General features: G+C 36.2%; 1 protein-coding gene and 1 non-coding gene across 5 annotated transcripts; one reads left to right on the forward strand and one right to left on the reverse strand.

The window, feature by feature from the left end:
* Nucleotides 1-176,703: 176,703 nt before the first annotated feature.
* On the reverse strand, nt 176,704-470,534 carry CNTN6 (contactin 6). 4 transcript variants are annotated; one of them, XM_065885736.1, is made up of 26 exons: nt 470,350-470,534; nt 448,151-448,155; nt 430,275-430,281; nt 430,232-430,234; nt 409,377-409,497; nt 325,663-325,789; nt 319,585-319,760; nt 284,952-285,047; nt 269,831-270,034; nt 267,465-267,567; nt 249,335-249,519; nt 246,198-246,334; nt 244,562-244,691; nt 242,492-242,642; nt 219,186-219,313; nt 202,390-202,565; nt 201,900-202,017; nt 201,106-201,264; nt 200,835-200,984; nt 197,966-198,036; nt 190,133-190,367; nt 189,906-190,021; nt 188,135-188,321; nt 178,761-178,873; nt 177,830-177,998; nt 176,704-176,976 (listed from the first exon to the last, which is right to left on the reverse strand). In XM_065885736.1, the coding sequence occupies exons 5-26, from the start codon at nt 409,429-409,431 to the stop codon at nt 176,876-176,878; spliced, it is 3,087 nt and encodes a 1,028-aa protein (XP_065741808.1). In that variant the 5' UTR covers nt 409,432-409,497; nt 430,232-430,234; nt 430,275-430,281; nt 448,151-448,155; nt 470,350-470,534; the 3' UTR covers nt 176,704-176,875. The 4 variants fall into 4 exon arrangements, with proteins under 4 accessions (XP_065741808.1, XP_065741809.1, XP_065741810.1 ...); XM_065885737.1 differs by lacking the exons at nt 267,465-267,567; nt 409,377-409,497; nt 430,232-430,234; ... (1 more) ...; nt 448,151-448,155; nt 470,350-470,534 and having other exon boundaries at nt 176,876-176,976; nt 249,335-249,514; nt 325,663-325,784; XM_065885738.1 differs by lacking the exons at nt 267,465-267,567; nt 269,831-270,034; nt 409,377-409,497; ... (2 more) ...; nt 448,151-448,155; nt 470,350-470,534 and having other exon boundaries at nt 176,876-176,976; nt 249,335-249,514; nt 325,663-325,784.
* Nucleotides 358,426-358,530, forward strand: LOC136130075 (U6 spliceosomal RNA). Its single transcript, XR_010656280.1, has one exon. It is a non-coding gene; the product is annotated as a U6 spliceosomal RNA (small nuclear RNA).
* Nucleotides 470,535-576,716: the final 106,182 nt, after the last annotated feature.

A 576,716-nucleotide genomic window follows, 5' to 3' on the forward strand; every position in this document is an offset into this window, starting at 1 on the left:
CATCTTGTTTATCCTGCACATATTTGTGATTTCCAGTCTTCTTCTTGTAATTGATTTCTAGTTTCATACCATTGTGGTTGGAAAAGATGCTTGATATGATTTCAACCTTCTTGTTTTTATTGAGACTTGTTTGGTCCCAACATGTGATCTATGCTGAAGAATGTTTCATATGCACTTGAAAACAATGTGTATTCTACTGTTTTGGGGTGGAATGTTTGTATATGTCTATTAAGTCAATCAGACGTAATGTGTTGTTTAAGGCCAATATTTCCTTATTGATTTTCTGTTTGGATGTTCTATCCATTGATGTAAATGATGTGTTAAAGTCCCCAACTATTATTGTATTACTGTCAATTTCTATCTTTATGTCTGTTAATATCTGCTTTATCTATTCTTCTCCCTAGGTTAGTGAGCATCCTTATGACTATTAATTTGAACTCTTTTTATGGTAAATTGCTTATCTCTGTTTCATTTAGTTATTTTTCTGAGGTTTTATTTTATTCTTTTATTTGGAGGGTATTCTGTTGTCTCCTCATTTTGCCTAACTCTCTGTTTCTACGCATTAAGTGTATAAGTATTAAGTATATTAAGTATATCAGTCTCCCAGTCTTGAAAAAGCCACCTTATGTAGAGAAGATGTCCCATGGTGCCCAGTGGCAGAATCCTTCCTGGTCACCAGAGGCAGGTACTGCAGGAGTCCCCACTGTGTGGGCTGCATGTCTCCTCTTGTGGTTGAGCTGTGATTGCTGTAGGCATGTTAGTGGGTGGAATTTTTCCCCAGGCTGGCTGGGTGCATTGCTGTGCTGCAACTTCTGGATACACCCTGGTAAGTGGGGCTGGCCCCTGGCCCAGTTGGATGAGAGGTACAGCTCTGAGGGCTGCCAGTGCAGTGATGTGCAGACTTGTCCTCCAGAGTAGGAGCCACTTGAGAGGGGTTCTAGTGATGGCCATAGCAGCCCACCAGGTGGGACAGGGCAGGAGCCAGTTGGAGGGGCCAGTGGGGTGGGCTGGTTGAGTGGACTGGGCCTTCAGGGGAAAACTGGGGTTGGGGCACATGCTGTTAGCTAGAATGCTGAAGAGTGACAGAAAGGGCACCCACCGGTGGTGAGCTAGTAAGTCGGGAGGACAGTAATTAAAGAAGAGTGTCCACCAGCACTTCCATGACTAGAGAAAATATCACTGGATCCTGCCACTCCAGCACATGCCCTAAAATTAGTCACTGAATCTCCTTTTCATACTACCCAGGTGCTTTTCAAGCTGCTGCCTCTACACTGGGATTTGGAGCAAGTGAGTTTGTATGTGAGTCTTTCAAGAGAAGAGTCACAGTTTCTCACAGCCTTCTGACTCTCCTGGATGTAAGCCCCACTGTTCTTTAAAGCCAGATGTTATGGGGGCTTGTCTTTACAGTGCAGGTACCTCAGGCTGGGAAGCCAGATGTGGAGGGATCTCTGCATTGCTGATATCCCTCCTGCCTGTGGATCACTGCTGTAGGATGTGAGTTCTGACTATGCTACATCTCTGCCCCTCCTACCTATCTTGATGTGGCATTTTCTTTATAACCTTGGTTGTAGAAAACCTGTTCTGCTAGTCTTTAAGTCATTCTCAGAGACAGGTGTTCTATATATAGTTATACTTTTGGTGTGTCCACAGGAGGAGGTGAGTTCAGGATCTTCCTACTTGGCAATCTTGATCTGGACTGCCTCTCCTTCATTATTAAAGGATTATTTTTTGGGGGGTGGGAAGATATTGAATGCTTTGTTCACAATCTTTTTCTTTAGCACTTAACTATTTCATCCCACTTTCTTTTGGCCTCTGTGGTTTCTGAGAAAAAAATCTATGGTTAACCTTGTAGTCACTTCTGTTTTGCTAATTTCAAGGTTTTTCTTTGTCTATGGCTTTTAACAGCTTAATTATGATGTGGTTAGGTATGGATTTCTTTGCACTTATCCTATTTGGAATTCAATAAGCTCCTATTTGTGCAGAGTAAAGTTTTTCATCAATTTGAGACATTTTTCTGCCTCTTTCTCTCATCTTCTGGGACTTCCATTATGCATATGTTGGTATTCTAGATTGTATCCCAGAGATCTCCAAGGACTTGTTTATTTTCTATTTTTTCTGCTCTGCAAGCCAGATAATATCAATTAACCTCTACTGAAATTTGCTATTCTTTCTTTTGCCAGAAAAAAATCTGCTGTTGAGCCCCTCTAATGAATTTCTATCTCAGTTAATGTACTGTTCAAGTACATAATTTCTATCTGGTTCTTTTTAATTTTTAAAAAATAAGTTCTGTCTCTTTGTTGACATTTTCTGTTTGGTGAGGAATCATTCTCATACTCTCTTTTAGCTCTTTAGACACGGTTTCCTTTAGTTCCTTAAATTAGCATATTTAAAGTCTATAATAAGTCCAGTAGATGGGCTCTTCTGGGGTGGTTTCTGTTGATTACTTTTTCCTTGTATATCAAGTATGCTTTCTCATTTCTTTGCATTCCTCATATATTTTAGTTAAAACATGGATATTTTAAGTAATACAATGTGGCATCTCTGAACACCAGAATCTGCCCCCTTACCAAGGTTTGTTTTTGTTTGTTGCTGCTGCTGTTGGTTTATTTAGTGACTTTCCTGAACTATTTTTCTGAAATTTTTGTCATATGTGGTCTCTGAAATCTCTGTTCATATAGCTTAGTGGCCAACTAGTGATTGGACAGATTTCCTTAAATGTCTGAAACTAATCAGTCTACCATCTTTGCTAGGTACCCTTAGTATTTGTTGGGGGAAGACCATTGATGACAAGGTAGAGAGTTTACAATTCTGCCTTAGTCTTCACTTTTTGCTTTCATAGTTCCTCATGATCAGGCAGACACAGAAGTGTAGGCATTCTTGGGTCTTTTATGGGTATGTGCACAGTACTATACATGTACTTAGTCCACTAGCTCACCAGATATTTTGGAGCTTTTCGAAGACCACTATGGATCTATCACTCCCCAACTTTTCCTCTACATGTTTGGTCAGCTTCTTGTTTGCTCCAACTGTTGTTACACCTCAGACAGCTGCAATGCTACTGATTGTTTTGATAAATGCCCTAGAAAAAAGTTGGTTGCAGTCAGTGAGTTCTGAGTCAGGTCAAATAATGACAAACTCTGTGAATGGTGGTTTCCAGGGAAATGGTATGAAAATTTTCATGAAAAATCATGAAAATTTTCTGGGAATGGGACTCTGGGGAAACTCAAAACTGTTTACACTTTCTAGTGGCTGCTATGCTTCTGTTTTTCCTGACTATGATAATTGCAAGGTTGCTCATTTTTATGAGAGCCATACAGCAGGGGAGTGGGGGCTTAAATGACACAAAGCTCACTGTTATTACTAAGATTCATCCATTTTTCTTGAGTGAATGCTCCTCATATTGCCACAAGCCTTTGGTTGATTTCCACAGTTGAGTTTGACAATTTTTGCTAGTTCTCATTGCTTTTATGGATAAGTAGGTTTTGGGGGGTGCATATTTTGCCTTTTGTGTTGACATAACTTCTCTGGGTGGTTCAATTTTAATCCATATGGCTTCATTTACAGTGGCTGGGTCTGGAATATCCTCTTTCAAGTTGGTCTGTCATTTGGATTTACTATGACTTCTTTCTTCTTTTTTTTTTCTCATGTCTTTTCATGACCCAGAACCCTCTCTACATGGCTTAGGCCCTCCTCACAGTATGATGGCACCACAGTGTTTTATGCATGATGACATGCTTTTACAATACCAAGTCAAAAGCTGTCAGCCCTCTTAAATGAAATACAGTCATTTCTACCATAGTTTATTGGTTATATACAGTTACAGACTAGCTCAGACCCAAGAGACTCTACATTTTACTAGAAAAGCACCAAATAATTTGTGGTACTCCAAAAATTTGCCACATGCACGTTACCTATTTTATCTTCACAAAATTTTATGGAATACATATTGTTATTCTCACTTTACAAATACTAAAACTGAGACTAAGTTAAAATATTCAGTAAGTATAAAGCAGTGATATGAATCTGTGATGTCATACTAACTCTAAAATTTGTGTCCTTCAGCGATTACATAAGTACACAAGCATTTTTCCTAAATCTTTTTCACAGAACCATAGTAATTAGAAATTTTCTGAAAAAGAAAAGGGATGCGAAATAAAATATTTCAAAAGCGAAAATAAAAATCAGTATATTTGAAACCCTTTTTAGAGACTTAAAATGTATATTTTCATATAAGGTTTTTTCTCTTTGCAAAGTAAGTTTTCTGTAAATAACTGTTATTATTCTCTGATGGAAAATTCAAGGAACACACTTTTGGGACAGACTTAGTAGATGATCACTCTTAATGTTTACTAAATGACTTTAAGGTGGTCAACCATTAGCAAGTGTCACTGAACTTTCAAGCCTTGAGTAAATTGTTACATCTCTAGACAAGAAGTTGAATCATGTGCTTTAAACAAGGAGGTGGGTAGGATTATGCAGATGCAGATATTGTTCATTTACCTAGTAAGTATAGCAGAGCTCATTTGTGGAAATGGGTTGTTTTATTTGGTGACATGTACCATAGCATTTAAGAATATGGAGGTAAGACCACAATTGACACTTTTCAGATCTTGGCTCCTCCTCTGAGTATAAGTATAGCATTTGCTAAATTGTTTACACTCTATACCTTTGATTCCTTCATGTAACACGAGGGCAAAAATAATACTTTACTGAATTTTTAAAGTTGAAAGAGGAAATGCCTACAAAACTCTTGGCATATTGTAGGTAGTCATTAACTTTATATGAGAGTAGTAATTACAAATTTGTGGTATTCAAAAGTCTAACAACAGCCTATTGTGTTTATAACACAATTAGCCAGACACAGTAAAGTCAATAAACTAAAGCCAGGACTTTTTTTAAGGCAGAGCTCAACAAGTAAACACAGAGAATGGTAAAGGAGGTTCCTTGCTGGCCTTACACATTTTAAGATATGTTTCATAGATCAAGAGAACACAAATAACAAACACTGGCAAGGATGTGGAGAAAAGGGAACCCTCCTACACTGTAGGTGGGAATGTAAATTGGTGCAGCCACTGTGAAAAAAGTATGGAGGTTTCTCAAAAAACTAAAAATAGAACTACTCTGTGACCTAGCAATTCCACTCCTAGGTATATATATAAAAAAAAAACCAAAAACACTAATTTAAAAAGATACATGCACCCCAATGTTCATAGCAGCAATATTTACAATTGCCAAGTTATGGAAACAGCATGTGTCTATCAACAGGTGAATGGATAAAGAAGCTGTGGTATATATGCACAATGAAATACCACTCAGCCATGAAAAAGAATGAAATTTTGTCATTTGCAGCAACATGGATGGACCTGAAGAGAATTATGCTAAGTAAAATAAGTCAGACAGAGAAAGATAAATACTATAGGAGACTGCTTACACGTGGAATCTAAAAAATACAAAAAAAAAAAAAACCCAAACCCCCCAAACAGTGAATATAACATAAAAGAAGCAGACCACAGGTATATAGAACAAACTAGTAGTTACCAGTGGGGAGGGGGTGGAGGGGCATTATAAGGGTGTGGGAGTGGGAGGTACAAACTATTGGGTATAATAGGATAGGCTCAAGAATGTATTGTACAACACAGAAAACATAGCCAGTATTTTATAATAAATGTAAATGGAAAGTAACCTTTAAAAATTGTAAAATATTAAAAGAAATGGGGGAAAAAGCCTTTTGATCACTATTTTTCTTAGTGATAAGTCTCAGAAATTTCTGTCATTGTATTCACATAATTTTTCTTCCTATCATTAAATATTGATTTAATATATTTTCTAAAAAAAGGACCTGCTTTCTCTGCATGTCTACAGGGATAAATTGAAGAGTTGAAATGACAGAATAGAGCTGACTTTTTTCATATTTATAATACCCATATAAGTTTCAGGTTGTGTTCAGACTAATCAAGTGTTTTTCTTTTTTTAAAAAATCCAATATAGATTGAATTTATTCACACCTAAAATATATTATTGAAAAAAGAAGGATAAGTTGCAAACTAATATGGACATGTGTTTTCAATAAAAGTAAAAGATATATATTAAAATCTGGAGAAATATGCATCAAACTATTCAAAGTGTTGTATCTTTGTGGGTAATTGCATAAAATTCCCTCTTCTATATATTTCTGAGGTATTTATGTTTTTAACAATTATGTGGATACTTTTGTAAGTTCAGAAGAAAAAGTTGATTTTAAAAATTGAAATATTTTCAGTTAACAAACAATTTAGAAAAAAATTAAAATTGAATTGCATGAATTCAGATATTAGCTAGCTGCACCCTCCAAGTGCCCAAATAACTTCTCTGGTTAAATCCAAATTTTTTTCCAAGACTTTGAGAATAAAAGCATACTGTTTATGTCTGACTATTAAAGAATAAATTTTAAATTTCATCTTTATTATTATATACAATTGGAAATATAGACACCTCAAAATAACCATATTTAAAAATGTGTTAGTAAATATTTTGTGAATCATATGCCTCTTGGGAATAATTAGGCAATATAAAGTTTCTTTAGTTAGAAAACATGGTGTAGTGCCTTCGAATAAAGATAATTCAAGTAACTGGTGGAAATGTTTATTATTTCAAACATTAAGTTGAGAAACTTATATTTGCCTATTTCCTACACACAAATGGTTATGGAATAACAGAAATGAAAGAGAACTGCTTAAGACAATTGGTTGAGTTCTATAAAATTTGTCTGAAAATGATCCATTTGCCCCTAAATAATAAAGGCTTATGAATTCAACAATTTAGCAATTTTGCTTCAATTAAATGAGCTTGCAAATTTGCATGTCATTTTAATTCATGTCAGAAATGCTCGTGATAATGAAAGTTTAAAAAAAATCCAGTGATAAAATAGTATTTGGAACATCAAACACATTTATTGCTTGCAATAAAAATATGGCATCATATAAAATTCAGTGAATATATTAAAAAGGCATCTTATTTATTATAACGATTAAAATAGCAAAAGCTTAATAACTAATAAACCCTGACAGAACTTTGTTTTCCAATAAATTTTTTGATAAAAGATAATTTTGACAAGAATGTTCTCCATGAAATACCTACAATGACAGCTATTTACTGTATTTAGTAAGTGATGAAAAATACATTTTCTTATACATAAGTAGCTTAAAATTTCTTGATAAATTTTAGCCAAGTCCAATTAAAGGTTTCTAATTAAAATTGTGTAGATAGGAAGGAAATTAATGGCTTCGTTTGAATTTATTTCATCAGCAAGTGTACTGGATATAATTGCAAGGCCAAGAAGAAATCATCAAAATTATTCTTTACCCTGTTGATTTCCTGTTATATCACTTCATTTCAGAACCTTCGTTTTTCCAACTTTAAAGAAAAATAGAAGTAGCTAAATATAAGACGTTAACCTAGGAGCCTATTTTTCTCTGTCACTATTAACTAGAGACAACATGTATTGAACAAAATAAAGGTTAAGTTTCAATTAAGCATTCTAAATATATTTAGTGAGATATTGGAAAAGCTCATAATGCTTCTACCTACACAATTTACCAAAAGCCCTGAATAAAGTAAATTATAACAGAAGCCAAAAGAGTGCTCAGATGCCTTACTGCATCATGTGGCTTTCCATGGTGAATTATGATTGCCCTTACATTAAATACAGTTGTTTCTAGGAGAGGAAAAAAATATGTATTCCAAAAATAAATAAATAAATAAATCTGTTTCATAATTGTTGCCAACATTGCAAAGTCTTTGAGGGAATGGCTGAAAGTAAAGCCTCATACATATTTACTTTCTCCTCCCCAGATTCATATGCTCTTTCTGGAGGCTAAAATTATGTGGAACCAGGTCACCGACTTGTTACATTCAAGTCCATTTTTGCAGCTAGCGTACTAGAGGTTTATTTGTTGCTAAAACTGGAGGGATTAATCTATAGCTTTAAAATCAAAACAAAAACTCAGCACTAAAATACAGATTGAGGAGGACAATTCTGAAGAGGAAATGGAGATCATCCCATGGTCCTGGAGCAAACCATTGTTTCTCTCTGCTTCTCTACTTCTGAGAAAGACACCTGACACTGGCTTGAGCACAATTTTCTGATTCCTAACTGTGAGAGCTGTCTTGGCATGTCTTTTTTTCCAACTAAACACGTCATGGTCTGAAACAGGTGCTGGGAGCTCAGCTGCCACTCATGGAGTACTGTGCAAAGGCTTCATTAACATAATAGTCTCTGAAACCCTGGCTGAGCAAAGACCCTCCCCCAGGTTGCTTTAGGTCTGTGTCTCTGCCACTCACGAAATTGCACAACTCAGTAATTTTGGTAAAAATATCCAACAATTTAGTGAGAAAAAGTGATCCAGATAGTTATTTGGCATCATGTATTTGTTCAACTTCCTCTCTCGCTCTGAGGAAGGTTCTGTGATTATCATTTTAGGTGTGCGCAAACTAAGTTTGGAGAAGTAAGTCACTCACCTAAAGTCACATAAGTAAACAGAATGACAGCCCGGAATCTAACCCCCTACAAGTTTAATTTTAATACCTACCCTCTGCTCAATATATTTTATTGCCATAATTAAAAGTAATTTGTGTGTGTGTGTGTGTGTGTGTGTGTGTGTGTGTGAGAGAGAGAGAGAGAGAGAGAGAGAGAGAGAGAAAGAGAAAGAGTTTTTTTCTCTTCCTCATGTTTGGAACAATTTACTTTTTATAACAACATCTATCTTTGTGATTTAGGGAATTTAACTTTTAGAAAATGTGTTTATACTTGGAATCCTTGAGTCACCAGCTTTCAAAGATATCTGTTTAGATGTGGCAATTAATGCTCTAACACATTGTGGTGGATTTATATTTTATCAACTTAGCCAACCTAGAACAATGTTTTCCAGATTCTCCTATATATCTGGTTAACGTGGGCCGAAAGACACAATTTACATGAGATTTGAAAGGCAGAAGTTCAGGAAGCAGATATATTATATATAGTGTATATATATAAATATGTATATATGTATATTTTAATTGACTTTATTTTTTAGAGCTGCTTTAGGTTCACAGCAAAATTGAGTGAAAATAAGAGATTTTCCCCAATACCCTTACCCCAATACATGCATAGCTCCTACACCACTAACAACATACTGCCCTAGAGTAGTACATTTATTGAAATTGATGAATCTACATTGACACACAAATACCACCCAGAGTTCACAGCATACATTAGGGTTCACTCTTTGAGTTATACATTCTATGATTTTGGAGAAAAGTATAGTGACGTTTATTGACCAGTATAGTACCCTACAGAGTAGTTTCACTGCCTAAAAATCCTCCACGTTTCACCTATATGTCACTCTCTCCCCACTAACCGTTGGCAACCACTGATTTTTATTTTTTTTTACTGTCTCTATAAGTTGCCTCCACATATTTTTTACACGCAGATAGTTGGTGCAGGGTATGAGGATTGTTATAGCTCTCACAAGCTGTAGCATCTTTTCTATCTTACTTTCTGGAGTGGGACAGAAGCAGGATTCAGCTCCTTCAGTTTGTGCCATATTGCCTCCTTCAGTTTCTCTGACTCCTGGGACAGGTGTGTGTTTAGTTCTGAGAAGAAGGGCAGCAGTTTCTCCTGCAGGTCACACCTCTTTACAAAGTTGGAGCTCGGAGCTGGTGAGAACCTCACATTGGTTTCAGTCTATCCTTACAGTCTCCTGTTTGTCCATGCTTTTCCTACATCATGTCTTTCTTTTCTCCCAAACTGCCTGCCCTGTGGATTTTAGACCCTAGCACCACACACAGAGGCAACAGTTTTACATAGACTTTTTAACCACCTCTCACAACTGAAGAACATAAGATCAAATCCATATAATAAATTTCCTATTGAATGGAGTGGGGGTGGAAGAGAAGGAGAAAGAGAGAGAGCTCTCCCCCAGTGATTTCACTTCTCTGATTGTTCCTTGATTTATACAATGTTTATTCATCTCCCCCTTCCCCATCCTCACCTCCACCATATATTCTGGTTGGTTTTGTCACTATTCTTGTTTGATCTATACATACAACTGATTATTTTCTATTTAGCTTATTCCTCTCAGAGGATTCAATTATTTGTATGTTGATTCTCCTTCATCTTCTATTTCTGTTATTGTTTTCTCTAACACTGTAAGCATGCCTTCTTTTTTTTTTTTTTTTTTTTGCAGTACGTGGGCCTCCCACCGCCACAGCCTCTCCCACTGCGGAGCACAGGCTCCGGATGCGCAGGCCCAGCGGCCATGGCCCACGGGCCCAGCCGCCCCACGGCATGTGGGATCCTCCTGGACTGGGGCACGAACCCGCATCCCCCGCACCGGCAGGCAGACTCCCAACCACTGCACCACCAGGGAAGCCCCAGCATGCCTTCTTTTCAATTTTATTTTATTCTATTTTCTGAAGGTGACCTTATTTATTCTTGCTATGTTTTGGAGTGCTTTTCATTTTGGTCCTTCCAATGTGACTTTTGCTTTCATAATGTTACTGTTTATCACTTTCATTTCTTCACTAATCCCTTTCAGCTTACTTTTTATTTTCTAATTCTGTTGTGTTTTTTTCTTCTCCTTTGAACACTTTGAAATTCTAATTTTCATCATTTTTCAGACACTTTAAGTCATATTTATATTCATAACTCATAATTTAAATCTGCTTTGCTACATACACTTCATGAGTTGAATTGCTTTTCTCCCATCAGCTTTTCATGTAAGGAAACTTACATAGTTTCTTTGTATTTATTGTGGTGGTTACTCATTTTTACACGAGAGTACTTTTTTTTTTTCTGGACCAGATGATTTTTGAATAATGTCAGGGAGTAGGTGGGAATGCGAGTTAGCATCTTGGATTTTAGTCTATTGTTTCAAACACATTCTCAGAAATAATCTATTCCATAATATATCTCTAGTCTGGCCTTGGTCAGAGTGCAACCTGATTTGTTAAAGGTCCTCCTGATTTAGACTGATTGCCATCCACTTTTAATTGGCACACTGTTACAGTGATATTCTGATTCCTGCCATGTTGTCTTGTCTTATCTATGCTTCCTCACTTGGCCCTTGACACTTCCATACTATGGTGTTTTGGAGGGCAAAGTTCAGGGAAGGCTCTAACAGTACAATTAGAACTTTGATATTCAGTGAAAGGAATTTCTTTTCCTCCTAAAGATGGGAAATATACTTTGGGAGAACTCTGAATAGTTGATCTGAAATATTCACAAATAAAATCATGGTATTTTTCCTTGTCTAGTTGTAATTTTCAAAGCATTTTTAGCCTTCTCTTGATTGTGATTCAACATTATTTTTATTTTTAATTTTATGGAAAATCTCATTTACTTTCGATTTTTCTTCTCCTTTGTCCTTTTTATTATCAGTTGTTTTGAAAGATGAAAGCTAGAGAGAGATTCTCTTTACTTAAAAGCAGTTACTTAAGACCTTCAAACAGCAGTTTCTGCTCCTTTGAACCTAATTAGAATGAAAACCAACAAAAATTAGGAGCTCAAACTACAAGAGACTAGACTCTGAAATCAAAGGTTATGATATGCCTGGAGATAAACTGCTTGACATGTCTAGAGCCTCATTTCATACTTCAGATTGTTGGTTAGGATCCTGCTTTCATCCAACCCAAACACATGGCTACTAAACTGGTCCATCACAGAGTAGTTCATGGGGACCTGAACCAAATGAGGATGTTGCCATCACCCTGAGGGATATCATCAGTGTCTGGAATCTTCTGTTCACATATCTTATGAATTTCATCATTACACCTTGAAGATTTACACCAGTATGGGTTGAACAGAACTTTGCCAATTGGAAATTGTGACTTAGCCTGCTTGTCAGCATCTTTGGAAAGACCAATTCTGTAGCCAAGTTGTGTCACTTAGTTCTGGTCTATTCACTCCTCCCTGACTTCATTAGCTATTTTCTGAGGTTCCTGGAATGTCCTGCATTAAGCAAGCTATATCAACCCTACTGTAATGGGGAAAATCAGTATCAGAGTTATAATCTTATATACAATAATAGACACCAAAGGTGGAGAGCAAATTCTCTACTGCAACAGTGTCACTCCTGATGAGAAGAAAAATGAAAGTGATAAGTCCAGTTTGCTATTCCTTGGTACAAATCAATTCAGCTATATCGTTTCTCATGAAAAGCTTAGGCATCAAATCTCTTCTACAATGCTACTGGCTAACCTAGTCCCTTGTAACTACAGTATTACAATTGCCTCTTTTTCTTCTAGATATAAGGATAATACAACAGAGGTCTTTAATCAGTGAATCTCATTTGCTTATAAAAGCATTTGAATGGCATTACATTGTTTGTATACACTCACATATATTATCCTATATAATCTGATTTAATGGAGACTGTCTGAAATACACAATGCTTACATGCTCACAATAAGCCTTATGGGAAGCTCAGAGAGGATTTCCATTAGCTTATTTAATGTATAACTATTTCAGTGAGAAAGAATGCTGTGACAATATATACACTTGTCCATTACTGTGAATTAAAAATAATTATTATTATTTACTAGGATAAGTGATAAACCTGATATTCAAGTTCTGATTCTGCCATATGTTATACAGATGATTTTGCATAATTTATCTAATTTCTCATCCCAAGTTTCTTTCATGTTAGTATCGCCTGACTCAAGGGTTGTATCAGTCATTAAAGGAGAATGCTTTGCTTAAAGAATAACCATCTTTTAGCACTGTATCACTTAGCATGTGTAAATCAAACAGTTTGAGAAAGTCAGAAAGTCTTCATGGAGGCGGTGCTATATGAGCCAGATATTGGAGGATTAGTATGATGTATCCAAACGTAGAACTGTAGAAAGGGGATTGCAGAGAGAAGAGTATGTGCAAAGACATAAAAGAGTGATAAGAATGGATAAATTGGAAAATTAAACAATTGGGTGTGAATTAATTAGACTGTAGTGTATATTCAGAAGGAATGAGGAGGTAGAGAGTGGAGAAGTAGATGGTCATAATGATACTTACCCCATGTTTATTGTTTTAGGTGATTTTTACAGATTGTGCTCAAATGTTATTCTATTTTTAATTCATTAGTTTTGTATTGAGTCACTTGCATAATTGCAATCTGGTGATTTGTGTGTGTTTTTTATGTGTGTGTGTTTTATTGTTCTACAGTTGGTACTTTTGTTTGCTACAATTCAAAGATGTAGAAGGAATACTGTAGCTAAGTAGCTCTATGCACTATATAGTTGAATCTTGCATTCTCCCTTAAAAAAACAAACAAACAAAAAAAACCCAATCTAATAATCTCTGCCTTTTAATTGGGCTGTTTTGACTATTTACACTATTTACATTTACTGTGATTATTGACAAAGTTTGGTTTCAATATAACATCTTGCTATTTGTTTTCTATTTATGACATCTGTTATTACTCCATTTTTTTCTCTTTTATTGCTTTCTTTTGGGTTAAGTATGGTTTTAATAATTTCATTTTACTTCTTTTGTTAGTGGTTGTTTTGGAGATGACAGTATACATTTTTAATATCATAAGTCTATTTTAAGTGATGATATACCACTTCAGTATATTAAAAAAATACAATGGTATACTTACTTTACCATCTTTTGTTCTAGTTTTTATTTCACTTCCACATGTATTATAAACTATACTATGTATTGTTACTGTTTTTGCTTTAATCAGTCATTTTTAAATACCCTTTAAAAATAGGAAAAATATTATATATTTACATACAAATTTCCTTTGCTTTCCATTCCTCTGTGAAGATCTGGCTTTCTATATGACATCATTTCCCTCTGCCTGTAGGATTCACTTTAACATTTCTTTGGTGTACGTATGCTGGTGATGAATGCTTTCTGCATAATTATGCCTGAGGAGTCTTTATTTTGTCTTCATTTCTGAAAGATATTCCTGCTCTGTACAGATTTCTACATTGATTCTCTTTCAGTACATACTTGGAATATGCAGCTCTAATGTCTTCTGGATTGCTTTGTTTCCTATGAGAATTCTTCTGCCATTCTTATATTTGCTCCTCTGTATGTAATGTGTCTTTTTCTTTCCCCCCTCAGACTGCTAATAATATATTTTCTTTAACATTAGCTCCCAGAAATTTGATTTTGATATGCCTTGGTATAATTTTCTTTATATACTGTGTGCTTGGGGATGGTTGTGATTCTTACATCTATGTCTAATTTTTATAAAATTAAAAAAAAAAAGCAATAAATCTTCAAATTTTTTTCTGTTGCTCCTTCTCCCTATTCTCCTTCAGGACCACAATTACATGTACATTAGGCCATTTGAAGCTATACCACAGCTCAATGATGGTCTCTTTATTTCATTTTTTTCTGTTTCAGTTTTATTATTTTTAAAAATTTTTATTATTTATTTAATTTATTTTAGGCTATGTCAGGTCTTAGTTGTAGCATGTTGGGTCTTTCATTGCAGTGCAAGGGCTTCTCTCTAGTTTGGGCGCACGTGCTCCAGGGCTCTGTAGTTTGCAGCACGTGGGCTCTCTCACTGAGGTGAGCAAGCTCAGCAGTTGTGGCGCGTGGGCTTAGTTGCCACATGGCAGGTGGGATCTTAGTTCCCTGACCAGGGATCAAACCCAAGTCCCCTGCATTGTAGGGTGGATTCTTTACCACTGGACCACCAGGAAAGTCCCCTGTTTCATTTTCAATAGTGTCTATTTCTATGTCTACAATTTTACCAATCTATTAATCTCTTACTGGTCCTTCTTAATATTCCAGCTCCATTTCCTAAACTCTGGGCATCCACTGGGCTCTGCCTTAGTTTCTTCCTCCTCTACTGCTACCTAGAAACACTCTCCACATACTAAACTGCTACGTTGTAGGACTCACTTCACTTGTTTCCACTCTCTCCAGGAGCTGCTGCCCTGTACTGCACAAAGCTCAATGCTGGAAACAATTATCTCACATTCTGTCCATTTTTTTTAGTTGTTTTTGGTGGAAGGGTAAATACCTTGACTGGAAGTGGAAGTACTATTTTAAACCCGCTTAATATAAATAAACAAGTTGGTTAACAGTAAAAGAATGGAAAAACAGACACCATCCCTACATTAATCGATACAAAACTGGAGGACCCTATGTTGTCAGACCAAATAGATTTCAGAACAAAGAATATTACCTGGGATAAAGAGGGTTATTGTTTGATGATGAAAAAAATCAATTCAATACAATGATGTAGCAATTGAAACATTTATTTGGGTTCGAGACAACCCAAATTTCCATCAACAGTGAATGCGTAAACAAATTATGCTGTGGGATATTATTCAGCAACAAATATAAATGAACTATTGATACATGCAACAACATGGATGGATTTCAAAATAATTATGTTGAGTGTAAAAAGCCAGGCCAAAAAACCCTACATACTCTATGATCCCATTTATATGAAGTTCTAGAAATGAAAATTAATCTTCAGTGACAGAAAACATAGCAGTATTTGTCTGATGATGTGTGGGTAGCGGAAGTCAGAGGGAATGACAAAGTGGCAGTGGGGGAAGGGTGACTATTATGTTCATTATCTTGATTGCAGTGATGATTTATGTCTGTATACATATATCAAAACTCATCAAAATGTGCACTTTATATTGGACCCATATATTGTTAATTACACCTCAATAAACCTGAACAAAAATGTAAAACAGATACGGAAACAGATTCAGGATTCCACATATTGCCCCACCTCAGCTCCCTGCCGGCAATTTCAATAATTCAGAATCATTATGAAAAAACGACTTCACTCGTTCTTTCAACAAATACTTATGGATTCCTGCAATGTGCCAGTCCCCACTTCAGTTGCTGGAAATAAAATGGAAACAAGGTACACAAGGTCTCCAGACTCATGAAGATTACATTTTGTTGGAGAAGGAAGACAAAATCAAGTAAACATAGAGAAATAATTATAATGAATGATAGACAGAATACAGTGTTAGAGAATAACAGAGGGACCTGCATTACAGTGATCAGAGGGAGGCTCCTCTGAGTAGATGACATTTGAGTTGAGCCCTGATGTTTGAGGAGTCATTTAGACAAAGATACTGGAAAAAAAAATTCCAAATTCGAGGTTTAGGGCCAGAATGTATTAAGGCTTGCCCATGAGACTAAGCTAGGCTTGTTCCAGAAATTGAGAGGTCATTATGACTATATCTCTAGAAGCAACGCATACAAGAAACTCATTCTATGCTCATCTTTTCACTTTAATTTTGCAGCCTCAGGCTCTCCTCTCAGAGCCACCTAATAAGCATCTCTAGTAACCTTTATAATTTCTTCCAAAGCATACATTCCAAGCTTAAGAAAAAAAATCACTGTGAAAAACTGGAAAAAGAAAGAAGATTCTAAATCTTTGAAATATTAATGAAGCCACGTATACTGGAAGAGAGATGTTCTTGTTTGTAATCATTTTTGCCACACCTTGCTTTACAAACTTAGCTTAAACTGGGGGCAAAGATTATTTCATTGAAGGAAGATTCCTCTGGAAGTAGTGCCACTCATATTTCTATAGAGCATCAGAGCTGATATCAGAAAGAATAAAACAGAGAGGGAAAGAAGGCAGAAAAGAAGGAGAGAGGGAGGGAAGAAATGGAACATCAAGAATAGGATTAAAATTATAAATTTACTTTAAAATATATCTTTCAATATTGCCTATAATGGGACTTCCCTTTTGGTGCAGTGGTTAAGAATCCTCCTGGCAATGCAGGAGACACGGGTTTGAGCTCTGGTTCAGGAAGATCCCACATGCAGTGGAGCAACAAAGCCTGTGTGCCACAACTACTGAACCTGCACTCTAGAGCCTGCAAGCCATAACTACTGAGCCCGCATGCCACAACTACTGAAGCCCACATGCCTAGAGCCCGTGCTCTGCAACAAGAGAAGCCTGCACACCACAACGAAGAGTAGCCCGTTGCGGCAACTAGAAAAAGCCCGCGTGCAACAACAAAGATCCAACGCAGCCAAAAAATAAATAAATTTATAAAAAAATATTGCCTATAATATTTACCTTGTCATTACCTTTTCAAGAAGTGTTAGAAGGTGACAACAGTGTAAAAATAGCAGTCTCTCTAATCTCTATATCAACATGAAAGAAGCATCATGAATCCTAAAAATATCAGTACTCATCTCACTAGAATAATCACAGATTCTTCATTTGTGAACGTGTTATATGAAAGATGAGGATGCTAAAATTGTTTGCCAGTTCTATAAGGTACAACTCAAGGATGCCAGGGGAGTATTAACTAATGTAAGGCAATCAATAAAGTCCAAAGGTTGCCTTCAAGGAGTGGAAGTAATGATTATAAATATGTGTCCTAGCTGCAAGGAAGCAGGATCTGCAAGACCAGCAGGTTTGACTTCAAAAGCAACACAAAGATTAATAAAACCGAGGAACTTTCCTAAAGAGAAATGAAACTACCAGATGGGTAATTTCTAAATAGTTCCTATATGTGCTTTCATTTGGTAAAACTTGGTCTTGAATGTTGCTCAAATCTAAATCAGGTGAACTGTGGTGAGAAGGCAGTTACCAAGGGAGAAATTTCTAAAATAGTCATGTTGCCTTCTTTTGAAGTTTCCCTTAGGGATTAACGCCATAAGAGCCTTCTGTCCCTGTTAGCTTAGCAGGGACAGCAGTTTGGAATTAGCCAATTAAGCTGGGCTGACCCAATGGTCAATGGTCATTGGACTGATGGTTCCCAGTCAAAAGTGGTTGGAGGGAAAGTGCTGGCTGGTGTTATAGAAACCCCAGGACTGCTGACATCAGAGAACAAGGAAGAACAAGCTGGAGTCTCCACAGGTATCAAAATAAACATAGATGATGATGGCAAGTATGAGGAACCAAAGAGAAGCCAGATGGTCCTGGCTCCACCACTGCACTTTGAACGAACACGTCACATAGAGTCATGCATATCTTTTTCACCTCTGAAACAAGGCCACGTTTTCCTACTTGGCAGTTACATTGTGAGGATTAAATAAGATAAATAATAGAAAAGGACACTGTAAATTGTAAAGCCCACACAGATGTTAGCTATTGCTGTGGCAATACAGCAGGATGGCACAGTGTTCTCTTTCCCATTGCATTACTGTGAGGAAAAGGTTTTGGCTCCAAATAAATCTGGATGGCAACATAGTTTAAGTCAAGTGGTACAGTGGCAGAAAAACAACAGCTGGTTGTCTCTTTTAGTCTCTTCCACTGTTTTCTTCAGTACTGGGTTTCTATCACACATAATACAGCCCCTAATTATCAAACAGTATGTGGCTTGGAAGGGCTCAGTGGTTTGTGAAATAAAAACCTTCCTGAAGACTCACTATGGTCATAAGCTCAAATGGATCCAGAGGGGCCTGTCCAGTTGGCGATACATGCTTTAATAAACTTTTAATTTGCTTTTTCTTGAAAGAACTGGATTCTTATGTCTCATTGAGCAAATAAGACTCTGAAAAGAACTGTGGCCACACACACACACACAAAATGCATGTTAAGAGAGAGAGTGTAAAGAAACCTGCCAGGGTGAGTTATGAGAGGTTAACATGGCAAGAAAACTAGATAGAGCCCTTGGGATTAAGACTTAAAAGAAATCATGCCGTGGGCAATTATGAATTTTTATATAATTGGGAGCCCAAAGCTTCAGCACTGTAACATTTTTGAGGCTACAATAGATATTTTGCCTTAACCATAATTCCTGTGATGTTGGGAGATACAAGGTGAAAATTGACAGAAAAGCTGGTTTAGTACCCACAATAACCCAGTATCTATTATTTGCCCCTGTGTATTTTCTCTAGGAAACTTTTATTACTAAATACTAATGTCAATGAAAGCAGGCTTGGGTGATATTCACCTATCACATTTCATTCATTTAAACACATTTTGAGCACCTATATACTGGACCATGTGTGCTTTATTCAGTTGTTTAAATATAATAGTTTCCTACAGTAAAAACAGACAGAAGATATCATAGCAGATTTTAGAGAAAGAGCTGATTTTAGACGTAATTTCTATTGTTACTTTGTCTTGGGCTCACAGTTAACAAATGTGGAATCTGGGTGTGAAGTCAGCATTCTGACTCAAGTCCATTCACATAACCACTAAGCTATACTTCTTCTCACTTATTCTGAGAAATACTAAAGACTCTCTTAGTGTGTGAACCAATCAGAATTATCCCCATCAGGAAGCCATAGCCAAGTATAGTTATAAGTCATGAAGTCACCAATCGACAAACATTCACATAAACCCAGCTTTCTTGTAGGAAGGCAATTTGTGAGAGAGGAACCTATGAAAATTCAGCACTGTTAAAAATCACCAGCATATGGCTAATTATGCAAGAGAAGCTATACCTCAAGGATGCTATGAGCTTAAAATCAGAATTGCCCCTTTCTAGTTGTGTGCCTTCCGACAGTGCACTGCTGCAGGATTCAGTTTGTTCTTATTTAACATGAGGAGAACACCTTAGTTAATCATAAAGTAAAATACTCATATAAGTTATAAGTAAATAATTTTAATGTAAGATATGAAGGGCTAAACAGATGTAGGTACAAATAGAGTAATGCAGTAGCTTAAAAACAGTTGGCATGGGTTTGTTGCAAGTATGAAAATACCCAGATAAAAGTGACTTTAAAGATTTATTTTTCCTTTGTAACAAGAAGTGTGGAGCCTGGTGGCACCTGGATTGGTTGAGTGGCTCAATAATGGCAGTACTCTGAATGGATTTCTCTTGAGATTGTCTCAATCTCCCCATCAGAGTGTTAAATTGGCTACAGCAAATACATATCTGCATCTCAGTTCTACAGCTAAAGCTGGAAGGAAGAGGAAGGGACTTTCCTTACACATATAATTACCATGGTGGAAATGCTTCCTAGCAGATTTCTCCTCCTGGCCTGTTGTCCAGGAGATGGTCACATAGGTATATACTCTAGTGATAAAGAAGGTAAGGCAAGCACTTACCTGGAATCTACAGTGTGTTTAAACTGGCCCTACACTCAAGGAACAAAGGTGGAATAACAGCTGTTGGAGAGGCTATTGAAGCTCTGAGATAGGAAGGAGGCACTCGTGATTCATTGAATTGCAGAGGCAAAGGCATAAGTAGAAAGGAATCATGAAGGCAGGTGGTGGTAGTGGTGGAATACAGGAAGATAAATATTTTGATTTGATTGGACTTGTGTGGAATTTTAAGGAAAACTGCAGAATGAGATATTTTTCTTTCAGTTACCAGTTGTTAATTTCTTTTTCTACATATGAGGTACATATGTACCTGTAGCCAGATCATGGAAGACCTTAAATTTGATGTAAAGGAGTTGAAATCATGGTGCTTGCAAATGTAGCATCTCACGTTTTAAAGCATTGAGAGTTCTAAATACCGGGGCATACATGTCGGCTGATTGAGGTCAGGAGGTCTACAGCAATTAGCGATGATTTATGATGAAAATCAAATAAAAAGGGGCAAGAAGACTAGTACATATTTACAACCACTGTTTTCTCTAAGGGGTTAAAATTCCCTAAACTTTCTCAGTGCGCTGACATATTGGACAGGTCAGAACCGTGGGACACGTGTGGTATAAGTATGCCCTCCAGTGCCTTATGTTGTATTTCCCATGCCTGTTGTTCCCTGGGGACCAGCTGGCTTCTCTACATTCTGTGAGGACCAACCTGTACTTGTGGCTTCAGCCAAACATTTTGTATATTTATGAACTTTGCCTTAGGGAAGACCAGCAAAAAGACGCATTTGTACAAATCTATCCATCCTACCAGAGAAATTCAAAGGGTCTTGACTACATTGATGATAGAGTATAATTTCTATAAGTGTCATGATATCAGACACTTCATTTTTTTCATCCACTGCTATATCCCTAGGGCCTAGAATGCAAATAGCACATAGTAGACAGTGAATGATAATTATTTTACTAATAGATATATCTACTAGTTATTAGCTTCCAACTCAGCTATTTTCAAAGACAGAGAACTGCTCTGACCAATTATCTCAAAATGAAACATTACCTGGGAATTTGGAGGTATGTGTCCTTCTCCTAGTACTAATACTAATTCTTTGTGAACTTGGACCCACAATTTAACTTCCCTGGACCTCAATATCCTCATTTACAAAAGAAGGAGATTTGACCAAATGATTTCTATATTAGCTTAACTTCATCAGACAGGAGTATTTTAAGGACATAGAGAAGTCTTACAACACTCAAGGGCAATATTGGAACAGGGCTTCGGAAAGAAACTAAACCAGGGCCTGAGAAGCTCAGCAAGAAGTCTTAAACATTTGCTTCCTTATTCTCTTATTTGTCGATCTGCCATATCTGCTTCCCAGTTCATATAAGCCAGAAAACCTGGCTACTCATAGATTCTGAAGTCACATAATAAGATCCAAGCACCTACAAAGGTGCCTTCCTTCACTGAGTCCACATTCCAAATTCTTAGGAAAGAGGTTGTAGTCATATCAAATTTCAATCAATTGTCCACATGAGCAGCAAGAACGAGGGGTTAGAAGATGGAAGATATAAAGCGTGAAACGGCAGCTTGGATTCCACTTGTGCCTCAGGTACAGGCAGTCACCAAAGAGGCAGGTGTTGTTAAGAGCTGAGAGTGGAACTCAGTAAAGTCTCCGAACCTTAGCAGTTAAGATTGCCAGATACATTTCTTCCTTTTGTGCCAAACTACATCAGCTGGCACTGTAATGCTGGCCTAAACAGTAAACTGAAATGAAAAACATCTGACTGATGATTAACAATTTAAAACCTAAAGTTATAACAGTGTTAAACATAGAGATTATTATATTCTTGATTATCAAGGAAATGAGCCATTTCATTAAATAATCCAAAATATCTGTTAATACAGATATGATACATATTTGTCTTTGGGAATGCATGAATTTCTAAACAGACTTAGCTTTATATGTGTTAGTTCAGGCTAATATTAAATTAGTCTGCGTTTCCTAAGCACATATCAATTGATGGAACAGAGAGTGATATCACATGTGTGCCGGAGAGGCACAATGAAATCAGCCTGAGATTAACCAGCTCTGAATACTTCATACATGCATACATGCATAATTGAGAGATGACTGACAACCAGCAACTGACTGACAAATAACATTTGCAGGTATTTATAAAACTTCCCTTATGAGTGTAAGATATATTTGAAATGGAAAAGTACATCATGACTCTTTGCCCGTTTATCACTCGTATTAGTCAGGGTTCTACAGAGAAATAGAACCAACAGGATAGGATAAGTGGATAATTTTCTTCTGCCTTCTGTTCTATTCAGGCCTTCAAAAGGTTGCATGATGATCACCCACATTGGGGAGCACAAGCTACTTTAGAGAGTCCACTGATGCAAATGCTAATCTCTTTTTTTAAAAAAAAAAATCTTTATTGGAGTATAATTGCTTTACAATGGTGTGTTAGTTTCTGCTTTATAACAAAGTGAATCAGTTATACATATACATATGTCCCCACATGTCTTCCCTCTTGCGTCTCCCTCCCTCCCACACTCCTTATCCCACCCCTCTACGTGGTCACAAAGCACTGAGCTGATCTCCCTGTGCTGTGCAGCTGCTTCCCACTAGCTATCTATTTTACGTTTGGTAGTGTATATATGTCCATGCCACTCTCTCACTTTGTCTCAGCTTACCCTTCCTCCTCCCTGTGTCCTCAAGTCCATTCTCTAGTAGGTCTGTGTCTTTATTCCCATCTTGCCCCTAGGTTCTTCATGACTTTTTTTTAAAATTCCATATATATGTGTTAGCATACGGTATTTGTTTTTCTTTCTGACTTACTTCACTCTGTATGACAGACTCTAAGTCCATCCACCCTACTACAAATAACTCAATTTCGTTTCTTTTTATAGATGAGTAATATTCCATTGTATATATGTGCCACATCTTCTTTATCCATTCATCTGCCGATGGACACTTACGTTGCTTCCATGCCCTGGCTATTGTCAATAGAGCTGCAATGAACATTGTCCTACATGACTCTTTTTGAATTATGGTTTTTTCAGGGTATATGCCCAGTAGTGGGATTGCGGGGTCGTATGGTAGTTCTATTTTTCGTTTTTTAAGGAACCTCCATACTGTTCTCCATAGTGGCTGTATCAATTTACATTCCCACCAACAGTGCACACTGTTGTCCACACCCCCTCCAGCATTTATTGTTTGTAGATTTTTTGATGATGGCCATTCTGACTGGTGTGAGATGATATCTCATTGTAGTTTTGAATTACATTTCTCTAATGATTAATGATGTTGAGCATTCTTTCATGTGTTTGTTGGCAATCTGTATATCTTTGGAGAAATGTCTATTTAGGTCTTCTGCCCATTTTTGGATTGGGTTGTTTGTTTTTTGATATTGAGCTGCATGAGCTGCTTGTAAATTTTGGAGATTAATCCTTTGTCAGTTGCTTCATTTGCAAACATTTTCTGGAAACACCTTCATAGATACACCCAGAAATAATGGTTAATCTGGGCATCCTGCAGCCAGTCAAGTTGACACCATAAAATCAACTGTCACACCCATGGTCCAGGTCTTCCAACAATGACTGAAGCAGAGACTGAGTAATTTTCTGTGTGCTCAGGGATCTAGGGTATTCAACAGACTTTAAAACTTTTAAGCCTTAATTTTGTTTTGTGTGGTGAAAACATTTCAGCAGGATTGTAAAGTCGTTTTAGAGTTTCTATTAGTTTACTAGGGCTGCTGTAATAAAGTACCACAAACTGGGTGCCTTAAAGAACAGAAATGTATTATCTTACAGTTCTGGAGGAGGCTAGACATCCTGAAATCAAGGTGTTGGCAGGGATGGTTCCTTCTGAGGTCTATGAGGAAGACTCTTTTGTCATTCCCTCCTTGGTGTGTAGATGGCCACCTTCTCCTTATGTCTCCTTACACTCTCTTCCTCTATGTATTTCCCTCTGTTTACAAATGCCCTCTTTTTATAAGGACACCAGTCATATTGGATTAGGACCCATTCTAAATGACCTCATTTTAATGTGATTACCCCTTTAAAGACCCTATCTCCAAATAAGATCACATTCAGAAGCACTATATCTTCATTGGAGGGACACAAGTCAACCTATAACAGAGGTGATGACTTGGGAATAATAAATCAAAACAAATATTAACACAAAGTATATAGGTTAATGACAAAATACTACCAAATATCAATTGTATATGAAGCATGTATGCAATGTAGGGCATACATGATATATTATATTTAAACTTTGCCTTTAAAGAATTTATGTGAGAAGTAAAGCAATGAGAATTTGTAGTTTAAGAAAATCAAAAGAACTTTAGAAATATATCAGGGAAGTTCATGTATAATTGACAAATTAATCAAATATGTAGTAGTGACTGCTAAAGTTCAGAAAAGGAGAATGCCCCTGTAGACTGGGTGGTGAGATGTTCAAATGCTTTCAAGTAGGTTGCAAGCTCTGGCTGCATATGTCTGAAACCAATAAGAAAAATTGCCAGATATTCCTTAATTCATTCTCCTGCTATACTGACCTGCTTTAGTTTGCTAGCCAGTGTCCCACAAATCCATTTTAATTATTATTTTCCTGCCTTTGTTCCTATCTATATAGATTAAGATGTCCTTTCCACCTCCTCTCATCCTTTTCACTTTCTCTCTTTTCTCTCCATCTTCAAATTCAACCACTTTCTTTAAATTTAAAGAAAGTCCCAAGTAATTTCCTGTTCACCTTTTTTATGATATGATTCCCTACATCTGTATCACCATGTACACCTCCCATTGGACTTAGCAGATTATTAGATAATATAATATGATACTATACTAAATAATAGAAATAAATAGTTACATGTCTGTATCTCTTCCCAATTTTTGTTGCCTTAAAATTAAGGATGATATTTTATTTGTATCTCTAAAGCCTAGCATCCTACTGGAAATATAAATTCCAAAAATTAATTTTAAAATATTTTGTACAGAAAGCAAAAGTCAAATTAAAATTCTAGTTTTGATGTTCTGTAGTGGGATTGGAATCGTCTACATATTGGCTGAAAGAATGCTGCTATGGGCATGAGAGAGCTCAAATGGGCAAAACTTAAAAGTGCCGGTCACTAATTTCACAGCTATGCACATGCACAAACATACGTTCTCTGAGGAAAAGTGATAAACTGGTTTGTTTTGTGACATTGTTTGCATTTTCAAGAATTAAAAAAAGAGAATCTTAGAAAAATTAATATTTCCCTGTGAGAACATCACATCTTATCTAGAATCAGATACACAGCTTGAAGTACATTAAGAAAGACTTTAGAAAAGAAGAATAAACTTAGCTCATTGGGGCATGTTATGTAGATCTAGTTCAGGTCCTCTATTTCATAGATAATAATAAGGACAACTAACAACCAAGGGCCATACTATATGCCAGGGGTTATGCTGAACACTTTCAATGGATGAAGAAAATGCTCAGATTTCATAAAGCTATATGCAAGCTTGTGATTATATACTCAAACTGCAACTCTAAGAAACACTTCCAGTTATAAAATTTTTAGACAGCACTATCTTTTATATACCTGTTAATTACATATGTGAAAGATGTAATAAACCAGTTTAAAATGCTGCCTGGCTTTTATATATCATTAGACTCTATCAACAGTCTTTCCTGTGTTTTTCAAGGCTTAGAAGAAGTTTTCAATGGAATAGAAACAATATTAAAAAGCTTACATAAATGAAATATTTTTTTCCAATATACAAGTTATAGCACATTCTAACTACATTATTTTTCAATACTAGCAACTATAGTTTGTTGGTAAAACAGATCAATACGTTATAATTTCACTTTATACCTTCACTGTGATTTTTTTTTCCATTAAAATTACATAAGGTTATTCTCTATATATTTAGAATATGACACAATTAATTTCTCTAAATCAGGGATTTTATGACCAGAATATTTTAATGGTAAGAATGTAGAGAAAGGGGGATATTTACAATTTAACACACTCGGTAACCTCAGTTAAGATAACCAAAACAATAGCACAGAAAATCATGTAATTCCACGTCCCCAAAGCAGATATTTTAAACAAATTAACTTGACCCATGCTAAGGTACATATTGACAGAGATAAAATGAGAGGCCAAGTCATCAGTAATTGAATGAATCTATAGTTATTCACCCCCTCTGTCACCATCATATCAAACTGCTTAATTTGAGCAAGAAACCCATCTCATCTTGAACTATTTCATGCAGTATAAACCAACCAAAGAATAAAAATATCTGCTGAAAGCTTAATTGGAAAATATTTCCTTAGACACTAGGAAATATCAGCTTTTAGACTTCTAAATATACTAATGTTATAGATGCCACAGTGGTAAGGATATGTTTTTCTTGATTTCAAATTATATAGTCATACAATCTGAATTATTATAAAATTGTTCTCTAATATTCTACCCTTTCATAGAGCTAGTTTATGTATTAAGTCATACTGAACCAAAGATAATTCAATTCTTTGATGACCACATCAGGTTCAACTTAAACTAGAAAACATATTGAACTTGGGGACCAAGTAAAACAGTCACTTGAATGATTTCTCCCTCTTTAAAAGCCAGTTGAGTCATCAAGATATTCATAAATGAATGACTTAAACCTCTTTGGAGTGTGGATGAATTATCTTATATGAAGTCAAGAGCATTTGCTGGTCACAGCACACAAGAAAACAGCAACCAAAATAAGTTGACTAAAAGGGCTAAATGAAGCCCAGACAGAGCAAAGGCCAAAGCCCACATGATTCCAGAGGATGCTGCCATTAGGGTAAATGTGCTGTGCTCATGCAATTACGCTTCTGTAAGTGACTTCACCTCTCCTTTCCTCATCTGCAAAATAAGGAGCTTCAGTTGAATAAAACCAGATTATCTCACAGTTTGAGGAGACCCTTGCGGGCACTCAACCGAACTTGAAACTCATATTGAAGACCTACTGTGCATAAGCATCATGGCTCAAGTTAAACAGAATCTATTACTGGGTGCAATGCCTTGTTCCATGAAGAGACAGTTCCAGTAAGTGACAATGATGTATTTGAGCAAAACATTGAAATTTAGACGAGACTTTCATTGATATTATTTTTCATATTCATACAAATTGTATGGAGAAGGACAAAGTTGTTGTTAATAATTTTCATTTTGTGCATCAGGAAATTAAGATTTAGAGAGAGTAAGTGACCTGTCTGAAATCACAAAGCCATTAAGTGGTATTCTAGGTGCAAACCAAGGTGTTTAGATTCCAAGTACAGTGTTCTTTCTACTACCCCCAATTGCCTCTCTAAAAGTGTCTGCTCATACTGCACTAAAATCTACCTCTCTCCAATCCCCACCTGTTGATTCCAGTATTATTATTTGGACCAATAAGTATTTGATATATTTTAACATAGCCAATCTTTCAAACATGGGCTTAATTCACTGAAAGATCTCTTTAAGAAGCCATTTCCCTGCAATGTGTAGATATTTGTTGGTATGCTTATAAATATATTTGATGAACAGAGTGAGGTAGGGAAGGAATCAGAACATAAATAAAAATTGTAATTCAGACAGAGCCACTGCTAATTATAAATCAATGTGAAATTAAGAAGAGGTCATTTTGAATGAGATAGTTAAGAAAATATAAGGTAACAGAAGAGTGATAGTTTCAGTTAGTTTAGGAAAACTTCATGGAATGGATGAGAATTTTGGGGTTTTGAAATAGGATGTATTCCTTACAGTTGCTGCATGTCATACGAACTTTGCAGTCCTGTTGTTAGATTTCAGAAAGAATGTGTAGACCAAGGAAGCAGAGCATAAGAGGGGTCTTATGGTGTGATGAAGCTGGAAAGTGGCTGGCACACTGCTTCTACCTGTTGCCATTTACAAAAGAGAGAAAACTTCATGATTCTCATGGATGACCCTTCACCTTGATGATCATTTTCCCTCCCAGAAAGCAGTCCAAACAAATGCAAACCTCATTCATTTATTCCATAAATATAAACGTAACATCTTCTCTGAAACAGTTACGTCAAACAGTTAACCATGCACCAAAATTTATGCTGCTCCTCCACAGAATAGGTAGTGGTTGAGAACTGGATGCCCAGACAGAAAGTACATTTCCCAGCCTCCCTTGCATCTAAGTGAAGTCATAAGACTATTTCTTGCTAACGGAATATAAAAGTGGCATATGTCACTTTTGTTGTGACAAGGTTAAGAAGTGTTAGGGCTTCTCCACCTTCTTTTTTCCTTTTATTCAACCTGAGCACAGTCGACTCTAGAATACTAGAGAATAAGAGAGGCAGATCCACGATGGAAAAATCCGAATTCCTAAATCTTCAGGTTGAGTACAGCCACATTCTGACTGGGAACATCTGCATCAGAACTGTTATCCAAGCAAGAAATTAGCTTCAATTATGTTAAGTCAGTACAATTTTGAGGTTTATTTGTCACATTAGCTTGCATTACTCTAGTTAATATAGGAAAGCACTGATGAATAAGATAGGTATAAGCTGAGTTGAAGGAAAGTCAGAAATAAGTTTCGTTGTTGATTTCTTACACAATATTCATCCTCATTTCGAATTAGTTTCCAGTATTCAGGCCAATTCACATTATATTTTCTAAATTTAAAAACAATTTTCAAATAAGCAAATTTTTGAAGTTTAAACTCCTTTTTTTCAAGTTTTAAAGGTGAAAATAATAAAACATGTTTCATCATTTTCTCTTGCTCAGGCCTTACTGAAATTTCATATGCATAAAAGTGCTGGAAAAGAACATGAATTCACATTTGTCTGCCTTTCATTACTCCATTCAGAAAGCATTTGTATCATGGACTATTCCACTAACTTTGTATTCATTCCCAGGTTTGCTCTCCTACTGTTATAATATTGATTACTAGAACCCTCTTCTAATACACTCATTATCAGAGAAGAATGAAAGATTTTGACAACAACTGTTAATTGTGTGAGCATTTAAGGTTAATTTGGTCTTCAGTACTCTATTTTAAATGAGGTTTCATTTCCATACTAAAATTATTCACACCTTAATTTTATAACATAACTCATTCATCCCCTTAAAGGAAGAATGTTTCTTGATTTTAAAATGTTAAGCTCTAACAAGAATTCAAAAAAGTACAGTAAATGCTCTTTAACATCTTATTGGCCATCTGTCATTGTGTGAATTGTAGTCAATAATAATTTGTCAAACAATTAACAGAGTTAATAAATAGTCACAGAGTAACCTAATCTGCCTGCCACCGGTAGTAACTAGTTGGGAATCAATATACTGAAACTCTTCAGCATCACACCTGATACCCAACCAGATGGAGAGCCAACATGACATAACAGATAATGATTAATGATAAGGATGATATAGTTCACTAATAACATTTTAGGTGCTAGAAATCCTTTCTCTTCTCTCTCCTTGTTAAGTTTGCAAATATGTATCATACACTAAAGACTCTTTTAGGCAGAACTGTATGCATTCTTGGCAGTTTTTGCAAAAACACATATTTTAATATAAAAATGAAGCTGAGGTCTAAATTACTTGATTATATCATTTCTCCACTTCAGTTGTTCCACGGTAGGAAAAATTATAATGTGTGTTATTAAAAAAATTAAAATGTTAACATTTACCTAAGTCACCAAGGGACTAAGTAATCATGTTTATAAAACTAATACTTGCCCATGTGCACAAAAAGTATGCGCATTTCAACATTATTTGTGACGTTAAAGATGGGACAATACCTTAATATCTACCAAGACGTATATGGTCTACACAGCAATAATCCGTACTATGCAATATCATCTTTCAGCTAAAACGAATAAGACAGATTCACGGAAAGATATCTAAGACATGTTTTTACATATACATTAAGATATTTTGGAAAACTGTTCATTCTATATCCGGAATTGACAAACCACTTCTTAAAGGGTCAGATAGCAAATATTTAAGGTTTTGCAGACCAAGATCAAGAGACAAAACTGAAGTTGTCATATGAGTTTTCATATAACTATTTAAAAGTAACAATTAAAAAATGTAAAAACCAACCTTAGCTCACAGGTAGTAAATGAACAGGTGGCCAAAAAGATTTGACCCCCAGGCTATAGTTTTCTGATCCCTCTTGTATATAATCCCATTTTATACATACATATGTGATAACATAAATATCTGTGCATAGGTCTGGAGAAATACCAAACTGATAGTATGTGTATCTGGGACAGAAATGATATTGGAATGGGGATGTGGTAGTCAAGGGGTTATTGCTTTATCTATATTATTTAAAATTTTTACATATATTTTACACTCACATATGCACGCATGAGAGGGATCAACATTCAACCCTCTTGGAGATGATACAAACAAGGAGAGCATTCTAAGTAGCAAGCTGCCTGGACTCCTGTACAAGTCCCAGTCCACTTTAGAGCATTAAACAAGATTTTCCGCTTTTCCTCTTATATGGGGCCTCCTATAGCATCAAAAAGCAGAGGAGAAACTATGTGAAAGTTCAACTTCCTCCTTTATTACCTACTCTGATTTGATAGTGTGAAGGGGGAAAGCAACAGGTATGGAATTGCCAAAACCTCTCTTGAGTGCATAGACATAAACTCATCCCTGAGCATCTAACTCAACTTCTTCTCCTTTGAGATGTCATTGTTTCTCTGGAGCATAACTCCCTTTCAAACTCCTTTCCAGACTTTCACTCAAGATGGAGCTATCTAAATGATATGCAGCAGTGCTTCTAATTACTGTTTATTTCATTTGCATGACATTTTCCTCAATATACTTCCATTCTTATGAGTTAGAGTCTGCAGAGTGTAGCCTTAACTCTGATTTAACTCTACTTGGTCAGATGTCTACTATATTCTTGGTCTTTCTCACTTTTGTGATTAAAAGATGCAAACTATTCCACACTTTGGCTTGTTTTCTTTCTTTTCCTTTCTTTTTGGCCACACCACACGGCTTGTGGGATCTTAGTTCCCTGATCAGGGATGGAACCCACATCCCCTGCGTTGGAAGTAAGGACTCTTTTTTTTTTTTTTTTTTTAATATTTATTTATTTGGTTGCGCTGGGTCTTAGTTATAGCAATTGGGCTCCTTAGTTGCGGCATGCATGTGGGATCTAGTTCCCTAACCAGGGATCAACCCCGGCCCCCTGAACTGGGAGCGCAGAGTCTTATCCACTGCGCCACCAGGGAAGTCCAGAGTCTTAATCACTGGACCGCCAGGGAAGTCCCTTTCTTGTTTTCTTATTGTATTTTTCACTTCTCCATAAGTTTCTTTTGGCCTATATGTTTTCTCTGGAATTAACTGATTTAATTTCTCTTACTTCTAGAAGTTAACCACAATGTCTTTTCCTCCTCTTACACAGCAGGTTTTTCCATTTCTTACCTTTCTAATCAGTATTTCACACTTAGCATTGCAAAAATAGCCTCTTCTATGAAATGAGCTATAAATTAAGAAGTGAAATTTCCTGGTTCTTCCAAGGTGTAAATATATACCATCTTGCAAATCCTCCAGAGAATGCCTTCAAGGGCTTTTGTTCTTTTCTAATCTGTATTTCTCTTGAAGAAATTCTCAAGAAATTGTGGTTACTTCTCATAACCGGGGCTTATCTTTATCCCTTTCAATTTAGGTTACTCTAGTTCTTTTTTTACAGTTCAGCAGGGTCTCTCATTCTTTTTTTTTTAAACACTTTTTTTTTTTTGGCTGCGTTGCATCTTTGTTACTGTGTGCAGGATTTCTCTAGTTGCAGTGAGCGGGGGCTACTTCGCTGTGGTGTGTGGGCTTCTCATTGTGGTGGCTGCACTTGCTGAGGAACACGGGCTCTAGGCGGGCAGGCTCAGTAGTTGTGGTGCACGGGCTTAAGTTGCTCCACGGCATGTGGGATCTTCCTGGACCAGAGACTGAATGTGTGTCTCCTGCATTGACAGGCGGATTCCTAAACACTGCACCACCAGGGAAGTCCCAGGATTTCATTCTTAAAAAAGAATGATGCATAACTGAAACAAAGGTTTCTTTTCTTTTAAAATTACTAATCCCTAAAATGATTTCAGAGGCACCACCACTGGCCCTTGGAATCATATAGAACAGAGGTTGAAAACCTCTAGATTATAACTTTTGTGAGCAAACAAACATCTAGATCCGTGCTTCTCAAAGTACCTGTGGTGAAAGAACCACCATGTTGAGAAACAATTATCTATGGGATCGTCATATGTTTGCATGTCTTTTAAGTGAGAGACATACTCACTGCCTTTTATTCTCAATTACCTTTTCAAGGATGTTTGTATTGTGAACAGCTTTGGAGGATATAGATAGAGTTTTCCTCTGGAGCAAAGCACAAATTTGCTTACAACCTGGAATGTAGACATAGCATCTGCTTTGGGGGCAAAAAGCAGATATGTTTACTGTTGATTACAAAATATTTAGGTTTGCTGAACTCAGGCTTCCTCACCTGTAATGCAATCCACTGCTTGTGAAAGAGTAATCGGGCACTCTGTTTCATTTGGCAAGAATTGGATTGATGAAACAATATTAACAAATGCTGATGTTCTGGCTTCTCATTATTTCAAGTGATAAAGGGTCCTTAGTCTCTGAACCCATAGTTTCTTGCCTTCCTACCACAGATCCATGAAATTGTGGCAGGCTAACTTGTTAAATCGCATACAGCGCAGAGTAAAATGACAATCTCTTCACAATTTTTCTTTTTTTATACTGCAGGTTCTTATTAGTCATCCATTTCATACACATCAGTGTATACATGTCAATCCCAATCTCCCAATTCATCACACCACCATCCCCACCCCGCCGCTGCTTTACCTCCTTGGTGTCCATACGTTTGTTCTCTACATCTGTGTCTCAATTTCGGCCCTGAAAACCGGTTCAGCTGTACCATTTTCTAGGTTCCACATATATGCGTTAATATACAATATTTGTTTTTCTCTTTCTGAGTTTCACATATATGCGTTAATATACAGTATTTGCTTTTCGCTTTCTGACTTACATCACTCTGTATGACAGTCTCTAGATCCATTCATGTCTCTATAAATGACCCAATTTCATTCCTTTTTATGGTTGAGTAAGACTCCACTGTATATATGTACCACATCTTCTTTATCCATTCATCTGTCGATGGGCATTTAGGTTGTTTCAATGACCTGGCTATTGTAAATAGTACTGCAGTGAACATTGGGGTGCGTGTGCCTTTCTGAATTATGGTTTTCTCTGGGTATATGCCCAGTAGTGGGATTGCTAGGCCATATGGTAATTCTATTTTTAGTTTTTTAAGGAAACTCCATACTGTTCTCCATAGTGGCTGTATCAATTTACATTCCCACCAACAGTGCAAGAGGGTTCCCTTTTCTCCACACTCTCTCCAGCATTTGTTGTTTGTAGATTTTCTGATGATGCCCATTCTAACTCGTGTGAGGTGATACCTCATTGTAGTTTGGGTTTGCATTTCTCCAATAATTAGTGATGTTGCGCAGCTTTTCATGTGCTTCTTGGCCGTCTGTATGTCTTCTTTGGAGAAATGTCTAATTAGGTCTTCTGCCCATTTTTTGATTGGGTTCTCTGTTTGTTAATATTGAGCTGCATGAGCTGTGAATATATTTTGGAGATTAATCCTCTGTCTGTTGATTCGTTTGCAAATATTATCTCCCATTCTGAGGGTTGTCTTTTCGTCTTGTTTGTAGTTTCCTTTGCTTTGAAAAAGCTTTTAAGTTTCATTAGGTCCCATTTGTTTATTTTTAGTTTTATTTCCATTACTCTACGAGGTGGATCAAAAAAGATCTTGCTGTGATTTATGTCAAAGAGTGTTCTTCCTAAGTTTTCCTCTAAGAGTTTTATAGTGTTCAGTCTTACATTTAGGTCTCTAATCCATTTTGAGTTTATTTCTGTGTATGGCGTTAGGGAGTGTTCTAATTTCATTCTTTTACATGTAGCTGTCCAATTTTCCCAGCACCACTTATTGAAGAGACTATTTTTACTCCACTGTATATCCTTGCCTCCTTTGTCATAGATTAGTTAACGATACGGGCATGGGTTTATCTCTGGGCTTTCTATCCTGTTCCACTGATATATATTTCTGTTTTTGTGCCAGTACCACACTCTCTTGATTACTGTAGCTTTGTAGTATAGTCTGAAGTCGGGGAGTCTGATTCCTCCAGCTCCGTTTTTTTCCCCTCAAGATTGCTTTGGCTATTCGGGATGTTTTGTGCCTCCATACAAATTTTAAGATTTTTTGTTCTAGTTCTATAAAAAAAATGCCATTGGTAATTTGATAGGGATTGCACTGAATCTGTAGATTGCTTTGGGTAGTATAGTCATTTTCCCAATATTGATTCTTCCAATCCAAGAACATGGTATATCTCTCCATCTGCTTCTATCATCCTTAATTTCTTTCATCAGTGTCATATAGTTTTCTGCATACAGGTCTCTTGTCTCCCTAGGTAGCTTTATTCCTAGGTATTTTATTCTTTTTGTTGCAGTAGTAAGTTGGAGTGTTTCCTTAATTTCTCTTTCAGATTTTTCATCATTAGTGTATAGGAATGCAAGAAATTCCTGTACATTAATTTTGTATCCTGCAACTTTGTATCCTGCAAATTCATTGATTAGCTCTAGTAGTTTTCTGGTGGCATCTTTATGATTCTCTATGTATAATAACATGTCATCTGCAAACAGTGACAGTTTTACTTCTTCTTTTCCAATTTCTATTTCTTTTATTTCTCTGATTGCCGTGGCTAGGACTTCCAAAACAATGATGAATAATAGTGGCGAGAGTGGACATCCTTGTCTTGCTCCTGATCTTAGAGGGAATGCTTTCAGTTTTTCACCATTGAGAATGATGTTTGCTGTGGGTTTATCATATATGGCCTTTATTATATTGAGGTAGGTCCCCTCTATGCCCACTTTCTGGAGAGTTTTTTTCATAAATGGATATTAAATTTTGTCAAATGCTTTTTCTGCATCTATTGAGATAATCATATAGTTGTTCTTCTTCAATTTGTTAATATGGTGTATCACATTGATTGATTTGTGTACACTGAAGAATCCTTGCATCCCTGGGATAAATCCCACTTGAACATAGTGTATGATCCTTTTAATGTGTTGTTGGATTCTGTTTGCTTGTATTTTGTTGAGGATTTGTGCATCTAAATTCATCAGCGATATTGGTCTTTAATTTGCTGTTTTTGTAGTATCCTTGTCTGGTTTTGGTATCATGGTGATGGTGGCCTCACAGAATGAGTTTGGGTGTGTTCCTTCCTCTGCAATTTTTTGGAAGAGTTTTGAGAAGGATGAGTGTTAGCTCTTCTCTAAATGTTTCATAGAATTCACCTGTGAAGCCATCTGGTCCTGGACATTTGTTTCTTGGAAGATTTCTAATCACAGTTTCAATTTCATTACTCATGATTGGTCTGTTCATATTTTCTATTTCTTCCTGGTTCAGTCTTGGAAGGTTATAGCTTTCTAAGAATTTGTCCATTTCTTCCAGGTTCTCCATTTTATTGGCACAGAGTTGCTTGTAGTAGTCTCTTAGGATGCTTTGTATTTCTGCAGTGTCTGTTGTACCTCTCCTTTTTCATTTCTAATTTTATTGATTTGAGTCCTCTCCATCTTTTTCTTGATGAGTCTGGCTAATGGTTCATCAATTTTGTTTATCTTCTCAAACAACCCAGCTTTTAGTTTTATTGATCTTTGCTACTGTTTTCTTTTTTCTATTTCATTTATTTCTGCTCTGATCTTTATGATTTCTTTCCTTCTGCTAACTTTGGTTTTGTTTGTTCTTCTTTCTATAGTTTCTTTAGGTATAAGGTTAGATTGTTTATTTGAGATTTTTCTTGTTTCTTGAGGTAGGCTTGTATACAAGGCTATAAACTTCCCTCCTAGAACTGCTTTTGCTGCATCCCATAGGTTTTGGATTGTTGTGTTTTCATTGTCATTTGTCTCTAGGTATTTTTTGATTTCTTCTTTGATTTCTTCAGTGATCTCTTAGTTATTCAGTAATGTATTATTTAGCCTCCATGTGTTTGTGTTTTTTATATTTTTTTCCCTGTAATTGATTTCTAATCTCATAGTGTTGTGGTCAGAAAAGATGCTTGATTTTAATTTTCTTAAATTTACTGAGGCTTGACTTGTAATCTAAGTTGTGATCTATCCTGGACAATGTTCCATGTGCATTTGAGAAGAAAGTGTAATCTGCTATTTTTGGATGGAATGTCCTATAAATATCAATTAAATTTATCTGGCCTATTGTGTCATTTAAAGCTTATATTTCCTTATTAATTTTCTGTTTGGATGATCTGTCCATTGGTGTAAGTGAGGTGTTAAAGTCCCCCACTATTATGTGTTAATATCAATTTCCTCTTTTATAGCGGTTAGCAGTTGCCTTATGTATTGAGGTGTTCCTATGTTGGGGGCATATATATTTACAATTGTTATATCTTCTTCTTGGATTGATCCCTTGATCATTATGTAGTGTCCTTCCTTGTCTCTTGTAAAATTCTTTATTTTAAAGTCTACTTTATCTGATATGAGTATTGCTACTCCAGCATTCTTTTGATTTCCATTTGCATGGAGTATCTTTTTCCATCCCCTTACTTTCAGTCTGTATGTGTCCCTAGGTATGAAGTGGGTCTCTTGTAGATAGCATATATATGGATCCTGTTTTTGTATCCATTCAATGAGGTTGTGTCTTTTGGTTGGAGCATTTAATCCATTCACATTTAAGGTAATTATTGATATGTAGGTTCCTATTACCATTTTCTTTATCGTAATGGGTTTGTTTTTGTAGGTCCTTTTCTTCTCTTTTGTTTCCCACTCTAAGCTCCTTTAGCATTTGTTGTAGAGCTGGTTTGGTGGTGCCGAATTCTTTTATCTTTTGCTTGTCTGTAAAGCTTTTGATTTCTCCACCGAGTCTGAATGAGATACTTGCCAGGTAGAGTAATCTTGGTTGTACGTTCTTCCCTTTCATCACTTTAAATATGCCATGCCACTTCCTTCTGGCTTGTAGAATTTCTGCTGAGAAATCAGCTGTTAACCTTATGGGAGTTCTCTTGCATGTTACGTTTCCCTTGTTGCTTTCAGTAATTTTTCTTTGTCTATAATTTTTGTCAGTTTGAATACTATGTGTCTCAGTGTGTTTCTCCTTGGGTTTATCCTGCCTGGGACTCTCTGCACTTCCTGGACTTGGTTGGCTATTTCCCTTCCCATGTTAGGGAAGTTTTCGACTATAATCTCTTCAAATATTTTCTCAGGTGATTTCTTTCTCTCTTCTCCTTCTGGGACCCCTACGATGCACACATTGTTGCGTTTAATGTTGTCCCAGAGGTCTCTTAGGCTGTCTTCATTTCTTTTCATTATTTTTCTTTATTCTGTTCTGCGGTAGTGAATTCCACCATTCTGTCGTCCAGGTCACTTATCCGTTCTTCTGCCTCAGTTATTCTGCTATTGACTCCTTCTAGTGTATTTTTCATTTTGGTTATTGTATGGTTCATCTCTGTTTGTTTGTCCTTTAATTCTTCTCGGTCTTTGTTAAACATTTCTTGCATCTTCTTGATCTTTGCCTCCATTCTTTTTCCAATGGAGGATCATCTTCACTATCATTATTCTGAATTCTTTTTCTGGAAGGTTGCCTATCTCCACTTCAGTTAGTTGTTTTTCTGGGGTTTTATCTTTTTCCTTCATCTGGTACATAGCCCTCTGCCTTTTCATCTTATCTCTCTTTCTGTGAATGTAGTTTTTGTTCTACAGGTTGTAGTTCTTCTTGCTTCAGCTGCCTGCCCTCTGGTGGATGAGGCTATCTAAAAGGCTTGTGGAATTTTCCTGATGGGAGGGACTGGTGGTGGGTAGAGCTGGCTTTTGTTCTGGTGGGCAGAGCTCAGTAAAAGTTTAATCTGCTTGACTGCTGATGGGTGGAGCCAAGTTCCCTCCCTGATGGTTGTTTGGCCTGAGGTGGCCCAACACTGGAGCCTACCTGGGCTGTTTGGTGGGGCTAATCGCAGACTCTGGGAGGGCTCACACCAAGGAGAACTTCCCAGAACTTCTGCTGCCAGTGGTCTTGTCGTCAAGGTGAGCCACAGCCACCCCCCGCCTCTGCAGGAGACCCTCCAACACCAGCCGGTAGGTCTGGTTCAGTCTCCTATGGGGTCACTGCTCCTCCTCCTGGGTCCCGATGTGCACACTACTTTGTGTGTGCCCTCCAAGACTGGAGTCTCCGTTTCCCCCAGTCCTGTCAAAGTTCTGCAGTCAAATCCCACTAGCCTTCAAAGTCTGATTCTCTAGGAATTCCTCCTCCCATTGCCAGATCCTCAGGTTGGGAAGCCTGACGAGGGGCTCAGGACCTTCACTCCAGTGGGTGGACTTCTGTGGTATAAGTGTTCTCTAGTTTGTGAGTCACCCACCCAGCAGTTATGGGGTTTGATTTTATTCTGATCACGCCCCTCCTAACATCTCATTGTGGCTTCTCCTTTGTCTTTGGATGTGGGTTATCTTTTTTGGTGAGTTCCAGTGTCTTCCTGTTGATGATTGTTCAGCAGCCAGTTGTGATTCCAGTGCTCTCGCAAGAGGGAGTCCCTTCACAATTCTTGACATAATATTGTTTCTTATTTAAAATTTTCCATTTGGTCACATACTGATATATTTATAAAATACAAACCTGTGGTAAGTAGCTTCTAAGGTAACTTCCAATAATACCTAACTTGTGCTTTTAATGCCCTTCTGTAATCTTCCTAAGTGTGGGCGAGATGCTCTGATTTTCTTCTTATGATCAGAATATGTCAAAAGGGATAGGCTGTGACTTTCAAGATTAGGTAACATATAGACTCTGGTTTCCATTTTGATTTTCTTCTTCTTCTTCTCTTGCTTGCTACTATGATGGAAGCCAGATATCATGCTATGGTGTTCCCTACAGAAAGGTCCATCTGGCAAGAAACTGATGGTAGCCTCTATCCCACAGCCAGTGATGAATTGACATTCTTAGTCCAAAAACCTACAAGGAACTGAATCTTGCTTCAAACCATGAGAATGAGATGAGAAGCAGATCTCCCCTAGTTGAGCCTTCAGATGAGACTACAACCCTGGCTGACATTTTGATTGCAGCCTAAGAGAGACTCTGAGACAGGAGACCCAGCTAACGTATGCCTAGATTCCTACAGAAACTGAGAGATAATGAATATATGTTGTTTTAGGCTGCTATATTTTGGGGGTAATTGGTTAAGCAGTTAGGCAATTCAAGCACTAGCATAAGTTCATGGAGCACCCTTGCCTTACTCTAGATAATATGCTCTGTGAGGGAAGGAATCCAATCTGCCTTATTCATCAGTGTAATCTCATACAGTGATAGGTTATTGATAATCTCAAAAGTAATAGGTTATTGATAAACTATTTTTGAAAAGGTTAATGACCTTCTCGTCAAACCCAATTCTGGCCAGAACATCTGTTAATAAGATATAAATTGAGAATTGGGAAGCATGAGGGTAAGTAAAAGTCATGTAGAACAGCCACTGTATTACTAAGAAGACGGCAGGTGATACATATAATGGATAGAAGAGGAGTTTGGAAATAATAATTTAAATAATAATCTATTCTTTTTTTTTTTTTTTTTGGTTTTTTTGTTTGTTTGTTTTTTGCGGTACACGGGCCTCTCACCGCTGTGGCCTCTCCCGTTGCGGAGCACAGGCTCCGGACGCAGAGGCTCAGCGGCCACGGCCCACGGGCCCAGCCGCTCCGCGGCACGCAGGATCCTGCGTCCCCTGCATCAGCAGGTGGACTCCCAACCACTGCGTCACCAGGGAAGCCCTGGGATCTATTCTTGATGCACACATAAACATAAATGAGCTTAAATACATATATAAGAAGTTTGGCTCAATTAGATATTTATATATTTATACGAACTCCTCATCCTTCTCCTTAATTTTCTATTATCATTAACTTTAATTTTTATATATAATTTTAAAAGGCTACCCTTTTGGCTAACATTTTGGTAACAAATCAGTGCTTAAAAACAGTAAGAGAGCCAGACCATTGCTATTGATTGTGTGACTGAAGGCATTTAAACTCTGTGGCCCACAGGGACTGCAACTGTCAAAAGATCATCAGGTAAATGATCTCTAAGGTCTCTTCTAAAAAGTAAAAATTCTATGTATCCTGACTCTGTCTACAAAAGTTAAAATAAGTCAGCCCACATTGATCTGAAAGAAACATTTCATAAGACTTTTTTTTTTTAAACATCTTTATTGAAGTATAATTGCCTTACATTGTTGTGTTAGTTGCTGCTGTATAACAAAGTGAATCAGCTACAGGTATACATATATCCCCATATCCCCTCCCTCTTGCGTCTCCCTCCCAACCTCCCTATCCCACCCCTCTAGGCGGTCACAAAGCAAAGCAGGTCTAGTTCTAATTTAAGGCTGCCCCACAAATTTAATAAACCAGTATTAAAAATTAAAAAAAAAAACTAAATACTAAAATTATTTCCTAAAACTAAAGAAATAACTTTTCCAAGGAAAAATAATTATTTGGGGTCACTACAATTTCACTTATTTTACAGAAAGAATTACAAAGGAGAGCTTGCTAAACAGGGTAATGTTCTTTAAAATATTGTAATTTCTAAAATTTAATTCATAGTTTATTTTTATATATTATGACTTTTGGAGATTTTAGTTGACAGAGGATCTGTCATTCTAGCTTGCAGTTTCTCTATTGCCTGATATCTCTTCTACTGAATTTATGACTTGTAAATAACAAATCAACCAAGAAATTCCATTATGTACTGTTATATTTACAGAGAAATTCATTTTTCCTACTAATAAAATTATAGCTTATTTCCAATTTTCTCTAATGGATCTTCTTATTTTATACATTCAAGTTTTCCTCAATGGATTTCCTTAATGTAAAGTATGACAATAGTTTCCCACACCTGCTCAAGCTGGAAGTGTTAAAAAAAAATTATAAAGTATTACAATAAGATGAATAACTTACCACCCAGGGAAGCAAACCTACTTAGACAACAGGCTTAATAGCTAGCTAAAATTGACTACCACATTCTAGCTCAATAAGAAGAAACAGATATAATACTTATGCTTTAAGAAGTAAATTGACAACTGTCATATTAAGAAATATTTCAAATTATCAGTGAACCAAAATTTGTAAGTAAAGTCAACAGTAATTTTTTACAAAATATAATTCACAGTAGAAAAGAAAAATAACACACATAAAAGTCCATGGAAAAATGTGTTTCATTAGTAAAAGGTTATATGTCTTCGGGATTTAATAAATCATAGAATGAAAAATGCTGATTTAGGAGTGATAAAGGTGCTAGAGATGTAAATTAAAAAGGTTTCCATAACTTCTGCTTTTTTGAAAGTACAGTTTCTTTGCTGATAAAAAGTAAATAAGCATTGAGAGGGCTTATCTGCATAAAATGGCAGATATTAATTGTCTCTGTCCATAAGATTCCTCAGTATGTTGGCTAAGATTTATACAAGGTGCCTTCATTTGGTCTCTTTAATTTTTATGGCAATGCAGTGACTTCTAAGGCTCAATAATACACATTCTCTTACCAGGATATAATTGGACAAACTGAATTTGTAACAAGTGAACACAACCAGAAATGTCACATTTTAATATAAAACTCAACTAATCTGGTGTGACAAGTTCACCATTAAGAAACCTGGGCTGTACTTCATGTGTGGAAAGAGTGCTTAAAGGGCCCCTCAGGAAACTCTGAGGCATTAAGTATTACTTCCCAGCAGACTGGGGTCAGTGACAAATTCGGGAGACCTTGAAGGAAGGGGGAAAAACTCATCTCATAAATATTGAAGACAAAAATTGGTTGAGATAACTGGTTTTCTGTTCTCAGAGAAGATGACTTTAGAAAACTTATAAAAAGAAAGAAAAGATAATGACTTTCATGATACTTACAGACTCACCATATGGCTATTTACTATAGGGCTTTAGATTTACTCACCATAGAACAAATGGACTTTTGTGTGTTAACAACACATTTTGTACCTATATAGATATAATTGATAAAATATACACCACATAACTATATAAGCCCATAGACTATATAAAACAGCCATTGGGATTATTTTAGTAATTATTCCCAAATGTGAGCAAGTCATTCAGAGGAATAGCATCAATACGCTTATGGAAATACATCTTGTCTTTTCAAAATCAGATATAAAATTTAATATAAGGAATGCTTTAAAAAATTCTTAAAGTAATTTAAAGGATAGAGCAAAGAAAGAAATGCATTGAAGAAATAAATTTATAGAAAAATATCATCACTATCACTGACTTCTTTCCAGAGCTTGGATTTTAACATTTCCAGATGGTTGAAGAGAAAATTCTGTAGTAGTTAAAGAGTAAGAGTCTCATAATATGAAAAAAAATTAAATGTCATTCTGTGGATAGGCTGGATTGTATGAAAGAATTTGAAAAAGAAATTAAGACAGTAAAAAATACATTTTCTTAGTCATATTACAGCTGGAAATACTACAAACCTCAGTTTTTAGATACTGTGCTAGTTATTACATACTGTGAAAGTAGGGCTTGCTTTTATTTATTAAACTATAAAATTATTATAACATTATTGACCCAATGTTGAAATGCATTAGTAAGAATAGTACAGTTTATTAATTTAAAATTTAGACATAAAACTGTAATATATATATATGCTCAACACACAACAGACAATTATAAAATTATACTCCTAAAACTGATTTCTCTATTTATGACCTTCTTCCACTCTATTTCAGTCTTTGGGATAGAAATGCACACTTATCAAACCTTTATTTTTATTTGTCTATATATAGGTTAAAGCTTCCCCATCTTTTGAAAATATAAGTAGCTCTCAAAGTTAACCTTATTATTAAACAAAATACAAAAAGTGTTTCCTGACCCCATTTATGCACTAGCCCTGAAATGGATTTTTCAGTTGATACCAAAGAAAAATAAACAATTCCACCTTTGAGGAACTCAAAATCTTGCTAAGACACCAAGATGTACACATATAAAACAATAAGACACATAAATGAGCATTAGTAACATAACATTGAACATAACATTATGATTATATTTTCTTCACTTCATACACCACTCAATAAAAAACAAGGAAAAAAAATATATATATATATGAATTTCAGGATTAGACTAATGGGCATTCACATCCACAAAACATTATTTTATAAAGCCAATACAACTGACTTAGCATCTGCAGTAGTTACTATGGCTATAATGTGCTTTGAGATATTTGAATGAAATACATTAAATCATCATCACTAATGACCACTGATACTATCTGTCGTTAAAAGTCTAGTAGCAACCATGTGAGGGTCTAATGGGAAAAGAGAATTATAATGAACTATAGCGACCACTAGACTATGTGAAATCTCTCCTCGCTGGTCTCTTCTCCATGGTCAAGATAGGAATCAATATGAAATTGAGTGGGTTGGTATTTACATGAGGAATGATAATCATTTATTTTAAAAATCTTAATTTCTTACCACAGCAGTTTCCAAAACTGTATTTCATAAGCTAACAAAATATTTTAAAATGGGTCTTCTGTAGACCGAATGTAGTCATATGTTGAAACTTACTACCTATGTGATGGTATTTGGAGGTTCGGTCTTTGGCACGTGGAGCCTTCATGAATGAGAGTAATGTCCTTATAAAAGAAACCCTGGGGAACACCTTACCCCTTCCCCCATGTGAGGGCACAGCACGAGCACACACCTCTATGAATGAGGAAGCAGGCCTTCATTGGTGGTTAAATTTGCTTGCAGCTTGACCTTGGACTTCCCAGACCAGAGGACTATGAGAAATAAATGTCTGTTGTTCATAAGTCACCTACTCTATGTTACTCTGTTATAGCAGGCTGAACTAAGACAGCCCAAACTGACTAAGACAGGGTCTACTGCACGTAAAAAGATAAAATTTGTTAAGTAAAGACATAATCTGAAAATTAAAGGCACTTTTTAAAAATTCAACAAATTCAACTCTATGGGTAAACTTTCACTAAAGTGTCCTTAGTTTTCTTTTTGCCACCGATCTCTGACTCCACTGGGTCTGGATTTAGGGATTCTACTGCTTAAAAGTTCTTTCTCCAGTAGTCCACATTTTATTTCCATCTTGATGAGGAATAGGCTTGTTACTATGTGTGTTACTATGTGACACACAATTAACCAGGTATTTATGAATGTCAGACAATGTGAGAATGCACCTAGACCTTAAAATCAGCACCACTAAATGAAACAACTCTAGAAGCCACGTTCATGTTGTATTCTATGGGAACATATCCCCCTTCCCCAGGGAGCATGGAGAATGCAGTGTGAATGATAATTTTGAATCTGGACAACTTGATTTGTCCCCTTAAAATAGAGGGCACGCTGGAATCTAGACAATATCACTTAATTGGCAGTGTAGTAGACTATGAATTGTTAAAAAATGATACATTGCCCTAGAAGTACCAGAAATATTCCTATTGTCTCCACCCCCCACCCTTTTTTTTTTTTTTTTTTTTTTGTTAAAGGACACAGTGGGACAAATGTGATGGAGAAACAAGAGAAACAAAACTGGGAGGAAACTATCCAAGATATTTTGCAATTGCGATATTCAAATATTTATTTTATATCCTTTGTATCACTCTATGAAAGCAATACATTCTGTGCTTATGATGCACTCTCATGTTTTATGACATCAGGGAATTATCTAAGATTCTGTGAACCAGGAAAGGTTTTATCACCTCAGTGCTATGCCAGTTGTCTAAAGACTCTGATGAGGGCTAGAAGAAATGATCTACAATCAGTAATGACCACTATTTGCATAACTAGCCAGGTAAGCATCATAACATGTCATTATATTACTAAGGGAGAGGGGTCTCGATGGCATCAAAAACAGTCTGAAATAGAACTGCCAACATTCTTATATCTAAAACCAAATAGTTTACTTAATCTGAAAACCTAGTCTTAGAGTTGATATGGGTGTATGTATCTATTTCAGAAAACCTAGGTTGCTTGGTAGATTCTCCTGCAACATTCTAAATTCTAATTGGAAATTACTATTGGATAACATTTAGTTACACAGATTATTTAAATATGTAACTGAATTTTGAGTAAAACTCCAGGAGAGAAAAAGATTTGAGCAAATATGTTTGTTGTTTTTTATTTTTGTCAGAAGTACATAAACCCTTTGAAATGGTATCAAACAGAATCTGAAACATTACTCTCTGAATGCAGTGATGAACTAGATGTGTGACTGGTTTTGGTAAAAACTGAAAAAGGACTAAGTACATTCATTGTTAAATGAATATAATTTTTCCATCTTGTAATAATAAAGCTATCACTCATTCTGCCTATACACTTTTCAGCTTTAAACTTTACGTGAAATTGGAGAGAACATGTTGTAGGATATCTTGCGGGAAGGCACATTTCAATGCTTGTGTGGAGGGCAAATCTACACCTTGTACTTGTGGATATTTTAAACTGAAGGCAAAAGCCATCACTGAGGTATAAACAATTTGTAGAACCTCATAAGATATTCAACTTTGTTTTCTTTTTGGAGGTAGAGGATTAAGAAGCAGATTTTGAAATACTGCTGCAATCCTATATAGAGAATTATCCAGAAAACATATTTTAATAATATAGTTTAAGTAGTCTACTCCAAGGATGTTTTGGTCACTTCATTTCATTTCCATTTTTTAACATTAAAGTATTTTTTATAGAATTTGTCTGATGTGATGAAAATGCATCTCTGGCTCAACTGAAGCTGAGAAGTCTCAACAGTGTTCATGAATAAATGCCTAATTTCTTGATCAGAAATAGTGTTCTACAGAAAAGGCTAGCATGTGGCATTAATACTATAATTTCTCAGTGAGAGAAAAATAATAAAGATAAATAATCTCTGAATGGACCCAAAGAGGATGGGAGCAAATGATGTCAGATGACCTCTGAATGCATGGGAGATAAGAGAAATTGAATCTCATTATATGATCATTGCTAAAGTACACAAGTGAGGGGAAGAGGATACTATAGGACAAAGATGCCTTAGTGAAGAAGTATGATTTGAGGCAAACACTGTTGAATTGAATTGGAAAGAACTAAACCAAGCAATGTCATATATCTGATGCTTAATAAATGAGAAGTGAATGAGGAAGAGCCATGTCAGACGGCAACTGCTGAGCAAATGTGAATCAAACCAAGATAAATAATGTTCAAGGGTGGTTACTGAGACCAGCAGGGTGAATTAAGATAAATGATATAAATGGCCAATCTTTAAACGAGTGAAAAACCAAGATCAATGCTTCCAGATGTAAAAAAATAAATTAAAAAGGAAGTGACCAAAAGACACTAGCCTCAGGATGCAGCCAAGAGTAACCACGGCAGAGTATTCACAAAGAAAGTATCATTAGCCACTGAGGCTTCCCCTACTTTTCAATTTCCTGTAATGTAATACAACTTTCCTTATTCTTTCTTTCTTTATCTATTTATTTTTGGCTGTGGTGGGTCTTCGTTGCTGTCAGTGGGCTTTCTCTAGTTGTGGCAAGTGGGGGCTACTCTTCGTTGTGGTGTGCGGGCTTCTCATTGCGGTGGCTTCTTTTGTGGTGAAGCATGGGCTCTAGGCACCCGGGCTTTAGTAGTTGTGGCTCATGGGCTCTAGAGCGCAGCCTCAGTAGTTGTGGTGCACAGGATTAGCTGCTCTGCGGCATGTGGGATCTTCCCAGACCAGGGCTCGAACACATGTCCCCTGCATTGGCAGGTGGATTCTTAAAAACTGTGCCACCAGGGAAGTCCTAACTTTCCTTATTCTTTAAGATAATCTGTGTGTGTACTTTTTTGTTGTTGTCATTATAGTAGAAAGAATTTTAAGTGATAAAATAAATCTCTTTCCTGCAGCAAAAATACTGAAACACACAGGTGTTTCAACTTCTCATATATATATATATATACATATGTGTGTGTGTGTGTGTGTGTATATATATATATATATATATATATATATATATGAGAGACAGATAGAGACACAGAGAGACTTTGATTAAAAACCACCTTCAATTTGAGAAACAATTTTTTTCGATGCCTTTTTTTAATTGTATAACGTTCTTTAATTACCTTGATTTACTTTGGGCTGATTCTTTAAAGCCCACCGGTAAACACTGTGAAATCTACTGCTCAAATGTTTTGAGATGGTCATGGAACTTATTTAGAAATAATCAAGTTCTCCTGAACTTTGTCTAGGACACCCTAGACACTAGAAGACCTTGTTGTCATATCTACTGGGAGTTAACCATCACCACTCTTTCTTTCATGTATTTTGACTGAACAAAAACTTTATTTGAATGTTTACCTATTACACTTAAATAGCCAAAGTTATAGAGACAAAATAATTACTGAAAAAAATGTATCTCCTGGATCTTATTGCCTCTATGCCATATAATGGACTATCTATTGACACAGAAATGACTCTCACTGTTGGCACATTGCAGGAATCTTGGAGCATATCAGTTCCCACACAACCTTTCATTTTAACATTCAGTCATTCTCTAGGAAGTTTCTGAAATATATCAGTTATACCAGTTGTCATTCTCTAAGCATTCCAGCATCCGACACAGCTGAGGCTGGCACTAGGGTACAATGAAAAGAGCCCTTTCTTAGAGACAGAAGGTTTAGCTTGTGGCCCTATTTCTGCCACTTCCTAGCAGTATAACTTTCAGGAAGTTTAACTGGAAGGTTCCCAATCTATTATTCCTTTTTTGAACTCCAGATTCATATTTCCAATTAGCTGGATAACTTCAGGCAAGAAACTATCTTCCTGAGCCTCAGTTTCCTCAAGTGACTTGGCAATTTTACAAAGCTGAACCAGGTATCTAGAAGGACACATGTAAATGTCATCTGAGAATTGTAAAGTTCTGTTTCTAGCTACATGATTATTATGAAATACTTTCTTGAGGCCACACAACCTCTTTCTCTCAACTCTCATTACAGATGGGCACTTAGGAAACACATGCTGAGATGGAGTTTGGGGTGCAAGATTTTATTTTTTATTATTATATTTTTTTAAACTAAAAGCTGGGAAGGGAAGGAGGAAGAAGCAGGATTGAGCAGAAGAAATCAAATTGCAATGCAGGCCTGACTGACATAGCCTTGTCCCACCAGGTGTGGGCACAGGGAGCTCTGGAAGAAGTATTATCTGTTAGAATTGTCTCCTGTCTGGCCAAGCTGGCAGATATTTATATGCCTGCCTTGCTCAGTCACTGTGTTTGGGCTGTATTTGGAATGGTGTGACCTTGGGTAGACCAAGCTTTCTGATACTGAGGTAGATCTTGAAGAAGCTGACATCTTAAAGAATGTGTCTGCTGACTACTTCCCCACAATCCTTCCTTTAAGGAGGATTTGAGAGCCACATCTCCAAAATACACCTGTTTATAAGTTTGTTATATCTTGTGCTTTCTCTGACATCCTTGACACAGGTGTTTCAACTGTTCAGTCTATGTATTCTACTTCTTTTATTCTCTATTTTCTTCTTTCTTGGGTTTCAATCTTCCACAAAGATAACTCATAACCTATGTCTGACCACTTTCTTGGGCTCTACTTCCATATTTTATTTGTATTGTAGACAACTTCAATTTGATCCCATTCTGAAAATGAAATCGTTTTAACAAGTCCTCTCAGCTGTCTGTTCTGTTTCCACTGGTACCAAATGCCACAGTAAACAGCCCAAAGATCTTTTCATCCCACATTCTTTCTCCTCTCTCTATACATCCCAACAAATTCTTCACGGGGTCTTCAAGTGAATTAAGTTTTCCAACTTATTAGCTTCACTTAAATGATCTTTTGGATTCTGATCCAAATCTTCACAGTCATAATTCTCCCACAGAAATTCTCTCTTCTGATCATCTGGTCCAGACACCATCACCGTGCACACCAATAATTTACTACCTTTCCACACTGGCTCTAGCCCTTTCTGTTATCTGAAATCTCTATATATTCTTCTCTCCTTTTAGGAAATTTTTTTCGTTTATTACGTACCTTAAAAACTGCATTTTTGATGAAGCCAATCTTTACCCATTTGATATTATTTCGTAATCTTCTGAATTTTCATGATATTCATTATTTTTACTACTCATTTGAAACAATAAGGTGTTTTGATTTTGAAAGAAGATGTATTTTAATAATAATTATAAAATACCTATAGGATGATAATTATGGACCACATACTTATATTAGGTCTTAGAATATCAGGGTGAGGGGGGAAATGTTGTTGCACATACACAAAGTACAGATAAAAGACAATTAAACAATAACCAGGTAAATAAATATAGTATTTCTATTGTGTTATTAGAATGACATGTTCTTGGTACCTTGAGTCTACATAAGAAGGAAATTTGACAATATCAAAAAGGGTCAGTGAAAGTTTCCCTTAGGAATTAAGTATTGAGCTGAAATCTACTTGATAAAGAGAAGTGAATTGGTTGAAAATGGGAGGAAAGAACAACTGCACAGAAAATGACATATGAAAACAGGAAAAAAAACATGCCATCTCCTGTAACAGGAGATGGCATGGGACTTAGGAGGAATAGACAAGACATTGGTAAAGGAGAAGTGAAAGAGCAAGGGATGTAAGATATGCAATGAGTCTGTGTATGTAGGCAGGAGCCAGTATGTGGAGTGCTTTGTGGAAGACATTGAAGACTCCTGTTTTGGTCTTAAACTAAGGGCATTAGGAAGCCATTGAGGAATTTTAAGTACAGGTCTAATGGCATATTTTCAGAGTGGAAAAGAAAAGAAAAAGAGAAGAAAAGAAAACTCACATCATTTCTGGCTGGGGTGTAGAGTACACTGATAGGGTGCAAAGATGGACCTGAGTAAACTATTTAGGAAACTAGCACCTTAAATCTGGTAAGAGATGAGGGTACCACGAGTGGAAACAGTGGTAAGAGAGGGATGTGGGAAGGTTTATTTCATATTTAGAAGGTAAAAACTCCAGGGCTTGGTGTTCAGTTGGCTATGGGATATGAGGTAGTGGAGACTGATCTGTCTGGTTTGCCTAACTGAATATTCCACTGCTGTAGCAAACCAACAAAAAACAATCAGGTTTATAAAGAAGATTAAGAGATAAGACATGTGCTTGTTAAATGTGCCTTTAAAACCTACAAGAGGAGATTTTAAGTAAGGCAGAGGGAATTATCAGTATGGAGCTCAGAAGAGGGTTTTAGCCTAGAGAGATAAATTTGGGAGTTAACTACAAGCAGAAATAAAACGTCACAATTCAGCTCTATTATTACTGTGAAACAGTGGACAAATGTAGCAAACTAAGACTCTTCCAAATCTATTTTTTCCTTATTGCTGGGCATATGGTCATGAAGCTAGTGATTACACTTTACAGACACTCTTCTATCTAAATGTAGCCATGTGAGTAAATCCTTACCAACAGAATGTTACAGAATTGATGGAGCCAACTTCTAGGTTTTTTTCATAATGAAAAACCTGTACTTGTTTATCCTTCTCATTCAAAGTGGCTGAAACTAGGTACAATGAGAACTACAGCAGACCCACCTGTCCCTGGATGACTTTTGGGGACACAGTCTGCTTACCTGCCAGATACTACCCACCACTTTAGAGAAATAAACTTTTATCCTGTTGGAGTCATTGCATCTTTAGGTCTTTTGATCACAGCAGTTTACTGTTTACTCAAATTTTCAAAAGCTCACCTGTAATATAATGAACCTACAGATCTGGAGAAACTGACAGGTGATGTGCAAAATGCAAGTACATTTTTTGGCTTATGGCATCATGCAAATAATTGTTTATATTCATATCAATCCTGCAAGTTAGGTTTCATATTCTTATTATATAGACAGGAAAGTTAAACTCAAAGTGTTTCAATAAATTGCTTAATTCACTGAGATGTTAAGGGATCCAGGATTCAAGTACAAGCCCAACTTCAAAGATCCCATTGTTTCTAAGACTACGTGTTACAGGTTTATACCTTTAATTGTTTCAGTACCTTGAGCATCAGCACCATGTCTTTTACTTTTTATTTTCTGGAGTGCCTAACACGAGGCCTCACACAGGGTTGGAACTCATTAAATATTCATTCATTTCCTTAGAATACAGGCCTTAACAGTCCAACTAGAGAATTCACTTCCTTCCATAAAATTCAGTAATGAGAATGAGCCCGAAGAGACTTAATTTCATTTCAGAGAATCTATATCCAACACCGTATCACTATATATTATAAATCATGGCCTATTTGCAAAATGAGGCTCTGTTCTAATGGATCTGAACCCTCAGCTTTTTTCATTTTGCTCAGATTTGTAAATCGGCATGCAAGCAAACAAATAACTTCCAATAACCCACATAGTTGCGCTGTTTATTTGTATTGTTTTTATTTTAACCAGGCTGCCTCATTCCCAAGGATCACATAAAGAATGAAATCAGCATTTCTCCAAATCACTCACTCAGCAAAAATAATTAAATAAATGCTCCTCACCTTTGAATAATAGCTATTTTCAAGAGTAAATCATTTACATACTTATTAATATCCAACCACTGTGTTGACTGGAAATGTTATGATTCCATGTGGAACTGGAAACCTCTCAGTATTAGATTCTGCATGTTTACCTATCTTGACACCTCTTTCTTTCATTAGTATTCATGCAGCCTTGCAATGGAGAAATAAGGTAATGAAAATTCAGCCTGAATCAGACCTGTATTTACATGGGCAGGCATGGACAAGGAAGTTCATTTTGGCTGAACCCATGAGCTCCCTGATTTGTTTCCTTATTAATATTTTCCTTGTAATCATTAATATACTTTTAGTGCATCCTGGGAACAGTGTGGGAGTTAAACATAAACATTGTCGTTAAATAAATTGAGGCATGTGGTTCAGCTTCCCTGCTACTGTACAGATGGCAGGAGAAAACACAGAAATAGATGTATAAATTATACCTGTGCAGTCCTACCTCCTTCTTTCTGCCAATATCACGACTTATCAACAGTTCACAGTTGGATATGCAGGGGACTGTCTTCAATAACATACAGTGTATTAGCATATCCTTTACTCCCAATTACTAAAAACACTAACAAAAAGGTGTCCAGTTAACAACACATGCAGGAAACAAACGACTGCTCATACTGTTTGAACACAGAAGGAGAATGCCTCTGATATTAATTCTTTCATTTCTCCATTCACAAAAATGGAGTTGTTTTTCCCACTTACACAAAGGGTGTCAAATTTTGTCTGATAAATAACATGAGTGGTGTAAAAGAAACTAAATATATTAAGTTTCAAAGAATAATTATAATCAGTCGGTATCTTTTAAATTTGAATTGTAACATGATACTGTGTTGGTGTTAAACAAATACCAATGTTTTATCCTCTTAGACCAAAGATAAGCTCAGAATCATATAGAATAACTACTCTAATAAGAACAGTCACCAATTGACTTAAACCTAGCTTCTTTTATGAATGAGATCAAGGCTACTCTCTTATGATTAGATCCCAGGAGGCAACAGATTATGTTTAACTCTAGCAAGCCACATCCAAAATCCATGAACTCGATAAATTCAGCATAATATTTGAGAATGCATAAATCCCAAGGAGTATCATCAGTGTATCAATTTAAAAACAATAATATAAAATAATATTATTGAGCACTTTTATGTCAGGTACTCTTCACTGTGATTGACATGTACTCAGATTTGCTCGTATGATCTCTAACTTGACACAAGTTATGTGTCACATGGGCATAAATCACATGTCCATTTCACGGTGATGAAATCAAGGCACAGAGACCTTTGCTGCTCTGCCCAGAGCTGGTAAGTGATGGAACCACAATTCAGACCCAAATAGTCTGCTTCTGGGATTTGTATTCTCATTCGCTCTTACATTATCTTTCTAGATAGTCTGCATCTACTAGTGATTTCAATGATAGTCACCATCCTCAAATATGACAAAGAACATATGCCCATAGTTACTCATAATCTATTACAAATTTCAATTGTTGTGCAGATAATCATTGAGAATATTAGCAACTGTACAAAAGAGAGAGATGCTGTGAGAGCAAGGATGAGATTCAGAGATGCATTTTTCAGTATACACTGGATTTAGTGAATACAGACAGAAAACTATTTGGTTAGGACATTGAAGGGGGAGTAAACTACATTAGAAGAAAAAAAAAAAGTTTTAGATTAAATGCATTTTGGATGTGTGAAATTTTGACAGCAGAAGAGGAGGCCTTACTTCCTATTGATGGGGTCAATGATAACGACGTAATCCACAAAGCACATGAAAAGTAAACCAGGGTACCAAAAAAGAATTTACTTCTATCCTTGATCCATAATGGCCTTTCAAAAACATGAAAGTGGGAGGGGGGAGGAAGAAAAAGAATGCAAGTTAAGGAGACTGTAGAATAAACAGAAAACCAAATTGTTGTTGTTTAGTAAAGAATATATATACACTTCAGAGGGACTTCCCTGGTGGTCCAATGGTTAAGAATCCATCCTGCAATGCAGGGGACTCGGGTTCCATCCCGGTCGGGAACTAAGCGCCCACGTGCAGCAACTACTGAGCCTGCGAGCACCGCCACAACTAGAGAGAAGCCCACGCACCACAACAAAGACCCGACACAGCCAGAAAATAAATATTAAAAAATAGATTTACACTTCATTGCAGTTGGTTGATCTAAATGCAGACGTCTCAGTAAAATAAAGTTTAAAAATATTACTCAAAGGCTTCAGAAGTACCTATTTCCATGATTTATGTTTTGTATACACTGATCAATCTATTCTATTCACATACTTAATGAAAGTAATCACAGTGTAACTTACAATGGGAATGGTACAAGACAGGTACCTTTCTAGCCTATTGTTTTCTGGTATATTTCCACTTTTGCTTTGGATGAAATATTTGAAAGAGTCTGAACAGCAAAATTGTTTAAAAAATCTGTGCCCAGGGCTTCCCTGGTGGCACAGTGGTTGAGAGTCCGCCTGCCGGTGCAGGGGGCACGGGTTCGTGCCCCGGTCCGGGAGGATCCCATATGCCATGGAGAGGCTGGGCCCGTGGGCCATGGCCGCTGAGCCCGCACATCTGGAGCCTGTGCTCCGCAGCGGGAGAGGCCACAACAGTGAGGGGCCCGCGTACAGCAAAAAAAAAAAAAAAAAAATCTGTGTCCATATTTGTATTCAGAAATATGTATTTTTATGCTTTTAATGTGTATCTGTATGTATATATGTATATGATATATATATGTGTTATAAAGAATCTTATTACAATAAAAAGAGCTTACTCTCATTTACTGTTGACTCTAGTTGTTTTCTAACCTGAGACCAGGAAGATGAGCAAAATGTTTAAATCAGGAACAACTGAACAGGACTGGGTAGATAAGAAATATATGTAGCATTTGTAAACTCTGTTTTGAGATACACTTTTCCTTTCTGAAATCAGAAAATGTTTTGTTGACTTCCCTTATCTTGTTTCATGACCACTGCTTACCCTGATTCTTATCTACAAGAGTATTTCTATGAAGCACACAATAGACATCCAGCTATTTTTCATTCATTTTGGCCACGTAGGTCCAACAGGGAAAGTTGCATAAAATGGAAGGAAAAAACCACTGGTTTTAGAATCAGACCATCTGGAAATAAAATTCCAACTGGAACAATTACTAGCTGGGTAATTTTTGTAAGTTACTTACAATATCTGAACTTCAATTCCTCTTATATGAAATGGTAACACTCTACGCCCTATTACTGTTGTTAGAATTCTCTGAGATAAAGTATGTGGGAAAAAAAAAGCCTTTTTCAGACAGATGATGTTTAATAAATACCCACTGACCAATATCCAAACTAAATAACTCTTTGTAAAAGATGTTGAACTTCATCTAATTGGCTGTTTCCAGTTATCAAACTGTTGGAAAGCTTTTCATATTGAAACCCTAGGGTCTGTTGTGAAGATATAATGTACCGTATTCTCTTATTCCTCTTGTGGGTGTCTGTCTCTAGTGTACTGACTGTGATGTCAGATATACTGCTCTCTTCATGCCTTTTCATCCTCATAGGTCTCAGTTCACCCCAACACAGGAATTTCATTGGGTTGCTCTTTTCTTTGTTACTCTCCCTTGTTCGCCAATTACTTTTAACTTTCACTTTCTCTTAAAAATTTTAAATCAGATGCTTGATTCCCTATTGCTCTATACCAGGCCTTCAGTAGGGCTGCTATCCAGTGTCTAAATGAAGATTGAACAGTTAAATAAACATTATTGAGAGCTTCACATTTAAAACCACTCTTAGGAACACAACAGCAGAAATGCTTTGGCTACATGGCATAAAACAAAAACAATGTTGGAATAAATGTAGGAAAACAAAACTTTAAGATCAAAAGCCCCCCTTATAATAAACTAGGTACAAGCAAAACCAAGAGAATAGTGAACGAAAAAAACGTTTTTTAAAAAGAAAAACGGAAATAAAAGAAAAATTGAAACTGCTTAATAGCAAATGGCTTTTTAGAAATGGTACTCTCTTAGGGTATGTTTGTGTGCATTCTCTGCCAGCCTTCAAAACGCAGCATATACTTTTTTATGCTTTTGAAGTTAGACGAGTGTTCAGGGATGGTTAGAGTGTGGCCACAAGCAAAACTGCCGCTTTGTTGTTGATTAAAAAATAAGTGTAGGAGGACACAAAGGTGCATCCCATTAAAGTAGTTGGGAAAATCTGTGTAATTGAAGGATTTTATAGAGGTCCTCTTGGCTCCACTCTACTGAAGCAAAAGACATAAGCAATTAAACATGACGCCTTGTACTGTAGTCATAAAGGCCAAGGATACAATTTTAAATTATTAAAACAAAACACATATGGACCACCATTACAGTTGGCTAGAGGTCCTGATGAACCTTCTTCCTACTTTCCACCAAAATGCCTTTGAAGGTTCTAGAAAAGATGAACACAAAAGCATCTTGGAAATACAGGTCTGACAGTCTCCCTAGAAAGAATTTCCAGAAAGAACTCAGGCCTATGACCTATGAAATTTAATAGAAAAATATCAAAGTTGAGACCTCTGATATATATATCCAGAAGCAGAGGAACTTCGACCATTTGAAAGTTGTGGGGAAAATTTGGGGATCTGGCTCATTTACATAATACATTGGCTCATTTATGCAATGCATATTGAGACCTACTATGTGCCAGGCACTTCCTAGGCACTGGAATAGAACAGGTGATGTCCCTGTTTTGAGAGAGCTTGCATTCTGATGAAGGGTGTCAGGAAATGAATAGATTGATCTTGCGTCAGTGCTTTGCGGAAACATAAAACAAAAGGAGCAGATATAGCTGTTCCAGTGAGAGTCATTTAATCCGCTAAATATTGCTCCAGAATCCAATTTGTTCAGTGATCACTGATTCTTAACTTGGAAATTTTTAGTGTGTTAGTCCATGTAACATTGTCCTCATTTTCACTGCAGTGCTCTCCCAAGCCTGATCTGCAGAGATTCTCTCTGTTCTCTTTTGTCTATCAGAATCCCATTCTTGTTTGAAATTATTCTTTTGGCTTTCCGTATGTTAATAAAAACTTCATACCCTCTACCACCCCTGCCCAGTCAGCAGGTGTTAATGCTCCTTAAATGGAGAGTGGGGCAGGGAAGGGACTGGGGGGAGAGAGAGCTTATAGGTCCCATTTACCCTCTGATACACAAAGAGCTGATTTTTGTTGTTTTTAAGGAAGGTCACTTTTTTAAAAATTTGAAGTATAGCTGTTTTACAATGTTGTGTTAATTTCTGCTGTACAGCAAAGTGATTCAGTTATATTTTACATATATATATATATATATATATATATATATATACTTTCTTTTTTCATATTCTTTTCCATTATGGTTTATCACAGGATATTGTATGTAGCTCCCTGTGCTCTACAGTAGGACCTTGTTTATCCATCCTATATATACTAGCTTACATCTGCTAACCCCAACCTCCCACTTCATCTAAAGAGAGCTGATTTTTATTGTCTTACTTTTTAAGTTTCAATACAAAGTTAAAAAAAATTAAAATATATTTCTTTGACAATCAGAAAATTCATATATTTGAATATTTTAATAATGATTATTTAAAATTTCATCTATATTTCACAGATATTTGTTCTTATTTCCAGAAGTAAAGCAAAGGACAAACAGTGGGTATGGTCTTCTATCAGTTTTTCCTGACAAATAACATTTGTAAAGTATTTCAAATAAAAAATTAAAGCCATGCAAAAATATAAGGCCATGTAATCTATATATTGATAGAAACAGCTGCTAAATAAACACATGCTACAATATTAGAGCTTGATAATAGGAAAAAGTACAAAATAAAACAAGAAAATTCCATTTCAGAGCTTAAATGATCAAAATGCATCCTCTAATTCTTACCTTGACTATCCTATTTGTGACACTTGTAAAGCCACATACTGTTGATTGGAAGTGCAGTTTAATAGAACATTTTGAGAAAGCAAAATCATTCAAATATTTATACCTTCATACTATAATTCTATTTTTAATTTTTCCAAAATAAATATTTTGAAAATAAAAATAAAAAGCAATTAAATATATAAAATATTTGTCACTATATTTGTAAGAATAAATAGACATATAACTACAATAGAATTGCTTGGTAAAAAAAATTTCATGATGTTTCATTTCATGGAGTAACAGGTAGCTATTAAAATAACTACTTAGACTATACAGTAACATGGAAAATGTTTATAATAAATTAACAGGCAAAATTAACTGTATTTATGTATGTATGCATATATATATATACACACATAAATTTTAGGTGAACACAGTGCATAAAAACAAAAAGACTAAGGATAAAATGTGAAAATAATTTGACTTCCAAGAGTACCAGAATTATGGGTGACTTTTCATTCAATGATTGCCTATTATTCCTCTTACTGTATCCTTACAATGTTGGTATAATTAGTTTATTAAAATGATAAAACAATGCCAATCTATTCTAGTTTCAGGGCCTTTGCTCACTATTTTCTCTCTTGGACTCCTCATCCTCCAGATATCTACTCAGCTTTCTCGTTCATTTTTTTCAGATCTTTAAATGTCATCTTCCTAGTGGGGCCTACCCTGGCCACCCTTTTTACAATTACAAATCTCGCTACCTGCCAACTGTTCTTACTTCCACTTTCCTTTTTAAAGTTTCTCCTTACCACTTATTACTATATAACATATTATCTTTTTCATTTGTTTACCAGGCCTATTGTCTGTCTTCTGCACAAGAATATAAGATAAAGTCCATACTTCTTAACCGAAAAAGTAGGCTCTTTGTAATGTGTTCTCAGTCTACTCCTCCAGCTATACCTAACCCTAAAGCCTTTCTTACACTGTTCACTCTCTTCATATTGTTGGAAAGCTTCAAAAAATAATATGGTTTGAATGCAAAAATAGATAGATGGATAGATATTGCTAGAATACATATAATAAGATGCTGTTAAATCTACTTGGTAAATATACATTTGTTGTCTTTTTTTAATCAGCTTTGTAAGTTTGAAATTTTTCTTATGAAATGCTGGGAAAAATGCCATCAAACAACTAAATGACATGTAGAGAATATATTTTGACTTGATCTGAACAAAGGAACTATAACAATATTGTTTTAGATAAACCAGGGAAATATGAACACTGAAGTGATATTAGCTGATACTAAGCAAATAGTGCTATTAACTTTTTAAAGCATGATAGTTTAATAAATATTGTGATTTTTTTTAAAGGACTAATATTATAGACAAAGATATTGAAATTTTTTAATGGGTGAAGTGCTACTGTGCCCAGGATCTTCTTTGAAATAGGAAGCAAAAGTTGAGGGAAGAATAGAGGTAAAAAATAAAACAAGAGTTTGCCACACATTGATAACTGATGGAGTCAGATGATGGGTTCCTAGGGGTTTAACATGCTATTGTGTGTTCATTTGAAAGCTTCCATAATAAAAGCTTGAACAGTATTCCACATTTCTCTCTCATTTATCATACCATATGGAATCATATTTAATTTTACCTCTTCTGCTGGACCACAAGTACAACTATTGTGTCTCCAGTTCCTAGTATAGTGTCAAGGACTATGAAGTAGGTGTTCAATGAATAGTTGTCAATTATTGAATGTGAATATCAAGAATAATATAGTGTACAAATATTAAATTTCTAGTAGAACTACTTTAAAATTTTCATTATTCTTTCATTAAGTAACACAGATGGAAGTCACCTTTGCTAATTACCACCATCTGGCTATTTATCATCCTTAGAATTGTATGTGAGTGTAAATAATATGTTAAGAACAATTATATAAGGTTCTTAACCTCTAGTCCACTATTTTTTCTAATCATTCTCTCTTTCACTTCATAACCACTGTGGTAACTCTCACAACATATCCTTAGTAATAATCCATTAAGTGGTTGTCTCTATTTCTCTTGATACAATTAATTTGTTTCTCATGCTTTGCTCTTCTTCCCACCTGCTAGCTTAGTGGGCATGCACTGTTGAATTGCACTGGGAAAGTCAGAGCTAAGAGAACCGCAGACTTCTTCCCTCAAAAGCTACAAATGAACAATTAACCCTCTACTTCCTAGATCTTAAGCTGGTGCCAAAGTTCATATTAAAAATAGTTATGTTGGGCTTCCCTGGTGGCGCAGTGGTTGAGAGTCCTCCTGCCGATGCAGGGGACATGGGTTCATGCCCCGGTCCGGGAAGATCCCACATGCCGTGGCAGCGGCTGGGCCCGTGAGCCATGGCCGCTGGGCCTGCGCGTCTCCGGAGCCTGTGCTCCACAATGGGAGAGGCCACAGCAGTGAGAGGCCCGCGTATCGCAAAAAAAAAAAAAAAAAAAAAAAGTTATGTTGACTCTCTCAGAACATTGGTTCCTGATAGAGAGTCGCTGCTACAGGCACAGGTTAAATGGTGTGTCTTTCTTATGCATCTGACTCTTGCTATCCTCTGAGTTTTGAGTTTTGGTACACCTTCTACCCAGTACATAAGTGAAGCTTGGAAAGAATCCATGCCTGAGTAGCTCTAGGGAAGCAAATATAAAGCAAATTGTGCAACTGTGTCAACTCTAATGCTATTGCATGAGCAAATTACATTAGTAAGCCATGAGTTCTCTGATGTGTACAGTTGGCTGACAGAAGAGGATGACTTTTTTTCAGAACCAAAGGCAGCTCATAAAACCTTTCTTTAAGCCTGTGTGGTTCGAATGGAAAATTCTAATATTAATCTTTTTGGAGGAAAGAAAGTTGTTTAAATCTCTTGTGTAACAAACAAATTTACAACATGTAATGTAGGCTGCAAAGTATGTTACTTCACTTTTAATTACACATTTAATCATTTGTCTCAGATGTGCAATTTTCTAACACATATAACTTCAGTCCCTCAAAGTATATCAGGAATTAACTTCATAATGCTGCAAACTAGAAATTATTGAACCAGATGATTAATGAAAAGTAAGTAGTGAAAGTCAACAGAAAACCTTTAGGACCTTCCTTGTATTCAGAGGAATGATTCTGAAATGAGTTCTACTCTGAAAACCTTTATAAATCTCTAGTGAAAAAACAATTGAGATTTTCACTTGATTGCTGGCACATTTTAGAGACTTATGGAGTGAAATGTGTAGTCTGTTTTCTCAACTGAGCAATGCATAAAAATGTTCCTTTTACTATCTCCCCTCCAAAGAAACCCCAGAAAAGAGGAGCTAAATATTTTTAGTAAATTACAGCTGGGAAAAATCTGTCCTGAAAAATGTAACCGTTTCATCTACATCTTTAATTAACAATATTTAACACCCAGACAGTCTATATACATTATTATATGCTGTTATATTTTCCTCATTCTAAAAGTGGAACTAGTCATGTATATACTCACAAAAATTTTAAAATGTATCCCATTCATCATCTGGCTATCAGATGACCAAACGTTTTGGATCAAGCAGGAAAATATCAATATGACTGATTAAATTTGTATTTGTAATCAATGTTTGATACTTCATAAATACAACTATACACGATCTTATGCTTGCTATAGATACACTATATACATATATGTGCAATGACATGAATTCTTGTATTTAGGTCAAATACAATTTAAAGAAAAATAATTTTTTCTTACAGAGAGAAAGCAATTTAATAGTTACTGAATTTAATATAAGAAGCAAGAACATAAAGGCAATCGGAATGGAAGAAATTTCGTTACTACTATTAAGAAGAAGAAAAATATATTATCATACATTGAACTTCATGTGTTTAAAGACAAGACAAGCTCTTGATGACTGGGTTTGCAAACAGAATATGACTATGTTAATTTTGAAATTGCATATATTAGATTTAGTTAAGAAGAGTTTTTTGGTGTGGGGAAGAATATTTGATTTTGTATTCTATTATTCCCCAACTTTCAAAGACTTTGAAACCATTGGTAAAAACCATTGGTAGATGGACACTAATTTATTCATTAGTTTATCAGCAAAACAAAAAAGAAATTAACACAAACATGGCTGTAGTTTCTCAGCCTTTAAATCTAGAGTGCATGTAAGATATTATGAACACTAAAGTAAGATTCTCATCTGGAACCTTCTGTGACACTGAATTGAGCAAATTTCAAACTTATTTAAGGAGAGTTCAGAAATACAAGTCCAGTTTGTCACTTTCCTGTCATAATTTCAGGCTGAGATTAAGAATTAAACTTTCCTCTGAAGTAAGAGAAGGCACCAAGTTTAATCATGTTTGTAGGAAAACAAACAGAAAGAAGGGAAGGAATGTGGCATTACAGAACACAGAAAATGCTTTCTAAAATCTAGAAAGTAATAAATATTATCTAAAATACTATTTATTTGTTTTTAATTTGAGTATAGTTGATTTACAATATTATACTAATTTCAGGTGCATAACATAGTGATTCAGTATTTTTATAGATTATACTCCATTTAAAGTTATTACAAAATAATGGCTATATTTCCATGTCCTGTACAATATATCCTTGTTGCTCATTTATTTTATACATAGTACTCTGTGTCTCTTAATTCCATACCCCTATCCCACCCCTCCCGCCTTTCCTCTCCCCACTCGTAACCACTAGTTCCTTCTCTATATCTGTGAGTCTGTTTTTGTTTTGTTATATATATTTATTTTATCTTTTAGATTCCACATATAAGTGATAACATAGAGTATCTGTCTTTCTCTAACTTATTTCACTAACCATAATACTCTCTACATCCATCCAAATGGCAGAACATCATTCTTTTTTAGGGCTGAGTAATATTCCACTGTAGATACATAGCATAACTTCTTTATCTATTCATCTATTGATGGGCACTTCCATATCTTGGCAATTGTAAATACTGCTACTACGAACACTGGGGTTCATGAATCTTTTCAAATTAGTGTTTTTGTTTACTTTGGATATATACCCAGCAGTGGAATTGCTAGATCATATGGTAGTTCTATTTTTACCTTTTTGAGAACCTCCATATTGTTTTCCACAGTGGCTGCAACAATTTACAATCCCACCAACCAGGTACTAAGGGTCCTTTTTCTATATATCCTTGACAACATTTGTTATTTCTAGACTTTTTGATGACAGTCATCTTGACAGGTGTGAAGTGATATCTTATTGTGGTTTTCATTTGCATTTCTCTGATGATTAGCGATGCTGAGCATCTTTTTTACATGGGCCTGTTGGTCATCCGTATATCTTCTTTGGAAAAATGTCTATTCAGTTTTTCTGCCCATTTTTTAATTGGGCTTTTTGTCTTTTTGATATTGACTTGTATACTTTTTTACATTTTGGGGGGATATTAACACATTATCAGTCATATCATTTGCAAATATTTTTCCCATTAAGTAGGTTGTCTTTTTGTTTACAATATTATTTAAAAGGGATTAATATTATTTTTAAAACTACTACTTTAATACAGGTATATGTGTAAATATAAGCTATAATCTCTATATTGTGATATGCCTATCAGCAATTTGTAAGTATAGATCTTTCTAAACATGAAATTGTTTAACTGTTTGTTTAATTTCTGAGTTTAATTATATTGAATAACTCATTGCTAAAGTAAAGTAAACCCAAAAACATTTTAAAGTGTAAAAAAAAAATAGTGCTTTAACCATTTAACCTAGTAATTATTTTGCTTTTTGTCTGAGCAGATATTTTTAAAACTGGAGAGAATATTAAAAGATGTAAAATATGACAGAGAGAGAGAGAGAGTTACAGGAGAGAGCAAGAAAGAAGTATAGAATGTCTGAAGGTAATGTTATATCATTTCTGGTTTGATATCATACTTTGTAATGCCTTTCTAACTCCAAGGGACCATGACTTTCTGAATTTTTGATGGCATCATTAAACAGCTGTGCAACACTCATTCTGGAACAAAAACACTCAGGCAGGAACACTGGAATTAACTGTGGAGAATACAAATTAGCTAACAGATTTATTCCTCATCTGACATAATAAACAAATATTGATGGCTTCCTGTGGTATAATACGTTCTTATTCATTGCTTCACAACTCACTCATAGCTTCTTCATTTTCTCTTCAATGCTTCTAAATGGGTGATTCATCCTACACTTCTCGAAATATTAGTCTGTTTACAGTCTTCATATAGCTAACAGATTGTACATCATTAAAGTAGCTCAGTGATGGCTTTCACTGTAGATTGTTGTTCTCTTTCAATTTATTTGCTTTTTTTTTTAAAGTTTAAAAAAAGAGAGGAAAGCAAATGGCATATTTTTATTTAGCAATAAAGTTTTGATTGTACATAGTAGCATTATGTTTTTAATAACTTTCAGCTTTCCAAATATATCTAAGCATAGCTAAAATATGAATTAGTCAAAGCAAAAATCCATAACCAAAATAAGTATCTTTTCTTTCTTTTTTACATAGTATCTTAATCCTTACCCAGTTGTATAGTCAATTTGAATGGAAATCATAAGAGCTCTGTCCATCTTCCTATTTACAGTAATGTTGGGACTGAGAAAAATGCTACTATTCTACTTAGGATTTTTCTTTTTTTTAGTACAGATGAAGTTTTCACATTTCTATGAAAAAAGCTCAGCACTAGAAATATTTTTTACATTGGTCATACCTGATTATATTCTACAGTTTATTTAAGTCAGAACTACTCTTTTGAGTAGTATTGGTAGGCACACCATAAAGGGATACAATGACACCAGAAAGGGATAAAGTTACATAACCCAAATTGTAGAATATACCAGAGTGAGCAACTACACAAAACTTAAGAGTGCACACACATAAATTCTGCTAGGTACATACTATCAGTATTTTAGAATGCTGAATACAGGCATCTTGAAATGGAAAACCCACCTCTCACACCCTTGTTTCTCAGTTATTTATTGGTTGAACATGGATCAATGCCATTGTTTGCTATTAAATTTGTATTCTTTATAGATTCCACACTGGAATCACAAGCAAATCTGTTCATTAACGATAATGGACATTGAATATAAATAACTGCATTCATGATGTAATGCGTCCCTAAGTAGTGTTTAAACTACTGTATTGTCAAAAAATCTCATTCTACAGCATTGCTGGGTCTAAATCCTTGTTAAAATGCATTGTGCCTTGGAAAAAAAGTGACAAGATTAGGCCTGAGACAGTAAAGGGCATGTCAGTCACAATGTAGTTGGAACTCATAAAGTTCCTACAATAATGTAAGCATGAACTTTACAAAGCATTTCACTTGCTTGCAATACAGTATTCTCCTCACTGCAATACCAGGATTTCAGCTTGATGATGCAGGAACATCCCATTAAGCTCAGTAAATTCAGATGTTACATTGGAGTGACACATATTATTAACTGTGCATTGATAACAAGACACAGGAAAAAAATCAATTACAACCTCTTTGGAAAGAAGTTATCAGCATTTCTGAATCCAAATGCCTATATATCCCCTGTCATGTACGCCAAGAAATAACAATAAATAATAAGATAACGGATACATTATTTATGTAGGTAATAGTTTTGTAATAATCTAAATGTGGCATCTGAAATGATTTGATACCAGATATCCAAGGCCAACATTACGGGGACAGCTATGCTCTGAGGATTGATAAGTGGTGTAATGGAAAGAAATAGATTTTGACTCAGGCATCCTGGGCTTATGACCCAGATCTGCTACATACTGTACTGTTTGACCTCAGGCAAGTCACGTAACCTCTGTGAGCTATGCAATTTCAACATCTGTAAAATGCAAAACAGAGCAATTTACAGGGTCATTGTATAAGGAAATATATTTGAAACCCATTGCAAACCTTGTGTGTGTGTGTGTGTGTGTGTGTGTGTGTGTAATTGACTTATGTTATTAGAAAGAATCTTGTGTGTGTGTGTGTGTGTATAATTTACTTATGTTATTAGAAAGAATCTTGACATAGATACATCTAATCATTGGTATCTTTGTCACATTCCCCCTTAGCATACATTTCTTCTTTTCTACAAAATACATCTTCCTTCTCACGTCAGTAAGAGATTAATGGGGAACAAAGGAGTAGGACATCACACAAAGCATTGTATACCACACAGAGATATTGTTTAAAATAGCATCTTATTGGGTTAATTATTTAACCTCACTGTACCTTAATTTCCTTGTGTATGAATCATGAGAAAATATCATATATGGTTGCTGAACTGACTAAAAATAATATGCTATGATCACAGGGTAACCCCCCAAAATAATTGGTAGTTATCATAATTTTGTGCTATATTCTTGCTGGTAACTGATCACTGTTAAAATACGTTAATGATCTCATGTTTGATGTACCTTCCACCATATTTGCATTCGTAGCATAGAAGGTATCAAGGTTAATTTTTTGTATGAGCTCATTCTTTTAAGGATAGTCTTGATCATAGCAACCAATGTTGTCACAGGCAGGTTGTGCCTATAACTATTCCAACCTCATCTCCTATAGTCTAGGTATCCTGTTAGACAGGTACTAGACTATCCAACTGCTATATAGGCTGACAGGTTCTACACATTTGCTAAACATCAAGATGTTTGGGTGCTATATTGCTTACTGCAATAATTACACTCTCAGCACACACACACACACACACACACACTTTGCAAGACATGAATAAAGATCACAGCACTTCCAAACTGCATTCACATCGATAATTTGATTGTCCTTAAAATAACTCTTTTTTACAGATGAAGAAACTAATGCACAGAGGTATTAAGTAATTTGCTTAAGTCACATAACTGGTGAGGAAGAAAGCAAGATATAAGAACCAAATTATTTATCATTTAATTTTATTGCAATATGTTAAACATGTTACTAGAGCTTCTGAAAAGTACTCAATATTTTAATATATATAAATTGTATATACTTTATTTACAAATTGTGAAAAATCTAGATTTAGGGATAAAATAAAATTAAGTGATTATATTCATTTTTTAAGAATTTTGAATGCAATTACTTTAGACTTTCTAAACCATTTGGATAGATGTGTTTCAATATCTTTGCTACATGATTATGTATCACTATTGAGATTCCACATTAACTTTCAAATACCCTGTTTCTTCTTAAAGTGAAGAACATGTGTAATTTATAGGTTAAATGACTGTTTCAAACAAAACCAATTTATTCAACATACTGGTTGGAGGGGACACGGGTTCAAGCCCTGGTCCGGGAAGATCCCACATGCTGTGACGCAACTAAGCCTGTGCATCACAACTACTGAGCCCACATGCCACAACTACTGAGCCTGCGCTCTAGAGCCCACAAGCCACAACTACTGACGCCCATGCGCCTAGAGCCCATGCTCCGCAGCAAGAGAAGCCACCACAATGAGAAGCCCACGCACCGCAACGAAGAGTAGTCCCCGCTCACCGCAACTAGAGAAAGCCTGTGAGCAGCAACGAAAACCCAACGCAAAGATAAATAAAAAAATAAATAAATTTATTAAAAAAATAAAAATAAAATGAGTAGCTGAAACTTGATTTATCATTTCTCATTGTTTCCTCCACATGTCCTATGTTCCAGGCACGATAGAGAATCTATTCTTTCTTGAATAAGGTTCACACATTCCTGCTGCTATATTTTTGCTCACTGTCACCTCCACCCTCTGGAGTTCCCTAACCTACCCTTTTCTGTGCTCCTAGAAAGTATTACTAACCATCTTCACTTTCCCCCTGCTTGATCTCAGATACAGTATTAGAATAATTCTATGCAGCTACTCTCAATGTTTGTACTTAAAATATATTTGCCATCTCCTCCTCAGCCTTTTTCAACAACTCCCTTCAGCTCTTCCCTACAGCTGCCACGCAGGGAGCAACAGGCTGTGTTTAAATGTCTATTTGTCCAGGTTCAAATCTACACCAGACCCTCAGAAAGCCATTTCTGATTTTTGCTTACTTGATTCTCACCTGCCCCTGCTTAAATCAGTTCTTTTCTCTGCACTACGTAGCATTTGGTCTCTCAATTATAACATTTTAAAAAATCAGTTTTGCAGTATAACTATTTGATTTCATTCTGTATACTCCCTATGGATTTTAAAGAAGACTCACTAACACCTAGTTGAACTCATCATCAACGTGTCTATGGCTCCAAAGCTGTTACTCTCCCCTGTCTGAATTATTCCAAGTGCTTCCTAACTGGACCCTTTGTTCTGTCCTTGTCCCATTTGGTTTTAATCACAGCAGCCAGAGTGATGTTTTAAACTCATAAGATTAATCATTTCCTTCCTTTGCTCAAAACTCTCCACTGGTTTCCCATCCACTTGGAATAACAACCAAGATTCTCACAATGGCCTCCATGGCCTCTAGCTAGGTCCCTGCTCCCTTCTGCTTCTCATCCTCTCATCTATTCCATTCCAGTCATACACAGACTTTTTGCTACTCCATGAACTCCCCAACACAAAGCAGCATCAGGACTTCTTTACTTGCTCTTTTCTACACTTGTTCTTTCCTCAGATACCCACATGACTCACTTCTTCCCTCAAACGTTACCATCTTATTGAGGTATTCCACGGACATCCTATTTAAAATCGCATTTCCATTAGTGCCTTGCTTCTTCCCTATTTTCTTTTTTTCTTTCCATCTAAAAGACTCGCAGTATTTTTTTTTAATTTAGTTTATTTTTTGCCTACTTCTGCTAGAAGGTAAAGAGAGGAGAAACTTGTCTGTTATATTCACTTCTGTGTCCCCAACAACTAGATCCAGTCCTGATACATAGTGTGCACTCAATAACTACCTACTGAATATAATTACTTACTGAATAAATGAGTGAATGAATAAATGAATCAATTCATCCATTATACATAATGGATGAGTCATAATACATTAGAAGTAATAATAAGCCCTAATACAATGCTGGAGGATACTAGCTAGGTGAGTATAGTCCTACATTTTGATGTGAGACAAAATTCTAGTCGTCATCACTTATCTAACCCCATCCTTACTCTGGCTGCAATTTGGAGACAAACATTTCAACAGCTGCTGTGTGGACTCTTGACTGAATACTTTGTAAGCTTCCCCATTATTTGTTGGGCAGTTCTACTGTTCAAGTCATTAGAAATGGTGGCTGGGAATCTTTCTACAGTTGTTAGAATTCCACTGCACTGATTAGGCTTTTCACCTTTAGAGTTATGCTTATACTGCCATGGCTTGACTCAAATATGACCAGAAGTTACCTAATCAAGACAGTTCATGAAAAGCTTTCTCTGTCATTTTAATTTGCATGCTCGTCTTCAGAGAAATCTGCAGCACACACGCTCTAAGGCAATTTCCCTTATAGGGGAAACATCATTCCTGGTGTATCCCCTCAAAATCAAAGTTTGTCTTTAAAGTCCTAAAAATTATAGATAATATAGCTCTTGTGTTCCCCTGAGAGTTGGTTCAGTTATTGCTGCTCCTCTTTGAACTTCTAGGGTAGGCTCCAAATGCCAAGCCACAGATAATAGCTCTGCAGCCACAGCATCCGATTCTCTGGCAGCCATTTCTGACAATTGCCTTGGCAGCCTGCACGTTCCCTCCAGTTCTCCTCACAGCCTCAGTGTCCAGACGGCTGCTGTCTTGGATGAAATTATGTTTTACATATTTATAGGCTCTCTAATATGAGGGTCATCCTTTTTCTGAGTCCTGGTGAAAGAAGCAAGCCTGTCTGCTCTTGCATATCACCCTGGAGCTCCTGTCCCCAAAACTGCCATTTCACCTCACAGGGTTCTGGCCAAAAGGCATGCATCACATTCTGGGCATGTCACATAAATCTGTCTCCTCGAGTTTGGGTCACTTTCCTGTTTTAGAACAGGCACGGGGCAGCTTGCTTCTCTATTAAATTTAAGTGGTCCTCATCAAAAGTGCAGAACCTCTGCTGCGAGTGAAATTAATAGCACATTTGATGCATTGCTGGCACTCCACTAATGGATTTTTGACCACACAGCAGAGTGAATATGACTGAAGTGTCCAGAAAGTAAACCCTTTATGCAAGTTCTTTTCTTGTGGTCAGATGGGATGGATATCTGTCCTATAGGTTAAGCAAAACATGTGAGGTTGTGACTGCCATTGTTTCAATTTGGGAGTATGTTTTTTTTCCTTTCCCATATGTAATCAATAATGTGCTCATTAAGTGGTAACTTTGTATCTAAAACTGTGTCAGGCTCTATTTTTTTACATAATATTAGGACTCAAGTTGTTCTGAGTTTCTTCAGAGTTACAGTATAAACACAGATGAAACAGAAATTGAGACAAGACAGATTGCAATTAAGACGAAAATCTATGTTGGATAATAAAAGTGTCATAGTGCAGAGATATCCTTAAGGGTCACAATAACTAGAAAGGCTTTATTAAAGGTATAGGATTTGAATTGTTCCTTGAGTTTGTTATGTACTGAATGCTGCAACAAAGGGTTTATACTCTCATGAAGTCAAATTCATAATCCCAGGTCTGCCCATAACTTGCTATATTCTTAAACTGAACCACAACTTCACATATGCATACCTCTATCTCATGAGACTGCTTGCTTTCTTTCAAAGTGTTCTGCAGTTTCCTACCTTTCCCATTTGCTTACAACCTATTGTCCATTCATTAAAGGTTTACTCCTACTTTAAGTCTCTGCTCAAGCTCAAATTATTCCAAAAGTGTTTCTAGATCATTTGAACCAGAATGAATTTATTTTCTTCTTATGCTTGTAACATTTAGTATTCCTTTAAGCCTCCTTGCATTCCTTTGGTACCATTTTTCTTTGATCAGATAAATTATCTGTGTGTGTGCGCGCTCTATTGTTTTCAGAGAAAATTGAAAATTTTATACAGCTCTGTAAAACACAGTCTAAGTGCAAAGAAAATTAGGGATCTCTTTATATAATAAATAGCAAACACAGGTTGTTTATATTTTTCAACTTCCAACTTTTTGCACACAGAAAGAAACATTACATATCTACTTTCCTGAACTCATTTTGGGAAATGGACACAGAGGACTGAAAGCAGAGGGAGGTTTGCATATTGTATTAGGATCAAGCCATTTTTCCCTGCCTTTTCCTAGTTCAGTTACATTTTGTAGATGGCAAAGAGGAAATATTCTCAATAAAGATGGAATTTTACAGCACCCATTTTTAATATCATAAAAAACTTTGCTGTCAGTACTCTTCATGGGACCTGTTTCCAATAGCAAGCTCCATTTCATCCCACAATAAATGCAATAGAATCCTTCCTTCTGTGGATTTCTCCCTCAAAGAGGCAATCCCTTATTTTGCTTGTCAGACTCAGCCACTGTCTACTGGAATCTAACCCGAAATCCTTGATGGATAAATCCTGTTCTAAATGCTAAGGCATATCAGAGTTTAGTTGGAAAATTAGTCACTACTTTGGTGTACTCAGAGTGTATCAGAGGAAAGAAATGAGTCAAGCATGTAAGTTCTTTCACTTTGTTGTCTTTTTGTAGCCCTGAGGTAGAATCCATAACCCACACGAAGGTTGTAATACCTGCTACAACCAAGACAAAGATTTTGCAGCTCCAGTCCCAACTGAGATTCTTGGGACCTATATCAGTGATACTTAATAAATAAAATTGACTTTCTTTTTTGTTAATTTTTAGAGGAGGATATATCAATATAATAAAAGATGGAAAAATACATAGGCACAAAAACACAGGCACACACGCATACTAGCTTCATCTTAACATTCCTCGTTTATCCCCTCCTGAGCTGACAAAATAAGTAGGACAGTCCCATACTGGTTACTATGACATCTATCCTAGTTTGTACCTTGGAGAGGCTTCCTTGGCAATTGATATACTTTTTCTTGGTATCCTTTCCTTACAGATTTTAAGGAAGGCCTCCAAGGCTCTGGAAACCCTTGATTTGCGTTTGAGGAATGCTTGGAGTTCATATTCTACTTGGGGGAAATGAGCAATGAGGTGAGGGTGCACTACATTAGCTAAGGATGATAAAGAAGGCTCTTGGCTATGATGATGCATCTCATTACAGATCCACAGCAAAGGAGGCAGCCATACAAAGGTCTGGAATAAGAACATTCTGGAGAAGAAGTTTTAACAACCTGAGCTAGGACGAAGTTTGATTCCTGATTGACATAAATGAGGTCGGTGGTGCAGGGACATAAGAGTAGTATGTGATGAAGGTACAGTGGGAGGGAAAAGCCAGATGGAGAAGGGATTTTATACGTGGTTAAGGGTGTAGACTATACTCTTATTGCCATGAGAAGACACTCATTTTAAACAGAAGATTGATTGGGTAGATTTACTCATAAAAAATTATCTTGGTTACTTTGGGGAAAATAGCCACTAAGAGGACAAAAGTGGAAGCAGAGAACTTTTTGGAAGCCTATTTCAGCAATCCATTGAACGATGACAGTGGCTTAGTCGAGGATTGTATCCATGGAAATGGAGATACATGCACAGGGTCATTATCTATTCTGGAGAGAAATCAACTGCAAATCTCCTAGGTTTTGGGTGGATAGTGCAATTTACTGATACAGGGAAGAAGGATGTTATAATAATCCAGATGATTTATTTTTTCACCTTATGGTCACAGACACTTACTCATGTAACAGATTCTTATTGAACAACCTATTGTACAGAGAATCATTCTTTCTCTAGAATTCACTGGTTCTTCATTAAAATTATATATAAAAATGAGATATTTTGTAAGCATTTGTTATGTGCAAAGCATTGTGCTAAGCACTTGGTGTGGAGTGCATTTGGTAGTTATTGTCTTTTTTTCTGTCAGGAATCTCTTTCTGGTAATTCTCTGATTCTAGTCAAAAGTGAGCACATGACAGAGAGTGAGACCACCAAAGTCCTTCCCTGGGATTTTTCTGCTAGACCTTGAAAGGAAGGTAAATTCTTTCTCCTTTGGGAAACCATTCCGTGACACATACAAAGACTGAAGAAATAAAGGTAACATTTAAAAAAAATGAAGAAATTAGGATTGCATCAATACAGTCTCGTTGAAAATGAGTTCAGAAATACCTGAAGACTCAGGGGGTTCCCCTGATCCTAGAGTTCTCTCTTTGATCTGTGAGCTTCCCCAGGTACAGTTCCCTCATCAAAGCTTACCCTCTCCATCTCTACTTATTCTTGCTTAAGAGAGTTCAAGTTGTATATCTATCCCAATCAACAGAGGCAGGAAAAAAAATTCATTTCACCCTACAGTAACTGGTTAAATTGGAGTTATAATCCCATTTCACAGAATAAGAAGCAGAATTAAAAAGCCTGAGTCACGGACTAAGATCAGACTTCATGCAGTGAGCCAAGTTCTGAATTTTGGGTCCTTCTCTGCTTAGAGTCCAATTTACTAATACCTGCATGGTATTATGCCCTGTACCCTGGGTGGAAAATGGATATGTGTCTGTTTGTGTAGAAATCAGAGGAGGGAAGAAACAAAACTCAGTCAGACCTAGGTCATATCCTGAAGGACATTAAAATTAAAATGTCATAAACATAACACGTAAATAATAATAAAACAAACATGAAATAATTGCTATAATAGAGGGACAATGAGAGTGAAGAGAAAGGATGATTAATTCCCATCAGGATATCAGGAGAAGGTCTTTGAACTGGACTTTGAAAGACAAATAGTCTGTTTATTATGTCTCCCCTGTCTATGCAAATCACCTCTTATGTAGCTGCTTTGATTTATCTCATAAACTCATTTATCCTTTATGGTTCAAATACAGGTTTTTCTACCAACTTTTTTTTTTTTCCTAACATGGCCCATGCACTTGAATCTAAATGCTGTGTATGAATACCCAAAATGGAAACTCTAGAAATTATCCAGTTCATTTGATCCCTGGAAACAAGTGAAAGGAAAACGTACTTTGATTCAAGACCAAATTAAACTGATAATCGTCAAAGCTGTGCTTTATTTTATACAGGAAGTTGAAATCTCAATTCCCTACAGAACTTTACAGATATTTCCCCCCAGCCAATTCCTTTTTTTTCCATTTTCTCCTACTAACTATAGTTTTTCTTTGCCTTATTTTTGACTCATTCTCTTTTCCATCTTTTTTCTCAGTTCATACTAACAATCATGGCTTATTTGAAAACTGCTTCATGTAGGTAGTGCTGCTTCTGCTCTTCTATAAAATTAGTTAGTGCTAAGAAGGGAGTGAAGAGCTCCTGAATGAAACTTACTTGGAACTCTTTTTCAATTCCACATCTGACAGTTTTTGTCTTTCCAAACATTAGCATTACAGTCTTCTTTTTGTTGTTGTTGTTTTGTTTGTTAGTGATTGATAATAAATGCCCCTTGAACATAACTATACATTTTACACTGCCTGTGACTTCCACGGATGATATTATTTTTTATACTTAAGTTTCAGATTATCCTGAAGGGAAGCAAGGCAGATCAGGATATGAATTGCTTCTGGGACTTTCTGAAAGATCACAATTTGTAGAAAAACAGTGCAAACATTCCATTACCTAGATGACCTTTTGTCTATACTTTGACTTTTTACACCCTCCTTTTTCTCAGCCTCTCCAAGGCCTTGAATTCCCTCTATCCTTTTATTCTTATTTCATGTAATATTAGTCCTCATCTTCTTGACATTAAGCCCAACTTAAAGATATTTTGAAGACAGGCTCCTAATAAATGTACAGAATAAGAAAAGGGCATTGAATGACATCAGGCATATCCCTCAGCATCTTAAATATCACACTTTCATTTTGCTATCAATTCAATACAAAACTCATGCACAACTAGACTGTTCTCTGAGTTTCACTAATAATGTTTGGTGGTTGTCAGATGGCACGAAAAAAGTCAATATACCTTACACAGTCTCCCAGCTTTCAACTAGACAAAAGTAACACGTTTTCCCTTCTTTGCTGACTTTTTTTGGTAGCACTATATCATTGCAATGAAATAGAAAAAAGTGGGAACTGGATTACTCTGGATTCTTTTCTATACATAGTTACAACCTAACACTTCCAGCATGTATTTTTAAATCCTTTAGAAATGATTCTGAACCTTATTATCAGATATTTCAGGAGTCTTATTGCAACTGACCAACAAAGCCTCATGAATTTAGCTCTCCTTTGCCGTGATGGCATCAACATGAATAACACTTTTTTGTCAGTAGATGGAAAACAAATATTCTCTAAGAAAATTCACCTATAAATCTTTTCTAAAAGATTTACTCAGTAATCAAACACAAAGGGAATATTTTTAAAACTACACTGGTTCCAGCCTTGAATGCTCACTCCTCGTGGCTTACTTCTATCTTGTGTTTAACACTTCCTAGTCTCAGATCCCCCAAAAAGGATTTCCTGACCATTCTGCCTCACTCAGTCAAATTTCTTGCTTCCCAGTATCAGCTGGACCCTGTCAATACCTTAAAATAGCAGCTATCACAGAATGACATTCTCTATTTAAATACCTCTCTCCCAAAGAGAATATAACTATCAGAGGGCAGGAATTGGGTTTTACGTATTCACTTCACTTCAAAGAAAGTTCCTGATCTGAACTCACTCGTTCATTTCTCACATGAAGTTTGTATTATAAATCCTACTTTAAAGAGAAGAAAATTAAAACTTTGAGCCTCAACCCAGTCAGGGTCTATACAGCTGGTAACAGCAGGGATAAAACATGAACCCAGGACCGCCTGACTCCAAAGTCTACACTTTATTTACTACAAGGCATTACAACTTATCAGAGGATTAATACTACTTTGGTCTGCCTCTGATTTGAAGTAATGAGTTGTTAAAGTTAAGACTAGTTATCTGATAAAAGATTTGTATCTAGAATTTATAGAACTCTAACAATTCTATAGTAAAAAGACCGAAAAATCCAGTTAAAAATGAGCAAAGGATTTGAATACACATTTCACCAAAGATAACACATAAGCAGCTCTTAAGCATACGAAACACTATTCGTTGTTATTAGAAAATGCAAATTAAAACGAGATACTATTTTACATCCACTAGGATGGTTAAAATAGAAAGAAAATAATTGTTGGTGGGGATGCGAAAAACTGGAACCACATCCACTTGTGAGAATGTAACACGGTATGACCACTTTGGAAAACAGTTCGGTAATTTCTTAAGAATTTAAGCATAAACTTACCAGATGATAAGTAATTCCACTCCTAGGAATCTACAAAAGATAAATGAAAATATACGTTGTTAACATAAGGACTTCATAGTGAATGTTCACAGCAGCAGCATTCTTAATAAAAGCTCCAAACTGAAAACAACCCATGTGTCCATCACTGGTGAAGAAACAAAACATCGTACACCCATATGATGAAACACTGTTTAGCAATCAAAAGGAACAAAAACTGATCCTGTGTCTATATGAGTGGACCTTAAAAACAGTATCCTAAGTGAAATAAGCCCGATGTAAACACGATATATATGATTCCATTTATAGGAAATGTCCATAAAAGGCAAATTTATAGAGATGGAAAAGAGATAAATAGTTGCTTGAGGCTGTGAGCGAGCGTAGGGATCGAAAGCAGACAGGTACAGGGAATTTTTCAGAATAATGAAAATGCTTGAAAACTGGATTTGTGCAAATGGTTGTGCAACTCCATATATAACTGTGGGCATATATTATTGAGTCATATGCTTAAAATGGTGAATGTTATGGTATGTAAATTATGCTTCAATAAAGCTTTAATAAAGTGTGGACTTTTGGATGATTTACTTTTTATGAACCATTTCAACATAAATCTGCCTTTTTTTAGCATTAAATTCGCAGAAGTTCTTCCCAGCAAAACCTATTCTTAGAACTCACTTATCTTCCAAAACTATATCTAACTACTGCTATAACTAGGGTTAAGAAAACTCTTTCTGTAAAGGGACAGATAATAAATATTTTATGCTTTATGGACAAGACTGTCTCTAATGAAACTATTCGACTCTGCTACTGCAGAGCAAAAGCAGCCACAGATCATACGTAAATGAATGGGTGTCACTGAGCTCCAATAAAACTTTATTTAAGAGAACAAACAGTGGGCAAGGTATGTTCTGTGAGCCATATTCAGTTAATAGCTGCTATAGACTAGTAACCTTTGATCTTCTAGTAAAAACTGAAGTTGCAGTAAATTACATCCTGGAATTTGCAACATGAGGAAACAAAGCCCTCAAAGCATTATAACTGTGCTTTGCCTATTACTTCTGACTTGCTCTTGGTTAAAAAACAAAATTACATGATTTCAATTCTAGAATAACAATAGCTATTAATGATTGAATGCTTTCCAGTGGCCAGGCACTGTTCTAAGAAATTTACATTCATTGTTTCTTTTAATTCTATCAACAACTCAAAGTGGAAGCCCCAGAGAAGTTGAGCTATTTTGCCCAAGATAAAGACAGAATAAATTAGACTCAGGAGACATGCACAGGAGGTCTAATTCCAGAGACCACATTTTTCTAAACCCCTATGCTCTCCTGTCTCCAGACATAAATTGGTACCTGTTTTTGAAGAACAAACTGTGGTTTCTACTTTGTTGGATAGGGATGAGTTCCTTCATTGAAGAAGGTGAAAAACATAGGGAGCTCACTATGATATTTGTGAATTCAGACTATGTCCTATTTCTACTTGGAACTAGTAACACTTAATACAAGTAAGATTTCAGGTAAGTGGGCTTTGTCCCTAACTAAACCACTTTTTATTTCTCTGATAAAGGAGAACTTAAGTTCAGTTTTTAAAGAGACCTTGGATAGTGATTTCAATCATTAGTTAGAACTGAACTCTCTCTTCAACAGACTTCTTTGGGTCAGTATTTCTTAGGATTGTTGATGTCATATTGTACCTTAATGCCAGCCACCCCACCCCCCCACCGCTCCCCCATCTATAGATATATGTTATTTACAATATATTCCAAAACAGTGATTTGTTTTGCTAATTCCAGAATGAATGAAATTCAAGAACACCACCAAAATGTCGATTTACTCATTTCGTTTACCAAATGTCATCGGGGAAGCTACTTTGCAAGTCACAGGGGAAATGAAGCATTTCTAATTCAACAAGTCAATCCTGTGATTTGAGGGACTTGAGGGGAGAAGAAAGAACTGCTTAATGCATTACATTAGTAAGACAAGCATCCATGAAAATAAAAGGCTATTAAATTGTTCAAATGCAATGCTAAAATAAAAAGCAACAAGTTTGTGGACTGGGGTAGAGTGATTTCAAAGAGAGAGCTGTAATGCTTACAGAGTATTACTATAGTGCTAGACAGGGAATCAAGGTAGAAGCTCATAGGCTAAAATTATAATCCTTACTTTTGGGAGGTGCTAAAGCTTTCTGTCCAACTATGATTAGTTTAGAAACTGGAGTAGCCCTACCATACAGGGGAAGTTGACTGGTGAATAATAAATTGTGATAATGACGTAATCCTGGAAATTTACAGAGCACTCAATATATGTCAACTGGATTTCAGCTGGAGGTGTCAAAGGGAAGGTATTAAAACGGGGGGAAATATCTTCAGCCCTGTCTATGTTTCCATCACTTGACTCAAATGCTTGTGTTAAATTTAAATCAAAACAAGGAGTATGGTAACATGGAAAGTGTTTTGCAATTAGAGCCAGGAGATTTGAGTTCTAATTTTCTCATCTTAAATATGCCAATTATCATCTCTAATGATAATTAGCAATAAAAGCTTGTTATTTTTAATGGAAGATTTAGACTGGGTGATCGCCAAGATTCCTCATAGATGTATCACCCAGGATTTCACTGTGCAATACCGTTTTTAACAAAACATGATTTTACAGACTGTGTTGTTTTCTCCATAACACCTGAGACACTGCATGTAAGAAGAAAAAGCTCCTTCCACTTTTCTTGATCATAATTGTTTCTCTGTACACTCAGGATACATAAGAACATCCAACTCTTTATTGCCCATAATTACATTATCCTTTAAAAATATTTAATCTCAGACTTGCCTTTTCCCTAACCTCACTAGAATTGATTGATACGTACTGGGGTAGAAAATCTCATGTTTACATATAGCTTTGGACAATGAATTCATCCTCTCAAATAATAGAACAATGACTTTGGAAAAGAGTTTTTGAATGATCTGTGGAATTACTTATGAGTATTTATAACCATAGGTTGACTTGATATGATTCTTACATAGACATTTTGTATTATGCTTAAAATAGATTTTTAAAATAGATTAATACAGAACAAAAACATCCTTAATGTACTGTCTTATTGTCCCATACAACAAAATATTCTTGTATGCATCTAGAATCATAAACATAATTATCATAAACAGTACAAAAATAACATTTCTTATTAAGATCTACCTTGAATTATAAAAGAAAGACCTTGCTTTTATCTCAAGAGACCCTATGCTAATTGTGTTGAATGATTAATTTTGCAAAATTCAAGCACCACAAAGTTCTCTGCTGGCTGAGGAACTGTCAAAGCCACTATGAAAATACTCCCTTCAACCACCTTGTACGATATCATTATAATTAAACATTGGCAAAAAAAGAACATGTACATTAAAGAGTATACGGGGTGATCTAGGGATGTGACATTTACTATAGCTTTTCTTATCCGTTCTCAAATTCCACTTTACTGTTGTTTACCTCAGTCAAAAATGTTACCACACTGACATTCCACTTACATATTTTTATCAAGAAAATTCTGCACTTTATTAATAAAATGTCAACTGCATCCATGCCATCGTGACATGAAAAACTTCAGATTTAATGTCATTAGTGTCTTGTTATTGACGTGAATTTCTTTGGTGTCTATATATCTTCTGTTTTTCATTTTAGAGTATTGGGCCCAGGATACAGAAGATGCCTGGCACAAAAGCAAGGGGGATGTAAAAAAAAAAAAAAAAAAAACCCAGAAACAAATATGACAGATTTTCAAGAGTTGCCTCCACATAGCTTCCCTCCCCATTTTCTTCCCTTCTTGTTAACCTTTTACTTGAGATCATCAAATAAAAACAATTTGCAAATAGCATTTCAGTTAACACTTTAAAATATTTCTTTCATAGGCCCTTCAGTTGACTATAGTTCCTATGTCTGTTTGGTTCTTTTTTTCTTATTATATGCCACCAGAAGTCAAGAAGTTTCTAGAACTTTGACACACAATTGAATCTCAGTATCTAAGGCCCAAACATTGTCTTTTAGCTGTCTTTCATAAAATGTGAGTTATAGTTCTTCTAATGACACAATACAAAAAAGTTTTTTTAAAAGGGAATAATTGAGAGTCTCCGTAAGACATAATTAGCATGTTATAAGGCATTAATTTGGTCCAGTACTGTGTGGAAAAGGTCAAGCCTTCACTTGAACAGGGAAGAGTTCAGGAGACCTAAGGCATACAGACAAAATCAAAGTGCTTTCATAGTTTTCATTTAGTAAAAAATGTAATCACTATGCATCAGTGTACATTTCTTTAAAGCAACTATTGTGCAGTTAGAAACTTACTTAGCAACTAGGGAGTTCTAAATATTTTATCATCTAAGTGGGCTGATAAAACTTGTCAGGAGATACAGATCAAAGGTGGCACCTTTAATTCTGCTACATACCAGGCTTGACACTGTTTAGAAGTAGGACATTTGGGAGTTCCTTCTCAAATGCTCTTAGGAGATATTTTCTTATCTGTGACCACATTTAATGAGGGGAATGTGCAGCCAAATTATTGCCTTTTTTTATGAGATTTAAATTTTAATCTATTGTATATACTGAAGAAAATATTTTTATATTACTCTGAAAAACCAGCAGATATAGGAATTACCAGAAAAATTGTTTTCTGATATAAACCAGATACTAGAAGAAACTACAACTTCACTTAAACTAGGGATGAACCAGGTGTAAGAACACATTGACTGGTGGGTGCCAATTGCATTATCACCTCTGACAGGTGGAAAAGGGCCAAACTAACCTGAATGATGCTCTAGATTTTAGGTCAACCACGTATTTCTCTCCTCTGGGAACAACTATCTATTTGTATTATTTTCAGAATTATTGACTTAAAATCCATGTTTTTGGATTTTAGCAGGATTGCTAGAAGGTAGGTCAGATAAAACCTGTTCATTCTTTCTAGTCCTGTTCCATAAACTTCAAACCAGGCGACAAACTCTAAAGAATTTATGCATAGATATTTTGTTTTTCTATTAAAAATATTTTGGTTTTAAATTTATTGTAGGCAATACATCTACAAACCTAAATGTAAAAATACCAACTGTAGTTACTATGGTGATAATGTAAACCAGCGCCTCTTCAGACCTCTTTAGCAATTTATGTTCAAGATGAAAAAGGAAACTTCAAGTTTCTTTGACCTACTGAACTGAATGCTTTGCAAATACCAGTTGGAGTTGTATACAGAAGTCAACAAACAGTTATGATTAGAGGAGTTGAAATTCTTAGGCATCTGTTGTCATTTAAAGAACTCTAAGCTTAGTTTGTTTCCTTGAACTCTCCTAACATTAAGAAACTTCCAGATTCTGCATTAATGATGTACTCTTCCACCCAGTTATCCTGTTTTTATTTACATATGGCAACCAAATACAGTGATGTTTTGCCACTTGTGAATAAGACCACGACAGAAGAAAAAAAGTTTTGAAAAACATACCTTCAATATTTCGGATAAAACTGTCAGTGCTACGGAAGACAGTGAATCTTCACTTTTTGACTCAGCCTCTGCCTTCTCATCTGAGAATATAGGTTAGTTTTGAACTTTTTATCAGGTAAATTATCTGTTCCATTAATTTTCCCCCCTGAGGTTTTATCTTGTTCTTTCACTTGGAACATATTCCTCTGTTTTTTCACGTTCCTCGACTCTCGGTGCCGGCTTCCATGCATTAAGTGAAGCGGCCACCTTGCTGGTCTGGAAGGAGAGGCCTCGTGTAGACGGACTTTATCCTGCAGCCCTGCCCCGGCTCTCGGTTGTCTCTCAGGCTTTGTTACCGTCCAGCAGCCTATTTTATTTTTCGCGGCTCCCAGTGGGTGAGGCTCTGCCCAGCCCTGTCAGCGTCCTGAAGAGAGGGGAGGTCTCAGCCCGCACTGACTCGGCTGACTGGAAGCCCAGCCTCAGACGGCAGCTCTTAAAGAAGCGCACATACGCAGTCCTGTGGGCCCGCGCGCAGAAGCCGCCGGAGCCAGGCAGTCTGGAGGTGCCCCCTGTGCGGCAGCGGCAAATACCAGGGCTCCAGAGGAGCGTGGAAGCTCCCGTGCGCGGCACACGGGCGAACTATTCGGGCAGAGGGCCCGCCAAGATGGCGGCAGAGCGCCCTGAGGGACGTCGGCAGCCTCCGCTCGCATCAGACCTGAGCTCCCCTCAGGCGGGAACTCCTCACAGGCAAATAGGCCTTCCTCAGAAAGATGGGAGCACATTTTAGTCAGCTGTGTGCACTGAGCCCTGGCGGGGGCAGCCTGTGGAGAATTGCGCCTTCCGTGATTGGTTATGCCACAGCTGCAGGGACTCAGGAAAGCAACCCCCCCCCCCGACCCCACCCGCATCTCTGGAGCCTGAGATTCAAGGGGCGTGTCCTCGGCAGCAGCTAAAAAAGCTGGGCCCCGGATGTGTGGAGAAGCTGCCTTCCAGGAGATTCTGGCACAGTTTGCGCCGCATAGCAGAGCACAAGGAGGCACCCTCTGAGTAAGGAAGAAAAGAAAAAAGGAAAGGAAAAAGAAAAATAAAGATGATGCCCGCGGGCTTCAGCACCACGGAGGAAGAGCGCGAAGATGGCGCCCACCAGCCTGGTCCGCAGAGTATCCCAGCAGGTTCCTGCCCTTCAAACCCACACTTAAAATTAGCAAATGAGTCTCTTTCACATAGAGTCTGGGCACCTTTTAAAGGACGGATTCTGCGCCGGGCGCTGGAGCAGCGGGTGAGTCTGTGCGAAGAGTTTCTCAATTCCTCTCAGCCCCTCGGGTCTTGTCCGTGTGGACTCCGTCAGTCTTCAAAGCCAGGGGTTTGGGGGCCTTGTCTCCCAAGTGCAGGTCTTAATAGTTGAGATGCCCAGTGTTGGACACCCCAACTTTTCCTCAGCCAAAAAAAAAAAAGAAGCTTCAGGTATGGAGCACCCTCCTGATTTTGGGTCGCAGCTTAGATGTGGCTTCCCTCTCGGCCCAGTGTGAAGGGGTCACTCCACCAGTTTTAGGCTCTTTTCAGAAGACATTATTAAATAGGTAGCTATAGATTCCGGGTGTCCAGGGGAGGAGGTGAGTTTGAAGTTTTTTTTTTTTTTGCTTTGCCGTGTCTTAGTTGCAGCATGTGGGATCTTCCTTGCGGCATGAGGGATCTGGTTCCCTGACCAGGGATTGAACCCGGGCCCCCTGCATTGGGAGCGCGGAATCTCACCCACTGGACCACCAGGGAAGTCCCAGTTTGAGTTTTTCCCGAGTCATTATCTGGACCTGGGACTGAGCATATAGATTCAAAGTAGAATTAGAAGTACGGCTGTCGTTTCCGTCAGAGTACTGGTTTGTTGGTTTAAAAACCTCAGGAGCTTCTCCTGTGAAATCTGAAACTGGCCCCCATACACGGAAGGCAAGGAGAGACCAAAGAAAGTGGCAGAACATTCCAGATTGGAAGGGGGCAGTTTTAATAAGCAAGGGACTTACACACAGGGTTTGTCTTGGGCGGTAGCACGATGAGTAGATCTCTCACCCACCTGCCAGAATCTTGAAAGTTTATACAGAGGCCTTAACTGGGTTCATTCGTGTGTACCATCCAGCTCGGTCTCAAGAACACATCACTATCTCCAGGCTGAGTTCTTGGGGCAGCTTCTAGTGCAGGGAAAGCAAGTGGGATGCATATAACGAGGACAGGGGATTGGTGAGGAGCCCCCAGTTGTGTGGGCCCAGCTGACGTGTCAATAGAGTCACATTCTCTTCATGACCTCCTCCAATATGGTTACACAAAATTGCAAGTAGTTTCTTGTGTATTTGTTTTCTCTCTCAGGCTGTAAGGAACTCTGCAAATGCAGAGGGTACTTTATTCATATTTTTATAGTTCAATACCTTTAACCTCAGATCTTGCTTTTCAAATATTTTTGTATAGTTTTCATATTAAAACCTAGGTTAGCAGTTCATACATAGTAAGTACTCATTAACACTTAATGAATGAAATTAGAATTCAGGCCAACAATTATTGAGTACTAACTTATGCCCCTCAATGAATGAAACGTTATGGGATTTAAATAACTTATTCTAGACATTAAAGGGTATATTAGCATTCCAGTACCCCTCTAACATGAGAACTATACTCTAAGAATTCCCGTTTTTATTAAGAGGAACAGAGGAAGAAGAAAATGTGACATGAGTGACTCAAGGCATAGGAGAATTTCCAGTTAGAAAAAATTTAGAATTATAAGTTATTGAGATAAGAACCTTCTTTAATAGGGATATTCATTCAGTCATTAAAAGTAATTCTGTGTCAGCCTAGAAACGAGACCATTGTCTCACTGTCCTCTTTATCCTTTGGTTCTATTATTACCATCCAATACTTTCAACTTAGTTTTCACTCAGACAGGTTCATAATGAGAAGCACCGTTGTTTCCCATGACTTGCAGCATGGATTGCCTCATTGGAATCTAATCATTTGCAATTATGCAAAAAAATGAAAAGCAAGATCTACACTCAAATGTACTGTACAAATTCCATTTAATATGTAATTGCTTATATTGGCAATCTCTGTATTGACTTTCCCCAAGCAGGACTCAAATTAAATGAATCTGCCTTTCTTATAAAATGACCATTCAACTCATTTAAAATAGTTTTACAGTCAACATGCATTTGTATGATATTCATAACAAATATCTTATTACAGTACAACCGTGGTTTTTTATCCAATAGCATTTATTCCTCAATCTGGCACTGCTTTGCAAAATGTCAACATACTGTAAAAACTGTATCCATCATGCAAGTAGAATGGGAGAATAAATTAGTCAAAAGTCTCAGCTAACTAAGATTCAATTCAAGTTGCCCCAGGTGGTATTCCTGATAAATTTTCCTAAATCTCTCATATGAGGCTTCTAACAAGATAAAGGACAGCACTTTGCTCATCATGTTCTGCAAAAGCGCTTTATCCAGAAAAACAGTCCTCCTTGCTGAAATACAGAACAGCAACAACAAAAAACCTGAAATGAATTGGGAAAATGCTTACATAATCTTATTTAGAGAACAATTAAGATGTTTGGTGTTGCAGTTTTTGGTTTAGTAAGACTTCTACTTAAAACTTGATAAAAATAATTTAATCTTAGGTTTATGACAGTATATAATCTCAGTAAAACTACAAATTCAATTTTCAAACTACTTTTATAACCATTTCTGCACATTAATCATAAATATTGAGATTTGGAAGTACAAATTAAGTTAATAAAACAAAGTTTTTTATTGAGATATAATTGGCATATAACATTAGTTTCAGGTGTAAAACATAGTGATTCGGTGTTTGTATATATTATGGAATGATCACAACAATGAGTCTAGTTAACATCAGTCATCATACATAGTTACAGTTTTTATTCCTTGTGATGGAAACTTTTAAGATCTTTTAAGTTTAGCAACTTTCAAATATACAGTACAGTATTATTAAGTATAGTCGCCATTCTGTACATTACATCCCCATGACATTTATTTTATAACTAGAAGTTTGTACAATAAAGATTTAATGCCTTTTACGTATTGCCCTAAAATGAATAAAAATTTCAGACCCTGTTCCATTCAGTGTAGGTCTTCCTTTAACCATATTGACCCTACTTGCTTCTATACCTTGAAATAGTATTATTTTCCATTTCTGTGGAGTACCTTTTCTTGAACAAATCATTATAAACATTGCACAATGCTTTTGTTGCTTATAGTCATTATAATAAAACTTTCCCTTCAGTTAGCTTTTAAAAATCAGATTATATTAGGTTTGGTAAATTATTTTTTGCTCGTTCATAAGTTCAACAGATATTTCATAATCCCCTGATTAGAAAAATATTAAGCTATGGTTCTCAAATGGGGGTGATTTTTCCTCCTAGAGGACATTTAACCATGTCTGAAGACAGTTTTGGATGATTGTCAAAACTGGGGTGAGGTTGCTACTGGCATCTAGTGGGTGCCCAACATACTAAAATGTACAGGACAGACCCCACAGCAAAGAGTAGTAGTGTAGAGGTTGGTAAAAACCAGTGTAAAGAAATGATCAATAAATCACTCATAACAAGGCCTGAGATCAAACTCTAGCCCTGACCAGCCAGAGCCACTTCAGACAATTAGCATAATTATCTCATTATAGTATAAAGGAAACTTCTATCTCCTGTTGTATGGACTGAGAATGGTAACATAGACCTCACTGGTCTATAGTGAATATTAAATAAAACAAAATATATCAAGATATTTTTGTAAATTCTAAAGTAGCTTACAAAAAGGAAAAATAATTGATAATAAGAGAACTTTCTCATGTATTTAGCTTCAATAAAACATCCAGCCAGGACTTCCCTGGTGGTGTAGTGGTTGAGAGTCCGCCTGCTGACGCAGGGGACACGAGTTCGTGCCCCAGTCCGGGAAGATCCCACATGCCTTGGAGCGGCTGGGCCCGTGGGCCATGGCTGCTGAGCCTGTGCGTCCATAGCCTGTACTCCGCAACGGGAGAGCCACAGCAGTGAAAGGCCCACGTACCGAAAAAGACAAAAAAAGCAAAAAAAAAAATCCAGCCCCAAAGCATCATTTAATATAATTTATAATTTAATATTATCCTATATTCTCATTTGCTAAGATTTTAAGCTTAGATATATATAACATATTCTTCCTTTACTCTAGATAATGTCCAGTGTTTTACTCTCCCCACATACTCTAAACCTTGTTAACTGTATTATTTTTTTATTGCTGCATAAAAATTACCCCAATACTTAGCAGCTTAAAACATTACACTGTTTTAATCTTATTTTTTGAAGGCCAGTAACTTTATTTATTTGCATATTTATTTTTATTGAAGTATAGTTGATGTTCAATATTACATAAGTTATAGGTATATAATACAGTGATTCACAGGTTTTAAAGGTTATACTATATTTATGGTTATTATAGAATATTGGGTATATTCCCTGTGTTCTACAGTATATCCTTATAGCTTATTTTATACATAAGAGTTTGCACTGTTTAATCCCCTACCCCTATCTTGCCTCTTCCCTCTTCCCTCTCCCTAGGGGTAACCCTGATTTGTTCTCTATATCTGTGAGTCTGTTTCTTTTTTGTTATATTCCCTAGTTTGTTGTATTTTTTTAGATTCCACATATGACTGATATCATACAATATTTGTCTTTCTCTGTCTGACTTATTTCACTTAGCATAATATGCTCCAAGTCTATCTGTATTGTTGCAAATGGTGAAATTTCCTTCTTTTTTTTTATGGATGACTAGTATCCCATAGCATGTACATACCACATCTTATTTATCCATTCATTTGCTGATGGACACTTAGGTTGCTTCCATATCTTCACAATTATAAATAAGGCTGCTATGTACATTGGGCTGCATGTATCCTTTTGAATTAGTGTTTTTGTTTTTTTTCTTTTAGATATGTACCCAGGAGTGGAATTGTTGGACCACATGGTAGTTCTGTTTTAGTTTTTTGAGAGCCTCCATACCGTTTTCCACAGTGGCTGTACCAAATTACCTTCCTACCAACAGTGTATGAGGGTTCCCTTTTCTCCATGTCCTTGCCAACATTTGTTATTTGTGTTCTTTTTGATGATAGCCATTCTGACAGGCGTGAGGTGATATCTCATTGAGGTTTTGATTTGCATGTCCCTGATGATTAGCAGTGTTGAACAACTTTTCATGTTCTCTTGCCCATCTGCATGTTCTCTTTGGAAAAATGTCTATTCAGGTCTTCTTTGTGGGCCAGTAAAGTGACAGCAGCTCTGGTTCAAGATCTCTCACGAGGTTGCAATCAAGATATCAGTTGGGTCTTTAGTTATTTGAAGGCTTGGCTGGAATTGGAGGATACACCTCCTACAAGGCTCACCAACGTATCTGTCATAAGAAGGTCTTAGTTCCACCTGACTGTGATAGGAGACCTCAGTTCTTCACCATATAGACTTCTCCATAGGGCTGCTGGAGGGTCCTCATAACATGGCAGCCAACTTCTCCTACAGGGAGGAATTCAAAAGAGATGCAGTCCATTCTACGGTCTAGTTCTGGAAGTTTCATGCCATCAATTCTGCCATATTTTATTTATTAAGAGCAAGTCATTAGGTAGAACTCCACTTAAGGGTGGGTCATGAATTAAGCTCTACCTTTTGATGGAAGAAGGGTCAGAGAATTTGGAAACATAATATAAAACTACCATGTTCTCCTCCTTCTCTTTGCTTTTAAGATTCAACTAAAGGCCCACGGCCCACTGTCTGTAGGAAGGTTTCTCTTTTTTTTTTTTCCATGTGGGATCTTCCCGGAACAGGGCACGAACCCGCGTCCCCTGCATCGCCAGGCAGACTCTCAACCACTGCGCCACCAGGGAAGCCCTTGTAGGAAGGTTTCATGACCACTTCTGCCTATGATAATTTATTTAATTTCCTATACCCTCTCCATATACTTAGCATATAGAATTTATCAACTGTGGTATAACCAAATTACTTAGCCTACAATTCCAGATAATCCATCTCTGTTTGTCTGGAATGAGACTCAGGAATTTATATTATTTAAAAATATCATTTGTTGTATTTTTATATACAGCCATATTTGAGAACCACTGGTAAAAAATTATATGTGAGCAATTGCAAATTTACATAAGTCATGTCCAAAGTTCTTTTATTAAGGAAATTATTGGAATTTGGGCCATATTTTTCTCCAGATAAATCATTTAAAAAACAGGAATTACATGTGGCTGGAATAACATTCTCACATGATAATTTCACATTATTGGAATTAAAGAAAATAATAGGATTCTGATAATATTAATTTTACCATTACCACCTCGCTCATTTCTCCCATTTGCTGAGTGCCTGTAAGAAAGGGAATTTTTATCCTTTAACTGTCCAAGTTAAAATGATATTTTTAGGGTTGCAGTTACAGAAAGTTTTTTTTTTTCCTACTTGTAGATGCAATGGCAAACATTGAATTGTTGCAGTTAAAACACACAATGTTTAATCAGTCTTTAAAAAAAATAAATCAAAACACACAAGAAAAGTAATTTAATCCTCCAGGGTAATGACCATGTCAAGTGCAACTGCTGCTGCTGCTGCTTCCCTGAATTCCCCTTAGATGTTCTTTTTTCTTTTCAATTTGTTGTACCCTAACCAGTCACAAAATGGTCTTGTACTTCTTTGGAATAATTCATATCATTTTAATTATTACATGAAGAAACAGGTATGGGATCAAGTTTAATCTTGCCAGAAATTTAGACTTAGGGTTGAGTAGCATAATTTAAAATTTCTTAGTGGACTAGGTAAGAAACATGTTTACTTGTTGGATAGTTGAATATATGTGTCTGTGTATATGAAACATAGTAAACAGCAAATTGATTTCTAGTTTTATGACCAGTTTTACCCAAATTGTATATTTTTATTTATTTTAAACACACTTAAAAGGGGCAAGCCAGTTATTTCTTCCTAACACATGATGTTGACAACATGTATAGTAATGGGTTAATTTCCAACATATTATGGGCTCTTGAAAATAGTTTTTAAATTAAAATACCACTTTTTAAAATAAAGATTTTTGTCAGTATAAAAGAATAAATTCAAAAATACAAAACCACATTCCTCCAAGTTTATTCATTGTAGCATTATTTTTGATAATAGAATACTGGAAAAATCTAAATGCCCTTCCACTGGAGAGTGGTTGAGTAAACTATGGTATATCCACATAGTAGAGCACTGTGCAGTCATAAAAAAATGAGTGAGCATGACCTCTATGATCTGATAAGGAGTGATTTCCACTATATAATATCAAATAGCAAAACAAGAGTAAGGTGAAAATAAGTATGTAGAGTAATCCACCATCTGTGGAAAAAAATAAAGGAGAATAAGAAAGCTGTGTGTGTGTGTGTGTGTGTGTGTGTGTGTGTGTACCTACACACACATATATACCCACATACATATGTACATATATGTATATGTTACATATATAAAATCAGATTAATTGGGTGTGTGTAGCTATACATGCATATTGCTTATTTTATAAAGAAACATAGAAATGATAACACAAAAACAAATTAAAATAGATACCTGTAGCTGGTTCAGTGAGGACAATGTAGAAGGAATAGGGATGGATATGAGGCCTTCAGGACTTTATCTTTTTATACTGTGATGACTTTAGAACATAGTCAAATATAAAATAAAATCAAGACATGCAAAAAAGTAACCTCCTAAAATTGAATACAAACTAAAGCAAATTAATATATATGTATAATGTAAACACACAGGAAAAAAGTATTTCAAGTTATTTTTGATCAGAGTACAGCTTTAGGTTCTTTGAAAAGAAACTCTGAACTTCAGGAGGTTTGTTGTCATTAGAGGGTATGAATTTATTAAATTGGAAAGTATTTTATATGAATTAAGTGATAGAGCAAATGAATAAATGCACCGTTGTGCTTTGGAACCAGTACTTTCACTATTAGGGAAGGGGAGGAAAAACTGCTGTTGGAATTGAATTGGCAGTGATAACATAAATTTGTTAGATATGTATTAGAAAATATAAACATTTCTTAGCTCTACAGGAAATGAAAGTGTAGTAACAATAAGAATGTCTAGTTTCCAGAACTTGACTTACACTGTCATTACCTGTGGCAGGGGTAGGAAGAGGGAAGGGTAGGTTAAACCAAATTTTTTAAAGAAAATGTTGGTTTTGGGTCTTGGACACAGAAGTTACAAGCTGGATCTGAATCAAGGACCATTAGGGACATGTACTGAGGACCTAAGATCTCTTTAAAAGCCACTGTTACAATAGCACAGTTATAATGCTTTGAGGGCTTTGTTTCCTCATGTTGCAAATTCCAGGATGTAATTTACTGCAACTTCAGTTTTTACTAGAAGATCAAAGGTTACTAGTCTATAGCAGCTATTAACTGAATATGGCTCACAGAACATATCTTGCCCACTGTTTGTTCTCTTAAATAAAGTTTTATTGGAGCTCAGTGACACCCATTCATTTACGTATGATCTGTGGCTGCTTTTGCTCTGCAGTAGCAGAGTCGAATAGTTTCATTAGAGACAGTCTTGTCCATAAAGCATAAAATATTTATTATCTGTCCCTTTACAGAAAGTTTTCTTAACCCTAGTTATAGCAGTAGTTAGATATAGTTTTGGAAGATAAGTGAGTTCTAAGAATAGGTTTTGCTGGGAAGAACTTCTGCGAATTTAATGCTAAAAAAGACAGATTTATGTTGAAAATGGTTCATAAAAAGTAAATCATCCAGAAGTCCACACTTCATTAAAGCTTTATTGAAGCATAATTTACATACCATAACATTCACCATTTTAAGCATATGATTCAATAATATATGCCCACAGTTATATATGGAGTTGCACAACCATTTGCACAAATCCAGTTTTCAAGCATTTTCATTACTCTGAAAAATTCCCTGTACCTGTCTGCTTTCGATCCCTACTCTCACTCACAGCCTCAAGCAACTATTTATCTCCTTTCCATCTCTATAAATTTGCCTTTTATGGACATTTCCTATAAATGGAATCATATATATCGTGTTTACATCGGGCTTATTTCACTTAGGATACTGTTTTTAAGGTCCACTCATATAGACACAGGATCAGTTTTTGTTCCTTTTGATTGCTAAACAGTGTTTCATCATATGGGTGTACGATGTTTTGTTTCTTCACCAGTGATGGACACATGGGTTGTTTTCAGTTTGGAGCTTTTATTAAGAATGCTGCTGCTGTGAACATTCACTATGAAGTCCTTATGTTAACAACGTATATTTTCATTTATCTTTTGTAGATTCCTAGGAGTGGAATTACTTATCATCTGGTAAGTTTATGCTTAAATTCTTAGGAAATTACCGAACTGTTTTCCAAAGTGGTCATACCGTGTTACATTCTCACAAGTGGATGTGGTTCCAGTTTTTCGCATCCCCACCAACAATTATTTTCTTTCTATTTTAACCATCCTAGTGGATGTAAAATAGTATCTCGTTTTAATTTGCATTTTCTAATAACAACGAATAGTGTTTCGTATGCTTAAGAGCTGCTTATGTGTTATCTTTGGTGAAATGTGTATTCAAATCCTTTGCTCATTTTTAACTGGATTTTTCGGTCTTTTTATTATAGAATTGTTAGAGTTCTATAAATTCTAGATACAAATCTTTTATCAGATATCTAGTCTTAACTTTAACAACTCATTACTTCAAATCAGAGGCAGACCAAAGTAGTATTAATCCTCTGATAAGTTGTAATGCCTTGTAGTAAATAAAGTGTAGACTTTGGAGTCAGGCGGTCCTGGGTTCATGTTTTATCCCTGCTGTTACCAGCTGTATAGACCCTGACTGGGTTGAGGCTCAAAGTTTTAATTTTCTTCTCTTTAAAGTAGGATTTATAATACAAACTTCATGTGAGAAATGAACGAGTGAGTTCAGATCAGGAACTTTCTTTGAAGTGAAGTGAATACGTAAAACCCAATTCCTGCCCTCTGATAGTTATATTCTCTTTGGGAGAGAGGTATTTAAATAGAGAATGTCATTCTGTGATAGCTGCTATTTTAAGGTATTGACAGGGTCCAGCTGATACTGGGAAGCAAGAAATTTGACTGAGTGAGGCAGAATGGTCAGGAAATCCTTTTTGGGGGATCTGAGACTAGGAAGTGTTAAACACAAGATAGAAGTAAGCCACGAGGAGTGAGCATTCAAGGCTGGAACCAGTGTAGTTTTAAAAATATTCCCTTTGTGTTTGATTACTGAGTAAATCTTTTAGAAAAGATTTATAGGTGAATTTTCTTAGAGAATATTTGTTTTCCATCTACTGACAAAAAAGTGTTATTCATGTTGATGCCATCACGGCAAAGGAGAGCTAAATTCATGAGGCTTTGTTGGTCAGTTGCAATAAGACTCCTGAAATATCTGATAATAAGGTTCAGAATCATTTCTAAAGGATTTAAAAATACATGCTGGAAGTGTTAGGTTGTAACTATGTATAGAAAAGAATCCAGAGTAATCCAGTTCCCACTTTTTTCTATTTCATTGCAATGATATAGTGCTACCAAAAAAAAATCAGCAAAGAAGAGAAAACGTGTTACTTTTGTCTAGTTGAAAGCTGGGAGACTGTGTAAGGTATATTGACTTTTTTCGTGCCACCTGACAACCACCAAACATTATTAATGAAGCTCAGAACAGTCTAGTTGTGCATGAGTTTTGTATTGAATTGATAGCAAAATGATAGTGTGATATTTAAGATGCTGAGGGATATGCCTGATGTCATTCAATGCCCTTTTCTTATTCTGTACATTTATTAGGAGCCTGCCAGCAAAAGGACTTGTATGTATAGGAATGTTCATGACAGCTTATTTACAGTAATTACAAATTAGAATAAATACATATGTCTAGCAATATGATAATGTATTAAAAATTATGTTACACTGACATAATAGAATGGTACACAACAGTAAACAGGAGCAGTACATTGATACATACAACTGACATGGGTGAATCTCAGAAATGCTATGTTGATTGAAAGCAACAGACACAAACAAGTACAGGCTATGTCGTTCCATTTACATTACATCCAAGAACAGGTAAAATAATCTTTACTGGTGGAAGTCACCTCCTAGGAGAGATGGCTACAGAGGGCTAGGGAAGAAGAAGAGGATTGACTGAGAACCAAACTAGAGAACTTTCTGGAATGATAGAAATATTCTGTGTCTTGTTTGAGCTGGTTTATACAACTGTCAAAACTCATCACACAGTACACTTACTATGTTTGTAATTCACTGTGTATAATTTATATCTCAAAATTAAAATAACTATAATTAAAATCTTTTAGCTTATACATTTCATCCTGGTGTACTATGCTCTTCTCTCACAATTGAGACCATATGGTATGAATCACTTACTATATGCTGATTGTTTGAATATAAGAGTGGTGCAAACTTTTAAATCTGAAAAAGATGTCATATGGTCATGGGCCGGTAGCGCTCTCCCTTAAGGAGAAGTTGCCACACAGCTGAAGAGAGAGATGAAGCATAGCTATAGGGTAGTTTCCTATACTGAAGCTCAAAGACTGTGTGTGTGTATGTGTCTGTGTGCGTGATGGGGGGGATTTTACACAAAAGATAAAAGTGTGTGTGTTTTACTGACTCACTTGAAAATTGCAAACATCACGCCTCTTCACCAGAAAATAATTCAGCATTTATTTTTCCCAAAAGAAGGACAATGTCGTACATAACCACAATATTATTGGCACATCCAAGAAATTTAACATTCATAAAATATTATCTGCAATTTACATGTAAGGCTAGATAATCAACAAAACAATAAATCAAGCCCTGATGTGTAGCAGTTGTTAATTTGGTGATGTAAAAGCTTCCATTATGGATGATTTTAAGCTATCATCATGATGTCACTGAACATAGAGCTGGGAAGGGATGTGCAATAACCCTCCAATACTTAGCATTTCCATCATACTGACATAATAGATAGAAATAACCTCAAGAGCATAGATTATAGCAAATTGAATTAATTAGTAGTGTATGGGTTGATCTTTGCAATTCTGTAAATATTTTGTTTCTCAAAAACTATACACCCATTGGTTTTAGTATTCAAAAGTGTTCTTGACCTGAATCAGTTATTACTATACCTATGTCAGGATTGGTTAGTGTGAGCCCTTCAGGCTTGCTACTTTGTCCTTTTCTTTTCTTTTTTTCTCCTCTCTTCTCCTCTCTTCTCTTCTCTTCTCTTCTCATCTCTTCTCTTCTCTTCTCTTTTTAGATAATCAAAAATCACATAGTTTTTTGCTGCTGTTTGTCGTGCCTTTTTAATCTCTTCACCTGAGAACAGTTCTGTTTCAGTTTTCTTTCCTTTTTCCATTAGGTTGATGTTTTCAAAATCTAGGCTAGTTGTCTTGTAGTCTAACAGTTTGCATTTGTCTGATTGTTTTCTCAAGATTAGATTCAGTGTAAAGACATAGATGCTTTCATGTAGGTATTGTTGATTACTTTCTATTGTATCACCGCAGAGGTACCTACTGTTAGTTTGTTCTGTTGTTAGTGATGCTAAATTTGACCATTTGAATACATTGGGGTCTGCTGGATCAATGCATCGTAAAAGTATTATTTCTCTTATAAATGTAGGTGAATAGTTAGGAAGTATGAATTTTGAATGTTTATCTTTTACTATAATACATTTAATCATAAGTTAATATAGTTTAATATTTAATAATGGTTAGGTTTGACCACTGGCTCACAAGATTCCTGATAATTAACAACTGGCTCTCATGAGATGGTATGAACTGTCTCTAGCACACTACTGTGCCTATCTCAATATAGTCCCAAATAGATAAACTATCAAATTATATGCTAAAATTCTATATATATATGAGACAGACAAAATCAATAATTATAGTTCAGTAGTTATAATAGTGAATCCCGCTTGGAACCTGATATGATCAAATAGAAATATGCACAGATACAAAGTACAAATAACATGATTAATTGTGTCATCTAGTCTGTGTGTATCACTGTTCGTTGGTAGATATATAGACAGAAAGACACAGAGAGAGATCATTGTGTACAACAGAGAAAACTTAACTATGTTTTGAACACCCATGGCCCATTCACAGAAAAGTCAGGCATTTACTAGACAACAAAGAAAGCCTTGGTGAATTCCAAAGACTCAAAATAAAACAAAACAACAACAAAAGCTGCTCCACTACTGATTATGGTTCTTTTACCACACTGCAGTGAAATTAGAGACAAATAACAAAATAATAGATAAAATTAGATATAAATTTTTAAAAAATAATTACTGGGATAGGAGAGAAAACACAAACTATTTCAGGCTGAATGACAGTGAAGACACAGAGTAGAGAAATGACAGATGCAGTTCATTTAGTACTTGTCACTGACAAAAATAACTCTGAATACACTAAAGAAAAAACCCTGAAACTTGACTTTCAGTTATGAAATGCATTAAACTTGTATTTTTTTATCTTAAATTCTTTTTTTAATGTACCCTGTTTATTTTTATTTTTTTTTACCTTTTTAACATCTTTATTGGAGTATAATTGCTTTACAGTGGTGTGTTAGTTTCTGCTTTATAACAAAGTGAATCAGCGATACATATACATGCATCCCAATATCTCCTCCCCCTTACATCTCCCTCCCACCCTCCCTATCCCACCCTTCTAGGTGGACACAAAGCACCATGCTAATCCCCCTGTGCCGTGTGGCTGCTTCCCACTAGCTCTCTGTTTTACATTTGGTACTGTATATATGTCATTGCTACTCTCTCACTTCATCCCAGCTTCCCCTTCCCCACACCGTGCCCTCAAGTCCGTTCTCTATGTCTGCATCTTTATTCTGCCCGGCCACTAGGTTCATCAGTACAGCTTTTTAAAATTCCATATATATGTGTTAGTGTACGGTATTTGTTTTTCACTTTCTGACTTACTTCACTCCATATGATAGACTCTAGGTCTATCCACCTCACTACAAATAATTCAATATCATTTATTTTTATGGCTGAGTAATATTCCATTGTATATATGTGCCGTGTTTTCTTTATCCATTTATCTGTCGATGGACACTTAACGTTGCTTCCATGTCCTGGCTATTGTCAATAGAGCTGCAATGAACATTGTGGTAGATGACTTTTATCGAATTATGGTTTTCTCAGGGTATATGCCCAGTAGTGGGATTGCTGAGTCGTATGGTAGTTCTATTTTTAGTTTTTTGAGGAACCTTCATACTGTTCTCCATAGTGGCTGTATGATTTTACATTCCCATCAACAGTGCAAGAGGGTTCCCTTTTCTCCACACCGTCTCCAGCATTTATTGTTTATAGATTTTTGATGATGGCCACTTTGACTGGTGTGAGGTAGTTTCGATTTGCATTTCTCTCATGATTAGTGATGTTGAGCACCCTTTAATGTGTTTGTTGACAATCTGTATATCTTCTTTGGAGAAATGTCAGTTTAGGTCTTCTGCCCATGTTTGGATTGGGTTGTTTGTTTTTTTGATATTGAGCTGCATGAGCTGCATGTATATTTTGGAGATTAATCCTTTGTCAGTTGCTTCATTTGCAAATATTTTCTCCCATTCTGAGGGTTGTCTTTTGATCTTGTTTATGTTTTCCTTTGCTGTGCAAAAGCTTTTAAGTTTCATTAGGTCCCATTTGTTTATTTATTTTTTTATTATTTCCATTTCTCTAGGAGGTGGGTCAAAAAGGATCTTACTGTAATTTATGTAATGGAGTGTTCTGCCCATGTTTTCCTCTAAGAGTTTTATAGTGTCTGGCCTTACATTTAGGTCTTTAATCCATTTTGAGTTTATTTTTGTGTATGGTGTTAGGGAGTGGTCTAATTTCATTCTTTTACATGCAGCTGTCCAGTTTTCCCAGCACCACTTATTGAAGAGGCTGTCTTTTCTCCATTGTATACTCTTGCCTCCTTTATCAAAGATAAGGTGACAATAGGCTTTCTCTCCTGTTCCATTGATCAGTATTTCTGTTTTTGTTCCAGTACCATACTGTCTTGATTACTGTAACTTTGTAGTGTAGTCTGAAGTCAGGGAGCCTGATTCATCCATCTTCGTTTTTCATTCTCAAATTGCTTTGGCTATTTGGGGTCTTTGGTGTTTCCATACAAATTGTGAATTTTTTTGTTCTAGTTCTGTGAAGAATGCCATTGGTAGTTTGATAGGGATTGCATTGAATTTGTAAGTTGCTTTGGGTAGTATAGTCATTTTCACAATGTTGATTCTTCCAATACAAGAACATGGTATATCTCTCCATCTGTTTGTATCTTTCTTAATTTCTTTCATCAGCATCTTATAGTTTTCTGCATACAGGATTTTTGTCTCCTTAGGTAGGTTTATCCTAGGTATTTTATTCTTTTTGTTGCAGTGGTAAATGGGAGTGTTTCCTTAATTTCTCTTTCAGACTTTTCATCATTAGTGTATAGGAATGCAAGAGATTTCTGTGCATTAATTTTGTATCCTGCTTCTTTACCAAATTTGTTAATGAGCTCTAGTAGTTTTCTGGTAGCATCTTTAGGATTCTCTATGTATACTATTATGTCATCTGCAGACAGTGACAGTTTTACTTCTTCTTTTCCGATTTGGATTCCTTTTATTTCTTTTTCTTCTCTGTTTGGTGTGGCTAAAACTTCCAAAACTATGTTGAATAACAGTGGTGAGAGTGGGCAACCTTGTCTTGTTCCTGATCTTAGTGGAAATGGTTTCTGTTTTATACCATTGAGAACGATGTTGGCTGTGGGTTTGTCATAAATGGCCTTATTATGTTGAGGTAAGTTCCCTCTGTGCCTACTTTCTGGAGGGTTTTTATCATAAATGGGTGTTGAATTTTTGTCTAAAGCTTTTTCTGTATCCAGATGACCATATGTTTTTTCTCCTTCAGTTTGTCAGTATGGTTTATCACATTGATTGATTTGCATATATTGAAGAATCCTTGCATTCCTGGGGCAAACCCCACTTGGTCATGGTGTATGATCCTTTTAATGTGCTGTTAGATTCTCTTTGCTACTATTTTGTTGAGGATTTTTGCATGTATATTCATCAGTGATGTTGACCAGTAATTTTCTTTTTTTGTGGCATCTTTGCCTGGTTTTGGTATCAGGGTGAAGGTGGCCTCGTAGAATGAGTTTGGGAGTGTTCTTCCCTCTGCTATATTTTGGAAGAGTTTGAGAAGGATAGGTGTTATCTCTTCTCTAAATGTTTGATAGAATTCACCTGTGAAGCCATCTGGTACTGAGCTTTTGTTTGTTGGAAGATTTTTAATCACAGTTTCAATTTCAGCACTTGTGATTGGTCTGTTTATATTTTCTGTTTCTTCCTGGTTCAGTCTCAGAAGGTTGTGCTTTTCTAAGAATTCCTTCATTTCTTCCAGGTTGTCCATTTTACGGGCATATAATTGCTTATAGTAATCTCTCACGATCCATTGTAGTTTTGCAGTGTCAGTTGTTACTTCTTTTTCATTTCTAATTCTATTGATTTGAGTCCTCTCCCTTTTATTCTTGATGAGTCTGGCTAATGGTTTATCAATTTTGTTTATTTTCTGAACGAACCAGCTTTTAGGTTAATTGATCTTTGCTATCGTTTCCTTCATTTCTTTTTCATTTATGTCTGATTTGATCTTTGTGATTCATTTCTTTGATCTTTGATGATTCCTTTCTTTCTGCTAACTTTGTGGTTTTTTTGTTCTTCTTTCTCTAATTGGTTTAGGTGTAAAGTTAGGTTTTTTATTTGAGTTGTTTCTTGTTTATTGAGGTAGGATTGTATTGCTATTAACTTCCATCTTAGAACTGCTTTTTCTGCATCCCATAGGTTTTGGGTTGTCGTGTTTTCATTGTCATTTGTTTCTAGGTATTTTTTGATTTCCTCTTTGACTTCTGCAGTGATCTCTTGGTTATTTAGTAGTGTATTGTTTAGCCTCCAAGTGTTCGTATTCTTTACAGATTTCCTCCTGTAATTGATATCTAGTCTCATAGCATTGTGGTCAGAAAAGATACTTAATGTGATTTCAATTTTCTTAAATTTTTCAAGGCTTGATTTGTGACCCAAGTTATGAACTCTCCTGGAGAGTGTTCCATGAGCACTTGAGAAGAAAGTGTATTCTGTTGTTTATGGATAAAATGTCCTGTAAATGTCAGTTAAGTCCATCTTGTGTAATGTGTCATTTAAAACTTTTGTTTCCTTTTTTATTTTCATTTTCGATGATCTGTCCATTGGTGAAAGTGGGGTGTTAAAGTCCCCTACTATGATTGTGTTACTGTCGATTTCCCCTTTTATGGCTGTTAGCATTTGCCTTATGTATTGAGGTGCTCCTATGTTGGGTGCATAAATATTTACAATTGTTATATGCTCTTATTGGATTGATCCCTTGATCATTATGTAGTGTCTTTCTTTGTCTCTTGTAATAGTCTTTATTTTAAAGTCTATTTTTGTCTAATATGCGACTTGCTACTCCAGCTTTCTTTTGATTTCCATTTGCATGGAATATCTTTTTCCACCCCTTCACTTTCAGTCTTATGTGTCCCTAAGTCTGAAGTGGGTCTCTTGTAGACAGCATATGTACAGGTCTTGTTTCTGTATCCATTCAGGCAGTCTATATCTTGGTTGGAGCATTTAATCCATTTACATTTAAGGTAGTTATTGATATTTATGTTCCTATTACCATTTTATAAATGGTTTTGGGTTTGTTATTGTAAGTCTTTTCCTTCTCTTGTGTTTCCTGCCTAGGGAAGCTCCTTTAGCATTTGTTGTAGAGCTGGTTTGGTGGTGCTGAATTCTCTTGCTTTTGCTTGTCTGTAAAGCTTTTAGTTTCTCCGTCAAATCTGAATGATATCCTTGCTATGTAGAGTAATCTTGGTTGTAGTTTTTTTCCCTTTCATCACTTTAAATATGTCCTGCCACACCCTTCTGGCTTGCAGAGTTTCTGCTGAAAGATCAGCTGTTAACCTCATGGGGACTCCCTTGTATGTTAATTGTTGCTTTTCCCTTGCTGCTTTTAATATTTTTCTTTGTATTTAATTTTTGATAGTTTGATTAATATGTGTCTTGGCATGTTTCTCCTTGGATTTATCCTGTATGGGACTCTCTGTGCTTCCTGGTTTTGATTGACTATTTCCTTTCCCATATTAGGGATGTTTTCAATTATAATCTCTTCAGTATTTTCTCAGTCCCTTTTTTCTTCTCTTATTCTTCTCGGACCCCTGTAATTCGAATGTTGGTGCATTAAATGTTGTCCCAGAGGTCTCGGAGATTGTCCTCAATGCTTTTCATTGTTTTTCTTTATTCTGCTCTGTGGTAGTTATTTCCACTATTTTATCTTCCAGATCACTTATCTGTTCTTCTCCCTCAGTTACTCTGCTATTGATTCCTTCTAGAGAATTTTTAATTTCGTTTACTTTGGTGTTCATCATTGTTTGTTTGCTCTTTAGTTCTTCCAGGTCCTTGTTAAACGTTTTTTGTATTTTCTCCATTCTATTTCCAAGATTTTGGATCATCTTTACTATCATTACTCTGCATTCTGTTTCAGGTAGACTGCCTGTTTCCTCTTGATTTGTTAGGTCTGGTGGGTTTATACCTTGCTCCTTCATCTGCTGTGTATTTCTCTGTCTTCTCATTTTGCTTAACTTACTGTGTTTGGGGTCTCCATTTCATAGGATGCAGGTTTGTAGTTCCCATTGTTTTGGTGTCTGCTCCCAGTGGGTAAGGTTCGTTCAGTGGGTTGTGTAGGCTTCCTGGTGGAGGGGACTGGTGGCTGAGTTCTGGTGGCTGAGTCTGTATCTTGTCTTTCTGGTCGGCAGGACTACGTCCGGTGCTGTGTTTTGTCTGTGAACTTATGATTTTAGGCAATCTCTCTGGTAATGCATGGGTTTGTGTTCCTGTCTTGCTAGTTGTTTGGCCTATGGTGTCCAGCACTGTAGCTTGCTGGTCGTTGAGTGGAGCTGGGTCTTAGCATTGAGATGGTGTTTTCTGGGAGATGTTTCGCCGTTTGATATTACATGGGGCTGGAGGTCCCTGGTGGTCTGATGTCCTCAACTAGGCTCTCCCACCTCAGAGACTCAGGCCGGACACCCAGCCAGAGCACCTAGACCTTGTCAGCCACATGGCTCAGAAGAAAAGAGAGAAAAATAAGTAAGTAAGTAAACAAATAAATAAATAAAATTTAAAAGTTCTTAAAATGGAAAAAAAATATTAAAAATGAAAAAATAAAAAGTAGTTAAAAACAAGAGAGATGGTAAGAAGAAAGCAACCAAACCAAAAAACAAATCCACCAACGATTACAAGAGCTAAAAACTATACTAAGCAAACAAACAAACAAACAAAAAAAAACAGACAGAACCCTAGGACAAATAGCAAGAAAAACTATAGACAAAACCACATAAAGAAACATACACATACACACTCACATAAAGAGAAAAAGGAAAAAAAAAAGCATATATATATATATATATATATATAAATAAATAAAATAAAAAATGAAAGAGAGCAACCAAATCAATAAACAAATCTACCAGTGTTAATAAGTTCTAAATAATAAACTAATAGAAACATAAAACTAGAAAGAAATTAGATGCAGAAGGCAAACCAGAAGTCTGCAGTTGCTCCCAAAGTCCACTGCCTCAATTTTGGGATGATTCATTGTCTATTCAGGTGTTCCACAGATGCAGGGTGCATCAAGTTCATTGTGGAGATTTAATCCGCTGCTCCTGAGGCTGCACAGAGAAATTTCCCTTCTCTTTGTTCGCACAGCTCCTGCGGTTCAGCTTTGGATTTGGCCCCTCCTCTGCGTGTAGGTCACCTGAGGGTGTTTGTTCCCTACCCGGAGAGGTCGGGGTTAAAGTAGCAGCTGATTAGGGAGCTCTGGCTCACTCAGGCCCTGGGAGGGAGGGGTACAGAATGCAGTGCGAGCCTGTGGCGGCAGAGGCCAGTGTGACGTTGCAGCAGCCTGAGGTGCGCCATGCGTTCTTCCAGGGAAGTTGTCCCTGGATCCCGGGACCCTGGCAGTGGCTGGCTGCACAGGATCCCAGGAGGGGAGGTGTGGATAGTGACCTGTGCTTGCACAGAGGCTTCTTGGTGGCTGCAGCAGCAGCCTTAGCATGTTATGCCCGTCTCTGTGGTCTGCACTGATAGGTGCAGCTCACACCCATGTCTGGAGCTCATTTAGGCCGTGCTCTGAATCCCCTCTCCTCGCACATCGCAAAACAATGGTCTCTTGACTTTTAGGCAGTTCAAGGCTTTTTTCCCCAGACCCCTTCCTGGCTAACTGTGGTGCACTAGCCCCCTTCAGGCTGTGTTCACGCAGCCAACCCCAGTCCTCTCCCTGGGATCTGACCTCTGAAGCCTGAGCCTCAGCTCCCAGGCCCCACCCACTGCAGCAGGTGAGCAGACAAGCCTCAGGATATTGAGTGCTGGTCGGCACTGATCCACTGTGAGGGAATCTCTCCACTTTGCGCTCCTCACCCCTGTTGCTGTGCTCTGCTCTGTGGCTCCGAATCTTCCCCCCTGCCCACTCCTGTCTCCACCCGTGAAGGGGCTTCCTAGCGTGTGGAAAGTTTTCCGCCTTTACAGCTCCCTCCGAGAGGTGCAGGTCCCATCCCTATTCTTTTGTCTCTGTTTTTCGTTTTTTCTTTTGCCCTACCCAGGTATGTGGGGATTGTCTTGCCTCTTGGGAAGTCTGAGTTCTTCTGCTGGCATTCTGTAGGTGTTCTGTAGGAGTTGTTCCACACGTAGGTATAGTTTTGATGTATTTGTTGGGAGGAAGGTTATCTCTGTGTCTTACTCCTCCGCCATCTTGAAGGCGCCCCTTGCATTAAACTTATAAATTAAAACTGAGAGAGAAAACAACAGGGGAGGAAACAAACAAAACAGATATCAAAAAAGGTAATATTAAAGTTATATAAAATATTAAAAAATCAATAAATGCAAAAATTAATATCATAGCTTGAAATGACAAAAAGCAAAAGAGATGATTATGAATACTGTATTATAGACACCTTGGACATGACTCACCGAGGGAAAAGAAAAAGCAGATGTGAATATTTTGCAGAGTGCAGAAAGGAAAGAAAAGCAGTATATGTTAAAATTTTAAATATTTGATTAGTTAGTTACACCAATAAATTTTAACACCTAGAATACATTGATAACCTTCTAGAAAATTGTGAATTACCACATTTAACCTCCAAATAAATAGAATGTTGAACAAATAAAAACCTATAAAAGACACTGAAGTGGGCTTCCCTGGTGGTGCAGTGGTTAAGAATCCATCTGCCAATGCAGGGGGCACAGATTCAAGCCCTGGTCCTGGAAGATCCAACATTCCATGGAGCAGCTAAGCCCGTTCGCCACAACTACCAAGCCCGCGTTTTAGGGCCTACGAGCCACAACTATTGAGCCTGTGCGCCTAGAGCCCAAGCTCCACAACAAGAGAAGCCACTGCAATGAGAAGCCTGCACACTGCAATGAAGAGTAGCCCTGCTCACCGCAACTAGAGAAAGCCTGTGCACAGCAACAGAGACCCAAAACAGCCAAAAATAAAAATAAATAAATAAAGACACTGAAGTGATGGTCTAAAATTTCCCGCTTGAAAAATCATCACCCTCAGGTGGCTTCAGAAGTGAGTTCTACCAAAATTTCAGAGTCTATCTTATATGAGTTGTTCCAGAATTTACAGGAAAATGGGACATATATAAATTCATTTTATGAAGTCACATAGTTCTAATGCCAAACTGAGATAAGGATAATCTAAAATAACTGAATTAAAAGCCAATTGCATTATAAACATAGGTTTTAAAAAATTAAATACAGTAGTGGCCAACATATGTCCCTATGTCATTGACTTAGTTTACAGCACTGATATTTCTTTTCAGTCCTGCCTCCGATGGTGTTCTAAGTCATCTAGTATGTTTTTGGTTTCCTTGCAAGTGTTTCTTTTTACATTCATCATCCTTTCATCTCATGAAGTAATATTTTCATATCAATCTGTTATCTTCTTTTGGTTTTCTGCTTCTGTATTAGAAAGCATGTCTTTTCACGCATATTAAAGTTATCAGGCCATATTTAAAATTTTTCTTTCCTTTTTGCTATATTAACTCCTAATAGTTCACTCACAAAAGTTGCATTCATCACTTGGATAACTGGCTCATGAAAAAAGAATGTAAAATAGTTGTTGGATTTGTTCCAAGAGATCCTTAGTGTTAAGCATAATATAAAAAGAAGGCTTACAGAATATAGCTTTATCTTTGGAAAGCATGCATTTCAATATTAACTATATGCCTATGATTATTATTACTAAGATTTAACAAAAAACCCCTACAAGTTTTAGAGTGCTTGTTATGTTCCAGAAATGGCCTTGTTTTCTATTCATATTATACGTGAGAAAAGTAGAACTTAGTCAAACAAGGATCTTGCTCAAGATCAGCCAATTAGTTAGTGGCAGAGCCAAAATTTAGATTCATCCTAACTTTCCTAACACCATACGTAACCTTTACTATTAAATACTGGGCTCTAAAGTATTATTGGATATTACAAGTTACCTATTCTCTACATATTATAAAATAATCAACATAAATTCATATTTTAACATCACTTCATCTATCTTATAAATGCATATTTTCTCATTTTTGCCAGAAGTCTCTGACAGTTTTGAAAATGGAATCTAAGACTATAACATTATTCCCCTTAGGTTAAAAATGTGTAAACCTTTGGGACAGTGATTCATGCATAAGAATGCATAATAAAGTAATAAGGATGGTTATTTTAAAAAAAGATTATGCTACACAGATACTCATTTAAATATTGTATCTAAAAGCAAAAACATGATACATACTAAATGTCTTAAAAAATGGAATTAACGAAATAAAATATTGGAATACCATCAATGGAATAGTATGAAAGCATTTTTTAAAAGCACTGACAATGTAGAACACAGTTAGCAGCATGAAAAGGTGTTGATAAACAAACGAGTTACTTTTTGGTGTTTAAAAATATTTTCACTGAATTTTACACTTCCAAAGGGTGACTTTTATGGTATGTGAATTAATTTTTTTGTTAAAAATATTCATTCTTCTTTGGCACAAATTAAAACAAGGGGTCAATCGGTGAAAGGATTTCTTTTCCATACCTGCATGACAAATATATCCTTCTCTTCACTTGTAAAATTTAAAATAAACAGTATCAACACAATTCCCCATGTATTTCTGTGCGCAGAACATATCCTATCCACGAAATAATGAAGTATACTAAGTATTAAACAATGGCTACCTGTTTGTATCTTCACCCATGAATGATTTTCATTTTTATATTTCTACTTAAACCTTCTGATTTTTCCATGTTGAGCATTGTCTTGATTATTAAATATAAAATATAATTTAAAAATTTTTATTCTTTTTTTAAAAATTTATTTATCTTTGGCTGTGTTGGGTCTTTGTTGCTGCGTGCGGGCTTTCTTTAGTTGTGGCGAGTGGGGACTATTTGTTGCGGTATGCAGGCTTCTCATTGAGGTGGCTTCCCTTGTTGCAAAGTACGGGCTCTAGGCACACTTGCTTCAGTAGTTGTGGCACGCGGGCTCAGTAGTTGTGGCTCGTGGGCTCTAGAGCACAGGCTCGGTAATTGTGGAGAATGGGCTTAGTTGCTCTGAGGCATGTGGGATCTTTCCGGACCAGGGCTTGAACCCGTGTCCCCTGCATTGGCAGGCGGATTCTTATCCACTGCACCCAGGGACATCCAAAAAATGTTTATTCTTTACATGACTGCTAATCCTTCTCTGTAGAGTGCTAGTTTAGAGTCAGAGTCCTCAACTATGGTTATTGTTTGTCTATTTTAAACACAGATTTCTTCTGCTTTGCGTGAAACAATTGGGCAGTATCTGTCCATTTTATTAGTGGACTCTTAATTGGCTGGTTGGTTGAGGCTCTGCTAAGCATGGTGAGTGGAGGTCGGCAGTGTAGGAGTAGCTGGTATGGGAAGGGCCAAGCATGGATTATAGTGGACTGTGACAATGCATTTTCAAAATTGCCACCTAGAGGTGCACTGTTTGACTTTTCCTTAACATTGAATAAATTAAAACAAGGGAGCACTCGGGTGAATTATTTCTTATTCCTGCTTGAAATTAATCAAATATACCTTCCTCCTCACCTATAAAACGGGAATTAAAAGACATCAACCCAGGACTTATGTGAGGATTTTATCAGATAATATATATTTGAGAGACACATCTATAATTTCTTGGCATATAGAATAGAAATAGAAAATAAAATTATGTAAATCTGAAAAGATATTCTTAAATATTTTTCTGTTATAAACTTGGCTAGTCCCTAATGAAGTAAACATCCCTCAAACCTCAGTCAGAAATGAGCTCTGTGTTTATATATTGAAATGGTTATCTTTTGCCCTGATTTGAAGTGAGTGTTAGGATTATCTTTCTGGAGGTAAACTTCTTAGCTATGTGGCCCTATAAAGTTGGCCACTGCTTTCCGGGTTGCCTGAACTAATTCGCATTCCCAAGCAATTACTAAATCAGAATCTGTAGGGAAGATTCTTTCCTTACATCAGGAAAATGTGGGGAACACCTTGTTCAGGGATTAAAAAGATCCTCCCTGGAACCAGAGGAACAGACTGAATGAGACTTTCTGTTGCACCCCTTTGATCCAGTTTTTTAATCTTTCTGGGTTTTAGTTTCTTCATCTCTAAAATGAATACTCAAAAGAAGCTGGATGATTGGGTAATTATGGGGATGGAATTAATATACATAAAGTCCTTAAGACAGTACCTGGAAAAACTCTTTTCAATCAGTCCTTGCTACTTCTGTTGTTGTTACTATTACTTTTTCAGTGTGTAAAGGAAGATTATTGCACCATTTTCTCTCCCCCAGTAAGTGTTCAGTATGAAGTGTGGCATAATAATGATGGTAGTTAAAGTTACCCCATCTGTAGAAATCCTTTTATTTAAAACACCCCATGAAATATGTCCAAATATTTGACTCTCCTCCACAAATTAACTCTTTTATGCTTATATCTTTAGAAGTTCCTACAATTAATGTTTGCTACTGGCTGGTCCTCAAATTATATTTTAAGAAGGCTTTATTGTATCCAGCTTCATCTGCAGACTCATATAAAATTCACAAAGCCTTGCATTATCACACATCAAATGTCACAGTCTGGCAGTTAATCTTATTGAAAGGTTAGTTATGTGTAGCACCTGCAAAGGTGTCTGAACTGAAGATTCCCAGGATTTGATGCTAGAATGGGGATGAAGGTAAAATTAAATTGAGGATTGGAAAGGCAGCTGTGTATTAACTAACTTTTGGCTATCTCAATGTCTTAAAACTCCCAGCATAGTTTTCATTGGTTATTGATGACAACAACAACATATACAACAAATATCAACCTTCTCTTTCTGAAAACAAGGTAGTTTTCAGGTTTGCTTCTCTCTGTATAATACCAAAATAAGGTAGAAAAAAATTTTAATAGCATATTAGGTTTTTATTCATCCACTAAACTAAGAACTTTTTTGGGGATGTCAAATTCCACAAATTCTCAATTAGATATGTGTAAGTTATCTTCATTGTGCAGAAAATTTTAATATTAGTCTAGTCCCACTAAGCAGCAGTTCTGTGATCAGATTTTGCAAGGATGTGTGCTCTGGGAATGTGATCTTTAATATTTAACTCAATCCAAATATAATTATAAAGGACAAACTTCTGGGAAAAGGAAAGAAAAATGCAGCTCCATTTGGATTACATACTTTTTGATTATTTGATAGACACAAATGTCTAGAAGGACAAGAGAGGTAACATAAATGAGTGTAATGGGTCAGCTCAGGTGTGCATGTCCCGTTCAATGGGGCCGAAAGCCCCCTCTGCCACTTCAATTCATGGCCAACTCTGAGAAGAAACAGAGGGTTATAGAGAGGAATGTCAAGGTGTTCTTGTTCAATTGCACCAAGGTAAAGAGTTTATTTGGTGGGGGGTGTTTTCCTTCCATACCAATGCTCCTCCCAACCCCACCAGACCCATGAGTCTAAAGCCCACCATAGCGAGTCTCCTGGGCCATTTGAGTAAGGAGGTTGCCTAATATTTAGCTGTTGGTAGACTTTGTAAAGACAGTATGGGGGCAGCATTTGTACTAAAAGATCAAAATTCAAGCTGCTGTTACAGGTATTCTCTTCTCAGAAACCAGGGTGAGTGTGGTTAACATAGCTGCTCTCTTGGGGGCAATGTGTAGAATCCTTTAAAATCATGATGGATGGGTTTTTGTAGCAAGGCTCAGGTCCTGCTGTCATCCCTGACACCAGCTGTGAAATCAGTTGTTCTCTTGAGCAAAAATTGGGTGGTTTCAACTCAGTTTTTCTGAATCCAAGTAGGTTTTAAAAGCATCCTCTTCATGTTCCTTCTTCTTGTACTTTGTCCAACAAGAAATGTTTTCTTCTATCTGCTTTTCAGTATAGTGGTTATGGGTAACCTTTGTGTCCTGCTATATTAGAGTTTTCCAATTTGGACCAAAAGTGTGGGAGGCTGAGGGACAGAGAGTATGTAAGTGTTGAGGAAGCCATGGATTTGCGCTACTCAGATCTCTTTGAAGAGGACTTGCTGCGGGGAGCAGCTGACTGAGAGTCTCAAGCTGCCAATCCAGAGAACTCGGAAGCCTCGCGTACCAAGGGTTGCCTCCCCGCAGTGACAAAGGAGGGTGGGCTTCTAGTGCCGGTTGGATTCCTGCTCAGTGAAGGATTCTGCTAACAGGCAGCTTGTTTAAGGACGCCCCATTGTTCTGGCAGAAAATTTTTCAGACCCGAGCTGTGGTCTGAGGCTCTTCCTACCCAATCCTTCCTCCACGTTCTCCTTTCATAGGATTCAGACCTGCCTTGTGGTCTGAAGATTTTGCCTCCTCCTATGCTTTCTCCCTTTCTCCATCACAGGTGTTTTTTCCACTAAATCTCCTCAGTGAGGCATCTGCTTCTCGCAGTGCATATGTGGCTTACATATATGTATGATGTATGTGGAGGGTTGCGTGTATATATATGTATGTGTGTCCTTTCTGTTACAATGTGTATTTCTATAATGTAAACTAGATCACATACAATTCACATATAGCAGAAAAATACTAATAAAATGTGGAAGTTGCATTATTCTGTGCTTGATTTTCCCAACATGCCAATATTTTGAAGCCGTCTGGGACATGCTTTCCCAGAATTAAAAGAGAAACCTTCAGGAAGTAGGAAATACTACATAAGTGCTTTCTATTAGTGCAAATACTAGCTGGTTTAGTGGCTTTAAGAACTGCTAAGCTTTCCGTAATGTCTCTGCCAAAACTGCAAATCCAAATGAATCTGCAAAGATATTTCCTGTGTGTTTAGAAAAAACTGAGGTGGAAGTCCACACTGTGACATTTTAAATTTTGATAAAACTGGTCTCAATTGGGAGTATATCCCTCTAAGTAAGTTTATCTTGGGGGAAGAGGCAGGAACCTTGGAAAAAAACTGATGGATTTTCACTTTAGGTGTCAAGGCCAGTTGAGATTTAACTCTGATAATATTTATATTAAGATTATTATTGCTTTTATTAGTACTTTGGCTACAAAGTTACATAGGTTTTAGTGCTCTACCTTCAGTTATTTTCTAAAAGTATACAGTTATTTTAGTATGTGATTTTGTAGAACACAAGTTTTCTCTCATTATAGAAGAAACTCAGTGTATATCAATATAGATATATATTCGTTCATTGTTTTCAGAGAGCCGGGGTTTGACAAATTAACAGCTTTTGTGCAAAGATTGTCCTCAAAATGAGCTTGAAAGGCCTATTTTGGAGCTCAGAAGCTAAACACTGAATCTTTCTTTTTCATTTGTGCTCTAACCATCCTCTCTTTCCACTTAGGCAGTGGATAATCCAGAACGAATTCAGAGAAGACCCATATTAAAAATGCAAAGAAGCAAATACATGTTTGAAATTATGTCTTCATGTGGGCTTGTTGCTGGTGCTGACTAGTCACCTTCTAAGTGACTCACTCTGCACTTACCCACCCCGAAGCACTCAGGATTCAAATTCATGCACCAGAAGAAGGGAAGAATATTCATAAGTTGTGGACCTTCAGGATCACTTGGTAAGTTGAAAAAACTGAACACCAACGGTTTGCTATTTTTAAGCACATAACAGGAGGGAAAAAATAGCTTAGAAAGGTGAGAATGTATTTTATCAAATGCTACTTACTACTGTTTGCACAGACGTGAAGTATTTTTCTCCTACAGCCACTTAAATGATGATCTTTTGCTAGGAAATTTTCATTCCTATTACCTAAGAGAAGTACCAAAGCATAAATATATGTTCAGGTTTGCAGAAAAAATTAAATCTCAGTTATGGATTCTTTTGTCCTCAAATAAATTGTATGTCTTCTCTGGGAGGGAAGTTTGAGACGTAACTTCATAAAAATAAAATACAGGAGTGAAGAATAGCTTTTCCCCTACTCCAATGATGGGAAGAGTAGTAAGGGGCATATATCATGACAAGTGATTTGGAAAAACTATAAGAAAGCCTTTCCAGATAAGGCAGTTCTAAAATACTGCAGTGTTGAAAAGGATTACCAAGGGACTTCCCTGGTGGCACGGTGATTAAGAATCCACTTGTCAATGCAGGGGACACGGGTTCGATCCCTGGTCTGGGAAGATCCCACATGCTACAGAGCAACTAAGCCTGTGCGCCACAACTACTGAGCCTGTGCTCTAGAGCCTGTGAGCCACAACCACTGAGCCCATGTACCACAACTACTGAAGCCTGTACCCCTAGAGCCCGTGCTCCGCAACAAGAGAAACCACTGCAATGAGAAGCCCGCACATCACAACAAAGAGTAGCCCCTGCTTGCCATAACTAGGGAAAGCTTACACGCAGCAACGAAGACCCAAAATGCAGCCAAAAATAAATAAAAATTTTAAAAAGTCATTATCACCTTTAAAAAATAAATAAATAAAAAGGATTACCAAGAAATAAAGTTCAACACTGTCGTCTTTAGAGCACTGTGTCCTAAATAAAGGTAGAAGGAAGAAGAGAATGGTCATGGGTCACATGGCCCTAGCACATAATAAATCTTATCTGTCTTATCGAACTTTAGTGGTAGGTTAAGGTTCTTACAATTCTGCTGTCCCATTCTTTTCATGAAATATTTGATTTATGATTTTATATTTTCCTATTCACATGATTAGGAGAACAGAAAAATAAAGGTGGAATTCATCTCTAACAATTAGTCTATAACAGTGGTTCTCAAACAATGGTAGGTAGTAGAATGACTTGGAAAAAAAAAAGTATAATGGTGCCTTACCCAGAGCTTACAGAATCAGATTTCCTGAGTGTGGAGCATCTATCTTTACTTGTTTTAAAAGTTTAAAATGATATGTATTTTCTCAAAGATTGACTTGAAATTCCTGTCAAGAATAAAACAGTCATTTAAATTTCCTTATGCAAAACTAAACAGAAACTACATCAAGAAAACTGAAGTCCATCTGGAACTTTTAAGCTACACGACGGTCACCTAAAATCATTAGTGGAAAAGATAGGGCCTGAATTCAACAAAGTGAAATTGAAAGTCACCTTGGTCTTTAAAAAAAAAAAGACTTTAGAACAGAAGTGTCAAGAACAGATGTTTTAGGAAAAAATATAAGATTTTTTAACCCTATGATTTATATTCAATTAGGAGTAGGCTTTAGCAGAGGTAGTCAAATATCTTTATAAAATATGTGAAATTAACTGCTACATTACAAAAGGCCTTGTGACTGAGTAAACTGAGGGTCTCTGGTGCACCAGAGGTCATTTGGAAGGTGGGCTGGGGTCACTAAAGTGAAGTCACAGGATATGAGCGTTGCCAGTGCCCACCAGAGTATAACTCCTTTCCCTCACCCCTCAATATAATTGTTAAATTACCATGGGCAATAAAGGGAGACTTTAGGATAACAAATATTTAAGTAAACGCTGATCTTCCTTGTATTTTGAACATAAATTACAAGTGAAATCATTCCCACCACATAATCTGCTGTAAACATTGCCTATTTTCTTTTTCATTTTCAGGAAAATTATTCCTGCATTCAATAGTTATAAAGAATGAAAAAAAAATGTGAGATTAAAAAAATCATGAGTTATACTATAGTTTTAATACATATAGGTTTTATTACATGGCTATAATTACGAAAAGAAAGTTTCTGCATTGTCTTTGGTTCTCGTTATTAGAAGTAACACCCTCCAGCCTGAGCCTGGCAGTCTATACCATTACCTCACTGAACTTCAAAAGACATTTGTAAGATGGACAGTTGCCAGTAAGTAGCCTGCTTCCATCCTACTTTGATATTAGCTTAACAACTGGAAGGATCTGGCTGTTTAAATATTAAACACATATTCAATTATTAAAGAGTTAACATTCTTTTTCTGATTATTAAACCTGTATGGAAAGAGCATTGAAACTAACTTGCAGTCTGTTACCAGTTTCACAGACTGCAATGTCACATATGCTATTGTTTCTATACTGTCTTGGCGGTCAGAACAGGGCTCAGCAACACCAGAATCTGATGAAAACACAATTAAAACTACTGCTCAAATGTTCCAGTGGCCACAATGGATCATTTCCAAGAAGGATGTTCAGATTATTGCTCAAGGCAAAATGACTACAGATTATTGTTTTGCCATTGATCTAACAGGAAAGAATTGCCAGCTAATGAACCTCAGGAAAGAGACTAATTAAAGGAATAAAAAGGTAGCTCCTACTCCACCCTTTTTCAAACATGAGCAAGTCTAACAATAGGATGTAAGATTCATTAAAAACCAACAGTAAGTAAGGAAAAATAAATGCAATAAATACTGAATTTCTGGATAAGTAACAGCATTCCATAAATACTACATCAAACAATTAGCTAATAAAGTTCAATAGTTTATCACCTTTGGACGTGTTACCATGAAATTTAAACATTCAAATACCTTAATTAATGTCTTAAAATTAATTTAATAATATAGACTATCTCATCCCAATTGCTGGTTTGAATAATTCTAGGGGTCCCCCATCCTCCTGAACAAATGATTTTGATCAGGATATTATACCTTCTTGCTTTAGTGTCTGTTCTTATAGAAAATAGGAAGGAGAAATATAAGGAAAATTTGGTAGAACTAGATTTAGAAATAAAATTTGATTTGCTGCCCAGTATCCAGCATTTCATATATACATGAGCATTCAGCTATCTTGCTAAATTACTACAGATAAATTTTCCTAAAATTAAATATTATATTAGGTAAACCCAACAAACATGAGATCATATGTTTTAAGGTAAACATTAGGCTGGGCCATGACATGCAAGAAATGTCAATAAGAAAAATGACATCCAACTCTCAAGAGACTGTACTCTCAAGGTGGAATATTCATGTAATGGAGTCTAATGATACTGATACTTCTGCTACCATTATTAGGTTATGTGACTCCAGACGAGTCATGTCACCTCATCCACAAAATGAGGTGCTGGATTAAATACTCTCCCTTTCTCCTTTTTACACTATAATTTTACAACCTGCAAATTAATAAAGGGAAATGGAGCTGAGATAATGCGTGAACCTAGAAAAGAAGAAGTCATTAACATTTAGCCTTGGGATTTTTTACTTTCATATTTATGTTTTTCATGGGCTGGTGTTAAAACTAGTTTCATTCCCAGGTCACATCACATGATGGTATAGTCAGATGACTCAGATTCATGATGGGAAGAAGGGTGAAATAGCCTAGGAATAATTCACAAGATAGGGAATACATGAGTTAGAAATGGCATTTTATGGGTAAATAAACACGAATTCCCATGTGCTTAGTGGAGACTTAGACATAATCTATTAAGCAAATGTTTATTAAGTGCTTATTTTGTGCCCACCAATTGTGTTTGAAACTGCAAGACCCAAAACAGGAATTAACATTTATAGTCTCTACCTTAAGCAAGCTTACAAGTTAGTTGGGAGCACTTCAAATGTCAAAATATCATCTCTTTCAAACCGGAAACTATAGTTAATTAAGTAATAATTGAATTGATAAGCTGGACAGTAAGTTTAAGTTTCTTAATGAAGGTATAAAATAAAGTATAAAAGAGGAGATAGGAATCATTCTGTCACTATCCAAAAGGGAATACTGTGTGATACAGTGAAAAGTTAAGCAGTTAACTGAAAATCTGAGGGAACTTGAGAAATGATTGGAGATGTTCAGGTATTAGGATCATAAATCTCTCATAGGGCATGAAAAGAAAGTACCTTATTCAATTTAAAACTTGCTTCTTCAGATAATGTCTTTATGTGACAGTGGTGTGAATTTGTTACAAATAGGGAGACAAGTTGTATACCTTATACCAGAAATGGAAATATTGTAATGTCTAGAAAGATTGTAACATTATATGATATAAATTCTCAAAGATTAATTAATGACTTGCTTACCTTCACAACATACCCCAGTCAGTGCTTTAGTTGATACATGATGAATTTCTGTTTCATCTCTGCACTGGTCAGCATAGAGTAGTTTTTCCTATGGCAACAAAACAACCTAAAATGACAGAAGTCAATTACTTGCTACACATCTGCTCACTCTGGGACCCAAGCTAATGAAATAAGCTCAGTCTGGACACAATGTTACATGTCGTGACAGAGGAGAAAGACAGAACGGATCTACTTGTTGGTTCTGAAATATTCATTGGTCAAAGCAAGTCACATGCTCAAATTTGTAGCCAATAGGACAGGGAGTAGAAGCAAATATTTGTAAATAATAATAGTTTCTAACACAGCCTTCCACTAGTTTCCTCTTACAGAGTCATTTTTCTAATTAAAATTTTTGTCATGAAACTAAGGCATGCATGTACTTTTATAAAAAGCAATGTTTTGAAAGATTTTTAATAGTAAAAATAAAACGAAAGCAAGTGTTCCCTGCCCAATCTTTCCTTCACCTGAGTCTTTCCGCAGACGTGAATAGCTTATACTTTTCATTTGCTTATTTTAATAAATGTCTATGTATGTGTTTGTCTATCTCCACATTTTCTTTTTAAACATTTATTTTTTAAATTATTTTTAACTTTATTTTTGGCTGCATTGGGTCTTTGTTGCTGTGCATGGCCCTTGTCTAGTTGTGGCCCGCAGGGGCTACTCTTCCTTGCAGTATGCAGGCTTCTCCTTGCGGTGGCTTCTCTTGTTGCAGAGCATGGGCTGTAGGTGTGCGGGCTTCAGTAGTTGTGGCTCACGGGCTCTAGAGCGCAGGCTCAGTACTTGTGGCACATGGGCTTAGTTGCTCCACAGCATGTGGGATCTTCCCGGACCAGGGCTCGAACCCGTGTGCCCTGCATTGGCAGGCGGATTCTTAACCACTGCGCCACCAGGGAAGTCCCTATCTCCACATTTTAAAATAACGAACATTTTAATAAAATGTTCATTCTGTTATTTATTGATTTATCAATCTTAAATACCATGCATTTACTTTTACTTCCTAGGCAGAGGTTTATCATTTTTAAACCAACCTGTTCACATTTTCTCCTCATTCTTCCCAGTTATCACAATTGTCTACAGAACAGTTAGTGCATTTTTGTATCTATAAAATTACCATTCACTGTTGGATGAAGAAGTGACCTATTATTATGTTTATTTTCTATTTGGTATCTTTTTTTTAGCCTGGAGTAAATAATCACCTCTTTTTTAGGTGATTTTTTAACTTGCTTAGTATAATATGTATTGTGTTGATTTCTCCTCAGATTCTCTAACAGATATGTTACATGATTATAAATAATTATTTCCAAATATTCAGACTAATCAAATAATGTTTTCATTATTTTTATTTCTTTTCTGGGGATTTTTTCTTGAAAATCCACTGAGAGATGCTCCAGTTTGAGCAGTTTTCACACTGGGGCAAATTATGCACTGTTACTTTGGGAATTCTCTTTGTTGCTCTCCGATAATGGATTACAACTTTCCTGCATTCCTGCATGTCCTTCCCTCTGTTGGTTTATTTATTTTTTTTTTTCCCTAACACTCACTTTGCACTTGTTTTCTAAAAGGGGAACTTGGTTCATGAGATTTTCCTGGTTTCTTCTCCTTGCATTTCTGCAAAATGTATATAATGTATTTTAACAATTAATAATTTAGCTGGTTATGATTCTAGGTTCAAAGTCATTTATCTCTAAAAATTTGAGGATGTTCATCTACTGTATTGTGGTATTTACTGTTACTGTTGGAAAGTTGTATGCTAGTCTGGTCCTAAGCATATGTATATGACTTTTCCCCCATGAAAGTGTATTAAACTAGCTGGGCTGCCAAAACAAAATACTGTAGACTGAATGAGTGGCTTAAACAACAGAAATGTATTTCTTACAGTTCTGGAAACTGGAAAGTCTAAGATCAGGGTTTCAGCCAATTCAGTTTCTGGTGAGAATGCTCTTCCTGGCTTACAGACAGCCCTTCTTGCTGTGTTGTCACATAACATAACAGGGAGGGAGGGAGCGAGAGAGAGAGAGAGAGAGAGAGAGAGAGAGAGATCGCTTTCTGAAGACTCTTCCCATGAGGATTCTAATCTCATTGGATCAGAGTCCCACTTTTAAGACCTCATTTAATCTTAATCATTGCCTTACTCCAAGGATGTTACAATGGGGGTTAGGAATTTAGCAGATAAATTTTGAGGAGACACAATTCAGACCATAGCATAAAATATTTAGAATCTTTCCTTTATCCCTGGATTTCTGAAATTTCATGGAATGGGCTAATCTTTGGTTAATCCAATCATTCCTTCATGTCTGGAACGTTTCCACTTTTAAAATACATATAATTTCCTTTACTATGATTTCTATCCCTCAAATGTTGTAGTTCTTGAACTCAACTTTCAACTTCCTCATGTTGTTCCACTATCTTTCATTTATTGATCTTTTTACTCTACTTACTGGGACATTCCTCAACCACAATATTATACTAGTATTCAACTTATCTCCTTAATTTTTACTTGATTATCCAGTATTTATGAGTTATCTTTTGTTCCCTTTCTCTCAGTCTGTCTTTCTCTGTCTCACTCTCTTGTAGTTAAGGATGTTAATTTTAGTTTCTGTAAACTTTTAATTTCACATAATTATGTTTCTTTTTTGCCTTCCCTTTGTTGGCTTGTCCTTATCTCTGTTTTTTATAATTAGAGACTTCCATCAACTGTCTGGTCATTATTGTATGCCTGTGTGTATTTAAAAATGAAACATGAAAACATGTTTAAAAGGTTGGAGGTTAATATGCATAGGTGGGTTTCTTGTTTGGTAGACTTCATGATTGAATTATTGCATGATCAGCTGCATCCCCAATGACAACAAAGAAAGGTTGTTTCTCTAAGGCTATGCAGTTCTTCCAGAGAAATATTTTCTAATTTTCAGTCACTTGGATGATTGTATGTATAGGAGGGCTGATGGGAGTGGTTCCGAAAACATTTCTCTGGTGTCCTAGGAACAAGGTTCTATGGCTTGGCATTGAGATTCTTTTGTAATCTGCCTTCCTCCCTTTTTTGAGCCATACTTCACTCTGGACTTCTACTGTACATGGTGTCCCCAGACCAGAAATCTCTTTTAGTAACTCTGGAAAGTATACCTCCTGTCTCCTGCTGCCTGGAGATAGGATGGGTCATTGTCACCTTGCTGCACAGTGTGAGGTGAGGATCACGTGATCCCTTCCTTGTGAACACTCCTAGAACCAATTCTCCCCTTTTTTAGCACCAAGTCTTACCTCAATATCCTGTAGGCTTTGGGTTCTTAAGTATTGCACCTTGCTAATTCTGTTGCCACTCTTCCATTTATTTTCTTTCTTTCACAAATTTATTTACATTTCTTATCCATTGTTTTCTCCTTTTCCCATCCTTTTTGTACTTCTGCTTGTCGCAAAGTACATATATAGATTGCAGTCCTTTTGAATGAGTTTTCTTTAGTGACCGTAAATGAAGACATTTTCATTGTGTGTATTATCTGAAAATGTACTGTTAGAAATAATGATTTTGGATGTCCCAGCAGTGCAGTGGTTAAGAATCCACCTGTCAATGCAGGGCACGTGGGTTCTATCCCTGGTCCAGGAAGATCCCAAATGCGTGGAGCAACTAAGCCCATGCACCACAACTACTGAGACCACATAACACAACTACTGAAGCCCTCGTGCCTAGAGCCCATGCTCTGCAACAAGAGAAGCCACCACAATGAGAAGGCTGCGCACCTCAACGAAGAGTAGACCTACTTGCCACAATTAGAGAAAGCCTGTGCACAGCAACAAAGACCCGATGCAGCCAATCAATCAATCAATCAATAATTCAGTGGTTTATAAAGAACCTATCATACAGCAATCCTCTATCTGTGCCAGCAATATAACATCTCAGTATATTGATAAGTCATTAATTTAAACTCCTTGGTATCACACTTGCTCCTTCCTTTTCACTGAGCCATTGACAATCTTAAGAAAAAGTTATCACCTGAGCTCTGCCCACCAAAGCAACAGCCAGCTCTATCCACCACCAGTCCCTCCCATCAGGAAGCTTGCACAAGCCTCTTAGATAGCCTCATCCACACAGGACATATAGCAGAAGCAAGAAGAATTACAGTCCTGCAGCCTATGGAACAAAAACCACATTCACAGAAAGATAGAAAAAATGAAAAGGCAGAGGGCTATGTACCAGATGAAGGAACACGATAAAACCGCAGAAAAATAACTAAGTGAAGTGGAGATAGGCAACCTTGCAGAAAAAGAATTCAGGATAATGTTAGTGAAGATGATCCAGGACCTTGGAAAAACAATAGAGGCAAAGATCAAGAAGATGCAAGGAATGTTTAACAAAGATCTAGAAGAATTAAGGAGCAAACTAACAGAGATGAACAACACAGTAACTGAAATGAAAAATACACTAGAAGGAATCAATAACAGAATAACTGAGGCAGTAGAATGGATAAGTGACCTGGAAGACAGAATGGTGGAATTCACTGCTGCAGAACAGAATAAAGAAAAAAGAATGAAAAGAAATGAAGACAGCCTAAGAGACCTCTGGGACAACATTAAACGCAACAATGTGCGCATCATAGGGGTTCCAGAAGGAGAAGAGAGAGAGAAAGCACCTGAGAAAATATTTGAAGAAATTATAGTTGAAAACTTCCCTAACATGGGAAAGGAAATAGCCACCCAAGTCCAGGAAGTGCAGAGAGACCCATACAGGATAAACCCAAGAAGAAGCACGCTGAGACACATAGTAATCAAATTGGCAAAAATTAAACACAAAGAAAAATTATTGAAAGCAGCAAGGATAAAACGACAAATAACATGCAAGGGAACTCCCATAAGGTTAACAGCTGATTTCTCAGCAGCAGCTCTACAAGCCGGAAGGGAGTGGCATGATATACTTAAAGTGATGAAAGGGAAGAACCTACAATCAAGATTACTCTACCTGGCAAGGATCTCATTCAGATTCGACAGAGAAACCAAAAGCTTTACAGACAAGCAAAAGCTAAGAGAAATCAGCACCACCCAACCAGCTCTACAACAAATGCTAAAGGAACTTCTCTAAGTGGGAAACACAAGAGAAGAAAAGGACCTACAAAAACAAACCCATAACAATTAAGAAAATGGTAATAGGAACATACATATCGATAATTACCTTAGACATGAATGGATTAACTGCTCCAACCAAAAGACACAGCCTAGCTGAATGGATACAAAACGAGACCCATATATACGCTGTCGACAGGAGACCCACTTCAGACCTAGGGACACATTCAGACTGAAAGTGAGGGGATGGAAAAAGATATTCCATGCAAATGGAAATCAAAAGAAAGCTGGAGTAGCAATGCTCATATCAGATAAAATAGACTTTAAAGTAAACAATGTTACAAGAGACAGGGAAGGACACTACATAATGATCAAGGGACCAATCCAAGAAGAAGATATAAGGATTATAAATATATATGCACCCAACATAGGAGCACCTCAATACATAAGGCAACTGTTACCAGCTGTAAAAGAGGAAATCAACAGTAACACAATAATAGTGAGGGACTTTTAACACCTCACTTACACCAATGCACGGATCATCCAAACAGAAAATTAATAAGGAATCACAAGCTTTAAATGACACAATAGACCAGATAGATTTAATTGGTATTTATAGCACATTCCATCCAAAAACAGCAGATACACTTTCTTCTCAAGTGCACACGGAACATTCTCCAGAATAGATCACATCTTGGGTCACAACAGTAAATTTAAGAAAATTGAAATCATATCAAGCATCTTTTCTGATGACAATGCTCTGAGATTAGAAATGAATTACAGGAAAAAAAACCCGTAAAAAACACAAACACATGGAGGGTGAACAATACGTCACTAAAAAACCAAGAGATCACTGAAGAAATGAAAGAGGAAATAAAAAAATACCTAGAGACAAATGACAATGAAAACACGATGATCCAAAACCTATGGGATGCAACAAAAATAGTTCTCAGAGGGAAGTTTACAGCTATACAAGCCTACCTCAAGAGCAAGAAAAATCTCAAATAAACAATCTAACGTTACACCTAAAGGAACTAGAGAAAGAAGAACAAACAAAACCCAAAGTTAGCAGAAGGAAAGAAATCATAAAGATCAGAGCAGAAATAAATGAAATAGAAACAAAACAATAGCAAAGATCAATAAAACTAAAAGCCGCTTCTTTGAGAAGATAAACAAAATTGATAAAGCATTAGCCAGACTGATCAAGAAAAAGAGGGAGAGGACTCAAATCAATAAAATTAGAAATGAAAAAGGAGAGGTTACAACAGACACCACAGAAATACAAAGGATTATAAGAGATTACTACAAGCAACTCTGTGCCAATGAAATGGAGAACCTGGAAGAAATGGACAAATTCTTAGAAAGGTATAACCTTTCCAGACTGAACCAGGAAGAACTAGAAAATAAGAACAGACAAATCACAAGTAATGAAATTGAAACTGTGATTAGAAATCTTCCAGCAACATCCAGGACCAGATGGCTTCACAGGTGAATTCTATCACTCATTTAGAGAACAGCTAACACCCATCCTTCTCAAACTCTTCCAAAAATTGCAGGGGAAGGAAAACTCCCAAACTCATTCTATGAGGCCACAATCACCCTGATGCCAAAACCAGACAAAGGCACTACAAAAAAAGAAAATTATAGACCAATATCAATGATGAATATAGATGCAAAAATCCTTAACAAAATACTAGCAAACAGAGTCCAACAACGCATTAAAAGGATCATATGCTACGATCAAGTGGGATTTATCCCAGGGATGCAAGGATTCTTCAGTATACGCAAATCAACCAATGTGATACACCATATTAACAAATTGAAGAACAACCATATGATCATCTCAGTAGATGCAGAAAAAGCTTTTGACAAAATTCAACACCGATTTATGATAAAAACTCTCCAGAAAGTGGGCATAGAGGGACCCTACCTCAAGATAATAAAGGCCATATATGACAAACCCACAGCAAACATCATTCTCAATGGTGAAAAACTGAAAGCATTTCCTCTAAGATCAGGAACAAGACAAAGATGTCCACTCTCACCACTATTATTCAACATAACTTTGGAAGTCCTAGCCACAGCAATCAAAGAAGAAAAAAAATTAAAGGAATACAAATTGGAATAGAAAAAGTAAAACTGTCACTCTTTGCAGATGACATGATACTATACATAGAGAATCCTAAAGATGCCACCAGAAAACTACTAGAGCTAATCAGTGAATCTGGTAAAGTTGCAGAGTACAAAATCAATGCACAGAAATCTCTTGCATTCCTACACACTAATGATGAAAAATCTGAAAGAGAAATTAAGGAAACACTCCCATTTACCATTGCAACAAAAAGAATAAAATAACCAGGAATAAACCTACCTAGGGAGACAAAAGACCTGTATGCAGAAAACTATAAGCCACTGTTGAAAGTAATTAAAGATGATACCAACAGATGGAGAGAGATTGCATGTTCTTGGATTGGAAGAATTAATATTGTGAAAATGACTATACTACCCAAAGCAATCTACAGATTCAATGCAATCCCTATCAAATTGCCAATGGCATTTTTACAGAACTAGAACAAAAAATCTTAAAATTTGTATGGAGACACAAAAGATGCTGAATAACCAAAGCAGTCTTGAGGGAAAAAAAACGAAGCTAGAGGAATCAGACTCTCTGATTTCAGACTATACTACAAAGCTACAGTAATCAAGACAATATGGTACTGGCACAAAACCAGAAATATTGATCAATGGAACACGAGAGAAAGCCCAGAGATAAACCCACACACCTATGGTCAACTAATCTATGACAAAGGAGGCAAGGATATACAATGGAGAAAAGACAGTCTCTTCAATAAGTGGTGCTGGGAAAACTGGACAGCTACATGTAAAAGAATGAAATTAGAACACTCCCTAACAGCATACACAAAAATAAACTCAAAATGGATTAGAGACCTAAATGTAAGGCTGGACACTATAAAACTCTGAGAGGAAAACATAGGAAGAACACTCTGACATAAATCACAGCAAGATCTTTTTTGATCCACCTTCTAGAGTAATGGAAATAAAAACAAAAATAAACAAATGGGACCTAATGAAACTTCAAAGCTTTTGCAAAGCAAAGGAAACTACAAACAAGACGATAAGACAACCCTCAGAATGGGAAAAAATATTTGCAAACGAATCAACAGAGGATTAATCTCCAAAATATATAAACAGCTCATGCAGCTCAATATTAAAAAAAAACAACCCAATCCAAAAATGGGCAGAAGACCTAAATAGACATTTCTCCAAAGAGGACACAGATGGCCAGGAAGCACATGAAAAGCTGCTCAACATCACTAATTATTAGAGAAATGCAAATCAGAAGTACAATGAGGTATCACCTCACACGAGTTAGAATGGGCATCATCAGAAAATCTACAAACAACAAATGCTGGAGAGGGTGTGGAGAAAAGGGAACCCTCTTGCACTGCTGGTAGGAATGTAAATTGACATAGCCATTATGGAGAACAGTATGGAGTTTCGTTAAAAAACTAAAAGTAGAATTACCATATGACCCAGCAATCCCACTACTGGGCCGATACCCACAGAAAACCGTAATTGAAAAAGGTACATGCACCCCAATGTTCATTGCTGCGCTGTTTACAATAGCCAGGTCATGGAAGCAACCTAAATGCCCATTGACAGACAAATGGATAAAGAAGATGTGGTGCATATATACAATGAACTATTACTCAGCCATAAAAAGGAGCAAAATTGGGTCATTTCTAGAGACGTGGATGAATCTAGAGACTGCTGTACAGAGTGAAGTAAGTCCGAAAGAGAAAAACAAATATCGTATATTAACGCATATATGTGGAACCTAGAAAAATGGTACAGATGAACTGGTTTGCAGGGCAGAAATATAGACACAAATGTAGAAAACAAATGTATGGACACCTAGTGGGGAAAGCAACGGCGGGTAGGGGTGGTGGTGTGATGAATTAGGAGGTTGGGATTGACATGTATACACTGATGTGTATAAAATGGGTGACTAGTAAGAACCTGCTGTATAAAAAAATAAAATAAAAATAAAAAACATAATAAAAAATGAAAAAGTTATCTACTGTCATATAATGTTTGACTTGTAATATACTTGATATTTATTAGTTATTTGAATATTTTTATAGGTATAAGAATTTATGACTATACTAAAGGCATGAAATGAAAAGTAAATTTGTTTTATATTAGCCAATATTTGTGTGGTATTTTACCACACAATTTTCTAAAAATAAGATTGACATCATATACATTGTTGTTATTTTCTTAAATATTAAAGCATGAAAACATATATGTTCATGTTTCAAAAACTAAATGGGAATAATCTGGTCAGAAGCATGAATTTTGGTGTTAATCCTGGACTTGAAGGCTTTGCAAGATGCATGATCTTGGACATGATACTTAAATATCCTTTGTCTCAGTTTTCTTATCTCTATAATGCGGATAAATACAGTAACATATTTTCTTCATAGAACTATATTGTGAATTACCTGAGATAATTTAGGTACACCCTAGAGCTCAGAGACTGACATACATAAATGCCCAATAAATGTTGCTAATATTAAGGTTATGAGTAATATTAATGAGTTATTGATTAATGCAAGTCTCCTGGATTATGGAAAGAAGACTGAGAGAAAGCCTAAAGCAGTCAGAGTGTTCTGAGAGTAAAACATGGAATAGAATTTGACACCAGATGCGTGTCTCATGCTTTCTCGAGGTATGTGCACTGAAGAATTAGTAGAGATATAGTGAGAATGTTAGAACACCAAAGAAAAAGCAGGAAGAAAGAAAGTTCCAAAGACAAAGTAACTTAAATTGTCTATATTTTGCAATTTATTAGAAATTTCTGAGGTCTGAATAATTTTTCATTTCACAGCTAAAATTAGAAATGGGGAGACGGATTTTAATAATCAACTTTTCCAAGTATGTTGCTAGTTAAGGTAAGGCAGTGTTGGGAGTTAAATTCAACTTTATATTAAAAAAAATGAATACCCACAATTCCATGGGATCACCAGGCCTATGCAGTAATAACTCATATATTATGTGGATAGAGCACCTGCATTGACTATGTAAAGAGGAGCCTTTTTCTTTGTTTAGTTGACACTTGGATTTATATGGAAAATTCAGTGCTAAGGTTCCATCTATTCATGTTCTGTCACCTTTTGATTCATCTCTTGTAAAAGTCAATATGTCACTCTTCTCTGTCATTGGAGACTGATTGGACTGCTAACTTTAAAGACAAGTCAGAAAGTCATTGCAAAAAAAAGGCAACAACCTTTACTGAAACAGAATGTTGCTAAATGTCAAAGAACAAAAGATTTAGATGCGATTTAAAGGCTGACATGCAAAATGTTTAACTGTATTGCTGGGTTATTAGGTTCCAAATCATGTAAAACTGACCTAAGCTTATCCAACAGCTCTGCAAAGTCAATTTGGAATACTACCTCCTTCCCAGGTTCATCTAGAAGGGAAGAGGAAGGAGAAATAGCCACCTGGAAGGGCACCTATCTGCATTAAGGCAGGTGCAAAATCTCAACACCAAAGGGACAGAAAAATTCCAAGTTTAAATTCTGGATTTTCTATTTTCTCATCATGTTTTAAATGAAAAATGGCTATATCTCTGGTGGTATGGGGTGTTTTTTCTTTTTGTTAGTGCTGTATCCATCAGAAATTCACACAACGAAGACATTATCTCTAACGTAGGTAAAATTATTCCATAGAATTTATGACACTCTAAGGAAGCCTTCAGCAATTCTTAAACTTTCTTTATTGTTATTCCTGGAAAAGATGTTCATTTTAGATCATCCTTGAACCTCAACCCCTTCTGTAGATGTGCCCTATTTTGAGTAGGTAGATTCTGGAATCAGTTCTAAAGTGGAAGTGAACTGAGGACAATGTATGATGTTAGCGGTGAGCTGAGGTTATGTCAGGACCAGAGAAGACCAGCCAGAAACGGTCAGGGATATCTATTAATTTCATTAATTTGAAAAATTGAAGTGGATATTTTGTTTAACAAGTCGAAAGGATTGCCTTTACTATTTCCATTTATTACATTTTAACAAATGTGTACTATATTAGATTTCTTCCTACATACCTCTCATTGTGCTTGGTGCTGAAAGAACAACAAAGAACCAAACCTCTTGAGTTCAAGGTTTACTGTCACATGGGAAGTCAGGCACAAACCGATAGTTTCACCACTGCATGGGTAAGGTACAGGTAGGCACAGGGTGTCTTGAAAGCACTTAGCGCTGAACCCCAGAGTTCAGGTTTTCCATCCTAAAGAAGGTGACATCTTAGCTGGGTCTTCAAGAATATATATTGATTACTATGTAGGGATACATGAAAAGCATTCCAAGAAGACGTAGAATGAGCAAAGCTACAGAGACATGAATATGTATGAATTGGTCAGATCCTACCAGTGGTTCAGCATTATTTTTAGAAAACAATTGGATGGTGAACAGATATGAGGCCACAAAACAGCAATGTTTTATGTTTTATTAGAACTTTCTATAATGATGGAAATGTTCTATATTTGTATTGTCTGATACATAGATACATAACCACTAGCCACATGTGGCTTTTGAGCACTTGAAACATGTTTAGTGAGCTGAAGAAATGAATTTTTAATTTTGTTTGATTTTAATTAATTTCCATTTAAATTGTTACGTGCAGCTAGTGGCTATCATTTAGTGTAGCAAAATTATAGAAGTGCGTGCTATCCATGTACAGCAGGCTAAGGCCCTTGGATATTATTCTGACAACACTTGAAAGCCCTTGATTGTTTTATTTTATTTTATTTTATTTTCCTTGATGATTTTAAAACAGGGAAGTGGCATGGCAGAATTTATGTTTTAAACAGATTTCATTGTCACCCGCATAGAGAATGGGTTTAATGGGCTAAGTCATGAGTCAGAGAGACTAATTAAACACCACTGTTGTTATCCAACTGAGAGAACCAGTAATAGGGATAAATGGATTGATTTGAACAATATTTAAGAAGTAAAGGGCTTGGTGAGAATGAGGAGTGGCACGAAGGTTCTGGATTGTGTGACCACATGTGTACTAGTGCTAATGGTATAAAGAACACCAAAGTGAGAGTTGTAAGATGAGAAAAAGTCATTTATAACACCCAGCTTGTTGGGAAGAGTCTCCAACTCTGATAACCACTGATCCCTCAAAATAAGACTGTTATCAATTAAGAAATCATGGCACACTCTCATCTGCTTTTACATACTGACCTGCATCTCTGCCTTCTTTTGGTGAAAATATTGTTTTACCGGGGGTGATGTTTTTTTCTTGATTCCTTCAAGAATGTTCTGAAAATAAAGCTAACACAGATAGAAGTAGGGCTGAGGGAGATATCTAATGACGTGGGGTTTTTTTGTATCTGGATCTAGTGTTGCCTAAACTCAGATGCTTGTAGAATCTTTAGTTATATGACTCAGTAGTTTTGTTTCTTGATTAGATAGTCTGAGTTGGGTTTGTGACCCTTGTAAATGAAATAATCCTGAGTTCTGGACCAGAAGCAGTGACTGTTTTACTGCCCCTACTGCTATCAGTGCAAGAAATTATGCTTTGGACACAAAAAGGTGTTTCCTGATATTTTCCCTCTTTCTACTTGGTGTAGGACATTTGGGGAGCAATTAGAGCTGTCATTATTGTTGATCAGGATTAGATGCCCGTGGAGAAATTTTTGAGTATGTCTGTCTCACCAAGAATTGCTCAGTAATTGAGACATTTGCAATTGGCAGCAGGTAATTCTCCATTGTAATGAAATTCAAGTTTTTCTGTCATTCTAAAGAGGACAGTGTCTAATGTGAAATCTCTTATTCCTTCCTCTCTTCCATTTCTCAAAAGGCTCATTTGGTCATAGGGTGACTTTTTCAAGTACGAAGCTTAGACCTGAATAAATAATTTCTTTCAAACATTAGTATTGGTATTGTCTTAGTATTAAAAGGGTTCTACTCATGCTTTCAAAATTGTTAACAATTTTTAAGTTATTAAGTGGCTGAATACATGTTTGACATATGGTGATATTTAAAAAGTACAACTGTCACTATGTTATCACTCATTAATGTGTTCAGAGGGTAGGATCAGGAGCACTGTTGCCTGGATCACATTTCAGGTCCACCACTTTCTGTGTGATCATGGGCAGGTTACTTAACCACTCTGTGAATATATGTTAAATAAATTGTTTTGAATAGTGCCTGACAGAGAAAATTCTCAAGAAATACTAGTTCTTACAGTACTAGGTATATTATAGGGGCTTGCCAACTACATATGGGTTTTTATCACTATGCAAGTTAGAAACATATGGATATTTTTATTTGACTACTTTGGGAGATAACAGGTATAGGGCTAATAATTCCAGTTCAAATGATGAAATAAGGTGTCTATTGAGTTAAAAATAAGGAAGAAAATTCCTGCCTTAAAGCGAAAGAAGCTAAAAGGATAAAAGTCACACCATTCATTCAGTAACGAATTTAAAGATTCATTCTATGTGTTGCAGTTATAATATGACTAAAGGAATCGAAAGCAAGAGAAGATTCTAGTATACCAGTAGGTAACAGGTGGACAAAAATAAAGGCCTTGCCCCTTCAGTCAGCAGCTCACAGCTGGTCTAGTTTTCTTTTTCTTTTTGTCAAGAACCATTATTATCTGATGATCTATGTGACGATTGCTGGCTGGTGATCTCAGTGAAATGTGTTTGCTGGCTTACTCCCGGATTTGATTGATTGATATTTCCGTTATAGAAATCTTGGCTGCACTCCGTTCTAAGTGATGTACTGCTGGCAGTGTTTGTACAAAGGCCAACGAGTGAATGGGCCACAAAGATAGCCTTTTAGTCCAGACATTGCTCCATTCTTCCTGGGCAGGGAACAGGCTCGCAGGTGAAGAAACAAAGAACACATCTGGTTGCTGCAGCTGCCTTTGATGTTTATTTAGTGGTTGGCAGGTTTCAAATACAATCATAGTTTCAAATACTTGCTAGAGTCGCCTCTCTGTCATTACTTGGCAAGTCCCAGTGGTATTACTGCAATGTTTCTTATTCACAATTATATACGAAAAATGTCTATTTGCTGCATCATACGAAAGTAATTTTTTTTTAATAATGCTGTACCTAATTGGGCATAGGACATGGGCTTGAAACCTGGCTCCTCTGGTTAGTCTGAGCACACTGGGCATGTTTTTTAACCTCCCTAAGCCTCCCCTAGCTCATTTGTAAGTAGATTAGAATTACAATACCTACTTCATAGAGTGATCGCAGACTTAAATTAGATAATGCATGCAGATGACTGGCACATAGTACAGCTTAATAGATGGAAGTTAATAATAGTAATTATTATCATAATCATGCACACAGTTTTTATAAAAAATGTTAAATATTTCATTTTGGCAGGGGTTTTATAATATCCATTTCTTAATGACGTGGCTCAGAATTTGCCGTTTTCCTTGCCCCATTCCAGGCAAAGAGTGACATAAGAATTAATTTTTAAAAAAACATCTTGTTAGTTTTTCCCAGTGTTTTATTAAGATAAATTTCAAATTTTAGTGAAGTTGAATTTCACAGTGAACATCGTATAGATACAACCTATGTGTCTTGTAGTTTTTAAGTGTTTCAACATGTATTTGGAATTGGAAGTTTCATTCTAGTTCAAGAAGCAGCTAAGCCTTGCTACTTAGATAAGTCAATGGCAAAATTGCCTGGCCTAGTCCAGGTTGAAGAGTACTGTGGCAGCACCGTGGACATCCATGTTATTAAATATGGGGGGCTTTTGTGTTAAACCAAGCCCAGATCCTTGAGACCACCCCTGGAAGGGAGACTTCCAGGCATGTGCGTGCAGAGAGGAATAAGGGTTACCTGTAGACGTGTTAGAATAATGCAGCAGTTATTTATCTCTGGGGAAAATAACTTGTAACTGCACACTAGAGGGCAAATCACAATCACTTTGAAAAGTGAGAGACAGGTATCAGTCTACTTCTTTTTGGAGGCATCTCCTCCTAAGGGTTCTCAGCTCCTGGTTACTCAATTCCTGGTTACTGCCACTACTTACTCCAAGTGGACATGCTACTTAACCTTTTAAATTCTAGTCTAGTCCTAAGCAACCCCTGCTCCTTCCTATTTTCTGAGATAGGCTGACATTTTAATCTGTCTGTATTTGTATCTATACCTATATCTATGCACATGTATTTATATATCTATCTATTTTTCTATTTTATCTGGCTGTCTAGACAAACACACAGAGTTGTTTTTTTAAATTAAATACTAAGGGAGAAAATGAAAGAAGCAAAGAGCTTGTATGTAACAAAGCAGTTGCATTAGTAAGTGTGAGTGCTGCTTCTATAATAGTTATCAAACACCCAGATAAATCTCAGGCAATTCCACACTAAATTTCCTGAAATAATTACTCTCCCAGGTCAAAAGCCTAGTATGTTTTCGGGTTTACCTCCTTCTTCATTTCTTTCCTGTTTGCCATAAGAGGTATACACTTTTTCTTTTTCCTACGGATGATGATCTCAATTGTTTAAAGGAAACACATTTTTTTGGACATGTTAGAGGACTATCATTGTAGAAGATGTCACTCACAGATTTTCTTCACTTTTCTATATGGATGAAAATTTAACAATTTCTAACTCTGGCGAAAAACAAGTACAATGATGAGCTATATTTCACCATATATGTAATGGATTTCATGTCCTTTTGGCAATTCTATGACATATCTCTGGGCCTGCAAATGTTTTGTCTTAGAAGTTGCCGATGAGTGGTACACCAGACCCTAGGCATTCATAGCCTATTTGTTCCTTCACTGGCAACTTCAAAAGACCACATTTTTTTTTTAACATCTTTATTGGAGTATAATTGCTTTACAATGGTGTGTTAGTTTCTGCTTTATAACACAGTCAATCAGCTATACATATACATATATCCACGTATCTCCTCCCTCTTGCATCTCCTTTCCACCCTCCCTATCCCACCCCTCTAGGTGTTCACAAAGCACTGAGCTGACCTCCCTGTGCTATGCGGCTGCTTCCCACTAGCTATCTCTTTTACATTTGGTAGTGTATATATGACCACATTTTAGATCGATCACACATAGGACCCTTTAGCTGAGAGTGGGTTTCTTGGCATCATTAGAATTTGCACAGTAATTGAAGTGGCATTTCAAGTTCTATGCGATAGTAGCTTTCTTTTAAACATGTTCCAAAAATTTCTGTCTCCACCACCAATACATGGATAGTATGGGATCAAAAGGTGCTTGTTGAGTGGATAAATGTGTGAGTGTTACAATAGCTTCAGCATGACCGTTGTTAATTCATAAAGAGAAATTTCAGACAGTTCATTGAGGCTTATTCTATCACTGATTGAAATGAGGCTATCTATTCAAATCAGAAAATATGCTGTTTAAGGCAGTCTACATTTCTTCATCCTCCTCACTCTTACAACCTTCATCTTCTTTTTTTTCCCTAACCTTTTTTTTTTTTTGCTGTGTGTTAAATATATCTAGAGCTTTGTACCTCCCTGATGGTTCTGTAGAACCCCTCCATCTCCCTCTTGTGATCCTATAGCATCTTTCCACCCATGTATTTTTCCTGCCCTCCACAATTCCATAAGCAATACTGTGTTCCTTGTGCCGTTAAGCCCTTCACATTGCCTCACGATGTTAACAGCATTATCTCCACCTTAGTCCTGCATTTGAAAGTAAAAAAAACAATACTCACTTTCATCCCCAGATAGATAATGGACTCAGGGTAAGCAACAGTCACTTTGTACCCAAAACATGATAAACCTGTAATAGTCTGATTGGTCCTTTCCTCTGACCTTCATTCTCATCGATTTTTCTCTTGCTTTTCAAATACCTGAAAGGAATTCAAGTTGTTTTCAAGATAAGGAACATGATCTGGACATGAAGCTTTCTCTTTTTCCTTCTTTTATCTTTGATCTTTTTTTGAGCCTTAGTGAATATCCTGATTTACAATTAAGTGGATTGGAGGAGATTGTAGAAAATACTACATTGCAAAGTCAAACTAAATGATGAGCACAGACCCCTTCTGCACGGGGTTGATAGAAGAACAGAGGGACATAAGTGTCTTTTCTATCATTTGTGTGTTCTGTAGCATTATGTCAGGGAAATTTTAGTGGACTATAGCTTTTAGGCTGAGATAAGAAGCAAAAATTGAAAAAATAAACATTTAGTCACATTAGACCGGAGGAGATGGTTGAGTGTACTCCTTCAACCCTGTTGAAATGGTGTTGAATGGATAATACATTCTGATGATTGGTTATTTAACAGTTACTGAATAAATGTCTCGTATTAGTTATTTCATTGGTTTCCAGGTACAAAAGACCTAACTTGAATTGGCTTGTGTTATATAACTGGAGGTTCTAGAGGTAGGTCTAGCTTTAGGTCCATCTGGACAGAGAGGTCCCAGATATGTCCTTAGTATACAGCATTCTTAATTAAGATTATCTCTTAATCTTGCTTGAAATAATTTATTCCCTCTTTGTTGCTAGATAATTACCAGAATCTTGCTACACCTATACACTTACAGATTTAAATCCCAAGAAACTAATCAACATGGCTTAGAGGATGGGACTTACGCCAGAGTCACATGCTCCATCCTTAGGGTTTCAGCCCTGGTATACCTATGTGCATTTGAAATTGGGTAAGGATGGGAGAAGATAACCTAGAAACCTTCATAACATTATTTACTATGTTTTGAGAAGTGTGAGTTGTAAAGATGAATTCAAAAGAATCTCTACCTTTAAATATTACATAAATTACAAAGAGGTGAATTTCATCAAAAAGATTAAGAAAATATGCTATGGAGACTCGGAAAGGGGGTGTTTATAGGAAAATGGATCAATGGGATCAAGATTCAAGAGTATATAGCCTTTTAATAGCCTTGGGTGGATTTTTACATTCAAGAATAAATAGCGAAGATGGGAAAAGCAGAAAACAGCTTGGGCTTAATCATGGAGTAAGTGCAATACCATATACAGAAGTGTAAGGCAAGGCATTCCAGGCAGAGGGAACAGCAGGGAAAAAAGCACAAAAGGTGACAGGACAGTGAACTTTCAGAAAACCATGAAATCACAACTCTCACTAAAGCATGTAAAATGAAGGTGAGTTAGTCAGAGTTAAGCTTGGAAAGGTCACTTAAGACTAAATTATATAGATCTTAGTAGCTTTGGATAAGGGGAACTTAAACTTAGTCTGTAGGCAGGGAGGAATCACTGAGGCACTCCAATAGAATAGGATGATTAGAGCTGTCAGTAAGACTAATCTAAAGGTGGAGTATAATAGGTTAGAGAAGGAGACAAATTAGAAAAGAAATCAGGAAAGTGTTCCTGAGGGACTGAGAGGATTGTTCTTAGTACTTTTTTCACAGCTACTCATGTATGTGAGACAGAGTATGCCAAAAATATTAAGGAGTGTAGAGTGAAGAGGTGGGGCTAGAACCACTGCCACCTGTGTGTTAAGATAGATCTGAGTTTAATTAATTTCAGAGCAACTTGGTTGTGTGGCTGTTTGGGGAAAATGATCCTGTTTGTACTGTTTGGGTCAAGATCAGTGGTTCTTATCATTGGCACGTTAAAATGAAGAAGAAATAGTCTCAGGTGAGCTTTTGAATAAACAGTCTGAGGTGGGGCCCCAGGTAAGTGTATTCCTAAGGTGGGCTCCCCTGGTAAACTTAATGTGCAGCTAGGGTTGAGAATGACTGATCTAATGGGAAGAACATTTAGTGGATCGTTCAGTGACTTCATTTCTAGTCTGAGCTCTGTCTAAATTTGCTATAACCATGCATGAGACTTTTAACATGTTTCTCCATTGTCCAAAAGTAATATGTACAGACATGCCACATACAGTGACTTCTTGATGGTGTTGGAGAACAAAACACAGATTTTGGAATAAAACCTACTAAAGTTGAATTCAAATTCCTCTGCCTACTAGTTCTATGGGCTTGGACAGATTACTCAGCCTTTTTGAGTCTCACAGAAAGATTTAGGGACTTGCCCAAGGTCATACAACAAATGCAAGGTAGAGATGCAGCTTGAGCTCAGGTCTGCCAAAAATGCCTCTATACTCACACTTTCTTCAGAGAAGGAGAAAATAAAGCTGGATTATTTTTTAAAATTCTTTTCCATCATGGTTTATTACAGGACTGAATATAGTTTCCTGTGCTATACAGTAAGACCCTGTTGTTTATCTATTTTATATATAGTAGTGTGTATCTGCTAATACCAAAGTCCTAATTTATCCCTCCCCCCACCCTTTTCCCCTTTGGTAACCATAAGTTTGTTTTCTACGTCTGTGAGTCTGTTTCTGTTTTGTAAATAAGTTCATTTGCATCATATTTTAGATTCCACATATAAGTGATATCATATGATATTTGTCTTTCTCTGACTTACTTCACTAAGTATGATAATCTCTGGATCCATCCATGTTGCTGAAAATGGCATTATTTCATTCTTTTTCATGGCTAAGTAATGTTTAATTGTGTATATATGTATAATTATATATAATAATTATATATAATACAGATTATAATATAATTAAACATAATATATAGTTATATGTATAATATTATATATATATATAAACATCTTCTTTATGTTTTCATCTGTTGATGGACATTTAGGTTGCTTCCATTTCTTGGCTATTGTAAACAGTGCTGTTATGAATATTGGGGTGCATGTATCTTTTCAAATTAGAGTTTTCTCCGGATATATGCCCAGGAGTAGGATTGCTAGATTACGTGGCAACTCTATTTTTAGTTATTTAAGAAACCTCCATGCTGTTTTCCATAGTGACTGCACCAGTTTACATCCCCTAAAGCTGGATTCTAATGGCCAGAACACTTAGGTCAGTTATTTTACGTTTGAGCCTGTTTGCTCATTTGTACAATGGTGAAGCTTTTTTACATGACCTCTTCCATATTTACAACAGAAGTAAGCAAGTATCGACTGCTCAGTTTATACAATATTATTGAAAGTGTGAAGCATGTATAAACGTGCATAATTCTCCAACAACTTATAAGCTTGGAATTATTATTCTCTCCGTTTTAAACATAGGAAATAGGTCAAGTATTAACTTACCCAAGATCACACAGCCTGTAAGTGCACGTTTTGAAGCCAGGCGATCTGTCTCAAGAATGCTCACTTTTAACCACTACACTATATTTTTAAATCTTTTGCTGCCACTTACATGCTGCATCAGCTGAAGTCCATTTGAACTGGGAAATGGTATTAAAAGAAAATGCTTTTGAAGTGAAATGTTACCGCAGGCAACAAGTGCCTTGTGAAGTATCCCAACACATGCAGGCTCCTGACATGACAAGATTTCAGATCATTTTACAAAGTAACCTATTTCCTCTTCCTGGAAGGCTGCCTCTCATTTTAAAGGGTCATGGAATCAGAGTCTAAACCAATATTAACAGGAATGGGTAAGCTACAGTAAATCTGCCTCCCATGCACACTTATCTCAGAAAAAGCTAGTGTGCAATGGCAATCTCATAAAAACATTATTAGAAGATAAAACAGCGCTGTGAAGTCTAGTGGGATTAATGGATGGGCAGTAAATCTGACAGATCTTGAGTGAGGAGAATTTGGATTTAATGTAATTTAGAGTTTGCCTGCATAGTACTAGAGTCCCTCTGATAAATTATACTGATGTTAAATGAAGTTGATTCTCCTCCTCTCTGTAAAAGGGACAATCAGAACACTTTATAGGAAAATTTTTCTTTCTCTTAGGGGGAAGAGAAACAAACTATGTGACAAGAATAGAAGGGATTGCTCGCTCCATGAATGACCCCAAATTGTCTATGGCTATGGTGATCCTCTGGTTTTACAAAGAAGTAGTTTCACTGGTGTTCTTTTCGGGGTAGAGACAGAGTATCTTAAAGACCTGTGTAAATTTTCTTCTGTTCTCCCTCAGTTAAAGATAGCTGGATCATTAAATGGAATGAGAGATATGTACCAGACATCACAGGTTTAGAGCAGGGAATTCAACTCTATACTATTCTTCTAAAAACAAAGTATTATTTATTAGCAAAATCCACAAGATCAAAATATTAATTACTTAACAAGAATAGGTTTGGAAATATGTCACCCATTATGCATGCTATACTTTTGGACATTCAGAAACAGATATTAAGATGCCTTAACAACAGTTAAACAACAGGTATCTTCTCAGGGTCTCACTATTTAGTGACATAAATAAAATTTGCAGAGGCATTAAAATTATAATTATTTTTCCCTATTCCCATCAGTTATTTATATTATACATATAAACACTAACATGAATTATACACGATCCCACTTAGAACACAGGTACAAATACACTAAATTAAAATTTTTCTTTCCAAGAAAAGAAGTAATATGGATATATAATTATAATTATAGACACGTCAAGCCAGAGGTGCAGGTCCTATACATCTTTGGGGCCAGTTGTGCTTTTGTATAACAACTTCTGAGTAAATGTTTTGGGATTTTGTTAAGTGGAGCCAGTTCATATGGAGTTAAATCTACAATTCAGTGCTTGTTTGAATACTCATAATGAGTAAGCAGAAGAAAACTCCCTAAGTTCATAGATTAATCACTGACAAGGGTAAAACATTGTAAGTGATATGAACATGCATTTAACACATTGGGCCATAGAAAATGCAAATCAATAAGAGAAATTTTTACGTACTTCCTCCGACTCCTCCCTGCTATCTTTGCTAGCCAAGTGAGTCTCTACTGAGCAGACTTTATAGCATTTCTACTCTAATTACACTCTATCAATTTCCTTCCACAGTGAAATGACCTTGAAACATAGAAAGCTCTTTCACTGCTAGCTCAAAAAATAGATTTCAAGTTCTTCTTCATTTCTCAGACCTAACATCTTTCCAGCAAGGGCATTCTTAAGAATACTCTTTGGAATGAATATGCCATAAATAAACATGTCTAACCTTGACCTCTTAAAAATTAGAATTTCAGAGAAAAATGTTATATTTTTGATCTGAACACTGGAAAATTTTGATAAGGAGCCAGAAAGTAGTTATTTTGTCTTCTCTAATTGACGTAATTTTTCTCAAAACTGATGAGTACAGATAGGAATCAGACACATTATAAAATGCTGCCTTGAAATGATCTCTGTATTTAAAACCATGATTGAGATAGTATGACTTAGTGAACCTAAAGACTAAGATCAACTTATTACAGATTCTTTGTAAGTGATTTTATTTCAAGGAAGAATACATTCATGTATTCAGAAATACAGTACTGTGCTTTGTTGCTAGAGACATAACTTTAAAATTCTACTTAGTTGTAAATGCTGAATGTCTACTTGCCTTCAAAAGAAATCCAAAATAGATTATTTTCATGGAAGAAAATTGAAGAAAACACTCCAAATTCTCAAATCCACTTTTTCTTTCAGAAATATATGTTTTTTTGTTCCTTGGTAAGGCAGAAGAATAAGATGAGAGTCAAAATATGTTGGATGTTTTCATACAAAGTTTAAAGTTGTTGTCTATTAACGTATCAAATTATGGCTTGTTGAGAAGCACACTTGGCTTTGTTTTTTTATGATAATAGATAGACATAGAAATCATCCTTTCAAAAAAGAACAAGGACATCTTGTTCCCTATCTTTCAAGGGGGGGACAAAGATATTTGGTTCCCCCATTAGATGAGAAACCATAGGCCCACTCTTGATTTGTTGGAGGAAATCGTTGAGAAGGAGTTCTAGTGCTGCTCGAAATAGGTCCCTGAATTCAGGAGGCAACACATGAGAACAGAGACTGGTGTCTGCTCTTGGTCAAGAGATTCATGAAAGCAAGAAGAATTCCGGAGTAATTCTTGCCAACATAATATGAAAAGCCTCTATGTGCCTGGGAATGGAAGGAGAGTAAGACCCAGCAAATCCCAAATCTTGGTGGTCTTTGGAAGGTATGGAAGTATACCTCAGTGGCTCCATTGATTCCATCAAAGTTAGGTGAGGGGCAAGATCCAGGTACCACCCTGGTGGAAGTTGTGCCAAGTTCCACCCCAACTCAGAAGGGCAGGGATAAAGTAATATCGTTGAGGCTGAAGGGAGATATAGCTCCTCCTTTCAGGACATCCTCTATGATGGATGGAGCCAGGAAAAGCTGAACACTGCCTTCCAGAACACACACACACACATACATACATACATACATACAATATCTGCAGAGTCTATTTTAGATGAAAGCAGACCAAACTAGAAAAAAGCCTCTTTATCACTGACCAGAGTTTCCATGTTAATTGGCAATTCATCAACAAAGGATGTTCAATGCTCTTAAATACTATTTCTAGTCTAAGAAGTAAGCATATCCTTTACTATCTTCTTAAGGTAAAAAGATAAGAGAATTACAATAAATTTTGGAAATTTGACTTAGATTTTTCCTAACTATCTTATGAGAAAAAGTTTTGGGCTATGAGATATTACCAGCTGTTTCAAAAACAAAATAGCTATGTTTCTGTGGTCAAATAATTTCATTAAACTATGAGATAAACACAATTAAAAAGGATATTTAAATTATTAACTTAATTTGTTTTTTGCTAACATGCTAATATGATTTGGGATCCTCTAAGGCACTGCTTATGAAACTGTAATGTACATAGGAATCACGTCAGGATTCTGTTAAAGGGAACATTTTAATTCACTAGCATGGGGTGGGGCCTGATACTTCTTCATTTCCTGCATTCCTAACAGGTAACCAGGTTATGCCCCTCCAATGTGTGGGAGGTAAATTCTGAGCAGCAAGGTTCAGAGGGGTGTGAAGGAAATGGTTATCTATTAATCATCATTTCCCAAATTAATTTTACCACAAAACTTTTTATTAATATCTTGGTGAACACTAATGTTCCCTAGTACACAATCTGGGAATATCCATAAATCTAATCTCCTGGTTTAAACAGGCAGCTAGTAAATCTCTTTAACATCATTTACAGTGCAATTGTAAGCAGAATCTGAGTGAATGACGTGTTCTGTATAATTAAGGAGAGAAAGTGCACAAGGTTAAAGTGAGAATTTTATATTTTCATTTTTAAAATGGGTATTTTTATCTTTCTCAACTAGGAAAGAGTTAAGCTCTGTGGAGTGCTTATTATTTTCTCTGATGGAAAATAAATAACTAGTATTCCTCAGGGCAGAAACTAAACTCTAACAAGGAGAAAGACAGGACATGCTCCTACTTTTTCATCTATGTAGGCATTCTGATTGATCCCTGGGGACTTTGATTCATCTGGGCAACTTTAATTGGCCTCACTTGGAAATTCTTTTCTTCTCACCTGGAAGGGAAGTCATCTTAAAAAAGAGCGAAAAAAATTTTAAAGGAAAAGAAAATTTTTATAAAAGAGAGAGAAAGAGGAGAGGAGAGAGAAAAGAGAGAGAGAGAGGAAATATGCTTGTCCTTTTCCTTGAGGAGTGTGTATTGCTTCCTGATTGCCCAGGATTACCAAAAGATCCAAGGATTAGCCCAAACTCTTTCAGAAAGACTCAGATGTGATTAAAAAAAAAGGAGTGAGGTGGGGAAGAATTATATATTTGATCTCATTAAAGGATAGGTACCCAATTCTGCATTTTATGGTTTTAGCATCTACACTAAAGATAGTTTTCAAAGAATTCCTCTGCTATTTACTATTAAGTAGAACACTACAAGGAGCCTTAGGTTCTAAGCTGAAATCACTAGGTCTTGACTTTTCATTTGCTCTTTTAACTCCAAAAGGGCAAAAAAGAGAAAAATGAGCATTAGAGAGAAGTGATCAACTCAGTATTCTTCGAATATGCCTGGCTGCTCAGTTTCTTGCATAATACAAATAAATGTGATTATTCATGAAAAATTTATTGTCTAAAGCATTGGTTCTCAATCTTGCCTGAAGAGCTGAATCACATGGGGAGATTTTAAAGTACATGATGCTCAGGTCTCACCCAAGACTTACGAAATCAGAATCTCTGAGTGTGGACCCCAGGCGTCAGTGCTTTTAAAACCTCTCCAGAGGATTTCAATATGCAGTAGAGGAGAGGCATTGGTAAAGGAGGTAACATTGTATCAACTATTAGGTCACATACATAATGACAGTGTTAGACCTGTGCTAAGCACTTTACATGAATTGTTTAATCCTTCAAAAGAAGCCTGTAAGATATTTACTATTATCTCCATTTAAAGAGATTATAAAACAGAGGCTGAATAAGTTAAAGAGTCCATCTAAGTCTACACATTTAGTGTGACCTGGGGTAAGAACCCTGGTTTTGTCTCTCAATACTACATACCATCTCTCCATAGTCCATTGGGGCCATTAATTTCAAACAATAAACTGGAGGATGACTGTGATAATCATCTTGATCTCCCTTGGTGCTTCTCTAAATAAGCATGATACCTCTGTCTTCACATTGTAACTATTATAGCCACGCATTTAGATCATGAATTCTTCTGAGATCTCAATTTTTCCTGACATTCAGTGTGTCTTATGAAAAGCCTTCATACATCACTGTAAAATTGGTCAGTACCCAGAGATTCTGGATGAAAAATGAAGTCTGCTCAAGTGACATTTCAATAATGTAATGGTACTGAGTTTGTGTCATTTTATAGTTAGTTCACATCACTAATGATTTTATTGTCTTCCTTCTCCCCAACCCTATACATTAAATACTTTCTTTAGACTTTGCTGAAAAACAGGGTTTAAAATATAAACATTGCACAATGTCAAAGGAATTTTTATTGAAGTATAGTTGATTTACAATATTGTGTTAGTTTCAGGAGTACAGCAAAGTAATTCAGTTACATATATTTATATTTTTCAGATTATTTTCCATTATAGCTTATTTAGCTTAGTACAAGATATTGAACATTTCTCTGTGTGCTATACAGTAAATCCTCATTGCTTATCTGTTTTATGTACAGTAGGTCGTTAATCACATTCTCCTAATTTACCCCTACCCCTTCCTTTCCCTTTTGGTAACCATATGTTTGTTTTCTATGCCTGTGAGTCTGTTTCTGTTTTGTACATAGATTCATTTGTGTTATTATTTAGATTCCACATATAAGTGATATCATATAATATTTGTCTTTGTCTGACTTCACTTAGTATGATATTCTCTAGGTCCATCCATGTTGCTGCAAATGGCAATATTCCATTATTTTTATGGCTGAGTAATATTCATTGTGTATGTGTGTGTGTGTATATATATATATATATATCTTCTTAAACCAATCATCTGTTGATGAGCACTTGGGGGTTTCCATGTCTTGGCTATTGTAAATAGTGCTGCTATGAACATTGGGGTGCATGTATCTTTTCTTCTTTATTTAAAATTAAATTAATTTTGCTGGAGTATAATTGCTTTACAATGTTGTGTTAGTTTCTGCTGTACAACGAAGTGAATCAGCTATATGTATACATATATCCCCTCCATCTTGGACCTCCCTCCCACCCATCTAGGTCATCACAGAGCACCATGGGGTGCATGTATCTTTTCGAATTAGAGTTTCCATCTCAAAGTAATATTTTTAGCCTAATGACAGATTGAGAGGAATTCTAGAGGACTGATGTGAACCAACAAAAGTGCATCTCCAATGCTAATTTTTCACCCTAAAAGAGCCCTAGAGAAGAATCTCATTCTTTATTCTGAAATGTTAGCAGTTTTGAAATACTTTGAAAGTTCCAGTTTCTGTGCAATTTCTGTGATTAAAGAAAAACCATACTGTTGTGCTAGGGTGTTACAATGTAAATGGCCTTTTCCAAAACCTTGAGCAATTTTGGCTGTACACCCTAGTGTCCTTCAGTGTTCTGTGTACATTTTAAAGTACACCTTTTCCAGTCAATTTGGTCTTCAACGTGATTAACTGACTTGTGTTACAAAACCCACAGCAAATCTCTGCCATTCATCTATTAAAACACTTAAAAAAGAGAGAGAGATTCCAGAAGTGAACACATTTAGCCAGTGATAGTTTCTCCTGCTGTTTAACTAGTGTTAACATTATCTCAGCTCTAGGGCAGCAGTGGTAGTCAGCATGGCAGCTAATTGCCTGATTTTAATTTATGCACCTGTTTATACACCAGCTCCATGGTGATGTAGAGAGGAAGAAAGGTATGGTAACTAGGAATGTGCCAGCAAATTTTCACATTTGGCTTAGTCTAATGCTTTTCTTTCCTGCCGTTAGCTACTTTCATCTTCAACCTGGATTTCAGGCCATCCTACTTAGCAGGCATTCACTTAACATCTGGTCCTTTGCTTCATTCAGCCTTGGCCGGGGGACTCAATTCTGGGAAATCATGGCCGAGACATGAATCAAAGTTGTTTTTCAGCTACTTAAAACAAAACCTCAGTTATGCTACCTGTTGAAATATTCTGGCCTTGAGAATAGGGATTCTCCACCACTACATTATACACCTTCTGCCATAGGGTTCTGCTGAGTGTCCCAGACTTTTTTCTGGGAATGACTAGTGGCTGTTGAGAGGAGAGAAAGGTAATGGGTGAATCCCACAATTGAGTGATGGATGAATAACTGAAAGCCTGGCTAATTCCCTAAGGATAAAAGAGGAACAGAGTTTCTGGGAGTATGCAAGTGAACCTGTAGGTCCACCTCGACTGCATTTCCCACAGTTCCAGAACACAAGTTAGCCAGAGATCTGCCAGGAACATCTACAAGGCCAGCTTCATGAATGTGTGACATGTACAGTTGTATGGGACCCGCACTTAGAAGGGCCCTGCCCTTAGTTTAATGTCCTGCTGTAGCCATCTTGAAATTCTTATTATTTTTGAACAAGGGGCCTCACATTTTCAGTTTGCACTGGGCTCCACAAATTATACAGCTGAATGAAAAGAGCACTAAATTATCTCCAGAATAATTTTAAAATGCCAGTTCACTCAGGTTTCCACACTGCTAGGCCTTACACAGTGGTGGAACAGATGGCATCTGGAGGTGGAAAGACAATAAAAACAGAAACATGTATTTCCTTCCTAGAACTAATCTATGTGATGCTCTGCTTACATTGGACTTTTGCAAGTTGGATTGTGCTGTTACTGGGTGCAGCACCACAAATATGTCAACCTCGAAGTTACATCAGTAGAGATTTTGAAAATGAATAATGTTGAACAGTGTATTGTCTGCTGAGAGGAGTCATGCCCCTCCATGCTCCCCTAATTGTTTCAGTATGCTCAGACCCCATCAGTTTCCTTCAGACTCTCCCAGGACTCTCCCTCCAATGACCCAATGCTCCTGCAGTACTTTCAGGACTTCCAGACCCCATTATCTTCCCCACAGATTCCCTCGAGTTCCCTAAGACACATTCAAAACCCTCCAGGCCCCTTTGGCCTCCCTCATAGGCCCTCAGCTCCCCACAGGTTATGCCAAGATCCCTGAAGGCCTGAAAAATTCCCTCAGTCTTTGGGCTCCCAGGCTCCCTCTAGTCCCCCAGCATCTCCTGCCCCACGGCGCTCTCTTCCTGGACAAGCCCTGGGTAGCTTCACCCCAGGTGAGGTGCCATAGGTAGGGCAGCAAAATTCTCTAGCTTGTTACCAAGTGGAATTACTGCTGGAGGCCTCCTGCTGCCTCCGGAAGACTCTGTGTGGAGAGGAGGGCAGTTAGAAGAGAGGGTAACTATTCCTTAGTGCCTGTTTGGGCCTGGGCTATGGAAAGGGAAAGGTTAAGCTGCTGCTGAGTACTTGTGTGCTCTCAGAGGCTCTTTGGGCTCAGTGTCGCCTGGAGGGGGTGTGTTTTTCTGCATGTCTGGAAAATCACTTCCATTAAGGGACTTGGGCCAGAAGGGGCTTGGGTCAGAAATTTTTCAAGTATCTTTTTTTTTAGATTTTGAGATTTCCTCCCAACATTTTGTCAATTAAGTGTATGTTAATATGTCAAAGGCAGACCTTTAAAATACAGTTTATTTTTTGTGACTCAATTTGTCATTTCTTCATTCATAAACATCTACTTGGAGTCTCAAAGCACAGAATTTTTTTGGCCATTCTCCACCTCTGAATGACTCCACCAGCAAATTCCAGAGCTTAATTGCCTCCATTAACCCTCAAAAGGGCCATCTTCTATCTATCTACTCACTTGTTCATTCTTCCTTTCAACAGAGATGTTCTGAGAGCACAGTGTTAGCAGTAACAAGGTCCAGCAAAGGTGCTGGCATCTTCACACACAGGACCTAGTGGTTGAGACATGCAATAGCAGGGCACTGTGTTAAGAAAGATGATAAGGGGCACACACAGCTCAGTGGGAGCACTTAGAAGGGAAAGCCAGCCTAGGCTCGGGGTATTTGTTTCACTAGAAGCAGAGATGTTGAATGTGAGATTCAGAGGCTGAGTCTAAGTTCCCCAGTGGAATTGAGTGGGACTGTTACAGGAGAGGGAAAAGACAGCACAAGATTCAGACTCCAGAGAGAACATAGCACCTTCATGAAACACATTGTTCGTTATGTCTGGACCTTGGATATTGGCTGACTAGGTTAGAAAATAAATTAGGATGGGGTCTTGTATGTCATTCTAAGGAGGCGTGGCTTTATGTAAGGGCAATGGGAAGAATACAAAACACATTTCATTTTAAGCCAGGAGTTGAAAATATTCTCAACTCTTTACTGACCAACTCTGAACTCAGAGTCATAATTGTAAAGATTAACAACTATAAAATAATATAGTGGACAAATTTCCTCAATCATTTGCAAAGTTGTATTGTGTGTGTTAATATGATGCTTTTGTTGGGGATTACAATGGTGAACAACAGTTCTGCCTTCTGCCCTTGTGCCGTTGCAACACAGGTGGCTTTCGGACCTAGTAAAAATGGAAGAAAAATGAAGCCCTCTCAAAGTCTTGGTGCTGATTGTCCCAGCTGGCTGTCAGTAGCCAATTTTGCTATTCTGTATTGCACAGATCAGTGGGAACCAGGGAACCCTCCACCATAGTTACCATAGCTCAGAATAAAGTGAAGGACAAATGGCACTCCCTGCTGCCTTTTTCAGTCTGGAGAAAAATTTCCAATGCTGAAGAACAGCTAAATGCTTCCTTTCGTGTTTGTCTGATTGTGGACAGCAGTGACCAAAGCTGTGAAATCAAGGCAGAGAGAAACAGGCAGCCTCACCAGCGATCTAACAAAACATTCACTATGGGTGCAGATGACATAGCACATTTTCAGCACTAAATGAAATCTTTACATTTCACCCAATAGGGGCTCTTATGTGTTTCCTGAAGTGTTCTGTTTCTTATTTCCTTTGGTCTGACTTTGGAACTCAACTTTAGTACAAGGATCTATGCTACTTTCTCAATTTTCTCAGAAGGTACTTCTCCTGGGGTCACCAGATAAACAGGCCCACCAGGTACATAGCAAACCAACAGTTCTACACTTGTATGAATTTCCACTTTTGTTATAATATTCATAGAAATACACCAACTTTGAGAGCTCTCCTTATTTAAAGTTGAGAAAATAATTCTAGGCATACATAGTATAATGATACATGAAGTAATATCAGAGCCCTGGATTTCAAAGAAACCTTTTCAGACTTTTAAAAGAGAGAAAAAAATCATTACATGAATATGTAAATAGAATAGTAACTGAATCATAAATACAAAAGAGTTTCAAGATTCTAAGTTCCAAAATGCTATTTTTATTATGATTTGGTGCTCCCCCAAAGCAGTCTGGATATGTATATAAGCAGTTGCATTTGTGTTTATGTGATTGTGTGTGTTCTGAGTACACTATTTTTCATATTGTAAAGTACTCAGCCTTTTCATTCTAAGCAGTGGGGACAGTGGAGGAAATTATCTGACAAATTGAAGGAGAAATATATTTCATCTTATAAAAAAAGAGAGATTACTATCTTTATACCCAGAGTGTATAAACTTGGATTTCAAAAACAAATTATCCACAATTTCCTTTGCTTGAGTTACCAGGATATTGAGATGGGGAAAAAAATAACTTGGATCTTACTGCTATTTATTAGCATTCCAGATATTGAGGGAAAAACATTTTCGTCGGAACCTTACCTTTGGTCTATCTTGATTTTCTAGGGAGTACACTTAATATTGCATTGATAAAGTGTTTAAGTTTTCCACTTATTAAATTGCATTTTTTCTATACAGCATATGCATCATTATTTTCAAGGAATGATTCTTTTAATAATAAATAACACAATGATTTTAATAATAACTGATATCCACTTCTATAAATTAACTAATCATTTTAATTCTAATATAGCATCTTAGTTACCCAGAGGACTAAATCTTAGTTTCTGTAAAAGAGAAATATTATTTTTTTGAAAATCTATTCTGAGAACATTTATAAACATGGCATAATCCAGAGAAGTCGGTTCTTCAAAAGCGATGTACAGAAATACCAGCTGTTTATTATTACTAATAAGGTTCTTCCAACTAAAACTTTCTACCCTCTGTTTTACTTCATCTCTTTAACAAAGACATTTATCAAGAGAGTGTTTTCATTGTTTATGGCTTTAACGAAAATGATTTTATGACCTACAAATATACTTTTATGTCTCTCTCTTTGTATATCTGCTGTTTTTTGTCTAGCATGGTTATTTGCCATACAGAAAGACACACGGATGTTAAGAGTATATTTCACTGAGTTTTGATAAATGGATATATGTGGCTTTATCATCACTGAAATCAAGATATAGAACATTTTCTTTATGCTACAAAGTTTTCTCATGATCCTTATTGGTCAGTTCAGCCACCTGTTGAGTCAACCTATAACCTTAATTCTACTACTGTAGATTAATTTAGCTTGTTCTTTTTTAAAATTTATTTAGTATTTTATTTTTGGTTGCATTGGGTCTTTGTTGCTGCACGCGGGCTTTCTCTAGTTGTGGCGAGTGGGGGCTACTCTTCGTTGAGGTGCGTGGGCTTCTCATTGCAGTGGCTTCTCTTGTAGTGGAGCACAGGCTCTAGGTGCACGGGCTTCAGTAACTGTGGCGTACGGGCTTAGTTGCATCACAGTTGTGGCAGACTCAGCAGTTGTGGCTCACGGGCTCTAGAGAGCAGGCTCAGTAGTTGTGGTGCACAGGTTTAGTTTCTCCGTGGCATGTGAGATCTTCCCAGACCAGGGCTTGAACCCGTGTACCCTGCATTGGCAGGAGGATTCTTAACCACTGTGCCACCAGGGAAGCCCTAGCTTGTTCTTAAAATTCATATATGTGGAATCATAGTGTATGTACAAATTTGTGTCTGGCTACTTTTTCTTAATATAATATTTAAAAAATTAATCCATATTGCAAGACTGTGACTAAAGAATTTGTTCCTTTTATTCCTGAGTGGCATTCGATTATATGAATATAGAACAACACTAATCTATTATGTTCATGGAAATTTGGGATACTTCAAGCATGGGCTATTATAAATAATCTCATATCAACATTCTTATACGTATATTGGGTTGGCCAAAAAGTTCATTTGGGTTTATCGTAAGATGTTACAGAAAAACTTGAATGAACTTTTTGGCCAACCCAATACTTTCAGTTTTCTTGATTATTATTGGATCATAAGGTATTGTGTTTTTAACTGTATTAGAAACTGTCAAATGGTTTTCTAATTTGGTTGTATCATTTTACATTCCACCTTCCTTCCTTATAGAAGAGGTTTGGTTTTCCACATCCTCGTCAGCTCTTGTATTTGTCAAACTTTTTACTATTAATCATTGTAGTGGATGTGAAGCAACACTTCCTCTTGGTTTTACTTTGTTTCTGCATTACAACTAGTAATGCCAAGCACCATATGAAGTGCTCATTGACTGCTCATAATGTTCTGTAAAATATTTATTCACAAGTGTTTTGCCCACGTTTTAAATTGGATTATTTTCTTATTATAATTGGCTTGTATCCTGGATAATAGTCCTTTGTCAGATATCTATTACAAACATTTCCCACAGTTTAGAGTTTACTCTCTTGTTTTCTTATCTGTGACATGAGCAAAGATTTTCATTTTAAGATAGTCTGATTTATCAACTCTTTGCATAGTTAATGTTTAAAGAATTCTCTAAATAATCTTTGCCTGCACTACAGTTATAAAGATATCCTTCCATATTTTCTTCTAGAAGACTTATAGATTTAGGTTTTATGTTCAGGTCTACGATAAATCTAAAATTAATTTTTCTGCATGGTGTAAAGCAAGATTCAGCTTTGGCATCAACTGTTGAAAAACTTTTTATTTATCCACAGAATTGCAGTGACATGTTAAAATCAATTTACCATTCATATGTGTCTATTTCAGTACTCTGAGTGATGTATCCTTGATTTATTTGTGTACCCTGTTATGAACACCACACTCCTAATTATTGTAGATTCAAAGTGAGTCATGAAATCAGTTATAAGTCCTTCAAGCTTGCAATATTTCTTCAAGATTGCCTCAAACATTCTAGGTTCTTTGGATTTTCATATAATTGTTATAATAAGCTCATTCTTTTCTAAAGCCTTTTGGGATTTTTATTGGGCTATATTGATACTGTAAATCAACTTGAAAAGAATCAGTATCTTAATACTGAATCTTCTAAATCATGTCTCGGTCAGTTCTAAATATCTGTATTTGTTTTGTTTTTCAGTGATATTTTATATATTTTCATATAACATTTTCAGTATAATTGTCTTCTTGCACACATTTCATTACATTTAGTCCCAGTATTTTCATTTATTTTTTGATGCTGCTGTAAACGGTATTTCAGAAATTTTACTTTCCAGTTGTTTGTTGACTGTGTGTGTGTGTGTGTGTGTGTGTGTGTGTGCGTGTGTACTTCATTGACTTTGTATTCTATGCCTAGGCCAAAATCACGTATTAGTTCAGTTAGCTTCTCTGTAAATTCCTTTGGATTTTTTTTTTTTTTTTTTTGCAATACGTGGGCCTCTCACTGTTGTGGCCTCTCCCGTTGCGGAGCACAGGCTCCGGACGCACAGGCTCAGTGACCATGGCTCATGGGCCTAGCCGCTCCACGGCCTGTGGGATCTTCCCAGACTGGGGCACAAACCCGTGTCCCCTGCATCGGCAGGCGGACTCTCAACCACTGTGCCACCAGGGAAGCCCTGCTTTGGATTTTTTAATGTACACAATCATGTTATCTTCTTTCCACTATTTTATGTTTTTTATTTCTTTATCCTTTTTATTATATTAACCAGGCCCTCCAGCACAAGGTTGAATAGAAGTAGTCTGGGAAAACATCTTTGTTTTTTCCTGATCTTTTTGAGAACAGCATTTGCTTTATCAATTGCATATGATGTTAGCTTTAGAATAGTTGCAAATGCACTACATCTCAAAGATGTTCTATTTTTTGTTTGCTGAACGCTTTTATTCAGTATAAATAGGTGTGGAATTTTGTCAGTTGCCTTTCTGCATCCACTCACTGTTAAGATGATTTTTTCTCCTTTACTCTGTTAATGGGGTGATTTCTATTGAATGATTTTTTAAAATATTAATTCAATTTTGCATTCCTCAGTTGGTTATAGTGTATTATCCAATGTGTATAACACTAGACTTGATATGCTTATATTTTAAAGGATTTTTGTGCCTATGTTTTGTGCCTATGAGTTGTATTGGTTTGTAGATTTTTCTTTTAATATCTATATCTTATTATAGTATGCAAAATATTTACATATATTTATAAACATTAGATATATATTATTATATCAATTATATAATAAATATAAATTGATTATTTTATATATATCTCCTTTAATCCTTTATTATTAGGTATAATGCCCTTATAAAATGAGTGCGAGATTTTCACTTTTTCTCTGTTGTCTGAATGTAGTTACAATTGGTATGTCTTCCGTAAGTATTTGATGAATTCACCCATGGAGTCATCTGGACTCACAGAAAAAAAGAAGAGAAAAATAAGCAACCAAAGCTCCAGGAAAGATGGTAATCAAAGAAGTTCAGGAGGTCAGAATTAATGTCTTAGTTGCAGAAAGTCATGGGCGATCTCAAATCTCAAAATAAATTTCCGTTCATTTTTTAAAATTCTATGTCACATTGCCCTGGAATTCTCTTATTAAGATGTTTAGATTTTATGATTATAGAATCTGAAAAGAGGGTGAAAGTCCAGTTGTTGTTTGGAGATGGGATTCATTTTCTTAAATCTAAGGTGTTAATTATAATAATATCATGGTCTTTTCCAAAAGCAGTTTTTGATGAGAGTCAGTTTTGGGTCCCTGAACAAGGCACACTGACAATACCTATACATCTTGAATAGATAAATTCCTCTTATCAATCTGTATTATTATTATTTTTTAATCTCAAAGGAACCTACAAGCGTTTTAATTGCTCAAGTTACTGGAGTTAATCCTCCAATCACTTTCTGGCCATTGTTGTAAATAATAATCTTCATTAATGCAATGACACCTAACACTAATCTTCTGTTTCACAGTATGAGGTACAAGGAAAGCATAAAGATAGTTACTCAGTAGAAACAAACAACAAAAAAAATCTCCTGACAACCTCTCCTGTGGGAGGTTAAGGAGAACCTCCCACATTATTTAAGATACTTAATTTTCACAACATGCACTGATGCTAATCTTTAAAAAACTCTTACACACTAAATGGAATTTTTAACTCTCTTCCTTAATTCTTTCTCTCTGGAATTGTAACTTAACTTTTCCACCAAGAAATAGAATAGAGATTTTTATTTTCTTAAACAATTTGGGTTGTTTGGCTTTATATGAAATACAAATTAATGGCCCTTGTATGATGAATAAAAAAACCTTCATGATAATGAGAAAGGCAGCTGGTGATGTCAGCAAATAGCGTTCTGATGTTTGAATGTAATTGTTTAAAGTTCAGATGTTACAGAAGTCATAGACTGAACTAGTCCTCAGTCCAGGATTCAGAGGAAATTCTCTCTAGCTGAGATAAAATGCTTGCTGTGGGCAAACACTGATGAATAAAGCATTGGTTCAGTGTCCCAGAATCATAGAACTTATGGGTGAAAGTGGATCCTAGTGATCATTCTAGGTTAAACCTCTCATATCATCAATGAGAAAACAGTTACTAAAATATTACATGATTTTTCCATTTTACCCAGTTAGTTACTGGGTTGAGAACCAAGAGCTTTAGATTCTCTCTATAATATTCTTTCTACTCTACCTCTGTATGGGTCATTAATTAATAAAAATAACATTTATTGAACGTTTTTATAACTTTTTAAAATATTTATTTATTTATTTGGCTGTGCCGAGTCATAGTTGTGGCACACGGGAACTCCGTTGCCACGTGTGGGATCTAGTTCCTGGACCAGGGATCGAACCCGGGCCTCCTGCATTGGGAGCAAGGAGTCTTAACCACTGGACCACCAGGGAAGTCCCTACTGAATGTTTTTAACATGACAGGCAATGTGCTGAAATGGTTTATATGAATCCCTAAATTTATCTTCCTAATAACTCTGGGAGGTGGGAATCCCAAGTTTACATATATGAATATTCTGCATGCTCCACTCCTCCCCAATGCAATTCCTCTCTCAGGCCTCATATCCCCCACAGAGTCTCTCCTCATTCCAGCTGAAATATATCTCTCTTTTTTCTGACCTCCTATGGCTGACTCATAACAAATTGTGTTGTCTGTCTGTGGATGTCGTATGAGAATAGCATGCTATTCTGTCCTTTTATGGGAGTATTCCTTTTTCCACCACCCAGAGTGTCAGCTTCCTGACACTTTGGTGCAGTGCTCTTCCTGGGTATGATTGGCAAATAGCTCTTGTACAGTTGATTTAGAAGTTAACATTGATCAGAAAGTCAATGAAGTTAAGACCTTTCACATATTTCATATTTGGTTTAGCATGAGAGCAATGGATTTTCCAAGTCAGCTTTCCCTTATTCCCCAGCATTCAGTCCAAGGACAAGGAACAGACACCTTAGGAACTTGAGGTGGGATGTGGTGAGGAGAGGCTTCCTGGTGATAATCAGTGATAATTACCAAAATAAAAGTATAGTGTAATGGCATGATTTTAAAAAACAAATGCTAGAGATCTGGGTTATGTTGTACAAAACTCTTAATCCCTATTACCTATTTCCTCCTACATGGGCTGGAAAAGAATAGATTCTTAAGTCTAGTTTTAGTCCTACCAGTACTTTTTCCTCACCTTGAAGAATTTACTTATGTCACTAAGTTTCCTCTGCTGTTAGATGAGAAATGTGAACAAGTGAGTCCAGCCTAGCATAGCTCCTCCCATACTCCCTGCCTCCACAAACCACTAGGCACTGCACTGAATGGGAGTCCAGGTATCATGCTATGTTTTTAAACCTTTCTCCACATCTTCACACCTGATCCTACACTGCTTCCAACCTCACTGGCTAGTATCGCTGCTCTTTGTTTTCTCATTCTGCAGCACAAAGTTGAGGCAAGGTCAGTGGTAACTGGTACTGAATTGAAATTTTACAGGGTAAGTGATTTTGTTGCAGGATATCGACTGAACTTTACACATGGAAGCCAATATTTAAGTAGTAGTATCTCTTTGGCAGCCATGTACTCTCATTTCATCAAAAAGGCTCCTCTGAATTGAAGCTTCTTTCAAATATCAGCTTTCAGGTGAACTTGTGACAATCAGCACTTGGTAAGAATAAGTGGCTTACCATGTTAACTTATCATATTACACATCATAGAGCCAACAGGGAGATAAAGTTTGTCAAGTAGGTAAGAGTTCTGTTTCCAGTATAATTAAACCTCCTTTCATTACTGTAACATATCAGAACACAATGATCTCAGAACACAATGCAAATCTGAATCATTTCTCATGCAGTGATTTGGACTGTGACAGGACAATTTCTCTGTTCCATCTCACTCCCATTTTATAGTAGTACATGAATTTTACTGTGTTTTTCTTTCCCTGTGATATTTAGAAAAAAAAATCTTATACTTGGACTTTAGTTTTCAAACTTTAAACTCCTAAGACAGATGAGCATTTGAACAGTGAGACATCGGTAAGCAAAGATGCTGCTGGCCAGGGAATCACCATGGAAACAACCAAAGACATGGATTATGAAGATGAACAACTTTGAGTTAATTTCTTCTCAGGGTTGTGGCATTTTGGTTCATTGATTCGGACATTGAAGTGTCTTTTAGAGGAAATGCTGTCAGAGACAAAGATGGATCTCCCAAGATTCATTGTAGAGTAAAATTCAGAGCAAGTCACACTCAAGTTCTTCAAGTAAGAAAAACCAACAAACAAAATATCCCAAGGAAACATAAATCCTTGCTAAAGCTTAATCATATATGACTTGGAAATTGAACCACTAGATGTATCCCAAATAAACTATTATCATAGGACTGCAATAATTCTGTCATTTCAGGTGTTATATTGTGGAATTCTTATATATACTGAATTATCAGGTGGAGTCCCCTGTTTGACTATCTCTACTCATTAAATAGCAGTGAATGCTAAATGTGAGTTCTAGGTTAAATTTGGCTATAGAGCATTATATCTATTTTATGTTTAAAGTAAATGAAAAATATAATTGGGGCAATAATTTTAAAGTTTAGAAATGAGCTATTCTTTAAGAAATATAGTGAGTCCCTTTTAAAAAGTGAAAAGATGTCAGAGGTAATATAATTGATGAGTAAGAAAATGACTGAGCTGGAAGGGACCTTGAAAAATCGTCTGGTCCAGCTGGAAGTCTTTAATTTGCCCCCTAGCAGCTAAATGTCTCAGCCTTCTAGAACAGATAGATGTCTGTTCTCTTCTTGGAGTTCTCCAGGGACGGAGCCTCAACAACTTAATTTAACAATCCTTGCCAGGGTTTTATCACCTTGACAGTGTCTAGAAGTTCGTTTTTATATCCCACAGAAATCTCTTTCGTAGCCTGTTTTCTCTAGGTGGGTTTTCAGTGAACAAAAAACAGAAAATGTTCTGTGCCCTTCTCGGGAACATTGCTCATACACCCAAGTTGTTGCATCTTAATAGTATCTTCTCTGAGCTAACTTACAACTGCCCTGCGTTCAAAACGCATAGGACACATTCCTGGGTCCTTTGGCATTACTTTTTCCCTAACAATGCATTTTTGAAGTAGGAAGTAGCTTCTACCTGTCTTCTGTTAGGCTCAAGGGAAAGTAATAACAGCTACAATTGTACAGTACTGCACAGTACTTTGCAATATACGAACCATTTCATGTGCATCATTTCATTAGATCTACAACGTCAACTCTGTTAATTAGGCAGAGAATGAAACCCTCATTTATATTTTCAGGATTATGTACACTAAGTATTCATGTGGATTAAAGTACTGGTAAATAAACCCAACTGAAAATATTGGTCCCCAGATGAATACTAGACACAGAGCTATCTGCTTTGCCATATTATTTTAGGTGTTTTCATACACTATTTCACATACTCATCAGAGACTACTATATGTGTTTTATAGTTAGAAAAATTGATTTTATTGTGTTTATAGTATATGTTCTTCCTAATGCTGTATAGCTGGTTAGCAGCGGAGTTGGTATTCAAATTCATATCTCCACAATTAAGGGCAGAAATTTTCCTGCTTGTAAACAGCTACCTCTTTCTTGGCATTCTTTTTTGATAGCAAGATGTAAAATACAACAAAGTAACCAAGTGTTATGATGATTTTATTAGATAATGTTACAATCAATTCTTAACACAGGACATGTTATGTAGTAAGTGCTCAATTAATGCTAGCTCATTATTATCAGTGACAAATACACAACAGAGGAGTAAAACAGTTGGGTTGAGATCATTAAAAGCAATAGAAAGTGATTACATCTAATGTAAGTTCAATAACTTCACAAAAACTTTTTACAAAAAAAAATACAATGCAATTCATGTTAGAAAAAACTTCAGACTGACTTACAAATCTAAAAGTCAACAATGCAACACAGGACTTTGCAATAACTAAAGAAATCTTGATGTTATGAGTAATCAAGAGTCTGAGTGTAGAGCTGCAGACAAATTAGATAAATTATTATAGTGGGCACTAGATACAAAAGTCTACTGCTATGAAATGTCTAATATTTCAAAATCAGTTCTTTGATTTTCTCTCAAAGAGAAGAGTGAATAATTTATTCATCTCTTGACTATGAACATCATTATATGATGCTTCTGAAATAGAGTTCTCACTTTTAAGCCCCTTGCTTTTAAAAGTACTCAATTTAATGGCATAAGAAATTCTTTCCTTTGTCGTTAAAGAACTGAAAATGCGTTATTTCTTTCTCACTTTTTTTCCAAAAGTATGATAATGCTTTCTTTCCTAGTATTAAAATATAATTAGGTTGTTTATATTAAATCTACTCAGAGCAGTGGATCAAAGTTTAAGGGTTCTGGATTCTAGTTCAGCTTTACTACTTGGTGGTTTTATGATGCAGTCATTTAAATAGTTTTTCAATTCCCTTGGTGCTATGGAATGAGTGTTTGTGTCCCCCAGATTCTTATGTTGAAACCTAAAACCCAGTGTGACAGGTTTAGGAGGTGGGGCCTTTGGGAGGTGCTTAAATCATGAGGATGGGGCCTCATGAATGAGATTCATGTCTTTATAAAAGGAAACCCAGAGAGCTCCCTTCCCCGCCCCTCCATGTGAGGACACAGTGAGAAGACTATGAGGAAGAGGGTCCTCAACAGACATCAGATCTACTGGTGCCTGGACTTTGAACTTCCAAGCCTCCAAAACTGGGAGAAATAAATTTCTGTTGTTTATAAGCTACCCAAACTAAGATATTTTTTATAGCAGCCCAAATGGACTAGAACACTTAGAGAACACCATTTCCTTCTATTCATCGGGTTGTGTGAATCAGATGATATATTATAAATGAAATAACTTTGAAAATTAAGGCATTATACCCACCATATATAGTTTTAATAAATATAAAGCACTTTCTTACTGTGCCTTTTATTTACAAGGTTCTCTATAGTTTTTAAACATGCATATTTAATTGATTGATCAGCACTATACCCCTTTTCTTCTTCACTTTCCTTTGTTCAACACCTTCTTTTTCTGTAAAACTCTTACACAATTTTCAAGTCCTGAATCAAATGTTTCCTCCTCTGAGAATCCTTAAGTTTCTGAGACTGAGGTGGTCACTTCCTCTATCTGTGATCTCATCTTTGGCGTAACAGTTACCCTGCTGGAGTCCAAGTCATGTGTTTAAATATCTGTTTCCTTTACTGGACTGAGTTCATCACACGGATCAAAGCACATTCCCTTCAAGTACACATTAACCACGGAGTACTAATATTATGAGAGCTTCTTAGGAGTCATTATAAGCTCTAATTACTGTACTGATCTTCAGGAACATGCATTTGAATTATTTACCTCACTTTCACTCTTCCAGTAGAGATTTTGGGAGAGGGAATTGATACTCTCCTGAAATGAGTCCACAACCATGTTATCACAATCAAAATTAAGAAGCCAGCAATTCATCCACTGCCCCACCCACCTTACCTCCAAGCCCTATCCTGCTTAGTGATCTCCCAGCATTTCCCCACCCCCTCTCAGAGATCCTTCACCCAGTGCTCTTAGTGATTAGGCACCAACAAGGATCACGTGGGCTCCAGAGGTAAGGAAGGGCACAGCTTTGGTGGTCAGATGGACTTAGATTTGAATCTTGACTCTGCCATATGCTTTTGTTAATCCTTGAGCAAGTAAACCACTTTGGGTGTCTGTTTCCACATCTAGAAAATGAGGATAAGAACAACAGTATGTTGAACAAAAAAAGTCTGTGTGTGTGTATGTGTGCACGTGTGTGTGAATGAACCCTTTGCAGAGAGCTCAGCACATAATAATCATTTCAGAAATGATTATTATGCTTTGGAATTTGACAAATATGAAATTGAATACTCATTCTGACTCATCCAATAATCAGCTGACTGGATCAATTTCAATTTTTCTTTGTGTGCGTCTCTCTTAAAGGCACGCATATACACACACATGCACACACACACACACCTTCTGTTCTATGATATAAAGAGGAATAACATCACTACACTTAAGGAATTTATCTTCTAGTGTATAGTGTACCTCCAAAGGCAGCATGGTACACCCCCCCTCAATGTCTGTCCCCCACTGAAAGTAATCCATTCTCAACCCATTGAGTCTAGGCCTACTGAGTAGAGATGTTTGATTAACAGGAATCATTTTTTTCATTTATTGCAAATAGAGATGCACTTTATTTTTACTCTTAAATGCCTTCCAACTCTGTGTAAAATATTTATTTTTAGTTTTAAATACCTTCCAACTCTGTAAGGTGTTTGCTTATTTCTTTGGAGCCTCACAACCACCAGCAGGATGAAGAGAAAAAGGCAATAAGCTTATGTTTATTTAAATAATAAAGTCCCCAGGCTTAAGTGGTTTAATAAGTTGTCTAGAGTCACAGAGCTAATAACAGAAGAATAGCAAATTTAGTTACCATTCATTCAGTTTTTACCATGAGCTGGGCAGCAGCCTTAGTGTTTTACATGTATTATCTCAACGGTAGGAGACAGGCATTATCTACAGTTTAAAGCTAGAGGATCTGAGGCTCACAGTTGTGATGTGCTTTGCCCAAAGATCCAGAGACAAAATTGGAAACAAAAACTAACCTCCAAACCTGTGCTCCATCCTGCATCCTCACAAGCAGTGAAGTCCAATGGTTAGACATGTGAGCTCTGGAGTGGGACTACCTTGGTTTGAGTCCTGACACTGTTATATTAGCTGAACGACTTTCAGAAAGTTTATCTGATTCTCTAAACATCTGTAAGATAGGACTATCATAATAGTCTTAATCTTGGGGTATTAGAGTGATTCAGCACCATAATATAGGTAAAACTTTTAATAAAATGCATACTGGGTTCTGAATAATGCCTCTTATTATTAATTCTATCTATTGCTACCCCAGTTCACCTTCCACATTTCTTGTTCATTTTCCTTCTCATAGACAAATGGCTTTTCAATTCTTTAGATATATAAATAAGAGAAAACTTGGAGTAAGAGAGACAACTATGGTATCATACTTTTCGAGGAGCAGGGGGTGTGTTATTGATACTTTCATGTATTGTTCTTCGCAGTCCACTCAAAAGACCATTCCTTCTCCCTAGAATTCCTCCAATTCTGTGCAGATTTAATGGTTCATTAAAGCTGCCTTCCTCTGAGAAACATTGCTTCTCTTGAAATTGAAAAGAGAAAGTCTGTGAGAATGATAACAAATATGGAAAAGATTATGGACCATGTCTCAAAGGAAAATATCCCTTTTATTAGAAACATATTAAAGGAAAGGAAATCAATCTTGTGAGATCATGAAAATCTGGGAGAGTCTAAAGTTGATTTATTTATTTAAGATTTATACCCAGTCTACTTCCATAAAGGATTCAAGGTGGTGGCAGGCTAGGCTAAAATCATTTTCTTGTAATGTTTCAGACTGGAATTAGAAGTTCGTTTTCTAGCAGATGAAGTTAAGCTGATTACAGCAAATGAGCTATTGAAAATCAATACCATAAAACTGTTCCATTAGTACCTGTACAATCATCCCAGGATTATAAGTAATATTTATAATCTCAAACACTGACATTTTCAGGAAATGAGATGCAGAACATTTGCACGGGGCACAGACACTTGTGGTTGCTTGGCTGTGATGATTAAAGCATGTTGCTAATGAGGCCAAGGTCATGGGCTTGCTCCCTCCGTCCCTCCATAGCCTAATTATCTCCCTTCTGTTCTGCAACTATGAATGTAACCAGATTCCTTCAGCAGCTGCTTTACTATAATGTGCAGGGGTCACTAAAGCTAAGAGAGCATTCCTAGGTTACGACATATGCATCCCCACTGTTGAAAGAGCACCCCCAAGTGCGTGGCATGTTGGCTTTGTTGTTCCTTTGGAAGAGGTTGAGCACACACATAAATGCTCGCTCACTTACACATATACATACAACACACGCACACACACATATACACGCACCTCCCTCTGGGAGAGGCATGATGATTCAGAGGAACAATAACATGGAGGAAAAAATTTCGACTTTGTACAGTCAGAAGGAGTTGGATTAAGTCCCAGTTTTCACATGTACTGGCAGCAAGGCCTTGGATAGGTAAATAGCCTCAGTTTTCAAAATTTCAAAAAAAAAAAAAAAAGGACAGTATATTTACCTTGGAGAGATGAGGGAGTACTGAAGGTATAATACATGTATAGCACTTGGAATAGGCACACCAGTGACTTTTAAAAATCAGTATTATTTAACCATTAGTATGTACCATGTATGAGGTAGGTGTCATTGTTATCCTTTTTATGCATAGTGAATTAAAGTGAGATTTAGAGATTCTAAGTAATTTTTCCAGTTCCACACAATGAGAAGACAACATGACTAATGCCCAAACCTAAACCGATGTCACCCCAGGGCCCACATGTTCTTGTGCTCTGCTGTATTCATGCTGCTTTTCCTAAAACTGAGCTGCTATTATTATTCTAGCGTCTATCAACTGGCCTTTAACAATGTGGTCCATTCTCTGACACAAAAATATAATTTCATCTCCTGTGGGCTGCCGCCTACTTTAACACAAATCCTTTAGTTGGCATTGTTGCTGTCGTACTTCAGGAGCCTGCTAGAGTCATTTTAGATGGTGTATTCCCTCCGGGACCTATGTGAACATAAATTTCCTATCTCAAGAGACCCTTAAAAGGAGCCTAATTTTAAGTATATAAAGTAAAGCAAGCAAGAACCACAGATTACTTCCCTCTCTATTTGTATGCATCTGTTTTTATCCCTGGGGGTCCAACAAGATGGATTTCTAAAGCAGATTTGCTGGGAAACTGTATAAACTCTAGGCTGTGGCTCATTATCCAGCTATAACAATGACTTTTGAAGGCCAAATAAGTTACATTCACTTGATGATGTCGAAGTATGCTTCCACTATTGTAACCTTCATCTTTTATTCTCTGGGAGAAGAAATTATATCTTCAAAAAACCTTTCATAGACTGGAAATCCAGAGATTACCAAGTTGACAGAGTCTGTGCATGAGGTCTATTGCTGGTTAGCTTTTATTTTTTTAATTAATTTTTAAAAAATAAGTATTTATTTTTGGCTGCGTTGGGTCTTTGTTGCTGCGTGCAGGCTTTCTCTAGTTGCGGCGAGCGGGGGCTACTCTTTGTTGCGGTGTGCAGGCTTCTCATTGCAGTGGCTTCTCTTGTGGCAGAGCACGGGCTGTAGGTGCGCGAGCTTCAGTAGTTGTGGCACGGGAGCTCAGTAGTGGCTTGCGGGCTCTAGAGCACAGGCTCAGTAGTTGTGGCGCATGGGCTTAGTTGCTCCGCGGCACGTGGGATCTTCCTGGACCAGGACTCGAACCCGTGTCCCCTGCCTCGGAAGGCAGATTCTTAACCACTGCATCACCAGGGAAGTCCCAACACTGCGTATTTTAAAATGGACATAGAACCCTAAGTTGTGTATCATTTGAAAGCAGCTTATTTGACAGAGCAGATTTTAGGATTTATTGCTCTAAAGAATGCAGGAAAGTATCAATGAAACTACAGAGAGGAAGAAAGGAAATAATATCTGCTGAACAACTACCCTCTCCTAAGTGATTTACATGCATTGGCTCATTTAATCATTATGACAGGCTTGTGTAGTAGATATTAGTGTGTCTTTCTATGAGATGAGAATCAGGTTCAGAGAGGTTAAGTGTATGGTTCAATATCAGCCAGCTGGCAAATGATGGAGTTGCGAATTGATCTCTCTTCTTCCTGGCTCTAGGAGGTGGAGAGCCACTCTGATCCTCTCCAAACATTTTTAAAGTTTCTTGCAAATTATTTCAAAGCCTGATTTTCAGGAGAGCTTACGCATCTCTCCAATTACGCTTGCTACTGAAGCTCATTCTTGTACTGATGCACCCTTCTCTTATTTCTCTACACATTCCTAAGTACCTGGTTATACTTCTTGTCCACTGTGGTTAGTTTTGCTTTCAGGATTCCTCATATCTAAATCATGAAGAATTGATGAGCAATCATTAGTAACAATTACAGTTATAAACATTCCCAAAGCTTTAAAAGAAAGTAGATACACACATGTGTGCACATGCGCACGTGCGCGTGCGCACACACACACACACACACAGTAAAATCCATAATCCACAATCAGTTTATAACCTGAGGATAATGCTGGTAGAACTGTAATTTCTTTTGATTCTTACTGTGTGCTGTGTATCTTCAGCATCCCATGAAACAAACTGTAATAAATAGTATTTAGTAGCACTTTGAAACCAAGTTTTTCTCTGCACTTTCATTATCATAAAGATATGCTATTTTCAGGTAATCAAAATGAATGAGGCAGTACTGCATTGGTGTGTTTGTGTCTGTGTGTGTTTGTGTCTAAAACATATATAGTTATCTAATCATTTATATTCATGCCATGTCTGTATATTCATCTGTGTGTGCAGTTTTGAGTTGTTTTTAAATTAGCAGGTACACAAAATGGGTTTTCTTTCTTTTTTAAAAAATTAATTAAGTTTTGGCTGCTTTTGGTCTTCGTTGCTGCGCATGCAGGCTTTCCCTAGTTGCAGCGAGCGGGGGCTACTCTTTGTTGCAGTGTGCAGTGGCTTCTCTTGTTGAGGAGCACGGGCTCTAGGCACGCGGGTTTCAGTAGTTATGGCATGCAGGCTCAGTTGTGGTGCACGGACTTAGTTACTCCAAAGCATGTGGGATCTTCCCAGACCAGATCTTCAAACCCATGTTCTCTGCATTGGCAGGCGGAGTCTTAACCACTGTGCCACCAGGGAAGTCCCTAAAATGGGTTTTTTTTGTCAGGCTGTGTGGGTTTTATTTCTGACCCCCCATTCACTGTATGAACTTTGCAAGTTTCTTTTTTTTTTTCCTGTGGTATGCGGGCCTCTCACTACTGTGGCCTCTCCTGTCGCGGGGCACAGCCTCCGGACGCGCAGGCTCAGCGGCCATGGCTCACGGGCCTAGCCGCTCTGCAGCATGTGGGACCCTCCTTGACCGGGGCATGAACCCGTGTCCTCTGCATCGGCAGGCGGACTCTCAACCACTGCGCCACCAGGGAAGCCCTTGGCAAGTTTCTTAAACTCACTGTATTTGCTTCCTATTACTGCTGTACCACAAACTTAGCGACTTACAAAAACACAAAATAGATCTCAGTGGACTAAAATCAAGGTTTTGGCAGAGCTGCATTCCTTCTGGAGGGTCTGGAGGAAAATCTGTTTTCTTGCCTTCCCAGCTTCTGGAAGCTGCCTGCATCTGTTAGATTGTGGCCATTTCCATCGTCAAAGCCAGACATGGCCCATCTAGTTTTTCTTACATCAAATAACTTTGAATCTGATTCTCCTTCTGCCTCTAGCTTCCACCTATAAAGATCCTTTTAATTATACTGAGCCCATCTAGATAATCCAAGTTAATCTCCCCATGCCGTAAGGTCCTTAATTTAATCACATCTTTAAAGCCCCTTTTGCCACATTGGGTACATTTCACAGGTTCTGGGAATTAGGACTCGGACATTCTCGGAGGAAGCATTATTCTCCCTACCATACTGACTGTTCTGAGATATCCTATCATCTAAATGATGGAGCCCACATTTCAGGATTCATGTTTAAGAGATCTGAGATAACTGAGAAAATGTCTGGTATACATTGTGAGAAGAAAGAGATTAAACTGAATATATATTTTGTGAAAACCCTTTATGACAAATTTATAGAAAAAATGTAAAGCTGTTCTTAATATATGGTTGGAGCCAAAGCAATGTGGGTAATTAGGAAGTGTGTTCTTCTTTTTGTTATTCCTCAAAAAAGTTTATCTTGCTGGTCACAGAAAGAGACTTTTTTCTTTACTGTTTTGAGAAATTGCAAGTCAATTTCATCTCATAATTCCGAAAAAAAAATTATTCATAGTTAACCTTAGTGGCAACTATGACAATGCCTAGTCATAGTGGCGTTGTATTTAAAAGAATTCTGAAGGTCAGCAGGAAGAATTGTCTTGGTTATGGGATGGTAGAGTTATGCATGTCACATATTGTCACCTTTTTTCCACTAGGTTGATTTTTTTTTAATATAGGTAGATGTGAGATAAAATAGACATTACAAATATAATTTAATAAAAGCTTCTGTAATTTCATGTTATTTTGTGTTCCGTAAAAAAGACGATGAAATCTGAGAACTGTCTACTTGTTTTGAGGAACAAGTAGCCTAGCAGAAGGTCTAAGTTGGGTTCTAAGAACAGAACAGTCTTTCAGGAAAGATATAAGTAATGGTCATTAACTCAATGATTAATTCCATCTTTTGTGATTAAATAATGTGTGCTTATTTTGTTAGATATTTATTCAAATTTATTATTTGTTGCTTATTTGTTTCTAAATAAATCCCATTTATTGAGAGCTTTCCAAGTGCCAGCACCGTGTTAGGTACTGGCGATGTGTTGATCAACCAAAAACAAGGTCCCTGTCCTCATGGATCTTGCAGTTTATTGGAAAATATAGGAAGTTATTGAAAATAACACAAATAAATGTTAAAAAAAAACCCACAAAACTGTAGCTATGATGAGTGTTAGGAATGAATGACATTGCTACAATGGAAGAATATAAGAGGGTGGGTTTACCTAATCAGAGTTAATAGAAATTAACTAGATGAAAGGAACAAGGGTAGATGAGCAAGGGCAAAAGGAAACTCCAGGAAGAGATAATAGCATATGCAAAGGTCCTGTGGTGAGATGGAGGTACAGCTCATGGGTGAAGGGGAAGTGAAGGTCTATTCTGCTAGAACACTAAAAATGAAAGGCTAGAATAGTAACAGATGAGTTTAAAGAGGTTATTAGAAGTGGAGATAAATAGCAGAAGGAAATAAGGAAAGAAAATGTCTGACCAGAGTAGAAAAACAGTATATGGTAGAAAAGTGTTTATCTGATAAAGGGGATTTCACTGAGAGAAAGCTGTTTACCTACAGTCATTTTAATTCCTGCAGTAGGATCTTCTGTTTCTACTCTTCCCCTCATGTTTCACTGGAGCTTCGCCTACATACCGTGAGAGATACCCTGTCATGTGGTGGTCCTGAAGCCCCTCTTCCCACCATGAAGTTGCAAATACGGGAGGAGGAAGATATGTATCCCATAAGGCACATCAGAATTCTAAATGTGCTTTCTCAGAAAATCATGGTTTCATTTTAAGATTGGGTTTTTGAATCCCACCAAATGTTAGACTGTCAACCCATCATGAAGTGATAGGCTTTTTTTTTTTTTTTTTTCGGTACGCGGGCCTCTCACTGTTGTGGCCTCTCCCGTTGCGGAGCACAGGCTCTGGACGCGCAGGCTCAGCGGCTATGGCTCACGGGCCCAGCCGCTCCGCGGCATGTGGGATCTTCCCGGACCGGGGCATGAACCCACGTCCCCTGCATCGGCAGGCCGACTCCCAACCACTGCACCACCAGGGAAGCCCAGTAATAGGCTTTTGTGGGCTGTAGAGGGGACCATCTTCAGCAATATTTCTATGAAGAAAAGTGAACATATGTCTAAACAACCAAATGACAGATTTCCTAGAACAATACAATTTATTCATCAACTAGTGAATGTCTGTACCTTCAAAGTGTCATACTTCATCCTATCTGGAGACTACAGTTTGGGAATGGCTAGAATTTTCTTCCACTAAGAACTCATCTAACTCTATGATTCTGGGGATGCTGACTGCCAAGACTGTAGGTGGGTTTAAAGAGTAAAGAGGAATCAATTTAAAAGAATAAATTAAACATTGATCTTGGCAATGAACATGTCCAAATCATTTTACCTTTGGATGTTAACCTGTCTTCTGGACAAAAGAGGCAATAATGCTGGGATTTTGTTTTCCTTAAAATGTAAGTTTACAGAAAAGCCCTGCTTGTTTAATTGTCATAAATCTAACAGAATGGTCTTAAATTCAAATTCCAGAAAATAATTCATGTAGAGTTACTTGTCATGATATCTTTAAAATGTTTGTTCTTCAGCATGTCTGAGATGAACTAATAAAAGATTCATGTTGATAATAGGCTTTTTTTCCTTCCAATTTCAAGATACTCCTTTTATAAACATTAGAAAAAAACTTTTGCTGGCAAACGAGAGTATTTAATATTATCATTCCATATTCTTGCATTTAGATTCTTTTTGTTCGAAAATATATAGCTGGCAAAATACATTCAGACTGGTTCTTTTTTTTAAAAAAGCAATACTTCATTTCTTCCTTGCCTCTTGTCTTCCTTGTGCTCAGCATAATAGTTAAGTACAGGAGAATTCATAGTCCTCAAGTAAACCAACAGTTGAAAACTCAAGTGCCAAATGTTGTGATAGAGATGTATGCAAGGAGCTCAAGGGACTGCAGAAGGGTATGCACAGTCTGAGGAGGGTGGAATAGGCTGGGAACTCTCCAAGGTGGCAGTGTCTGGCAATAGGGTTAGTTACTGAAGATGCTCTTCCCCAGGCAGTCAAAGGGAGGAAGGTATTCCATTCAGAGAATGGAGCATAACTAAAGGTCTAAAGGAAAAAAAAAAAAAATGTCACAGAATAGCAAATCATTTTGTTACCCTAAATTTAGTAATTCAGAGTTTGATAACTCTTTTATGGAATGAAGTCATAGGAAAAAAAAAAAAAACTAGAAGATCTGTTGATTTCTCATTTTGGAATTTGATTAAACCCAAAGAATCTTTCAGGTTTCAATCCATAATCGATCTCAAAGTATTCTGCAAATGTAGTTCTCTGGTTAATTTTGAATTACAGTTAACATTTCTTCTCAGCATTTTAGGGGTAAAAAATTTAAGGGCTTCCCTGGTGGCGCAGTGGTTGAGAGTCCGCCTGCCGATGCATTGGACATGGGTTCGTGCCCCGGTCCAGGAAGATCCCACATGCCACAGAGTGGCTGGGCCCGTGAACCATGGCCTCTGAGCCTGCGCGTCCAGAGCCTGTGCTCTGCAATGGGAGAGACCACAACAGTGAGAGGCCCACGTACCGCAAAAAAAAAAAAAAAAAAAAAAAAGAAATTTAAGCTTAGTAAAGTCAAGGTGGTAATCTGAATATACCTGTTTGAATGGTTGCCTCAGCATCTTTCAGGGTTTAGGGTTCTTGTTACAAAACAGCAATTATGTATCATTTATACTACTTGAGTACTACTAAATGATTTAAGAATTTCCCTAGACACAGCAGTACATTATAAAGTAGGAAAATATGAGACTCAAAAGTGAAGTAGCCCACTTCAAAAGTAACCTCAGAGGTCAATGCTCACTACTGCCTGTTAGTGAAAGAGCTGGAACCCTGAGGAATCCAAGATCTCCTTGACCTTAATTTCAGTGATGTGTTCCTTTGACATTTCCTCCCAGATGTGTCATAGGTATCTCTAACTTACCAAGCCCAAAAAAGAAATCTTGATTTATCCCTAACCTCTGTATTCCTAGGTGTACTCCTTCCCTAGTCTTCTCCATCTGATAAAATAACAGCAGCAAAACCCAAATCTCTTACCTGGTTATAGCCTGCCAACTGATAGTTCTTGGCAAGTCCATCCCCAACTACCAGCTCAGTCTGTACCACTATTATCCATCACCGAGGCTACTGTTAGAACCTCTGGTTCTACTCTTGACTCCTGACGATCCATTTACCGCACAGTAGCCAGAGTAATCTTCTTAAAACATGCATACTATTTAAAACTTTTTTTTTTACATCTTTATTGGAGTATAATTGCTTTACAATGGCGTGTTAGTTTCTGCTTTGTAACAAAGTGAATCAGTTATACATATACATATGTTCCCATATCTCTTCCCTCTTGCATCTCCCCCCTCCCCGCTCCCTATCCCACCCCTCCAGGTGGTCACAAAGCACCGAGCTGATCTCCCTGTGCTATGCGGCTGCTTCCCACTAGCTGTCTATCTCACGTTTGGTAGTGTATATATGTCCATGCCTCTCTCTCGCTTTGTCACATTAAAACCAAATTCTTTCTCATGACCTGAAAAGTCCAGGATAACGGCATTTCATCTTACCTCTGCACATTCATGCACTGCACCCTTCCGGCTCCATCCTCAGTGGCCTTCCTTGAGCCACTATAACACACTGAGCTCTTTCCCTCCTTAAGGCATTTGCAAATTTCTTTTTCAGGTTTCAGTGTAAATGGAACTTTTTATAAGTTTTTGGACCTTGTTTTATTCTCTATCACAGCCCCTTCCTTATTTCCTCTTAGCATCCACCTCAACTTGTAATTATTATTATTATCATTATTATTATTATTTGCTGGGATGGGGTGGGGTACAGGGAAATTGGTTGGTTTATACCTGCTCCCGACATTTCTCCTCTTCACTCTTTTTTTGCAGAGCCAAGCACAATGTATAGAACATGATAAACAACGAATGTTTTTCAAATGATTTGATGGATTATAAATGTAGATCTAGTCAATGAGTAGCAGCAGTGTTTCTAACATCAATGAGAACAGGAAGATATATTTTTTAAAAACTTGATGACATAATTGTAACTTTTTCTTTTCATTTTATATAAATGTTCATTTTTCGTACATTAAATGCTCATAGTTCACATGAGACCTAAAATGAAGTGTTCATTTAAATAAGATAATATGCTATAAAAATGATATTTATTACTAAGCTTTCAAAAACATAGGGTAAAAATTAGGAATTAATGTAATTAAGATAACATAAACATAAATAAAACAGAAAGACTATTTTCACAACCTAATTTGAAAGCCATGATGGGCGTTTTCTGGTACTACCTGTACTTCATCTAAAACAGTAAGTTCAAAGAGTCTTAGCCAATCAGTGCCCCTTAAAATTGTTTAACTCTTCAAAATGTATAGACCCCTTTCCAGCCTTTATTTTGTGTATTCCTTAGAACAACCCCATTATGTATATGGAGAAGATATTTTCATTTAACAGATGTAGAAACTGAAGTTCAGAACAAATAAGAATCTTGCTTAAGGGTATCCAACTAGGGATAGCTAGTCCAAAGGTCTTTCATCAAAAAATATTATTTTCTAAGTACATTTTGTCACATATAACAGGAGTCAAACTCAAATGCTTAAAGATGGAGCAGTGAGTATATGGATTATGGAAGCTGGGAGGGGAGTATGGTGAAGGGAAGAGCAGTGTTTCTCAAAGGGACGGCCCTATTCAGTGGCTCACTAAGTTGGCATCATGCAGGAAGTTAGGTCCAGGATGACCTATGGAAAGCTAATTTAACATGACATCTTCTGACTTCTAAATACTGATAACTATTTCAGTCTTTGAACAAACAGACACTCATGACATCTAAACTGTTTATGGCTGGGTTTGACCTTGGGCTGAATGTTTGCAACCTCTTTAATGTCAAGGGCATTTTTTTTTTCTGAAAACTTCAGTAAATCATCAGGTATTCAGAGATTTTGGAAACAAAACTGTCTGAATCTTACAATGTGGACTAAGGAAGTAGCACCTTAGAAGAGGATGTCATAACTGTGTTTTTATCTGCCAACTAAAAATACTCTCCTGGCTGAATATATGGGTTTAATAATTGCAGCATGACAAGATGATTACATTTCATTATAGTGTCTGATCAAGTGTATGGACTTTAGTTAATTTGACTGCAGGGAAAATGTTACAACTTAAACCTTGGAATGGTCCATAGGCTTTTTCACACATGAGTGTTACTCCTGAGCTTGATTCTACAATTCTGAGAGTTGTGTTTATCAAACTTTTGATTCTTTTGTCTATTAAAAATCTTACAGTGGGGCTTCCCTGGTGGCGCAGTGGTTGAGAGTCTACCTGCCGATGCAGGGGACACGGGTTCGTGCCCCGGTCTGGGAAGATACCACATGCCGCGGAGCGGCTAGGCCCGTGAGCCATGGCCACTGAGCCTGCGCGTCCAGAGCCTGTGCTCCGCGACGGGAGAGGCCACAACAGTGAGAGGCCCGCGTATCGCAAAAAAAAAAAAAAATCTTACAGTGGAAGAAGAAGCTTTTGTACAATTCCACGGTATTTTCTATGAAAAGTTTTGCCCTTAAAATTTTATTTTAGAATATTTGTTAAAAAATTAAAATATTTTATATGCAGACAGAGCTACATTAGTTATACATCTTGCCAAATCATAGTACTTTAACACAGAAGGCTTACTGAAAGGTAACACTCTTAAGGTAAACTTTGCTACTTTGGAGAAGTGGTTATGAGAGTCTATTGCACAAGTTATGTGCACAATTTATGCACAGAAATGTATCCTTCTTTTTGGTTGTTTATTCATTCAGAATATATTTTTTTAGTAACTACTGGATTTTAGACATTTCTCTTGGTGTGATGGATGCAAGGAGGAATAACAAGATAACATCCAGCTCTTCCACGACTCATTTTCTAGAGGAGTGAGGCAAAAAATAATATAATATGATATGATGTGATATAATATATAATTATATTATATAATTATGATATTATATAATTATGATGTTACAGTCGGCCCTTCCTGTCTCCAGGTTCTGCATCCTCAGATATGGAGGGCCAATTGTAAGGAACTTGAGTATCTGTGGATTTTGGCATCTGAAGGGCATCCTAGAACTGATCAATCCCCCGTTAATACTGAAAGATGACTGTACTGTAATGTAACATAAAACATAACATAACCCAACATACGGTAATGCGATATAAAGAATTAGAAGTTTTCTGATGGAGAATATCAATTTCAGATACACAAATTCGGTATCTTAATTCTTATCAACTGTTATGAAGTGAATATTAATTTCTCTCCTGTCCGTTGACAACTGCTTGTAGCTTCTTCAAATTGTCTTCAGTTAAAACTCATATTTATGCAAACGTCTAGCTTGAAATATTAAATGATTCCAAATATTGCTGAAAATAACTTGAGCCATGTCCTTTTATTTAAGAGACTTTTTTTAGAAACTTCTAAAGGCTCTGCTCCCTAAGAATGTAAAGGGATGAAAATAGCTCTGTATGAGTTTGCAAATCTAAAGATAACAATAATTTAGGATGACAACACTTTCACTTTTAAATAGATAAGGAAAATAATCTGATTTAGAAAGACAGTAATATGTTCAATTACTTTTTGCTGTCAACAAAAATAGGCTGAAATTTATCTGCTCAAAGTTGGTTTGGGAGATTTAATAACTACTGCACTTAAAGGTAATAAAAGTTGCCTGCATCCCATTATTGTTACTATCTGAAGCCCTTGAGAAAACTTGAGGTTTGTTACGCGTAAATATCAGGAACAAATTTTCATGTTATGACATTTACTTCACAAGCTGGTAACTCAGTCATGAATAGATGTAGATTACCTCATGTTTGAATTAAAATTATTTAGTCGATGCAGGATATTATGAATTCACCTAAAATGTTGGTGTCTCAAAATGTTTACCTTTCATACTTCCCAGTTACTGCTTTCCCCCAGGCATGGACCTGACGTCGATCACTAATGCATGCTTTTTCAAAGTGCCATTGCAAAAAGTCAATATACTTCTGGGGAAAAAAAAATCCTAAAAAAAATCATTAGAACTTATGAAGTGCTGTTCCATCTTCAAAGTGATATATGAACATTAATTAATCACTGTCCAAGAACAGATACCTACCCAATACAGCATTCAGTTCCAGGAGTAACATGAGAAACCTGCAAAGATTTCAGCCTAGCATACTTCCTAGTCTTTGATGGGGATGGGAGCAAAACATTTTATTACATCAGGATTTATATTTTCTCTCTCATTGAGCTGCAGCTTACTACCTTTATTTAAAGAGTCGCCATGTTTGTTTCTCTCCTGAGTTTACCTTGGACAAGAAAAGTTATCTCCTCACATATGCCTTAACAGACTATAAAGTATATGTTTTCAAAAACAGGAAATTTCAAAAATAGGAAATTTCAAAAATAGGAAAATAATTTGGCATTTCTGATATGTTCTCAAAAACTACTGTATTCCAAGAATTTTACTTCATTTTATTCCTTTCAAGAATATATAATTTACCCATCAAAACCTGGAATTCAGTTTAGCTTGTTATTTTAGCCAGGCTTATAAAAGAAAAATACTTATTTTCCTGATGAAACTAAGGAAAAACAAATTGCCCCAACAGTTGGCTGTATAAATCAGTCTAGAAAGCAAAATATGTGTTTCAAGCATCATTCTCTCTGTCCAGGACAGTACCAAGAACTATGAAGTACAGAACTTTTAAAAATAATGAGGGAGACAAGTTTGCCTTTTAGTAAATATTATGTTTCTTTGTCAAGACATGAAAGAAGGCCTAATAGCTACTATTTGTAATTTCATAAAAGAAAAGAAATTTTAGTGTGGAAAAGTAGAAAGCAAATAGTCTTCACATTTTAAGATAATAAAACAATACAGGATTCTTATATTCTTTTTGTTGTTAATTATTTTAATAGCTTGTTTTAAAAGTTAGACCAGATTTCCTAGACCTGTAAGTGCGTTTCTGTACGTAAACAATAATTAATTACATAGAACTCAGAACATTGGTGTTCAAGGGATACAGATAAAGATCTTGGCACACAAACTTTAGTGGAAGGACCAAGTCCAACTTACTAATTTGATGGTAATGAGATAAAAGAAATAAAAGTGTTTTAAAAAGATATCATGAACACAAGTGATTTTAAGACTTTTGATTTTCTCAGAAGATAAAAGTCTTAAATAATAATAATAATTGATTTAATTTATAGAAAGTAACCTACTCTTTTACCAAGTAAGATATTTTAAAACGGAACACATAAAGCAAGCTAGTATTCATATACAACTGCATTTCATCAAAGAGTGAACATTTCACCACAAAAAGCCAAAAAAAGTCATAATCTCCCAATTATTTCATAAATTATTCATTATTAAAATCTCACTACACTGTGTGAGTTTTTCTCATTTTTTCACTGAACAATGAAACTTTTATCACAGCCTTGCGCTTGGGAACCACTGAAATACTCCAGCAGTTCTCAGTGGAGTATGAAGATGGGCCAGAACTTTTTTTTTTATGTTTATTTTTTTAGTACATTTATTTACTTTTGGTTGCGTTGGGTCTTCATTGTTGTGTGCGGCCTTTTATCTAGTTGCATCAAGCGGGGCTACTCTGGGGCTACTCTTCGTTACGGTGCGAGGACTTCTCATTGCGGTGGTTTCTCTTGTTGCGGAGCACAGTCTCTAGGCGCATGGGCTTCAGTAGTTGTGGCTCGTGGGCTCTAGAGTGCAGGCTCAGTAGTTGTGGCACATGGGCTTAGTTGCTCTGCAGCATGTGGGATCTTTCTGGACCAAGGCTTGAACCAGTGTGCCCTGCATCGGCAGGCGGATTCTCAACCACTGTGCCACCAGGGAAGCCCTGTCTTTTTTTTTTTATTGATGTATAGTTGCCTTACAATGTTGTGTTAGTTTCAGCTGTACAGCAAAGTGATTCAGTTTTAAAATATTCGTTTCCATTATGGTTTATCATAGGGTATTGAATATAGTTTTCTGTGCTATACTGTAGGACCTTGTGTATCCATTCTATATATAAAAATTTACATCTGCTAACCTGAATCTTCCACTCCATCCCTCCCCCACCCCCCACCTCCTTGACAACCACGTGTTCTCTATGTCTGTGATTCTGTTTCTGTTTCATAGATGGTTCATTTGTGTCATGTTTTAGATTTCACATATAAGTGATATCATATGGTCTTTCTCTGTCTTATTTCAGTCAATGTGGTAATCTCTAGTTGTATCCATGTTGCTTCAAATGGCATTATTTCATTCTTTTTTTATGGCTGAGTAGTATTCCATTGTATATATGTACGACATCTTCTTTATCCATTCATCTGTCGATGAACATTTAGGTTGTTTCCATGTCTTGGCATTGTGAATAGTGCTGCTATGAGCATAGGGGTGCATGTATCATTTTGAATTATAGTTTTGTCGGATATATGCCCAGGAGTAGGATTGCTGGATCATATGGTAATTCTATTTTTAGTTTTCTGAGGAACCTTCATACTGTTTTTCACAGTGGGTGTACCAACTTACATTCCCACCAACAGTGTAGGAGGGTTCCCTTTTCTTCACACCCTCTCCAGCATTTGTTTCTGTAGACTTTTTAATGATGGCCATTCTGACCAGTGTGAGGTGGTACCTCATTGTAGTTTTGATTTGCATTTCTCTGATAATTAGCAGTGTTGAGGATCTTTTCATGTGCCTCTTGGCCATCTGTATTTCTTCTTTGGAGAAATATCTTTTGAGGTCTTCTGCCCATTTTTCGATTGGGTTGTTTGTTTTTTTGTTGTTGAGTTGTATGAGCTGTTTGTATATTTTGGAAATTAAGCCCTTGTCAGTCACATAGTTTGCAAATATTTTTTTCCCATCCTCTAGGTTGTCTTTTCATTTTGTTTATGGTGTCCTTTGCTGTGCAAAAGCTTGTGAGTTTGATTAGGTCAAGATGGGCCAGAACTTCTAAGGGTTCTTTGCCGTTTGGAAAACATACTCAGTTTTATCTATTGTTTTAGTAAAGTCCAATTAAGAAAGCTCAACACAATTAGGCTAATGAAAATATAGAAAAAAAGCTGGAAAAGCCTTGCAGAGTGTTGTGTGGGTTGTGAAAGGTTGTTAAAACCTGTTTTGCACTAAAAATAAATGCCACTGTGCAGCTTGATATAGAATTACAGGATTTTAAAGGAACTTGGAGATCATGTAATCCCAACATCTAATTTTACAGATTAATAAACTGAGGAGAGTGTCTCCATAACTTCATTTCAAAAGTTTTTGGGATTAGAACTGAATTATTTAAAATAATTAAAAAGAGTGCTGTGGGGCTTCCCTGGTGGCGCAGTGGTTGAGAGTCTGCCTGCCGATGCAGGGGACACGGGTTCGTGCCCCGGTCTGGGAGGATCCCACATGCCGCGGAGCGGTTGAGCCTGCGCGTCCGGAGCCTGTGCTCCGCAACAGTGAGAGGCCCGCATAGCGCCAAAAAAAAAAAAAAAAAAAGAGTGCTGTGATGGTTAATTTTATGAGTCAACTTGACTGGGCCAGAAGGTGCCCAAATGTTCTGGGTGTGTCTGTGAGGGTGTTTCTGCATTTGAATCAGTAGACTGAGTGAAGCAGGTTATCCTTTTCAATTTGGATGAGTCTCATTCAATTCATTAAAAGCCTGAATAAATAAAAGGCTCAGTAGGAAAGACTTCTTTCTCTTTGCCTGAAAATCTTCCAACTGCGATATTGGTTTTCTCCTGCCTTTGCATTCAGACTCAGAATGAAAATTACACCATTGGATCTCCTGGTTTCCAGACTCAAACTGGAACTATACCATTGGCTCTCTTGGGTGTGGAATTCTTAGCTTTCAAAATTACATGCTAATTCCTTATAATATATCACTCTCTGTCTCTCTCTCTCTGTTTCTCTCTGGGTCTCTGTCTCTGTCTTTCTCTCTGTCTCTGTCTTTATCTCTCTATATACACATACATGCATACACATACACACACACACACACACACACACACACACACACACTCCATCGGTTCTATTTCCCAGGAGAACTTGACTAATTCAAGTACTGTGTTCAATAGAGATGTTGAAATAAATTCTTGAATTCTGGAACAGAAACAAATTAAATACGTTGTTGAATTAAATATGTAGTTCTGTAGACAATAAGGTAATAATTATGGCATACAGTGGGTGTATAAAACGTGACATCCGGAGATGGAGTACAAACTGATAACATATAGAGGCTTAAAAATAGTAGATTTACTTAAGGGAGGTCATGATTATGTTATTGCATTTGGAATCTAAATTGATTCCAGGTCATCTCTCACTGCTTGCATTTGCTGTTATAGAGAGCAGGCGTGCCCTTCTATAAGCCATCTTCTGGTGTATAGTCAGAAAAGGGACACTGACCTGGAAGGATTATAATGTGAATAGTAAGAGAAGAGAGAAAATGGAGTTGAATTTGAAGTTAACATTATCTGTGCAGCCCATAGCTCTATAGTGTTATATTTCCCCTGTGTCAAGTGTCCTAACTCTTATTCACTTTCGTTTTCTGGCAATTTCCAGGTACAATCACTTTTTTTTTCCTTTTCCTGTAAGAAGTATGGAAATGAGTTATCATGTTCATAGCAGTGTATAACAGCAGTATACTCAATCAATTAAGGGATTCACTGGCAATCCTTCCTAAATGTCAAAGGAGTGTATACATCACAAAGAATATTTTCCTGAAACACATTGGTGGAACCACGATTGGTTCCATTCTTTAGTGCCATTTAGTGTTGAGTAGGTGGACTACTCATTTTTCTTGAAGCTGTTTTGGAATTTGATATAAATACAGGTTGAATATGTTTTCATAGTCTATTGAACAGTTAAGTAACTTATTTCATTAGGTGTTTAGTTCGTAGCAGTAGATGACAGCTGCTCTGTTGACAGCTTACAGTGTTGCTTGCAACGTGCTCAATACTTGTGTACATTATGTCCTTTAATCCTCATAAAAGTGACATGAGGACGTTAAAAGATGTGCCCAAGTCCTCACTAAGAGTAGAGATTCAAATCAATTGAGAGTCAAATCTCACACTTTTTAATATTAATGCCAAATTATATTCTGAAAAATTTAGCATGGATGGGTGAAAATATAAATAATATATTAGATATTGAATAATACAGACATTTAATACTCCAGTAATCATGAATTAAAACACACCTGCAAATAAATGTGTTGTTGAAAAGAACTGACTTAGCTTTTGGATTCTTACTCAAATGACTATGTATCTAATTCTCTTAATCGCAAAAACAAAAATCTCATAGTGTATTTCATGCTCAATCTCTACTTTGGGAACCAGGACACAAATCTTGTCTCTTATAATTTGAGGAAACCATTAAGACCATGTGCCAACACTGGTATATCTGATCAATACAAATATGTGTTGTTCAGGCAGCTGTTAATGTGAGTGTGCCAAACAGTATTTTCTGTTGTTTATTTTGCTCCATCAAAGCACAGTCAGATCTTAATGTGCAGGGATAATAAGGGTCATTGATTTGTACTGCATGCTTGACACACTCTTCAGCAAGGAGCAAGTTCTGAACTATGGAAAGTCATTGTCCATCTGCTGTTGACTACATCGAGTATTTTAAACAGCTCTAAAATATTTTAGAAGTGAAAATGACAGAATCCAGTTTTAAGGATTGTGTGATTTGAGAGTTGGGAGGAGAGTTCAGATATTTTCAGCATAATTTAATTAAGAAGTTGTGCCATGTGAAGAAGGCAATACTAGTGTGACCATTCCTCACTCCCAGCTTCGCAGGACATCAAATCTGATTGGCTGGGAGGTAGAGCAGGCTGACAGCAGATCAAATCCCTCAAGGCTGTTTGTGAAGGATAGATGATTACTTAGAAGGGCATGGGCTCCCTCATTAACCTTTCCTCTTCCCAGGCTGCTTTGTCCAGACTGTGCAATCCCAAGAAGTGAGACTGCTGACCTTATCAGGTACAGCATAGAGAAGAGTCAACCCACAAAAATCTTTCTAAGCCTTGGATGGTATAGAATTATTTTTAATAGTTGCAGAGAAGATTGGCAAAAATATATATATATTTTTTGACCAAAATGTCAAAAAAACTTTGTAAAGTAATTCCATTCCCAGATTTATTTATAATACAAAAATAAACACCACACACATTGCTAACACTTTGTAATAATTACCTGAGAATTGTTCATGCAACCTCTTCCTTGGGAGAATTCAGAATTGATTTTAAAATTAAACTTTGCTGTAAGAAATTGCTTACTGTATACAAGATTCATTAGATGTTTTTGCTGGTTCCTTTTTCCCTTCTTTTCTTTTTCTTTGCCAGAAAGTGCTTTTTTTGCCATGTTTATTACCGAACTGATAGAAAAGTGAGCTGAGAAGAACATCAAGTACATGAATATATTACGGGGTACAAATATTTCTTGTCCCAATTTGATTCAGAGATAAAACACAGCATGCTTTACAATAGCTTACATTTTTAAAGAACCCCAAGGATAAACAAATGATTTTACTTTATTTCCAACTAGGGTGAAATTTTAATTTACTGAATTAAATTGCCTGGAGCATATAATAAATGGACATCTTAGCTATGGAAACTACAGTTTCTTTCATATTGACCATCGTCATCAAGAGAGTTATTTATACTCTCCGTTTAAGTTACTTAAAAGCCACAGTAGTGACAACTCCATGCATTAATTTGGTGCCTTCTGAATGTGTGTAATCATGTGTGGACTTTAAAATTCCAAAGTGTTTAAAATTGTTTTATTAATGTACCGTAGATATTTACAAGATTTTCATAATATACATTTTTTCTTTCCAAACAAGTCAGTTTTAAGAATGTATCTTGTAACAGGGGCTGGAGAGCTTATTTACAGAATGATTTGCTTTCAAAAAAACTCAAAGATTTATTGTTTTCTTCATCATATAAGAGGCTGAATAGCAAAACAGTAAAAAATCGTGATGACAATTGACAGGAAATGGATGCTAAGTTCTATGACTGAAACTCCTCTGGAACTCAGACCTGCAAAATATAAAAGTGAAACAAAATGTCTTGAGAAAAAGTAAAATTACTTGTTAGATTAATTCTTCATGAACTAAAATGCATACTGTTATTTCTCTTTTAATAACACATTTTAGTACACTTGTTTCACTTATATTGGATTTAATTTTAGGAAGTGTATTTAACCCTCTGTCCTAGGATATCTGTTTTAAATATAAAAATAAAAAAGAAAAATGCCTAAAATTGGCCAAGTCTGACTACAGGGCAGAGTAGTATTGGCTAACGTGGCAGCTGGTGACTTATACTCAGTCACAGCTTCAGGTAGATGCGTGAGTGATTCTTCTAAAGAAGAAATAATAAATTATTATTACATGCTAAATATGACCAATTGGTGATACCTGCTTAGGACATCATATTGAGAGGATTTGAAAGCGCTGACTCAGCTCAGTATGAATGTCGTAATCGATTAGTGATGTCCGCCATGAAAATGGGAAGAGAGGTGTTATGTACATGTGCTTCATATTTGCTCTCCTTGCTCTCAGAAGCCTCCAAGTAAGTAGCCATAGAGAAACGTTCTCGTTTTTGTGCCAATAGAATGAAGCATATACCAATGACACACAGTTGTGAGGGTTTGTTTTTTTTTAGATTCAAAATGAGGAAATATAAAACTGTGATTTATAAGCATGTTGTAAATCTGAGGGATTAAAGAAAGTTGACTCATCACCTCTTGCTCACAATTGAAAAGTGAAACCATAGACCTTTTATTTTTTCACCCAACATTTAAACAAGAATTGGAAAGATTCACAGAGCCCAGATTTCATGCTGGCATCTGTCTGGATTCAAAATCTACAACAGGAATGGTGATTCAACTTACTTGACATTTTTGGAATCCTAATTTCCTCACTGCTGCTTCCATCCCCACCATCACTAACTGTTCTTATTTCAATCAAGTAGTCCTCTTCAAATGGAACCAGAAGCTCAGCAGATGTGTTGTTTGTTTCCAAAATATGAGTTTTACTCTGTCTGTTTTGCCGGTACAGAATCTGAATAAAATGGTGAATCAAGTTAAATGGACATGTTGCTTATCTAAGGTTCAGAAACTCTTATGGAACACTATAACACTACGAGCATTATACATGCTGTAATCCTTGGATGGAAATATCTGGTCTGTGCCTTTTCTTTAAATTTAGTTGTTAGAGAAAGATTTCCTTTTTGGCCAGTGCTTCTGAAATGAGAATAGATTTTTCTCTATTAATTAAATAGCTTCAGGCCATTATCTTTGGAGCTTGTCGTGAAAAGTTACTGGTTAGTTTGGACCCATTTCAGTTGTCTGAATACTATATGCATTTGCCAGGAGAGGATGTTCATTACCACTGATGGAAATGGTTTGCTCTGGGTTTTTGACTGTACTCTTGTTGGAGTCCTTTTATGTTGTTAAAAGATGATATCCTACTGTAGCCTAAGTTCTAGAAATTCTATTTGAATATACTTTTTGACCTCATACTCATCTCACAGTTACTATCTACATACACCATCATTTTTTGATGGCAAGGGGAGTCACTTGAAAAAAGACTGTTGCATACTATAAAGTTTTATTTCTTAATGCTCCATGACACATTCTGACCTCACAATATAAAATTTTCCATGAAGAATTTAAAAGCAGCAATGCCAAGTATTTTCAGAACATTGGGAAAAAAAGATTCCTATATTTCCATGGGCATAAAATTTGTTTCTTATTTGGTTCTGACATTTCTGGTTCCTTAGTAAGTTAATTGATATGGTTAAAAGAAAAACAGAATACTCACCTTGTAGCCCAATACTTCAGACTCATTTTCCATGGTTTTTACATGCTCCCAGTTTAGGCATAATTTAGAGTTTGTCAGCTTCCAGGCGATGTTAGCTGGTGGTTGGCTTGGAGCTTTAAAAAGATGATCAAAGATCCAAATGAATTTAAATTAGCTCATGGTTACTATATGACCCATTGACATGAAAAGGGAAAATAAATCGTGTATAATTAGCATAGAAGGAGCTAAAATGTTTTCAGTGTCTTTTGAAATATCATATTAATTCTAATCAGAGTAAGCAAATTCATTCAAATTCCGGTCATTTGGAAATATCTCTGTGACAAACTTATGAATTAATAATGGCATGCTGGATGTCCAGTATTAATTTATTAATCACTGCTGTTGAATTTGTTTACTTTACTATATATGAATAGAGGGAGGGCTTCTTTATCTAGTGTTTAATTTGTCCATCAATCAATAAGCATCTCAGACAAACTCAGGCGGCAAACTTTTTACATATATCAACACAAAGGTATTAATTCCTAGTAGTCCTTTACTTAATAATCATGTACTAGTTAGGACTTTCACTGTAAGTAATACAACCAACTCAAGGTGTTTTAAAACAAAATATTAGGAATATACTGTAAAGGATATAGGGGACTCTCTTAGAATTCCTGGCAGAATGCAGCAGAGCCTCAGAAGGAACAAAAAATGTCCAAAAGCCAAGAAGTTCCTCTCTCTACCTCTCACAGTAGTTTTTGCTGCATGCTCATCTTGCCATAGACCATCTCTTTGTTCTCAGTGAGTGTGGCAGAAATCATGACTGCTCACCTACACCTGAGGTTTGAAATTTCCTCTGTTCAGAGATAGTCCAAGCTAGAATTTCCAAGTAAAAGCTGATGATTGGCTTAATTTGGCCATATTCTATCTTAGCCCAATCAATTGTGGCTAGACAGTGAGAAAGATACATGTCACTTAATATAGATAGAGCTGGTAGGAACCCTGAAGAGGAAAAATTACAAACTGGATGATCATCCCAAAAGGTGTCTACTCTAAATCCAAACTGTGCTTTTAGTTCCCTGAAATTAATGTTTTCTGGGAGAAACGTAGTGGGAAGTAAGGGAAGACGTATTTAGAATCAGCCTTCTAAATGAATGGATCTTGTCCAACTGAGAAATTTTACATGCGAGCAAACTAGAGTCCAGGTTGGAAATCTACATCTTTAAAAGCATGCAGCTAATGAGTGGCTGATCCCAGTCAGAATCCTGGTCTCTTGATTTTTAATCTAGTTTTTCTCCATGACAGCATACTGTTTCTCAAAGATTTGAGTCCACATGATTATTTTTGAGATTTAAGAAACTGGAGACATTAAAAATAATTCAGCTGGATAGCAGAGGCAAAGATAAAACTACCCGGCAAGATGTTTTTGGCATCTTATTTGAATTTGTGAGGTTGAATGAGCATAGTATTTAACTCATTATAACACTGATGGGAATAGAAATGATTTCTTTTGGAGTTTTGACTCAACTGCTATTTAATGTCTTATGTGCTACTGGAAGAATCACAGAGTGTCCAACATTGCATTATGATACATCTACTTGCCTTCGCCAATCCCCTGGGTTATCATTCACCCAGCCACTTACACCTCGTTTGGGATGTAGTGGAGAGATAAATGTTTCCCCTATGCTCTCATGGGACTCAGTTCATATTTTATTATGAACTTATCACATTGAATTATAGCTATTCATGCTCTGTGTTTATTTAAATTTACTGAGGACATATGACTTGTTCAACTCTGTATTCCATCATCCAGCATGGTGCTTGGCATGTAGGAGGAGGCATATATTTCATATATGTTAAATAAATGACTGTGTAATAGATGGCTAAAGAAAAACTACTTGGGGTCCTGTGTGATTTTCTTGGGTCATATTAATTATGTACTGGGCTGTGGGAAGATCCATAGGTGACACAGTGTGGCCAGTCCATTCATTATGCTGTCCTATAATCAAGGCCAATTGACATGGCCAAACCTATAACAATCCACGTGAATTTATAAGACGAGCATGCCAATTGGATCAACCATGTCCTAGTACATTTCTTGGCAATATAAACCCAATCATAATAAAAGACTGAGAGTTTTGCGCTTGGTAAGAACTCAGTGAATGATTGTCAGTATGTTTATTTCTGAAGGACTGATGGCAATGATTATAGTTTTGTAACAGTTTTCCCTCAACTTATCCCAAAGTGCCTTTTCTAATCTTTTTCTCAGCTATAAAAGAGATAATATAAAAATTCTCACAAGATACCAGTTTTAATATCTAATATACTCCTGTGACTCATTTCTTTTACTTTGTTCTTTAAAACAAAGTGCTAACATTAACAACATCATACAATCAATACAGCAAAAATATAAATTCAGTCCTTTGATGTCACTGGCAGTGATGAATTCTGAAGGTTTCATCTATTGCTGTGCCCTTTCTGTTTGTTTGCATGTTTAGATAAAAAGTACTACTTTTAACACTATGAATCCATTGATGAAGCGCCAGACTGAGAGAGAGAAGAACTGACTTCTACTAACTATATGGTAGTGATTGTGTCTTTGATACTGGAACATTTGCATTTATTTCCGCATCTGCCAAAACAGAAGTAAGGCTTTCCATGAACATAAAATGAGAAACATTCTGTCAAGAATGAACTCACGGTATGAATGGCCAATTGTGTGGATTATTTGGAATGCTTTACCTCTCTTGCTATCCGGGAGGTGTTGGGCTTTGAAGTCAGAGAGACCTGAATCTGTATCCAGTCTCTTCCAAGAGGCCTGGTTTTCCAATCTTTGGAATGAGACTAAAATATTTTAGTTATAAGAGTTTTAGCTTCCATGAAATAAAATAGGAAATATTCCTATCTTGGTTAGTGGTGCAAACTAAATAGCTCAGTAACTGTTAATTCTCTTCGTGGGAGTAGCAGTTCTTCACTGTGGCATTATGACATAATCAGTTTTTCCGTTGTGTTCAATGCAGTTTGCTACTAATAACAGAATTCCGAAGTTTGCAAAAGATTCACTTCTTAAATATAATTAGGGTATACTCAAGATTTTCCCTTAATAATTTTGCTCTTACTTGGGTTCTTTATGTGCTTTTCGAAAGGCAGATAAAGTGGTGAAGTCTCAGCTAATTATCTGGGAAGTTCTCATAGTCTATAGCTTTTCTTATTTTTGTCCATGAGTGTGACTCCAATGCCAATGCCTTGTGTCCAGTATTTTTTTTTTTAAGTTTCTAAAATGTGCTTCAAAAGGCCATCATCTTATTATGAACACCTTTAACAGCCCTGGTTTCATGAATTTGATGTATTTGCTTAAACTGGATTGCAAATATCTATGTTGAAATTGAAATTTGTATTACCTAGGAAAAACAAAACACTGTCATGTGGATAATGTAAAACAACATGCCATGGATGTTTGTACCTACTTGGTACAAGTACCAAGTACCTACTCAACAAACAAGCACTTTTCTAGTTTACTGAAAGAATTTTGCAGGCAATTTCCAAAGACTAAATAATTTTCTATTAATCAAATAACAGAGCAACATTAAACTAGCCCTCTGCAGCTCTAATGGCTTCCCTGTGATCAGTTTTTCTGTAGATGGCATTTATATTCCACTGTAGTTCACACTGTGAATTCAATTCAAAAACAACTTCTTATGTTACACTTCTAAGTAACAGCATGGGGTTGACATTTGGGAAAGAGAGAAGGAACATAAGTGCAAGATGAAATAAAAGCTTAATGCTTCCTTTATGTCTAAATATGGATTGATTGCATTATTTACAGCAAGAAAAATCCAGTACAGAGTGCTAGTCAGTCGACGTCAGGGGCCAAATTGAACCAAAATTTGCAAACACTTTCTGTTACTGGCTCTGAATACTTCTGTCTACATAAGCAGTGCTTTTTCCTCTTGTAGTTGATGTAAATATTTTTCTCCCATTGGTTGTAAATCTAAATTCCATTTAAGCGAAGTCTGTGTGGATCACAATATACTTGTACTTGCAGTGCTCCTCAGTTTTCTTTTGGAAAGATATAATTTTTAGTAAGCTACAATACTTAATGTTAAACCACTGATATTTACTTTAAAAAAACCTGTAAGGCTATCAACATCACCAGCAACAATAATAACAAAGACTTCAGAAGCTTTGCATATGCTGTTCCTTCTGTTTGGAGGTCTCTTTGTCCACTAGCTCCTTTTTATCTTTTATGTCATATCAAAATATATAGCCTTCCCCATATAGGTGCTCCTATGTATATCTCAGCCTCTTATTTTCTTCATATTACTTTTCATAATTTTTGATTATTTCATTTCATTTTTTTTCTTGTTTTAAGTTGCCTCCCCACTAAAATAGCAATAGCCCAAAGGCAGGTATTGTTCCTGTTTTAATCTCCATTAGGCACCTAACCCTGTGCATGGCTCATGGCAGGCACTGTTTTCTTGAGTGATTATCTAATTCATCATGTTTCCAAAAAAAAGGCTCTGTCTTCTGTTTAGCGTACCCAATCAGAATAGGCAGAGATTTTGGTAAATGTGAGCTCTGCTTTCTCAGAATTTACAATGGATGATCAAATATCAAATGGAAAATCTAGACAGTGACAGTATGAATGTGTGATGGATGCAGAATTTTTTGCTGTCAGCACTATTCAGAGGTAATGTTGGTGTCATCTCAAGGACATGGAAAATCAAAGTTAGATCCAGGGATAGCCCTTAGAATCAGAGCTATCTTCAATGTTTCATTAAAGCCATTTCTCATCTTTGCTTTGCCTGTCCTTCCATCACCCTTGAAGAAAATTTCTGCAACAAATTTATGAAAAGAAAGAAAGTAGAAAGTAGATGGGCTTTCCTACTTTAAGAAATGCAAAGAAAGTGAAATCACCTCTAAAGAAGAAATATAATAATATATGCTACTACACATTGAGCTCTCAGTATATGGCTGCCTCTGGGTCACCTTGGTATATATTATATCTTTTAGTTCTCAGAGCAAACTCTGGAGGAAAGTACAGTCATCTCTGTTTTTCAGTTGAGAAAATGGGCTCTGAGTTATTAAGTAATTAGACTTACCACACAGTTCATGGCTGGGCTGGGATTCATACCCAACTTTATTTCACTCTGAAATTCTTTTCTAGCTATTTCCAATAATATTTCACAATGGTCCAAAGTTATAGAATCACCCAGTAAAATGCAAATATATTAAAGGGGAAATTTATAGATCAGTAGCAAAGATATTTGTCTGTTTATAGGCACGGTGGGACCACTACAAACTGGGAGAATGCGTGAAATTAGATAAGTGAATGTTAAACTTTAGAAGATCAGTAAGTCTGGTGCTGCGAGGGCTAGATGAGGAATGGGATGAAAAGAAATTTGGGGACAGACTGTGAAAGATCTTGTACACCTTTCTCTTTGTTCTCTGGAATAGAGGAGACAGTGAAATTTTGGAATTAGAAGAGAGTATGATTCCATTTTAGGGATAAAAATCTCAAGCCAGTTTGAGGTCTGGACTGAAGATTTGAGAGTCTGGAGGGAGAGAGACTATTTAGATGGTTAGAGATGAAGATTGCAAACTAGTACAATGTCCATGGGATCCAGAGATTCAGAAAGTCCATGTTCATAGTATGCCAGTCCAAAAGATGCCACAGCAGAACCTTTTTAAGCATCTGTTTTCTTGTATCTAGGAATTAAAATAACATACTCCTTGTTGTGTTGTAATAATTGAGATAAGTATGTAGAATATTAACGCTGGGCTTGGGACATGAGTGCTCAGTATTTTGTAACTGTCATAGGCAGAATAAGGGCCTCCCAAACATGTCCAGATTCTAATCCCCAAAACCTGTGGATATGTTACTTGTTGCACATGTGATTATGTTAAGGATCTTGACATGGATAAATAATCCTGGATTCTCCAGGTGGGTTCAATGTAATTACAAGGATTCTGATGAAGGAAAAAAGGCAAGAGAGCCAGAGTCAGAGGATATGTGAAGATAGAAGAGGAAGTCAGAGTCAGAGGAAGACTTGAGGATACCATGAGGCTGGCATTGAAGATAGAGGCAGGGGCCACAAGCCAAGGAGAGAAGGCTCTCTAAAGGACAGAAAATGCACGGAAACAAATGCTCTTCTAGAGTTTCCAAAAGGAACACAGCCCTTGCCCATATCTTGTTTTCCAGCCAGTGAAACTCATTTCTGACTTTTGACCTCTAGAAGTGTTTGAAAACAAATTTATATTGTTTTCAACCACTAAGTTGTGCTAATTTGAATAGCAACAATAGGAGACTAAAGTAGTTTCTGTTCTATTTTCATAATGTTAGTGATAAAAAATGTTGAAAGAATAAAATTAGAGGTTTTATTTGTATCCAAATACAAGATAGAGTCTTGTAGAACCTTATTCTCAAGTCCTTGTTGGATATTTTTATAAAAATGCTGATGCGCACAGGCTGGTGAAAGCCAAATTTAAGAAATATTGAAACAAGGTTTTCATGAAAGAGATTAGGAATTACGAGGGTTTTTGTGTGTTTGATTGAATCAAAAAAGAAGGCGGATGCTAAAGAAACACTAAACTTCACTTTATACTTTGACTCTCATCTCACTCTTCTCTCAGCAGATATATTCTAGCACTGTATCTTGATAAAATTACTCCCTGTTAATTAAATTGTTTTCAAAGGATATGTCTCCTACTCTTTGATAAGGCTGATCTCATGTGAACACTCAGGCAAACCACTAACAATGTTCTTGGCATTTAATCCAAATTTCAGTCAAGCCCATTTGTAGGACCAAGTGGGTCAACTGAGCAAACCTGTGTCTAAAACAAGTTTTCTGCCTAAACACATAGAGTTGGTTAGCACAAACTATCACATGGTTAATTTAGGTTGCATGGACAATCAAACAAATTCAAGTTAAAGGAAAAAAATTATTTTTAAGGTTATATGTGTATATGTATGTATGTATGTTTTTACAGGTGGCCCTCTGTATCTGCGTATCTCTGGGTTCCACATTGGCAGATTCAACCAAGTTAGGATTGAAAATATTTGAAAGAAATTCCAGAAAGTTCCAAAAAGCAAAACTTGAATTTGCTAACAACTATTTACATAGCATTTACATTGTATTTGCAACTAGTTACATAACATTTATTGTTTTAGGTATAATAAGTAATCTAGAGATGATTTAAATTATACGGAGGATATATGTAGATTATATGCAAACCCTGTGCCATTTTACATAAGGGACTTGGGCATCTGTGGATGCTCCTGGAACCAATCCCCCTAGGCTACTGAAGGACAATTGTATATGTGTGTGTGTATATATAGATGTATATACATGGTCTCCTATGTATATCATGTATATATCTATATCTCTATATCTTCTTGATAATTAAGTTTATTGTTCAGGTCTCAGCCCACCTTAAACTGGTTAATGGAATCGCATTTAATATGAGTCAGCTTGAGTGTTATATCAACAACTACACTAAAATGTCTGTCAGTTTGTCACAGATCTGTCAGATCTGTGAGGTTTTTTTGATACTATCTTTACGCATTTCTAATCACCCTTGATTTTGCCTGAGATAGAAACTAAATTACACACAAGAGTTTCTGTGAGTTTGGCATCTCTCAATCAGCTAGAAGGAAATGTCTGGGCAAATTTAAAACCACTGATTGATTGGAGATTTCAATCAGATTTTCAGATTAACTGAAAGAGGCTAGACTCCAGAAGGACCATGGAAGCAAATCGTTCATACAGGTATATGGCAATGACGTCATCAACTTGGTCAAGATGGAGTAAAACAGGAAGAGGAATAGAACCACATCTCTAGCTAGTCAGTTCTAGAAGATCACTCATAACGTCTTTATCAAACTAGGGGATTGAAGGAGAGCTGGTTTAAGAGTTGTTGATCCACACGTACTCTTTCCTTAAAATGGACTGGTACTAGAGAGTTTTTGTTCATCTGTTTGTTTCCTGCTTAGCAGTTCCACAGTACTTTGTATTTTCCAATGTGCTCCTATAATCAGAACCTCGTTTGTGCCTCATTGATAATTTGAGAAAATAGTGAGGGCAGAGAAAATTTCCATTTGACAGTTAAGAAAATTAAAGCAGAAAAATGGAATGTCTTGTCCTGTATCAGGTCATGAGTCACTGACGTACCCAGAATTAGAACACAAATCTCTGGCTACTGGCTGGTGATATGAACACAAGTGGATAATGCGGTCTGTAATCAAAAACCTATTAACTGAGATGATTCCCAAGTTCTTTTTGGACATGAAAAATATGTATATGGAAAAAAAAACTTTGTATCACTTGATTTTCAAACTTTTTAAAACCACCTATTCTTTCCCAATACACAGGGAAAAACGAATGCAGTATTTAAAGGCAAGCTCTATTTTTTCCTGTCGGTTAGTAGCAGTGAATTCATGTCTTAGTCATTCTCAGAATTCAGCAACTATATTTGTTACTCTTTTTCATTGGGATTTAGAGACCAAAGAATGTGCTTTAAAAAGCCTGTTAACACAATTTATGTTCATCTACAATATACAAGAAATATGTAAATATTATGCAATTATAAAAATTACAAATTGCAGCTCTTACTAAGTCACATCTGATCAGTTTGCTCTTTACTACTTTGCTTCATATTATGGAATATTTATGCAATACCAGACTCACTCACAGGACAAATGCAGCAACAATCAACTCTTCATCCTTTATTTAGTAGGTCCTATCTGTGTGAAAGATATTTAGCTTATTGTTAAGGGAGATAAAAAGAAGCACAAGAGTTAATTCTTGGATTTCAGGGGCTACCAAGTAATTTGCAGTGATAAAATATCATAGAAGGAAAGATCTAGGTATCTGACAGTGCAAGGATCACATCAAGACTCAAATGGTAAACCAAACCAACAAAAACAAGCAAAAAAATCATTGACTAAGCATTTACTAAAGTATGTACTGGACACTTTCTATTAATTATCTGTTTGAATCTTGAACAAAACCCAGTGAGAAAATAGGTACTATTTTTCCTTCATTTTACAGATGAGGATCTTGAGACTGAAAGATTAAGTAACCCACTTAACAGTCCAAGGATGGGAGGTCAGGTTATGAACTCAAGTTGGAAGAGGGCATTGGAGCCATTATATTCTGTCTTTCATTTATACTGAAAATATTTTCTCTTTTGCAATTCCAAGAAGATCAGAACAGTTCATTTTGATTTTGTTACCAGAAAGTTTCAACAGTTATCCAGATTTAAGGGACAAACCCACTTGACTAAATAAAGTGATCAGTAAAATGATGAGGTGGTAAGAATGAAATGGAAATTGAGCAAAGGAATGTTTCTAACTGTAGGTGAATCTTGGTCCCTGCAATGTGATATATACTTACGAGACTTCTTGGTGGTCCCATTGGCTGGGGGGCTTGAGGGCCCTGTCCCAGCAGTGTTGTAAGCTCTCACGGAAGCAAAGTAGACGGTGTTAGCTTTCAGCCCTGTGATGTTTTTGGTTGTGACATTTCCACTGACCCTAATTTTACCAATCACGGATTTTTTGGAGTCATCTGTCCAGTATAAGACCTGATCATTAAAAACAAAGAACAAAAAGTTTTATTGTTCCCTAACAACTGTGAACCACAGTGGCATATGGGAAGAAGTCAGGTGCATAAATGAGAGAATATTTTCCAATTAAAATGGTTATACAATAATAACAAAATAGTCAAAGTCCAAAATTTATAGGGAAAAATAAAAAAAAGAATACAAATTCACAATGGAAATTAGAGAACCTAGGTTTTTTTAGATTACCACAATAAAATATTTCATGAAATATCTAAAGGTTGACAGCTTTAACAAAGGGTATACAATAAGTCAGAAAAAAACAAGATTCATACTATCAATCAAAGACTTACATTATGTTTTACTATTGACATTTCCTGGAGAGTTTTTTAAAATCATAGATGAATTAATAATTCAACTTATCCTGAGGCCTTCCTGTGTATTAGCACTGTTTTAGGCATATTGGAAAAGACAAGAGAGATTAAAGCATAGTGCCTGCCTTTGAACCTCTTATAATCTAGTTAAGATATTAGAGTACATATGTAAAAAGAAAGCAGAGAATGCATCCCAAAAGAGTGATATGGAAATAAATGCTAAAAGAATTTAAAGAAACGTAGTATCAGGGAGTGATCAGAGAAGGGTTCAAAGAGCAGGGGAGACTAGAGATGAACTTTGAGAAATAAATAGAGTTCAGATAAGAGGTAAGGCATTCTAGGATTGGAGTGGCAGAGGCATCTGTCTGTTACCATATGAGTAGAACTTTCTGTTTGGACAAGAGGGTTCAGATAAAAAGAAAAAAATAAAAAGAACAGTACAAGGCAAAATCATAATTTTATTCTAACTCCAAAATAAACCTTGTAACTCATTTTGTGAATCATTAGATTTACAAGTCAAAGGAACAATAAGTGATTAATAAGTCTTATCCCTTAACTTTGTGAGAATGAAGGCCCATAAATTCAAAGTGATTGGCCTCATTCTAGATAGACTATAAATGACAGATTAGGAGAATTTAGGCTTTTTCTTATCGCTTAACTGCCTTTCCGAGATGACTAACTTTTTGCAAGTTATGCTTCAGTCCTTAGAGCAGGTTTCCCAGTGAGACTCTTCTATGGTTTAAGATCACTGAAGATTAAATGTTTACTTCTCCCCAAAAAACAAACATGACTGGGCTTCCCTGGTGGTGCAGTGGTTGAGAGTCCGCCTGCCGATGCAGGGGACAGGGGTTTGTGCCCCGGTCCGGGAGGATCCCACATGCCGCGGAGCGGCTGGGCCCGTGAGCCATGGCCGCTGAGCCTGCGCGTCCGGAGCCTGTGCTCCGCAACGGGAGAGGCCACAACAGTGAGAGGCCCGCATACCACAAAAAACAAAAAAACATGACTGCAGTTTGGATAATTAAATAAGTTAATCACCTGATTACTCTTTAAATGGTACCATTTGTTACTTTGCTTGCTTAAGATCACCCGGAAAGGTCCCCTCCATTAATTCCTCTCTATAGCTTTAGACATATACTATCATATACTAAGAACTAGGTTAGTAGTACAGGACTGTTGAACAGAGCTATTGCTAGCTGGCATATTCATAGTAGAAAGTGAAATTAATGTGGATTACCTCATAGCCCAGAACTCTTCCAGTGTTTCTATTCCAGGCAATAGCATTCCATGAAACCTCCATTTCCGAAGCAGAAAAACTTTGAACAGAAGTTCCCCTTGGGGCCACTTGAGGTTCTACCATCCAGAGAAAGACACAACCATCTTCAGCAGAGTTGTTCATGAAAACAAATGCAAAATATACATACAGTCTCAAGGAGGAGCATTCCACTGCTGACCACAACTTACCATCTTCCCCAGAGTAGACAATGGACGTGGTACTCAGAGCTCCTTCTCCTTTCTTATTATATACACCCACTTTGACTTCAAAGGGAGAGAGGGGGGTGATGCTTTCATTTCTGTAAACAAACCTTGACGAGTCTACAAATGGTACTCTTTCCTTGGTCCATGTTGTTGAGCCAACTGGCCGCAGCATGATGATGTATCCAAATTCCTCTCCATTCTGTAGTTCTTCTGGAATTGACTTGGGCAGAAGTGATCAATCACTGAGTATTTAGAAAAAGGTATTGTACCGCTATTGTTATGTTTATTGATTGTTTGGCATATCTTTTGTAGAGATAGCATGGATATTTACCCTGTTTAATGAAGTATTGAAAAAAAAAAAAAAACTTCTATTTGGAATGCCAATTAGAAAAATGATCCCAACTTAAGACACTCAGATAAATAAATGAAAAATTTAAATGGAAATGTAAAACAGGTTTTACATGTTTATATATCCTTCCTGATTATTCCTAAATTGTAATAATAAAATGGTTTATAAGATTGTAAGATTTTATAAGCTAAAACATAATTTTGATATAAAATTTTAAACTCAGCACAAAATTAACTTGTTAACTATTTCAAGGCTAGCCATGTTTTCCTTTCACATTTTCAACAAATTTTTGTAAAATACAGGTGATATAATCAATGTGTAATAATATTTGCTTTAAAACATATAGACTATTACTCAAACACAAACATATAAGGGACCGTCTAATATATATATATTTTTTTGAAACATACATCTTCATTAGTCGTAGTATCAGTGTGCACTTTTCTTAATATTAAAAAACAAACAACAGAAAGTTTGCTAAGTCCCAGAGACAAAATTCTGAGTCATTTAAAACTTAAATTTATTAAAATTACAAAACAAAAATAGATACAAGTTCCCCATTATAAATAATCACATAAAGAAGTGAAAATGAATTAGTCCTTGAATTTAGACAAATATTCCAGCTGTTTATAAGAAAGTTATATTTTAAAATGATAGAAGTTATTTAGTTTTTGTAAAGGAAGATACTTTTTATTTCTGAACATTTTCATGTAGACTAATAAAGGCATACCTGATAGGGCATAATGCTTGAGTCTCTCATGCACACAGCTTTATTCCTGAGGTTTTCCTTACCAAAGGTATCCATTTATTGTATCACATTATCCTGTGACTTAGACCACACATCTGGTTATCCAGCAGTGGGCACCAGAACAAAAGGCACCCTCTTGGTCAGAATCTTTGAGGTGTTCTGGTACAGAATCTCTGAATTCTTCTTTTTTTTTTTACACATATATACATTTCATTATTTTTAAAATAATCTTTTCCATTGTGGTTTATGCCAGGAGATTGGATACAGTTCCCCATACACTAGGACCTTGTTGTTTATCCATTTTAAATGTAATAGTTTGCATCTGCCAACCCCAAATTCCTAATCCATCCTCCTCCCTACCCTCTTCCTCCAGGCAACCACAAGCCTGATCTCTGTGTGTCTGTTTCTGTTTTGTAGATAGGTTCATTTGTGCCATATTTTAGATTCCACATATAAGTGATATCATGTGGTATTTGTCTTTCTCTTTCTGACTTACTTCACTTAGTGTGATAATCTCGTCCATGTTGCTGCAAATGGCATGATTTTATTCTTTTTTATGTTTGGGTAGTATTCCATTGTATATTTGTATCACAACTTCTTTATCCATCAGAATCTCTGAATTCTATAGTGACTAGCAAACCCAATTAATTCCTCTCCCTTATGGAATTTGAATATGAAACATAGGTGTGTTGGGGTAATAATAGATAAACTTAGAGCAAGCAATAAGTAGAAAACATACAGTAGCACGGACACTGAGGCAGTGGAAGCTAGGAGAAAATCTAAGCTGTAAATTATACAGAGAAGGGATAGAATTTAGCCGTTAGTCAAGTAGAAAACTATAAACTATAAGTAAACTCTAAGTAAAGTAAATAGGAAGAACTGAAGGAGGAGCAGGAGGGACTATTAGAACTGAGGCTGGGTTACCAGAACACATGACAGCAGGGTAGGGCTACGGTTCTCAGAACAGTGATGAATGATGTTCCGGTTCTTCTTTTGCCCTGTCTGCTTGGTTACTGAGACTTTTTCCCATCCTCATTACTTCCCATGTAGCTTTAAAATACATCCCCATTAACCAAGATGACCTGAGCTGCTCTCTGCTTCTTGCCATGTGGAACAACCTAAGGAATATGGACTGTGAAAAGCAGAAGAAAAATACATGTCCTGAAATCTTAGGAAAGAAAATGCTTCCTTGTGTTGACACTTCCCTTTCACAGGTAGATCAGAATTAAAATGGTTAACTTTGAGTGGTATGGAAGAAATTTATGAGAATTTAAGCTGCTTGCTAGAGAATTTGATTTCTTTTGGGTGCTTCTCTGATCTTAGATTTAATCAAGATGTTTATTAGTTCATCAGAGAAAGTGGAGGACTTTTGTTTTTGGTAGTGAACTGCAATGAATGTTTCACATGGTGTTCCCTCAAGAAAGATCTGAGTCCAACATGCTCAGTTTAGAGGAGAAAAAAAGGCTTATTTAGGACCTTACTTTCATTCTTTCATATGGGCTGAGAGCCAAACGATAGAGAAATATATATAGCTATTTAACGTGGCCAGAAAGAGAGTTTTCTCCTTTAAGCAGAGAAAGTATTCAGCAGAGTACAGAAATTCAAAACTTCCTCTGGTAATGAAATCTCTTAAAGCTGATAAAGATTAACAGTATAATTCTCCGTCACCGCGTCTGTAAGAACTACATTTTTTGTATAGACCAAGAGTCAGCAAACTATGGCCTTTGAACCAAATCTGGCCTGTAGTCTGGTTTTGAAAATAAAGGTTTTTGGAAACACAGTCACACATGTTAATTTGTATAATGATATGTGGCTTTTGAATGACAATGGCAGGGATGAGAAGTTGTGAAACAGGCCATGTAGCTTGCAAGGCTGAATAGTTTTACTGGCTGACCCCCTAGGTAAAAAGTGTATCAATGAGCAGTTTGGGTGTTTATTTCTTACTCTACAGTTTTTTATCCTATATGCCTAATTTTATAGTCATATTTTTTATGAGACATTTGTCATAAGCACCTCAAACTTGCAGGTATTTTGGGTACAAACTAAAATAACATATGAGTAAAGATACCTTTAAAAAAGGTTAGCAGTTATTACATCCCTAAAGTTAGATATCATGTCTAGGTTAGTGGAAAGATAACAAACCAAAACAAATAACCATACACAAAATACACATTACTTTGGCACAGGAGAAAACACGGGTCGATTATACCACAGTGTACTTATAAACCATAAAGGTGGAGTCAAACTGAGTTTAGAACAGTGGTTGGACCTGGATTAGTGTTGAAAGCTCAATGTGGAGCTAGAGAATTTGGTGGAGTCAAACTGAGTTTAGAACAGTGGTTGGACCTGGATTAGTGTTGAAAGCTCAATGGGTACTTCTTCATCCACAGTGCGGTGACTTTGGCCTGCAATGGTCTCTTTATGCCCGAGTTCTTTTTCACAGCATAGTTCAGATATGCTCTGATGGTACCTTTCCTGACCTCATTTCAGGCTGAGTTAAGACTGTCCTGTCAGTTTCTGAACAAAAAGACTTTTTTTTTTAAGAAATTCATTTTTGTACCCCCACTGCACTACTCGTTAGTGTTCACTGAATTGAAAGTGTTACTGTGTGCCTTCTGGTGGCTCAAATTAATGTATGCATTTCCTTCTAAGTACACATAACTGATTCCTTAAAGAAGTTTGGGCACCAGAAGAATTTGGCTCAGTAACTGCATGTACATTATGCCAAATGTGAATGATAAATGGGAACTTGCATCCATTTATGTAATAGTTTCTGTTAGTATCCTCATATCTGATATCCCAAGAAGAAATACGCAGCGGGAATGATTTTAACTTAATTTTTTTAAAATATAGGTCAGAAAAAGTTTTCTGTAGAGGGTCAGATGCTTAAATATTTTGAGCATTTGGGGATCTAGGGTCTCTTGCAACATCATGAAAGCAGTGATACATAACACATAAGAGAATGGGTATGGTCGTGGGTGAATTTGGCTAGGAAAACGGGGAGCAGGCCAGATTTGGCCTGTAGGTGATGTTCTCTGGAACCTGGCTTTAAAAAGAACATTATAAATCGTGGAAAGATTTTTTTTTTTTTGGTAATTCACATCATCTCTATTTAAGAATAGTATACATAGGATTTCCCATTCTCCTCACGTATAGACTGAGTAAAAGCTGTGATTTACCAACCTTTAGTAATTTCTGACCGTGGAGGAGAAAAAACAAGGGGTGAAGTTAGGCAGGTGATGAAATGCTTATATGGCCTTCAAAGAATATTGAAACCTAAATAACCTACTCACCATCCCACAAAACCAATCCTGTTTTAGACTACTTGAGAGTCAGTGTTTCTGTGGCAAACGTGTTTGGTAAACAAGAATAACTTGATTAACTTACTACTCAAGGCACATACAGGAAAACTCTTGGCCTCTCTAAACCATGACTTTGCATACGGACCATTGGAATTCTAATTTAGGACAAAGTAAAAAAGCATGGAGAGTCCTGTAGTCAGATGCTTATCTGCCCACCTATATTGCATTTCTAAGCCTATTTTCTTTTCTGAACGTGGCATTGCCACCGGCTAGCATTGTCATGAGGAGTAAATGACACGAAATGTCCAGCACAGCACTGAAAATCCTGTAAGTGCTCCACAAGTGAGCCACATCTCTCTCTGTGCACATCCGTTCATCCAACAGGTACTTCAGGAGGTCGCACCGCATACCAGGCACTGTACTAGGCCCATAACGCATATGTGAAACTAGACGTCCAGAAGAAAGGACAACTTTTATAGTAGCTGCACCTGGTTCCTGGCTCTGTTGTTTACAACCTTTAGAAAACATCTCTGTGTCTCAGTGTTCTCTCATATGAAGAGGGTTTAATAATACTACTTTTTCTCTATCTGTAATAGAATTTTGTTTCTTTTTAAAAATTTTTTATTGGAGTATAGTTGCTGTACAATGTTGTGTTAGTTTCTACTATACAGCAAAGTGAATCAGCTGTATGTATACATACATCCCCTCTTTTTGGGCTTTCCTTCCCATTTAGGTCACCACAGAGCATTGAGTAGAGTTTCCTGTGCTATACAGTAGGTTCTCATTAGTTATCTATTTCATACACAGCATCAGTAATGTATATATGTCAATCCCAATCTCCCAATTCATCCCGCCCCCCCTTCCCTCTTGGTATCCATACGTTTGTTGTCTACATCTGTGTCTCTATTTCTGCTTTGTAAATAAGATCGTCTATAGCAATTTTTTCAGATTCCACATATATGCGTTAACATACGATATTCATTTTTCTCTTTATGACTTACTTCACTCTGTATGATAGTCTCCAGGTCCATCCGTGTCTCTACAAATGACCCAATTTCGTTCCTTTTTATGGCTGAGTAATATTCCATTGTATGTATGTACCACATCTTCTTTATCCATTCCTCAGTTGATGGACATTTAGGTTGCTTCCATGTCCTGGCTATTGTAAATAGTGCTGCAGTGAACATTGGGGTGCATGTGTCTTTTGAATTATGGTTTTCTTTGGGTATGTGCCCAGTAGTGGGATTGCTGGGTCACATGGTAGTTCTATTTTTAGTTTTTTTAAGGAACCTCCATACTGTTCTCCATAGTGGTGTATCAATTTACATTCCCACCAACAGTGCAAGAGGGTTACCTTTTTTCCACACCCTCTCCAACATTTATTGTTTGTAGATTTTGTGAGGAATAAAATGGACCATATATATAGAAGGTCCTATACTACTGTAAAATCATTTACAGATGCAATGAATTCCTATTATTCTGCAACAGGGTTTCTAAACCTCAGCACTCTTGACATCTGGGGGCAGATAATTTCTTCTCATGGCGGTGGGGGGGCGCTGTCCTGGGCATTGTAGGATGTTTAGCTGCATCCTAGCCTCTATCCAGATGAACCTCTCGCCTTAGTTGTAACCAACCAGACATGCCCTCAGACATTGTAAATATCTCCTGAGGGATGAAACCACCCCTCCCTCCCAATGAGAGCCCCTCTAATATATCAGACATCATGATTTTTAACTAAAAACACCCATAGCCATCATGTTCTTAGGTGTGATATTAAAATGTCCACGGAAGTGGATATTTTGGCTATGAAAATTATCGCCACAGTGTCAGAAACATGTACACAGGCCAATGAAATAGGGCAAGGCTCTTTTATCAGTTATAGCTGGGGCTCAAAGCTGATAACAAAGGTATGAAGTGCCATGCATTCTAAAGAGAGATATCAAACCATTTATATATAAGTCTACCTGGCAAAACTTAGCCTATAACCCAAGAGAAATGTACAGAAAGGGAATGTTGGTTTGTTTAGGGAGAGATTAGTAGGAAGATATTTCTTTTGAGACGGTTGTAGAAAAAGCTGTGCATTCCTACCCCTCCACCCAGGGGAAAGCAAAGGGGCTACTTCTTACCCCTTGCCTAACCAAGTGAAGAGGCTTCAGAAAGAAACACATGATATGTATTCTCTGTAATTTAGGGGATGCAGGTTCTTTTAACTGACAAATGCCTGAGAAACTTCCAAAGGGGAGAGAGACCTGGACAGTGTATTGTGGCAGAGTGAAGAGAGGCTAAGTGGGGACACACTGCACTTCCATGGAACATAGAGCAAAGGTGCATGTTTGCTGAGGGCAAATGTGAAAACCATGTAGGGAGCTATCCATGAGCAACGTTACGGTTGCTCTGTCATCATAGAGTTGCAACCTTATGATGCTGTATCCACAAAGAGCATCTAGAGGAGAGAGATAACCTCTATCAGAACAGTCTGGCCATGGACCACCAGATTCCAGGAACTGAGGAGACCTTCTGGCAGCTTGCACGAAGGAACGACAACCAAAAGTTGCTCCCTTCGCCGCACCACCAAAAACCACCAAAAAACAAAGCAAAACAAAAAAACTGCTGTATGAAAGTCAACGTCTGGTCATTTACCATTCCTAGAGTATACCAAAGTCAAATTACAAATGTACCAGCAGTCAGGACTTTTTCTGTCCTTTTCCTCTCCTCCCAATCCCAGTTTACTACAACTCTGGAGGAACTAGTTTGGGAAAGGAGAAATTGAATAGCAGAGTGGAGAAAAGGTGGAGAACTGTCTATGCATTCCCTTTCACACTATAGCATTTCTCCGCTGAGGCAGGCCTGAGTGTCTAGAAATGAGAAACTTTAGATTGGTTGAAAGTCTAAAGTTTATGATAATAAACCAGGTTGAAAACAATTTTAAGTATAAAAATGAACCTACCTGCTGATACTTAATAATAATGACTACAAAAGCTATCCCGTCTGCCTAAGCTTTCATCTAGATGCAGGGAAGAACAAAGGAAGGATTTAAGGAACAATGATAGGGAAATTATTTTCTACCTGCGCTCTGCTGAGTCTTACTCATGAATAGTTCTAGAGGTAATAAATAAATAATTTCTAGTTCATTAACTAATAACAAAAATGCTACTGACCCACCTTCAATAGACATTGAACTTCTGTTTCTTATATTTGGAAGCAAATAGTGTTGAGTTAGTCACACTCTCTTAACTTTAGTAGAAATACAAAAAGTTTCCAATACCTCTTTTAAATAATGCATCATCAGGAGTCTCTCATACCACGTATTTTTATATACTCAATAGTGATCAAATAAATCTTCTTTTTTGTTTTTCAATATTCCTCTTTGCCAGCTAAATCTTTTTCCTTTAAAGTAACTCAGTTGGATAGAAAATTACCTCCCACGTAATAACGAGTTCAGACCGACTTCCTCCACCTCCATTGATGTTTGTTGGTGCCATGACAGGGACTAAAGCAACCAAGAGAAACATAGGATGGCAATTACTAAAGTACGTCTTCATTGGGAAGAATTTTGTTTTTGGATTTCAGCTTTCAAAATCTCACGCAGACACATTATGAGAGAGTCTTGCATTTTTAATGAACATAAATTATGTTTACACATATCCAAATTTCTAGGAGAGAGGACACAGTTGTGTTTGATACAAGAGCACCCTGGCTCCAAAATTAATTAAAAATCGACTAACATCGTATATTTGACATTATTATGCATCATCTACTAATTGGCAAAATGATGTTGCATTCAGATGGTAACTGCGACGTTGCTGATTTAGTGCCTAATTATACAGTTGTGCTGTAAACGAGTTACTTAGGCAGTCAATTATTTTTCAATAAATAAACTAAAATAATTGTTCTTTTTGTTAGCCATCAGGATATTTTAACATTTAAAAATGAATCCTTAAAGATACATAAATTTTGAAAATTCTTGTTTTATAACTCTTTGTTTGAATCTCAAATCTCTCAGTACAGAGCAGGACTTTTCCTCTAATTTTTCACAATCAAACTAAACTGTTCTCTGATCAAGGATGTGATTGAGAGGATTCCCTGGGTTTAACTCTAGGACCCTAAGGCTCAGTGGTAGAACATTCCAGACACTGATCATTTTTACAAATTAGGAAAAAATATGTCCTTCAACTATACCCTTGTGAGGACTAGTGTAATGAAACATAAATAGTTCAAGGCAAATTGTAAAATCGATGCCAATTGTGAGCATGAGTAGAGTATCATAGTATATAAACAGAATGAAACTTTATACATGTTGAAGTGTTAAAAAGTATTCTTTTCCCTGCAATAATAGCAAAAGTATGCTAAATCTATGATAATGGGTAAATCTGCAGGGTATACTTTATATATAGATAAAATTATCTATATCGATCATTTTTGAATTAAAATATGTAATGTTTAATTACTCATTCCAAGATTTTCTCCCACCATTTATACCATTCAGATAAATCTAGACTACTTGTTTTATTTATTCCCATTTCATACATATTTAACTCTATAAATGATACAGTGATATAATAATCTCATTGTTCTTTTAAGTAATAACACCAGACGTTATCTACTCTCATATTCAGATTGACCCTAACTTTGTCTGCTTTGATCTTCATAATTTATTTAAAAGATTGCCTTGAACATATACCCTGTCTTCTAAGCCTTCCAATGCCTTTGGCCAAAAGCAGCATGAATTGGAATAGCTTCTACAGTTGCAGGGTTTCTAGTACTCGACAGCTTACAGTAACATATTTCAGGACAATTGAATAGTTTAGATACATAAAGAAATTATTTTAAATTATACTTTAACTCTTTGCAGAAGTTTCCAATATTCTGGGTAATAAAGGTCCCTCTTTTCTTCAGTTTTCAAATGAGCCATACGCATCCTAAAGCCATATTGAGAAGAACTGTCTTTGATGATAGCAGCAAACAAACAAACAAACAAAACCTCACAACCTCTCACTTCAGTATGATTTGGAGCCTCAGGGAAATCATTATGAATACCAAGTCTCATTATGCTACTGAAATGAGAGCGTCCATGGTTAACAGAAGGTGACATAAAAACTTTACTGTAAAAACTTTAGAATTAACATCAACCCTGCCCAAAACTATCATAATATAAATCAGCTGTAAACAAACAATCTGAAATTGAAGCTAATATCCAGAGTCATGGACCACGCTTCTAGATTCTTATCCAGTTGGTCTGTGGTAGGGCCTGGGAATTTCTATATTTAGACATTTCCTTATATCAGTCTTTATCTCATTTAGGTTAAGGCCCACTGTTATGGTGAATGCTGGTGCCTAAGTCTGGATGTCTGGGTTCAAATCCTGACTTTGTCCAAAACAATCAGCTAACATCCTGGTCTTCCTTTTCTTCCTCTTATCAAAGTGAGGACCCTCCTCTCAGCTCTAAACTTTTAGAATGATTTAAGATATCACTACCAAATATGCTGTTTTCCAGCCATAATCCTATAATAAAATGATTAGCATTACCTTTAGTTTAAAAAAAATGATTTATTGACATCTGACAGTTGCACACACCGTTGAAATAGTTCTTGTTAAACTAAGCCAGCAGCATCAGTGATACTCCATAGGTGACTGGATAAGAATGTGAACTTTGTTGGCTACATGCATTGCGCAGATCAAATGTCACCTTGGATGTGAAAGTTTAAGAGTGGAACAAAGGATCCATTGAAAAGAGCTTAAGGTGGTGTGATTTCTGAGACAGGTTCCACTTGAATTCTGCTGTTCAGTGAACCAGTTGATGCTCAATTAGCACTTCTGTTAAATGAGTTTAAAATTTACCTCATTTGCCTGTGGAAAAATTTATACTATCGCTCAATGAAGCTGCAGCTAGGTCAGAGTTGAGAAATAGATGGAAATGTGTGGCTGGCAGCACCATCAGAGTCTCAGTTAATTCTTGGCTACAACATTTAATGAAACAAGCAGTAACTCATTTGCATTTACAAATCTACAGATTCTTGAATGGATTTTGGCTAGAAAATAGATGAGATGAGAGGACAGCTTTTGAAAAATTCTAATTTTTGACATGCCTGCTTAACTATAATCATCTATTTTTGAATTCACTTTTTGGGAGAAAATACACCTTGCTCTGTGCACATACAAATGGAAAATAAGAGCCACCGATTTACTGCCTCTGATTTTGGACCAAAAATACTACCCTCCTCACTTATTTTCTTGAGGAACTATACTTTAAAAGGTCTTCCACATCTTTAGAAGACATTGATTTCTTACCTGATGCTTTGGTTCTTAACACTTCTGATGGTTTACTTGGTTCTCCAATCCCAATGCTATTCCCGGCAACAACACGAAACTCATATTCCACCCAAGGACTCAAACCAACCACTGTTGCATTGTATGTCTTACCATTGAGAATTTCTGGAACTGAAAAGAAGGGGATGCTTCAGGCCCCTAAATTGGCACTAGTTAAAAACAATCAGTTATTCAATTAAACAAACACACCATCTGTTTTAGAAAATTATTCAAAACTACTTGCGTCACTTACCTGTAGAAACAGCCTGCCAACCCACAGAAAATGGTGTCCGAGCCTGAATACTAAATATTTGAATGGGACTGTTATTATCTGAGCCTGGTCTCCAGCTTAGTTGAGAAGTAGTACTGGAAATGTGTTCCACTCTTACATCTTCTGGGGGACCTGGGGGACCTTGAAAAATATGTTTTATGATAAATATATTGGAACTTATTAAATTCATGGATTTGGGACAGAGATAGTCTAATCTGTTATGCTTAGAAAATAAAATATTGAACATAATGTATTTTAGCACATTATTTGAGATAAATCCCTATTAATTCAACTTACATGGTGAGAGATTAATTTAGAAATGCTTCCCTTGAAGATTAGAAAATGCCAGTCATGGGATGGTTGAATATCATCCGATAGGGAATTAACCTCAAAAATTGAGAACCGTTCTTGTCCATTCTCTCTTGAAAGCTAACTCAAATAAATGCATCTGATATGGAGACCTTCAGGAACATGTGACTTTGACCCTGCTCTGACAAGAATGGTTTATTATGAATAGAAAGCATGTCTATAGGGACCGACACTGCTTGCTAAGTCTGACCATTCCTTATAAAGAGACAAAACCCACTCATTTCAATATCCATATTTATACCCGTACCCTGGAGTCTTAGAGTTTAAAAAATAAAAAAATCTGTACTATTTATCTCACTTTTTTATCATAATGTGGTTACTCAAAGATCTACCATGTATCAATACATATTAACATTTTTGATTGTGAATAAACTGTGTGCTCATTCATTTTCACCATTTATGCTTACCCCTCACAATTATATCAGCTTCGGCAGATAAACTTTCGAGAGTTGTTTTTACTGTGCACAGATATTTTCCTGAATGATTTAACTGAATATTCCTTATCATCAAATCCCCAACAGATTCCTGCAGATAGATAGGGAAAAAAGTATAAAAACATAATCATACCCAGCAGGTCCCTTTTTTTTTTTTTTTTTTTTTTTTTACAGCTGAATAAATACTAAATGTAAGGCAGCTCTGAAATTAGGAGATATACTAGTATCATTATAGTTTCTCATATTTGATCCTTTTTATTATCCACTTTATTCTAATTGCATCCAGAACACAAGCATTTCTATGAAAGACATAAAACAAAACAAAACAAAAACAGATGCAACTTCATAAACAGACAGTGACTATCCATGCAAATCAATATGGGGAGAATAATTATGAAAGATATTGATTCATGTAAAAGACTTGATTCATTTTATTAAACACTTAAAAATTTCAGCAACTTACTCCTCCAATCCTCTCAAAATGAGCCACTCCTTTTTTTAAGTCTATGACATCTCCATTGAAAGACCATAGAAATACAACTTCAATGGAGGGGTCATGGGACACCTGGCAGGGTAGGACTATACTCTCGCCAACTGTAACATCCATTTTGGAAGGTGCCACGGTAATAACAGTCCTCTCTGTTGAGAAAAAATATTATTATTATAAAAGCTTATCAAATGCTAGCATATGGCTATAAAATATATATTTTGAATGGTTTTGCCATTGTTTGAAATTATATAAATAAAACATGAAGCTCTACAATATGAAAAATTATATTCCCACTTTTCAAATATTTCTGCATTAATCAACATAGCCTATTACTTGTAAGAAAATTCAAGACATACTTTCATTTATACTTAATATAAAAATAAGTAGCTCATAGAAAACTGTGGACCTCAAAAGACAGCAGTCCCTACGTAGAGAATGCACCACACCATTTTTATTATTATTTTATTCTGAAATTCCAGCCACAATATTACAATCCACACAATGGTTACAGCTCTAAATATTCTATGTTAATTTCATATACTATGAGACAAATTGCATCCCTAAGATCATAACTACATTAGTTTATATTATATCGAGATTTATAATCATAAGCTTATATTTGAAAATGTGAATACAACATATTTATTCTATTTCTGACATAGCAGTGATAAAAACTTTCTATTTTAGATAAAGGTGCAGCACGAATAGGAAAGAGGTAACTTTTTTCATCGAGATTTTACAATTTTAGAATTACACATCTATCATAAAAAAATTTCTATCTAGAAATAGGAGTCACAATATCAGCCCTTGCTCTACAAGTCATATCATGTCATTGACCCATTTCAAAGGATAATTCCAAACAGTGTTCCAGCTGGACTTGTGAATCCTATATTTCTGTGGTTAAAAGAGACTCATAGTGATATCATTTTTGACTACATTTTTATAAAAAAATACATAGTTTTGATTTTAGAGGACTAAGAATTGACTAAGATGGCAACTCAGTAAGCACACACACAAAAAAAACCCTGGACATACATTTGGATTTACATATGCACTATCTTACCAAAATAAAGTATGTTTTAAGGGATTTACATTTAAGAATTAGGGATTTTGGCAAATTATAGTGAAAGCAAGTATCATACATAAAGAAGTTTCAAAACAAAATGAAATGAGGACCCTCGAAAATCTCTTTCTCTAAAGATCACTCATAAGGTAAAGTTTTACCCTCTAGGACATAGGCTAAAAGCTTTACTTTCCTTCTGGCTTCTTTGTGCTGCTCAAGAAATCAAAGTAGCATTGAGGTTGAATTTATATGTTCATATGGATGAGTGTGCCACTGTATTTTATCAATAGAATGTTTAAGTATTATTCCAACATTTTAAAATTTGTGATTGTTTCCTTAATAAACAAAAAGTAGGAAGTAATCATCTTGGGCTTTAAGGTACATATTGATAAAAGAGTCATGGAAAAAAGCACATATTTTATTTCTGAATATAATGAAGAAAATCTAAATCTACATCAGATTGTATCTGTGTCTTCATATTTTCATATTTTAAAGATACTCTTTACCTTATTATATTAGACACGTGTACTTTTTATTCTAATTATTTCTGGGGAAAAGTTTAAAGAATGATTTTGTGGACTAAGTCCATTCTTCATTCCAAGCCGCCTTCAGACGTCTCCCACAAAGAAAGAATAAATACTAACCAGGGTTTCAGTAACACATTTTAAGACTAGAGAATATTTTCCTTCTTGTAGTATCCTTGAAAAAAATATATCGCTAATATCTTATTTACACTTATGGGAGGATGAGTTGGCTAACTGGTTGTGCTGGTAGAGCAAAATTGCTGTGATTTAAAGTTTTGGATCATGCGGTTAAAATAATTTTCAAATATTAAAAATGAAAGCCCCTCCTTCCATTTATGGTACCACAAAGTGGCAAAATTAGACAAATCATTCCCTATATACATAGTTTGTCAGTAGTATAGTAATAATGACTAAAACTTCATGAATAAGAAGCATTTATAATTCATTATAATGTTTACATGTTCTCACTAGTTCATTCATTCATTAACTAATATTTATTGAGCAACTACCAAATTCCAGCTGTCTGCTAAGTATCGGAAATACAATGGAAGGAGAAGAAAAAAAAAAAGCACCAAATAAAAATGATGTGGTGCTTGCCTTCACAGAGATTTAAGAATAAAATGAGAGGCTGGCGTTAATCAAATCATACTCAGAAATACATAGTTACAAATGTGATAAGTGCCATGTATTAGAAGTAAATGATTCTATTAAAATAGTGAATCCTGAGGGATCAGTTTATTGGGAAAAGGTTGCTTTAGCTGACAGTAAAAGGCAAATAGGAGTTAGCTAAGTAAACATAATAGGCAGGGAGAAGTAACTTTATTCACTATGCAGGCAAGAGCATTTACAAACAATCTGTGCAAAGAAGAATGGTTTGTTGAGGCAAGGCAGCCATTTTGCTGGAAAGAAGTGTTGGAGAGTAAAACAGGAGTGGAACGTGGAGAATATGAAGCTTGGTGATGGTGGTAGTCAGAATGTAAGCTTTAGATGTTTTTAGGGCCAGCTACAGTTTTTGGGTCACAGTATGAAATAAAAATGCGGGGTGTTTTTCTTTGAAATTACTTTGCTTTAAAAATAATATATTACCGGGGCTTCCCTGGTGGCACAGTGGTTGAGAGTCTGTCTGCCGATGCAGGGGACAAAAATAAATAAATAAATAAATAAATAAATAAATAAATAAATAAATAAATAAAAATAATAATATATTACCTACAAAATGTAACAGGGTAATAATGATACATGAGTAACAACATAAACATACAAATTACAAAAATATATTTTTGATTCAATTTTATATATACATTAAATAATACTTTATTAAAGTTATATCTTGATTGATCATAAGATTTTTCTCACTGTTCTATAAATTTATTAGGTCATCAGAATTTATGTTTTAGCAATTTTATTTTTAAGTGATTGACATCGGTTGCACGTGGCAAATGTAAAATCGCAGATGCTTTTTGATTTTTTTTATTTTTGCAAAGATCTTTCTGTTGATGCAATTGTTATGGAACCATTGAGAGTATTTTATAGGCTGTGACAACATTGGAATAAATTTCTGATAAATTATTTTGAAATGTGAATCTTAGATCATCTAGAGCTGATGATTCTCAAGGAACAGTCTTTTCTAGAAAGATTTATCTCTTCATACAAATCCATTCTGTTTAAGTCTGAATTGAGATGTAAATTTAAACAATGGAACTGTTAGATTCTTCGGACATATCCTGTAACTTGTGGAGGTTTCACGAGAAACTGAAAGTGGCTTAATGGTTTGTGTATAATCCAAAACGCCTGTTTATGCATTCTACTGCTGTATCTTTTTTTTTTTTTTTTTTTTTTTTTTGCTGTACGCTGGCCTCTCCCTGTTGTGGCCTCTCCCGTTGCGGAGCACAGGCTCCAGTCGTGCAGGCTCAGCGGCCATGGCTCACAGGCCCAGCCGCTCCGCGGCATGTGGGATCTTCCCTGACCGGGGCACGAACCCGTGTCCCCTGAATCGGCAGGCGGACTCTCAACCACTGCGCCACCAGGGAAGCCCCTGTTAATTTTTTTAAGATAGGAAAACTGGTTTATTGTTATGTTGAAAAGATCCCCTTGTCATTTAAAAATACATTCTGAAAGATTTATAGAAGAAATTATGATGTTTATGATTTGCCTCTAGATATTTGAGGTGGATGTTGGAGAAGTAGGTGAGGGTATAGGTGAAACAAAGTTGGATATGAGTTGATGATTATCAACCCTGATTGACGAGTACATAGGTGTTCCTGGTACTGTTTTCTCTACTTTTCTGTGTGTTTCTAATTTTCAATAATAATAAAAGAAAGACATAAAGGAAATGATGGGGGTAGTGAATATTTATATACAGAATAGGGAGACATCTTTTCCATTCAGCTTCTAGTGTGAAGAGGACCGACCACTTTTTGAAGGTTATTCTAAGTTTGAATGACATGCGTTAATGGAGAGTTCATAAAATTACAGCATTTTAATATATACTCTTTTCAGTCTGTTTCAGTGAGATTCAGATCATATGAAAACAGCTTGATCTAACAATCCTATCTTTAAGAAGTACAAGGAAAGGCTTAATAAAATATATAATGCTTTTGATGAATAGCCTTACTCAAATTCACCTTGTCAAAATAGACAATATTTCCAGAACCCATCTTTAGTTAAGAACACCTCAGGAGACATGAAAACTAGTAACAAAGTTTCTCTCAGAACTGTTAAGCATGACTTCTTTAAACATAAGTGTGGCTTGTTCCCTGTATCAATGGCCAAACACTATTACATATCATGATCCCCAGCTACATTTTTACAAGCCAGGGATGGCAGTCCATCATGTAATTAGTCTTTCCTGAGCATCCAGAAAATATTACTTTTGGTCACTTTTTGTTTGTTTCTTTTGTACTTTTAACTCAGTTGAAATCTCCATCTGTGAGTGATACTCTTTCACAGTCATTGTTCAGAATAATAACTGCTCAGGTGGTTCTGAATTATCAACTCCTCTCAAAAGATTGACGAATGTTAAGAAAAATCATCAAATCTTTCTCCCTCTGTACAACATGTGATTCTGCCTTCATTTGTCTATGACATTATTGGAAATGTTATTAAGATACTGATATAAAGGAAACTAGTGTATAAATAGCACTTAAAACAGGTGATGGAAGTCTCTGATATTTTCTCTCATTAGTTAACTTGTGAAGACTAGAAATAAAAACTTCTAAAATTTGGTCCTCTTCCTAATTCCTCAGAATCTCAAATTAGCCTCGTATCAACATATTAACTCTTCCCATTGCTTTTAATTTCTTCTTCAATCTGTGACCACATTCCTTCTGTTTATAGGAGTTTCATTAGTATTTCTTTTAGTGCTGATTTGAGTGATAAGTTCTCCGAGGTTTTGTTTGGTGAAAGCATCTCTGTTTTGTCCTCATTTGAGAGGATATTTTGCTGGGAATAGAATTTTATTGGTATTGTCTTTCAGACCATTAAAAATGTCATTCCACTGTCTTCTTGATTCCCTTAATTCTGTTGTTATGTCAGCTGTCATTGTCATTGTTATTCTTTTGAAGATAATGTGTTTTTTTTTAATTGCGATGATTTTTCTTTCCTTTGTTTTCGCTACTATGTGCTTATTTAAACTTTCCTTTGTGTTTATCCTAATTAAGGCTCATATGATTTCCTGAATAGATGACTGATGTCATTTTCAGTTTTTCTGAGCTCTCTGGAAAATCTTTCTTCAAACTGGTCATCCCACATCCCTTCTCTGCCCCTTTGGGAACCACAATTTCATGTATGTTAGACCTATTCACCATCGACAATATATTCTTTGTGTTCTTTTTTGTCTTTCCTATTGCATTTCCTCTCCATATTGGATATCTTGTATTCACATATCTTTCTCTTTACTAATCTTCTTCTCTACCATATCTAATCTGCTGTTAAGTCAGTCTGTTTTGTTCTTAATTTTAGCCTTTGTATTTTTCACTTCTAGAACTTCCAACTGATGTTTAATACATGCCATTTCTCTTCTGAAATTCTCCATCTTGTCATCTTTTAAAAAAACATACTAATCACAATTATTTTAAAACCCTTGTGTGATAGCTTCTATATTTCAATCAGCCGTGACTTGTTGCTGTTATCTGATATTTCCCTGGGTTTTGGTCATTTGGTCCTGGCTCCAGCTATTGGTAACATTTTATGAAATGTCAGGCACTGTGGCTCAAAATGTAAATATTTTCATTTTGTTGTATTTTTCCCAAGAAGACTTAGTTTTTAAGCAGGCAATTGAAAAAGAGCAGAATCTAGTCAGGAATTGATACAAATTGAGTCATTGATTTTAAGTCCTGGTCAATTTTGCTCTGCTTTTATTACTAAGGGCATAATCCCTGAGGTGTCTTGATTCCAGATTGAATTGTTTAGCTGGCCTCATTCTATTTGGTTGATTATGAGCCCCACTTTTTTTCTTTCTGGCACTGTGAGAACACCAAAATTTCTGCTTGAGATTTTTATTTTTAAAATATTTTTACATTATTTGTGATTGATATTGGTATGATGTTTGTGTGATAAATCTACTTCAACTACTCAGGACAGAAGTTTCACCAATATTATTAACTTTTTTAATAGATTATGTGTAGGGTTGGAAATATTTCGGCCATTTATCAGTAGCTTTTTAGATAATAGCTTCAACAGTATGATACTTAATGTCATTTGGAAAAAGAAGTGAGCACTACTTTGGACAGATGTAGAAACCCTTAACATAAAAATATACTAATTGTTTATTCAGTATTTTATTCAAAACCATTTAATTAGTATTGAACCCTTACTTTCTTCCAGGTGTACATCAGTGTGAATACTGAGCAAATAAAACAACACCAAACTGAGGAGCCTTTAGAGGATTTGCATAACAGAGGCAAAAAACTCATCTACAATTTAAGAGGAACACTCAAGCTTCTAGAAGGGAGACAAAGATGGAATTGAGGCCCATACTTTTGAGGCTGTGGGTGAGTCTCTTAATTTCAATATTGTTATCATTTTGGGCCAGATTATATTTTGTCGCATGTATGTGTAAGTGGATTCAGAGTGAGGTGGGGAGGCTGTTCTGTGCATTATAGGATATTTAGCAGCATCTTTGGCCTCTACCTACTAGATGTTAGTAGATCCTTCAGTTGTGACAGCGAGAAATATCCCTACACATTGCCCTATGTCCCCTAGGAGGCAAAATAAACTTAGTTGGGTATCTCTGTGCTAGAGACACACTTTGGGAAAGTGACAGTAATTGTTTAAACTAATGTTTGGTCATTGAAGTTATGGGACCTGGTTAGATTCTTTACATATCTTGTTGCTGAGTCCATTTGTTGGACAATGGGATATGGGGTTTGAAAGAAGGAAAAGAGTGAAAATGACTACAAGGACTTGGCTTGAGCAAGTGTCGGTGTAGGCTGTCATTAATTATAGTGGGGATTTACTGTGGCAGGAGCAGTTTCTGGGAGTGAGAGTTAGGAGGTTAGTGTTATGATATAGTAAATTGGTAAGTGAAGATAAATTGGCAGTTGGATTTGGGATTAAGATAGATAATTAAGCTGGGTTATCATTTTGGGAATTAGCTTGTAGATTTTAATTCGAGGACAGTTCCCTGTGATATTCCAAATTTAGGAAATTGGTAAGATTCAGAGGAGCTAGAAAAGGAAATTGAAAAGGAATGACTCAAGATGTTAAAGGAAAACCTGAAAAATACTATGTCCTGGTAGCCAAGTGAGAAATGTGTATCAAGAACTGTGTGATCACTAGTCTGATACTTTAAGTAAGATGACTGAGAACTGACCGCTGGATAAAACAGTGTGGAGGCTACTAGTCACCTTGTTAAGAACAGTATTGATGAAATGATAGGAAAATAGCCTGGTTGCATGGATTCAAAACAGAATTGACCAGAAAGATTGAAAAAAGAAAGCTCGTACAGACAACGTTTTAAAAGAGTTTTGATATAAAGGAGAAAAGTCAAATATGGCAGTACGGAGGGGAAGTAAGGTCAGAAAATGACAGCTTTTTAATGATGGGAGTAACAGTATGCAAGTACGATGGTGGGAGTGATGCATTAGAGGGGATAATAGAGATGAAAAAGACAAGTGAGGGAGAGGGAGGGGGTAAGGAGAGAGAGAGAGAGAGAGAGAGAGAGAGAATGTCCCTGAATGTGAGAGGGAATCATATCTAGTGTACAAGTGGAAGATTTGAGTCCATGACCCATAATCTCCCAAACTGTGCTTTCTAGATTACTTGACAAATTTTGTTTAAGCAAAAAATAGCTAAAGCTTGACTTCCTCTAAATATTAGCAGAGAAAAATAGTATCACAATAAAAAATAGGATATACAACATCCTGGCGATGATAATTGATTACATAGTATTTACTTCAAGTTCTTTATAAACATCTAAAAAATGATGCCAAAAGAATTTTTTTTTCTAAGACATTAATCCACCAAAACAGAGATGAAAAGGGGAGACAAAATTTGAGGAACTGGAATGAAGTTGAATGACTTCTAACTGACTTACTGTAAAGGTCAGTCATAGGCTGGCAGTGGGAAGGCTGAGGAGAAAACTTATTTAGCATGTCTTTATGAATTAATTCATTTTGGAATTTATGAATAGGATGCTATTTGGTCTCAAGAGTGTTTTCCCGTCTCAGAAGAAGACCAGCAAATTACTTTCCTGCGAGGATATGCATCAGAGGGTCTCTGAACTTCTGGTCACCAAGCAGTTAAGGGTGGGGGGCTTCTACTGAAAATAGTGGAATCAAGGAAACATGTACAGGGTGAGGGCTGAGATCCATGTGTTGTAACATTCTGAGGGTGCTGTCTGCTGGGCTTTTGCTCTCCAGGCAGGAAACCTGGGTGGGAGGTGAGGGACATTTTCCTAGGGATCTGATGAGCCTACAAGAAAAGATCCAAATATAGTGACCTTAGAGTTTTCCAAAGAAATATCTTGGCCAGATCATCTAAATGTGAAGTCCAGTTGTTCAAAAATCCCCACACTAGATCAGAGCTTTCTGTAAGACTTTTAGTGACCCACTCTTAAATATGAGCAGACAACAGATGCACAAAGTATCTTTGTACACCTCTTAATAAAGGATAGGGATTAAAACAAAGAAAGAGTAGAAAGTAGTTTGGGACAACAGAGACCATGCATAAAAAATAAACTAGAAAATAGAAAAACTACAAGCAATATTTTCAGAGGAAGGGGGAGAAAAAGAGCAAGGCCAGAAAATAAAAGGACACTTAGAAATTCTTTCAAAATAGCAAAAACAAAAATATAATAGAAAGTCTGGAAGATAAAGTTGAGAAAATCTCCTAGAAGATAGAGCAACAAAGCTATAAAATGGTTATGAGGAGAGAGAAACAAACAAAAGTGTATATATATATATATGTGTGTGTATATATATATATATATAAAAATCATGAGCATGTATATAAATTATATATATCTAAATATATATATAATTATATAAAATACAATATTATATACATAGATAGGTAAATAGTTACATACATACATACATACACACACGCATAAACTCGAATACCAGTTTGGGAAATCTATTAAATAATAGGGATTTCAGAAAAAGAAATGGAGTAAATTATTAAATTATTTGGGAAGATATTCCAGGACCAAGAACTACGAGTTTCCAGGATGACAAAGTACACCAAATGCCCTGTAAAAAGGTTGAAAATAAATTTACACCATGGCACATCATCATGTAATTGTGGGACACTGGGAAAAACAGACTTCTAGAGAGAGAGAGAGAGAAAAGATGTCACAAACAACAGGTCAGAAATCAAAATGGCTTCAGCTTTTAGAGCAGAGTAACATCTCCAGATTTATGAAGAATCCTGATTTCCAGTCCAGAATTCTGTTTCCAACTAAACCATCAATCAAATGTAATCATAGTGTAAAGACATTTTCAAACAAGAAAGATCTCAAAAACATTGCATTTTTCTTAAATTGGTCCTCAGAAATCCATAGGAAGATGCAGTTTACCCAAATGAGGAAGTATGTCAAGAGAAAGGTATGGTGCTTAGGAAACCAGGCTTCCCGACACAAAGGTAGATTGATATTAAAGGAAGAAAGTTGAGATAGAGCTGAGGGATGAATTGTTGCCAAGTCCGTAGAAAACTAAGCAAACAAACAAGAAAATTACTGACTCTAGGAAAAGCAGGCACGGGAAAATCAAAGCTAGTACTCTGAAATAAACCCTGTAGAGAAAACAAACAAACAAGGAAATCAGTGTGATAGAGTCTTTAATTCCCCACCTCTGGCAAGCAAGAAATGGAGGAGTTTTTAATCTTTATTAATACATTTTTCCTCTTTGTACATACACTTGCAGTAGGCTAGGTTGTTTTATATCCACTAAAATCTACATGCAGTACTTGGTATTTATATTATATTCCACCATAGGCAGAGCATGATTTAATTCCAATTTACAAAGTAACCATGGTCAGTATATTACAGTTTCTCTGCAGTTACCATAACCCATTTATCTTCCACTTCAATATTTAAATGATTTAGAACAAATATTAAAAGACTACCCTGAGCCCCAGAGTAAAAGAAACAAATGAAGAATTGTCTAGAGAAAGTAATTGTCTAAAATTTGAGTTGTCTAAATGAGAAAACAAGTCTAAGTATCAGGCAAGGTAACACTGAAAAATTCCCTAGCAAGTAATAATGTAAAATGTAAACACAGATCTTCTATATTAACAAGTAATCAAAACAGAGCCTGACATCTATTTAAAAAGAGCATGCACTGTAGATTCTGCTTAATGAATTAAATATGCCAACTACTCACTTTCAAAGCAGTAATACATAATAGGCAATGACTATTTATGGGATCATATTTATATTTCCTATAAATAGATAGCATTCGCTCAGTCCTCCAACTGTAACTTTATGCTGGGTTGTAGTAAAACATCAGGTTGAAGTGTTCTGTAGTTTTAAAAGGGATGGAATGAGGAAATTTTACTTTGCTTGCCTACAGGACCTAATAGAAAATGTTTTCTTCTGAACATTTATGTTGGGATAAGGGTAGATGAAATGAGAGAATCAAATCCAGAAGAGGAGAATCAGAGTCAATCAGTTCATTTGATTATTTTTCCCCTCTACACCCCCTTGGCCCGCTCCTACCCCATTCCTTTTTTTGGCTTGAAAGAATTTGCTAGTAACTGTTTCCTTGAGTGTTCAGGATCCACAGACCTAAAACAGAGCTTGCATCTGAGGGTTTTTTTTCTTAATGTTGTAATGACACACATTTTTCCTAAAAAAATGTCACTAGAGCTTGAGTGACCACTGTGCTGGTTTAAAAATAGAATGCCTAAGTAACTGAGGAGTCTAATCACTTCTTTTAGCTTCAGACTGGAATCAAGAGAAAAATTACAGAACTTCCAATTCCTAACCCAATACTCAGGGCATAAGTGTGTACAAGTTTGGGAAGGAAACTGGAGACAAAGATATTTATAATTCAAGATTTTTTTTTTTTAACTACACAGATTAAACCTACTGTTGGTCAAATTTTGTTTAGTTTTGTTCATTTTTAATAAAAACAGAAGGTTGACAGCTAGTGATTTAAGCTGAGTGAGAGAAGCCAGATGCCAAAGAGTATATTCTGTATGATTGCATTTGTATGAAATCTACGGCAGAAAAAAATTGTAACAGTCCTTGCTTCTAGGACTGGGGTGGGGGTAGGGATTGATTAAGAAGGGGCATGAGGGAAATTCTATAGGATGATGGTAATGTATCTTGGTAAAGTTAGGGGTTACGCAGGTGTACGCCTTTGCCAAAATTCAGCAAATTTACACTTAAGACATGTATTTCATTATATATGTAAAGTTTATCTCAAATGATAAAGATGTAAACAAATATTGAACTCTATTTAACAAAGGAAAACTGAAGTATTTAGGGAGAAGTACTAATATCTGCAAGTTACTATAGTTTTATTTTCTTTGAACTTTAAACAATGTCATGTAAAAGTGTCTCATGTAAGTATTATTACATAAATTTACTAGAAGGGAAAAAATAGTTCTGCCACTTAATAACAAGGGAACTTGGCAAGTACTTTCAGATGTCTGTGCCTTAATCTCTAATGATCATCTGCTTCAAAGTGTTGTTCGGAGGGTTCAGTGAGATGATGTACATAAAGCAGCTATAACAGTGCCTGGAGCAGAGTATGTATATTTAATAGAGTGTAATTAATGACAATAATAAAGAATACAACATCAAACAGCAAAAACAAAATCTTTAGGATTTCATGCTAGTTAGTAATTGAACTAGTTAATCTAATTTCAAAGTTTCTGCTTTTCATCTCTTTAAGAAGTGGTATGTACTCATCTGTCTGGCCTCTTTATTTGGTATAAAGCACAAGCTATACACCCCCTATTTTTGTTAAGAATAAATAAAACAAAGCAAAATTTTAACCAATAATAGGTTCAGTGATAATTTTCTTGCATAATAAAAAAGTACAGACTTATAGTTCATTAATTATAATTAATATATAACATGCTTTACATTATATATTGTATAATATATATTTAAAAGAAAAAAGACTGCTTATTAACATGCCTGGAAATTTCATCTGAGTGATATGTGCTACATTTTTAAAAGACTATGAATTAAATTGTTATGAAGATAAAATAATATTGATATTATTGTGTTTGCTTACATGAAAGTTTTTTGTTTGTTTTCTCCTTTATACTTGAAGAGATTATGGAATTCAGGTCTCAAGAACTCAGCGTTATTTTCAATACTGGAGGGGGGAAGAAAATTTCATTTCTAGACAGTATAAAAATTCACTATATATTTTTTCACCTTAAGAATACTTCCATTAATAATTTTTAAATCAATGCCTTCTTTCTATTAAATGTTTTAATTCATTCTTGTAGAAAATTGGAATGTAGAATTAAATATTTGGGGAAAGGTATTAGCAGTACTGGGAGGCTTCAACCACTACAAAAAGATGGATGTATTCCATTGTGTCTTGTCATTTCTGTGAAATTGTATTTTTGGTTTACTCAGTGAAGCTGGGCTTCTGGATACAGCTGGGCTCAATACCTCAAATCTTTTAAAGCGCAGTGTAAAGCCACAAAGCCTCCAATTATCTACCTATCTCGATATTTTTCTTAGTAAATGTAGAACCATATTAGTGAACACCCTCATTCTGCTGGAGAAAATGGATAGGCCACTCTCCATGCTGATAAAATAAAGACTTCTATCACAAAGAATAAACAACTAAATGAGCAGCAATAAACTTAATTTGCACATTAGATATGCTTTTCCAAGTTCCGACATTTCAGTTGAAAATAATGCTGAAGCAATGAGGCCTATAATTGGACATCCAAAACTTCTCCAGTGGGGAAATGAAAACAAATGTTGCCTGCAAACAAGATCATTTTTATAGCGTGCTGTTACTCTGCTTTTTAATAATTTTCCAAATGCCAGATCAAATAATTTCCCCTTTTATGTGATTTTCATACACCTCTTAGTGTATGTACACATTGTAATTTTACTAAGTCCCCACAAATGAAAACATTTAAACTCTCTTTCCTTTCCATTCTCTGTCTGTGCCTATGGAACATGTCCTCAAATTACACTGGGCATCTGCTGGGGCTCTGGTAAGACTGGTGCTAATTGCACTCCCTGTGTTGAATAACAAATTGCTTTATCCTGTCGCATGGTGGAACAGAAATTTCCAACATACAGTGCAGATAACTTCAGAATCCTCTTGACACAGATAAGCCATATCAGCTAAAACCTAAGCTGGAAAATATCTTGGTCCTGTAACTATTATCTTTTTACATGTTATCTAACAACAACATTTTTTGCATGACTGAGGCAGATAAGTAAATTCAAAGAAAGATGATTGTTTTATCAGCTTTACTGAAATTTCTCATTTGCTTCTTACCACCCTATTACCAGAAAGGTCACTGTACGATTTTGATTTGAGAAATAAAATTATATTTGACTGTGTAATGACAATCAGATGAACATTATAGACAAGAAAATGCAAACATACACACACACACACAGGTGCACACACACACATACATACATACACAGAGAAGTATTAAATCGTCTTAACAAACAGCCAAATGGCTACACTCTTAATAGTCAAGAAAATATTTGAATCAATGCATAGTATTATGATTCCTTCTCACATTAAAGCTTCAAATTTGTAGGTTGTAAAATAATAATTTTGGCAGTGATATCTTCAACATTCCCACATGAAAGGGAATTAGAGATGGCAGTCTAGTTAAGAAGCTATACTAATGATAGACTTCTCTTAGAACTGTATTTGTGTAAAAATCCCACAGTTTAATAAAGATTATACATTACAGATGAGTAATAAAGCAAAGTTTCTAAAGATGCTTTTATCCATACTGTACACATTTTATGTTTATATAGTTTTTTTAAATGTATGTGTTATTATGTATATGTGTTTATTTATATTGCATATAATGGTTACTGTCAATAGCAAAGAAGCAAGAATTCCCCAAATCCCTTTAAAATGGCACATGGATATTTCATGAAGGTTAAAAATAACAAACACAATTTCCTTCCCATTATTAGATATAAATGAGTGAAAATAACTTGATATTCATGCATATTGACATAAGCCCTTTTTGCATATGTAAATCATCCTCTGGTATTATGCTGAAAATACCAGAACAGTGAGTTCTCTGCATGAAGTCTTTCAGATTTTCATGTATTTTCATATTTGTCCCCCCTTTCAGAGTGTGGGGTTCTCTATGTATTAGAATTATGTAACTACAAACCGTAAAATTGGGAAAGTGAAAGCATTTACAAGTTTGTTATTTGCCTTTGATGTTCTTTATTGTGAAGTATTCTAACAAGCGTAAACCCTGAAAAATTGAAAACTTTCAGATTTTAGAGCAAGAAAGTCAGGATGGAAATTATCTCTGAGAACTAAGGGGAATGAGGTGAGATCCTTTCACTCAATCAATAAATATTTATTGAACACATACTGTTCCCAGGACTGTACTAGAATTTGTGATGTCCCTGCCTTCTTTATGCTTCTTTTCTAGAGGAAGGGAAATATAGGGGAAAAAAATACATGTAAATAAGTGAATTATATCCTTTGTAAGGAGACGAAATGTGCCACAGAAGAAGAAAGAGTAGGAAAGATAAAATTGACCAGGAATGTAGATTGAGATAATTTTGTTTCAATAGCTCCAGCAAAAAAACACTAGAAATAAGCAAAAATATATCAGTATTTTAACTGAGTAATCTTAGTTATTTTCTTACTCATAGACAGAGTGGAGTGCCTGAGGATTATGGTGTGTTTTATGGAATATCCCAAAATACATATCAGCTTAATTCTATCTTAAGAATTAGGGACCTATTTAGTAAGAAACATGGCTGTGTTTCACCTCTACAATATCCAAATTCCATAATTAGAACTAAGTCAGTAGCTGCTCCTGAGTTTCTCACATTTATGTGAGTCTTCTCCTTTTACTTTTCTTCCATTAATTAGTAATTGACATCATTAAGATAGCATTTAGCTAAATGCTAAAGAAACATTTGAGGAAAAGAAACTATCCATTTAGCTCAATCTATTAACTTTTTCTCTTAGTCTCTGGAGTGAAAGCATCCCCATCATTGTATTTTTGCAGGAAAATTATTGGTCCTACTCACCCATCACCAGTATTCTACCAAAACTTCCTTTGAGAAACTACGTTTCCACTACTGATGTCTTCATCCTTAAAATTTCATATCTTAACTCCTCCTGGATTTCTCCATACCTGTAAGAATTAACTGCAATGCCTTTTTATCCTCTACCATATTTTAATATTCTGCTGTAATAAAAATGAGTGCATACCACCTGTAGTTTCTTAATTTGAAATAAGGTAATCTCCTCTGTTTTTCTTCCTTAATGGACATGTTAGTTCTCCAGACATAAAGCATTCACACTCTTCAGTACATGAGTATTGCCAAAACTTTGCTGGAGAAATTCCCTATTATTAAATATAGCTACAGTACATTCCTTGAAACATTAAGTCCATACCTGTCTTAAAAACCTGATGACAATACAATCTTAAAGAAGTGAAGTTTTTCAAATTATGCTACACTGGTTGAATTTTGATACAAGTTCTGTCATTTACATTTCCCCTGAGTGTTTCAGACAATTGTTGGCATAATATAATAGGCTTGAGATAAAGCTGGAAGAAATATCTTCCAGGGATAAAGATGAGTGTTGATTTTCCTTGAGACATTTTAAAGGATAGTTGAAGTATAGCAGCTAACTACTTTTTATTGTATTTATTCATTTTTAATAGAAATGATGATAAAGTATCAATTGCTGAATTTAATCATTTGGGCTTAAGTAGCTGCTCAAACTTGTCTTTCAAGGCAGTCATTTTTGTTGTCCAGGAGGCAATAAAATGATAAAAGTGACCTGGCTCCCCCTAAACAGACTAGTTTTATGAGCTGAGGTTCAATAAAGTAGCAAAGATGGGGAGTAGATGCATCTAATGCTAATTATGTCCCTTGGTGATATATGTAGTTACATTCGGATTGATACTAGTTTAAAAGTCTCAAGACTAGGGTATGCACTTTTACCATCTGAAGTTGTGTGAGCGTATGTGTTTACTGTGATGGGAATCTAATAATAACTCAAATGGACACTAATGTTTTAATTTTTTTTCTTTGCAAAGAACTGCTTATTAAGGTGAATGTAAGAGAGTCTGCATTTCACTAGTTATGTACTTAGAGTTATAGAAAGAAATGAACTGATTATGCACTTGACAGCCTTACATCCAGGTAAAAATTTTACACAAAATGAGTTTCTGAAGGAAACTTCACACAAAAAAATATTACCCACTGACGTCAACAAAATGTCCATGGCTTCCCCACACTGAGGCATCTGTGGAAATCCAAAATTTTTAGTTCAAGTTTTAGTTTTGTCTAATTACCCGCTGGACAGCTTTTCAACTGCCAAGGTATTCACATCTACCATGTTATTCCACTGGCAAAGTGAGCATGCTATTAATGAATATGGGAACACAACTCTTAAATAAAATGTGAAATCAAACATTTCACATATACAATATGATAATACAGGGTTGACACTGTGATAGAGGTCATGATATGCATACATATCTCCAATGTTCATCAAGCACAAATGAAGACAGTAAAATACCTTTTACAGCTAGGCTGCCAGTGTTCTTGGCAAAACCAAACTGATTTGTAGCTATGCAAGTGTATGATCCGGCATCCGACCTGGTAACGTTATGTATCTTGAGGCTGCCATCCTTCAGGATAAACACTCTAAAAAGAAAATGTATAATTAACATAAGTAAGGCTCTTTAAAACTGGTAAGTCTTAACCACCTATTTTCATTTTAAAGCGTTACTGAAACCATGGGTGCATTTGTTAATATGAATGTATTCCTTTCCTATTATCCTGCTTTTAATTGTGAGCAATCTGCGAATCCACATATTAGAATAAATGACATTTGCTTTTATTCTGACACAGTACTGATAATTATTTTGCTGTAACTTGAATTATCATTGCTGATTTCAATGCACATTAAAAATCAAATGAGTGCTTGGTGCTACAATGCCCATTTGCTTGATTAATAACAAACACAACTAGTTACTATGCATTTTGAAAAATCAACTCTGGTGAAAACCAAACTTGGCGTTAGAGAAACGCAAGCCAATTTTCACATTGTTTACTCTGCAGCTTTATAGACCAGTTTTTACTCAGGACTTTCAGCTACCAAACAACAGGGTTTTCAACCATGACAATATTTGCTTGTGCTAGTGAGTTGAAGGAACCATCCATGGGGTTCCATAGCCAGAGGGCTCAGGCCATCTTGTTATGTGGCCTATCCCATTAAAAAGAGGAAGAGAGAAGTAAAAAGAATGAAGGCTTCAAGAATCAGACTGAATTTAAGAAGTTCCAATCTTTCAAAAAATGATTCGTATGAAATTTTCTCTTTAACTCAGAAATAGTCAAAAGCAAACATCAGAGCACTGTCGTAATCAAGAGAACCCCTAAGATTGGTTTCTTGACAAAATCATCATCAAATGTTTTAGTAAGAGACAAAAAATGAAAAACAAAGCAAAACAAAACCATGTGCCCGATTTTACGTCTTATAAATTTAATTAACGACCTTTTAAAAACACAGCTCTAAAAACACTAGTGGGTAGTCAGAGTTGCAGAAAAATAAGCAGTAAAAACTCATTTGTAATGACAATGGTTTTAAAGGAATGAAAGGAAAGAGAGTTGGCATGCATGTCACATCCATTAACAATAACAAAACAGTATTTCTTTCATTGCAAACATATCATTGTTTCTAATATGTGTATTACAGGAAATGTAGCTAATATAATTAATTACCCAATTTGAAACACAGAGAACATCAGCCAAGTACAATTTATGTGAAACCAGCTTATGATGTTGGGTTTATTATCAGTGACAAGTTCCATATTCTGTTGTCAAGTGAGTGGAAGGGGCCACATCTGGGTTTAGAATGTTCCATGGCACATAATCAGATTTCTTTTAAGTCATTTTCTTGGAGTATTCCCTAACAGTGAACATTTGACATCTTATTTAATTTCTGAAATGTCTAGATTTCTTGATCCCTGTTTATACTAACAATCGAATCATACCGCTATTGACACAGCAACAAAGCTATTCCAGTATGCAGCAAACTTCTGGCCAAAAACAATTCTTCACCTGATTCAATTAGAAGAGGTCGATATGAGAAACATTTGGGTACATCACTTACCTCTAGAATTTAGGAATAACTAAGAATTTTAAGCAACAGAGAAATGTTAAATTTTGGCAAAAAAACATTTTAAATGTTAAAGAAATATGTATCTGCTGATAGCTAAAGGCCATCAGACAAACTTCCCAGCTAGTAATGCCAATGTTTATATGTCATAATTTTTCACTTAGCTTTCTGAAAAGGACAATTCATGTAAACTGTGGTTTAATATTACCCTAAGTCCACCACCCTTTTCAGGCTCATTGTGTATGTTCAGTAATGTTTGTTAAATTGAACTGAAATCATCATCATTGAAACTGATTATTTCTTTTGAAATCTTAGTCAATCAATTGACATTTCTCAAGCTTCAGATAATAAGAAGACAGACTAAGACTAGGAAAAGTTAAAATCTGCTCAAGATTAAGCAGCTAATAAGCATCAAAGAATGAATTTAAAATTATAACTATCTCTAGTGCTCATGCTCTTTCCAGAGCCATCACTTTGTGTCACTTGTAGTAAATAATTCGGCATGTTGACTATGACGTTCAAGAAATATCTGCTGAGTCATCATTAGAGGCCCATAAGATGGTCTTAGGTGTTTGCTCCTCAAAATGTGGTCTCATCCCAGACCTACTGAATCAAACTTTGCATTTTAACATGATTTTCAGTAATTAGTATGCACAATAGAGTTTGAGAACGTTGCTCAGTTCATTATAAATCAAACTTTAGTCTGTAGAGATTATGTCTAAGCAAGAATCCATTTTGTTTTCATAGATCAATATGCAAAAATGTGCAAAAGAATAAAATATCTTAGATTTAAATGTTTTATGAAAATAACCAAACTAGTAACCAAACCAATGTATCATTTATTAAAACTAGATGATTTAAAAAAGTAATTCTCCCTAGTGCCCTAGGATATAGAAAGCCAGACATTTAACTATAATTAGAGATTTTATAACATAATAAATGGTATGAATATTTCAACTTACTATTTTTTCATTAATAAGAGATGTTAAAATATAATAAGAAAACTTAATCTTTAACAGTGTAGATGGTCTCAAACTATCTAATCATAACACTAAATTTATGCAGAATAATTAAACAAAAACTATTAAAGAAAAGTGAGAATTTCCAGTTCTCTCACATATCAAAACACAGCTTAGTAGAAATTATTAAAAAAAAAAAAAGAAATAACACCCAATTAACATCAAACTGTATTAAGAAAACTGAGCAATTGACATTTTCAGATAGGGAAGGATGCACATTTAAAAATTTACTGGAACATTTTAATTGATAGTTTTGGTAACATTCATAGGGAAAGATAAAAACTGACTTTTCCTATCCTCCTTTTGAAATATTCTAAAAGATATTTTAAAATAGTACCTGGAGGGTTCGAAAGGATATATTAATAAAGTACATTAAAATGTTGTCTTTATTCATACAAGACTCTCTGGTATTTAAAAACAGATCACAGCCACAAGTACAGATATGCTCGGCTAACTGAAAAACTGAGAAAACACTCTGGTGATAAAAGTGGAAATTTGCATAAATAATTAGCAAACAGAATATAAGTTACAGAGAAGAAAGCAAAAGACAGTGAAGTGATTGATTACATATAATACAGATACATATTTAAATTAGCACTTAATGCTGAGATTACACTGCTAATAGACAATAGATCATAAAAGCATATATGAAAATATCTGGTACCATGGAATATGGTAAGGCTTCTAAAAATTTAATAGCGGTTTTAAGTCTGATTGCAAACAGAACAATGCTAAACTTTTTTTCCTTCTAAATTTATTCAGCAAATATTTATTAAATACCTACTGTGTTCCAGGGACTATGTTAGATATTACAATAGGTATGTAAGAAATAGAGAATGTTAGTATGGAGGATATTCTTTCTCACGACTAAATTCATTGGTCAAAACACAAGCAGGTTGTGAACTATTATTGTAAGCTGACTCTGCACAAGTCCTCTACTAAGTGTATAATAAATGTCAGTTCATTGACTTATTAAGTAAACCTCTGGGCTTACTATTGTTATCATTCCCATTTTACAAGTTAGGAAAGTGAGGCATGGAAAGAAGTGGGTACCTTAAGGTACACACTCGGTAGTGTAGCACCAAGATTCCAACCATACCTTTCTCTTTACACCAGGAAGCACTTATTTTAAGAAGGGCTCTTTCACTTCAAGTTTACAAAGTATAATTTACCAATAATATAGTTACTTAGAGCACAAATTTGAGCACATATAACGTATATATAAAATTGTATTTGCATAGAATGATCTTTAATATGGAGGTTTATAATCTGACCTTCAGGGAATCCAGTAACTCCCCAGAATGTTATGGAACATTTGTGTGTGTGCATATATGCACATTTCCTCAGAGTTCTAAACGTTTGTGAAATCTTAAAGGCAAGTTTGATCTACCCTACTATAGGAGGGTTTTAACCATAAACATGAGGTAATAATGATGGCAATATTAATACTAAGGATTATTTTTCTTCCTCTGTTACACTGTCCTATGCAATAATGTAGTACAGTTATTATTAGCAAAAGTGGAGTTTGGGGTCAACTGCTTGTGACTGAATCTGAGCCTTAATATTTGATATTTGTATTACTGGGTCCAAGTTACTCAACTGTGCAAGAGTCTTCAGCTTTCTCATCTGTAACATGGGGATATTAATATTACCTGTGTCACTGAGTCATGAGGAGTAAATGATATAAACTGTTTAAAATGCTCAGCCCTGTCTGTGCCCTACTCCTGGTTAGCCATCAATAAGTAGGTTTTTAATAAAACATTTTCTCATTCTGCCAAAGAATGTAAGCACTTCTGTAACTCCATGAGCAGTAACAACAGGGAAAGAAGGAAGTGTTTTGTCACAATTCAGTTTGAACAAAGGGACCTGAGAGGTATATGCCAGGCTTTTTGAAAGGAGCCGAATGCCAGAAGATTTTTCCCAGCGTTACGTTTCACTGCCTAAGACCCTTCGTTGAATTCATGCCACTTCGTGTCTGTACTTGTGGAGTCAATCTTTCCGATCCGCATTGCTCTCATTTTTATTTTAGAAATGGAAATAGGGTTGTCATAAGAATTGAATTAATTAAATGCTAGCTATTATTCTTATTCTTTGCTGATACTGGTTTTTGGTCTTTGCTCTTCTCCATGACTGGGACCAGCATTTTCAATTCTTGCTTTGAATCTTACTCCTGCCTGATGTCTTAAAAAACACTTTCATCTGACTGGACTCAGCAGTATGTTTTGTGGCTTTAACTACAATATGGTTATCAGTCCTTGGTGTCACCAAGTTCTAATACTTGACTTACGGTGTATGTATGTTTGCACTTTAACTCTTCCTCTATAATCATTTCACAGTTCAGTGATAACACTGTTCCTTTCTGGTGTCTATTCTCAAATATCCACTTAATTAAAATATTTCACCTGTTCACACAATCAAATAGAAAAATTTCCCCCAAATTACCAAAGCTTAGTATTCTATTCAGATGATTAAATCACAAATTAAGGCATTGCATTTAAAATGTTACATAATAATTAGAATTTAAAGACATTTACATGTATAGATATATTATGACCATTCAACGATAGAAAAATTAGTAGTTAGCATTTGTAATGTATCACGCTATTCTTCTAATTGCATTTGGGCATTAAAATGGTGGAAATTCAGAACTACAAGCTGTGTCTGACAGTCAAGTGACATTGGGAGATTTTATAGTCACATTAGAAAACAGAAAATGTAGAAAACTGAGCCACCAACATATGTAAACATTTCAAGGTTAACTGATAAGTTGAAGGCAGACTATGTAGTGTGATTGAACATCCAACATTTCAATCTTCCCACTATCAGGGAACGTTAGTAGCATAAAGCAGAAACAAAAGTAATGGATGCCTTAACTAGTTGTCTTCTACTTTCTTACCCTTTGCCTTCTACTTGATGAGCTATTGTGAATAAAACATCAGGAAGATAGACTATGACATCAGGTGAACTCATAGGAGTCTTTTACCTGGAACATGTGTGTCAAATTTTGTGTCATTCTAAGGACTAATGTTGAATATTTTTACCCTTGCTTTCCTAAGTTGTACATGATAACAATTCATTACAAGCTTCATAAATACAATAGATATTAGCATTCACATCTATTTATCACTACAACTAATCTAACGTATGTCCAAATTTTGATTTACCTACATAGAGAAAAAACAGATCTATATTATGTGGAACCCATATGAATAGCAAATGAGGAAGACTCTGATTTTTTTTTTTGTTTAGTTATTGACCATAGCCTAACACAAAATTTGAGGACATAGAAGATTAGGAATAGCTAAATTTCTTACACTCAGAGAAATTAGGACATTGGACAACTACAATTTCATATTGCTGAAACTAGAGCAATACTTCTATTTTTATAGTTAGATTATTAACTGGAGTATTGCTTCCACTTCTGTCTAAAGATAATACTGTAGACCATGAAATTTTAATTGACAGTTTAATTTTACTGATATCTAGAAAATGTAAAATAGATTGGATTAAAATGAGTTAGATAAGAAGTAGGAAACTATGTATAAATTTTGGCTCTGCACAATTTAGGTTTTAGGTAAAATGTCCCACTGGAATCCATTTTATTTTTTATTTTATTATTTTATTTTTTATTTTTTTTAACATCTTTATTGGAGTATAATTGCCTTACAATTGTGTGTTAGATTCTGCTTTATAACAAAGTGAATCAGTTATACATATACATATGTTCCCATATCTCTTCCCTCTTGCGTCTCCCTCCCTCCCACCCTCCCTATCCCACCCCTACAGGCGATCACAAAGCACCACACCGAGCTGATCTCCCTGTGCTATGCGGCTGCTTCCCACTAGCTATCTACCTCACGTTTGGTAGTGTATGTATGTCCATGCCTCTTTCTCGCTTTGTCACAGCTCACCCTTCCCCCTCCCCATATCCTCAAGTCCATTCTCTAGTAGGTCTGTGTCTTTATTCCTGTCTTACCCCTAGGATCTTCATAACCTTTTTTTTTCTTAAATTCCATATATATGTGTTAGCATACGGTATTTGTCTTTCTCTTTCTGACTTACTTCACTCTGTATGACAGACTCTAGGTCCATCCACCTCACCACAAATAACTCAATTTCGTTTCTTTTTATGGCTGAGTAATATTCCGTTGTATATATGTGCCACATCTTGTTTATCCATTCATCTTTTGATGGACACTTAGGTTGCTTCCATGTGCTAGCAATTGTAAACAGAGCTGCAGTGAACATTTTGGTACATGACTCTTTTTGAATTATGGTTTTCTCAGGGTATATGCCCAGTAGTAGGATTGCTGGGTCATATGGTAGTTCTATTTTTAGTTTTTTAAGGAACCTCCATACTGTTCTCCATAGTGGCTGTATCAATTTACCTTCCTGGAATCCATTTTAGATCAAATATTGACATTACATTTTAATAATTTTAGCACCTGATTGGCATAGTTAAGGTATAATATCTATGCTTATCTCACTGTAATTTAATAAGCTATCTTTTAAAAATTCCTTATTTTAACAAGCTACAAAAAGTGATCTACAAACAAGTAAATACATAAGCTTCCTCATTTAAATCAAAGTAAAGGTTCCTTTTCTATCTTTTTATATCAATAATTTTAAACAGCTCTAATGGCAGTTATATACAGAAAATATCTCACACCTCTGTACAGGGAACATTTAAAGGTTTAATCACTGGATTATTAAAATGTATTTTATTATTCCTTATAAAATCATCAGAGTAGTAAAAAACTCAACAGATAACCCAAAAAAAGAGATAACAAAAAAGATAAAAACATAGAGACAATAAAAATGAAGTGCTATCTCAAGACAAAGATGACTGAATGGGCACAGAAAATAAAATCTAGTCTCTCTACTAAATGGTGTAGATCATCTTCTGCAAAGAACAATACACTTTTTATCTTTAATCAGTTCTAAACAAGGGGAAACACATACCAGAAAATTCAACAAAATTTTTGGAAGGAATTCTTAAATATGTTCTCTCTTTTATTTTGTCTGCCTGTTAGGAAAGAGCACAAATATTCTTTTCAGTGAAAAGATGTGTAACTCCCAAAGAGAAAACAAATGTTCATAATTTGCAAATATTTGTTAGAATACATCCTTCAGAGCCTTGCCAGATGAAAGCCTAGAGTCTCTTCCCCAAGTATCTAGCAGAAGATTTGCACTCCAATCCACTTGTCTGAATTCCATCCATCCTCCCAAGCCTACTTTGATTTTCACCGTTTCAGACACACCTTATGTGTCTCCTCAGCTTCTCTTTGTTCCATTGGCTGCCAAAGGTCCAGATAATACAACCCCGCTGGCAAAGCAGCAGCCAGCAGATAAATCCCATTTTCTTTCCTTCCAAAGTCTTTTTATTCCCAAGTAGTTTCTGTCTGGAGACAGTTTGTATGACTAACTGATGCCAGCCTACCTGTTGTGTGTCCCTTGGCTTAAAGTGAGTCAGTGGCTAGTGTAATAAGATATGATCCTGCATTGCTGTCTGTATTAACCTGCTTCACTATTAGTTTTGTGTCCTAGGGAAACTGGAGTAAGATATGTAGCTTTCTCTATCACACCCGTCCTCTCAAACACTACAGTTCACAGTACTCTCTCTGTCTCCCCAAATATTAAAAATTAGCAGTTTTGACCCACATCAATAAACGTATATGGGGAATTCCTTGGTGATCCAGTGGTTAGGATTCCGCACTTCCACTGAAGGGGTCCATAGGTTCGATCCCTGGTCAGGGAACTAAGATATTTTGTTTTAAAAAAATAAATAAACTCATATGCAGGGAGGTGTAATAACTTACTTAGCTACAGCAAGGATGCAGGTCTTCTGATCCTGATTTCTACTGAATCATTATCTGAATCATTATGTTGCCTTGTATTTTGAATTTTCCTTTATTTTAAGACTTTTTTTTTTTTACAGCAGTTTTAGGTTCACAGAAAAATTGAGAGAAAGGTAGATTTCCTATGTACCCGCACATATGCATAGCCTCCCTTGTTGTCAACATTCCCCACCTGAATGGTACATTTGTTACAACTGATGAACATACACTGACGAGTCATAGTCAAAGACCATAGTTTACCTTAGATTTCACCCTTGGTGTTGTGCATTCTTTGGGTTTGGGAACATACGTAATAACATGTATCATTATAATATCATACAGAATATTTCCACTAAACTAGAAGTTCTCTGTGTTCCACCTGTTTATTCTTATCTCCTCCAGCCCTTGGCAACTACTGATCTTTTTACTGTCTCCAAAGTTTTGCCTTTTCCAGAATGTCATATAGTTGCAATCACACAGTATGTAAACTTTCAGATTGGCTTCTTTTAGTTAGTAATATGTATTTAAGATTCTTCCATGTCTTTTCATGGCCTGTTAGCTCATTTCTTTTTAGCACCGAATAATATTCCATTGCCTGGATATACCAGTTTATTTATCCATTTGCCTACTGAGGAATCTCTTGGTTGCTTCCAATTTGGGGCAATTATGAATAAAGATACTATAAACTATATAGTGTGCAGGTTTTTGTGTGGACATAAGTTTTCAAGTCCTTTGGGTGAACATTAAAGAGTACAATATCTGTATTGTATGATAAGAGTATGTTTAGTTTTTTTGTTGTTGTTTTACTTTTTCGGTACGTGGGCCTCTCACTGTTGTGGCCTCTCCCATTGTGGAGCACAGGCTCCGGATGCGCAGGCTCAGCAGCCATGGCTCACGGGCCCAGCCGCTCCGCGGCATGTGGGATCTTCCCGGACCGGGGCATGAACCCGTGTCCCCTGAATGGGCAGGCGGACTCTCAACCACTGCGCCACCAGGGAAGCCCATATATTTAGTTTTGTAAGAAACTGCCAAACTGTCTTCCAAAGTGGCTGTACCATTTTGCATTCCCATCAGCAATGAATGAGAGTTCTCGTTGCTCTATATCCTTGCCAGCATTTGGTGTTAGTCTTCCAGATTTTGGCCATTCTAATAGGTGTGTAGTGGTATCTCGTTTTAATTTACATTTTCCTGATGACATATGCTGTGGAACATCTTTTCAAATGTGTATTTGCCATCTGTATATCTTACTTGGTGAGGTGTATGTTAAGGTCTTTTGCCCATTTTTTAATGGAGTTGTTGGTTTTCTTATTCTTGAGTTTAAAGAGTTCTTGGCATATTTTAGATAACAGTCTTTTATCAGATGTGTATTTTGCAAATATTCTTTCCCAGTCTGTGGCTTGACTTCTCATTCTGTTGACATTGTCTTTCACAGAGCAGAAGTTTTTTGGGTTTTTTTTGATTTTTTTTTAAGGAAGTCCAGGTTATTATGTCTTTCCTTCATGGATCTGACTTTGATGTTGTATCTATATAGTCATGGCCTTACCCAAGGTCATCTAGATTTTCTCCTATGTTATCTTCTAGGAGTTTTACAGTTTTTTGTTCTACATTTAGGTCTGTGATCCATTCTGAGTTTTGTTTTGTTTTGTTTTGTTTTGGTGAAGGGTGTAAGGTCTGTGTCTAAATTCTTTTTTTTCTTTTATTTTTGCATGTGGCTGTCCAGTTGCTTCAGCACCATTTGTTGAAAAGACTGCCTTGCTTTGTTGTATTGCCTTTGCTCCTTTGCCATAATTTTCTTTTTAGGCAAGTTTTCACTCTCTAAATAGACTGTAAAAGCTAAGTTTTTTTTGTTTAAGTGATATAGGGGTCAAGTGATATAGGGGTTTTAAGACCATGAACTCTGAAGTCAGCTTGCTTTTGCTTTGTGTTCTGGCTCTCTCTTGTTGGCTCTGTTCCTTTGGAAGCACTTGCTTGCTTTCTATAAAAATTTCCATGTAAATGGGGATAACAGTAGTAATAACATCAGTTTGTTTTGAGAATCAAATTTTTTAAATGTATTAAAAATGCTGAGATAAGCCTAGAGGATAATGAGTAATCCCAAATGGTAGCTGTTCTTCTTTATGTGTTTTGTATTTTTCACCAATACCTATAATTCATAGGTACTAAATAAATACGTGTTTTCTGTTTGTATATGCCACAAAACCTTTAGTCTTCTGTTTCTAGGTGCAGGTGTATATTTATTACCATTACTAATAAATTCAGTAAACTTACCGAAAATCACTCAGGCAAATAATTTCTTTGTTTAAAAGTAAAAGCTAGGGCTTCCCTGGTGGTGCAGTGGTTAAGAATCCTCCTGCCAGTGCAGGGGAAACGGGTTGTACCCCTTGTCCGGGAAGATCCCACATGCCACGGAGCAACTAAGCCCATGTGCTACAACTACTGAGCCTGTGTGCCACACCTACTGAAGCCCGTGTGCCTAGAGCCCGTGCTCCGCAACAAGAGAAGCCACCGCAATGAGAAGCCCGTGCACCACAGAGTAGCCCCTGCTCGCCGCAACTAGAGAAAGCCCGTGCACAGCAACGAAGACCCAATGCAGCCAAAAATAAAATAAATAAATTTATTTTTTAGAAAAGTAAAAGCTAGTTAAAAATATAAACATGATGCTTATTTAGCTAAGTGACTTTCAGTTCGTTTGCTGATGCCATATAAAGTAGGACAAGAATTGAGGTAAAGAAATACATTCAGATCAGTCTTAGCAAGGACAAGGCTTGCTTATCCTTGCTAAAAGGATATAGAGCAAATTTTAATCATTCTTTTATATAGTTCCAATCATGAAACTAAAGTTTTAATAAATTTTTTAAAATTATTATGGTAATATGGACCCTGTTGGGGGGTTCCTAATTATTTAGTTAATTTACAGAAAATACAGTAATTAAATCCTTTGTATTTTCTTAGCCTCTTCCCTAGCTCCAAAGAAGTAACAGTGTTCCTTTGGTCTCTTGTATTGAGTAACATCAGGCACAGTGTGTTTAAATTTATATATATAATGGGATGTGAGTGGAGTAGGAAAAGTAAACAAACTAAAAACCTACATGGTGTGGCATCACCAATCGGTAGCACAAATAAATTCAATTTTGCTATGTTTTGTCAGAAAATAGTTTTTCTCAGGTGCCTAGGGGAAAAAACACAGCATGCATGGCTGCATGCCCTTTTTTCTTACTACTTGTAATGGACTAAAGGAATATTAATCAGATTAAATAGCTAAAGATACGTTTGTCATGAACTGATTAATCAAAAATGATTTGAGGGTCATTATACAGTTAAGTGAGAGGGTTTAACTAGCAAAGGATTGTTTAGAAGTATTACCTGGAGATTAAAAATGGACTCAAACACATTTTAATTTGCATAGAAATAAAAACATCACTGCTGCCAGTGTCTAATTTTTTAAAAATTCCTGGTTTCTATGGTTGCATTTTATGCCTAATGCATAATTACTGGTGTGAACAGCCAAATGTTTCAGAGTTAAGCCTTTGGTTCAACTGTTCTAAACTCCAAAGCAGAAATCAAGCATCAGATATTCAGACCTTAGAATTCATCAGAATGTGACTCCTTCTTTAATATACACAAATAATTTCAGCAACGGCTTTGTAGTGGCTGACATACAATGCAAAAACAGTTTCAGGGCAACTGAATTGTGACATAAATTAGGAGATGCCAGATAAGAACCTTTGCTAAATAACATAATTATTTGGTGTCATGATGTGTCTTTATTTCGATGGCATGCCAAAGAGTGTGCTGCTAGGCTGATTCCCGTAAAATGTGAAGGAAGTGTGATTTAACATTAACAAAACTGCATCAGATGGAGAGCTTAGCTAAATTAATCCAGTGAAAGAGCCCTAAGAGGAATATTTAGCTGTTCAGTAGAAGAAGGGAAAGATAAAGTGTCTGCATTTGCTGCAGTATTTTAGGATGCCTGAGAAAACACAAAAGGGAATTAAAACAGATTCATATGCTAACATGCCTTACAGCCCAAGCAAATCAAAAGAAAAGATAGGAAATTATAAAGTTAGCAAATGACAAAAAAGTTGTGAAAATAGGACTTAAAAGAAATATCTTGAAAAGTATGCTCCCAAAATAACTCTAGGCAAACAGATTGAAAACACAATGGGAGAAAGAGTTGTGCAAAACAGAATGGAGAAGTTTGAACATTGCAAGGACATTTTGGCTACACTTTCATTATGTTTATGATGATGAGCCTATAGTGTGATTTTCCTCAAGGCTTTGAAATTTTGCAGATGTAAAGCTGTATCTGCAGCTTACTTTGAGATAGGTGAATGAGATTCAAACACAGCCAGGTGAACTTAAACTAGTAACTTTATCCTCGAGGTCTTTGTTTTCCCTCAGATATAAAAAGTGAGGGAATTGGGCTGGAACATTCATGATTATTACCCCTTTCACTCCAGCTTTGTAATACAGTGATTTCAGAACATGTGTATCTCAGAAATGCCTCCCCTTGCTATCTTGAACGTGGGTAGTTTTGAAAGTGATGGATGCTAGTGGGATTTCCAATTCTAGATCCCCTTTGGCTACTGAATTATTGTACTCCTCAGAATCTTTACAAAACTAACAAACTGGCTGAGAATGGGAGGTCAACTTGGATGTGCCTCCTAGTCTGCTAATTCTTTCTTCTTAATTATAACACATAATTTCGTATCAGATCAAGTCCTTTATGGAGCTTAGGGAGTTTATCCCTGTTTGTTGAATTTGCATATCTGTGTCTTATATGTCACCAAAAATTATATTGTATGTTACATTGAAAATCCAGTCATTTGAACGTTGTAGATGCAGGATGCTAAGCCACTAAGAGGACTGAATTATTTTATTTTATTGATGTGAGTTGACTCCATCTTTCAGTACATTGACAACTTACGGACTTATCCTATACCTTTTATTAATATAAAAATAGAATTTGAGTGTATATATCACAGTTTTCAGAAGAATTTTTGTCTAACTGGAAAAAATGAGGAACAAATAATGTGTACAGTATGACAGTCTGCATTTAGATCCACAGATGGACACTATACTACTTCAAAAAGCTAATTAAAAACCTACAGTGTAGTGTTTAATATTACACATGGCTTTGAAATCAGAGCTTCCTGGAATTGAATGCTTTTCTATCATTTACTATCTGTGTGACTGTGGACATGATGCCTGACTTCTCTAAGCCTTAGTTTTCACCCATCTAAAAAGTATAAATAAATGATAACCTCCATAGGTATCTTGTAAAAATTAAGTGAATTGTTGTATCTAACATTTTAATATACTGCCCATTGTAGGTAGGATATTAGTGGATATTATTATTGTTATTATATATGACGAGGGTCAGGGTCAACTATGAGAAGGGTAGATTTCTGGCTATAGTGGTTAATTTGATCTGAGATAGAATGAAAACTGTATGTAATTAAGTATATCTAAGCATCCCTTGAGTACTCAAGGAGTCAACTTTTGGATTGCTCGTAAAATAATTTGATTCTCTACTTAGAGAAATCATGGATGAAATATATCCTGTACTGAGGAAGGGAAGTCTAAATCTAAATCTTCGAAGTAGCATCAAGTATGAAGCTAACTATGGGTTAAAGCTGCCACACAGTAAACCTGCTCCTCCTACATTCCTCATGTAGGAAATTTTCCTACCTACCCTTCAAGCACCAGGTCAGTTACCTCCAACCTGCTGAGGCCTTTCTCTTCTTCTGTAAGCTGTGTTCGTGAGTCTCTACACCATCTTCTGTCTGTGGTGACACATGCCCCACTGCACTGGAGCTGTTGACCTGCCTGCTTCCCCGGCAAGATTCTGGGCTCATTCAAATTTATAAACCTAGAATCTTCTACACGGACTGTCAGTTGGTTTGCAGTTGTGCTTATAAATAAGTGAATGGTTTGACAAGTTACACTTGAGTATCAGATTTGTCGCTCTAACTCAGTAATTCTCCAGCTATGCTCTCAGGAGATCCAGGGGATTCTTAGGGCACTCCACGGGCTGCTTGTGACTGAAAAGTGATGAGGGTTTAGAGAGGGGCTCTGATTCTCCCTCCAGGACATTAGCCAGATTAGTTCAGTTTTACTTGTTTTATGAAATGAGCTCTTGCATAAATTTCATTTGGAAATGCTTTTCAATTCTACTGTTGAAAAAAAGAAAAAAAAAGATATAGGGAAATAATAGCCAGTGACTTAAAAAAAATGCTCTGACAGCCTCACTCTTCATTTTGAAAATGTTAACAAGACTCACTGTCACATAATTGGTCTGGCTTTTATTTCTTCAGCTGGATCATAATTTTTACCAAGACAAAAATTCTATTTCTATCTATTTCTATTTATTTACTTTCTGTATGCCCACCAGTATCTCTAAAACAGGGTGGGCATAACAAACACTTGTCAAGCAACCATTTTCTTTCCAGATGAGGAACATTATACTTTAAGCATATCAAGTGATCACTTTTTTCTGCCAAAGTCAAACCAAGAATTAAAGGTCATTTGTATAAATTGCACTGATAACTGACCTTTTCTGTCTATAAAATTATTGCTGTTGAATACTTACGTAAACTTTGGAAGATATAAATGTCACTCAGAAATTAGAAACAAGCACTTAAGTAAGTTGACACCATTCGAAGGCCAATTATATTCATACTTTCAAAAAGTAACTGAACTGAGGACTTACATCTCCTCAGCAATGAGATAAGATGAGGAGCTGAGCATGTTAGTACAGGAAGCAGAGTTCTTAGGGTAAAGAGGATGAAACAAAGTTTCTATTTTTAAAATGATACATTTGCACCAAATCAGTGTTACTCTAGGTGGTATTGAACAGTCTCAGCTTTACTTGGGAGCAGAGAGAGTGAATTTGTAAAAATGCAGATTTCTCAGCCCTTCTTACCCACTAACTCAAAATCTTGAATGCAGCTCTGGTATCTGCATTTTTCACAAGGTTCTTATGCATAATCATGCATGATCTTGAAATCTTATGCACGGAAATCTTATGCATGATAATGAAATCTACCAATGTTGCCAGTGAATTCATAGCAACTCTATGATGAATGAGGCTTATGCATTTTCAGTGATAGCGTATAGTACAAGAATTTATAAGTTGCTATTTATTTGTGGAACTTCTTTGCTTTGCTGTATTTGCCCTTGGCTTAAAACCACAGGATGTTACTACCCATCATTAAAACATTTTAAATAGAGAACTAAAGCAATGATAGTCTAACTAAGGCAGCAGTGTAAAACAGCACACACCCAGCTGGGCAGGCTGGGTTTAAAGACAGGCTTTACATCTTTAATGAACTGGAGCTTTTTCAGACCATGTCAGGTAGGTGGCTCTGCAGGCATGTGCTAAAGGGTCAGTGCTTCAGGCCAGTGGAGGCCAATGGGGATAAAGAAAGGAAGATTGGATGGCAAGAGGAAAAAAATAGGGCAAGACTGACAAGGGCACACATAGGATTTTAGCTTGTTACATCTTTGCTTGACACAGGCAAGAGTTATCAGATGGCTCTTGACATCTTCAGCATGTGTTCCCTTGGAAAGGCTCACCTTAACAAGGCTTTAAGGAGTTGAGGATGAACGATTTAAAATTTTATTACAAAGAAGCAGCACAGAAGGGAGATTGTAATAAGCCTGGCATTATGCAGACTGTCATTCTTCCTTAAACATGGGAACATATGGTTCATTTGCCTATTTGATACTCATGCCACCTAATGTACTAAGCACTATTATATTAAGTAGTTGGTGATACAAAATAAAATTAGGTTTACTTGCTTGTTCCATTAGGAAGCTCTGCAAGGAGGAAGGGCTAGGAAATCCTGCTTACCAGTTGCTACATTCTGGCTAAAGTTGCATTAAAAAAAAAAACGTGTGGAGGGGATATTTTATTAAGATTGAGCGCTTGGGGGTAAAGGTTTAAAAAAAGAAGGAATAGTGGTGATTTAGAAAGCAGTTATTGAAAAATGCATAGAGAAGGGTCAAATAGGGAGGGAGCATCATATAATCAGCTTCCTTACAACCAGGCAGCCAGATTCCCATTAGCTGATGCCCCACAGGGTAAGATGGCTGTGAAAAGGCTCCAGGGAGAAAGTGGAATGATAGCTAAGTGTTGGGCAACAGACTGTAACTAAAGGAACTACTTTGTCCAGGTAGCTTAGCAAGGAGAAGAATGAAGACAGACTCTTTTTTTTTTTTTTTATTCTGTTCCTTTTCTGTGTCACTGTGCTAAGGGCTTTCAAATAGGTTCTCCCAAGTGTTTTTTACCCATGAAGAAAAGAAAGATCAAGTGACTTGCTCAATAATGATCAATTATCTCTTGGCACAGAGAATGACATCTCATCCTTGTTTCTCCCCATCTCCTTCTCTCTCATTTCTGCTTCCCATCTCTACTCTTCTTCCCCTGGCCCTTTCCCACAAGGTACTATTGTGTCTAAGAGGGAGGTCTTGGAAGTTGAAGTGCCATGCAGATGGAAATGGAGTGGGCCCACTAAATTGGGGGATTGAAGGCAAAACTATTGAATAAGCATCACTACTAGATTCCATGCCACCTAATGGGTTCATTATGTTCCCATAGGGTACACCATTTTATGAAGTGCCCAGGGCCACGCAGGTTTTAATGGTGTCATTATTGTAGGATAAAGCACAAAATCCAGGATTTGATAAGATCTGTTTAGAAGTGTATATATATATATATATATATATATATATGTATGTATATGTATATATATATATATATACACACACACATATGTGTATCTGGGTGGAAAGAGGTAATGAAATTGGTTCCAAAAAATCCAACAGTCCTCTTATTTCAAGTCTGTGGAATATGATCACATCCTGAAACCAACTGCTCAGGGGTAGGGGCAGAATCTCTATGACTGAATGAGTTCGATCCTCTGTGAATTTCAAAGTGCCGTTTGTATTCAGCTCTTTGAGATTACCAGGGTAAAAGTGGTTCAAACATAACCATATGCTCTGTGGCAACTATGTCCTTCAGAAATGTATCTGAATATGAAAAAAGTGTGCTTTAGTTTTTTGAGATATATGAAAAGCCTGGTATACTACCTGTCATATGGAGGTACTTAAAATGGTTAATTATTAATGACAATTAGTCTAACATATAGCTGGATTTTATTTTACTTCATTTTATGAAATGACGGAGAAATGTGGTGGATTTTTTTAGGAAAGTGAAGAAGCAATGTGATGGGTTACCTATTAATTCAATTATTATTCTTCCAATAATAGGAAAAAAAGTCTGTCCATCTCTTTGTTTTTGTTGTTCAGAGCTTGTGTTCCCACTCAGACAAGAATAGACGTCTTGCTAAATGCTGCCCTTCAGAGGACGTTTTGAGCTGTCTTCCCAGCAGGTTCACATTTCCTGCGTTTTCTATTAAATTCATGAGGTGACCCCTGAACAGGTAGCCAGCAGTCACTGGGTATAAGGAGATAAATCTAGGCCTTTGATTTCTGTCAGTTCACTTGCTAAGTGGATCCAGAAGGCAAAAAAGAAGCGATTAATCAAACTTAGCAGATGTGCAATTGATTCCTTCAGTTGCCTCAGAATGCCTTGCACAGATAAGCTTAATCTGCATTCATCTTGACTTCCTGTGGTGAAGTCTGTGGTTTTTCCCTTGGCTGGTGGAGGTAAGAATGTGTAACTTGGATTTGCATAAAGGTTAGGATAACAGCAGTAAATGCACCCAATGGTAACAGAGTGTATACAGATCACCCATCCTTTTCACACATTCTATGTCATTTGAGTCTCATACAACTCCAAGGGTGAGACAAGTATTATTTTCTCTTTTTTTCAAACAAATCAACTGAGAACCATTGAAGTTAAAGGACTTGCTAGAAGTTATCAACTTAGAAGTAGAGTTCATACCAGAACTCAGATCTTTGACTCCAAATAACTTAAAAACAACACACTTTCTTATGAAGGCATATTATGTATCATGTAGTTGGCTACTTAAAAATTACCTACAGAACCTATTATAGTATTTGGGGTATAATTTTTGCTCATCAGACCTTTACAGAATGAATGAAGGAACACATCATTGGTCTGTTAATTATTAAATATGTTTTTGGTTTGACTGCAAAATCTCTTAATTCAGGTAGACACAAAACAAAGTAAATTTTAACTTTCATTGATTTAGCAAAGTAGAAAATATTAATTGGACATCTGTTATGTTCCAGGTTTATTCTGGGTGCTGGGCCCATAATGGTGAGTTAATGAGTGGTGCCTAGTACTCTCGGGATGCATAAATCTAGATGCCAGGGCTCTCTGTAACCTCTGAATCCATGTAAACAGATCATTTTAGCTGTTTTGACAGTTCACAGCAATCACCATGTTTGGCTCAATCACTTGGTCACCTGAACAAATCGCTAAAACATGTATAAAACTATGAGTAAGAGTATGATAGAATCTGCAATTTCAACCTGCCAGGCTAACGTTTTGCATTGATTTCTAACATATAATCTCTGTTCTGGCAGTCATTGCATGGGTAGCATGCTTAGTATTTCTGAAAGTTGTTTTCATATTATTTCATCTTAAATAAGTCCAGGAAACAGTGACCTCAATGAAAAAAACAGTAGGCTAGTGATTTTACGCAAACTCAGGCCACTCGTCAATGACAGAACTGAGACTAGAATCCTGGTTTTCTGATTCCCAGCAAGGGACTCTTTATAATACGTCCCAGTTTCTTCCACAGGAACATACCATTGCTTCTCTTCAGTTTAGGTGCTGTTTCTAAATGACTGGTAGCTCCAAAAAGAAAGAGGTAGATGGAGTATGACTATAGATTCCTGGCAGGAAACCAGGCAGCCTTAGGGCTCTGTAATGCCATCTGCCTATTTTTAGTTGGAGTACAACTTTTCTCTTCTGACAGCCAGCCACAAATATACACACTTGTAAAGATGGAACTCTTAAAATAGTCAAAACGTTGTGACACACAGGCCAATAAGAAACACCATATTCAGAAATGTTGCTTGATCTGAATTATCAACACATGAAATTTGGTAAAATCACGTGACAATAGCTTTCAGAAAATAAAGAGTTTGAGTATGTTCTCCATTATTTGCAGAGAGGAAAAGATCTGGAAACAGAGATGGCAGATTTGGCATCAATTCTAAGCTTTGCATTAGCTATGTGATATACGCTGTCTGATTCTTGTAAGACTGGAAGAAATTTCAAAAAATATATATTGCCAACATTTTTATAAGTAGGGCATACAGTAAGATTACTTTGAATAGGCTTCTTTAGTCCTTTCAACCATCTCTAGATAGTTACACTTTATTGAAAGCAAGTGTAGCAACAATGAAATTTCAAAGTAGACAGGATGGTATAGAAGTTTTATAACAGACTAAAAACGTACATTTCCCCATGTAGATATTTCTAAGGTCAAGAACTAAAAACTGTTCCTACTTGGAATCATTTAAACTGTTTTCTGTACCTGATTCTTTTAATCTTCCTGTGTATACAGTTGTATCGTGGTTTAACAGAGTATGAAAGGATAGGAATTACATTTATTTTGCTATTTAGATAAAATATTCAGGCTGATGTGGCATTAAAATCTGTGTACTAAGACTCAGTGTTCTGTGTTTGAGGTTAGGATCTGGCTCTATAAAATTTGGACAATGGACTAGGTCTCTGTCTCCTAGGTAATTAATTTCATTAGTTTCAGAAATTATGGCTTCCCCTATGGTACACACAAACACACACACGTGTGTGTGCACGTACAGTGTAAAAATGTATACACAGACTCTAAGTCAAATAACTTCTATTCATATATTGCAAATGTTAGAAGAACTATTTTGTGGCATTACCTACTCTTTTAATATTCTCCTCTCCAAAGTGTTCTTCCAGTGTGGTAGCTATTTGCAAGCTGAATGTAGTTACTTTGCTAGAATTTGGGAACTGTCCTGGCAACACTGACTTGAGAAGGAGAAAAGATCATGGAGAAAAGAGTCAGTTCCCTTCTAATGGCTCATATCAAAGCTATAGAAGAAATAATCAACCTTAGGCTTGAATGGGCTTGGAGAGACTACTTGGCTCTATGTTCTCTTTTAGGAAGATGAAATGCTTCTAATCCATCTTTAATATAGAAGCCTATCAAAGACATGGGACTTACTCTAAGTTATGGTGTAATTAGGATAGAATAGAGGCTGGGCTATGTCTTCATTGTACATACAACCTCCACAGTAAACCGTTATGCCCTTTCCCTCCTTCCCTCCTCCTTCCCTTCTTCCCTTCCTCCATTCCTTCCTTCCTTTCTTCTTTCCTTCCTTCCTTCTTTCCTTTTTTTTTTTTTATCACTGCTCTAATTTTTACCTTCAGCCTGTTTGGAAATCACAATGATAAGACTACAAAAAAGCCATCAAGTCAACACAAATAGAAGCATGGTTGCTGCATTTCCCAATAAGCTGCATGGAGTCAACTCTTAATGAAACCAGTCATCTCAGAAAACAATAGAAGAGGGGGCAGGATAGGAAACATGCAGAAACACAAAGTCACAGAGCTGGCTGTGTGTGACCTTTGCAAATTACTGCTTAAGATCAGCTATACCTGGCAGAGATACACATCTGTAATTACTGTACTCTGCTGGGGTTTGACTTTTTTTCCCAACTTTTTAGGATGCATATTCAGGAGATAATTTTATTTGTTTTCTGTTGCTGAAACCTGTAATGAAATTCTAAAGCAATGAGTGAATGGAATTATGAAATAAGAATCTGTAAATAAAAATCATGTGGGCCATTCCTTTAACCCCAGTGAGACGATGCTGAATCTGATATAACTATTAGTGACTGGAGGCTAAAAAGATCCCAAATTCATCCTATATGGAGCAAAACAAATAAAACAAGAATCTGAAAAGCTGTTTTAAAAAGCAGTTTCCCTTGTACCCTACAAAGCTTTTCTTTTCTCTCTCTCTCTCTCTCTCTTTCTCTCTCTCATTTTCTTACCTCCATCTAAATCTTTTTCCGTTTCTTTCTCTTCCCAACATTCCTTGCATTTGGGCCTTTAAAGGTTATAGAAGGTAAACAGTAGTCATTCTGGCTCTTTAGGTGAAAACTTACAGTCACTTTAGTAAATGAAGCAGAGCTAATCGATCTTTCCGAACCCTCAGTACAGAGCCTGTGTTTGAGCCTATGGGATCTCTGGAGTTTTCCTGTTCTATAGCAGTATATTTAAACCTTGATTAGGATTTAGGAATGAAAGAGAAAACATTTAAAGAAGATCCACATCCAGATCTGTTGGGAGTGCTTGCAGCAGTTTCCCAGGTAGTCTACTTGAGGAAGGAGCCCAGCTGAGGCAGGGCACCAGTTTTCCTTTCACCTTACTTTTCACCTTAGTTTTGAATTATCTGTTCTTATGTCTTGAGGCATTTCCTCCCAGAATAGCCTTTCTCTAAAGCTGGTAATGCCTTACATATTCATCCTTTTGGACATGTTCATTCATTCTGCAGACATTTATTGAGTTTGGGTTCTGTGCCAAGGCACAGGACATACAAGGATACATTTGACAGAATCCCTCTCCTGGGAAAAGCTTTAGTCCGGGGCTGTAGAGACCCCTGGAGACAGAAAACAGTAAGAAAAGAAAGAGTGCCTTTGAAGGGGCTTTCTCTTATATATCTCGCCATGTCAGGAGAGGGTCTGCAAGGTAGAAGATATAACGGTGAGAACACTCTACACAATTAACACTGTTTATTTGCTTGTTTTAACTTCCTTTTCTCTCTTCCTGACCACAAATGCAATCTAAGATCAGAAATGACAAAATGGTGTCCCTGCAACCCACCTATGGACATTTTTTCTGGCTCAGAATTTTCAGTGCCAAAAATCAGATTTCTAGCTTTTCCTGAAATGTTAGAGGTTCTTCCCATAAAACAACGTTTGACTGAATTCGGAGTTTATGACTGCCTCTTTTAGGTGTAGAACTCGCTCTCCAGTCCTTCACAGTCTTCCAAGATTGACAGATAGCCATTTTTTCATCACACTGTAGTTGTCTTTTCTTTCACTTGGCCTGTTTCATGATTTATGTTACCTGCCTGGTATGTATATGAGTTTGTGACACGTATGATGCTGAAGAAGTGCCCATTGAACCATTTTCATATCTTCAGCACAACAGCTAATTCATAGTAGTAGCCCATTGTGTATTTGATCACATAGAAACACACATGGGTCATTAAATTAGAGCTACAACTGTAGTCAAGTCAACTCTGGGTATACAAGGTTCTACAGCACAATGGACTGAAATGTATTATGAGTAGACAAAAACACCTGTTTTGGGGCTGTCAAAACTCTCCCAGAAAACATGCCAGTGCCAATCAGGGATTTCTGAACCACATCCATGGTAGAAGGAAACCTCTCTTCTTTCTCTACAGGAACCTCTCTACATTTTTTTCATGTGGTGAATTCATTTTGTCCTGGGGTGAACACCTGTGTGACTATTTAAAAACCACAATACCAGGTGTGTGAGTATGAGTGCCTCCTTTGTATAATGCTCTTCTCAATGATTTCTTAGGCTGGGTCAGGAAAAAGCCTTCAAACTGAATATAGAAAAAGGTGTTAAAGGATTTTTTAAAATATATCTGTTACAAGTGCATGCACTGGAAATATTGCAGTCAAATTGTACAAACAGCTCGTAGCCTTGAAAGATCCTTTTGTTTTTACCATCATGTGAAAATGTTTAGTATCTCCGCATATGTAGTTGTAAGTTGGGAGGGAGTAATACGGGAGGGAATTTTGGAAGACCTAGTAAACCCTAAAAATCTGGAAGATATTATATTACAAAATATTTAAAATATTAAAACAAAAGAGATTTGTTTACCTTTTGCTTTGTCTCAGGATCTCCATTCCTCTTTTCCAGGAGATGGCGGCCCTAGGGAAAGCATTCGGTTTGCATTCGATCACAATATCACCACCAACTTGAACAACTGAATTTTTTTTAATGGGATTTTTGGAGAAATCAGGAGCTGAAGCTAAAAACAAAATTACAAAATTGTTAAATTACTAATATCTGTAAACAAAACTTTTTTCAAGCTACTTTGCTCAAGGTTTTTTTGGGCTAGTTATGGATTTGGCATTTTGGAGTCAGTTTCCATTTGTAAAATGAAGATGACAGTAGATATTACCTCAGAAAGTTAGTCTAGGTCTTGAATGAGATAACATTGAATAAAGAAGGATAAATAGTGCCTGGAACAAAGTATGGGTTCAGTAAATGTAATTTATTTTTTGTTTTGGTGCTGGTCATTGTGATAACAAAAGCAAGCTGGAGTGAGGGAGGAAGCAAGTTACAGAAAGTCACATTCTTAATAATATTTATAATGAAGAGGGTGAAGATGGTTCCATAAGAACAGAAGATGGAATTTTAACCCTGATTAGGAAAATTACTAAATCTGTTCTAGCCAAGATAATAATCCTAAATGTGAATATACATATATGACAATGAAATACCTTTGAAGTAAATCAGAAGTACATCATCATTATTTTAGATTTCTTCAGGCATGCCTTTAACTAGAAAAATGGAAATAAATAGTCTGCCTTCTGTTGAAGCAGGCAGGCTGAGTAGAAACTTAAAAAAAAAAACAAAACCTAATCTTTGTCAGTTTCAACAAATACCAGTTCATGAGGGTGATAAATAATTAGACTGTCTGGGTGCATCCAAGTCTTCCCAGCTCCATTCTTGTGGGAACCTATGTGTCCAATCCCCATTCTTAGCCTAAAGTCTACGTGAACTGAAGTTCTTGCAGATACGCCATGTTCTCTTGCTTCTGGGCGTTTCGAGTATGGCTTCTCTGTCCTTCCACTGACTTGTGCATGCTTTTTCTTCTGATCTCAGCTTAAAGAGAATGTTCTCAATTTAGGTTATGTTCAACTGATAACACCTATTCAATTCTTCACTGTAATAATCATGATATTTTAAAATTTAGCCTTTTTTCTCTGTGAAACTACAGGTTCTATGAAGGTAAAGATCACTTTAATTTTGATAATTATGTTTTAGGTGCTTAGTACACAACAAACATTCAATAAATGCTGACTGAATGAATAAACAAATGAATCAATTTCCATCACCCATATGCTCCTGAAATTGTCTTTTTGCTTAATTCCTCCTCTCTTTCATCTTCTGTCTTTTTACTGCTAAGAAAGCCTTAGGATGAAAGATATCAATGAGTCATTTATCCTGACAGACACCACTGGTTGACTGTCCCAGAATATCATCTGCAAACCACTTCTATCTCAACATTTTCCACTATAAAGCCTTATTTTCCCAGCTTCTCTTGAGGTCTCAGTGGTCACATGACAGGGTTCTAGCTAATGACATAAAAGGAGTCTGCTGTAAGGGCTCAGAAATTTTTGCTTCACTAATGAAAAGGACTGTCCACTCTGTCTTCTTCTGCTTTGAGTGTGGACTTGATTTCTGTAGCTACAGCAGTCATCCTGGAACCAGAAGGCTACAAGCATGAGGAAAGAGTTTAAAGAATAACGTCATCAAGTCACAGTGCCATTGCTCCGCTACCACCCATGAAGTTATTATTGAGATAAAATAAATTGTTGTTTAAGTCTCTATAAATTGAGGTTTTCATTTCTTATTTTCAGCTGGAAACATTCCTAATAGATGCTTTTGGGGTTGTATTCAAAACCTCATGCTGGGATCAGCTTTGGAGGAGCCACTCCTGGTTTGGATGAACCCAGTAGTGGGCTCCTCCAAGCCCTAATATGTTGCCCTAGCAGAATAATAATTCTCACTTCACATTTTTTTAGAAGCTAATTTAGACATTTTTCATTATTTCAAGGAAAAGCAATTTCTAATTTACAGAAAAATTGGATTCATATTACATATAATCAGAGCTTGCTAAAATGTCAGTTTGAATTTTTTGGCTATAAATGAATGACTTACCTAATACTCTCAATTCTGCATTTGCATAAATTATCTGGTATTTGTTTTCTGCAGCACATTGGTAGATACCAGAATCTGACACATTCAGCATAGTTATGATAAGTGTCCCATTTTCTATTTGAATTCTTTCCTAATAAAAGAAAAGTCACATAAAGATGCTAGTGTGTTAACGTAGGTATTCTCTTATCATTTATGCATATCTATGAGCTATGATACTTTGGTGTATGAAAACTGTTGCTTATGAAAATGAGGTTAGTATACTTCAAGGCCTGAGAAGCTTTCTGGAGTTTAAGAAAATGGAAGTGTTCTTAGTATAATTTTAGTGGTTAGTATATTTTATGTTACCTATTTCTTTGAATATTGGCATTCTTTGCATAGAAGGTATGTTACCTTTCTGTTATACAGTATATAAAATAATTTGGAATACTCTACCATTCCAGTTTTCCAGAAAACATGGTTTGACAATAATGTTAGACATGGATAGAGTGATTAGCAAATTTCCTTGGATTTCCATCATAATGTCTCAAAAAGACTTAAAATATGATGACGATAATTTTCTAATTCAGTACATAAGTTGAAGGAGCTAAATTCTTCTTTTCTGCAGTTGACTATAAAGTATGTTTAAATAGCCAAAATCTGTTACACAGTCCCATTTGGAGTATAGAAATATAATTTTGAGTTTATAGAATGAAATAGTTTAATAGTACAAATATAACTTTAAATATTTCAGGGTACCTATTACCATCCTCTAAAGATAACAAAAGTAGGCTGGAGGAAACAGGGAATGTTACATGCAATAGGGATTCAGGATTAAATTTCAGTAAAGCCGAAACAAAGAACAGTGTTCCATTCAGATTCTAAACAACAGATGTTCCTTTTATCTCTAACTGTGCCTATAAGTGCAAAGTAGAGTGGAGAATTAACACAATTATTTGGATAATTTGATGGGAAAAATAACCTTGTCTCATTTTCTGTATATTGTAGGATAAGGTGTGCTTTAGATTGAAAAATGTGGATAACTGCCTCAGTTCTCTACTTCCCTAGGTTTAGAGGCGGCCATTAGCTTTCATAAAACCAAGATACTGGGTAATGATTAAGAGCTTGGGTTCTGGAATCAGATTATGCTTAGAATACTAATTCTAACATTTACTAGCTGCGGTGTGACCTTGGACAAATGGACTTAAGCCCTCTGACACCAATTTTTTTTCATTTATAGAAATAATAATCATATCTCTCTCATAAAACTGTCATGAGGATACAATAATATAATGCATGGAAAATATTTAACACAGGGCCTGGCTCATATGAGAGTTCAGTGGATGTTGATGACGATGAGGAGGAGGAGGAGGAGGAGGAGGATGATAATGATATCATGTGAATACGGATCCATCACTGAGTAATGTGTGACCTTGTACAAGTTGTGTTCTCTACCCTTAGTTTTCTCATTTGAAAAATGATGATAATATTAATAGCTATGTAAGGATTAAATAAATGTAAGGATTAAATAAATTAGGGTATATAAAGATTATACTCTATTTCCTGGCACCTACTAAACATTCCAGAAACATAGTTTCTGTTAGTAACAAAATTTCCCTAGCAGAGTAGGTGAATGTTTAATATCAGCACAGTTGCTTACCTCTGGATTGAGGCGTTCACCATTCTTTAACCACGTGTACCAAGGGTTTGGCTTTCCACTAGCTTTGCATTCCCAAAACAAGCTGTCATAGATGGACAGGTATGTATTTTGGATTTTTTGTTCCCATTCTGGAGGGGCTGTTTCAAAAAGAAACAACAGCAGCTATTTAGCAAGTCAGTTATCCAAGACATTATTTTACATTCCAAGGACTGTAGAAATCAGAAGGACAAGGCTAACTGGGTCTGGTAGTACTGTACACACATGATTTGAGGGAAGAGAAATGCAGGACCCCCAAAGTGGGATAAGAGAAGCCCTGTTGTAAATATCGGTGGACCTTTTGCGTAAGATTGATGTTTGCCTTTTGTCATTTTGCTGCACCTGTGTAACAACTTGAGAGTTGTGGGAACAAGGCTGGAGAATAATTCTATGTTAACTATTAGTATATAGGTCAAGTTAGAAAATGTATATCAAATCTGAACCCTCTGTGGGCAAAAGGCCATTGATTACATTTGGATTAAGCTAAGTAAAATAATTGTATCTATACCCGATATAATTACAATTCAGTAGTTTGAAGCGTAAATCAAATATCAGCCTCATCACATTTTAGTACGGTTATAATCCAGTTTTTTTTTTTCTCTACATAAAATTCTTGACAGGGAATGAGAACTTTTGGAGTTGTATATAGGCTAAGCATCTAACTTTGATCCTAGGCATGAATTTTCCAAACCTTATTTTCTAATCTGAGAACTAATCTACATAGTTCTGAAGCAAAAAGCAACTGGTATAATTGATGTTGAAATGTTATTTAAGTGTAAGGTCGTATTATCCTTTCTAACATTGATGGAAACAGGGGTGTATAAGTTAAATGCTTTAAAATTAATATTTATTCTATAATGATGATAGGAAATGTTCTGGATTTGCAATTTAATCCCTCTCCTTTGTTTAGATCTATTCTAGATATGTTGGGGTGGAGGAGCCTTCCTTTGGAATCTCAGTCTATTACCAGCTAGGTGTTTTACATGTGTTGTACTCAATTCTTCCTCCAAACTTTTATAGAGGATTTTGTTGTATGGTTGTTAGGTAACCTGCTCAAGAAGACATAGTTAGAAACAGAGAAACCTATCTTTTTACTCTGAGAGCAGAGCCAAAGTCAAGGGCTTGTGTTCAGTTTGTTTATTTGGGAGTGCTGGCCAAGGGTAAGGTGTCAGGAAAAGGAAGAGTCAACAGGGAAGGAGAGAGTTAATGCAAGGATGAGTTATTGAGTTGACCACCAGCACGGACGATTGTTACTCCATCCTCTGTGAATGTATAAGGAATGTCTATAACTGCATATCCAGGAAAGGAGGAGGAAGCATTTATTCATTGGCTCTTTTTCACAGTTATTCAAGGGCAGTGCAGGTGTTAACTATTAGGACATCCAGGTTGTGTGTGCTTAAGTGCTGAGTAGGTTCTTGAAGGGGCCAAAGAAAACTGGAGCAGGAAACAAGATGGCCTTCTGTGGCACCTGCGGTAAGACTCTGTCAGGCTACACCTGCAAACCACGGTGCTGAGCTGGTCACTGCAGCAGTAGTTGGAGAAAGTGGAACGGAGAGTCTTTGAAATGATGCACAAGTATATCTGACTTTCAGGGTGTTTCCACTGTAACTTCCGCTCCCACAAAGATAGAACGTCCTTCAGGGAGGAGAGGAAGAAATCATGATGTCCCACTGTGGTGAAAAGTAAGCCTAGATTACCTCCTGTGGAAATCAGGGCAACTTCCAGTTACAGAACATGTTTTTCACAACCTTGAGGGATAAATGAAGGCAACCCTTAGAAGAACTGAGTGTATGGGTGAAATTGATTCATGTTTCTATTTATTATTTTTAAAGTGTATAATTTGTAGGTAATTGTTCAGAAATTGCCCTAACATATGTTTGACCTGGAAGAAGAAATGCATGGTCATATAAAATCCACATAGCTTACAGGAGTTTGAGATATATATGGTTTGTTGCTTAGTGCAATAACTGTAACTTCAAACCATATTTATTTATTTAATGTGTACATTCTTTGGATGCTTAGGATTCTGAAGAACAAAGTTTTAAATCTTCAACTAAGTAGGAACTACATAAAAAAAAAAAGCTTAGGATTTCAAGTCTACCATATGGGCTTGGGTTTTAGATTTATTTTTTCCTCCATCAATGGTTATATAACTCACTTAACTCCTCTAAATGTGTTCCGTTTTTTATAATGAAAATAATATTTTATAAACTTATTTTGGAGGTTATAAGGACACAATATAGATGGATATTTTTCTTCTGATTACTTTATTATTGATTATAAATGTGTCACATAGAAACATGTCACATAGAAAATGACTTTTGGCCATGTATAAATACAGTTTTTAAAAGTCCCCTAGTACAGATGTATTAAATTTAGCGAAGAAGTTAATAATATTTTAAAAGCAACAAACATTTTGATAATTATGAGGTATATTTTATATTTTTTTTGCATCAAAAAAAAAGAAAAAGTGAATTTCATGCAAGTGTGTATTTTGGCCTGGATGAAAGAAGACATAAAGGCAACTTTCAGAAAATATATGCTTTCACCATCTCTCTTAAGTCCATGAGAGATTCTGATAATTGAGGCAAATATATTTTTTAAATGAAGTAATCAGTTTTTTTTCTATTACCTACATATGAGTAGACAATTATTGGAAATATAAACAAATACTGAAAACTACCATTAAGTATTATGTTTCTCCTGTCATTTTCTCCTTCTTTTGTTAAGTTCTACTTGGGATTATAATTAAGGTTTTCATAGGCTGTTGCTGAATGTTTAAGGGAAATATATTGAATTCCATTCTACTTTGTGTTGTAAACATCTATGGCTTTTACATAACATTGCTGATATTTCCAAGGCAATTATAATAAACAATAGCATGCTATTATTTATTAGCATACTATGCTGAAATTAAAGCCGTAATTTAAAAATGGTCATTCCCATCTGCTAATCATTGTATTAATAAGCAAACTTTCCTGGAAATGTGTCTTCTCTGTTTTTCCTATGACACTTTTCCACAACATGCTAAAGACCTTCCCTATTTACTATGAAGGATATGACCAATTATTTCATATACTTTTTGAAATTCATTAGCTCACCATAGAAAATGAGTTGACCTTTTGCAAGATTTCTTCCTCGAAGGTTACTTGCAATGCACTCATAGACGCCTTCATCTTCCTGTTGAAAGTTTGGGATTTCAAGGATAGCTTGGGATTTGCTGTACTTGACTTTCCCAGGCAACGGGCTTCCATCCAACCTCCTCCAACTAATATCAGGGACTGGACTAAACAGTTATACCTCATTAGAATAGAAGATGGTTCAGTCTTTATGACAGCAGGATAAAATAAGAATTCCTTAAGGATAACTCTCAAGGAAAAAAATAAATCAATATATTATATTGTGACTAGTTTTCACGTCATGCAGTCATTTGCCATTCACTCATCCAGCGATTTATAACACTTTATTAAGAGCCTGTCATGTGCAAGTCACAGTACTAGGATCAGGGAATAAACTGATGACTGAACTAAACATGTTTTCTGCCCTCATGTTGCTCACAGACTAGTGGGGAAACAGGCAATAAACAAATTATGAAAAACAAATATATTTGTAAATTGCAATAACTGAAACAAAGGAAATAAGGTGCAGAGATAATAGCAAGATTATATTACTTTAAATACGGTGGTCAGGAAATTCTTTGTGAGGATGTGACTTTTAAGAGGAGGCAAGCTCTCTCTATTTACAGATTCTAAGACAAAAATACAGATTCCTCTATAGCTAAATTGGTACTAATATGTAACTGAAGACATATGTGATGGGTGAGTTAAATTATCAAAGGGGATCAGTATTATATAACAGACCCAGATGAATTGGGAGCACAGAATCTATGATCCTCAAAAGAATGTACTTATTTACACCCAAACTTAAAACAAAATGACATAAAAGATAACTTTACATTGTACTCTGTCTCTTTTCAGAAAAAATTTGTAAAGAATTCCTGTATTTATAGGAATTTAGCTTAAGGTCTTAAATCTAATATGTTTAGTCTAATACGATTATCTTTTAAAACAGCAAAAATACCATGGTGAGGAAGGCCTCACTTGTACAGATAGAATATAAAGAAATGTAGCTTGTAAAGTTATAACCAGAAAATCTTCCCTAAACCAATCATTTGTAAAATCAATCCCCAATCTATTCACACTATCATCTTTCCTTTCTTACTTTCAAGTAATTCTTCATTCCCTTATGGATTTTCAGGTGCTGTAAATATTTCTGTTCTAAACGTATTTCAAAAAAAAAAAAAAAAATAGTAAATCATTTTGCAAAGCCAAATTAGAAAACTTTGTAGGCAATGCAGAATTTTTTTCAAGTCCATGAAACTGGTGTAGGAGAACCATTCAGTCACATACAAAGTGGTTGACAAATGAAGATCTACTGAGTCTGAGCAGTAACAACAGCAGAAAATTGGTGGTGATGACTGAGTAGAGACTTCAATTAAAGCAGGAAAACTGATGAAGGCTCAGGAATTTTTTATTGCAAACAATGATGATCCTGCTGTGCAAATCAAAGATATACATCATGCAGAAAGTCATACATGTGCTCACACATATTTCACAGGAAACATACTCCCCAATCAATGTTTGATTCATCTGTTTTTCTCAGAATTAGCATATAGTGACAAATACAACTTGAATTTTGTTAAACACAACATCATTATGTATTATGATAAGTTTTGTTTTTGTCCTTTTAAAAAGCTTTGCCACTTGCCACAACTTTAGGTTGATATTTTAGTAAAATGGCATATTCTTGCCAACAGTTAACCCAAAGAACTGGTTTTCTTATTCATTCATTTTATGAAATACCAAACTAAGAATAAAAATAAAGTTCTAGAAGAAAGTTTACTCACAGAGAAAGATCTTCACCAAGTCTGGGGCAGTATTATCCAGTTTTTAAAAATACATGTAAAGTATATGTGAACATGAAAAGTTAGTAGCTATAGGTGGTGAGAATATGAATGCCTTTTATTCTCCTTTTTTCTGCTTATCTCAATTTTTCCATTATTTTCTTACAATGAGCATGTATTACCCGTGTAATAGAAAAATTCTAAGAAAATTTATTTACAAAGAGAAAAATATTATAAATAGAGGCTCTGATATTTATCTGAATTCATGATCCTTTGTTGTCTTTTTATGATAGTGTATCTCTGAGGTTTATGACAAATACATGCAAAATATTCAACTAAAAAACATTTTAACCTAAAACATTCAGACAAAAAAAAAATTTCAGTAAAGACTATTTTCCCATTGTTATATCATTGTTCTTTATTTTAACTATAAAGACAGAAGTCCATTTTTAACCTAACTAAATATCTAAATCTCTGAACCAGAAATTAAATGGTTTGACATTTAATAATAATAACTATAATAATATCACAATGAAGAGCTACGGTTTATTAACCACAGACTATGTGCCAAGCACTATGTGTATAATGTGTAAATATAATTTCATTTTCTCTTTCTATAAGTGAAAGTGGCACAGCTGGGATTTATTTCCAGGTTTCTTTGTCTCAGAATCTGTGTGCTTACAAGACAAAACAGACATCACAGCTACTGTAAAATCATCCTCTGATAGCTTTCAATTTTTGTGGTTTTGTAAAAGTGGATCACCATCTTAAGTGGCCCAATTAAGTGGGGGTAAAAAGAACAAGTCCCACCAATCCCAATTATTGTGACCTTTCCCTCCAAAAGAACTCAGTGAGGACACTGGAGTCTCTGGACAAGCATTTTTCCCTTGAAGGATAAAATAATGTATCCTATATAGACATACCTTTCCAACAGAAGTAGTGTAGCAGATAATGTCAGTGCTTCACCCGTTTTCTTTCTTATCCCTTAGCACCCCAAATCCTGATGTGCTTTCACCCTCAACAGTTAGTACATGCATCATTTTGCTGTCAACTACGCTTAAGCCGCTGTAGCTAACTTTTCCTTCACAAAAAAAGAGCTGAAAACAGGAATTTACATACTCCCTGGGGCAACTCTCAACCAATAACTGACTAAATGAGGCATAAATACTCCAGCTCCCCTGCTCCTGATGGTGGAATACCTCTAGGTGTGACCTGCACTCTTTCTAGAACTCCTGTACAAGACTGAGGCAAATATATCTTCTGTGGAACTTTGCATGACATTATACTCTGCCTGACTACTCTTTTGTCCCAAGTGGGCTTGTCCATTCCCTGATGCGTTCTTCATAAAAGCTCTTCTAAAAAGTCACTTTAAAAAAAATATCCTTTCAAGATCTACTTTTGGAAAATAGCTTATTAGAACCCCCAATATGCTCTAATCATATTCCACTTTGATTATAATACCAACTGTAAGTACTTCTCAATATGGTACTTCTATATAGCCACTAGACACATAAAAATGATATTCTGTGGAAGTGAACATTAATGGCATATAAGATAAAAAACTGAGCAGTAGAATCCTTGTGAAAAACCATGAGTGTGGTTTATTTTCAGAACAATGCTCTATAGGGTCAAAATTACACTAGAAGGCAAGAAATGTGAAAGAGACATGAGGCTGAAGAGAGACATAAGTTTCTCACTTAAAGAACACCCTCTAGATCTTGTTTTTCTTACCTCAGTTATGTTTGGAGTGATATATCTTCTCTCATAAACCACTCAACTATTGAGAAGCTTATAAAAATTCAGTGAACTGGCTTCTAACGTAACTTTCAATTTTGAAGAAAGGTATAAGAATTAGACCTCTGTATTCTCAGTCTGCAGTGGACATGTGTTGGTTTTTGTGTGTGCATTTTGATTTTCCTTAGAAAACCCAATGCTTACTGTCTTTAGTCTATCTGATTTGAATTGGGAGGACTATACCTCTGGCTGCAGGACTGAGCACAAGATTCAGGTCTTGCCATTAGAAGCTAGTGTACCGTGGCCACCATAGTTGGTCAACTCTGGAAACTAAGACAACCCAATCAGAGACAACTAGACTCAGTTCTGGGACTGCTTTTGGAGGAGTTATTAAAGAGAGGATCTTTTGTCCCTAGGGTTTCTTCAGACAGTGGGATATAGCTTGGAGCTTCTAGACAGCACTTTTCCACCACATGGAGAAAGTGTCTTTGAAAGTCAAAGTTAACACAAAAGAAGGTAACGTGGGATTCTTTATATGTCTAGATTAAGTCATGCTTGATGCCCAAAAAAATTAAAAAAAAAAAATCTCCTTAAACATTTCCATTAGTCAATACAGTCTCTTTTTGTCTTATGCCTTTTTGAGTAATTTTCCTGCTGCTTTCGTCCAAAAAAAGACTTTACAAATAGTGTCTGAATGCCTGGGTTCAAATCCTAGCTATGTAATTTTCTATCTGTGTGATCAAATTGTATGATATGGTAGATTCCTTCAGGATATCATATTTTATACTCTAGATATTTTAGAATTCTCAGAGCAACTAAACTATCAAAAAATAGTCACTCAGACATTTAAACTTTTTAATCAAAAGTCTTATGAAGTGCGTTTCGTGGCTATATTTCATGTTAACAAAACTTCTAATGGGAGAAAAATCAAGCAGTTTTATATGATTTCACAGTTACTAATTAAACGTTGAGATTTTGTTTTCAGATTTGTTATGTCAGTACAAAATATGAATGTCATGAGCCTCTTGATTACCACTGGTAATGTGAGATATAGGATCATGGAGAATACATGTAAAACATGTGCATTTTAATGAAAAGTTCCCATTTAGTCTGGGCACTTTTTATGAAGACACTAAATGAATTGCTTTAGATTTCACACCGTCTCTCTTTTCTGAAGACATGCCAAATGGACAGTGGGTAGAAAGAACTAAAATCAACGAAAGATGAAATTATTTTAGTAATGAGCTTTAGTTTTAAATGCAAGTTAATTTTTCCAAGAGATAACATTCTGTATAAATGATAATACTAATACTAGTGCTAATATTAATAACAAAGCTATTATAATAGAATACTATTTATACAGTACAGAGCAGAGTGCAGTTTTTACACTTACCAGCTATTGCACATTTATAACATAAATATTCTCATTTATAGGATAGGGCTTAACACTAGTATGTAAGTCACAGTATTAGAGTGAAGATTAAATGATATAATACATTTCATGTGTTTAACACACTGTCTAGAACACTTTAAACAATATATTTTTTGTGTTAACGACAAGTTAAAAATAATTTAAGATTATTATGTTACTGTCATTATTTCAAAAGCCAGATTCCTAGCTTATATTTATCTGTTTTCTATTCTCCTTTAAGAACTCCATATGACTAGGCATTTGACATAAATTGATTTATGAATCATACATAAACTAAAATCAAATCTCCATACTGTGAACGAAATGGGTACACAAGCATGCACATATTTCTCTAGAAGTAAATTTCCTGCTTCTTCCTGTTTAATACACTGGCTGGTAAGGAGATAATACCTCTGATCATAGCGGTAATGTTCATTTCCTCCTCATGAGAGCAGGGATCTCTCAGGTGAGATATAACATGCTTTGCTGTAAAATACTTTTTTTTTTTCAGCCTGGCTTATCATCTAGGGCCATTACGGTAGAGAGGAAAGGAATTAGACAACATTTTCCAAAGAGGAAAAAAAAATGCGTTGTAAGAAAGCTGAACGTTTATTTATGAATATTAATAACCATTAATTGAGTGCTTACTGTATACCAGGATTGTGACAGATGGTGTCCATATGTCGAGTTAAATACTCAGCTGGAAGTTGTTAACAATCCTAATTACCTTTTTGGAATGGTACTCACGTTTAGACAGGTAATTTCTGCTAAATTATGACCTGCCAATTCTCTACCACTTAGAGTTCCAGTACAGGCTAATTTACTGTGATCCACCTTCCAATTCTCTTGAGTTGCCACCCATTCAGTTATTAGCACTAGTAGACGCCTCCTTCTGTGGCTTTAGCATTCTATTTAGGATCTACCTAGTTTGTCCACGATGATGATATTAGTGATGTAATATTCTCTGGCAGTTCATTTTAATTTAAAATAAGTGATCTATTTAAAGTGCAAAGTTAATATATTAATATATGAAGAATGCCATGCAGCAAGGGAGATCTTTGAAGGGTCTTCAGAATGGAGATTATTATTAAGTCTCTTGAAACTCTGTCGTTTAAAGGTTAAGTTAAAATACATGGTGCCATCATCATCCTAACTACAGGTATCAGCCATTTCTGGCAACATTTCCCTTTCAGTTCCAGTTCCTCCCCACTTCTTTTTTTTTTAATCTTCACAAATATGGTGTCAAAATCCAGCTTGGATACAAATCTCAATAAAGAAAATCAATTTGAAGCAACTCTCTCATCCAGAGTTTCCTCAGACCATAGATGAGGCATTCATGAACCGTGTATTTCAAAAAACTTTGCAAAAGCCTTTTCTTATTTTGTTTCTATATTTTCCTGAAATGTGAGTCCTCACAGTTCTAAAATACTACTAGATCATAAAAGCAAAGTTTCTTTCTTCCTCCTTCCCTCCCTCCTGCTTTCTCTTTCCCTCTTTTTGTCTCTTTCTTTCTCTCCACCCTTTCTCCCTTCCTTCCTTCCTCCCTCCCTCCTCCTTTCTTCCTTCCTCCCTCCCTTCCTTTCTCCTTTCTTTCCTTCCTTCCTTCCTTCCTCCCTCCCTCCCTCCCTCCCTCCCTTCCTTCCTTCCTCCCTCCTTCCCTCCTCCTTCCTTTCTTCATTCCTTCCTTCCTTCCTTTTTCTCTCTCTCTCTCTTTCTTTCTTTCTTGCCCCTCTCTCTGGTATTGTGCTTCTTAAATAAGCATTGCCATAAATAAGAACTTTCATTCCTTACTCTCTTGTCATTATGCTTTTACAGAGTGAGCATCCCATTAATTTTATCTGGAGACAGAGAATACATTTGTTAACCCTCTGGCCTAGTTCAACCTGAACTGGAAGTTAAATTAAAGCTATTCACACTCTTGTACGAACTCTGCTTCAGTTCTATACTTTTAGCCATGAATAGAATTTTCATTACTAGTGCTATTTGAGAAAGCTTATATTTCTTCCCTGGATTTCTTAAATCTCATTATCCACAGCTTAAATCCAGGCCATACCAAGTTTTTTAACTAGAAACTGGTACAGAGAACCTGTTTCCTAAGATGCTTATATTTGGGATTATTCTTAACTTGAAACTCATTTCAGAAAATCCCGTCAGTGGCCATTTTTAATCGAAGAGAGGGAAGCAGAATAACAAACCCAGCAAGGAGTGCCTTTGTTAAATTTTCAGACTTCAGCTAGCTGCTTTCATTTCCTCAACTTGAAATATTCATACAAAGAGCTTGGAATACAAGATTGTCCTATGGGGATACAATATGGATAAATTCATGAGTTCTGTAGAAAAGCAATCTTACTGTTATGGAAAAAGGAAAATCTTTTTTTTTTTTTTTTTTTCTGAGTGATCTAAACATAGTCATGATCCTGTTCTACTGGTCAGTGTGTATACCAGGTTTCCCTTGGGGGAAAAATGTTATCATGTGCATGTATTTATCTGGTATTTGACACTTGACACTACAGTTGCTGCAGCCAATTGAAAAGCCACAGACGGTTTAGATGTAAGAGCAGTGGTAGCAGAATAGTACTTACATGTAGAGTGAAAGGACACAGATGAGTTTTGTGTAAATGAGTGCAAATTACCTAACGTCTCTGAGCCTCAGCTTTCTCTATAACTAGAGGTAACAATGAGTATGTAAAAGTCTTCTTGAAAGGATAAAATGAGGATATACTATGAGAATACACTCTGAAATATAAAGTTTGAACCAAAAATAAAGCTTACTAAGTCGCCTTATTACCATGATGATCACATAGGGACAGGAAGGTTCTATCATCCAAAGAGTCCCTAAGACTTTATTGCTATTTTCTACTCCACAATGTGAGTAATAATTTGCACATGAAACATAAAACTGGAGCCCATAATTCAAGGTGTGGTAGAGCCGAAAATGATACTGCACTTAGCAGTTAATTGACAGCTTCTCCATAATGTTTTATTAATACATAATATTAACCCTAAATAAATACTTCACCAATCATATGAGTGCTATGTGGCACTACAGCAGAGAAAATGATAATTTGGTTGAGGTAGGTTCTCGAGGCACATGTTCCTTCAGAATTATGTTCAGAATTATAACTCTTTAAGAATTATAGGGCTTGACCTTAACTCTGCTCATAATCATAAACTTTCATATAAAGGAGACATTGTATATGGTTTATTATATTTAATCATTCTATTATTAATAGATCTAACATTTATTGAACACATTATATGCCAGGCACTGTGCTAAGTGCTTCATTGAAACCATATAATAATACCATGAGACACGGTACTATTGCTATTAACATTTTGTAGATGAGATTGGGACTAGAATAGGTTGAGTAACATGCCCAATATCACACAGTAAGTTTTCAAAGAAAAGTTTTGAGCTAAAGTCTGTCTTTCCATAATGAACTCTAAACCACCATGTTTTTCTGCTCCCACATGAGCTAACCAGCTACAACATGAGAATCACCTTTTTAGTCTGTATAATGTGTGCTTAGAAATATATTCTTCACCTAATGAGTTAACATGTTTTATAATCAGTGGGTAGAGTTCCTTTTGTCCAAGGGCCAGAAGATGAAATCATAGAGTTGTTTTTTTTTTTAACATACTGAGATGCCTCCAAATTCCAATAAAGTTTCTAGACATGGGTTCCAAGGTCAGCTGGAAAAAAGGAAGTAACTTCTTTTCCTTCAGCTCAGTTCCAACTTGGATTTGAAATCTTTCTCTCCTGCAATTGCCAGTTACTTAAAAAGTAAGAACTGTAGGTCTCCTGAGAAAAGTGGTGATAGACTGGAATGGAAAGGATGAACAGTCACTTGCAGAAGTATATATATTCTTCTTGGATGATTTTTAGAACCTTTAAATTAATTTAGTTTTGGAAACAGCAGTGTAAAAATCCAATTTTGTTTTTTGAAATAGAAAAAGAATGAAAGGAATGTTTGCCATTGAATTCAGCATGTGTGTAAGATCAAAAGAGACCCAGCTTGTAACCTAGGGTCCTGGTCTTTGAAAGTGGATCCTCTGCAGTGGTTCTTCAGGAGAATTTGGCAACATGTATCAGAAACCTTAGCTTTTATATTACTGTTACCCAAAAATTCTAATTTTTAAAAAATATACTGAGGAAGTTCCCATGGAGATGGGCAAAATATAGCCATTAGAATATGCATTACATCATTATTCCTGACAATAAAAAATGAAAACAAAACGAAAGGAAACTAAATGTCCACCAGTAGGAGACTGACTGAAAACATACATCTGAATACCCCACTGTCATTACAATTGAGGGTACAGAAAACTGTTTAATGACCCAGAGATACATTCATAGTGTACATTAAAAAAAAAAAATTAAAACATTTTACAGAAGAATATGCTGAAACAATTTGAGCAGCAAAATAAAGCAATATTGGATTATGACCAAAAGTATGAAATAAATACTAATCAATACTGATATAAATAAAGGATTGGATAAATTAATAAATGAGGAGGGAGAAGTGAAAAATCTCCAATGAGGAAGAATTCCAAATAAATTACATAGATTAGAGGAGGTGTAGCATGACTCCCTACTCATTAGGTGTGGACAGCACATATTAACCTCCTTCCAAAGACTCAAATGTAAAGAGAGAAAAATGAGTATGCTTATGGTGGAGAATCCTGACAAAACTGCTTCCGCCAGGTGATGAAGGGCAGCATCAGTAGCCATAGATCATTGTGATAGAGAGTAACCTTAATATGATGTGCGAAAATGGCACCTTACCTTTGTAGTCTTCTTACCCAAGACCCATAATCTCAGACTAATTATAAGAAAAATAGTAGACAAGTTCTAATAGAGGGCCATCCTACAATAAAACTGACCACCACTCCTCAAAACTGTCAGGGTCATCAAAAACAAGAAAAGTCTGAGTCACTGTTACAGCCAAGAAGAGCCTAGGGAGACAAGAAAACTCAAAGTGGTATGTTGGATGGAATCTTGGAATAAAAAAAGGACATTAGGTAAAAAAAACAACAACAAGGAAATTTGAGTAAATTATGGAGTTCAGTTAATTAAAATGTATTCATGTTGGTTCATTAATTGTAACAAAGGTACCATCTTAGTGTAAGATGTTAATAATAGGGGAAACTGTGTGTGGCATTATATGGGATCTCACTATACCATCTGCTCAATTTTTCTGTTCTAAAACTGTTATTTCAAAAGTATTAATTTTGAAAAAAAATGTATTGATGAAATGGGAGAAAAGGAAGCAAGAATCTTCTATTTCTAAGAGATACGAAGGACCCCTTCAATAACAGTCTAACATTAGTTCTACCAAAGGAATTGAGAGTGACTGTCTCCAGTCTCAATTTAACAAGGAGTAACCTGGGGAAAAGATAATCCAGAAAGCTCCCAGAGTGACTATCCTTGAATCTTCCTTCATTGAAAGTTTGTAAGGAAAGAGCAGATCCCAGGAGAAATGTGTGATCACATATTGTTACACCAATCCCGTTTTCAGTAGCCTGCAAACTCCCTGGGGCCTTTATATCATCTTTATTTCCCCAGGGCCTAGCCTAGCATCTGCTGCCAGGAGAATTCCTTTTGACTAAGTGAAGGAATAAAGGAATTAATTATTGAATGAGGTATTTAATGCATATTTGCTAAGTTAATAGATACTGGAGCTTAATTTGCCAAATGAATAAATGAGGGAATGTCAATAATCCTTATAAAGATTAAACACATTATTTAGAAATGGTAAATCCATTGTTCTGAGCAAGTCCTTGAGGATTGTGTTAGCACAGAAATAGAATGCAGAAACCCCTTCTCTCCCTCCTGTGTATTCCTTTATACCTCCTCAGCCAAAGCAGCACTGACAATGACCACAATTAATAAAATTGTTATAATTTATTGATTGCCTATTATAAGGCAGGACTCTGGTAGGAAAGTTTAATAGTATTTCCGGTCCTTACATCAGTCCTATTCTCTCTGTCGTCTATCTATCTATCTATCTATCCATCTATCTACCTAGTTTTTACCTTTGTTTTACAGATAAGAAAACTGATCATAGCGGCCCAGCTATTGACAGGGGATCTGAGAATTTAAACCCTGATCTCTTTGAATTCAGTCTATACTCTTTCCAGAACACAATGTTGCCTTGAAATGTTAGTAAATCTGCTGATAAATCTTTCAGCCCCAGGGTGAGTGTGTGTGTGACTGTGTTTTTGTTGAGGGGTTACTATCTTCCAATTTTTCAAAGATTGGCTTGAACATTTGTCAGTTCTCAGATTTGCATGGAGTTTACCATACTGTTTTATGCCAAGCAATATAAGATCATGATAAAAAAGCAAAGCAGTTAGTGAGAACCTAGTGAGTAGGCTTCAGTATACATTGTGGGGCAAACGGGACAAGCTATGTTAGGAAAATAGTCTGCCCTCTATCCATTCAATTCAATGAGGAAAATAAAAAAGCTAAACTGCTTATTAGACATTCAAATGGGACAATTTTAAGATATCTCTCTGACTTTTTTTTTAAACTAAGTGTTAAAAGTCTGAAAAATTTGAATTTACCTAGTTTGGTTTTAAAATACTGTCATCTTGACTGTCTTGAGCAACCTTTCTGTGGTATGATCTGCAATGATGTCCATATGTGTAAAAAGAGAAGCAAAATCAAATAGCTGCTCTGTCATCTAAAAGTTCTGGAATAGATCAAAACATCTTGGTGAGACTTCAAATTTATTGCTTGACATTAATAGTCAAGCTGAGTATCTTTTTCTTCATAAATTAGAAAAAAATAAATAAGATATACATGTATAAAGGGCTTCCCTGGTGGTGCAGTGGTTGAGAGTCCGCCTGCCGATACAGGGGACACGGGTTCGTGCCCCGGTCTGAGAAGATCCCACATGTCGCAGAGCGGCTAGGCCCTTGAGCCGTGGTCGCTGAGCCTGCACGTCCGGAGCCTGTGCTCCACAACGGGAGAAGCCACAACAGTGAGAGGCCCGTGTATCGCAAAAAAAAAAAAAAAAAAAAAGATATACATGTATACATAAATATAGTCCTCTGTGTGAAGGCTCCAGAACACATAGGAACATTTAGTGCAGCGACTAATTTCATTTACATTCCAGAGCATTGACAGCAAAGTTACTAAATTAAGATTCACACACAAAAAAGAAAAGAAAAGTAAATATGTTTGGTTGTTTACAAGGGTGGTAGGAGAGTTATGAGGGATATCAGTTTAACTTCTTTACTAAGAGCAAAGGCCTATGTTTTCTTGAGAGGAGACACACAGATCTATAAGTCAATCATACTACATTTGCATAGCACCTATCCAAGGAGTTTCTCGGGTGTTTCACAATACAATTAATTTGCAGCTTAGATAATTAAGAGTCTGCCATGTTAAACAAATGAGACAAAAGTGAGAGTTGAAAGCTGTGATCATGTCAGCTCTGAAACTCCAACATAGAAAGTGAGTTGCATGTCCCCAAAGTCATAGTAATTAAAGTTCAAGCAGGTATCTGAAGTTTTGTCTTAATTATTCTATACTCACATTAGCCTGTGGTGGTTTGAGATGGTTAAGGTCTATGAGTAAACACTCTAGCCAGCCTTCTATAGACCTCACTCTCTATACTCCCTGTCTGCATGATTGCAGCAGACTCCTAGGTTGATTGGCATGTTTTCTGTGCTCTCCCTAATCATCTACCCCAGACTTTTATAAATGGTAGATACTGCCATCATCGCATACAAACCAGTGGGTTGTATGCTCCACAATGGCCCTGATTGACTTTTAGAAACACTTTTCTTCTCATTCAAAAGCAGCTTGAATTTTGAAAAGGTTATCTTTGAATCCTTAAAAAAATTAATGTATAAAATTGAACTTACTTTTTTGCTGAATTATTAGTAATTACAGAGAATCTAAATGGGAAATACAGCCATAATTTCATTCCCCAAATAACATCTTTTTACCATTTTGCTGAAATGTTTCAAGCCTTTTTTAAGGAAAACACTTACAGAACTGAGGGCTAACTACATCTGCACATGAGGAATTAATTCGTATATTAAAAGGATAATTTGATGTAAATATCAAATGGCTATGAGCATGAGTTTTGAAGTCAGAATCAGTGATATTTAGATTTGAATCCCAGATTTACAACTTACGTTTATCAAGTCATTTCATTTCTCTAAACTTCACCTCATTTACCTTCACAATTAGCCTTAAAAAATACCTGGGTTTTAGAGATGTGGGATTAACTGGAACTGTATTTACCCTGCTGGGAACAATTAGAAAACTGGACAAATATAATGGGAAACAAACTGATTCCAGAGATGTAACAATGGGTAGCACAAAACTGTGATCCCTAAAGGAGGGGAAATGTATGAAGTAAGCCATTGGAATCCCTGATTTTTGACCTGTAGGCACTTTCCAGAACACGGAATCAGGAAGCAAACATAAATAGGACAAGACTGCATCCCTGAGTTGAGGAGACACAGGTGACTGAAGTGGCTGGGATTGCAAAGCAAACTATCAGAGAGGATGAGACTAGAAAAAGAAAGTGCTCCAAAAATCTACGTAAGAGTGTCACATGAAGCTGGGCAAAGAACAAATTTTAGAGCTCAAACAGGGCTAGAAGATGTTAGAGTTCCACCAAGCCCGAGAAGAGAGACTTAGCAAACATTTAGAGCATTCAGTTGGGAGATGCATCTTAGAAGTAAACAGGCCTTAGACTAACATGTACTCTATATCTACCCAAGGAAGTTTAATAATAAGCTTTAGAAAGATGAGATTCATCATAACTTCTATCAATAAAATCCAATACTTGAAATAAATATACCACAATGCAGCATTCAATAACCCAACATTTATCATGTCTCTAATTCAATCTAAATTACTAGTTAAACTAAAAAGCATAAAAAATAGGAATCATGATAAGAAGAAAAAACAGTCAACAGAAACAGATCTGTAAATTACAGAGATTATAGAATTAGCTAACAAGGACATTCATACCATCAATAGGGCTCCTGAATGATAGCTGGGGGTTACAAGTAAAGAAACTGCAAACCGCAGTCTTTAATTAAGAAAGAGTCTCTAGGGAAACCCAAAGACAAGAGGAAAAACAAAAACAATGGAGGAAATTTTAGCCTCTGACACCACAACTACAGCAAACAGTAAACACAGCCTAACTCTGTGCCAAATAAACATAAAAATTTACACCAAAATCTAGTGTAAAATCACTTCTTTTTACCTGTTACATCATATCTAGGTTTCAGCAACAACAAAAAATATATAAAAGGCCCATTGACAAGTACAAATGCAGAGACAAAGCAAGCATTGGAACCAGACTCAAATATGGCAAATATTTTTAAAGTATCAGACTGGGAATTTAAAATTTCTAAGATTAATATGTTAAGGGCTCTAATGGAAAAAGCAGACAACATGCAAGAACAGATGATTAATGTAGCAGAAAAAAAGGAGATTCTAAGAAAGGGTCTGGGGGATGGTGGTGTGATTAATTGAGAGATTGGGATTGACATATATACACTAATATGTATAAAATGGATAACTAATAAGAACCTGCTGTATAAAAATATAAATAAAATTCTAAAATTCAAAAAAAAATTATAGACATAAAAACACTGTAATACAAATGAGAATGCCTTTGATAGGCTCACCAGTGGGCTGAATGTGATGAAGGAAAGAGTAAGTGAACTAGAAGAAATATCAATAGAAACTTCCCAAATTAAATTTGAAGAGAAAAAAAAAACAAAAAACAAAAAAACAACAGCAAAAGAATGGAATATCCAAGAACTGGGGGCAATTACAAACGGTGCAACAGATGTCTAATGGGAATACCAGAAGGAGAACAAAGAGGGAAATGAACAGAATAAATATTTGAAATAACAATGACTGGAAATCTTCCAAAATTAATGACAGCCACCAAAGCATAGACCCAGGAAGCTCAGAGAACAACAAGCAAGATAAATTCCAAAATAATCTACCCATTCAAGAGAAAGAATGTTCCCAGGGATAAAGGGAATTATTTCCTAATTACTTAGGAAGTATTTCCACAAATATTTAATGAAAACTAGTCAGTATTTCAGGAACTGTCGTAGGTCCTAAAAATAAAAAACTAAATAAGATGTGGCATTGACCTGTGTTATTTTTTTGTTGTTGTTCCTCTTTCCTATTCACCTATCCACCTACTGATTTCCTTCCTCCCTCCCTACTTTCCCTCCTTTCTCTTATTAACTAAAATATTTAAACCTTAGTTTCATGAATGTGTAGTTTATAGCATAAATAGTAGTCAGTAGTTAGCAAAAGTGTTTAGAAACATTGTTAATAAGAAAAAGAACTTTGATTCTATTCTTCACTGAACCAATTAGCTTGTTTCAGTTTGGGGTTTATCGAACTTATTACAGAGAAGTGCAGTACCTCAGAAAGTGAACAAGTAGATTTAAAAGGATTTATACAAAGCAGTCCCAACATTTGGGGAAACAAATAACAAAACCAAGTGCTGAACAGCAATATTTTTATAAAGAGCTGTCAGAGAACATGATTATAATTATTCAATAGTTTGTAAAATGCTTGGCAATAAATCTGCAAATAGAGATTTATAATTTAAAAAGTGGTTTGATTTTGTTCTTTTCAGATTGTTATTTATGCCTATCACGTAATTAATTGTCTAGGGAGTGCATTGTTTTTATGTTTGTTAATGTTGCAAATTTTAAAAAGTCAGTAAAGTATTTGGTAAATGTCAAATTTTTTAATGGACTAGAAAGCTTCTTCAGTATGTTTGCAATGTTTCAACTATAGTGCAACTTGTTTTCTGAAAACTATTGGCGAGCATATATAAAAAGTCTTTTTGTTAGTAGCTAAAATTTGTATAATATTTTCCAAAGTATACAAAGCATTTTCATACACTTTCTGTTCATTTGAAGAAATGAGAACTAGATCTGCACTTCAGTTACACAGAATATATGTTTCTTATACATGACATTTTAACACTATCTCTTTGACCCTGTGGATGCTTTGGACTTTCCATTTTAACACCTAGGCATTTCAATTCCATATTAATAATTTAGTAAATATAATTTCAACATTAATTTTGGCAGATAAAGTGTTTTTAAGCATACTCCATTAAATCAATTATTTCCTTGACAATTTTCTATGAGGTGCAATTAAGTAATTCTCATCATTTTCCCATTCTTCCTTAATTTTATTTCATGTGCTGTAGTTCCTTTAGGTATAAACTTAACAATGAATGTATACTTTATCATTCAGGGTTTTTTTTGTACATACACATCAGACTTGCCATGGTTTTACATGTATTATCCACTCTCATCTTCAAAACAAACACAGGAGACAGGTATCATTATAACATTTTTTGTGTGAGAATATGGGAATTCATAAAGCTTAAGCAGCATGTTTGCTGATGCTCGGACAACTCTTGAGAAAATTGGGAATTCAATCTGCCTCCTCTGACTTGGAGAGCAGTTATCTTAAGCATTTACTCCAAAGTTTCTAAGTTCAGAACTTCAAATCAGGTGGGACTAAATATGAATCGCCCTCTCTTTCTTATCAGAAGCATAAAATTGAACAGGTTACTTGTATAATCTGAGCCTCATTTTACTCATATATAATAAAAATATTATGTACCCTGCATAATTATGAGGATTATGTATGTCATATAAATTCTTAGTTATAAATGATTAACAAATGAAATTTATTTATATGAGATTCTTGAGAACCAGCCTCAATCCCTTTCAGTTATTTATTATATGAGTATTTTTTAAGTTACAGGAATCCATATTTCCTGATGCCAAACATGATAGAATAACCTATTAATATTATTTTCAGATACTGTCTTTCATTGGTTTTCTTTTTAAATTAATCAACTAATTGTCAAAGTATTTTGCTGACATTTTATGTTTTTTGTATACTTTATTTTCTGAGAAAGCTTGAAAATGGTGAAAGTTCATCATGTCTTAAAAGGCAGGCAAACAAAAATGGACAAAGCCTCAATTTGTCACTTTTTAAAGAATAATTTGATCAATCAGTTATTTATTGGGCAATACTGTGGGACCAGTATTGTATAAAAATTAAATATGGTCTCTTAAATATATGAAAAATGGATAACCTGAGAAATTTAAAGAGCTACAAGATTTCATATATAGAAAGGAACCTAAAAGATGTAGTAACCAGCATTATTTGGATTACTCAGTATATTTACTTAATAACAAGATGCAGACTTTTAAGGATGTTTTCCATAGTTTGGAATGTAAGTCACTATTTCTGAATGTGAGGCCCACATTAAAAATAGACTCTGGATTTATAAGTAAGCCCTGAAATGTGGTAGTGAGAGTCAAGTCCTTTACTCTTCAAAGTATGTTCTGTAGACAAGAAGAATCACTATTACCTAGGAGCCTGTTAGATATGGAGCAATCAGACATCACCCCAGATCTACAGAATTTCAACTTAACTGTGCCCCCAGATAATCCATATGTACATCAGTGTTTTAAAATGGCAAATCTGATCTATCACTTTGTTACTTCATTCTGGTGTTTATGGGCATAAAAATAAAATTTGAATATTGCCAAAAAGCAAAGAAATGTTCTCAATATTCCATGCACAAAAGCAGATATTTGGCTGCCTTCAAAGCTTTCCAAACCTACTGCTGATAAACACTTATCTGAGTAAAATAAAATGCCTCCACTGCCAGGACAGGTTTGGCTCAATTCTAATTATCCACTATGAACAATGGCTTTTAATTAGTCTTATTTTGGACACTAGCAGTGCAGGTTTTTCATTTACAAGAGTCGCTGATTAATTAAGCAAGGAGACACTCCAGGCAATATATTTCTGGATGTAGGATGAGATGGAGTGAAGGATACGTCGAAAGTTTAGTGACCTGCTCACCGTCTTATACAAGCTCACTTATTCCTTTGCAGTGTGCTGCCTAAACGGGTTTCATTGTGCTCAAACTCAAGTAAATATCGGCTTATTTGGGGAAATTGCCGCCCCAATCACTTTCAGAGTATTAGGCATGTTTATTTAAAGTCCAATCAGAAAGTTCCACTTTTGCCCAGCATTTAAAGTCTATTTGCTAATTTACCTTAGAGCAGCATTTGAATACCAAAATACTCATTTGTTTTAATTAAAACAACCAGGAAAAAAAACAAAACAGAACCTTACTTTCCAAGGGCAAAGCATTCCAGTTTTATAGATGAATCCTTTGCAGCTTGAATAGTTTCAGGAAAATGCACTTCAATCTTTGGTTCATATTCCCCCATCACACCTGTTAAATACCAAAAGAGCTAGCAGCATTTCTAGAGAATAGAAGTTTTCTATGAAGCAAATGCTTTATTTACCAAAATCTGATTATTCTGTTGTTCAATTAACAATATTTTTCTATACTATAATGAGTGACAGAGGGCAATGAAACCTCATGGTGCTATTTAAGGAATTAGTTTGTTCCTCTCTCCCCTAAAAAATAAATATTTAAGGTATCTCAAAGTATCAGAATAGAGGCATTCCAAATTTCCCTATATTCCACAACAGCATCTTAAAAAGAATTAGTATTTCCAATTAAGAACTGAATATACCCAGCTTTAAAATGCTTCTGAGTTATCGAGCAAGTTTCTTCTCTAGAGATTTCTTGGATCTTTCACCCATTCACAAAACTCACGGGCCAGATCTGCTTAGGAATAAAGAAGTTTTTAGCTAACACTGTGTAATAGATCTGATACAGCACCTCAATCCAACATATCAGTACTTTTGCAGCAAAACCTTTGAAGTAAGTAGTTGGGATAAATAAAGACATAAATATTCTTATGTCAGTTTATTAAGGTTTTACCACTAAATGAGTTTACTGTACCCTTATAAAAATTTATTTTAATAATTTAAAATTTTTCAAAAGGAATTATGGATACGGGCTAAGATAAGACTAATAGTCTAAGGTATTGTAAATATGCTAGCTACCAGAAGAGTTGGAAAAAGTAGAAATGTATCTCCAGGCTATCCTCATTAACTTGATTAATTTAATGAACAACAAACTGTTGTTTAAAATGTTTAAATTTCTTTAAAACATCTTTAAAAATGTTGAATTTATTTTATTTTTACTTATATATCAAACACCAGAATAATACATTACTAACATAAATGATGTATTGGTGGCCAGTACAAGTGCACAAAAAAGTGAAATTTACAAAATACATATAAAATGAAAATGCCTCATTTTTAAGACCTTAATCATTCCAAACAGTCAAAGAGGCTCTGGTTGAGGAGGTCAAGAGTATTACTTCATTCAACTAAACTGGTAAACTTTATGTTTTCTATTTCTTTGACATCTGATATTTCTTGAGTGACTACTTTTAGAAGAGTTTTTTTTTTTCTTTTTTAATATTATGTATGATGCTTCTGGTCATTTTTTACCATAAATGTGTTGAAAAGAATAGAGGAGATGGAAGAATGAAGGAATTAAGAAGAGATAGAGGAAACTAAGAGTAGATGGGGGAAGAAAGGAAAATATGGTAGCGTTTCTATGCATATTATTGGCTCATGAGCTCTTGCAATCATGAAGAGTACTCACTGAAGGGGAGAAATTGGACTTATGAATAAATCTAGTGGTTGCTGAATACTGAATTAAGACCGTGAAAATATATTTGAATGGTTAGTGATTATAAAAGCTCTGTCATAAGTACTCCCTCTAAGGAGCTAGTTCCATGATTCTTTAGCCATCATTAACATTGTATTCCTGCTTTTCTTAAGCTCCTTAGAGAGGAGAAAAACTCAATGCAGTGTTACATTTCAAGTCCAGAATCTGATCACAAAATGCATCAACAGATTTTCCATCTTTACATTTCCCACTGTGAATATGTAATTAAAGAATCAACTAGAGGATTTTTCTGCTTCAGTGACTTCCTTAGGTTTTCTAACTCTCTAAATCTTGTACCAGCTTGACTAAACTACAAAACTCATCAAAGACCAATCTGAATTATGTTCCTTGGAGGAATATAATTAGTATGAATGTTGTGTTTCATTTTTCTTTGGAATGCTCATAATTAATGTTGACTTGATTTACTTTCCTTGGATCTGAATCGTTTACCTGCCTTGCCAACCAGGAAAATAAAGGGTGAACAAAAGATACAAATACGGAAAAGAAGGAGACATTAAAGAGAAGCTGTGTCATATGTCCATTGAAAATATATTAATTCAGTCAATAAGTTTGGCAGCATCCACACATGTCTACACACCTGCCTACTCTCCCAAACAAACATTGTTTTTGTAAACAAAATACGTCTTAAGCAAAGAAAAGATGATCTGTTCCAATGCCAGAGAAGAAATGGCACAGTATACCCAGAATCATCTATACTGTGCTATGTGGATAAATTATATAGTTTTCTATTTTTTTGTGTGATTTTCATCATATTGTGAATTAAGCCTCACCTCATAGATGATATGGCTCCACTGAACCAGAGGGAAGCAGAAAGCTCTACAGATCTCCCCAGGCTTCAAGATCCACAGATAAAGTATATCCCTAAGATAACTCATCATCTTACCATCAGTACGCTGCACTAATGGAGTGGGTGGTCCTTGAACACTTCTCTGGGCTTCTTTGTTTGTTATGTAGCAAGTATAGTTGCCAACATCTGATGGCTCCACTTTGGCAATGTACAAGTTTCCTGTCTCTTGTGAGACAAACCGCCTGTTGTCCTCTTGGACATATAAGGGGTTATCATTGAAAGTCCACGCATAAGATAAACCTAGAAAACAGAAAAAAGAAGTATTATCCTTACTGTATTCATTCTTACCTGAAAGTTCTGTGCCCTACTTCTCCATAAGTAGAATACAATTATACCCCTGCTTGTCCAGTTTATGCCTGTTGTCCTGCTGTAATTGTCATATTCCCTTATAGTTAAATATATCCCAATTTGGATGATATAGTCTCCCTATCCATCACTAGGTTTCTGTAATTAAGGATGTGGTGATAGGATGTCAAGGGAATAAGTGAATGAACTTATTAAGAAAAGCTATAAGATACAAAATACTAAGGACTCAAAATACACACTGAATTTCTCCAGCAATGCTTGTGTTGAAGCAGTGTTTCTCAATTTGCAGTCAGAAGGATGCCCGCATTAATCATGTTTAGGTGTACTTGCTAAAAATTTAACTTCAAGATGTAAGTTCAAGGACTCTACCACTGATCTTGGAATTCATTCATTCCATCATTCAATCATCACATAATTTCTGAACACCTATTTTGTGACCATTTTCGGACTTAGAATACAGCAAAGTAAAACCTATGCCGTATAAAGCTTAACCAGTTAAACTAGTTACAACTAGTGTGGATAATGTCAATGTGGGATGATATGTGCTTTGACAGAAGCATTGTAGGGAGCCCATAGAAGGAAGCTAGAATGATCTGTGGTCAGAAAATTCTTCTGAAAAGAATTCCATGTTAGGGACTTCCCTGCGGTCCAGTTGTTAGGACATTGCCTTCCAATGCAGAGGGTGTGGGTTCGATCCCTGGTCAGGAAGCTAAGATCCCACATGCCTTGCGGTCAAAGGACCAAAACATAAAAGCAGAAGCAATGTTGTAACAGGTTCAATATAGACTTTAAAAATGGTCCATTCATCTGTCGATGAATGGCACAAGGAGATCAGCTCAGTGTCCACCTAGAGGGGTGGGATAGGGAGGGCGGGAGGAAGACGCAAGAGGGAGGGGATATGGGGATAAGTGTATATGTATAGCTAATTCACTTTGTTATACAGCAGAAATTAACACCATTGTACAGCAATTATACTCCAATAAAGATGTTTAAAAAAATGGTGCACATTAAAAATATCTTTAAAAAAAAAATTTCCATGTTCAAACCAGAAGTATGATTGGGAGCTATCCAAGCAGCAGATGAGCAGCCAGACATTGCTCAGAGAATAAAAGCTTGAAGATGAAAAAGAACATATCAGTTTTGCTGAACATCAATCAATCTATCTCTGGAAATCTTATATATAAATATGAATATAAATATATAGAGACATATATAATTGATATAATGGACATACTATAAAATCCACAGATCCTAAGTGTTCAGTCCAATTAGTTTTAACAATCTAAACCCTGGGAAACCACCAACCCAAAATAAAATATGGAACATTTCCATCTCTTCAGAAATTTTTTTATGTCCCTTCTGGTCAATCTCTACCATTGTAACAACTACCTGATTTCTATCATCATAGATTATTTCTGCCAGTATTGGAATTTCATAAAAATGGAATCAAAGAGAATGTACGTGTTTTTTTTCAATTTTTATTTTATATTGGAGTAGAGTTGATTAGCAGTGTCGTGTTAGTGTCAGGTGTGCAGCAGGGTGATTCAGTTATGCATATACATGTAGCTCTTCTTTTCAAATTCTTTTCTCATTTACCTAAATTACAGAGTATTGAGCAGAGCTCCCTGTGCTATACTGTAGGTCCTTGTTGGTTATCAATTTTAAATATAGCAGTGTGTACATGTCAATCCCAAACTCCCAATGTACTGTTTTGTGTCTGGTTTCTTGGACATATTTTAATGTTTCCCTGTGTAGTTATGACTACCAGTACTTCTTTCCTTTTTATTGCTGAGTGGGATTCCATTCTATGAATATACCAAAATGTGTTTGGCTGCTTTCTTCTTGAAAAACATATGAATTATTTCCATCTCGGGACCATTGTATATTAGGTTGAAATAAACATTCTTTTCTAAAACTATCTGTGGACTTTTCATTTTTCTTCGTTAAGTTCTTAGGAGTGAGCCATAGGATAGATGCATGTTTTACTTTATAAAAAACTACAGAAGAACTTTCCAAAGTTGTATCGGTTGATATCTCCATCAGCAATATATGAAAGTTAGAGTTGTTCTAAATTTTTGCAAAAATTACGTGTTGTCATTTTTTGTTTTAGCCAGATATCTTTGAGCAAAGGAAAATATTCTCATGGATTAAGGTTTTATAAGTGTGGTACTATATGAAGGTTCAAAATTATACGTATTGTGGAAACTAGGTAGAACGGAACTTATGTCTAGGAAAGTGGAAGAATATAAATGGTTCAAAAATGACCCCTCCCCCCTAATAAGTGGAAAGTATAGGTGCTGGGGGTGAAAAGGGGGATATACTAGTTATGGTTAAAATATCTTCACCTGTAGATGAATTTGGACATCACACGCTTAGAAATCACAGCTCATAGGAGAGCACCTGAAACAACTAGGGGCCTCTTGTCCAGACAGAAGTTGCAGGTCATATCTGTCATCTGCACTTATATTAAAACTGGTGCAGAAGCAAGACATGGTAGAGGCCAAAAAAAAAGGCTAATTATTTCTGATGTGATCTAGCAGTCTTTTCCAGATAGAAGCAGACCACCTGAAACATTCTTCACTAGTCGTACTGATTTAAAATTGTCTAAAGGATGAGGAAACAATACAGATTGACAGCTATTCTGACCTTAAACGTGATCCATATAGAAAAACTTTTGAGAAATTGGGAGTATGGGAATTTTGCCATCTTTATCATCCCTTTCACCAAGAAAAAAAGACATAAAGCGTTAACAATACACTTAGGGAACCAGATTATTAAAAGAATATAAGAAAGGAGGATAGGAAGGAGAAAGAAGAAAAGAGTGGGTGTAACAAGAAAACAGACTAATAGTGAGGAGGAAGTAAATCAAATCAAATCATCTATTATACGTTAAATTATATATATTCTATATAATAGTATATTAAATTCTCACAACAATTCATAAATGATTTCAACAAAAATAAATTCATCTATACAGCCAGAACTCTGATATCATTCTCAGGAGTGAAGAAGATATAAGGGAAATATATGACACAGGGGAAGAACAGCAACAAAAATGTCACTAAAGTATGAAATGTGCAAATGCACAAAGTGGCATTAAACCTATAAAAGTAGTGTTCAGGAAGAAAAAAATTCAAGACGCATTATTATATGAAAAGCATGTTGTAAATCAAGATGTTTAGTATGATCCCATTAAGAGTTACGTATCTGTGTGTGAGAACTTGTGTGTATATGTATGTATGTGTGTGTTCATATAAATTATTAAATTAAGAAACCTAAGAATGTATATCATGGTTTTCTCAGGGTAAGGAGAAGGAATACCATAGGTTTTCACTCTCTGCATAATGTGTTTTGCCATATTAGAGTTTTTAATTACTATGTAATATTTGTGTAAATGGGAAAAAGAAGCAACAGGATGAAAATAGTATCAGGAAAGCTAAACACTAGAATGAAGCAGTGTTTTTACAACTTAAAAGTTTTTATGACTTATAAAAAATATGATGGATAATATTTTTTATTCTTACTCTGAACCGTTAAGGCTGGAGTATTATGTTTTATTCAGAGCACATTAGGAAGCTTGTTAACGTACAGATAGCTAATCCTCCTCCTAGCAATTTGATTTATTAATATCTGAGTAAAATACCATGGAATCTGTTTTCAATACCCTACAAATGTCTCGTGGTTGAACTGTAATATTATTTTCAGAGCACCCGTTATTGAGAGGGAATTAAAAATCTCAAGTATATCAAGAGAGATAGAAGCAAAACATAGCAAAGACCAGAAGTTAGGACACCAAAGAAAGTGATAAGAACTTAGATATTGACCCTTGAGGGAGAAAATGGGAAGAATAATTGAACTGCCTTCATAGGTCGAATTGCTGTCGTGTTCATAAAGGGCGAAATGAAGCCCTCTGCATTGATATCCAGAAGGCAAAAGTAGAACGTGTGGCTGTCGAAGGTTACAGAATGCTGTTGGACTGTATTAAGATACAGTGAAGACCAGTCCAAACTTTAGAGCTATACCAGCAGAAGATATATGAGATAACAAGTTTTCTATCATGAGAGATGACCAAGCAGAGAATGGATGAGCATTGCTTGAGGTATTGCAAAAAAGATTAATTTTTGCAGTGGTTGGGAGGTTAAACCTGTGTTTCTATGAATGGTCTACTCCACCCTCAACATTGCTTCGACTTTTCTAATACTCTATGCTTTTAGAAAAACTATGCATAAATACAAGTCGCTTTTTATTTTTTAAAATATACTTTGACATTCTTGTCTTGTTTCTGGGTATTGAATCTTTGTTTTCTTTTTCAAGTCCCTACTGGAGTCTTCTATCATTTCATATGGTCTCTTGCTTCTGAGTTTCTTTACTGATGTCCTTTGCTGTCTCACTTCTGAGCCTGTTGCTTTGTCTTTACCAAAGAGATGCTCAAAGGGTTTTGTCTGAAACTGGAGAGCCATCTAGATAGCAAAATTTTCTTCGGTATAAAGAGGAGGAAAAAATGTAATTCAGATTTCCCTGTTGTCAGTGACTCCTCATCTTTCGAACCTTCTATAGAATAAAGACAAATCTTGAGCAAATTCCCAGGGCTGTGTTCAGCTTAGGGATCTTTCATCAATACCTCTGTGGGGAGAAAAATAAGCTCTAGCTCTCCGAAATCCAAGGTAACCCCTTTCAATTTAGAGAAATTACAGATTGCCGCTAGTGTCCAATAAATCTGTGTATTCTTTACCCTATAATCTTGGGGCCAGAGACTGTAATTTTCATCTCTCCCTTGCTGAATTCATTTTTACCTTAGCTGCTAAAACTTTTCGATCTGTTCCTACATGTGGTGTATCCTTCTTCAATTGTGGAATATTTAGAAGCTGCTCAAAGAATGTGTTTCAGAAATAAGGAGGATTACCTAAGGAATAATTTTTTTAAAAAGCTAAGAAGGACTTTTATTTCATACCTGTTTCATCATTCCCACAATTTGTTTTGTGAGGCTAATTGGCTATTGCTAATATGCCTGTCATATATATAGGGGAGGGTACTGGAGCTAGGGGTATAAAAGTAATTTCCCAAAATCATACTGTTAACATGTAGAAAGGGGTAGAACTTGAACCTACATCCTTCTAATGTCAAACCCTTTGTTCTTTCCCTAATACCACCTTTCTTCTTTTCTGTGTATCTACAACTGATCCTCTTTTTCTGTGTCAGTATGCTCTTCCTGGCTATTCTTCCTTGCCTTCAGACTTCCAAAACCCCAGCTCCCTGCATACCTGAACCTACTCACATCTAGGACAATTGTTCCTCACCATGCATTCCCTCCCATATCAGTACTGCCTGTCCTGGATTCAGTTTCCTCAGAATGATGTAGAATAAATGATTAACCCGCTATTCTAAATTACTCCGGTGTACTTATAGCTACTATTAGCAGGGAATAGAACACATTTGCAAAACCTGTAATAAGTAATCCTTCTCTCCAAAAAGTCCTCTCTAGAGAAGAGATTTTAAAACTTCTGTGAGCATCAGAATCACCTGGAGGACTTGGTAAAATGCCAGCTGCTGGGCTCCCCTCTCTGAGTTTCTCATTCAGTATGTCTGGGGTGGAGCCAGAGAATTTGCATTGCTAACAAATTCCCACAGGGTGCTGACACTGGGCAAAGTCTGCTTTGAAAATAACTGCTATTAATGGTAAATCTCAGTGTCCTCTGCGTGATCACACTAGGAAGGATTTGATAGAACAGTGGTCACCTTGTATATTTGCCTTTGGGTGGTGTGTAGGAGGCTGGAGAAAAGGATGTACATCAGTTCATAGATTCATGGAATGTCTGGGATGGGAGGGACCTGGGATTTCTTCCAGCCCAACCTCCTCATTTTACAGGCAAATAAGCAGAGAGGAAGCTTGCAGTAGCTCTGAGACTAGAATCCAGGTGTCTTTTGTGCCCCTCTGTGAACTGGTGAAGATGTAAAGCTGCAAGCCCTTCCTGTCACTGTTATTTTTCATCCTGCCCTGCTCCCTTCTCCCCATAGGCTGACTCTTCCAGTTCATCCAAGCAGCCAGCCTGCAGTGGGGGCTTTTATCTGTTTTGTTCCATTATCAGCCACTGCCATGCTTAATTTGTATATTTTTTTAATGGGGAAAGAAGAAAAATACCTTGCAAATGAGAAGCTTAAAATCCTTCCCATTTGGCTTTTCTTAATTAAATGTATAATTCATGAGCCACTTAAGTTGAAACCATTGAATTTTTAAATATTTTCTCCACCATCTATGGCATTTATCTGTTATTGATGATTGTGATATATTCTCCCTATGATGATTTAGCAGGAACACTAGAACTGAATGATAATAGGTCCTCCCTGAACCATTGTCTGTAGTTTCACATTGACACCATCCTCTACAATTATTATTAGAAATGGAAGATCTGCAGTAAGCAATTAAAGACTATCTACTGCTCTGTCAAGCATACAACAAATCCTGTTTTCCCCAGAGCATGAATACTTATAACATCTTTTACAGCCTTATATCTTGTACTGTGATATGTAAAATACAAACACAAAAGTTATATGCAAGTATACCCATTATATGGGATGTAATTTTTATTAGAGGGGAAGCATCTCATGTGAAAGAGACCAGTAAAAATAAACACTGACACTGAGAACTTCTGTTGGCCCTGTAGAAAGGATCTCAAAATTGGTAGCATGTTTCTTGAGGCAGAAAATAAATGAGTAGAAAACAGAATTTGAAGCAGAGTGCTCAGATTTAGTGGCTAAATCCTTTTTTGGAATATTCCAGTATGCGTATAATTTATTGCAAACATTGTGTAGTGCTACAGGGTAAAATGTGACTGGCTCTTAGGTGGTAAATCATGGTTATGCCAGCTCAGGTAAAGACCTAATCCAAGAAGAATAATTCCTATTCTGGGTTGAGGTCACTGATATTGGTGCTGAGCAAGTTTATGATGCAAGCCAGAAAACTGCCCCAACACCTTTATAATCGCTCCTATTTGAGCTCGCATTTGTTCCATAATTACTTCTTGACCACCTAGATTTTATTCAATACCTTTTGATTTACAGCACATCCTGTTTGGAATCATGGAGATCGCTGCCTTTGTGGCCTACAGACAATCACTAAGTAAAGGCCCTCAGAGTTCCTATGATTCCTAGGTTCCAGTGAATTCTAGGACAGCATCTGTACTGGCAAATCCTTTCTGAAGAAGGAATTAAAACCTAGCCAGCTTCTGAATAAACTTCAGGGAATCCTCCAATTCTAAGGAAGCCTGGGCAAGTCATGGGGGATAATACACAAGGATTAGACTTCCTCTTTCCTCTTCAATTTCCATCCTCAAGGGTGAGCTTAATAGAGTGAATGTAAGAGATGGACTAAACGAGTGCTTCTCAACCAAGGGTGATTTTGCCCACCTGGGGATATTTGTCAATGTCTAGAGCCATTTTTCATACTCACAATTGGGAGAGGGGGTACTACTGGCATCAAGTGGGTACAGGCCAAAGATGCTGCTAAACATGTTAACAATGCACAGGACAAACCCTATAACACAGAATTATCTCATCCTAAATTGTCAGTAGTACTGATATTGAAAAACCCTGGGCCATTCAGATGGTAACAGGCTGTAACATGAGTTCCGTTCAATGTGCTGAAAGTAAGGAAAACATTCTTCCTGGGAATGAATGAGATTCTGAATGTGGAGAGAGGGGGTGTGCAGCAAGGGACCTAGAAGAATAAACTGGATTTTTGGTCCTACATGCAGTGGGAGAGCCATAATCTTTCTGGTTCTCATACTGTACACTAATTTTAGGAAAATCAATCCACCTCTCTGGATGGTGTTTACATATTCTCCAATAGAGTTCAGAACACTTGCTATCTCTTTGTATACTTTATGCAGTAATTATTAAGTGTCTGCTGTGGCCAGGTTATGCCTGACAAAATTAGGCAGTAGAATAGATGCAGTAGTATTTAGATAGGATCCCTTGAACTCCAGAGACATGATCTTGGCCAAGTTAACAGTAACCTCTTTAACACAGTTACTCAATTTGTAAATTGGAGAAATTTTTCTTGAAAGTGTTACCTGAGTCGAGGTATGCCAGATGCTGAGCTGAACGCCCAGTGTATAGTCGGCACTCATTATCTTTCCAATCATATGGTGTTAAATACTATTTACATATGATAACTTCCAAATTTCGTTCTTCAAACCTTTCTTCCTAGATACATCAATTCAGCTGTGTACTTGAAGTTTTCGCTCTGAAGTTAGATATTTGAAAATTAACGTGTCTTATAATAAATTCCTGATTTCCCCCATCCCAAAACCTGCTCCCCCTTTATTGGCCTCATCCCTGTACGTGGAACTGCATTCTTCCAGCTGCTCTGCCTAAAGACCTTGGAGTTATCTTTTACTCCCCTCTTTTTCGTACAATCTACATTTAATCTTTCAGGAAGTTATTTCAGCTATACCCTCTAAATATATCCTGAATATGGCAACTTATCCACCTGTCCACTGCTATCATCCTGGTTTAAGCCACCATTAACTCTAACCTGAATCACTGTAATCACCTTTTAACTGCTTATATTGTTGCCCCTTGATGGTCTGTTCTCCAGAAAAAACTATTAAAACTGAAAGAGAAAGCATGTCTTTCTTCTGCTCACTATCATGCAATGCGTTCTAATCTCACTCACAGGAAACTCCAAAGGCTGTAAAATATCTTGAAAGTAGTGCTTCCACCCTCATCCACTCTCCTGTTTGCTCACCCTTTGTCATCCACACGGGCCTCACTACTGTTCTTCCAACATGCCAGACACAGTCCTACCACAGGTCCGTTGCACATGCTGCTCCTACTCCCCAAACTGCCTTTTCTCAATGTCTCACTCACTCCTTTAGTTCTCTTCGCAAATGTCAATGAAGGCTTCTTTGTCCTCTGAGTAGGTGACAGCCACACCCATCATTCCATATCCCCTTTATTTTTCTCCCTAGCTTTTTTCACCATCTGCCATACTTATATTTTTTATTATATTTGTTTACGGTTAAGATTCATGGAGTGAAGGACTTTGTTGCTTTGTTCTCCACCATATCCCTAAAACTCAGTAAAATGAGTGGCACTTAGTAAGTACACAATAAATATTTGCTGAGCAAATATATAATAGAAGGTCAATAATGATGGTTATCATCACTATTATTAATATTATGCTAACGAGCAGCTGTTGGGCCTATCTGCCTAAATATTTCACACATTCAAGCAACATTCAAAAGTAATATTGTCACTGCCAATTTGGCCTACCCACTAAGACAACACCAGTGTAATTTACTCCAGAAACAGGAAAAAAAAAGCAACAAACTAATTGGGAAGGAGATATGAAAGTTTAGCACATTTTCTCAATAGTTATCCTCTTTATTCTCTAACACAATTTTGAGCCTTGCTGGGAACGATTGTCAATTTAAGTTGAATTGTCAACATTTTTATTGACTCAAATACAAATGCTGGGCTCAAACAATAGTGCTATCTTTCTACTACAGACATAGATTCTCCAAAGTACTGGCATAAATTCAATTGTTCTACAAACCTAAAAGTTGTATCTGAGGAGAGAATGGAACATTTCCTCTAAAACAAATTTTAAACCTACGATATTTATGAGCCCAGGATTGAGTTTTATATCCAGACAATAAAGGGAAAGAATGTGCTTTACTTTCAATATGGTGGAACTATTATTTCACAGTGAAGGTGATTTTAATTGTTTAGACAACATGTATCATTTCTACACTGTCATTTTTAAACAAAATTTCACGTGAGGCCAGGCTCATTCACTGTACTCATGAAGATCTATTGACTGCTTATTTTCATATTCATCCAATAGCTTTGGCTTCAAGCGTTTTACGTTCATTTCAAAACTTTAGAGGAAACTCTGCTTTTAGTCCTTTTGCAGATGACTTATGCAAAATCATTGTTACAAGTGACTGAGGCTCTTAACAAAAGCTCACTCTTGAGGTGAGTGAGAACTCAAGGTGCAACGACCTCTCTGAATAACAGTTCAAAGTCCACCTCAAGGCTGTGACCCCTCCCCAACATGAATTAGTAAAATAAATGTTCTATTGGTTCCTTCCCTCACATGAACCTGTGTTTAGAGGAATGACCTTAGAACCCTCCAGAGACATAGTGGAGGAAAGAAAAGGGTTTTATTTAGCTGACTCTCCAAATTTTAGTTCTGCCAAGCACCAAGAAGCTAAGTAGGAGAATTGTATTTTTCTGAGACAGTTATACAAATTAAGGATAAAAACTATAATAGATAATGGAAGGAACTGTTAGATATTGTGTCAAGATAAGGGAAGTCATGGACGACCAATAGAGGTTAGGAGAAGAAGTGAGGTCTAATGGGAAATGAAATGTTTCAGTCCGATGTGTTCTTTCCACCAAATCTTCAGTACAACTTACATTTCTCTGAAATATTTTGGAGTTATATATTTTTTAGGAGGATGGAAAGGAGGGATGAGTCTGCTGCCAGCATGGATTCAGTCACATTCATGGAGCTTATCTCTAGTTAGGAAGTAGGATTAAGGAAGAAAATAAACTTCTCTCCTCAGAGTATAGGGAATGGTTACTGTTTTGTTTACAAATCTCACATTTCTAAGGGGTACAGCAGAATGTGCTGGTTTTGTGTTCTGGCATTATTGCTTAGGTTGCTTTTCTTTTCCACTGTGGGTACGTTTCTCCTAGAATAACCTTTATCTATAAATCGCCCCTTCCTAGATGAGTAGCACATCTGCAGTTGTGGTTGCCCTAAAAATTGTGTAGGAAGCATCCACAAGAATGCCTACTCTGGATTCAGATCTCCTTTGGTTTTTTGAAAGAAAGGATGTCCATATAACAGCACCTGTTCAGTTTGGTTTTTGCCAGTTACTCTATTTCATTGAGTTGTGACCAATCATTTCTGTGGGAAATCTGTTTACACACATTTTTTCTTTTGTTTTGTTCCTGGAGCTATTCTTTGCTGGGTAAATTTATAGGATTCAGCCTAGCTGATGATTTTTCCTACTCTCCTGTAGGTGGTGTTGTTTTTTTTTTAATATTATAAAACACACTGAAATGTATTTGATAGGCCTTGTTAAGAAAAGAATTTGCAAGTTTTTTGTGAATACACTAGAGAGAAAGCACAAAGAATTCAGGATGTTCTGATAATATAACGTTTAATATGATTTCTCCCTTGTTACTGAGCAACTTCAGGGATTCACTGCTGCTGACCAGGTACATAGAGAAAGGCAACATAACCAAATTGTCCAAAAAATGATGTAAAAATTTCAGCCCTAATGGTCTTCTATCGCTATGGAATCTGTAGCACTTTTCTTTATGAGAAGCTTTATTGATATCTACAGTGTATCTTTGCTTTTCACACACCGGATATAAAAGTAATTTGGCCGTGCCAACATTTTCTCTGTCCTGCCCTGCTAACCTCATCTGCCCAAATTAGTATATTTTGAAGGCATGTTTTTGTGACTGCCAAGTGTGCAAGTAAATATGGAGCCTTTAGAGAGATGGAAATAAATGAAGGCAAAATTTTTGGAAAGTGTATTATGGTTGACAAAATTCTAAAATAACTGCCATTGACCCCTGCCCACCATCTGAGTATGATGAGATTAATGAATATGGTGAGATGTCACTTTCATGATTGCGTTAGATTAGATGGCACAGTTGACTTGGAAAAAGTGACTTTATCTTTAGTGGAGCTGACCTGTTCAGGTGAGCCCTTCCTGGGATGGGATGCTTCTTGGCTAGAGAGATTTGAAGTATTAGAGGGAACTGATGCAAAGGAGGTTCTGAAAATGGAGAGGCATGTGGCAAGAAGTGTGGGCAGCTTCTAGAAGATGAGAGTGCTCTTGACAGCTGGCCGAAAAGGAAACGGGGACCTCAGACCTACAACGTACGGAGCTGAATTCAGGCAATTGCCTGAATGAGCTTAGAAGTGGGTTCTTCCTCAGACTCTCCAGAAAAGAAGTCATCTGGTTATGACACTGATCATAGATATACATGAAATCTAAGGACAAATTACAAAGACAAAGATAGACCATGTCTGTCTCTAGAGTCAGCCCACTTTAAACCAGCTGTCCATTAATCCAGTTTAAAGGTTATCTGATGAATATATTTCTCTTCTTTCTTGAGGTCTTTTCTGGTACAATTCACCTTCACAAGAAGGTGAGGCAGGAAAAAGAAGAATAAAGAATTGTTTTAATGAACCAGTTAAAGACACTCTCAGGGCTCTTAGCAGACCTGAAGGTATAAGATTCTTGAAACTAATAAACAACTTGAGGTTTAAGAATTAACTATAGAGTCTTCTATCTGTAGGCGTTTTTTGAAGTCAGAAAGTCCTAGGTTGGAATCTTGCCTTTATTTACTAACTGAAAACCGATTTACTTAGTCTGAGTCTCAATTTCCTCATTTTAAAATTATTATTATTAACGTATATGTATAGCTGATTCACTTTGGTATAAAGCAGAAACTAACACACCATTGTAAAGCAATTATACTCCAATAAAGATGTTAAATAAATAAATAAATAAAATAAAAATTAAAAAAATATTGGAATAGTGGGAATGAGAAAATAAATGGAAGGTCTTATAGTGCTTGCTGATGGTAACAGTTCAACAACTGGTAGCTCTTATTACTGTTATTAATACTTTATTGCATTAATTTAATGAATTAATTACTTTATTAATACTTTAATGAATGAATGACTATTTGTATAATTGGAGCAAAAGGTATCTGTTAATATTCCCCTCAGTTTTGATCTGAGAGAGCAATAAAGGGCAAAAGAACAGTATTCCAGCATTCCTTCCTTTGTAGAGATGAGGAAGCCATGACTCTCAGGAAGAAAATTCTTGTCATACCTAGATGAAGTCAATATTGACAAATACCTTTGGAATCCTGCTAAAATATTTCATATTACATAATCGAATTTGGTATCAGGCAAGTTTGTCATAATTTGCATGCAACAGGGATGCATTATTCAGTTATGACGATCTTAATTTAAGGCAGGTTTTGCATATCTGTTATTTAGTCTTATGGCATTAAGCAGAAAGACACTGTTATAATGAAGGACTTATACACTTTAAAAGATCAACATATACTTCTTCATTGGTAGGTGGCAAGGTGACAAGGGAAAGCTTCTCCTAGTTGATGGCCTTTTTAAAATATATGACACTCATTTAGAAGTATTCTGCATGTCTGTTATTCTTATTTAGAGTAAACAAATGTAAAAATAATCTTCGATTCTGTCAAGTCTCTTTGACCAATCTCAGAGTATAAAATCACACAGACTGACAGCACAAACGAACATGATTTGCATGTCTTGTCATCTTAGATTATGGTACTGGAAAATAATTTTCCTATTATTAAAAAACATCAAAAAAATCATCACATTTTTGTGTGCTCTTATTTTATCTCAGCATTGAAAGTTTTGTAACTCTTCCCTAATATTTCAGGTGAGCATAGTGACATACCAGTCTGTAATAATATTGAATAAAAGTATTGTTAACTTCCAGTTCGTTTTTTTTTTCTTTCTTTTTATGTCAGCATTTCACAAGGTTGTATAAAAATGAAAGTAATGGTAAAAATATTTTCAACTTTTTAAAGGATCATAAAAAAGATTTGGTTTAATATTAGAAGAAAAGTTGCTTTCATTTTATTTTTAAATATTTGTCTATGTGTTTCCAAAACTCCTCCCATTCCAAAGTGGAGATCAACTATAACAGAGGCAGTGGTGGTAAAGAGCTGCCCAGGGTCTGGGACCGAGTTTGCCTGGATTTGAAGCTTGGCTTCACTGCCTACCAGCTGCATGACATTGGACCAAGTACTTAACCTCTCTGTACCTTAGTGTTCTCATCTGTAAAATAATAATCATTATAGTATCTCCCTCGAGTAGTAGTTGTTGTACAGAGTTAAAAAGTTAATACATGTAAAGTATTTAGGTGTGTACTATGTAAGCACTTGCTATTGTTATTAAACTAGCTACAATATAGTCAGTATGATATCGGATTGTACTAAATGAAATGACTTTATGGATATTTTTACACTGAATCCTCCAGGATCACAGTTGGTTGAGAATCTACCAAATTGTACCAAACCGTACAGAATTTGAGAAAATGCAGCCCCAAGGGCTTGCAGATCAGTGGGCGGTTTAGATCCCTGGCAACATGTTAATTCACTGGCTAATCCAGATTCTTCCAAAGTAAAGAGTGGCATTTATTGCTTGATTTTCACCATTGCTAGGAGATATTCTAATTCAGAGCCATCCAACATTTGCTTCCAATTAGGGGGTAACTTTCCTCTTCCAATACTTAAGATGAGGTCGCCAGAATGAGTGTTGGCATTAGCTTCTCCATAGAGCCCGATAATAAAAATAAAATTACAATCTTAGCTTTCTTTTTCAAATAAAACACTAGCCATTAAACTAATTGATTTACATTCATTTAACATTCACAACAGTACTATAATATAGGTATTAGTGTCTCCACTTTACAGGTGAGGAAACTAAGCCTAAAAAGGTTAAACAAATTGCCCTTTGTCATGCAGGATGACAGGCAGCAGATTAACAGCTGTGGTTGTTTCACTGCAAAGCCCCATTTCTCACACGTGTGTACAGAGCCATCCTGCGTCTCCTTAAGGGCATATCTGTTGAGTGGCTGATTGAATAAATATTTTTAAAAGAAAAGATTTGGATTAGGACTGTTGGGATGCAGCAAGATGAGTCTGAACCTTCCTGGTCCCTTAAATTTGATGAAGGTCTACCATTGGCTCTAAGAACTGAAGTGCCTATTTTATTCCCTGAGTGGCCGCCTGAATTGTGTGCCTCAGAATAGCTCCACCATACCTCCAAAGTGTGGCGGTGGACCACAGAGAAGCACCACACCTTGACCTTCTCGGACGGACACTGTGCTTCTTGTTTTGGTTTCAAAGTCTTCAATATCTTGAAAAACAAAGAAAAGCAAGTTTAGAACTCGTTATTTTGCCGAGAAAAATTTTTAGAAGAGAAACTTATTGTTAACAGTAATGAACACTCACACTTGTCTGCCCAGAAGTTTTAGTTGATGGTCAATTGCCGTACCCTGGTTATATTTCTCAGAATTTTGTCTTTCCTTCTTTAATTTTAATGCAGTTAAACAGAGTATATGATAAAGACATTTGTTAACAAAACTCACTTTTTGTTTACTTTTATTCTCCCAGGCAGCCTGTAGCCCGATAGGAAATCTTTTAAACCCAGCACATATTTACTTTTCCTTGCCAAGGAAGGCGTGATTTAAAAAAGGTATGTGGCAAATGTGCTGCAGTCTTCTAGCATCTAAGCTTAATGGTAACCGTTTTGATGTGGGGATGAAGTCTGTGAGAAATTAGCATGGAATGTTGTGAGGGACAGAGTTTTATGTGATTGAACCAATGAGAAGAAAGGTATATTTTCTAATTTCTGTTGATCTACTCCTTCACAAAGCAGCTTCACGGTCTTTTGTGAAGTGTTGTAATTTCCTACAACACTAAAGAATCATAGATATTCAGTGCTGGAAGACAGCTTACTAGCTATCTTGATAACCTATCCATCTGAGCTGGAAATCGTTCAACATTCCTAGAAATGGTCACCCAGCCTCCAGGAAAGGCTAATGTCTGAACCTTAGTTTCTTCACCTGTAAAATCCCTTTTATTCATTCATTCATTCAATCAGTCATTCAGTGATTTGAAAATTTTGTATTAAACCCCTACTAAAAGATAGGAAGGGTATTTAAGGGCAGAAGTTATATTGGTAAATAAAGCAGACTTGTACCTTGCCCTTATTGTGCTTACTAAAAGGAAAAGTAGAAGGCCAATTAAAAAACGTGTGTGTGTGTGTGTGTGTGTGTATAAAATATACACATCGCGATAAGTGCCATGAGGTACAGACTGCTAGTTGTCTACCAAAATCTACTCTCCCTTCTTCCATAGTAATAGATTTATAGAACAAATACTATACTTTCCTAACCAAAAGATACATTTCCCAAACATCTTTGCAGCAAATAGAGTAAGCAGAAACTTCTCACATATTGTGAAACTTACACCTATTACGTTTGAGAGGAAATATCCAAAAAATTTAATGTTCTCCACCTACCCACCCAATATCACTACCATCTAGATGGCCAATGACATAAAAATATTGAAGGTAAAAGACCACTAGCCTGGGTGCTTGAGTGACTGCATGGAGCAGAAGCACAGCTGATCTTGACCACCTCCTTGGCATTATTATATTAGATATTGGTAAATTTCTATCTTGTTTGAGGTATTTTGGGGGGCAGGAGTATTATAAGTTTAATAACTCTTATATATGCTCTACTTTTAATAATGAAAATATTTGCCCAAGATGGACTCGGATTCTTCCCACCTAAATCTCTTCCCCTTCCTCTTCAGCAGTCATTAGCCTTACATCTGATTAGGATCTAGAGTGCCTTGTACATTACATTTCTTCTAGAGGATTTTTAAACAAATATTCCCTCTTTCTTCTTTGGCCATAGAAAGACTAAATCAGTCTACATATGTTGGTACCATTGATGTGAATTATTGCCCTGACTTGGGTTTGCATCATTTTACATGTGACTCATTAAGAATCAGGCTAACAAACTGAATTTAAAACCAAAAATCAATATATTGATTGTTTCTATTTCGAGCAGTAATAACAGGTGAGGATTTTAAGGGGTTTTTTCCTTACTATTATCATTGAAAGTTCCCATTAAATTGTCATGACATTTTAATGGTCATGAAAACAAAAACTGTCACAAAGGAGTAGTGAGAAATTGAATGAGTGTATGAAATTAACAAGCTTTCGAATAAATTCCCTGTGTCACATTGTCAGTGTTCCACGCTCACAATAACATCAATCATGTTTTCAGTGTTAATCAGAAGCCATTATAACACACTGTTGATAAGACTATGGGTACTTTAATATATTCTGTGTTCACTTCCACTTAAATAGTATCCACTTGTAACATAATTTCTCCATGCCTTATGAGTACAATGGGGTTTCTATTAGCTGACATGAAAGGAAAACAACCTCTTCCAAAAGTCACCCAAGCTCTGTTAGCAATCAAAACACAGTCATTTGAAAATAATACTAGTTCACAGGTTTTAATTAATAATTCAGATTTTAAAACTGTTTAATAGCACACAGATCATAGACATGATCTAGTTTTGCTTTATCTAAATTAAGTGAATTTAAGTACCATTTCATGTGAATGTACTTTGAACAAGATCTGTTTTAAGTATCCAACCTGTATTTCAAGTACCTTTCTGCTAACCAGAAACATAATTCAGATTATTTTGAAGCAAGGTTCACTGAAGGTAGCCATACATTCATTCAGTGAAATTTTCTTTGCTCTGTAAGACCTTTAAAAACTCCAGATTTATTCTTCTTTAAGGAGAGGCCAGAGAGAACCACCTTTTCCTATTTTTGTCCTATCCATTTTTTGCTTAAGAGAAAAATAGCTTAGTATGAGTCGTTCCCTGAGTCTCAAATTCTATAATATTTGGAGAAATTCCCATAAACCAGAAAGGTGACCTGCCCAGGATGTCCTTGTGCCCAAGGTACAAGTCCTGCCGTGCTGGTTGCTATTAAAGACCCCAGTTGTTGAGGTTGCTCTCATTAAGCCATTCTGGTGACCAGGGCTTATTGGATCCTGTGGTTTTATTGCTGGTTTTGGAGGAAGCATTTGGCAGGAGCATAAGCAAAAATGCATTCACAAACAAGGCTCTGTTCCAAAGGCCAGCAGGAAGTGCCTGAGAATGGCTCATAAAATGAGCTTTAAAGAATTACTGGGACATTTGCTCTCTCCTGGAGCAACCAAGGTGCAGTGGAGGGAAAAGGGCCACCAAAATGTATTTAAAATTAAGTCCAAGCAATGCTAAGTATTGCAACGCCTAATTGTAAAGAGAATACATCTTTGCAGCTGCCACTTGTAGGAATGAATCTCAGCCCAATTAAAGCGAGAAAACTGTATTCGCTGCCAAGGCCTGAGGATCACAATCAGAGGATGTGCTTGGCGGTGCCAGCCCCTGTCACAGAAGGAGGCTAGTGGTTTGCCAACTCTCATAAACTCGCAGGAAGGCTGTGGGTACCCAGAGTTTATTGATCCCGACCAAGAGAACAGCACCTGAAAAGATAGGGATAGGAAAAAATATTCACCAGGAAAAGGTCCATGCTTCAAGCAGGACATAGTGTAGTTGAGTTGGCCAAAGTAAAAATAATACTATTAATTGGATCTTTCTCTATTTGCAGTGCATGAATTATTTTGTTTTAGTGTTTTAAATCTTCTTTATTTTTCTTTCTTTCTTTCATATATCAAGAATAAGTACTAAGTGCCAGACACTCAGTGAAGCAGTTTCATTGAATCTGCATGATGATCCTGGAATATAGGTACCAACGTCACATTCATTTCACAGAGGAGGATACTGAGGTTCAAATAGGATTAGCAACTTACTGAAGACCATACAGTTTCTATTCATCAAGACAGAACTGAAAAGGAGATAGTCTGGTTCCAGGACTCACATTCTCAAACACCAGGTTATTCTGCTTTCCAGATGTTGACTGAGGTCTCCCTGCCACTTACAGCATATAAAATGGCATAAACTCCCGTTCCATTTTCAAACAAACAAGCACGAAAGCTCAATGCCTTTCCACAGGGTTCTGCAGATTGCTGGGTTGGGGTGGGGAGTGCTGTATTGCTAGGTGTTAGAAATAGCTCCCTTTCTAATATCCTTACTCCTCTGAATCCTTGTTTTTTTTTCCCTTCAGATGTGGTTCTTGATTTACCTCCACTCTTGTGTCCCTACCCCCTCAACACACACACACACACACACACACACACACACACACTCACACTTGAAGCACCACCATTAACATACTTTGTGCCGCTGTTGTCAAGCTTATTGATTTAGTAAGATGTGACCCAAACACCTTAAAATCAAATATTAGGTATTTGATTCTTAAAAGTTCTTTTGCTCCTCCTTTCTCTTGCTTACGTCTGTTCTCTCTCTCTCTTCTCCAATTTTCCCACTACAACCCTCTCTTTGAAGAGCAAGGGAAATCAAAATCTTCCCATTTTCCTCTGCAAAAAAGTTCACCTCCCTCCAGCTCCTACTACCAACTCAGAAATTGATGCATCTGCCCTAGTTCACACTGCTTATAAGAAAAGGAAATAAAATTCAATTCCATATATCATCTCTCTAGAGGGCATTTGCTTAACCACCAGGCTTAACTGCCTCTCTAGCTAGAGCTTCACCGAAGGCGTAACTGCCTCTCTAACTAGAGTCTGACCCTAGACACAGGCCATATGATCTGCCCTCAGACCAGAGACAGTGCTCGTTTTCTCTCTTTCCACACCTCAAAAGCAACTTCAATTATGTGTTACTTTGAGGACATTAAATCTGATTTTCAGCTCTAAGATTTCTTTTACCCTGCTCCTGGCTTTCCACCAATCAAATTTTGTTTCCCCCCTTTGCAGATCCTTCTGAAGAAGTCTCAGCATTGAGATGTGGTGCTGGAGTAAACTAGACCAAGGAGCATGTGTGTGTGTTCACCTTTGTGATGCAGTTCTCACGTTGGAGGTACGTGTTTTGTTTTCACCTATGGCAAAAATATCTTGGAGGAGGAGGAGAAGCTGATACTCTTGCCCAGTGAAAGGGAAATGGTGAGAGATACCAAGAATAATTCTCTAGTTCTGCATTAGTCTTGCAGAATTCCCAGATATAGTATATGCAACTTTTGCAATCAAAGTACTCTTTTTGAATCTTAAGACAAGGTAAGGTAATTCTGATTTCATATCTCCATTAATTTTCCCCTTGGAAGAGGACCACTCATGGAGAATACCAAAATTGTTCATGTTACTATTTCCTGTTTCCTGATGGTTTTGAATAAGCTGAAGTTCTTGGTACTGTAATTAATTTTCCCAGATCTTTATTAAGTGGCATACAAAAATATCTCTACTTAGACCAGTTTCATTTTCCACCATCATTTTCAAGATGTGATATACTCAGTTACAGAGTTTGTGATATTACTGTGTTTCCTAGCACAACTCAGTAACATAACATGACATAACCTAATAAAGCACAGTGATATTGTCAAATTCTATAAAAGAGGCAATAGCTAAGTCTTGATACTGGACATAAATTTGGAATGGTAATATGCAAGCAGGAAGTAAAGAGATATTTTAAGAGATACTGGTGTCAAATCCATTTATAATCCAAGTTAAAATTCCTCCTTTTGTGGTATAAAAGTATTTTTATAAAAATTCATAAATAAATGGAGAGAAGTGAGTCGTTTCTTGGTTTCCTGAGAATAATGAACCCACTGAAAACCATTTTCTTATGGTGTTTAAGAAAAAATATATAGGATAATAGTCAGGGGGGGATAGGTTTTTTCTATCAACCCAGCATCAAGGTTTTCAGAGTGAAAAGCATTTAATAAACACAAGTAAACAAATATGAAATAATTGGTCTATTACAATATACATGTAAGACTGGATTTGAAATTCTATAAATGGACTCATTTGTCTGATTAATGGTGGTAAGAACAGTGTCAGCTATGACTTAAAAAAAAGATACAAGTTTTAGGCATGACCTGTCCTCTGTCTTGCTTATTAAGTTTGCATATTCCCTATAGTTAAAACTAAATGAGAGGAGCAGAAGTGAAGGATGGAGTGATGCAACTTTGATAGCATAGGATAGACTGGATGTGAGAGGACTGAAGAGTTCAGATCTTCAGTGTTTCTGGAAAGAAAAGAAGCAGTTTAAGTAGGCATGCAAAGATTAAACAACCCATTAATGAATTCCGGACGAGGTTATTAGTGATAGAACAGAATGATCAGACTGTGACCAATGATCAGAACGATTAAGAACACAGGTTTAGTATCAGACTGTGTAGGTTCAAATGTTAACCTCACCGTGCTAGCTGTTGATACAGGGCAGATTAAATATTCTCTATCTCAGTTTTTGGCTCTTTAAAATGAAGCTACAGGGAATTCCCTGGTGGTCCAGTGGTTAGAACTCCGCGCTTTCACTACCATAGGCTGGGTTCAATCCCTGGTCGGGGAACTAAGATCCCGCAAGCCTTGCGGCCTAATTAATTAAAATGAAGCTACCAAGAGCACCTGTCTTAGAGGAATAATCATATAATGTCTTTTAAATGTTTAGAAGATGTTAAGTACTAAATAATAATGTTGGGGACTTTGTATTATTAATGATCTACCTACATATCACCAAAAGGAGGTTGTTTAGAATTTTTAAATAGGTTTCATTTTCTATTTTCATCTCAGTCTGATGATGTAACAAAACATATTTTCTTGAAGTCTGTTTATGGAACTCCCTTTTCTGCTCACCCAGTGGCCAGCTCAAATGCTCAGTGAAATAAATGAAAGAAAAAAGGCCTAAAGTCAAATTTTATTCCAAGCACTGCCACATCACATTTCATTTTACTACAAAGAATGTTTAGCCAACTTGACAGGAGTTATTACATGGAGGGTCATTGAACCTCTCTGCCCAGAAAGCTACACAGCCCAGCTGGAGGCAGAAGTAACCTCTTGGCCTGGTGTGTGAGTAGCCAGAAAAATCCTAGGCTGCCCTGCTTCTTCTTGGTCTTGGATTGTGCCTTTTGGCACCTACTCATTTTCCCACCTCTTGTTCTACAGGGAGGATAGTGCCAGTACCTTTTTAGTCAATTATCTCTAAAGAGATTTCTTAGGGCTATTTGTGCTCCTTGAGATGAATGAATGATACAAATAGTGCTCAAGTGCAAAAAGAGGAGTATCTGGAGTAGGTCAAGTCCTCAGGTGAATAAAGGATGCACTGCAGCATGCGGGAAGATGTGGACTCAGCTGGGTGTGTGGCGGGGGGGGAGAGATCAAGGTAGTCTTTTCTCCAGAATAAACAGTTGAGGATTTTGCTGAGGAGCCATGAGTGACAGAGAAAATACATTCCATCGTGAACAACAAAGTAGCTCATCCAAAAGACACTGGGGTTTAAATAAATTTCAGTTAAACATTTGAATGCATCAGTTAAGAGCTTGGAGGGTTGCAGTGAAAGGGGTTTCTAGTACAGGGGAAGGGAATTCTTATTTACTGACATACTTCCCAGTTACTGGAACTTTATAAACATCATAACATTTAATCTTCACAGTGACCCTGAGATGTAGCTACTATGACACTATTTTATAATAAATAAACATACCAAAGTTCAGAAAGGTTAAGTAACTTGCCCAAGGCTACACAGCTAGAAGATGGCCAGAAAGGGACTCCTACCTAGCTCTGACTCTGGAAGCACTTTCAGCTCTTCAGGATACCACTCTGGTCATTCCATAGAGGGAGAGGGAAAAAGCAGAGGAAACGGAGAAGGGGAAAAGAAGAAGGCAAAGCAGAATTTCTTTTTTATCCAACAGTCTTCCTGCCTTTTGGGGAAGAAAGTCCTAGCCTGGTACAAAAGTGTGCACGTTGTAGCAAAAAAGCCAAACTGACCGCTGGCCCCCCAGAGGTCTGAGGGAGTTTGTCCAGAGCCTCAGCTGTAATTACCTCCTGTCCCAGATCATCAGCAAAGGGGGCTGGAGTATTAGTTTTGTTGGAAATACGGTGAACCTGTGTTCTTTCAGGAACAATCCCACTCTTAACTCCCGTTTGACCCACTTTTGTGATGCTCATTAGAGTAAAAGGGAATGATTTCCTTGAAGTAAGTCTCCAGGATCCTTGATAAGAGAGATTAATGTGAACATTTACAGCAACCAGAGTCCTTTCTGACAGAGCACACAATAAGCCCTTTTATTCATTGTGATGGTTTAATCAGAATGTTTGATTTCAAAATTTGCAACCTATGTAGAATATAGAAGGTGGAGTTTTCAAGGTAATGGAGCTGAGCCCCTGGCTAAATGTGTTACTACTCCTGTTTATACAAAGAATGTGAAATGAGAGCACTTTTTCAAACACCTCGCACACACTTCTCTCTGAGTTTACCAGAGTTTTTATCCTACCGACTTCAATTTGCAAGAACTTGCACAACTGGAATTAAGGAGTTGACTTCATGATTGTTGCTAAATACTGGGTTTTTTTTTTGTTGTTTGTTTGTTTCTATCAAATTGTTTTACTCTGAGCAAGGTCTTTGGAGTCACAGCTACAATCTGCATTTTCTTTGCAGCTTTCACCAGCTCAGCCCTCAGAGGAATTGAGGGTCAGTGATAAGGACTTTTGCATGCATTGTCATTTAGAGAGAGAGAGAGAGAGAGAGAGAGAGAGAGAGAGAGAGAGAGCAGAAGCCAGAGCAAGAATGTGCACCTATTTTAAATAAAACCCCATTCTTTTCCCAAGCACTTTCACTTCTATCATCTTTGTAACTACTTATAGTAACCTTGACAGGTGAACAGGAAAGATACTACCAATGTACAGGATAGGTATACTTGGTTCTATGGGCAGTGCACTTAAGTGTTATACAAATAAATATTTTTAAATTTTAATTGCTGTGCATTGCATTTTAAAATTTCCTTCTATTTATGATGAATGACACCAATTTTCTAGATACAGTGGTGATAAGTATGTCCTTTTAAACAAATGTACTTACTAAAAAGTCAAAGCAATTTGATTGGGAAAAATAAATAATAGTGTATATGGTACGTGGATATTTCAGACCCCACAAAAATAATGTGTAGATGCCTGAAGTTTGGGGATGATTTAAGAAAATGGGCTGTTTGAGCTCCAAAGGATATGGTGGATCAGGAGACAGGACACTTTTGAGAGAACCAGAGTGGTCTGTGTTAGGAATGAGCAGGGATGTGGTTGGGTGGTAGGGGTGGGGGAAGAAATAGGAACAAAAGGAAAATCAACTTACAGAATGCTGAAGGACTTTCAGAAAAAGACAATTCAACTTAAAATGGTTTGTGTTCTTGTGTCAATATACCTTTCCTCCCCCAAACCTCCCCACATGTTTTGATACAAACCAAAAACAATGTGAATATATTTAGCAGTGCTTTATGTGGGGGACAGAACTAAAAGTACCATCCACTCTTGGGTCAAAACCAGGGTGAAGAAAAGAGGGAAAACTCTAAGAGGTAGTGCAGAGACAAAGCTGGAGCTGGAAGCAATGGTCAGAATGAATATCTGTCTACTGGGATATGCAGGAATCTGGACACTGATTTTCCTACAGAAGAGTGAGTAGATTTTATTTAGACTTTAAGAGGCAGAAAGTGCCAGCTGACAGGAGTTTTGTATAAATGAAATTGGTCTGAGTCATAGTACTTGTTTCTGACAAAGTTGAAATTGGTTCTTTCCGTCTCAGCCTCATTCTGCCGAATCTCTCAGGATCCCTTTAAATAGCTGCATCTCATAGACAGGTGCTCGAGAAGTATTGGTTGATTTAATACACTAAAACGATAAGTGATTTGCTTGCATTTCATTATAGTTTATTATAAGAATATCTTAAATGTAGAGTTTGTTCATTAGTTCATGTATTCGTGAAATTATTTATTAACCCTACTCAACTGCAATTGCATATATGACTTCCTTGTACAAAATGAGTATGTGGGCTTGTTTTTCTATTCCCAGTACATAACACAGTGCTGGCACACAGTAGGTACTCAATAAATGTTTGATTAATGATTAATGAACTAGAGAAATAAAAAACGACTTTAAATTGCTTACTAAATTATTTAAGCCTCCGTATGATATGGTCCTTCTTACCACTTCTTTTCGTCTGTTGTTCAGGAAACTCCATACACAATGAACATTTTATTTTCATGTTTCTCAGAACACAATAGGTTTCCTTCCCTTTATGGTCCTCGGCCTTTTTCTTTCTTCTGCTTGAAAAATTCCTCCCAGATCCCTGCATCGCTGGATTCTTTCTAACATTCAGATTTCCACCTACATGCTACCTTCTTAGAGAAGCCTCTCTTGGCCAAACAGTCTAAAGTAGCAGCTCCCCATCACTCTCTATTTTTCCTCCAAAGGTCTAATCACTGTCAGAAATGATGATTGGTTTAATTTATTTCAATTTTTGCGAAATAGACTATAAGCTTCAAGAGAAGAGGGACCTTGTCCTCCCTCAGTAACTAGGTCAGTGCTCACAAAAAGCAGGTATTGAACATGTTTAATGAATTAACAAATAATTATAACTAAAGCAAATGTGTGAATGCAAAATACTACATATGGAGTCCAGCATATATTCTTCAGGAATTGAAAAAATAAGAACAATTTTTCTTGGATCATAGAAGATTGCAGAGAGCAGAGGCTAGGATGTATTCTGAAAAATGACGTTGTAGCCAGACTCCAAAATGGCCCGCAGTGAACCTGCTCATGGTATCCACTTCCTCCTCTAGTCCCTTCCCACCACGTTTTACTAGAATCGGTCTGTGTGACCAACAGTATGGCAGAAATTATGGCACATCACTTCTGAAGTTTGGTCATAAAAGATCATGGCCAAGGAGAGAGAGACAAACCCATGAGCAGAGGGGATGTTTATTTCTTTTATATAAAAGGAAAGAGTGTTCACATAGTTGAAAGATAATGTTTGGGCTTTGGATTTAAATAAGCCTGTATTTGAATTTAGCTCTTGGTTTTATAAACTGTGAGACACTGGAAAGTTTACTTCTCAGCTCTTTTAAGTGTTACTTAATATACTTATTATCTGATACCTAAAGGATATTCAACAAACGTTTGCTGAAAAGAAGAATGGATGAGTGAATCTAATCTATAAACATATGTTGTATTATGTTATGTTATTGGATTATTGTGAGAATCAAATGAAATGCTATAAGTAACCTGTTTAAATACTATGTCAAATAGTCCTCAATAAGCTATATGGTTACCTAATAAGTATGTACCATTATTATGCATATTTTGCACATGAAATGCTAAACTCTAAAAGCTTAAGAAAACTTCCCAAAAGGTCACTGAACTAGTAATTAATTGTTGGAGCTAAGCTTCAAATTCCAAGGAGCTACAGTTTTTACCACAATGCCATAATGCCTAAATGATGACCCAGTTGATCTAACACATTCTAATTTCTGCTACAGTCATAATCATTTTCATTGTTTGATCTGGGTCTCTTTGCATGGCAGGGACAGAAACTTACTTAAAGCATTCTAAACTAAAGGAGGGGGCAGGTATACAGTTTTCAAGAGAAATCATGCCAACAAAGTACAGAAACGTGACTGAGAACAGGAAGGCCAAAGGACAGCTGTTCCCTCCCTCCATCTCCTTTTTATTTTTCCAGTCGTCATGGTCTTCGTCATCTCTGCTTTTCTTTGAGCATCTGCTCCATTCTCTTCTCTGCAGATCAGTCTCCTTGTATTTACTTATAGTTCATGCACCCTTAAAATCTCAGACTGCATATTGTTTTGGCTTATCCTAACTGCTCTATACACTTCTCAGCTCTTGAACCTACCATGAAGTTTGCTTGTGTCTCTTATTTGAGATTTTTGAGATGTTTAATGCCAGACAACTGTGACTATAGAAAAGAGGTTATCCATCCAGCAACCTAGGTTTGCTCTTTTACAAGACAAGCAGAAACTGTAATTATCATCTTCAGCATAATGATTAATCAAGGAGATCACTGTCCAATTGCCTCAATTAGGTATTTCATTTATTTTAAGGGTAGAATAAGTACAGTCCAATCACTTACTCAGTAATCAGAAACAACTGAAAAATAACATATTTGCTCATAGAAATACTAGGGTCAAGTATATGGAAAACATAAAATTCCTGAACTGCTATCTTTGAACTTTTACATACCCTCTTACCTTATTAGATAAGTCTCTGTGACCTTTTTAATTAAAACTGTGTAACAGGTGTAAATACCAACAGATTTCTTGAATTTTCTCACATTATGACTGTCACTTAGAAAACCAAAAGTAGTGTGATTCTTTCAAGGTATGATTGTAGCAGCCATTGTAGCTCAGCCCATCTAGGAAGTCACCTGACACTTTGGGGGACAGTTACAGTTGAGAATTTGCTACGTTCAGCACTTGGGTCTCTCTGCCTGAAACTGCTCTGTGGACTTCTTTATTCCATGAGCATAGTATGACTTACATCCCCTGTATGCCTGCTGGGGATTTCATGTCCTCAGGAGTGACCCTCAACCCAGGAGGTAAGGGAGTTGGTAGGTAAGAACCCTAGCTTCCTTGCCCTGTGGTGGAGCAATCGTGTGGTGTGTTCTGTACAGCTTCTCAGAGGGACCCACTGTACTTAGCCATAGTTACCTACTGTGATAACCTACTCCTGAGCTTCCTTTTTGTGGGTTTTCTGTCTTTCCTTTATACTTTCCTTGTCCTTCACTATGCTTCCTGAAATTACCTTCCAAATATACTACTTCATCCAAATCCTTGTCATGAAGTCTGGTTTTGAAGAAAGTTAAGCAAACAGAAAGAGTATACCACAGACATTTAAAACAAGTCTTATCTGCCAATTTATTAAGCAGCGACTCTTTGCCAAGCACTGCTCCAGAAGCTGAAAATGCAGCGATGAACTAAATAGCCAAAGAGATTCGTCTCCTGTGGGAATTCCATGTTTCTCTCATTTTTTTTTCTTTTTCATGGCACACATGGAGTTTTCTGAAGCTTCACATTAATTTTGAACAGCCAGTTTCCTTATTTCTTCATAAAGCAGAGAATACGATGCCTTATATAAACAAAATCAATTTTTGTTTTTCTTTCAGTAAATTATTACCTAAAGCAGCAAATAATGGGACTGTATTGCTGTTGTTACCACTATTAAAATGTTGATGAGAGGTAGGGAAACTCACGATGATATTCAACAGCCCAAACATGCTGCAACATCAAACATCTGCCCTGAATCCATCTTTGGTACTACATAGTTAATGGTATAAAATATTCAGACTCACCTCTGGACCGTAAGAGGTGCTGTGCTGCATAGTAAGTACAGATGGAGCCTCTGGATGCTTTGAGTCTGAACCCCCATCTGGAAGCCACAGGCAGGCAAGGCAGTTGGCTCGCCAAAACAAAAAATGTGCTTGATATTCTGTTTTTGAAAAGTTCTCTTGCTTGTCATCACAGAGTCACTTACAATCAGGGAGTCAGTTTTGTATTCAAGAGGTTCTCTTTCTATCAGCAAAGGGTTTATAGGCACTTTCACTAAATTGCTTTTCTAAAAGAAGTAGTCAGAATCTCATATGCATTGGCTTAAGGATATCTCTGCCTGAAGACAGAGGAATGGCCTAGATGACCTGCTAACAGCTCTTTATGCCTCAGAATCTGTGAAAATTTCTTCTAAAATTTTGGTTCACATTCAAAGCATTTTTGGTTTAGATCATTGAAACTTAGACTCTCTTTACTCATCTAAAGAAGATATAACTTTTTAACATACACTTTCACATACATCATATACTTTCGTGTGTGTATGTTTGCATATATATATTTAATTATATGCTATGTATTTTATATACTACGCTGTTCATGATTTTGTATATTAATATATCTGTACAAGCATGTCTCTATTTAGTAATTCAGTAGATCCTGAAAATAATGTAGCTATAGAGCCAGTGCTGCTCTAATTTTAAAAATGAGACAATTAGGACTCAAAATGCAACTTGCCCAAACTCACACATCTTGTAAGTGATAGAGCCAGTTCATTTAACTCCAAATTCCTGACACTTTGCAACATTTCATGCTGACTTTACACATCTTGTATTTAGTCTTCTGTACTTTTCCCCTACCAGTAAATTCATAACTAATTTTCTCCAGAAAAAAATGTAAACACTTAAATTTAAACAATAATAGCAAACTAGGATCCTGTGAATAATAAGCTAGACATTATGTCATACTTCATTTTTTTTTTTAATTAAAGGAAAAAAAACTTATTCACACAGGGACACATCTCACCGAAATGGATTTTTGTGGGATCTTCATTCCTATTGATTAATTAGAAAAGCATTATGGAATAAATGGTTAGAAAGCTTGGGTCCCAGGGTGAGCCTGACCTCAAACATCCCTGTACCATGTCCTAGAAAATTACTTGATCTTTGTCAGCTTCTGCTTATTTATCTGTAAAATGGGTTTATAATAGTTCCTGCCTCTTAGATTTTGAGTAGATGCTCAATAAATGTTAGCTATCCCCATTGGCAGAATGCATCTAAAAAAGTATTCTGTCTCTTCAAGGACTCAGGAAACTATGATGACCCACAAGCTAAATCCAGTCTACTGCTTGTTTTTGTAAATAAAGTTTTATTGGCACACAGGAACACACATTTGTTTATATATGGTTGCTTTCACGCTGTAACAGCAGAGAGCTTGGCCTGCAAATCAAAGGTATTTACTGTGTGGCTCTTTACACCCCTGGTCTACCCCTTCACCAACACTCCTTCAGACTAATATCTCTATTAAGCCTGGCTGATCTTTATGTGACACAGCCAAGAAGAGGATCTGAGAAAGGAAATTGAAAGTACCCCAGACAAAGGTAACTGCACCATGGAGCAGATAAAAGCCAAACCTAAGAGTGTCAATATGAACTGGAGATATAAATCCTCAGGCATCCAGCGATATTAGAAGAGTGGTACTAGGGGGGAAAGTTGAGAAAGTTAACTTTTAACAGCTATGATCCCCAGACACAAATGAAACTTCTTTTATTTGAAAAACTAAGCTGCTTCAACCCACAGTTTTTTATTAAAGGTATTTATGAGTACTCTTCCAGTCCCACACACATAAACCATGCACCACCTGAGCCAGGCCACTGCAAGTTCAAGCTTTGTGATGCATATGAAGCAAGATTTACCTGCATTACAACAGTGAAAGGAAAATAAATTCGGTGATTTCATTACTCTCTGTTCAATGAAATCCTTATTTTATTGCTGAGCTTTGACACTTTTTCCAGAACCTCAACTATCTTTTCTCTCACCCACTAAGAAGTAGCAGCAGCACCAAAAAATAATCTGGACGTCTGGATATTGCATTCAATAATTTATTGGAATCTCAGTCGTACTGCTACAATGAAAGTAGAGGAGATAAAAGGAACTTTACCCATACAACAAATAAAGGAATTGGAATAATAGTCTTTTTTTTTTCTCTCTCTCTCTCTCTTCAAAATATTAAATTTTATCAATCAGAATCTAACAGCTCTGGGACCAAAACATGCTTTGTTGTTAACAATATCTCAATCACACATATTGCTTTTTCAATACAACTTTCAGGGGACTGATTTGTGATAAAGCTGATATAGGAAATGCAGAGGGGGACAGACATATAGCCAAATAAATCAGGTTAAAATGAAATTGATGGAATGGACTCAAAGGCAACTCTTCACTCACTTTCTCCAGTTTCGATGCTGCGTTTGGTCTTAATGGCTGCCTTTGAAACCTTTGTATCTGACCTATTCATAGGAAGAGTAAAACACCGAAAACTACTAAGATTTAGGCAGTGCTGCCTTTTTAAAAGTTTGTCTTTAGTTGATAAACAGGCTTTCTCCAGAGGAGAAATATCACCCTGTGGTACAATCTTGAGCTCTGTAGAACAGTTTACTGTGTCACCAGCCAGTGTTACATTCTCTACCAGGAGGGGCAGGATGAGGGCAGAAGGGAATTATTTAGGGTAATTGGAGTCTTTACTCTTAATTACTACATTTTACTGCCTCCACAGCAAATAACTTCTTGGATTTTAAGTGGACAATGGGCTCTGTCAACACTGGACTATTTAATAAATGAAAATGAGAAAATGTCACAGGACAGAAATGAGAAAGCAAAGCTAGGTGTTTACCTCAAGCTCCTTACAAAAATAAATTCTAGATGAATCACAGATCTAGATGTAATAAGTGAAATTACAAGGATACTAAAGGGGAATAATTTTATAATCCTGGGCTTTAGAAATGTTTTTGCATGTGTCACAAAACAAAAAAATTTAAAGGAAATCAGAGATACTTTGAATTACAAAAATATCAATTTTACATGCTAAAATTTCTATAATATAAAAATACCACAAGCAAAATTAAAATAAAATATTAATACACTTAGAATAAATAATTTCTGGAAATTAATAAGAAAAATCTGAACCCCTCCATACAAAACTAGGCAAAGACCATGTGTAGGAAATTTGCAAAAGAATTTTGAATTTCTAATATGCATGTGAAAAGTTCAATTTTATTAATAAACCAGGACATCCAAATTAAAGCCACAAAAATTTGTAACTTATCAGATGGTAAATGAAAAATTAAGCAATATATACACTTGAGAGGGACTGAGGAAACCGCATACTCAGTGATGCTGCAAGTATAATTTGGTATAACTGTTTCTTAAGGGTTTTTAATCAAGATGTATTCACATGTGAAATGTAAAACTTACATTCCCCAGCAATTCAACTTTCTAGTATCTATTCTAAGGATATAATTCATCAAATGAGTAAAGAAATATATAATACATGGTCATTATATCACTGTCTAATGAAGTCTAACTAAGCCCGTTAACAGTGAGTTACTTAAAATAATATGGTAAAGTTCATATAATCAGATACTATGTAGCCATTTAAAAGTGTGTGTCTATCTATATTCCTTGATGCCTAATAATTGGAATTATTTTGGATTTATTTTGGGGACCTCTTCTTTCTTTAGAAAATTTCACTCTTGGTGACTTCAGCCACTCTTATGGCTTCAGGTAATATTTATATGCAATATAGACCTTCACATCTAACTATATGACATCCCTAAAATGGAACTCTTAATTCCTTCCTCAACGTAGTTCTTCAGTCTTACTCATACAAAACACAACTATCCATTTGACCATCTTTGATATCATCTTCTCCCTCAAAATTGATATCCCTCCAGCAGCAAACATTATTAACATCACAAATTCCTCCACAGTATCTCCACTTTTCCTTCTCCTTTGCTACCCTCTCACCCATGGTTTCCTTATCTATTCAATAACATCTGAACAACTGTATAGCTTCCCAAACTGTTTCATCACTTGCATAATTACAGTCTTTTATATGTTATCACACATATTAGCCAAAGAAATTTAATTAAAAATTAGATTATATAATCTATTAAATCATGAAAAAATTAAATTAGATAATAAAATCAATTAAAATGAGATCATGCAATCGATTTCTTAAAATTGTGTGGGGTCCTATTGTTCTTGGAACACAATTCAAAATCCAAAACATGGGCAGTGAGGCCAGCATGACCTGATCCCTGCCAACCACTTCAGCTTTCTCTCATACCATTCATTTTCTTCACAAAACTCCACAATGTCCTTTTTTTTCTAGGTTTGGAATGTCTTAGTTCCTTTCAGCCTCTAAGTCTTTAAATATGTTGTTCCCCCTAAATGGAATTTTCTTCAGTGCCATCCCTTGTATCATTTACAGGAGAGTTTTTGCAAATTAGCCCCAATTCCTTGCCTCTCGCTATATCCCCATTTTTTGCAATATGACTTTGGAGGACCTTTCATCACAAGCATAGTCTACTTTACCACTGCTTAATCTGGCCTGGCCTTACAACCAAAATGCAGCAGAAGTGACAATCTGCCAATTCTGAGCCTCTGCTTTAAAATAGCTTTATAATCTTTTGCTCACTCTCTTTCTCTTGGAACCCCACCCAGCCACTATGATAAAAGCTGAGACTAACCTGCTGGAGCATAAGAGACTCTGTGCAGAAGAACTGAGTCAGTCCAGTTGCTCCAGCCTGGACTGAAAGGACCCAGCAAAATCAGTAGAGCTGCTTATTCCATCCCCAATATATAAGTGAGCACAGATGAGACCAGAAAAACCACCTAGTAACCCAAAGACTTGTGACCAGAAATAAAGGTTTACTGCTATATACCACTGGGGTTTTCTCCTTGTTTGTTTAACAGCATTATTATAGCATTAGGTATAAAAAACACAATGTATCACTGATATTGGATAAACTCTAGTTTTCATCCATCAGAGATTTCATCCATCTTGAGTCCTACTTTCCTGCACCACCAACAAATAACCCCTACATTTTAGTCTCTCAGAGTTTCTTCAACTATTTATTAAGGTTTTTATGCTATGTATATATTTAGATGATCCCTTTCCCACTACATACACAGACTCATCATGGCCAAGGACATGTTTGTTTTGTCAAGCACTGTACCTTCAAAATATCAGGGTGTCTGACACATGATAGTAGCTCAGTAAAAACAAGTTAAATGAATTCATAAATATATGAATATATCTTTGTAATATATTGTTCCTGAAAAATAAGATTAAATTTTTATTTCCATCCTTGCATAGAAATAGAATAAACTTTATTTTATTCATGTGATGAAATACTATACAAAAGTTAAAAGGAAAGAAGAAAACCAGCATGTAGAAATATGACTGAATTTTAAAACTTAGTGTAGAGGGGGAAAAAAACGTTGCAAAAGGAATTGCACTCTGATATCATTTATACCAAGATTTAAAACAAAAGGAATAAAAACACAAAGCCACACTTCAAAATATAATAATTATGAGGAGAATATATACATCAATAATTCTATTTATATAAAGAAAAAGAGTGAAAATCTACTTCAGTATTTATTAAGATCTCAATTTTGTGCAGACCAACACTACTGAGTTAAGAGAATAAATAAAAATATAAACAGTCCTTTTCTTGCTTTCAAAAATATAAGAGTAAAGGGTATGGCATCACGATGCTGGACTGGGTTAGGTGAGGTGGTGTGAGAACTGATGCTGAAGGGGTTTTGTCAGCTGACAAAAGAGAATGCTTGAGAATTAGATTAGACCATCCATATTGTATGCATTCCTATACCTGTCTCTAAATAAGATTTAGCAGTCCAGTGGAGAAAATGCAGAAATTAAGCATCTGACTTCCCAGATTTATCCAAACAATGCCTTCTTCCAACAGGGAACCTTTGTTAAGGAGATGCCCTGGGAAGATTATTTAAGCCCTGGACTGAGCCAAACACCAATAGGATTTAGAATGGCCCAACTTGGAGGTTCTCACAGATGCCATTTTACCAGTCTCTGTGAGTCTCCTCAAGTCATCTTGACAAGAAGGAGCCCTCTTTGCATGCAGTTTTACATGTAGTTTGGCATTTCCAAAATCTTATTCCCCAGAAGTAAAATGAGCATCTTAGTCAGGAAACTTGAATTTTAAAAGAAAGATCATTACTATCAAACTTTGAGAATTCTGAAATGCAGACACTTTAGGGAAAGAAAGTAGTTGGGCCATTCTATTACTGATTACTACTAATGAGGGAAAAGGCACACAAAAAGAAAATCACACACCTGTATGCTTATCCTTGGAGGACAGCACACAGTCAGACTCAGGAAAAGTGAATTTCAGTACAGAAAGAGGATGATGACATGTATTTAAAGAGAAAGGCAAGCTGGATGATGTCTAAAAAGTGGGAATAGGTTGTGAGATTAAAAAAAAAAGGCCAAGACTTTGAAGACTTTGTGGGGGAAGAGAAACCCGACACAGTAACATCTTTGAATTTCATGATTGCTTCCCTTCCCAATCTTAATGTTAAGAGACAATAAGGTCCCACTGCTGTCAGTGTTTATGAATTAAAAATGAGACCAGTTGTCATGGTTGGACTTTTCTCTGGGTGAAAATTCTGTTTTGGATTTCACCATGGTTCGGTTTTCACCAGATGAATAAAATGGAGGAAGAAATGAGCAGTTGAGTCAGGGGTAACTGGAAAAAAATGGTTTCAAAGGTAAATCAGGGAATATAGTCTGGTTAAAAACAGAATGATGGGGCTTCCCTGGTGGCGCAGTGGTTGAGAGTCCGCCTGCCGATGCAGGGGACACGGGTTCGTGCCCCAGTCCGGGAAGATCCCACATGCCGCGGAGCGGCTAGTCCCGTGAGCCATGGCCGCTGAGCCTGTGCGTCCGGAGCCTGTGCTCTGCAACGGGAGAGGCCACAACAGTGAGAGGCCCGTGTATCGCAAAAAAAAAAAAAAAAAACAGAATGATGACAAGGGGTGGGAGAGGGACAGAGGGTAGTTAGGATTAGTATATTATAGGATCCAATGAGTCGAAGTGTGGTTGGAGTCCATGGACTATAATAGGGGCAGTGAGCTAGATAGTTAAGAAGTGGTGTTCCAGAGTTGGGAAGGTTGAAAAATTAGATATGGGTGAAGCTTGGCATTTTAGATAGTGACAAGGTTTTGGAGTCAGCTTGACTGGGTGGCATTTGGCTAAGGTACAGAGATGAACAAGGTCAGTGTAAGATAAAAAAATCAAGGAACTGAGAAATCAGGTTATTGAATACTGAATGCTGAATATACTGTAAGATGAAATGGCCAAGAATATGACAAGAGTATTTTGGTGAAATTAACAATAAGCTAGGAGGTAAAGTCTCCAAGGAATGATGGGATGATCTGGAATGAGAACATGAAGACAACATGGGTAGCATAGTCTAACGGCCATGATCCTAGTGACTGGGGCATTACATATGAGAGAAAGGTCATCTAGAAGTGGCATTGAGGAAAAAGGGGCACTGTGTCCTCACTCACAGACTGGGTAGTAAGAGGACATGGTACACACTGCTATATTTAAAATAGATAACCAACAAGGACCTACTATATAGCACATGAAACTGTGCTCAATACTCTGTAATAACCTAAATGGGAAAAGAATTTGAAAAAGAATAGTTACATGTATATGTATCACTGAATCACTTTGCTGTACATGTGAAACTAACACAACGTTGTTAATCAAGTATACTCCAATATAAAATAAAAATATTAAGAAAAAGAGGACCTGGGAGAAAATAGTCACAAGTTTGGCGGAATACAAGAGAAGCAGCATCCTCAGATGAAAGCCAAATTTCAGGTGATGCAACCCAGTGAGGAGGAAGTCAGCAAAGGTTAAGGGTATAAGGATTCGGCTGATGACTGACTTCGTTTCATGAAGTCCAGGGAAGAACTTTAGCAGCTGGGGGAGGGTTGGCAAATGGGGTCAGAAGTGGGAACAAGCAGAGTTACTTGTAGATGAGGGTTTGGGCAGTAAGGGGTGACCTTGGAACTCTAGGCTTATTACAGTGCCCTATGTACAGCGCAGTGGATCCCCAACATATCAGAGATGGTAATGTCAAGGCAAATACAGGGGCAAGGATACGTGCTTGGGGATGTGTGGTGGAGGGTCTTGTCAAAACACCCTCTCCACTTCTGTTGGGAGAGCGTGGAGTTGAGGGGAAGGGACACTTATTCGGAGCATCACAGACTGACGTTTCCTTTTGTTAACTGCAGAAAGAGAGGTGGAGGGCAGAGATGAGATAACCGGGACCACAGGCAGTAAGATGCTTCTTTAGGACACCTGCCACTGGGGATGCTTGTGTTGAAAGCCTGACTTCTGCTGTCAGTCAGAGGCACGTTTAAAATCCTGGGTCTGCCGCACACTTGCTGTGGGAATTTAAGCAAGCCCGGGAACTGCTTTTCCCAGGGCTTGGCTTACTGGATACGTATTAACTTTTATTAATATTAATATTTACGTTAATAACCATAGTCAAGGCCCTAAACCTGCTAGACATGCCAAAAAGAAATGTCATAAACTTCGATGTTTGACTCAGCCAGATTTTGTTCCTTTTTAAATGAAAACACTAGGATTACTTTCTAAATGAATCCTGAGAACAGTACAAAGACAAAAACAGAAAGCTGAGAGGCAACTGGTGGGGGGAACAGCCCCGTAGCACAGTTGTTTACATTTGATTACTTTTGCTTAAAACTGATGAAATAATTAAAATAAATCCTTTGTGCTCAAGGGATAGACTCCTAGTAAGATAAACTCTAGTAGCTCTTATGGATGGGATTTCTGGAAGAATTAAATGAGGGTTATATAATCCCCATTCATAAAATAGAATTAACTTATGCAAACAAACTCATTAACATGCATGTGAAAGTAGATCTGTCAACTTAAGTATTCTCAAATAGGTGGGGAAACACCCTGCAGTTGACTCCTTAAGTCATACCTGTAGATCTAGACTTTCTCATTTGCATTTTCTGATGTCATGAGTAGAAATTTCTGACGGGAGTATAGTTTGAAAACCTATTGTTTTGGTTGATGCTCAAACACATTTTTTTCTTGTTCTATATTCCAAAGGCATTGATATATTTTTTAAAGTAAGCCTATAGTTATATTTGAGCAGGTGCACAAACACCGAAAATAGAGTTTACTTTGCTCACTGCTCTCACCTGTTTTTGTCACATAGTAGGTGCTCAATAAATATGCATTATTTGAATGTGGAAATAAATATGTTAATGGCCATCTTAGAGTTTGGAAATATAGATTAACATTTGCTTTTCCCCTGGATTTATGTAGACCATATCATAGCTGCCTTTTTATATCACCTTGGGTTAACCTGTATATGCTGCTATTAGATTGTCTTTAGGCACTAACATAAGTCTTATTTTGAGACTGTATTTCCTGCTCAATATGGTATTGAGTCCAGCAACGTATGTGTCACCTAGAAGCTTGCTAGAAACTTAAACTATTGGCACCCTCCTTTGGCCTCTTGAAACGGAACTTACGTTTAATAAGGTCCCCAAGTGATTTGTATGTATATTAAATTAACGTTTGACAAGCACTAGTTGAATGATTAGGGAAGTGAGTTATAACATCAAGAATTTCAGGCATTACATCTCACCTACACTATTTTCTAATGACCCTAGGCATGTTACTCCACTTCTCTGAAGTTAATTTTCCTCATCTATAAAACTGGGTTTATAATGGTAGCTTCTGTGTTACATGGTAGTTTGAAGGATCAAAGTAAATTATCCTCTTTAGCTAGAAAGAACTGTTGAGAAGATTGTGACCTCCTTTTAGGAACATATATGTAAGCATCCATCATAGAGGATGTACTCAGTATCATAAAACTTGAAATGCTTATGTGCCTTATTTTTATAAATTCCCATAATTCCCTGGCACCTACAAGAATGGAGAAGCGGATAACATAAATGTAACACCACCAGTTCAGGAAGCAGAACAATTTTCTTCCCAAACCATCAATCTCGGAAGTATAGGAAAAGGCACAGGCTCATGGAAGCACACCAAGAAATGTCCAGGAAAAATATTCTAACCTAGTTTTCTGAAATAGGTAGGCAGGACCTCTGGACTGAGTTATGCTTTGTGAGCCTTCCACCAAGAAAAGCCACATAATATGTGAATAAAGCAAGCATTGGATTCACCTGAAGTTTGAAAAATTTAGCAACTCATTTCTATGGCCTGTGCAGAGGACCTACTGTGGTGGTGTTACAAGCTATAGCCAGAGGTTGGTGAGATTTGCAAATAGAGATAGTGACATTGGCTACAGTGATAGTAAACGAGGCACATAGTTCGGGAAGCCTCTTAACTAACACTATGGAAGAGGCTTAAGGAGTATCTAATGAATGTGAGCTATTATTTTTAAGATATGTTATAAGAAGTCACCGTAAGAAATCCAATGTTGTAAGCATTTGAGCAGGTTTGTGAGGGGAATGTGATCCACTGAATCACCCACTTTGCTCTTGAGGATTCACAAGAGAAGCTTCTCTCAGGTTCTAGAGTCAGAGCGATTATGCTTATAGGAACAATTGACATGTTTTTATCCCCTGAAAGATATGAACCCTTTTTTTGCCTTGGCCACTGAAAAGCTCGAGTTTAGTAATTGGATATGACTTTATGATATGAATTTTTATTCCCTTTTTATTTTACTTGAGATATTTTTCCCCTTGAGTTTAGCTGACAAATTGAGCCTCAATTTTAATCCATATCTTCTATTTTAATAACTCTCAGATATCAAGACTAATTATAAGACTGCTGTAATTGAGTGTGGCATTTGCACAAAGATAGACAAATATAACAATGGAAGAGAAAAGAGAGAGCCTAAATGCAGTCCCAAGCAGTGGGTATGCATGCTTGATTACCTTCAGAGATGGCACTATAGAACTGTGAGTCAAGGGCTGCATTTTTAATATCTTGGTTGGCTCGACTGGATCCCTATGAAGATATCTATATATATATATATAGATATATATAGAACCTACCTTGCACCATGCCAATAAATAAATAAATAACTTCCAGGTGCATTGCAGTTTTAAATATGAAAGACAAGACAATAAACTGTAGAAGATAATATAGGAGAGTATCTTCATTTAATCAGGGCAGGATAACGTTTCTAAAACTTTTTACAAAAAGCATCATTACATATAGGAAACAATCGATAAATTGGACTATATTAAATTTGAAAATGTCTGTTTATCAGAGACATGATTAAGAGAGTATAAAAAGGCAAGCCACAAGGTAGGAAAAGCTATTTCCCTACATAAAACCAACACTGTGCTGATATCTAGAATCAGTCACTAAGAAAAAGACAGCTCAATAGAAAAATGATTTAAAAATTTTTTAAAGCAGGGGAGGCTTTGCATGTAGCCAATATACATGTAAAAGGTGCTCAAGTTCATTAGTTATCAGGAAATGCAAATTAAACCCAAATGAGATACGCTTACATATCCTCCCCAAAAGCTAAAATTTAAAAAAGACTGACAATACCAAGTGTTGTCAAAAAAACATTGCTGGTAAAAAGATAAATTAATAAAACCACTGTAGACAATAGTTGGCATTATCTTTTAAAGTTGTAAATATGCATACCCAAATGCCCTATAATTAATTCTACACTATGGTATATACAACAGAGAAATGTATACACAAATGTACCGAAGATAGATACATGATTATTCATAAAGAATTATTCATCTTTGCCTCTAGAAACAATCCACATTTCCATTAAGAGTAGAAGTCATTCATAAATTGTAGTATGTTCGTACAATAAAATATTATATATCAATGGAAATTAATGATCTACAGCTACCCACAACAACATGGATGAATCTCACAAATACTGTCGGCTACAAAGCCAGACTCAAAGGAATATATATTGTATGGTTTTATTCATATAAAATTCAAAAAGACAATATTTAATTATATATTTACAAATCAAGATAGTGGAGAAGAGAGAGAGAGAGTAGTAACAGGAAGGGTAGACCAGGGGAGGGCCTTCTGGAGTGTTCCCAGTTTTCTGTTTCTGAATCTGGTTTAGTACTGCTTCACTGATCTATGTATGTTTTGCAATTTTCTTGTATGTGTTTTGCTTCTTGGAAAAGATTGTATATAAATTAATACGTTAAAACATGATGAACATTTCCAGAGGTTGCCACCAAATCCTCTTTATCATTTGAATTTACTTTTTAAACATTTAATTCTAGTCTGCTATTTTGCTAACACATTAATAATAAACCCCAGAAAATAGTTCATCTGATTCTTTAGTACAAATAAATATTTTGCTGTGATTCCTGACCAAATTTATAAATCTCAAAAGCAAAATCTCTACAGGCTATGTCCAAAACTTCCTCAAAATCATTTGTCAGATAGCATAAGAGTAATAAATAAGCGCTTCAGCTTTGGGTTTCTTTCTCAGTTTTACACATCAGAAAATCTCAGTTTTGATCGGATGAATACCTTACTTTCTAACGTTGTCTTCTCCCACCCCAACTCTTTGCCTGTGCAGCTCGAATGTACAACTTTATTCAAATGGACCAAAAAGACTAGGTCCTGCTGAATATGAGTAGAGGTGAGGGATAAGAGAAGGCCTGCATTTTTAAAAAGTATCATTTCTGATAAGATACATAAATAGATGTCCAGCAGTGATGATGAAGAGAAAATGAGGCTAAAACGTTGGATAATCCACTCTCCTGTTGATTGAAAAAAATAAAAATAACAGTGGCTTGCTGTAATTCAACCATGCAGCTGCTCTGAGTCCATTTGTTTAAGGCTTAGATTATTTTTAAAAGTGAAGACAAACTCTTCTCCTTTTTATGATACCCACTGACGGTTATTACATTAAGATAAATTCAGAATATTAAATCCATTGCTACATTGTTTAGTGCTGTTTCTGAAATGATCATTAAAAATCAATACTAATTTATCAGATTTCTTTTATTTAATAAATTAAAGAAAAATATTTCTTTACCCACTTTGTTTAGATACTTTTCTGATGTACAAAAAAAAAAGGTTAAAAACCATCTAGCATTTACATTTATAATTAGATACGCGTTACCCACTTAACACACACTTCACAATTATCAGAGCCTTTACAATTTCCAAATGCGTTTTTAAGTGTTATTTTTAAAACCCCTTCTCTTGAGTTTTAATTTGCTTTTCAGATATAAATGCACTTTGTCAGTATATCTTCAGGATCATGTATAACTGTTTTTATATTTCTTATATATGAAAAAATATTAAAGACATTCTGAATTCATCAGTACCCAATGAAGATTTTAAAATTTATTTCTAGATGTGAGAGGGTTTTTGTTGTTGTTTTTCATGCTTGTACAGACCCTGGGCAAGAGACAGAAATAAAAATACACATCACCTACAAATATACAGATATCTTAGAAATCCTTCTCGAAAGAGCCAAAGGCCTTGATATCATTACTTTTACTTGGAGACCTTTTCTTTTGTTCTCTGACTATGGGTTTTGGATTCATGTGGATTCTGTTTTACTTCCTCTATCTACAAATAAATGTATATTTAAAAATTATTTTCAGATGGGGATGTGAGAAATTCCAAGTCTGTGGTAGGTTGGTGACCTTGGACGAGTAACATAGTTGCCCCACTTTGAATTTCTTTAATTTCTTCATCTGTAAAACATGGTTTAGGAGAGCTTACAGGTATAGAATAAAGATGAACAGCATTGCAGATATAAAACCCTTGGCATTTCTCTGGAAAAAAAAATTATGGTGATTGTAAATACCTTCATGTTTATAACCCTTTAAAATGAAATATTATTGCATTTTAACCTTGAGCCACCTAAAATCAACCCTGTGACACGGAGCAAGAATCCCTTAACCCCATCCTACAAGTGTTAGAAATGAGGTTTGGAACATCCCTAAATATGTGTACCGTGGTTTTAATAACATTAGTAATATCATTAATTTATCAGACTGATATTTTTAAGGGGAAAAGTATGTGGTGTTTTCAAGCAATGCTCTATAAATAACTTCAAAATCCTTAACATCAAAGTATTTCCATTGTTCATAGGATAAGTACTGAAGTCCCAAACTTGGGCTATTAATAGTTGCTTGGGCAGACCTCTGCCAAGCTCTCCATCAACAGCTCAACAACAATATATCAGGTGCCCTTACCCACTGCTCTACATGTAATCATAAGTATTTGGGCCTTACAGTAAACCTACATAAAGTGGGTACTACTGACACCTCCATTTTACACTTAAATTCACACCTGTGCACAATGTCACATTGAGTGGGGAATATTTTTCAAACATAGGCAGTTCATGCCTGGTACCTCTGCCTAAAAGCTTCATGATATGAGGGAGTTCTGCAGGTTTCTCTGTCATCTCCTAATATCACCCGATCATTCCATTATTTGTAGATTAAGCTTGGAAATAAAGGGTCTCCAAAATTTGGATATACCTGCCTCCAAATTATGTTTCAGCCTTGTCCTAGAAAACCAGTTATTTCTAAATCATGGCCTTTCACATTCCAGGCACCCTGGCCTGGGTTTTGCCATTGCCCTCTCATTTTCTCTAATGCTTGAGACTTGTTTGCATTTGCGTTTCCTCTCACTCTCCTGTCAACCTGAATGTTCTCCTCCACCTACTTTCTGTGTTTGGAACACAAACTAATATTTCAAGGCTCAGTTCAAGCCCAATTGCCTTTGGAATGCTTCCTTTGCCCTTTGTCCAATCCAGACAAACTTTACTACTTCCTTCTCTGGTCTCCCTTATAGGTTACATCTCACATCATCTGGTGCTTTTTTTGAGGAGGTACAGTGGGCAGTAAGAACTTGGACTCCAGGCTCTGATTGCCTGGGTTTGAATACTGACTCTGCTACTTATGTGTGTGATTTTGGGCAAGTTAGTTAACTCTTCTGTGGCCTCAATCTGCTCATCTGAAAGTGGGATTATAGTAACTTCATAGGGTTGTTATGTAAGGCTCATTGAAGTTAATTTACATAAAAAGCTCGGAACGGTGCCTGCTATATAATATGTACTGTGCAAATGCTAGCAATTTCTTTCCTTTTTTTCTTGCACTCAAGATTTCATCTGCCTGCTCTGTGAAGACAGGGAGCAGCTATTTCTTATCTATCATTTAATCTTTACTCCCTAGCACAGTGCTTGATGCATATAAATAAGGTGTTTTCTGGTTGCTTGGTGGATGAATAAATAAATGACCATTCATTTATTCAACTAGTCTAGCTTCGGTCTAGCTAGGTTAGGAGGCTCCAGCAATAATGGAACAAACTTATGTGAAATGGTATCTGTGATTAAATTTTAAATAGTACAGGACCAAAAGAGCCCTATTCATAAATAACGTTTATCCCAATGTTGATCTATTCATTGGTAGAGTTGTATATTATGAGTGTCTAAAAAAAATACAGCTCAGTGAAATCATGGATTTCTTTCAAAATGCCTGTCTTTTTTACTCAAGGATGACATTTTAAATAGCAATGACAGATGCAATGTTCTCTCACACAAGTACAGAGTAATTCATTAACATACATATGAAAGGAAGGAGTCTACATTCAACCTTTACCACCAAAGTCCTTGAGAAATAAAAGAAATTCAAAGCAGCTACAAGTGTAGCTTGTAAAAAGTCAAACTGGTGTTATCATTCAAGAATACCAGGGTGATAACAGGAGCTTTTGATGACTAGACACTTGCTGAATTTGATTTAGGGTTGAGGTTGGGTAGAGGAAGAAGAGAAGAGCTTAAATTAGAATCTATCTGAGAATTTGGAATGACAGAATCTTATGTGGAAGAACTGAAGGAGACTTTTGCAATTAAATAGTTCAAAACATACTTTTGATAAGTCCACAGAGATGACTGACTTGTCTGAGTAACATAGCTGGTTAAAGACAAATTTGATTTAGGAGGATTTTTCATAACAGAGTTTTTTTATATTTGGGCTGCATTTCAGGATGGTTTCATGGTGGGATGATTCAGGGTGAGGCAGACTAACAGGCTGAGTCTAATATAAACTCCAAGGGTGCTTTTGAATTTCTGAACATCAGGACAGAAGTTGCAAACAAAAGTCATCAACTATCTAAATGTATTTACCTACAGAGTCTCTCCCATGGACAAGTTAGTTACTGAAAGGCTGTTCATAATTCATTTGTTCTGAAGGTCAAAGTGGCACTATACAGTTGACTGCCAAGTGGTAGAAAGCAGAGTTGTTGACACAATTTTATTTTGATGTATAGCTTTGTTCTTACCTATGGAAATTCGTATTAGGGCTTCTGGACCCAATTTCTCTGTCAAGAAGAAGATCAAATATATTAAATATTTAGTGTCTGTCTTACTTTGAGTTCCTTAGAAGCAGAGTCTGATGCAGAGATTCAAGGTGTTGATTTATTGAGGAAGCACTCCCAGGAGAAATGGAGGGATGGAAACTGGATAGAGCAAGGGAAAGGGCTAAGCAAGAAGGTGTCTCAGCTGTTGTCTAGCTCCATCCTGACCCCATGGGGAGCTCTAGGGCATTCATTGAAGAACAGGGGCAGCTGTGGGCATTAACAGCTGGGCCCACTGCCCGTTAAAAGGAATCTGGACCCGGCACCAACAGCATCTACCACCAGGCTTATTGTGAAGGTTACTGTCCTACAGATATGGCTTATTATTTCAGCAATGATTATACCAATAGCAAATGAAATAAAGAAAAAAGGTCCACATAATTTGTGTGGGCAGTGTTTGAAAAGGACTGAATACCTTAACACAAAAGCCATAAGATTTAGAATCTGAACTTTTATACTCAAGTTACAACTGGTTCTCTAACAATATACTTTTTAAAAAATCCCAATCTCAGCGAGCCTCAGGCTTCTAATCTGTAAAATGGGGACAACAATAGCATCTTCCTCTTATGGTTGTTCCACAGTTCAAGAAAGGTAATATATGTCAAATACCTAAAAGTCTTGAAAACAAGGGAACAGCTGGTCTGGAGAAAGTTTTAAAATGTAAACTAGATTTTTTTATGAGTAACTGTAGCAGTTTGAAATATGTAGATGTTTGGCCAACTTGAGAGAGGAAATGAAAATATAAAAAGAAGAATTAGAGTTACCGTTTCCTGAGTGCCTATAAGGGACCAGGGGTTTCACATTCGTTACCTCAGTTAATCCATTTCACTGTCCTATGGATGCTGCTGTAATTCTCATTGTATACATTTCATAAAAGAGGCTTAATATTGTTAAGAGGTGACCTAACATCATACTACTGGTTGTCTTACAAAGATAGAATTTGAACTCAGATCTGTTTGTATTGAAAATATTAGCATTTGACCACCATTGTTGCGATGTTCAGAAAGGTACAAAAGCCTTTCTAGCAAAATAGACAATGTTGAAAATTTATGAAAGTAGTGGTGAGAACTCAAATTAAGTTGAGGGTGCGGCTCTTGTACTTTAGAAACTTTCCATTTGGTTGGAGACTTGCATTTGGATTCTACTTTTTCTGTGCAAAGAAACAGAACAGATACTTAATAAGGAAAACTTACTCTCTTTTTTTTGATAATTATGGGAGGAAAAATAGCCAACTGAAATGATTACTTTTATTCCACTGAATTCTGATGATATCACTTTTTAAAAACTTGTGGTAAAATATGTATAACATAAACTTTACCATTTAAACCATTTTAAGTGTACAATTCTTTAGTATTAAGTACATTCGTATTGTTGTATAATCCCCATCCATCTCCAGAATTTTTTAATCAATCCAAACTAAATCTCTGTACTCATTAAACAATAACTCCCCATTTTCCTTCACCTACTCCATGGAAGCCACCATTCTACTTTCTGTCTAGGAATTTGCCTAGTTACTTACCTCATATAAATGGAATCCTACGATAAGTATCCTTTTGTGTGTGTCTTATTTCACTCAGCAAAATGTTTTCAAGGTTCATACATGGTGTAGCATGTAATAGAATTATAAAATTTCCTTTTTAAAGTGGAATAATATTTTGTTGTATGTTTATACCACATTTTGTTAATGCATTTATCTGTTGATGGGCATTTGGGTCCTTTCTACCTTTTACCTGTTATATATAATGCCACTATTAACATGGGTATACAAACATCTGCCTGAGTCCCTTCCATCCTTTGGGGCATTTGCCTACAGGTGGAATTGCTGTGTCATGGTAATTCTATGTTCAAGTTTTTAAGGAACTGCCATGCTGTCTTCCACAGTAGATGTACCATTTTACATTCGCACCAGTAATGCACAAGGATTCCAATGTTTTCACATCCTTGCCAGTTCTTGTTATTTTCTGCATGTGTGTGTGCGTGTGTGTGTGTGTGTGTGTGTGTGTGTGTTTAAAATAATAGCCATCCTCATGAGTGTGAAGCAGCATTTTCTGGCTCTGATTTGTATTTCTGTACTGATTAGTCATGTTCAGGATGTTTTCATAGAGAAACAAATTCCCAATTGGATATTTCTCTTCTATTACGTTCTCTCTTTTTCTTTCTGCCTCTCTTCTCTCTGTCTCTCTATTTCTCTGCCTCTCTCTTTCCCTTCCTCCCTTTTTGGAAGAGTAACCTTATTAATGAGATTATGCATATGCATATATTTGCATGTGGATACAAATGTAATTTCTTTGAATGAAATTTCAGAAAACCTATTTTGCAAAATTAATATCCTGTATCTCTTAAATGAGATTAGAAGAAAGAATTTGTAAGTGGAGTCTTCTGGGCTGTAAGTCATCAACACTTTTTTTTTTTTAAGTAGAAAACTTTCTGCTTTTTTCCATGGTCTATGTCTTGACTTATGGTGTTTTTTTTTTCTTTTTTAAAGGATGTTTTAATTAATTTATTTATTTTTGGCTGCACTGGGTCTTCCTTGCTGCCTGTGGGCTTTCTCTAGTTGCAGTGAGCTGGGGCTACTCTTCATTGTGGTGCATGGGCTTCTCATTGCAGTGGCTTCTCTTGTTGCGGAGCACGGGCTCTAGGCATGTGGGCTTCAGTAGTTGTGGCACGTGGGCTCAGTAGTTGTGGCCCGTGGGCTTAGTTGCTTCACGGCATGTGGGATCTTCCTGCCTGGATCAGGGCTGGAACCCATGTTCCCTGCATTGGCAGGCGGATTCTTAACCACTGTGCCACCAGGGAAGTCCCCATCAACACTTTTCGATTCATCTTTAAGATCTTTGTGCTCATTTGTACAAAAAATAAACCACTCAGAGTTGCATAATAGCAGTGGCAAAGCTAGACCTGGTATTTTCACCTTTTGAAAAGAAGTTATTTACTACTTGGAATGAACAACTGACTTAAGTAAGGTGGCGAGAGTACTTATGAAATACAGGAAATGAAGGGAGATACTTTATAGGTGATTAAAATATGTTGGTTATGTTTAGGGTTGATTCAAGAGATAATTACACTCAACCAAATCTCTCCATGGACTTAGCAGGAAATGTTTCAGGCGTGGGACCACTACAGATACTGGACATGAAAGGCAGAATGATATGGTTCTTTTTTTGTTTTTGTTCTTGTTTTCAAGTTTAAGACTTGGAACATAAGATCCTTTAAGTCTGCAGGAGAAAGATCAGCTAATGGATGTAGGCCATTCTTCTTTCTGCATGAATAGTAATAGAAACGATTTTAGGGATCAACAGTCACACACCTTCAACTCAAAAAAAGGAAAATTTTGTGAAGAGACAAGAAAGTCAGCAAGGACAGAAGAATTGATTTTCCCGTTCATCCAAATGAAAGCATACAATTTCTTCTTAATTGAAACCTTTCCTCTTTTTTTAGCAACGAGAAAATATGATTTAACTTTGAAAAACTTCTAGTTACACATATTTTTAAAAGCAGAAAAATGGTGAGGAAAAAATAATGTAGGGGAATAAAAAAATATATTTTTTGTTTAAGAAGGGGAACAAAGAGGAGGAAATAGATGGCCATGTAAAGCATAGTGCATTAATTTTCATTGTAAGTATTCAGTTATTTTCAAGAATGGATAGAATCCATAGCTTTAGAGAAACTCCAGGGTATAGCAAATAAATGTGCTGTGCGTGTTTTCCTTTGCCAGAAAGCCAAATTTATTCTTATGCAATCTGATCCAAATCATGTGTATCTTCTAGGGTTATCACCTATCCAAGTAGGAGATATAATTCTTTTGGCAGGATCATTGACAGTCTATGGAGCAATTGTTTACTTCTGTAAAATAAGTTTCTTATTAGTATTTTGCTTGCTATTATTTTTCCAAGTGCTGGTCTTAGCTGAAATGCAGACATCAAGTATTGTGTTTATCTTTACCGTAAGGTTCAAGCAGCCATCAGCCTTTGTTCAGATTCCATTTAGCTCTATAAACGTTTGCATTATCCTTTGATTTCTGCAGATATAAATACATTCAGATACACTTAGTAACGTTTGTGTGTATGTATACATGTGTATGTGTGTATATATAGGACCACATACATATATGTACATATGTATAATGTGTGTATATTTATGACCGCATGCATATATATACGTATGTGTGTGTGTACTTATTTCTGAATAAGCTTATATACATATTCAGAAACAATGCCATCCCCAGAATGGTCAACATAGGGGAACTATGTGTAGAACAAGGCATATTTGGAACACAAGATTTGCAATGGGAAACAGACCCAATTGTTAATTTATATATCTAGTGATGACTAAAGTAGTTCTACAAGGTGGGCTTTGGACATATATTTTATTTTTTAAATTTCAAAATAATTACTTTTTCAAAGTAACAGAAGCATAGACCTTTTCATGAGGGCTGCAAAGAGTAGCTTCTCGCGCTTTGGCCCCTGATATATCCTCTGAGGTGGACATGGGTAGGGATTGGGTCAGGGAGGGGGTACAAAAGGAGGCATTTAAGGCTTCTACTTCATCCGTATCAACAGATGTAATTACTTTCAAACAAGGCTTTCCCTGGATCCAATATGAAATATTTCAGCCCCTGGAAACACTACAAAAAACACTATATAAGGAGCAGTATGTCTGTTGTTCATCTGCTAATGTCCTCAAATGTCACCAAGGTAATTATTTGGATGACATTTTTGTGATGCAGCTGGACATTGTTACAGTTAATATAGAGTCTGCCTTTGGCAACTACTTTATTTCCACCTACATGAAACTGTGGATGCATGATCACTTTTCCTGGGAGAATACTTGCCTCCCCCAAAAGACATCTCTGCCCTCAGCTTTTGCTTCGTGTGCTCTGCATACTAATACCCAATGCAAAAGAAAAAGGAAAAAGAGTAATATGTATAATCTTTATCTTAATATGTATATCTGGAACTTTCAGAGATATTTCTAAATATAATTCACAAAATACAATAACACTGATATTTCCTTCCTTTTTTGAAATAGATTTCAGCTATCCCCAGGAGTCTGAATTCACAGAATGCACACTGTTAAAACTTTTTGCCTCTATAAATTCATATTTGCTCTCAAAGAGCGTATGATTGGCAAAGCTGGATTTTTTTCTACTATGATTATAATAAAAATATATTTTTAGAAACATAAAGATTATAGATTTTTCCCACAAACTCACATGCAAATTGGAGCTTCGCCTTCTGGCTCAGAATTGTTCCCAGAGGGTTGGTGGCCAGGCACTGGTACGTGCCAGTATCTTGATCTGTGCGGGGGCTACTGATTGCCAAACTGCCTCCGTCCAACCTGTAGTGATAGCTCATGGTAAAATCAATATCTGTGCCATTTTGCTTCCACCTTCAAGGAAAAAAAAATCAAATCATGTTTCTGATATAGAGTTGACCACTCCTGTGTTAAACAACATGCACCTGTAATTCCTGAGACTGTTAAAATGAAACAAAACATGGTTTTATGTGGATACATCCCACCAGTTTCATCGAAGATAATTGTCTTCATGAGCTCTGTGATATCAGTAACTATGTTATTTTGAAGATCTTCTACTCTTTACAGATTATGAACATTCACCCAAATGTGTACAAAGAGGCAATAGAACTCTTGACATGAGAAATAAAAAGTAGACATTCAGTCAATAAACCTGGCCGCCCTATTCCTATAGCAACTTTTCAAATAACACGTACCATACCTGAACACGCACAACTGATATTGCAAAATTGAATGTCAAAAATGATTTAGACAGGGCTTCCCTGGTGGCGCAGTGGTTGAGAGTCTGCCGATCCAGGGGATGCGGGTTCGTGCCCCGGTCCGGGGGGATCCCACATGCCGCGGAGCGGCTGGGCCCGTGAGCCATGGCCGCTGAGGCTGCGCGTCCGGAGCCTGTGCTCCGCAACGGGTGAGGCCACAACAGTGAGAGGCCCGTGTACCGCAAAAAAAAAAAAAAAAAAAAAAAAAAAATGATTTAGACATAGAAATCCAAGAAAAATATATCAGAAATGGCACAAAGAAAGCCAGCAAAGATTTTACAATGCCAATTTGAGGCCGATAACAAAACAAAAATAACCAGACTACTTTAGAACGTGATTGTCTCTGTTAGTCTCTTACTAGGAAAATTAATTTCAACAGTATTTAGAAATACTGAATATTTTTCAGTATTTCTACAGTATTTAGAAATATTTCAACAGTATTTAGAAATGCCAAACTAAAATTATACCTTAACAAAAACAAATGCAGTTTGAGAAGTTTCTATTTTAGGCTGCAAAAAGTTTCTTGGCTTACCTATTAGTCAACAGTCTTTTTGTACATGAATTAAGTATCAGAAAGGCCTAACAGTTATATTTATTTTCAAAGAAACATAAGATGTTTTAGAAATTGCATTTGGTCATTTTAGGATGAATGAATAGCCAGTAATTATCTTTAACTGGACTCACTTCCCCCACCTTGCAACCCCTAACTTCCATCAAAATATTCAGACATTTTGAAATAAGAATATTACATACTTAAACAGATACATTTCTAGGGCACAAGCTGTGTGTAGTCATATAAAGCATTTAAGAAAAGAGATATTTTAACCTCTTTTTTTTTGTTTTTTTGTGGTACGTGGGCCTTTCACTGTTGTGGCCTCTCCCATTGCGGAGCACAGGTTCTAGACGCGCAGGCTCAGCGGCCATGGCTCACGGGCCCAGCCGCTCTGCGGCATGTGGGATCCTCCCGGACCGGGGCACGAACCCGTGTCCCCTATATCGGCAGGCGGACCCTCAACCACTGCGCCACCAGGTAAGCCCATTTTAAACTATTCAATTAAGATAATCAGTCAGAAAAACAAGTGAGTGGCCTCTTACTATGTAATATAGCCAATTTCCAAATCATTTTTGTAGGGTCTATGCCAGCTTTGCAGTTTCTTCCCTTATTTTGGTAGAGGTAGCTAACTGTAAGAAAGGAATGACATTTTATAGCATTATTCCAGATGTCATTGACTTTTTTAGGAGTATTCTGAAACATCCCGTGGAAAAAGTCTGGCAAATATCTACAACAGTAGAAAAGAAATACGGACTTAGGTAATCTACCCTATTAAAGATGAGAAGTGATTGACCAGATATCAAATCATCCAGAGGTTTTGAACAAACTCTGTCACTTTTAAATTATTTAGCCAATTCTTGTGCACCTCAACTTCATTTTAATAAAGGAAGTTGAAAGACAACAGTCAAAAATAGTATATTTCATTTGCCTGAGCTATCTGCCAAATTTTTTTCTAGAGAAATTTGTTCGGCCTCTTGTTCTCAATTTCAGAAGAAGAAAATGGAGAAAACTATTATTTTTTAGGCCTATCTGAAGCCTCGAATATTCTCCTTGCCAGCACTGTAATACTGTCTTACATGGTCTTTTAACCTTTGTGTTCCCTTTCATTTTCAATGCAAAGGCTATACAGCACTTAGTTTGCCAGCTCTCTTTAATTTTGGAATCAATCACTGAAATAACTGCTGTCATCATTATATGCTCCTAATTAAGCTCAGTAATTGTTTTTCAACACAAATTCAAAGTTGTTGGCTTAGCTGCAGCAAATGAATTTTTCACAGTATCCCCATAATCATTCTAATCACTATGGTACAATGATTATTAAACTGTGCATGTAGATCAAGGGTTCAAGTCGTGGTGTGGGCTTTGTCCTAATATGTTTAAATCAATGGAGAAATAGTATTAATGAATTCAAGTGATTGTCATACAAACGTTACGGATAGAATTGCATGCCCAGGAGAATTATCCCATGATGAAAACTAGGAAATATGCTATAGATGATTATTTTAAGCATCTGCCTTAATATCATATTAATTCCATGAAACATATGGATTTGAACTAAAATCTTGAACTTTTTCTGGTAAACATCCTTCCCTATTGAGTAGTTAAGAATATAATGGCTGGGGGCTATATTTGTTTGCTGGCCTGTGATAATGCATGAGTGTGTGTGTGTGTGTGTGTGTGTGTGCACGTGTTTTTCACAACTGAGCCTTGCTTTAGAATTACATGGAGCACTATTTCTGGGCCCATCCCTAGACCTTTGAAGAACTTCAAAAATGTAAATTTTTTAGTAGTCTCTCTGGGTGATTGTAATGTGCACTAAACTTGGCTCCATTGACCCTGTGGAAAGAGTCCTAGGCCTAACTTTGACATTCCTTTGCTGTGTATGCTTGTGCAAGTAATGACTTCTCCAAAAATCATATCCATCAATTATAAAATTTGCACAATAAAAATATCCTGCTTTATCACATGAGGTTGTTAAGAAGATCAAGTGAGGAAATGAATAAAAAGAATAGAAGGGCAGAGTAACTACTTTTATGATTTTTACTCAGAGACCTAGAGCTTCTCCAGACTTAAGAATGTCTTTGTGACTGGAGTAGATTAAATTACAGAAAGGAACCTCCTCTTGTGACCAGGTCCAGAGAACATGTGTTAGAAATCCTCTATGACATTCAAAGATAGTGTATCTGATAGAGAGTGTATCCAATGTAAAAATGATTTATGTGTGTGTTGCTTCATTTTCCCAAATGAAAGATATATTCTGAGCTGGAACTAAGCTCATTACTATCTGATTTTCCTAAACTTTTTAAAGTATAAGCAATCCTACCCAAGTACATTTTTGCATAACCCATTTTCCTTCCCTTAACAGAGCTTCTTGGTTAGATGTTAATTGCCATGTGTTGCCTGGTCTTTTAAAGAATAAAGAATGATCCTTTCCATGGGAAAACTTCTGTGCCAACTTGCCTGACATCTGTATCTTCTTGTTTTCTACTGAAATCTTGTCTGTGAAGGTGTTGACTCTAACTGTAAGTGACTTTAGGCAAGTTACTTTTAAACTGTTTCCAAAGTTCTGCTTTAAATATTGCTTATTTTCTCCTATGAGATTTCATTTGCTAAAGGAATTTACTAAAAGGAATAAAACACACCTTAAAGTCAACCACACCCTCACTTTGTGCATAAGGAATCCAATGCCAGGAGAAAGAAATGACTATTCCAAGGTCACATATGGAATGGATCTAAGTCAAAGGCTCTTTAATACAGCTTCACACTATATCCAAATAACCTCAAATAATGTTAGACTCTGAATCATAAAGATTGTCCCTCTATTTCATATACACACACACAATCTAAGATGAATACAGTTACGATGTTTTTTAAAAATAAATTTTAAGTTAGAAAGGATCATATTAAAACTAAATTTTGTATTTTGTTGCTAATGTGCATTGTCTGAAATACCTCTGCCCTTTGCTTTATTATCAAGAAAATTGGGTCTTAGTCTGGCATTTAAGCATTAAAAACTTGGTTTTGTTCTCACTCTTTTTTCAAAGCCTCTTGCCTATGAGTATTTTATACCATGATATTAGAGCCGAGCTAAACCTGGTTATGGGGATTGGAAATAAGAAGCTAAATTACCTGTCTTTAGCCTCCTAATTTTTAAGTATGTTAGAAACAGAAGCCATTTCACAACACTGGAATTTGCAATCTCTTCATTCAGTGTATTTCTTCATAGATAATATTAGCAAATTGTTGTGAGAACCACTGTTTTATATCTTTTGGCCTGTTATAAGCCAATAGACATTTTTATATAAGTACATGATTGACTGATGATTTATCTTACTTATACTTAGCAAATGTTTCTTATTTTATAGGGATTCATACTTTTTTTTTCCCTTTCTCTAACAAATTCTGTCAATCTTTAGGATCAATCAAATTGGCTTTCAAAAATAAAATTCCAACTTAAACTGTAAGGTGATCCTGAAAAATGTGTTAATCACATTTTTATATATTTAGCCAAATTTTAAGTTAAGTAAGATAACTCTTTATTTAAGGAAAACAAACCACCAACCATTCACTGGGTGAACCAATTTATAAACTAAGTAATCTTCATCATCCAGATGGACTTTATTGGTTTGGGTGCCCTAAAGATAGGAAAGCTTTAATAAAGTGTAGTAAGACACGGTTTTTCAGCTCTTTTGTTGTAAAAAACAAATTCTGAAGTTCTTCTGACAAAATACAATGTAAAGGAGAGTTCTCTTTAACTTTGTGCATTTAAGTCATTTAGCTAGTTAATCTAGACAATCTTAAGATCAAAGTAATTATACATAGAAATTTGGTATTTTTAATGGAACATAAAAATCACGCCAAGCCAGCTTATTTTGCCAAAATGGACTGAAATTGTTGCTTTTTGTGTGTGATGATTTAACTTAACTACTAAAAATTAAGACTTTAAAAAAATGCTTTTAAAATCCCAAAGCCAATAGTGATTTTAAAATCAATAGTGATTTTAATATTTATTCTACTTTTCCTATATTCACACTGCATATGCAGTTCTTACCAACAAAATATCTTTATGATTTATATAAGCATAATATATACATGCATATATTTTTAAATTTGTGAAGTCCACCCACAAGGTGGATCAGATTCTGCCTTTACTGCAATATTCTAAGAACTGAAACACTACAGAACTTTCTGCCTTATTATTTCAGAGGTAATATGTGAGGAGCAAATATATATTTTTCTACTTGCCCAGAATGAAAATTCCTTTTCTGCATTAGATGGTACATAGCTGTCTTCAACATGTTTTTCTAAAACCAGTGCTTTTTGGGTGATGGGACATGTCAGTGGAGCCACAAAAATTAATCGGATAAAATAAAGTTTCCATCTGGATTAATTCCTTTTAGGGGAACATTTTCACAGGCATTGTATATGGGGCAACTGAGGCAGTGGCTCCAAATTGTGGGGAAGGGAGTACAAAATGAACTTGTGCTTTATAGTCTTTCATTTTGGGGAAACAAATCTTTTCCTGTCCTTTCCCTTTATTTTTTCTTTTTTCCTGTATTCCTTCCCTCCTCCTTTCCTTCCTTCCTTTCTTCTTTCGTTCCGTTTTCTTTCTTTCTTTTCCTCTGTCAGTTCTCTTCATAACATAGCACTGCATGGCACCAATCTCAAGAATAACTGTTCTAAGCAGACCTAATCAATAAGTCATAATAGTGGTTGCTGCGGGTGGGGGTGGGGTAGTCATCACTTGGCAAGTGGCATGAGGGAACAGTTTGCTGTACCAGAAATGTCCATATCTTCATCTGAATGGTGGGCACGCAGCTGTATACCTATGTAAAAATTCTTTGAGCTGTACACTTCAAATTTAGTCACTTTATTGTACGTATATTTTACCCCGAAGACAAAGAAAAAAAAACAAGCAGTGTGGTACTCAGAAGTAGAACTTTACCTATAATGGGGTGAAGGGTAACCATTAGCAGCACAATTCAGGATGATTTCAGATTTTGACAAATCCAAAGGAAAAATAACATCTTGTGGTTCCTGGGTAAAAATAGGACGGCTCAAACGACCATCACCTGGAAAAAGAAAAGAATTACACCACATGAAAAAAACCTGACCCTGTTTTGAATGCAAGTCTGAATTAGACATCAAGTCAATACATAGTTTTAAAAACATTTTATCTTGAAATAATCGCAAACATATGGAAAATGTTTCAGAAATGGTACAAAAATTTTCTTTCCATGCCATATAGAGTAATTTTGCAAATTCATGCCACATCATCCCAAATAAATTAGTTTATATTTCCTACAAAGCATACAATAAAATCAAAATCAAGGAATTAACATTGATTCAATACTAGCATCTAATCTTCAGATCCCATTTCTCCATTTTCCCTAATAAAATACTTTATAGCAAAAAGATCCAGTAGATAATCACAGATTTCATTTAGTTGTTTTCTCCTCTTAGTCTCCTTCAATGCAGAACAATTTCCCAGTCTTTCCTTGGTTTTCCTCATCTTGGTACCTTCGAAAATTACAAGGCACTGATCTGGTAAAGTTTCACTCAATTTGGGCTTATCTGAGTGATGACAGGGTAGGGGTCCTGGTAGGAGCTGTGTGCTGAGGGTATGGGTAATAAAAACGGTCTATAAAGATTTTAAAAAACATTAATAAAACCAATGAGAAAACTGGCTCTTATTTTTAAAAATTATCACCATGAAAATGACTGGTCCCCACCAGCCAGAGTATATTGATCACATTGTCTTACCATCTTGTCCCTCCATTCCCCTCACCCACTGGGTGCACCACTTTGTCTGCTGTTTCATTACAGTTAGATTCAGGAATGCTGTGTGCTTCAGATTGTATCCTACCAGATAGTGCAGGACTTCTGTTTGTCCCATTTCTGCTGAAATTAACTTTGATCACTTGGTTAACGTGCTGTTGCCTGCTAGACTTCTCCACTATAAAATTGTTTTGTTTCCCCCCCTTTATAATTGGTAAACATTTTGTGGTTAGGGACTTTGAGACAATGTAAATATACTGTTCCTTACTGAACATTAAAATTTTTTATTTATATATTTCTATCAGTATGATCTACTCTATCACTGTGAATCCATCGTTTCTTATTTTATTAAAGTTATAATCCATTACTATTTATTTTGTTGCCCAAATCATCACTGATTTGGCCAGCAGGAGCCATTCAAGCTGGTTTCTTCATCTTTTTGACGTGGGCCTATCATTCTTTATACTATTCTTTACTTTCTGGTACCAGAAAGTGTTCCAGAATCACCTTGCATTTCTCCTGTTCCAGCCATCAGAGTAGTCTTTTTTTCCCCTAAGAAAACCTTGTTCCTTTTATTAGAGAATGGTATGTAGAAACCATGATCTGGAACTAAGTGTACTTATTGTTATTGAGGTGTTCTTGCTCTGAGGATTTTCAGTGTTTGCATGTGTGTGTGTGTGTGTATGTGTGTGTGTGTAGGTTTTATAGATTATATGTGTGAATACATACATATAGATACTTATATGAATTTATAAACACATATGAATATATATAAGTATGCATATGTATAATTTTATATACAGACATATATTTATGTAACTATGTATATATGTGTGTGTGTGTATATATTCTTATTCCATACTTCTATCTATCTATGGTGATTTATAGTGGGTTTATTATAGGTTTTTTCTGTCTATGTATATATTTTTAATTTTATTTATTTTTGGCTGTGTTGGGTCTTCGTTGCTGCCTTCCGGCTTTCTCTAGTTGTGGCGAGCAGGGGCTACTCTTCATTGCAGTGCACGGGCTTCTCCTTGTGGTGGCTTCTCTTGTTGCAGAGCACAGGCTGTAGGCACGCTGGCTTCAGTAGTTGCAGCATGCAGGCTCAGTAGTTGTGGCTTGCGGGCTGTAGAGCACAGGCTCAGTAGTTGTGGCTCACAGACTTAGTTGCTCCACGACATGTGGGATCTTCCTGGACCAGGGATCGAACCCGTGTCCCCTGCATTGACAGGCAGATTCTTATCCACTGAGCCACCAGGGAAGTCCTCTGTCTATATTTTTAACTCCCTGTTCCAGCTGTGAGAACCCTGGTTTCCACTATTCTCAGTGTATTTATGAATTTGTTCAATCTCCTTGTATGTAACTAACCTCCAGTTACTGTCAACACCTTCTCCCCTATGTGAAGCTCCTCTTCACCCTGTACAGATTCTGATACCTGCTGCAAGTTTTACTCCCATACCTTCTTTGACACCACTTGTAAGCTGTCTCCTACCTCCTCACCTCACTCATGTTCTGACCCTGTGCAGGGTCTCCCTCCTGTGTGGATGCTGTCTTTCCTCTTGACCGCTGACAATCTGTGCATGGTTATATTCAAAAGTGGATAACTTTCTCACATCCTTGAGGATCTAACACGTCACCCTGGAATGCCCTTTCCCTGTGGAGACTCTGTCCTCACTCGCTTAGCTTCCAGGTTTCTACCTTCACCACCCTCTCCTGGCAATGGAACCCTCCTCAGGCTTCTCAGACTCTGATAGCCTGTGCCAGGCCACCTCAGTAAGGGCATGCCCTTCTCACCTTCCTCGGGCTCTGCCACTCCACTGGGCCACCACTGCCTTACCCCTTGTCCTGCATGCCTGACCTTCTCACCACTCTTAGGCTCCAACAACTCATGCTGGGCTACCGTGGTGCTCATCATCCACATTCATGTGGATGCCCACCTTACAGAGCCCCACTTCATGGCATTTGCACTGAATAGTTAAGAAAGAAAGATTTGGAGGAAAGGAGGAGGAACAGTTCGGTACTGACGTTTTAGGTTAAATTCTGTGTTTTTAAAATGTGCAAATGAATACACAAAGCAAAAACCTCATCATGTTAGGATTTAATTTTAGGACACCCAGTCCAGAACTCTAGTAGTTGTACCTGAGGGTCATGTATGAGCATGGTCATTTCCTCTGATACCAACCACAGCTCTAGAGAATCTCAAAGTTGGTAGGTCTTTTGTAGACCATTCAGGCCAGACTTCTTGGTTTGGAAAGACAATAGAGCTAGTGGTCAATAGCATGTGCCCTTGAATCAAATGGGCTTCAGTGGATTTGTGAAATTTGCAGTCTTCATTGACAGAATAGACTCTTTATATCAGATGGTTATTTTGAGATTTAATGACATATTACTTATAAAGTATATCACATTGTGCCTGGTACATGTAAATGTATAATCATCAAATTGTGAAAATTACCATCATTATTGTCATCATCATCATCATCCTTATTATTATTACACACAGGGAAAGGGAAACTAAAACCCAGGAAGTTGAATCATCTTTTCCAAATTCACCATCTGTGTTGAGAGATAGGAGGAAGTTAAACTTAGGCATCTTGATTCTCTCACTGTTTTCACCATCCACTCAGATCTATTTCTTCCTTCCAGAATATTTGCACCCAGGTAAAATATTAATTTAGTAACTTTATCTTAAATTGTAATTTTAGTATACTCCATTATTTACGTAGAAGTGCAGACAGTTATTAGCTGTATAATGCTGGACAAGTTATAACTCTTAACTATAAAGTAGCAATACATCTTACATCTTTGTTTTTTTGTAAAGGCTGATTGAGAAAGAGTGAATTAAACATGTAATACAGACTTTCCTTACTCTAGTACCTGATGAAATGCACAAGGAATTGTAAATATAAATAAACAACAAACAAATTAACAGTGTCTGAATAAGAAAAGGGACAAATTCCAATGCCATTGGCTTAAAAATAATCAAAATAAGCAAAGAAACAACAGAAAAAAACATTTGTGCATAAGAAGAGTTTGTCTAGGCTCAGAGGGGCGAAAGAGTTCTTGACGTCTTAATCTCATCCCTGACCTCTGTGAGATTTACTGGTGAAATGACAAAATTCTGAGAATTCTCGTAACAGCCTCCAATTCTGGAGTTAAGCAGATTTGTATATACATGCAAAGTGTGTTTTAATCTGTTTTCTCTTCTGGCTGAAGAGAGGAGTAGACAGGGCTCCTGGAGAAAAAAGAGTGAAGCAGAGAAGCATGAATATTAAAGCTGACTCTGTTTCACAAACTAATAGTTTCACGCCTATATATTCACTTGGTAAAATCTCTAAAGCCCAACCAAAAAATGACGCATTTCCCCAATAAAGTATACCTATGACTCTTCCACCAATAATCTTGCTACAAACCACTAAAAAAAAAAAAAGAAAAAAAAACCTTAAAATAGAAGCACCCAGATATTCTGCTAAAGGCTGAGCTTCCCACAATCCCAGTATTCCCTCAGGCTACAAAATGGGGGTACTCATGATATGTGGGTATTCAGCCTCCAAAATGGAGCTAAAAGGAAGAAAACAAACAGTTCCTTGATATGATGAGAAGAACGTTTAAAAATATCCCTTTCTATAAAGGAATGACTGAGTTGTCTGCACACAGTTCCTCAAGTATGAGCAAATGAAAAGAAGCGGAATAGTAAGTATGGACATGTATTGCAACAATAAAAGTGAAAAACATAGCATGCCAAAGATAGACAAAATATCCAATCTAGAAGAAAATATAACTCAAGGAATCCTAGGAAATTTCTCAACATTTTTCACACAGTAGAGTAAGAACCTGAATTCAAAAAATGTAACTCAATGGCAAGATGAAAAAGACAAACTATAGAATCAGATAAATTAGGATGTAACTTAAACATAAAAATTGCAACCAAAAGAGCATCATTAAAGAATTAATAAATCAACTAAAATAGGCAAGAAACAAAACAGATACCTACTAAAAGTCAGTTTACTGACATAAAGAGAAGATTAGAGATAATTGTGATGAATACAATTTAAAAAACACAAATAAGAGGGAAGAGAAGGTAATGGATAAGAAAGATAGATAAAAGATGATCCAACGTAAAGATCCTTGATGTCACTGAGATAGACAAACAAATGTATTGAAAGATATTAGCAAGAAAACTTCCTGTGAATTGAACGAATACACCACATTCCAGAGTCATTTTAGAGAGAGGACTTAACACCAAAGCACGTGTTAGTTAAGTGACTGATGTTCAAACTTAAAGAAAGGCTTTGCAAGAAGACCAGGTTGAAACAGAAAATTACTTAAAAGAGTGAAAGATAAAATCAGATTAATTTCAGATTTTATAATAGTAGCATTAGCATTCTATACCAGAAGACAGTGAGGGAAAGTCTACAGTATTCTGAATAAAAGGGTGACATGACTGTTAGTACCCACTGATATAGCTTTCGAATCTAATGACATTCAACATGCTTTAACATCAAAAAACAAACAAAAAACCCTCAGGGAATATAACATAAATGAACACTCTTAAAGAAATGACTTAACAATGAAGTTTATCCAGGTAAAAATGAACCAATATACAGATCTCAAGAATGAAGGAGGGGGCTTCCCTGGTGGCGCAGTGGTTGAGAGTCTGCCTGCCGATGCAGGGGACGTGGGTTCGTGCCCCTGTCCGGGAAGATCCCACATGCCGCGGAGCGGCTGGGCCCGTGAGCCATGGCCACTGAGCCTGCATGTCTGGAGCCTGTGCTCCGCAACGGGAGAGGCCACAACAGTGAGAGGCCTGCGTACTGCAAAAAAAAAAAAAAAAAAAAAAAAGAATGAAGGAGGAATAGGATGCACAATGAATACATTTAAATATAAAACTACCACTTAAAAACCATGTTGGTTTTAGTTATAGAACAGAATATGAATGCCATAAACTTGGATAATATAACAGTATAAACAGAAAAATGAGGGATGGGTAAAAGAGTATAGTTTGAAATGTGTGAGTGCTAATATCATCTTCTTTCATAGCAAAAATTCAAGTGGAATATGAGCAGGGTTTTTTTGTTTGTTTTTTCATAGATCTTTATAATTTAAACATTTTCAACCACCTTCCTCTCCCCCTAAAAAGAAAACCTGGCTGAAATATTAAGCACCGTGCTATGCACAAAATAGGCAGACAACAAATGTTAATTTATCTTCCTTTACCTTCACTCAGAGAAAAGCTCTGTTTGATCTTCATATAATCTAAACTAAGGGTATAATTTGACTTAATAATCTTTTATATTTGGGAGAGTAATTTGTAGCTTTCCAAGGAGTTTTACATGCACCAAGTAACAAATTAAATTCCTGTGACACTTTTTTTGAGACATACATTTCCATTCCCATTTGACAGGTGAAGAAGTTGAGACGAATAAAATCAGGCATTTTCTAACAAACTTTGGTTCATTTTGAAAGTCAGAAAAGCTTGGTTTTGGTGAATTATCATCAGTCCATATCTTATTTAGTCATTTATATTTGTTGTTATCAAATTTTTAAGAGCTTAAATTCATACCAGTAAACTGTCTAGCTTTTGTCAACTAATTGTTTAGTCTCTTGTGGTAAATCCTTAGATTTTTTTCATATTGCAATGAAATGATTAAATAATAGCAGACTTTTGTTGCTTTGCACAGTGTCAGAAAGCAAGGACAACATGAGCTTTCTGTACAAGAAGAGCTGAAACCATGTGACAATATAATATCAAAAGCGAGAAATCAAAAATGCTTTTTAAGTACCTTTTCTTTAAAAATGCACTAGACCTTAGGAAAAGTGTCGGTATTTTGATCAATAGTGATTAAATAGTTGTATTGACAACACCTACTGCTATAAAATCACATACAATATAATGCTACGCAATAAGAAATGTTTTACTTGGCAATAAAGGAAGAACTTTGCAATAGAGGAACATTGAAAAGTAAATAATTTTAAATGACAATTAAAAGCAAATTATACAATGTTATTGAAAATTCATGTAGGGTTCTGCCCCATTTTTCTTTATCTTCCATGGAGTTAAAAAAAAATTAGTCCTCTGATCTGATTCCAATACTGGATCAAACTACCAGAATCTAAAGTTCATTGTCATCCCACTGAATGCCAAAAACTTTTGATTATATCGACGGCAGTGACATTTTGTCATTTCTGAACAGTTCATGAACATCTTTATGGAGAATCATCTCTTAACTGATAGGAATAGGCCCTTAAATTCGTGTTTTTTTTTAATTCACCCCATTCTTATGGCCATGAATGACTGGACAAAAGGTGAATATGTCCTGCTCGGCTGCTGTACTTCTCTCTCCTGGGAATTAGGAAATAAAATGAAGAGGTTCTTAGTTTCTGATTGTTACTTGAATAGAGAGGAGGTTCTTCAGGATTATTAGAGCCTCCGTCTTCCATAAAACTTGTTAAGAGTTAAGAGAATGCTAGTCTAGATGGACCCTCAAGATGCCAGAGGAATAAGACGTGGAGATCACTTTCCTCCCCACAGCTACTTAAAAAATACATCTACATGTGGAACAACTCCTACAGAACACCTACTGAATGCTGGCAGAAGACCTCAGACTTCCCAAAAGGCAAGAAACTCTGGGTAGGGCAAACTGGGTAGGGTAACTGGGTAGGGCAAAAGAGAGACAAAAGAATAGGGACGGGACCTGCACCTAGGGGAGGGAGCTGTGAAGGAGGAAAAGTTTCCACACACTAGGAAGCCCCTTTGCTTGCAGAGAAGGGGGGTGGGTGGTGGGGGGAAGCCATGGAGGAGAGTGCAGCAACAGGGGTGCAGAAGGCAAAGCAGAGAGATTTCCGCACAGAGGATCGGTGCAGACCAGCACTCACCAGCCTGAGAGGCTTGTCTGCTCACCCGCCGGTGTGGGTGGGCGCTGGGAACTGAGGCTCTGGCTTCGGAGGTCAGATCCCAGGAAGAAGACTGGGGTTGGCTGCGTGAACACAGACTGAAGGGGGCTAGTGCACCACAGCTAGCTGGGAGGGAGTCCGGGAAAAAGTCTGGAGCTGCCTAAGAGGCAAGAGATGATTGTTTCAGGGTGCGTGAGGAGAGGGGATTCAGAGCACCACCTAAATGAGCTTCAGAGGTGGGCTCAAGCCACGGCATTCAGCACAGACACAAGAGACAGGCATGAGACGCTAAGGCTGCTGCTGCAGCCGCCAAGAAGCCTGAGGGCAAGCACAGGTCATTATCCACACCTCCCCTTCTGGGAGCCTGTGCAGCCCACCACTGCCAGGGTCCCGGGATCCAGGGACAACTTCCCTGGGAGGACACAGGGCACGGCTCAGGCTGTTGCAACGTCATGCCGGCCTCTGCCGCTGCAGGCTGGTCCCGCATTCCGTACCCCTCCCTCTCCACCGGCCTGAGTGAGCCAGAGCCCCCAATCAGCCACTCCTTTAACCCCCTCCTGTGTGGGCAAAGATCAGATGCCAGAGAGCAACCTACCTGCAGAGGTGGGGCCAAATCCAAAGCTGAACCCCAGGAGCTGTGCGAACAAAGAAGAAAAAGGGAAGTTGCTCCATGCAGCCTCAGAAGCAGCGGATTAAATTTCCACAATCAACTTGATGTACCCTGCATCTGTGGAATACCTGAATAGACAACAAATCATCCCAAAATTGAGGTGGTGGACTTTGGGAGAAACTGTACACTTGGGGTTTCCTGTATGTGACTGACGAGTTTCTGATTTATATAGTTATCTTAGCTTAATTTTTAGTGCTTGTAATCATTGGTGGATTTCTTTATTGGTTTCGCGGCTCTCTTCTCTTTTTTATTATTTATTTATTTTTATTTTAACGATATTTAATTTTTAATTTTAATAACTTTTATTTATTTATTTTTTCTTTCTTTCTTTTCTCCCTTTTCTTCTGAGCTGTATGGCTGACAGGGTGTTGGTGCTCTGGCCTGGTGTCAGGCCTGAGCCTCTTAGGAGGGACAGCCAAGTTCAGGACATTGGACTACCAGAGAACTCCTGGCCCCACTTAATATCAAGATCTCCATCTTGATCTCCATCTCAATGCTATGACCCAGCTCCACTCAACAACCAGCAAGCTCCACTGCAGGGCACCCCACACCAAACAACTAGCAAGAAAGGAAAACAACCCCACCCATCAGCAGAGAAGCTGCCTAAAAATCACACTACGTTCACAAGCACCCCAAAACACCACTGGACGCGGTCTTGCCCACCAAAAAACCAAGATCCAGCCTCATCCACTAGAACACAGGCACCAGTCCCCTCCACCAGGAAGCCTACACAGCCCACTGAACCAATCTTAGCCACTGGGGGCAGACATCAAAAACAACGGGAACTACGAACGTACAGCCTGTGAAAAGGAGACACCCCCAAACACAGTAGTTAAGCAAAATGAGAAGACAAAGTAATATGCAGCAGATGAAAGAGCAAGGTAAAAGCCCACCAGACCAAACAAATGAAGAGGAAATAGGTAGTCTACCTGAAAAAGAATTCAGAATAATGATAGTAAAGATGATCCAAAATCTTGGAAATAGAATAGAGAAAATACAAGAAACGTTTAAGAAGGACCGAGAAGAACTAAAGAGCAAACAAACAATGATGAACAACACAATAACTGAAATGAAAATATTTCTAGAAGGAATCAATAGCAGAATAACTGAGGCAGAAGAATGGATAAGTGACCTGGAAGATAAAATAGTGGAAAAAACTACCGCAGAGCAGAATAAAGAAAAAAAAATGAAAAGAACTGAGGACTGTCTCAGAGACCTCTGTGACAACATTAAATGCACCAACATTTGAATTATAAGGGTCCCAGAAGAAGAACAGAAAAAGAAAGGGACTGAGAAAATATTTGAAGAGATTATAGTTGAAAACTTCCCTAATATGGGAAAGGAAATAAGTCACTGAAATCCAGGAAGTGCAGAGGGTCCCATACAGGATAAATTCAAGGATAAACACATCAAGACACATATTAATCAAACTATGAAAAATTAAATACAAAGAAAAAATATTGAAAGCAACAAGGGAAAAGCAACAAATAACATACAATGGAATCCCCATAAGGTTAACAGCTGATGTTTCAGCAGAAACTCTGCAAGCCAGAAGGGAGTGGCAGGACATATTTGAAGTGAGAAAAGGGAAAAAGCCTATGACCAAGATTACTCTACCCAGCAAGGATCTCATTCAGATTCGACGGGGAAATTAAAGCCTTTACAGTCAAGCAAATCTAAGAGAATTCAGCACCAGGAAACCAGCTTTACAACAAATGCTAAAGGAACTTCTCTAGACAGGAAATACAAGAGAAGGAAAAGACCTACAATAACAAACCCAAAGAATTAAGAAAATGGTAATAGGAACATACATATTGATAATTACCTTAAATGTAAATGGATTAAGTGCTCCAACCAAAAGACATACACTGGCCGAATGGATACAAAAACAAGACCTGTACATATGCTGTCTACAAGAGACCCATTTCAGACCTAGGAACACATACAGACTGAAAATGAGGGGATGGAAAAAGATATTCCATGCAAATGGAAATCAGAAGAAAGCTGGAGTAGCAATGGAAAAAGATGGAGTTAATTGATATTTATAGGACATTCCATTCAAAAAAACCCAGAATACACTTTCTTCTCAAGTGCTCATGGAACATTCTCCAGGATAGATCATATCTTGGGTCACAAATCAAGCCTAGGTAAATTTTTTTTTTTTTTTTTTTTTTTTTTTTTTGCGTTACGCGGGTCTCTCACTGTTGTGGCCTCTCCCATTGCGGAGCAGAGGCTCCGGACGCGCAGGCTCAGCAGCCACGGCTCACGGGCCCAGCTGCTCCATGGCATGTGGGATCTTCCCGGACCGGGGCACGAACCCATGTCCCCTGCATCGGCAGGCGGACTCTCAACCACTGCGCCACCAGGGAAGCCCAAGCCTAGGTAAATTTAAGAAAACTGAAATCGTATCAAGTATCTTTTCTGACCATAACACTATGAGACTAGATATCAATTACAGGAAAAACACTATAAAAAATACAAACACATGGAGGCTAAACAGTATGCTACTAAATAACCAAGAGATCACTGAAGAAATCAAAGAGGAAATCAAAAAATACCTAGAAACAAATGACAATGAAAACATGATGACCCAAAACCTATGGGATGCAGCAAAAGCAGTTCTAAGAGGGAAGTTTATAGCAATACAATCCTACCTCAAGAAACAAGAAAAATCTCAAATAAACAACCTAACCTTACACCTAAAGCAAGTAGAAAAGGAACAAAAAAAAAAAACCCAAAAGTTAGCATAAGGAAAGAAATCATAAAGATCAGATCAGAAATAAATGAAAAAGAAATGAAGGAAACAATAGCAAAGATCAATAAAAGTAAAACCTGGTTCTTTGAGAAGATAAACAAAATTGGTAAACCATTAGCCAGGCTCATCAAGAAAAAAAGGGAGAAGACTCAAATTAACAGAATTATAAATGGAAAAGAAGTAATAGCTGACACTGCAGAAATACAAAGGATCATGAGAGATTACTTCAAGCAACTATATGCCAATCACATGGACAACCAGGAAGAAATGGACAAATTCTTAGAAAATCACAACCATCTGAGACTGAACCAGGAAGAAATAGAAAATATAATCAGACCTAAGCACAAGCACTGGAATGGAAACTGTGATTAAAAATCTTCCAACAAACAAAAGAACAGGACCAGATCGCTTCACAGGCAAATTCTTTCAAACATTTAGAAAAGAGCTAACACCTATCCTTCTCAGACTCTTCCAAAATATAGCAGAGGGAGGAACACTCCCAAACTCATTCTGTGAGGCCACTATCACCATGATACCAAAACCAGGCAAAGATGCCACAAAAAAAGAAAACTACAGGCTGATATCACTGATGAACATAGATGCAAAAATCCCCAACAAAATTCTATCAAACAGAATCTAATAGCACCTTAAAAGGATCATACACCATGGTCAAGTGGGGTTTACCCCAGGAATGCAAGGATTCTTCAATATACACAAATGAATCAATGTGATAAACCTTTTTAACAGATTGAAGGAGAAGAACCGTATGATCATCTCAATAGATGCAGAAAAAGCTTTCAACAAAATTCAACACCCATTTATGATAAAAACTCTCCAGAAAGGAGGCATAGAGGGAACTTACCTCAACATAATAAAGGCCATATATGACAAGCCAACATCGTTCTCAGTGGTGAAAAACTGAAACCATTTCCACTAAGATCAGGAAAAAGACAAGGTTGCCCACTCTCACAACTATTATTCAACATAGTTTTGCAAGTTTTAGCCATAGCAATCAGAGGAGAATAAGAAATAAAAGGAATCCAAATCGGCAAAGAAGTAAAACTGTCACTGTTTGCAGATGATATGATACAGAGGACTTAGAGAATCCTAAAGATGCTACGAGAAAACTACTAGAGCTAATCAACGAATCTGGTAAAGTTGCAGGTTACAGAATTAATGCACAGAAATCTCTTGCATTCCTATACACTAATGATAAAAAATCTGAAAGAGAAATTAAGGAAACACTCCCATTTACCCTTGCAACAAAAAGAATAAAATACCTAGGAATAAACCTACATAAGGAGACAAAAGACCTGTAGAAAACTATAAGACACTGATGAAAGAAATTAAAGATGATACAAACAGATGGAGAGATATACCATGTTCTTGGATTGGAAGAATCAACATTGTGAAAATGACTATACTACCCAAAGCAACCTACCGAAGCAGCCACATAGCACAGGGAGATCAGCTCGGTGCTTTGTGACCACCTAGAGGGGTGAGATAGGGAGGGAGGGAGGGAGGTGCAAGAGGGAGGGGATATGGTGATATATGTATACGTATAGGAGATTCACTTTGTTATACAGCAGCAACTAACACACCATTGTAAAGCAATTATACTCCAATAAAAATGTTTAAAAAAAAAAAGAACAGTGTTGGGTACACACAAATACAGTATATAAACCATGAAAAAAAATTCTGTACATGATGTAAATAAAATAAAATTGGGTAAGTGTAAAAATGAAAAAGAGAGAATGCTAGTCTATATAGAGACAAAGATTGAGACAGACAGACAGACAGTAGAATGATGGAGAGAAAGACTAAATAATAAAGCGGGACTTTATTCCCTAAGCTTATTAATCCTTGGTTCCAGTTTCTAGTGAGACCTGCCTCTGGGTTCCATGAGCCATTGACTATACAGTTTCTTTTTTTTGCAATAGACAGGATGTTGGGAAAGACTGATTCAAATAAACAGTATAGAATGACCAGTGTTCTGCTGCTTTTCTCCTCTCCAGAAATACCAAAGTGCAGATAACCTGGGCAGACAACAGTTTGTTTTCAGGAGAAGTTATTAGGGGCAAAGTTAAGCACATGAGAAGACCTGCATCTAAAAGAGGACAGAACTGAAAGGCATATTATCCGTGGTTTTACTTGAATTTCATTGTTTGGGCTTAGGCAACTTCAGGTTTCACAGAGGGTTAAGACTTGAACTCTCCAAGGTCACACCCAGAGCGAAAATTGCTGGCATCTCTCTTTGTGCTACAGTCCTATCCCTCCCAATAAATTTCCCCACCCAGGCTCCTTGCCCCCCAAAAACATCTTCTGTTACAGAAGTTCAATTTTAAAATTATTTTCCAATTCATTAAAAACAGGGCAAAACAAGCAAAAAAAGTAAAAGAAAAGAAGATATCTGTGCTTGTTTTTACCAAAGAAGAAACTAAAACCAGGATGTGTAACCAATGCGACAGCACAGGGCTAGGCGCTTAGAAGGGCCTAGCAATTCTAGTTTAATGCTCTGAAGTCACCATGTTAACATTCTTGATACTATTACCTGTAATTTTGTGCTTTGTTAAGTCAAGTCCAGTGAGTCTGATAAGTCCTGAGTGCTTGGAGCCTTGGCTAATGGATGGTGCCTCCTCCAGCCACCTCCAGGCCTGCCCCCTTGGACAGGTTCTTCTCCTTTTGCTCCTCATCTCCCGATGCCTCAGGCCTCTCCTGCCTTCCCCTCATCCCCTCTGCCTAGCAACACCTCCAGCCCCAGCTCCAGGATGGGGCCCAGGTAGATCTCACACAGCGGCAGGGTCTGCTGTGAGTGTGCCGTTGTGTCTCAGAATAGGGCATGGAGGTGGTCATTCCTGCCCCCACCTGGCGGCACCATAGTACATAGTACATAGGGTTGGGCTGCTTGTTAAGGGTGAGGCTCTTATCCATTCCTGTTCTAGGTACCTGGGGTATCCTGGCACAGAGACTGCAATGCCTTGAGGGTTGTCCATCTGCTGTGAGTTGGGGGAATGGTCCCGGGCACAACATGTTGGTCAGGCAACTGGTGAGGGGAAGAATCCAGTGGCCAGCAGCAGCATCTGGGCCATGTTTGCACAAAGTAGTGGCGAGAGGCCCTCAGGGCCTCTAAGGGTCTACTTTACTCAACAAATATCCCTGTGCCCAAGGGAAAGTGACTTTAAATAACAAATTAAAAACATCATACCAGATCAAGAGAGATAGCCTGACTAAAGTTTACAGAATTTAAATGATTTGATCAAGGTCACACTGCTAGTGATATTCCAGAAGGGGTACTCAAACAGAGGTTTGACTCCAAGTCCAAAGTTGTACACCCTACAGTATATCCACCAGAGTTCTGTTTATTTCCAGGACTAAAAGAGCTCTATTCTGTCTGCTTTTTTTATTTTCTCTTACTAAGCCTCTGCCTTAGTTTCCAAACCAATTTCTTTAGCCTGTCAAACCTACCCTAGACTAAGGTCAGTTGTGTCTTCCCTGAAATTAAGGTTCTATAAAGAGAAAATCTCTCTCTCTCTTTCTCTCATTCTTTCTCTCATTCTCTCTCTCTCTCTCTCACCAATTTCCCTTGTTATTCTAAGCAAGCCACAGAATTTTAAAATAGAAAAAAAATAAATTCCACCTAATTTACAGGGGAGGAGAAGTAACTCCAGGGAGGTCAAGTGTGTCATTTAAGAATTAGAGGCAGACATGAGTCTTAAATCTGACTATAGAGCTCTGCACTGGAATTCCCAGTATATCTTGATGCTTAGCTTGTGGTAGGTTTTATACAGGGAAGATGTGTTAGGATTATTTTTTAGTGGAGAAACGAGAGAGAAAAATCATCAGCTATGTCAGAGAATAACGAAGATAAATAGAGTTTAAAACATAGCTATGAGATTATTGCAGTAGTCCGCGGAGAGATACATCCTAAAGTAATGCAGTGAGAGTAAGAATGGAAAGGAAAAATGAAAAGGTGATTTGTCAACTAATTGAATTTGGAGGATGCTTAAGTGGAAAGAAAACATTAAAAATTGCTCAGAGATTTACTGTTTTTCAAAATAGGAGAAAAAATAAAAGAAATTAGTTCAGATTTGCAGATGTTGATTTTCACGGCTCCTTGGGGCTCATAGGTTTAGCTGTCCAAGGAATAGTTGTATATACTGATATGGCTTGGTAATGAGGGCTGGGATGGAGAGACTGGTTTTTTGGATTCATTGGTCTTTAAATTTTAGTGAAAAGAGAATTTTATTCTACTGATGGTTTGATGGCAATACATTCTACAGATATATTTGAAATTGTTTCAAAAAAGTAGGTCCCCATGTTTATTGCAGCATTTTTTACAATAGCCAAGACAGGAAACAACCTAAATATCCATCAGTGGATGAATAGATAAAGAAAATGTGGTATATACATATATGTGTATGTATATATGTGTGTGTGTGTGTATACACACACACACACATATATATGGACTATTATTCAGTCATAAAGAAGAAGGAAGTACTGGTGTTTATAACAACATGGATGAACTTTGAGGACATTATGTTGAGTGAAATAACTCATTCTCACTTATAAGTGGAATCTAGAGAACTGGAACTCATAGAAACAGAACATATTGGTGGTTGCCAGGAGTAGGGGTGAGGAAGAATCGGGGAGGTGGGAATAGGTGAAGGTTGTCAAAGGTACAAACATATAGTATAAGATGCGTAAGTTTGGGGTGTATAAAGTTGTACAGCATGGTGACTATAGTTAACAAGAGTGTATTGTATATTTGAAATTTGCTAAGAGGTAAGCTCTTAAAAGAAACACACAAAAAATTATTACTACATGAGGTGATGAATGTATTAACTAAACTTATGGGGTAATCATTTCACAATAAATACATATAGTGCATCATTAGATTGTATACCTTAAACATATACAATGCTGTTATATCTCATTTGACTTACACAATGTCAATTATATCTCAGTAAAGTTGAGGAAAAAATATAGGGTCAAATTAGCGTTAACTTTAAGCATTAATTAGATTCAAGGTATATTTTGACTTTGGCATTTTTTTACACCTGGATAATCAATGACTTCTTATTCAAGTAAACATGAAAAGTCTGTAGAGGAGGAGGTTAATAGTTACCTGAGAGTGGCCATGCTTGATATTTCTTTCATGCAACAGACATTTGAGAAGACAATTCTTAACTGAGAATCTACTCTGAACATGATGGAATCATTTTGGTTATTTTTTTATAAGTTACTCTTGCAGAATGAACTAATGATATACACATGGTATAACATTGGAGACCTGCAGTATTTCAGTCTACTCAGACAACTATGGTGACCTACTGATTTGGAAGTTAAGCCTTAAACCTGCCTGGAAAGTATATGACATATTGGAAGTGGCACACAGATAATAAAGTAAATCATAGTAAGTGTGTCTTACCATATATTTCACATCTGTTGATCTCTTCAGTCAAAAGCCAAACCAAAATAAAATTCTCCATCGTTGCTTATTTTGATATTGCCAGCACACAGTGATAAAGGCCAACATAAGTAAATTCAACCACATTTAATTAGCTCTGATTATGTGTTAAACCTTCTTTATGCACTGACAATGCAAAAATAAATAAATGAATTGCACTCAAGATGCTTATAATCAAATAAGAGCAATTTTGTCATATAGTTAGAGCCAGGGACAAAGTTGAACTTTTATAGGAATTATTTTATCCTTACATAAACTCTGTCACATAGATTCCAATATTCCCATCATAAGAATGAAGAAATTGATGTTTGAGGAACTTAAGTAACTTAGTCAATAACAAACAGCTAGAGAGTGTTGGAATCCAGTTTTGAATTTAGGCAGTCTGACTCCAGAACCCATGCTCTACATCACTATGATGTATACTCCAGAAAGGGAGGCTGGCAAAAACAATTAACTAATTGCATTATTACAGGATAAGTGTTCTGCCAAAAGCACAAATATGATTTTAAGGAAGTCCAGAGAAGGAAGTAATTAATTCTACTTAGAGGTTATGGACAAATGACAAAAGATGCAATATTTGAACTAAGTGTAAAAGAATGAGAGTGAGAATGCCTTTGAAAGAAAAGGGAATAGTAAGGAAACTTTTAAGTATAGCGATATGAAAATACCTGTCATTCAAAAAATGTAACTGGTCTGGAACGAAGGAGAGTAATGAAATATAAGGATGGAATTATAGGTTTAGAAGAGTTTTGAAGGACTTTCAGTGATATGACAGAGGTTTGAACCTGATGTGTAAAAGTTAGAAAACATGGGAGTGTTTTCAATTTTAAGCAGACATATGACAAACTTAGATCTATGACTAACTGGAGGAGGATAGGGGAAGAAAAACCACAGATCAGGAAGATTATTTATCAAACATTTGAAAACACTGAGATAACTGGGGCATTGTCAGTAAGAATGAAAAGAATGAGGATAAAGTGAGCCATTTTGAAGTGTTTAGAGGCAATACCAACAGACTGGTATAACTGATTTGATGTGAAAGATGAAGGAAAGAGAACATTTACAATTACTCTGAGATAGCTATTGTGGATGAATGCAAGAATGCATGTATGTTGAAGTCCTTAACTGTTAAAGGGAAAAGGAGAAGAAACACTAAGGGCGGTGGGGACGAAAGGAGATGAGAAAGTAGAGATGTTTAATTCATTTTTCATTCATTTTTTAAACAAACATTCATTCAGACACAAACAATTTCCTTATGAGTTACTAGCCTACACACCCCATGTTTTCTGTAATCACGCAGATGTGAATGGAAGTTTGAATGATTAAATAAATGAAACATCCATTCACTGCAGAGAATCATTTTACAAGGCAAACTGGGTTTAGAGAATAAAAGTATTCAAGAAATTCTGCAAGTATTTAGGTTCACGTTTCAGAATCTTACACCTTAAGCTGTTCCTCCTTGACAGTTGAGTGATGCCCTTGGGGTGACAGAGGAGGGATCTAGTTCATTGTTTAGTAACTGGCCTTAGAAAGGTTCTTTCACAATAACAGGAAGGAAGGCAGAGTAGAGACAGATAGAAAACGTACTGATACAAGTGGGATTGAAAACCTGTTAAAATAATATTCAGATTTTTTTTCCCTTACTTTCTTAGGAAGGAGAAAGGAATGTCATTAGCTGACACAGATGATGGGAGAGGAAGTATGGGAAGTTTGAGAAGAGGTGATAATGTGTAAAATGATCATCAGGAGAATGAAAAAGTGAATAGACAAGAGATATGTGTTGTGACAGGACAAACCAGGAATATTTGTGAAAGATTTCAAAAGGGACATGAAAAGATTACTGAGTGTCCTGTTCAGTGCACTTTTTGGGGTTAATTTTGCCTTTCAGTGTCTTTTATCTATTTTACAGCAGTGAAAGGAGGTGGAAAACTATTAAGAAGGCAAATGATTCTAACCATTAAAATGCAAATGAATTGTGTCCAGTGGAATGCCATTGTTTTTTTTCCCTTTTTCCCTTATGGAGAAACCAGCCTTTTGTTTTGTTTTGTAACAGCTTTCTTGAAATACAATTCACTTGCCATATGATTAGCCATGATAAACCCATATTGCATCTATTTATAAATTAATATTACCATTTCTTATCACCTGTATGGTTCTTTGCATTCTATTTTGAACAAGTTGCAACATTTTACTGGTTTCCACATTAATTGATTTGTTGAAGCAAAATTTTTCCCATGGGCTTATTTATATTTGTTTGAGATTCATGATTTTTGTCATTTAAAGAATATCATTAAGACATGTTAAATTTGAACATGCCAGAGGGACTCATGCCAGAGGGACTCAAAGTTGGAGGGGGCTGAGGACAGAGGCAGAGTTGGATGACATTGCTTTGTGAAAGGTAGTAACAACATGGAATTTAAATAAAAAGGAAAACTGAAGATGGAAGACCAATGATCATCAACATCTATAGAATTGACAAAAGAGAGAAAACAGCCAAAAAATTCTGAGGAAGATCTATGTGAGGAGTTGAGACTATTTTACCAGGATCGTTGTATGAGTTTTTTATGGCTACCATAACAAATTACCTGAAATTTAGTGGCAGAAACCTACACATATTTATGATCTTATAATTCTCTAGGTCGGTATTCCAAAATGGGTCTCACTGAGCTAAAATCAAGATTGGTAGAACTGTATCCCCTTCTCAAGGCTCCAGAGTAGAGTCCTTTTCTTTGCCTTTTCCAGCTTCTAGAATCTGCCTGCATTCCTTGGTTTGTGGACACCCTTTCTCCAACTTCAAAGACAGCAACAGCAAGCACATTGAATCCTTCTCATATCAAATTACTCTGGCTATTCTTCCATAGTCACAGTTTTCCTGATTCACTTGTCTCTCTTCTAGTTTTAAGGACCCTTATGATTACACTGGGCTCATCCAGATCATCCAAGATAATCTCCCTATTAAGATCAGCTGATTAGCAACCTTAATTTTATCTGCTACTTTAATTCCCCTTCACCATGTAATCTAACATATTCACACCATCCAGGGATTAGGGAATGGACATCTTTGGAGCCATTATTCTGCCCATCACACCCATCACATGGGAGACCAAGAAAGGAGAGCTTTTAATAAAGGACATAGTTAACATTGTCACATGTTAGTAATAATGAAAAACAAAAACAACAGCAAAGCACTAGTGTTGGTCATCAGAAAGTCTCTTGTTTCTTCTTTAGGAGAAATTTCATTTTCAAAGTCAAGATGGATTGAGACATAAAGGCCAAATTTTAACTAAATTCAAGACAGAGAAAACTATTGCGTTGTATATAAAGTACTCTACAAAGAAATCAGATGGCAGAGAGAAAGAGAGAGGTGAACAGAAATAACAGCAGGGCCTAGAGCTGTTGGTATATGTGAGTTTCAGTTCTGATTATTTATATTTTTAGGAAAAAAGGGACAAGCTTATTTGTAGGCTGAGGGGCTGACTGAGAGGCAAACTTAGATTCTGTCTTTTAAACTTCTGGGTCTTTGACCCTATAACTTGCCCAATTTAGAGCATTTCAGCATTAACCTTTGAAAAATAACAGCATGCTGTCAGGAACACAAAGCACCAAAAAGCACTTTGTTAAAATGTCCCAGAGTGAAGATGTTAGAAAACCATTGGAAACCTATTATTATCATTGAGATATTACAGGGTCCTCTTTGGTAGCTCTCTGAGATAAGATTGTGTCTGCCTGAAATGGCATTGATTCCATATATATACCAATAACAAACCGAAGAAAGAAAATTTGGAATAAAGAAAAATAAATAACTGAGAAAAGCACTCTAAAAATCTGTGAATGCCAGACATAGTACCCCAATGTATATTATTTGATGATGACAGACTTAATTTTGGTTACACAGTGTCACAGCAAAGCATGCTGATCTATCAGTCCTGCTTGTACTTATTGCCAGCGTGAATATCTTAACGAAATCAGTGTGTTGGGGGTTAAATGTCAGCCAAGTGGCTTCCTTTGGAAAGTTAAAACAGTACCTCACTCCCATATATTTCATCTATGCCTTTCTACTTTCTCACGTACAATTCTATCACTCATTCTAGTCATGTACTTTTCCTGCCCTCTGTGCCAAGCAAAAATGCCACCAAATTTGTCAGAATAGGTTTGCCCTTTGTGAAACTAGCCTGATTAAGTTTTATCAGCTCATCTCTCTCTGGATGTTTGGTAACCTCACTCCTTATTACCGTCTTAGAGATCTTGCCTACAGCCAAGGGCAGATCTGCTCATTTATAATTTTCTGGTTCTTTTTCAGCTCTTTTCTCACAGGCTGGGGTGAGGTATTTGTTATTTCATTTTGCCTCTATCTCCCTGTAACTTTGAAACATTTTTGTTAAGGTTGCCTCATTTTGGTTAAAAAATTATTTATTTAGAAATAGATTTATATTGTTTCCAATTTATCACAATGAAAATTTCTTATAAATGTAAAATTATTGATTGATAAAAACCTCTCATGCATTTCCTGTACTTGTCAATGTGATCTTTCTTATCAAGAAATGCTCCTTAGAGTGGATGAACACTTATTCTGTTTATTTCTCTCTTGCTACATTGTTTTAAACTTCATAAACACCATAATTACACTAGACCGGACTTGAATGTGAAATAAGAAAATGAAATAGCATCCCCTGATTCATTATGCTATATTGTCTTCTTCCCAATATAAAGATTAAATGACAGGGATAGTTTACAGAAATGAGAAAAACGAGTTCAATTTTTTCGGACTCATAATCAACAAAAGATTTTTTCTTTTCCTTTATGAGTAGGGAAACTGGCTGATTCCCTATGTGAGAGAAGCACTTGACATTTTCTGTTTATTCTTTCAAGGATCAGCTAGTTCTGAATTTTGCCTTTTTTTTTTTTCACTTCAGTATTTGAACATAAACAGTTTATCCTGTGATGCTACATTGACTTTTGTAAACATTTTACAAAGATGAATATGCGTCAGGCTTTTTCTTCTTCTCTTTCCTATTGATTTTTTTTCCCCTTCATGTTCTTTATCAACCCGCTTCCATGTTCTTTACGATAGGTGAAAATTTAGACAAGAGAAATACATCACATATCTCATTGGCAGGGACTGGTATGGACATGTAGGAAAAAGTTTTATTTACTCAACCAGTATTGTTTCAAGTTTAAAGTTTTAATTTTATGCCATTATATAAACAATAGATGCTCATTATGGAATATTTGCAAGACTCAAACATGAATAGAAAAAATACCCAATTGTGTTTTTGCAAAATAACTACTATTAGGATATTGGTACCGATAATTCCAGGATTTTTTACTATATACTATCCTGTTAATTTTTAATCTCTGCTATTACTCAGTTAAAAATATGAGAGAAGCATTTCTCTGCTCTTAATTAGCACTTGTGAAATTTTATTTTTAAGGGAACTATACATTTTGAAAGTTTCATAATAATCCATCATATGACTGGTGCATCTAAATGAAAATATTTACATTGTTCCATATTTTGGTTTTCTATTACCAAAACAATGAAATAATAAATGCCTTTTCTGTATTTATGATTATGAGTATAATTTTCTAGAATTGGAATTAGTGAGTATAAGAGAATTAATGTTTGGATTGCTCTGATAATTATTGATAATTTTCATCTAATTTAATGTTATAAAATCAGAGAATGCTCTCTAGTACAAATTCTAACCCAGCTAGGGTTTGAAAGATGATGAGGATGATGACATTTTTGACAATTTACTTACTGTTAGATGTACTAGCTTGGCATTCGTTATCTTATTCTTAACACAACTCTGTGAGGAAAATGCTAACTCTCCCCCATTTTACACAGGGTAGAATTTTGACACTAGTATGTCTCACATCAGAAGCCATGATCTTAACAACTCATGAAGATACAGGAATTAGGAATAGAGAGATTATTTAGAAAGAAGAAAGAGTAAGTAAATGCAAATGCCCTGAGTTGAGAGAAATTAAGGAGAATTTGGAGAACTCACATAATCCTTGCTAAGGAAAGAGTTGACAAGAGATGAGGCTAGACAGATAGATATCCAAAGTAACATCAAGAAGGAAATTTTAGCCACCTTAAAGAATAAGAAATTAATCCTGAGGTCTTTGGGGAGCCATAAACATGATTTAAGTTTGTGATTACATTTTTCAGTTGGAAAAACATGTCCAAATTCTCATGCAAATTTGCCAGGAAGCAGTAGCTGCCATGCTTGTATTTAAGGAGCTTAACAGAGAGCCCAGATATGAAGTGCTCTCCAGATAAGAAGGTCTACTGAAAAAAAAAGCACAACCTAAAAGTTGAGAGTTATGTTTTATTCATCAGATTTTCTGAGGACTTCAAGTACAGGAGACAGATTCTCAGATCGCTCTGAGGGACTGCTCCAAAGAAGTAAGGGAAGAGCCAGGATACATAGGGGTGTTTGCAACAAAGACCAGGTAGTCAGAACATCAAAAGATTACCGTTTTTGAATTAAGCACTTTTCTCTGTATGGGAACATGCAAAAGTTTGGACGCATTGAAATCATTCCTTTGATATGCACCTTAGCTACCTAGGGCCAGTATCCTGTTCTTTCCCGTCTGGAGTCCCCTCAGGGTGCACTGCTGTGGGTGGCTGCAGTGGCTGAGGGCTTGGTGGGCAGCCCATTTGTCTCCATCCTGAGTTCCTTCAGGGCTCACCGTCAGGGTGGCTGTAGTGGCTTGATGGCTGCTGCAACATCCTTTGTTTACTGATATGGTAGGCAACATTTTTCATTTACAAGAAGGAACTAGACTTAGGGCAAATCTACTGTTTTCTTTATTTGCCTATCTGTCCACAAAGGGTCCAAATGTCTCTGGCTTCATCTGATTCCATGATCTTGGCTCTTCTTTGGAGGTATCTTTGCTGTCCAGTGACCGAGCAAGTGTCACATATACTGTTAGACTCAATTCACATAGTAATCACTGGATGCTGCTCCAGAAAGGACTGGATTAAAAATATGTGCTTTAGGGCTTCCCTGGTGGCGCAGTGGTTGAGAGTCCACCTGCCGATGCAGGGGACACAGGTTCGTGCCCCAGTCCAGGAAGATCGCACATGCTGCGGAGCGGCTAGGCCCGTGAGCCATGGCCACTGGGCCTGTGCGTCTGGAGCCTGTGCTCCGCAACAGGAGAGGCCTGCTTACTGCAAACAAACAAACAAACAAACAAACAAAATATGTGCTTTATTTTCTAGACAAAGAAATAAAAACAGAATTCTAGCAGAGAGACTAACTGACATTTAGCAAACATTGCTATGGTATATTGGCTATTACCTATTTTATCCTTTCTTTTGCTTCTTCTAGAGGTAGCATAGAAGAAGCTGACTGCTTTGTAAACTTTTCACAAACACCAATAATTCACAAATGCCAAGGACTTTTGTTGACAAGAGGACAAGTGATAACAGAAAAAATAATGGAGAGCTCACTTTTGAGTCATAATTTAACTCAATCACAATGTTTTGCAGTGTTTTCTCCACCCACTCTGTACAATTTGTCACCCCCCCATCACCAAAAATTGGAACAAAAACAAATGGGAAGAAGAGAGAAAAAGCTTTTATTGAGCTATATTTAGTGGCATTTTCCACATTTCAAATGGCCATTTTGTAATACCATATACATGTTTCCAAGGGCCGCCATAACAAATTACCCATAACTGAGAGGCTCAAACCAACAAATGTGTTCTCTCACAGTTCCAAAAGGCTTAAACTCTAAAATGAAACTCTCGTCAGGGTTGATTCTTTCTGGAGGGTCTGAGGCTTCTAGAAATCTTCCAATGCCTCCATCCTAGGGTCTAGTGGTTGTTGGCCATCCTTGGTTTTACTTGGCTCATAGACACATCACTTCAATCTCTGCATCCATCTTCACATCACCACCTTCTGTTTCTCTGTGTGTTTTCTTCTAAGAGGACTCCAGTCATTGGATTTAGGACCCAATCAAAATCTGTTAAGATTTTATCTTAATAAATTACATTTTCGAAGACCCTATTGCCAAATATAATCTCATTCTTAGTTTGTAGGTGGACATAAATGTTGTGGAGGACACTGTTGAACCCACAGCACTTAGCTCAGCATTTTTTGGAATTATTTCTTTTATTAGAGCTGTTCCAGATTTCTCAGACACTTTCAACACTAAAATAAGAATTGTTATTCCTTAAGGTGCAAGAGGCAATCTAAGACTTCCCTGGTGGCATAGTGGTTAAGAATCCTCCTGCCAATGCAGGGGACATGGGTTCGAGCCCTGGCCCGGGAAGATTCCACGTGCCGCAGAGCAATTAAGGCTGTGTGCCACAACTACTGAGCTTGCACTCTAGAGCTCACGAGCCACAACTGCTGAAGCCCGTGCATGTAGAGCCCACGCTCCTCAACAAGAGAAGCCACCGCAATGAGAAGCCTGCGCACCACAACAAAGAGTAGCCCCCACTCGCCGCAACTAGAAAAGCCTGCGCGCAGCAATGAAGACCTAATGCAGCCAAAAATTAAAAATATAAATAAATAAATAAATTTAATAAAAAAAAAAAAAGAATCCTCCTGCTAATGCAGGGGACATGGGTTCGAGCCCTGGTCTGGGAAGATCCCACACGCCGTGGAGCAGCTAAGCCTGTGCACCACAACTACTGAGCCTGCACTCTAGAGCCCGTGAGCCACAACTATTGAGCCCGCATGCCAGAACTACTGAAGCCCGCGGGCCTAGAGCCGTGCTCCGCAGCAAGAGAGCCACCGTAATGAGAAGCCAGCACACCATAACAAAGAGTAGCCCCTGCTCACTGCAACTAGAGAAAGCCCACACACAGCAACAGAGGCCCAATGCAGCCAAAAATAGATAAATAAATTTATTTAAAAAAAGAGGCAATCTATATTCAATGTGTCCCAAACTTACTTGAAGGCAGATTTTTTCTTTTTAAATAGCAGCTTATGATATGTTTGTTTCTTTGTTTTTTATGGACAGTTTTTTGGAAATGTTGGGGAAGACGAGCTTCAAATACTTCATATAAAACTCATTTCTTTCTCTGCCTTTCAGTTTCTCTTTGTATTCTGGCCTATTCTGGGAGGATGGAATCATTTCCTAGAATAATAAAAACTAACATATAATCAGCACACATTACAGAGCAGACAGTGTATGAAATATTTTATAAAATAGTATTTAATGCATTTTAATCCTTATACAACCCTATAACAACCCTGTAGTTATTAATATTATGTCCATTTGACAGATAAGAAGGATGACATTCAGAGGACTGTGACTTGCCCATGTTCACACAGCTGATAATATAAGGAGCCTACACTCTTTGTCACTATGTGTGCTTCCTTTCCATGTAAGTACACATTTCTCTATTTTATCATGTTGTGCGTGTGTCCTGGGAGTGGGGGTGAGGAGGGTGCACCTGACTTGCATCACTAAGTGCTGTAGGTGCTGCTTTCTATTTATTTACTTATTTAACTTTATAAGCTCCTTAAGTTTCATTAAATGCATAATCGACTTGGAGATAAAAATGTCCACTTATGCATAACCTCTCATAACAATTTGGCTTTAACAATTCAAACAGTGGTACCACTAGCAAATCACAGATGCTGATTAGCAAGGTTTCAGGGCTGTGCTTGGAACTGCTGGCACCTCTATCACTATTACATTCAGAAAATAGATGAGGTTAGAGATAAAATGGTCTAATTAACCAGGAGCTGCTTCAGTATCCTCAGTGACCAGCCACAGATTAATCAGAAACAGACACCTTGCTTTTCAGAGGGCCCAGAGATGATGCTTAGATGTATATCAAGAACAATGCCACTAAAATAACTAATAGCCAATTATGTCTATAATCTGAAAGAACTAGTTGAGAAATTCTCTAGGGCAAACGTTGGCAGTAAAGAGGAGAGTCTCTGAATAATCTCTTGTCTCAGAGAAAATGCTTTTGTATCTCAAGAGTTTTAGAGAATCTGATGGATACAGAAATGCCAAAAGATTAATAATAAAGTTAATAATTTGAATACTCTGTTTTCATCACTGTTCTATAGGTTTCTTCTTCCTCAGGGATTGGTTATTGATAGACATATAGGAACTGCCCTGGGCTGGGCAGAATGTTTCATGGACGTGCTTTATTTTTGTCTATTTTTGTTTACCTCTGAATCCTCAGGACCTGTAATAGTGCATATGATCATTGCTGGATACTTACTTGGTGAATAAATAAATAAATGGACAATAAAAATAGGAATCTAATATTATAATTAATTGATTTCCTATAAACCCATCACTGAACTCTTATTAAGTATAAAGGATTTAATCTGTTTTTGTCTTAACTGTATGTTTTTTAAATGAATATCTACTGAGAGCTTACTATGTGCCAGGCCCTGGTCTAAGGGCTTTGCATACATTCTAGCAGTTTACCCTCATCACAACCCTTTGTTCATTCAACAACACATATTTATTTTGTGCTTCCTCTGGGCCAGTCACTTTTAGAGGTACAGCAAACAGCAGAAAACAAAACAGATAAACAAAGAAACTCTTTTTTCTTTTGGATCTGAAAAGAAGAACGTGATATTACTATTTGTCTGAAGTCAGAAGTAGACTTGTTCCAGGGTAAACCCAGGTACTTAACTAAAGAGCCCCTACTGTTAATAAAAGCCTCTACACCAACCACCATGCTAAAGGTTTTCTGTACCATACTCCATGTACTGTTTTTGCGGTGATCACTACACTAAAGAAAGAAGGAAGATACATGCTCTCTGGATGATTGTTCAGCCTGAGCAGATGCCAAATGCTGTTAAGCAATGCCTATCTCTAAAACAAATTCTTTCTCATTGAATCACCAAGGTTAAGGGAGATATTTCCATAAGCAGAAGCAAACTAATTTGGAGTTTTTCATTAACAATAATGAGATGGGGCAGTAAGAACCTAACCTTTCATTGTTTCTTTTTGCTTTATGACAAAGAGAGCACCTTTTCAAGCTGCCTAAAAAGGAATTACTTGCTGCTGAGTTTTGTGTGAGCTTTTAGTGCTGCTCATGAAAAAAATCTTTGGCTGCTGAAATAGTGGGTATAGGTTCTTGTGTGGAATATAGGAAGTTAAAGTGATAAATCCCTAAGCAACATGGAAATAAGATTACACTAAAGGTGAGATTAGTAAGATCCAATATATAATGAATCAGATCAACCATCAAAATAGCCCCATGGGTTGTCTATAAATATATACCTGAAAAGGTCTGGTAACACCCAGGTCATTCAAGGGGTAAAGTAACAAGACAAAACTAGGGTGGGTCTAACCAAAGCTATGAGTTTTAATCTGGTACATGTAACTATGAATAACTAAAAAGCCTCTTAACAACATAGAAGTGTCTGCTTAGACCCAGAAAAGAAGAACAAAAGGAGTAAGTATTTGGAAGCGTTTTTTTTTTTTTTTGCAGTACACAGACCTCTCACTGCTGCGGCCTCTTCCGTTGCGGAGCACAGGCTCCAGACGCACAAGCTCAGCGGCCATGCCTCACGGGCCCAGCCGCTCCGCAGCATGTGGGATCTTCCCGGACCGGGGCACAAACCCGTGTCCCCTGCATCGGCAGGCGGACTCTCAACCACTGGAAGACCCTGGAAGTGTTTTTATAGTACTCTTTTGGCAGGAGAGACTCTAGCATGGCCACTAAAACAATAAAATATTAATGGTTATGTGCATTTAATGAGTGTATCAACTTGTGTACATTCAGTAAAGATTAGACTTGCCCAAAGGGATGTTCAGCTCTTTGCCCTAGAGGTAATCTCTAAGCCCTTGGGCTGTCAAACCTGGTAAGAATGTCTGTTTACTTAGGGCCTAGGCCATGCTGGATAGTCTAGGCTAACATTGTGATTGGTGGTGCAGAGGGTGGGAGGTAAAGCAAGACTGGGCCCTGCAGTATCAGCTTGACCTCTGGAAGGGCTTTAGCCTAAGGTAAGGCACACGGGCAGTCAACTAGTCTACATGACTGAGCCCCAGTAAAGACTCCACATCAAGACTGAGCGTGCTTCCCTGCATATGGTAATGCATCTTTCCTAGAAATAAGCACTCTGCACGGTTCCACTAGGAGAGCACACCTGAAGGCTGTGCACATGGAACTCTTCTGGACTCTGCCCTATGTGTCTCTTCCCTGGGCTAATTTGAATCAGTATGTTTTCATTGTAATAAACTGTACCAGTCAGTATAGTGGCTTTGCAGATTTCTGTGAGTCCTTTAAGGGAATTATCAAGCTTAAGAGTGATCTTGGATTGAGCTTTTACTTTTCTTTTTGGCCGCACCATGCAACTTGTGGGATGCTAGTTCCCCACCCAGGGATCGAAACTGGGCCCCCTGCAGTGGAAGCATGGAGTCAGGATTCCTAACCACTGGACTGCCAGGGAATTCCCATGAGGTGATCTTGGGACCTCCTGAATTTGCAGTTAGTACCAGAAGTGAGGGTGATCTTGGCAACTCCAGAACTTTGCAGACATATTATTTAATCCTCACAGCAAACTAATGAGGTTTAAGATCACATGGCTGAGAAGAGAACATAAACAAAATATTCTCTGACATAAATCATAACAGTATTTTCTTAGATCAGTTTCCAAAGGCAAAAGACATACCAGCTAAAATTAAAAAATGAGACTTAATCAAACTTATGAGCTTTTGCACAGCAAAGAAAACTGTAACAAAATCAAAAGATGACCTATGGACTGGGAGAATATATTAGCAAATGATGTGACCGAAAAGGGCTTAATTTCCAAAATATACAAACAGCTCCTACAACTCAATATCAAAAAAACAATCAAAAAATGGGCAGAAGACCTAAATAGACATTTCTCCAAAGAAGACATCCAGATGGTTATCAGGCACATGAAAGATGCTCAATGTCCCTAATCATTAGAGAAATGCAAATCGAAACTACAATGAAGTACCTCCTTACACCAGTCAGAATGGCTATCATCAAAAAGTCTACAAATAATAAATGCTGGAGAGGGTATGGAGAAAAAGGAACCCTCCTAAGCTGTTGGTGTGAATGTAAACTGGTGCAGCCACTATGAAAAACAGTATGGGGATTCTTTTAAAACAAGTAAAAATATTGTTACCATATGACCCAGCAATCCCACTCCTGAGCGTATATCGAAAAAAATAAAAACTCTAACTCGAAAGTATAAGTGCACCCTTGGGCTTTCCTGGTGGAGCAGTGGTTAAGAATCCGCCTGCTAATGCAGGGGTAACTGGTTCGATCCCTGGTCCAGGAAGATCCCACGTGCCGTGGAGCAACAAAGCCCATGTGCCACAACTACTAAGACTGTGCTCTAGACCCCACAAGCCACAGCTACTGAGCCCATGTGCCACAACTACTGAAGCCCACATGCCTAGGGCCCATGCTTTGCAACAGGAGAAGCCACTGCAATGAGAAGCCCACACACTGCAATTAAGAGTAGCCCCTGCTCACCACAACTGGAGAAGGCTCATGTGCGTCAACAAAGACCCAACTCAGCCAAAAATAAAATAAATAAATAAATTTATACTAAAAAAAACAAAAGGATACATGCACCCTAATGTTCGTTGCAGCACTGTTTACAATAGCCAAGACATGGAAGCAACCTAAGTGTCCATCCACAGATGAATGGATAAAGAAGATGTGCTATATTTATATAAAATGGAATATAACTCAGGCATAAAAAAGAATGAAATATTGCCATTTGCAGCAATATGGATGGACCTAGAGATTATCATACTAAGTGAAGTACATCAGACAGAGAAAGACAAATATTATATAACACTTATATGTGGAATCTAAAAAATAATACAAACAAAGCTATATACAAAATAGAACCAGACTTACAGACTTAGAAAACAATATTATGGTTACCAAAGGGGAAAGGTGGGGGGAGGGATAAATCAGCAGTATGGGACCTGCAGGTATATACTACTATATATAAAATAGATAAACAATAAGGATTTACTGTATAGCATAAGGAACTATATTCAATATCTTATAATAACCTATAATGGAAAATAATCTGAAAAAGAATGTATATACATATATATGTGTATATATGTGAAACACTTTGCTGTATACCTGAAGTTAACACAACATTGTAAATCAACTACACTTCAATTTAAAAAGAAAAAGAGAAAAAGATTACATAGCTAAGAAGTGGCCAATTTAAGGTTTGAAACCCAAAAGCCTGACTGCTAAAGTCATACATTAATCACTTTTCAGTTCTCACACTAGTGTAGAAATCAGTAAGGATGGTACTCTGTAAGGGACAGGGAGGATTTATAAAACTTCACCATAACTCTAACACAGTCTCAAGACTATCCATTTTTTATGCTGGCCAACCAACTTCTTGATACCTAATTGTTTTAAAATGTAGGTTTTATTATTATTCAGGTATAGTAAGGACAACAGATTTAGGAGATGACTGCCATTAAAAAGATAGTTCAGTATTTGTTTTTCTCCTTCTGAATTACTTCACCCTGTATGACAGACTCTAGGTCCATCTACTGCAATACCATATGCTAACACATATATATGGACTCTAAAAACAAAAATGGTTCTGAAGAACCTAGGGGCAGGACAGGAATAAAGACACGGATGTAGAGAATGGACTTGAGGACACGGGGAGTGGGAAGGGTAAGCTGGGACGAAGTGAGAGAGTGGCATGGACATATATACACTACCAAATGTACAATAGGTAGTGGGAAGCAGCCACATAGCACAGGGAGATAAGCTCGGTGCTTTGTGACCACCTAGAGGGGTGGGATAGGGAGGGTGGGAGGGAGGGAGATGCAAGAGGGAAGAGATAGGGGGACATATGTATATGTATAACTGATTCACTTTGTTATACAGCAGCAACTAACACACCATTGTAAAGCAATTATACTCCAATAAAGATGTTAAAAAAAAAAAAAAAGTTTGTTACAGTTCCCAAAAGCAGGGGAGATTCCATGCCATGCAAGCCTACACAGGGAAGCACCAGTGTCAGTCAGGAGGCAGAGGAAGTGGAGGCGAGAGCTTGTACTGTGATTTCCATAGGAAGAAACAGGGAAGGCAGGCTAAGAAGGTTTAGGACTGACTAGTTTGAATACTTTCAGCAGCCTCTGGGGTCTAGGGTCTGTCTCTAGTTGTCTGATAACTGCCCCTGAGGTGATTAGGGCTGGGGAATAGTGGCCCGGAGTGTGAGATCCCAATAAAGGAGGTGGTTTGGGTATGGACTCTAATAGGTTGGTTTGCATATGAAAGACAGCTCAATGGTGTCTCTAGAAACTGGGTAGCCCTGGGAGGGGCAGACCCTCCAGGGTCAGCAAGGCCCCAGATGGCAAAGTAACAGAAATACAGAAAATGAGATGGCATGATTATTCAATAATCCATACTGCCAGGTAGCAGGAAACAAGAAATAGGGTATACACCCACAATGAGTCAATATCACCCCCAAGGAGGTGAAAATTAGTTCCAAGGAGTGGAGAGGATGGTGAAAAAAATGTTACTTTTTATGTATAAAGCACAGGACTACGTATGTGAATAAATAAACAGAATATATATGGTATTAAAGCTTCATGGGTGGGGGACTGAGTGGGCCCCTTTGTGGCAAAAGGAGAGTGGAAATAAAATAAAAGTTGAGAAAAACTGGAATAAAGTATCCTAGATAATGAATGTAAATATTCTGTTAAGTGAAAAACAATCCATTATAATAATATATTATTAATGTACTAATATATTAATACAAATTTTTTTCTGATTTATATATAAAGTCATATAAATTTGCTCAGCAAGTGTTTGTCCATAAGACCTGATCAACTCTGTGCCAAGAAAACCTAGTCTCCAAAACCACAGAACTGAGAATCAGACTCTGAAGGGTGATGAGTGAAACTCCACTATTCTCTGCTTGGGCACCACCATTTCTCTAAAAGATTTCCTATCTTCTCCCTCTAAAATATCATTAATGTTATAAAGACATCTTGTAAAACAGAGATTTGTGCTTTTAAGTGGCTGGGGGTGGAGGAGCAGCTCTATACTCACCAAGAGTTTGCTGATCTTAGATTGGCTCGAGTATTTCTGGGTTAATTGTTCTTTCTCTTTTTTATAATTTCTGCTGCATCTGAGAGAATAAGGGAGGTAATCAGAAATGCAATGGGTAGTGCCCACTTTGGCAAAATGAAGTAAAATTGGCCTGATACAAAGAAGATGAGCATAGGACTTGCATAAGGATGACACAAATGTTTATGAGACATTCCATTTTTTCTTCCTTCTTTATTGAAAAAAAGACATGAGAAACTACCTGGAATAATGGAAATGTTTTATATCTTGTTTTGAGTGACTACAACTATAAAAACTTATTAAACTGAACACAAGATCATTGTATTTTATTGAATATTAAACATGCTTTAATTTTTAAAATGAGTGCTGTGAGAAGACTGAAACAATGATTTAACTCTGGGGTTTGCAGGTTTGACTGCCTTATATATAACTAAGGTTGAATAAATAGAGCACTAAGCATAAGCTTATTGTACTTTATATAACAGATGAAACTGCATTGGAAAATCACATATTTATAAATTGAAGAGTTCATGAGAAAATGGAGGCCCACAGATAAAACTGACTTTACAAATATTGCAGCTGGAAGAAGAGCAGCACTAGAGGGAAAAGTATCCAAGAGCATGCCCAGATTGCTTACCGCACGCTAGGTATTGTACTGGCATTTCAAATTCCTTATTTCATTGATTGTTTATACCAACCCTATGAAGAAGTCACTGCTAAAAATCCATTTTTACCTTTTGAACAATGACAGGTTAAGTGACCTACCCAAGGTTACAAAGCTAAAAATGGTAAAGCTAAATCTTGAGGCTCTATTTCTGATGTCAAAGTCTGTACTCTTGACAACCAAGGCATATTACTTCCATTCAGTCATTGTAGGTTAGCTTAGGCTAGTTTAATTATGCATGATGAGCCATTAAATGGCAACTTGAATCACATTGGCCACTCTACTTTTAAATATGTAAAAGTATAAATATGTGCTATAACAATAGCACAGCCAAACCTGATTATTTTAATCTCTTTAATTCGGTTAAATGGCAGAATTTTAATGTCTCAGTATGGTCAGCAGCATTCCATTAAGTCAATACAGCAACTTCAGGCAAATTAATGTACATATGAAATACAGAGCTGCAAAAAAGACGGGAGGAGCTGATTGAGTTTACTGAGTCATTCTTGTGATCTTGACCCTAGATTTTTATGCACTTGGCTTGTCGGGTATACATAATTTGTGAGTAGTTTGCGTACCTGTGCTAATTTAATTGCATTATAGGTGAGCTAAGCAGAGGAAGCAATAATGAACACATTGAAAAGAGAAGATTCCAGTGAACACATTGAAAAGAGAAGGTTCCAAGCTGTCTAAGTGAGGGTAGAGAGAGAAAAAAAAAAAAAAAAAAAATTATTATTTGAGGGAAGTTTTGAAGCTTCCTTTACACTGGTTGTGTGTGTGAATATTTGTTTGTGTGTGTGTGTGTGTATGTGTGTGTATATATATATATATATATAATCGATGTCATTGTTGTTACTGATGCACACATAAAACTCAACAGCATGTGTGGATCTGTGACAAAAAGGAATCCTTTTGGACTTAAGCCAAATCTTTCTACCTCCAGAAGAGTAAAACCTATTCTGAAACTAATATGCAGCAAACAAGGGACATTTGCCTCCAATGTTGCAAATGACATGTATTATGATCCATATAGGCAACAGTTTCCTACAACCAGAATGCTGGACAGAGAAAAGCTTCCTGGGCAAAAAATATTTATTTTAGGTTTTGAAAGATAGTAGTAGTTTTCCAGGAAGACAAGATAAGTATAAATATTCTCGGAAGAGGCACTAGCAACTAAAACAGGTATAGAGAAATCAAAAAACACGGTGTCTTCTTAAAGCATAAATAGTTTGGTAAAAGTGGGAATTTGTAGTACCCTAGGGGAATGAATCACGGAAGGCTTTTTGGCCATGCACGGATTTTGGATATTATCCTATAAGGATCTTTTAGATGAGTTTGTCCATTATGAAAATATGAGATTTAAAAAAAAGGTTAATGGGGGCCCAATCTGAACGTATCAAAAGGAGGTTGTAGATTGAAGACTTATTTGGCACGCAAATAAGACTATTCTAGACAGATAAGCAATCACACATGTACAGAAGAAAAAAAAAAAGAAAAAGCCCAAACCAAAAAACAGCCTTGCCCTAAGTACCGGGGAATTGGGTCAGTACAGGAAAACTGAACTGGAAGATTTTTTTTTTTAATATAAATTTATTTATTTATTTATTTTTGGCTGTGTTGGGTCTTTGTTGCTTCACGCAGGCTTTCTCTAGTTGCGGTGAGTGGCGGTTACTCTTTGTTGCATTGTACGGGCTTCTCATTGCAGTGGCTTCTTTTGTTGTGAGGCACAGGCTCTAGGCACGTGGGCTTCAGTAGTTGTGGCACATGAGCTCAGTAGTTGTGGCTCGTGGTCTCTAGAGCACAGGCTCAGTAGTTGTGGCACACGGGCTTAGTTGCTCCGCGGCATGTGGGATCTTCCCACACTAGGGCTCGAACTCGTGTCCCCTGCATTGGCAGGAGGATTCTTAACCACTGCGCCACCACAGAAGTCCATTGGAAGATTTTTAATAGAAAAACAGTGGAAACAGTTTCACATCATATTCTTCAGTAGAGGCTTGGGAGGAAACCCACTGTTCTCCAGGAGGTAATTGAATGTTCCCATTTTCTATATTTCAATTGAAAATTTTTTCACTATATTTTGGGCTATTATTTATCTTGGTCCTTGACAATATTCATTTTTGAGGTTATAGTGTATAGTCATTTCTCATTTTGTATTTTTGGTTTTTTGAAATAAAAAGCATTTTAAAAACTTCTAATAGTTTGTTTTTTTAACCAAAATCAAGTCCTCAGAGACTATAGAAAAGCTAAGTGTACAATGGGATGGCAAATTCTGTATATGTAGTACTGGCCTATGGATGTGTATGTAAACACACTATGCTTTCTATAAAAGATCAGGTGAAAACTGTGCCCATGGAGAAGGACTTTTGTGCAGCAGACACACATTCTAATTATTTCATCCTCATTGGCTTCTGTACAGCTCAAAGGAATGTAAGGAAGGGGGTGAAGGTGTAGGAAAGAAAAAAAGTGGTATGTATAGATGGAACTGATGTTAGCAAAAAAGTGCTTTATTACACATCAGGCAGTTTTTTGAGCTTGCTTAGTTCCCGATGGAAGGTTTTCACTGTAGGGGGCAATTGACCTTAGGAAATAATCAGTGGGAAGCCTATGAATTGTAAAAAAAAAAAACAACAAAGGCTTTTGCAAGTCATTCTATGTGGATAAATAGGTAAAAATCCTCACATTGGGGGCATTTATGAGGACCCACTGGCCTTACCTCTTTACCTCCCATTTCCCCTAATTGGCTTCACTCCTCAACTTCTTCTCTTTTCCTCTTAGGCAATGTGAAATAGACCTTTATACATGACAAGATTTCTTTTATATTTCTATTTGGACAGGGAGAATGGGGAGAAACCATACTGAAAAGGGCAACTTATCATACCTCGTTTTTCCCCGTTTATTATAAAAATAAGAGTACAACTGAGGGACTTCTGCTGAGTGTGGCAGCTACTTCAGCACTGTAAAAGGGGCTCCAGCTGTAAAGGGTCTCCAGCCAACTAGATGGAGCAGCACTTCTCACCACAGCCACGTTCAGGTTGTCTTTTCCAAACAGACAGCTAAATTAGGAGTTAAGAGATGCCCACGTAGGCTTTTATGCTGCAAATAAAAGATGAAAGAGCCCTAACTTACAGGAAATATTAAAGAAAGAAAAACACCTAGGCGGAAAGCAGAGTAGCTAAATGACTTGCATTTGGGTTTTATTTTGCTGGTCAGTCCACAGGACTCAATATTTTGTTCATTTTAAATTCATTCTAAATTAAACATATTTTTGTGAAAATTTCCCAAAATGGTTAAAATGAGACAGGTCTTTTTCTCTCCTAGGTAATTTTGGGAGACTGGTTGGAATTTGTTAACCCATGTGTGAAAATCGCGTTTACATTCGCATGAATGTCTGCAGGTATGTGATGTTCTCATATATAAACATAGATCTACAAATCTCTTTTCAAAGCATAGGTAACCCTTTAGTAACATCAGCCATCTCTGTGGTTCAATGCTGACACCCTTCGGGGTACGGCTCAAAATGACATCTTTCAAAAATTCATGGAAATAACTCTTTTATGTTGAGATTTTACTATCTTGTACTAGCTTTCATTTTCTTCAATATACTACTAACATATATGCAAAATCTTATCTTTTACATTACACAATTTCCATCACAAAAGTCACATCCTGTTTCCTTTTTTTTTTTTTTGCGGCACGTGGACCTCTCACTGTTGTGGCCTCTCCCGTTGCGGGGCACAGGCTCCGGACGCGCAGGCCCAGTGGCCACGGCCCACGGGCCCAGCTGCTCCATGGCACTTGGGATCCTCTCGGACGGGGGCACGAACCTGTGTCCTTCGCACCGGCAGGCAGACTCTCAACCACTGCGCCACCAGGGAAGCCCCTGTTTCCTTTTTTAGTCCTCTTATTATTTGGGCAGTGTCTTGAAGTTGGTACATGAATCAATGAATATTTATTAAATGAATGAAAGTAACAAAGCCCTAAAATTTATTGATAAGATTACATCTGTCTCTAGGAACTAAAAAATAGCAATAATTAAGAATAAACATTTCATAGTTCATAATCTGTACAAGACGCTGTTTTATTAATTTATATAATCCTCATAAAACTTCATGAGATGTCATTATTAATATCTCAGTGTTACAGATAAGAGCAGTGAGATGCAGAGATGTAATGTATTCAAGTTGACAGTGGCAAAGCAAGGATTTGAACCAATGCAGCCTTCAGGCTGTGCTCTTAATTACTATGCTATATATAGCTTTCCTGACAGACTATATTTATTATGTCTGTTGTAAGTGCTTTACATGCACTAATTCATTTGTACCATGAATTCTATTTACAGAAGCTGGCTGTAAGCCATGATGGGTTATATTAGCACTTTCATTGGCCTTTAACAATACCAAACATAGGCTGAGGATTTCATACTTCTGTTGTTTTATTCTAATGCAGTGGTTATAAAAATGTGGATTGGAAAACCAGGGGTCCCCAGTATCCTTTTAGCTCATCCATTTGCATAGTCAAAGCTCTTCTAGATACCAAAGAAAGTGTTTCGTAAGTTTTTTGTTCTTTTTCTCTTCACATATTTTATAAAATTTTTTAAAACATGCAGTATTCATTGTGGAAGAGATAAGAAACCCTGAGTGTAAAAACTACAGCAAATAGATGGAAAATTTTAAAAGAAATCATGGACTTGGGATTGGTTCACGTTGGCAGAGTAGAAGGACCTGTGCTCACTCATTCTTGTGAGAGCACCGGAATCACAACTAACTGTCATTGACAGGAAGACACTGGAACTCACCAAAAAATTACCCCACATCCAAAGACAAAGGAGAAGCCACAATTAGACGGTAGGAGGGGCGCAATCACAATAAAATCAAATCCGATAATGGCTGGGTGGGCGACTCACAAGCTAGAGAACAATTATAACACAGAAGTACACCCACTGGAGTAAAGGTTCTGAGCCCCACGTCAGGTTTCCCAACCTGGGGGCCCAGCAATGGGAGGAGGAATTCCCAAAGAATCAGACTTTGAAGCCTAGTGGAATTTGATTGCAGGATGTCTACAGGACTGGGGGAAACAGAAACTCCACTCTCGGAGGGCACACACAAAGTAGTGTGTACAGCAGGAACCAGGAGGAAGCAGTGACCCCATAGGAGGCTGAACCAGACTTACCTGCTAGTCTTGGAGGGTCTCCTGCAGAGGTGGGGCGTGCCTGTGGCTCACTGCAGGGGCAAGGACACTGGCAGCAGAAGTTCTGGGAAGTACTTCTTGGCCTGAACCTCCCAGAGTCCACCGTAAGCCCCACCAAAGAGCCAGTAGTCTCCAGTTCTGGGTCGCCTCAGGCCAAACAACCAACAGGGAGGGAACTCTGCCCACCAATCAGCAGACAAGCAAATTAAAGTTTTACTGAGCTCTGCCCACCAGAGCAACACCCAGCTCTACCCACCACCAATCCCTCCCATCAGGAAGTTTGCACAAGGCTCTGAGATAGCCTCATCCACGAGAGGGCAGACAGCAGAAGAGAAAAGAACTACAATTCTGCAGCCTGTGGAATGAAAACCACATTCACAGAAAGATAGACAAAATGCAAAGTCAGAGGACTATGTACCAGATGACTGAAAGAAGATAAAACCCCAGAAACACAACAAATGAAGTGGAGATAGGCAACATGCCAGGAAAAGAATTCAAAATAATGATAGTGAAGACGATCCAGGACCTTGGAAAAAGAGTGGTGGCAAAGATCGAGAAGATGCAAGAAATGTTTAACAAAGACCTAGAAGAATTAAAGAACAAGCACCTAGAAGAATTAAAGAACAAACAAACAGAGGTGCCTAGAAGAATTAAAGAACAAGCACCTAGAAGAATTAAAGAACAAACCAACAGAAGTGAACAATACAATAACTGAAGTGAAAAACACACGAGAAGGAATCAATAGAATAACTGAGGCAGAAGAACAGATAAGTGACCTGGAAGACAGAATGGTGGAATTCACTGCCACAGAACAGAATAAAGAACAAGCAAGAAAAGAAATGAAGACAGCCTTAAAGACCTCTGGGACAACATTAAATGCACCAACATCCACATTATAGGGGTCCCAGAAAGAGAAGAGAGAGAGAAAGGACCTGAGAAAATATTTCAAGAGATTATATTTGAAAACTTCCCTAATATGGGAAAGGAAATGGCCACCCAAGTCCAGGAAGCACAGAGAGTCCTAGGCAGGGTAAACCCAAGGAGAAACACGCCAAGATACATAGTAATCAAATTGCGAAAAATTAAAGATAAAGAAAAATTATTAAAAGCAACAAGAGAAGAACAAATAACATACAAGGGAACTCCCATAAGGTTAACAGCTCATTTCTCAGCAGAAACTCTACAAGCCAGAAGGGAGTGGAACGATTATCATAAAGTGATGAGAGGGAAGAAACTACAACCAAGATTACTCTGTCAGCAAGGAACTCATTCAGATTCGATGGAGAAATCAAAAGCTTTACAGACAAGCAAAAGCTAAGAGAATTCAGTACCATCAAACCAGCTTTACAACAAATGCTAAAGGAACTTCTCTAAGTGGGAAACAGAAGAGAAAAAAAGACGTACAAAAACAAACCCAAAACAATTAAGAAATGGTAATAGGAGCATACATATTGATAATTACCTTAAATGTGAATGGATTAAATGTTCCAACCAAAAGACACAAGTTCGCAGAATGGATACAAAAACAAGACCCGTATATACGCTGTCTACAAGAGACCCACTTCAGACCTAGGGTAACATACAGACTGAAAGTGAGGGGATGGAAAATGATGTACCATGCAAGTGGAAATCAAAAGAAAGCTGGAGTAGCAATACTCAAATCAGATAAAATAGACTTTAAAATAGAGAATGTTACAAGAGATAAGGAAGGATACTACATAATGATCAAGGGATCAGTCCAAGAAGAAGATATAACAATTATAAATATATATGTACCCAACGTAGGAACACCTCAATACATAAGGCAAATGTTAACACCTATAAAAGAGGAAATCGACAGTAAAACAATAATAGAGGGGGACTGGCACCTCACTTACACCAATGGACAGATCATCCAGACAGCAAATTAATAAGGAAACACAAGCTTTAAATGACACAATAGACCAGATAGATTTAATTGATATTTATAGGACATTCCATCCAAAAACAGCAGATTACACTTTCTTCTCAAATGCAAACAGAACATTCTCCGGGATAGATCACATCTTGAATCACAGATCAAGCCTCGGTAAATTGAAGAAAATTGAAATATCAAGCATCTTCTGACCACAACTCTATAACATTAGAAATCAATTACAGGGAAGAAAATATAAAAAAACACAAACACATGGAAGCTAACCAAGAGATCACTGAAGAAATCGAAGAGGAAATTAAAAAATACCTAGAGACAAATGACAATGAAAACATGACGATCCAAAACCTATGGGATGCAGCAAAAGCAGTTCTAAGAGGGAAGTTTATAGCTATACAAGCCTACCTCAAGAAACAGGAAAAATCTCAAATAAACACTCTAACCTTAAACCTAAAGGAACTAGAGAAAGAAGAACAAACAAAACCCAAAGTTAGTAGAAGGAAAGAAATCATAAAGATCAGAGCAGAAATAAATGAAATAGAAACAAAGAAAACAATAGCAAAGATCAATAAAACTAGAAGCTGGTTCTTTGAAAAGATAACAAATTTGATAAACCTTCAGCCAGACACATCAAGAAAAAGAGGGTGAACACTCAAATCAATAAAATTAGAAATGAAAAACGAGAAGTTACAACAGACACTGCAGAAATAGAAAGCATGATAAGAAACTGCTACAAGAAACTCTATGCCAATAAAATGGACAACCTGGAAGAAAAGACAAATTCTTAGAATGGTATAAGCTTCCAAGACTGAACCAGGAAGAAATAGAAAATATGAACAAACCAATCACAAGTAATGAAATTCAAACTGTGATTAAAAATCTTCCAACAAACAAAACTCTAAGCCCACATGGCTTCACAGGTGAATGTTATCAACATTTAGAGAAGAGGTAACAACCAGCCTTCTCTAACTCTTCCAAAAAATTGCAGAGGAAGTCACGCTCCCAAACTCATTCTATGAGACCCCCATCACCCTGATACCAAAACCAGACATAAATACTAGAAAAAAGAAAATTACATACCAATATCACTGATTAATATAGATGCAAAAATTCTCAACAAAATACTAGCAAACAGAATCCGACAACACATTAAAAGGATCATACACTATGATCAAGTGGGATTTATCCCAGGGATGTAAGGATTCTTCAATATACACAAATCAATCAGTGTGATACACTATATGAACAAATATGATCATCTCAGTAGATGCAGAAAAAGCTTTTGACAAAATTCAACACCCATTTATGATAAAAAAAAACTCTCCAGGAAATGGACATAGAGGGAAGCCACCTCAACATAAAAAAGGCCGTATACAACATACCCACAGCAAACATCATTCTCAATGGTGAAAAACTGAAAGCATTTCCTCTAAGATGAACAAGACAAGGATGTCCACTCTCGCCACAGTGATCAGAGAATAAAAAGAAATAAAAGGAAAAGATGAAGTAAAACTGCCACTGTTTGCAGATGACTTGATACTATACATAGATAATCTTAAAGATGCCACCAGAAAACTACTAGAGCTAATCAATGAATTTGGTAAAGTAGCAGGATACAAAATTAATGCACAGAAATCTCTTGCATTCCTATACACTAACAATGAAAGATCAGAAAGAGCAATTAAGGCAAGAGTCCCAATCACCATTGCAACAAAAAGAATAAAATACCTAGGAATAAACCTGGCTAAGGAGATAAAAGACCTCTACTCAGAAAACTAAAAGACACTGATGAAACAAATCAATGATGACACAAACCGATGGAGAGAGATACAAGTTCTTGGATGGGAGGAATCAATATTGTGAAAATGACTCTACTACCCAAAGCAATCTACAGATTCAATGCAATCCCTATCAAATTACCAATGGCATTTTTTACAGACCTAGAACAAAAAACCTTAAAATTTGTATGGAGACACAAGAGATCCCGCGTAGCCAAAGCAATCTTGAGGGAAAAAAATGGAGCTGGAGGAATCCGACTCCCTGACTTTAGACTATACTACAAAGCTACAGTAATCAAGACAATATGTTATTGGTACAAAAACAGAAATATAGATCAAGGGAACAGGTTACAAAGCCCAGAGATAAACCCATGCACCTATGGTCAAGTAATCTATGACAAAGGAGGCACAATACAGAATGGAGAAAAGACATCTCTTCAGTAAGTGGTGCTGGGAAAACTGGACAGCTACATGTTAAAGAATAAAATTAGAACACTCCCTAACACCATACAGAAAAATAAACTCAAAATGGATTAAAGACCTAAATGTAACAGACACTATAAAACTCTTAGAGGAAAACATAGGAAGAACATTCTTTGAAATAAATCACAGTAAGATCCTTTTGATCCACCTCCTAGAATAATGGAAATAAAAACAAAAATAAAGAAATGGGGCCTAATGAAACTTAAAAGCTTTTGCACAGCAAAGGAAACTGTAAACAAGATGAAAAGACAGCCCTCAGAATGGGAGAAAATATTTGCAAATGAAGCAACTGACAAAGGATTAATCTCCAAAATATCTAAACAGCTCATGCAAGTCAATATTAAAAAAACAGTCAACCCAATCCAAAAATGGGCAGAAGACCTAAATAGACATTTCTCTAAAGAAGACATGCAGACGGCCAAGAGGCACATGAAAAGGTGCTCAACATCACTAATTATTAGAGAAATGCCAATCAAAACCACAATGAGGTATCGCCTCACACCAGTCAGAATGGCCATCATCAAAAAATCTACAAACAACAAATGCCGGACAGGATGTGGAGAAAAGGGAACCCTCTTGCACTGTTGGTGGGAATGTAAATTGATACAGCCACTATGGAGAACAGTATGGAGGTTCCTTAAAAAACTAAAAATAGGATTATGATATGATCCAGCAATCCCACTACTGGACATATACCCAGAGAAGACCATAATTCAAAAAGACACATGCACCCCTATGTTCATTGCAGCACTATTTACAATAGCCAGGTCATGGAGGCAACCTAAATGCCCATTGATAGAGGAATGGATAAAGAAGAAGTGGTACATATATACAATGGAATATTACTCAGCCATAAAAAGGAACAAAATTGGGTCATTTGTAGAGATATGGATGGACTTAGGAACTGTCATACAGAGTGAAGTAAGTCAGAGAAAAAGAAATATCGTATACTAACACATATATGTGGTTTGCAAGGCAGAAATAGAGACACACATGTAGCGAACAAGCATATGGATACCAAAGGGGGAAAGCGGTGGGTGGGGAGTGGTGGAATGAATTGGGAGATTGGGATTGACATCTATACACTAACACGTATATGTATCTATTTTACTAATATGTAAACTAGATAGCTAATTAAGAAAAGAAATCATGCATCTGCTCCTTAAATCCATTAATTTTAAGGAGAAGGGGTTTTGAGGTCACCCATATCCCACCAAACTGGATCTATTAACTACTGAACCATCTTAAATTCCTTATTAAAGATGTAACAAGCAATGATTATTCCACAAATTTTAAGAATGATTCTTTACTCTCTAACTTCTGTTAATGGGATGCCAATACTTTAGTGTATGTACATTTTATTTTTTACCATTTCCAGTAAAGCTGCTCTTTCCTCTAATCCATACCAAAGTTATGTTAAGGTAATGCTAAAATAAGCACTAGTTATTCCTAATTCTATAAAGACAACCAACAAATTCTTATATATTAATTTTACATTCCCATGTGATTCCCTAATTGAACTTCTGGTGAGAAATACCAGGAATGAAAATGTTCTAATAAAAAATACATAATTCCATAAGCTTTGCCGTTCACACAAATGCTTAATTCCTAGGCTATGTAAGTTTTTTTCAGTCTGCAGTTAGCTGTTTAATCGTTTCCTAGGACCAGTATAAAAGTCATTACTTATTTTAAGATATTCATACAGAGAGGCATCATTATATTCCATTGCAATCAGTATATTAGTTATCTTATAACTAGTTCCAAATTTGGGCTCTGGTTTTTTATTTTTAACATGAATAAGTTTGTGTCCTTCAGATATGGTATTACTATTACATGTACTATATGTAACTATCCTACACATAAACATCAGACTTTGTAGACATATATCCACCATTAAGTTAAAGGGTGGCATCTTTATGATATATACTAATCTCAAAGCATATTCTTCTCAATTAAACATCATTAGAATTTTTGATAACAATCAAAGCAAATAATTAATAATAAAACTTTTCAATCTACTGTATAAGCATCACCTTCCTTGAAATTTCTGGGTTAGACCTAGATTCATTGACATATACTATCTCTTCTATTACACTTCTATAATATTCCTTAGGCAAAATTATCTGCCAATTACAGAATAGAAAAAGTGTGGTGGGAAGACTCTAAAAATGACCCCCAGTGACCCTGCCTCCTGGTATTGGGCATCTTTGTGTAATCCCCTGCCCTTGAGTGTAGGTTTGACCTGTGACTTGCTTCTAACCAGTAGAACACAGCAGAGGGGATGAAATGTCATTTCCGTGATTAGGTACATAAGATTATAACTTCCCTTTTGCTAGAAAATTGTCTCACTTGCATAGTCAATTTGCACAGTTTAACAAAGTAAGCAGCTGTGTGTAGATACCCATGTGATAATGAATTGAGGGCATCCTTTGGCCAATAGCCAGCAAGTGGCTGAAGCTCTCAATCTAACAATATTCAATAAACTGAATTCTGTCAACAAGCATATGACTATGAAAGCAGATCCTTTCCCAGTTGGGTTTTCAGATAAAAACCCAGTCATGGCCGGCACCTTGTTTGCCACTTTCAGATGAGACCTCAAAGCAAAGAACCCAGATGAGCTGTAGCCAGACTACTGACCCACAGAAACTGTGACATAATAGATGGGTGCTGTTTTAAGCCTCTAATTTAATGGTATTATTGTACCATAATATTATTATGCCAGTGTTTTAATACAGCATCAGAAACTTAATATATTAACTCAGGCACCTGTTCTCTTTGAAGCCAGAAACAGAATTAGGGCTTTGATTCCTAGAGGTGCCCCTCTTCTTAAAAGTAAAAAAATAACTAAATTATATGAAAATATGGGAATGAACCTAGAATGCCGAGAGAATAAGTGGCACTGAGGATTACAAAAATATGAAATCCAGTTGTATACTGTACAATAAGTAGAATACTGGCCCTTGCAAAACAGTTTCATACTTAACTAATGTGGAAAGAAAAAATATTTATGATCATGACCAAGAGCCTGGTTATATCAGCCTCTTATGAACCCACTTTTTTTTAATTTAAATATTCACTTATGTATTTTTCATACATTTAAAGTTTCCAATTGACTAATAAAAAATATTAATCCATGGTTCCTCTTTGAATAAGTGAAATTGTCTTAATAGAAGAATTTGTCACATTTTATCTTCAGATTCACAGCTACCTTTACTTTCTCTATGCTGATTTTTATTTCACTGTTACTTTTTTTCTGATGATAATCTTGATGTTAAAATGGTTATATATTTCTGAGAACTGTAAGTTTCAGTGTGAAGTTAGCAGCATTATATGTTGCCTTTTAAATTCTATGCCTATGTATATAGAGTATTTCATCTTGGCCTTTTAAAAAACCACTACTTTAGCTCACACATGAAGGAAAAAGAGAGACCATGCCCATGAAAATTATACCAATGCTTTTTAGCACAATAAGTCAACAATAGAATTAAAATAAAATAAAATAATTATTTGAGACAATACATTTTATGCATTAAACTTGGACTTCTACAGAGCTGATCTTTAGGTGTATCTTGTGAAAAGCTATAGAATGAATTCCTCCAGGATTACTTTTAAAGGAAGAAATTAAATTTTCCATGCAACACCACTATGTATACAAGAAAAAATATTCATAGATGCATGATAAACATTTTAATTGGATTACACTTTTATAGCTAGAACTGAAATATAATTTTATGTCACAAGCATTCAGGCACATTTTATCAATTTTATGTTCTTTTACCCATATGAAATGTGTGATATATGATATAAATATACACACACTTTGTATAGGAGTTACATTTTTGAAGGCTAAAAACAAAAAAAGCCAGAGAAAATGTCAATAGAAGATGCTTGCCTTTATCTTAATGCTGTGTTTTAAACTAAGAGAATATTCACTATAACTACATATTTGCCATACTTGCTCAGGCTGATGATACTATTTTGAATTCGAAAAACATTATCAAGACTTGCTCAAAATGAACTACCAAGTAACTGTGGTTCTATAGTGACTTCAGAAAACAGAACACCCTGTCTTCCATGACTGACTGATGTAGGACTGTGGAAACAAACTATAGGGAAAGTCCATTAACTGAAGTACCTCTTTGAAAACTGGAGAAGGAAGATGGTCATTGTCAGACTCTAACCATGATAGGTGAAATATAATTACTAAAATTTCATACATAGGAATGCTAAGTTAGTTTTGTCTCTCTGGGATATTGGGATAAAACAATGAGTTAATTCTTCTACCATTCCTGAACAAAGGTCTTAGAAGAGTAGCTGGAAATGGTTGATGAGATATTAGTAAAAAGGATGAATATTAAAATGTCTTGAAATAATACACTATATACTGAGTGTGTCAAAAGTTTAAAGCTTCGAAAAGCAGAAGGAAAAGATCTTCTGGAGAGACAGCCATGGTGATAGGAGTGATGTTGGTAGGATTGTCAGGGTGACGGCTGATGGTGAGCAGAAAGGGTGTTTTGCTCTGGAGTGTTTGGAAGGGCACAAATGTGTGGAATACATACACATCAAATATTCTATTCAGTAGTCTTTTGTAAATGTTATTACTGTTTGTATTCTTTATACAGTATAAGCCTGACTGAGCAGAATAAAATGCTCTCAAATATCAATTTTCCACACCCATGAATAGCCTAGCTGTTTAAGTCATGAGGCATTAACATTGACACAAACAAATCACAAGGATAGAGCACCCTATGTGCAAGGCACACACCTAGCAAGAAATGTTCACCTTGTAAACTCAAAACTGCATAAACATAATACCTGGAGACACACATATACACAAATGCTTAAAAGTGCATGTATAACTTTGTGTCTCAAAAAGACGTAGCCCAAAAGTTTAGATGTTTGTATTAACAGAGCACTTAAAAAAAAACAAAACAAAGCAAAAATAAACTCTATATTGCTTGTCGTAAAAATTTTTTGTTTACATTGATTTTTTTTTTTGTAAAACAAGATGAAATCTCAAAAAAGCAAAGATTTGGAATGATTAATAAAGCAGCTTGCATGATTTGATGATGCACATATAATCACGGTATTTGAGAAGTCAGTTCCTCTTAATATGACCTCCATATAGAAACAGCAACTCCAAGTTTTTCTCCCCTTTTGTAGGATATGGGTAAGTGAGTGCGTGTGTTTTATTCATTGTGCATCTCTGGAGAAAATCAGGTCACCTTCAATGATCTTATCAGTCAAAGAAAATAGGACTGCTTCACAGAGCTATTAAAATGGAAGAGAATTAAAATGTATAAAAAGCTTTCAGATGCCAGGATCAAAGGGAAAAATGTCACAGACTAGTCAGGGATTGCTGCCTTTGCTGAAATTCATGATTTTGATTAACATGAAGTTGTATATGGCTATAACATTGTAAGCAGTTGTAATAAAATAAAGTAGGAAACAAAGGCCAAGGACATTACAGAAACATGGAGGAAAGCATCAAAAAAATACTTCTAACAAGTGGAAAAAATAAACAACTAGACGAGAATTATAATAATATGCTTTTCGGTAATTTATGTATGATTCACAAAATGCTTTAGCATATACCAGGGAATTTAGCCCTCACAAGTGAGGTAAGAATTGTTACCAATACTTCACTGAGATGGAGATGAAGTTGAAGATAGTTATAAATTTGTGCAAGTTCAAAGAACTAGTAGGCAGCAGACTACCGTTTTCTTCCATGTCTCTAAAAACAACCAGTAGAACACTGTAAAATCTCCATAAATATTTGTTAAATGAATAAGCTTGCATTTAAGCCTATTTTTCCTAATTCCAAATCTAATGTTCTTTCCAGTCAGCTGACTTCCTTAATAAGTGATGAATTTATGCAAAACCATTTCTATTTTATTTGAAACATTGCTGAGAGAAAAGTAAATGAAATATTTGTGAGGAGTCTGTTTTTAAAATAGAATAAACAGGAGTAGTATCTTAGGATGACAGTGTCAAACCAGGATGGAAAAAAATTGATTCACCTATTTTTTTTGGTTTGTTTTTGTTTTTGTTTTTGTTTTGGCTGTGTTGGGTCTTTGTTGCTGCGCGCGGGCTTGCACGCGGGCTTTCTCTAGTTGTGGCGAGTGGGGGCTACCCTTCGTTGCGGTGCACAGGCTTCTTATTGCGGATTCACCTATGTTGACTGGGACTAATAAGAATACCATAATATTATCACTTAACAGATTATGTCTTAATTACATGTAAAAGATTTGAGCACTTCTTATGAGTTAACACAGAGAAATGGAAAGATAAGTATTATACATATCCATAGTCACTTCTCCTAGTTGTACCAACTATTAATGTTTTGCCACATTTGTGCTTTCTTGCTTTCTTTTTTGCATGTTCTCTCTGTGTCTTTCTTTCCTTTTTTTTTGCTAAACCATTTGAAATCAAGTTTTGGACCTCCAGTTTGTGCCCAGGATGTACAAAGCTGGAAAGTATGCCAACTCAACGAAAAATAACTAGACAAATTACAAATTCACAACTTTTCTTGAACCAGAAAGCTGAGATTGCAGGAATACCACCTAGCCTAAAATCTAAAGAAAGATGTGCCTATAAGGAGATAGGATAAGCTAGCATTTGTTTGCTTGGTAACAGATTGGTAAGGAAGAGCGTGGGCCTGGTGGCTGCAGATAGAATAGAAATTCTCTCACTTTCAGGCCATTGTTGTAGAAACTTGAGGCCAGAGATACAAGGGAACAGCAGCCACCATAGCAAAGGCAAGACATCTCACTCACACACTCACATTCCCTTCCCCTATCTCTCCTATAGAAGCAAAGCTTTAAACTGTAGGGAGAAGTGCCTTCAGGAAGGGATGAAAACCCATTGCAGCCGGGGATAGGAAACAAACGAAACCAAACCTCTATACCTTTCTGAGAGTTATAGCTCGGAGGAGGGCAGGAAGACTGAGACAGCCACAACCCTGAAATCCAGGGACATAGTGTTTGCCTAAAACAGAGATTTAATCAGAACAGGAATGACCCTCCAACCACTGTATCCCAAAGCTGCAAGGAGTTCAGTGAAGTCTAACAGTGGGATTCAGCTTTGGAAGTTTCAAAAAACATGTGGGTAGAGACTCTTTGAGGTACAGTGCAAAGAGAAGACCCCAAAGATGAGGATGGAACAGACATTGAGAAAAACCCACTGACAAACCGATCCTCACCCTAAACACAGTTATCCCCAAAAGGAGTTGAAGCCAGTGGTACACTGATGGTCATCACAGCAAATCTAAACCAGCACTACTCCTAACTAGATTGACTCAAATTCCCACACTAATGGCCTACCAGAAGTAAAAACATGCCACTTCCAGATGTAGATACTATATAGTTTCTGTTTTTCTACCTGAGATGTCCAGCTTTCAACAAAAAAAAATTATAAAGTATGTGAGAAAACACACAAAAAAACGTAGGCTTCCCCCTTGATGCAGAAGAAGAATGTTCTTATGAAACCTTTCATAAGCTAAAATGGTATAAAGTGAAGAAGCAATTACCTTAGAACACATCTTGCTAACACATGCATGAAATAAATTGATATAGAGCACAGTTGTTCACCAACACAGTTCAACTCTGTGGTGGCTTGATGCTGAGATGTAGTCCCCAGGAGAGGAGGTTGATGGTGCCACTCTCACTGCTTGGGGTGCACCCTGCCTCTATAAAGCCGAACTCTGTTTTTGCTTTTCACCTTTTTTTTTTTTTTTTTTTTGATAAAAGTAAAAATCCGGTTCTGATTCCTTTCAGTTAGCGAAAACAGGCACTAATGTAGGTTTTTTGTAAAATTCAAGCGGCATAAAGTGAACTTCCTAGAAGTGGGGGTTACCTGTACAACCAAGGGACAAGGCAGTCAACAGAACCAGGATCAGATATGACACAGATATTGAAATTATCACAAAGAGAACTTAAAATAACTATGATTAATATATTAAAGCTCTAATGGAAAACATTATATGCAACATCAGCAGGGTGCTTTCTACAGATGGATGGAGAAAATCAATTGGATATGTTAGCCATGAAAAATACAGCAGCAGTGATGAAGAAAGCCTTCAACAGTCTCATTGGCAGACTCAACACACCTGAAGAAAGAAAGCTGAAAGAGCTGGGAACTACCATGGTTGGGTTCCATCGTTCTTTTGAATACATTCAGGACTATGTCAACATTTACGGTCTGAAGATTTGGCAGGAAGAAGTATCTCGCATTATAAATTACAATGTGGAACAAGAGTGTAAAAACTTCTTAAGAACAAAGATTCAGGACTGGCAAAGTATGTACCAGTCCATATGTACCAGTCCACTCATATTCCAATACCAAAGTTTGCCCCTGTGGACGAGTCCATAACATTTATTGGTCGACTCTGCAGAGAAATCTTGTGGATCACGCACCCAAAGTAGGTGTATCTGAATTCCACTGAAGAGCTTATTTTTCTTTTTTTTTGGATTTAAAAAGTTTTAATAAACCAGAGAGTCTACAGACCCAAGTGAGTAAAATGTTAGCTGGAAAGCAAGAGAAGCATAGACTAAAATAAGAGGTGGCTGAATAGACCTTATAATTGTTTTTATCTATATGTCTTTGGACTGGGGTCTCCTCAGTCACACTGATGAAAACATGCAGCCTCAGAGAAACTGAAGTTAATAAACCCATTAGAAAGGCTCCAATTGTGGCAGGAACAAGGGTGTGAGCTAAGTAGATGTGATATATGTTTAGAGACACTGTCCATGGCATACAGAGTCCAGTGGAATTGAAGATAAGTCAATAGAAATCTTTAAACTAAAATACAAAGAGAAAAATGAGTGAACAAAGCAGAACAGAGGCTCCAGGAGCTGTCATACAATATCAAACTGTCTAACACATGTGTAATTGGAATTCCAGAAGAAGAACATGAGACCAGGGAAGAAGGAACATCAATCAAGATTAAAAATATGCAGGTAAGTTATAATCAAACAGAAAATCAAGACAAACAGAAAATCTGAAAGACAAACAAAGAGAAAGGACACAGGAAAACAAATACAAAAATTACAGAAACGTCCCTTCAGAAGTCATGCAAGTGAGAAGAAAATGGAGTGATATCTTTAAAGCACTGTAAAAAAAAAATCTGTCTGCCCATAATTGTATACCCAGTGAAAATATCTTTCACAAATGAAGGAGATGTTAAGATTTTCTTTAGACAAACAAAATACAGAGTATATTGTCAGCAGACCTGCAATAAAACATATATTTAAGAAAACTCTTCAGGCGGAAGGAATGTGATGCTAGACAGAATCTAGACAGTAAAATTGTGTGCTAAAAATAGAATAAACAAAGGTAAATGTACAATTCAATTTTTAAAAATTGTTTTGACAGTAAGTTGCAAAATATCACATTTCATCTCTAAATACCTCAGCATTTATTTCCGAAGAAAAGAATATTATCCTTCAATAATCATGATAATATTAGCACAATTGAGAAATATAATATAGATACAGCATTTCATTATAGCCTATATTAAAATTTATCCAACTGGCCAAAAACATATATCCTTTGTATCTGCTTTTGTTTCTCAGGATCAAAGCAACATTGCGTTTTCAATATAATCTCTTTAGTTTTTTAATCTGGAACAGTTCTCCAAAGTTTACTTTTATCACATTGATGTTTTTGAAGATCCTGGGCTGTGGAGACAGTTGCCCAATCTAAACTGTATGGTGGTTTCCACAAGATTAGATTCAGGTAAAATATTGTTGGCAAGACTATCACATGTGTGATGTTCTCTACTTCCTATTGTATGAGGGAGCATGTTATATCAGTTAGTCTCTTTATTAGTGATGCTGTTTGATCACTTGGCTAGAGTGGATTGTGCACATCTTGCCACTCTGTAATGAAGAAGTAATCTGTGTACTGATAATTTGAGGTCATGCATAGTACATTTTATTCCCTAATAAATTATAAACATTCTAACTCCCATGAAAGCTAAACATCTATAAATTTGCTTCTATACTCATTGCTTCTATTTCCACACTCCTCGTTCACTGAATTCAGTTTTACTCTTTATCTCATAAATAAACAGGTTAGCTCAATTAATGTATCACATGACATATTTGTCATCACATCTATAGATTTGTATATTTTTTAATTATCCATTTACTTGACCACTCAATGGTCATATGTGGTTGTCTCCCCTGAAAACACTCTTTTTCTTTGCTTTTTGTGATAAAACACACTCTAGTTTGCTTCATATCTTCGTGGTTACTACTTCTTCTTCACCTTTGCATGGTAAATATTCTCTATCAGCCACTCTTTTGATAACCAGCTTGAATAAAGTTGTCTCTAGTTTGGTCATGGTGCCTCTGCTCTCATTTATGCTTACCATATTTTATTCATACTTATGGCATGATGATTGCCAAATTCACCCTGGCTGTAACTCATCCTTATTCTTTTTGTTCCATGGATATTTATTTTTGTACTAAACACTTCTACAGGAATAATAAACTTACAAAGAACAAGGAACTCATGGTCAAAACCCAGATCTGGTTATCTTCCCTCTTTACTTCAGAAATGGCATCATGATTGAACTAAATGTTCATTAGACACCTGGGAGTCCTCCTTAACATCTTCCTCTCACCTCTCTACATAACACAATGCCAAGTCCAATTGTTAACCCTTCAACTCAGTCCTAATTCTACTTAAATAGTTCTACTGCTACACCCAGATCCTTACACCAAACCATTGTGTTTTTTAGCCTTGATTACGGTGATTGCCTTTTAACTGCCTTTTAACTCTCACTCTTTTTATTCTTTCAATATATTCACCATTGAGGAGCCAATGTAATCTTTTCAGTTTACAAATTTGATCATTTCTTTCTTGTTCCTCTTCCCTATCCTGCCTCCTCCTTCCAGCTAGAAAATCTTAAATGACTACATTCTTTTGGGACAAAGGGAAAACCCTTAATAATTTATAAAAAGACCTACAAATTCCTATTTGGTTTGGTCCTGCCTCTCCCTGTTGCCTCATCTGCTCTTCCCATTTTTACTATCTGCTCTACCCTTCTTTTGGCCTTGAACTACTTGTGTCCTCCCACCTAGTTTTCCTTGGAGTTTATTTTTGCTTATGTCACAACAAATGCCTCTTCTCCACTGTATATAACTAATGGTCAATTATTATTCATATTTTAGAAAGTCAGTTCCTCAAGGTAGTCTTCTTTGGAGTCAGATGTGCTACCATTACACCATGAGGTCCTGTGGGGGCCCCTGAAGGTAGGCTTTTTTGAATTCCCCAAACCAAGTGAGATTTCCTGTTACAGGCTCTTAAAGTCATTTGTCTTTTAGGGCACTAATCACAGATGTGTGTTTGTGTGTGTGTGTAAGAATAAACAGTCATTGGACTACAAGCTTTATAAGGATTGGTCCATGTCAGTTTTGCTCAGTACTTTACCTACAGCACGGAGCTTGGTATCTTAACTCAATTTTATTCATTGGGGTCCTCCTATACGTTCCTCACTGATTTAGGCTGTGAAGAGTAGAAGACATGTTACTAATAGTTGTTAAATGGTTGACTGTGATTTTATGAGATTACTGTGGACTCCAAAATCAACACAGATAGTTTCTAATTATACTTCCTACCACAATTACAATCTGGAAAGAAAAAAGAGAGAAGGATTTAGTGGCTGTCATTACCATTACTCAAACCACAGGTCACATTTATGACAGAAAACCTGACAGAAAAACGTTTGTGATGGGAAATCTGGAAAGTTCACGGGATACAGCTAAATAATTTAGTTTGGGGTAGAGTCCATTCTACTGCATATGAAAAGATTCAGTCTGAAAAATGTGTCCTCTATATCTTTGTATTTAAAGAAATAAAAAGTTGCAGGATACAAAATTAATGCACAGAAATCTCTTGCATTCCTATACACTAAGGATGAAAAAACAGAAAGAGAAATTAAGGAAACAATCCCATTCAACATTGCAACAAAAAGAATAAAATACCTAGGAATAAACCTACCTAAAGAGGTAAAACACCTTTACTCAGAAAACTATAAGACAAAGTGAGGTTTACCCCAGGAATGCAAGGACTCTTCAATATACGCAAATCAATCAGTGTGACAAACCTTATTAAACTAAAGGAGAAAAACCATATGATCATCTCAGTAGATGCAGACAAAGCTTTTGACAAAATTCAACACCTATTTTTGATAAAAATCCTCCAGAAAGTAGGCATAGAGGGACCTTACCTCAACATAATAAAGGCCATATATGACAAAACCACAGCCAACATCATTCCCAATGGTGAAAAACTGAAACCATTTCCTCTAAGATCAGGAACAAGACAAGGTTGTCCACTCTCACCACTATTATTCAACATAGTCTTAGAATGTTTAGCCACAGCAATCAGAGAAGAAAAAGAAATAAAAGGAATCCAAATCAGAAAAGAACAAGTAAAACTGTCACTGTTTGCAGAAGACATGATACTATACATAGAGAATCCTAAAGATGCAACCAGAAAACTACTAGAGCTAATCAATGAATTTGGTAAAGTACCAGGATACAAAATTAATGCACAGAAATCTCTTGCATACCTATATACTTATGATGAAAAATCTGAAAGAGAAATTAAGGAAACACTCCCATTTACCATTGCAACAAAAAGAATAAAATACCTAGGAATAAACCTACCTAAGGAGACAAAAGACCTGTATGCAGAAAACTATAAGACATTGATGAAAGTAATTAAAGATGATACAAAAAGATGGAGAGATATACCATGTTCTTGGGTTGGAAGAATCAACATTGTGAAAATGACTCTACTACGCAAAGCAACCTACAGATTCAATACAATCCCTATCAAACCACCAATGGCATTTTTCACAGAATTAAAACAAAAAATTGCACAATTTATATGGAAACACAAAAGACCCCGAATAGCAAAAGAAATCTTAAGAAAGAAAAATGGAGCTGGAGGAATCAGGCTCCCAGACCTCAGACTATACTACAAGCTACAGTAATCAAGACAATATGGTACTGGCCCAAAAACAGAAATATAGATCAGTGGAACAGGATAGAAAGCCACAGATAAACCCACACACCTATGGTCAGCTAATGTATGTCAAAGACAGTCTCTTCAATAAGTGGTGCTGGGAAAACTGGACAGCTAATGGTAAAAGAATGAAATTAGAACACTCCATAACACCATATATAAAAATAAATTCAAAATGGATTAAAGACCTAAATGTAAGACCAGACACTCTAAAACTCTTAGAGGAAAACATAGAACACTCTTTGACATAATAACAGCAAGATCTTTCTTGAATCACCTCCTAGAGTAATGGAAATAAAAACAAAAATAAACAAATGGGACCTAATGAAACTTAAAAGCTTTTTCACAGCAAAGGAAACTATAAAGGATACGAAAAGACAACCCTCAGAATGGGAGAAAAATTTGCAAATGAATCAACGGACAAAGGATTAGTATCCAAAATATCTAAACAGCTCATGCAGCTTAATATAAAAAAACAAACAACCCAATCCAAAAATGGGCAGAAGACCTAAATAGACATTTCTCCAAAGAGGACATACAGATGGCCAAGAAGTACATGAAAAGCTGCCCAGCATCACTAATCATTGGAGAAATGCAAATCAAAACTACAATGAGGTGTCACCTCATACGAGTTAGAATGGGCATCATCAGAAAATCTACAAACAACAAATGCTGGAGAGGGTGTGGAGAAAAGGGAACCCTCTTGCACTGTTGGTGGGAATGTAAATTGATACAGCCACTATGGAGAACAGTATGGAGGTTCCTTAAAAAACTAAAAATAGAGCTACCATATGACCCAGCCATCCCACTGCTGGGCATATACCCAGAGAAAACCATAATTCAAAAAGACACGTGCACCCCAATGTTCATTGCAGCACTATTTACAATAGCCAGGTCATGGAAGCAACCTAAATGCCCACTGATAGAGGAATGGATAAAGAAGAAGTGGTACATATATACAATGGAATATTACTCAGCCATAAAAAGGAACAAAATTGGGTCATTTGTAGAGACGTGGATGGACCTAGAGACTGTCATACAGAGTGAAGTAAGTCAGAAAGAGAAAAACAAATATTGTATATTAACACATATATGTGGAATCTAGAAAAACGTTAGAGATGAACCGGTTTGCAAGGCAGAAATAGAGACCCAGACGTAGAGAACAAAAGTACAGACACCAAGGGGGGAAAGTGACGGGGGTGGTGGTGGTGGTAGTGGGATGAATTGGGAGATTGGGAATGACATATATACACTAATATGTATAAAATGGTTAACTAATAAGAACCAGCTGTATAACAAATAAATAGGAAAAAAAAAAGAAATAATTCTTCTCATTGCCTCTCAGAGGGTGTTCTGCAGGCTCCCATGCCAATTAAGAGATATTTAGTAAATTGGGTGCTTCTGAAGAGATGTACAGATTTGTTAGTTTTACCTCTGGCTGTAGCTAAATGAACAGGAAATTCTTAGAGGAAAAAATAAAGCCTTTGCAAAAATGGATGTATTTTGTGGGTAACAGAGAAATGCCTCAAGCTGAGATTTGCAGAGAAGACCCATTTTATAAAGGGCTATATTAAATTAAATAAGTATTTGGAATCTCTGGGGAGAGGCACTATGGAGATATTTGAATGAGCACAAAGTTAAGTAGCAGTGAATGTAGAATTTCCTATTACTGGTGTTTTCTCCAGTGAACTTTGCAAGCCCTTTGTGAGGCAGAAATATCCTATGCATCAGAAAATCATAGAATATCATAGATAGAAAGGAATTAATAATTCATCAGTCCAATTCCATCAATTTATAAATAAAGAAACTGAAGTCTAGAGAAGTAACATGATTTTTCTGGTGTTGGCCATTAGTGGCATATCTGAGATTAGAATACTGATCGAATCTGTTATTCTAGGTTCCTTCTACAAGAAAAATACTAGGAAATTGGCACTTCTGGAGACTTTTTTGCTTGTAATCCAATTTCCATGTCTTTTCAAATTCTACAAATGCATTATTTTTGTCAACTACAAAGTAAAATGAAGGTGAAAATAACATTATAGGTCAAGCAATAAAAGATAATCTCAACAGAAACTCACATGAAGACAGTGTGATAAAATGAACAACCTTGGGTTTGGGGATTGGATAGATCTGGGTTCAAATCCCAACTCTGTCATATACTAGCTATGTGAAATTAGACAGTTATTTACGTTCTCTTCATTAGTTTCCTTTATCTAAAATGGGGATAATAATACCTATTTCCCTTTAGAGTTTCCTGAGAATTAAATGAAATCATTCATGTAAAGCACTTAGCACAGTATTGGGCACATGTTGGCAAGCTTAATAAAGGGAGTTATTTTTACTGGAGCATTCACACTAAAGTCTATGCAAACTGCCAGATGATTTAAGAACATTTAGCATAAGGGATGGATTTCCAAAAGAAGAAGCCAGAAATGAGACAGTAATAAACAGAACTGGACTGATTAACTCCTACTGAAAAGAAGTAAGATGATAATATATATAACCACAGTCTGTAAGTATAGTTAGGATGTTAAACATCCTCTGTTTCCAGAATGAAAGAGAGTAATCCTTAAAAATGTCCTCTCTTTAAGGTTTGCCTGGGAGATGTCACAGCTGGCAGGAAGGCCAGAAGGAAAACAACATCTCCAGATAGGAAGACAAGTAGGTTAAATGAGCAATGGCACTGAGTCAGCTCAAGTGTGATATAAATAGTGCTGAGTTCTGTCTCAGTTTTGTAAGCAGAGACCTTGGCCTGAACCCATCCGCTTCTGGAGAAAGATCTTCCAGTAGGAAGACATGTACCTTATGTGAAATGGGCAGAGATTCCTGCCTCTGATGGTGAACAGCCAAGTAAGACACTAAGGGACTAGCAGACTGGAGGCCAGATGCCTCTAAATCATTTAAAAAAAGAGACAGCTTGCCTCATGAGAGATCTGTAGATAGAAACTTGCCTTCTATCCAACGTGTAAAGGTTGCTTTTTGAGAAATCTGACTGTTCTCTTCGATCCTCTGGGACATAGTTGATTCCGGGTTTTAGTGAGATGCTTAATATTTCAAAAGTATGGGTTAAGTTGTGAGATACACATAGCACACACACACATATACACACATAAATATGAGCATCACAGGCTGTCCCCACTTTTCACAAGAATTCCTGGACACTGTTAGAAATGGTACACTAAAGTGGACACAGGGTACTGAGTAAGGCAGAACAATCTGGAATGGCCATTTACTTACAGTACAATGTTGGAAACAACCTACCTAAGTCTCAGTTTCTTCATCTAAAACTTTTACTGTAAGGATTAAATGAGATACTAAGTAATCTAGAAACTGACACATGGTAGCTTAATCATTGTTAGTTCCCTTCTTTCTTATCTTCTTCCTTCCTAACACGTTGTTTTTATGTTAAAAGCCTCTTTTGGTTTTTAATTTTTTATAACCAGTAGTATCTGCAGAAGCCAATATAGTCCTACTATTTTTGGAGACCTTCAGAAACTGATGGAAGAGTGAATGTGGGTTCAGAATAGTGAAAAATACTATCTTTTTAGGCACCTCTGAGAAAGTAGGTACATAGTTGGAAGAGAGAGAGAAGTATGAAGTTTGTGTAGTTACTCTTCACAGAGCACACGAGGGGAGTGGGTTTCATGAGAGGAATCCTGAAGCAGCTGTCAACCTCCATGGAGAGATGGTCCAGTAGGAGATGGTAAGAGTCTCCATGTCAGCAGACTCAACAGCTGTAGTAGGTTTGGTGTGAAATCAGAGGTTGACGCTTTGTTGGAAGGCAGAGTATAACTAATTGTTGCTTAACTTTAGGAGCATTCTTAAGAGTATACAGAAGTCATTCCCAATTGGGGGCACTTTTCCTCCCCAGTGGACTTTTTGAGTCTGGAGACATTTCTTGATTGTCATGACTTGGGTGGGTGTTGTTGCTGACATCTAGCGGGTAGAGGACACGGATGCCAGTAAACATTCTACATGGCACAGGACAGTTCTGTACAGCAAAGAATTATCTGGCCCCAAATCTGTAGGTTGAAGATGAGAAACACTGGTTTGCAAAGTTCCCAAATAGGAAATTAAGTGATTTTGTAGCCAAAATTTTAGGTTATTTTACCTGTATTTTCACAGTTCCTCCCATGTCTTTCTGGCACCTATAATTGTTCCTTCATTTAAATTTAGGGTTTAATCTGTGGCCATAATAACCCAGTTATTCACTTAGGGTAATTGAGATGGAGCATGACCCCCTGTTCATTTTCACTTTGAATATTTGATTCAGAGCAGTAGGAAGTAGCCATCCAAAGCCCAGGGATCAAAGAAAGACAAAGTACATTTCCCAGGTGACTGAGTTTTAAAATCTGATCCTTAGAGTTACAAATACAATCTAGCAGCAAGTGGTTTTGGCTGTTGATGCTACTTCAACTGTTAGTGTTAACCCAAATCTTAGCACGGTTCTTAGCATGATCCCACTAGCTATCATTTGTTGAGCACTGTGCTAGTCACTTTGCATTTCTGCATATCTATACAAATGAATAGTGAAATGTAAAACTCACTGTAAAGTGAAGAGAGAGCTGAGAAAAGTATGAAACTTGCCAGGAGTAACTCATCTACTTAAAGGGCAGAGATAGGGTTGGTACACAGGTATGTCCTTCTCCAAAGCCCATGTTGTTAGATGTTAAGAACAGGGCAGTGTACCTGAGGAAGGACTAAGGTAAGGAGAAAAGCATTGGAAAAGTCCTAGGGTATGTAAGTTTTGACACTGTTTGATTCTCTGTGTTCCTTGAGCTAAGACTTGGATAACACAAGTAATACAGAAAGGAAATATTTTGAGCTTTATAAAAATGTTTTAAGTTTCACTTTGGTTATTATGATCTGTGCTAAGATCTCAATTTGTATCTTCCTGGGATATCAAATTCTTGAAATCAAAGGGCTCTAGAGATCGAGTGTTTCCACTCCCAAAGAAGTTTGTGATTTAAATAGACATTCTGGGTTTTAGAGGCAGTTTTGCTACTTTTGATATTTCTGGTGTTAAGACTGCTTTACCCTTTTTTTGTCTATATAATGGAGAGAGTATCCATTCCTTTCTACCTCATAATATTTTAATGATTAATTGTGATAGTAAAATTAAAGAACTTCGAACAGTATATGTGAATATTACAAGTACTTTTTCTACTAAAACTTACAATGACTATAACCTATGTCATATATGTAACCCAAGAGTTCTAAGAAAATACACCAAAGAGTTAAGTATTTGATTATTTATCAAAGTCAAGATCCTTGGTGGTGTTTGGAAATTTAGAATGGTCAAGGTTTATCAAATAAAGTGGAAAGGTTGGGTCAATTGTCTGATTAGTTCAGTGGGGAAAATGCCTCAGCTTCTCAAGTCATCTATTTAACTAGCAAAACTTCTTAAATCTATTAATATTTTATTTCAAAAATAATATAAACCCACTTAAAAATTTAGAAAATTACAAAGAGGAAATAAAATTCACTGAAATCCTACTACTCAGAATTACTTTTCCAATTCAGCTCTGAAACTTGACCATACAATTTCTTTATATTATTTTTAGCCTCTTGTTAAATATGGTCTATGCTAAAGAAATATGAATACTTCTCATCATTATCTGCAGCATCCCTGAAGAGCTAAATATCCAGTCAAAATCTGGATCATCACATAAGCACTGAGGATTAATGCTGGACGTGGACAGAATACAGTGAGTTGAGAGTGTGATTTCTAAATTCAATCTATGCTAAAATATAACTTCTTTTATTTATCTGCCATGTTTCCTTGAGCAAGTCATTTAGCTTTTACAATTTTGATTTCCTCATCTCCAGAATGGGAATAATAATACATACCTTATTGTATGGGTAATAGGTAAAGAACTAGTAGGATATTTGGCATCTTAAAAATGCTCAATACAAATACCGTTTACAAATATTATTATTAGTGTGTCCTTGCAGAAGTGAGTGTTTGTGAGACTTGAGCTCAATTTGACCAGCACAAAGCATCCTTAAAGAAGAAAAGTAGGGAACAAAGTTCTAAGAGGTTTACTGGGGTCTTGAAGAGGCTTCAATATGAAGTTAAGAAGAATCTACTTGGTTCTGCAGCAAAGGGACAGCACGTGAGGTCTGATCAGAGCAGATGGACTATTGGAACTCTATTTCAAAATGGAAAACATGAAACTATTGTGAAACATCTCTTATTGGCATAGGAGGAGCAGGGTGTGGTTGACAGTGAAGACAGGGTGATTGCAGAGACTCTTGCAGCAGCCAAGGTGAGAGGTAAAAAGAATGGAAAACAGAGTAATAAGAGTGGAAACGGGGGAACCAATGACCTCATCTCATTGGAGTAGCAGCATGTTTCAGTGCAACACTAGAGTATGAGTACCTGTTTGTGTTCAGTTCCTTCATGCCACAGATAATCATGGGCGAGCATGTACCTCTGCCCTTCCAATAACCTTAGGAGGAATCATGAGCAGTAAAGAAGATGATGTGTGAAAATATCCTATCTTCTGTATAGCACTGTTTATGTTGCCATTAAAGAATGACATCCCTGTAACCCAATTACAGCTTGATACCCTCCCACACTATTTTGCATTTTTCTTTCTTTGGGTGAAAGCAGCACTAAAAATCATGGTCAAATCAACAGTAAGGCAACCCAGAGGCACAGTGATTTAAAATACTCTCAGCCCTTTGTTCTTGAGTGTGAAACAGCATGCTGTCTCATTCTAAAGCATGGAACTTGGGAAATAGGGCCAAGGCTGGCTTCTGCGATAGAGAAAGGTTTAAAAGAGGTTAGGGCAGTTAAGTAGGGACTGCTACCTGAGAACTAAATGGTATGGGAGCTTCTATACAAAGAAGCTGAGATAAAAATATCAATACTCTGAGTATTATGCTTTCATACTATTTGCAAAGGATTTATTCACTATGCCAGTCACACTGTACATGGAAAATTTAAGTTCCCTGAGAACCTCAACACTCATCAGACATCACAGGGGAAACCACGTTATAGTGATTTGGATATTGTTCCCCCATCAAGCATGACAAATTTGAACTGTATTAGTCCGGGGTTCAGTCAGGAAAGCAAACTCACTATGAATAATAGAGTATAGGGGATTTATTTCAGGATGAAGATCTTGTACAATTATAAGAGAAACTGGAGTACTAGGTGTCCAAAAGTGGAAGCTGAAGGATCGCAGTAATGTTATCAACAAGCCCTCTTGGGCACTGGAGCAGGTGGATAAGTCAGATCTTACAAGTGGATCTGGAAGGGTTGCAAGTCCAGCTGCCAGAGTGGACATGAGGAGACCTTGGTATAGACTGTCATCTCTGAAACTGGGAGTGGGCCTAGAGTCGCTGTTGGTCATCAGTGCCAGCAGTTGGGACAAAAGCTGGTTATGAGGAAGGAGACAGGGACACACTCTTCAGCTTATCAACATCTCTCTCTCACCACAGTTACTTACATGTGGCTTTCAGAGAAACTTGTCATTTCCACCTTCCGAATTTCACTCAATTTCCTTTTTAATCAACTCGAACCCAGAACCATACAGAGAAAGGAAATTTGGGAAATTTAGTTTTAGCTAAGCCAAGTTTGTTGGTCCTTCTTATCTCTGGATTCAGATTTCCCCTGATCATCACTCAGTTTTCTAATGAAAATAAGCAAGAATTCAACGACTATATATTGGCAAAATGTTTACCTTCTTAACACATCAGCTGCTAAACATGTGTTTCACGCTATCTCTTTACATTAATAGTTTGTCTGGAGTGTCTGAGTGTCTCACTGAATTAACCAATTTGACCACACTGACAGACAGGCAGGCTAATCAATGAGCTTTCAAAGCTGGAACTTGGGTATAGCACAACCTTAGCCATGGAATTGTAGCATTCAACAACTTGACAACAACAGTAGAGTTTAAAAACCATTACCCATCTGTGACTAAATTCCATCAGTGATGCTCTTGAAAATAATTTCAAAATAACAATCAGAAAATGTTTGATGAAAGAACAGCACAGAGCAATTCACTCTATAGCATAAGATGGATAAATACAATTCAGAGATGTGTTCCCAAGTGCCTTTTAGCTAAAAGAAGTGATGCTGTCGTTGTTTGATATGTCAAAAAATAGTAAAATTGTGTAATACTTTTCATCTTAAAATCATTGAATATCAGGGCTGGAAAGGTCTGCTGGTACAGAGATTATAAACTCTAATATTTTCAAGGGCCAAATCAGAAATAATCTGAGAGGCTAGTCCCCAGGCATAGATTATTGTCCTTGGTCTCATTTTTCTTCAGCATCTCATTTCTCTTCTATTCCGACACCCTCATTTGGAGTGATTTTGATGTAGTAAAAATATAGGCAATGGGCAGGTGCAAAGGGGCAGAATGTCCAGCCAGGAAGTAAACAGAAAAACCTGGCAGTTGAATAGAAGATGATTTTTCTGGAACCAGTTCTCTGAACAGCCCATCGGCATCATCAATCCTCACATGCTTTGGACTCTGGAAATGTGTTCTCAAACACAAAGCATGATCCAGCTTCCACAAATATTTTATCACACAACAACAAATCATTTGGCAAATTGTCAACTTCTACTTAAGAGAGACTCTGAGTCTGGGTAAGCAAGATAAGTGTATCGCCATGAATTTAGGTATACTAAATTATACCCGTGGCCTTGGATTCAGTTTAGCATTGCTACATAAAGAGTACAAAGTAAAATGACAATTGACAGTTATTAAGAGATGCTGTGACCACCCAGTAGATTTTGATAATTTGCTCCCAGAAAACACTCTTCCTTCAATTATTGGTGATTTTGAATAAGACTGTGTAGAGGATGAGCAATTGCACCTCTCCCCTTTCCAGCTGTACTGTTGTGGCTCTGTAAAGCTCTTATCACAAATGTAGCACTTCTGTGTTCTTTGATATAAGTGCTTTCTATTAATTTCCATGCATGCAAATACAGGTAAACCACACAAACTAAAATAAACAAAGCTTCCTGCTCTTTTTTGAAATAAATTGACATTGTTTCCAGGCTCAGTGTTGAAAACTGATTATAAAGCTGGTCAGAGCATTCAGGGAGAGTTTGTTCTTTATTCAAATGTTGATTGAATTCTGTATATACCAGATTTCTTCGTTGTGAGTTTCCGGCAACGTGAGCAGACCACACCTATTGTTAGCTGCAAGTTTTAGGAAATGCAAGTTTGATTTTTTTTAATTACAGGGAGGGAAAGAAACTCTCTTCATCTGTTTTTCTGGTAACCTAATAAGTATATTTTCAGATTGAGTTTTTTTTTAACAGAGTGAAAATCTATTATCTTTGTTCCTAAAATTAGCACTAATTCTGTAAACAAAATATCAAAATCTAAATTAATGCTAAAAGAAACAAAAACAATTATAATATCAACTCTCTCCCTCTCTGTAGAAAGTTGATATTTAATATATTGATTAATATGATATATATATATATATTCTGGATATATTATATATATTCCTAAGGTCACCATGATCTGGGTCTCTAATAAATCTATAAACATGATATACTTCCACTAATAAAAAGGCTAAAAAATTTTATAATGGTTAAATGAAGCAGCACACTAGCAGCACACTAGCAAACTCTCTGAAAAAAAGTTTGTGTACACATATATATGTGTTTGTATACCGATATATGTGTGCGCATGTATGTATATATATGTTTATTATCAGTAATATTAACACAATGAATGTTAGCAATTTAAATATAATAATAAAATGTACTCTTTGTTATAAATTCCATAAAGTCAATTTATTCTCACAGAAGGTTTTTGTTAAGTTTTACTGACTGCATATACTCCTAGTTAATCACTTGTTGCAATTCAACAATGACTTGACAGTTGGAGTTGCGTTCCAATCCACTAAGTCTGTTCCAGGTTATTGTCATTAAATCTGATGTGTTATATAATCTTAAACAATTTCTCACCCTTTTACAAATTATTTCATTACTGAAAACTCTTTCAGCATCAGCACTCAATCAAGCCCTGATTTGTAGCATTTGCCACTTTCTATGGTATAAATACTCCTGTGGCTGATTTCAAGCTAACATGACATCACCATGAATGAGGATTTGGGAAGAGAGATACAGTAGTTCTTCATGATACAGTATTTCCACCATACAGGTACTATACATATAAACCACTTCAAGACCATAAATAATAATAAAATGTAGTAAAGCAATTAGGAAGTAGTGAGGTTTGAATATTTATTACTTTTTAATATAATTATTTTACTTTTAAGATTGCATAATTTAACTTTGAATAATGGCTGTGTTTAATAACTTGCTTACAAAATTCCTGAAAGTAGCACTCAGCTCTCAAGAGCTGCCGCAAATCACTTCCTGCACATCCCTGGCTAAATAAATTATTAATATACATATATGATATAGATGTTTTGTATTACATATAATTTATATATAAAATGTAAACCTAATCTATGTGATTAGAAGTCAGATAGTGGTTATCCTTTTCTCAGCTGTGATTGGTGGGTCTTCTAGGATGACAGCCTAGGTCTGCATCCTGACTTGAGTACTGGTTACATTAGGTGGGTTCAATTTGTGAAAATTCATTGAGCTGATATTCATACTGAATATCAATAACCAAACTGAGCATGATTAAATCTGAATTGCTAAGGGTGGGACTTTGGCATAGTATTCTGAAAGGTCCTCACGTGATTCCAGTGTGAAGTTTGAGAACCAGAATTTTTCCACATAGTTTAAATGATCTGTCAACTCACAGTAGTTTAAAATATACTAATATGTTCACTTAAAAAAAAGAAAAAGGTTATATAAAAGATAATAGAGTTGCAAAAAAATCATATAATTAGGAGGTATTTTGAACAAAATGTAGCTCCCTATCATGACTTAGGAGGCCCTGGGTAGTTTAGCCTCTCTCTCTCTCTCTCTCTCTCTCTCTCTCTCTCTCTGTCCAGCCTTCTAGTTTTCTCTGATTCAAATTCAGTGAAGCCACATAAGCCAAACAAAGTGAAACCAGCAGAGAAAATATCCAGACAACCTGCAGAATCACAACAAAAAAAAAAATAGTGAATTGTTGTTTTAAAGCACTAATTTTGGGGTAGGTATATAGACAGCTATAGGCAACTGATACATATACCTACAGTTTTAAACAATATCTGTAGGATTGCGAAGGTGTTCTTAAGGTTTGCATATATTTTAATGAAAGGAGGTACATTAAATCTATTTTTTCCCAATTTTACCTGCTTTTGCATTAACCATGGTTTTAAAAATGTAACTGCATTTCTACCTCCAATTCCTCTTTTATTCTGGTGAGTTGAGGAGAATTTCTGTAAATACAGATAGTTTTCTCTTTCCCTGTCAACCTCTCCACTTAGGACACATCCTTTCTTATATTTAAAATACATAGTCTCCAAAGTGAAGTGATTTGCACCTATAGAGTGTACAAAATGAACCATTTGATGGTGAGGGAAGAAAATGTTAGGCATTCCATACCTGTCTATTTTATCTAATACTTTCCTTAACTTTGATTTTTGTGTGTTTTATAATGTATATAATATAAATTTAGATTTGTTGGGTTTATATGTTTATAACTACTACTTTATTTTCTGGTCATAGAATTTTGGTGACTATCTCTTTAAAGCATATTACAGTTTGAACAGAAGCTAGCTTCTTTACACAATGAACACCAACCTGAAAAAGCCAACTGTTACATAAATTTGAATTTATGTTGAGAAGCAAAGTCTTGAATAAATACTGAACAAAATTTTCATCTGAATATTGGATTCTTTTCATAAACTCTGCTATTTTCTAGTCCTATGGTCCTTGATGAGTCTTGTACCTCTGAATTTCAGTTTCTCCAGCTATAGAAGAAAGAATAATACTTCCTCTGCCTACTTTTAAGCACAGATGAAACACTGCATGTAAAACACTTTATAAACTATAAAACACTAGGTAAAAGATATAACTAATCAAATATCAAAGATTAGTCTTTCTTTTCCCTTTAGAACTGGACATTCCATGATTATTAACTTATTTTCAACAAGAGCAAAATAATATATATATCTCAGAATGAGTATATATTTGAGAAAAATGACATCTTTTAAGCAAAGTGTGTGGAAATGATAAAATTCCTCTTAAGAGTTAAGGAGAAAGGGAAATTATTGGTTCCTTGGAGGATTATTCAGAGTGGAGGTCACATTTGAACTTGGCTGAGAAAGGTTGGATTTGCCTTCAGTTGGGGGGAAATCGATCTGAAGAAAGACAATGCAGGTGGAGACAATCATATGAGGAGAGACTTGGGAATAAAAAAAAAAAAAAAACTGCAGAGATCGTACTAGTAGTACAGTCTGACTTAAATGAAGGATACATTAAGGAGAGTAAGGGAACACATGGCTCATGACACAGGTGGAATTGAGTTAACTGGAGAACTTTCAATATTTGTTGAAGGAAATTGCATTTGAATGCTTGATTAGACAGTTTGAACTTCATAGGAAATGGGATCTGTGAAGGTCTTGACACAGAGTAATGACAAAATCAGCTGTGCTTTATGATTTGTCTGCACAGGAGTCTGTGTCAATAAGCTATGTCTTGGAAAGGATGTAGAGGATGTCTTGAAATAGGGAGAAGTCTTAGGAGACCACTATAAAAGTCTTGGGCAGAGTAATGGGGGGTTGGCTTGACTGATGACCCTCAAACTGGAAAAGGAATGAACAAATGTATCCTGAGGTAAAATACAGCACAAAGGTTTTAAACGTTTATATTATTTATGACACAATATCAATGGGCATCTGCTACACAATAATATTAAAATAGCATTGGCTGTGTGTTCAGTATGCTACTTCCTGAACAAACAACACTAACATTATGCCTGAGTAGGTCAAGTGCGTCTGAGCAAACTGTATTAGCTTTACAAATTAGGGGTAGCTTTATGTGTTCATTGTATATCATGATTTGTTTTAAAAGCAGAAAAGTACCTATCTGAGACCAAATTATGTGTTGTGATTAAAACACTTATGCCTAAGAGTGGATTCTAATAATATCCAATAAAATTCTAAAAGTGTTTGGGAATATTGGATTACATCTAAGTAGTCATAGGGGCTTACTTTGAGACGTCAGTCATTTATTCATTTATTTCAAAATATTTATTGATTGCTTACTATGTGTCAGGCAATGTTCTAGGCATGAAAGATGCAGTCATATATATGACTGGAAATAGTTTTATCTACGCAGAGCTTATATTCCACAAGATACAGAAAGAAAATGGACAAGTAATAAATAAGCTAATTTCAGACAGTAAAAAGTGCACTGAAGACAGTAAAATAAGATTGATGAGAGTAGGGCCAGTGATGGGACTAGGTGCTGACTTCCTCCACAGTGTTCTAAGGGAAGGTCGTTTTATGGAGGTGATTGATCTGAGGTGGGTGTAATGGAAAGAGAAGATTTGGAGAAAGATTTGGAGAACAGTGTTTTGGGCAACTGAACAGCAAATACAGAGACCCTAAGGAACAATTTTGAAATTTCTGGGAGCCTAAGAAAGAATAATGGCTCTAATATAATGGAAAAAGGGGAGTTTAGTATAAGTTGAGAGGGAAGGGGTTGACAAAAGTCAGATTGTCTAGTGTCATGGTAAGGAGTTTGATTTTAAATCTCAGGAGAGATTTAAGTGGAAAAAAAAAACAAACTATCAATCCCCCATGTTATTTTCAATTTATGGAATAACTATTTATGGTACCCCTAAAATTAAAAAAAAATTCCCTGATATTATCACCTCCATAGAATCCTTGACCCTTTTCTTCGAAGACTTCAGGTTAAAAGCACAATTCTTCACATTCCTTTCTACTAAGGGGTCTACATTCCCTATACAATATCTTGTCTACATAACAGTCATTTCCTTTCAATGCTGACAAAACAATTTTTTTTTTCTACATTTTGTTATCATTCTTAAAAAGCAATTTCATTTAGGGTTTAAGAATCAATTATTTTTGCAGGAGCTTCAAGATGGCTGAAGATTAAGACGCACAGATCACATTCCTCCCCACAAATACATCAGAAATACATCTACATGTGGAACAACTCCTACAGAACACCTACTGAATGCTGGCAGAAGACCTCAGACCTCCCAAAAGGCAAGAAACTCCCCATGTACCTCAGTAGGGCAAAAGAAAAAAGGAAAAACAGAGACAAAGAATAGGGATGGGACCTGCACCAGTGGGAGGGAGCTGTGAAGGAGGAAAGGTTTCCACACACTAGGAAGCCCCTTCACGGGCGGAGACTGTGGGTGGCAGAGGGGGGAAGCTTCAGAGCCACGGAGGAGAGCGCAGCAACAGGGGTGTGGAGGGCAAAGTGGAGAGATTCCTGCACGGAAGATTGGGGCCAACTAGCACTCACCAGCCCGAGTGGCTTGTCTGCTCACCCGCCGGGACGGGCAGGGGCTGGGAGCTGAGGCTCTGGCTTCAGAGGTCGGATCCCAGGGAGAGGACTGGGGTTGGCTGTGTGAAAACAGCCTGAAGGAGGCTAGTGCGCCACAGCTGGCCGGGAGGGATTCCGGGAAAAAGTCTGGACCGGACACTTTTCCTTGCCTCTTTGTTTCCTGGTGCACGAGGAGAGGTGATTCAGAGCGCTGCTTAAAGGAGCTCCAGAGACGGGCGCGAGCCACGGCTATCAGCACAGACACCAGAGACGGGCATGAGACGCTAAGGCTGCTGCTGCCACCACCAAGAAGCCTGTGTGCAAGCACAGGTCACTATCCACACCTCCCCTCCCGGGAGCCTGTGCACCCTGCGACGGCCAGGGTCCCGTGATCCAGGGACAACTTCCCCAGGAGGACGCACCCCGCGCCTCAGGCTGGTGCAATGTCACGCTGGCCTCTGCCGCCGCAGGCTCGCCCCGCGCTCTATACCCCTTCCTCCTCCCGGCCTGAGTGAGCAAGAGCCCTCGCATCAGCTGTTCCTTTAACCCCGTCCTGTTTGAGCAAAGAACAGACGCCCTCAGGCAACGTACATGCAGAGGCGGGTCCAAATCCAAAGCTGAGCCCCAGGAGCTGTGTGAACAAAGAATAAAAGGGAAATCTCTCCCAGCAGCCTCAGGAGCAGCGGGTTAAATCTCCACAATCAACTTGATGTACCCTGCATCTGTGGGATACCTGAATAGACACCGAATCATCCCAAATTGAGGACGTGGACTTTGGGAGCAACGATATATTTTTTTTTTTTCCATTTTTTTGCTTTTCGTGAGTGTGTATGTGTATGCTTCTGTGTGTGATTTTGTAGGTATAGCTTTGCTTTTACCATTTGTCCTAGGGTTCTCTCTGTCCGTTTTTTTGTTTGTTTGTTTTTGTATAGTTTTTAGCACTTGTTATCATTGGTGGATTTGTTTTTTGGTATGGTTGCTATCATCTTCTTTTCTTTTTATTAAATTTTTTAAAAATTACTTTTTATTTTAATAACTTCATTTTATTTTATTTTACTTTATTTTATGTTATTTTATTTTATCTTTTATTTTTTCTTTTTTTATTCCCTCCCTTTTATTGTGAGCCATGTGGATGACAGGCTCTTGGTGCTCCAGCCAGGCATCAGGGCTGTGCCTCTCAGGTGGGAGAGCCAAGTTCAGGAAACTGGTCCACAAGAGACCTCCCAGCTCCATGAAATATCAAACGGCAAAAATCTCCCAGAGATCTCCATCTCAAAGCCAAGACCCAGCTCCATTCAACGACCAGCAAGCTACACTCTTAGACACCCTATGCAAAACAACTAGCAAGACAGGAACACAATCCCATCCATTAGCAGAGAGGCTGCCTAAAATCATAATAAGACCACAGACACCCCAAAACACACCACCAGACGTGGACCTGCCCACCAGAAAGACAAGATCCAGCCTCATCCACCAGAACACAGGCACTAGTCCCCTCCACCAGGAAGCCTACACAACCCACTGAACCACATTTAGCCACTGGGGACAGACACCAAAACCAACGGAAACTATGAACCTGCAGCCTGCGAAAAGGAAACCCCAAACACAGTAAGTTACACAAAATGAGAAAACAGAGAAACAGCAGATGAAGGAGCAAGGAAAAACCAACCAGACCTAACAAATGAAGAGGAAATAGGCTGTCTACCTGAAAAATAATTCAGAATAATGATATTAAAGATGATCCAAAACCTTGGAAATAGAATGGAGAAAATACAAGAAACGTTTAACAAGGACCTAGAAGAACTAAAGAGCAAACAAACAGTGATGAACAACACAATAAATGAAATTTAAAGTTCTCTAGAAGGGATCAATAGCAGAATAACTGAGTCAGAAGAACAGATAAGTGACTTGGAAGATAAAATAGTGGAAAAAACTACTGCAGAGCAGAATAAAGAAAGAAGAATGAAAAGAATTGAGGACAGTCTCAGAGACCTCTGGGACAACACTAAATGCACCAACATTTGAATTATCGGGGTCCCAGAAGAAGAACAGAAAAAGAAAGGGACTGAGAAAATATTTGAAGAGATTATAGTTGAAAACTTCCCTAATACGGGAAAGGAAATAGTTACTCAACTCCAGGAAGCACAAAGAGTCCCATACAGGATAAATCCAAGGAGAAACATGCCAAGACACATATTAATCAAACTATCAAAAATTAAATACAAAGAAAAAATATTAAAAGCAGCAAGGGGAAAATAACACACTAGGGAATCCCCATAAGGTTAATAGCTGATCTCTTAGCAGAAACTCTGCAAGCCAGAAGGGAGTGACAGGACATATTTAAAGTGATGAAGGAGAAAAACCTACAACCAAGATTACATTACCCAGCAAGGATCAGATTCGACAGGAAAATTAAAACCTTTAAGACAACCAAAAGCTAAGAGGATTCAGCACCACCAAACCAGCTTTACAACAAATGCTAAAGGAACTTCTCTAGGCAGGAAACACAAGAGAAGGAAAAGACCTACAATAACAAAACCAAAACAATTAAGAAAATGGTAATAGGAACATACATATCGATAATTACCGTAAATGTAGATGGATTAAATGCTCCAAGCAAAAGACATAGACTGGCTGAATGGACACAGCAACAAGACCCGTATATATGCTGTCCAAAAGAGACCCACTTCAGACCTAGGGACACATACAGACTGAAAGTGAGGGGATTGAAAAAGATATTCCATGCAAATGGAAATCAAAAGAAAGCTGGAGTAGCAATTCTCATATCAGACAAAATAGACTTTAAAACAAAGACTATTACAAGAGACAAAGAAGGACACTACATAATGATGAAGGGATCAATCCAAGAAGAAGATATAACAATTGTAAATATTTATGCACCCAACATAGGAGCTACTCAATATATAAGACAAATACTAACAGCCATAAAAGAGGAAATCGACAGTAACACAATCATAGTAGGGGACTTTAACACCCCACTTTCATCAATGGACAGATCATCCAACATGAACATAAATAAGGAAGCACAAGCTTTAAATGATACATTAAACAAGATGAACTTAATTGATATTTATAGGACATCCCATCCAAAAACAACAGAATACACTTTCTTCTAAAGTGCTCATGGAACATTCTCCAGGATAGACCATATCTTGGGTCACAAATCAAGTCTTGGTAAATTTAAGAAAATTGAAATCATATAAAGTATCTTTTGTGACCACAAGGCTATGAGATTAGATATAAATTACAGGAAAAAAATCTGTAAAAAATACAAACACATGGAGGCTAATAATACACTACTTAATAACCAAGAGATCACTGAAGAAATCAAAGAGGAAATTATAAAATACCTATAAACAAATGACAATAAAAACATGATGACCCAAAACCTACGGGATGCACCAAAAGCAGTTCTAAGAGGGAAGGTTTTAGCAATGCAATCCTACCTTAAGAAACAAGAAACATCTCAAATAAACAACCTAACCTTGCACCTGAAGCAATTAGAGAAAGAGGAACAAAAAAACCCCAAAGTTAGCATAAGGAAAGAAATCATAAAGATCAGATCAGAAATAATTGAAAAAGAAATGAAGGAAACGATAGCAAAGATCAATAAAACTAATAGCTGGTTCTTTGAGAAGATAAACAAAATTGATAAACCATTAGCCAGACTCATCAAGAATAAAAGGGAGAAGACTCAAATCAATAGAATTAGAAATGAAAGAGGAGAAGTAACAACTGACACTGCAGAAATACAAAGGATCATGAGAGATTACTACAAGCAACTCTATGCCAATAAAATGGACAACCTGGAAGAAATGGACAAATTCTTAGAAATGCACAGCCTTCTGAGACTGAACCAGGAAGAAATAGAAAATATGAACAGACCAATCACAAGCACTGAAATTGAAACTGTGATTTAATATCTTCCAACAAACAAAAGCCCAGGACCAGATGGCTTCACAGGCAAATTCTAACATTTAGAGAAGAGCTAACACCCTTCTCAAACTCTTCCAAAATATAGCAGAGGGAGGAACACTCCCAAACTCATTCTACGAGGCCACCATCACCCTGATACCAAAACCAGACAAAGCTGTAACAAAGAAAGAAAACTACAGGCCAATATACTGATGAACATAGATGCAAAAATCCTCAACAATATATTAGCAAACAGGATCCAATAGCACATTGAAAGGATCATACAGCATGATGAAGTGGGGTTCATCCCAGGAATGCAAGGATTCTTCAATATACACAAATCAATCAACGTGATACACCATATTAACAAATTGAAGGATAAAAACCATATGATCATCTCAATAGATGCAGAGAAAGCTTTTCACAATATTCAACACCCATTTATGATAAAAACAGACCAGAAAGTACACATAGAGGGAACTTTCCTAAACCTAATGAAGGCCATATATGACAAACCCGCAGCCAACATTGTCCTTAATGGTGAAATACTGAAACCATTTCCACTAAGATCAGGAACAAGATAAGGTTATCCACTCTCACCACTGTTATTCAACATTGTCTTAGAATGTTTAGCCACAGCAGTCAGAGAAGAAAAAGAAATAAAAGGAATCCAAATCGGAAAAGAAGAAGTAAAGTTGTCACTGTTTGCAGATGGCATGATACTATATATAGTATATACATATACTATATATATACATATACTATATATATACTATATATACTCTAGTAGTTTTCTGGTAGCATCTTTACAGAATCCTAAAGATGCTACCAGAAAACTACTAGAGCTAATCAATGAATTTGGTAAAGTTGCAGGATACAAAAGTAATGCACAGAAGTCTCTTGCATTCCTGTACACTAATGATGAAAAATCTGAAAGTGAAATTAAGAAAACACTCCCATTTACCATTGCAACAAAAATTATAAAATATCTAGGAATAAACCCACCTAAGGAGACAAAAGACCTGTATGCAGAAAATTATAAGACACTGATGAAAGAAATTAAAGCTGATACAAATAAATGGAGAGATATACCATGTTCTTGGATTGGAAGAATCAACATGGTGAAAATGACTCTACCACCCCAGGCAATCTACAGATTCAGTGCAATCCCTATCAAGCTACCACTGACATTTTTCACAGAACTAGAACAAAAAATTTCATAATTTGTATGGAAACAGAAAAGACCCTGAATAGCCAAAGCATTCTTTTTTTTTTTTTAAAGGGCTTCAAATGCTTGGCTTATTTATTTATTTATTTATTTATTTATTTATTTATTTATTTATGGCTGTGTTGGGTCTTCATTTCTGTACAAGGGCTTTCTCTAGTTGTGGCAAGTGGGGGCATCTCACTATCATGGCCTCTGTTGTTGCAGAGCACAGGCTCCAGACATGCAGGCTCAGTAGTTTGGCTCACAGGCCTAGTTGCTCCGCGACACGTGGGATCTTCCCAGACCAGGGCTTGAACCCGTGTCCCCTTCATTAGCAGGCAGATTCTCAACCACTGTGCCACCAGGGAATCCCCAAAGCATTCTTGAGAAAGAAAAACGGACCTGGAGGAATCAGGTTCCCTGACTTCAGGGTATACTCCAAAGCTACAGTAATCAAGACAGTATAGTACTGGCAGAAAAGCAGCAATATAGATCAATGGAACAGGATAGAAAGCCCCGAGATAAACTCACGCACATATGGCCAGCTTATCTTTGACAAAGGAGGCAAGAATCCATAGTGGAGAAAAGACAGCCTCTTCAATAAGTGGTGCTGGGAAAACTGGACAGCTACATGTAAAAGAATGAAATTAGAACACTCCCTAACACCATACACAAAAATAAACTCAAAATGGATTAAAGACCTAAATGTAAGGCCAGACACTATCAAACTCTTAGAGGAAAACATAGGCAGAACACTCTATGACATAAATCACAGCAAGATCCTTTTTGACCCACCTCCTAGAGAAATGGAAATAAAAACAAAAATAAACAAATGGGACCTAATGAAACTTCAAAGCTTTTGCACAGCAATGGAAACCATAAACAAGACAAAAAGACAACACTCAGAGTGGGAGAAAATATTTGCAAATGAAGCAACCAACAAAGGATTAATCTCCAAACTATAGAAGCAGCTCATGCAGATCAATATCAAAAAGCAAACAACCAAATCCAAAAATGGGCAGAAGTGCTAAATAGACATTTCTCCAAAGAAGATACACAGATTGCCAACAAACATATGAAATAATGTCAACATCATTAATCATTAGAGAAATGCAAATCAAAACTACAATGAGATATCCTCTTACACCGGTCACAATGGCCGTCATAAAAAAATCTACAGCAATAAGTGCTGGAGAGGATGTGGAGAAAAGGGAACCCTCTTGCACTGTTAGTGGGAATGGTACAGCCACTATAGAGAACAGTTTGGAGGTTCCTTAAAAAACTAAAAATAGCTCTACCATACAACCCAGCAATCCCACTACTGGGCATATACCCTGAGAAAACCGTAATTCTAAAAGAGTCATGTACCAAAATGTTCATTGCAGCTCTATTTACAATAGCCAGCATATGGAAGCAACCTAAGTGTCCATCAACAGATGAATGGATAAAGAAGCTGTGGCACATATATACAATGGAATATTACTCAGCCATAAAAAGAAACGAAATTGAGTTATTTGTAGTGAGGTGGATGGACCTAAAGTCTGTCATACAGAGTGAAGTAAGTCAGAAAGAGAAAAACAAATACTGTATGCTAACACATATATATGGAACCAAAAAAAAAAAAAGAAAGAAAAAAAAGGTTGTGAAGAACCTAGCGGGAAGACGGGAATAAAGACGCAGACCTAGTAGAGAATGGACTTGAGGATACGGGGAGGGGGAAGGAAATGCTGGGACAAAGTGAGAGAGTGGCATGGACATATATACACTACGAAACGTAAAATAGATAGCTAGTGAGAAGCAGCCGAATAGCACAGGGAGATCAGCTCAGTACTTTGAGACCACCTAGAGGGGTGGGATAAGGAGGGTGGGAGGGAGGGAGACGCAAGAGGGAAGACATATGGGGACATATGTATATGTATAACTGTTTCACTTTGTTATAAAGCAGAAACTAACACACCATTGCAAAGCAATTATACTGCAATAAAGATGTTTTAAAAATTTTTTAAAAAGAATCAATTACTTTTGAAAAAGATTTGATTATCATACAGCTACCTTTATTAGTAGGCATTGCATAAAAATTGATTTTCAGCATTTCTTAATTGGACCATCTCCAGTAGAAATTGCAGAGACGTCACTTGACTTAAGAATATAGCCTGGTGTTCCATTCCTAAAGGCGCTATTATGCTAACAATAAATCTGAACAAGACTGTAGGCAGAGTGTGGGTTGTGATGTACTCAATATTCATCACACTCTGACCCAAAGGAATATCCATTATGTGCTTCTGGGATCCTTGAGTAAAGCAGGTTTATTACACCTGCCAATTTTCATGGATTTGCTGTGTGAAACATCGTCTTCTCTGAAGAAATCTTGGTCACAGTGCATATTTCCATTCTTGTGGCTTTCTTTGTCAGCTAGTTCAATTACTCTGGTTCTTAGTTCAATAGAAACTATGTTTGAAATAGAGTAAAATTCAAGCCGTCATACATACTTTTCAATGTCCCCTTATCACAGACCCCTGATTGTGAGTATTTAGAAGAAGGTACATTTTCTCCAGATTCACGTTAAGGCTACTCCATTTGTAAAATGGCATGCTGTGCAAAAACACTGACAAAACAGTTTTTGTTTTTTTCTTCATTGGTATAATCCCTAGAAACAAATTGATTCAAGTTTTAAGAATCATTTACTCTGGGAGTAGTTTTGAAAATAATATAACTACATTTATCGGTAGATATTACATAAAAATAGTGGCAGGAACAACATCTTATAATTTTAGTCTCAGTTTCTTCCTCAAGAGTAATTAATACAGTGAGAGAAAGTGGCTCATTAGGCCCTGATGACATAATACAATAGTTACATGCCTGCAGGAGGCCTTTAATCCTGCTTTGCCAATAAATGTGACTAGCTTCCTGTTCACGTCCTTGAATTATTCAGTTTCTCTCTGGAAAAACTGAGTCTCATACTGCATAAGCAGTACTTCTTCAGGACTAACCAAAGAGATGTTCAGTCATAGTTTTACAAGATATGGACAAAAGTGTTTGGCCATAGGAAAAGAAATACAAATGGCACACAAATGAGCCACATACATTTATGAACCAAATGTGTTGTTTAAAAAACTACCATTTAAGCTGTAATATTTTCTTAAAGTAACAAAGTTAAAAGAGAATTTATTAGGCAGAAATTCTTAAGATGATATTATTAAATCCCTTATAACTAGTGATGTTTGCTATTTCCTATTAGGTTTGAGTCTAAAATACCAGTCATTTGACCTTCATTGACACTACTCTTAAGGACAGCAGAGTTTTTAATGAGGTTCTGGGTTTAAACTTGTGCCATCTCTAAGCCTGGATAACTCGTAACATATATAGCACAAGATTTAGCTGATTATTTTACCTTACTAATCAAGTATTTAGTATTTTTAAAAATATCAAATTTTTAAAGATTTGGACTTAAATTGTGAAATCTGTCTATAATTTATCAAATTTTATATGAAAATCATAGTGAGATGAAAGACTTAAATGAATAATAACATATAGTACATTCTGAGCCTTTTTTTCACCATTGGAAAATTTAACACTTAACCACATCGGTAAACCTTGGGTTTCCTACGCATGTGACATTCTAACATCAACAAAATCTGATCCTACATGATTTTTTAGCTTCTGCTATACACTACAGATTTGTTCCAGCCACTTCATTTACTACTTATTTAAGCATAAAATATTTTTTCATGAAAACTTCCCGTACTTCATGAAAACTTTCTTGGCTACAAGAAAAGAAAACAGAGTTGTAGGTTTTCCTCCATTGATCAATGTGGTCTCCAATTACCCCATTAATGTTATGTTTTTTCCAACCCTGAGAGATAGATGGTTCAGTAATTTGGGGACTGAAAATCAACCTTCTGAGTCTATATTAAACCTCTTGATGCTTTTTATCCTTCCAAGAAATATTGTGCCTTTTCTCCATTCCTTTATTTTCTCTATTCCTCATTCCCAGCAGGGAGTAGATATCTATCTCAAGTGGAATTCTATTTCTAATCTAACTCCTTCACTAATGTTCACTAACATATGTTAAAAACAATTTTTAATCTGTATTAGACAAGATTCTTTCCATCACAAGGGACAGAATTTCAATAGAAATTAGCCTAAAATAGGAAAAGGGCACCTTATTGGTTTATATTGCTTAAAGTTCAAAAGATAAAGTTAAGAAATTGTGCCTTTCTTCCCTTGGATTGTTCTGCCTCTGTGTGAATTTCATTTCCAGGCCAACTCTTCCTTCATAGCAGTCCTTGGTACATCTTTATACTAACTAGAACAGCACAGATGCAATGTCTTTCTGTCATTTTAATTTAGCAAAAGCCCAGGGATTTGTTTGGATATAATATATCCTGAACCAAATAGTATGGTGAGGGAGGGTGGAATATGCCAATTGGCTGATCATGAGGTTATACCAATCTCATTCAAACTACAAAGACTGATAGGAAAGATTGGTTTCCCAATAAAAATCAAATATTCTTTATCAGAGGAAGCAGAAATGGATTGAGGGTTGACAAAAACACCAGATGTCCTCTTAGAACATTTCCATGTTATATGCTCCCTACTATGTTTTTCAAATAGCAAGTTGTACTTTCTCTATTGCAATTGTTGACTTACTTGCTTGTTTCCATTTTTAGGCTGAAGAGGACAGGAACCATGGCCCTCTTATTGGTGAGGGTCAATATCTAGCTCAGTGCCCGGCACATCTAAGGTACTAAAACTATCTGTTGAATTGAATGGAATTGCTTTATTTAATTAATTTGATAAATATCTACAAACCATATGCTAGGCAATGGAGAAACAGCAGAGAATAAAACAGGTGGAAATCTCTGCTCTCCTGAAATTTACTTTCAAATAGGACATAGTTCGAAACTTTCAAATGTTACTAGAGTTTCATCTCTAAAATTCTATGATAATAACATAACATAGGGTCAATCGTACAGGGATACACCAGAACAATTATTCCTCAGAGGAAATTATATGACTAAACCTTTTCTACTTGATGATAATCCAAATAGGACCAATGCATTGGATCTAATTCATTCATTCGTTCATTCAACAAGTATTTACGGAATCCCTACCAAGTGCCAGGAAGATAGAGTCCCAGCTCTCCTGGAACTTAAAGGTTAGTGAGGAAAAAACACGTTGCATTAGTTTCCTATGGCTTCTCTAAAAATTACAACTTGGTGGCTTAGAAAAACAGGCATTTATTTTCTCACAGTTCTGGAAGTCCCAAGTCCAAAATGGGTTTCACAGGGTGGAAACCAATGTATCCACAGGGCCATACTCCCTCCAAAAGAGAAAACATCTGTTTCCTTGCCTTTTCCAGCTTCTAGAGCTTCATTTCTCTCATTTCTTGGCTTATGGTCCCTTCCTATGTACTTAAGGTCAGCAGCATAGCATCTTCAAATCTCTCTCTCCTCTTTTATCACATTGCCTTCTTCTCTGTGACAAATCCCCCTTTGCCACCTTCTTACAAGGGTGTTTGTGATTTCCCACTCAGTTATTCCAGGATAAACTATCTATCTCAATATCTTTAACTTAGTCACGTCTGCAAAATCCATTTTGCTACTTAATGTAAAAGTCACAAGATCCAGACATTAGGTCCTAGATATCCTTGGGGGCAGTTATTTAGCCTACCACACACATTAATGAAATAATTAAAAAGTATATAATTAGTGGGCTTCCCTGGTGGTGCAGTGGTTGAGAGTCTGCCTGCCGATGCAGAGGACACGGGTTTGTGCCCCAGTCCGGGAGGATCCCACATGCCGCGGAGCAGCTGGGCCCGTGAGCCATGGCTGCTGGGCCTGCGTGTCCGGAGCCTGTGCTCCGCAACGGGAGAGGCCACAGCAGTTAGAAGTCCGCGTACCGCAAAAAAAAAAAAAAAAAAAAAAAGTATATAATTAGCAATCGTGTTTCTTAATTAAATGGTTTTCTCATAATATTTTTAAAATATTAAAATGGAACATTAGAACTTTTAAATACCCATAACTTCAAAAATGTTCCAGAACTATAAAGTGTGTCTTGGTAGATTATGGTTCATGGTAAAAGCCTAAAGGCCAATGTTCATAGTAAAGGAGTTAGATGAAGTAAAGTTAATTTAAAAAAAAAAAAAAAGAAGAACAGGAGAAGAGATTGGGGGCAAAATTTTAAATTTTAATTTAGAGTGTGGAGAGATTTAAAATGTCAACATTTTGAAAAGACTGTAACCGTAAAAATAGGAAGGAAAAAGCACATAATTGTGAAAGATTTGCTGGCCTTTCAGAATGAATCAAAGGCAAGTTTTAGAAAAACAAAGAAGATATTACATATACACATAGAAAGAGTAGTATATCATTAGAGAATCTAATTTTCTAAACTAGCATAATATCTGCAAGTAGGGAGACACCATGAAATCTCTAAAAAAACCAAGCAGATTTAAAGCAATACTCTCTTGTGTATATCATTATCAGCATCCTTACCTCTGGGGCAATGTTTAGCTCAGATTATCTTATTTAAATAGCTATGGCTTACAAAAAAAGATCCAATCTGTTCTTTCACAAGAAAATTGTACACCAAGGATATATGATTATTTTTCCCTTTAGGATAAAGCAAAAAGACATGTTGAATCACATACGGTTTCAATAAATAAAAGTTAACAGAAGAACTGGAGGATTTTTCAGATCTGATATGTGCTCTGAAAATAATAATTTATTTTTTAACCATAAAAGTTCTTCTAGAGATACTGTGTTGATTCAATATAGATATTTAAAGGGCAAAATGTTAATGTTAAATTTTGACGGGAAGCTGAAACTTGAGGGTAGAAATATAATTTTTATTCACATATGTATAATTTGGGGGCACCTTGATGCAGCTTTTTTTTTTATCTATTACAAAAAAAAATTGTTATTTAACTCTGATTCTTTGTTACAGAGAGTTAGAAGTGACATGAATCAAAATAATGTTATAACTTTGAATAAACATGATATGGCTGTAGCACTTCTAGCCACTAGATTCTCTAGTAGTAAAAATACTTTTATTTAAATGATTATCTGATTCTAATAGTTGTTTTCTGCATATTTTAGCCTTCTCATAGCTTTTAAGATTAGAAATCTTTCCACTTCTTAGAGTTGTCATTAAATATTTGTCTCTTACAATTACTGTGTTTCTGGCTTGTAAGTTACTATGTTTGTTCCTGTGTTTCTCCCAATATATTAGGGCTTTGTCATGAACATTGGAAACTTCAATAGTATCCACTACGGCAGTTGATGGGAAGCAGTATGTTGTAATAGAAGAGCTGCTCTGGCAATCAAATGACCCGGACAACATCCATGCTCTGTGGCAACTCACATAGGTAAGCTTGAAAATTCAGAACACAATTCTGTGTTCTTAATAGACTATGGTTGATTATGTACAAATACAGCTACTAGTATCTCCTTTACTGTTTCCATGCCCCTTTACAGTGTAACTTTGTGGCTTTTCTATCAAGAGATGCAGTATATTTTCATATCTCTTGAATTTGGACTGATTGTGTGACTTGGAATTGTTAAAAGAATGCAGCAGAAATGACATTGTGTCAGTTAACAAGCCTTGACATTAAAAAAACTTGCATACTTCTGATTTCTCTTGGAACTCTGAGCAGGCACTATGTGAAGGAGGCCAGACTCACAAAGGATGAAAGAACCCTTGGCCCAGGGCAGAGACAGCCCAGTGGTCTCAGCTGAGAATATCCTAGACTAGCCAGATCCCAGATGACCCAGTAGCTAACCACAGATGTAAAGTACTCAGGCAAAATCAAAAGAATAGCTCAGTTGATCCCATTTAAAATTGCCAACCTACAGACTTAATTAAATACATGGTAATTTGTTATTTTAATCCATTCAGATGTGGGATGGTTTATTACATGGCAAAAGCTAACTGATACACAGACTTAATATATTTTAGTTGAGTGAAAGGATATATCATTGAAATGGAAAGAAAACTATTTCTAAAGTTATTCTACTTCTGATGTGAAATTCTATATTACGTTTTCTTCTATACCAGTACAGCTTTTTTTTTATCCATACCAAATTCTAAATTTGAGGGGAAATATACATTTCTATTTTAGTTTTTAAAGACCACTCTAAAGGAAATAAAAAAGAAATATTCTTCATTGTTTATTGATAAAAAAATTACTTAATCACATTTTTTACTATAAAAATTTCATGTGACAATTTATAATTGAAATAATCTTAGTTCTGTTTAAAAATGGCACTTGATTTATTTTTAAGGATTAAACTCTCTATATTAGCCATAGAGATTACCTTCAAAATTTTATCATTTTAGTCATTTAACTAACATAAGTATTTTGTATTTGAAAATTGCTTCCCCTGCAGAAAAAAATAAAATGCCAATAGATTATCAAACAAAACTCATAATAATAGAACACTTTACCTGCATAAATATTTATGAGTGTCAGCAGAATTACCAATTTCCAAAGCAACCTCATTTCCACTTTCTGAGGTCAAAATTTCTCCCATACAATCAGCCGGAAAGAAAATGTCTATCTTCCAGTCTGAAAGAAAAATAAAATTGTCATGAAATGACAAATATACAAACATGCATATTGTAAAGTATGTATGAATTGTTGCATATTCATTCAAGTTGATATTAAAATATTAACCTAAATAAAGCAACCTAAAGGTCTACTTTATATATATATATGTGTAGTTTGTAAATTTCCATAATTTCAGTTCATATTTCCATAATTTCAATTCATACCTTAGAAATACATGTCATTTGCTGTAGTAGTTTATGGGCTGGAGTACAATTCAATTGAATGTATTCTATGTGGATTAAAACTTTCATGAGTATAATTTTATTTTATTTATTTATTTATTTATTTTTTAACATCTTTATTGGGGTATAATTGCTTTACAATGGTGTGTTAGATTCTGCTTTATAACAAAGTGAATCAGTTATACATATACATATGTTCCCATATGTCTTCCCTCTTGCATCTCCCTCCCTCCCACCCTCCCTATCCCACCCCTCCAGGCTGTCACAAAACACCGAGCCAATATCCCTGTGCCATGCGGCTGCTTCCCACTAGCTATCTACCTTACTACGTTTGTTAGTGTGTATATGTCCATGACTCTCTCGCCCTGTCACAGCTCACCCTTCCCCCTCCCCATATCCTCAAGTCCGTTCTCCAGTAGGTCTGCCTCTTTATTCCTGTCTTACCCCTAGGTTCTTCATGACATTTTTTTTTTCTTAAATTCCATATATATGTGTTAGCATATGGTATTTGTCTTTTTCTTTCTGACTTACTTCACTCTGTATGACAGACTCTAGGTCTATCCACCTCATTACAAATAGCTCAATTTCGTTTCTTTTTATGGCTGAGTAATATTCCATTGTATATATGTGCCACATCTTCTTTATCCATTCATCTGATGATGGGCACTTAGGTTGTTTCCATCTCCGGGCTATTGTAAATAGAGCTGCAATGAACATTTTGGTACATGACTCTTTTTGAATTTTGGTTTTCTCAGGGTATATGCCCAGTAGTGGGATTGCTGGGTCATATGGTAGTTCTATTTGTAGTTTTTTAAGGAACCTCCATACTGTTCTCCATAGTGGCTGAACCAGTTCACATTCCCACCAGCAGTGCAAGAGTGTTCCCTTTTCTCCACACCCTCTCCAGCATTTGTTGTTTCTAGATTTTTTGATGATGGCCATTCTGACTGGTGTGAGATATCTCATTGTAGTTTTGATTTGCATTTCTCTAATGATTAATGATGTTGAGCATTCTTTCATGTGTTTGTTGGCAGTCTGTATATCGTCTTTGGAGAAATGTCTATTTAGGTCTTCTGCCCATTTTTGGATTGGTTTGTTTGTTTTTTTGTTATTGAGCTGCATGAGCTGCTTGTAAATTTTGGAGATTAATCCTTTGTCAGTTGCTTTATTTGCAAATATTTTCTCCCATTCTGAGGGTTGTCTTTTGGTCTTGTTTATGGTTTCATTTGCTGTGCAAAAGCTTTGAAGTTTCATTAGGTCCCATTTGTTTATTTTTGTTTTTATTTCCATTACTCTAGGAGGTGGGTCAGAAAGGATCTTGCTGTGACTTATGTCATAGAGTGTTCTGCCTATGTTTTCCTCTAACAGTTTTATAGTTTCTGGCCATACATTTAGGTCTTTAATCCATTATGAGCTTATTTTTGTGTATGGTGTTAGGGAGTGATCTAATCTCATACTTTTACATGTACCTGTCCAGTTTTCCCAGCACCACTTACTGAAGAGGCTGTCCTTTCTCCACTGTACATTCCTGCTACCTTTATCAAAGATAAGGTGTCCATATGTGCGTTTATTTTGGGGCTTTCTATCCTGTTCCATTGATCTATCTTTCTGTTTTTGTGCCAGTACCATACTGTCTTGATTACTGTAGCTTTGTAGTATAGTCTGAAGTCGGGGAGCCTGATTCCTCCAGCTCCTTTTTTCGTTCTCAAGATTGCTTTGGCTATTCAGGGTCTTTTGTGTTTCCATACAAATTGCGAAATTTTTTGTTCTAGTTCTGTGAAAAATGCCAGTGGTACTTTGATAGGGATTGCATTGAATCTGTAGATTGCTTTGGGTAGTAGAGTCATTTTCACAATGTTGATTCTTCCAATCCAAGAACATGGTATATCTCTCCATCTATTTGTATCATCTTTAATTTCTTTCATCAGTGTCTTATAATTTTCTGCATACAGGTCTTTCGTCTCCTTAGGTAGGTTTATTCCTAGATATTTTATTCTTTTTGTTGCAATGGTAAATGGGAGTGTTTTCTTGATTTCACTTTCAGATTTTTCATCATTAGTGTATAGGAATGCCAGAGATTTCTGTGCATTAATTTTGTATACTGCTACTTTACCAAATTCATTGATTAGATCTAGCAGTTTTCGGGTAGCATCTTTAGGATTCTCTATGTATAGTATCATGTCATCTGCAAACAGTGACAGCTTTACTTCTTCTTTTCCGATTTGGATTCCTTTTATTTCCTTTTCTTCTCTGATTGCTGTGGCTAAAACTTCCAAAACTATGTTGAATAAGAGTGGTGAGAGTGGGCAACCTTGTCTTGTTCCTGATCTTAGTGGAAATGCTTTCAGTTTTTCACCATTGAGGATGATGTTGGCTGTGGGCTTGTCATTTATGGCCTTTATTATGTTGAGGAAAGTTCCCTCTATGCCTACTTTCTGGAGGGTTTTTATCATAAATGGGTGTTGAATTTTGTCGAAAGCTTTCTCTGCATCTATTGAGATGATCATATGGTTTTTCTCCTTCAATTTGTTAATATGATTTATCACATTGATAGATTTGCATATATTGAAGAATCCTTGCATTCCTGGAATAAACCCCATTTGATCATGGTGTATGATCCTTTTAATGTGCTGTTGGATTCTGTTTGCTAGTATTTTGTTGAGGATTTTTGCATCTATGTTCATCAGTGATATTGGCCTGTAGTTTTCTTTCTTTGTGACATCCTTGTCTGGTTTTGGTATCAAGGTGATGGTGGCCTCGTAGGAGGAATTTGGGATTGTTCCTCCCTCTGCTATATTTTGGAAGAGTTTGAGAAGGATAGGTGTTAGCTCCTCTCTAAACGTTTGATCTAATTCTCCTGTGAAGCCATCTGGTCCTGGGCTTTTGTTTGTTGGAAGATTTTTAATCACAGTTTCAATTTCAGTGCTTGTGATTGGTCTGTTCATATTTTCTATTTCTTCATGATTCAGTCTTGGCAGGTTGTGCATTTCTAAGAATTTGTCCATTTCTTCCAAATTCTTGAGTATAATTTTATATTTGGTTCTTTTTGAAAAATGTTAGAGAGGTTTAAAAACATGTTAAATTAACTCCCACAATTCTGTTGGTGACTTTTATTTTTGATTTTACACCATTAGGAATAAGGTAAAATATTACTCTATCTTATATATATTAACAGTGATTTTATACATTTCATGGATATTTAAGTGTTTTTTTAATCAGTATTATTCTCAATATATTGAGAATATATTCATTGGGAAACATTATTTTCCTATTGTTACTAGAACTAAAATTAATATTGTGGTATAAAATTTCTCCTGGAACTCAATTTCTGGTAGTATTATCTTTCAAGTATGAGACATACATTTCCTTTGTGATCACATCACAATTTTCTCTAATTTATTTTGACATTTAAGCTTTCCAGTGATAAATGAAATCAAGATAAAGTGTTTGTTCAGCCTTTACTCCAAAAGTGAAATCTAGTAAGCAGCTCATAAAGCTCATAATCTCAAAAAAGTATAGAATAATAAACTCACGTAGGTCACATTTGATAAAATTATTTTATATCAAATGATAGGACCCTTTGGAAACTTTTAACTTAGTGTAAATGTATTGTCTTGCAACTTCAAATATCGCTTGGAAGCATGTGGATTTTAAGTGTAAGTCTAGTAAAAAAAAATTTCTTTTTGATCATTTCCTGATATATTTTTAAATTGTAAAAATCTTTAATTTCTTTCTGTTACTAGTTACTTCAACTTAAACCCCAAAAAGTGACCATATTCAACTTTAAGTCTTTATAAAATCCAAGTTAAATGCTTTCAAATTTAATCTAAGAATAAAAATCAAAAAGAAAATAAACAATATTCAGGTCAATATGCTATGCTGATTTGACAACGTCCTACCAGAAATTCTGTCATATCTTACATCGTCTTTGCATTCTCTTTGACACCACAGGTTCTAAGCTCTAATCCCCTATATTTAAGTGAAATTATCCACTGTATCCATTCATTAATTTATATTTTTTCAAGAAATATTTATTTATTTATATTTATTCTCTGCCAGACATTAGGTACTTTGGTGTTAGTAGTGAATCTAAAACCCTTCATTTCTACCCTTGAGGTCTTGCCATCTTTTAAGAGATACAGACTTCTAAGAAAAACAGCAAAATCAAACACACACACACACACACACACACACGCAAACACTGATAAATAGTTAGGTGTGGTAAATATGGTAATACTTTGAAGAAAACAAGTGCAATCTATGAGGTGTGGTTCAAGTAGTATTTTTGAACGGAGGCTTGAAAAATGAGTATGCTTTAGCCAGGCAAAGAGTACATGTACATGAGGTAGGGAGCATAGGAGAGCAGGGATTAAGATAGGTAAGATGTAGAAGGAGACTACTAGCTGTCTAAGCAAAAGGGAGAGAGTGTGACAAGGTCCTGAAGCAGGCCTGAGTTTGCATTTGCAAAGACCTGACAAAGATCCAGTTTGCTATTCAGAAGGACAGTGACATAAGACAAGGTTGGAGAAGGACAAAGAGGTTAAACTGTGGGCCATGTTGACGAGTATGGATGTTGTACTTCCACATTATAATGAGGATTTTTAAGCAGGACAGACTGAATTTAATATACATTGTACAAACATTACTGGCTGATGTGGAGAATGGAAGGGGTGGAGTACAAAGTAAAAACTTATAATTACCAATTTATCTGATGGGCATTCATTATTTTTTCCGACCAAACAATTCTTCCCCCTTCTTCTGATAAAAGCTCTGTGGTTTTTTGTTTTTGTCTTTGTTTTTTTAGGAACCATCTCCCTACACACCCTCAGTCCATATAATGAGAGTGAGATTTCTTTTACCTCCTAGCTCCAGGGATGAGGATGTGACCAGGGCTATGTCAATCAGGAATTAATTCCCCTGGCTACAATGTTTTGTAAAAGGATGGGCATGTAGCCTAAGCCAAACCAGTGACAACAAAGCCAAGACATTTGTCAATAATATTAAGACAGTTAAGTTGTTAAGATATAATCTGTTGATCCAATGTAATTCAAAATTTTGCAAGTCCTGTCTTGACCCAATTTTGAAAGCATGGCTAAAAACTCTCAATTCCCCTTAGCAGATAGTTTCCTGAGTCCCCACCCCAACTTCTTCCCTTATCAGGCCCTGACACTTCTGGGTTATAATGCACACAAAGCAATTTCCAGAGGCCTCCAGTTACCTAACAACCAGGAATGGCCCTTCTTCCTAGGGCTGACAGAATTATTCAAAATACTCAATCTCAAGGATGCCCTCGAAACTTAGCTAACACTACCTCACTTGCCATACATTAGCTGCTCTTATCCTGTCCATACATACTTGTCATACATAAGTCCCAGCTTGCTATTATCCTGTCCCTGGGTGTACTTCTCTGAATACCCCTTCTCTCATTTGGATCTGTAGGAAACAAGAGTTTTGCTTCATATATCCCAGTTTCACATATCTGAGTGTTATTATGTTGTGTTCCTCCATCTAAAGAACCTGTAGTCATAGCTGATATCATGACATTATGAAATGCCATGCTTAAAATCTGGAATTCCCAGATGTGAATGAATAAGACAAAATCTTTGCCCGATCCAGTTTGGGTTGTAATTTTTTTGGTCTCTTGCAAACAAAATCATCTGACTAGTGTATTCATTTTTCAGCCTGAATTTATATAAAGTTTTTCTTAAAGACTCCAGTGCAAACTGACATGATATATACCCCTTGAGCCTCGTATTTATCAAAGACTCCATTATATTGCCAGCATTTTTGTACATTATCTTGAAGATAAAACTGTATGTAATGCTTGCTCCTAATACATGGTATGGTATGTAATGTAGAGCTCATAGGTATTCAGTAAGTAAGTGTCTGGTTTGTATTTGACAACCAACCAATCTAGTATTATCAAGAAAAAGACTAAACTGGGAATCTAGAGACTTTGCTTCTACTACTGTCTTTCTCTTAACCAGCTTATTAATATTGGGTATTTCATTTATAGTCACAATGATTGTCAGCTTCCTCCTATGAAGAAGAAAGGGTTTGACCTAGAGATCACCCTTAAATTTCTTCCAGCTCTGATAATCTAAGATTGTTTGATTCAACCAGGTATCTAACTTCATAACACATATTTCCCTTTATCATCTGATTGCTTATCAACATCCTCTAATGAGGGCCAAGTCCAAGAGATATTTTATTTTGCAATGCTCTATAAAGACAGCCTAGATAGCTAATATTTATGCATCAGTTGCCATTCGAAAAAGTTCCATTTGTAAAAGTTTAAATTGCCTGAGGAAGGAGAATACACTGGCTCAATGAGAACAATCTAGATAAGAAGAGTCTGGTTATTTACTCACAGGAAAAAGGGATAGAAATATTCAGTAGCTAAAATTTATGCTGGGCACTGACACGCAAAATAGCCACAGGAATTATTTCTAGGTTCCTAGAATCCTAAAGATTGCTTGAGGCAAAATAAAAGAGGCCAGTATACAAACTTAACTTAAAAGAACTTCCCGAAGCTCTAAAAAAGTTTCAAAAATGCATCACCAGCACTTTGTTTTAGATGAGGTTTATAAACCATGCAATCTTTAAATATCATTTTGGCCTGAAGAAGTGGGTGTCTTGGTTCATAACCCAGCTGCTGAGGTTATTGTTCTATTATTACTGGACAAGCTTGTCCCCTCCAGACCATATGTGTTTCTTTTTCCTCTCATGGAATTTCTCAGTGCAAAAGTAACAATTTCAAACACTTCAACACAAGAGTATGTGTAGGTACACAATCTCTTTCTTGTAATCCCCACCCCCAATTTTTTTTAAATCTCTGAAAGTTGAAATACCCTTGTAAGTTGAGTGGCAACATTAATTTGGTGGTAAAATCTGCACCAAATTAATGTGAGGTTGTTTAGTCTGTTTCATCTAACTTAGCATGAATATTTAGGTTTTGCTGTTGAACAGAAAGTGTTGGTTGATAATAGAGCTGTTCAGCCCACCGAAGGTATTGTCTAAATACGTGTAAATTTGAACATTGCCTTTCTAAAGACCAAAGTAGGGATCAGCAAACTGAAGTCTTTTGATCAAATTCAGTCTCCTGCCTGTTTTTGTAAGTAAAGTTTCACTGGAACCCAGCATACCTATTTATTTATGTACTGTCTATGGTTGCTTTTGTGCTACAAACGCAGAGTTGAATAGTTGTGCCAGAGACCATATGGCCCTCAAAACCGAAAATATTTACTATCTGGCCCTTTATAACCTTAGGGCTTTTGGAAGTTCTGTTGCTGATCTCTGGTCTAGTATATTCTAAAGTCAAAAGACATTTGGCTGTGAAGATTTCAGGTAAAGGAATGTGGAACTCTATTTCTCTAACCCCCTGTATACATACTCAGCAAGAATTGCACATGTTTAGCAGAAAAAATAAATGGGTCTTGATTTTGAAGTAGCTTCGGACTGTATCGTACCTTAATAGGGTATCTTCTTACCACGTGTCCCCAGTCAGCATCTGACCCCCCAGATGGCACAAGAGAGAAGAGTTTAGAGATGATTGCTGTGTCTGTGAGTTTGTACCTAAGACTGATTGTTCTTAACCCACACAACACAAACGTTTCCTTCATTTGGTTCAGAATAACCCATTTTTTTTTTCAAATAGAAAGCCATCACTCAATCTATTTCTTGGCCATAAAACCATTCGTCAGTCTATGAATGTGCTACAAATGCTTGTAAACCAGGAATGATTAGGAAGTTAAGTATTGGCTCGACTTTAGGTAATAGAGTAATTCTGGGAGGTTGTCGCCATGTTAAATTGTGGTGGGCCTAGCAGACATGGGAGACGATGAGTGATACCAAAAGAGAGATGGAATGCATCTCTGCTGTTTAGCTTTTACAAAAGTACCTTCCAACTTCTCTTTGCACTGAGAACTAGCAACATTTGCTTAAACACAACGGTGGGTGGATGTGCACGTACAGCTTTGTTAACAAGGCTTTGAAAGGGGCTCATGAAGGATTCTACTTGGTACTCAATAACTACACTTACAAGCCACAGAGAATGCCTAAGATAACCTAACACATCACATTGAATGACAGAAGAAAAACATGGGGAGCTATTCTTGTCTGTCTCAACTTGATGCTCTTTAATATCTGTAGATACATCTATGTGATACCAATTTGGGTGACAGACAACTTTGTTAATCGGTACATACAGTGTATAAAAATCCTCAGGTAGGGCTTCCCTGGTGGCGCAGTGGTTGAGAGTCCGCCTGCTGATGCAGGGGACGTGGGTTCGTGCCCCGGTCCGGGAGGATCCCGCATGCTGCGGAGCGGCTGGGCCCGTGAGCCATGGCCGCTGAGCCTGTGCGTCCGGAGCCTGTGCTCCGCAGCGGGAGGGGCCATAGCAGTGAGAGGCCCGCGTACAGAAAAAAAAAAAAAAAAAAAAAAAAATCCTCAGGTCTATTACATATTGTACCTGTTTCTTGACCTTTCTGCATTATCTGAAATGATTTTCTCACTTTGGTAGTAGGAAAAAGAAGCAACTACTCATTGGCTTTAATGGTCACTATAAATACAGGGTAATATAATGACCAATGGAGGAATATTACTTAAAATGTTGCCAGCTTCTCTCTATGTGTATTAACTGTGCTGCTTTAACATGAAAGGAAATCATTGTTGCAAGTGCATTACTCCTAATGGGCTTATTCTTCCTCTACTTATAGCAACATTGCTTTGACATTGAAGAATTGCATAGCAGAGATTAAGATCCATTTTCAGATGGCATGTTCATCATCAGAACAAATGTGCTCAGCACTAATTGCCCTTTTGTTTTTAATTGACCACTTAATTAACTGCACTAGATAAATTAAAAATCTCAAATCCATTTTCTTCAGGTAGCCCCACTGTTTTATTTCAGTATGATAAAAATCTGTGGCCAGATAGAAGGGAAGATGCTTAATAATTTTACAACAGATTTCCAACCTCAGCATTCATGGAGTTATTTACTATCAAACTAAATCAATAATAAATTAAAAAATGAAATATTTATGATCTGAAAAATCTGATTTAGACTAGGAAACCCCAGCTGCCTTTAAGTCAGGCAAAGTAGCAAGATAAATTATGCCATCACAGTCTTTGTTTTCAGAATATAATGCAATCACTTATGATAATTGTTATGCCAGCTCTCAAAATAGGCAGTCATAATAGATGATAGATTAGCAGAAAGATATAACACAGCGTGTTTAATGCAATCATAGAAGAAACATTCCTTCTTTTCTTCGAGGAGACATGATTACATGTTAAGTTGTTAACAGCATGAAATAAATGCAAATATGTTTGTTATGAAAATAGTTAGAATCATTTCTACACATTTTCTTATTAGCGAAACCAAGCTGTACAACTTAACCTAGTCATCAATAGTCTATCTCATATGGCTTTTGCTTGAGGCAGTGGAGTCTTGCTGAAAGAGACCAACGTGAAGAAATTAGTTTTCTAAGTGATAAGAAATCATCCTTTCAATGAATTTCAGAATTGAAAGAAAGTACAGATCTTCCTCGATTTACAATGGGGTTATGCACCAATAACCCCAATATAAGTTGAAAATATCGTAATTCAACAATGCATTTAATACATCTAACCTACTGAGCGGCATAGCTTAATCTAGCCTACTTTAAACGTGTTCAGAACATTTACATTAGCCTACAGCTGGGCAAAATCATCTAACCCAAAGCCTCTTTTATAGTAAAGCATTGAATATCTCTTGTAATAAGTTGAATATTGTATTGAAAGTGAAAAACAGAATTGTTGTAAGTGTATCAGTTGTTTACCTATGTGATTGGGGGACTGACTGGGAGCCGTAGCTGCCCAGCATCATGAGATAGGAGCCTACGGCGTATTGCTAACCTGGGAGAAGATCAGGGTTCAAAATTCAAAGTAAAGTTGTATTTGAAACATCGTACGTTGGGGTCCATCTGTGTAGAGATAATATTGCTTTCGTAGGGGAGGAAACTGAGGCCTCAAAGGAGTAAATAATTATCCCTATTCAGTTCATGACCTAGAGTGAGACCTGAGGGCAGATCCCTGATAGAGAGTCCTCCCTACTGCATGCCCTTTTTGATCTGTGACACTGGACCTGTCACCTAAGTATAGCTTCAGCCTCTGTGAGCCTATTTTCCCAACTGAAAAATGCAGGTAATTATATCTCATAGAAATGCTGTCGTATCTCTATTAATCAGACTAAGAGAATCAGGGTGGGTGATAATGTAGTTTGGAGGATTTGTAATGTCAACTCTCATCTCTGAAAGCGGTGACAAGAAATATTTGCTGTTCAGGCAAACCTAACTTTATTAGACTTACTACAGAAAGAGAGACTATAAGTTGAAATAGTCTTAGTACTACCTCAGAAGGGCAAGTTATCGATTATATTTATAGGATTTTATGGCCTGAGCTGAGTGATTTTAAGGTTGATCTTGCAAGATGAAGAACTGACTAGAAATAGGCAGAGTTCATGGTGTAATAGCTTTAGATTGATGGGCGCCATGTGGTTAGACTCTTGATGTAGGTCTTGATGTTGTTCTTGAAATGAAAGTTTTGTCCTATAGAAGTGAATACTTCCTAAAGCAAATAACTAAATTACTTTGCTTTCAGTATCATTTAACACAGGGATAGGGAATTATGCCAGTTTCAGTTCTTGGTAATGGGTTGAATAATAAGATGGACAGACTGCAAACCAAGCACCAAAGCAGAAAGGAGTTGGGAAATTTTTCTGTAAGAATCAGATAGGAAATAACTTTCGCTTTTACAGATCATTCGGCCTCTGTTGCCACTACTAAATAGGACTGTTGTAGCAAAAAAGCAGCCATAGACAAGACAGTAACAAATGGGAGTGGCTGTGTTCTAATAAAACTTTATTTACAAAAAAGTGATCAAGGGTAGCATTTAATCCAAGGCCACAATTTGCCAACCCCTGTCTAAAGAATGGCATGGAGAGAAGTTTCTAGTGCGAAGTTATCAGCCCAAGCCTACTGAATATTTGAGTAACCTCTGGAATGACAAGAAGCTGGGAGGGAGAGTGAGTATATCAGGTACAAGATATATTCAGAAATATAATTCAGAAAATCTTGATTAAAACAAATGGAGTATAGTCATTTGCCCCATTCTTTTTAATCTAAATATTTCTGAATTTTGCTACTGATATCTATGTTACCTGTATGATATATATTATAATGTATATGATATACATATATCATGCATAGATAAGTTTAACAGTAAGAAGCAGATTAGTTTTCTTTTCACTCTTTTTGCTTCTTCATGTATTCCAAATTTAAAAAAGGACTAAAGAAAACAAGAATATTTATAGCAAGATCCTACTGAAACAACTATGCATACGAAGCATTTTGTTCATTTGTTTTGTTTGGGGGAATATAAATAAGCTTATTTGGGAGCAGTATTAGAGCATCAGAGGAAAAAAAAATTACTTCTTTATGTGCTTAAGAAAAAGCAGTCAGACTGGGGGAAATTTTTCTTTTTTTCTGCTTTACTAAATTTGTCAAATTAAAGAAAAACAAAGCAAAACAGATTGGTATAGGCCAAAACAATATCTAAATCTAATAAGATGGTATTTAATAAAAGTACATATTAAGTTTTAGGTTTAAAACATTGATCTACTTATTCAGCATAGGAGCAGCATGGGGAAAAGAGACTTTACATAATTTCAAGTTAGAAAAACAAACACAATATGGGGTGATTCTAGGCCAACATTCAATATTTGCTTATCTTTTGACATAGTTGCTGAAAATCAGATGTAACTGAGGTTGCATTAATAAAAGCATAGTGTCCAAAACAAGGGATGTGCTATTTCTACCTTAACGTGCGCTTATGTAACCACATAGGGGGGTTGTATTCTCTTCTCAACATCAAGGCTTAAGAGAAATTTTGACAAATTGAAAGCCTCTCCTAGGGAGCAGGGTGAGGATGATGAAGTGGCTGGGAGCTTATGAGGGTCACTGGAAAAAAATGAGTATGCTTAGCCTGGGAAAGAGAGGATTTAGCAGGCAGAGGAGAACCATCTTCAAATATTTGAAGGGCCATGTTGTGGAAGAAGGATTAGACTTATTATTTGTGTCTCAGGAGAGCAGAACTGGGACCAAAGAGTAGACATTTCAGGGCAGCAAATTTTAGCTTAATATCAGCCCAGAGCATTTTAACAAGTAGAATTGTCCAGCCAGTGGTTAAGTGCACTGGCTTTGAAACCTAGACTTTCTAGGTTTGTATCTCAAAACTTACAGTCACTTAATAGCTTTGTGACTTTAGAGGAAGTAAAATACTGTCTCTGAGCCTTAGTTTTATGATAACGACAATGGAAAAAGTACTATCTACTGCATGGGTTTATATAAGGATTCAGTGAGATTGTGCATACAAAGAGAAAAGTGGTTTCTCCATGAGATACCAAGTTCTTCATGACTAGGCATATAGAAGGAGCAGCTAGATGACAACTTCTCTGGAATATTATAGAGGGCATTTCTGCACCAAGTAGAAGGTTAAGCTAGATGACCTCTTAAGCCCTTCTAAACTTGTATCTTTTATTTCTATATAGGAGCAGGAAACTGAAAATCCTCTGTACCAGGGATCATTAGGTGGTGGTCCAAAAGCTGGATTCCCCTAGAAGAACACTTGAAAATTGGGAAACCAGAATAAAAAGGAACATTCTGGCTTCTCTTTAAGTATCTGAAGACTTGGTATCAATGGTTCACATTTCTACATGGTTAAGAAGCCGAATCCAGCCTCTGTACCCCAACACTGAATTAAATCTTGGAGACAGAGTTTTGGGTGAAGTAGAAAAGAATAGCTTTATTGCTTTGCCAGGCAAAAGGGGCCACAGCAGGCTAGTGCCGGCAAAGCTGTGTGTCCCCACTTGGAGAGGGTAGTGAGAAGTTCTATAGTAATGGTTCAAAGAGGGTGTGATCAGCTCATGGGCGTTCTGACTGGTTGGTGGTGAGGTAAGTGGGAGTCAGCATCATCAACTTTCTGGTTCCAACTGGTCTGGGGTCTACATGCTTGTGGGCAGCATACCTTCGTTAACTGTTAACTTCACTCACCTGATGGGGGTTTCAGTATCTACAAAACAGCTTAAAGATATTGTTGTGTGTATCCCTTGATGGGGAACAGGACCTTGCCCCAAGGTGGCACTATTGTTTGTTTCTCCCCTGTCTCATGTCCCCTCCCTTCCCTAATTACAGCTACTTGAACCTGCCTGTTGGAACTCTGGGAAGGTCATGGAGGCTGAATAAAGCCTATTTCTTATAATCAAAGAATTGGGGGACACAGAAAGCTTTTTGTGCATAGGAGCCTCACAGGACCCTGCTTGGTATCAGTAACAGCACCTTTAAAAAGCATTAGCAGCAAGCATCAGCAGTGCTTGGCCCTTTAATATCATTTGCCTCAGTTTAGACAATAGACCCAGTTCGTCTAAGATGCAGCCCACCTTAGTCTCATATCACCTGCCTGATCTCTGAAGGCGGTGTATTGCCACTTCTGTCCTACATTAGCTAGGTGAGATAGCTGGAAGCAGTCCTTCTGGACTGCAGTCCTTTTGGACAGGATAGAAAAATAGGAGGAGGAAGAGAATGAATGGGATACCGGCAGGCTGTCTGAAAGGGAAGATTAACAACAAAAGTATTAATAATATTAGTTTTTGAATACTGACCAGTTACCAGGCTCTATGTCAAGGACTGTATGTACATTGTCTCATTTAATCTTTACAGCAGTCCTATAAGGTGTGTAAAATGATTGCTTTCCTTTAATGGGTGAGGATACTAAAGCTTGGAGGGGTAAATACTTGTGCAAAGGTGTGCCCAGCTAATAAATGGCAGAAAAGTTTCTCATCTGACCAGTATCTGTTCCAATCCTGAACCTTTGCTTTCCTCCACAATGGCCAATCTTACAAATTTTACAATTTTGCCTAAAGCCAGTCCTGGGAGATTCAGTTCTAATTTCTGAGCAAACATATTTCTGATAGGAAAGATCTCTTCCTATCAGAGTTGTAAAGGGAAGATTCCTCCTTCATTGTGAATAACCTGAACTGTTATGAATCTATATGGCACAATGCAAGGTTTCCCACAGTGTGCTTTTTGGACTTAAAAAAAAGTAGCATGTAGTCAAATACTATGCAAAATGCAAGGTTAAATAAGGTGAACAAGTTCTTTCCTGCAGGATTTCTCAGTGTCTCTACTCTTCTAATGCACATTGTAGAATCTGAGGAGAAGGGTACGTACTGTTTCTTAGACTTCCATGATCCTGGGACTCTGTTTTCTTCAGTGTTTACCCTAGAGTGAATGAATGCTCCATAGAACACAAACCTAATAGAGAGAAAAGAGCCCTGGACCAGAAATGCGATGGTATCAAAGTCCCAACTCTGCCAACAGCTAGCTATGTGATCTAAGTCTTGTAACCTCTGTTCTTATGTTGGGACAGTAATATCTGTCCTACTGACTGCTCCAAATTTTTATAGGGATCAACTAAAAGAGGATTTAAAAGAGCTCTCTAAATTGAAAAAAGCCCAAGATATGCATAAGGGATTAAATGACTAATGTTTCTGTCTCCTACATAACTGATCAGGGAAATGGGCTAGATTTTAATCACTTTCATGCCAATCAGCAATTTTCTGACCACACATAATGTTGTATCTTTTTAAAATGCATGAATGTGTGAATTTTCTGATCTACCTGGAAAGAATTATCAAAATATTATCTATATATTCATATTGTCATGAATACATTAAAGCTATGCAATTGTAAGCTCTCTGCTGAGAAAGAACACACTTTCTTCCAAGGCTATCTATTAAGGAAGGAAAGAGGAAAGAAATAGTGAGTACTCATAGCGGGATGTACACTGATTCCATTCCCTTCCCTTTGGCTAAGGTTCATGGTCCCCAGCCCCTGGACAATTGGACCTTTTGCCTTCTCTTGCATCAACCTGTCCCCTGATATGTGCTCCTGTTGGCAGTCCTGACCTCACAGAAATAGGAGTCATCTCCGGAGGAAAATGCAGTTGCCTGTCAACACTGTCGCTGTAAAACTGGGAAATTCCTCTGCTATTGAGAAGCTAGAATTTCTAAAATAAGAAAAATAAAAAGGAGAGAGAGAAAAAAATAACTCATTTGGCAACAGGGAATGGCATTGAACCTTGGTCTCTTAAGTGCCCCATTCCTTGGCTTTTTGAAGTTGCAGAAATGCGGATCAGGCTTTCTGTTGAGTGTGTTATTCTCGCTAAATACATGGTCCCCGAGAGGAAAGATGCTGTGGCCTGGGGCACAGGGGACAGACCTCATTTCCCAGCCCTTTGCTCATTCTTTCACCTTTGGAGATGGCTTTTGTAGGTAAGGAAAAAAAAAGTCATCTGCTGACCTGACGATACACTTCCCCAAAGGCAGGGTATTAAGATGTTATCTCAGATTTCCCCCAATTCAAGCCTGCTTCCTGCCTTCTTACTAATAGGACCTAAACTGCCTTCCAATACCTGGATCTCATGTTTATATAAATAGTACCCCACTTTTGTAAATTGATATATAGTGTGAAAAGTGCTTTCTCAAATAAAATGTCTCGTTTTGATTTTTTTTTTTTTTTAATTACCAAGAAAAACAAAAAGTGAGGCTCTGAGAGATTAATTAACTTTCCTGGAGTCAGCCAGGATAAAGTATGCATACTCTTTTAAAAGTACTGTTTTATATTTTCCACCCTCAAATTTTGGTGACTTGGGACAAAACTGTATTCTAATTTATATCCAGATATAGGTAAGGGTATTGTGAGCTGTGAACAGTAGGGAGGGAATAACAGGAGGATGTGAAAAGCATTCTTAGAGGAAAGGAGCAGTACCTTCTGCAGGGGTTCCCCATGGGCAGACTGGCCCAGTGACAACATCACTGGACCAGGAATCCAAAGGGCTCAGAGACAGTCCACCACTGCCAGTAACCAGTTACATAATCTTAGTAAATCCAGCAACATTTCTGGTCTCAGAATTCTATGCTGAGATGGGAGAGCAGGCAATTCAACAGAAACAAGTAGGAGGCAGGCTTCCAAATAATGTAACGCTACTTCAAGTATTGGGCCAAAATCATATAGGTAGTATGTGGCTGAGCTGGACCTTGGACCTAGGTCTTTTGATTTTAAGACTAAGGCCCTTTCCATATTATATATAGGAAGCACAGGATTGATGTCAGTGATCTGGACATATATACTTGGAATTATTCTGAAAAAGACATTAATTGGTTTCCAGAATAGTAGGCAACTTGAATGTAAAGGTAGTTTTAGGAAAATATCTAAAGTGGGACAGGCTATAGTGAGACTAAGGGCAGAGTGGTGCTCTTAAAACTGCCTTTTGTTCTGTCCCTATGGCCGCCTACTAGACTAAGCAGATCTGTGGAAGGAAAGAGAACACCAGACAGTAGTTTCTTTTCTCTGCATAATGTAAACAAAAGGCCATGATTCTGGGGAATAGCTCCCAACCCAATCCAGCAGTCCATTTTGCATATAGATAGATGCCCACTACTGCCCTGAACTCCTATGTGCAAGAGGGCATTGGTTCTGTTAGGCCACCATGTCTGAAGGGACATGGAAAGGATGACAGAGTCATTGACTCAGTGGCTTTGAGCTTTTCAAGAGGAGACAGTGGTAGCTGAAGGTCTATGCTCTGTAGCCAGGCTTCCTCCTTTCAATCCAGCCTCTGCCTCTCATTCAGTAAGGAATTTGGTACAGGTTACCTAACTCTTCTGTGCCTTCGTTTCCTCATCAGTAAAATGGGAATAATAATAGTAGCTACTTCCCAAGTCTGAGGTGAGGATAAGTTAATTCATATAAACTGCTTTGAAGAGTATCTCATATGAAACCAGAGCACACTAAATAATAGCTGCTATTATTATTGTCATCATTATTGTTATTATTATTAAGTACAAAACAACCAAATTTAAAAGATCAGGTCATTTTCAAGGATGCCTCTATCTTTGGTTATGTTGGTCCATCTTCCTAGAATTCTCCAATTTTAGAATTCTGCCAAGATTCAATGACCTTTATCCCATGAAGATTTCATTATACCTTCATTTAGAAATGCTTTCACTTTCAACTTCTAATCAATTTATCTTTAATGAGGGATGAATGAAATATTTAAGGTATGACTACTTTTCCATAATATATTTTGCTGGTCTATTCTTCAGGGTTGTGTGTGTGAGTGTGTGTGTCCTTGTACACAGGAAGGATCAAGTTACACTAATTCACTGAGCGGGTGAATGGTTGCTACTTATGACTTAAATGTATTTCAGGGGTGTTATGGAAAAAGCATTCAGAAGCAATAATAATTTTGAGAGTTATCATTCTCTTTGTTACGTTATAGAATTCAGTACAGTCTCCTTGAAAGGTGATACACTAGACCTTTTAAATAAGGGTAATGAAGAGAAGTAAGTAGGCTTACCCTTGCCTGTCTTCAAGTGACTATTACCCAAACAGTCTAGAATGAGGAAATAAGTGAAAGAAGAATTCTTTTTGCACTAAAGTGATTCCAGGCAAGGATGATATCACCTATCCTCCTCTTAACATCTTTTTCCAACCTATATGTCTGGTATGTCATCAATGGGACAGCCGGTCTTTAGGCTTCCAGAAGAGGTATATCTTCTGAAAGGGCAGTGACTTTGGATTCTGCATCTGAATCTCCAATGGCTTAAACTTGGCCGCCCAAGTGTAAAGTGGTACCTGGGTGCAACACATTTTTGGCTTATTGGTTGCAAACAGATTTTAAAACGATATGAGTTTGAAAACATATTGATCATGTTGCAAGATGTTATTTGGAGATTTTACAGTAAAAGAAATATAAGCACAGCTGCATATTTCAGAAATTTCAGTCCCAATTTGCTTGTCAGTTCCCAGAACATACTAGTTTTTCAGGGGATGTACATATATAAATAAACTAAATGCATATAGAAAAGCACATATATCTTTTCTTTCCAAATAGCTTTCCTTCACTCTACCTGACATAAACTCCCTCATGTCCCCAGCCAGAATGGTATTTTTGGCACAATATTTTTCCTGACTTCTCTATTGCCTCCTGGGGACCTGCCTTTCAAACATCTAATGTGAATTTTCTCATGAATGCCAATGATACACGGCTACATTTTTCCTTCGAACTTTTCATCCCCCAGGCACTCCAAGTACTCTGTAACTACTTCCAAGTTATCCATAATTAGATGGGTAGCAATTACTTGTAATAGAGGGTAGAAAAGGCAAAGGGCATTTTTATTGGTTCTGGGAAGATTTAACTACATTGATACAGCATTTACTGAAAATCCCCATCACCCCAGAGCATGGTGAATGGCCACTTCCATCTCAGCTCTGTCTCAGGAGGTTTCTGGGTACAAAGTGCCCTGAGGTCTCCTTTGCCACACAGAGAAGCTAGTCTCCATTCATTCTCTCATGTTAACTTCACTTGAGTTAAGTGCGCAGACAACACTTTATTCACTCCCAATTCAAATCAAAATAAAGGTTTAATTTGCTTCCCTGTCTTCTGGGGCTAATCTCCCTCATTGAACACTCATACTCCCATTAATTCAAGGAGAACAACCCCCTGAGCAGCCTTTGATTAGACTCGAAGGATTAATTGTTCCTTTGGAAGCTTACACACAGCATCCACCAGTATCAACAAGCACCTCCCTTTGTGTACCCCATACCCCAGGGCAGAATTGGGTATGAGACATGACCATCAGCAGCAGCAGATAATTTGCACTCTACCTACTTCTGAGCTCAAGTGCTAAATTTCTAGGATGCGTATTATAGTGCTCCGTCTTCCCTGCAAACCTACCATTTGCAGGTGGAATACAAAGATGTCAACTCCTGCTAAATGTCAGGAACTTTTATCATATAGGAGATGTCAGAACAGACTTTAGCAGAAGTTAGCTTTATGGAATGTCTCCAGGGTCTGCCTCTAATGTTAATGGATCAACCTCCCAGTTGAAAAAAATAGAGTTCTCAGTTCTTTTGCTATTCTTTATAGTCTATGACTTCAACTTTATTATTTACATTCAAAGAATCTCTTGAGATAAAGTAAAATAGTATGTTTCAATAATTAGTTTAATAATAAGTTAATTAAGAAAGGATTCACTCCCCCCAACTATAAGCTGAGTTTCATTTACAACAGCTCTTATAAACCAGCTTAGAGAAAGATGAGATGATTTATATGTTGACACAGAGAGGCAGAAGTTTTTCTGTGTATGTGTGTATCTTTTCATAAGGGTGAACTAATTTATTTGTCAAACAGTATTTGCTTTTTCTGAGCTCCCCCAAAAGTAGACTGTGAGTCAAGGACTTTTTAATGCAAAAAGGTTGGTTGGGAAGCTATCCTAAGAAACATGGGAAGGGAAGTGGCTTAGACACAGAATGGAGCCAGTAAAAGTTTATTATCAGGCCAGTTGTCAGTGTGGTCAACTGGATCTCAGTCTCTCTGGGGAGTACTGGATGCAGAACAATGTTCAGTTATCCCAAATGAGGGGCACAGAAGATGAGTATTTATTTATCAATTTCTCATCCATGATTGATTGAGAGTTGGTTCTGGGAACATTAACTCTCAGGCAGTGCTAGTTTGGCCTGCATGGAGAAAAGCATGTTTCCCAGGCCGGAATCAGAGATAGTCAGGTTTTCACAGTCATCAGAGTTGTAGTTGTGAATCCTGATGATGGGTATGGGGGTGGGAGATTCATTGAGAGCATGGACAACATCTGCTATAATTAGTAAATCTCTGCCATTTATTAGACATTGGGTTGTACATTAGCCTTGAAATAGAATCAGTGCCTTTTATAAAAATGGGACTTCAGCAAAGGTTTTTATTACTAGAACACCAGGATTATTGCTACACATCAATCTTCTTGCTTTGCAGTTGGCTTTTTCATTAAGTAAAGAGGAGAGAAGACAGAACATTTTATAGATAAGTCACACTAAAATTAAGCTTTGGCCTTTCAAACCAATTTCTAAACTCCATATTAAGGAAGCATGCTTTTTTTCAAAGGGATTTAATATTTAAAGTAACAATAAAAAATTAAAGAGAGAAAACAAAATGTATTCTATGTAAATGAACACTGCCTGATGTAGATAGTTTTCAAAAGCATGACCTGGGAGTTTAAATCAGCCACTGTGGAAAATTACCTAGAAACTCATATCTAAAACCAATTCATGTACAGTTAAATATTTAAGTTACAGTACATATACCTCAAACACTTGTCACTTAGAAAGTGTTTTATGTTCCAGCATTGATCCTACAAACTTACTGGAGTTAAGAAAAACATCTTATATTTATATAGCATTTTGAATATTAAAATGCACCTCACATTCATATTTTTACTTAAACTTCATAAATATATGTGAGAAAAGTATTATTCACATTTTATAAAAATGGAAAGTGACAGTGCAAAAAGTCAGTTGATTTTCTATAGGTCACAAAACTAGGAAAAGTTGAAACCAAAAATCATCCCAAACCTTTTTTACCAGCTTGTGCCTACATGCATGAAGACAACACAATTCCAGCTACTATTTCACTTGGAAATTTTGGTCAGACCAATAAGACCAAATTTCTTGAGTTGCCTGGGAATTGAAGGTTCCTGGGATGCAATACGTTGAGTTCTAGTATCAGGGCCACCCCAGACAAACAGGGAAAATTGGACCTTCTGCCTGGCACTTAAAATATGCACATAGTTTTAGAAGCATATGCTGAAGTCTTTGGTGATTATACTGCTCTGTAGTTGTTCTCGAAAGTTACAGTTCTTTAATAACATACAGCTGATCTCTTAATATTGATAATATTCTATAACTCGCTTTTTTAAATGAATCCACTTTTTCCTAAGTGGCTCCCAAGAATAGCATTAGCTACATTAGTATTCTAATACCCTTCCTGGAATATAGTTTACTCATTTTTCACCTATATTCATTTACATAAATCCTAAAAGGAAAACCATACAAATAAAAGAAGGCATATACCTAGTTGTTCCAATATTGAAATGAAGATTAGATTAGATAAGAAATGAAAAAACTGTCTACCTAAAATAGCTTTATGGAGCTTAATAGTACTCAGAAAGCTTGAATTATTAAAAGTCCAATATCTTTCAGCTTGTAAGTTGAATATATTTGGGCTGCTAAAGGGAAAATCAGAAGTTCTAATGTTGTCATTTGTTTGATCAAAAACTATAGAAACAAACAGCGCCCTCAAGTGTGTTGTTCTGTAGAAATACGTGTATCTGTAGGAGGCTGTTGAATTTTATAACTAAAACTATTTAGGTGAATAGCTAGTGACTTTATTTCCCTGAAACAAGCACAACTAAATTCCTCAATTCTCAATTTGTTGATTCCATCCCTGCAGGGCAATCAATCATTAATCTATCTACATACCTGAGTTTTGGTATAGGCACTGTCTCTAATTTTCTGTGTGACGTTCGGAAAGTACTCTGCTTGTTTGAATGTCAGTTTTTTATTTGACAAATTGTGGAGTGGGGAGGCAGTTGGACCAGATGATTTCCAAATTATCCAGAGAATGAATTATAGAACTTGACCTGATGACAAGGAACATTACAGTTGATCCTAAATTAATGGAGATGCACAGGATTGGGGTGGTGCCCACTCTGTATCTTGGCCTCACATGTCATTCTGGTCACTTTAAGGTGTCATCATATGGGAATGAATGCAACAAAGTAATCATTATGTAACAAAATGTCAAAAACATTTATTATGTACAAGTAATGTTGAAAGTTGTGGTCTGAAAAATTATATTCTGAGATAAAAGAAACATAATTTCAAAAGAATAAGTTGATTGATTCAGATAGGTTGTCTCTATAATTCAACCAATAAATAGGTTAAACCAACTCAAGGTAGACTCTAAAAGTAGCTAAAGAGAAGCCAATTATGTAAATCTGGTTGGTACGCACTTAATTTAGAATATTTCTTGTAGACAGCCATTCGCTGCTACAAAAGTTTTGAAGCTCTGGGCCCTGCAGTGGGTGGTCACTCAATTTCAGAGACATATCCTTTGCTTTCTATTGCTCAGAGTTTTTTGTTTTTTTTTTAACAATCTATGTTTTATATATACATATACATATATATATATACATCCACACAAGATTGAATGGCTGCATAAAATATTGAAGTTTTACATATTGAGAATATCACTTTAACCATTGCTTTAGCCTAGCAGGAGACCCTAAAAAATTCTGGAAACGTAGAAAAGACCCCCTAGTTTTATGTTAGACTGCCTTTTCCTAGTGGACAAGAATTCAATCAACAAAATATATTTAATGCTGAGAATACTTGATATCAAAGTAACAGATTAAAAGGTGAAAATTCAATCAACTTACTGTTTTTCTATACAAGATATCAAAGTAGTTCATTGACTTTACAGATTTCCTCTGGTTGTGTCAGCCAAATCATATTATTGGTTAGTGTTACTTAGCCACAGCCCTAATTAAATCTCATGGTTATAGGGGAATAAAATGTAGTCTTTTAGAGAGGTTTATGTGCTTACATATATATCTGACAGTAGATATTAATATGGATAAACTTGATGCATAATCTGAATTCAAAGAATTTATGTAATCGAAAATGGATTTGGCTTACAAAACACAAAGTATCAGTCTTATGAAATGTTCCGTCTTGTGTTCATTATATAATAATATTGTTAGAATATAATAGAAGCACTTATATAAAGTTGTAATATCAAGAGAAATTAATTTTCCTTTTTTCTGGTGGTTGTATAGTTATTTTAGAACTGTGCTAGGATTTGTCCTTTAAGCAAGTGTTTCCATATCACGTAATAGACAAAAATAGGCATTTTTAACTTTTCCACTTTAATTGAAAACACATAAATACTTTTACAAAACTATGTGTAAACTATATATAATACATATAAAATACATGAAATGTATATACTTCTATACAATTTATATATTATATATATATGTATGTATGTTTATATATATGTATAATTTAAGGTACTTAGGACACCAGTGATGTAGTGATGACATATCAGATAATTAATAGATAAGAGGATCCAGAACTAATGGGAAAGGTGCTGACTCTCCAGATGACTTTCACTCTATCCTTCCTCTGGTCATGTGGGGAGTTCCTAGTTGGTGATGGGAAGAAGAGGCATGTAGAAGAGACACAGGAAGAAGCTCTAAATATAAAGGTTATGCATTCTTTTTGAAAGCCTTTCTCATCTCTTCTGGCTTGACCCAGGACATTACTTTCATTCCATAAAATGTGGTGTCTGCAACCAAAAAAATCTTATTTAACAAACATTGATTGATGACCTACTAAGAGCTCTTTGTGTCAGTGATAAAAAGTTGAACAAGGCAAAAATGGTCTGTGCCCTCCTGGAGCTTTTATTCTAAAGGTGATGGGCCAGAGACAATAGGAAAATAGGCAGAGCCATAATAAATAAAGATTGTGATAAGTATGAAGAAATAAATAAATAGAATAATTAGTGACCTGAGGTATAATGAGATGGGGAGTCATCCTGCTACTTTAGGTAAACTGATTAGGGAAGGTCACATCACTGAAAATCCTTCCAATCAAATGAGCTCTCACCTACTACATGATAAGCCAAAAGTGGGGAATGAGTCTTAACCAGCAGAATTAGATTTATCTAAAGAATCTATAATTAGCATACATTCATATGCATGTTTTTGTTTTTTTTTTTTGTTTTTTTTTTAATATCAAGTACTGATTTTAACTTTCTCTGCAGTTCTCCATATTGAAGATGAGGAAATGGAGGCTCAGAAGGTTGGCAAGCAAAATAAACTCATGAAATCTGAAACTTTTCCAAACAACTATCAATGTAACTATTTAGGAAAACATAGGAGGAAGACAAATATAAACTGAGGAACATAACATTGGTTTGGAAGATTGTTAGTCTCTCAAGAACTGCTGTGATTCTAGAGGTTATGAAGAGTACCTAATGGTAAAAGGAGACATTAGAATTTAAAATGCTAATGAAATATAAAAGCAAAATGAAAACTACAATCCCCAACAGGCAGAACACATCTAGCTCATCGTAGCAATATGGTACTGGCTTTTGTCTTAAATCTTTTCTCTTAGGATGACATCATCTCAGTGTATTGGGGATTGTCAAATAAACATTAGGATGTATGTAGTATCAGTACCTTGATTAGATTAAGTGGAAAAGTAGGCTTTGATTTACAGAAATTCACATCACAGCCGAGTCTTACTTGAAACACTTCTAGTCCATAAAGCAACACTGAAACTTGAGGCATCTTGCTGACACTATGACTTATTTTTTTAATATTTGTAAAGGGCAATAAGTAAGAATGAGTTCTTATATCATTTTACAAGCTGGGTGACTGGTTAGTAGTCATTTTTATTCTGACCTGGTTTGAACTTGCACAATACTCGCATTGTCTCTGGCATTTGACTGTGTGCAGAGACTACATTTTATTTCTTTCTCCAGAAATTGAACTCTGCCTGGGAAAGCCAGAATTTCCTAGAAAATTGTGCTCCAAGCCTATTGATTTAAAAGGCAGAAATAAACTGCTTTCTTTTGCCCCAGATTCTATTTTCAAATCTTGCTTGTGTATCTCAGAATTTATTCAAAACCAATTCTGAAAATGAGTGCTCTAAAACTCTGGGTTTGTCTCTCAGTCTTTGCACAGATAGCGAATCAATAATTTGGTAATTTAAAACAATCAGATATATTAACTGTCATTTATGGGTAAGGCACAGTATTAAAGATTTAGATAACTAGATTAAAAATATTTTAATTGGTTATTTTTGTTTCACAGAGATATCTTAAGTGTACACACACAAAACATTAACTTACATTTCTTAAGTGCTACATTTCCTGAATGTTACAGATAAAGAAAAAAAAAAGTAGGCTGATTCATTGTTATTCTTGTGCTCATTCCATAACTTAAAAACAAACAAATAAACAAACAAAAAACTACTGTATAAATTGCAAAGGCCCAGGTCTTGAAGATACTACATTGAGCAAACAGGATTGTGTATAAACCTTATAGAGATTAACTTGTTATTTTAAGAAACTGATAAATGCTATGATGTAAGCAGTGTGGGTATTGGGGGGAAATATTACAAAAGTACCTCTCTTAGTCTAAGGAGGATCAGAAAACCTTCCTGGAGGAAATAACTGAGAACTAAGGAATAAGTAGAAGTAAAACTCCACGGTGTTGGGGAGTGAGGAAGGGGAAAGGATATTCTGATCAGAGGGAAGTAAATGTGTGGAAGATGAGCACAAAAGACAACTTGACTGACAGAAGAAACTAAGTGAGGTTCAATGTGGCTAGAGCATAGAAAGAAGAGGGTAGGGTGATTTGAGGAGTCTGAGGGGAAAGAGACTAAATGACACGTTAATGAAAGAATAATGTTACTAGGGTTGATGTAATTTAGAGTTTCTCAAGTTGGGCAATATTGACACTTTGGGATGGCTAATGGTTTGTTGTAAGAGGAAAGGCAGCTGTTTTGTCTATTGTGGACTGTTTAGCAATATCCTGGCCTCCATACACCAGATGCTGCTACCACCCTCCTCCAATGTGATAATCAATACTACCTTGATATTTTCAAATGTCTATTTAGGGTGCAAAATCACTGCTGGCCCAGAAGCACATTAGATGGATTATGTGTCACTATCAACTGAGAATTATCCCAGAGATGCAAGGATGGTTTGACATAAGAAAAATTAAGCAATGGAATACACCACACTAATAGAGTGAAGGGAGAAAAAGAGGAAGAAAAAATGCTTATCTTAATTGATGCACAAAAAAAGGATTTGACAAAATCCAGCACCCTTTCATAATAAAAACACTCAGAAAGCTAGGAATAGAATGAAACTTCCTCAAAATTATAAAGAACATTTCCTCCGAACCTGGTAATAAGACAACTCAGTTGAACTATTTCTCAGAACTTTTAGTAAATAGCATAAATATCTGGATATATAAAAATAAATATTATGATCATGGACTTTTTTAAGTTGAAGCTGTTCTAAGAGTTGAGCTGGACCAAGGGAGCACTGTCCTTGGATTTTGCAATTTTTTTTTATCACAGACACACACACACACACACACACACACGCACGCACACAGAGGTTTTCTAATGTTACTTTTTCTTTTTTCTCAAATGTGCCTAGACAGTAATGTTCTAAGGCCTAAAATCAGACCATCAACAAACAAATAAAATGATAGTCATATTATGATCTACATCTACTGACTTAAACAGGACTGAAATAATCACTTTACTAATAGTTCAGCTTCAAAATTCATATTACAGTTATTTGGAAGAGGGAACCTGAAAGAGCCTGTGACACACTTGCCAACAGTTCCCTCCTCCACTTATGCCACATTGACTTCTTTTCAGAATTCTTCCAAAAGTGGGTGGAAATATTTGAGATGGCTCAGTGAATTCGACCCCTTATGTATGATTATATGAAAAGCTAGCCACACACCATTTCCACCTTCCTAATTTATGGATCAGAGATTACATTTGTAAATAAAAGAAAAAGGAGAGTGGAAAATGATAATTTCTATAGAGGAATTGGAAAGCAGTCATCTTAATAACACAAAGGTCATCAATCTGCAGAAAACATCAATGACACAAATGCTAAACTTAACTCTCAGATGTCTCTTGGACTTGCCAAAATCATTTCCATTAAATTATGAATTAGAGAGACATGACTGTATGAAAGGCCAAGTGACCAGTACTTGAATTGGGGAAAACAATATGAATTGGATTGGTGTGGGGAATAAATATTCATTCTTTCAGCAATTATGTTACCCATATTTACAACCTGTCCACAGACTATAACCTAAAGAAGAGAGGAGAATAATAAATTAGAATTAGAGTTCAAAAAATTATGGAAAACACACATTATTAAGGACCTGAGGACTTTTGGATCAGTGAATTGTGAACGTATGGGCAAGTCATTTACTCAGAAGGTCTTACTTTTCACTTTTGTGAAAGCAGGACTTTAAAGTTCCTACTCTCTTGGTTTTGGAGTCAGTGTTCACCCTGGCATCCAATTTTTGGCCAAATCTCACTTTTCTTCATTGAAACCTCTATCAGATAAAATATTTTAATATCTCAAGAATATTCTTCTCAGTACATTTCACACCTGGGATATTTTTGTGATAATATGTTTTATATTATTTTCCCCTTCTTTTTTCTTGTCTATGTTTTAGAAGTTCCCTAGGATATTATACTTTATAGATTAATTCTCTACCTTTCTTATTTTATTGCTACTATACTACTATAAAATTATTTTTATTTCTTTCCTTTCTGGATAATTCCTTCAACTTTATCTTACAACTCCGTGCTGAATGTAATTTTTGTTATCAGTATTATTGTTTTGATTTTAGCTATCATAATGTAAGCTTCCAAAAATGATTTCTAATTCCTGTATTGTTTTCTTCCTTTTATTTCTTTAATGTCTTTTTTTGTGGATGAAAAAGTTTTTATTTGTAATTTTTTGTAAAATCATTTAAAAAAATTTTTATTTTATGTTGGAGTATAGTTGGTTAACGATCTTGTTTTAGTTTCAGGTGTACAGCACAGTGATTCAGTTATACATATAAATACATCTATTGTTTTTCAGATTCTTTTCCCATTGAGATTATTACAGAGTATTGAGAAGAATTCCCTGTGCTATACAGTAGATCCTTGTTGGTTATCTATTTTAAATGTAGCAGTGTGTACATGCCAATCCCAAACTCCAAAACTATCCTTCCCAAGTTTTTACAATCTTGATATGAAGAAATCAGTGATTTTTTTAAGTTTTCTTATTTGTTTCTCTATAATGCCATTTTAGTGGTTATTATTTAGTTGAAGGCTTTACTCTTGTATACTGAGGGCTTCCTCAAATGGTTCATAACCCTAGCTCTTCATTCATATATCTGTATTCATGGATGTAGTGTGTTGGCTGATGCTCTTCATTTTTAGGTTATTAAGGCTGACAGTTTTTTATTGGAAAATTCCTAAACATGGATATTTTTAAGTCTATGTTTCGGGTCTTTCAATTTCTGCACAGAAGGATCATCCAAAGTCGGTTTTCTATCTTAGGCCTGATGCTATTTTCTTTTCTGTCTTAAGACTGGATGTCTGGAGATCCTGTAACTCAATTTCTCTGCACATATTTTCCAATCTCCCATAGGTTTTGTTTGTGTGTGAGTGAGAGGGAGAGAGAGAGGCAAACAGACAGACAGACAGAGAGGGACAGTCCACTGATTGGAGAAGGTGATGACCTGGGAGCCCAAATGAAAGCCTTTCAAATAAGCCTTCTACTCCAGTTTTAGCATCCCTGCCACTACCTTCCAAGCTATAAGGTGACTCCAGTTCCTGGTCCTTTGAGGGGAATCCACAAGATATTTCACTTACTTCTTGCAGTCATCTTCCTTTGAGAGTATTTTGGTATAACGCTTTCTCTCTCTGCATTTATCCTTCCACTTCGTGTTCTTGTAGTTTTTGAGATTATAACTTGTCTCTGTGTTTCATTGACAATGGAATTTTGATTTCTGTTTCTTGTTGTCCTCGTTATTTGTGAATCATTTTAGAGAGGGTACAGGTAAAGAAATGTCTTTTATCAACATCCTGAGACTAAAAACAGCACCTTTGTGAAGTCTTCTTCACAACATCTCAACAATTATCTTTTACCTCTTCTGAGCTACCAATTTACTTGGTCTATATTTATGTTCTTTTTCGTTTTACATTTATTGTGAGTCTTTACAGATCCCTGTGTTCCTATAGACCTGTGAGACAGGAACTTTGTCTTTTAGTAAGTTACTATCTACATAATTTCAGATAGGACCTACCACATATGAGATGCTTAATAACCACTTGCTGAATTGCATTAATAAAGGAGGAAGGAAGAGGATGTTATTGTGTCATTACTTCTATTCATATCTCTCCTCCTTCCTGCCACACACAGGAATTCAGCTTTCAACATTTCCAAGGCTTGATTCATTGGATGAATAAAGCTGCAACTAAAAACACCTAAACTGAAGTTATACAATGGCTAAAGAGAAAAGATGCTCACACTGGTGAGTGAACACAAATAAAGAGCTCTTCAATTAATGCTACCAGTCATCTTGCCTTTACAATCATTCCTCTTTTCTCTCTCTCTCTCTCGCTCTCTCTCTCTTTTTACCTTCCTGTCCTGGAGAAGTCTGTGACTGGAATTGTAGATACTCATGGAACCATACATAACTGAAAAGTCTGTTCTCTAATACATGGATTGTATGCCACCACCTTCTTGAAGACATCTCTATTTTTCCAGCTGGAAATCATCTCTTTCTCTTTTGAATTCTGTAGTACTTTTGCTATCACAGTGACTAGCTGTAAACATGCAAATCTCTATCGGAATGACCTATAATTGAATAGTGACCATATGTGGGAACAGGATTGTTCTAGCTGTGTGCCCATACCAGAGTCATGGAGAGATATTTTAGAAAGATGATTCTCCTAACCCACTGGGTAGGTGAGGACTTTTAACTAATATGTTTTAGTAACATGATGCCATTCTGTGTAATTATACATGAATTTCTATGTGCAACCTGAGACAGTCTGCAGCTAAATAGAGGTCTCCAGTTAACACTAGAGTGGTATCTAGGATTAACTAGATGACACAGGAGAGTTATTACTGCATCTTAACCACCTGAGTCAATCCCCTAGGAAAGACAGGGCTATACAGATTCAATAGTCTCATTGTGACTGTCACTGAATTTGTTTACTGAATTTGAATAGTACATCCTACGAATGTTTTATTTATCTCTTAATTTAATTCTTAATATTTTTTCATGTTATGTTTCTTCAGAAATCATTCCTTTTCCTAGAACTTATAATGAAGTTGTTCACATATTGAGCAATATACTTTATTGCATAATTACTCCCAGCCTCACATTTTTCATATGATAATTTGTTATTTATCTTCTGAATCAATAATTAGACCATAAACTGAATAAGTCATGATTCTGGAAAAATATACACATGCCTCTCATTTATTCACCAGGAGGGTATAAAAATCCAGCATCTTTTTTCAGTAAAATGAAGCTGATTTGAATAATATCAATATTTGTGAACGCATTTGGCTACTAGTTAATCCAAAGTAATTAGACTGTGTATTTATTATTCTAAAAGTTCCTTGCCTCTTCAGGAGTTAAAGGCAATATAGTATTTCCATCCCTATCTTTCCCTTCTAATCTCATTTTCTACCACTCGCCTGAACTCAGTTTTCCTGTCAGTAACCCCATGAGATATCAGAGCGTGAGGAAAGGCACTCTGACTTTCATCTTCACAACTCAGTGGCTATTGTATTGCCTAGTACCTAACAAGTATTTAATAAGTAATAATGTGATCAGTGAATGCTCAATATTACCATGCCCATTATTCTATAAGTGCTATACATTTTAACCTCTTTTGTTCATTCATCTCTTCTTGGAAATTGCTTATGATTGCTTTTCCACCCAATAAAATTCCCTTGCATTTCTCAATGTCATGGACTTTCTGAATCTTTATGTAACCTGCCTAGGAGGATCTGGTCCCTCCAACACTTAACATTGCACTCTCCTATGAATCTTTGGGTCTATTTTCCCTATTTTGCTGTGAGCTCTTTGAGAAAGGAATTTCTAAGTACCTGAGAAATTATAGGTGCATTAAGGTTTAATTAAACTGATAGAGTGTTCCCTGAGGAACTGAACAGTGAAGTGCAGAAAATCCACAACTTTTTCTCATCCTGTTGTTCTCAGTGTCTCAGTAATTTTCTCCTGGCATCCCTAGGCCAAAATAAACACTGAACAGTTGCATGTATAAAGCAGTTTGATTCAAACAACTTATGTTTTAACAACCTAGGGGCTGTTTGAAAAATAATATGCATATCCAGGCGTACCTTGTTTTATTGTGCTTTCCTTTATGGCACTTCAGATACTATGATTTTTACAAACTGACGTTTGTGGCAGCCCTGCCTCAAGCAAGTCTATTGGTGCCATTTTTCCAACAGTATTTGCTCATTTCATGTCTCTGTGTCAGGTTTTGGTAGTAATTCTTGCAATATTTCAAACTTTTAAATTATTACTACATTTGTCATGGTGATCTGTGATCAGTAATCTTTGATATTACTACTATGACTTGCTGAAGGCTCAGATGATGGTTAGCGCTTTTTAGCAACAAGCTATTTTTAATTAAAGTATAGACATTTTTAGATATAATGCTATTGCAAATTTAATAGACTGCGGTATAGTATAAACATCACTTTTATATGCATTGGGAAACCAAAAAGTTTATGTGACTCACTTTATTGCAATTTTTGCTTTATTGTGTTCTGGAATCAAACCTTAGTATCTCTGAGGTATGCCTGCAATGATAGAAAAGATAATATTTTTATTTTCTTCTTAAATAACCACTTTTACTTATGGCACATATGCTCCTGTTAGGCAGAGCACAACTTCTCAACCCTTGAAATAAGAGTGCCCAGCCTTATTTCCTATTCAACACTGATTTTCACGCAGCATTTGGTTTTTGTAAATCACAACCACTGGAAGCTCAGCTCCAACAATGACACGATATTGAAAGCAAGTAGTGTGATAAAATGTTGGAGCAAAACGACCTCAAAGTAATAGTCCATGCAGTAGCTGACAGGTGTCGAGCATCAATGTGTTGCTCTGGAACATTTAATTACATCCCGTGATGCCTCTGTGAATTCACTGTGGTGCTCTGGGGTGCCTTGATTTTCAGTTTGGGAATGGAGAGTATGGTGGTAGAACACATTGATTTTGGCAAAAGATTGCTTGGTTTTGAATTCTGGCTCCTTTATTGAATGGCTCTTTGACTTTGAGCAACTTACCTTTCTGGATCTCAATTTACTTATATGTAAAATGTGGAATGATATCACTTCTTCTTAGGGTTTTTATGAGAATTAACTGTGTTAGTCTAAGAAAAGAACTTAGGAAAGTGCTTGGGACTATATAAAGTGGGTAGCTATTACTGTTGTGATTAATACTAATTTGAACTAAATATCTTGCTTTTGTAGTAGAGATCAGCCAAACACCATACAGGGTCGCTGTATGTCCTCGGGGGTCTACCACTATTCCTATACCATCTACGTTATTTCTTTACTCATAGTGAATCTAATGATACTATATTACTTGAAATTCACCGAGTAATTACATCAGGCATTGTGCTAAGACTTTTAGATTCATTTATATCAATTAATTCTCCAAACAATCATGAGAGATGTTATTTCCAAGTTATACAAGTGAGAAAACTGACGCTAGAGTTGTCAAAAAGTATATCTCAGTTCAACCAGCTAGTAAGTGTCTCAGCTGACCAGTATTCAAATCCAGATGTGCCTGACTCCCAACTTGAATTCTTCACTACTACCCCTTCTGATGGACCAAAAGGAAAGGCAGTTTCTGTCACTAGACTAAGAATCTTAGATCTTCTTACAACTGAAGGACAAAGCAGAGGTTGTAAAACCAGGTACAGGTTGGGTCAGGACCCAGGAGGACTTGTATTTCACATCATTCACAATTGCAGCTTCATCTCAATCACAGTCCTGACAACACTGTCAATCTGCTCATCATTTTTTCCCTGAAATACTGATTTAGAGTACAAGATAGAAATCTTCAGGGCTGCTGAATATTAAGTGAAAATCTTAACGGAGTCATTATAAAATATATCACCTTCCTGCAGGATTCATCTATAAAAGGAATTTATTTTTTTCCAAATTTACCAACTTTGAGAGAGACTTTTAGAAATGTTCAGAGGCTAGAATATGTGTGGAGTCCACCATCTAAGGAATAATGGATGGTATTGATTTCTTTCAGCCACTCAAACCTCTACATGAGTCTATGGTGTCCTAAATCAAGAAGCAATGTTTGGTTTTTGACAATGATATAGAAAGTATCTACTTTCCCCATGATGTTATACCTGCTTTATGTGGTTTCTTAAATTAAAAAAAAGTTTCTTCTATGGTTTTTCTATTGTTTAGCAAAGTTGGATCTGATTTAAAGTCAATCTTTTAATGAGTGAATATTTACATAATGTAAATCAAAAAGCAATTCTGTTTCTCTGACACCAATATTTTAAATGGTGATTCTTCTGTCTCTTTCATAAGACTTGGTTCACTGCTTTTTGAATGTCTGTGGTGTAAATATCAGATTAGAAAACATAAAGCACTTTTCCTTAAGAAGGACACAGGTCTAGCACAATTTTAGCCATGGGAAATATTCAAATGTAACACAACAGCTGACAAGTAAGTGCTCCAACACTAGACAACAATTTGAAAACACCATCCATAGATAGGTTAAAATTGACCTACCCAGTGAAAACAGCTATAGGAGACATTTATAGAGAAGAAATATATAAAAATAACTAAACATTTAAAAATTACAATTAAAGAACAGAACAAGAGAAGGCACTGAAAAAACTGGAATCTGTTTGTAATTCCTTTTTCAAAAAACTGTATACAAATACAAAGCCTATATGTGCATATAAATAGAAATATGGGTCTATTTGCTTTCCATTTAGATTTACCTTAGAGGATCAGCATCAAAACTGGTAAAGAGAGGAGAATGAAAACAAAATATCATTTTTAAAAGTTATTACTCAAATCTTTTCAAGTCTGTTCAGAGGCAATAAATAATGTAAAATGAATTATTATGTATTCTAAATAAGAATACAGTGTGAATACAGGCTCAAAATAACTATACCATTTTAGAAAGTCAACAGCAGCAGAACAACTGCTGGCTACTTAGAGTTAAAAATCATAGCCACAAAGATGAACTTATTTCTTAAACTGGGAAGAGAAAAATGACGGTAGATAATATCTTATTTACACTATTTTGACTATTTAAAAATATACTGGGCTTCCTTGGTGGCTCAGTGGTTGAGAGTCCGCCTGCCGATGCAGGGGACACGGGTTCGTGCCCCGGTCCGGGAAGATCCCACATGCCGTGGTGTGGCTGGGCCCGTGAGCCATGGCCGCTGAGCCTGCGCATCCAGAGCCTGTGCTCTGCAATGGGAGAGGCCACAACAGTGAGAGGCCCTCGTTCCGCAAAAAAAAAAAAAGTACTGTATGTTCTATTTTCTTTTGGCTTTGGTAGGTTTTAAACCAGAAAATTAGCAATAAAAGATTACAGAGTATTTCAGAGCATTAGATTATTTTACTCGAAAATTTTGCACAAACCTACAAAAAGCTAACTTTTTCCTTTGAGAATGAATATAGAAACCACAGCCACTGGAGTTGCATGTTAAAATCTGTGTCTCAGTGTTTGCTCTACAGTCTTGGGCAAGTCCCCTTATCTCCGTAGAATTCAGGGTCTCAGTGCTCATTGCAGACCATAAATTAACATCCAATTTATTAGAGTTTCAAATGTAAATGCTGTGTTTCTCTTAAAATCATAGGCTTAATTTATATTCTTTATATAATCTTAGTAAAATAAGAAAAATCTCTTTACTTTTGCCATTATTAATGTTCAATTATTTCAAGTTGAGTAGACTAAACTTACTTAAACAATAAGGGCCATTGATAACTTAGTTTATTATAATGTCCTCAAATACTTTACATGGTAATTATAAAATTTAAGTATTTTGTTCTCTTAAGGGTCTCAAAGGTCTAACCAATCAACATAAGGACCTTAACAAGGAAAATCTAAGTATTTAAATGTTTTATATTACCCTCATAAAATAGTAAATCTTAACTTTCTTTTCAACATTTCAAAATGTTTTAAATTAGTTACTTTTTATATATTGTTCAACTTAAACTGATATGTTTAAAATCAGTTATTTGATTACAAACTTAAAAGTATAAACATACGTCTTAGTTGTGCAGGGGATCCTCAGAGTTTTAATTATTACAGGCCCTTTATACATCAATGCACAGAAGTGGTACTAATGAGCAAAAACTTACCCTAAACTGAAATCAAGAGTATTAATACCATGGGTTTGATTTATATCATTATCTCTATATTTCATTCTAAAACATTTTCGTGTTAAAAGACATTTATCCTCTAAGGTGTTTACCAACCTCAAATCAGTTAAAACTTTTGGGCGGCATAAAATTGAGAACAGGTGCTAGGAGCTAACTATGCCTTGGATAATTTTCTGCATAACACACATGAGACACACTGAAAATTGTAATTATATTTACTATAATAACTGAAGTCTCCAAGTTTAAACCCTTCAGATGGAGGTGGATTTTGCGGTTCTAGTTGCACTCTTAAATAGCCTTGTATGGCTCATTTTGCAACCCGTGACCCAGGTTACAGTTAACTTCTTTCAGTAAACTCCTTGCAGTTCATCTAATTCCTTGTGCATTTCATAGTATTCTGATGTGGCTGGGCCACACCTCTTATAGATATTTATCTGTCTTTGGTGGGGGGGGGGTGTCCCAACTCCAGGTTTGAACCCTGCTAATTACACACATTAGCACCTAACATAAAAAGTGAAAGGTAATAGAACAGAGAAGCGTATCATCTTCAGAAATTCTCAAACACACCGGGAAGTATGGTCAAACATTGTTAACTTACTCAGCATTTATCACCCTGGAAAATTTAAAATTCTGAACCATTTCATTTTGATCTTTTAGAGTCTAACGTATGATTGATGACACATTTAAAAAGCAATCTAATTTTATTTTTTTATTTATTATTATTTTTTTTGTGTGTGGTACGCAGGCCTCTCACTGTTGTGGCCTCTCCCGTTGCGGAGCACAGGCTCCAGACGCGCAGGCTCAGCGGCCCTGGCTCACGGGCCCAGCCGCTCCGCGGCATGTGGGATCTTCCCAGACCGGGGCACGAACCCGTGTCCCCTGCATCGGCAGGCAGACTCTCAACCACTGCGGCACCAGGGAAGCCCAAGCAATCTAATTTTAAGAGGAGAGGTTATTTATTTTGCCCTCTCACAATATACACAACAAAAAGTGGCATTTTTGAGATCTCCATGAATGGCAACTGCAAATGAATGTACTTGAATTTGCTATGAATAAATATGCAGTCATCTCATAATTATAGAGAGAATTGAATCAATTTAACATTTAGTCCTCAAATGAACAATGGAACTTTTAGGGAAATAGATATGCAAAAATTATCATTTTAAACCATGTAACATATTTGGTGGTCATTTCTCTGGCTTTTACATGAAAAGTATTTGTTTCTCAACCAGGTCAACTGAGTTTCTTTTATCTACTAATATTACAACACTTGAGAATTTCAATGTTGTTTTATTATTATTATCATTAGTGACCAGAAGGATGTATGTTAATAAAACAAAATTATTATGCTACAAAAGAAAAATCCACATGGTGACACTCATTGTAACAATAAAGTTATGCTTAAAAAATATATAAATATCTTTGGTTACATATTCATCTCTGAATTGTTCTGGTTAACCATGAGCCCAGAGAAATGTATGACATCTATTGGATAGGCTTCTAGCCAAAAATAATTATAACTTCATATTAAAATAGCACTTAAGACCACAGTATATTAAAAAAAAAATCACTTAAGAAATTTACAAAGGTTTACAACAATGAAGAGAAGTCATATATATTCTTGACTCTAAGTATATGGGTACCTGTGAACCTGCTTTACTCTTTATCTTTTTTCTCATCAAAGGCCAAATCCAGCACATAAGTCTTATATTTTGGTCTTGGTTCAAATTCTAACCAACTCTGCGCATATAATACACGTTGAAGTGAAAATGAATCTAACAGATTTTTTTGTGTCTATTTTTTAAACTTCCTTAGTCTGATTTAGCAGTTTATAATTATAAGGACTTGGAAATCCAAAATTAAGCATACACAACTTTTAGAGACAGCCTTGTGCCATGCGAGCCTTGGTATATTTTTCATAGGGATGCATAAACAAGGGGTCTGCAGTGTGAAAAATGCAAGTTTTAGGGGTCTGCTGCTGAAAAATGCAGCATTTTCTTTTTCTTCTAAAAATTGACCAAGTGATTGTGATTGTTTCATTTATTGAATGCTCCCTAACAAACCACCACAAAAATTGGTGGTTAAAACAACAATTTATTATTTCTCCAAGTCCTGTGGGTTCACTGGATAGTTCTTTGGATCTATGTAGTGTCTCCTGGGGTCACTCATATCAGAACTGGACTGGAGATCCAAGAAACCCTCTTTCCTGCCTTGGCACAGACTCTTAGCTGGGGAGCCTGTGTTTCCCTCCAAGCAGCCTCTCTCTTTGTGTAGTGTGTCTATAGGGACTCTACGGACCTCTTCCTTCAGCAGAAATGAGAACTTCCTTAATGCCTGCTGTTTGGGTTCCAAGAAAATGAAAGTAGAAATAGCTTGGCCTCTTAGGGACCAAGAATTGCCATAGTTTCACTTCCACTTTTGGTCAAAACAAGTTATGAGTCCAGAACAGAATCAAGGGGAAAGAAACAGACATCACTTCTTGAAGAGAGGGTGGGTACATATATACGGGGAGTGGAGGGCTTATTGGTGACTATCTTTGGAGATTATCTACCACAGTGAGAATCTTACATCTCTGTATATTTTTAATAAAATTTTAGCTTAGAGTGGAAATATTAGAAGTTTTGTTATCCTTAAAACATAAAAGTTTAGGGAAATATTTAGGAGTAATTTTTGGAAGAATATACTATTTGTGATTTTATTTTTCTATATTATTATTTTATATACTTTCCAAACTTTCCATTTTGGACCTATACTTTAAAAATTAATAAACTGTTCTTTTACTATTTTTTTCAAATCTTTCAAATGACTGTTGTGTGAAAAAGTCAACATAAGGAAAAAACAACAAAATTGCAGGATTTGTGAAATTCAAAACAGGTTTTGCTTTGTTATCAAATGAGAGGAAACTCTAAATAGGTGGTTATTTTCTCTGTTCCCTATGCCATTCCATCTTGATTTCCATATCATCCTGATGCTAAATATTTGAATAGTGAAAAATGAATTTTCCCACATTGTAGACAGGAGAATTACTTTAGTGCCTAATTCTGGTGGTATTATTTCATTCCCAGTAGTCCTCAATAGCTCCTCTATTTTTGTAGGAGCTGCAAAACCCTTGGTCAAGTTCTCATCTATTTCTCTAGCTTCCTCTGGGCACCTGGACCTCTGGTCCACATGGAACTGAATCTTGCCTTCTTCAGTTTCTCATTCCTGCTGTGCCCCCTCTGCTCATCTGCTCTTCCTTCTGTATGAACATCTCCCCTCACATCCAACTAGTCAGCACCTAGTCAGCACTCCCCCATGGAAGTCTTCACTGGCTTTTCTTATGTCATATTGTCTTCTTATGGCACCATGGAGCTGTTCTCCTGGGCACTTAGCACAGGTTCTACTTTATGTGGTAATTTAATTCAAATATATCTCCTCAAAATGCTGTAAGATTCATGAGTACAAGATATGTTTCTCTAAGCCCTAATACTCCAAACAGAGTCTTGGACATGTGGAATAGATAATAAATAGTTACTGAATGAATGAATCAATGAATGAAAATGCTATGAACGAGGTGACTGCTTAATGTATAGCAGACAAAAATGTTGATATGTATTACTCCTTAATAGGTACAAAGAGTGAAAATGAATCTCAGTAAAACAAAAGAGAGTACGACTGCTTGACACAAATGAAGTAAATTTATTCATCGGCAAAAGGTACAAGTAAAATATTTTTTGTTACAAAACTCAAAGTGGTAGATATTATTGTCACTCAGCAATATTTCTCATCCTCCTCTTGTAAGGTACACAAGCAATTTCACTTCTTCACTCTCTTGAGTGATTTGCTTTAGCCAGTGAAGTGTGAATGTAAGTTTATGTATCACTTCTGAGTGGAAGCATTTAAACGCCACTGCAGTACACTAGAATTCTCTTTTCTGAAATTGTGGAAGCACATGTTCATATGAAATTGTAACATTGAGCTTTCTCATGGAGGATAGTTTCCTCAGAAATGCACCCAGAGAAATCTTGGTTGGTTCAAACTCCTAAGATTTAGAGGTTGTTTCCCTTGTGCACTGTTGGTGAGATTATATATTGTTACAATTACTATTGAGAGCAGTGTGGAGGATTCTTAAAAAATTAAGAACTACTATATGATCCAGCCAGTTATTCCACTTCTGGGTATATATCTGAAAGAAATGAAATCAATGTCTTGAAGATATAGCTGCACTTATGACAACCTAAGTGTCCATCGACAGATAAATGGATAAAGAGAATATAACTATATACATATATATATATATATTAGAATATATATGTTAAAATATTTTTTATCCATAAAAAAGAAAGAAATCCTGCCATTTATGACAATATGGATGAACTTTGAGGACATTATGCTAAGTGAACTAAGCCAGATATAGAAAGATAAATACTGTATAATCTTACTTACATGGGGAATCTAAAAAAAACAAACTCATAGAAACAGAACACACTGGTGGTTGCCAGAGGTTGATGGATATGGGGGAAATGGGTGGATATGGGGGAAGTGGGTAAAGATGGTCCAAGAGTACAAACCTTCAGATATACGATGAATAAGTGCTGGGGATGTAATGCATGCATAGTGACTATAATTAACAATATTGTATAGTATATTTGAAAGTTTCTAAGAGAGTAGATCTCAAAAGTTCTCACCATAAAAAAAAAGATAACTGTGTGAGGTGATGGATGTGTTAACTAACCTTACTGTGGTAATCATTTCACACTGTACAGACCTTCGTCAACTTCCAATGGGGTTACATCCTGATAAACCCATCATAAGTTGAAAATATTGTAAGTCAAAATACATTTAATACACCTAATTTATCAAACATCATAGCTTAGCTTAGCCTACCTTAAACATGCTCAGAACACTTAGATTAGGCTATAGTTGGGCACAATCATCCAACACAAAGCCTCTTTTTATAATAAAGTATTGATTCATGTAATTTATTGAATACTATACTAAAAGTGAAAAAATGGAATGGATATAAATGTATCACTTGTTTACTCTGTGATTACCTGGTAGACAGGGAACTGCAGCTCATTGCTGTTGCCCAGCATCAAGAGAGATTATACCGCATATGTTAGCCCAGGAAAAGATCAAAATTCAAAGTACAATTTCTACTGAATGTATATCACTTTTGCTCCATTGTAAAGTCACAAAATTGTAAGCTGAACCATTGTACATTGAGGATTGTCACTATACACATATCAAATCCTTATGTTGTGTACCTTAAACTTACATAACATTATATGTAAATTATATCTTTTAAAAAGCTGCAAAACAAAAAAAAAAACAAGTGAAGAGAGCACTCAGTAACATGCATACAATGATATTTGATTTCTTGTTTGTGTCTGTGTTGTCTCTGTTTAAAGTAGACATCTACTGAATATACATCATTGAATAAAATGAGCAAGACCTCTTGTCAAAAAAAAAAGATTTAGGGATTGTTTGTTATTGTGGCATAACCTGATTTATGAATATCGTGATTCTAAACTACAAGTAAAACATGTTTGTTTGATAGCGTTTATCTTTATCATTCAATATGCCAAACAAAGTGTGAATATATTTGGGTCTATATCACACACAAAACTATTCCTAAAATGCTGTTTGGCCAAGCCAAATACTTCATTATTTTCCTCCAAATTAAGATAGGATCACATGTGAACATAACAAGTTATACTAAGTTAAATGCAGGTTAACACACAAAAAAGAAATTCTTCTACTCTGCATTTGGAGAAGAAATTTATGTATCTCATATAATTTTGAGATAAGAAATTATTACAAAGCTCATATATACTCTCTCTGTAATTTATAAATTGCTTATGAATCTAGAGATGTTTACAAGTTTTACCCTCAAATCTATTTCCTATTACCTCTATGCACTTCTGAGTCACTCTTTTATGCCAAATCCCTGTCAAGCCCACAATATACATCAGATCCAAAGACAAGACAAATACAATTTGTAGTGATGTAATAAATAATGACTTAAATTTCCTGATTGCTTCATCATGGAGAGGATTACTGAGGTTGCCAAGGGCAGAGACATAAATTTAAGTTTAACATTAATTATCATTTTAATATGTGCTATTTTTTACACCATTAGATTTAGATGGCATTCTAATAGCATACTTGGAATGAACACAGATGTATTTGAATTTATGTTTCTCTAGTATATTTAGAATCTACGTTCATTAAGCAAGCATTTATTGAGCACCCACCACATGCCAGACACTGTGCTAGGTACTAGACCTAAAAACTTGGAAATATAGTTCCTATCCTTAGTAGACTTCAAACTTATTAATTTAGACTTGTTTGTGATCTGATGAACAAGCTAGGTCAAATAGTGATTTAATTTTAATAAGACTGATAACAATAGTTATAAAAGTACATTTGGGAATACTAACTCATTTCAATTTCTCTAAATTTGTGGAATCCAGGCCAGGTATCATTGGCTCCACTGTGAACATATGGAAACGGAGGTTCAGATAGTATTTCATACATTTTACAAGGTTTCACACTTAAAATGCAATAAGGTAAATATATTATAAAATTTGAAAAAAGTTTGAGGTATGTATGTATGAAAATTAAGGGTTATCTCCTTATATGATGAATTTCTTGAGCATAAGAAAAAAGTCTGAATGGAAAAAACGGACAAAGAATATGGGCTGACCTTAACAAAAGGCAGAGATACAACTGGTTCAAACACCCATGGAATATTCAGCCTGTATTTTTGAAAAAATGTGAGTTAGAGAAATATTGAAATAGATTTTATTTGTGCATTTGTTTTTCCAATTCAATCAAAAGAGCATTTACACCAATAACATGTAGTGTTTACAAATATGTGGGCAATGGGAATTCATCTGCCTGGAAATACAAAGGGAATTGTCTTCCGAAAGCACAATTTACTAATAAACACATTGACATCTTCAAAATAATGTACTATAGTGTGTCATATGACATTGAAATTGTAATACTAAAATTTATGTTTAATGAATAATCAGAGACACGTGTAAAAGATCCAGGTACAAAGATATATATACATCATCATATTTTTATAAGTAGTAAATAGTTAGAAAAAGCTAAATATCTAATGATAGGTTATTGGTTTGAGTAAAATTATGGCATACACATCTGGTAGAATGTCCTTCAAGTTTAGAAGAATATTTATGATACTTAAAATGTTCACAATATGTTAATTAATGAAAACCAGTTACAAAACAGAACACATAAGATTTGTTCAAGATGGCAGAGTAGAAGGACGTGTGGTCACTCCCTCTTGCAAGAGCACTAGAATCACAACTAACTGCTGAACAATCATCAACAGGACACTGGAACTCACCAAAAAGCTTACCCCACATCCAAAGACAAAGGAGAAGCTACAATGAGATAGTACGAGGAGCGCAATCACAATAAAATCAAATCCCATAACCACTGGGTGGGAGACTCACAAACTGGAGAACAATTATACCACAGAAGTCCACCCACGTGGTTCTGAGCCCCACGTCAGGCTTCCCATCCTGGGGGTCCTGCAATGGGACAAGGAGTTCCCAGATAATCAGACTTTGAAGGCTAGAAGGATTTGCTTATAGGACTTTGATAGGACTGGGGGAATGAGAGATTCCACTCTTGGAGCATACACACAAAGTAATGTGTGCATCAGGACCCAGGGGGAAGGAGCAGGGACCCCATAGGAGACTGAACCAGCCTTACCTGCTAGTGTTGGAGGGTCTCCTGCAGAGGTGGGGGGCAGCTGTGGCTCACCGCGGGGACAAGGACACTGGCAATAGATGTTCAGGGAAGTACTCCTTGGCGTGAGCCCTCCTGGAGTGCACCATTAGCCCCTAGGCTCTAGGCTTCAGTGCTCTAGGATTCAGTGCTGGGTCACCTCAGACCAAACAGCCAACAAGGAGGGAACTTAGCCCCACCCATCATCAGACAAACAGATTAAAGTTTTACTGAGGACTGCCCACCAGAGCAACACCCAGCTCTGCCCATCACCAGCCCTTCCCACAAGCCTCTTAGATAGCCTCATCCACCACAGGGCAGACAGCAGAAGAAAGAAGAATTACAATTCTGCAGCCTGTGGAACGAAAACCACATTCACAGAAAGATAGACAAAATGAAAAGGCAGAGGACTATGTACCAGATGAAGGAACAAGATAACCCCCCCCAAAAAAAAGACTAAATGAAGTGGAGATAGTCAACCTTCCAGAAAAAGAACTCAGAATAGTGATAGTGAAGATGATCCAGGACCTTGGAAAAAGAATGGTGGCAAAGATCGAGAAGATGCAAGAAATGTTTAACAAAGACCTAGAAGAATTAAAGAACAAGCACCTAGAAGAATTAAAGAACAAACAAACAGAGATGAACAGTACAAAAACTGAAATGAAAAATACACTAGAAGGAATCTATAGCAGAATAACTGAGGCAGAAGAACGGATAAGTGACCTGGAAGACAGAATGGTGGAATTCACTGTCATGGAACAGAATAAAGAAAAAAAGAATGAAAAGAAATGAAGACAGCCTAAAACACCTCTGGGACAACATTAAATGCACCAACATTCACATTATAGGGGTCCCAGAAGGAGAAGAGAGAGAGAAAGGACCCGAGAAAATATTTGAAGAGATTATAGTTGAAAACTTCCCTAACAAGGGAAAGGAAATAGCCATGCAAGTGCAGGAAGTGCAGAAGTCCCAGGCAGGATAAATCCAAGGAGAAACACACCAAGACACATAGTAGTCAAATTGACAAAAATTAAAGACGAAGAAAAATTGTTAAAAGCAACAAGAGAAGAATGACAAATAACATATAAGGGAACTCCTATAAGGTTAACAGCTAATTTCTCAGCAGAAACACTACAAGCCAGAAGAGAGTGGCATGTTATATTTAAAGTGATGAAAGGGAAGAACCTACAGCCAAGATTACTCTGCAGGGCAAGGATCTTATTCAGATTCGACAGAGAAATGAAAAGCTTTACAGACAAGCAAAAGCTAAGAGAATTCAGCACCACCAAACCAGCTCTACAACAAATGCTAAAGGAACTTCTCTAGGCAGGAAACACAAGAGAAGAAAAGGACCTACCAAAGCAAACCCAAAACAATCGAGAAAATGGTAATAGGAACATACATATTGATAATTACCTTAAATGTGATTGGATTAAATGCTCCAGTCAAAAGACAGAGGCTCGCAGAATGGATACAAAAACGAGACCTGTATATATGCTATCTACAAGAGACCCAGTTCAGACCTAGGGACACATACAGACTGAAAATGAGGGGATGGAAAAAGATATTCCATGCAAATGGAAATCAAAAGAAAGCTGGAGTAGCAATACCCATATCAGATAAAATAGACTTTAAAGTAAAGAATGTTACAAGAGACAAGGAAGGACACTACATAATGATCAAGGGATCAATCCAAGAAGAAGATTTAGCAATTATAAATATATATATATATATGTACCCAACATAGGAACACCTCAATACATAAGGCAAATGCTAACACCTATAAAAGAGGAAATCGACAATAACACAATAGTAGTGAGGGACTTTAACATCTCACTTACACCAATGGACACATCATCCAGACAGAAAATAAATAAGGAAGCACAAGCTTTAAATGACACAATAGACCAGATAGATTTACTTGATATTTATAGGACATTCCATCCAAAAACAGCAGATTACACTTTCTTCTCAAGTGCACACAAGGCATTCTCCAGGACAGATTACATCTTGGGTTGCAAATCAATACTTGGTAAATGGAAGAAAATTGAAATCATATCAAGTATCTTTTCTGACCACCACGCTATGAGATTAGAAATCAATACAGGGAAGAAAATGTAAAAAACACAAACACATGGAGGCTAAACAGTATGTTACTAAATAACCAAGAGATCACTGAAGAAATCAAAGAGGAAATCAAAAAATAACTAGAGACAAATGACAACAAAAACACGACAATCCAAAACCTATGGGATGCAGCAAAAGCAGTTCTAAGAGGGAAGTTTATAGCAATACAATCCTACCTCAAGAAACAAGAAAAATCTCAAATAAACAATCTAACCTCACACCTAAAGGAACTAGAGAAAGAAGAACAAAACCCAAAGTTACTAGAAGGAAAGAAATTGTAAAGATTAGAGCAGAATAAATAAAATAGAATCAAAGAAAACAATAGCAAAGATCATTAAAACTAAAAGCTGGTTCTCTGAGAAGATAAACAAAATTGATAAACCTTTAGCCAGACTGATCAAGAAAAAGAGGGTGAACACTCAAATCAATAAAATTAGAAATGAAAAGTGAGAAATTACAGCGGACATGGCAGATATACAATGCATCATAAGAGACTACTACAAACAACTCTATGCCAATAAAATGGACAACCTGGAAGAAATGGACAAATACTTAGAAAGGTATAACCTTCCAAGACTGAATCAGTAAGAAATAAAAACTATGAACAGACCAATCACAAGTCATGAAATTGAAATGTGATTAAAAATCTTCCAGCAAACAGAAGTCCAGGCCCAGATGGCTTCACAGGTGAATTCTGTCAAACCTTTAGAGAAGAGCCAACACCCATCCTTCTCAAACTCTTCCAAAAAATTTCAGAGGAAAGCACACTCCCAAACTCATTCTACAAGGCCACTATCACCCTGATACCAAAACCAGACAAATACTACAAATAAAATTAGAGACCAATATCACTGATAAATATAGATGCAAAAACCCTCAACAAATACTAGCAAACAGAATCCAACAACACATTAAAAGGATCATACACCATGATCAAGTGGGATTTATCCCAGGGATGCAAGGATTCTTCAATATACACAAATCAATCAATGTGATACACCATATTAACAAACTGAAGAATAAAAACCGTATGATCACCTCAATAGATGCAGAAAAAGCTTTTGACAAAATTCAACATCCATTTCTGATAATAAGTCTCCAGAAAGTGGGTATAGAGGGAAGCTGCTCAACATAATAAAGGCTATCTACGAAAAACCCACAGGCAACATCGTCCTCAATAGTGAAAAACTGAACACATTTCCTCTAAGATCAGGAAGAAGAAAAGGATGTCCACTCTCACCACTATTATTGAACATAGTTTTGGAAGAGCTGGCCATGGCAGTCAGAGAAGAAAAAGAAATAAAAGGGATACAAATTGGAAAAGAAGAAGTAAAAGTGCCTCTGTTTGCAGATGACATGATACTATACATAGATAATCCTAAAGATGCCACCAGAAAATTAGTAGTGCTAATCAAAGAATTTGGTAAAGTTTCAGGATACAAAATCAATGCACAGAAATCTCTTACATTCCTATACATTAACAATGAAGGATCAGAAAGAGAAATTAAGGCAACAATCCCATTCACCATTGCAAGAAAAAGAATAAAATACATAGGAATAAACCTACCTAAGGAGGTAAATGACCTGTACTCAGAAAACTAAAAGACACTGATGAAAGAAGTCAAAGATGACACAAACAGATGGAGAGATATACCATATTCTTGGATGGGAAGAATCAATATTGTGAAAATGACTCTAGTACCCAAAGCAATCTACAGATTCAGTGCAATCCCTATCAAATAACCAATGGCAGTTTTTACTGAACTAGAACAAAAAATCTTAAAATTTGTATGGAGACACAAAAGATCCTGAATTGCCAAAGAAATCTTGAGGGAAAAGAATGGAGCTGGAGGAATCAGACCCCCTGAGTTCAGACTATACTACAAAGCTACAGTAATCAAGACAATATGGTACTGGCACAAAAACAGAAATATAGATCAATGGAACAGGATAGAAAGCCCAGAGGTAAACCCACGCACCTATGGTCAACTAATCTATGACAAAGGAAGCAAGGATATACAATGGAGAAAAGACAGTCTCTTCAATAAATGGTGCTGGGCGAACTGGACAGCTACATGTACAAGAATGAAATTAGAACACTCCCTAACACCATACACAAAAATAAACTCAAAATGGATTAAAACCCTAAATGTAAGAATGGACACTATAAAACTCTTAGAGGAAAAGATAGGAAGAACACTCTTAGACATAAATCACAGCAAGATCTTTCTTCACCCACCTCCTAGAGTAATGGAAATAAAAACAAAAATAAACAAATGAGACTTAATGAAACTTAAAAGTTTTGCACAGCAAAGGAAACTATAAACAAAATGAAAAGACATCCCTCAGAATTGGAGAAAATGTCTGCAAAAAATTAACAGAGGATTAATTTTCAAACTATATAAACAGCTCATGCAGCTCAATATTAAAAAAAACAAACAACCCAATTAAAAACTGGGCAGAAGACCTAAATAGACATTTCTCCAAAGAAGACATACAGATGGCCAAGAGACACATGAAAAGCTGCTCAACATCATTAATTATTAAAGAAATGCAAATAAAAACTACAATGAGGTATCACCTCACACTGGTTAGAATGGGCATCTTCAGAAAATCTACAAACAACAAATTCTGGAGAGGGTGTGGAGAACCCTTTTGCACTGTTGGTGGGAATGTAAATTGATACAGCCCCTATGGAAAACAGTATGGAGGTTCCTTAAAAAACTAAAAATAGAATCACAATATGACCCAGCAATCTCACTACTGGGCATATACCCAGAGGAAAACATAATTCAAAAAGACACATGCACCCCAATGTTCATTGCAGCACTATTTACAATAGCCAGGTCATGGAAGCAACCTAAATGCCCATCGACAGACGAATGGATAAAGAAGATGTGGTACATACATACAATGGAATATTACTCAGCCATTAAAAGGAACAAAATTGGGTCATTTATAGAGATGCGGTTGGACCTAGAGACTGCCATACAGAGTGAAGTAAGTCAGAAAGAGAAAAGCAAATATCCTATATTAACACATGTATGTGGAATTTAGGTAAATGGTATGGATGAAGCAGTTTGCAACAAAGAAATAGAGACACAGATGTAGAAAACAACCTTAACGACACCAAGGGGAGAAACCGGGGGCAAGGGGTGGTGGTGGGATGAATTGCGAGGTTGGGATTGACAAATATACACTAATATGTATAAAATAGATAACTGATAAGAACCTGCTATATAAAAAATAATAATAAAATTTAAATTAAAAAATCAACTATCAGAAAAAAAACAAAAAAATTAAAAAATATAAACAAAGAGAGAAGCCAATATGTGGTCTTAATTGGATCTTGATCTGAGACATAATCAGGGAGATTTGAATGTTGTCTGAATTCTACATTATAATCCCTATATTAAGGGATGGTTGTTAATATTCTTTGGTTGTGATGTGGTTTTCTGGTTAGGTGTTTTTCAATGTCTTTATCTTTTAGAGATATATATGAAAATATTTATGGATGATAAGATTTAATGTCTGAATTTGTTTCAAAATATGATCAGAGGACTAGAGGGATGGGTGGAAGAATTGAGATTTGCCAGTAGTTTTTTTTGGAGCTCAGTGAGGGTTCCATAGGAATTCACTATGCTAGTCTCTGCTTTTTTGTATATATTTGGAAGTTTTCATAACAAAGAAAAGTGTTTGTAATGAATGGAAAGGACCCAAAGATGAGGAAGAGTCTAAGCTCTTTGCCAAAGTCCTACTGTCATTTCCAAGAAAGCCTGTTTACTGAAAGTAACACTTTCTATATAAATTTCCCCAAGTAATTATCTTGACAGAATACTTCCGGTTGACACATCTTCTTTCCAAATGTTGTTGAAAATTTCTGAAACACAGGACAAGTGCTCCTTCCACAGGGTTACAATAAGTTTAATTCACAGAAAATACTGTATAAACTCATATGAAACATTAAATCGATGTTTGACCTGTGTATTGTATTTGTTGCTGCTTGTGCAGTCTGAGCCTTTATAAACTTATTCACCCTAATTTCTATAATCTTAGCAGGGAGAGACCTTTCTCATCCTGACACCAAAGACAGAAACCATAATGACAGATTAGTTACACAAAGATGTAAAATTTAGAAGACTGGAACCAGTGTCTTTTCATAATGAAAGGCATTTGCCAGACATGACAGCAAAACAGATTAATATTCTTAGTATTTAAAAAAAAAAAAAAAAAACCTCTTCCCAAGTCAGTCTGTGAGGTGAAAAATAAAACTACCACTCCTATTTTAAAAATCAGCAAAAATTTTGGACAGATGATTCCCGGAAGTAAAGGAACAAATGTATGACTGCCAGGTACAATATAGGATACCCAATTAAACTTGAATTTCAGATAAATAACAAATAATTTGGGCCATAATTATGCTAAAACATTATTTGTTGTTTATCTAAACTCCAATTTATGCAATTTACAATTTAGGCAATCCTACATTAGTATTTTCATTTGCCAACTCTGGCAACTCTAACTAATGGCCAATGAATTTGAGAAAATGATTAGCTTCAGCTCTAATTATCAAGGGAGAGCAAGTACAGCAAGAAGAGCAGAGGCCCCACCAGGCAGGAGTGGAAGAAAAACACTGTACCTGCACCCACCTGGCCCATCTGGAGCTCAGGGGAGGAGGCGTGAACTCAGGGCCTCACAAGGGCAGGAGGGAGGTGGCCAGCACTGAGGCAATGGGGGTCACAAGTTTGGTTGAACAGCCCTGAGCATGGTCTTCAGGGGAAAGGAAAAATATGATCAGCAGTTTGGAGCAGAGAACCCCGTGCAGAAGCAACACTTTTATTATTTGCTCTTAAAACTTTGTTGTGATCTATCCAAATGCATTTTTATCTTTTATGGAAAATTTTTTGATATACTATGTAATACATACAAAAAGGAATTTAAATATCCATGTACTCACCTTCCACTTTAAAAACATAAAACATTACCAACCAGTGTTTCTCTCCCTCCTGCCCTCACAGCCTAGGTAACTACTATAACCTGACCTTAAGAATCATCATTGCCTTTAATTTTCACATCTTTTACATATGTTTGCACCCCTAAATAAAATACATAGTATAGTTTTCACATGCTTTCAACTTTCATGTAAATAGCAGCATAACATATGTATTCTACAATTTGCCTTTTTTCACCCCACATTTTGATTTTGAAATTGATCCATAATAATGAGTGATGCTTTATATTAGTTTCAGCACTGTGTAATATTCCATTATTTGGATATACCAAAATTTCCATTTCTAGTCCCTGTTGATGGACAGCTGGTTTACAATTTTTGCTACTACCAAAAATTACTGGTGTGAACATCCTTAAACATGTCTCTTAGTATACATTTCAGCACACTTCTCTAGGGTATATGCCAGAGTGGAATTACAAGCTCAAAGAGTGTGTACAACTTCATCTGTAATTCTACAAAGTGATTGTACTAATTTATATTCCCGCCAGCATCAATAAATACATCTTTTACAGTTAAAAAAAACACCACCACGTAGATTCATCCCGATGTTGTATTTTACACACACACACACACACACACACACACACACACACACAGATACACACACACACACAAAAGATGACTGAAAGGATGCCATTATCTTGAGTGTTAGGATAATGAGTAATATTTATTTTTCTTCATTTCCAAATTTTTTATAATAAATATATACAACTTGCATAATCAGTAAAAAGGGATTAAAATAAGTGATATTCTGTTTGTTTTCAATTTCCTTCACTGCTATGTAGAGTAATTTGCTGAGGTTATTTAAGAATTTGGTGTAGTTTGCAAATTTTGAACATATTTCATCATCTTAGTGAGTCCACAAGTACCATTTACTTGATGAAAATGAGTAACATTCAGGTAAAGAAGTTGGGACATGTGATTAGAAAATTATGTGAACATGTATATAATATGAGATGTTATTTTTTTCAGGTAGTTTATGAATCCACTGGGTAACCTAGAATATATCAACAACAATAGAGGGATAATTATTCCAAACAAATATGCATTCCTTTTTATGTAGCCCTTTCTGTGTTTCTCACTATGTACAGTTTTTTCATTAAAAATTATTTTCGAATTAAATATTTTATTAAATTCTAATGCTCATTTCTCAAGTAAGATCTAAAATTTTAGACCCCCAAATTGGTAGAGATCGGTATTTAATTGAATTCAAAACACATATTAGAATTTTGATTTCACAGTAGCAGAACTCTTCTCTGTCTTGTTTATAGTTGCACTCCAGTACCTGAAGTAGCATCAATCACATAGTAAGTATTCAGTGAATATTTGTGGAATTAATGTATTAGTGAAAATCACTGTCTACAATGAACCAGGCACTGAACACACAAAGAGGAACAAGTCAGGGCCCAAGCCTTCAGGAACTCAGACTCTAGGGAAGAATAAAACTGGAATAAATAATTAAACAAATTAAAATATGGTCCAAACTTCCATGAAAACAAAGTGTTAAAAAAATTTTTTTAACTGTGTTTATAAGACAATAATTATAAATGTATACATCACATTTTTTCAATCATTTATAAAGATAATATTGAAAAATTTTAGTGTACTGAAATGTTATTTAATTAAACTTGAAAATTCCTTTTACTACTGCTATCAATACATTTTATTGAATTATATTATAAGTATTGTAATTAAGTATGTTAAATTATTGATCTGGATTAAACAGAATTTGTGAATAAATTGGGATAATTTCATATACAGATAAAAGCATGAAAGAAAATGTTACCCAGGGGCTAAAACTCTGAGAATAAAAAAAACTTTAGGACATCCAAAGATACATTTATAAGTCTTGAAACTTCAATGGTATAAAACGATTTTTTTGTTCTTCCAAGTTTCTTTGTGGAAAATGACTTTTACCTTTTTATTTATTTATTTATTTATTTATTTATTTATTATTGGAGTATAGTTGATTGACAATGTTTTGTTAGTTCCGCAGTACAGCAAAGTGAATCAGTTATACATATACATATATCCACTCTTTTTTAGATTCTTTTCTCATATAGGTCACTGCAGAGTATTGAGAAGAGTTCCCTGTGCTATACAGTAGGTCCTTATTAGTTATCTATTTTATATATAGTAGTGTGTATCTGGCAATCCCAGTCTCCCCATTTACCCCCCGCCCCTTTCACCTCATGTAACCATAAATTTGTTTTCTACATCTGTGACTCTATCTAAAGATGTTTTTATTTTATTTATTATTATTATTTTTAACATCTTTATTGGGGTATAATTGCTTTACAATGGTGTGTTAGTTTCTGCTTTATAACAAAGTGAATCAGCCATACATATACATATATCCCCATATCTCCTCCCTCTTGTGTCCCCCTCCCACCCTCCGTATCCCACCCTTCTAGGTGGTCACAAAGCACTGAACTGATCTCCCTGTGCTATGTGGCTGCTTCCCACTAGCTATCTATTTTACATTTGGTAGTGTATATATACCCATGCCACTCTCTCACTTCGTCCCAGCTTACCCTTCCCCCTCCCCGTGTCATACAGAGTGAAGTAAGTCAGAAAGAGAAAAACAAATACTGTATGCTAACACATATATATGGAATCTAAAAAAACAACAAAAAACAAAATCAAATGATTCTGAAGAACCTAGGAGCGGGACAGGAATAAAGACACAGACGTAGAGAATGGACTTGAGGACTTTTACCTTTTAAGTGAAGAAGTCACTAATGGTAAAAGAAATTGGCTCAAGTATTGTGCAGATGATGGATGTGTGTGTGTAAATGTATGAAAACTTCTATTTGGGTTTCTATGTTGAACCACACAGGGCAAATAGGTTATTTTTCTTTTAAATTCCTTTCTCTCTTTTTCTATAAGAAAGCTGTTTCTGTCATTGCATAATCACTCTGACCATCTTACAAAAATAGATGAAACTAGAGTGAAGTCAGCTAAGACAGTTTTCCCCACGAAAGTGCCCTATAGCTTGAAAGGAAGAAGCAGATAGAGGCCTCATTCTCTTGTCTACAAACCATATAGACACAGTTGGCACAAAATAACAATAATGTCGGCATCTCTGAAAAACACGTATATTATTTTAAGAAAACTTAATTTTAAGAGAACTCTTGAATACACACTTTTGTGTTAATTTAGATATAGGAATGTAAGAATTAGCATACCTGTCAGCACCACAGATTCACAATTAAGCATGTTTAAGAATTTGCTGACTAACAATATTAAATGCCTAGAAAACATCTTAACGTAACATTTGAAAAAACTTTCCTTCTATCAAACCTTGAGTAACTATAAGCTTTTCATCTCAATAAAACTTTAAGGAATTTCTTTAATTTACTCATATCAGCCGATAGAAAATTAGCAGCATATCTGGTTTCTGACCTCTTTCATTTGCTGCTCTTTACTACTGGAGAAATTTGATGGATGTCAGAGAGGAAAATTAGGTTCTTTGGCTAAGAGCTCTATTCCAACAAGTGTAATGCACTCCTGACATTTACAAAGACACCACAGAATTCTCTATATACAGCTCCTTACACAGCCCTGTCAGTCATGCAAATGTAATAGAAGCCAAATAGATTAAACTTTGAAATAATAAAATAAAAGTATTGAAAGTAAAGTGTCCATATTGGCTTTTTTACACACAAGAGTGAGAAATTACTAGAAACTTTGCAAAATGTCATATTTGAGTCTTTCCTTCCGGCCTTAAAAGGAGACTTTTAAAGAGCTTTTAAAACACATCCACCCCAATATTCTCACTTTAATCAGCAGAAGCCACCTAAAGGAAGAATGGTCTGTTTAGCACTCAGCTTTACTGTGTCATTAGGAATTGCTGTGCTAAAAAACATTTTCAATAATTGCTGCTACATTTTAAGAATTTGCACATCGTTAAATTTAAAGAATTAATATAGCCACCACTCCCAAAGAATATATAAACGTTCAGCTTTTCTAACTAAATTCTAGAGTATTACCTAGCATAGTTTCTTATTGAATGAACTGTCCCTTTGGACTGAATCAGACACTTTAGTAAGTTAATATTTGTGGAACCAATGGAAACACAGATACAGCTGGCTTTAACCATTTCTTGTTAGATAACGTGAGAATCTAGCAAATTACTTAAAAATTAAGGAAAGTAACCATCTCTAATTTCTGTGAAAAATCTATTTTTAAAGCTCAGAATTGGGGCTTCCCTGGTGGCACAGTGGTTAAGAGTCCGCCTGCCAATGCAGGAGACATGGGTTCGAGCCCTGGTCCGGGAGGATCCCACATGCCGTGGAGCAGCTAAGGCCGTGTGCCACAACTACTGAGCCTATTCTCTAGATCCTATGAGCCACAACTGCTGAAGCCCGCGCCTGGAGCCCATGCTACGAGACGGGAGAGGCCACCACAGTGAGAGGCTCGCACATCACAGCAAAGAGTTGCCCCCACTCACTGCAACTGGAGAAAGCAACCCCGCACACAGCAATGAAGACTCAATGCAGCTAAAAATAAATAAAATTAAATTTTTAAAAAACCCTCAGATTAACTTTCAGCTTAATATTTTGGAATGAGTGTATGCCTCCACCCCTAACGTACCATTGAATTGATCCAAAACATACCAAAAGAAATATATGAAATCATAGAGGGCCAGGAAGAAAAAAAACAGTAAGCCAGAAATTTGATGACTTTCTACAAGATAGAAAGCAGATGGGGAAAATTCGAGTCAACGTGGAAGTATATGATATTATGCAGTATAATGAGAAAGTTATCATTTCCACCACAGTTGCATAAAATACTATCTAGGTACAATATACTTTAAAACAAATATAAAAATGCATATAACCAAGGTTGTAAATGAAAACAAAAAATGCTCAGGGAACCAAAAATGAAGAGGACACTCAAACATAGACTGGTGAGGAGGTGGTAAAGCTAAAATAATCCAAGGAGAAAAGGACCCTGCATGAAACAGGGGATCTTGAAGGATTCTGCTTATCTGGTGGAAAAAGAGTCTGTCATAGGTAGCCATAACACCAAGTTTATCCCAGGCTTGGTTGTAGGGCTCAAATTTATTCCATCTGCATGGTGAGGTAATTTTAGGCCAAAAAGTTAACATAGAAAGTAGTCCAAAACGGGGAAATTATAGAGCCACCCTAGAGGCAAAAGTGGAGCAATGCTATAGAGAAGCATCTTCTACTCACATGATGCTGGTCTCTTATGGAAAGCGACATCTGCTGAAGATGAATTTGCCATAAAAGGAAATCATAAACACCAGAAAGAATGAGCCACCATGAGGGAAATCCAGCAGACACAAGTAATGGAATAATTTGTCTCTAAAAATGAAAACTAGTTGAACAATCAAAATTCAACTTTAAAATAAGCTTAGTTAAAAATATTGGAAGCAGTTTAAAAATAAAGTGAAAATAAAATGGTAGAAAGGCAGACACTGGGTAAAATATCTTGGAGAAAATTTAAACAAGTCATGGTCCTGTTTGTGAAGAGGATTTATATATTATCTCTAGCTTTTTTAGAAAATATAAAGTTATATTTTATGTTAGAATATTTATGTTCACTAAAATGTGATAGAGTATCCAATTTTTAAGCTAGTAAAAAATATATAAATAATATATTTATCAATCCAATAAAAGGCAGTAAACAATAAATACAATAAAATAAACTGTTGAAATTATCTCTGGGAAGTGGGACTAGAAATGTGTAGGAAGGTATTTTTATTTTACTACCTTTGCTGTAGTTTCAAATTTTATTACTGTTGTTTCGAGCTGCATGTATTACTTTTTTAGGACATTAAAATTTTAATTAAAAAAAAAAGCCCTTAGTAAGAACAGGAAAGAAATTCATAAGCATTTTGTCATGGCTTTTCTTGATGAAAGGAATTATGGCTTTTTTAAAAATGTTTTTCTGTGCATTGAATTTATAATCAGAAAATTAAATAAATCTTTTTTCTTGATCAGGCCTGATTGGTCTATGCAGAAATATCACTTCTATTTTTAAGCTCTATGGATCTTAGGGCCAGCATCTCTAAATCTCTCATAATGCTCCCTGAGCTCCATTTTCATATCTTATTGTGATTTACACCTCCAAATTTAATTGTCTACTAAATACCCAATATAATTGAATAGATGATGGTAATATTCATTCTTTTCATTGTTTTCTATTATTTTTCCCACTTGATCCCAAAGCTTATAGACAAATGTTATAGTAGTGATACTAACATAAAAACAATTAAACAACTAATACAAAGAGTACTTACTAATTTCAAGGCTTTCTTCCAAGGTGTTTTCACATATTAACCTATTTAATCCTCTTGCTAGTACTTTGAAGTCAGTACTATTATTCTCTCCATTAGGGATGGGGAAACTGAGCTAAAGAGAGGCTAAGTAACTCATTTAAGGCAACAAAGCTATTCTGTACTGGATGTAGAGAAGAGCAGGTATATAACTGATGGGTGGCACTTCAGCTCAAGTGGCCTGCCTTCAGAATCCTGCTTACCACTTTATAGCCATGCAGAGAATGGAACTTAATGGAACATGTTTTACCAGTAAGATCATTCATTTTTTACTTCATAGGATACATGATTCTTTTATTGCTTCTTTCAAAAATATCAATACCTAATTAATTTCATTCGTTTATTCATTTAATTGGAAACCAATTATGTGTAAGTTTTATACCCGCTCTACCACCATAAAATATTTGAGAGTGCTAATTTTGATTCATGCTACTAGGACTCAAATTCACTGTAAATTACCTTAGGATTCATTGCAGGATAGTTAAGTAAGCCATAGACTTCATCATGAAAGACTAATAGGAGATCAAAAGAATGCCCAATGACTCTGGGTTTTTTTTCTTTTTTTCTTTTTTTCTCTAGTATGCCCTGTGTTATGCCTTTACTATAACAAGTATTTAATACTAGAATACATAGTGCACATGAAATCAATTTTAACTAAAATAGCTCTTGTCAATATGAATGAAAATAATTTAGTTTCTAGTTTTCTAATGAAATTTCCACTTAAAAGAATTTTCCCCAACTGAAAGATTTTTACTTAAAGTTCCTTAAAGAGATTTCTATTCCTCATTTATTCTGCAGAAACAAGGAAGAAAAAAAAAACATGATGGTAGTGGGATACAAAAACAAAGCAAAAAACCCTCTGTTTTCAATGAAAAATGTGAGTAGGGGTTACCCCAAAACACAGACTCTGACGCACATCTCCATCACTGTCAAAGTCCGAAGAAACATGGACCTAAGGGGGGATGCATCAGGGAAAAGTGACAGTTACTTTCTCTTTCTCTTTTAGGAGAATGCAGTTTGCCCCCAAACCCGCTAGCTTATACACCCTGCCCACACACGTGAACAGTGCCCCCCACTGTCAGCATCCCCACCACAGTGATACATGGTTCTACAATTTGTTACAATTGGTGAACCTATATTGTTACATTACCATCACCCCAAACCCACAGTTCATATTAGGGTTCATTCTTGGTGTTGTACATTCTGTGGGTTATGACAAATATATAATGACATGTATCTACTATTATAGTATCATAGAAAATTGTTTCAGTGCCCTAAAAATCATCTGTGTTCTGCTTATTCATATTTCGTGCATATATTTTGAAAGGAAAAGCAGATCATGGGGTGGGGGGAACAAAGGGAAATGCAGTTAAAAAACATAAATCTCAAGAAGAATCAGCCCCAGCTTGGGGAAAGTGCTTAGACAGTTACTCTTAACGTAGATTTAATATCTTCTGCATATATTTTAAAAAAGAAAATCAAAGTGAACTGAAAAAGTATAAAATTAAAAATAATTTGGATAATATGATAGATATTGGAGACATACAAATGAGATCCAACATGCCCATAATTGGTGATCCTGAAGAAAAGAAGCAGTATAAAAACAATCTCCCCATTCTCTAGGAAAAAATTAAGTACATAGTGTAACAACAAAAAATTTGGAAATAAAAGAACCTCAGATCAATGGAGTACACCATATTCAAGCAAAGTTGATGAAGACCGACCAACTTCAGAACATATTCTGGCAAACACAAACAGACAAACAAGAATCATGTGGACATCCATCACAATAAAAGCAAGTTATATACAAGGATGAAAATTTCAAACATATCTAAAAACCACTGGGCAGCACCATTCAATATGGGAAGTGTCCTCAGCTTTGTTTATAAATATTTACAAATTTCTGAAGGAAAAAATAAGTTTGATTCAACAAAGATAACTTGTCTTTCATGTATAAGGCAAATGGAAGAAACAGTCTATCTAAGCACAGAGAAAATACAGCATCTATGACAGTTTCTTTGGTGGAGGGGTACTACTTAACAGTGACCTCCAACAACCTGAGAAATAATTCAAAATAAAGAATACAGGAATGGTGAATTGAGCAATTGGTAAGGACTGAATCCGTTCAAATTTGAAATAAGTCCAAACCAAGACTGTAGGAATTAAGCCAGGATGTAAATACTGTAAATCTCAGTAATGTAAAACTGATAATATAATTAAAATTCAGGTGGTATGTGTAAGGGAGATAATCATAAAGTACATGTGCTAATTTCTTTATCACAACAAGGACTTATAAGAGATTGTTTAATAATGCATTTTAAAAATGAGTTGAAACTATTAACATTTTCATAATTGTTGTTCTTAAACTCTAAGATAATTTTTCTGGAACTAATCTCTGTTGCAAAGAAATGAATACCCCAAATTTAGTCATTTCTTCAGTTTCATACCAACTCCTTTTTTTTCTGCTTAATCCAAATCTGAAATTAAATTCAGTACCTTTTTTAAAGAGTAGGGTAAAATCATATCCTTTTAAAAATATCTATCTGTGGATCTATCTATCAATCATCGATCATGTTATTTAAATACTTCTTATTTGTAAAAACAAAATTAAATATGTACGGTAAGAAATTGTTCTTACCAAAGTCTTTCTCTTTCTCATTTAGGCATCGGCATTGGATCTCTCCAATGATAGTCTTTAAATTTCATGGTTGTTATTTATGAGTGTTGAGATTTCTTTTTCAAACTTTTATGTTTGAGTTATTTTTAATGAGTATAGCTTATGCTACTGCATTCTAAATAACATGAGGTTAAATACATAAATGAATAATTTCATAACCTTCCTCCACTAAAATAATTTAAGAGGTACAAATTTACTTTTGTACTACTGAGTATTTTATTTGTCAGAAAAAATAAAGTATGCAAACGATATACTTCACATGCTTTTTACAAGATAATTAATTTGTTTTGTCTGAGTTTGGACCAAATATGTAATAATTTTCTAAATGGCAATGTAAATTATTTTTTATTAAGGAAAGTTACATGGAGAATTAAAAAAAAATATTCTGGTACTTCACTAGAAATGTTCAAAGAGTAATGCACAGTAGTTGATGGGCTTTTTTTTTTTGCTAAGACGTGATAAGTTATGCATTTATATAACCTCATATAAAGCCTTATATAAAAGTTTGCAGATTTATATATTTGAAATCTTTGGACTGCATAGCCATGTTGTTGCTTTAAAAAAAAATCACTGAAGCATCAAAGATAAAATGACTCTGTATTTCTGTTTGTTATACAAATCTCGTCAGTATTTTTGTGTGTATCTGTTTGTTCTGTGAATTTGTGTAGGTTTACACGTATGTAAAAGAAGGGAGGGTCAAGGGAGAGTGTGCTTAAATGTCTCTTTTTTTTTATAAAATACAATGCACATAAATTGGTAGTCTTTAAAAACAATAATCAAAAAAAAGATGATAAACAAACCCATGAGGCAAATGAAAATTGTTCAAAACAAGCAATTCAATATTCAACATATGGCTTCTTTTTTTTATAAGACCTTTGAAAAACATTGCCACTTTAGATAAGATTATGAATACCTCATTTTCCGAATTGATTCTGTGTAATTCTACTGTTCTCCCTACTTTTTCCTCTTCTATTAAGTCATTCTGTGAATGTTTCTCAGAGGACATAGTTAGGATGCTGATTATTTAAACGTAAGTAGTTTACAACTGGAGAAGCAAAATTATGAATTCCAATATCCCCCCAAACCCCCAATGTTGACAATATTCCATTAACATAATGGGTTATGTGTGGCTAATCTCAGAGCTCTTAAAAGTTTTATTCCCAAGTCATCAACTTTTGAAACTTTCCATAAAGTATTATACATACCTTAACACTGACAAGCTTAACTATTATAAATGGAAACTCCAGAAGCTATTATCTAGAAGCTACATAAGAGGCAAAATACCAGATAAATTTGGTGAGCTCATGTGACCTCCAGTCTTGCTTTGCTCCCCTAACTAAAACCCTCCCCCAGGAAACTTTTTATAAACATTCCTTTAAATCATCCGTTGTACACTGTAAACCCCACGCCTTTACCCTTTGACGAAAAAAATTTAGCAATAACATTTTCCCATTTGCCATTACAGAAAGGGCGTGAAGCCATCTGAAAGTACCAGAATTAGCACTGTCATCCCATCTTACCCATTAGTTTTACTGCAGCAAAGACTAGTGAAACGCTGAAAAATATACCTGTAGTCTCTTTCCCTGGTTTGATCCTAAGCTCCTCCGAATACAGATTCAATACATTTTCTTTCACAGGAATAAATGTATTTTAAGCATCAGCATCATAGAAACACAGCATAAATAAAGCAGAGACTTCTCCCCCAACCCCAGATTTTACCTGTTATGCTAATACAAAGACACTGAAAGGAAGAAAAGCTGCAGCTTGCCCAGCAATATTCTCATTGCAGCAGACAGCAGAATTTTGTACTTACAGATCTTACCAGGGAAATGTCTCGGGATCTGTACAATTTTTCTGCAGAACTCTGTTTCAAGCTCTCAGCCAGGCATGCTGTGCATCCAGGCAGAACCAAGCCGTATGGAATGTCTATGCAGCTGGGAGATAATGGGACTCTTTTTCCCAGCTGGGACCGCAAGCCTTTTATCCACTGAGTACTGCGTGGCTCTTCTCTGGTCTTAAGCATAAAACACGCTCCTCTCCTGCTGCATTACTGACGGAACCTAGACAATTAGTTCTTGAGGCACATGTGCAAATCTCCCGTTTGGAATATTCAAAAGGAAAATTCTCCGTACATTGAAAAGCCAGTTCTATCTTCATCATCCTTCACAGAATCAGAGAATGCTGAAAGCAGCTGCCATTCCAGTGGCATGAAAGATTAAATTCACCCTCCCCTTTTTTTTGACTAGAGATAGTCACTCCTGTTGGGTCATCAGAAAATCTCTCTTATTGAAAACTGGGTCAGGCTAACTACTTATTAGGTTTCCAACAGGAAAAGAAGTAAATTTTTTTCTTCCTCTGGTTTCACTGCATTGTCATTTGCAAGCAAAGATTAAGCTGGTCAAGTGTCTGCCCGAATTTAGCCTATATTCAAACGTAAGCTTTCTTATAGCTTTCATGCCTATAGCTCCTGCGACTCGTTAGGGTGAAGAGAAAAGGGAAATAAAACCCAAGGATCTTATGCACTGTCACTGAATCCTTTCTAAACCATATTTTTAAAATACGTGCATGAGGCTTCTAAAAGACAGGTAAACACATAAAGAAACTAAAGGCCAAAAGAGTATAGCTGCTCTCTCAGGTTACATATGTATAATCTCCTGAGGCCGAGAGCCACTGTATATGTGTTTGCAAAACAACTCTGTAAGGAAAAGAATGCTGTTTGTGTTTCACATCCAGCCCTTCAACTAAACTTTTTAATATGTTTGAGTTTTGGTATTGCTTTTGAAGGAAGTAACAGCTTGTTGAATAAAAGCTAAGAAATGAAGACCACCTGCATGCAGAGACACCAACAGATACACACATGGCTAGAACATGAGAGCAGAAAAATTGCTTGAACTTATTTTCATGTTGTAATAAAAAGAAATTGCACTTTTTACATCTTAAAGTAAATAGATACTGGGAAGATGAAATCCACAAATCAAATATGGTATCTTTCAGACTCAGTTTTCTTTTATCTGATGAGCCAGAAAGTTTCTATGACTGCGTGTTATGACTACATTCTATGGATTTCTATGATTACATTCTTCTGTAAATATGTCAGTCACGTACCTCATTTCTACACAGGGTCTAACAAACATTATAGGAGGGTTTAGAGAGGAGTTAATGCTTCATAACACTAGGTAAACTCAAAATGGTCTGTACTATTCTTTTAATTCATGGGGATGCAAATTGGAAGAATTATTTTATAGGGATATTTGTCTTAGTTGAACTGCAAAACTTTTTAAGTTAAAGGCATCTCTCTTTTTTGAAATCAAAATGTTGTTTATTTATAAAAATTCCAACATGCTGAATTTTTCTGAGGATGTATGAGAAAAATAGTCATACTGTAGTAAGTTTTTCCATGAAGAGGAATTCATTTAGTTTAAAGGACACCCCTTGACTCAAATCTCTAATGCTTCTGCCCCATATTCAAAGACCATGCTCCTTCCTCAGGCCAGGTCCTCCACTGTGCTCTAGTTATTGTGCTGTCTTACATATTCAAACACTGTTCCAGCTACTTGTCCCCCTTTTCAGAATCACCAGTTCTGTCTTTTTTAAAGCACCTTGAATGAATTGTCTATACTCATGGTCTTCAAAATCCTTTTCCTTTCTCCCTTGAATCCAATTTGATTGGCTGTTTCTCCCCACTGTTCCCTGTCTCACTAGCTGTTCCTGCTCAAAAACTTTTGCTGGTATCTTCTCATCTTCCTAATCTTTAATCACTGGCAGCCTCAAAGTTTTAAATTAAAGTCTGTACACTAAAAACTATAAAGGAGTACTGAGAGAAATCAAATAAGACCTAAATAAGTAAAGAAATATACCATGTTCATGGACTAGAAAACAATATTTTTAAGAGGTCAATTGTCTACAAATAGGTCTTTAGATTTGAAATAATTCTAATCAAAATCTCAGCTAGTTTTCTTGTGGCAGTTGTCAAGTGATGATAACATTTCTATAGAATGAAAATAGCTAAGAAAAGTAAAATCAAAATGATAAAGAACAAAATTGGGGAAATTATACTCTGATTTTACCACTTACTACTACCCTAAAGTGATCAGAGCAGTGTAGTATTGGCAGGATAGTTCAACAGAACATAATAGAGTGTCTAAAAATAGAACCACACTTATATGATCAGTTGATTTTAGACAAAGGTGCTGAGATAATTCAATGATGAAAGCATCATATTTCAATAAACGGTGTTTAAACAAATGGATATTTATTTGGAATAAATTAACTTTGACCCACCATACATACACATGCAAAAAAAGGATCACAAACCTAAAAGTAAAATTTGAAATGGATCACAGACCTAAAAGTAAAACTTTAAAACTTCTAAAAGAAAATATACAAGTTATTGGGCTAGGCAAAGATTTCTTAGGACACACATATACATACATATGTATACACAATAACACAAAGCTTAGCGAAAAATAGAAATATTGGGCTTTGTCAAAGTGGAAAATTATCTTTGAAATATATCATTAAGGAATTTTTACAACTCAATAACAAGAAGACAACCAACTAAAAAAAATTTTTAAATATATAAATGGACAATTCACCAAAGATACGTGAATAACATTTAAGCACATAAAAAAAAGGTGTTCAACATCATTATTCATCAGGAAAATGAAAATTAAAACTGCAGTGGAATACCACTGCACACCTATTAGAAAGACTAAAATTAAGAACGCTGAAAATACCAAAGCATTTTTGAGGATGTGAGACAACTGGAATTCTTACTCCTGGCTGCTTAGAGTGTAAAGTGTTAAAACTACTTTGAAAAACAATTTGGTAGTTTCTTAAAATACTATTACCAAGAAACTCCACTCCTGTGTATTTTCCCAAAAGAAAAGAAAGTGTATGTCTACACAAAGTTGTGCACTGAAGATTCAGAGCAGTTTTTTCCTAATAGCCAAAAGTTGGAAACTACACAAATGTCCATCAGAAGATTAAGGGATTAAAAAATTGTGCTACTTTCATAAACGTAATATTAGTTAGCCCTAAAAAGACAAAAATTACTGATACTCGTTACTTAGATTAATCTAGAAAATAATATGCTAACAGAAAGATATTTTTAAAAAAGGCATGGCAGTTTTATACTGACAGAAAACAAAAAATGGTTGCTTAAGGCTGAGGTGGGAGAAGATTAATTGCAGCTGGGCATCGGGATATTTTAAAGTGCTGAAAATATTGGTTTTGATTGTGATAGTGGTTACCTGATATGTACATTTGACAAATGTTTTCATACTCTACAAGTGGGTATATTTTATTTCATGTAAAGTATATCTTATAAAGTTGGGTTTTAATAAATTTAATGATGATGATGGTAGTAGTAGTTTTTCTTACAGGTTTTGGAAAAATAATTATTGACAAGCCTATCATTCTGACCAAATATTATTGTTTTTGCTATTATTGTTATTACTGATTTTAGTGGACAATGAAAATTGTCCTCTACAATCTCTATGATTGTTAGTCCTTTCAATCCTTTTTGATCTACCTGTGTCAATTTGGTTCATTTTTATTTTTCTAGGGGAAAATGATGATGACGGTGATGATGGTGATATTGAGAGGTAACTTTTATAGCTCAAAATATGTGCCAGGTAGTGTTTTTAAGTATTTTATATTATTTATTTAATCCTCACAATAACCTGATTAGTGTTATTATTTTCCATGTGTAACAAACAAGGAAACTGAGGCACATAGAGGTTAACTAAATTGTCTAAGAGCATCTAGGCAGTAGATAGTGTAAAGGAGGGACCAAACCCAGGCAGTCTGGCTCAAGAATTCAATATTAATATTGATTTTATTATTCAAATCTTTATATTTCTTTTTACATTTTGTCTACTTGACATGTCAAATTCTGTGAAAAGCATATTAAATTTCTCCCACAAAGATTTTTTAAATCAAGTAATCCTTATTTTTCAAGAAGCTTTTGCACTACATATTCTCCTGCTAGAGTGCTTAATAGATAAATGTTATGCATGTGTGTGTGCGTGTGTGTGTGCATGTACATATATATCACTATGTATCTCACTATAGTGAGATATATATACTATATATAGTATCTATCTATCTATTCTCTACCTACCTATACAGTGAATTGCAGCTTTATGAGCGTATATGTATGTATATATACATATGATTGCATCTTTATGATATTATAACATCTTTAGGAATCCTTTTAAACTTGTTCACATCTCTTGGACTTGAATTCTATTTGGCATCCCTACTTTCCGGTTTGCATTTTCCTATATACACTTGCACATTAACAAAATTTGTTGCCACTTTGTTTTAGCTGTCTTTCTCATAATCATCATAAGGTTGGGCTTTCTTTTATTTAATTGGGGTATAGCTGCTTTACAATATTGTGTTAGTTTCTGCTGTACAACGAAGTGAATCAGCTATATGTATACATATATCCCCTCCCTCTTGGACCTCCCTCCCTCCCTCCCGCACCCCACCCATCTAGGTCACCACAGAGCACCGAGCTGAGCTCCCTGTGCTACACAGCATGTTCCCACTAGCTATCTATTTTACACATGGTAGTGTATATATGTCAATCCCAATCTCCCAATTCATCCCAGCCCCCCTTCCCCTCCCCGTGTCCACATGTCCATTCTCTACATCTGTGTCTTTATTCCTGCCCTGAAAATAGGTTTAGCTGTACCATTTTTCTAGATTCCACATATGTTCATTGCAGCAGTACTCACAATAGCCAGGACATGGAAGCAACCTAAATATCCACTGACAGATGAATGCATAAAGAAGATGTGACACATATATACAATGGAATATTACTCAGCCATAAAAAGGAATGAAATTGGGTCATTTGTAGAGACGTGGATGGACCTAGAGTCTGTCATACAGAGTGAAGTAAGTCAGAGAAAAGCAAATATCATATATTAACACACATATGTGGAATGTAGTTGGGCTTTTTCAACCCAATGTGGCTCTGCTTTCTGATAGGGTAGCTTAGTGCATTTGCATTTAGCGTGGTATCTGGCATTCGTATTGGAATCTCTTTCTTTCTTCTCAGTCTGGCTGAGGCATGGAGTTGGGAGTCTTTCTGTGTGCAGATATTTGCCACGTGCCCACATGGTCTGGGAGACATTGAGACCTACATTTCAGGTTCTACCCAGCTCAGTAGGACAGCCTCATTCGACAGGACCCCCGACATTAGGCACAGGCTGATGGGTATAATGCATGTCTCAGTTCTGCCACAGAATTCCTTCAGCAGTTAAGTCAACTTCAGGGAACTATGAGACGGGGCTGTTTTTCCCCTCACGGCCTCAGGGAGCATTTCCCTTCATGCTGCTATTTCCTCTTCTCTCTTGGTACCAAAGGAAAACAAACAAACAAACAAAAACAACAAAAAACACAGTGTTCGTCTTCGTCCCAACACTTCCCAGTAGAATACATAGGCTCCTCTCACCTGCCGACTCTTGAAGTGGGTCCCCCAAATTTTATAAGCTTCAAGCCCCACAAAATCTTGATCTATTTCTTCCTCTTGAAAACATGCCTATTAACTATAAATGATATATAGTTGCCTTATTGTGAAGAAACCTCTAATGACATTCTTTCTCTAAAGGAATTAAAAGAAAGGTTACTTTATTGAACTAATGCAATTATTTAAAGATATATGATATACCAACATAGAGGTGTTGTTTTCTTGATGTTATTGTTTTGTTTCCTTTATTTTCTATTCAGATACTTTGGTATGCACACCTGTTCTAAATAACCCTTGTTTAAAAATGTGTATATTTAATGAGATATTTTCCCCTGCCCATGATAGCCATTTCTCCTAATATTACCAAAATATAAACAATTTTTTATAATTTCCTGAGGGCTTCCCATGGGCCAGACGCTAACTCTAAAATCTCACTTAACCCTTACGACGACCCTATGATGTAGTTACTATCACCTTTGCTATACTGGCACCTGAGATTTGGAAAGATTAAACAGCATGCCAAGATCATACAAATTGTAAAAGGCCAAACAGGAATTTGAACACAGGTCCATTACCTTCAACATCTGTCTCCTGAACCTCTCTGCTAGGAGCTCTTTGCTGTATACAATGGCATATCTAATGGAAGGCAAAAATAACTGCTATAATTTTTATGGTTATTTCACTCTTAAAGACATAAAATAAAAGGTTTCTCTTGAACACAATTGTTTAAGCTATAACTGCACAGACTTTGACAATTAACTAGATAATTAAGCCCTATATTATTTATAGAACAGCTGATTTCTCATGAAAATAGTATGAATCTAAATATTTGGCTCAACTCTCCACAGTGCTTTGAAAAGGATAGAAGTATTAAATGGTCCCAAGAAATGTAAACTATAATTTTTCCCTTACCATTTTCTTTTCCTTTTTGGTGAGAGAGAGGTAGGGATTAGAGTGCTATGAAGGGAAGTTCAGTACACATATCACATTTACTTTCCCTCAGAAAAGAGCACATTGAAGGAAGGATGATAACAGTTTTCTTAGTCTTTTGCCCCAACACAAAATTGTTTTTTCACTTTTTACCATGTATGTATAATTTGACAGATATTCAAAAATTCACTTCCCTTTGGGGAAAAAAAAGGAACACTTTTTTGCCTGGAAATGTATCGCTTTTCAAAGGGAAGATAGTCAGGGAAATGAATATATTCTTCTACCACATAGTAAGAAAAGGTATATTTTAGAAGAAGTATATTCCAATAATTCAGTTCAAACACCTTGAATATGTTCGTATAAATATAGAAGATTTTTTACACAATGATAACTTACAACAGGGAGTAGGTAAGACCTGGTATCTTGTGACATGAATTATTTTGCTTCAACCAGAGAAGGACACTGAGAAATTGTTCCATGGAACTGCCTGCCACCTGCTGCTTCCAACACTGAATTTTAATGAGCACCAATTGCTCTGCAAGGCTCACTATTTTAGGAGTATTATTTACCATGAGGCCCACTATGATTTTTCTAAATTATAGAGTAAATTGCTTGGGCCTCAGTGAAAATAAATGTATTTCATTAATGTGGCTCCTCTTCTAGTCTAGTCTTTTTAACCCTGAAGATTGAGACATTTTCCATGCATAATAATTATGAATGTGTCCTATTTCATAGACACAGTGAAGAGGTCACAGCACATAAACTCTAAAATCTGGAGCTTAGCTGCTTAAACAACTGTTCTGGCTTCCCCATTCTTGTCCTTCATTTATGCAATATACAAACTACTACACTGAGTTTTAATGGTGATTAGACATAGAAAACATGAGTTTCATCAGAGTTTCCATCAAGTGGAATTTACTTATTGGCCCACTGGCATCATTACCAGAAATACTGCACAGGTTTTTCTTTCACTGACAATGCAATGGTATTTCTTTCATAATCATGTGGTAGATTGGTTTATTACCTTCAAGTCTTTATCCTTCCCTGCGTATACACAATTGCTATTGCTTCATTGTAGGTGGAGTATACTTCCCTGTCCCTCGATTTTTGGACTTGACATGTGGCTTGCTTTGACCAATAGCATATGAATCTAAGTCACAGTGTGCTGGCTATAGGCCTATGTTTTAAGTAAATCCATGTGTTTCTGTTCACCTTCTTGTTCCTTCGGTGTTACTATAGAAAAACATGTTGGCTAGCCTGCAGTCCAAGGAGAATGAAAGATACTTGGAGCAGAGCTACTTCAGCTGATTCACAGACTTGGGTAAGTGCAGCCCAGATGGGCTGAACCTCAGCTATGTTGTAAACACAAGCAATAAAATCAATTTTTATTATTTTAAGACACTAAATTTTGGGGTGATTTGTCATGCAACAATAACTAGCCAACATAGATATTATCACTCCTTGAACCCAAGTCAACATAGTCTGGATTCTTTTTAGAGCAGAGCCTGAGATAAGGACTTTTTGTCTTTTGTCATAGATGAGTGATTTATTTGAAAATGTGATCTCAGAGAAGTGAGGGACAAAGAGAATTAAAAAGGGAGCAAAAAAATCCAATACAGGATCTATCGTTGAGTTTTCCATCACTCAGTATGAATGGTTGCTCAATAATATGGGAACATCTAAGAAGTTTATCATATCCAGTGCCTCTCTGGGCTATCCACCTAGATTGAGCATTAGAGAAGCATATATCTATTGGCTGCCATCCCCAGTGGTAACATGATCATATACTTCATTATGTAAAACAGGACAATTATAACAGTAAAAAGAGAAAGTATTAATAGTAATGCTGGCACAACTGGTATAACTCAAATCTATCCTGGACCATTGAGGACATGTGATCACCCTACATATTGGTCCAAGATTGTCCTAGGAGACATTAACTTTTCTACGCATCCATGGTACAAATACATGAGTGCCAATCAGGTTTGTATGCTCACTCAATACCATGGAATCAGAAAAACTGCTGAATGGGAAACAAGAGTTATGAGAGATAAAATTTGTCAGGTAACATCTGTGTTAGATGAAACATTGCCTTGAATATTTGGTCAGACTGAGAAGATTTGAAATTATGCAGAAAAAGGCATTGAATTTAGTTCCCACTTTGCCATACTCAGATCTATTCAAAACCTTCATTAAGTCCAATCAGTAACAGAGTCAACTTCTGGATTGAGCCAGGCAAATTCTCTGCAATGACTTAAAAACAAGAGGCTTAGAGAAAAATAGCTATAGCCCCACTGAAACTAGACTTGGGATGGTAACTGATAACTATCATCTCATTTCTTTACTACGAAATCTAGATTTTCTTACCCTCAGCTAGGAATTTGGCTGTCCTTGACTCTCTGTTTAGGTAACCCAGACATACTTCCCTGGGGAGATTATACCCTTAGACCTCTTGCCCTAGTGAGACTACATTGGCACACTTCCCAACTATTATTTTACAATAAAACTCAAGAGATAATCCAGTGTATAGTCAGCATTACAGATGTTCTCCTCCAAGACCCCACTCTGTAGCAGAAAATGTTGCTCCTAATGGTATTAAGTGTTAGCTAGTCCCAGCAATATAATAATTTCTTTCTTTTTCTTTGGGTCACTAGAATAAGATAATTAAAGAGATCAAGTAGACGTCATAGAATATTTATTGTCTCCTAGTAAAAGTTTTCTTCCATTAGGATTCAGAACCTCTAAATTAAGGAATCTGAAATTGCAGAGATAGGAGTACAAATTCTGCAAATGGGCAATTGGGAATGATGGTAAGAAAGACTAATTGTACTACTGCCGTTCATTTCATGGATCTACATATCCCACTCACAGTGGACATCACCATATATCAAGTGCAGGTTTAGTGTATATATCACATCCCAGATGACTGGGCTCTAACTCTGCAAGGTATGTTCCTGGAACTGTCAACTTAGCTAAGTTTTGAACAGTTCACTCCATCATTACATTTGACTGGCTGTCCCTGAGTAAGAAGGGCATATAGAATGACTGTTGAAAATCCCATTTTCGTTCACCCATTGTCACTCATACTTTGACATAAAATGAATCCCTTCAGCTTAGGCAGTGATATATAGGATACCATAATGATAGATTCAGCATTCTGTAAGTTCTCAAATGGTGGTGCTAGCAGAGGAATTGCAGGCAGGGAAGGAAAATCTATATCCTGAGTAGCTTTCAATTCTGATAAGAATAAGTCACTGTTTCCTTCAGGTTGGATAATGTCCATTATAATCAACTTCCCATCAAGTGGGTGCCTGGATTCCTGAGGAATGGTGCCGTATTGAGGAGTCATGACTGGTCTCTGCTGTCAGCAGACTAGGCAAGCAGCAGTGGCAGTAGCTAGTCATCCACACATTGAAGAAGGGCATGCTGTTGAATTTATACCTATCTACATCCATGAGGCTGTGGCCACTCAGTTCTTGGGCTTACTGCACCAGAACTTGTGTGGCCAAGAAGAGAGAATGACTAGCATTCAAGATTAAGTTATTCTCTCCAGTTCACTGGTTGAGGGCCTCTTTGCAGTGGATGCCTTCTGGTGGACGTGAATATAAAACACAAAGAAATACACAAATCATGCTTGCTACTATGTGTCTATCTCCAATGACTATCCCTTGTTTCTGATTTACTATTCTTGTTCTTTCCAGACTCTCTACTAACTAGGCAAACCATTCATTATTGCTTAAGGGTCCATGTATATTCATAACTCAGGTCCCTTCTCCCTCCCTACAAAGAGAACAATAATTGGACTGTTCACTTCTCAGTCCTCCAGAAAGATTTCCATTTACCACTTTGTTTAGAGCCACCTTTGAAATAGGATATAATGAGATAGTAGTCCATTTTTGGCTCACACCAATATCTCACAACAACTGAACTGTTATATAGGCTTGATGTATGTTTTCCCTCTTCTTTTAGTTGGTATTTCCAGGTGCAAAATATGTCGGCTGAAAAACTCAGAAGGCCCACCAAGTGATGTGCCTTTTTATTAATGATAGGGGGTATATGGTGAAATAAATTGTCCTATCTTAGAAAGGATGTCTCAGGATGCCACAGATATTTGGACACCTAAAAATGTTAAAACAGCAGTCCCAGAGCCTTTGTGAGTTTACCTACCATCATATGAGATTTAGCATTTCTTATAATATGGCAGGTCTAATGGTAACAAACTTCCTTAGCTTTGTTTGTTTAGTCAAGTCTTTATCCCTACTTTGTTTCTGAAGGACAGCCTACTGGCTAAAAAATTCTTCCTTGGCAGTTACTTTCTTTCAATATTCTGAATATGTCATTCCACTCTCTTCTGGACTGGAAAGTTTCTGTTGAGAAACCTGCCTATGGTCTTATGGTGGTACCTTTACATACAACTTCTCTCTTATCTCTTGCTGCTCTTAAAATTCATTTTTTTGCCTTTGACTTTTTTTGTTGCGGTACGCGGGCCTCTCACTGTTGTGGCCTCTCCCGTTGCGGAGCACAGGGTCCGGATGCGCAGGCCCAGCGGCCATGGCTCACAGGCCCAGCTGCTCCGCGGCATGTGGGATCTTCCCGTTTCAGGGCACGAACCCGTGTCCCCTGCATCGGCAGGCGGACTCTCAACCACTGCGCCACCAGGGAAGCCCTGCCTTTGACTTTTGAAAATTTAATTTTAATGTGTCCATGTGTAGTCCCTTTGAGGTTAAAACTATTTGGGATCTTTGGGATTCATGGATCAAGAAATCTATTTCTATCCCCAGGTTTGGAAAGTTTTCAGCCATTATTGCTTAAACATTCTTTCTGTCCCTTACTCTTTCTCTTTTCCTTCTGGAATTTCTGTAACGCGAATATTGTTTCTTTACATTGTGTCACCTAATTCCAGTAGGTTTCTTCACTCTGTCATTCTTTTTTTCTTTTTGCTCCTCTGACTGGGTGATTTCCAATGTCTTATCCTCTAGGTCACTGATTCTTTCTTCTGCATGGTCAGATCTACTTCTGAAAATTTCTATTGAATTCTTCAGTTCAGTTATTGTATTTTCCAACTCTAGGATTTCTGTTTGTTTGTTTGATATTTGCTATTTCCTTGTCAAACTTCTTGTTTTGTTCATGCATTGTTTTCCTAATGGTTTTATCATCTGCTTGTGTTTGCTTGTAGTTCATTGAATGTCCTTAAGAGGATTATTCTGAATCTTAAATCACTCATCATTTTGTCAAATCTAGAAAGTACTTCTACACATTATGACATATAAAGGAGTACTAGCATTCTCTGTTCTCTCCAAATTTCTCCAACTCCTTTCTTCAGCTGTGTTTTTTCCTTTTAATTTGCCAATTGTGATAACCTTGTTTTTTGGTCAAGTAAATGTAATTAAGATGTGTGAGTTTTCTATCAATTGATTTGAAATTCTAAAAGCCATTAATCATATTTTAACTACAGATCTTCCTCAGCTTACAGTGAGGTTGCATCCTGAAAAATCTATCATTAAGTTAAAAATATCATAAGTTGGGGACTTACCTGGCAGTCCAGTGGTTAAGACTTTGCCTTCCAACGCAGGGGTTGCAGGTTCAGTCCCTGGTTGGGGAGCTAGGATCCCACATGCCTGGTGGCCAAAAAAACAAATCATAAAACAGAAGCAGTATTGTAACAAATTCAATAAGGACTTCAGAAAAATACATTTAAGAAAATAAAATTTAAAAAAATTAAATTAAAAAAATCATAAGTTGAAAATGCATTTAATACACCTAATCTACTGAACGTCAGAGCTTAGTGTAGCCTACCTTAAATGTGCTCAGAACACTTATATTAACCTTCAGTTGGGCAAATTTATCTAACATAAAGACTATTTTATAACAAAGTATTGAATACCTCATATAATTTATTGAATACTGTACTGTACGTGAAAACCAGGATACTGTAGTTGTATGGGGACACTATGGTTGTGTGTATACTGGTTGTTTACCCTCGTGATTGTGTGGCTGAGTGGAAGATGCAGCTGCCACTGCCCAGCATCACGAGAGAGTATCATACCACGTTTTGCAGGGAAAAGATCAAAATTCGAAATTTGAAGTATGGCTTCTACTGAATGCATATTGCCTCTGCACCAGCGTAAAGCTGAAAAATTGTAAGTCAAACAATCATAAGTCAAGGACCATCTGTATTTTGGATTTCCTTTTCTTCCTTGTGGTTCCAATGTCCACTGCTTTTCAGCCACTCAATAAAAACTATTTCTGGGTTCATATTCAGATAAACTCCTTTATTTTCCGAAGTCATCAGTTGCTTAGGGTCATGCTACATTTTATCTTACTTTCTATTTGAAACTTGGATGTGCCTAAGTGTTTTTGTGATTTTATCTTTGCTTTTATTTGTTGGGAGAAAAAAAAGATTCTCTTTTCAAGTGCAACATACGACTATCATTTTCTAGCTTCTTATTAATTTTTTTTCTTTTAACAGACTCCATTCCATTTTTCTTTTTCTTTTTTTGGAAGAAATTCAACTTAGATCTTAGAATTTCCTTCACCTAGTTAGACCCTTTCTGACCATCGTCCTGCAGCTAATTTTATAGCACTTTAAAGTTATTTTAATATTTTCTTATGTTTCAAATCTTTCTCTCTCTTGGTTTTCAGCTTCCATTTTTCTGGCACATATCCATATGTATCCTGTGAGTCTTTTTGTCTGAGAGATATTTATTTGGGTGCTGGTTCTTTGGTATAGGATTTATACTCAAAATAGTTTTCTCACAAACTTTGAAAGCATTATCTTCTAGAAACTGGTTTTACTGATGCCAGTCGGATTCTTATTCTTAATATATTGCAGATTATCTTTTTTTCTGAAAATTTTAGCACTTTCTTTTGTTTCTTACAGATCTTATAAAGGTATGTTTAGGTATATCATTTTTTAAAATTTCCTTCCTTTGTCAGTTTTGATACTTTTAATCTCAAAATGTGTGTCTCTAATATGCTGGGGAATTTAATTTTATTATTTCTTGATAATTCCTTCCCCTCCCTTTATTCTGCTCTTTATTTCCAAAAAGTAAAATAGGTTGGTGTTGCATTTCTATGATCTTATATTTATCATATCTTTTCTTAGTATCTATCGTCTTGATTCCTTTATCTTAATTATGTTTTTAATCTTCAAGTTTTTACACTCAATGTTTTTGTGTGTGTATTTAATTGTATTTTTAATATTCTAAATTTTAATAACTTTTATTTCATAATTTGACTTGATTGAGAAACCCTACCTCCTCTCTGAAAGCATTATTCCTTTTCTACATGGTTCTAAATATAGCATTTAATTCCTAATTCTAGAAAAATATCACTATGGAGTGAATTGTGATCCCTTGTCCCCAAAATTTATAAGCTGAAGCCATAACCCCAAAAGTGAAAGTGATAGTGACTGGAGATAGGGTCAAGAGGAGGTAATTAAAGTTAGGTGAGGTCATATGGGTAGGCCCTAATCTAATAGGACTGTGGTCCTAGAAGGAAAGGAAGACCTCTCCCTCTCTCTCTCTCTCTCTCTCTCTCTGTCTCTCTCTCTGCCAAAGCAGTGTCTGCAAGCCAAGAAGAGAGGCTTCCCCAGAATCCAACCATGCTGGCACCCTGATCTTGCCCTTTCAGCCTCCAGAAGTGTGAGAAAATATATTTCTGTTGTTTAAGTCCTCTAGCCTATGGTTTTTTGTTGTGGTATCCTGAGCTACCTAACACAAATACTTATCTTATTATTATTATTTTTTTAATCATGATAACCGCATATACCATTTGTTTATTGATTTATAAAGCTAGGCTTCTCCTTATGAGTTTTTGGTTCTAGAGAGAAGGGGTACTATTTCTGTCTATATTTCCAACATGCAGTATACTACTTAGTGCTCACTAAAAAGAATTTTGTTGGATTGATTTTATTGCTCGAGCATGATGTGATTGTTTAGGTAAATCTCAGGAAGTGCTATAGTCAGGCGAGGCAAGTCTATGCCATGGTAATAAGTAAACCCAGAATTTCTCTGGCATAACATAACCCAAGCCCAGTGCAGGTTACATGGCTTTTGGCTGTCTTCCAGAGAGTAATTCATAGACTAGGCTTCCTCTATCTCTCAACTTTGTCACCTCACCCTCCTTTGTTTATACCTGTGCTAAGGAGAGAAAAAGCTAGGGAAAATACATCCACGTATGTATGTCAAGACCAGAGGGACATGCCAGCTCTGCTCATTCTCCACTGGAAGAATGAATCACTTGATTCCTTCTAGATTCATGAGGCACAGGAAATGGATATTAGATAAACAATAACAGTTTATGCCAGATGCCTTCTATAATATGTTGAGAATTCCGTTTAATACCCTAAAATCATCTTGTCTACTTTCTGAATAACCTGCCAACAAATCTCCTGGATCAGTGGTTCACCAGCAGGGAGAAGGGCTTCTGATTTTATTTCCCTTTAAGTTAATTCTTACATAAGTTTTAGTATAATATATATCCTATAAAATTCTGTAAAATTATTTTTCTTATTTAATTAATCTAATGTATTAATAAATTAAATCTAAAAATGGAAGAAATAGAGCAGTAACCATAAATGTCTATATAATTGTGTAGTAAGAACAAGCTAACTTTCAAACATCCCATATAATTAATACCTTTCTTATCTGGTAGAAACATTATTACTAGAAAAATTCTATGATATTTGATTGCTTAATATAGCCAATACTATTCTTATTAACTTAGATAGTTTGAGTAGAGTTATTTGGAGAAATTAAACATAAGTTAAAAAAATTTACTGTAAAGGAAAAATACAAATTACTTCAAGGTAGTTATCAAAATTAGTAGTTCACACTGATGGCATTTATTAGACAATAATTCCAAGTTCACCTTCAGTTATAATACTATTTAATTAATGATAAAAATCAATCTCTTATCGAATGAAAAAAAAAATCCCTAAATTCAAGTTAAAATGATTGGTAGAAAGTAAACAAACTGATTATGAAAACTGGAGTTCAGGGAAAACTCCCCTAAAACCAAAATGTGTAAGCCAGGGTCTAAAGAACGGATAAGAGTTAATTGCACTGAAGGGAAACAAAAAACATGATCAACACTGGAAACAGTAGGGACAAAGGTCTTGAATTGGAAAGGAAGCAATGAGTATTCAAAACATCAAAAGAAGGCAGGAGTGACTGAGAAGCAGTAAGAAGGGGCCGGCAAGGCTGGAATGGCTTCCCAACATTTGTCACTCTCATTTGTTGCCAAATTAATACAGAGTAATTATTCTAAATTTATCATTCACTCATTAAATTAATTCAATGAGCATCTTCTAGTGTTTCATTATGATATAGATTTCTGAGGGTAAAGAGACAAAGACCAGTTTTTGCTCATATGTTTGTTTGTTTTACCCCAAGGAGCTCACACTAACTCTTTTATACAATGAACTCATTAATTTGCATGACTATAAAGTAGGTATTGTGAATTCTTGTCTACCACAATATTTCCTTCCTGCTGACTGCCATGATGTCAGAGTGGCTCTCAGATTGCTGCTTTGCAGAAACCGTGCCTTATAACCACCTTCCATGTGTACTTATTGAACACTTACTGTGTCCCAGAGCTGCCTTTATTGCTCACACTTTTGTACTTCCTTCTTCTTTGGACAAACATAAGCCAAGCCTGCACGATATCCAGTGAAATAGAAATGTGGCAAACGATTTTGTGCATGTATCTGAGTTTGTCTTTCTCTGGAGCCATTTCTTTTCTGCTATGCAGCAACAGATTTGAACATTTTTTTAGCCTTACCATGATATCTCAGACCAAGGAAATAAAAGGTTCAAATCAATATTTGAAGCTTATCTGTAATGGAATTGCAAGCTCTTTAACAAGACAACTCACTGTCAAGACTGATGAGAGATAATTGGATGTTTGGAGAAAAAATGTGGGAAGGGTTAAACTCTGAAGTTATTTCAGAGCCTATATTTTTCTGACTAGTTTCAAATGAATGATCATGTGTAAATTATAAACCGTAATGCAATTGTACCATCTTAAGCTGTCCTCAATATCTTTATAGAAGCTTTGTAGCCAGTCAGTCTCCAATTTTTTCACAGCAGGTATTTTGCAACTTTTTCTTTTAACAATCTGTAGATTAGAATAGGTTGGTTTGTAAAGTCCAGATTTTTTTTTCTTTTTTAGTGGTTGCTGTTGTTACTGCAACTTGACTGAATCCTCTTACATTGATTTCTCAAGTGGAGAAAGACCTGAAAAAAAAGAAAACAAAAATGACATTTTCAATGTTGTACTTCCTGAGTTTGCTAAATGCTCACTTAAATTACTTTCTTTCTGAACATTGTAGTGTAGAGAAGTCTGTCACGTTATATATTCACCAATAAACCAGTTGTCCTGGGTGCCACGGAACGGCTAATACCATGAACGTAAACCCCATTCCATATTTATTCAATTATCATTAGTTATCATTTTCCTGGAAGAAAGTCTGAGGTGGGAATTTTTATTCAGGTAATTTATAGGCTAAGTGCTCTCCGGGTAAAGCGAGTGAGGAAAGCAGGATAGGGCAGAGGAAAAAAGCTAAGTAGCTGTAAACAAATGCCAGCATGTCTCAGTGAGAGCTCTGGAGCATAGATTGCACCACAGAGTTGATTCCACTTTGTGGCAAGAAAAACAGCCTCTATATCCTCACGGAAATCAGTCTTGGCTGTGGGCTTTGGAAGAGTGTGGGTGGAGAGCCGTACACTCCCCCAGTCACCACAGATACAATTAACTGAGGGTACTTCTCTGGAAAAAAAAAGGCATCATAAAACTTCAGCAGCCCATTCTCACAGCAGCTGATGGCCTCATGCCCAGGTCTGGAGAAGTGGCCGGGGCCAGGCAGCAACAGCATCCACTACAGAAGCCTGTCCTTGGGTCACCACATGACAGCAGATTTTTAACCTAACCACACAAAGTGATTACTCTGTCTTATAAGATCATCAGAGGATGAAAAGAAACCCTTAATAAGTATCCCTTACAAATGTAAGTAAACAAGTATGCATTTACAAGGAAACAACAAGTTACCACTAGTATTTTTCAGAAATTCTCCTAAAAGAAACTCCTTTGAACTCTCACTAACAATATCAAATTTTGGGGCTTCCCTGGTGGCGCAGTGGCTGGGCGTCCGCCTGCTGATGCAGGGAACACGGGTTCGTGCCCCGGTCCGGGAAGATCCCACATGCCGCGGAGCGGCTGCGCCCGTGAGCCATGGCCGCTGGGCCTGCGCGTCCAGAGCCTGTGCTCCGCAACGCGAGAGGCCACAGCAGTGAGAGGTCCGCGTACCGCAAAAAAAAAAAAAAAAAAAAAAAAAAAAACAATATCAAATTTTGGCACTTAGAATTGGTATGATTGTTTCACTATCTATTGATAAGTTGTTTATTCTTTGGCCATAAAATAATTTTGAAAACGCATTTCCTCTCTACTAGAAAAGCAAAGTAAAACACAAGAGTACACGTCAAAATATGCATTTCTTTTCCTTAAAATATGCTAGTAAATTTTACCAATCTATCCTCTAATTTGCATAATCTGACTTCTATTAATAATTTAGCAAACTCAGTGGAACTCTAAAACTCCAGTATATTTTAATGGAGAAATCAAATAGTTTTTCTTCTCACACTATTTTCCAACTTTTTTGATGTTTTGTTAGCACACTGTGAATTCCAGTATTAAATCATATCATTTTTTATTTTAATAAAGCAGTACAATTGAGACAGGCAGTTCCTAGAAGGAGCAGTGTCTGATTCTTCATGTTTCTCCATGGAGGGGAGCCTTGCAAATAGGAGGTGCTCAATGAACATGTGTTGAGTTGGTAAATAGAAAGTGAAGTTACATTTTATGAGAAAGTCACATTTTGAAGACAGCAAGGAAAGCAACAATTCCATAAAATTGAAATTATCTTTAGAAAGCATATAAAACTCCCATTAAGTAACATATATGGTTTTGTGTGTATATCCCTGTGTCCGCTCCTCTAATTTCATGTTGGTCAGTATTCCTTTATGCTTCTCAATTTTTCATCAGTTTCTTCTTTGCTGATAGTGATAATTCATCACTACCTGCTTGAAGATCACTTAAACAATGAATTTAATGTTTTCCAATGGCCAGGAAATCTTGAAACAACTTTTATATGTACTTCTCATACGTTTTGATAGTTTGCACTTGTTGTTTTTGGTGTGATTACATCCATTGCCCATTTAATATGAAAAAAGAGACGGGCATATCCTGTGTATGAAATTAAATTTGTGTAAGTTAAATACATTAATTATACAATTTTATTGTATTGCTTCTTAAGTGAAAATAATTAGCACACCAACTTTAAAAAAAATGACATTTCCCATTGATTTTATTAAAACTTCTAAATTCCCTCCCATCTTCTTGTCTTCACATATATTCATTATCTTGAAAAGTATTAAGTGATTTCTTTTGGACCTTTACATTACGGTCACAAGAGCCACTGAATAGTAACAGTGACTTGCTTTTCTATATGCAGACTGTCACATTGTTGTGTTTACAGAATTGCTTCCAACAGCTAATTATTGTAAACAGCATAATGCTATATGGTACTGACAAGAGTAAATATGATAATGACCATGCATACTCATCATAGCTTTATCTTTGGAAAACTATTTCTGAAAGTAAGCAATTGATGCTCATTGGAATACAAAGTGAAGGAAAGGGGGAAATTTTGATTACTAGGTTTTAGAGGTTTTAATTTGCTGATAAAGTATATCTCTAACATAATGACATGCAAGAATGTGGAAGAAAAGGCTCCATCACCACTTGGACAGCTGTTTACATTTTCTTCCATCTGGAACAGAAGTGAAAAGAGTAAAATTTTGTTTGATTGGAGCGACCCAGGTCAGGGAATTAAAAATGCAACAAAATTCCCCTAAGGCAGTATGGTCCACAAACTGATTTCCCAGAAGCCAACACAAATTTATTTCTTCCCCAAAGTAATCAGCATTCTGGACATTAAAAAAGATGGAGATTTTCCAGCAATTGTTTTCCCCTTCTTCCAACCTCTATTGTCATTCATTGTTATCTTCTGAAGTACCATTTCAACCAGGAGTCCCACTTCCATGTAGTAGAATCAAACAAGAGGACATTCTCAACCATAGGGAGAAGATGATACAAGTTTTGGGAAATTTTAACAGATCTGCTTTGTCTAATCATACACAATAATATAGACACAGGTTTCTGGTGAGCAGCTTAAAACAAAATTACATTAGTTGAGAAATATAACCACACAAAGAGAAAGTGGTCTACAGCGAAATCAATTTTACTATGATATGGAAAACAAATTGAGGCTTTTCTAAAGCTTACTTACAATACTAACCATAAATACATTAACATCTACAATTAATTCCAAAATAACAAACGTACAGAATAGCGTTAACTTCTAGTTGAGGTGAAGTTTTGACCAGGAAGAAAGACTTTACTGATAAACAAAGTGACAAATAAGCTCCTGAGAAATAAAGTATCTCTATGATGTTTCCTTATTGTATTACAACTGTCTCATAGTATTTGTATTACACATTATGCTAGTCTTATTTCATACTACTGTAAAATGAATTCAATACAATCTGAAAATTATATAGTAATTCTGTATATATAAAAAGTAATTATATTACTTTTGCAATGAAAAATATATATAATACATTTTGGCTTTTAACATCCTTTGACTGTTTAATTATTGTGTCATTTTCAGTCTTCTTCCTTTATGTAATATTTTTCAAAACCTGGGTATATTTAGACCTATGTAAGTTTTCTATTGCTGCTATAACAGATGATCAGAAACTCAAATATGAATTCAGAAAAGATCTTGCTGCGATTTATGTCAAAGAGTGTTCTGCCTATGTTTTCCTTTAACAGTTTTATAGTGTCTGTCCTTACATTTAGCTCTTTAATCCATTTTAAGTTTATTTTTGTGTATACTGTTAGGGAGTGTTTTAATTTCATTCTTGTACATGCAGCTATCAAGTTTTGCTGTGCATTAGAAGCTAACACAACATTGTAAAGCAACTATACTCCAATAAAAATTAATTAAGATAAAATACAATAATATGAATTCATTATCTTATATTTCTGGAAGTTATAAGGCCAAAATCAAGGTGTTGGGAGGCTGTATTCCTCCTAGAAGCTTTTGGGGAGAATCTACTTTCTTGCCTTTTTCAGATTCCTACACTCCTTGGCTCTTGGCTCTTACCTTGCTGATATTATTTCCACCTCTTGTTTACATTGTCACACCTCCTACTACAAATTCGATCTTCCTGCCTCCCTTTAAAAGGAACTTTGTGATTGATTACATTGGATTCACCCAGATAATCCGTGATAATCTTCCCATCTCAAGGTTCTTTACTTAATCACATCTGCAACCCATACTGCTGGGTTCTGAGGATTAGCACATGGATTTTGAGGGAGCCCATTATTTAGCCCATCACCGAAACCTATAATTTAATTATGAACTGATTCTTTTCCATATCATATAATACCATGTAAGTATCACATTAATCTTTGCCCAATACTCATCTTTCATTTTTGGAATGTTTAAAAATTTTATATTAAAGTATTTTTTTCTATACTACAATAATAAAAATCTCATTTAGTTCAGTCCATCTTATCAAGCTGACATTTAGAATTCTTATCTTTTCACAAAAATAATGTCATTTTATAATGCTTTCTATAAAGAATGTATGTTGCATATGTGAATATCATTTATCTTAAATTAAAATTTTCTCTAATAACTTTTTCAAGTATGATGACCAATTTCTCATAGTTAAGAGAAAAATTAAACTACCACTTAGTGTTCACCTACTATGTGCTAGAAATTATAGATACATAATTTTAAATTTCAGAACAAAATTCTAAAGATAGGTATTATTATGTACATTTTAAGAGTGACAAAACACAGACTCAGAGTGGTACGATGAATTTTCCAAGGCTGTGCAGTTGATAGATTATGGATCTATTATTTGAACCTAGATCTTAGTCAAAAGAAGACTCCATCGGTACGAAATGGCTAAATTACCCTATGCAGATTATATCATTGATATAGTTTTGGGCAACATTTATCTTTTAAAATGTTCTGTATATATGTGTTCTAGTCTGGCGTCTGGGTTCTATTATGAATGAATGCTTCCCCCACAAGGCTATATAGATGAGTTTATTAAAATAAGGGCATAATAAATGAAAAGCATCATAACATGAAGTGGCCTTCAAGTTTTCATGGACACTTGAGGGGAATTTATCTGCTCCTTAGCATTCTTTTTTTATTTTTCTCGAGGCACTTCAAAGCTGTATTTTTTTTTTTTTAATATGTCGTTTTTTTAACATGTCGTTTTCTCTAGGAGGCTGTCCTAGTTTAAAAACTGCATCACCATAACCTAGGGCTTTGGAGCTAGAAGACATCTCATAGGCATTAAATTCTGGTAAGTATTGTGTATATAATTGATGATAAAATGGATGATTGAATCAATTAATGCAATGGGAGTTTTACAGAAATAATTGTTGGGCTTTATGTTGGATAAATAGTTAATGGTGTCTTTCTAATTTTCCTTTGACTTTCAATATATGTTCAACATACCTCTGACATGATGCTGCATTGTCCAGTTGGGTTAATACTCTTAAAGACTTATACTGATAAGGAAACAAAAAGTCTTAGCTTTGGCCATATTTCATATAAAAATGACAGTGGTGTAGGGAAAAAAAAACACACACACAACACATCTTTGGGACCTGTTTAATAAGTACAGAAATTATGTAGAACGTGTGCTTTAACAATGTTATTTACTCAGAGGAAGGTAACTAACCATTTTCATTAGAAAATTAGCAGATTGTTTTATTAAAATGGTCAGTTGATTAACTGATTTTAATTTTAAAAAAATTTAAGTTAATATATATGTGTTTCCCAAAGTGGAAACTGAATCACACTATGTAAAATACCACAGTTTGGATTTCTACATGAGTCATTCCTACATTGTCTTTATAAAGCTACAAATTCTTATTCTAAAGCAAACGTTTGGCCCAGATTAATCTTTTTTATAAATCAATGTTTTCATATACAGAACTTGCTTAAGGCAAAGCACACCTGCATAGGCAAACGCCATTTTAATTTTACAACACTTTCTTAAAGAAGAAAAATAGCCAAAAGGTATTTTTCAAGGGTTGGAAATTTACAGATTATTCATAATTGAGCTACTGCAATGCAAACAACTAAGTTGCTTTGTTTTCCCCAAAGAAGATCTGTTAGATTCTTCTTTCAATTGGAAAAATCCATTTGGCAGAAGAGAACTAAAACTAAATCTAGTATAAACTCTGTGCCTACATGCGTTTATATGGCAAAATCTCAATCTCAGTGTCCTCAGAATAAATGTTCAGTATTATTCATTGGTACTTTTCCTTTATCAAGTTTTCATTTCAAGGAGCTGGGTTGAATTTTTATCTGAATTTTTGATCAACCCAAAGGCTGGCTCAGGATTTCTCAACCTTAGACTTTTGACATTTGGGTGGTGAGAGAGGGTCCTTGGCCTTCACTCATTTGATGTTGGGTGTGACAATCAAATTGTCTCCAGACATTGCCAGATGTCCGTTGGTGATGAGGGAGGCAGCAAATTCACCCCAGGTTGAGAACTAGTGGCCTAGCCAAATGGAAGATCCAAACGGAATCAGTGCTATGTCTGTTAAGCAGAGAGACATACTCTGATATTTCTGGACAGTACCGAAAGAAGTACTTCGTTCAGTAATGATCAGGGTCACTGCTTGTGTTCTAAACTGTAGATTTTGTGCCTGACTTCAAAAACCCAGGAGGTACATTATACTTGGAAACTGGGCAGAGGGCATGTACAGACATGCCCTGGAAATAGAACTAACCCATTTGATGATTTCTACTGCTGAGATTTATGACTTTAGAGTCAAAACCTCCACCTCACGTTCCAACCTTTAGTTAGGACAGCTAAGCTAGTTATCCAAGTGAAAGCATGAAGTGAATTCAGGCCTTCCGACTCTATAGCATCCTTTCTGGCTTTTCGCAATGAATTCCAAAGGTTGCTGAACTGAAACTGCTGGAAGTATTAGTCAGAAACTTAGAGAGCAAAGGAACAACAACCACCACAATACACACACACACACACACACACTTACATTTTGAAAAAGTGTATAATACATGGCCCTTTCCTGTAGTATATTGCACGCCTATCCACACAAACTGTTTTTAACTTTCTTTCTCTCCATGGTTGTATCAAATTGAGTTGTTTATGTTTTGGTCAAGTGTCCTCTCTGAATTGAAGAAATGGCTTTCTCTTCGCAGGTCCACTTCTTCTATCTGTGTTGTTCCTGAAATGCTGACAAACATGTTGGCCTTTTCAAATTCTGTCTCCTAGGTAAGGAGCTTCCTATTCTTCACTGGCCTTCTAATTATTTCCATCAGAAGAGAGAATTCTGAAAGGACTGAAACTCAAAGCTTCTGGGTTTTGTTTTCTTTTGTTTGTTAGTAAACGGAGCTGGGAGGCAATATTTACCTAAGGGATTTCAAATAGAATTTCAGGAAATACTATTCCGTGAATCTTACTACCTTTCTTTTGGGTAAGGCAGTGAGCATGTGCACAGAGCATTACTGAAAGCGATCAGAAATAAAGGGCCTGCACTTTTAAGTTAAGTTCATAAAATGCAGAGATAGTAATTGGATTGTGGATTAATTGTCCATACACACAAAATTATGGGGTTTTGGTCTGATTCTTAAGTTTAGCTGGTTCCCTTGTTTGAATAAAAGAAGACATGCCTATTCTTCTTTTTGCAGTAGACTGGTAAGTGCATTTATTGGGGTAGAATGAGAGAGAGGCCAAAATTCTGCCAAAACACTTCAGAGGATTAATTAAATGCTAAGTAAAAATTTTTTAAAAAGCTGGATTCTAGTCATCTCCTTAAATCACAGATACTTTGCCTTTAGAAGGTGCGTAGTACCAATTTCTCTTCTTAGGACTGCCCAAAATTCTTGATATTCCATTGTGGATTGTCCATGGCGTCTGTTTTTGAGTAGGTGTTGCTTCACAACTTAGTTCAACTCTGAAATGGCTTCACCTTCAATTTGTGGGTAATATTGATCCCCTAAACATCATGCATGGCACTATTATCTGGCACTATGAGGTCATCTTGTGAATCAAAGTGTATATCCAATGTTAAAAAGGAGTTTCAGTCTACCTGATGATGCAAGTTAGAATAGCATTTCAATTTAAAAAAATGTGGCTTGCTTACATCACCTCATTTATTCCTCACAGAAACTAAATGGGGTAAATCCTATTAACCCCATTACCAGGATGAGCAAACTGAGTCTTAGAGATATTTTTATTGACTCCACATTACATAGAAGTTGGCCTTGGCTCTTATAGCTTCAATAGGTAAAACCAAGACTCAGAACAATGTTTGTCTGACTTCAAAACCATACCCTTATCTGAAAATCCCTTCTTCTCTTTTCAAACTATCCACCCATTTCTTCCACTTGAAAGTAGGTCAGGGTGCCTATCTTTCACAGTCCTTAATAGAAAAACAGTTTTATACTCAAGTATCAATATTTGCTTAAAAAAGATTGTATAGTCCGTTAAATAAATATGCACCAGAGAACCTCTTACTTGCATTAGACACATTCCTGTAGAGATTTAAAAAGAACAATGCTTGCAATTTATTTCCAATGAACAAATGTTTGTTGAGAGATAGTTAGGGACAAGGTAACAAGCACCATGAGGCTACAAACATGCAGAAGTCTATAATCTTTCAGGGAAGCAGAGACAAAGGAGAATGAGATAATTCTAACAGGAGATTAAAAGCATTACTATGGATTTTCATAAAATTATTAGACACAGAAGTTTTTGTCTCATTTTTTTCCTTAATAGTGTTAGATTGTGAAAGACCTTTATCAACTTCAAAAACCATAAAAGAAAAATTTATACATTCACGTACATCAAGTAAATTCTGCATAACCAAGAAAAATCAAAAGCAAATTATATACTTGAATAAAAATATTTAGAATTTGTAGAGGAGTCTAATTTTCTTTATATATAAAGGAAATTCCTTTATATATATATAAAACTCAATAAGAAAGAAGACACATGATATATGTACAATGTTATTCATTGAAACATTGCTGACAATAGCAAAAATGTTGGAAATATGTGCTCATCAGAGAGGACTGGCTACAGGCATTATGTGCATGGATACTATATCATATTGTGCATCCATTTAAAAAATGAAGTTGTTTCTTTTAAACTGACAAACTATTCTATATATTAAAGAAGATGTATTGCAAACTATTAAAGATAGGACCCAAAACAAACCTTACCTTAGGTTAAAATAAGTATGCACATTTGTGTATACATACATATCTTAATAAGGTTAATCTACAAGAAATTCATAGCAATGTTTGACTACACTGAGATCTAGGGAACTAGAAGTTATGAATGGGAGGGAAACATTTCACTGTTATAAGTGAATTCATTACATAGTGAAATTTTAAATTAAACAAAAAAAAGAATTGTAAAAGACATTATAGGGAGGATTCTAAGGGAGGAATTATAAAGAGTTTAATAGAAAGTTAGAAGATAACTGACCACAGAAAAGAGAAGCAATTCAGCCTAGAACTCAGTGAATGAGTTTAGTCTTCGAATAATTGAATTTATCATGCTAGAGATCATGTACTTAAAGTTGTCTGGTGGACAGGTGGCAATGTGGGTCTAGAATTTTGATATGTTTAAGTTAGCTTCTCTTTTCTCCAAACTGACAGCACCAAGCTACCTCCATTCCATATCCATGCCAAGCCTTGTCTCAGCCTAAGCCGTAAGCCCGGACTCCTCTTGGTTGTCTGAGAGGAGAATTCTGATGAATGGAGGATGCTGGAGTTTAGTGACCAGTAAAGAATTGTGTGAGGATCATAGACATGAAAGTTGAAGTCAACGGGAAATAAGGAAGACCATAAAACAGGTGTTGATATTATATTATATAATTCCCCCTTATATATTTTTTTCCACTGCTGTATTTCTTGCTGGCTATGGACACTGGCTGTGTTTGCTTACAGTTTTACACCCTTTCTCTGAAATCAGCACACTGATGTCTCCTGTAATGAGCCCTCGCTCTCTATTTTCATTCCCTGGTTTGGAAGGGACTGATTTACATCCCTGGAACCAGAGACATACCCATGATGTCAGCCATCCCAGTTCATCCCCATAGGCCACAGTTAGGGAAAGCAAGTGAGTTAAAAAAAATTATCTCAATACTGGAACCATTTTGTAACTATTCAAAACAGAGATGATTTCTCTTCCACTAGGGATACTTGCTAAGATATAAATGTGTAAGCCTAGAATTGGGGGAGTCAACTACATAGAATTAGTGAGCTACTGGAGAATGAAGTTAACACCAAAGAAGGAAGGCAGAAGTGTCTGTGTGTGTGTGCGCACCTGTGCATGTATGTGTGTGAGAAAGAGAATAAATCCAGATCACATCTATTGAATTCCTGAATCAAAGCCAAATTCCTTCTGAAACTTTATTTCCTGAGCCAAAAATATCTATCTGTCTCCCTCCCTCTCTCTCTCTCTCATCCTCATTATCACCATGATGCTGTCTCAGAAGTCTTCACAACTGAGGTTTTATTATTTAAAAGAAGTGTACAAAATTTACACAATGTAATACTTGCCAATTTGGTAAGTAGTATTATAAAACTCCATGATTCAAATTGTTTTTCTATTTAAGCTAAGACCCAATTTTATAAAATTTTTGAACATGAGTATAAAGTTTCTTAACAAGCAGTTCTAAGGGGCTCAGTGAACACTTGGTGACTGATTGTTCTCACATCTCTTTATTTCAATACACTGCAACAAATGTGTTGAGCAACTACGGTAGTCAAGGCTTTGCTTCACTAAAACAAGCATTCATACTTGTGCAAAGCACAGTCAGTTAACTGACTTTATAAGGTTGGGTCCAAGACTGTAGTGCATGAGTTTTGATATGGGACAGGAAATCTAGTGAAAAGAAGCCAGATTTCTTGTGGGCAACCTTATTTCACTATTAATGTATGGTTTCATCTTTCCATAATGTGTGTCTTTGAGTTTCTCTTTAGCTTTAAAAGAGGAGAAAATTCTGTAATCTTTTGTGAACAATGTAAAAATAACATTTAGATTTAAGACAAAATAACAATGTATTTTAAGACACACAACTCAGATCTAGGTAGCTCATACGTTCACTTTTTGCAGTGTACATGAATATATTACAAATAACACATTGTTTGGCTCTGCCCAGAAAGCAATAAATAAAATCTAGGTTTAATGTCATTTACATATTAGTAGTAGCTGAAATTTTATAGATGCAGCTTTACTGCAAAAAAAAAAAAAAGCAGTTATTTTGGGATCTCTACAGCTATAAACCTGTACATAGATTTTTACAGTGCTGAGTAAGCTTGTATAAAATTAAAGCATAAAATTTCCCCACATGGCTACTTCGGTTATCTTTGGGAATATTATTCATTTGAAGATCTTTATTTCAAATAGGAAACATATGGAAGTACTTTTTTTTCTTTTGCTTGATGTGGACCAAATTAATGAAACCAATATAACAAACAGACAGAAATCGTCTGTCACAGACACTTGCAAGACATTTTGCATAGAAACGTCCTTGTGTTCTGACATTCTGATTTCTTGTTTTCTGACAGTGCTATAATTTGCTTTAAGAATTGTTTTAATCAGCTGCCAAATTATTCTTATGCTGGATAGAAATAATTGAATTTTGTAAAGATAGAGTAGCTGCGGTATGATTAAACATTTATTTTTCATTGACCCTTCTTGATTTCAAACCCAGGGTCTAGTTAAAGGCAATGCTTCTTAAAAGAGATGATCACCAAAAATAGTTTTAATAAAGCTTCACAGGTTAGTTTTGATAACACTGTTGTTTTCTTTAACTAGAGGACTAACGTCGTTCCTGCAATGACCAAAGTCAGTAATTAAACGTCTCTCAGCTAGCCCATATTAAAACTGCAGTTTCTGAGAGCTTATATATCCATGAAAATAAATCTCTGTGGGGCCATCTCAACTCAAGAAGCATATCTTTTAAATGAGCTATAGAATCGAACCTTGCTCTTTCTCTAAAGGGTGTAGCAGATTGCAGAATGCTTATTTATAGAACTACTTTAAATACAATCACGGCCTCTTCTTTTGAAAGAAATACGTTTTCACTGATTTTTTTTCATTTCACTTTGAGATCAAAGTCGTCTTCCTTTATTTATGAGATTCTATTCACATAAGGCAGGGTTGTATATTAACGAAAGTACACCAAAAAATGTGAAACACCAAATCATGATCTTATATTTATTCCTAGAATTTTTAAAACTCATAAAAGCCTTAGAAATCACCTAAGGATTAAGAGGTGCTTTGGGGAAAAACATTTTCTTTTGCCTGTCCAGTGTCCATTATCTTTTCTCTTAGTGATTACTCAATTCTCCTTTGCAAAATCGCTCCTCCCCTGATGACCACGGCACACAGTCCATTTTCTCCCAGTTCTTGCTACCTAGTTTTCGGGAACTCCTTGGTCTCTGGTCTTTCTGAAACCTGGATTTCCAGCTTCCCCTTCAAATCTGTCAGCTACCCTGGTTCCTTCTAATTAAGTCATTTTGGCTGGTGAGAGCTCCAGCTGGTTTTTGTTGCTTGCTCTCAAAGAAACATTGCTGACTTTAGCCCATTAAATGAAAGCACAAGAATTGTGTCTATCATTGCTTCATGCCCTAATGTCTGAAACACAGTAAAGGATCAAGCAATATTTATAGAAGTAATGAATAAAACCTAGAGGAAAGGAGTGGCATGTCAGTTCTCACAGCTAGATTGTGCCAGAGCCTGAGTTAGACATTAAGTTCTCCTTAACTTTTCCTTCCATTTTTTTCTTCCCAAAACGCAGTCTTCTCTTAAGCTATACATGCCCTGCTCCAAGTTTTCTGAAGACAGAGCTTACATTGCTGGCTCTTGACATGTGTGCCACTTCTTTGATACGGTCACTTTACACTATTCTGATACTTCCAGTGTTTTATCTGAGCGTAAAAGTATTCCAGGAGTGCCACTGGATGACAAATTTATTAAAGTCATCATCTTTCAAATCCTCTTAAGGTCATAAATCTAAAATTATGACATAAGATAGAATTAGAATAAGACCAATTATTTTCTCATTTACATTCATTCAACACACAGTGAACTGTACACTGTTTGGGTAGAAAAAAGTACAAGATCATGGAGTTCCGGTAAGAACACAGATCGAACATAAATAACTCCTTGGTTTAAAAGATTATTTTACAAAGGGTAAAGTCAAACTCTTGAATATGTCCTACAAAGTTGTGTGCTATCTGGCATCACGTTTTATTTTTCACCTCAAGTCCTACCTGCTCTGAACATCCAGAGCCTTCTAACCCCACTCACATTTTACCTCCATATACACTGGTGTCTCAGAGAAATGTCTTGGACCCTTACTGTACCCTTACACATACTGCTTGCTCAACCTCTAATGCCATTTCCTGGGCTTTTTATTATCATCCCTTGAGACCCAGAACAAACATTAACTCATTCATTACCTCTTTTTCAGTTGGCTCAGACTCCCTCTCTCATCTCTTACAACACATTCTATAAACATCCATTCTAATGTTAAATACATTCGACCATAATTATTTTTACATGTTTCTCTCTCCTAATATTCTACACTCTCTTCAATAGTAAGAAATGAATCCTGTTAATTTAGTTATTTCCCCCACTTCTCTCCATGCTAACTGGCACATTATAGGGTCAACATATATCTGACAAATAGAAGCATAAATGAACAGAAACGAGATAATAAGTGAGAACTTTCAACTCCCAGGCTGGGAGTCTTTCCATCGCATCAAGCTGAGTTTATCCATAACAGACAGACAGCTATTATGTTATAATCTAACTATAAATCCGAATGATTTTCTTTAAGTTCAAATATATTTACAAGTATATTATGTAAGACTGGGAAAGGGAATATAGACAATTAATCTGATGGTTTAGGCTACACATTCTCTAATTCAAATATCTTTAGGTTTTAGAATATATTCTTTTGGTTAGAAACACCCATTTAATTATTTCACTTAACTTTGTAATGGGTATGTGTAACGCTTAACCTCATCTTAATGTTGTGGTTTACATTCACTCAATACCAATTATAAATGTGATTCAAACCAAATAAATAAATAAATAAACACATCTCAACCCTCTAGCTTTGCTTTGATTGAATAGTAGGACATAAGCACAGTTTGTAACCCTGGCTGAGTGGGTAATTGGTAATGTGTAGACTTGGTCTGTGTTTGCTTCATAGTGTATCTTCATTCTGAAGCCATTGTTTCTATTAGACTTAATTATGCTCCCCTGCTACTTTAAATCGAGGATATCCTCAAAATGAGGATCGCGTCTGTTAAATTTAATTACTTCCCTCTGTGGATCAAGTGCCTAAGATGCCACTACTAAAACGAGGCTGTTATTAAGAGAGCCCGTTCCTAAACTGGAACATACATCTATAAAACATCTCCCAGTTTCTTAGCGTCATGGTTCCAACCAGCTGTGTGCAGTTCTTGCATGAGTTCATTCTTTTTCAGTAAACATGCCTTATGGAGTTAATATCCCAAGTGAATATGCATACGTCTTCTTCCCCCGCACCTGACTCCATCCCCAGCCTGTCTTCTGAACATTGATTATGTAGTTCTACTTGACTGGTATTTCAACACGGAAACGCAATATCTACTCTAGTATGTTGTGGCTAATGGCTACCGGTAGATAAACCTTGAGGCTATATATGCTTTTGCAATAATTAATTTATTAGTAACATTCCTAAGAGTGTTGTAGTAGAAACTGGAAGGTGATGGAAAAAGGAAAAACTCACAGAGAAATTTGCCAGCTGTATACCAAGGTCTATTATTACAGTTTTAACTCAGATAATTGAACTCTAAGGGATATCATTCCTTGAATGTTCATTTTAGAATTGTCCCAACATAATTCCATTGATCTTCAGATGCATTTATGAGCAACCTAATACTGATGCTTTGTCTAAAGAATCTCAAACAACATTAGACAACGAGAAGGAACAAATTACACTATTTTCTATTAATAAGGACACTTACTTAGAATTATAGTATTTGTTTGCAAGTCTCTGACTCTGAGCAAATTCTTTTGGTAAAACGAAGGTGGTAATTATAATTCCTGCCTTACCTATCTTCTGAGGTTATAAAGATAATGAAACACGAATTTCCATTTCAAATTTCTATGTTAAAATTAATTTAAAATATCACTATTCATACAAGTATACACGTTCAAGACAGAAAATAAGAAAACAGCAGAGAGGAAACCAAGCTATTTTGGACAGACAGTAAAAAATGCCTATCCCATAAACAAACTGTCTACATGATTCTGAGCTGGTTGGACTCAGAATTTTTTACCCAACTGATGGGATGTTTTGGCATCCTGAAGACATCATTATAAAATAACAATTATTTTCTCATCTTTTATTACCTTCTCTTGGACAAGAGCATATGCCAGAAAACTAATTATCAAAAGCAGTTTTCATCATGCAAAACAAGGTGATCAAATTACTTGGGTCAGTTCCTAAGTAAGTACTTTTATGTAATCTAAATATTTAAGTGAACTGTCTGTGCTTAAGAACCTGCTCCTACAATCTCTCAACCCATGTTCTCCAGGTGCTTTCCGCCACCACTTTTAAAAATGTGTTATGTTGTGATACCTCTGGATTATAAATTATTCAAAACACAATTAAAATGACAGAGCAGTTAATCTCTGACCTTGGACAACTGAAAAGGAAAGGCATCTTCTATACCCTGTGTGGAAGTCTTGAAGAACCTATTTACTAAAGAATAAAGAGCTATGGTAAAGGAGGAAGGGTGTGAGACAAAAAAAGATCTGGATCTGTAACATGAAAGATTCTTTAATTCTTAATGACTCTTGAGAGCAGGACTAACATCTGTTGTTGCAAATTTAAAAAATGAAAACAGTAATAATAATTACAACAATGACTAATATTTATTCAGTGCTTATATGTACTAAGCACTTTGCCAAATACTTTATATACATTTTTTTAATTTTATTTATTTATTTATTTTTGGCTGCATTCGGTTTTCATTGCTGTGTGTGGGCTTTCTCTAGTTGCAACGAGTTGGGGCTACTCTTCATTGTGGTGCGGAGGCTTCTCGCTGCGGTGGCTTCTCTTGTTGCGGAGCACGGGCTCTAGGTGTGCGGGCTTCAGTATTTGTGGCTCACGGACTCTAGAGCACCGGCTCAGTAGTTGTGGCCCACGGGCTTAGGTGCTCCACAGCATGTGGGATCTTCCTGGACCAGGACTTGAACCCATGTCCCCTGCATTGGCAGGCGGATTCTTAACCACTGTACCGCCAGGGAAGCCCTATATTTTCTAGTTAAATCCTTTGAACAACCTTACCAGGTAGTAAAATTATTACCCTGACTTTACAAATGAGGAAACAGAGACAGAAAGAGATTGAGTAAATTGCTCAGTGTCACATTCCAGAATTCAAACTCAGGGCTATTTGATATCAGAGTCCACTCTGAATCTCTATACTGCATTGTAAGAGAGGCAAAATCCAGCTCAATATAACTTTGAATTCTCCAACAGCAGAACATGCTTATCAGTAGTAGTCATTTCTATTCATAGAAATTAAACTTGATAGAATAGCAAGCTTGAAGCTACCCTACAGTTGAGGAAAATGAAGTCTGGGGTCTGCAAAGTGGCTTTTTCAACATCATAAAACTGTTTAGAAGCAGAGATGAGATGGATCTAAGTCTCGCTTCCCCAATCTAGTGATTTCTTCATTATACCCACTGTTTTTACAATTCGATACTGGAGGAACACCTATAATGACGTTGTAGAATTGTTTCAGCAAGGAATAGTGCCTTGGGCTCTGTTAGTTATTTTTCTGTCTGTCCAGCTAGCTTTTCTATCCTTATTCCTATAATTGAGACTAGTCCCCTAGTTATAGGAATCAGCAATAGAAGTTGGCAACTGTTATAACTTATATCCCAAACAATTGTGATTGGCCCAAACAATGGACAAATCAGAGTTTGGTATTAATCCATGGATACTTGGTATTAATCCATGGATTGTTAGAGGCACCATGTGCTTTTACATTAGAGTTGCTGATATGTGGTTATTGTTAACTTATGTTTGGTAGAAGGAAATTGGACCAGCACACACAAAAATTAATAGGAATTAGAGAAGGTCAAAGAGAACCCTGAAGCCATCAAACCCAGAGTTCTAGGTTTTGAATCCATTAGTCTTTTGGTTCTTTGGTTGTATGAACTACCCCATATCCCTCCTTGACTATACTAGTCAATTAATTTTGCCTTCAGTTAGAGTTTGGTTTAAATTTCTTGCAACTAAAAGACAGAGGCCTGACTACTCAAGATGGAAAAGGGGAAGTCTGTTTCCCCTAAGGTTTCTTTCTGAATCAATGTCTCTGTGAGTCACTGATCCTTATGTCTTCCGTGTTCAGTCATTCGACACCACTGCCTATTTACCACCAATTCATGAAAGCATCCAGGAAGTCAAGCCGAGCCACTTACTGTGAAGTTAAGTGAAAATCTCTCCAACACTAACCCTCTTTTCAAATGGCAGAATGGAGAGAGATAGTCTAAAAATGAGTCCCAATCATCATTAAAATGCTCGGCTTTCTTCAGTGGAATTAAAAACACTGTAGCTAGAAACTTTTCTTCAGCACCACTAAAAAGAGGCATTGGAGTGAAGCATTTTCTTTAAAAAATTTTGTTTTCTTGCAGATAAACTCCTTAGTGGCCTTATGCACTAGGTTATTTCCTCCCAAGCGCTTGTTTATTATCATGTAGACATGGGAGATGACATGGCTATTTGTTGTGCATAAAATGTAGTTATAATTCTCTTGCTGCCTCTCAGGAACAAGTTTTTGTAATTCAAAAGCCAATGGTCAATAGACTGAAAAGGGACAAGCCTTTTAAAATCACTGCAAAATTTCTTGCTCAGGACACTTAGGTCCTTTGGAGAATAATTTATGAACATATTGATGACCAGCAACTTACATAAACACAACGAACAATAATAACTAGGATTCACAGACAAGGAAGATACACCTAAAAATATATGTGTGATGTTCTCATTAACCATAAAATTATTTAGCTTTGAACCGCTGACTTTGTATCAAGACTTATCAACAATGGAGTGACTTTATGAGGTTAAGACATAGAGGGAATTATCGAATAGATTGATTACGCCTCAGGCTTAGTGTGGGATTATGTCTAATTTTCTTAAGTGCTGCTTAGACAATAAATAGGCCCAGAAGAAGCTCACAACATGCTAAATATCTGATATATCTCTAATCAGCCTTCAAAATATGGATTGATTGCCATTTCAAAAGCACTACTTTATTTCAAACCATGACTAGGGTATAAAATTCTATTTTCAGGTGGTTTACTACACAAATGTGACTTTCTTCTCTGTAAATGATTAAAACTTAATTTTTAAAAATCCGTAAACTGGAAAGAAAATTAAAAATCACTCTGTTTCTGATACCTCTCTTGGTATTTACTAATTAAAAACAAGAGTCAGCATCAAAATGTTAGCGGCAATTTTCCTGTGAATTCACAGCCTTAGAACAGTGGTGTCCCTTCAAGAAAGCATTCAAAATGACAAGGACAGGATAGCACTAGGCAAAGAACCATTAACGTTTAACCTTTCCCCTCTTCTCTGATGTTTTGTGGAAAATATGTTAGTAACAGATAATTTATCTGACTCATTCTGAGTCACTCTTGACCAAGCAATCTACCCTTTGGGGACATCTTTCTTTCCCCCACGTTCACAATTTTGTACATCTTTCATGCATTGAGTCTCCTTTGACTTTAGATAGAGATTCATATTTTAAAAGATGGAACAGTCAAAGCAAATGAATAATATGGACTTGCATGGGAACAGAATCCAACAAAAAATGGAATCAAAATTAAGAAAACGAATGAAAATGTACACACCTGAAGAACTTCAATTTCAATTATGAGGATGATCCAAATGTTTCTTTCTTTATAAATTGGTTGCCAAGTTATAATTCATTTTGATGTCAACACACATGATGTTATTAGCTACAACTTTATGAAAAAATTAGGGTTAAAGAAGATTATTATGTAGATTGGGAAGTTTGTTCATTTTTCAAGAGGCTTGAGGAATAATGAATATTTACCTTGGTGCACAGTTGTATCATCACCACCACCCCTTTCATCATTGTCATCCTTCTCCTCATCATCATTCATTAGTTACTCTAAAACAAGTCCCAGGCTCAGCACTTTTACATACATGATCTTCTTAACCATCAAAGAAGTAGGAAAAAGAAAGGGCAGCAAATCCACAAGGTAAGCAGTAAAATCATTTGAAAACTGCATATGAAGTAGAGAGAAGTTAATAAATGCTCAAACGCATGGAGGAATCTGGTATAGAATCCAGAATTTGAATCCAAGCAATTTGAAAGTCTTGCTTTCAGTTCAGTTTCTTAATTCATGAAGATTTATGTGCAAATGTCTTTATGCAAAAATTCTGCGATATTATTTGAATTGTATGCTACTCAGAGAGCATACAAAGAGTGAAGATTACTGAAATTTGAAAGATTCTCAACACTTCTGGAAAAGTCTCTGAAGACAAGGCTTTATTCTTGGTTACTAACACAGTAACCAAGTACATGTAATGATGCTAAATCATTTTAACTAATTAATATTTTATCAAAGTAAAACAAACATTGTGTTTACAGAATTAAATAGTGTCACCACATGCTTAGGATGAATGTCATAATCTCCTTCAACCCTCATCCCAAACTTGGAAGAAGAAACTGTCTTCTGGATCTTGCTTCTATATTTCCAAATAACAAGCTTATATTGATGTCTCTAAATGGATAGACTGTAGACTGATATTTAAATTTTGTTAAATTTTGTATTGTGGCAGGTGAGGATTTTAGCTCTCCTACTGTCTACTTTCCCTACCTCTATCCTCCAAACATGGTTATATCATAATCTTTAGGTAATGCCATATTCAGTATTTTAATAATCATGACCACGTAAACATTGTTCACTTTTGAGTCACAGTACACTATGATTATACTTGCTTTCTTGTTACTCCTTCTTTTGTTTATCCTGGAGGTAAGCGTTCCTCATTTTTATCACTTATTAGTCTTTGAATCTTTTGCCAAGACTTCCTACACCCTCCAAAAGATCCCAAAATCCTCTCAATACAATATTCACATATTCAGAAAATCTGTCAATTTCATTTTTTTTCACCCTTTATAGATATCTCTTCTGGAGTCATTTCCTTACTGCTCCAAATTATACTAGTTGCTTTTATCAGGGCCTATTGTCCATATATTATCACAGGTTTTCCTTTGATCTCATCTAGGGAATTCCCTTGATCTCACTCCTGGAATAGATCTCTCTTCTCTGGATCCAATGCCTCCATTTTCTTTTTTCTTTTTCATTATCTTTGTAGTGCATCCTGCATTCGAGTCCAGAACAGGGCATGGAAGGAAAATTTTTGAAACATTGGTTATTTCAACACATCATTATTCTTTCTCAATTTATAAATCTGTATTCAGTCATATTATTTATTAGAATGAATGAATGAATGAACAAGTAAATAAACAAATTCACTCTGATTTTTGAAGATATTTGATTCAATTATCTTCTAGCTTTCTGTGTGGATGTTGAGTCTCCTGCCAAGATGATGTCTAGTTCTTTGTATGAAACTTCCTTATTATTAAGATTTGAAAGATATTGGATCTTCTTTTTATAAGCAGTATTTTGGGGAAAATACCATGAGCACATACCACAGAGTGGATGTTTTTTGAGTCTTTTTTTTTTTTTTTACATCTTTACTGTAGTATAATTGCTTTACAATGTTATGTTAGTTTCTGCTGTACAACAAAGCGAATCAGCTATACATATACATATATCCCCATATCCTCTCCCTCTTGAGCCTCCCTCCCACCCTCCCTTATCCCACCCCTCTAGGTCATCACAAAGCATTGAGCTGATCTCCCTGTGCTATGTATCAGCTTCCCACTAGCTATCTGTTTTACGTTTGGTAGTGTATATATGTCAATGCCACTCTCTCACTTTGTCCCAGCTTCCCCTTCACCCCCTGTGTCCTCAAGTCCATTCTCTACATCTGCGTCTTTATTCCTGTCCTGCCACTAGGTTCATCAGTATCATTTTTTTAGATTCCGTATATCTGCGTTGGCATACGGTATTTGTTTTTCTCTTTCTGACTTACTTCACACAGAGGGGATCCTTTTAAATTCATTTTCTTGGATGCTTCATGGACTCTTCTAATGTGGAGACTTATTTTATTCAGTTCTGGGATTTCTTTTCCAGTATCATTTCTTTACTAATTTCCTGTTCTATTCTCTATTGTGTTTTCTGGACTATCTCTTACAGGATATTGGACTGTCTGACTCATTCACACATATCTTCTTATATGTTCACCACTATTATCTAGATCTGTATCCATGTAATTTCCAAAAAATATTACAGACATATCTTTTAAAAATTAGATGCTTTTAATTTTATCTAATCATTTACTTAATTTATAAAATCCTTATTTTGTTTTCTAATTACAATTTGTATAACTTTTGTAAAGCTTCCTCTGTTCTTATTTTGGAATTTATCTGAGAATGTTGATTATAGTTTGTTTTTTTTTTTTTGAAGTGTTCTACTTTCTGTAAAGTCTTGTTCATCCTAAGTTATTTGTGTTTTTGTTTTAAGTTTATTCACTTAGTCATCTTCCACCTTGGAAAGTTTCCTAAAATGTGCTCCTCAACTTTGGCTATTTGTTTATATTTCACTTGGTACTCCCCAATATCAATATTTGGATGTCTCTTCTCTGGAGTGGTTCAGTTTAGCCAGAGAAGGATGCTCTTACATCCTTCATTGAAGGTCATAAACCTCTCTGTTAGTTTTATAGAAACCAGGAAGAAAAAGAGAGCTCAAATGTCACAGTTCTGTAAGCAGCATCCTACCTTCCTGGGATCCTGGAGTTGGAAGTAACTGATTCAGTTACTTCAAAGATTAGATCCCCTATCTCTTGGGATGTAGATGGTTTATCCACGAGACTATTAGTAATGGAAGTGGTAATCTTGGGTTTGTCTTTCTCTATATACAAACTTTAAAAAAATCTCTCTTAGAAGCATATCCACCATCAACCTAACTGCACCTTTTTCAATAATATATGCCTTCAAATTTCAGCTTTCCAGGAGTTGTCTGGAGTAAATCAGCTGCCACCTTGTTACTATTTCCTTCATCTACTATGGGGATTTGACATTTTTTTCTGCCCTGGTTATCCTATTACCATGTCTTCAACTTTCCATCTTTTTATATTGTGATTTGGAGATATTTATTTATCTTAGATTCATTAAGGCCAGAGTTTGCATTTCTGTTTCTTGTACTTCTTACAGCATAAGAGATGATAGGGCCTAAGAACATTACTATCTTAAAACTAAAAGCCTGCTACCTATAAGATGGGGTCTACAAATTAATAAATTGATTAATAAACAACTACAAATATCAGTGGAAGTATTGGTTTAGTGATTATTGTAAATATGCCTCAAATCCTTGTTGAAAATTGAACACAATTTTCAACAATTTTAAATAGTAAAAACAGACTGATTACATTTTTCTTTGCAACACAGCTTCTCTCCTTATATAGGAGATGCTGAAATTGACCAGTGGGTGTGGAAAACTCCACTGAGAAATATTAAACAAAGAAAATTGATAGATAAGTAAATATAGTGCTTAAATTTAAATATATCTAGGAGCTCAGCTATTATTCTTAAGTACCTTAACCATCTCCCCCAAGTCTATCCATCCAATTATGCAGAATGCAAAGAGATACCACTACTTACTCCAGTATCTTCAATGGATAGATGATTACATCTATAAATACAAAAATGCTGCTTTAAAATCCACATCACACTCCCTAGGAATTTACATGACACATTTGAGTGACTCAAGCAATGATACTTGCTAATTGGTCACAGTTGCTGATTGGCTGATCCTTCATAACAGAATCTTGTGTTAAGTTTCTCAACAATTGAGAATGATAGGGTACCTATGATAATTTTATGTAGAACAAAGATATTATGAAACAATAAAAGATATGATTTTAGAATTGATTATATAAAACAATATAATTAGCCTATGAAAACTGTAATATGCACACTGTAGTTTAGGAAGTGCTCAGGTATAGAGAGTCCAAATAAAGCAGTTGTTAAAACTTACCAGCATTTGTACAGCACAAACATGTTCTTTGATGTTTCAGAGCTTCACTAAATTTTACTATAACTCTTTAACATTGTAGTATACATGGTTGGTTAATTAATGTTGAATTCTCTAAAATTTCATCAGACAACCTGTTAATAAGTCCAACCTAACTTTTTAAGAATACGTAATAAATGAGAATACTATCTTAACAGAATCCTACCAGCTTCTTAGAAGGGGAAAGTCATAAGTTGTGTATTTACAGGAATTGTTTTGAATTCAGATGTTTTAAGGGAAATCTTTCAGGTCAGGAAAACTATTAGGATAGGGAAAATTTTAAGATAACAATTCAGACTTGATGGATATAGTTAGGCAAGGGTCTTTAAATGATTCTTGTTAAGTAAACTTGTTTGGTAAGCAAGCAGTTTGCTCAGGTAAATAAACTCTTACCTCAGATAAAAACGATTTTCAAGAATTCCCTGAAGAAAATAGGATTTGTATGTAGTTTTCTCTTTCTTGGGCAAAGGTTTTTCAGAAAACTCAACCAAGACAACTTAGGTGGTCTAAATTCATTTCTTTCCTGGGCAAAATCTCCTGAACACAAAACTAAATAATGTTGATACAGGCAGTCTCAGTTATACTTCTCTTTAAATCAGTGTGCTTTTGGATCAGATGGCCTTATCCCAAACTCTAACAAATACATTCTGTTTTTTCTCAACCACTCTGATGCACTTTAGGTCAAAGAATAGAGAGGGAGGAGGGTCATCAGCAAAATGGCAGCTCCAAAGCTCTCTCCTCCAATTGAAACATTGAAATACAAGAAAAACTATGAGTTCCAACTTTGTCGGAATGCTGGAAAAGAGTCAACGATTTACAACAACCAAGCAAACACTAAATCAAGAAAGAAAACTTCAAAACGGTAAGAAAATTTTGTGGCATTTTTACTCGCACTTGTCCCATCCCCATCCCTGGTGTGGCACCACTACTGATGATGGAAGTGTATGTTCCCAGTGTGGAACTCTGAGCCCTCATTCTGGCAGGAATAGAGAAGCCCTTCATCACGAATCATCATGTATGTCTGTTCTAACATGTATATTGTCTATCTGCACAATTGATACAAGGCATCCAACTTTCTTTCACCTGGCTCAGAATTCAAGCTGGAAAAGTGGTGGGCATTCCTCAGAAACACGGCAAGATGAACTAACAAACCACAGATATCTGGGGTAAGAAACATACAGTAGACTGCTTAAGGCCCAGAAGAAAAAGTTGGAGAGAACTTTGGGAAATTAGGAAGTTCAAAAGGATTTTATGTGAATGGGGGATTTAGAAAGCCAATTTTGAAAGCTTGCTCAAAGCAAGATGCACACTCAGAAAAGTTTGGAGAAGACCTTAAACTTTTACCTTAGGCTGAACCTAGGCTCAGTGCAAGACTGGCTAAGTGGTGAGGAAGTGCCCTGACACAGAGCCAAGATGCAAAGACTGAGACAGGTTGTTTTCATTTTTTTTTTCCTTTTGCATATTAGCTTCTTTTTAATCTCCACACACTTGAGAACATTGCTGTCCAAACAGTACCTGAACACAAGCTGAGAAACAGAGACAATGATCTTATATAATAAGGAATACAATCTTTTCAAAAATATAGTTTGGAAAATCACTAAACAAATGGACTACTATAACCATCACCAATTTTTTAAAAAAGCAAAATAAAAACAGCAAATTGGGGAATGAGGAGAATTTACATCTAGACTTACTATATTATAGTATTCAGATGTCTAGTTTTCAGAAATAAACTCATACACCTACAGCCAATTGATCTCAACCAAGGATGCCAAGATCATTCAGTGAAGTAAGAATAATCTTTTCAGGAAACTGTGCTGGAACAACTGGATATTTTCTTGCAAGAGTGAAGTTGAGGCTAACACCATATACAAGAATGAACACAAAATGGACCTAAATGTAGGCATCATAAAGCTCTTAGAAAAAATAATAGGATTAAATCTTCATGACCCTGTATTTGGTAAAGAATTCTTAGATATAACACCTAAAACATGAGCAACCAAAGGAAAAAAAAATAGATTAGTAGGACTTTATCAAAATTAAAGCAAAAAACAACTTTTTTGGTTAAATGACAGTATAAAGAAAGTGAAAATAGAACCCCTGTAAGGGAGAAAATATTTTCATATCAAATATCTGATAAGTGTCTAGTATACATAATATACAAAGAAAACTTGCCACTCAACAATAAAAAGATATTCCAATTAAAGTATGGGCAAAGAATTTATAGATATTTCATCAAAGAAGATATACAAATGGCCAATAAATACATAAAAAGATGTTCAACATTATCAGGGAAATGCAAATCAAAACCACAGTGTTATACCACTTCATACGCACTAGATATAAAATTAAAAACTAAAAAACAGACAACAAACATTGGCAAGGATGTGAATAAAATGGAACAGCCATACATTGTCAGTGGGAATATATAAAAGTACAGCCACCAGGGAAAATATCTTGGCAGTTCCTTGAAAAGTTAAGTATAGAGTTACCATATGACCAAAAAATTCCGATTCTAGATAGATACCTAAGGGAATTAAAAACTTGTGTTCATGCATAAACTTTTACACAAATGCTTACAGCAGCATTATCCATAATAGCCAAGACATGGAAATAGCCCAAATATTCACCAGTAGATGAATGGCTAAACATTCATCTGTTGAATGTATTCAGTGCTACTGCTGGTGATCTTCCTCCTCCTAACAGAGCCTTAAAAAATATCAAAGTACTGATGCAACATGAATTAACCTTGAATACATTATACTAAGTGAAAGAAGCCAGAAGCAAAAGACCACGTATTGTATGATTCCATCTAATGAAAATCCAGAATAGGCAAACCCATAGAGATATAAAGTGAATTAATTGTTAGTAGGGGATGGGGTTGGAAAGTCTGAAAGTGAATACTAATGCATACAGGGTTTCTTTGTGAGGTGATGAAAATATTCTGGAATTAGAAGGTCACACAATCTTGTGAATATACTAAAAATCTTTACACTTTAAAATGGTGAATGGACATTGTACCACGTGCTTTTGAACAACACCTTCATCTTTAAAAGGAGGTACATATAAAGTGACAAACCTTTCTTTTACTGAGCATGGTTTCAGTTATGAGTTAAGACTTAGCTTGTAATCATGGCTGTGTCTGACATGAAGGCAAACTCCATCTGCTAAAGAAGCAATAAACCTTATAAATTTGTGATGTTATTAGCTGTTGAATCAACCATTCCTTTATCTAGCGTGTGTCTGGACCGCTTGTTATATGAGATAGTGAATCTCCTTATTGTTTAAGCCCTTTTTGGGGAGGGTTTGGTTCCTTGGAGCCCCAAAGCACCTTATATGAACTAAGAAGTATAGATAGTAGAGACAAGATAAGTTGCTATTTTAGATTGTAATATATAGAATTTCAATATACACCACAGCATTCTTCCCAATACTACACCATTAAGGTATTACTGATCAGCAAAATATATATAAATCAAAAAATAATTGTGAATTGATTTCATATCTATCTATATTTTCTTTGGAATTTGCTATAGATCAGTCATTAAAATTCATTAATTACCTAAATCATTTGTCAGTTGTAGCAGATGTTGTCAGTGCCTCACTCGTATTCCTCAGACCTACTATTTTGGTGTGCGTACAGCAATTTCCAACTGCCAGTAAATGTATCTCAGAGCCTAAGGCATTTTGCAGAACCACAGAAAGCTGTTCAGCCATGCTTGTGTTGTAGAACAGAGTGTCAGAGAATCAAAACTCTGAGAGCAGTTCTCAACCAATGAGTCTCAGAAGTTCACGTATAAATATCCAGCTCCCTTTTCTTTCTGGTGAAATAATTCAAAGGATTGTGTTTTGCACCATGTTTCAGAGCTTTGTTATAAAACTGAACTCCAGAGACTCATTGTGGTTACTGGGTTGATATTATACTCTTTGTTTCCTCTCTTCCCTTTAATACTTCCCTATCAGCCTACCAGTGTTCCCTGCACCTGCCACGTTAAATATTTGCTTTCACATTCTCGTCTCTTCCAAAGAGACTCAAACTTAAGTATTAGAGTGCTACAAAAAAATAAAGGCAAAATTATCAATCTGGAGATATATGTCTTATTACTACTTATTACTTATTATTAATTATTACTTATGATTACTTATTACTACTTGTACTAAATTTTTCATCACAGTCTTCACTTTTTTGTCACTGGGAAGCCCTAGAAATGAACGAAGATTCAAGAGTAGTACTCAGTGAAGCCATTAACGTTATTAAGAGTGAGGAACTGAATCCATGGCTTTTCCCCACTTCTGCTTTGTTAACAGTGTGATTACCAATAACTCCTATTTCTTACTAAAGCTAATTGGACTTCTTATAGAAAAGTTCTCATTAATAGTTTTTGCTTGTTTGGAGAAAAATTATTTAATATATTATGTTCACTTGAAGAACTGCATTATGTATTAAAATAACATGTATTGCTAGTATATTTGGTCATCTGAAAAACTAAAATTAATCTGTAGAAAGCAAGCTTCATCAGTATTTAATGTATAAGAAAGTGAATGGAAAAACTAGAGCCATGCTTTTCATGCTTAGGTTACGATGAATGGTGTTGATTTGGTCATCTGAAAACATAGTTACTGATTCATTCAGTCAGCTTTGCATCTTTTTTTTTTTTTTTTTTTTTTGCGGTATGCGGGCCTCTCACCATTGTGGCCTCTCCCATTGCGGAGCAATGGCTCTGGACGCGCAGGCTCAGCGGTCATGGCCCACGGGCGCAGCCGCTCCGCGGCACGTGGGATCCTCCCGGACCGGGGCACGAACCCGTGTCCCCTGCATCGGCAGGCAGACTCTCAACCACTGCGCCACCAGGGAAGCCCAGCTTTGCATCTTTTAAAGTCTTGTATAATCCTTTTGATAGTTCCTTCCCAGTCTGCATGACAGCAATGAATAGATAAAATATACTTTTTTCCTATCTCTACAAAAATATTCTCCACAAACTTGACAAGTTCAGAGAGAAATCACACTCAGCATTGCTTCAAATGGCATTTGTAGAAAAGTGCTGTTGAATAGAATCATATCATTTTGGTTAGGGACTAAATCTTAGTAGTCAGTCCCCTAATAATAATAATAACAGCAACAACAACAATAATATATATACAAATGAAGTGTTGGCATTAAGACCAAACTAGAAAATGAAATCACCTTGTCAGCTTGCTATCTCACCATTTTAAAACTAAGAGCAGTATGCCAAATGTATTGATCTGACACTGCTATATCCTTCTCATTGGGGACTTGATTTTCAGATCCACCTTTTGTAAATTAATTAGATTTATTGTCATTTATCTTTACTTGTTTATGTTACTCCATTGCCATTAAAATAATAGTGTTATGTTTTCACTGTATATATATTTACAATTAGCTTTTATTTATGGCAAACACATAGATTTTAAAAATTTGTTCTAGTGATATAAAATCTCCATTTGAAATAAATCTAAGAATACTAATTGAGTCAATTTAGACATTATTAAATGTATACTAGTGCATAGAAATGACAAAAATAGATGGAGTATGACTACAGCAGAAGAAAGTCTGTCTTAAAATTGGAATTGGATCCTGTCAAACCTGAAAGAACATAGTTTTGGGACTATCCTGTGCTACCTATGTGAACTTAATCACTTCCCTTTATTCTTCTGGGCTTCAGTTTCCTTCCAAAAATATTGCACCTTATAACCTAATATTTTATGATTTTTTAACTACTATTCATACAACTTTCTACTGTTCCATAACCTTTTACATGTATAATTAAAGTAATTTTTTCCTACATTTTGATCTCTAAATCTACTTCTTGATTCTGCTACATATGCCTCAGAGTAGATTGTACTTTTCGTTGTGATTTTCACTGTAAATTCATCTTTAGGGGGTTCTTTTTTCTTAGAATGGACGACCCAGAGCATCAGCAAATTTTTACCACTTAGAATAATTTCTTTGTTGCTGGCATCTTGAGATTTTTATTCTTTTTTTCCTTCCTTCCTTCCTTCCTTCCTTCCTCCCTCCCCTCCCCTCTTTCCTTCCTTCCTTCCTTCCTTCCTTCCTTCCTTCCTTGCTTCTCCTTCTCCTTCTCAATCAGACAATGCCACTACTTACTTGCTTTTGTTATATTTTATCCAGAAGTTCTATTTACTATCTGGGACTGAAGGGTATCATTCCACATCAGCTCATTTGTCATACTACTAAAGGTTATTTCATATTTATAGAATATAATGGGAGCTTAGGTTTGTATTGGTATTAGGGAATAAATATGTTTTTAGCTGGATCAACTTGTTCTTTTTAATCATAACTAGATTCCATTACAAAATCTAATCTATCCGTTCACATTAGAAAATGTTAAAATAAGTAGAGAAAGCTATTTTTCATGGCATTCTACCTTTAGTTTCTTATACTTCAGCATATAATTTTTTGATTAAAATACAAATGTTTCAAAAATTCTAAATATTGTTAAGAAAATCCACTGTCCTATTTAAGGGTCCATAATTCTTTACATTTAGTCATGTAATGTGTTTTCTTGTCAAATGTGATTTACTATGTAATTGAATAGATTTTCATTTAAACATGAAGCACTTTCTGAAAATCGTTGACATGTGGAAATGGCAACATTTCCCCTTAAGCCTTTAAAACAATTACGTTAAAGGAGCAATTCTGATTGACTTTAAGAAGTTCAAGAGTTCAGTAAATAAAATAGGTCAAGTGTTAGTCATATTTTTATAGTGTAGCAAATGTGTGTGGCACTTGGACACAATATTTCACTGAGTTCACTGTCCTCAATCACACTCATTCATTACATTTTTGTTTCTAATTAATGAATATTTGTCCTTCAGAACTTAGCTTAAACATTACTTTTTACATAAAAACTTCTATGACCATCTGAATTGGGTTATAACATATGCTTATATAATACCTGGTAATTGTGTATGTCACACTTTATCAGCATTATGTGTTTAATGTCTATCTTTTTCCCATTACCCTATAACCTCTCTGAGGGCACCAACTCTGTAATCTGGTTTCCCTTTATATCTCCAATCCTTACACTCTTTGAGGATGGAAGATGCTGAAGAAATGTGTTGAACGCAGAAGTGAATATATAAACAAATACATGTTCCAAACTATTTCTACACATAATTTCAAAACACATGTTGAAAAAAAGAATGTGATATAATGAAATCAGAATAACTGCTACTTTCAGGTGTTGGTCAAATATGCTCTCTGTAACCATGAGCTTGACTGATAGTAAAGACCATAACTGTCCTTGGCTGCTCTTCCCAAGGTTGAAAAATAGGGGTCTTCACTAAGCCAGATTCATTTCCTCAACATCTTTTGTATTATCCTTGCTGCTTGGGTCTCAATTCCCTTTTATATACAATGAGGATCATGTACTGGAATGACCTCTAGGGAAAAGTTTTCAATTAATACACTAACCAGACATTTCATATTTGATTTTTATGTTTTCTACAGTATACCTTGTTATTTTCTTTCTGATATTCCAGGGGGAACTTAATACTTCTTTAGGAATTCCTTCATTCCGAATAAATACTAAAACCAAAAAAGATTAAAAAAGAAATAGCTATAGGTCTTTTTTTTATTTATTTTTTCCTCTTTTGGCATTTTTATTCCATGAAAATCATTTGCTTGGTCCACAATTGTTGTACATCTTGACCATCCAGCCTATTTGAGTACCTCTAAAGTAGCTGCTTATTTAATCAATAGAAAAGGAGACCTGAAAACAAGTTAACTGAATGCTTCCATAATCATACTTATTTTAAAAGCTACATCCCCAAATCTCAATTTTGCTAACAAATATCACTACTCTCGAGGGGTTTCTCAGAAAGATATTAAATTCTGTTCATTTTGTAGACTTTATTTCCCCCCAGTTTGCAGTATTTAGATGGTCTCTGACTTGTTTTCCGTTACTTGCATTGTTGCAAGTTGGCAACAGACAATTTTCTAGTCTATTTATTTAAAGGCCTCCTTCAAATACAACTAAAAAAAAAAATGATGTGTAACCTGTAAATTAGAATTTAGATAGAAAATATAGCATTTTCGCGGCAGGATTTTTTTCTTTCTTTTTTTTTTTAACATCTTTATTGGAGTTATAATTGCTTTACAATAGTGTCTTAGTTTCTGCTTTATAACAAAGTGAACCAGTTATACATATACACATATCCCCACATCGCCTCCCTCTTGCTCCCACCCTCCCTATCCCACCCTTCTATGTGGTCACAAAGCACCCAGCTGATCTCGCTTTGCTATGTGGCTGCTTCCCACTAGCTACCTATTTTACATTTGGCAGTGTATATATGTCCATGCCACTCTCTCACTTTGTCACAGCTTACCCTTCCCCCTCCCCGTGTCCTGAAGTCCATTCTCTTTGTCTGCATCTTTATTCCTGTCCTGCCCCTACGTTCTTCAGAACCGTTTTTTTTTTTTTTTTAGATTCCATATATATGTGTTAGCATACAGTATTTGTTTTTCTCTTTCTGACTTACTTCACTCTGTATGACAGACTCTAGGTCTGTCCACCTTGCTACAAATAACTCAATTTCATTTCTTTATATGGCTGAGTAATATTCCATTGTATATATGTGCCACATCTTGTTTATACGTTCATCTGTCACTGGACACTTAGGTTGCTTCCATGTCCTGGCTATTGTCAATAGAGCAGCAATGAACATTGTGGTACATGACTCTTTTCGAATTATGGTTTTCTCAGGGTATATGCCCAGTAGTGGGATTGCTGGGTCTTATGGTGGTGCTATTTTTAGTTTTTTAAGGAATGTCCATACTGTTTTCCATAGTGGCTGTATCAATTTACATTCCCACCAACAGTGCAAGAGGGTTCCCATTTCTCCACACCCTCTCCAGCATTTATTGTTTGTAGATTTTTTGATGATGGCTATTCTGACTGGTGTGAGGTGATACCTCATTGTAGTTTTGATTTGCATTTCTCTAATGATCAGTGATGTCCAGCATCCTTTCATGTGTTTGTTGGCAAGCTGTGTATCTTCTTTGGAGAAATGTCTATTTAGGTCTTCTCCCCAATTTTGAATTGAGTTGTTTGTTTTTTTTTGATATTGAGCTGCATGAGCTGCTTGTAAATTTTGGAGATGAATCCTTTGTCAGTTGCTTCATTTGCAAATATTTTCTCCCATTCTGAGGATTGCCCTTCCGTCTTTTTTAAGGTTTCCTTTGCTGTGCAAAAGCTTTGAAGTTTCATTAGGTCCCATTTGTTTATTTTTGTTGTTATTTCCATTTCTCTAGGAGGTGGGTCAAAAAGGATCTTGCTGTGATTTATGTCATAGAGTGTCCTGCCTATGTTTTGCTGTAAGAGTTTTATAATGTCTGGCCTTACATTTAGGTCTTTAATCCATTTTGAGTTTATTTTTGTATATAGTGTTAGGGAGTGTTCTAATTTCATTCTTTTACATGTAGCTGTACAGTTTTCCCAGCAGCACTTATTGAAGAGGCTGTCTTTTCTCCATTGTATGTCTTGCCTCTTTTATCAAAGATAAGGTGGCCATATATGTATGGGTTTATCTCTGAGCTTTCTATCCTGTTCCATTGATCTATATTTCTTTTTTTGTGCCAGTACCATACTGTCTTGATTACTGTAGCTTTGTAGTATAGTCTGAAGTCCAGGAGCCTGATTCCTCCAGGTCCATATTTCTTTCTCAAGGTTGCTTTGGCTATTCGGGGTCTTTTGTGTTTCCATACAAATTGTGATTTTTTTTGTTCTAGTTCTGTGAAAAATGTCCCGGCTGGATTCTACTGGTATATTAATTCCTGTTGTAGCCTCAGGTATTTGGCTTATAAATAAGGACATGTCATAAACAATTCAACTCCTCCCAAGTCTAGTAATAGTTTAAACAGCTTTTTCAAAGGCTGGTTCATTCATTTGACTAAGTAAATCTGTAAGGTACAGTTGCAAACTACCAATGAATCTGTGATATCACATTAAAAGAGCAAGAGCTGAAACATTTCTGTTTATGCTCTTGTGAGAACCAGTGTGTTATTTGTGTAATATTCTTTGTAGCTAAAATTAATACCTAGATACTTTAAAGTTAGTTGTGCTATATAAATCAACATTTGAATCTTATTAGTAATCCCCCCCCCCATTTTTTTTTTAAATTACAGTTGTTTCAGTCTGGTACAAAATACTTCAAGCTAAATTTGAATATTAAAGATTTTTATGGCACCATTTTGGCTGCTTCTTGTAGTGAGTTCCCTTTGGAATTGCAGTCTTAAGTTTCATCTGGCTTTTTAAGGAAGTGATTAATTATTTTACTGTGGTTGTTTATAATGTGTAACTCTGATTACTTCAGTGTTACATGGGCTCTAGTGTTAAATTATTTCTTTTTTATTTAGTTTAAAGGATTTCTCGGCTATACTGTTTCTTAAACCTAAAACAAAAACAAAAACAATAAAACAGTCAGCCCTTGGGATCATATATGAAATTTGAGACCACATATAAATCCAAGGTTTGGAAGTGAGAATTTTTAACTCTAAAATTTATAGAGGTAACCCAGAGGTATAAAGAATCTTCACATTTTAAACTTCAAAGGGACTTTAAAAATCACCTTGTTTAATCACAGTACCATTCCACTATGGATTCAATCCTTTGATATATCTTGTCTACCATATAAACTATAATTTATGAACTAATTATTAATACATTTCCTATGTTTTTTCACCAAAGTAATATGTCCTTAACATTCAGAAATTCTGATCAGTATATAATAATTATTGGGACATCAAAAATTAATTTCACGCCAGAGTGCAGAAACTACATTTTTTGGGTACAGTTTGTGCTTTACTATTAGACAGTATTTTTTTAAAATAATAAAATGATCCTGCACTCACCCCATTGCCAACTATCAAGAATTTCATTTTATAAGGAACAAAGGACCATAGTAAGCAGTCTGCATTACCATGGGTTGGTAATCAGATAATTAATTGATACCTTAGAAAACTGAGCCCAGGAGTCCGCATAAAACAATGAATGCTATAGAAATTCTGAGCTTGGGACATTGTTGTTTTTAAGTTTCTTAATACTGTGGACTATTGCTTTATCTCCAGAATTTTTCACTGTGCCTGGCATATAATTAGTGTGCAATGCAAGTTCCTTGAATAACTGAACTAAATGAACAAAATAAAACACTGAGTAACTTTAGTATTGTGAGAGAAATTTGAGATATCTGTGTTCCTACAGTGAGCGTGGAGAAGGACAATCTTAGAAACATAGATGAAGAGAATTTAAAAATAACTTGGTCTAATTCCTCCTTTTGCAGTCTCAAGACATAGCATGTGATAAAGATCATACAACTGACTTACCAAGGGCATAGTTAGGTCTTGAACTCAAGGCTTCTAGGTGTGATGAAAATAATTTTGCTTACTTCATTCTTCATGTACAGCCAAGGAGGATTGCTGTATTTATACAAGAAGGTGATATTCCCTAAGTAGGAATTAATACCTAAAGACCCCTGTTTTATACACTCTGCTTCTGTTCACTTTGGCTTAAATCTATGATAAAGGTTGTTAGCAATCCTGATAGAGGTTGCTGTTGAATTTCTTGATCATGGTGTTTATAATGCTTCAAGCAGTGTCATTCAGCAGGCAGCTTAGTTGGTACTGATTTTACTAAAAAGAAAAATGTACCCATATAGCATTCCTGAATCATTTGTTAGTAGACTGGCTGTTAGTTATGGTCTGTATTTATCAGATTTAACTCTGGTCAAGTGGCAACGTAGGTGCAGCAGTTGGATCCTATCTATCAAGGAATGATGTGTGATGTATTTTTTTTAATGTGACAGAACTCCTCTAGTCTGAGCCACAAAATTGAAAATTGGCAATCTGTACACCACATTCAAATCTTCTGGTCGTGGGAAGGTATCTTTGGGGGGAATTTGAAGCCGATAACATAAAATGGCAGATTGTTCTGTCAACTGCTACTAGGTTGTAGCTATCGTTGTAGCTATAAGACTATTAAGCTATTTTTAACAGCTAGCAGGGAAGGTCCTATTCAATCGGATTGGATCAGTCAGAAATGGAAAACTTTATGTGTCTCATATCTTCATGGCTTCTTGCCCCATGTGCCTGGAAACATCTTTTACATCCCATGTTTACTACAAGAAATGTTTCTCTATAACTAATATTTTCCCCCAATATCCTTGGTAAGAAAGAATAGTAAAACCCACTTTTAGTCTCGATAATTCTACAAGTGTGATTCTGGATAAGTCATGTATTGCTGTATTTGTACTCAGAGAGTTTTGAAATATATGATGGTATATACCATAATATTAACACCTAAATATCAGATTCCATAGAAAGTCTTTAACCTGTGTGATCTCACTTAATTGTTATAAAATCTTAAATATAATCTTCATTTTATTGATGTGGAAAGTGAGGCTCAGATAGAATTTGTTGCTTATCTAAATTATGACAGAGCTAATTATGAATGCTGGTGGTTGTAGTTCCAAAGACCACACTATTTTTACTATATCATACTGACATCTTGCTCATTATGGAGGCTTGTCTTTTATTAAATTTCTGAATGTATACTCTAGAGTGGTGTCCTTAGATATCTGACAGTGATTCTGTCTAATTTACAAACATAAATGGAATTCAAATGCATATGGCATTTGCAAGGTTAAAAGTCTCATAGGGGCTTCCCTGGTGGCGCAGTGGTTGAGAGTCCGCCTGCCGATGCAGGGGACACGGGTTTGTGCCCCGGTCTGGGAGGATCCCACATGCCGCAGAGAGGCTGGGCCCGTGGGCCATGGCCGCTGAGCCTGCGCGTCCAGAGCTTGTGCTCCGCAGTGGGAGAGGCTACAACAGTGAGAGGCCCGCGTACCGCAAAAAAAAAAAAAAAAGCCTCACAGAAGATGATGTCTATACATGCTTCGTAATCTTAGAGTTCTTTCTGAATTGATTATGGGTTTGTGTGTGTGTGTGTGTGTGTGTTTAGGGAACCTGGGGGCTTCTGTGGAATAATCCTTGTTTCAAGCAAGATTTTTCTGATTCTAATTGCAAAGTTATCTTGCTTTGGCAGGGCTCCTCAAATTTTTCCTATGATCTCCCATTCACATTGTTCCCCCAAAGAGATTTCATTTTAAAAAACTGGCTCAAAATAATAGATGGCATTTGTTAACACTGATAGATTCATTTTCTTCTTTAATCAACATCAATTTTCTTTTTATTTAAAGTTAAAACAATATTTAAGTAGTGGAAGTAGTGAATAAAGCTTCCAAATCCTTTAATTATTAATGTCCCAATGGTCTTTTCTTTTGACTTGAAGTTGTACAACTATACAAAATCTATTTATGTATAATTGAAATGGTCGATTTTTAGTTTATTTTGTAATTAGATGACTCTTGATGTCACATATATATGCATACAGAGACGAACATGCACTCATTACTGTGGAATCCAAATTAGGCAGATCTGTAGCTTTAATAGGGTAATTTTAAGCTATATTTATTGGTCTGAACTTTAGCAGACCAGATCTAAAAAATAGTTTTAAGATTAAGGAGATTCTCAATCATAAAAAGAGTCTCGGAACTAATCAGATTCTTACTGATACACCAAGAGAAATATGGTATATGACCAAGAGAAATATTGGATTCACTGATTATGTTGCAATATGATCACTTTTTTGATTGTTTCAGCTGAAAGTTACACCGGGAAAATATTTTCAGAATCATTCAAAATGCTGGTATATCTGGAACTATATTCCTTTGAACATGTCTATTTTGTTTAGACATACAAGTAAGAACAGACAAAGTGTGATTCCACTCCCACGCTATCGTCCTTGGAGAAGTTTCCTTTTAAATTCAACTGTCTATGAATGTGCAAAGAGGATGAAAGTTTTTCTGTCATATTATGCTTAGAAACTTGTAAGACTTTCAGAACATAGCAAATTGAAAGAAAAGAGATTGAATTTAAGACAACATTAAAAATGAACTAGACACATTGGTACTTTCAACAAGGTTACCAGAAACCGCTCTTTCTAATAATAACCACAGAAATAAAGGAAAAGAAAAAATCTCTTAAGTGATACAACTTTAATTTAAATGGAAAGACTGCAAAGCATGCAATTATAGGTGTGTAAAAAGTCAGGAAGTGAAAAAGCCAAAATAATGAGAGATTCTTTTAATATCTAGTGTCACAAAGTTGCAGTCCTGTCAGAAGTTTTGGTCTCAAGAGGAATCTTGGAAAGGAAAAAAAAAAGCCTCAGGAAATAATAACTAGAACTTGGCAAAGAAAGCTCCTTTATGAGAAATGCCTGCAGGGCAGAAATAATTGGAAGCAGAGACTTCCTTTGCCTTGACAGGTGCCCCTTGGTTCCGCCAGGAGTGGATCCCCTAAAACACCCAAAAACAGAGTAAAATAAAAAATTATCTGGGGATGATCTCAACATTGTATTCGGACAAACAGAGGAAAAAGTGAAGAGAGATATTAACTTAAGTGAACATTCAAATCATGTCCACCATGGGGCTAGAAGGCAATTATTGGGGTAGTGCAGGGCAAAAGATGCTTTAGCCTGAAGTATCCAGTGAGTATTTCCTCGGATGACTGGGATAACTGTTTTCATATCCCCATCCATTTTTTTGAGTGTTGAGCTGGTCTGAGAAACATTAGTGCTTAGCAGAAGGAAACTTCCCTCTTGGTGGCAGTGAAAACAGTGCCTTTGAGAGTTCATTTCATCTACCAGAAGGTTCAACACTCACAAGAGCATACTGGTGGAGAAAAAAGTATATCAACAACTACTCTTTCAGCACCAATGCCAGTTTAGCTGCCAAGATAGAACCAAAAATATGAGTCAAGTAAAACAAAAGGTTGAAAGCATTTAAAATTTATTTTAAAAATCTAGTATCAGAACTTAAATCCCTTATTATGTAGTGAAGCAGTTTAAGATTATCTATTTATCTATCTATCATCTATCTATCCAAATGGCTGTTTTATGAACTTCTTCCCAGTAAGAAGCATTGCATATTTCTAAAAGATTTGGTTGATGGGAAATGTTGAAGAAAGGAATTGAGGTTTATAATATTATAACATGGAAATTTAAAAATATTTTGAAAACTAATATTTCCCTCTATTCACCTTAGAACTTTGCTATTATAAAAATACTTAATTTAGTAGAGTGATGCCTGAAGAATTTTATGTTTAGAATGGGTCAAAGGATAACATTTAAGATGGTTTGACTGTGACAGCATGGTTGAGCTTGAACCTATATTTCCCAGAATCCCCTTCATTGTATAGTTGCAGGTTGAATTTGGCGAAAAAATGAACTTGCATGAGATTTGGACAGTGTAAGTGAAGTAGTGACTAATACTTTCTGCAGGTTACCTTAGCCAGATGCAGTCCTTAGGTATCCTCTCTCTCATCTACTCTGTGTCGACTCTTCTTCCTGGTCTGTCACCAAAGGCTTGGCTGCATAACCACAGAGGAATCCCAACTTTCCATTGATCTCCTTCCCTTCCTTTCATCATGCTGTAGAGAAAAAGTACTAGATTAGGAAGTCGGAAGCCTTCCATTCTTATCCAGGTTTTCCCATAGCTTCAAGACCTTGAACAATCACTTACTCTGTGCCTCAGTTTCCTCAATTACATAGTAAAGGTATTGGACTAGAGAAGCTCTCAGATCCTTTACAGGTCTAAACATTGATCTATGTCTCTGCTAGGCTTTTATTACCAGTTGCCTTGTACAGGAGGTGAATCGAGTGAATGATTTCATCACTTCCTCAGGTGTGCACGCATGCTTGACCCCACAAAGCCTGCTGCCTCCTGAAATCAATTTTGTGCTCCGTGTTTTATTTCTGCTCTGATAGACAAAACTCTAGAAGCTCTACTTTGAAAAAACTTATTTTAGTGTCCTGAACTTTTTAAAAAATATATGAGAAAAACAACTGTAAGTGGCTTGTTACCACTGGGGATGAAATAATTACATTATGGGCATAGGGAAGCATTGATGCAGCAGTTTTCTATATTTTTAGTTATTTTGAAACAAATATAAATTATGCCACAGTTAAGAGTATATATTTAAAGTTGAAATAGTAAAAGAGAGTTGCAAGGCGAGATTTAAATGAAGACAGATTGGACTGGTTTATTGTTTGGAGTAAAATTGAGGTGTAAAAGTAATAAGATTCCAGAATGTTCTTTTTTTAAACTTTACTTATTTATTTATTTACCTTAGGCTGCGTTGGGTCTTCGTTGCTGCACACAGGCTTTATCTAGTTACGGCGAGCGGGGGCTATTCTTTGTTGTGATGCACAGGCTTCTGTTTGCGGTGGCTTCTCTTGTTGCAGAGCAGGGGCTCTAGAGCACAGGCTCAGTAGCTGTGGCGCACGGGCTTAATTGCTCCGCGGCATGTGGGATCTTCCCAGACCAGGGCTTGAACCCATGTCTCCTGCGTTGGCAGGTAGATTCTTAACCACTGCGCCACCAGGGAAGTCCTTCCAGAATGTTCTTAATTGTCAGGAAAAAAAATTTTCAATTAGAAAGTCATTAGTAAGAATGATTTAATTATTAGAATAAAATGCTAACATAATCAAAAATACTTCTAAAGAGCTCTTATATGTTCTAATATGTAATGATTGAATAATATCAAGTTCAGTGTACACCTATTTTGATTTGCAGGCTAATAGCAAGTTCAGGTGACTGATCCTCAGTTCAGCTCAGAGCTTAGTACCATACTCTTTCATCTTCCTTTAATCATAATATTCAGCTCATCAATTACTTCAAATCACTTAGGGAATACTGAGTTATCTAATCATTCCTTTGTCCAATCATTTGATGGTTAATGTGGAAGTACTTCCCACATGCTGGAAATGTGCAAGAGACTAAATGCATTTTCCCATTTCCCTATAAAGATAGGAACCGTGGTAGATTATATTAGTACCTATTTTCTCCATATGAAGAAATTGAGGCTTAGAAACCTCAGGAACTGGCCAGAGAACATTTAGAAAGTCCCAAACAAGGGTTTGAAGGCCAATGTGCCCGATTGCAAAATCCACACTTCACATTTACAATATACTGGCTCTTAAGTATAATCCCATATGGTATCCAGCTGTAACCCTATATATAAGTCTCCTGCTCATGGAAGTAGAAAATGAGTCCAGTGAAGTTAAGTGACTTGTCCGTGGTTTACATAGTCAGGGGTACAACATGCTCAAAAGATCGGAGATGCTTGTGTCTAGATACAGACAGAATTCAATTCGGAGGGAGAATAGCAGTTGTATTCACTCAAGGTCTCTTCTTTTAACCTGTATTATTTCAAGTTACTAGTCTCTTGCTGTTTTGTGTACACAGTCTAAAAATGTTGCTAAATATAGAACTCTGATGTGAAGAATATTCCATCTGAAGTCAGAAAGATGAACCAGATAACCTTTCCTATTTTTTTCAAGACAGCCAAATAATCTTTATATTTTCCTAAGGTTATTGAATAATTCTAAGTAAAAGATCATGATCATTTGTTTTTATTTCTATTTTATTTTATATTGATGCAAGCAGTCATTTTTGTTATTTTCTTATGAATTAGGATGCTAAAACTTCTATTATATCTAAATATTTTTAGTGAGAAAGCTTGAACAAATGGTTACATTGACAATTACCATTTTCTTTTAAAAAAGTGCAATAAACTACAGTATGATGATATATGCCTATGAAATTCCTAATTTTGTCTGTTTGACACAAAAAACTTTTCAGGTTCAATCTACATTTGAACCCTTTGTGTTCAGTCATAGCAAAGTATGGAAATCTAACAAACAAGATAAACTATATATTAAAATTACATTTTAAATCTAATCAGTTCATTTAATAAATGCAATTTCTTCTTTACCTCACTTTTCAACTATTAACACTAAATAGAATTTAAAATCAGAAAATTTTCTTTATAGTATTAATATCAGAAAGCATCAATTGTTTACATTATTAGTACTCTACCTCTTTATCTCCACACATGCCAAACCATTCACTTTTTTATTGTTGCATAATAACCTTCATGTAGCTCTTAAGCTCAGTTCAACTGTGATCTCTTTTGAGAAATTGTCTCTGATGCCTCCAAAATATTCTGCTGTGGTAGGCTGGTTAAAAAGCATGTCCCGAGCTCATCACCTCTTTCTATATCCAAGCCCTCTGCCATGTGACTTGATAGTGTTTTCCATCATGAGTAGAGTAGGTTTGTCTACCCTGTGAATCTAGGCTGGTTATGTGAATTGCTCTGTCAAATAGAATGCAGTGTACATGAAACTCTGCCGGTTCCAAGGCCCCATACACTACTGCATGCTCTCTTGATATGTTGCTATTACCATGAAATCAAGCTCTGGATAATCTGCTGGATAATGAAAGACACAAGGTTAGTCATTATGTCAGATGACTGCCAGCTGAGTACCAGGCAAGAATGAGGTCCATCCTAGGACATCTAGCCCCCAGCGCACACACCAGCTGAGTACAGATGTGTGAGTGAGCCCTGCCAAGATGGGACAAGCCTGACCCAGATCATCAGAACCAACCAGTCTACTCATAAGTGTAAGAGCAATGATAAATGCATGTTTGTTTACTACTCTGTTTGGGGGATGATTTCTTATCAATATTTTGATAGACCTTGTTGATGCCAAGCACTTATTCCTATTCCGTCACAATTAACACTTCTTACATATGCCTTTAATCATTTCAGCTATACATATCTTGAATCCTTAATTATTTTAAAGACCATAGAAGAGCTGTGTGTGGTTCTTGTTACCCATTTTTAAAATATAATTTTTAATACTCAACAAAGTACCTATATTAGTGTGAGGTTTTATAGAGTAAAGGAAAGAACTGTGGAGTAAGCATCTGCTAAGCTAACTGCATGTACTACTTCTTTCCCATAAGTGACCTTTGGCAAGTCTCTTAACCTTTCTGTACTTTCTAATTTTAAGCCGAGTGTTAGCCACCACATCACAGTTCAGAGAGAACAGCATCTTGATACTATCCTCCTACTTTGGTAATGAAGCCAGAAAACATGCACTTTTAGTTTCCATTTTATAGAAGGGCCCAGATTTGAAAGCCTTACTCGCTCCAAATTCTACTGGACATCTCTATCACTTTGTAACACATTAGCATTACAAATGGTCTCTCCTTCCAGTAGCTTTTGCCTTTGCCAATATATTGAACAGGATAAAATGTAAATGAACTGATTTTTTTGGTAAGGAATGTAAATAATATTAATATATTTCTTACAGACCTGGTCAAATGATATACTGAATTCTGTCTCTTCTCATGTTAAACATGTGCTTATATAGCTGGGTAATTTCATTCACCAGTTCCATCCAAAGGCTTAAAATCATTGTGGAGGTTAACTGAAAGAAACATACCATTTTGAGGATGTTTGAAATATGTATATATGACTATTAAAAGTACTGATATAAAGCAAGCAGAAAAATAAATCACCTGATAACTAGCTCATCAGTAACGATTATACTGGGTTTTGAGAGAAATTTGCAGGTGTCACAAATCTCATTATGCTTTTGCTTGGCTACATTTAATTATAACTATTTGCAGATTGCAAATAATTATATACATATAGATGGATCTAAATAGCAGATTGCAGATACAAATGATGTATTTCATAAATAGTGAGCTATCAGTAGAACTACATTTTAAATATCTTAGTAAGAGAAGTACTTCTGTGCCCTAATATGAGCTAAACAATTTTTTTAAAGCAAATGTTTGGCCTCATAATCCTGGAACACTTGTTTTCTGGAACACTGCACTTGGTTTGAAACCGGGGTAATTAGTCAGGATTGGCAAGGTTTCTGTGAATAAAGTACACGTTTGTGGTCATTTGGAATGCATAAGAATCTATCATTCAGTGGTAGCTCTTGTGTTTGTTCTTCAGGAAATTTGGAACTATAGATATACAAATGAGCTTATGAGAATCTTAGAAATCTGCAACTGATATCCCACCTTAACAATTATTAGGTTAGCTTGACGTCATCAGATTCAATTTGTAGAGCCCAGATACTTATAAAAATTGTATTTATTTCCTCACACTAAATAGATAGCTTTTCAAATCTGTGTTGATCTGAAGAACACTGGCACAGTATAAATTTTCATTCATATTATTGATACTTAGGGCTTAGGCAACAGAAGTAACTAACCAACTAGTTTGCTTAGTGATTCTCGTTGAACTTATCACTCTTGGTAGGCTGTGTCTAAGTCTTCAATTTAGTAAGGCTCTAATATGACTTTAAGATTACTTTCAGGTAGGGAATAAAGTCTAATTCATTTATATCCTACTGGATGTCACCCTTGGATCCATCAAGAAACCAAAGTGTGCTTATTAAATTATTCTGGGTCTAGAAAAATATATACTAATTGAGATACAGAAATACCATATTTTACTGATATTAGGGTGTATAAATTTGACAATTTAACATCTCTAAAATAGAGCTGTATCACAATCAGAAGCATCTTAAAAGTAGAGTTGGCCAGATAACATTAATGAGGTAGTTGCTTGTGTACGTGCAAATTTTTATAATTTCTTTTTGGGTGACATCGCTGGATACGAGCAACCTTTTGACATGTAAATTATTGAACCACTTGAGAATCATTGGAGAAGTCTACCAATTCTAGATACTGTCTGAAAAACCTTCAATTGTCATCATCTGGTAAAGTCAGGAAAGCAATAAAACTTGCATCACTGGTGTCAGACCTTATAAGAGAATCCTGGAGAGAACAGTGAAGTCATCTTTTAAAAAATGTTCCTGCCCTCTCCTCTCCCCCAGGCCTTGGATGGTACAGAAGACATCATGGTGTGGAAAAACACTGACACCAACAACTGCGAGTTGAAAAGTGATATAAAAGTTTTGGATTTTAATGTTAAGACATTTGAGAAACCTTAACTGTTTTCAAAGTTGTTTTCCTTTTCACATACACATAGGAGTTAACTTTTTTAAATGACCAAAAAGAAACCTTGAAATGATCTTATTTAATAAGTATAAGCACAGATTTTAGTAAGAAGAAGACATAACGAAACAATAAGAGAGCCTTGTATCATAGTTGATTTGGCAGGAATTTTTCTTCTTCAGTTTTACAAAAAATAAGATGTCTAATGAGGGCAGCTTAGATTTAATAAGTAAGGTACTATTTATTTGAGAAATCACATTACTATTTACAGTTTAGGAATATGAGTTTGGTTTTAACCTGGTCATGAAATGGAGACTGAGGACCCAACCATGCTGTGATAAACCAAATGTGATATTCTATGTAGAGAAAATTATTATTGGACATTGTAAAAATATTGCTTATGAGAGTAAAAGTCATCCCTATGTTTTATAAACTTTGAATTTGGAACTTTTTAAATAAAATATAACATGGCTTTTAAAATCAGTAAAGAGATTTTTGTCTCCCTGGCCAATTCTCTCAAGGCATCACCTTATATATATATTTGGGGACCTTTAAGAAGAATATATGACTTTACTCTGAAACACTTTCTTAATTTGAGAGTCCTGCAGATGCTGGGAAGAAAGACAGTTTTATTTGTGAATCCAGGACATCTTGGGTCTGTTTTATTTAATGTCTTCCTTTAGTTTATCCTCTTCTCCAGCATTTTATTATAAGCAGCAAGAACCCAGGAGGCATCTTCCATATTCTGCCTAGAAATCTCCATAGATAAATTTTCCATTTCATTAGATACATTTTCTACTTGCTACTTTATCACAAGTAGTTTTGCAAAACTTTCTGCCAGTACATAGCAATAATTCCCTTTCTTTCAGTTTCAAAATTTCTTCCTTTTTCTGTAAGATCTCACTGACAGCCTCCTCAGAGGCCATCAGACTTCCACTAACTATTCAAAGCCCTTCCAACGTCCCTCTGTCTACCATCCATAGCCACTGGCAGTTTCTAAAGTTTTTGTTACCAAGGACCCTATTTATGGTACCAAAATCTGCTTCAGTTATTATAATTATTACAAAAATTCTCAAAACGTAGTGGCTTAAAAAAACAATATCATATAGTATCTCTCACAGTTTCTGTGGGTGAGGAATTTGGACAGGGTATAGTGGGAACAATTGGTATTAGTGCACAAGGTTTGGGGTCTCAGGTGGAAGAAGGGAAGACTGGGGACTGGAAAACTTTGAAAGTTTTTTTCTCACTTGACTGGAAGTGGATGCTGCCTGTTCACTGTGGACTTCAGTTTCTCCTCCTGTTATATTCTCCATGTGTCTGGTTTGGGAATTCCAGTAGCATGGTTGGGATCCAAAGTTCCAGAGAGAGATGGGTGGTGGGGGGAGAGTGTCAGGCCGAAGAGGATCATCTTTATGACCTTACCATGAAAGTTTCATATTATCACGTCTGTCATGCTTATTTATCACAAGAGTTACAAAGCCCAGCCTCTTCATGAGAAGAGAACATAGACCCTACCCCTACATGGGAGTGATGCTTGTACTATACGATGAGCACATTTGGAAAATGCAAACTGACTTCGTGGGGTTCTGTGGGTAAATTCTCAATTTTTGTTTTGTGAAACACATCTTTATTTCACCTTTATAATCAAACAGTATTTTTACTGAGTATTATCTAATTCTAGGTTGGGAGTTATTTTTTTGATAATATCATTCCAGTGTATTTTGTTTTTCATTATTGCTTTGTAGAAGTCTGCTGTCATTCCAGCTTTGCTCCTTTGAAGGCATCCTGTTAGTTTTTTCCCTTTTTTTTCCTCCTAGATTTATTTATAATTTTATATTTGTTTTGTCATTTTGCTATAATATGACTAGGTGTTAGTTTTTATTTATATTGCTTGGTATTTTTTAGGCCTATTGATTCTGTGGATTCACGTCTTTTATTGTTTGGGGGCAACTATCAGTGATTGTCTCAGCAAATTTTACTTCTGCTGCATTCTCTTCCTTCTTTGATTCTACAACTCTTACATTAGAACTCCTCATTATATATATATATTTTTTAATTTTTACAATTCTTTAAAAATATTTTACCCCTTTGTTTTTATTCCAGACAATTTCTTTTTACATTTCTCTCAGCCTATTACTTCTTTTAACTGAGTTCCCTTCAGCCAAATCTAGTTTGTTGCTGAAACATCCATTAAGTTCTTAGTTTAGGTTATTTTGTTTTCCTTTGTAGAATTTTATTCAATTAATTTTAAAATATGCTATATTGTATTTTATGGTTTCTTGATCACTGGAAATTTGCAAAATTGCCTGTTTTTTTTTTAAAATAGACTACATTTTAGAGAAGTTTTAGGTTCACAGCAAAATTGAAAAGAAAGTACAGAGATTTTCCAGATACTACCTCCCCCGGGCCCTGTTCCCGTACTCACATAGCCTCCCCATTATCATTCGCTGACCAGAGTGTTACATTTGTTACAATTGAATGTACATTGACACATAATTATCACCTAAAATCCATAGTTTACATTCGAATTCTTTCTTGGTGTTGTACATTCCGTGAGTTGGACAAATGTATAATGACATGTATCCACCATTATTGTATCATACTGAGTAGTTTTACTGCCCTCGGAATCCTCTGTGCTTATTTATCCCTCCCTCCCTTCAAGCCCTGGCTACCACTGACCGTTTTACTTACCTTCACTTTTGCCTTTTACAGAATGTTACGTAGTTGAAATCACACAGTATGTAACCTTTCAGATTGGCTTCTTTTATTTATTAATATGCATTTAAGTTTTCTCCATATCTTTTCATGGCTTGATAGGTCATTTCTTTTTAGTCCTAAATAATATTCCATTGTCCAGATATACTACAGATTATTTATTCATTTGTCTATTGAAGGGCTTCTTGGTTTGCTTCCAAATTTTGTCAACTGTAAATAAATCTTCTATAAACATCTGTGTACACATTTTTGTGTGAACAAAGTTTTCAACAACCTTGGGTAAATACTAAGGAGTGAGATTGCTGAACCATATGGTAAAAGTAAGTTTAATTTTGTAAGAAACTATCAAACCATCTTCCAAACACCAAAGTGGCTGTAACATCTTGCATTCCCACCAACAGTGAATGAGAGTTTCTGTTCCTCCACATCCTCGCCAATATTAGGTGTTGTCAGTAGTCTGAATTTTGGCCATTCTAATATGTGTGTAGTGGTATTTCATTGTTGTTTTAATTTTCATTTCTCTAATGATACATAGTATATGCAAAGAAGCATCTCTTTGACCCATTTTTTAATTGGGTCATTTGTTTTCTTTTTGTTCAGTTTAAGAATTATTTGTATATTTTGGACAATAGTCATTTATCATATATATCTTCTGCAAATATTTTTCCCAGCCCATGGATGTCTTTTCATTCTCTTGACTGTGCCATCTGTTATTATTTCTTTTTTATTTCCAATATCTGTAGTACCTGTGCTTCTGTTTCTTCTATCTGTTGTGTATGTTACCAGTTCTTGTTTTTTTGTTTGCTTATCTGCCAAGATACCTTTTTTTCTGTGCTGGACATGTCTTTGAAATAATATTTGTAAAAATAATTTGAGATCTTGGATGATGTTATTCTCTTTCAGAAAGAATTTTTATATTTGCTTCTGTCAGTTACCAGGGCACTATTAATCCTAGATCTTAGTGGAAAAATATATGTAAAGTACCTAATATATGCCAGGGATTCTTTTGGACTCCGGAATGGAATAGAAAACTAAGTTGACAGAGTCCTTGTCCTCATGGAAATTATATTCTACTTTGAATTTGTCAGATTTTGAATATAGGAAAAACTTGTTACTTTTGCTATTTATATCAATTCCACACTCTTTTAGCATAAAAAAATTTTCATTTTCCTTTAAGTGACTATTTTTATCCATTAAAAATATTTCTATTGGAACTATAGATTACGTGGCTCTTCTGTACCACTGCCCCATAGTGAAAGTGTTCTGTGCGCATGGGAAGGGAAAATTAGAATAAATCAAAATATTAGTTATTTCAGAAGTAACTTTAATCCCTGAGGAAAATATAGTGACCAGTTATTTTTAAAATAATCAATACCTTGAATTTATCCCTTTAGACTGAATATTAAATTACATAATTTGTATATTCATAGAAAGGCTATATTGTTCTTTCTTTGAAATGTGAATTTGATTTTTTATACTAACTTTTTTAGAGATAAAAAATTAAATGGTTCAGATACATTTAATATACCTACTTAATCTTTCTTTTTGTTATATTGACAAATATATAGAATTTGCTAATTTTTCAATTAATTTCTCCATAGGAAAAATAAGTTTACAATAAAAGAAATAAACATCCAAATTCTCTGCTACTAGAAGCAATTGAAAAATGCCCATTATAATTGCAAGTTCTTTGAATCAAACTGTGGTTTAACATCTAAGACTACATAATTAACTAAAAATAATACTATTTTTGTTCTGAAAAGCATGGTTGAAGCTATGCTCTTTGTGTCTCTATTCAAATTTATCCACTGAAGTTAAGATTATAAACTTACAGTACAAAAAAGCATAATTTACATTTAAATAGTGCTTAACTTTTTGAAAAGCATTTTACAGTCATAATCCTATTGGTACTTAACTAACTCTCACATAGGCAATGCTGGTGTTATATATGCCATTTTATGGATGGAGAAACTGAGGTTCAGATAAGTTACTTCCCAAAGCTTACATAGTAGGTGAGTATTTGAGTTAGAATCACCAAGCTTCTGCCTTCTAGTCTTGCCCTTTCTTACACTTTACTAAATATATTCTGCAGATCACCATGCTGAGGGATGCAATATTAAACATTTTTTAAAGGCTCTATGGCAAATAAATTTCAAAAATCCCAATTATTGCAGATTCACAATGTATGTTAGCATATTAAAAAGCTCTGAGAAGACCACTGGCACTGTTTAACTTAGTGTAATCCAGCCTCTCTCACATTTATTTGTGCATGGAATTCCTTTTTCATGAGACACATATGCATAATCTGTGTAAATGTTTTCTGTAAAATATATTACACAAAGAGCAGTACTGTATTGTATTCTATGGCTGGTCTTATCTTTTATCCATTGTTTGTTTTTTGTAGACCAAAAGCACTTTATGGGATTATAAGAGATGTGCTATATAGTTTCTACCCTCAAATGGTTTTCAATTCTCCTAGGACGCAGAATACTTCACTGATCTGAAACGTTTCACAAATTACATTATGTCATAATGAACAATAAATGATGTGGTTGCTGAGAAGATGGAGTGCAAGGGCAAAAAAAAGATGGATTAACAAGGGCAGAATTTTCTCAGGTATGTTTTCATGGATAAGTCTGTTATAAAAGATTACTGAACTGATATCTATTCTACTATACTGAACTGATATCTATATCTAATTCTGATTTCTCTGTGTGATACTGGATAATTCAGTTCAATTAACATTTCCAGATTTTTTTTTTAATTCTTCTAGAAACTTGTATTTATTTGACTAGATCATTACTTTTCAAACTGTACCTGACAAAATTCTTGAGAGAGCATGGCAGGGAAGAAGTTGGGAGAAATTTTGTGGCACCCAGTTCCCTTCTGATCTATCCCGAGAAGCTCCCCTGCTTCCATATTGGTATTCTTCACCAGATTTCAGGTGAACAGTGAATTCTCAGGATGAAATTAACTTTGAAACCAGTTCCTTTGGAAGACTAGCTCCTTCCTATTTTAACATTCTAAGAATCTCAATCTATGGAAAATTGAGAATGAGAAATCTAAACTATTTTAATTTTTACAATAAACTATTTTAATTTTTATAATATCTAATCAATCTGTACACAGTATTTACTTACGCGACTTTAAAAAATGTTTTTAAGAATAATGTCATTAATTGATAACCAAAATTTCTTAAATGATCTGTTTAGAAAATATTGGGCACTCAGAATTTAAATCTTGATATCCAACATTATTTTGCAGTAATATGCAGTGATAACACAAAGCAAAATTGCAGAATATTCACTTATTGTTCAATATAATATCATATGCTAATTTAGAATGCAGTTTTTATATATTTTGATTTCTGGAATTACTGATCAATCACTTGCAGAAAGTTTGAACACTAAGGGGAAATTACTTTGACTATTCATAAAGATTAATTTAAAGTGCAGGATGAATTCTTCTCATGAACATGGATTTATAACAGTGTCAGAAACAAAGGTACACTTGAGCTTTGGAAGAAGAGGGAAGGATCTCATTTTTCAAAAACTATTTAGGTATCCAATAGTCCTTCTCTTGGGGTGACTTAAATTTCCCAGAAGGCAACATTTTGAGATGGAGCAAAATGTGTTCATTTCTTTCTACCTCAGCAATGACACTGACTAAAAATATATCTAAATTGTGTTTCCTGAAATAAACGGACCTCCACCATCACCTTCTGTGGGATTTATCAGACAGGTCAATAAAGTTAAGTGGAAATAGATTGCCTTTTGAAGATATATTAGTGGGCTTTTACCACATAATGGTTTCCTAATTACTTGCCTTAATGTACTTTCAAAAATTAAGCAATTTATTCCCTACCTCCTGAGTGACAAATATTGGGAATTTTTCATTCCTATGTCCAAGTTGTTTAGGATGAACCTTCAGGGAAGTGATGGAGTGGGGAAAATATACAAATTTACTGCTTAAAAATCCCTTTGTTAGAAAAAGTTGTTGAGTTTGTGAAGTACTGTGCAGAATTTATATATAGTCTGTAGATGTATAAAGCAACAACAATAATAATGGCAACTTTTAATTAGAAGGTCTCTTCTATATATATAGGGAAAAATTATTCTACTACGAGATAGCACATGCACCTTCTCCTTTTGATTTCACTGCTGTATAGATTTATCAATAGTTAATTGAAACTCATATTGGAACGGGTTTCATAGGTATACCGTTAAACACAGCCTGACTTTATGCATGTCACCAGGTTTAAAATGATCTATTCCCATTTTACTCAGATAGCAAACTACATAACAGTCCATGAAATGGTACCCAGCAATGAAACCTACTATCTGATCTGGGCATTTTGATGCAATTCACTTAATTTGGCTGAGCTTCAGATGCTTAATCTACAGGAAAGCTTATGTCAGAAAACCCAAGTAAGTGAAAGCACTGCGGATAGATATGACTGATATGTAAGTAAAAGAATTCTTACCCTTGTGAGACTTTACTCCTTGATTATGGCACTCTTATGGTAAAGCAACAACATCTTTTTAAAAATGTAAGTACAGCATACTAAAAGGGACATAAATGGGGAAATGCGAGGGAAAAAGAATGAGAGAGAAAGTATGTGTGTGTGGGGGGGAGGGCAGGGTAAGGAGTATTTCAATGAAGAGCTTGGTATCCCCAAGTAATTTAAATTCAAAATTGAATGTGTTACCATTTTAAAGCAATTATACTCCAATAAAGATGTTTAAAAAAAGATAAATCTACATGGAGAAAGAAATCTTAAAAAAAAATTGAATGTGTTTATACCTGTGGCCCTATCATTACCTTACTTCTGTAAAATAGCATGAAATTGTCTAAAACACTAGTCTCTCCTATTGCTCTTTTCTAAGTTTCAATCTGATACAATTTTTAAAGAAAGTGTATACTCAATCAGACACCCTCAGTAGATGAAACAAAATGCAAACCTTTATCTTTTGTGTTTCCCTTCATAGTTTAGCAGTTCTCAAGCTTAAAGCCTTCAGTGGCCATTACAGGAAAGAATACCTCAATCAAGTGCTACAGTGTGTTAAGGCATCTTAATAATAATAATGAAATAGACTCCCTTGAAGTGGGTATTTGTTATTCATTTAAGAGCTTAAATCTACAGTTAAAAAAGAACACAATTTTCTCTGACTGTAAGCCCGCTGACGAGTGTGGAGCAGTAAGTACGATGTGCCTGATGAGAGTATCTGTTGCTCAAAACCATTGTCATTCTTCATTCTCCAGTTAAACAAATATTTATTGAATGTCCAAGAAGTGCTGGGCTATGCTAAGTGCTAAGATAAAAGAGTGATTGAGAAGGTCTTGAACCATGGAGGAGACAGACATGTATCTTTACAATTACAAGGCCTTTAATATATGTATATAGAAGATAACCTCAAATAAGTGATAGACACTTTGGTTTAGGGTGTTTAGATGGTGGGGAGATCCAGGGACAATTTTATACTGAAGGACGGACTTTTAACGGAAACAAATCAGACCCTTGTTGTTCTATTCTATTTATCTCTCTCCAGTGGCACTGAGATCCAACATTAGTTAAAGAGCACAGTATATTACACATAATGCTTTTTCAAACATTGTGCTCCAAATAAATAATACTATCTTCAAGTGATTCCCCCACTCTTTTGCATTGTATAAGGGAAGAGTACATCTCTTTTTTTCTCCTCTCAAGCTCTGCATGATTTTGTGAGGTAGACTGTTGTGTCAAGTGGCCAGTTTTTAGGGAATGAATTTGCTACACAGTTTTTGTTGTTTCTTTGTTTTTTCTCTCACAATGATGATCAATTGTTAAAACACGTTTTTTTGTTTTTTCTGTTTTTTTGTCTGTAAAATAAAAACAGATACTAGCAAAGACGCTGGTCAGAAGCAAAAGTTTTAGAGCCAGGGTTTGAGATTAAATTTGAGAATTAGCTCTGATATTTATTGGTTATATGACCTAAGGAGAATGACTTAGTTCTTTGTACCCCAGTTTACATCTTTAAAGTGGGCTAATAACACCCTCCTCTTTGGATTGGGGTGAGGAGTAAATGAGCTAACACAGGCAAAGTACTAAGAATAGTACTTAGCACATACTAAATGCAACATAAATGTAAGCTATTATAATCCATACACATAAATCAGTGTGGGTGGGGCTGAGGTCAAAAAGATTATTAATCAAAAAATGAAATAACTAAAATCTATGTTGTTAAAAAATATTTATTTGACTGAAGTAATTTTTCCTATTCATGTAACGTTCAATAAATATTTGAGTTCTTTACTATTGGCAGTGGGGATATACAAATATATACAAAGTTAAAAATCTTGCCCTCCTAGAACCTAAATTCAAGACACTGAAGTTGCATAAGAAGATTAGATTAACTGACTTTTCAAAGCCCATCATAACCCATGATTTTAAGAAAATGTTCCAGGAATTTGTTTTTCAATGAAATGAGCCTTTACTGTATGGCATGCTTTGTCCTCAGCACTTTTCCCACATACTTTTTTTCTTTGTGATGGAGCTGTAAGGGAAGTATTGTTATCAGCACTTTACCAATGAGAAAACCATGACTGGGAAAGTTAGGAAAGTTAACCAGGATGGAACAGTACTCAGTAGTAAAACTAAAATGCAAATTTAGGAGATCTGATTCCAAGGGCACATGCTCTTTACCAATAACTAGTATTGTCTCATTTTAAAATTCAGTGTGTCAGGATTACAGAAAAAAAATGAAAAAAACACCCTTTCAATATTTCACTCCGTACAAAAAATGTATTGAACTATTTTATTTTGTTAGAAAGATAAAACTTGTTAGCACTTGTTTCTTTTTGTTACTGAGCATATGGATGCTTCTTGTATGAATCTTTATAATTTTATCTATTTTTTGAAAGGTACACATAGAGGATCAAGTCAATTTTTATGCATTTACTATGTGCCAGGTACTGTTCTATGCTCTTTATGTGTATTACTCATTTTTTTTTTTTTTTTTTTGCGGTACGTGGGCCTCTCACTGTTGTGGCCTCTCCCGTTGTGGAGCACAGGCTCCGGACGCGCAGGCTCAGCGGCCATGGCTCACGGGTCCAGCCGCTCTGCGGCATGTGGGATCTTCCCGGACCGGGGCACGAACCCGTGTCCCCTGCATCGGCAGGCGGACTCTCAACCACTGTGCCACCAGGGAAGCCCCGTGTATTACTCATTTAATCCACACAACTATCTTGTGTGAGAGATGCTATTATTAAATCACAAATTTTAAAGATGAGGAAACAGTAACACAGAGAGATTGAATAAGTGATAGAGTTAATATTCAGATCCTGGCAGTAAGCTTCCAGAGCATGTGTTTTTCCTAAAGCTATCTGTTACTCTCATTTCAAATAACAAAATGTAACACTTATGAAACATTTATAACGTGAAAGCACTGTTGCCTTTGTTTTACATGAATTAACTGGTTTAATTCTATCTACAACCTTATAAGGTTGTAGTATAATAGAAACTTGTATATTTTTCCTTTAAAGTTAGAAAATGTGAACCACACAGAGATTTAGTAATTTGCTTAAGTCCACACATCTAAAATGAATATCATCATCAACAATAATAATTACCTTTGAGTATTCAAATGTGTCGAGCATAGTGATACCATTTCTTTTTAATTGTTTTACTAGTTCATCCGATTAACTCTGCCAGGCAAGTACTAGTCGTATTTTACGTATAAGATAATTGAGGCTCAAAAAACTTAGGTAAATCACCCAAGCCACAAAGAAAGTAAACATCTAAGCCAATATTTGAACCAGTGTCTTTCTGACTTCAGAGGGCAGGGTCTCATCTAAAGGTGCAGATAGAGATATTTCAAGCAGTTTCATACTTACTCTGTGGAAAAGATAAGAACCCTTAAGGAGTGTCTTAGGAATAAAATATGATTTTTTTGACATGTTTTGCATTCAGTACTTCACCAAACCCATCCCCCTAATTTTTCAGAGAAGGTGAAAAAATTGGGTCAAGGTTGAATACCATTCTTAGTTTTGCCTTTTGAATATACTATGTAGTTCATCTCCTGAGTGTATAACTCTCTCCATAATTTACTTACAGACTGAGATAAAAGTTCCATTACATTCTGACTGATTACTCAGGTTTTTTCATTAGGTGAAGTTAAAAGCCCAGAATCTTTATCTAAAGACCATCTGACGGGAATTGTGCTGACATGATACTTTCATTTCTGGTTGGCACTATAGGGTGACTTTTCATTACTTAGCAATTCCTTACAAATATTGCTCAGGTTATGCTAGTGTGAACCGTAAGTCCCCTGAAAGGATCTGATAAGATAAAATAGCTGTTTTCCAACTATTTCCATTTCAATCTCACACATAAGCGATAGAGTTCTGTATAATACCTATCTGGGGCCATAAAGACCTCTGATGTCAGCTCTTTCCATTTCCCACTAGACCAATGTGATAGGTAAGAATGTGTACTGTCTCCTTTGTTGTCCTTTTTGAGTTAAGTTTTAACTTGTCACTACTTGTATTGCTAAGTACAACAATGAATTATTCACCTAGAAATCTGAAAGTAGAACTTCATTATCTGCAGATGATGTGTGTGTGTATATATATATATATATATATATATATATATATATATATATATATATATATATTTTAATGGGCAGGTCCAGCCAAGAATTCTCTTACACTTCAGAGAGAACTATTTCAAAGACAGATCAGCTGGGGAAAAAAGAAAAGTCCTTCAATAACCCAATCTTCATTTAACTGATTGTAGGACAAAGTCAGACTTCAATATGGTGCTAAAAGAGACCTTAAGAATTAGCTAAAAGTATCATAACCAAATAATGGCTCACATTTACACTGTTCTCTTAAAATATAATACATTTGAGTAATGTTGGTATGTGGGTGAAAGCTATCATGAGAATATAAATGTCCAGTTATGTGGGAAAATAGAGTTGGATTTCAGGGCATATGAACTGTTTTATGTTGTATCTAACATGTATATTGACTCACTGCACTATATAACTTAGTTCTTCTACATGGATTTATTTCAAAGCTTATAAAAATATATTTGTAGATTACTAACTAATCATAATAAAGTACATAAGAATATCTGAATGATAAAGGAATAATAATAATAACACTGTTCCTGATGCTAATGGTGGTAATTTATATTTACTGAGTTCTTAGTATATTCAGTCTTCAACTGAGCAAAATACCTCATTTAACACTCAAGACAGTGAGTTTTGTATGTACACGTAGGATATGTATTATTTTTTATTATCTCAATTATATAGATAGAGTAATTGGTATTTAAAGAGAGAAATTTTCATGCAACTCATATGAGGCAGAGGTGGGATTCAAATCCAGCTATGTCTAACTCAAGAGACAATGATTTTAACTCAACTTAAATTACAGACAGCTATTAAAAATAAGACAGACGCACATGCCTATTCATAAATCATGTTATTTTTTGTGGTATCTTCTCTCATGGAAAAAGATTTCCTACAATTGTTTACCTTTGTGAACGCATGGTAGTTTCTCTCCATTCCCCAAGTTTGCTCTCACTGTACTTGTTAGTTTTCTTTTTTCTTCTCATAGGAAGTACATTCACATTATGTTCTATTTCCATTTCTGGTCATAATTTAATAACTGTTAAGAAACTAGCCCTTCCAACAGATAAAACTTTATAATTTGAGAAATATATGAAGCCAATGCTTTCAGGAGTGGACAGCAGGCAGCACAAGACTGTGATGACTGAGAGAAGGAAAACTCGCAATGTGAGCATTACATTAATCCAGTTCTATGCCTGAGTATAATTTCATGACCACATTTCAGAGAGCTGTAATCCGAGCATAGCTTGGGTGTCCAACTGAGCTGAAGAAGCAGTCAAGAGAGTTTAGGCAGCTAATGTGGTGAAAATCTAAAGGACAGAACAACAGAGAGGAGGGCTCTGAGCAGAATGGGGGCTTCACAGTTCCTATGAGGAGTCTCCGGGTTAGGACTGGGCTACGCAAATACAGGACCAGACCCCCCAAAATGTACCAGATAATGTGAAGAGTGAAGGGGTACTCTAAGTGGACTTTGACAAGTTAACGATATATATTGCTCCCCATAGAGAACCAATTAAAAAATAAAAGGAGAAATAGCTACAAAGTCAATAAGGAAAATAAAATGGTATGCTAAGTTAAATAATAATTTTTAAAAAACAAGAAAAATACAAAAGAGAAACAAAACACTGAAAAGACAAATGGCAAGCAAATATATTGATCTCCTAAACCAAAGAAATCAATAATTTTATTAAATGTAAATATACTAAACAGTTCCAATTAATAAGCAGAAATTTGGTAGACAATGAAAATAAAGCAGATCCAATTAAGTCTTTTCTACAAGACATGATTTTAACATATAAAATATAGACAGATTGGGAATAAAAGAAGGAAAAAAGATAGCATACAAAGAGTAAGTAAAAAAGTTGAGATAGCTATAGTAATATCAGAAAATGTACATTTCATGACCAAAAGTATTGCAAGAGATAATGAGGAGCAATACCTTGCAAGAGAAGCAATTTACCAGGAAGACATAACAATTGTAACTATGTATGTATCTAATAATAGAGTATTAATATGTATGACTCAAAAACTGTCAGAGAAGAAAAACAGACAAATACACAATTATGGTCTGATTGTTAACATCCCTTTCTCAGTAACTGACTGAACAAGCAGACAAATATGTATATAGAAGATTTCAACACAAGCAACTCCCTTGACTTAATTGGCATGTAACTGTGACATATAGCATTTAACTCTAGAGTATAACCATGACAGATCACACACTGGGCTATAACATGTCTCAATAAATGTCAAAAGTTTGAAATCTCACAGAGTACATGATCTGAACAAAACAGAATTAAATTTCAAATCAATAATAATAACATGAAAAATCCCTTATATATTTGGAAATTAAATTGCACATTTCTAAATAATCCAAGCTCAATAAAGAGATTACAAGGGAAATAAGAAAATATTTTGAGGAATAAAAATCAAAACTATGTGTCAAAATACACAAATACCAAAATGTCAAAAATATCACTAATAAATACAGTCACATTCTGAGGTACTGGGGGTTAAAACATGAATTTTTTGGGTGGGGGGCACAATTCAGCCAATAATACAGACTTTATGTTATATGAATGAGGCTGGACACAGAGAGGTCTATACTGCATGATTTCATTTATATTGAATTCTTAATAAGCATAAATAATCTATAAAGATAGCAATTGGATTAGTATTGTTTGGTGTGTGAGGTGGTGATAGTCGTGTGTATTGACTGCAGTGGAACCCAAGAGAACTTTGGGAAGATGGGAATGTCTCGTATCTTAATGTTTGTTCCATAAATGTACATATCTATCAAAAATGATGGACCTGTGTGATTTTATTTTATATAAATTGTACTTCAGTATATTTGACCTCAAAAAAAGATACTCAAATTTTAGTTCAGTAAACATTTAGCACTGTGCTAATCTTTAGGGATAAGACTGTTCTCCAAAATTTATTGTCACCCTTTGTTAGACCTGTGCTAACTTTAAGCTGATTTGATAGTTATTTTTATCATTCCCATATTACAGATAAAGAAATAGAGGCTTAGAGAGTGCACAATGCACAGTGAGGAAAGTGTTGATAACACCATGGAAGTGTAATTCAGTCTCTGTGCTTACAACCTACAGTTGTTTCAAGGAATTCTAAATTGAGTGGGTAATTCCCTTACCACTTGCTCCCTAAATGGATTTGGGAAGATCGCCTTGAATTTGCATTTGTTTTTTTATTTATAATTTGGAAATAATAGCTATGGAGTCTCTTTCAGAGCATGTTAAAAGCCTAAAGTATTTTCTCAAAAATATGCAGTTTTGCTATAGTTAAATATGGCATTTTTAAACTATGAACTTCAAATTGGATGCAAGTAATTCAATTAAATATTCTTGAATTTACTCTTTTCAAATCGGGAGTAATGAGGAAAGTTTTGGCACCCAAAACTTGGAAATTATTTTATATTTTCATGATTATTTGTACGAAAATGCTGTTAATATTGCCTACTTCCTCAGATTATTTTTGTAATAAAGGGCAGAATAAAATGTATAATTGGTGCTTGTTTTAAAGGCAAAAATCCCACCTAGCAAAATTTCAAGAAGCTAGCATATGTGCACAGAAAATAGAAAATACATAAAACCACAAAATCTAGGGAATGAATAGTGCTCTAAAGACAACTTAAAAATAATATCGAATACAGGGCATATTTTGGGACTGAAAACAATTCTTATGCTGACTGCCAAACACCAAACATATAGAAATTTTTTCTCTTATAGTTCATATATATAAATCATGTTTGTGTGTGGGATGAGAAGCTCTACTCAAATAAAAGGAGGGAAAAAAAAATATATATATATATATATATATATTTTTTTTTTTTTTTTTTGCGGTACGCGGGCCTCTCACCGTTGTGGCCTCTCCCGTCGCGGAGCACAGTCTCCGGACGCGCAGGCCCAGCGGCCATGGCTCACGGGCCCAGCCGCTCCACGGCACGTGGGATCCTCCCGGACCGGGCATGAACTCGCGTCCCCCGCATCGGCAGGCGGACTCCCAAGCGCTGCCCCACCAGGGAAGCCTGAAAAATATAATTTTTGATAATAAAATATCTACTACAATTATTTAACATAGTAGATATTCTAAAGAGTTTTTACCTATAAATCCTTTCAATTTTATCCAAGACTTCTTTTTTTAACTTATTTATTTTATTTATTTATTTTTGGCTGTGTTGGGTTTTCGTTGCTGCACGGTGGCTTTCTCTAGCTGCAGCAAGTGGGGGCTACTCTTCGGTGTGGTGTACAGGCCTCTCATTGCGGTGGCTTCTTTTGTTGTGGAGCACGGGCTCTAGGCACGTGGGCTCAGTAGTTGTGGCTCGTGGACTCTAGAGCGCAGGCTCAGTAGTTGTGGTGCACAGGCTTAGTTGATCCACGGCATGTGGGATCCTCCTGGCTCAGGGATCAAACCCGTGTCGCCTGCATTGGCAGGTGGATTCTTAACCACTGCGCCACCAGGGAAGCCCCTATCTAAGACTTTAAGGTGTAGCTTTTGTTAAGTAAGGTAGTGGTGTGTTTATTTTATGAACACATTTCATAATTTACATATATTTTATGCATGTGTTTATATGTAAATATATATGAATACATATCTGAATGCATATAAATATTATTTCCATGTAACAAATATTTCTTAGTGAAAAATTCAGGTTCTTAAAACAGGAGCAGAACTAAGATCTACAAAATTAACAATTTTTTTTCCTGCAATAATATGATTGAGCATCTTGCCTTGCTGTTCTTCCAAGCCATATAGTATGTACATGTACATTGACATTACAAATGATCTCAAGAAAAAATATTTTATCTTAAAAATGTAGAAAAATATTATCCTGTATGTATCCATGCAAATTAATTACTGAAGGTAGTTCTGCCCCAACGCATAAAATCATTTAAAACAACCACCACACAAATAATCTTTTTAAAAACTCAGATGTAATTTTTTCCTGTCTCTGAAGTTAGTACATGTGACTACTGACAGTGATGGTGAAAACCAAATATGTTATGAGTTTTCTTTATTATTATTTTGTAGTGGATTTTAAAAGGATTAGCAAAGAGTTTTTTAACCTGTTGCTAAAAAGAAAACTATGGAAATTTTTATTCAAAAAAAGACAGTAAAAAGGGAACACTATTTTTTAATTGCAGTTAAGCTTCTCATTAGCCACTCACTTTTACTCATTTTTGAAAGAATGAAAAATGACTAGCATTACTCAATATTCTCCTTTTTCATCAGGAATGATAAAGCTTTGTATAATTTCTGCTTCATGCCTGAGTAGTGATAATCATGCATTACATGTTTTTTTACTAATCAAAAGAAAGCTATGTCTCTATAAAATTCTTCAACATCTGTTTAAGATGGAATATTTTCCTTTGACAGGTAACCTTATATTAGATTTTTCTGAATGCGCCCTTTGGAAAGCATGTCCTGCTGGTGCTCACAACTCCCTTTGGATCTTTCTTTTAATGCACATCACAGCAAGTAATACCACACACCTGTTGCTTTTTTGTGTCTCCTTTTTGTAAATTTAATTCCACAAGCCAATTAATGTCTGTGTCCAACATGGAGTTACTGGGGGAAGGGAGGAGGTGCATAAAGCATCTGGCCCGTTGCCAGTTTACAGTTATGACAAGAATCATCAGTTTGTGTGACTGTAAGAATAACCAAAAAGGCAGGTGTGCAATATACCCAGTAATGCACAGGTTTCAAGTGTTCAGAACTAAATATCTCCAGTCCCAGAACGGTATCAAGAGTGTGAATCACTCTTAGACCAGTCAAAGAAAAGAGCCATTCATATTAACATCGTTTTACAGGTTACAAACATCTAGAAGGCATGACAACCTTCAGAAACTCCCATGTCACTGCTGAGGCACTTTGGCCCCAGTGATTACATAACTAGTTTTATTAGATGACTTGATTTGACCATTCTTTTAGGTAGTGTCCTCTCTTGCTATGCCACATTCTTGCTACTCTGTTCAATGCTTTTAATAAAGAGTGGAAAGACACCTGAGAATATATTCAGACTATTGTACTTTATAGATGAAAGAACAGACATCCAATTTTTACAATATGAAATATATATCTCTATATCTCTTTCATGAAAATACCTCAGACATTCTTTTATTTCAGAATTATTGCTATAACTATGGGTTGGTGAACAAAATTGAGATGTTCAGTCTTTTGCCACAGGAACAATCTTTGATTATGCTTTTGCAAATTGTATGAAAATAACAACAAAAAACAATGAAACTCTATGAAAGAGTAATTTTAATACGTTAACATTTCAGAGTTAATAGTTTATTTAGCTTGTACTTTTATTCTCAAAACTGCAGCCTTGAAGAATTTTCTTGACATGCTATTTAAAAAAAAAAAAGAAAAAAGATTACAGAAATCACTAGTGTCATCTGTTGGTGAAACTGAAAATTACAAGATATCTTAGAATTAGATTTCTTTAAAAAAAACTGTCTATCATCCTTATAAGATCCACTGAGGAAGCATCTGTGGGATTTTGAGGCTAATAAAACTCTTTTGTGCTTCATTTTAAAAATTGTGCTATTTTAGATCATAGTTGAACAATAGCAAAACTGTTTTTGCAAAATGAGTTAGAAATGTGAGGCTGTTTTAGATAAATGGATACATATTTATGTAGCAAACATGGATGCTATTGTAGAATAAAATAACAGTAACTCCTGTCTCCCTTTCTATTACTAGCTGTACTGGTACAGTGGGGCTGCTTTGAACTTGGGTAAAGTATTGCCCAATAACATTAAGAATCATAAGTTTGGAGTGTGGGAGGAGGAAAGAAGCTTATTCAGTAATTTCTTTCAAATGAGTCTTAATTCCTATTACCCCAAACCATCTACATCTTATCACTTCCTTTCTTCCAAAAGTTTATAAATGAGTGAAATGGCAGTGATTTAAAAATACAAAAAACCATCAAGTCCCCAAGGAAACAAAGCCAATTCTTCTTATAGTTTCAAAAAGAGAACAAGAAGGGAAGAGAAGAGAAGGGGAAGGGAGGAGTGGGGAAGGAGGTACACCCAGAACTGGCTCCTTCTGATGTGCCAGCAGAATTACATCCTTGCCACCACTCGAAGTGGTCCAACCAGTATCACTGGTAATTAGTAGAGATTTTGTTAAAAATGTAGAATCTCAAGCACCATTGAAATCTAATGAATAAGAGTTGACATCTTAATAATATCCTCAAGTAATTTTTGAGAATGTTAATGTTTGGAAATCATGGATCACACCACTTGGCTTGTTTAAGTCTCACAATGCCATTAGGTACATACTTTTATCCCCATTTTACTGATCAAGAAATAGATCCTCAGAGAATTTCTCTTTACTTTCCCATGTGTTTCAAATACAGCAAGAATCTCACAGCCAGGCAAAGTTTAATTTGTGTGCTTATCAGAAATGACATTTTCTAGAAATTTGTGTTTCCTAAACCAACCACATTATCATTTATGTGTGAACATTTCTTTTCTCCTATTAGAAAAAATAAAGATTGTTTATGCATCTGTAGTCCTAGTCCCATATTTGTCATGCCAAAAAAAGTTTAACAATTTGAGAGTATGTGTGTATAATTGTATCCATATTCTCTGTACGTTTGGGCAAATTTGTCAACTTCTATTAGTTTCAGTGTTATTATCCATAAATAATCTGGTGGTAGAACAGTGGTGCTCAATTCTAAAGGAACTTCACCCCTTTTAGAGAACAAATATTTTATAATGCCTCTTTTATTATCCTGAAATTAAGTTCACAGACATTATTGTCTATCTCTCCACATAATCTAGGAAAATGGAAAAGTTATATAATGCTCTAAATTGACATAATGGAGAAACAGAAGGAAACCAACTGATGAAATATTTTTCACTGTGTAATTGCTTTAGTATGACTACTCTAGAAGATAAAACACAATAGTTACCTGTTTGCACCTGTTTCCCCAGAATTACCATGAATTTTGTGGCCACAAATACAGATTGATATAAATAATTGTATTGGCAGTTTATATAGCACAAGTGGTGTGACTGCTAGTGATGTGACTTCCCCAAATGGCAAACAACCCTTAACTTTGAGGAAGGAAAATAGATTTGATTTATTGATTTGATCAATCTGGACAAAACACTTGCTGACTTAGCTGGACCAAACTTTAGTCAGGCTTCTCCCCAACTCCCACATCCAGTTCCTTCAGCTTTGTCCACTTATAAAAGAAGAGCCATTCTGCCTGACCTTTGAGACTCTTGCAGACCTTACAATCAAAGTGTTCTCTCTACTGCAATATTCTCCCTCTTCCTATTGCAATAGGCTTTTTGAATAAAATCTCTCTTTATCTAACTCTGGATTTTTTTTTTTTTTTTGACATACTCTAGAAATTCCCAAAGGTATTTGGCTAAAGAAGATAACGGTATTTGGAAGGACCTCACATTGTGGTCATCTTTCATAGGTCCCTTTTGATATGTTTAAAGGCAGCCTTCATAACTGAGTTTTAATAAATTTTCAGAAAAAAAAGGGGTACAATGTAATAGGCCCTATTCCATATATTAGCACTTGGGGCTAGAGTCTAGTTGGTATTTTTGAATGCAAAATATTTTGTCTTTAAAAGTAAAGCAGAATTATATACAAAGCTCAGGTGATTGTGAACAGAGTTTTAAAAGTAGTGTGAGATATGAAAAGCTGTCTTCATTGTGTAAGACTTTTCCATGCCTTGTGATTTGTAGCAGTGCTGGCTACCAAATACCATTAGTATTCCCAATTATAATAGCCATCACATCCCATCAAATCCCAAAATACTACCTAGAAAACCATACTGCCCCAGTAAAATTCCCTGCACTAGAAGACATCAACCTCCTTTTTACTTGGAAAAATTCTACCCTTCTAAATAATTATAGAGCAAAAAATGTATACTAAAAATGGTCTATTTGCAAGAGAATATAACTGTCATTAGTCTGAACTAATAAATTCCTGGGGGGGTGGGCGGGGGAGGCATGTGTGTTTATACCTCACCTCATTCCAAAAAGATTTAAGAAAGTGACACTAATGTATTTTTTTATCCTTTTATATATTTCCAAGGCTGGTGGATTAAACAGGTCAGCATAATCATTTTCTTTAAATAGGAGATTTAATCTTTTTAAAGGCTGTGTATGTCTAAATTGTGTAATTAACATTATTCTAAATGTATTATAGGAGTGTATTATACACAGAAGTTCTAGTAATTAAAATTATGGAAAATCATTTGATTTTATTCCCATTCATCCATTTAGTCAGTCAGTCAAAATGTGGTTAGATACTTATGCACAGGATATAGTCCTAAATAATCTAGGAAATACTCATGAAACTTAGATTTCATTGGGAGGAGAAAGGGAAATAAAGGCACACACACAAAATAAAACCATCAAATAAACACATAAAAGTACAATAAATGCTAATAAGACCATTGAAATAGAGCTATGACGGAGAACAACCTTGTTGCTACTTCAGACTGGGTGGTTAGAAGAATCATTTCTAATGATATAACATATAAGGTGACGCCTGCATATTAGGAAACTACTAGATGTGTGAATATTATGAAGAAAAGCCTGTCAGGCAAAGAGAATAGTTTGTGCAATGGTCCTGACAGGAAGAAGCCCAGGATAGCTAGAATTCAGTGGGCAAGGAAGGGAGGTTATAAGAAGTCAAAGAGATAAGCAGGGCCCACACTGGAAGTTACTTACTAGTCATGCATTCTTAAAAACCTAGCACAGCATATTATTCAGAAGGCTTTGAAAGTAAGTAGTCTAGCTCATCCACCCATGATTCCATGTATCAGTCTATTCATCTATGCAACCAGGCATGCATACATCCATCCATGCATCTATTAATCCATCCATCTATCCATCTATTTATCCATGCGTCTATTTGCTCATAAACATTTATCACATACTGTGTTCTGTTTGTTTTTTTTTTTTTTTAAATCATCGAGTACAATGATAAATAAATTCCCAATTGCTGACCTCAAAGAACTCATGGCCTGATGGAAAACAGTCTATTTTACAATAAATAGAGAACTAGGGCCCCACCTTCTGTCACTTTCATTGCTCTGAGTTCTGATGCAGAACCTGCTGAGAGTTTTACCCAGTTGAATTGTCAGCCTCCTTGCAATCACACAGTAATGACTCTCTGTGTTGTCTGACAACAATCAAGCCCCTTATCTTCAGATAACTTGCAAGATAAAGCCTGTGACTGTGGCATCAAGCCAGACTAATGTGCCTCTCTCACTATATGAGAACACATGCCTTTGGATATAGCTTTAGACGGATACACAGGTGCTGACGATAAATAGATATATTACATTGTCTGCCTAAGTGCACAGATACACAAATAGATAAATTCAATGGGGAGAAAAGCTGGCCTTGGGATATCATTACCTAATCCCTGGGAAAGCTGATTGCTAGAGCCTTGACAGAAGGAACCTGTTTACTTGTAACAAGCACCATGACAGGCTGATTTGACAACTCCTGAAGTAAGTATTTTAAAACTATAACGGAAGAAGAAATTACTTAACTTCAAGTCCTTGTAAACCAAGGAAAGCTTGTCATATGATGTTTTTCCTTCTGTGACTTTATGTTGTTGTTCTCCTAAAGGCACAACTATTAACTGGATTTGGTGGCTTTATTATTCAGATTTTATTTTGAGGAAGAAAAGTGGGGCGGGGTGGGGGGGGGGGGCGGAACAGGGAACTACACAGCATGCTCATTAAGGGGTAGATTTTCTCTAACTGTTTCCTAAATGGAATTTCTGGCTCATCTGACCTGTATTTTGTTACCTCCCATATTTGCTAGAAAAAGGTTGAGGGCTTAGCATGATATCTTAACTGTGATGGTTCTGCTGTAGAGAAAAAGTTAAAATGTCTTTAGCTGAGGAATAGAGAAGAGATTCACTAAAGATATCTTGCTGTGTGAATATAGAATTGTCTCACACTATTCTCCCCCATCTTGTAGAAAAAAGAACAATCTCCTCAAATGTCACCTCTAAAAATTGCCACTGTGTTTTAAAGTCCCACTGAAATGATGGAGTTGACTCTTGCCCAGGGTCAGTTCGGAAAGCCTGGTATCTAAATAATAATACAGTTCAGGCTCCCTGTACTTAGAAATGAAACAGTTAGGATTTACCCCTACCCCCTGCAGCGATCCTGAGATAAATCTTTCCCAGAGAAGTCAAACTGTTGTTAAAAGCATGTCACCATTTTGGCCAGCTTGAAAGTTTCACAGCCTAGGGTCAGAGTTAAATATTAAGTAGTTTGTAGTTAAACATAGAGAAGACAAGATGCAAGGGAAACTAGTTCCTGAAGCCCATCGAAGTGAACACCTTAGGTGCTGCAGAAACATTTGGGGGTTGACCAGGTATGTTCATCTTTCTCAGGGAATAGCTACCTCTACCCAGCTGCCCTAGCAGCCATGAATCAACTTTGAGAGCCAGAGCTGTGCAGCCTCAGATGTAAATTCGTAACCAAGGGTGGACCAATCAGATTCTTTTTCCTAGGAGTTTGGAAATGGAGCAAGTTAGCCTTAAGTCTATGCAGATGACTTTGAATGGGGTACATGTAAAATCAAGCATAATAATGGCCATTGACACAGAAAAAATTAAAGTCCTATAGAGAGAAAATAATAAAGTTCACATTGAGAAAAGTGAAGACCTCTCTGTTGTCTTTGCCCTTTATTCCATGCAATTTCCTTTATTAACTGAGTTTGAAAGGGTTTTATCATTGGAAACTAAAAGATTTTACCTAAAAAACACTACTCAAATAATTAGGCCACAAAACTTATTTTCTCAATTGCTAATACTGCAGTTTACCTGAAGTATATGTGCATTGAAATATTAAATAACTAGTCTTAGTGTTTTTCAGAGTCAATAAACCATGCTATCAATTTCATTTAATCGCCTAGAATGTATAATGCTCTGATAGTTTGGTGGGAATAGAGAGATTAATAAGATGTCCCTGACCTTGTAAATGAGTAAGTGGGGCTCCTTGTCACTACGTTTCTGTAATATTTTTATGTACAACATACAAATACTTACGTGGAATGAGAAAGTAATCTATAGTCAATGTATAGATCACAGTAGTCATGATTTTAACTGGTACATGCAGACACATTCAGAGTCAGAGAAACAACCCAAGAGTTTTCAAGACTGTAATAAACTAAGTTCCCTGAGAAGATAGTGAAGTGAAATGATGTGATAAGCTCCTCTACTTATATAGACCTGTCCTTGGAGAAATACAATTTCAAATGCTTGGGAAATCTATACAAAGAAAACAGTCCAATAACATACCAGGAAATCTATAAATCCAAGATGTTAAATGTCAACCTACTCTTAGTTGGATAGAAAAGCTTGGCAATTAACCTCTAGAGGTAACATTTGAATGTGTTGGAAAATAATTGTGGAGTGAGGTTGTTAATCGGAATTATTCGGCAGGTGATGCCTTAGATAAACTAAGGAGATGATGATGAAAATTATCAGAACACTGGGCTACACTAGGGTTTATTAGCTTTCTTATTTGGGGCACAGGGAGTCCAGTCCAAAAGAAAAAAAAAAAAAGGATTTAAAATGTGTGGATATCTAGCATGCCATGGTAGTAATAGAGATTTGATTAGAAAAAATGACTAAGGAAAGCTAAATTGTAACTTCATTACTTCTGGAGGAGCTTTAATTTGGTGCCATACTACATCACAGACTGCTCCCAGACCTCTGCAAACAAATAATTATTCTTGGTTCACAAGACAGAATCTTCAGGCCAGCATTCAAATTCCATCTCCACCACTCACAAACTGTGTAGCTTTGGACAAACCACTTAGCTTCTTTGAGCTTGTTTTTTTAATCTATAAAACAAGAAAAAAAATCACAGTAACAGCACCAAGAAAGATAATTGTATTTCTCCAGGATATTTTGGATATCAAGCCAAATGAAAATAAATTAAAATGTTCACTAAATTACATAGTGCTGTGAAGGAGTTAGCTAACATATTTAACCTCCTGTCTCCCTCATTTCTTCATCTTTGATCATCACCATAAACACATGCCCATTTATTCATCACTAGTCCAGCCTCTTCTCCATCCTCATAGCCATCCCTCCCTGCTCCCCTGCCACACCAAATCATTCCATGTTCTGAACCAAATACCAATTCCTTTGATATAACACTTCTCTACAGTTTCCTCGATAGCTTTACATAATGCCCTCTCCCCTCTTCCTTCATTTAAAGAAAGCTTTGGTTTGAGAACAAAATGATTATTTTCTTTTCTCTTCCTTTGTTAGACTCAGAAGAAAGTTGGAATTTTCCTTCCTCTCCACTCTTACTTGCTCATGAAAACCTGGGCATGTTAAACTCTTCTGAGCTTCTTCTAAATTAGTAAACTGTATCTGGAGGGTGGGGATGATTAAATTAGGTAATGCATACTAAATAATCTGATTATTCTTTTGCCGCTGACCCTCCCATTCATTGTTTACCTCTTGTCTGGGATTGGGTCCTGCAGAAGGCATCTGCTGGGCTCCCTGGCCCTCAGGCTTCTGGGTGGGCTTGGCAGGTCAAAGGAGGGCCTGAGCAGACAGCAGCCATTGCTTTACCGCTTCTCTGTCAGTGACACTATTTTTCTCTGGCTAGAGTCTCTGTCAGGCACCCCTTTTCCTCAATCCTCATGAGACCTCTGATGATACCTCCCCACCCCTTGAGGCATAGGGTAGTAACAGCTTCTCAGTTTTGCTAGATTTTGGGCACCTCACCAACCACCAATGATTCTTTTGACCCTGTCCATACTCTGTAAAACTGTCCATTAAATTCTGTTCAGTTAAACCCTTTTAATTAAGCCATCTTTTTTTCTGCCAGAGTGCTAATTGATGCAAAAAGGATTTAGCACAGTGCCTGTCAGTAGTCAGCATTCAAGAAATATTGGCTTTTTATAACAAAATAATATTTAGAATGATGAAATAATTATTCATTTATTATTTTTAATCAGTGTCAGTATATCACGCCTGAAAACAACCCCTAAATTAGTCTATGTTGGTCTCTTCCAAGATTTCCGTAGACAAAGAGGTCTGTAAGACACAACATAAAGACCTGCTATTTTTAGTTTGTCAGTAAACAGAATAGTCAAAAGCAAGCATCAGTTTTTTTTTTTTCAAAACTGAATTTGTTGTTTTAAATCCTTTTTTGATTGATGGATTTTCTGTTTTTTTTGTTAAGCTGAATAATCAGTTGTGAGATTTTTTATTTTATTTTTGTTTCTGATGGAACCAGTTTTAGTTGAAAGGACCCCTCAAGTTTCATGTGGTGGATTAAAGGCGGTTTAAGATTCAACAGAAATAAATTGAGATTTTGAATACTGGATTATGACAGTTGAAAAGCATTGCCTAGAGTCCTGTTACTCTCCTTTATAACACTTTGTACCCTTGGATGAGAAAGCCATTATCTTCTTGGAGATTCATCTGTTAAATAAGAATAATAATATATACTCCACCCAAATCACTGAGTTTTTGTGAGTATCAGTTCAGTTAATATACATACAAGAACTCCATTGTGTGCAAGGTGATTTATTTACAAGCATTAACTGAGTAGCCATGATAGGCCAGATATGGTGCAAGATTCTCAGTATAAAGATGAGTTAGCACAACGCCCACTGGTGGTGAGCAGGGTGGCAGTGAGGGTTGGCATGGGGGAAAATTAAGTAAATAACGTGCATTGGTTTTGTATAGCTGCCTTAACAAAGCACCACAAACTGGGCAGCTTAGATACAGTTCTGGAGGATAGAAGTCTTGGTTCCCTCCAAGACTGTGAGGGAAGGACCTGTTCCAGGTCCTTCTCCTTAGCTTTTGATGGCCATTTTCTCTGTCTCTTCACATTGTCTTCCTTCTCTGTGGATCTGTGTCCAAATTTCCCCTTTTGATAAGGACACCAGTGTCCAATGACACAGTGACCTCTCATTAACTTGTTTACCTCTGTAAAGACTCTGTTTCCAAACAAGGTCACATTCTGAGATACTGGGGTTTAGGACATCAACATATAAAGGGGGTAAAGGGAACAATTCAATCTATAACATAAAGAAAACAGAGTGACAATACACTGTGGTAGAGGAGAGCATAGGGCACTTTGAGAACATGAAGATGAGATGTCTACCTGAAATTATTAAAAATTCTGTCTTAAGGCTCATTTTCTAATTTCTCTCTGTATTTAATTAGCTTTAAATCATTTTGTGTTTTCTCAATATCCAGAGCTTTGCTGCATTAACCTAATGAAAACACTTCTATTCATTAACCTATAAGTCATTAGATTCCTCTCTTTTCAAGTGTTTCAGTGGGACAGAGCCCAGGACTCAAGTCTCAGTTAAGGCACTAACTAGCTACGTGACCTTGGGCAGATGAGTTAACTGCTCTGAACCTCTGTTTTTCTAATGGTAAATCAAGCGATCAGGTGGTGAGCTTACTAAAATATCTTTTAGCCCCTATATTCTAAGGTTCTAATTAATGTATGGATGCTGCCACACACTAACAGAAGGCCCTTCCTTTTTAAAGAGTTCAGCTCTGCTAAATTGGATAATAAATTTACCTACTTCTATATAAAAAAGCACAGGCTGTACTGAACAGTTAATTGATTCATTTTGAAATAAAAAGTTAATATGAAATTCTTAATCTTCTGGGAGGAGACATTCAATTAGAGTGTGCTTGGTTTCAACTTCCAATGTAATGGCTCTGCTTAAGTGAAAAAGTGAATACTTAGTCACATTAACTTAGGGCCTTCAAAGGCACACCTACCATGGTATTTGGATACTTTACTCAGAAATTGTAACTCCCAGGACTATATGGTTCTTTGCTTTGATTTTCCACTTTATGGTGTGTAGTTTTTCTTCAAGGGGTCCAGAATATGCCACTGTGGCATAAAAGTTATATTGAGCTGAAGGCATTAGAGATTCAATTGATGCAGGAAGATGCTTTCTCTGTGCCCCCCTTCTTTGCCTAATAGCAGACCCTTCCAGAAGAATTCAGCTGCCATAAATAAACCCTACTTTAAGGAAGGATTCCTGTACCGGAGGAAAGAGTGACTACCGTCCCTGGGGGTGAAAAATTGCACAAATAGACCTTGTTAAAATAAACCTTGTCTTCCATTAGTTTTCCCCATATATTTCTCAGTCATTTTCTGCCATTTATTTTCCCTTAAAGTTCTAGCTGTCTCCCCTTGTTAAGCTGGTATATAAACCCCAAATTCTAACTGCTTCTTTGAGTCATATTTTCTTTCTTACTCACAGGTCTATATAAGTGGATAAACTTTGTCTCTTCTCTTGCTAATCTGCCTTTTGTTAATTTAATTTGCAGACCCCTGTCGGCTGAAAAAAAAAAAGTACAACCTAAAAGTTGAGAATTATGTTTGGCGGACACAGCTGCAGACTTAAGCCTGGGACACAGCATCTTGGATAGCTCTGAGTCTGAACGACTGCTCCAGAGAGGTAAGGGAGGAGCCAGGATATATAGGAGTTTATGCAGCAAAGACCAGGTAGGCAGAACTTCAAAAGATTACTGTTAATTTAACAAAACCAGATATCTCAGGTTAAGGAATTTAGCACTTTATTATGTATGGGAAGATGCAAGTGTCTGGGCTCCCTGAAAGCATTCCTTTGACAGGCATCTCAGCTATCTGGGCCCAGTATCTTGTGCTTTCGTCTCCTCAGGGAGGTGGGTGGCTACAGGGATTGACTGCTAGATGGCAGGCATCCTGTTTCTATCTTGAGTCCCCTTAGGGCTCACCATCAGGGTGGCTATACTGTGATGGCTTGATGGCTGCAACATCCTTTGTTTACTGATATGGCCAGCAACATTTTTTTTTTTTTCTCATTGACACCCCCAATCAATTGCGTAAGAGAGTAGAAGTAAAGTTTTTCCCCTTGACATTCTGCACATCAAGCTGACAATTTAGAAAGTATTTGACTAGTAAACATATGTAATTATTAATATAATAGCTAGAATGGAGACAGTTCAGAAGTCATGCTTTTAAAGGTAGAAGGAAGCACAGTCCTTTATATAGGTTGTTTGAGGGACAATTACAGAAAAAGAAATATTGCCTGTCTTAGTGAAAGTGTGGGTCATGAACATCATAGCATGTTCTTTTTTGGCCACAACTTGGAGATGTTCCCTGAAGAGATGCTGCTGGTGTGGAGCGACACTGATAAAAAATCAGCATTTTCAGTGTAGCAGGGCAATGCTATCTTGGGGAGCACTCCCTCCTGGTGATAATTCCACACATTACACTGAAATATATATTAGCATTCCTGGTGGATTCAGGGATCTAGGTGTCAAAATGTCCCCCTACTGAGAGTCAGCATGATGTCCTTAGGAACACAAGTTATAATTCCAGATTGTGCCAACTTACACCAAGCTGTACATTTGGAGAATCCAATTCCTTTAAGAAGTTGAAGAAGCAGAGGGAAATATGACTGCCTGATGAAAACTCTGCAGAGTAATAAAATAGCAACTTTCTTATAGAAAGTTTGTGAAATACTTTTGTAAATTTAGCAGTATGGATGGGGCCCCCGACTAGTCAAGAGTTAATACAAAGATGGTTACCATGGAGCCCACTGATGAAGTGGAGCCCAGATGAAGAAGGGGTGTTTCTTCATCCTTGGTTCTTCCATTTGCCATGTACACTTGGTGAGACTTGGGAGACTTCAGTGGGGACCAGGAAGGAGGTGTTCTGTCAAATTTGTCCCAAGGCTTTTTTCAGTTGCCACCTCTTCATTTGTCCATTCACTCCACAACTATTTCTTCAGAATCTACTGTGTATCAAGCACTGTTCTAGGCACAAGAGATAGAGAAGTGAACAAAACAGACCCAGTTCCTGTCATCATGCAGCTTTTCATATGTTGGGGGACTGGTGAAGAAGGCCTGGAAGATGGGGCAGAATGTGGAACAGGTGCAGACATGCAGAAACCTCGTGAATGCAGATCCTAAATGCTAGACCCCAAAGTTAAATTTCACATGGAAGTCAGTAGGGATCTGTTGAAGGAATTTAAACACAAAGAAGGCATATTTTGTTTTACATTTCGGAAAGAATATTCCAGCAAGCCTTAAGAAGGGTAGATTCATGAACAAAGCAAAATAAAAATCTGTAAGCAGACAAAGGTATTTCTTCCTATGAAATTCAGTTAATAATGGCATTTAAATATTCTATGCCTCAATTTTTTCACATATGAAATAGGTCAGTTGCAGTAGATGAGAGGTTAGCCAACTATATAGCTCTAAGGCCACATTCGGTGGGCTGCTTGTTTGTGTAAACAAAGTTTTATTGGAAGATGTCATACTCATTCTTTTTGTGTGGTCTAGGGCTGTTTCTGCCCTACAATGGAAGAGCTGAGTAGTGGCAACAGAGGCTCTGTGGCCCACCACACCAAAAATATTTACTGTGTGGCCTTTATAGAAAAAAAAAAAAAAAGCCAACTGTGCACTAAACAGTTAGGTTTCTTCCAGTCATAATATTATTTGAGTCTAACCAAATAATTGACTAAACACCTATAGCCTCTTCCCCCTTTCCTTCTCACATGTGTGCTATTTATCAATTAATACATACACACATATAATGATTTGGGATGTTTCAGATAATTGAATATATTGGTTAACTGAGAGTTACCCATGCTCAAAGTATGTAAAATTTTAAATACTTAGCTAAAAAAATACATTAAATCTAGAGTTAAGTTAATTTGATACCTGAGGATACAGATTATTTTGAGAGGAAGTAGAATAATGAATACTCAGTATAAAGTATTAGAAAGTAAAGTATGTAAGCTAAGGGACTAAACATAACATCAGGAGATTGATGTATCTCAGATGTGATTTACTGAATCAGTCCCTGACATTGTCTTTTCCAATTATCATTTGTTTAGCTTCTAAACATATTTATCTTTTAATTGTTTGTATTATATCAAATGTGATGACCTGTACAGAGCCATGAAAGGACAGCAGAATTGCTCAGAGGTCTCATCTGCTCAAGTATTCACAGCTTATTGCTATTAATAATGGAAATACATCATATTTATGTAGCACCTTTCCTTGGAAGAATTCATTAGATCATTTATTTTCCCAGATTTTTATTTAAAATTCCATGGTTCATACTTATATCAAACTTTTCTTAGAAATATGGAGGGGTAGATAATTTGTAGCTCTTTTATCTAAAAGATAGTGACTGTCTTATCAGTATCTGGAAGATAGTCAGGTGTTTTTGACCGAAACAAAAGTGCACAATGTAAGAGTTTCAGTTTTATTTACTGAGAACTATATCCCAGGAAACAGCCTCTCCATAGCTCTGAGAGAGCTGCTCCTTGGAGGTAGGACAGAAGGCAGTATATACATATACATGGTTTTAACTAGGGAATATATGTGGTCAATCATACATCTCAGTAAAAGGGTCTCAAGGAACAGATATCTCAATTAATGATTTTGGGATTTTTTTCTTTGAGTATTATTTTGTTTTAATTTTTATTGGGATATAGTTGATTTACAATGTTGTGTTAGTTTCAGGTATATAGCAAAGTGAATCTATTATACATATATGTATGTCCACTCTTTTTTAGATTCTTTTCCCATATAGGCCATTGCAGAGTATTGAGTAGAGTTCCCTGCGCTATACAGTAGGTCGTTATTATTGGGTTGGCCAAAATGTTCATTTGGATTTAGGTGAAAATAAAAGACATTTTTCATTTTCACGAAGAACTTTATTGAACAACGTATTCAATAACTGAACGAACTTTTTGGCCAATGTATATTTTATATATCATAGTGTGTATGTGTCAATCCCAATCTTCCAATTTATCCTTCTCCAACCCCCGCCTTACCCTCTGGTAACCATACATTTATTTTCTACATCTTTAACTCTATCTCTGTTTCGTAGATAGGTTCCTTTGTACCCTTTTTTAGACAACACATATAAGTGCTATCATATGATATTTTTCTTTCTCCATCTGACTTGCTTTACTCAGTATGACAATCTCTAGTTCCATCCATGTTGCTGGAAGTGGCATTATTTTGTTCTTTTTTATGGCTGAGTAATATTGCATTGTGTATATGTACCCCATCTTCTTTATCCATTCCTCTGTTGATGGACATTTAGGTCCATGGTCCATCTCCTGGGTATTGTAAATAGTGCTGCAATGAACATTGGGGTGCATGTATGTTTTCGAATTATGGTTTTCTATGGATATATACCCAGGAGTGGGATTGCTGGATCATATGGTAACTCTATTTTTATTTTTTTTAAGGAACCTCCATACTGTTCTCCATAGTGGCTATACCAGTTTACATTCCCACCAGCAGTGTAGGAGGATTCCCTTTTCTCCACACCCTCTCCAGTATTTATTGTTCATAGATTTTTTGATGATGGCCATTGAGACCAGTGTGAGGTGATACCTTATTGTAGTTTTGATTTGCATTTCTCTAATAATTAGTGACGTTGAGCATCTTTTCATGTGCTTTTAAACCATCTGTATGTCTTCTTCGGAGAAATGTCTATTTAGATCGTCCACCCATTTTTTTATTGTGTTGTTTGTTTTTTTGAATTTGAGCTGCATGAGCTGTTTGTATATTTTGGAGATTAATCCCTTGTTGGTTGCTTCATTTGCAAATATTTTCTCCCATTCTGAAGGTTATCTTTTCATTTTGTTTATGGTTTCCTTTGCTGTGCAAAAGCTTTTAAGTTTAATTAGGTCCCATTTGTTTATTTCTGTATTTATGGTATATTTTTACATTTGGGAAGATGCAAGAATCTGGGTTCATTAAAATTCTTCCTGAGCTGTACATCTAACTATCTAAAGGGACTGTTTTTCCAAAGTACTGAGTACCTCATCCAGGTTTTTGTCCTGAATTCCTTTCAGATGCAACATTGGTCAGCAACTGCAGCCACTAATCCTTATGAACTGCATGGTGGGCAGCATTCTTTGTTTTATAGTGTGCACAAAAATCTCTGGAGTGACTGAAATAAATAAATGTATGTGTACCAGTGTGTCTGTGTAGAGTGCGTATATTCAGTCTAAGGCAAGCGTCAGATGTTTTATAAAAATTCTTAAGAGCATTACCATCCCTAAAAGGAGGAGGAGTTTCTCCTCACTTAAATAGCTGTCTCATGTTATGTGCATCACTCTTCCAGAATTTTTTTACATTCTACCTATTACCATTGATATCTGGATATGTTTTAGCTCCTTTTAAAATTATTAGCTTCTTGAGTTTAAAATTAAAGTCATTTTTTCCCCTTTATCTCCACAGTTCTTCACAGACTGACTTGTATCTGCAAAACTACAAATCTCTGCTTAATAACTGAATAAACAGTTGATTTTATTTGTTGATTTTTTATTTTGTTAATGTGCTGATGCAAGGGAAAATTTTTAGCTTTCATGTTTAGACCCTTTTCTCAAACTAGAAAGTGTTCCAGATTGTATGATATCTCAAAGTCCTAATAACATTTTAATTGAAGTTCTGCCTTTGATGCTTAACCTTGGGGCCTATAAGGAGTTTCTCTGATTTTTGTGGTTAACTTTTTACATCTGAGTTGTAAATTTGACTAGTTTGAGGTGGCATAGCAATATCAGACTGAGCTCACCTTGAGGTCAGGAACTTTATCATTTGGAAATCATATTATTTTGAAGTAAGCGACTCTGGATACAAAGAGTGATTGTGTCAGGGTTCACCATATAACAAGTTGTATCTATAAGAAGAAATGAATTTTGTGAGTCTGTGAGAGGGTGCAGAGCCATATGTCTTTTTACTTTTTTTTTTTTTTTCATGCTGCTATGAATATGGTTATACAAGTATCTCTTCAAGACCCTTCTTTCACCTCTTTTGGGTAAATACCCAGAGGTAGAATTGCTGGATCACTGGTAATTCTATTCTTTTTTAGTTATCTATTTTAACATCTTTATTGGAGTATAATTGCTTTACAATGGTGTGTTAGTTTCTGCTGTATAACAAAGTGAATCAGTTATACATATACATATGTTCCCATATGTCTTCCCTCTTGCATCTCCTTCCCTCCCAAGCTCCCTATCCCACCCCTCTAGATGGTCACAAAGCACCGAGCTGATCTCCCTGTGCTATGCAGCTGCTTCCCACTAGCTATCTACCTTACGTTTGGTAGTGTATATATGTCCATGTCACTCTCTCACTTCGTCCCAGCTTACCCTTCCCTCTCCCTGTGTTCTCAGGTCCGTTCTCTATGTCTGCGTCTATTTTCCTGTCCTGCCCCTAGGTTTTTCAGCACCATTTATTTATTGATTTTTTTAGATTCCATATATATGTATTAGCATACGGTATTTGTTTTTCTCTTTTTGACTTCACTCTGTATGACAGAATCTAAGTCCATCCACCTCACTACAAATAACTCAATTTCATTTTTTTTATGGCTGAGTAATATTCCACTGTATATATGTGCCATATCTTCTTTATCCATTCATCTGCTGATGGACAGTAAGGTTGTTTCCATATCCTGGCTATTGTAAATAGAGCTGCAATGAACATTGTGGTACCTGACTCTTTTTGAATTATGGGTTTCTCAGGTTATATGCCCAGTAGTGGGATTGCTGGGTCGTGTGGTAGTTCTATTCTTAGATTTTTAAGAAACCTCCATACTGTTCTCCATAGTGGCTGTATCATTTATATTCCCACCAACAGTGTAGGAGGATTCCCTTTTCTCCACACCCTCTCCAGCATTTATTGTTTGTAGATTTTTTAATGGTGGCCATTCTGACTGGTGTGAGGTGATACCTCATTGTGGTTTTGATTTGCACTTCTCTAATGATTAGTGATGTTGAGCATCCTTTCATGTGTTTCTTGTCAATCTGTATATCTTCTTTGGAGAAATGTATGTTTAGGTGTTCCGCCCATTTTTGGATTGGGCTGTGTGTTTTTTTGGTATTGACTGCATGAACTGCTTGTATAGTTTGGAGATTAATCCTTTGTCAGTTGCTTCCTTTGCAAATATTTTCTCCCATTCTGAGGGCTGTCTTTTTGTCTTGTTTATGGCTTCCTTTACTGTGCAAAAGCTTTTAAATTTCATTAGGTCCCATTTGTTTATTTTTGTTTTTATTTCCATTATTCTAGAAGGTGGGTCAAAAAGAATCTTGCTTTGATTTATCTCATAGAGTGTTCTGCCTATGTTTTCCTCTAACAGTTTTATAGTGTCTGGCCTTACATTTAGGTCTTTAATCCATTTTGAGTTTATTTTTGTGGTTGGTGTTAGGGAGTGTTCTAATCTCATTCTTTTGCATGTAGCTGTCCAGTTTTCCCAGCACCACCTATTGAAGAGGCTCTCTTTTCTCCATTGTATATTCTTGCCTCCTTTATAAAGATAAGGTGACCATATGTGTGTGGGTTTATCTCTGGGCTTTCTATCCTGTTCCATTTATCTATATTTCTGTTTTTGTGCCAGTAGCATACTGTAGCTTTGTAGTATAGTCTGAAGTCAGGGAGCCTGATTCCTCCAGCTGTTTTTCTTTCTCAGGATTGCTTTGGCTATTCAGGGTCTTTTGTGTTTCCATACAAATTGTGAATTTTTTTGTTCTAGTTCTGTGAAAAATGCCAGTGGTACTTTGATACGGATTGCATTGAATCTGTAGATTGCTTTGGGTAGTAGAGTCATTTTCACAAGGTTGATTCTTCCAATCCAAGAACATGGTATATCTCTCCATCTATTTGTATCATCTTTAATTTCTTTCATCAGTGTCTTATAGTTTTCTGCATACAGGTCTTTTGTCTCCTTAGGTAGATTTATTCCTAGGTATTTTATTCTTTTTGTTGCAATGGTAAATGGGACTGTTTCCTTTATTTCTCTTTCAGATGTTTCATCATTAGTGTATAGGAATGCAAGAGATTTCTGTGCATTAATTTTGTAACCTGCTACTTTACCAGATTCATTGATTAGGTCTAGTAGTTTTCTGGTAGCATCTTTAGGATTCTCTATGTATAGTATCATGTCATCTGCAAACAGTAACAGTTGTACTTCATCTTTTCCAATTTGGATTCCTATTATTTCTTTTTCTTCTCTGACTGCTGTGGCTAAAACTTCCAGAGCTATGTTGAATAATAGTGGTGAGAGTGGGCAGCCTTGCATTGTTCCTGATCTTAGTAGAAATGGTTTCATTTTTTCACCATTGAGAACAATGTTGGCTATAGGTCTGTAATATATGGCATTCATTATGTTGAGGTAAGTTCGCTCTATGCCCACTTTCTGGAGGGTTTTTATGATAAATGAGTGTTGAATTTTGTTCATAGCTTTTTCTGCATCTATTGAGATGATCATATGGTTCTTGTCCTTCAATTTGTTAATATGGTGTATCACATTGATTGATTTGCATATATTGAAGAATCCTTGCATTCCAGGGATAAACCCCACTTGATCATGGTGTATGATCCTTTTACCATGCTGTTGGATTCTGTTTTCTAGTATTTTGTTGAGGATTTTTGCATCTATGTTCATCCATGATATTGGCCTGTAGTTTTCTTTTTTTGTGGCATCTGTGTCTGGTTTTGATACCAGCGTGATGGTGGCCTTGTAGAATGAGTTTGGGAGTGTTCCTCCCTCTGCTATATTTTGGAAGAGTTTGAGAAGGATAGGTGTTAGCTCTTCTCTAAATGTATGATAGAATTCACCTGTGAAGCCATTTGGTCCTGGGCTTTTGTTTGTTGGAAGATTTTTAATCACAATTTCAATTTCAGTGCTTGTGATTGGTCTGTTTACATTTTCTGTTTCTTGCTGGTTCAGGCTTGGAAGGTTGTGCCTTTCTAAGAATTTGTCCATTTCTTCCAGGTTGTCCATTTTATTGGCATATAGTTGCTTGTAGTAATCTCTCAAGATCCTTAGTATTTCTGCAATGTCAGTTATTACTTCTCCTTTTTCATTTCTAATTCTATTGATTTGAGTCTTCCTTTTTTTTCTTGATGAGTCTGGCTAATGGTTTATCAATTTTGTGTATCTTCTCAAAGAACAAACTTTTAGTTTTATTGATCTTTGCTATCATTTCCTTCATTTCTTTTTCATTTATTTCTGATTTGATCTTTATGATTTCTTTCCTTCTGCTAACTTTGGGGTTTTTTTGTTCTTCTTTCTCTAATTGCTTTAGGTATAAGTTTAGGTATTTTATTTGAGATGGTTCTTGTTTCTTGAGGTAGGATTGTAATGCTATAAACTTCCCTCTTAGAACTGCTTTTGCTGTATCCTATAGGTCTTGGGTCATTGTGTTTTCATTGTTATTTGTTTCTAGGTATTTTTTGATTTTCTCTTTTATTTCTTCGTAATCTCTTGGTTATTTAGTAATGTAGTGTTTACCTTCCATGTGTTTGATTTTTTTTACAATTTTTTTCCTGTAATTAATATCTAGTCTCATAGTGTTGTGGTTGGAAAAGATACTTGATATGATTTCAATTTTCTTAAATTTACCAAGGCTTGATTTGTGACCCAAAACATCCTGGAGAATGTTCCATGAGCACTTGAGAAGAATGTGTATTCTGTTGTTTTTGAATGGAACGTCCTATAAATATCAATTAAGTCCATCTTTTTTTAATGTATCATTTAAAGCTTGTGCTTCCTTATTTATTTTCATTTTGGATGATCTGTCCATTGGTGAAAGTGGGGTGTTACCATGATTGTGTTACTGTCGATTTCCCCCTTTATGGCTATTAGCATTTGCCTTATGTATTGAGTTGCTCCTATGTTGGGTGCATAAATATTTACTATTGTTATATCTTCTTCTTGGATTGAGCCCTTGATCATTAGGTAGTGTCCTTCCTTGTCTCTTATAATAGTCTTTATTTTAAAGTCAATCTTCTCTGATATGAGAATTGCTACTCCAGCTTTCTTTTGTTTTCCATTTGCATGGAATATCTTTTTCCATCCCCTCACTTTCAGTCTGTATGTGTGCCTAGGTCTGAAGTGGTCTCTTGCAGAGAGCATATGTACGGGTCTTCTTTTTGTATCCATTCAGCCTTCTATGTCTTTTGGTTGGAGCATTCAATCCATTTACATTTAAGGTAGTTATCAATATGTATGTTCCTATTACCATTTTCTTATTTGTTTTGGGTTTGTTATTGTAAGTCTTTTCCTCCTCTTGTGTTTGTCCTTTAACTTTTTTGTTGAGTTTATTTCGAGACATGCTTTTCTTTCTTATTTTGGGTTATTTATTTATTCAACTCTGTTTTTTTTCATTTTTGTCTTCTTTCCTCTGGATGGTTCTAAAATTTTTTTGTAACAATACTAACAATACCAAACACAGTTTTTATTAACATGCTTTCAGGCAGAGTTTAATTTTAATTACTCATGATATTCTGCTCTGATTTTCCAGTAAAGATAATTTTTAAAGGAATAGAGATGTGATGCTTCTGTACATTACTTTTTATTGATTTTTGCAGAGAAGTGTGAAGATTATTAATTTTCAGGTTTTAAAGGTTGGAAACACAGAGGTTTTACCAAGTTCAAAAACACCTACAAAAATTATCTTTAAAATTCATAAACTGCACTTTCTCTTCCACTGTTGGTGAAGGTTAGAGTGAATAATTCTGGGATTAAGCTGTGGGTTCTCCTGATTGTTCCATTAATAATAAAAGGTAACATTGCTGGTGTACTTATCATGTTCCAGAATCACATTTTACACTTGTTATCTCCTTTAATCTAGTTTATGTTCTAGATTATCTTTAATTAAAGCAGAAATACCAGTAAGAGAGGACAAGATTCACAAAGTAAATAATGGAGGTGCCAAAAATTTTTTAACTCATGTTCTCACCTCTATCAGTAAGAATACTTGCATATGTAAAAACCATGGATGACCAGAATTTTGCAGGGAGTGGTCTTTGAAATTAGTTAGCTCAGTTGTCTCATTTTATAAATTAGGATGGATCAGTGAGTTGAGGTGAGTTGCCTAAACACATTAGAAGCTGTGTGTGTTACCAAATGCTGTGCAAAAATCTACCACAAACCTTCATGAGTCGAATCAACAATATTATATCTCATAATTGGGCAATCAGTGCTGCCTAATTGGGACAGTCTTTCTGCTCCACATTATGTCTGCTGAGCCTGGAATGTCTGACATACTGCTACATTCACATATGTGGTGCCTTAGCTAAGTGGCTGGAACCACTGGGGGGTGACAAGTCATCACTTATTTTCACTTAGCCTTTGCATGTGGTAACTTGGGCTTCCTTACCCCATGGCATCTGGCTGCCAAGAGGGAAAATACTGTTAAAAAACAAAATTCAATTGAGTATATTTTCAAGATTGTGTTGGCTTTATTCAATGATTCAGGCAGCATCCCATCAAGCAGATAAAAAGGAAATCCAGGGAGCTGTACACAAAGACTTTTATAGGTAGAAGATAGTGGGAGCAAGGAATTTATGCCAGCAAAAATGGATTCGTTGTGGCAAGGTCACCTTCCTTTAGGGGTGGCGGGGGTCTATCAGGCAGATTAACTCACTAATGCTGGCCAAGTGATTCCTGTTTGATTTAAGATTCTTCTCTAGAAGAGGCTGAAACTGTAATTCAGTCTGAGATTGGTGACATGGGATTTAGCGTGACTCCATTTGGGGCCTATTGTCTTGTTTTCAACAATCCCCTCCTTGCCGGGGACCAGCCCCAGCCGGACAGGTTTCACCCAAAGGGGAGACGGAGTCGGCGTGGACAGAACGCAAGACACCTCAGAGGATGCGAGGATCTGCCAATTTATTGTTACAATTCCGAAGCTTTTTATACTGTGAGGCAATCTCACTTTCAATCTTAACATTCTAGTTCTCATACCAAAGCCACAAAATAAAGGTACACAACAGTAAAACCAAAGGTCATTTACATCAAAAGATTATATCAGCAGGTTAGGCAGGTTTTATGATCAGGTAATCTTCTTATCTCCTGTGGTCTCTTTCGTCCCCTGTGGTTAGGTATATCTTGGTCACATCTAGGTCTGGAACTCTGTTTGCGGTTTCTTCACCTTTCTTAAAAGCAGATGTTCTTGTATTTGCACATTCTACTCAATCAGGCCATTAATCAAGGTACAAACTTAAGCACATTCTTCTCTTAACAATTATAAACCCAAAACTTAAGCACATTCTTCTCTTAACAATTACAAACCCATACAGTAATAAAAATTCTCTCCCACAGGCTTTACACGTTCACCGTTATCCTTCAGACATCGCACATTTTTCCTTATAATTATTTGGGAGGCTTTGGGGGTGGACATTCTACCTTAAACCTATTAGCAAATTCCTTTGCAAAATACTTACAATATATAATTTGTCCTTTATAAGCATTTCTGCACAAAGAGCAATGTAACTTGTATAAGCTTGCCATGTAGCCTACTTCATCCAGCTTTGAATACACCCAACGTAGCATAAATCCTCCTCGCCACCTTACCCAAATATTTCCCAGCATATCTATTACTCCCCAGGGGGGCCATAGTTCATCTAGCTTTTCTTCTAACGTAAGCTCTTGCCACACAAATGCTCCTGTTGTGTTTCCCTGCACCCAATGTCCTGGCCTGGGAGTGGGGATTTCGGGTGTAGTCATTGGGGGAGCCGGAGTCTTTTTTGGTTTTACCCTAAGTTGGGGTCTTTCCCTAAACCCTCCGTCGGCACTGGGGATATTTCCTAACACTAATAGTAATCCTATAAAAATCACTTTAAGCAAAACCAGGGGAAAACAAGGGGAACCACACAGAGGAGAGCTTTGCTTCTCCATATTTGTACCTGATAGTACCAGCTTTGCTAGGCACTATGGGTCTCGTCCGTGCTGAGACTCAAAGGCACTTCTTATATGGCTCCCGACATCTCCCCCTTTTTTATTTTTTTTTATTTTTTTAAAAAGGCAGTATGCAATTCCACTTTGGTTCTATGTATACTCTGAAGAGCAGCTTGTATTAATCGGATGATGAATTTAAAATATGCATTTGAGGGCTTCCCTGGTGGCGCAGTGGTTGAGAGTCCGCCTGCCGATGCAGGGGACGCGGGTTCGTGCCCCGGTCCGGGAGGATCCCACGTGCCGCGGAGCGGCTGGGCCCGTGAGCCATGGCCGCTGAGCCTGCTCGTCCGGAGCCTGTGCTCCGCCACGGGAGAGGCCACAACGGTGAGAGGCCTGTACTGATAAAAGACTTAACATGGCCACAAAAAAGTTAGCGGTAGTCAAAGGTATTTTTTGAGTGTTTACAGCATTTTCAGCATCCTGGCAAAGCCTTTTTATAGCTCCCCACGTTACTCGTTGCGCATCTAAAGTAGAAGCAGCATATCTCCTCTTTTTTCCCCGGCGTTGGGTCCCAAGAAGCTTAGGCTCTAAATGCTCAGGAGAAGTTTGAGTCTCTCTATGACATGTGGACTTAAGTGATAATTGTTGCAGCGGGGGAACCAGCGTTTCTGTCATTGAGTCCTTCGGTTTCTCTTTCTCTGACATTTCGGGTGTCAGACTCATTTCCTGACAGACGCTTCGGTAAATTCCCTACCACCGGATGTCTAATTAAACGATCTGGTATCCAGATGGGTGAGTCAAAGGTCTGTGGAAAAACACAAGCATATCCTCTACCATTGGTTAGTAGTATGTCTGGTCCATTCCATTTTCCAGTTAACACATCTTTCCAAAGAACCATTGGCTTTGGTTTATCGTTATTAGCCTCCCAATGTATCATCATTGGAGTTTTTCCTTCATTATTCATATTTATATAATTGATTACAAATAAAAAATGATTTACAATATAATGAGGAGAAAAATATTTTAAATCTCCATTTTGTAATTTATAAATCATATTTTTTAATACCTGATTAGTTCTTTCAATTATAGCTTGTCCTTGTGGGTTATAAGGAATTCCAGTATTATGAGTAATGCCAAACCTCTGGCACAATTGTTAAAAGGATTTTATAATTTCTTTTTGTATTTTATTAAAAGGTGGGGGCGGTGGAGGAGGCCCCTTTATGTTAGTCACTCCTTTTCCTAACTTTTTAGATTGAGAAGAAGAATTTTGAGAGGCTAATGGGGGAAGCCCCAACGCCCTAAAACTTCTTGACTGTGGTTTAGTTAAATTTTCTTCTCGTACAGGGAAAGCCCCAAGATCATACTTTCTTCTCTCATAATCATAAGCTGCTGCATCTAAATCATCTTGATCAGCAGGTGTTAATTCTTCATCATGGGTTGAATCTTTTAACAAAATAGGCTTAGATTTACCTTTTGACTTATTTACCTCCTCCTCTGAGTCATTATCATTAAGGCTACAGTCTTTTAAAGCTGCAGCCAAAACCTCAGTTTCTTTTGATATTTTTGGGGAATTTAACAGAGTTTTTTCATCTATTACTTCTGTTGGATATTTATATGGTTTTTTTTGACCTTCAGGTAAGGGGGCAATACTTTCTCTTATTAAATTCCACAAAGTAAAAGTATCTACAGGGACCTTTTCTGGCCCAAAATGATTATAATAAACCTGCAAAGTTTGTCCTACCTTTTGCCAGGTTTCTATATTAACCGTTCCTTGTTCTGGAAACCAAGGACATTGTTCCTGTACAAACTGAAAAAACTGAGTTAATTGCTTATTAGTTACCTTAATTCCTCTTCCATTTATCATATGTTTAACTATATCTATAAACAAGAGCCTCTCCTTGGACTCAGCGTGTCCCATTTTGACACCGATTACTCACCTCTCTTGCCAGTCCTTCTCTAACTGGGGGTCTGCAGCACCCTATGGTGAGACTCCTATCCGTCTGAAAAATATATATATACACTTACCCCTCCAGGTCCCTGTTCGGGCGCCACTTGCCGGGGACCAGCCCCAGCCGGACAGGTTTCACCCAAAGGGGAGACGGAGTCGGCGTGGACAGAACGCAAGACACCTCAGAGGATGCGAGGATCTGCCAATTTATTGTTACAATTCCGAAGCTTTTTATACTGTGAGGCAATCTCACTTTCAATCTTAACATTCTAGTTCTCATACCAAAGCCACAAAATAAAGGTACACAACAGTAAAACCAAAGGTCATTTACATCAAAAGATTATATCAGCAGGTTAGGCAGGTTTTATGATCAGGTAATCTTCTTATCTCCTGTGGTCTCTTTCGTCCCCTGTGGTTAGGTATATCTTGGTCACATCTAGGTCTGGAACTCTGTTTGCGGTTTCTTCACCTTTCTTAAAAGCAGATGTTCTTGTATTTGCACATTCTATTCAATCAGGCCATTAATCAAGGTACAAACTTAAGCACATTCTTCTCTTAACAATTACAAACCCATACAGTAATAAAAATTCTCTCCCACAGGCTTTACACGTTCACCGTTATCCTTCAGACATCGCACATTTTTCCTTATAATTATTTGGGAGGCTTTGGGGGTGGACATTCTACCTTAAACCTATTAGCAAATTCCTTTGCAAAATACTTACAATATATAATTTGTCCTTTATAAGCATTTCTGCACAAAGAGCAATGTAACTTGTATAAGCTTGCCATGTAGCCTACTTCATCCAGCTTTGAATACACCCAACGTAGCATAAATCCTCCTCGCCACCTTACCCAAATATTTCCCAGCATATCTATTACTCCCCAGGGGGGCCATAGTTCATCTAGCTTTTCTTCTAACGTAAGCTCTTGCCATACAAATGCTCCTGTTGTGTTTCCCTGCACCCAATGTCCTGGCCTGGGAGTGGGGATTTCGGGTGTAGTCATTGGGGGAGCCGGAGTCTTTTTTGGTTTTACCCTAAGTTGGGGTCTTTCCCTAAACCCTCCGTCGGCACTGGGGATATTTCCTAACACTAATAGTAATCCTATAAAAATCACTTTAAGCAAAACCAGGGGAAAACAAGGGGAACCACACAGAGGAGAGCTTTGCTTCTCCATATTTGTACCTGATAGTACCAGCTTTGCTAGGCACTATGGGTCTCGTCCGTGCTGAGACTCAAAGGCACTTCTTATATGGCTCCCGACACCTCCTTTCCATCAGACTCTCAGCCTGAGAGATGTGATCAAAGTTTAAGGCATTAGCATTGCTCCCAGTTATCACCTTGAAGTTCCTGCAGTTTTCTGCTGATTCTTTCTGTGGTATTCATGGGTCACAACTTTGGGCTCGCATTTAAGCCAGTCAATCTTTTAATTTCTTTTCGGATGTCCTGTTCTTAGTGAGATTATTTTCTTGGTGGCTACCAGCTTGGAACATGCATTTAAAGCTTTTGAGAGAATGCATCCCATAAGGGACACTACTATGATTTTTATAAACAGGATAATTTTCAATGTCTGGAGTGCATTTTGGAGCCATGGTCCCCAAGACCCAAACCAATCAGAATCAAATATATCAAAGAAAGTGCTCTGTTGAAGGAGTCACTTTCTTAAGCCAAGTGGCTTGTTCAGTGACCTTATGTAGCTAAGAATCAACTTCCACAGAAGTGTCTATCCAAGAGCAGCATGTGGTGTTGGCCACAGCAGTAACACCTCTTTGCTCAGCTAAAAGGTAATCAAGCCTATCCTAGTATCAAAAACAACTTTGGCCAGACAGTCTAGGGATTTTCTTGGGCAGCTATTGCTTTAGCAGCACATTCTGCAATATCTTCAAGAGCTAAGGAAAGATTCCTGATCATAGTCTCATTTGTACTTACTTCTAACCAGGGCAGTAGGGATCTGCCAAAGGAGGCAAATTTTGAATCATGAATGACTCCTGGTAACTCCAGTTTGAGTCTGTGGCTCAGAACTAGAAAGGTAACAGCCATGGGGGACAGTAAAATGTAAAGATCTGTAGACCACACAGGAGGTTTTATTCTGGTTACCCTTGCCTTGTGTCCCTTTCTTTGTATAGAGCCTGGATGTAAGTTTCCACAGGTTTGGAGTTGTTAACCAGAGACAGGAGAATGGACCCCCAGGGTTAGGGAGTCTGACACAATATAGAGGGGATGTGTTTCTCCAGAGAAATTGAGGCATCGGAAATCAGGAAAAAGTTTGTGATGAGCAGAACTTTATGATCACTGGCATAGTGGTAAATCCAACAGTTGTTTGGCAGTTGTATTACCCAACAATGAGTAATATGAGATATATGAGCATTGGCATTATCTTTCCAAGCCAGAACAAGGCAAAAGGTGGACAAAAGAATTGTAAATGCCTTCGTGATGTAAGAATTAGGAAAAGGATGGTCAGTGAAGGAAGGAGGAAAGGAAAGAAACATTCTTGATCCTCTTGATCTGACAAATTGAGAGGAAGCAGTTTACCTTGATGTTGGCTACCTCTTTTCGTAATTAATTTGATCTTATGGTCTCCAGCTGGTGAGCAGTTCCTAGGGCCTAAGGGAGCCCTTTTTAATTGGGATATATGGACCCAAGATTCAGGTTCCTGCAGTTTGGCTGCCATCTGGTAGTGAAGAGTATCTGGTATAGTCCCTTCCAGAAAGATTCAAGGATAGTCTTTGTTCTTAGTGATCCCAAATCAGAAAGTTGGGAGAAAATTGGAAATGTTAGTTTGGAGATTCGTAGCCAGATATTTGAGGAAGCTAGAAGAATTCAGTATGCAGTCTAGTTTATAGGTATATAACAAACCCTCAAAGACAATTAATAGGATTTAAATCTAATATCTATAAAGATGCAAACATAAATTTCTCTTCAGACACAGAGGTAATAGAAGAGGATGAAGAAAAGCTTTAAGACTTTTGATGCGAAGAGGAGGAAAGTTGAGAGAAGATTTGATTGATTAGAAATATCACTGAACATTATTTTGGGGAAAATATTCAAATTTGGGTTAAAAAAACAAATGTTGTTACCAAAAGCAAAGAAAAGTTAAATTAAAGATGATACTTCTGTATTGCTCTTTAAGGAACATTGCCATATTTCAGAGAGAGGAGGAAAGAATAACCACAGCACAAGACACTTGTCTTTCTCTTTTTAAAACTTCTAATCTTTAATTTTGATATAACCCTTAATATCAGAAAGGGATGAGTAGTTAAATTAGAGCTTAAAATTGTTGAGTACCAAATTCTCCAATTATTTTCCGCCTTTGGAGATTTTGTAAGTAGAAGATTAACAGTCTTCTCAATATTTGAAGCAATAAAATGCATTTTGGAGATGATATTAACATCCTTACTTGGAGTGTTCTGAAGAGGAAGAGGTCAAGTTCAAGAAGAAAAAAACTTCCACAGATACTCG

Source organism: Phocoena phocoena, chromosome 10, assembly GCF_963924675.1.
Source record: "Phocoena phocoena chromosome 10, mPhoPho1.1, whole genome shotgun sequence".
Taxonomy (NCBI): domain Eukaryota; kingdom Metazoa; phylum Chordata; class Mammalia; order Artiodactyla; family Phocoenidae; genus Phocoena; species Phocoena phocoena.

Excerpts from the sequence above, each read along its gene's own strand:
- CNTN6 (XM_065885736.1), bottom strand. The coding sequence starts at position 409,431 with ATGAGGTTGCTTTGGAAATTGGTAATTCTGCTGACACTCATAAATATT. Across the intron at positions 198,037-200,834 it reads GTTAAGAACCAAAGCATCAG|TCCCTGTCATGGCACCAACA; the intron begins GTAAGAAATCAA and ends TGGTTGCTTTAG. Across the intron at positions 176,977-177,829 it reads TAGGATTCCAAAAATGTCAA|GTCTGAGTTCCAGAGGAGTT; the intron begins GTAAGTTGAATC and ends TATATTTTGCAG.